This window comes from Astatotilapia calliptera, chromosome 5, assembly GCF_964374335.1.
Source record: "Astatotilapia calliptera chromosome 5, fAstCal68.1, whole genome shotgun sequence".
Taxonomy (NCBI): domain Eukaryota; kingdom Metazoa; phylum Chordata; class Actinopteri; order Cichliformes; family Cichlidae; genus Astatotilapia; species Astatotilapia calliptera.
The window spans coordinates 18,923,151-19,440,870 of record NC_137426.1 but is presented as its reverse complement, the minus strand read 5'-3'; the positions used below and the strand labels follow the sequence as shown (position 1 = coordinate 19,440,870).

Here is a 517,720-nt window from a genome sequence, read left to right as displayed (position 1 = left end):
TTGTATTGGTCTTTCACGTGGAATTGCAATAAAATTGATTCATGTTTGTGGCTGTAATGTGACAAAATGTGGGAAAGTTCAAGGGGGCCGAATACTTTTGCAAGCCACTGTATTAGAACAGTGTGATTCCATACATAGGTTGAGAGTGAAATCTCTAGTCCATCAGTTCATTAAGATATGACAAAGGGGGGTCTGAAATGATAAGAAGCAAAAATCCTATATTAATCAAGAACTGCAAAACATTTTGCTTTTAAAACTAAAGCAGCTGTTCCAACAGCTCACAGTGTGAAAGAACAGCTAATGCAACACAACATCCCCCCTTTTTTGGGAAACAAGTTGCTGGCATCAGATTTTGGGTGTTTTAATTATGTGTGTGTGTTTCAGAATAAAAAAATTAAACATATATATAAAAATAACAGTTACTGGTGACTGAAGTTCATGCTTATCGCATCTTATTAAAAGAAGAAGTGAAGTAAAACAGTGGAAAACAACTTTTTTGTATAATGTTGCAATAATTCATTTTTTCCATCATCACTTAAATTATAATAACTATTCATTATCATAAACATTCAGGCCTTTAACCATCCTCTGTGATTTGTTTCCATAGTTATTTAAGCACAGAACTAATTAACCTGCTTGCTTTGTAACCACAAAGCACCCTATCGTGGCTTCTAAAACAATCCAGCACTAAAAGCATAGCAGTGGGACACAAAGGGGGTCAGTTCTTGCTCAGAAGTGGGTGTTAAGCAGGATCTCAATGATTTACATTCTTTGATAAAATCTGTGATCCCTTCATCTCCCAAAACCAAAAGGTTTGCATTTATCACTTCACAGATGTGATGAATGTGATATAGCTCACATGGAATAGCCTTATAACAAATGTACCTTAGTTGCATATATAAATACATACTGCACTGTTAACGTGCTGCTATATAATATTTCAAAGGGAATGTTTACTCTGGCAACCATAGGGGGTTTGTTATGGAGGGTGCCAATTAAATTTAATGAACTGCATCTACTTATATAAGGTAATCATTCAAAGCGATGCTCACTATTTGATTTAAAAATATTTTCTGTGGTGTATACCGTCTATACAAATATAAATTATTGCTGTTATTTGTTTTCACAGACCTCCTGTCAGCGAGTGTGATTCCTTTTCATTGACAGTATGTTGCATGTTTTCATGATGAGAAAGTAAGTCAACACCACCTAGCCTGATCTAGTTGTAACACCTACCTCTCTCCCATTACAGCTGTTGAGCAAATAACCGAATGTTCCAGATGTATGCAAACATACAAAACACTTTCCTTTCAGCCATGTGTGCTATGTAACAAGGGGATGAGTCATACCTTATTTTGCTTTGCTACAGATTTTTTTCTCTGAGTGAGATTAAAAATCGTTATCAGAAACATTTGAGCAAATGCATTACTTAAAAATATTGTTACTGACATTAGCAAGATTCTTTCCGTTATGCATTATGAGTCCAATTCACTACCTTCTGTTGTTTTGTAAAAAAAGATATATACCTCCTATACAGGTCTACTATCATCATTAAAATCGTTAAGTAAAGACTGCATCTGGCATACACAACAGTATCACAAAACACTTGTATCTGTTATACATAGAAGACCATTTAACAACTTTTGTCTTCATTTTAATTTCAGAGACTATATACAGGTTCCTTTGCAGTAGCTATGAATAAGTCAAATGAGACATGGTAGTGGTAATGTAATATAAAAGTGTAGGTATCTCAGTTCAACCACATTCACTGTTCACCAAATTTCCTTCAGTAACATCCCACAGACAACATGAAAATGGAGTCTGAAATAATTCCTACATTCCATTGTTGTTATTTGCACAAACAGCTCAGTATGGTATTACAAAGTCCTACCTGCTAACAGCTGAGGGAGGCCTCCGTCTCACCTACATGTTCCAGTGGACAACAAAGAGCAGAAAAAGCCCCTCTTCGTCCCCGCTGGAGTAGTCAGTGAGTTAACTGCAGCAGCAGTTGGTGAGGGGTAAAATACACCTGGGTGAGGAGGCAGGGACGGGGTACTGTATCAGCTTACCTGTCTGCTAAGGATAATGGTTCCTTCTAGAATCATCTTGAATTATTTACATATAGAAGAGTAGTGTGTGTGTGTGTGTGTGTGTGTGTGTGTGTGTGTGTGTGTGTGTGTGTGTGTGTGTGTGTGTGTGTGTGTGTGTGTGTGTGTGTGTGTGTGTTGGTAATTAAATCCAAAACTGTTCTGAGGACAAATGTTTTTTTAAAAGTCACTTTATTCATCATACATTGTTGATAATGTAATCATAGTATGGACAAATATGTGACACATTAAAGGAAAAAAGTTCCATAGAAGGGGATGATACAGTTGGTTTACTCCAATTTATAGACAAAAAGATCATTAACTGGTATTTAGGCATGTGAAAATTTGGAAAATATAATAATACTATGCTTTTTTTCTTCTTGATGTGAGTTAGATAATAATATTTATACCTTTCTCTTATCTATACTTTAAAAAAGAAGTTGGAAAGAACAGCTTACCTTAGCATAAAAAACAGAGACTGGCAGGGGAATTGCTTGGATAGAAGCCAACCTCTATTTGAAATGCTGACTAATCAACATTATATCTTGTTTGTTTATTACATAAATGTATCATTGTGAAGTATAGTGAAAAGACTTCAAGGAATCGCTGCATCCAGCCAAGAAATAGCAATCTGTAAAACAATGTGTCATATTTATATTCTGCTTTTTTGTACTGATTAAAAAAGTGGGGTTGTATTTGTTTCTCACGAGTTAAGTTTTTCATTTGTGAGAAATTAGTCTGTGTGCAAAGCTCACACAGACTAACTGTCACGGTCGTGGGTCGGTGACCCAGTGTTTTGAGTTTCTTGTGTCTCTTAGTTTTTGTGTTATGATCTTAGTTCTCTTTGTTGCCCCAGTTTATTCTTTAGTCTAGTGTCTTAGTTTGGCTTTCTTGTATTCTCTCTAGTTTTCTGAGTATTTAGTAGCTGCCCTCTGTGTCTCCTTGTTATTGTTCTCTGTGTTTCTTAGTTGCTCTGTCTCCCCTAGTCAAGTCTGCGTCTATGTTACATTTCCTGTTTTACTTTGAAGGTCTGTGTCCTACGTGAATGTACTGAGTTTCGCTTCCCTTGGGTCTCGTTATGTCCGATTTCTTCCAGCTCTGTCAGTCCCCTCGTTATTTCCCAGTGTATTTAAGCCCTGTGTTTCTCTGTGTCAGTGTCGTGATCTCCCTCAAGCTGTGTGTGTTTTGTTAAATTCTTCCCAGTTTAGGTTTTGTGGAGTTTTGTGTTCAGCAATAAAAGCTGCCATTTTGAGTTCAGTCCTGTTTCCAGTGAGTTTGCGTTTGGGTCCAATTCCTGCCTGCATACAGCCGAATCATGACACTAACTGCTTCCCATGTTTTAACAAAAATAACAATCAGTGGTTTACAACATTGTATGTTAACAGCTGGCAGTGGGGGCTTTATTTGACTTTATTTGTGTAATGATTTAGTACTAACCAAACTCTACCCATACAAAGCATTCTTCTTCTTTTTCGCCTCATGTCCAGAACCTGGCTTCGCTGCAGAGACGACCGTATGGTAGTGAAGATAGTGGAAATAATAGTTAAATGTTGTAGGGTTCACTCACCTGGAAAAGCACTGAGCATGTAACAGCACGTCCATGTTTTTAGTGAGACTGTGTTCAAATTTGTCTCCTTCAAAATCACTGAAAATGGAATAAAAACACAGACGGAGGTTGCAGTGGCCCCCATGGACCACTGCACCACCAAACTTTCCCAACCAAAATGAACTTTTAAAAGATTTTACGCCTTTAATACTTTCCATGCGTCACGCGAGAAAATTAGTTTAACTTCAACCATTTTTTATTACACTGCCAGACAAAGGGACAGTGACGTTTTAATCTCCCTGTCGATATTTTTTCAACAGGTCCCTGCTGAGATGTTTTGTCTTTAGTGTTTCATCCATGTACAGGAAAAGCAGCAAAATAAAATTACCTGCAGAACATGCCTCATGTTCTCATTGTTGCTGGACTGAATATGTAGTGTATGGGCGATCTCTGAAGGTAGTTTTTCAATTGCAATTCATGGTGTAAAAGCTCTTATTTTTCTATTTAAATTTCAATGCACTTAGCTTTTACTCTATGTCTTTTATGTCTCGCATTGAATTAGTTAAATTAGTTATACCATATATACCTTAAGGTGGCCTTTGCTAGTGCTCATAAGCTGCCTTATTGGTATTTTCTTTCTGTTCCAGTTTAATCCTGGCCGCAGTAAAAATTCCCAGTAAAAGAAAATTTGGGAATTTTGAAAGTATTTTAAATTTCACCACATACGTCTGAAAACCTGGCGATTGCTACAGCACGTTCATGTGCACTGATGCAACAATCAGTGCTTTTGTGATGTTTATGAGCGCTGTGTGCACATTTGTGTGTAAGAGAGGGAGTGTGTTGGTGGAGCTGCTTGAAGGAGAGCAGTAGTGATGGAGCCTGAAAGCCCTGCAGCGCAGCTGTTCTCCCAGTGCATCGTCAAATTCGCTGCTGAGCCCACAACACACCCTCAGCCTTAACCCCTGCTCACACACTCTCCTCTATGAATCTTCGTCCCTCTTTGTTCTTTTTTCTTCATCCACTTTGTCTGCTTAGCTAAAGCTCTTCACTCAAACCTTTATATTTCTTTAAATTGCTCACTGAATACTATTTGCTTCAGCTGTCTCAATAAACTATAGCACCAATGTGATATGGATATACTTTGACATCTCTTTGATTTCCACCTTTTTTTTTAGCATATATAATCTCAGCCCAACCCAGACCTGCACTCACAGGGTGGTCACCAAATCCTGTCCTGAGCATTTGAATGACTGAGTGCTCTGTTGATAATTCAATCACAAATGCCATGCTTTTGTATCATGCACTGTCAGTGGGTGGGACCTTTGAGTGACAGGCAGCATTCTGATAGAAGGGCAAGCACTATGTCATCATGGTGACTGCAGAATGTTTTAAGGAAATGGAGTGATAAGAGCAGAGTGGAAAAGGCTCAAGCCTGAAGGAACGACTGGTATTAAAGAGAAGCACCAACATTTTGTGTGCGCAATATGTGTACATATATATATATATATGAATGTGAGAATAATTTGTGTGCAAGTGTACTCATGTTCATATGTCAGCATGCCTGAGTACATATGCACATTATGTTGGGCTGTATACGTGTGTACATCTGTGTCTTCTGTCTATGCCATTAAGCATTCAAAGCCAACGATGATGAATCTCTTTTTTTGCTTTGTGCTCGTGCAACCACACACATGTTGTGTGTTATTTAAAGGCATTGTTTCAAAAGTGGTGGCTTTGCTCCTCTTTTTCTGCCAGAGAGATTAAAAATAGAAACATTTATGATCTCTGAATGTACTTTCCCTCCAGGAAGAGTGCAACTGTGGGTGTCAGACATTGGCTGAACATCACCACGTGGTGTTGTCTTCCCATGCCACCATTGGCTGGCACCTGTGGGGCCCTGTGAAGCAAAGCTTTTCTGACAGGACCCAGGAGCCCAGAGGAGTTGCTGGAAACTGAGAGAAGGACAACGTCGGTGGAACCAGGATAGCAGTAGGAGGCTCAACTGATGGCATCAGCTTGGCTATGAATGCACAGGTGCTGAGACCTGACTCCGAAGCTACAGAAGAGCGAAGGAATCCATAGAGATCATCTGATGACTGTAAAGATCAAGTGAAAACTGAAACAGGGACAGTCGAGGGGCTGATCAATTGTAGTAGTTACACTCTCAGCTCACACTTCAGTTTGTTTGGATCTTGTTGGAGTTACTAAATACTTGTTTGGTTTCTCTGCGAAGTGACCAAATAATTCATCTTTGAATAAATATGTTATTCTTCTAATGATTCCCCCACTATAACACCCCTGGCTGTTATAGTATGACAATAGTATAGAGGAACATTTTTTTGGTTACATTCATACAACATTTATGGGGAGACAGTGTCCTCTGGTGTCTAATGTTTAGAATACTCTTGGCTGTGACGAAAGGACTTTCAAAATGGAGTACTGGAAAATAATGACTGTTCATATAGCATTTGTCACACTATGCCTTGCTGATGCCTACACACACATACACACACATTTTCAACTAAGAAAATTAAATAAAATTGCTCAAGATATTGTGTTAATTATAAACTTAGTTTCTGATATCTGCATATTGCATACTGTACACACGAAAACATTCAGAAATAAAGATGGACAGTCTTTCCATATTTCTATCCTTTTTGTAATACTGCATGATCCAATATACAAACGGGTTCAAAGTGAAACTCAGTTAATGAGTAATGAAGTCTGATTGGCAGTTTAATACAAAATCCTGTCGAGTGATTTCAGCTTTTATGAGCTGCTGTCCGGTGGTTCTTTCAGCTGATGCCACAGAGACCGTTAAATGACCACATGATCCCGCATGCATGCGTCATTTTCCCGTCTCATCCCTGTGGTGCGTTCACGGTTCAGACGTGACGTTAGCCAGCGCTGCAGAGATGGGGTGAGCGTAATCTGAGTAACTTTAGAAATTACTGTATTGGCAGTTACACTGTTTCTCTTTCGAAGTTACTCAGATGCATTGGGAGCCATCATTTCTAAATCTGAGCTGTTTTTACAGATCAGCATATGACAAACTGTTTCTGTATAGTATGACCCGCACTTCCGTGCTAGCTTAGGGTACAGTGATTGCATTTCCAAGGAATTTTTAAGGTAAAGACTGCTCAGTAAGTGTCATTTGATCAAAACAGAAATTGAAAGCTTACATAGGCTGTTTATTTTGCATTTGTTTATTATATCTGTATGTGTAATGTGTTGCTGAAGTTTTCTGCTTGATAAATATTCTAAAACATTTTACAAAAGCAAATTTATGATAATGATAAATGATAATACTGGGAGAGACATAACAGAGAGACGTGGCTCTCAATTCTGAAATGACATTTATGAGAGAAAGATGGTGAAACTGTAGCTACCAGGAGAGATGCTTTTTAATCTTATTTCTGTGCAAAGCGAGCAAACATTTAGACAGTCTGTATCAGGGTCCATTTGACGTTTGAAATGAAAGTTAATTTAGAAAACGCTTCAAATTAATTATAATTTATTATAAGTGCCGACATATGTTTTGATATGGATGCTAAGTAAAATGATTTTCTTCTAGAAGGAGTCATCCTTTTGAATTTAAGCTTACCGTGTTGTTAATATCTAATAATAATAGTTATATTAAGTTCCAGTCTTAATAGCAAATGTAACATGGGCTTATATGTTGTAAAATGTTGTTGGTCTACCCCCTGCACCCTGCCCCCTACACCTGAACTTCAGGTCCCCCTACCAAAATGTCGCAGACAAAAGAGTGCACCGAGTATTGATTTGTCTCCAAGATGCTATTGGTTCATACATCAGATACAGCACGTACCCATGTAGAAATAGACCAATGTGATATCAAAGATTTTCCTCTAGATGGCAGGACAACCCTCCCCATAATTACAGGTCTGTCAGATGCTGTTCGCAAAGACTGTAGATCAGGGGCGATTTTAGCCCATTTTGGGGGGTATGAATCAAAGAATCAAAGCACCCCCAAAGATTTCTTACTCTTTTTTTTTTCTTTTTTTTTTTTTTACAATATTTGCTGTTTGTGTGACACACTACTAAAAATATAAAAAAGCATTCAGTACTTGGTTGTGACGTAACATTTTAACAACAAAAGTATAGATATCCCCCCCCCTCCCAAAATGGTTTGTTCCAGCTCGCCTCTCCCCTACTCTGGCTCCAGCGCCCTTTGGTGGCTGAGACAGCGGAGCCTGGCTTAAAACAGGACATATTAGCTGCATTTAACCTTCAGTTACTCTTTATATAGTTAGGTAGGAGTCAGACCATGTTTCTTTTTACCTGAAAAACATTACACCAGGTACCCTGCAGTGTTGGAAACGTGTTTTCCAACAATGTTTGCTACCCTACAGTCCGTCCTGCTCTGTAGTAAAATCAGCCACATTTGACCGTCGACATGTTGCTCCCATCGAAATTTATACAGCCTGTTTAAAATCTAAAACTTTAAATTGTCTGTAGCTTACTGTTGTTGATACTGTCCTGTTTGAAATGGAATGAGAGAAGTTGGTTATTTTGTCATATGTGCATGTGCCCATATTAAACCCAGGAACAACATTCAGGTAAAACTGTAAGAGCAAATGATCCGTCAATCAAGAATAATGTTGGATCAGTGTTTCAATATTTATATCTTTTATTAGATGTACATGTGGTTTGGTTATTTGCCTTTTGGTTGAAAGTACACTGAGAGAGGACTTTTTTTTTTTTATTAGTGATCTTAATAATATATTTTTTTCATATTGATGTAATTTTTTCATCTAATTGAATACAATCTATATGTGTATGATTGTCAGTCCAAAGAAGGAGAGAGGAAAGAGGGGAACGTGAGGAGAAAGTACAAGGTCAGGAAGAACCAGGTAAGAAAACAGACCGGGAACAGTGACAGGCACAACAGAAACTGTTAAACTGCTTGAGAGAGTTGATCACCAAAAAGTGATAGACAGATTTGCCAACCTCAAGGTGAGGCGACACAGGTTAAAATAAAATAAAAAATCTGCAGAGCCATAGTAGTATCTGTAGTAAAGGTCTTTTCATACATAGTATACATTGTACCACAGGCAAAGTTGCCTCCATTTTGATAATTGTTTTTATCAATATTTTGTACATTTCAAGGACTCTATTTTCATTTATTTGTATTGTATTATACATACACATTAAAAGTGAATCTCAGGGACAGGGAGGAACAGGGGTTTAAATGCACCAAGGAGACAGTCAGAGGGAACTTGGGACAACTGGAGACATGTCAGGATGCAGGGACTGACAGAGAAAGGGAAGAAGTCTCATCGTGACGAGTAAAGTTTATCTTGCCTGTAGTACAGTTGTGGGAAACTTCCAAGTAAGTGTTACATCCTGTGGACAGGAGAACAAGGACTTGGTGGTGGAATGAAGAAGTACAGGAAAGTGTTCAAAGAAAGAGGCATAAGACCTGTTGAACAAGTTTAAGAAAGAGGACTTTTTGACCAGGTTTAGCACAGTTTTGGGGAGTGAGAGGAATGGAGAACAAGTATACTGATTTTCAAGAACGAGGGTGATGTGCAGAACGTTAGTAACTACAGGAGGATAGAGCTGATTAGGCATACCATAAATTGTGGGAAAGAGCTGTTGAAGGTAAGTTAAGAAAAGAGGTGACAATCAGCAAGCAGCAGAGTGGCTTTAAGAGCATTACATAGGTGATGTTTGCTTTGAGTGTTGATGGAGAAGTACAGAGAAGGTCTTTGTGGATCTAGAGAAAGCATTTGATAGAAGACCAAGAGAGGAACTGTGGTACTACCACCCTATCCCTAGCCTCCTCTTTTGTCACACCAACTCTATAACCCTTCTTCACCACATCCATGAATCTTCTCTTTGGTCTTCCTCTTTTCCCAAAATTAGCTTTCTGAACAACACGATAAGTCAGGTTGTTATAATAATACAAATGTTTGGTTTAATGCTTCAAGAGTTTTGATCTTGTTTTTGTTTTTTTATCACCACATGCAGCCTTTATACAGTGCACAAAGTATCAAAACCTCCAGTAAATCCTTCAGCAGGATCTTCCTCTTCAAGAAGAAAAAGGGATTTGTAGTTTTCACAATGGGTCACCACACCATGTAGCTCCACGAGAGTTTTTACACTGGATTCCCTTCTCACAACTCCAAATGAATTGGTGCCTCCTCCCAGGAACAAACTGTAAGAGAAATATGTAAATCTCTACACTGTGGAGCTACAGGGATCTTCCTCTTTTACCACAGTAAAATAAAAACGATGAAGTGGATGAGCTGGTAGATCTGTAAACAGAGGTGAGGAACCTTGACCTGAAGGTAGCTGAGAGTCCTCCATTGTATTATCAGAGTCTGGCAGAGGTGGAGAGGAATAACGGTAAGGTTAAATTGCTTTTGGGTGGATAGAGTTTGAGAATGAAGCTGTAGGGCTGGAGGGAGGTGTCAGAATTTGCAGATGAAAATTTAGCTGGCTCCCCACAGTTCCTCCAGTGGTCTGTCAGAGTTTTCCTGCAGATGATACAGTTAATCCCCATCATTCTTTTCAGCATCATTAATATCTGGATGGCTAGCTGGAAAGTGAAAAGGTGTAAGCTTCTGTCTTGATGTAACCACCTTCAAAGATGTTTCCTTATTAATGCTTTAGCAGGTGCTGAAGATGTATGATGATCAGAGATGGTAACGCGTTACTGTAATCTGATTACTTTTTTCAAGTAACGAGTAAAGTAAGGGATTACTATTGCAAAAACGGTAATTAGATTACCGTTACTTTCCCGTAGGAACGCTGCGTTACTGCGTTACTAAAACCGTGATTTTTTGCGAGAATGTTTCACGACAGTGACGTAAGCGAGTGCGCCGTTAGTGACAACAGCTGTGTGCAGATCATATCGATTGTGGGAGAGCGTATGAGCATGCAGCGTTTAAAGCGTGGAAGTACTGACCTTACTTTGAGTTTGATTCCATAAAAAGTGACAAAAACATTAGTGTCCATCGTGGGAAGAAAACTGCTTTTTACATCGAAAAAAACCCCTAAACTTCCAAACAAGCACCGAGTGCGCAACGACGTAATGGGAAACTCACAGAGAAACTCGCGGATTCTTCAACTGACCGCGGCACACCTGCACCAGGGTAAACCTCCGCCTACCGCAGTCCTGCTTTACAGGTGAAAATAGAGCAACAGGACCGCTGAGTCTTTGACTTTATTTATTTTCTGCTGTGTTTTACTTGCATCTATTTGAAAGAGTGTAAACACAAAAAATATTTTATTTTATGTGCTGGAATGTGCAGAAAATAGGTTTAAATGTTAAACTAATTTATTCAAGTCAGAGAATGTTGCATATAATTACATTTTTGCTTGATGCATAAAGTTAAAAGATTAAAACTGATAAAACAAGTTAAAAAAAGAGACTTTTCCATTTGATTACATTTTGTATGATGGATTATGTAGAAAAAGTAGAATTGGGCTGAAAGATCTATCACTTTATCACCTCTTAAGGTTATAAATCGTGTTTTTAAAAAGTAACTAAGTAACTAAGTAATTAATTACTTTTGAAAATAAGTAATCAGTAAAGTAATGGGATTACTTTTTTGGGGAAGTAATCAGTAATTAGTTACTGATTACTTTTTTCAAGTAACTTGACCAACACTGATGATGATTCTGTAGGAAAAAAATGTTTTGTCACCATTACTGTCTAATTTCAATTGTGACATCTTTAGAAGAGTGAAGTGATATTTCCACCAACTTCCTCCACCTTCCTGACTCAAGCATCCACCAGCATGATTAACATAGTCTTGAACACCTTGCAGTCTGATGAAACACTCCAGAGCAAAGTACTCTGAGGCAGTCTCCTCGACAGACTCACATCTTTGGCTTGGATGGAAGCCATCGGCCTGGGGAAGTGTTTTTGAATATAAAATAAGAAACATTTTTAGCACTATGAATGTAATGTATACTTTATTAATCTGCGTAGGGAAATTACTTCTCTGCATTTAACCAATTCACTCAGTGAAGCAGTGGGCAGGCACCAATCCAGCGCCCGGGGAGCAGTGTGTAGGGACGGTACCTTGCTCAGGGGTACCTCAGGGTAGCCGTTCAGTGGATTCTTCTGATCACTCTACCTACTGAGCTATCCCTGCCATCTTCCTTCCAAAGAGCTCTAAGTTGCTAGTGAAGGTACACAATCTCGGATGTTAACAGACACAGTTATGTCCTCTTTTTCTTTATCCACAAATCGCTTAACCACTCCAAATGAGGTAAGTTTTAACACTACCCAATCACAAAAGACCTCTTCCCAGAGTCTCACCCACCAGGTACAGACAGAATCCCCCTTGGACATGTTTCCCCATCTTCCACTCATTGGACAAGACTCTGAGCACCACTCATCTAGAAGAGACTCTGTTGGTAGCAACTAGATATGGCAGAGAAATATCACAGCCTTCCCGAGGTAAAGTTTCTCAGTACATCATCAGTCGTGTCACAAACCAAGGACGAGGAAGGCATCATTTTGATTTTTAGGCGCTCCTCTTCCTTGTTAATGTATTTATTCACACTCTAAGACAAGAGTTTTTTGTTTTGTTTTTCTTAACCTTATCACACTGATAGACTGCATGCACTCACCCATAACTAAATAGGCAGGACATGTGGTTAAACACAGCTCTATGATTTGTAGGAGGGATAGAATTGAACTGTAACACAGACACATTTTTTTAAAATTACCCTCTGGGATCTTTCACAACCTTTTGTGACCTTAGCTGTCAAAACATAGTCTGGTAAAAGGTATATAGTTTTGGTGTATGCCGTTGTATTTTAGCAGTAACGCCCAGTGCACGTCACTGGGTTCCTCCTCCTTTGTGTCTGTCAGCGTGTGTGTGTGTGTATGTGTGTGTGTCCCTGTGCATCCATGTGTGTACATGCCTGGTAGGTTAAATCCAGTTTCTCCTCGTTTCTATCTCTCTTTCTGCCTGCCTCTATAACTCACACACTCACACTAGCTTTGCTCTTTGGCAACACACACACACACACACACGCACACACACATATTAAAACCACACAAATTCAACAGAGGATTGTAGTTGGTCCATTTTTCTGGTGCTTTAAAACTCAATATATCGCCTTCATGGAGGATTACCACAAACCTGACCAGCAGACAGTGCAAGCACTGAGGAACATCGCCAACCGCCTCCGAATCAACTCGATCAAGGCAACAACTGGAGCGGGCAGCGGGTAAGTTGCATTTACTGATTCTTGCACACGAGCTTTGCTGTAAGATTGTAAATGAACTGCACATATAAACATAAGAAATGTGTGCATAACATAATGCAAAACCTAGTTTTCCTTTGCATCGTGCACTCATCAACAGAAATAGTCACACCCAATGAACTATGCATGAACAGATTAGGATGTGAGGAACAATGTGTTCTGCTTTTGTTCTCCTCCTTTGACAAATTTAGATTTGGCTGAAATAATTTTAGCATTTTATTTCAGAAAATGTAAATATCTACATTGTGTTATTTCCGTGTAATTATACTTTATTTATAGCATATTAGAGATACACAATTGTTTAAAAAAAAATTCCAAATCTTTGATGTGCAAGCAGAAATGAATGAAAAACATGAACAGATCAGGGTGACATCAACAGAATTTAGGTTATTTGATTTTTTTTTACATTTACTTTGGTTACAAGATAATAATTGTCTATAATCATCTATTTTACTAGATATACCCCTATGAACAATTCAACAGAGCAGACTACCCTGTATAGTATAATGGTGGGTGAACTGTACGTAGCAATAGACTCGAGTACTGTGTGGCCGCTGTTATCATGCGATCCTCTTCAATGGAAATTTCAATGAAAAGCTGCCTGTAATCTTTAATATAATTTCTCCTTCGAGCTCTTATTGATTATGAATGTCTAATTTTGAATAGCAAGAAAACACAGCAAAATACTTGCCTTCAGACTCCATGGAGCTGGAATTTGTGATTTCTTTGTGACAGAAGTTGGCGGTTTAATATAATGCATTAATGCCAATTATTTATAGATGCAACATATTTTAATGCTACAATTAATTTTGGGCAGCATATACTAACAGTTTACGGGTCTCTGTGTGATTGTCTTTGCAAAAGCAATTTGAAGTGGTGTTTTTGACTTTTTTGTGTTGCACTCTTTTGAATAGAATCTTCATTTGGCATCTCAAGCTGAAATTTTAGCTAATTAAGTGTGCTTTGTGATAGCTTTACCTAGAGTGATACTGCAGCCTTTTGGGACAGTACCATAAATGTATAGCTATAGTGGATTTTATGCAAATACAGTAGGCTACTAATAATAAACATATTAAAGTTTAACCTGTATTTTCTGTGTTTTTGAGTTTGCTGTTTATTTGGATTCATTTTAATAGCACCCTCTCATACACTGTGCAGATATCCCACGTCATGCTGCAGTGTGGCAGAAATCATGTCTGTGCTTTTCTTCCACACTATGAAGTACCGCCCTGAAGACCCAAGAAACTTCAACAACGACCGCTTTATCCTGTCTAAGGTGAGAGTCAGTAAGCTCCGCTGGTCTGAATATGAGAGCCTCTGTTCCTTTTGTAATTGTAATGCCTTGCTTCTTTTCATGTCTATCTCAGGGTCATGCTGCTCCTGCGTTGTACTCCATATGGGTTGAAACAGGTTTTCTCAAGGAGAGCGAATTGCTCAGTTTATGCCAGGTTGACTCTACCCTGGAGGGGCACCCAACCCCCGTAAGCCGCCACATACTGTACCTATAACACACCTCAGGACTCAAAGAGCACAAACTCTACTCAGAGTTTATTGATTTATTTGATCTGTGTACATTTCAGAAACAACAATTTGTGGATGTCGCCACTGGATCGCTGGGGCAGGGTCTTGGTGTGGCCTGTGGAATGGCTTACACTGGGAAATATTTTGATAAATCCAGGTAATTCCTTGTCCACACGCAATACACAAAACACCTATGGGAAAAAAAGGTGTTTTTGCAGCTTTACATGAAAATATCAACTCAGTTGTTTAAATTATTGACACAGCGTTGCATCGTATTTTTTTTGTAGTGCTTTGAATTAGGATTTTCTTTCATTCTGTGGGTGTATACTGCAGCTACATGATCTGCTCTAACAATTCTTCTGCTCTAATAATCACAGGCGCAGCAGTCACGCCTGAGATATTTTTACCACCCAAGCAGATTTCATTTTGGAGTAAAATCCAGATATTATGCCGTAGACTGTTTATTTGTTTTAAGTTGCCACAAAAGTGGAACGCTGTCATATTTTAATATTCCTTTGTATAAGCAGCTACTTTGATGACATTTGATTCATCTGCTAATATTTCAGACCGTGTGTGATTAATAGGTGAATAACAGTACAAAAAATGGTCTTAGTTAAACACTATTTGGCTCTTATGGCAAAGTAAGTTACAAAGGTAGGTGTGAAATTAAGTAGTCACATCTCAGCCCTCAGGAAGCTTAAACACGTCACAGCTGATTACCCATCCAGGTGTCAGATAATGGCGATAAAACAAGCCTGACTGGAAAGGCGTTTTCCTCAGATATGACTTTTTTTTTCTCACATCCACAACACATCACCCTCATCTACACAAACATAAAACACAAATACAGTATGCACAGTATAATCATGTAATCTTGGCTTGTTCTCCAGTTACCGTGTCTTCTGTCTGCTGGGGGATGGTGAGATGTCAGAGGGGGCTGTCTGGGAGGCCATGTCATTTGCCTCCTACTACCAGCTTGACAACCTGGTGGCCATTATGGACATCAACCGTCTTGGCCAGAGTGACCCTGCACCCTTGCAGCATCACGTAGAAAAATATCAGAAGCGTTGTGAAGCCTTTGGGTAAAATTGCATATGAGAAATCCATACTGATTTAGAGGCTGGTTAGCATCCGTTTATGGTATAAGCTCTGAAGGAAGACTGTATTTTCCTATATTTTCTGTATTTCACATATTTACGTATTTCTTATTTCCTATATTTCACATAAATATGTGTGAGACATACCGAAAGCCTTTTCATGTGTGTGTCTATAGCTGGCATGCTATCATTGTCGACGGACACAGCGTAGAGGAGCTTTGCAAGGCTCTGAGCCAGCCATGCCACCAACCCACTGCCATCATAGCCAAAACCATTAAGGGCAAAGGCATTCCAGGTAAATATTGTCTTTCATCTTTGCACCCTTTGCACTCATTTTAAAATAAATGATATTCAAAAGTACACTGCAGTTTTGCAGTTTGAATGGCACCTACCGAGTAATGTATGTGTGCATATGAATTAAATGAACATAAGAGCATTTTTTTGTGTTTTCAGCTGCAGAGGATAAGCTGGGTTGGCACGCCAAAACTCTGCCCAAAGACATGGCTGACATGGTCATGAAGGATCTGCAGAGCCGTATCATGAGTAGCAGCAAGCACCTGTACCCACCTGCTCCTATTGAGGACTCCCCACCTGTCAGCCTAAGAAACATCAGGATGCCAAGCGCACCCAGCTACAAGGCTGGAGAAAAGGTCTGTAAAGTGGACATGAATACAAATACTTTATTCTCCAGGTAGCAATGAATGAATGAATGAATCCCAAACAACCGTGTCTACAAAAAAGTTGGAATGTTGTATGAAATGTAAATAAGTTTAGATCAGACATTTGCAAATCATACAAACTCTGTGGTTAACTGAAAATATTACAAAGAAATGCACAGAAACTGTGAAGTTTGAGCCAAGTATGGGGTGGCTGTAGCTCAGGAAGTAGAGCAGGCCATCTACTAATCGGAAGATTGGTGGTTTGATCCCTGCATGCTCCAGTCTGCATGCCAAATATCCTTGGGCAAGATACTAACCGATGCATCCATCAGAGTAGGAATGTTAGATGGAAAGCACTTAAGCATAGAAAAAGGTGCTTGTATGATAGGTGTGACTAAAGCATGTCTTATAAAGTGCTTTGAGGGCTCTGGGAGAGTAGTAAAGCACTATATAAGAATCAGTCCATTTAACATTTAATTATGGAAACTAATTCAGTGCAGGGACAACAAAAGGGGAGGTTAGACATGATCACCACTCTGTGGGAATCTACATAAGCAAAAGGATATGTTAGAGCATAAATTTAAGTATAAATAAAAGAATAAATATGTGTAAGATGTGTATGATCAAGACAAGAATTCAAAAGCAATCATACTTGAACTTGTGCGTCTATGAAGTAGCAATTAAAACCAATTGGTATATAAATATATCATGTTTGATTGTAGCAAATGTTTTGAATTTGCATTTACTCAAAGCAAACACAATAGATTTTTCACAAAAGCGAAAGCCTGATTCATTAAAAATGAAAGCATAGACAATGTTAACCAAACCAACTTTTGTTCATATAAGAACAGTAAAATGTGGTTTGTGTTCATCATTGAGAGTCCTGGTTTTAAACAGTGTTGCCTAAAGTCCATATTATTCACACCCCCTTCAAAAGCTTGTGGTTTCAACTGCCTCCCAATATACAAAGCACAGGTTTCCTGCAGCCCCTTCTGCAGGTGGTCTGCCCACAGGAGGGTGGACCCATGTGGCTGATCCAGGCCCCATGGACTAAGGCCTGGGAACCAGGTGTTCGGCAAGCCTGGCTTTTGGGGAACGGGGCTCATCTGTGTCTAGATTTTTCTACACAGAGGTGCTCTTGATCTGGTCCATCACCCAGAACTAAACTGCCTTGGAAGACCCAACCAGGGCAAAATTCCTCGAAAACATAGCTCCTGGGATCACTTAGGCATGCAAAACACTCCACAGAAGTAAAGAGCCAATTTGGGATATATATTAAAATAAAGGGAAAAAAAACAAATAAAACAAATTGTCACAAATTAACTATCACAATTTTCACAGTTAATACATTAACATGAATTCAGTTATTAAAAATTGTTGATCGGAATACTTTTAATTGAATTCAGTACAACAGTACAGTTCAGTACAACTAAAGAGGAGGTTAGGGTTTAAAGGATTTGTAAATCATTGTGTTCTGTTTTTCCTTTTGCAGCATCCAACCTTTGCAGGTTGTAAAAAGATTGATGAATTTGGCCTCCTTTTCTCTGCAGATTGCCACACGGAAGGCATACGGAATGGCACTGGCCAAGCTGGGACGCTACAATGAACGTGTTGTGGCCCTTGATGGAGATACCAATAACCTCACCTACTCAGAGATCTTTAAGAATGAGCATCCCAACCGTTTTGTTGAGTGCTACATTGCTCAGCAAAACATGGTATGATCTTTGGTCAAATTTACGCCTTTTTCTTGATAAAAAATATTTCTTCAAAAACAGATGTGAATCCTATCATTCTGTCACTTTTAGTTTAATGCTATCATTTCATTTTAGATGTAACAGAGTTGCTTTTTAATAGCGATTCTTCTCCGTAAACTGCTCTTCGTTTGCTGTCTGCACAACCTAGCTTGCCATAGCTGCTGAGCTGAGCTTATGTTATTAAATTATAGATGGCTTGTCTGTACCTGCCCTGTAATATAAGGATAGTCACATAAAAAACTCAAGTTCCTCCTTTTACATCAATGTGGCAGCTGCTGACACCAGTGGTTAGAAAACCCCTTTATTTTGCTTCGGTCAACATTTTATCAGATCCTAATTTGAAGAGAGGCAATCGAATTCTAATTTCTTGTCTTTTCATGTCCCCAGCAGCAGCCTGCTTCAATGTAGGTCAGGCATTTCCATGATGATAAGCAGTTATGACAAGTGTATTCAGAAGTAAAATATTAATCACTACAGAGGGTGGGACCATCTGGCTGAATGCATGAGAAAAGTCAAAAGTTCAAGGGTACAATCGAGATGAAATTAAAAAAATATGCAAGACTCACCTACACTGAAAAAAAGGAAATTGGTTGGTTGTTGCATTTACAAAAGTCTAACTTGTAATTTGAGCAAAATAATTTCATGTTTCTATGGTGAATGTAATTAAAACATGTTGGATCTGTTTGAAATTCAACAACTTCATTTGTTCTTGTTGAGATGACATGTCAAGGACAAACAGAAAATTCTGTTTCAAGCCTTGTAATCATAGCTTTCCTACTTTTGTTAAGCCTGGAAGGACAGCTTTGTGGTGTGGTGGTTAGCACTGTTACTTCTTTTAACTCAGTTGTTTAATTGTCTGCCAAAGCAAAACAATTGTGTGCAACCAATGTCCACAATTGAATTAAGTAAATCCAACATGTTCTGTTTTTCAGTGTACAAAAACTTAATTAGTTACAAACAAAAACAAATGGAGTTTCGTTGAATTCATTTATGTAGCGTCAGATGTTACTTTTGAGAAAGAAGAGAAGATGTGGGACTGTGGAAAGGTTTGGAGACAGGACAAAGGAAATTATTTGTAAGAGGAGGTATGCCACTGATCCTGTCCATATGGTAAAATAAGCTTCAGAGATTTTTGCAAAACTTTCTGCTTACTGTGGTCTTTAGTTCAAAGAGGCTTTCAAATATGGTTTGCACTACAGATATTTTACCCTCTGGGTGATCTTTTTGTGGTGACGTTCTTGCAGCCTGTGTCTCTTTAGTTTGGCACATGAAGGTTTCCTCGCTCGCAAAGGTACTAAGAAATAATGATTTCATTTCCCAGGTCAGCGTTGCGATGGGATGTGCTGCCCGAGAGAGGAATGTGGTATTTGCCAGCACTCTTGCTTCCTTTTTCACTCGCGCCTATGACCAGCTTCGTATGGCAGCGATCTCAGAAAGCAACATCAATCTGTGCGGCTCTCACTGCGGTCTGTCCACCGGTCAGTAGACTGCTGCCAATGAGCAATTCACATAAAAACCCTTCTCATACATGTCACCAAACTCACACCTTCACAAATTCACCCTCATCCCCTCTTACACTGAATCCAACCACTTCAGAGCACCCAGTTCCTCAGAATATATCCACAGCCTCCTTAATAAATGCACAAGTGTATACAAAGAAGTCTGTGTCAGTTTGTGAGTTGTTTCAATCCTTTCTATTTTTCCCCTCTAATGCTGTGTTTTCCTTGCCATTTACCCTCCTTGACCTTACAGCTATTACTCAAACTTCCCCCTTTTCTCCTTTCGTGTCTGCCCTGGAAGCTGTCAACAGGGAACCAAGTGTCCCTCTGTTAGTGCAGGTACACTGCATGCAGCCGAACTTTATGCTTGTGCACCTGCATGCTTCAGCTCACCTAACAAGTAGATAACTTTTGAAGATTTCCTCAGTGTTGAATGCATAAAATCAACTATAAATGTGTATGTTGCAGGAGAGGAGGGCCCTGCCCTGATGGGTCTGGAGGACGTAGCTATGTTCAGGGCCCTTCCCACAGCAACCATTTTCTATCCCTGTGATGGTGTGTCTACAGAGAAGGCTGTGGAACTGGCTGCAACCACAAAGGTACTTAAACAAAAATGGCAGCGTTACAGCTCCCCTACATGATCATCTATTGCAGTAATGATCTTTTCATTTTCCTTTTCATTTAGGGTGTTTGCTACATCCGAACCAGCCGCCAAGACTGTGCTATCATCTACAACAGCAATGAGGACTTCCATGTTGGACAGGCAAAGGTGAGACACTATTTGTGCTTCTATTAAGACAGTGAGAGATAAACACATGAGGCAGAAATGGCAGATTATTGTTCCAAAATAATCACTCGAAACACTACAGCTTATAGAGGGTACATTTCCTTCTCTTTGACAGGTGGTGTACCAAAGCAAGGACGACCAGGTCACTGTGGTGGCAGCTGGAGTGACTTTGCACGAGGCCCTTGCTGCAGCTGAACATCTAAAGAAAGGTCCGCAAGATATGTGCCGACACATCCAGAACAATTACAAGAAAAACATTGTAATCCGCTGCTAGCTGGTCAGATTTATATCTCTATTTTTTTTTAGAATGTATCTGTTAGACCATTGCTGTTCCTTAGAATAGGTTTTGAATGGTTCTGTGTTCAGTTTGTCATTTAAATGTTAGCCTGATCTTAGTTTTTGTGTTTCTTGCACAAACTATGCTTTCTTTATCAGGTTGGCAGAACTGCTATATTATCCTATATTCAATCGCTGTGGTTCGGTTAACCGTATGATGTATCTTTATGCATTGTATTTTTCATCTTCCAGAGAGGATCTCTGTCCGAGTGATTGACCCCTTCACACTCAAACCTTTGGATGTCAAAACGATCATCGACCACACACGTGCTACCAGGGGAAGGATCCTCACTGTCGAGGACCACTACTACGAAGGTAGGTTTATATAGAAGTTGCTTGGATTTTGCATATTGCATGCCTATCGCCAACCAAGCAGCAACAAGCTCAGTAGCATAATGCGGCTGCGCCTCGTCATTGGCGCATATCCTTGGGAGTGTTGTGGTGGCATGTTTCCATTGGTTCACTGATGTAGACGGGTTGTGCTGGCAATTGCTTATTGGCTGAGGGCTGAGACCGCCTGTCGCGTGCCTTCATTGCAGGCAAGGTATTGGTACTGTGGTGCATTTTGTAAGTGCGACAGCCATGGAGGCAGAGTGCTGTCAGATTTCCTTAGCTAAGCGGGTGCCCATGGGGCTGACTGTGACCTAGATAACACAGACAGCTCTGGCCTGTGCCTACTAAGAGAAAGGGGATGGGTGATGGCATGGATGAGGCTGGACAAAGGAAATCTAACAACTGTAATTTGTCTGATGTTGTGCATCTCATTCATTGTACATCTGGAACAGTTGTGGTGCAACGTTCAAGGGGATCATTTTTACACTTAGCTGTAATGATTTTTTTGTTATCCCTTTATGTAATGTGTGCACAGAGGCTCAGTGTTTTTGGATACTGTAATGGGAGCCAAATATGCTTGAACTTCCCGCTCCATGTTTTTATTCTTGGACACAATTGGGCAGTACTTCAAAATTACAAATACAGTACTTGCTACATTATTACATCTATAAGAAATAATGTAAAACAATATCATTCAAAGGCATAATTTTTCTATATAGCTACCTTTATTTCATTTTTTTATTTACTTCTGAATTTAGGACTTTACACACACAGCCTGAGATGACCATGTTAGAAATGTCCCATCCTTAAGACATCACATTAACCAGACAGTTAAAAATGCATTTAAGTGGATTTGTCTTTCACATTTGTCTTTTATATATTCCTTTGCTGTTTTTCCACAGGTGGTCTTGGCGAAGCAGTGTCTTCAGCAATGGTCAATGAGTCTGGCTTCAGTCTGCACCGTCTCGCTGTGTCCCACATTCCTCGCAGTGGAAAACCCCACGAGCTGCTGAAGATCTACGGTATCGACCGTGATGCTATTTCTCAGGCCATTCGCAAGATGGTCAGCAGCTCTACCAATGCCAAGTAACTTTCTCCCTGCAACCACCTACCTATCCAATTACACCCCTGAAGATAAGGCTAGTAGTCAAGTATGTTTTCGATTCACATGGCACCCAACTCTTTGATTTTGTTCACAGTGAATACCCCTAAGTGTGTAGGCTACTAAAGTAATGTGATTTTGTGCTGTACACATTAAAGTAGAGTTCCACGTTTGCCTTCCTTTTTGTGTATTTATCACCAAAAACTGAGACACACAAATTCATGCAACATGCATATCCTCACTGATAATACCAGCGTTGTTATAGACCCATTTCAATGACAGAGATGTGGACATAACTGACATTTTCATTGGTGGATGCTCACTATTAAAAAATAATAATAATCCGGTATTACATGTCTGCTGTGTGATGCTCTAATGTGTTCTTAATGCTCTTGGATTCATTCAACTGACAGTGGTTTTATATTGTTTTGCTATAGCTTGTAATACTGAGTGGGGCATAGTTTTCAAGTCGGTGTTTATCATAGAGTGTGTGTGTCAGACAGAAACTTAGTGAGTTGTTGTTGTGAAAGACAATAGGAAACAAAGTGAAAGAAATGTGTACACGTCATAAAGAGCAGTCATGCAGAGCCAGAATTTAAACATTCAGATGATTTCACTTTCATTTTTGTAGTTCTTAAATTTATTTCTATTCACCATTGTCTTTTGTTATTGAAATTTCAGTTACCGTAAACCAACACACCTCAGTGTTCATTTGTGCTCTAGCACTGCTTTTGGACCTCAACAGCAGTGTAATCTTTACACAACGTCGAGCAAAGAAGAGCCACCCGGTGCTGATAGGGGGTATAGTGGGCTGTGATGTTGAATAGCTAGTTACGTCCAGCGTGTCAGCCTAAGAACACTTTCTTTGTTACTTGAAATTTTGTATGTACCATACTTTCATGTAATAAAGCCCTCTGCATTTGACTTTGACCATTTACAATAGTTTCTATTCGCCTTTGTGTTGACGTGTGTTATTTAAGCACTGCTCATAAACAGCAATCTGCAACTATAATGGGAAAGTATCTATGAAATTTATGAACAGCCATCAGCTTCAGCATGCATTGGTATGAGACAGGCCCATCTTATGAAAGTCAGATGAACTTCAGTGTATTGGTATAACATACATTCACAAGATTGCAGAGACATTTATAGTGGAAAAAAAGAGGAAACTACAGTGTTTGTTTCTACAGTGACATAAAACGTCGCCATCTCGTCATCTTAAATACCACTTAAATAGCTTCCTGTAAATCCCCCCACTGTAATTTTAAAATCACTACCACCAGGTTCTCGTTCTCTCTCTCAGCTTCCTGTTCAAAACAAACAAATGCATTTTTTGGGTCATACAAATCCCAACTTTCAGAAATATTTTAAAACATTGAATGAATTCTGAAGAAGTGCTCCTAAAACTTGTACTAGCATGCCCCCTACAGGAGCGAATAAAGAAAAAGAAATAATGACATCCACCACCACACAATTCATATCAGTCATAATCGATTAAGAAAAAGAGTTTAAAGTTTAGTTAAATGAAGATCAGTGCCATAATATAAGAAAACCCGTGTTTTCTTGTAGATCGAGCATTTTGACTGAACATATTTCCTCTCCATATTTCCCACTGGCCTTCTACACTCTTCACCCTAAACTTTGATAAGCACTGCTCTTTATACAGTCTGTGTTCTACAGGAATGTGCAAAAATAGTTTGTAAAGAGGACAAACCTCAGAGAGCTGTATTTCCGTTTTGCTCCTCTAAGAGCAAACGTTATGATTCCACATCCATACGATAGTGTGTAAACTGAAATACACAATATTTAACCACAGTTAAAACAGTATATCCCCTGAGTATCTGAATATTCCATGTATTCTATAAAGTCTTATATTTAAAGTATTGTGGTCTTACCATGATATGAGTGGAGGTGCAACAAAGCAACAAATAGTGCAACAGCAAATCCCCAGTAGGTATCTAAGGAGAGTTTGATGGTAATGTTTAGCTTTTATACAAAACCTAAATATGGATGTAAAATTAGGATTCTGACTTTGATATAGCAGCAGGAAGTACCTCCTTTGTTGTAGGGCGCACCTTTACATCTTTTAGTATGGGCAGGCAGGCCTGAGCAGGGTAGAAAAGTCAACACAGACATTGTGACAAGCAAAACCTGCAGTGCATTATGTAAAATTACATTTTTCTTTTTGGAAAAAAAAATTTCGCTTAAAATTTTTTTGTGAATTTTATAAAAAAATTCTACTTACCAGTAAACATGCCCAGAATCTCAAACGCTATGGTGCAAAATATACCAAGACATACTGGAACTGAGAGTGCTGAAAGTGAAAGCAAAAATAATAAATGGGTCGTTAATCAATCTTGGCTCAGCCAGGGGTTAATTACTTTGAACAGCGGCTTAAAAAGTGTAACTTACTTCGAAATGGCCTATAGAAAGCCATTCCACATCCCAGTCCAAAGCAGATTGAATAGAAATGGTAATATTTATCTGAAATGTTCAGAATAATAGGTTTCAAATGAATATTCTACATAAAGGAACATTTCTGCCAAATCTGCTGATAATAAATAAACATAATAGATATACATACAGTGTTGATAAAAGTCAAAAATTAAATTCCTTTTGTACTCCTGAAAAAGAAATGATCAGTAGCTTGATGGATAAAAAATACAACATACTGCTGCTTGATAGGAAATAAGAAAAAAAAGCATGTGAGAGAAAGTGAAAGCAGCAATAGACACACTGTGTAGACACATTGTTATATTTATAACACAATGTGTCTACACAGAGCAAGAGCTACAATCGTAGATAGAAAACCTCAGCGAAAGGCAGAAACGCAGGTGTACACACCATTTCAGCTCAGCTGCTCCTGAAGTCCCCAGGCAGGTGTAGCTGAACAAAACAAACAGCATTCAGTGGACAACTTCCTCAAACTGCTGCCAAGGACTGTCAGTACCAAGAATTACCACTGAATGGAAGTCCCGCTGACACAGTTTTTCTTTCACATTCACGTGTGTCAAAGGTTAAAAACAATAAGACAGTGCTCTGTCACCTTGTGAAGTACTAGATTTGAATCAGGTCCTCAGTTGTTTGGCATTCAAATTTTTACACAAAAAAACCGACACTCTTTGCACTCTTTGATCACATGACCACAACTTGGTGTCAGTCAACGTAGTTCATGAGCAGATTTATGACAGATACCTTTTGACCATTTAACAAGACTTCTAAAAGTACTTAATTGCCAGCTACTTTTATAATAAACGTTTTCCATTCTCTAATAAAGAAGAACATAAACAAAATATTAAATATTTTTTGTGATTTTTTAAAATATATTTATATTCATTAGCCCCCTTTTTTAGTTACAGATAGTTGCAGATTTGTCAGCTGCACATCCATGACCCAAATCTCCCATTGTATCACATCCCAAGGGTGCTCTATTGGATTGATATCTGATGACTGTGGAGGTCATTTGAGTACAGTGAACATGTACAAGAAACCAGTTTGAGATCATTTGAAGACAGTTATCCAGCTGGAAACAGTCAATAGAAGATAGCCACAGTGTAAACAGATGGACATGGCTAACAGCAGAATTCAGGTAGACTGTGGCATTTAAATGATGCTCAGTTAGTACTAAGAACCCCAAAGTGTTCCAAAGAAAATATCTCTCACACCATTGCGCCATCAGCATTAGCATGAGCAGCTGATACAAGGCAAGATGGATCCATGCTTTCATCTTATAACAAATTCTGTCCCTACTATCAGAATGTTTCAGCAGAAATTAAGACTTATCAGATCATGCAATGTTTTTTTTCCCCACAATCGTCTATTGTCCAATTTCCTGTTCTTAGCTGCCACTTGTATGGAACCCGCTGTGGTCTTCTGATACTGTAGCTAATGTTCTTCAACGTTGCACGAGTTGTGCATTTAGAGATGCTGTTCTGCACATCTTAGTTGTGGTGAATTGCCATTTGAGTTACTGTTGCCTTCCTATGAGCTTGAAGCAGACATCAACCATGCTCACAGGATATTTTCTCTGTAAATCCTAAAGATGGTTGTCTGCAATAATCTCAGTCGAGCAGCAGTAAAATACTCAAACCAGCCTGCCTGACACCATCAATCATAAAACTTAAATGAAAGTCACCTAACTCACCTTTCTTCCACATTCTGATGCTCAGTTTGAACTTCAGCAGATAATATTGGCCATGTCTACATGCCTGGATGCATTAAATTGCTGCCATGTGATTGGCTGATTTGATATTTGCGCTTACGAGCAGTTGAACAGGTGTACCTAATAAATAAAGTGACTGAAGATCATATTTCTATAATTAACTAATCTAGTGTTCATTCGACAAGTGACTATAACAAAAATACCCATAAACTCTAATAAAGATCCTAATAAATATGCAATGTAATTATAGTTGCAGTTTCACAGTTGATTCTCTAGATGGCGTTTCAATAAACTGTGGGGTCATGTCTCGGCAGACGCAATGCATTCTGGTACTTGAAGTCAACGCGGCTTCAGAAGCAAGGAGTCCTTGAGGTAGCGCGCCTCACTGAAAACTACATTTCCCTTCGTAGTCACGCTGATTTGAATGCCGTGTAGGGGGAGCGTTTTTTTCTAATCGATGAGCTCAACTGAAGTTTCCTCTGTCAGCTTCAAGAAGAGGCAGAAAAATATCGAGAATGAGCAAACTGTTGTCCAGTTTGAGCTCCGTCGAGGTCCGCAGTGAGTGAAAGGCCGGGAAGCTAAACACAGTTTAAGCCCAACAATGCGCCCCAAACAAAGAAGGCAGTGATTTGCGGTCTTGGTGGTTTGCTCCGCTGCTCCCGCTAGTTAGGGCTGGGTCCCGTTACGGTTGGGAGTCGGCGGCTCGCCAAGATGTCTATGGAGGAGCAGGAATATCCTGAGGCGGTACTGGTGACAGAAGCCGGGCCGCAGTGGCTCCAAGTCGAAGTGGAGCGTCTGACCCGGGAGCTTCGCGAAACGACCCAGGAGAAGATCCAGGCGGCTGAGTATGGGCTGGCGGTGCTGGAGGAGAAACAGCAGCTCAAGCAGCGATTTGATGAGTTGGAGACGGACTACGAGACGGTCCGACAGGAACTGGATCAGCTGAAGGAGGTAACCCGAGGTCACCGCCACGCAGCCAGATATAAGTCCTGGCATCAGTCAGTATGTGAAGGCGAGGAGAGCAACTTAGTGCATGTTATAATAGCAGCACGGTGGGAATTTAGAGTGACATCGGGGATCAAACTAGAAGCAGTCGGTAGTGGGGTTTGCTTCCCCTGAGCCCCAGCCATGTCTATTTATATCCCTCCTGCCTCCTCAAATATTATATGAAGTTTGAAATATGCATAACCACCTCCAAGCAGAAATATTGCAGTGTTACCTAATGTTGCCTCGCCTTAAAGGATGAAAACTGTCATTAGTTTTGATTACTTGCCTTTACTTGCTCCAAAGGCTGAGGCCTTGAAATCAGACTGTAGCTGCAGTGGCTTATGTCACATTTAAGCCTGTTTGGCCAATTTGCTGTTAACCTGTTTAAAAATAAGTTTTTCCAGTGGTGAAATCATAAAAAAAAGTTAACAGCCCTGAATAGCTGTGTTTCTTTTCATCTCCTAATAGCTTGTCTGTTGAGACATTATTAACCCACAGTGTCAGCCAACCCCAAGGCCCTTCAGTCTCACAGTAGAGGAATAACCTCTACAGCTAAATATGACAGGTGAAGGCATCTATCAATCTAGTAAACATTAAGCTGAACAAAGATAACTTGGCAACACTTTTTCACAGCAACTCATGAGATGCACCGCCAGCCACTGAGATCCTAACATGTGGGAAAATCTGTCTGTATTTCATTAGAGAATAAAGAAGTGTGTGTGTGTTGGGGGTGGTCGGGAACTTCCCTTCAGTTCAGTCTTAAGACTGTTGTCACATCCAGTCTATCAGTCAGTAGAGGAAGTGCATCCTAAAGCATTTCCACATTGCTGTCTGTCAGCTGTATGTCTAAATGTCCAATTTCTATTATTAGTGTCCTTCAGTGGTTGTGTTCACATGAAATGGCGATAGGTCATTGTGTGTAGGCTGGGCTTAAATGGGTCGCAGTCTTATTAATACCTTTATACTGGAAATCTAGTCTAATATCATGAAATGTAAATTAAAAAGGAGGATGTGAGATTTTTGCCACTACCAGTAATTTTCTGGTTTATAGATTATAGTTGCATCACGAAGTGACTAATTGTTGGGGACATTTACTTAGTATCTCATGATTGTGACAGTTTCTCCTTACTACAGTACATCGCTGAGAGTGATGTAAGGTAAAGGAATCATCCATCCTCGTCCTCTATCAGCCTGCTATTGATTCACATCATCATGACTGACCATGACTATGATCCTAGTTACACAGATCTGTTTGTCTGACTGAGAATTGGCCAGAAAAAGACATCTAGCTCTACAGTGAGGTCCATTTGCTCTCACATCCCCACTTAGTAACTGTTGACTTAATGTGTGTTTAGCTGTTTAGTTCGTAACTGTGCAGATATGGCATCAAATTATTCATCAATTTACTGCTATTCTGAAAATTAGTTCACCTGCTTAGTAAAACCATTCAACTGACATTTTGCAAAAAGACTGTTCCTAGTAGCTGGTTAAACATTGAAAGTAAAACACATGCTGCAGCTTTGGGAATATTGCTAGCCATTTATCCAATCTGTTTTAAAGTAGATAAATATTTATTTTATAATATCAAAGCAATATCTATACAGATTTGTGTTTGATGATTATTTGAACAGTGTTTTTTTTAATTGCAGAAAAACACTGACCTGTCAAAATGTCAATAAAATTAAAATTTCTGACACATTTTGAAATTTACATTTGAGTTCTTCTGTAATCCTCAAGGGACTGAACTGTTTTACCAAGTGGGAGTCATGTATGAAGCCAGAGTATTTTATTTTATACTGGATACTTTTTTTAAGATTCTATATTTTAAAATAATATTCTATCATTTATTTATGACAGATATGCTGCAGTGCTCTATTTTTATTAGTCATGGTTTCATGTATTACTGGGCTTCAAGCATTTACAAATACACTTGAAGGCAGTTAGTTTTTTGTTTATGACCTATGTGCTTTAATTATTGTCACATCCACTTTTTTTTAGTCTATCTTTGTGATTATTATGCAGATTGTACTGTTCTGTTACAGTATAATTGTTGTCTCTGCTAGTTTCAGTATCATGTTTGATGTTTTTTGTGCTAATGAATGTCTACATCCATAAAGGCGCTGACATCATCGTCATTAAATAGAGAAATAAATTCATGTTAGGAAAAATTTTATCATTAAAAAATCAGTTTGGCCAAAATTGTTGTATGAATAAGTTTCAAATGTAATCTGTGTTTGCAGCAAAACTCTTCATAAAAACCAAAGAAATAAACGCAGTGAATGTAGCATGTAAAAATGCATCGCCAATTTAACTACAATTTTATTTAGAGTGATGACTAAGAACTGATACTCGTGTATATTTCCTTATCTGTGGTTTCATTTCCTCTCTTGAGATGGAGAATTTTACTTAGGTCATTGTTATTAGAAAGAGCTGTCCAGTACCCCATACACACACATTTGTGATATTTTCTGAAATGGTAGATCTTTATTTAACTGAAGTCTCTAACTAGTTATGTTGGCCATGCTCGTGGTTGTGTGCATGTGTCTTAAAGCAGGTTTGTAACAAATCCTTAATCAAACATGTTTGTTCTATTGTTTTTTCTGTCTGTCTTTAGGCCTTTGGACATGCTTACTCAACCCACAGAAAGGTGGCAGCAGATGGGGAGAGCAGGGAAGAGTCTTTGATACTGGAGTCTGCCAGTAAGGAGGCTCTCTACCAGCAGAAGGTCCTGGAGTTACAGAATGAGCTCCGACAGTCCAAAGCTTCCCTCGCCAGTGCACAAGCTGAAAATGACCGCCTGTCATCCATTGCCCTGGAAATGAGAGAGGTAGGTATTGAGAGTGCTGCAATATGAATTTCTTCTCACGATTTACACTCAAATGCTCACTTTAACTCCTGTTGAGCATTTTCTTATCATAGTATATGGTCGGCCAAAGTTTGAATCGGCGTCTTTTATGTGTCATCATCGGAGATCTGCTATTTGCAGCACGATTGGGAAATCAATGAAAGCTTGTAATGCTAACTGAAGTTGACTTGTAGACTACGAAAAGTTGCCAGTGTTGGTTGTGAGAGAGCTGCTTCTTATCATGCGGGAGGGCCAGTTTGCACTGAGCCCAGCAGGAAAGATGATGTAATGGTCCGCAGTGAGTGACACAAAGGATGTCCTCCACCGCGGCTCTCTGTAGAATGAATTGGTAAGTGGACCATGTCCTCCTTCCGTCATTGCACATGGCTGCCAAAGACTTGTGGCATGTGAAGCACTCTTGCCCTTATTTTAACTTATTTGCTGAACTATTGCAAGCGTGTAGTTTGTGGTTTACACTGCATTTGCTAATGGTGAACATAGGTTTAAATGAAAGGTCATCCAGTTATTCTCCCGTTGTCCCCGTTCTTGTGTGCAGAATTCAGAGCTGGCAGAGCTGCAGCGCAGTCAGCTGCGAGACGACATCAGAGAGTACAAGGTTCGGGAGGCTCGACTGCTGCAGGACTACAGTGAGTTGGAGGAGGAGAACATCTCACTTCAGAAACAAGTGTCTGTGTTGAAACAGAACCAGGTGAGACTGGCCATAAAACTCAAGTTTTGTAGTGGGTGGAAATCATTCAGAAATAGCTGTGTTGTTCATGTTTTTATGAGTCAGACTAACCATATTATCATTTTGGTTCTAATATCACTACACAGTCATTATGTCATTTCCTTACAATTTAAAAATATGAGCACGCACCAAATTTTACATTCAAAAAATGGGTCTGTGTATAATATTTTGGCCAACCACGATGCACTCATGCCTGTTTCACAAATTATAACAAATGCTGCCTACTGGTGTAAAAGTATTAGCTGTGTTATTTATATTTTTGGCTGTCTCTACAGGTGGAATTTGAAGGTCTAAAGCATGAGATCCGCCGCCTGGAGGAAGACAGCCAGTGTCTGCACAGCCAGCTGGAGGAAGCAATGCGCCTGAGAGAAATTGCCGAGCGGCAGCTGACGGAAGCTTTAGAGACCATCAAGACAGAGCGTGAGCAGAAGGCCTCGCTGCGCAAAGAGCTTTCCCACTATATGACCATCGGCGGCTCTGTGTACAGTAGCTCTTTCAATATTTCCATCGATAACCCCAAACTCCACGAGGATCCTTCGGCCATCAATGAACCGGACAATGATGATCTAATAAGAGGCTTTGAGAACGGCTTGGTTAAATTGAGTGAAAGTGATGAAGACAATAGAACTGCAGTGAACAAGAGAGGAGAGGGCTTCAAACCAGTCCCTAGCTTGGTGGACGACCTGCTGAGTGAGCTCAACATATCAGAGATACAGAAACTGAAACAACAGCTGGTGCAGGTATGAGATCCATCAGATGCACTTGGATCAAGAGCCATCATTATCTGACTGCAGCATACCTGATGCCATGATTTCACATTCAGTAAAAAGCTCAAGTTCTACTGTAGATGTCATAGAAAGGCTGCCATGCTATTTTCGCTAGATGATTATCGTGGCCAAAAGAATTTAAGATCTTATCACAGGAGTTTTGAGAAAACAGGAAATGCTGTCAGTCTAATGCATCCCTAACTTTATCTGTCGCTGTGTATTCTGTGGATCTAGAGCGTAAAAAGGGAAACTGGGCTAAACCAGCATGGACAAATGTCACCCATGTGTGCAGTAACTCAGTTTGTATACCACAGAACACCACAAACTGTGTGGGGTTTATACAAATGTACTAGAAAATTAGAGAACTAACTAAGTAGCTGAACTAAATCTGTAATGTAGTGATACTAAATTACTAGTAATCATCAGGATTGGCAGGTCACACTGAGATAGGTAATGTTGGGTACACCTTTAACTGAGTTACTCAAAAGTTCCTGAAAGGTTGTTAAGAAACTTTAATTGCACTCTGTCACCTGGCCAAAAAGGCCGTTCCTGTTTTGTTCTTTCTCTTTTTTTTCTATAAAGTTGCCTAGCTGACTAATGAACTCTTTGTCTGTATTTCTGTAGGTTGAGAGGGAAAAAGTTGCCCTGATCAACTCTCTGCAGGAGAGCCAGAAGCAGCTGGAACAGGCCTATGGGACTGTGTCCGAGCAAAAGGAAACGGTCAACAGGTTGACTGAAAATCTAAGTGCAATGAGGAAACTTCAGGCCAGTAAGGAGCGGCAGTCTGCCCTCGACAGTGAGAAAGACAGGGACAGCCATGACGACGGAGACTACTATGAACTGGACATTAACGGGCCTGAGATTCTGCAGTGTAAATACACCGTTGCAGTGTCTGAAGCTGGAGAACTGAGGCAAGAGCTGAAAACACTAAGGGCGCAATACGAGGAGTGTCGAACCCAATATGAAGATGAGCGAGCGCGGCTGGAGAGCGACGTCCAGGACTTGAGGTCAAAGCTGTCGTCCTTGGAGAAAATTAGCCAAGCAGATAAAGCAGCGATGTCACGTCTGGAGAGGGAGCTCCGTCTGGCCAGCGAAGCTGCAGGAGAGTCGCTTGGCAGCCTTAATGTGGCGCAGGATGAGCTCGTAGCCTTCAGTGAAGAGCTGGCCAATCTCTACAACCACGTGTGCATGTGCAACAATGAAACCCCTAACCGCGTCATGCTCGACTATTACAAGGAAGGTAAGGCCATCGTAAGAAAGGGGCAAGAAGCAAAGGATCACCAGTCAGTACTTCTCACTAACGGGTTAATCGGTGAGACTGAATCTGGAAAGTCAGACTCCGGCAGCGCAGCAGTTACTGCAGCTCCAGCACACGAGCACCGGCCGGAACCCATGAACATCTATAACCTTGTTGCTATTATCAGGGACCAGATCCGCCACCTGCAGCAAGCGGTGGACCGCACCACAGAGCTGTCACGTCAGAGACTTGCCAACCTGGAACTGAGCGCAGTGGCTGACAAAGACAAAGAAGCGTGCATGGAGGAGATTCTCAAACTGAAATCCCTGCTTAGTACCAAAAGGGAGCAGATTGCCACTCTCAGAGCTGTTCTCAAGGCCAACAAACAGGTGGGAGGATGGTTTGTGTATGTGTCAGGGGAACGATGTTTATTAATGCACACATAGAATAGAATAGCGATGCAAAAACCACAGAATTTAAAAACTGCAGAACTTTACATTAATCTTTTTATGTTGTTCCCTTCAGACAGCTGAGGTTGCTCTGGCCAACCTCAAGAGTAAGTATGACAGTGAGAAGACCATGGTGACCGAGACTATGATGAAGCTCCGTAATGAGCTCAAGGCTTTGAAAGAGGACGCAGCTACGTTCTCATCTCTCCGGGCCATGTTTGCTACAAGGTACGACACATACTTTCAATGTAAATCAGCCATTATGTACATAAATTGGGCAAATATAATTTAAAAATAAATAAATAAATCAGGTGGCTCAGACCAAACGAATCCTTCTCGGTTACAGGAGACATTAAAAAGAACATTGATATAGATTTGTAATATTTCTGCTTTTTCACTCGAGAGAAAATATTTTGCGTTTCTGTGTATTTCTCTGAGAAAGATGCAAAGCATTGTGGGAGCAGTCTGATGTAATACTTGTGCAGTCAGTTAGCGTGGTAATCATACTCCCATCTGGAAAATGCAGTCTGGGGAATCATGACAGCCGCAGTAGTTTGAGGCAAATTGCTCCACCTGCTGGCAGTAAAGTTTACCCCCTTCTCTCTTCTCTTCTCTTCTCTTCTCTTCTCTTCTCTTCTCTTCTCTTCTCTTCTCTTCTCTTCTCTTCTCTTCTCTTCTCTTCTCTTCTCTTCTCTTCTCTTCTCTCCTCTCCTCTCCTCTCCTCTCCTCTCCTCTCCTCTCCTCTCCTCTCCTCTCCTCTCCTCTCCTCTCCTCTCCTCTCCTCTCCTCTCCTCTCCTCTCCTCTCCTCTCCTCTCCTCTCCTCTCCTCTCCTCTCCTCTCCTCTCCTCTCCTCTCCTCTCCTCTCAGGTGTGATGAGTATGTTACACAGCTGGATGACATGCAGAGGCAGCTGGCTGCTGCTGAGGATGAAAAGAAGACGCTGAACTCTTTGTTACGTATGGCCATTCAGCAAAAACTCGCATTAACTCAGCGCCTAGAGGATTTGGAGTTTGACCACGAACAAGCACGCCGCAACAGCGCCACAACAGTGGGAGGCAAGGCCAAAACGAAGGGCAAGGGAGCCTCTTCCAGCCGCAGTGTAAGTCACGAGCTGTAATGCAGAACGACCTCTAAGGCACAAAATTTCAGTGAAGGCCAGCTCTTCTAGATGTTTTCAAAATGTAAAAAAAATAATAATTTGGGTCAGAATAACTCTTTCTTTTACTGGTAGGTCTCGATATTCAGCATTGAGTTATTTGTTTGTTTTGACGAAGTATAAGCAGGTGTAATGTGGAAAGAGGAAGAACTTGTCCCCTATAGTAGCCTAAAAGTCTATTGGTGATTCATGTCTGAACCCTGCATGCAAAGCACACCCAACACCTTTGTTGTGCATCTCACTTAATGCAGGAGAAACTGAAATTAATTTCATTTTTTTCTCTTTTGTCTTTGCAGTAAACTCATGAAGCCAAGTGTCCTTAACGAGCTCCGTCAGGTTATGCACGTCGGTGGCCAGTTGTCTGCTCTCCTGGTTTCTCCACTCTCAATCACACGCCATATCGTGTCACTACTAAGACGAGAATATATCAAACAGTATTAGCCAAGAGCCTTGTTTTAGAGTGCCAGAACAGCTATTTAAAATGGCATCAAATTCTATGAAAACTGCAGAAAATAACACACCAGCTACCCGGTGCAGTCCATCAGTCTTCCAAAATATGAACCACTATGATTACTCAACCGGTGGAATAGTCACAATGGGTGTTTGGTTGGTTACTTAACGCCTGACTGACTTAGCACTTTTCTGTTTCACGTATTTGCTCCAAGCTTATTCCACTTTCTAAAATGATGCTAACTGTTTCAAGTATTGTGTAATGTTTGTACTCTGTGTGCATGCTTGTCTTCCAACATACCTTTAACCTTATTTATTTCATAGCAACAAAGTCACAGATTGCTTTTAAAGCCAGAAGTAAGTCTCTGATTTTGATGTCTGTTGGCCTTAGATTTAGTATTTGACACATACTGACAGCCAGAATTCTTGACAACCGTGTCTTCTGTCGTGCTGTATTGTCATAACTCTATGATCCTGGAAATATGAAGCTTCAAATACGGGATCTTAACTACATTGTGTATCACTATGTTCCTAACAGATAAAGCAGAGCGGTTACAAATTAAAAGTATGCTCGTTATGTCTGGAAAAAGGATAAAAATGCAAATCTTATTTAAGGATTTATAAGTTAAGGTCAGATGTATAGTATTCATAAACTCTATTCATGATAAAGAATTTTTAAAGTTACTGTTTTAATACAATTTTTTTTTGTAAAGCTTTTCAAATAAGTCTGCAGTGCCATTGTGTGTTTTTTCTTTATACAAGTGCCACATTCAGACATGACAACAAAAGAGAACCCTAAGTGTTTGTGCTATATAATAATATTTTACATCTTGTTGCTCACATTATTGGTCCTAATTGATTGCAGTTTTTACTATAACTGTAATTGTATTTATTTGTCTCAGTTCATTCAGACTACAGGATTTGAAATCCTTTTTATTTCATAAGGGAGTGTGCATTTTAGCTGGCAGGTTGAGGCTTAAAAAAACACAAGCAAAAATCCTAATTGTAAGATCCTGTCACTGCTTCCTGCTACAGTATGTCTGGTGAAGAAATAAATCTAACTTTTACAATTCTGATGGTTTTTTATTTTTATCTTTTTAACTCATGTCTTTATATTTTTCAAGGAAACATCTGCAAACATACATGTAAATATAAGTATATAAGGCAAAATGAGCTCTCATGCAATTGAGGCTTCAGTGAACAGCAGAAGAATAAACTGAAGGGCCAGGTGTAGCTCTCAGGTCCTGTGTCAGGTCTCTGCTGGATTTTTCCCAAATTCCTAAGGACATGACTTCAAGATACTGTTCATCTGCTGTAAATAGTTTTTCCTCACTTTGCCCAGCTTCCTCAGATTTAATAAGCTAATAGCTCTGTGGGAATCACATGTTGGTGCAAAATGGTATTTTGTGGTTGTCAAACTATGTTATCTTCTGCATTTTTCTTATATTTATTAAAAGAAATGGAAAAAAAACGTGTTTTTCCAGCTAGTAGCAAAGTACCTGAAAATACTATTTAAAATTGGTTATTTGACATGTTAGTGTAAACACAATGCTGCTTCCTCCCTTGAGTTCGGATACCCATTTTATGCTTGACTGACTCATTGGTCAGTGATGGACTATATCACATCTAACATTAGCAACATTATTTACGCTATTAACATTAAGTGAAACTAGGTGGTTTTACATAGAGCTCTCATTTTGCACTTATGTGTATAGACATAAAAATATACATCAATTATGATACAAATAGATCCAAATAAAGTTGTTACAGTTCTAATTAGTTACAGCAAAAGCTGCATTGTATAAAGTCTTTGCGCTGAAAAAGGTTCTTTTTCCTTAATGGGAGACGTTGACGTAAGCCCATCCCTGCCGGCGGCATGACGTCAGCGGGCGTGTCCAACAGAGGGCACAGGGGGACTCTGCAATGGGAGGTTTGTGTATTTCTTTACCTAAAATAACAAATAACGCTTATTCTACATTATCTAGCCCTCAGTTTTGCTATAATATGACCCGATTAGCTTGGAGTGACCAATATTACGACAGCAGTGGCAAGCTGAAGTTTGCGCTTTGCCAAAGATAATGTAACGTCTCATTCCAAGTCATGTTCGGGACTTTGAAGTTTCTTAACTTCGCCACGCCTCATACTCCACTCTTGCTAAAGTTTCGAGAGAGAAAAAATAACTGGCTTTAACGTTTCTTTTCTATGAGTAAACCACTGCTTACTTACGTACCCTTCCAAAGAAAAATGCTAGCCTGTTGACAAACAACTGCCCATATAACGAATGGGTTTAACGCCTCCGTTTACACCGACAGACAGTTTTTGTGAGCAGCTCACAGAGGACAGCACCTTCCTCAAACATGACCCGAGACTGGACACAGAAGTCGTGGATAAACTCATCCTGCAGCTCAACAGAATCTACCCGCAGATCCTCACTGACAAGGAGGCAACCAAAGTGAGTCCTCCTCAGCAGCCTTTTACTGTCTCTGTCGCATACTGACAGTGGTGCAACGGAATAACATTCAAGTAAAACAATGTTAAAAAAATCGAAGTTGTACTGCTCTAGAAATACACTGCGGTGTTTATTAGTGTAGTTGCAAGTGCATAATAAAACCAGTCAAACAGCAACAGAATGGCCATGAGCTCACAAGCTGTATAAACTATGCTGTTATTACTAGTTTGATCACTTGCATGCAGCATTTGGTTTCGCTATAGCTGTTTATGGTAGCTGCTATGGTTTATGCAGTGGTTGCTAGGGGTGTAGCAATCTAGAAACCCAGACCAAAACCACTATTGAAACATCTGCATACCTGTATCACAGTTTCATCTTTCCTTACTGTGATATATACGTGGAGGTGTTAATGTCTGGTTAAAGCTGCTGTGTTCAAAGATCATTAAAGTGTGCGCTGATTGGAAATACATCACAATAACGGATGTTTTTTGTTCATGTTCAATAATAGGAAAGTTGTCAGGTCTGTGGTTTAAAAAGAAGAAGAAAAAGTGGGTTTGGAGAGTTGTTATAATTGTAGTGATTGCAGATTTTCAGAACCTCATTCTGAAAATGGAACCATAGTCAACAGGATAGCAGGAGTAAAGAAAGAAAAGCGTGAAGCTGCATAAAATTAAAATGCTCAAGCATCGTCAGGTGCCTTTAACATTGTATTTCAGCAGGCACGCTTACATAAACTAGTTTAAATTCCAGTAATAAATGTATTTATTTATGTCCCATCGCTTCAAGTGAAAATATTCCTATACAGACACCTGGAAAGCATTCACGGTTCTGAAAATCTTGAGGTTAAAACACCATAGTGAATGATTTCAGTGTAAGATTAACAAATAATATCTGTTGTTAACTGTTGTCCAGTTCCGAAACTTGGATGTACCCACAAGTGTTCGACTGGGTGAGCTCTTGACACACCTACAAGGGAAAGGAGAGGAAGCATGCAGGGAATTTTACAGGGCGCTTCACTTGCATGTTGAGGAGGTCTACTACAGTTTGCCTACAAGGCTTCACCTCAGAGGTTCGTCTCTGAAATGGCTTATACTCATATCATACCACTTTCATACATATCAGTTTTTTTGGAGGTTATGGGGAGTAATTGTGGTTATATATGTAGGCATATTTTACATTTTATTCCATCCTGCTTCCAGATTCCTTGGATCCGCTCAAACTTCCACAGGTCATCAAACAGAGACATGCTTTGAATGACAGAGGTAAGATTTGGAGGGAGAGTAAAGAATTAGTGCCAGCATGTGTGCCATGTAATATACAGTGTAATTTATTTATGTATATAACTAAGAAACAAAACTATAAAACATAAACAGTGATGCTGCTTTTAAGCTATGAGGGCTTTACACATGTTTAAAAAATAACTTTCAAAACTGTGACAAAACTATTCAAGGCAAAACTTGTATCTAATTATTTAGCACTGACATGATGCCTAATTTTTTATGTGCTTCCTGTTTTGCAGGTCCCCTCTTCTTTATGGGCTGTTTCACTTTTGTAGTGGGAATGGCTTTCTTCTATTACTACAGTGGTAAACTTTTTTTCTCCCAAATTTTTCACATGACTTCATTTTATATTGTCAGGATTATATAAATGCTCATTTTAATAGTGTGAAAACAATTTTCACTTTTCCAGAGGTAATTTTTATTTCTTTCTTATTGTGTAGAAGCTAAAGTGACTGGAGGAAGCCGGGCACTTGGGATGGCTGCTCTTGGACTGAAAAGAAAAGCTCAAGAAGTTCTTATATGGTACACTGAGGAAAGCCTCATAAAGTAAAGGGAGTCTTCTTCAGTTGTTCTGCTCTTGCTGCTTTTACCAAAGCACAACACACTATATATTTTCAAGGGTTTTAAGGTAATCATGTACACAGTGCAAATGATATATACGCTTATTTTGCTTGTTTGCATTTGGTACTTCGCAATTGAAAGTATCCCATTTAAATGGTTTTGAGGGATTAATACAGTTGAGGTTAAAACTGGTGTAGGGAAATGAATGGAGGATTTGTGCTGTGGAATGCTTCCACAAAACTAGTTTTAAAACTTTTTTTCCCTAACATCCAACTTTATTACTTTTTTCAAACTGAGAAATTTGAAAACTAAATAATGGGGTGGTTCTTGACTTTAATCTATGATTTGTTAAGAACAATTTTTTTTTTTTTTTTAAGAACTAGTTTTAAGCTCTTCAGTTAGGTCAAGAACAGCCCCTGGCTGCCATCTTGTGGTTAAAAGAGGAGCTACATCACTAAATTTACGTCTGTTTCATAAGAACTTCCCCAAATTCCGCCTCTCACAATACAAAAAGGATATTAAACGTGTGAACAATCCAGTGCCACATGGGGCAAGCCAAATCCATAAAAGTAATGCTTTAAATGTCTTTATAGCGAATGTTACAATCACGTGACTGCATCTACCAATGCGGGGACGGCTTCCTACCGCAGTGCAGTGTGGGTAGAGTTGCAACCAATTGAAAACATAAATATCGAATGTAACTGAAAACAGAGAAGACATAAATAGTGAACCACTCGTTTGAAGAAAACCACAAATATTCGACCTTTTCAATTAGACTAAAGTTTGGAAGTGACACCGTGAGTGAAACCAAGCTGTGTCCTCGCGGGTATATATGACGACGTCCTGCTTTAGGGAGGTTGTGTTGTATGAAAGGAGAGAAGGTTAGCACTCCCCTTGACAAGGATGGAATTGGCCCTAGTGGCCTGCAACACACATACGGTTAAGGCATTGCCACCTACTTCGTGGCATCTCTAACCATGTTTTTTTTTTAAATTGTTTTTAACCGTTCCTTGACCTTCCCCGTTACTGTTTAGCTGACTCTGTGTCACTTACCGCGCCCTGTTTTTCCACCGAGCAGCTGAAGAACGGAAATCTATCATACTCTTTGCTTCCGCTGTTTCGAGCAGGACGTTAATGTTTGTTAATGTCCTCGTTTGGCTTACCACTGAATGCACTGAAAACCCGGGGTCAAACTTCTCACTGAAGTAGTTACATTTAGTTTGCTACAGTTATAAATCCATATTGTATCATATAGTATGGATATTTTTGTCTTGTTGTTCATACTGTGCCTCTCCTGCCTATTTTAAATACTGTCTAGCAATAAATTAACTTGCACCAAATGTTGAAACAAATACAACTTCATAGTATTTTCTGTAAAAACGCACACAAGATATACTAGTAATGGTGCTTAAACCTTCTTCATGGTTTGAAGGTTAATTCTCAGGATGTCAGATGCTAATATTGTGGCAAATTGTAGTTTAAATTATTTTTGTGTTTGTGCCTTGTAATCAACAACCTCTAAACATAAAAATTTGACTTGTGGTGAAAATTAGTTAACATAAAGCCAGTTTGTCATGATTTGTGTGTCCTGTGCCTTACATGTGGGGATGCTATTTTGTAAAACTGACTTGTCTTCGCACAATAAACCAGTAACAACAAAAAAACACTCAACTTGATGGTTATGTAGTTTTATTTTGTATAACAAATTGTTTAAAAATAGGCAGTGTGTAACAGGAGATTATTAAAGGATAAAGACAGTGATCCTTAAAAATGCATTTAAAAAAGTCTAAAAGTAACCATATAATTCACAATAAACAAACAGAAAAACAAACTAATTCGTAAAGCAAGGAAAAAAGTTTAACCTGTTAACATCCACCAGGTCACTGGTAATCCATCATGAGTTAGGGTTTGGTTTTATTTCAACCACCGTTGATGAGGTGTAATACATTTCTTTTTGGTTCATTTGGGGTTTCCCATTCAGGTGAAAATTCTATAAAAATGGTAAATGGCCTGTATTTGTATAGCGCTTTACTAGTCCTTAAGGACCCCAAAGCGCTTTACACGATGGCAAGCTACATTGTAGCCACAGCCACCACTGGGGCGCACTGACAGAGGCGAGGCTGCCGGACACTGGCGCCACCGGGCCCTCTGACCACCACCAGTAGGCAACGGGTGAAGTGTCGTGCCCAAGGACACAACGACTGAGACTGTCCAAGCCGGGGCTCGAACCAGCAACCTTCCGATTGCAAGGCGACCTCCCAACTTTTGAGCCACGACCAAGAAACGTGGTGGACATTAACCAAACCAAAAACTCTTAACCATAGGTGGGTCAACAATGAGCTGGTGTATGCTAGGAGGTTGAAATTTTCTTTAGACAGATTTTGCATAGCTCTTTAAAAAATAAAGCAGTTAAGGCCCACTGTAAACATTATTAGAATGGTAAAGCTGTTACACATATAACACCTCTTACAGCAGCAAGACAGAATGAATCATGATGCACTCACCATTGTTAATTTTCTTTGGATTCTGTGGTAGTAACTGGCATACTAACCTGTTTAAGAACTTCAAAATAAAAGCAGGTGGTCTTCTTTAGCTGTTGTTTGGGAAACCTTCACAGTGATTGTGACTATTGCTCCTGATGTTTGTTTTCTGCATACAGACAATTACTTATTTGCATCAGTAACCTGAGCATTATAAGATCTGAGGTAACAGACTAGTTAATAGCCACATGAAATAAGAACTGATCAACACATGTAGGGGAGACTGGGGATAGTTGTAATGTGGGTCAGTTGTAACACTTCCAATTTCTCCAATCAGGGCTAAGTTTCAAATGATGTGACACATCCTGTGCATGCCCAATTCAGTTCTGCTATCACATGTGGAAAAATCAGCACATTTCGTCAAACACAGACAATTTAACATGAAAAAAAGTAATTTGTATGCCAAAAAGTAAGTTTTTCTATTTTATTTCAATTTGTAATAGCATTATCTGCTTTGCAGTTAAACTCATCAAACTTAAATTATGTTATTTGTATGTCTATGGGGATATATTCTGTGTAGGTCTTTAGTGCTAATGTTTTAGCCATTGGCTGTAATGTTAGCTAGTTCATGGCTATAGGAGTCTGGGTCAGTTGTAACAGCAACAGTCTGGGTTAGTTGTAACAATAATGCAGATGTTGCAACTTACCACACTATTACTTTAACTTATATTAAACAAGTTGGGGCAACGACATCAGCAGAGAGAGGTTCACTGGTCGCTTTAGTATATGCGGTTAATGCCATTGGCAACACAATTCCTCCACTGTTTGTGTTCCAACACATACATTATGCAGACCACTGTGTCAGAGATGGACCAGTAGGAAGTATTGATAGTGGAAATAAGTCAGGATGGGTGCAAGAAACAGATTTCCTCATCTTTCTGAAGCACTTTGCAAACCACACCAAGGTATGATAAAAAGTAATGGAATTGCGATGCTGGTGAACAACTACATTTTTTCAGCTTCATTGTTATGTTCAAAATTGGTGCAAGAGTTGTAGGTTATAATGCCCACTGAGCCAATGAGGCCAAACTCAAGGAAGACCAACCAAAATGAATGAAATATTCAGTTGCAGAAATTTCCATAATTTGTCTTTTTTGGGGGGTTGGAATATGTTCAAAAGCTAGATTTCTGCATTCTGTCACACACACACATAGCTACATAAATGGCTCTAAGTGCATTCATGTGTTGAATAAACAAAGATTACATGTTAATGTTTTGTTAGTACCCTTATTTCATTGTGTTACATTTTACCCCAGGATATGTTACAACTAACCCAGACTATGGGGTTAATTGTAACATTTCACTCTTCGTGTTTGAAGCCATACCATGCAATGGGTAATTGTGCTGCAGAGAAAATAGCTGCACTATTTAATAGCAGAGACATGTAAATACTTTGCATTACATTTTGAATCCACTACCTTCAACGAGCTCCAATTTACAGACAGAAATGTCAAAAATGTTACAACTGTCCCCGGTCTCCCCTACATGACTGGCCATGGTCTGAGGAACTCCTTTTACTCAGAAACACACACACAGGAGACAATATAATGTAACTTGATTCTCTGAGTTCACTGGTTCTCCTGAGACCTGATAGGTTGAATTACAGAAAAGCAAATACACCTGCATGCCAGCCAGTTTGGTGAATAAATATCTTGTCTCTCCCTGTCTGGATGTCCTGCCTTTACTAAATTGATCAGTAGGGATTGAAAACTATTTAAAACACAATCAACCGCTCGAGCTGGGCTGCTGGACACCGAAGGCCGTAATGAAGACGTTGATAACCACTATGATAAAGACGAAAGCTGTGGTCACATTCTCCAAGATGTCCAATCTGTAGTGATTTCTTTCATCATTTAGATTCCACTTAACTAAACAGAAGAAGAAAAACATAATCGTGAGTATAGAGGAATGGAAACATTAGTCATTATTACTGTTTGTGCACAGTCACTAGGAACTACCTCATTTCCTCACATGGGGGCAATACCGTTTTCTGTCACATCAATACTGAAAGATAAGATATGAATTAGCCGACAGCTGCTGCCCTCAGATGTATAATTAGTTCTTTCCTTCAGTGAGACACTACATAACAAGGCAATGTTTATGGGTCTGTTTATAATCAAGTGATACATGCTATCTAAATGCACCAAATCTTCACGTCAACCTTGGCTGAATGAAACCACCCGTGCTCTCAGACACGACGTGCAGAGAGAAAATGGAAAAAGCATCCTGCATGACCGCTTAACAAAATATCAGAAAACTGATAAAGCTGCAAAATCTGCTTTCCTATCCAGTGTAATTTCTACCAGTAGTCACAAGCCCAGATTTCTTTTTAATATTTTTATTCTGTGGTTAACCCCTGTGCCACTGTTCCTAGTGTAGCTTCCTTTGCACTGTGAAAACTTTTTGAAACATTTCACTGAAAAAATCTCTGCTTTAAGGTCCCTGCATTCACAGGCAGTGTTAGACCTAGATTCACTTTCTAAATGCTCAGCTGTTTTTCAGCAGTTTGAGCCAGTGAATTTTTCTGCGTTAGCCTCCTAGGACCTGGCGTCCACATATGGGGACATCACATTTTGGGTTATTTAGACCAAAATACTCAATTTTTCTCTACAAGGGCCTGATATCCACTTACGAGGACATTATACTGCTACTGTTCTATCGAAATTCTTCTTTAAACGAATATCCTCATATGTGGCTCTCATTTTTCTTAGAAACAAAAATCAGGTAAAAAGAAAAAAATCGGGTAATTCTTTGTTTTTACATTACTGTACTGAGAGTGCGCTTTTAAGAGTTTTTAATGATCTTTTAACAGTCGACTCAGGTTGTTCTATTGTTTTTGTCCTTTTAGATTTGACTGCCACCTTTGACACAGTTGATGATAAAATTCTTTTATCAAGACTTGAACACGTTGTTGTTCTTTTTCTGTTACTATTGGGCAATACTCCTCTTCCTCTGCGTTGTGTTGTGGTGTGCCACAGGGGTCTGTTTTGGGTCCAATTCTGTTCTCCCTATACATGGGGTCTATTTTTAGGAAATACAACATCTCCTTTCATTGTTATGCTGATGACATCCAAATTTACTTTCCCTTGAATCTGGATGTCTCTGTCCCCCTGCAGGCTTTGCTAAACTGTCTACATGATGTTAAAGACTGGTTAACTCAGAATTTTCTCACACTAAATGAAAATAAGACTGAAGTTATGGTTTTTGGAAGTCATGTCCCTTTTGATAAGCTAACTGACTAAGCTAACTACCCTTGGTCCTCTTGCTTCTCATCTTTCTCAAACTGTAAGGAATCTCGGAGTGTTTTCAGGTAGCTCTTTTAAATTAGAGAAGCAAGTGTCCGCAACAGACTACTGCAATTCTCTCTATTTGGGTCTTCAACACTCATCTCTCCATCGCTTGCAGTTAGTCCAAAATGCTGCTGCCCGTCTTTTAACAGGTGTTAAAATGAATGAACACATCACTCCAGTTTTAGCAAATTTACGCTGGCTTCCTGTCAAATATCGTATTAATTTTAAAATTCTTTTACTTACTTTTAAAGTTGAGAATTTTGCTGAGAATTTTGGTTAAAAGGCTTAACAATCTTCCTTCACGTTATAGTACATGCTTTAAACTTAGACTTCACATAGCTGACAATGAATATTTGCCATTTTTGCAATCGATAAGAGAATCGATAAAGAATCGACTCGTTAAACAGAATCGAAACTGGAATCGGAATCGTGAAAATCTTATCAATACCCATCCCTAGACAGCGACTAGAAAAAAACAACTTTTAAATTGCATTTATGAACACATTTATGAATAATACCTATTTATCACTTTATAAATTAAAGTAGTAAAGATAATAACATTATGGTTTACACTGAATTAAAAAAAATTCTATAGGCTCATGTTTTGATTTTTTTAAAGGTTTCAAGCCAAAAATACCAAGAAAACTGTAACAAAGTTAAGCAAATGGAAATCTGGCAACAACCTCCAGACTTACCTATGAAAATGAGCAGAACTCCGACTAGGATTTGCAGAGTGAGAGAGATGCTAATGAGAATAATGAGGGGCACGTAAAAGGTGAAGCTTGGTCCTTGCTGCATCACTGCCTTCAGCTGGGAGGCATTAGCCATGAGCAGAGCTACATCCAACATGCTTTCTGCTGCACTCTTCTTATTGGCATAGTGGTTCATATTCAGGGATCTCTGTAGCCGCCTCTCATGGCCCCACCGCGGGGTCTGAACACAAACACAAACCCCAACATAAGTATAACAAAGACAGTGAATATTACACACAATCACATTTAACAGCTCTACTCTCGATAAAGCTCAAAACATTAATACATTCAGGTAAGTTACCGGTTTAGTAATTATTAAATTAAATCACAATAAACACACTTGAATGTAGTACTTGTTTTGCACAATTTAACTAAAAAGCACAGCGATCTTGTTCTGTTGCATAAACTGGGGTATTTACAAGGTTACTTTAATATACAGAAGAGGGAGAAGTCCTCTGCTGCTGCCATCATAATGGAATTTATTTCAAAATGTAACTGGCTGACTTTACAGTTTTGGTTTCCCTAGAACAACATGTCATGATTAAGAATGACTTTCTTTTGTATTCAGCTTTCGTCGGCTCCGAACTATAAATGACAAAAATAATGCAGCAGAAACAGGATATTTTTTGACTAAGCTTCACGTAAGACAAACAGCCCAGAGTTTGTTTATCGCCTGCTTTAGTCAACACATGACTTCTCAAATCTCACTGAATGTCTTTAGCAATATGGTGCATTGTCCATGTCTGGGTGTTGTTTCAACATGTCACATGCTGAACCTGAGAAGCGATGTGGACGATATTAATGGAAGTGAAAGTATTTTTTTAAACTGAACAGCAACTCTCATCAAGTAGAAGGAGAAGGAGTTGGATTTGGGCCAAATGTCATAAATAACACACATCCTCTTATTTCTTTTTTTTCCCAAGTGACCAGGTCACAAAAACCCCAAAATGACCTCTATCCAAACACAGGGGAAAGTGAGTGAAGACGCTTATTAACATCTCATGAATAAGTATTTGTTAGAGCATACATTTGACATCATACAGGGTGAAATCACCACACTTATCCCACTATCAGGGTTACATGTTTGATTACTGCGAGATACTCAAGATTATTTATTCAATACTGAACAGAAAGCACTAAAAGAGAAAAAAAAAGTAGTAGTTATCTTCAGTTTCTATTCCAAGTTAACTGGAACTAACAAAAAAAAAAAAATTAAAACTTTTCGTCACAGGAAACTATGGTCACTGGTGAAACCCCAGTTTCTCCTAATGAGATTCTCATACAAATTGCTCAAAGTTTCAGCTGGGTGGAAGTTTAATTGCCCAACAACACCAACCGTGTGCACCGGTTGGCAACATTATAGTCTGACTCTGACTGCAGCCATGAAAGCCTGCCAGGCCACAGAGGGAGAAAAAGATACTTATGAGGTAGAATTGAGAGTCACCAGCTTTCACTCACTATATACTTAAACTCCTAACTGGTGCTCTCTCTCTCTGAGCTACTTTTTCTTTGTTTAGTCTTTGCTATTTTTAGCTGAAGTTTTCTAGATAGTTCACCACATGTGATAATCATCTTCCTTCAAGGGATACAAGTAGGCTGGCAACTAATTACAGTCCTATTTCCAAAACGGTTAGAACACCTATCGTAAATATAAAACTGCAAAGAACTTTTGGGGATTCCATCCATTAAATATCATTAATGGATGAAACCACGGTTACGGCCGACCGTGGTTCAGGGGGTCGGGAAGCTCATCTTGTAACCAGAAGGTTACCGGTTTGATCCCTTGCTCTGTCTGTCTTGGTCGTTGTGTCCTTGGGCAAGACACTTCACCTACTGGTGTTGGCCAGATGGTGTGATTTGGCAGCCTCACTTCTGTCAGTCTGCCCCAAGGCAGCTGTGGCTACAACTGTAGCTTACCTCCACCAGTGTGTGAATGAATAGTGGAATTGTAAAGCGCTTTGAGGGTCTCGAAAAGCGCTATATAAATGCAATCCATTATTGTTATTAATATCATCAAAGCATCTGCATATTTTAGTCTCTGTTTGACACTTGCAGTACTATCTGACAAACAGTTGAATGGCCCTGATCTTCAGATGAAACTGCACTAGCAGCATTCTTGCTAATTTCAAACACATTCCAGCAGCGTGGGTTTATAGTAAAGGAATTATGTCCTGACCCCACATTACTCAAAAAAACAAAAAGAGTCAAACAACAAACTGTTGGGTAAAAAGGGCAATGGGAACATACTTTGCTTTCTAGTGCAACAACTGATTTCCTCGATTCAAACATTGTCAGAGAGTAAGGCCACACCAATTTACAATTTTTAAGATCAATACTGATATATAGTGATGTAAAAATCCAATATATGCTCGCTGGCTGGTGAGTGATGACTTCTGATTAACAACTCATTAGCCAATGAGCAACCTTTTTAACTCATTCTGACCCAACTCGAGGGACTGACCTCACAAACTCAGCAGGGAAGTCTTTACAGAGGTCAAGAGAGAGAGAGCTGTTTCTATAGGACAGGAAGTGTTTTTACAACCACAGCTTTAACCATCTTCAGATAGAATTTTTTGAGGTACTTCTGAATTGGCTTTTGGTTTTCTATCAACATCTACCAACAACTGTGCTGCAACAAGAGCTATGACAACACAGTGGTAAACAGAATGAGCAAAAAAAATTCCTCTGTTTCAATTTTTTGGACTCAGGGCTGCATTATTTATGTGATCACATCATCTATCAGCAGTATTATTTTATTTTACATATCAAAAGAAAGCCTATTACTAGTAAAGATTAGAAATCATAACACTAACATTAATGGGGCAATCTGGATGATCAGCTTGTAATACTGCGTTTAGTCTTTGACTGTTGCTCATGTGTGATGTGGTTTTCATTGTGTAGCTAACCAAAGGCCACCATAACCCAAACTACTATGGGAATGAGTGACCTTTGGCTGCCATTCCTGTTTTATATAATGTCTGTGGTTAATATTAAATCAAGCTGAATGTACTACGCAGTCTAAGGAGCACAGGAGCTCTGAGGTGAGAACTTGGTGTATGTCTCTCACACTGACTTGATCATTATTACTTTTAATTATTACTGACATATCGGGAATGCAACTAATGCGACTCAAATTATGACTAATCAAATTCATAACTAATAGCTATTTAATAGTGGTAGTAACAAACTGATTATAAGATTCACTTAATCAAGTAACCTAATAATTTTGATACAACTCAAATGAGCCTGTCAATCATTAATGACTGGGTTTCTCTGCCTTGGGTTTGGATTACCCATTGCATACTTCAGAGTCTTTCCTGTGGACTACTATCACAGAATAAGCAGTGTACCCCACAACACTTTATTGTAGCTTTCCACTGCACTCATCTGCTAAGGTCAGCATGCAGTGTATTCTCATGCAAGTGACACCTTGGACGTTTTGATAAAACACAAAATGTCATTGTTACTTTAATGTCATAGATAACTCTAAACATCTCATATAAATAAAGCTCCTACTGATCTCAGACTACGGACACAAAGGCATGTTAAAGGTGTACTATTTGAACAAACCACTTAGTTACATGTTATCACTGATTTTGGGTGAGCTGGTCCACCTGATCCACCTGATCCTCCACAGAACAATGCTTAAACTCCGTCCTCATGTATCATCTGAAGTAAACTGAGCCTTTGGACAACAGCAGATGAGCTCTCTCTCACACCACAAAACCAAGTGGAAAATGTCAGAAAATGTTCAAATTAGCCTTGGAATTTGAGGCAAATTAAAGCAAACCCCAGCTAACTGGCTACAGTTAGCTCACTACATGTCTAATACTTTGAATGACACAAGTTCAGTCACTCTGGTCTACATCAAGCGACATTATGAGGAGGAGTGAACAGATGAGAGAAATGGGGGGGAAAAAAACCCGTGTAAACCGGGAATATCCCACACTGCCACAAACTGGGAATTATTTCTGTGGGAATGTGCGCTTGGCTGAGCCTGAGCAGGATGTTAGTGGGGGCTTAATATTGCTAAACAAGAATTTGTTGGCAGTCCTTACCTCTGCCTCGCCGTTTTTGTCCGCATCGCCGGTCAGTTCGAAGTTTTCAGTAGCCATTATTGTCAATGTTTGTCGAAGAGGATGTTCATGTAGCTCCGCCGTGGGTCTCTGGGAAGCCGCGGCTGTAGTCGGTCCTTACAGGCTTGTACAATGAATATGTGAGGAAGAAGGACGAATAGCTTCAGACTACCGCCCCTAAAACATGAGGGCGGCTGTCCTCAGAAAAGCGGGGGACTGATAGCAGAACTGCGAGGAGGGCTGGGTATCACTATACTATATATATGGGGTTAGTACGACACACTTATAGTAACAAATACACATAAATGGAATTTTATTTGGATAATTGTCACACTTATTCGCTGACAGACGGTTGAAGAATGACTTTACTGCCATCTAGTGTGGTAACACTGTATTGCCCTTAAAACAAAAACCAGAATTGGAATAAATGAACTGACTCTTTTTTGCACTCACATTGTATTTATATCCAAGGCTGTCCACTGAGAGGAGCTCACTCTCTTTTGAACCAAAACAAAAGTAAAAAAGTGTAAATGATGTGCAAACTGCCAATAAAATGTAAGGATAAATAACGTAATCTGGTACAATAGTTTGAGGTGTTGGAGAGCATTGTATACCTGGGCTGTCAGTCTGTGGGGCACAGAACCTGTGGGAGACCAGTCGTATATGTGGAGCACAACAAGTTGAATTCATATGATTATATAAGGAAAAGAGACAAAGAATTTATTTAAAAAATTAGCATTTGACATGTGAACTATTTTTATTTTTTGGTTTTTGAATGTTCTACACTGTCTTAGATATAACTTTACCTGTAGTCGACCAAAGTAAAAAAAAAGAAAAAGAAATATATATATATATATATGTATGTATGTAAAACTCCAGGAATAAACAGTTCCTAAACCACCCACTACATGATGTCATAGCATCATATATTTGTCACCAGTGGATGATGATTACGTTTTACAAGATTGCTTTCTACTACAAGTCAAGTATCAAATTAAGTACGAAAAAGCAAGTCAGATCTTTCAGCTGAAATGTCGAACATACTTTAGGTGATGTGTGAGTGCTACATAAGGCACAGTGAGGATGACAGGACTGTTTAATAATTGTTTTTATGGGCCTTTAGAGCGCCTGTAACCACCCACCAACTGATTCCCATTGCTCCCTGCGTTACCCTGGTGATCTTTGTCTCACAAAGTCGACACTATATAAAAAAAGAAAATGTTAAACTCAACTTTCCTGTTGACAGGTGTGGAGAATGTAAAAATACTTTCACAGTATAGTCTTAGAAAGAAAGAAAGAAAGAAAGAAAGAAAGAAAGAAAGAAAGAAAGAAAGAAAGAAAGAAAGAAAGAAAGAAAGAAAGAAACCTTGATACTATACTGTGTGCTAGATTGTTGGGCTCTAAATGAGGGGAATGGCAGTTTCCACATTTTATGGCCAAAAGGGAGGGTAAGTGATAATATTGCAAATATTTTGATTCTGTTGCTTAAAATCAAATTGTTTTCTTCAGTTTGAGACTCCTAGCTTTAGGATTTAAGAGATGTATGTCAATTTTACCTTTTTAGTTATTTATTTATTTATTTTTTACCTCTTTACTTTTAATCAGTGTCCTTTGTAGGGACCTCGCATTTTGTGTTCAAATTATAGGAAGCAGAGGGCAGCCTGAGGCAGAAACGATTTTCCTCACAATCGTGGACAAGGAGTCAGACCTAGAGCTGTCAGGAGATGAGAAGCACAAGCATCAGCTTAAAGTTTGACAGTATTAGTATTTATAGTATTTATTCTAAAAGTGCATTACACCGTACCTTTCCTGTCTTTATCAATTCAATTTAGATGATACAGAAATTGGGTGAAATACTTTAAAGATATGTGATGTAGACTGTTATCAGATCTTCGTAGTTTATTAATATAATGAAAATAATATTTGTCACAGAGATAATATGAAAATATGTTAAATATGTATTAATATATGCTACCTTTCTGACTTAATTCCAACTTAATTTTTATAATTTGTTTGTTTTTGTTTTACGATATGGATACAAAGACCCCGTTTAACCCTGTTTAATAAATGTTTAATAAATCCTGTAAGCACAAATAAAATGTCTAAGGGGACTAAAACCTATGATAGCTCTTCGAGAAATACACCAGATGTTCTCATGTGTCGGTCTGTCTGCACGTCATCCATCCGGATGAGTCTACTGTTAAGACAGGGTCCGGTGCGTGTTATCCGGTAACCCACAGCGTGCCTCTTGGTTGGTAGGCTTTCAGTCATCTTCCCATTGGAGGCTTAGCGCGTCACGATGAGGGCGGACAGCGGTGTGGACCACACAGCCTGTGTCCGGGGAGGGTAAAGGTGCCGCCTAAAAGCGTGCCGAGTTATTGGATACGTGTTGTTGCTAGGGGCGTGGGTTGTGCCGTGAAATGTTCTAGTTTCCCCAAACCTGAAAGAGATGAAATTGAAGAAGAAAACAGCATTATCATCTGGAACGACAGATGCGCTGAGAGCTGTGTGCTCCGACGACGTGGGGCAAGCTGTGCCGCAGTGAGCATAATCTGATAAGCGCTTGTGTCCATCCTGCACTCGGCTTCAGGACGACGCAGGAGAGGAAAAAGTATATGCGGAGTGTGAGGATAGATGGAATTATGCTGAGGTCACACTTCTCGGAGCTGATTCACACTTTCACCCGGAACACCTGCTGTATATTTGCATCCACCGGAGTCCGTCTCGATGACTGACGCGCACTTGCTTGTCCCGTGATGTGTCTTTGGAGGAGCCGGTGCGTGCCACGGTCTAAACATCCCCGCCTGTCCACTGTAGGCCTATAGAACAGCTATTTGTCTGCGGAACAAATCACAGTTTTATAGTAGGCGCAGGATCTTATGCAATGTGGTCGAAACGGATTTCGTGAGCTCATAGGTTAAACTGACAGCGACACCAGGCTTAGGTCGCCTTGCTCTGTGCTGTACTGCAGCAAGGTGGACCACCGGGGCGTGAGGTGGCAAGGAGCAATGCACGCATCCTCCCCGCTGGACATTTTTTGGGGGATGTTTTGTGTCCCGAACAAACAAAAAACCCAAGGCCATACACCCTAAACTGGCGAACTGCGTCACCGTGTTGGAGTGTTGCAGGTAAGCAGCGAACTCTTCCACCGCTACAAGAGAGCGGCTCATCATCCTCCAGAAACAATGTCGCCGGTGAGTGTTTAACAGCGTAACCGGGATGGATTCGGTGGATTCAAGCAAAGATCCGCCACTGGGATCCACGTTTTCCTCAGCACCTAATCTGGACTCGGACATTAATGCAAATGCTTGCAGGCCTGTGTATGAGAATGGTACAGACCACAATGTCAACATACAAAACACAGCCCTGCGTGGAGCAAGTGACCCCAGCTCATACCCCTCCACAGACTACCAGGTGCCGGTCCGCCACAGGTTTATTCGGCGGAGCCAGTGGTTGTCAGACTCCGAAGAGCCGCCGGTGGACACACCGGAGTTCGCCAACAGCAGCCCGGCACTCAACATCGACCTGCGAACCATCGTTGACAGGAGTCGGGCGCGGGTTCTGCACGCGACCCGCCTCCAGGAGACCTCGAGCACGGAGAGCCAGGTGGGCCTGAAAGACATGGCCACAGAGAGCGTGAACGCGGACGAGGAGAAAGGAGGCAGGAGCGAAAGCGAGCCCAAGGCAGAGGTCGTGCCCTCCGATGTCACAGGTAAAGCAGGAAGTGACGAAAACGAAGAGGAGCCCGGAATGAAGGCTGTGGCCACCTCGCCCGGAGGGCGCTTCCTCAAGTTTGACATCGAGCTGGGGAGAGGGTCTTTCAAAACTGTCTATAAAGGTCTCGACACCGACACCTGGGTCGAAGTGGCCTGGTGTGAGCTTCAGGTGGGTTCGCTAATCACTGAGGTCCAACATCAATCAGCCAACACAAATTAGCTGACTACAAGAGCTCTACAGCATCATTGATTGTTTTTCATTCGCTCATTTGAAGGTTAAAAATAAAAAGCAAGACAATAATAAAGATCTTTATATTACACATAAATACCCATATACATGCCAGTCATGTACCAAACTCTCAGGCAGGGTCAGTGGATGCTGTGTTACATTGTTGCCTTTGGTTCTTTCCCTCATTAGCTCAGCCAGGTCACAGCCATGGTTCTGTATATAGCTGGGATTGATTAAACAAGCTGAAGTTACAAGCATTTACAATACATATGACAGGATTTATGTGTGAACACACGCACACATATATATGTATTACAAGAAACTTCACTTTTTCACTTTTTTAAAATTCAGCAATCAGTTTACAAGCTTTTATTTTTATAATTCTTAGCCTAGATGTTGCTATTTCCAAACCAAGTTGAAGTAACAGCACATTTCTGATTCAGTAGATTACAAAGATGTCATTTAAAGGAAATCTGCATCCTCCTTGTCCCCTGCGCACATTATTGACTCTTAAGTGAATTGAATTTCATCTGTACCTACTCAGCCATGTCAGCAGATGAACTGAAATGGCACTTTAATTAGTCAGATTTGCTTATAGGCTATATTTTAGCAAGGGGTGATGCAGTGTTTCATATGAGTGACAGCTTGCTGTATCACTAATCTGTGTATGTGGTAATCTAATGATTAGTTTAGATGCTGCCCATGTGATATACAGATTAGTCTGCAGACAGACCTGTAGACAGTGGCTGCCCTTTAAGGGCTCAAATTGTGCTAAGCTTTTTCAGTCTGCAGATTTATGAGCAGGCATAAGAATAGAATTTTAAAAATTAAGTATTAAGACATTCTGCATCAAAACACAAGCAGAAGCGTCTTTGTTTTTCCCAGCAGATCTTTTTCATTAAACTTAAATAGCTACTACTTCTTGGTGTATGCTTAGTCACTGAATTGGCTTTCACGTTACACGCGGACTTAGACGTTGGGGCCAGTGCACAAAATGATGAGTCACCATCTCATCGTAATCTTAGAAACCTTTCGTGTGCTTTAACTGATCATAATTACAATTATTTCATATAAGATGAAAAACATTTCACCTCATACTCTTGCAGAAAGTGTAGGAAGGCATCTCAGCAAGTCTGGCCCAACAAATCACTGAATTTCTCCCTAATGAAAAAATCACAGCCTAGCTCTGTAAGGTTCATAGAATTAAGTGGTAGTTACATTGTGCTTCTATTTGCATTCAGTAGATGAAAATGAAGTTCTGATGTAGCCCATTCAGCGTGTCTTCATCTCATTTGAAGAGTGAGAACGGCGATTGTCCAAGGCTGTACCACAATGCGTCACTACTGTTTAAGATTAACTTTATTACTTTATTGCATTTGGTTTTCTGATCCTCATCAGTACACCTATCCATATCTTCAGTGCTCATTCTTGTCTATTAGAAGAGAATCCAACCACTGGGCATATTTTTAAGCACTTAAACACATAATTAACTGGATTTCACAGCAGAGTGTGCTTTTTGAATGTGTGTCACGTTTGATGAGCTCTACAGTAAGTGTATTTGTGCATTATGCGTGTGTGTTTGCATCTGCGTGGTGTCTGAGCAGGTTCTTAGGGGAGATCTAGTGATGATTCAACCATTCTGTCCCTCGAGATGAGGCCTTGCCCTTTGGAGTGTCTCTGTCTGTGTAACTCACTCACAAAAAAAGCTGCTGTAACTCAGATGCCCTGTGTGGTTTGTACACTGTGTGCGTACGGAGGTAGAACTAAGAATGAGACAGCAGAAAACATAGATGCTCATAGAAATCAGAAATGAATTGTATTTGAAGTGGAGCTTTTTTCCTGGTGTTGAGCAAACCAGGCTGCCAGTTTTGCTACTTACTTGCCTGCAAAAATGCGATCAAACGTTTGCTGACTGAGTTGTTTACCCGAAATTAGCAAATCGCCTAACACAATTTAGTAAAATGCCAAAGCACTTTACCACACTGAGAAGTGTCTCACAGTTGTACATTTTGTCTGATGGCTTAGTAATAAATATCAAACAGCGATTTATACCCTTGTGCTGTTACCACACAGATGTGTCTGGAGAGTGAGTCTTGCTGATGCAGCCTTCTGCACCATGAGAGTAGAAACGGGAAAGGCTGGGTTCATCTAAGGACAGTTTATAGTATACGAAGTATTTGATACACAGTAAACCAAGAGTTCTGTATGTTTATATTATTTCCAGATTTGTGTCCACAACATTCTATTTTATTTCTAATATTATTTATTATTTAGTTTTTCATTGTGCACAATTATGTCTCAGTAAAGACAATCCTGGTGCCACACCCTGCTGAGATCTTATCCCTCAAAGCGTCTTCTAATAATTTGTATGAAAATTGCTTTTAAAAAAGGACAATGAAGATATGGGGATGAGGCAAACTGTAATATATTTGTACACCATAAGAATCAGAGTTATGAAAGAAAGTCGGATCTGTATCCTTCACAGTGTTGCATGTAATATAAGACACCTCAGACTGAGCACTGTATAGATCACTATGAGCTTTGCAGGAAATCTGATTCTCAGGTATTTGTCGATAATCAATAGCATGAAATGTACATCAGGTTATTGTGGACCCCCTGGCCTTTGAAACATCAACTGCACCCGAATGGTTTCTGCTGAAACGTGTCTATGGAGACGGCTCTAAAGAAACCCTGGAGGTCATGCAGTTTTTGGCGTTGTCATAGTCTTTGAGTTGGATGTGTTGTGCTGACAAGAGAGAAACTGAAATGCGGAGGGTGTTTGCTGTCAGCTGTTTTACTATTTATACAACAGTTCAGGGAAGAAAGGGGACAAAATATTGATCCATTATACACAAACCCACTCAGGCTTGTATAAGTAAAGATGTAGAATTCAAAATTTGTGCAATTTAATTCCTAAATCAAGGATTTTCATTATGCTTTGTGGCTTTGTGATTGAAAGGAAAATAAAAAGAAATCCTAGCTCGCTGTTATAAAGTCTTAATGGAATTTTTTTTTGTTCCATTATTTACCAGAGGCATGTTTGACATTTATGATTAAAAATGTGATTAAAGCTCACGTTTATCTGCCATGACAGATGTGTCTGTCTCTGTATCACAGCAACAGATTAAACAAGACTTCTACTCATCTGTCTTTTGAAAATGTGATTTCACGAATGCTGTAGTGCTTTGTGTTTTCTACACAGTGGTAATAAAGAGAGTAATTGGTTCAGACCCCCATGTATACCCACTCAAAATGCCAAAGCTGCTTTCACTATAAACATGAGCCACAGGCAGCAGAGTCCCATCATAAAGCAATGGGAATATTCAAAGGAATCATATTTGTTCCATTACCATCTCTAACTGAGAAGAATGCATATCTGTCCTAAATGAGAAACAGGTGCAGCGACTTATTGAAACATTTGCAAACAGAAGTGGAAATACATTATAGAAGGCAAACACAGAGGCTGTACAAAACTAATGAGCTTGAAAGTCAGTGTTTGGTATGTTCACCTTTATTCTGCAGCACTGTCTGAACTATATTAGGCAAGTGTTCTTGTATTTTCTTTAGGCAGTCTTCAGGTATAGCTCTCCAGGCTTCTTGAAGGACATTCAAAGCTCTTCTTTGGATGTTTCTGCCTTTTGTTCTGTTCTGTCAACACGATCCCACACTGCTTCAATATATGCATTTCTATATATGTGTTTGCTTTCAAAGAAATAGTTGTCATGTTGAAACTAAAGCTGTTTCTAATCAGATGCATTCCAGGTGATATTGCATGATGGAGAAAATCTGATGGTACAGAAATTCCATCAGTTTTGACAGGATCGCCAACCCCACTGGCTGAAATGCAGCCCCAAACCATAACAGAGCCTCCACTGTGTTTCACAGATGGCTCTCCTTCTTCATCATCATTCATCAGTTCTTGTGTAATTTGGCATACCTCAGCCTTTTCTCCTGGCCTCTCCTCTCCATTTCCTGGCCTTCCACTGAGGCCATTTTTGCTCAGGAATCTGTGAACAGTCCATGAATCAAATGAAGATGCATCTCTCAGGGCCTGTGTCAGGTCTTTGCTGCCTTTTTTCCCCATTTCTTAAAGACAGGACTTTCAGACATTGTTCATCTGTTGCAGATAGGTTTTGAGACCTGCAACTTCTTTTATTCTCCACTTGTCAGTGAAGTAAAGTAAAGAAAACACTGCACAACATGCTGAGATACGCAAAGTTTTCACCTAATAGAAAAGATACTATTTTTTGTCTGTCAAACTGTGTTACCTTTGGCAATCTTTTTAGTTATTTATTTTGTAGATTTGACTAAAGAAATGGGCCCAAAATAGGTATTTCAGTCCCAGGCTGCTAGTAAAGTGCCTAAAGACACGAGTTAAAATTGTTTTTTTGCTAAGTTGTCTTCTATGTGTAGACCCATTACCAGTTAGTCCCCTGAGTTGCCTTTTTATGATTAAATGCTTCATAGGTCAGTGTTACATGGCTTAACAAACAAACAAGCAAACATTCCTATGAAAAAAGGACTGGGCTGAAAATCCCTCAGAAAACGTGGAGAACTATTATTTGAGACCACTTTGAAAAGATAGAAGTCTGGCTTGTTGGAAGCAAAATATAAAGAAATGAGGTGGGTAGAGAAACACAGAGAGACTAATACTGTTTCTTTATACTCTATAGAAGTAGATGCATAAATAATAGTAAAAAAAAAACCAAAACATTTTCTTTCTTCATTTTTCCAGGAACGGAAACTGTCCAAAGCAGAGAGACAGAGATTCAAAGAGGAAGCAGAAATGCTAAAGGCTCTCCAGCATCCCAACATTGTGCGATTTTATGACTTCTGGGAATCACCCGTCAAAGGGAAAAAGTGTATTGTTCTGGTGACAGAGCTGATGACCTCAGGAACACTAAAAACGTGAGCGGCAAAAGAAAAATATTTCCTGTCATAACCTTTGTTTGTCTTTTTTGCTATATTTTAATTTGCTCCCCAAAGCTGTTGAATGGCATAATTTTAGTCATTCTACGGCTGAAATCCAACCAAAAGCTGAAAGATATATTTATGTGAATAAGGGGGTGGATTTTCTTCGTAAAGAGTAATTAGCAAAATAAATGAATACCAAATAGAGGGTAGGACAGAATAGAAAAAGATTTTCAGGCAGTCACAATTAGGAAATTGGTTTGAGAAAAGAACAATCATTAGAGAAGGCTATAAAAATTAGCAAGAGAAGAACAGCTAACTGGATATATTTTATAAATGCAGAGGTTACTTGGGGATAGATCTCTAAATGTGATTTCAGCAACTATCATTCAGCATGTTTGAAAAGCCAGTTTTTACTTGTTGTCAACTGGAAATTCTCTATCACCACAATAATATATACATTCTTTATCTTCCAACAGGTATCTGAAGCGCTTTAAGGTCATGAAGCCTAAAGTTCTTAGAAGCTGGTGCAGACAAATTCTCAAAGGCCTCCACTTCCTCCACACTAGAACTCCTCCGATCATCCACAGAGACCTTAAGTGTGACAACATCTTCATCACTGGTCCTACGGGCTCTGTCAAAATCGGAGACCTGGGCCTGGCGACTCTAAAGAGAGCCTCTTTTGCTAAAAGTGTTATTGGTTAGTTACCATGCAGTTGGAAAAAATGCTGTTTTAATGATTTGGGAATTTTCACAGTGCAGAAAGAAACTAAACGCAGTGCAGACACTGTTAGACACCGTTAGAGGTCGAGATTATTTTACCTGATGCATCAAAGTCAAACATTCGCTCTAGTTTTGCTTTTAATTCTTGGCTCTGTTTTTATCTTTGGCAAAATATTTCACTGCACTCACCAATCCCACACTAAAATGTGTCAGCGGGTTATTTGTTGCTGCAGGTAGTGTTCAGTACCAAAAATGACACTGACGATCACTGTGGGAGTAAACGAAAACAGTAAATCTGTGTACTGCATAACCAAAATAAGGGAACTTGTTCCTTCTAAGTGTGGGATTTTGTGCCTGTTATGTTTTTTATGTAACAAAACAAAAAATTCTGTGAAGTGTAGAATTACATTAAAAGCTCAACATCTATGTGTCACTGGATCCGACCAGCTGTGACACAATGAGTGTTTTGAATCATTGGCCACTTTTAAAAAAACATTAACCCTACTTGGTGTAGAGTTACCGAGACTGTTTGGGCTTATTATTAGCTTTTTGACCACCTTAAAGTTGCTATATTTTACTGTCATGTTTAGAAAATTCTTCATGATTTATCAGGCCTGATCAGTTTCTGCTGTTGATGCCACTGGAGTTCAATTAAACCATCAGTAAGTTTGCAATTTATCATCTTCTCTTGCATTAATTTTCCAGGCACTCCAGAGTTCATGGCTCCAGAGATGTATGAGGAGCACTATGACGAGGCCGTGGATGTCTACGCCTTTGGGATGTGTATGCTGGAGATGGCAACATCTGAATATCCCTACTCTGAATGTCAAAATGCTGCTCAGATCTACCGCAAAGTGACCAGCGTGAGTTCACGTTCAAATCCTGCCACTGCTATAATAACTTTCAATCTATGATTACAACAAAGCCAAGCTATATCTCAATTTTTTGGTTCTTATTTAGAATGAAGGGTTCATTATAAGCCTGCCACAATATCCGATTTGTTCTGCACATTTGCAGTGATCAAAAGACAGTCAAATTTACATGTAGGTTTGCTTATTTTGTTGGAGTTTTTTTGCCTGCACGGATGCACTGTTGTATTCTTGTGGTGTTCCAGGTCAAACTTGGAAGAAAAAAATAAAGCATCTAGCTGGTTCTGCAGCGCTTGGAACACAGGACCCTGAGAGCATGGGCAAACCTCGGACTAATTTAGTTAAATTACTGTTATAACAGACAACAGTATCTACCTAATGTAGCTAATGCTGACACTTTTAATTTGGCAGATGAGAACGGTCCTATTTCTTTTGAAAACCTTTATTCCCAGGGCTCATATGTCTGAAAGACAATGTGTTTAACAGACTCTGTATTTAATGATTTTATACAATGCAGACAGAAGTTTCTTCTGTTATTTCTCCAAGTACTTCTGTTTAAAACCTGTCATTTGGTAAGCTAAGACATGGATTACATTTTTTTTAGGGGGTGAAACCTGCCAGCTACAGCAAAGTCCGCGACCCAGAAATTAAGGAAATAATCGGGGAGTGCATCTGTCACAGATGGGAAGAAAGGTAATTGGACCAGAACCTCTATCTCTAGCTTATGACGCATTGTTGTGTGGGTAGAGATTGACTCTTATATTAGCACTGCGTTGTTTTGTTTCTCCTCCTGCAAAGAGACGTCAATACCACTATTTGACTCTGACATAGTTTGTGCTCCTCTGTGTTTTACTGTGCCAGTGACATGTAGTGCAGGTCTGTAGTGTTTGTGTATTTCTTGCAGGTACTCCATCAAGGACCTCCTGAATCACGCCTTCTTTGCAGAGGACACGGGTGTGAGGGTGGAGCTCAATGAAGAAGATGATGGGAAAAAAGCATCCATCGCTCTAAAGCTGTGGGTCGAAGATCCTAAAAAACTGAAGGGAAAATACAAAGACACTGGTGCCATTGAGTTTACCTTTGATTTGGTGCATGAGGTCCCAGAAGTTGTTGCCCAAGAAATGGTAAGGAAATTTTTTTTCAAAAAGCACTGTTTCTCAGTGCTTTGCCAGTTCATGTTTCTTATTGGTGTCTGTTAAAATGTTGCCTCGCAACAAACACCTGGGTTTGAATCCATCATCTGGCCGGAGCCTTTCTGTCTAGAGTTTGTATGTTCTCCCTGTGTCTGGGTACTCTGGCTTCTTCCTACAGCCAGTCAGTGAGATTAGGTTTATGGACTGATAGAGGGGAAATGAATTTAAACTCTAACCATAACAAAAGTAGTTTTGTTTTTTTTGTTTTTTTTGTGGTTTGCTATTTCAATTCAGTTTCTGTTATTTCCTGTTATGAGGTAGTTGGGCTATCAGCATAATGATATACAAAGTGTCTAATAATGTTATGGAAGTCATTACATTGGAACACATCTTCTGATGTAGGTCTGATGTAAGGAGTGCGTTACTGGTTTGCAGTACTGCGAAGTGCTTCAGATACCACAGGACTATGTCTACATAGACACTAGAGCAGGGGTGTCAAACATAAGGCACGGGGGAAAGAATCAGCTCGGCAAAGACAGTCGGGCCCACTAGAGAGCTTTGGGAAAAGGAGGGCATATATTTTCGATTTTCAATTGTATTTTAATCAATTTTAGAGTTTTTCCTGTTGGTAAAGAGCTCCATCTGGGCATTTATATTACATAACAGTAATTATTAATTGTTTAGTTAAAAGTCTTTACATGCACTTGGTGTAAAAAGTGAGTTTGACGCTCCTGAACTAGGGCAACTGATCACTTGACCTTTCGCTCTTCATGCAAACTTCTGTTAATGCAGGATGGGTAGTTCTGAGCTGCAGTGAGTATCTTGCCTGTGCCTCCATAGGTGGATTCAGGTTTCTTTCTGGATTGTGATGTGAAGATCGTTGGGAAGTCCATCAGAGATCGTGTAGCTCTAATCAAATGGAGGAGGGAGCGGACTGTCTCACCAAATGGAAACAGCGAGACACCCGTGAAGAAAACTCAGCAGAACCTCCTACAGGTTCCCAGTACAGGGATGCCACAGGGAGCTGCATTAGCTACTACAGATTATGAAGACCAAGAGTCAGAGCAGCAGACTCTGATCTGCACCGTCCCCGCTGCCACATCTACCACATGTAAGAAACTGGAATTAGAATATTATGTGAATGTGTGCATTAACACAAAACCTGAAGTTAAAACCAGTGTTGATTTTAAGAGCCAATTTTGACCAGTTTTAATTTTATTAAGAATTTAAACATCTAAGCTCTTTTAGTTTTAGTTGATTCAATATCGCAAGAGCATCACAAACTAAATCTGAAGTGATTCAGTTCACTAAAATATAAAGTGTAAAAGTTTGTCATGTTTTTACCAGTGAGAGTTGCTCCACGTGGTTTACAAAGCATTTTATTTTCCATGACATCAAATATGAAATGCTGCTGCTTTTCCTGCTAAGAGATATTTTGTTGTGTTATTGTGAGAAAGCATAGCTGAGCCTGCCCTCCCTGCGTGTTTTTCAGATTAAATGTGTGTATCTAACCTTACTGCACAAGGAGATTACTTCTGATTGGATCCTACCTATCTACACAACGTAATTAGCTCTGTTTGGATCTCGTATTTCCAGAACGTCTTCATCTCGCTCATATGAAATGTGCTGACAAAAGTATCAACACATGTCATGATAGTTTTTCTCCTTGTGCATTTGTTATCATCTTGGTCAACAGAATCAAACACTGGTTAAAACACACGACACAGACTGTTGCTAAAATAGTTTCAGTGAACCTAAGCGAGAATCAGACATATGGCTGCTGCAGTGTCTGAGTGATGCCAAATTACGTGACATCATTTAGCATTTGAATTTTATTAAGATTCTACTCCACTGTCTCCCACACCCCATCTCTCTTTTTGAGTGTCTGTCCTTCCTGCATATGGACAAAAAGCATCACGGTGAATCATAATCTTTTACATGCTCTCTTATTACAGCTGGCAGTGGAGTGAGCTCCACCATGCAATTAGATGAGCAAAACAATCAGCAGAATGGCCCCTACCCAACGTTTCAAGAACCTGTTACCACAACTCAGATTATCTACAGTCCTCCTGCACAGACTGACCCTCAGCTGCACCAGGGGCCTTACCAGCAGTCCACTGCACAGTCCGTGCAGTTACACCAAGGAGCGTACCAGAAAACCGCAGGCCAGCTGCACCCTGGGACCTTTCAACAACCTGCATCACAACTGCACCAGGGGCCTTATCAGTGTCAAACAGTGAGTAAAAGCATTTCATGTTATTTTCATTTTCTCTTTCTGATATCCTTAATGATATTTTTCTGAAATAACGAAAATGTTATTTTCTTTTTCGGAATGATACGTCATCAGCGTCACTACAGTGATCCCTTTGTTTGCCATGAGAACCTGCTCATCACTGAAAGTACTATGTGTCTTAGGCGTGGCAGTGCCTCAATGGTTGAGATGGTACAGTGTAGGATGCAATCGCTAACTAAGACAACTCCACTCCCCTGCTTGTGTCCGTTACAGGAAGTGTCTCCGGCAAATAGCACAGAGAGTCGAGTGCACGATACAAACTGCCTGTATGCTAACTCTGCCCAGAAGCCGTCATTGTTATCGCCTTTCTTGCTCCCCCATCAACACTCTCATCATGACTCAGCAAGTCATTTCGATTCACCTCACCTTCCCCTTAATTTACAACCTCCTGCAGAGCTGCCTCCATGTGTCCCACGCAGCCCAGGGCCTCACCATCACTGCAAAGCTTGCATGTCTCTCCTCTGCAAGGACAGGACAAAAGGAGGTGGATCACTGGGACACACACACAAACGCACTGACACCACATCCACCCAGTTTGCTCCAGTCTCCAAGCCAAGCTCGCCCACATCTCTTCATCAGCCAAGGTCTCCTCCCTCTCTGCCCACTACCACATCATCAAATTGTCAGCCCGTCGTGGCAGCTTCTCCTTCACATCTTTCTCCACCTTCACAAAATGTGTTCCCACGGAGTTTGTATGAAGGTGGAGATCTCACGCTCCTCAACTACTGTCTCCATCACATTGTCAGTCGCAGGACCAGCTCCCCCACCCTCTCTGATAGAGGTGTTAATCATCCACTACACAACCAAACTGGGGTTTGTTGTTCTTCAGTACGTGAGCATAAAGACAAGAGCCAGAGCCTGGATGCTCCGTTCTACTGTTCTCCAAATGTGGTTAGGAACCTGCAGTTATCATCACATCACAGCAAAGACAGAGCCAATTCTCTGGTGGGTTAGAGAAGAAGACTTTGCATAGCCTGAAATGCCATAGCAGCAGCCTGCTGTATCTTTCCTGATCCTGCAAGTTGCCTCTCTCCCCTGCCCAGTATGTTAGCAGCCTGTTTTTGCTCCTGCTTAATCAACATTAAGTGCTGAATTACTCGCTCAAAGTGCTTCTCTTAACATGTTGGATGGGCAATGATAGATAAATGCTGCCGCTTCCCATTTCCATTTTAACTGCCCTTGATGAACAATTCCAGCTGCTAAAAAACACCCCTCTCCATTTTCTTGCAAGTGACCACAAATGCTTTGACAAACTAAAGTGTGAGCCACATTTGTTGTATTAAATACAAGCACATATTATACAGTTCTACTATCCCTAAAGAAGGTCTCCCATTATGTGTTTCTGACAGACAGCTCCTGCTCCAGCTACGCCAGCCACTGCTGCTAACCAGAGCAGACAGTGCTTTCCAGCTGCAGGCCCAACTCTACAGACACAGAACACTGCCCAGCCCAACCAGGAGCAGGTACTGCATACATCTGACTCTAAAATACCCTGGCAACATCTGTAGTGAGACCCAAAAATCTGAATTATGAAGCGACGGTTTGAAAGTCGCTCATTGGAGCCCACCCAGCTGCCTGTCCTAGCGTGCTTGACTCGCAGGGTCTCGTCATTTGACATGTAATATAAAAAATACAATTTCAACTTTTAAATCATAAACTGAAACATGCAATATAATGGAAGTTAATCTGCCATTTAATTTAGTGGTGCTGGCCATTTTAAGTCAAGTAGGTCTAGTGCTGTGTGTGAGGTGGGTGAAAAGTGTATCTGATTTTCCCTTTAATAGCCAATGTGCACTGTACTGTATATCTGTGTTTATGTGTGTGATGTGAATAGCTGTTCATGTGGTTTGTGTCTCCTTCACATTTATCTCTCCTCACTGTAGTACCATCTCCAACCAGCTGCTATCCTGCCAAAGGTAGAGCAGCATGCAGAATAACTGAATCACAAGTCTGCCCGCCCTGCAGCTCACTTGTAATAAAGTGAAGCTGTTAAACTGTTTAATTATTAGTTTGAATTCTCAGTTTCAGATTCATACTGTAAAAAAAACTAAATAAGTAAAAAAAGAAAAGAAGAAAGACAAAACCCCAAACATGTCATTTCCTTCCTTAGCTGTTATCTGCAGAGCAGCCTGCTTCCCACCTGAGTCATCCTGACACCGCTACCAGTTTTCCACAGTTAGTCTCCAGTGCTCCTTCCCCACTTCTACCCCTGCAGATCAGCATGCAGGTGTGTTGTGTTAGAGAAGACAACAACAAATCTTCCTATAAAATGATATAATAGGTGGCAGGGTAGAGTAATAAATAAGGGGCCTGTGTGAATGTTATTTCTATTGGTTATCTTTGTTCATTTTATATCATTTTCCCTTTTTCTTTCCCAGTTTTCCTCACCATATGCAGTTATTCAAACAGGGGGCCACAAGCCTTCCCCCGTCTCGCCAGCTCCTCTGCCATCTGTCTACAGCAGCAGTGAATCCACTATGTCTAGCACCTATTACTCACGTTCACCCCACCGTCCCTCTCTGCCTCTGATTCCTCATTCTGCCATGCCATCTATGTCTACTCTTGGCACTCCTCTGTCCACACCTCAGCATGTAGCCAGTGTGGCATTCCCCCTCCCATTTTTTGCCATGGCCGTGTCCTCAGCAGTGCCACAGCAGCAGGGCAGCCCCTCCACATCTCAACCAAACCTAAGTTTCCATTCCACCCATCCCTTACCTCTCTCTCAGGTACAACCCACCCCATACCCTGCCCCCAATCCTGAGCACGGTCTGGCTGAGCAGCCTGTCCAGGTGAATATTTCACTCAGTTCTCACTGTAATGGTTGGTTGGATCATAGGAAATCTGTAATGCTAAGGTGGAATGGGTGTGATGCTTGCTGGGCATGGGTTTAGCGACTCGAAGACACAGAGTACTTGAACTAACTGATGAACAATTCTTTAAATGTGCTTGTTTTCTTTCAGATACAGTCACTCACTCCGCATGGCACTCTGGGAGACTTTCAGCATTTGGGTGCGGTTCACTCAGTTTTGCCTACTGTTCAGACTTCTCTCTGGGGAAGGGGAACAGATTCAGAAACTAGTGGAGCTGGCCTTGACTTAGCAGGAGCTTCTACAATTTCAGCCCCAGTCCCAGCCCCAGCGTCAATCCCAATCCCAGCTAATGTTGTTACTCAACCTCCAGCACAAATTCTGGCTGTGGTGGGAGCACAAAACCAACTTCAAGTCCCAGTATCAGCTCAGGCCGCAGCTATGCCTCAAACCACAACCCTTCTTAAATCCCCCACTTCAATCCCAATACAAGTTCCAACAGCAATTCAAGCTGCAGTCTCAGCCCCAGCTCAACCACTAGTATCAGCATCAGGTCCCATTTTGGAGCAAACAGAAGTCTCCTCTGTGAGCATACTTTCATCCAAACCCGAAATGTCAGTCCCAGGCTTGGTTTCAGGCCCAAACACCCTGCCAGCACCAGTTCAGTCTGCAGCTCCTGTTCCCGCTCCAGCTTCTGTCACAACTTCAGTCCCAGCTCCAGTTCTGCAGCCTCCTGGCACCCAGACAACAGTCTCAATACCCGAGTGTTCCAGCCTGCCTGCAACTCAGCAAACTGCAGACATGGCATCTGCATCCAGCACCCCTCATCAAGAGCCCTGTGCAGAGGTAGTGATGAATCCAATGTCTGTGAATATTTGAGAACAATACCAGTTTATACACTTATGTAAATTCTATAAGCTTTACCTGTGCTTGATTAAAATTGTCTCTGCAAATGACAAATAAAGTCATGTGAAAAAGAAAGTTCTTCACAGAACTCTTTGGAGATCCATGAAAAAGTAAGTACACCAGCCAGGTGCTTCTAAAGAAAACTTGATTAACTGATCATCAGCACTTGTGAAAGCAGAGGTTTAGGCAGTTAGGTGTGGGGGTAACTCAACGCCACAGTCTTACCAGTTTTTAACGTCTCTGAAAATTCAGCCCAAGATCAGACCTTACGATGCTCCAAGAAACTGTGGGGGGGGGAAAAAACGCTTCTCAGACTCCAGAGGCTTTATTAACCATGTCAGGTGTTAAAGTTCATGAAAGAACATGGCTCCACAGCTTAGGTTCGTTTAGATTACAATACGCCAGCACATCAGTGCAATTCATAGCAGCTGTGTCAAGCATGGTTGAGGAGGGTGATTATTTGTGCTTGTTTTGCAGCTACAAAACCAGAGCATTCATTGAGTTGACCACGGACTCCACTGTATATTAAAGTAATCTAGAGTCACATTTGAGGCCATATGCCTGACAGCTCAAGACTGGCTGAAATTGATCCCAAATGCAGCAGCAATTCTACAACAGAATGGCTGAAAGAGACAAGATGTGTCACTGGTCCAAAGTGCAGACCTCAACCTGACTGAAATGCTGTGGCAGGACCTGAAGAGAGCCGTGCATAAATGAATGCCAGCAAACCTCAGCAAGGGATACAGAAACCAATTACTTCACATTATTACTACTTCCACAAATGATGGCTCATACTGTAGCTCTGTAAAAACTTTCTTTTTCACATGACTGTATTAAAGTATCCGCTGGTCAGAAAGAACGTTCAAACTGCAGGATTCATTTCAAATTACATTAACATAAATTTTATACATCAGTCCCATCATGACACCAGCTTCTGAATCTTAGTTTAACATGCTGAGAAGTAACAACACACATTAACCATATTACATTATACATTAACCACAGTAAGGCTTAGTCCCCCAGTGATCCATTATAGGTCCTTCATCGAGGTCCTCTTACACTCCCATTTTTCTATTTTCAGGAGGTGCTTCAGGAAAAACCAATATCTTTACCCAGTTATGAATTTGACAGGTGTGTATCTGTTATTTTTAAAAAAATATATATTTTATGTCTTTTCAGATTCTGTAGTTTTTACAATTTTGTGTGAGGAAAATGTGCCACTTGGCCGTGAATTGCTAAACTGTCTTAAAATGTTCTTTTTCGTTTTAGTCTCAAGTCTGATATACCATCTGGTAAGGAAACAAGTGATGGCTATGAAAGCTTTGCTAGTGTGGGAAAGGGAGATGGGAAACCGAGGAAACATCACCGCAAGTCTGCCCGCACCCGTTCCAGGCAGGAAAAGACCAGCAAACCAAAGCTGAGCATGCTCAATGTGAGTCTTGGTGACATTCGTGGTGTCAGAATGTACAGTTTCTTGAAATCTTTTATTTTTCAGTTTGTAAAGTGTAAGCACTGCTCCCACAGGTTTGCAACACTGGTGATAAAATGGTCGAATGCCAGCTGGAGACTCACAACCACAAAATGGTGACATTTAAATTTGATCTGGATGGAGACGCTCCCGAGGAAATCGCTACTTACATGGTTAATCCAGACTTGTACAATCTAGACTTTGTGTTTAATCATTTCTTAATATTTACATTATTGTTTAACATCTTAACAACTGCATATCTACAGGTAGAGAATGGCTTCATCTTGATGTTAGAGAAGGAAATCTTTATTGACCAGCTGAAGGATATTGTGGATAAAGCTGAAGACATGCTGAATGAAGACATGGAGGGTGAAAGGGACACAGCTTTGAGTTGCAGTCCTTTACAAGTCCAGCCATTTGAAGCATTAGTAGGAGAGGTAAGAAACAAATACACTCATTGCTTGAAATTAGCAATTAGCAGACTGACTTAGCTTTCATCTATACATTTCTTTGTAGAGTCAGCAGCCTGGAGGATCTCAACCAGTCTATCAGCAAAATGGTATAACACTTTTCTTAGAAAAACATTTACCCATATGCATGTCTGGTAAATCCTTTTTCCTCGTCACTATAACTTTTTTTTTTTTTTAAATTCTTCCCAGTTCTTCATACAGGAAAGAGATGGTTCATAATCTGCCCTGTAGAGGAGATACCTACATCCAGTCAGGAGACCCCCTCTGACGGGACAACTACGCAGTCACCTGGGAGCTCAGCCGCTATGCACCCTGCTGACAGCACCACTGCAAAGCCCTCCAGAGGTGACTGCAAATTTTCCAATAATATCCAGCAGCTTCAAGGAGCAAGAGCACCACCTTGTGGCAGTACAATGACAGGCATCCTGCAGCTCAGATGGGCAAAAACTGATTTCACAATAAATAAAGTAGACCTTTTTTTAAAAATAAATAAATAAATATCACAATTCTGTGTAATTTTGATTCTACCTTTTGCAGAAGAGGGTTCATCTTCCACAATGTCTGGGGGAAGTGGAGGTTTCTCTTACGACGTGTACGGATTCTGCAGTCCTCCAATAATGTCCAACACAGACCCGCTCCTCCTGGCCACCCTGTCACCTCCTGTGTCTGCACCTCCGACTCTCCAGTCAGTGCCATCAGTGGAGCCAGCAGGCAGTTCAATGCAACACAGCATGCAAGCCCAGACAGCCAGAACACAAACATCATCCCCGCATGCTGCTTTCCCTGTGGAAGATTCGCAGGGATCCCCTCTCGGCTCCATCTCACCAATCCATGCATCTCAGAAGTTGCCTGATATGACATGCCCGGTTTCTATTGCTGACGACGTGCCCTGCTGCCCTCTGGTCATGCCCCTCTCTCTCGATGTGAGCACTTCACAGGTTGGATCTCCGCTTACTCTTCCGCTCCAGGAGCCAGGATCAGTCAAAGAGGCACCGGCTGTCTCCTACGCCCCTGCTGCACGGAGCGAGCGACCACAGCAACCTGTGGTGCTGCATCAGCCTTTTGCCACTGTTGGAGGGACCAAAGTGTCCTCACTACCACAGAGTCCAGCACCATCCCAGCATGGTGCAGGTCCCAGTGAGTCCGATGGTGAAGGAAGACTGGCTCGTAGCGGCTTTGTGGACAGCACCATTAAAACCCTGGATGAGAAACTACGGAATTTGCTCTACCAGGAGTATGCTCCCATGTATCCATCAGGCAGCGCTGCAGAGACACCAGGGTCTGGCACAGAGTACATCCAGTCTCCTCCTGGTCCAGACAGCGCCACAGGAGGCTCAGGAAACAGCACCCCAGGGCCAATAGGGGAGGGACGCTACAGAGGAGGTGAACAGCTGGTAAGTATGTTTTGTACTGTGTTGTACTGTATCCAAATAATATTAATTTAACTGTTTAATATATTTTAGTGTTTTAATGGAGTTCAAGAAAAGGAGCACAGCTAAACTGATCTAAGAGAGAATGACAAATATTATTTAGCTGTTCCTCATCAAGTATTTTAAAGGACAACGAGTAATAGTTTGTATCCTCTGCCCTCTATAAGCCTCAAATTCCAGAGAGAATGGACAGTTTGAGCGCACTGAGTGATTCAGCTGTGTGTGGTACGTCAAACATCGCAACATAATCGGCATCATTATCTCCTAAGTAAAATGAGATGCGAGTTAATTCCTGCAGTGCTACAGTTTTAGTATTGTGGATATTTTCCTTCCAGCATCCCTGTCAAGAAGACACGTTCCTCACTCTGCTTCATGCTCTGGAGCAAGAGGTCGATTTAAGGTATGTTCTAGAGTATGTTCACACATTTAAAGTGAAGGTAGAGCTGTGTATTCAGCACCATTTTCTTCTTTCACACCATTCATGATGTCATACGAATTCTTCTTCTGTGCTTTTGGCAGATCACTCCTGTTGCCCCTGAAGTGGCCAACAGACGAGATGTGAAGCAAAGGAGCTGGAGCAGCGCTGCCTCACCGGCGCACCCTGTGGGATACATTAGGGACCATGGTCAGTTTGATGCCATGGCTACCTCCACCACAATTGGCCGTTTCTCTGTGGTGAGCACTGAAGATGACATTACACAGAGGACACGTTGTAGCCGTTACTCTGCACCGCCTGATTTCTATCTGGACACGCCTCCTTCTAACGCCAAGCGGGGCTCTTTACCTCGTGCAATGACATCCGTCCCTGTGGATGTCACGGTCCACGCTCGCTTCCTCTCCTCAGATTCAGGGGCAGAGAGCAGCCCTGCAAAGCTGACTCCTGCCACCCCGTTGCAACACTCCCGCTCTGAGCGCAGAGGAAGTGACCTCATGAAAAGGGCAGTGGCCTTTCTCCGTCGTTCTGGTCGCAGCAGCAGCGTGCAGAGCTCTGACTCACCGAGCAGGCATGGTGGGGTGCACGGCTCTGCCTATGGCAGCAGCGATAATGACTCCGAGATGGAGGATTCAGACATAAAGAGAGAACTACAAAGACTCAGGGAGAAGTAAGCATCGCTTTTGGTTTGCTTTCTGTCATGCAGCATGTTTGTATATGAAGATATTTTGTCATTTAGCTTGTAAGTCATTATTATTTTTCTCTCCTGGGTTTCCTCAGACATCTGAAGGAAATCTCTGAGCTGCAGGCCCATCAGCGAGGGGAAGTGGAGCTCCTGTATCGAAGACTTGGTAAAGTTCCTCCTCCTGGCCTGGGAGTTGCTGCACCACATGCCAGCCGTAGAAAGAGGTCCAGCAAGCACAGGCTGAAGCCAGGCAAACTTCTCAGCCCTCTGGTTCAACAGTTTAGAAATGTCACAACCAAAACTGGTGACTCTAGCAGATCCAGTGAGTGGCTTTGCAGAAATCCAAGTACTAAAAGTTAAGAATATGTACTGAAAGACTATTTATTGATGTTATCCTCTTGCATTTGTGTGTCTTTAGGTGCTGCTGCAGGTACGGGTGACAACACAGTTAGTTTAAATGGGTCTCCAGCTAAAGGGTCTTTCCCCACTCACAGCAGGGCCCGGTCATGCACCAGCCACCTTCCCAGCTCAACCTCGGAGCCTGTGCAGACTCAGCAGCCCTGCTCCCTTAAAGGCTCTTTATCTTCTGATAATATTTATGCTGGACTACACGGAGATGGAACTGGCACACAAGTGCCACCGGGGCAAGGTACCACACACCCTGATTCAACAGTATTAATAAAAGAGTATTAATAAAACCATTATTTGTGTTGTTGCTTTGTTTAATAATGTTGGCAATGGAGTGTTTATTCTTCTTACCCTGTTGTCTTTTCCCCTTGATTATGCTCCTCTACAGGCTGGTCTAATTACCCTCAACCATCTGAGAGAGTGACCTATAAATCGAGTAGCAAGCCACGAGCTAGATTTCTCAGTGGGCCTGTGTCTTTATCTATCTGTTTGTATCTCTTCTCTTCCTGCATAGCTTCATATTTTCTGGTTTCCATATTTTCAGTAAAACTCCTTTTAGTTCACAGGGTTTTTTATGTGCTATTTTTTTCCCTGCCTCATTGTTATTAGTTGGTATTTTATTGTATTATTTCATTTCAGAGATGATTTTATTTTATTCAGCAGTTTACACAAATTCCCTGAAAGAGAAGCTGAGAATTTTACCCAATAGCTATCAGTCATGTTTAAAAACTGTTTTTATTTATTTATTATTCAACGTATTTTTATAAGTATTGAGTTTTACCTCACGTTTCACGTGTCTCACTAATTCTTCTGCTCTCTGTCTGTGTGCAATAAGCACTTATCAACTTTGTATTCCTAGGAAATAGACTCTTGCATGTCTCATGCATCCCAAACTACAATAGATTTTCTCGTCATGCTTCTTTCTAACCCTGTATTACCTGTTTGTTATCTGTCACTTTGATATCCTGCACTTTGTAATGCCTTAAACATGGGTCATCTGCATGATTTGCTAACTATACGGATTGTCTCATTTAAGGGGAATGATTGCCTTGTTTATCCATTTGTTAGTGTGACTTTATTCCCTTGTTTTGCAGTGCTCTGTAGCTTTGTTTTGCACCGTTCCCCGTTATTGACCATTATAACCTGCTGATGAAAGCAGCGATTTGCATTAATCTTTTTTTGTTCTGTAGGGGCGACACTGAAGCGACTTTGTCTTGGTAAAGAGCGTGGTAGCAGTATGTAAAATTACAGTCTCATTAAGAATTTGTTTTTCTATAAGTCAAGTTGTTTGTTTCATGTTGTAATCAGGGTATTAAACCAGGTGTTTATATGTGTGTGTGTCTTTTTTAGGGTCTGGAGCTTCAGCAGGGGCTTCCAATCAGTCACAGCAGCTGCCTGGGGGTGTCACACCTCCTCCACATCAGCCGGTGATAGGATTGGCCCAAGCTCAAGCCAATAACAGCAACAACAAAACAGGCACATACAGTAGCACATCTGCGAGTGCCCATGATAGCAACCTGCCTGAAGACTTACAACGACTAATGGATGACTGGGCCCAGGAGGTTCTGATTGTCACCCACCGGCCTCGCACTAACTCTTTGAGTATAACTCGACCCCAGCTTTGGGATCAGGATCCACTTCAAACAAGTGAACAGCTTGCTAGGGCTTCAGATGTGAGTGCTATGGTTATTATCTATTCTATAAAAGAGATATTGCAAATATACAGTGTTTAGATCATGAGGCCTGAAGTGTATAAAACTACTCTAATGGCTATAACTTCAAAATGCCTTAATGTTGTAGGGACTCATTAATTAGAAGAGTTCATTACAGAATACAGTAATACGCTTTCATTTTATCATGACTTGCACTCTGACTTGATTATTGTATTTCATTTCCTAATGCATGCTGGGGCATTCGTTAAGATTACTAGAGGTTATTGCCATGCTAGTATTGCAGTACTGTATCCTGCATGTCTACATGTTAGTGTAGCTATTATTGTTTTAATATGCAAAAGTGCTATGTTTACTATTTGCTTTTAACTATGTAACCCTTTTAGTTATCGCCATGGACAGCTTCAGGACCAGAGGCCTGTAGTCTGCCACTGTCCTGGCCTGATGCCCCTGGGTCAACAATGATCGCTACCCCGCCGGCGGGGGCACATCCCTCTTATCAGCATCACTCTCCTGCTCCATTCAGGGCCTTGCCCTCACCTCTCTCTATTAGCCAGTGGCCTGGGTTTTTCTTTCCCCTTCCTCCAGGAGTCTTTGCCTTTCCTGCTGTGGCCTCAGCTCAGGATACCCACAGCTCCATTCCAGCACCATCATATCAGCCAACTGACCCCAAGGCGAGGACTCTCTAATCTCTGTAGCATTGTGTCTTCCAACTCCGTTACCAAAAATATATCTCATTGTAGTTCTAGTCAATCTGTACATAATAGTGTAAATATATATAACCAGCACGTATGTAATCATATGTACATACTCATCCTTAGTCTTTTTGTTATTTGTGTCATTTTGCATCAACATACCTCATGTCCGTATTACAATGCATAATCCTTGAGTGCAGTCCACTTGTAATTAGCTGAATCGTGCATTAAAGTGCAGATTTCTTTTTCTGTATGTGCATTGAATGTACATACTGTATTTCTCATTCATATTGTGTTTTCAGTTAAACAGCTGATGTTTGTGTTGCTCATCTCACTCATATATATATAAGCTGCCGAGTGTATATATGAATTATCGTCAGTCTGTAAATAGCTCCTGTGTTTGTACAGTTACCATTAGATAATCTGTAGGTTGGTGCTGCAGTTACGTGTCTTAATGCAACACCTTATTTGCCACCATCATGCCATCACTGTGAAGACTTGACATCCTGGTCACTAAGGCCAGTCGCTTTACTCTCTCTCAGTCCAAGGATAGGTTTCATTCTTCATCGATGAAATGCTTCCAGCACAAGCGCTTGAAACATCCTTAAGAGATTTGAATGAACTTGAACTTTATCTTCAGGTGGAAAAAAAAAACACCTGTGAGAGTGCCTTGAAATGCAGTTTCTGTTTTTTGAAGAAAAGCATTTAGATTCAAAGCATACTCTAGATATATTCTATATAAGCTTTCACCTTCACAGGTAAATTATGTGATTTGAATAATGAATGTGGATTAAAACATGTTTAATTTAGCAACAAAACACAGCTAAACACTACAATCCGGTGTTGCGGTACATTAAATATCAGAGATTGTAAAAAGATTAATGAATATCCAAAGCTGCATTAGGTTAGCATATACTTGTGTAAGTTTCCTTGTTCACTGAAGTCATGTTCTTGTGGGATTGCTTTAGCACCTGCACAGCAGCCTGCATGACCACACGGATGTTCTCTGAATCCCCACTGAGTGGTGTTCTGTGTTTAGAGTGGATGTTGTTCAGAGAAAGCGATTGAAATCATACATAAGGAGGGCTGAAGGACTCAACACACGAGTCAAAATCATAATCATCCCATACCTCTACTAATGCAATCTGTAGCTTTACATATTGTTGCCTTGTGGTTTTTAAGAGATTACTGCGTGGATGGTTTTCGTTTGATAAATGCTGTTGATGTAATAATATTAGGGGGGCATATGATGAATGTGAATTACCGAAAAGCCACAACTGTTTGATGTTTGCGTAATAGGCATAGGTTTTCAAAATTGTATATTAGATGCTGGCCTTTTAGCTCATGCTTATACGTATTAAGGCTAAAATGATTCAAGGATTTCCAAAAAATATAGTGCTTTCACTATTTTAGTCAAAAACAATACTTTAATACATCTCTTGCATAAATCATTTACTCCCTTACAAGAGTTCTGGGGTTGCATAAGTCATTTTGTGTATTTTTGAGTGCAAATGGCACAGTCATCTTAAGAAAACACTTGCTTTTATAAATGTGGTCCCTTGTTTCCCTGTGTAAAACTACACAGTCAGTATGGTAAGCCAAGCAGTTCTGTAAAGGCACAATAAACACTTTTGGGGAACCAAAACAGAAATGTTCTATATTTGCAGAATTAGAGGACGCTAGATTTCCCATAATGCAACACGCTAGCATCTTTACATCATCAGGGTTGTTATCTTTCAACATTTAAAAAAATAATTTCAAATTCACAAAACACATTACGCAGACTGAGTATAACACATCATAAACTGAACCTTAAATGTAAAATCATTGGCATGACCCTTTAAAATTGTTTCACTTTTGCACATTAGAGAGTAATTGAAAATGGATTATTTGTCTATAAGGTAGATCTTTAATAATGACCTAGATATTTTTTTTAATCTCCTATGCAGTAGTTTTCTTTGTGCTTTCCACTGTAACTTCTGTTTTTAAATCTAATGCTTGCAATGACAGCTAGATGTATGATTGCTTTTGCCTGCTATATCACCTGTTTTCCCAGCAGTTTCCTGACCTTGTCAGATTGATACCTTCTCAAAAAAAAGCTGTACATACTTGAAGACATAAATAAATTCATTTTTGCTTGACACCACACAATATTAGTCACATACTGCTTTCATTAGTAGTCACAAGCCAAATTGTCTCTGGGTCTTTACTCTTCTCCACTCTGATTCGCCAAAACAGTATTGCTTATTACAAATGAAAAGACAGTTTTGCAAATGCAGTTCTGGGAATGTTATCACTCTATATTTCACCAAACAGAGGCTAAAATCTATGTTAAAATCCACATTTCACCACTGGTATTTGTATTTCACTGATAATAGGAGATTTCTGAGGTGTTTACTTAAAGTTTTTGTGTATTAGTATCTTTCTGTCAGGCATAATACACTTGACACTGCAGTTTGAAGATCATCCTGATCTTGATTGTGGCTCAAAGAGTTGGCAGTTCGTCTTGTAACCGGAAGGTTGCCGGTTTGAGCCCCGGCTCGGACAGTCTCAGTCGTTGTGTCCTTGGGCAAGACACTTCACCTACCGCCTCTGTCAGTCTGCCCCAAGGCAGCTGTGGCTACAACTGTAGCTTGCCTCCACCAGTGTGTGAATGAATAATGGAATTGTAAAGCGCTTTGAGGGCCCCAAAAAGCGCTATATAAATGCAATCCATTATTGTTATTATTATTATTGTCCAAGGAAATCTAAAAAGTAGAACTCCAGAATTACACAAATTGTCAAGGTGTCTTGGAAGCATTTCTAAATAACTGGAGATTCCAAGATTGCTAGTTTAAACAGTTGTGTATATACACAAGTCAATCTGGATGTGTCACCACATTGCCAAGGTCTTAAAGAAGGCCAGCAGCCACCCTCAGATGTGAGGAAATTAGTGATGTTCAGGAACAACACTGGATCTACCAATGTTCAAGTACGCTACCAACTGGAAACTGGTTTCATCATCGACCAAGACATGTTGACCAAGAAAGAAACCCCTGCTCCAAATTCCACAGATTTAATATTGATTGAAACCTGCAGCTGCCCACATGGGCAAGCAAACTGGCTTCTAGAAAAAATGTTTTGGACAGATGGAGAAAAGATTGAGCTACTTGGCCACAATGACAAGAGGTATGTTTGGAGGAGTAAAGGTGAGGCTAAGAAACCTGAAAACTCTGTACCCGCAGTCAAGCATGGTGGTGGTAGTGTCGTGGTCTGGAGCTGTTTTGTTGCTAGTGGTACTGCAACACTGCACAAGGTGGATGAAATAATGAAGCAGGAGCAGGAGGACTCCACATATGTTGACTTGGAGGTGATTTGGACACAGCTGGGTGTTCCAACAGAATGCTAATCTGAAGCACACGCCAATTACAGTTTTGGATAAAGAAAGCAAACATCTGCAATGGCCAAAGCTTCAGCCTTAATCCTATGTGGACAACACTTAAAAGCTGGCTCTATGCAAAGAAACTAATTTAAATGAACTCAGTTATGCCAATTATGCCAAGAAGAGTGGTTAAATATCCAGCCAAATTATGCCAGAAGCTTGTTAATTGCTACCAAAAGCATTTGGCTTGGGTTCAATTTGCGAAACGACTTTAAACCAAATATTAATGATGGTGTATGTATAGATTTGACACTGTGTGGATTAGATAAAATTTAAAATAAATTTAAAAAATAATCCAATTCATGCTTTTTAAAGTCGTTAAAGATGAATGCTGTATTCAACCTTGGAAAAAGAACTTTTCAAGTAAATCATTAAAAGCCCCAAATAACCATGATATTCATGCCAGTGATGAATGCTTTATCTAATGCTTGCAATGAAACCTTCAAGGCTGTTTTTCCCAGCACCTTTCAGATGGTTTCAGAATGGCACAGTCTCAACTACATACTTTAAGTCATAAATATTTTTTTTGCCCTAAACAAAACATTATTAGTTACAGTCACTAGTAATGGAAAGACAAATTATTGCCAAGACAGGAAACAGAATTTCCTGTCACTAATGAAAAGACAGCCGTGGGACCAAAGTCCTGGTAAAGTGCAAAGGTTTGACCCTCAATGTAAACATGAACTCCCACAGAAACTGCTGGACTTCTGGTAAATTACTGATTTACTTATGCGAGTGGGTGTTTTTGTCACAGACAGTTGTTGAAACTGGAGATAGGGAAAACAGAGTTTGAACTTTAAAAAAATAGGTACACAATAACGCTGTCCTTGTTTGAGTTCAAAAGAGTGTTTTGGCTGTTTTGCTGGCATTTTGGTTGGAGGCGTCATGGGGAGAACCGTGGTGCAAATCACCTTCATCATATTCCTGCTGGTTTTGGCTTCCACACAGCCAAACAAGGTAAGTTCAGTACACATAAAGGGCAGCAACAGTATTTCAATGTAACAAAATCCTTAAAAAGTGCTATTTATACTTCACAGATAACAAGAGATTTATGAGGTACATTGATTTTTATCTCTCTTGGCGTCTTTCAGTCAGGTGAAATACACTGAACTTTGCAGGGTGAAGGTCCTTTTGACTTCTTCCTCCAGGGTTACTTCATGTTGGTCCTATTACATGATAATAATTTAACATAAGGACTGGAATAAGCTTAAGCCTTTAAGTAACAGATAGAAGATAATGTAATCACCTGAAGTGAAGAAATCCTGAATGTGTGCATGTTTACTGTATCCTTTGTCTAGAGTCAGAGTATAAAGTAGTCTATTAGCTCATTTTAATGTTTAAAGATATACATTTAATAACAGTGATGGTTAGTGCTAGATTAAGCGATTTATCATCATCCACAAAAACAAAACAAAAATCAACACATAGCACAGTGTAAAACTCTGTTTCCATGTATTTACTGCATCCTGGTGAACTGTTGGCATTTATCAGGTTGCAATAAATATTTGATAATTTATTGCACCCAGCAGCTGCAGTGTGTCAGCTGGTGATTCTATTAATTCATTTATTTCCATGTGTTGATGTTTTTCAGCACATAACCAGTCACATTTATGGTGTGGATGTGTATCTATTTCCCTCATGGCGATGATATCATCCAAAAACAAATTATTTTTCTGCTAAATTTGACCTTTGGTCAGCTGCTAAGCTCAGTTAACCATTATGTTTTCGGTGAAATGTGCCCCCTGTGTTTGCTCAGGATGACTGGGACATCTACAGCTTTCACATCAACTCCACAGTGACCAGTCGTTATGCCACCACTGTCATCACAAGCCGTGTGGCCAATCGTATGAACGAGTCAAAGGAAATTGAATTTCATGTTCAGATTCCCAAGAATGCCTTCATCAGTAAATTTCGAATGTGTGTGAAGTTAAAATAATGTGTAACCATCCAGAGACATTTGCAAATAATGAATTCTACAGTGAAGAATAAATGACAGGATACTCAGTAGTGTGCATTTACACAAGGGCTTTTCTTGGTCCTTTTCAGGTTTATCGATGGCCAGGTTTATGATGGTGTTGTGAAAGCTAAGGAGCAAGCTCAGCAGCAGTACACTGAAGCTGTGTCCCGTGGTGAAAGTGCTGGACTTGTCAGGTATTAACTAAATGATTAAATGATAGGTATTGTACAAATACACTGAGTGTTCCTTTGGATAAAGAAGAAGAAAAAGAAAATATTTCTGTCATTCAAAATTAGTTTGGTCTGTTCTTGTGTTTTCTCTTCTTTCTTCATTTCTCTAAAATAATGTTAATGCGAATAGGAAAATATATTTAGTTAATCTTATTCTCTGCTCAGGTCCAAACTACAGCCATAATCGCAATTTAGTGAGATCATTTTTTTCTGCTTTAGTTCTGTAGGGAGGACACTGGAGGAATTTAAGACCTCTGTAACTGTGGCTGCTCACAAAAAGGTCACTTTTGAACTCACATATGAGGAATTAATGAAACGCACACATGGCAAGTACGAGCTGCAAATTCATGCTCGACCCACACAGCCTGTCAGTGACTTCAAGGTGACTGTCTTATTGGTATCTATTAGTGGAAAATGCTGAGATAACATCACACATGATGAGATCTTTTATTTTTATTATATTGTATTTATTACCAGGTGGATGTGTACATTCACGAGGAAGCTGGCATCAGTTTCATCGATGTGAAAGGAGGCCTGAGCACCAATGCCCTCGCTAATGCCATCACCAAAACACATGCAGATAAACAGGTACTGAAATCTTTTTTGTTGCAGAACAGTAAAAAAAACACGAGCTTTCTAACAAGAGACAGTGTGAGGTACTAACAGGTTGTTATTCATTTGCAGTAAGAGGGAGCTTGATCTCAGTGTAAAATGAATGACTATAAAATGAGTAAAATGCACAAATAACCATTATGGTAACAATGATATTTCTTCCAACATTATGGCTCATTTCTCATCCTTGTACACAACACAAATGCTAGCAAAGTTCTGATGTCTGGCGTAATGTAGATGGCAGCACATCGTGCTTCCAAATCGTAAAAATCCTACAGCAGTTTATTAACTAGAGATCACTTGGAAGAACTGAACATGATTTACAGAATTTACATGAGATACAGAATTGGATTAATAATTATTTGGCGATTAGATTCTGATGAACCATCATAGTATAATGAGGTCCCAGCAATGATAGGCATAAGGGCAGCATCCCCATGGATTCTAGATGCCAGTGAAGGTGAAGGTGAAGATGGAGACATGGATGCGCCTCTGAATGATCAGTCGGAGGTGGACATGGTGATGAGACAGGCTGGATGAATGAATGGCAGAAGAGAACTGAGATTTTAAAACACACCAAACAAAGTCTGATTGGCTCATAAAAGGTTTGGAAGAAAATGATTGGACTAGAAAAATGCTGTCAGCACCAGTGTTTGGGTCATTACTCAAGAAAAATCAACTATCACACAATACTTAACAAAAAAACAGTAATGTAGAACATTACTTTCTTACTTGCAGGAGAAGGTAATTTGTTACATTACTTGTTACATTACTTGTTAAATTACGTTATCATCACTCCATAAAATGACCTGAAACAGTTACATAATTACCAGAAAACAACAGAAACCTGAGGCTACAGTCCCACACACAAACACAGATCCCTATCATATTGCGGATGAAGACAGTCTTGCTTTTAGTGTTTACAGATGAACACAAAGCAGAGAAAAAACAGCCCAAAGAGACTAGAAAAGAGGCTGGTTTCTAAATCTTCTTAATATGTTTTTTTCTGTACATGGCTAAGTTTTAACCCACATTTGTCTTTGCAGCAGTGAAGTGTTTTTGGTTTTCTGAAGTATTCACGATGCAGTGGTTCAAATACATATTGTCATGGTCCGGAGTCTGTGACTCCGTGTTTAAGTTAAGTTTATTATTATTCTGTGGTTTTGGTTATCTTGGGTTTTTGTACTCTTCTGTTTCACATTTCATGTTCCTATGTCGGTGTCCTCCAGTCTGTGTTTAGTTGGTGTGTGTCGTGTTCAGTCGGTGTGTTTCCTGTTTTACTTTGAAGGTCTCTGTCTGATGTCAGTGTGTTCTGTTTACGTTTCCCCTGCCTCGTCAGCAGTTATGTCTCCCAAGTGTGTTTCCCTCCTGTTTCCCATGCCCTGATTACTGGTGTGTGTAAGTGTGTGTTCCCTCGTCCTCGTTGCTGGGTCGTCTGCTTCTCTCCGTCCGTCTTCCTGTGTATTTTCCTGTGCCTCCCTGCATATCTCTTTCCGGTTAGTTTCAGTTAGTTTTTCCAGTTTAGGTTTTCTTAGTTTCATGTTTCACCCTCGCCATCTCTGTTGTATCCACTGTTGGTAAATAAAGTCACTTGCACCACTGCTGCCGCATCTTGGGTCCTTATAATTCACAAATTCACAATTCAAAAACATAATTTCAGTAGTTTACTAATCATTTAATTCTGTTTGCATTTACATTTTCAGCAGACCATGTATACAGAAAATAAAATCACTGACATCTCTCTCTACCAAGTTCCTAAACTCTGATTCACTCTGTTTCCAGGCGTGGGTGTATTTCTATCCAACAGTCGACCAACAGAAAATGTGTGACAGCTGTGGAGATCAGGGTATGAATGGAGATTTGGTTATTGTTTACGACGTTAACAGGGATAATGGACTGGGACACATCAAGGTAAACCCTGGTCTTTTAGCAACACAAACCGTATGACTTGGGCTAAAAAGCTTCTTGAATAATCCTATAACCAATCAAGTTTTGTTTTTTGTTTTTTTTTCATAACGCCGCCTTAGAAATCTGACGGATACTTTGTTCATCATTTTGCACCATCTGATCTTCCACGGATACCAAAAAATGTCGTCTTTGTTATTGATCAAAGTGGCTCAATGGGGGGCAGAAAAATTGAGCAGGTAAAGTATTTGAAGGGTCAGTTTCTGATATTATTTTACATTTTTAATGAAAAGAAAAACAATATGTAGCCATGAATTATGTTTTCTTAACCAGACTAGGACCGCATTAATCCACATTCTGAATGATCTGGCAGAAGATGATCACTTTGGTCTGATCACTTTTGATGGCATAATTTCTTACTGGAAGCGAGAACTCGTTCAGGCCAACAGCAAAAACCTGGAAAGTGCCAAAAACTTTGCACGCAATATTCAAGACAGAGGATGTGAGAAGTTGCAGTAAATACACATTTTGGAATATCAACAGTTGGGAGGAGAATAGCAGTACTGAAAATGCATTTGTTGTTGTTGCATTTCAGCCACAAACATAAATGAAGCAGTGCTGCAAGGAGCACGTATGCTGAATGCACATAACAGAGAAGGTTCAGCATCTATCCTTATACTTCTCACAGATGGAGACCCAACCTCAGGTTGTAATAAAACACATCTGTAAACAAATGTACACAAATATTTCATGAAACCGAGATCTTTATGAGCTTATTGTGGTTAAAAGTCCTGATTTATTATGACTTATGAGACTACATTGTTTCTGAGCTGAACTGGGTATGTCTTGTCTTTTTTCAGGGGTGACAAATCTGGAGAAAATCCAGTCAAATGTAAGACAGGCTATTGCAGGCAAATTCCCACTGTACTGTCTCGGTTTCGGTTTTGATGTTGATTTTAATTTCCTTGAGAAAATGTCGCTGCAAAATAACGGTGTGGCACGACGGATTTATGAAGACTCTGATGCTGATTTACAGCTGAAGGTATTTAAATTATGCATGCTCTTCTTTTATGTGATTTGAAACCCCTGAGAATTGAAAGAAGAAAAAAGCATGATTTGTATCACTTCCACACTGTATGTCAACAGGGTTTCTATGAAGAGGTGGCCACACCTCTACTGACAGATGTGACAATGATCTATGTGGGTGCGACCAATCTAACCCAGACTAACTTCAGTCAGTATTATAATGGTTCTGAGATTGTGGTGGCCGGTGAGATCACAGATAATAACATTGAAACCTTCACCCCTCAAGTTGTGGCTATTTCAGTAAGAATCAATCCACAGGACTCATCAGCAGAACTCTTCTCAAAACCTTTTTTGTGATAGACTGACGTTACAATTAATTTATTACAGAGTAATAGAAGAATAATGTTCTCTAACCCAAATGAAACCGTGGAATCCACTGGAACAGTGTCTGATGACCGTATCCAGAGGGTTTGGGCGTACCTCACAGTTAAACAGCTTCTGGACAAAGAGTGAGTTTGACTTACAACATCTTTCCACTTTTTTTCTTTTCAGGTGATGAGCTTATTTTAAAGGGTAGTTGTTGATTGGCACAGCAAAGCTGAGATTTCGGGTAAGGCTCATCATAATTTACCTGAGCCTGAAGAAGAAATGGTTTGTTCAGTCCAAGGCCCAAAAGATTCTGTTTTACACACCTTTATATATTTGTTAGGAAAATACTGCACAGTTTCCAGTTTTAATGGTGATATGAGATGGTAACAATCTTACCACCATATTCTATTTAATTTATTTGTGTACTTTTTAACCGGTTGACTCTGGACTAAAGGCTGGTTTCCAAAGTAAATTTATTTCTTTAACTCTGGGGTGTCACAGCTGTTGCGATATAGCTGCAAATCCTTCTTGAAGGAAGTAGTATATTAATTTATCCATGTTCATAATTCAAACAGCCTTTCAGGTTTGTAACCCTATATCAATATTTTCAAAACACTGGATTATCTTTGGACATGGAAACATTTTTTTTAATTACTTAATTACATTTGATTTCTGTGTCAAACCCCTTATTCGTTTAATCCTTTGTGACACAGGCTTCAGTTATCTGAAACTGAGAAAGAGAAAGTGAAGAAGGAGGCTTTGGAGCTGTCACTGAGGTACAGTTTTGTGACCCCTCTCACATCCATGGTGGTTACAAAGCCTCCCGGAGAGAACACAGATGTGCTTCATAAACCCAAGGAAGGTGAAACACCACAGAGAAGGCATTTCACTGGAGGTTATTAAAAGATTATTAAAATTCAAGTATTTAATTTGGATCAATTCACTTAATTATTTGTTGTTTCTCTGTCACATAAAAGAGAACCATTGAGTATTTATAATTTAACTACTAGAAAATGTAGAAAAATTGAAAACTAAACAGTTATGTAATAATATAAATTATTAATTTTTATTACAAGTAATAAAGTAAGTAATAAATAATAGAAATTATTACAAGTAAAGTTTCTATTTAGTGTTTTGTTGGTGATTAAATATGAGAATAGTGATGCCTTGCCTGAAATCATACAATATTTGCCAGAACTTTGCAATATTCTTGTCTGAATTTTTTGTAGTTCCTGTTAACCGCAGGACCAGGATCCAACATGTTCCTGTTCATGGTATAAAGCGTATTTTTACATTGTATTGCATGGATGGTATATTGAAAATACAAGAAGTTTTTTTTTTTGTTCTTTTTTACACGATTTGGTTTTTATTATTATTATTTTTCCTTTTGAGCTTTTAGTGATGTATTGTCTGAAGCCATACAGTATTCACCAGACTTTTGTGATATTCTTGTATGTAACTAATGTTGTCTGAATTTTTTTGTAGGTACTGGTATGGCCAAGTTCAAACATGCTCCTGTTAACCCCCCCAGGCATCAGGCCCCTGTTCGTGTTTTAAAGAAAAACACTCGTGGTATAGTATTGCATGGATGACATACTGAAAATACAAGACGTGTCTTTCATATGAATAGGATTTGTATGACTTTTTTTCCTTTTTATGTTTTAGAGGTCCAAACTATGTCTGGCTCCTTCAATTAAAATCCACTCCTTACTTCTTTCATTTCTCTTTTTTGTGTGTGCACATCTTAATTTTCAGCTATATAGAGCAGTTACAAGATGTTATCAAATAATAGAAATCATTAGAATCACATTAAGTGTGTTTTTTGTTTGAGGTTGAATATGAAAACAGTGATGTCTGAAGTTATACAAAATTCACCAGAGCTTTACGAAATTCTTGTGCGTAACTAATGTTGTCTGAATTTTTTTGTAGTTACACTCAGGAGTGGACTTCTAGACACTTCTAGTGATTTTCCACTGGCACCTAAAGGCAGAGGTGTGGACTCAAGTCACATGACTTGGACTCGAGTCAGACTCGAGTCATTAATTTTATGACTTTAGACTTGACTTGAAAAAATGTTCTAAGACTTGTGACTTGACTTGGACTTTTACACCAATGACTTGGGACTTGAATTGGACTTGAACCGGTTTACTTGAAAAGACTTGATATTTTACCCCAAATATAAAATTTAACATGCATATTATATGGAGATTGAAAATGTGACGTCATTCACGGGTAGAACCGCAAAGGATTCTGGGAACTCGTGGCAAGCGGTACTAGCGCACGTAGGCTTTCAATTGAAATCAGTCACACAGCGATAAAAAGAAACACAAAAATGTCAAGAAGCTGTTGTATTATTAACTGCAATAGCCGGTCGCATGACAGCCACGGGAAGCCGACGGGTAAAGAGATCGGTTGTTATCGGATTACGTCGTTGAAGAGAAATTGTTCGAGCCATGTTTCCGAAGTAACAAAGAGGCGACTGGATTGCAGCCATTCAAAGATCAAATATAACGTCCCAGAACACTCCAGCTCACAGGTTAGTCTGCTCCAAGCATTTACACGAAGGTCAGTCTGCTGTTGTAGTTAATGCGTCATTTTTCTTAACATAATTGGTGATATAGGTTACAAGCAAGTCTGGCGCTGAACAGAAATTGTCGCGCTATGCTCCTTTATTTATTGTGCATAAATAGTGAATTGTCCTGACACAATATTGCGTTTCGCTTCTGTTATTATGGTACATTGACAAAAACACATACTTTTATTCACAGGATAAAACAGGTTTTTTGTATCACTAATTGTCCAGTGCGATTACAGCATACAGTATTATTGTCACTGCTACATTTCTGTGATGCTACCAGAAATTATTTCCACTACTAATTAATTACCGTTGAGCTCAAAGGTCCTATTAATAAACGGTTAACGAATGTGTATTTATGATGACGATTTGTGAGACTGGTAAACTTATGATACGTACGATGGTCTTTCGTTCGACACGGTACATTTCAAGGTCCTGCACCCATCCGTCGGTAAACTGTACCTGGGCTTGTTGCAGTGACCGGAAGTTACTAAACTTCATGAGTGTATGCACTCACTCCAAGAACCGTATGCTTATAAATATGCATATAAATATGCTACGATGAGATAGCTGACTTCATCTAACTAGCAAATGTTGTCCAGGCTACGTTGGTGATACAGTTTTTTTTAATGTGTATGATATTTTTGTCATGCGATTTTAAAGCTGGTCCTACAACCGCATCCAAGAATAACATGCAGCTTATCTCAGAACTGTCGGTGAAAATTATTCTTGGAGCTAAGTTTAATTGAGCTGCATTTTAAAGAGGTGCAATTTCACAATTTGTGTATATTTTCTAAGTTCACTATTTTGTATGTGTTGAGAAAAACACAGATTTTAAAATTACATGGTCTAATATTTACATTTAGCATATAACTGCAACATTATTTTTTCGTTTGTTTTTTTTAAAGACTCGAAAGGACTTGAAATTCAAAGTTTCAGACTTGTGACTTGACTCGGACTTTTACACCAGTGACTTGAGACTCGACTCTGACTTGCCTGACATTACTTGAGACTTGACTTGAGACTTGAGGATAAAGACTTGAGACTTACTTGAGACTTGCAAAACAATGACTTGGTCCCACCTCTGCCTAAAGGTATAGTATTGCATGGATGGCATACTTTCTTTTTTCTTTTGATAGAATTAAAGATTTTACAGGGGATTTTATACATGGCATCTCCAGGTTAAACTCATGATACTTCCCCAACTGATGACTTAAAGCAGGCTTGGCCAACTCCAGGCTTTGAGGGCCGGTGTCCTGCAGGTTTTAGATCTCACCCTGGGTCTACACACCTGAACTTCAAGACATGTTGAGGACTTAAATCAGCTGTGTCAGATCAAGGACACATCTAAACCCTGCAAGACACCAGCCCTTGAGGCCTGGATTTGGACACCACTGACTTAAACAAAGGAAATTGTTTTTGTTAATGTAAATATTTGCCATAGAACAAAGTGTGTATTTATTGCTTGATGTTTAATATAAGAACATACATGTTTTGTCCAAAGTCATACAATATCCATCAGAGCTTTGCAATATTACTGTGCGTAACTATTGTCTAAATTTGTTTGTAGGTCCTGCTCCCCGTGTCCGTGTCCGTATAGCTGCCAATGTCCCACAGGCAACTGATGGTATTGTATTTTATTGATAGTATAAAGATAGATCCTCAGAGAGGATTTTGTAAATGGCATCTACAGGTTAAAATGTAAACAAAAACATATCATCCAGATACTTCCTCACATGATTACTTAAACAAAGAAAATGATTTGTATTTAGTCTATTTTCTAAAACTGTGTATCTGTGGCATGAGGTGTTGTTCTTTTATAGATTTATAAAAATTAATTTCCATGTTTAAAAAAACCTGAATTTGTTTTTTCAATGTTTACTACCCAAAAGAAGTAAAGTGACTAATATGTGAAAACAGTAAAGTTGGTGTTGAATGTTAAGCTTTTTATTTTGAGGAACAGAGTTTCTATATACTGACTCAGTGTGTCTATGTGTATCTAGTTCCTCTTCTTCACAGGTTTTTAATAAACACTGAGAATCAGACTGTTCCATTGTGCTTTGATGTCAGTGGCTCACTACAACTTAAACTACTTCACCATCCCAGTGAGGGTCAGTAGTGTTAACTTTTCCTAATTTAATGAACCCTGATATATTTTTTCTTTTCATGCATAATAAAATCTTACTATTCTAATTTCTCATTAGCATTTTAATATAATCCCCAATTTGTGAAGTGTGTTAAGAGCTGCATTTCTCTTTTGTTCCAGAGCTGTTTGTGAATGGTGAGCTTGATTCAGTTGTGAATGGAGGCTTCAACAGTATTTTTATACACTTCCAAACTGACCATCATGTTGAGATTGACTCCAGGGGCGTGACTGTACGAGAAGGACAGACTGTGGCACATCACACTGGACAGGATACCATCACAGCTGGGAGGTAATCTTGCAATATAATGGTACAAACTCATGTTCTCAGTATTGTATACAGATATGTAACTTCACTTTTTCCAAGAAGTATAGGAGATGACGAATCCTAAATTAGCTTACATGTTTCAGACTGAACAAGAGAATAAACACGCAACAAATGGAGTTATCACAGATTTTTATTTGTACCGATTAAACATATGAAATGTTTTTAGTGAGATCTAGTTTGGTAAGCAGACCCTTCAACAAGGTTAGTAGTTTACAAATGCAGAGCAAATTGGCTGCACAACATTATTCTTATAATGCTTTTTAAAACTCATGCTTACATTAAAGGTTCTGTACACCCACAAAAGTGGAACAATTTTTTTTGTCAGTGACAGAAACTCTTCTCATCTTCAGAATTACAAGATTCGTCTTTGTTGGTGTTCGTGTTTGTACATCTTGGTCACTTTCTCCTTAGCTTTGTTTTGGGAAACAATTTTAATCTTTCATTTCATTATAATCCATAAAATTGTGGCCCTTTGTAATGCCTTTAATAGTTTTGGAAGTGTAATCTGAACACAAGGCTGTCAGGAGCCCACTGCAGCATTTGGCAGGCATCACAGCGGTGCCTGCTAATTGCAGAAAAAAAGATTTAAAAAAGATGGTAAATTTTAAAAAATATATTACTCCTATTGCTACTTATCTAAGCAAATTACGATTTAGGACGTTATGATAAATATGAAACGATTGAGAGTAACTATTTTTTTCTTTGGCGATATAGCATCAAATTATGTCACCTGTTAATTTCTGAAATTTTGTTTTAAAGCCTGGAATTTAGTTGGAAAGACGAGATGTGATAAGGAGGGGTAGGCCTGACTGGGAAACCACACACTTACTGGCAAATGACTTTTAACTGATAACTCATTAGCCAATGATAAATGGACCAGTTTTTACACAGCGCTTTTCTACTCTAATGCAGCACACAAAACTATACAACTTGCCTCATTCAACGATATTCCAATATGAATGGAGAGCAACTTCACATTACCCGCAAAAGAGCATCTGATGTTGGATGCTGTGCATCTTTGAACGTGTTGCCTGTGGAAAAATAGGCCTATAGTATGTCTTGACTGGTGTAACTAAAGGGATCTTGTGAGACTAGCAAACCTTTCAAGTTTCAAAATGAATTTGCTCTTAGGCATGATAGTCAGCCTGTGCACCCTCTCATATTACAGAAGTTTCATTATTATTGTATTATGTGCAGAACAAAAATCTGCCAAAATATGTGAAATGCTCAGAAACTTTACAGAGCTTTAAAAAGTTCAAATAAACTCCATATCCTTGCAGTGTGACAGTGGTTGTGCACAACAAGAAAATACATGTTACAGCTGGAAAGATGCGCCTGGTGATCTTAGTTCATGAGAAGAATGGCAACAAATTCCTTTGGCCAGTTTTAAAAAAGCATCGCTCGGCCAACGACTCTGAAGGACTTTTAGGTGAGTGGAAGGTTTTTGTGTATGTGTGAATATTCACTGCATGAGCTGGAAAATTGTGTATATACAGTAGTTAAGAAAAACCCGTTTACAACCAGCAGTGGTGTTTTCTGTAAAAATATCTTGATGCTGTGTCTGTTTTAGTATCTGATTCTAAATGTCAGGTCCTATTTTATTGTTTTACTCCCTTTTTCCAGCTGTAAAGCCTGCAGTGTATGAGGTGGTGCAGCAAGTTCCTGTCACAAAACTAAAGATTAAAAACCAAGAGATAGATGTTACAAGGTACGTTTTTTGTAATGTTTTCAGTTTCTTCATTAAAAACAGAAAGCCGTTTAAGATTCCACCTATAATCTTTTTTTCTCCTTTTGTAGTGACAACGCTACTGATTACAGCGTCGACCCTCCTGTCACAAAGAACTGCTGGCTTATGTCTGCTGACTCTGCCCTGCAGAGGCCACTGGCAGATTTTTCCGTGGCACAACTTTAAGTGTGAACTGTGCTGAATTACAAACATGAAGAAATAAAAAGTATCAGTTTAAAAAAAGAGCATTTTGAAACTTATTCAGTGTTGGTCTCAGAATGTATGTCTATGTAATGGGAAAGGCTTTAGGACCCAGGGCATCAAAGGAAGGTAATAAAAGAGGAAGTAGCAGAAAGTGTCTTCTTCTGTTTAGATGTGTAGTCGTTGAAAATTGTGGTTTTGGGATGTTACAATGTTTTGAAGTCCATGCTGAGTAGATCGCGTTGTCATTCAAGCACTTTGCGATAATACTGCCCTTCAGTATGATTCAAGTAATGAGTGAAAGGACATTAATCATGTTGTGCAGCAAGCATAGTCAGTTGGAGGATGGGCTGCACATGTGATTGTGCCACTGTTTTTCTTCTCTCTAGTTTGTTTTAGAGTGAGGGTCGTATTTTAAAACTGATTCTTTTTTCCTTGGTTTTGTCTTTATGTAAACTGGACCTGCTGCAATATTAATTAAGAAATGTCCAAACACCTCACAGCAATGTGCCACCAATTATTTCCTTAGCAAAGCACTTAGTGGATGTAATAAGTGTCCCCATGGGATCGCATTTATTTAGGGTGGATTTGGTTAAAGAAAAGCACCCATAATTTTTCTGCTGGCTAGATTGAGTTATTAGGTGATGCTACATTGCTGGCAGGTTGCACCATTAAAAGTACTCTGTAAATCATTAGTGGCCTTTCACTGTGATAGTCACATTTTATTGCAAATCCTTTTTAGTCATAAAATTGTATAAAGGTTTGGTGATACTGACCTCTTATCCGGTTTATTCTGGACTCTGGTGGTCCCTGCATGATATTCTGACTGGGAGTTTGTATGACAAGGTTTACAGAAGGTCTTTAATCCTCCACAGTCTACTTACCATATCTTGTCTACACATTCCCTCAAATTGTTTTCGTTTAGTTTTGAGCCTTTGTTAAGGCCAGATCCCATCCAGGAATGTTCCAGAATTTCTTCAACCACAAACATTTGTGGCCACATGTATTCATTGGGTAAGTCCAATGAATACATGTGGCCAAATAAAATGGTAAGGGCATGTGCAATGCTAACAAGGTTGTAAAGCACTTACACCTTTGATGATGACTCCAACACTGTCCAGGTCATCTATGGTTTCTTCATGTTCACGTTTCATGGCCAAGATGGCCAGGATTAAATTCATTAAAGGCTTGCCTAATTTGTTTGAAGATGAAAGTTTGTTTCCCTCGCACCAGGATCATTTTGGTTTTTTGGGCAATGTCATTTGTCAAACTTAAATCAACCAAAGGTGGTCTGTATTTTTACACATTACAGACACCATAAAAACATTAGTGTCATGATGCTCAGTCGTTTTGTATTTTTGCAAGGTAAACACAGCAAAACCATCAGGATGAACAGTACTTACGTACTGTTATTCAAAACCTCCACATTTAATAACAGATTAATACGTTAGCTTGTTAAATATTTCCTGGACTCCAACATTTCTTCTTGGAGAGTTTTGAAGACACCACCAAAGAACCGCATGGCTATTTATTGATAGACCTCACACCAACCTGCCCAGAGTGGGGATATTGCCTGAAAAGCAGCTTTGTCTTTTTATTTTACGAGGAAAAGTAACCAAAGAAACCAAGGAAATAACCATTACTTTTTCCAAAGACACTGATAGAAAAAGTTTGGACTCTGGATTAGAGCCTGGTACTGACAGTTTTTGATGATGTCTTTTTTTTTTATCTATCTGCTCATCTCTGGTCTGGGCCGCTCCTTATTGATGCATCTCTCTCAGGCTCGTATTAATCTTGGGGGTGACAGTCAAAATCAATACTGCCCAGTCAGAGGTTGTCAAAGTGACTCTGGTTGTTAGCAGTTTAGAAACTTCACGACTTTTAACCGGTAGAGCTTCAGTTCTGGGGCAGAATTTAAAGCCCATTGTTCTTCCAGAGTTTTTTCAGCTGTTTTATGGACTCTGCAAACATATATCCAAAGCTGCACTGGTACCATTGTAAATGCCCTGTTGTTTGTGTTGGGTGTCTGGCTGAGCAGCAAAATGTTGCAGGGCCTCATGGGCACAATGGTGAAAAGTTAAATATTGTTTACACACACACACACACACACACACACACACACACACACACACACACACACACACACACACACACACACACACACACACACACACACACACACACACAAAAGCAGTTATGAAAATAACGTGTGCCCAAAACTTCCTGTTAAAAGGGAGTTTTTCCTTCCCACTATGATCCCCTATCATATGATTTTTGGGGTTTTCTCAGTATCTATTATTGTAGGATCTACTGTATAATATAAAGCGCCTTGAGGCAACTGTTGTTGTGATTTGGCGCTATATAAATAAGATTGAATTGAATTAAATGTGATAACATTTATAATTGTAATAGATTTTATTACCTCCCATAGCAAATCACTTGGTAGGTGCCGGTCATAAATGACATTTTTGACAAAAATTTACATCACATCTCTCTTTTTTTCATGCTTTCCCAGACGTCTCCAGTACATACATGCCAGCCCTCCCGATTTTTCCGGGAGAATCCCGAATTTCAGTGCTCCTCACAAAAATCTCCCGGAGCCACCATTCTCCCGAATTTCTCCCGATTTTCCACCCGGACAACAAAATTGAAAAACCATATCGCAGAATTCATAGCGTGGCCCAGCCAGTTCCAGTTTCCAACAATGGCGGCAGCTACTTAGTTTTAATATTACTCTTTCTGGGTCGCAAAATAAACTTTTATTATATTTTCAGGCAGGGCCGTCTTTAGCCCAAAATGAATCAAAGCACCCCCAAAGATTTCTTACTTTTTTGACAACATTTGCTGTTTGTGTGACACACTACCGAAAATATAAAAAACATACAGCACTTGGTTGAGACATAATAGTTTGGGGGTATATATATATATATATATATATATATATATATACAGCAGCAGTGATCAGTGAGATGCTTGGCTACAAGTTGAACAGCCACAAGGGGCAGTACCCTCCATGGAGAAGGAGGCTAGAGGACAAGATCAAAGTAGCACGGAGGGAGGTTAGCCAACTAACGGAGTTGCAGAAAGGTGCGACAAAGAAGGTGCATAAGAAATACAGCAAGCTGTCCATACCTGAGGCCTTGGAAACTGCCAAGCAAAGACTCACAGCCTTGGCCAGCCGCTTGAGGAGGTACACCAGAGAGATAGAAGGCAGGAGAATAAACCAGCTGTTCTCCACAGAACCAGCAAAGGTGTACTCTCAGTGGCAAGGGAACAATAAGAGAACAGCACCACCAAGGCTGGAGACGGAGCAATACTGGAAGGGCATATGGGAGAAGGACGCAACCCATAACGGCAATGCTCAGTGGCTAGAGGATCTGAGGGCAGACCACAGCGACCTCCCTGAACAGGGTCCAGTAACCATCACAGTGGCAGATATCCAAGAAAGGGTCTCCAGTATGAAGAGTTGGACAGCACCAGGGCCCGACATGGTTCACGCCTACTGGCTAAAGAAGCTGACTGCACTCCACGAGCGTCTGGCAGCACAAATGAACCAGCTGCTAGTTAACGAGAGACACCCGGAATGGCTAACCGAAGGTCGGACGGTCCTGATCCCCAAGGACCCCAAGAAGGGACCGGTCCCCTCCAACTACCGACCAATAACCTGCCTCAGTACTACATGGAAGCTCCTGTCAGGCATCATATCGGCTAAGATGAACAGGCACATGGATCAATACATGAGCGGGACACAGAAAGGGATTGGCAAGAATACCAGAGGCGCAAAACACCAGCTACTGGTAGACAGAACAATCAGCCGAGACTGCAAGACCAGACTGACCAACCTGTGCACTGCCTGGATTGATTACAAGAAGGCCTATGACTCAATGCCCCACAGCTGGATACTGGAATGCTTAGAATTGTACAAGATCAATGGGACCCTAAGAGCCTTCATCAGGAACTCAATGGGGATGTGGCGTACAACACTAGAGGCCAACTCCAAGCCCATAGCACAAGTCACCATCAAGTGCGGGATCTACCAAGGAGATGCTCTGTCCCCACTGCTGTTCTGCATAGGCCTGAACCCCCTCAGTGAGATCATTAACAAGACTGGCTACGGATACCGACTACGGAACGGAGCAGTTGTCAGCCACCTCCTGTACATGGATGACATCAAGCTGTATGCCAAGAGTGAACGAGACATCGATTCACTGATCCACACTACCAGGCTATACAGCAATGACATTGGAATGTCATTCGGACTGGAGAAGTGTAGTCGGATGGTAACAAAGAGAGGGAAGGTAGTCAGAACTGAGGGGATTGAACTACCAGAAGGCAACATTGCAGACATAGAGGACAGTTACAAGTACCTGGGGATCCCGCAGGCGAATGGGAACCATGAAGAGGCCGCTAGAAAAGCTGCAACCACCAAGTACCTGCAGAGGGTCAGGCAAGTCCTGAGGAGTCAGCTGAATGGTAAGAACAAGATCCGGGCCATCAACACCTACGCCCTGCCCGTGATCAGGTACCCTGCTGGGGTAATAGGCTGGCCAAAGGAGGAGATAGAAGCCACTGACATAAAGACAAGAAAGCTCCTTACCATGCATGGAGGGTTTCACCCCAAGTCCAGCACCCTGAGGCTGTACGCTAAGCGGAAGGAAGGGGGCCGGGGACTGGTGAGTGTCAGCACCACAGTCCAGGATGAGACAACGAACATCCAAGAATACATTGGGAAGATGGCCCCAACTGACCGAGTGCTCAGTGAATACCTCAGGCAGCAGAAACCCAAGAAAGAGGAGGGAGACGAGGAACCATCATGGAAGGACAGGCCCCTGCACGGTATGTATCACCAGCAGATAGAGGAGGTGGCTGATATCCAGAAATCCTACCAGTGGCTGGACAAAGCCGGACTGAAAGACAGCACAGAGGCACTAATCATGGCAGCACAAGAACAAGCACTGAGTACAAGATCCATAGAGGCTGGGGTCTATCACACCAGGCAAGACCCCAGGTGCAGGCTGTGTAAAGATGCTCCAGAGACAATCCAGCACATAACAGCAGGGTGCAAGATGCTAGCAGGCAAGGCATACATGGAACGCCATAACCAAGTGGCCGGCATAGTGTACAGGAACATCTGTGCCGAGTATAACCTGGAAGTCCCGAGGTCAAAATGGGAGATGCCCCCAAGGGTGGTGGAGAATGACCGAGCTAAGATCCTGTGGGACTTCCAGATACAGACGGACAAAATGGTGGTGGCTAACCAACCGGACATAGTGGTGGTAGACAAACAGAAGAAGACGGCCGTAGTGATCGATGTAGCGGTTCCGAATGACAGCAATATCAGGAAGAAGGAACACGAGAAGCTGGAGAAATACCAAGGGCTCAGAGAAGAGCTCGAGAGGATGTGGAGGGTGAAGGTAACGGTGGTCCCCGTGGTAATCGGAGCACTAGGTGCGGTGACTCCCAAGCTAGGCGAGTGGCTCCAGCAGATCCCGGGAATAACATCGGAGATCTCTGTCCAGAAGAGCGCAGTCCTGGGAACAGCTAAGATACTGCGCAGGACCCTCAAGCTCCCAGGCCTCTGGTAGAGGACCCGAGCTTGAAGGATAAACCGCCCGCAGGGGCGTGCTGGGTGTTTTTATATATATATATATATATATATATACCCCCCCAAAAGAAAAAAAAAAATCTGCTCGGTTCATCAAGACATCACATATTTTAAAAAAGCTAGGCTCATTACAACCAGGGGGAACACCGCACTCCCGGCACATTGTGCCTCGACCTCCTGGTCGACGAGCCGGTGGCCTCTGAAGGGTGCGCCCAAAACATTTGCAAGATCTTGCAGAAGTTTTGTGAGCACTCGCAAAAGTTCATCTTAATTTTTTTTTCTGTCCCTTGTGTGGCTCCGTACTCCAGTCCTTGTCACATTCATACTGTTTCAAAAAAACTGTTCATACTTGCAAATAAACTTTTTTTGTTCTGAGACAATAATATTACTCAAATTCACCAATAGTGAAAAGCTAGATTGTTACTATATATCTTTCACTTTGATTTGTCAGAGTGCTATTGCTTATCACAAATGAAAAAGACAGCTGTGGGATCAAAGTTTGGCCTCGTTTGGCTCAAGTGCACAGGTTTGACCCTCAATGTAAACATTAAAGGTCTAATAAAGTGCTGGGTAAGCAGTAAATTACTGTTTACAGGGAATGTTTGTGTGAGGGGATGTTTGTGTAAGCGAGTGAGTTTGCCCTTTAAAAAAACTTTGTGCATAATAACAGTGTCCTTGTTTAAGGTTAAAAGAGCGTATCAGCTGCTTTGCTGGTATTTTGGTTAGAGGCATCATGGGGAGAACTGTGGTGAAAATCACACTCATAGGACTCCTTTTTGCTTTGGCTTCCACGCTGCCAAACAAGGTAAGTTCAGTAGACCCAAAGGACCAAAAGAGCACTTCAAGGGAACAGAATAGAAGATAATGTAATATCCTTTGAAGTGAAGAAATACTGACTGTGTGCACATGTTTACTTTATCCTTTGTCTGAGATCAGGGTAAAAAGTGGTCTATTAATTTATTTTAATGTTTAGAGCTTGGCATTTAATAAAGGTGTTGGTCAGTGCTAGGTTAAGGATAAATTGGCCTTTCTGATTATTTGATTAAGTGATTTATTCATATATATGTGGGTTTTTTTATAACTTGTAATACTGTCATGTTATTTGGACATTGGAAAGACCTGGAGAGAGTTAGGTTTTCTGTGAAATGTGCCCCCTGTGTTTGCTCAGGATGACTGGGACATCTACAGCTTTCACTTCAACTCCACAGTGACCAGTCGTTATGCCACCACTGTCATCACAAGCCGTGTGGCCAATCGTATGAACGAGTCAAAGGAAATTGAATTCCATGTTCGGATTCCCAAGAATGCCTTCATCAGTAAATTTCGAATGTGTGTGAAGTTAAAAGGATCTGTAACCATCCAGAGACATTTGCAAATAAAGAATTCTACACTAAAGAACAAAGTACAGGATACTCAGTAGTGTGTATTCACACAAGATCTTTTCTTGGTCCTCTTCAGGTTTATTGATGGCCAGGTTTATGATGGTGTTGTGAAAGCTAAGGAGCAAGCTCAGCAGCAGTACACTGAAGCTGTGTCCCGTGGTGAAAGTGCTGGACTTGTCAGGTATTAACTAAATGATTAACTTATACATATTGTACAAATACACTGAGTGCTCTTTTGGATAAAAAAGAAGCAAAATTGTCACGGCCGAGGCCGCCTCAAAAGTGAAAGGACTCAAATGCTGGACGCCGAACAGCACGTAAGTAGTTTTAGAGACGACGTTTATTTACTCAGTAAGTGTTCATAAACTGGAAAGTGAGGTTAACAAGTGCGAAGTGCCACAACTGAATCAAAGGGGTCAATCTGGTCTTGGTCAGTGGAAACAGCCGTTCCAGGGATTGGGCTGGAGGGAGAGTCACACACTGGGTCCAGGGAAAGGGTCAGAGTCACTGTAAATAGAGTACAGACGTTCAGGTATGGTTCAGGAGAAATATGGATAAGCTGTTCGTTCTGAATCTTCCTTCGTACTGCGTACTTGCCGCGGGTGGTCGGTGGTGACGTGCAGGGGTGAGTGGTCCGGGTGTGTGGTCCAAAATTCCTGGCGTAGAGGCAGGGAGGCAGGCAGGTGGTTCGGGTGAACAGCCCATGGGACTGTCAGGTGGTCCAGCGTCTGGGTTGGAGCTCTTCGGCAGAGATTAGTGTTTGGCAGCTTGGTGTGGTAGGGTTAGCTGAGAAGTCCCCGGCTAAATTACCCACAGGTGTGAGCAATCAGCAGAACACTGAGGCCCCTCCCAGGGGTGGAGATGCCGGCTCGGAGGGAGACACAGTGGCACACACCCGGACCATGACACAAAATACCCCCAAAAGGTTGATTCTGTTCATCTGGACGTAGCATTTTCAGTGGGAGAAATATTTCGTCACTTATCCGCAATCTTATAAACAGTACATTTGCACAATAAAACTAGCCCACTGAATGAACAATGGGCTGTGAGGTCAGTTCCTTGATCATTAATATGCAAATTGTCATGACCATTGATCCACAACCACTGATCAAGGCCCATGAGTACCATTCACAGAGAGTTGGGAAATGGCTGCAATCACAGCATTGTAAGATGGCGAAAGATGTACCCTTAGGCCCTCGCCTCAATTCAGAGATGGTCTTTCCCTTTTCACGTGAATGGCCTCCTTGACTCCTCGCTCAAACCAGCTTTTCTCCTTGTCCAGAATTTTTACATCCTCACCTTCTGCTTTGTGCCATTCGCTTCGCCAGAAGTTGTTTAGTTTCCCCGATGTATAAATCATGGCAATCCTCATGGCACTTAGCAGTGTACACTATAATCACTAGGTTTGACTCTCATCATCCACTGGAGCACAAACTGGGTGTTATCGGGATGCTACAACACAGAGCAAACACTATCCCCACAGATACAGCAGCCAGGGAAGCAGAAGAGCATCACATCAAGAAGGCCCTGAGTAAATGTGGCTATCCCAGCTGGACATTTGCTAAAGCTGGGAAGGCGCCTAAAGAAAGCTCCAGCTGATCCAGGAGAGAAGGACAACTGCTGCCTAAGTGAAAACCGTTGGTGATCCCGTGTGTGTCAGGAGTATCAGAATAGTTAAAACACATTTTTTCTAAACATCCCATCTTTGTGGCTTTTAAACCCCAAAGCACGCTGCACCAAAAATTGGTCCACCCCAAGGATCAAGTTCCCTGGGGGGCTAAGGTTACATCTTTTGCCATCTTACAATGGTGTAATTGCAGCCATTCCCCAACTCTCTGTGAATGGTACTCATGGCCATTGATCAGTGGTCTTTGATCCATGGACTTTGATCAGTGGTTGTTAATCAATGGTCATGACAATTTAATATTAATGATCAAGGAACTGTCATTCAAAATTAGCTTGTTCTGTTCTGGTTTCTCTTCTTTCTTTTTTTTCTAAAATAATGTTAATTGTGAATAGGAAAACATAATTTGAGTTAATCTTATTCCCTTTTCAAGTTCAAACTACAGCCATAATTACAATTTAGTAAAATGATTATTGTTTCTGCTTTAGTTCTGTAGGGAGGACACTGGAGGAATTTAAGACCTCTGTAACTGTGGCTGCTCACAAAAAGGTCACTTTTGAACTCACATATGAGGAACTGATGAAACGCACACATGGCAAATACGAGCTGCAAATTCATGCTCGACCCATGCAGCCTGTCAGAGACTTCAAGGTGACTGTCTTTTTGGTATCTATTAGTGGAAAATGCTGAGATAACAGCACACATGATGAGATCTTTTATTTTACTTTATTGTATTTATTACCAGGTGGATGTGTACATTCACGAAGAAGCCGGCATCAGTTTCATCGATGTGAAAGGAGGCCTGAGCACCAACGCCCTCGCTAATGCCATCACCAAAACACATGCAGATAAACAGGTACTGAAATCTTTTTGTTGTAGAACAGTAAAACAATTATCAGCTTTCTAATAGACAGTGTGAGGTACTAACAGATCATTATTAATTTGCAGTAAGACGCAGCTTAATCTCAGAGTGTAAAATGTATGATTATAAAATGATCAAAATGCACAAATAACCATTACGGTAATGATGATATTTCTTCCAAAATTATAGCTCATTTCTCATCATTGTACAGAAGAATTGGGTTGAAAGCAGGGGTATTCAGCTAACATTTCTTTAAGCAAAGATCCGGATTATCATAATGTGAAATTATTTCGTTTGCGATTTTAGACTGTCAAATGAAATGAAATCAGTACAATTGCAAAACCTTTTGACAAATAATTTGAAAAATAATTCCAAAATGATTATTGGTCACACAGCATAGAACTGAACATTGCTTAAAATTCTCATACACCTGTGGAGGTGCACACTGATGATTAGTTTGATTATGTTCACTTTGGACAAAACTGCCTTGCTTTTGTGTGTGGAGCCAAACATTGTCAGGATACATAAGGCTACTTTCCTTAAACCTGAAAAAGTTGTCCCAGGAACCATTTGAATCCAGAGAGTGGAAAGATCAGTTCTTACAAACTGCTCTTTCAGGCAGTTTATAATTGCCTAAAGCGCAGGTAAAACTGCATGTGTTGTATCTTTTCTTCTTATACTATCCTTTCAACTTACTACATCTCAACTATTGGCACTGTAGAGACCAGTGTTTATCACCTGGAATCCACAGAGTTGATTGGCTGAGTAGTAATGGGATGGCTAAACTCACATCCAATGCTTTTTCAAAACCTGGACCATGGTCCACCTGTTAATGACATCTGGTTTAATGTTTTAATCCTTGAATACATTCTCATTCCATTTTCTTCTAAAGGTTGGGCTTCTCCAACACTCTTTGTATGTAAAGTCATGTTGCGTTAATTTGAGACAAATTAGTAATTCTGACAATGTTTCATTTAGGATTTTTAACAATACAAATATCAGCCCAAAAAGGAAAACAGAAAATAAAATCACTGACATCTCTCTCTACCAAGTTCCTAAACTCTGATTCACTCTGTTTCCAGGCGTGGGTGTATTTCTATCCAACAGTCGACCAACAGAAAATGTGTGACAGCTGTGGAGATCAGGGTATGAATGGAGATTTGGTTATTGTTTATGACGTTAACAGGGATAATGGACTGGGACACATCAAGGTAAACCCTGGTCTTTTAGCAACACAAACCGTATGACTTGGGCTAAAAAGCTTCTTGAATAATCCTATAACCAATCAAGTTTTGTTTTTTGTTTTTTTTTCATAACGCCGCCTTAGAAATCTGACGGGTACTTTGTTCATCATTTTGCACCATCTGATCTTCCACGGATACCAAAAAATGTCGTCTTTGTTATTGATCAAAGTGGCTCAATGGAGGGGAGAAAAATTGAGCAGGTAAAGTATTTGAAGGGTCAGTTTCTGATATGATTTTACATTTTTAATGAAAAGAAAAACAATATGTAGCCATGAATTATGTTTTCTTACCCAGACTAGGACCGCATTAATCCACATTCTGAATGATCTGGCAGAAGATGATCACTTTGGTCTGATCACTTTTGATGACAGAATTTCTTACTGGAAGCGAGAACTCGTTCAGGCCAACAGCAAAAACCTGGAAAGTGCCAAAAACTTTGCACGCAATATTCAAGACAGAGGATGTGAGAAGTTGCAGTAAATACACATTTTGGAATATCAACAGTTGGGAGGAGAATAGCAGTACTGAAAATGCATTTGTTGTTGTTGCATTTCAGCCACAGACATAAATAAAGCAGTGGTGCAAGGAGCACGTATGCTGAATGCACATAACAGAGAAGGTTCAGCATCTATCCTTATACTTCTCACAGATGGAGACCCAACCTCAGGTTGTAATAAAACACATCTGTAAACAAATGTACACAAATATTTCATGAAACCGAGATCTTTATGAGCTTATTGTGGTTAAAAGTCCTGATTTATTATGACTTATGAGACTACATTGTTTCTGAGCTGAACTGGGTATGTCTTGTCTTTTTTCAGGGGTGACAAATCTGGAGAAAATCCAGTCAAATGTAAGACAGGCTATTGCAGGCAAATTCCCACTGTACTGTCTCGGTTTCGGTTTTGATGTTAATTTCAATTTCCTTGAGAAAATGTCGCTGCAAAATAACGGTGTGGCACGACGGATTTATGAAGACTCTGATGCTGATTTACAGCTGAAGGTATTTAAATTATGCATGCTCTTCTTTTATGTGATTTGAAACCCCTGAGAATTGAAAGAAGAAAAAAGCATGATTTGTATCACTTCCACACTGTATGTCAACAGGGTTTCTATGAAGAGGTGGCCACACCTCTACTGACAGATGTGACAATGATCTATGTGGGTGCGACCAATCTAACCCAGACTAAGTTCAGTCAGTATTATAATGGTTCTGAGATTGTGGTGACCGGACAGATCACAGATAATAATATTGAAACCTTCACCCCTCAAGTTGTGGCTATTTCGGTAAGAATCAATCCACAGGACTCATCAGGAGTACTCTTCTTAAACCGTTTTCCCTGTTGACTGACATTACATTGCATTTAAATTATTACAGAGTAATAGAAGAATAATATTCTCTAATCCAAATGAAACCGTGGAATCCACTCAAACAGTGTCTGATGACCGTATCCAGAGGGTTTGGGCGTACCTCACAGTTAAACAGCTTCTGGACAAAGAGTGAGTTTGACTTACAGCATCTTTCCTTGTATGACTCTGAAATGTGTTATCAGCTGTTATGTCTTTAAAATTTCTACCTCTACATCAGTGTCTTCAAAACACTATAAAATAAAATAAAAATATAAAACTGTATTTATTTTATACTTTTCTTTGTTTATTTTTCTGATATTTTAAGCATATATAATCATTGAATGCTGTTTAGGATCACATTATATATACATTATAAGAAAAGTCTGGATATATTGAATGGATGTCTGAATATATAGAATTAAATGTAAACATACAGACTGAAACTTGAATGTATAGAATGAAATTTGAATATACAAGGTGTCAGAAAGACAGGTGAACTGCAGTAAGACAATATGTTTTAAGTTTGTTAGATCAGGGCAGCAGGTTGAAATTAAGTCCCAAAATTCCAAGTAGAAGTCTGTTAAAGGGACATCAGATAATATGCCTGCAGTAATAAACTGTGTTCTCTTCAGTGTTGAATAGTTTGACATCAACATCTCCATTTCTTACCTTTCTATTAAATAGTCATGTACATCTCCCACATAAAATTATATTAGTACAATTATGTTTGTTCATCATCACTCATCTCCTTAAATTTCAAAAACAATGTTTTTCACATCTTTTTAAAGGCAGAGTTTTTACACTTAATCATACAAGTATGTTTCTCAGAAGCTAAGGATTTGGACAATATAGACAGCAAAGCTGTCTATGGTCTGGTAATGGATCTCTATGATTTGGCAAGACTGTATTTTGCCTGTAACAAACAATAGATTGTGTGTGTTTTTTATGAACTTTGCTGAATTGACTTTCAGTGAAGAAAATCTCTTAGATACATATTTTAGGACATGGATTCAGCTTAAAACCTGTAATGTGTGAAGTTACATACAAAACCATTTTACACTTTGTCACACAGGCTTCAATTATCTGGACCTGAGAAAGAGAAAGTGAAGAAGGAAGCTATGGAGCTGTCACTGAAGTACAGTTTTGTGACCCCTCTCACATCTATGGTGGTCACAAAGCCTCCAGGAGAAAACACAGATGTGCTTCATAAACCAAAGGAAGGTGAAACATCACGGAGATGGCAGTCGCCAGGAGGTCAACCCAATTTAGCACACTTTACTCCTGCTAGTGGGGGTTCTAGTGGGCGGGTTCATTCTGGTGAGCAAATCAAACCAATACAACAACATTCATCAGTTCAGCTGAGGAGACGATTGCTTACAGTACAGAGATGTTCTGTGAATGAAAGAAAGGGAGTATGAAATAGACTGAGTCAAATAGATGTGAGTCAGACAGAAGCAGGATGTAAGATGCAAGCTGAGGCAGCTTAAATTGGGTGGTACAAGTGGCTAGGTTAGTGTACAGGAACACCTGCCGCATAGGATTAGAAATCCCCATGGGAGACACCACTAAAGGTGTGTGTGTGTGTGTGTGTGTGTGTGTGTGTGTGTGTGTGTGTGTGTGTGTGTGTGTGTGTGTGTGTGTGTGTGTGTGTGTGTGTGTGTGTGTGTGTGTGAGTGAGCTATTTAAAGATTTAGTTAAGAACTTTAGTGTCAGGGCATGGATGTTAGTAAAAGCATTAATTAAACTCAATTATAAATGAATTAGTTATCCTTATTTATTATTATGTCCCCTGCATTGCCTCTAGCAATATTAACTTTATGTAATGTGTGTAAATGTTTTTTACAGCTGCTGATTTACATTATGGGTTTAGCTCCTACGATGACGTGCTCTATGTAGATGCAGGTACTGTATTGCATACATGGAATACTTTTTTTGTTCTAAGACAGTCAAAGATTTTTTATTGTCATGCAATGTCAACCAGAGATCTGAAATTTTCTGCTATGTAACTAGTGCTGTTTAAATTATTTGCAGGTTATTTAAAGGCTACCCATGTCCCAATTGAAGTAACTGACGGTACTGTATTGCATAGATGGAATACTTTTTTTTTTCTAAGAAAATCAAAGACTTTAAAGAGGGGACTTTGGAAAAAAAAATCCTCAAAAAAAAAGAAAAGGGGAAAAACAATTTTTGGATAAAATGGTCTTTAGTGCTATGCATGATAAAGTCTCTTACACTTTTATTGGAAAACTTGTATTTATAGGTGAAAATTTAAAAAAATCTATATCACCATGACACTTTCTTAACTTAAGGCAAGTTTTCTAACATTCTATGACTGCATGGGAAACTTTTTTTTTTTTAATATAAAAATTGATTCATTTTCAGAATTGTGAAATAGACAAAGTATGTAAAATTAAAGAAGTGTTTTATGTTTACTTTTCCAAAACTCTGAAAAAAAAATTCAAAAATGCCCAATGCATTAAAAGAGTTGAGTAGGTGTTGATTGCACAGGTCTTTATTTTCAGATTCCAGTCTAACTTTTTGTCTCTATACCTCCAGCTCCTCTTCTCCACAGGTTTTTGCTCAACTCAACTGGGAATCAGACTGTTCCACTTTGCTTTGACTTCAGTGGAGCTATAATCCTTAAACTATTTCACCACCACAGCAGAGGTCAGTAGTAGTCTTTCTTGTGAGTATTTTCATATTTCTCCCCTAGTGGTTAAACAGCAGCATTTCTCTTTTGTTCTAGACCTGTCTGTTAATGGTGAGCTAGATTCAATTGCAACTGGAGGTTTCAGCAAAATTTTTATACACCTCAAAACTCATCAGCATGTTGAGGTTGATGCTGAATCACAGAGAGTCACTGTACGAGATGGACAGACGGTGACATATCAAGCTGCTGGACAGGATCCCTCAACAGTTGGCAGGTGATTTTGCAATATACAGTGGGGCAAAAAAGTATTTAGTCAGCCACCGATTGTGCAAGTTCCCCCACTTAAAATGATGACAGAGGTCAGTAATTTGCACCAGAGGTACACTTCAACTGTGAGAGACAGAATGTGAAAAAAAAAAATCCATGAATTCACATGGTAGGATTTGTAAAGAATTTAACCGTAAATCAGGGTGGAAAATAAGTATTTGGTCACCTCAAACAAGGAAAATCTCTGGCTCTCACAGACCTGTAACGTCTTCTGTAAGAAGCTTTTCTGTCCCCCACTCGTTACCTGTATGAATGGCACCTGTTTGGACTCATCATCTGTATAAAAGACACCTGTCCACAGCCTCAAACAGTCAGACTCCAAACTCCGCCATGGCCAAGACCAAAGAGCTTTCGAAGGACACCAGGAAAAGTATTGTAGACCTGCACCAGACTGGGAAGAGTGAATCTACAATAGGCAAGCAGCTTGGTGTGAAAAAATCAACTGTGGGAGCAATCATCAGAAAATGGAAGACATACAAGACCACTGATAATCTCCCACGATCTGGGGCTCCACGCAAGATCTCATCCCGTGGGGTCAAAATGATCATGAGAACGGTGAGCAAAGATCCCAGAACCACACGGGGGGACCTGGTGAATGACCTGCAGAGAGCTGGGACCAAAGTAACAAAGGTCACCATCAGTAACACACTACAACGGCAGGGAATCAAATCCCGCAGTGCCAGACGTGTTCCGCTGCTGAAGCCAGTGCATGTCCAGGCCCGTCTGAAGTTTGCCAGAGAGCACATGGATGATACAGCAGAGGATTGGGAGAATGTCATGTGGTCAGATGAAACCAAAGTAGAACTTTTTGGTATAAACTCAACTCGTCGTGTTTGGAGGACGAAGAATACTGAGTTGCATCCCAAGAACACCATACCTACTGTGAAGCATGGGGGTGGAAACATCATGCTATGGGGCTGTTTTTCTGCCAAGGGGACAGGACGACTGATCCATGTTAAGGACAGAATGAATGGGGCCATGTATCGTGTGATTTTGAGCCAAAACCTCCTTCCATCAGTGAGAACTTTGAAGATGAAACGAGGCTGGGTCTTCCAACATGACAATGATCCAAAACACACCGCCCGGGCAACAAAGGAGTGGCTCCGTAAGAAGCATTTGAAAGTCCTGGAGTGGCCTAGCCAGTCTCCAGACCTCAACCCCATAGAAAATCTGTGGCGGGAGTTGAAAGTCCGTGTTGCTCGGCGACAGCCCCAAAACATCACTGCTCTCGAGAAGATCTGCATGGAGGAATGGGCCAAAATACCAGCTACTGTGTGTGCAAACCTGGTAAAGACCTATAGTAAACGTTTGACCTCTGTTATTGCCAACAAAGGTTATGTTACAAAGTATTGAGTTGTATTTTTGTTATTGACCAAATACTTATTTTCCACCCTGATTTACGAATAAATTCTTTACAAATCCTATCATGTGGATTCATGGATTTATTTTTCACATTCTGTCTCTCACAGTTGAAGTGTACCTCTGGTGCAAATTACTGACCTCTGTCATCATTTTAGGTGGGGGAACTTGCACAATCAGTGGCTGACTAAATACTTTTTTGCTCCACTGTAATGGTCAAAACGTATGTTCTCACAGTATTGTTTACAGATGTGTGCCCTTATTCAGTTCTTTTCCCAGGATTTACATGAGGCAATCAGTATATACATCTCTGATGTCAGTTATATATATGACAAAACATTTGCTGGGAAATGAAACCTTAAAAGGGCAGTTTGGGCCGTTTATTATTTTGATTCTACACTTTTTTGTACGGAGTATTTTGTGAGATTTGGCCAAATCTCACTAATTTAAACATGTCTGCCATAAAATTAAAATAAAAGGTTAATTTCTATCACAACTACAAACACATCAGTAGCAGTGTATAAGCTTCGTAGCACAATATTTACTTTATATTTTTTAAAAGGCTCAAATTATGTCATTTGCTTTAACCATCCAACACACAAGCTCTCAAGCTGAGATACCCAGAGAAACCAAGAACATGGTGGTGAGAGGTCTCACTCTTTAGTAACAGGAAAGAAAAAGAATCCAACAAAATAATTTCTGGATGCAACAGCAACTCTTCAATATTGGAATATTGTAAGGCAAATATACCAGGACAAAAAAGGTTTTGGATGGGAAAAGCTAGGAACACCTTGCAGAAAGGCCAAAAAATTTATTCTGTTCATCCAATTCAATTCAATTTATACAGCAATAATAGATTCTTTTCATCATCAGCGTTTTCAGTGGCAGAAATTTGTCACTCATCCAAGTGACCTTTCCAGTCTCAGTTGACTGCAAGTTTCCCAAACTTTATAAACAGTACATTTGCACAATGACTGAAACTAGCACTGAATGAACAATGGGCTGTGAGGTCAGTTTCTTGGCCATTGATATGCAAATTGTCCTGACCATTGATCAACAACCACTGATCGAAGCATCATCTTAAAATGGCCTGCGGAGACAAATGGGATAAGCTTCTTTAGCCATACAACATATGATATCCTTCCATCACCTGTCCCATCCTGTCCCCACTGTTCAGTTCCAGTCAGTCTCAAGCACGTATTAGCTGTGTCCCAATTCAGGAATCGCATCTTTCGAAGGATTCAGCCTCCGCTGTCTACGTAAGCTGGGTCCTTCGAAGGCTGAGAAGGCCAGAAGTCTGAGGCTGTTAAATGGGATTGTCTAGCCTTAGTCGCACTGCTCAGGTTGCCCAGCAACCATGCTTCTAGCCGCTAGAAACGTTTTATAGAGGATGGTTTGACAGAATGAAGGCAAAAAAAATCATCTTTTTCTTGTTTCATGAGGTTTTTTTTATTTGTTAAGTATCTGAGGCTGAGACCACAGGACTTTAAAAACATGATTGTTGGGCTTCATTTCTATACCAAACAATAATTTTAAGATTAGGTAATAAATAACAATTAGTAACAATTAGTAATAACAACTAATGTTGTTCATGAGACTTGTGCCATCTCATTTTGGTCATGTAAATATGATATGGTCAATATTAAATTTATTGTATTAAATTAAAAACATACAGCACTGAACTTGAACTGTGTTTCAAATACTGAGCTTTAATAAAGATTCAAGTTGCATTTATTTATTCCTATCACTTTATATCTTCATCTCAAACACAGTACATCTTTTATAGTGTAAATATAGATGTATTGTATATAAGAGAGATAAATATTGTTTTGTAAATATGTTGGCATTATTAAATTTGTCTGAATGCTTACATATATGGGTAAAAAGAAAATCTATGAGCTGGGATAACTGTCTGCTTGTGATAAAATGAAAAATGAAAATGTAGACTAATATATTAAATATTCCCTAATATAAACATGTTTTACTGCCTTCATAGTTTTTAACTTGAAGGCCTTGAATACTTTTTCTGACTCTAAAAACAGTTGAATGATAAACTCATTTTAACATTACCTAATAAGACTGATAATTAGGACAGACAATTGGTTATTTTAAACATTTCTAGCAGTCCTTCACAAAGAGGGAATACTCTCTCTCAGCTGGTGCTGGCTCTTCCTCCTCCTCTTTGGGGTCCTTAGGGACTAAGTAAAGAACTATACAAATACAGGCCATTTACCATTTACCTCTTCCTCAGACTCTGCTTAGTTTGTCCTGGTGGGTCATCAGGGGTGCAAAACCTCACAGATGATCTGCAGCAGCGGGTTCCTTAGTCTGTCCTCACTCTGGTGACTTGCAGTTCTCAAACATGGAAATCAAATGTGCAATAAGCTGTAGGATTCAAACACACTTGTAACTTATGCTTATTCTTTTATTTAACAATCAGAGAGAAAGAAAAAGAGAGAGAAGGGAAAAGTGCAGGACAGACAGAAAGGTGAAAGTCTCAGGTGGCAAACACTACTAAAAACAGCAACAGAGAATGAGTATTTTCTGTTTGTTATATAAGGAGTACTAAATAAGATAAGATACCTTTATTAGTCCCACAAGGGGAAATTTCATGTTAAGGCTGCCGGCCCAGTCGGTACATTGGCCACATGTTTGGCTCCTATGACTAAAGCACCTTTTTTTTAGCTTAACAAGTGAACCGTTGGCACTAACATCACTAATGTCACGTGACGTTGCCACCATGTGGCCAACAGTAATGTTTTAATGTTCTTTGTTATTAAAACTAGAGATGGACCGATCCGATATTACGTATCGGTATCGGTCCGATACTGACCTAAATTACTGGATCGGATATCGGAGAAAAATAAAAAATGTAATCCGATCCATTAAATATCACGAAAGCACCTCACAAAACTTGCAACACGCCGTAACTCGCCTCAGAACGTTAGCACGTCGGAGCAGTATGCATCACGTGATAGAGCGGCTGTGGCATGCGGGACCTGTCGGTGGTCTGGATAGCATGTGGAGCTTCGCTAGCAACCCGGCATTTCATCTCCGACAAAGTTATCCCCGAGAGAAGTAAAGAAAGTGTGTAAGTCCATCTCTGAATGTAAAGCATTCCTGCGTTAAGCTTAACAAGCGACTGCCTGTTCTTGCTGCTACTTCAATCATGAAACTGCTTAATGATCAGCTGATCGGCTTTTCTGTCGCGAGTCGGTCTCTCTTGTTTGTTTTTGGCCCACTTTGCACCAGAAAGAGGAAACCAGCGGATAAACAACAGCAGCACGTTTAAGCTTGATAAGCTGTTGTTAGAATTTATTTAATATTACTTTCTACTCGAGGATCTTTTTCTATGTAGCTGACGGCTGGTAACTGTGCAGGGGCGGATCTAGCAAAGTTTAGCCAGGGGGGCCGATAGGGCATTAACAGGGAAAAGGGGGCACAAAGACATACTTTTCTTTCTTATTCTCATTTAAAATGTCTAGCTTTTAATAAATAATTATCTGACACCCAAAGTTTTAATTTGATGCAAAATGAATAGAAGTCCATTACTGTATATAGTAACTATTAAGTCTAATATATATATATATATACCCTAGTAAGCTATAGTACTTTTTCCTTTGGGAAGGTACCATCTGTGCAGTCTGCAATTCTGTTGAAGAAAGATGCTGAATCTATTTAATATTTCTTGAAAAATAATTGATTTCTGTGCATTTTTTTCACACTGCATCAAATTAAGGTTGATTACGTTGATTAAGCATCATGAGGTGGAGCGTGAGGGGTGGTTCCCCATTTTTTATTTATTTATTTTTGTTGTTGCTGGGAGTTGGAACCCTATTAGTTAGGTTGCTTAATATTTACGCTAAGTACTCTTTAAAATGCCAGAATAGGGAGGATGGTGTAGGTTTAAGTTTATTAGATTGATCAGTATTGCTGAACTATGAAATTTTTTTTTTTTTTGCATACAGGTATAACAGAATAGCTTTAGTGTAGTTGTTGTTTTAAACTTGAGTATGAACTTATACAAAATGCAGCAAGATATTTAAAAAAACAGTTTTGTTGATTAAAAAACACTATATCGGATTCATATTGGTATCGGCAGATATCCAAATTTATGATATCGGTATCGGTATCGGACATAAAAAAAGTGTTATCGTGCCATCTCTAATTAAAACATTTGCATTGCCACATAAATAAGTGATATAAAATTCAATACTTAATTTTAAATATGTACTCTTCGGCTGCCCCCCTTCAGCCGTTGGCCATTTTTTTCAAAAAAAACAAACAAAAACTATCCACCGCTGTGCTATGAATCCTGGGATATGCTGGGCCTGACCACTTGACCCATCCTTCAAATCGGGGGAATAGGAGGACACATTTGTGGGCCGCATTTGGAGCAGCCCTCGAATTGGGACAGCCTTCGTCACCTGGCTGGGACATAATCGGCCTTCAAATGCGGCCTCCGAAGGATGCAGCCCCTGTATTGGGACACAGCTACTGATTGCTTGTAATACCAGTCTGACACATAGAAGATACAACTTGACACACCACCAGGTATCGAGATGCCTGGCAGCTGCACTAGAGCACATGCACATGCAGATTTCCCAGAGGCTTGGAGGACAGGCCTGTAGGACAATCATCAAAACACTGTCAGGGATGCATGCATGTATGCAGATCTATACAGAAACACCCAAGTAAAGATACATAAGTGACGATTATCAATCTTCGATCGAGTAGGAGGAAATCCAAAGGTGTGTGCTGATATTTTGGGATTGTAATATTTATAAAGTTTTCATTAATTTCATGAATTTTTTTTTTTACAACCAATGCTTGAATCAAAGGCCCTGCACACTCATGGTGAACCACAAAAAGTGGCTTGACTTATTTTCAATGACACTAGCTTTTGTCAAGCTTAGAAAAGTTTCTATTACCGTATCATTGCCTTGTTGTACCTTCCAGGTAGAAGCAAGTTTGTTGGATTACATGGAGTTGTGACATTGTGAAATGTCTATTACAGCCCTCAGTCGGACAGTAGTCAGCCAAGACTAGTGAAATGATCTGTGAAGGTTTTTAAAATCTTCAAAGAGCTTTAAAATATTCATATAAAGTCCATATTTTTCCAGTGTGACAGTGATTGTGCGTGACACTGAAATTCACATTGCATCTGATGACATTCTCCTGGTCATCTCACAACATGAGAAAAATGGCCAAAGACTCCTTTGGCCTGTTTTAAGACAGCAACCCTCAACCAACGACATCGAAGGACTTTTAGGTGAGTGAAACGACATGCATGCACATACTTTGTTCATTGCTTAAGAAATAAATGAATTTGTCAGTGTCATGTTAAGAATATTAACAAAGTTTGCACTGAGCATAAGTGGTTTCTGTAAAAGTACCTTGTTGCTGTGTCTGTTTTAGTATCTGGTTTTCAGTGTCAGTTCTTGTTTCATTGTTTTACTCCCTTTTTCCAGCTGTAAAGCCAGCAGTGTATGAGGTGGTGCAGCAAGTTCCTGTCACAAAACTAAAGATTAAAAACCAAGAGATAGATGTTACAAGGTAAATTTTTTGTAATGTTTACAGTTTATTCATTCAAAACATAAAACTGTTTAAGATTCCACCAAGACATGAGCTTGTTTTGCTTTTGTAGTGACAACGCTACTGACTACAGCGTCGACCCTCCTGTCACAAAGAACTGCTGGCTTATGTCTGCTGATTCTGCCCTGCAGAGGCCACTGGCAGGTTTTTTCGTGGCACAACTTTAAGTGTGAACTATGCTGAATTACTAGAAAATATTTGGTTTAAAAGTAGAGAAAACATTTTCTTACTGTGGAAAATGTCCTTCCACCTGTTCAAATGAACAAATAAAGTATCCCAGATTGCAAAATGGCTCATGTCTACATAATTTTATTAAAGAAAGAAAGAAAATAAAGAAATATGGATTTGGAGATTGTGGTGCCAAAATAATACATCTAACCATGTGAATTCTAATGAAACGATTACACAGAAAAAATCCACTGTGTTACTTCAGTGAAGTTTCTAATCTGACCCAAATCTAATAAATGACAATAGATAGAGTAAGAGGTTAGAGATTAAGAGATTACTATTAAGAGATTAATAGGCATTTATTCTACACTTTGTTGTTAAACAGAAAGTTAAAACTAATTAGATTATTTTAGTTAAATGAAATATGCTTTGCTGGGTGATTTGTCTGAAAGAGAGTTATACTGTAGAAAAGGGTTGTGCAAACTCAGGGGCTACACTGTGCTGGAAAGTATGACAATGTGGTCGGGTTCGCCATTCATTGTTTACAAAGGAATTTCAGTGTTAATACTTACATTTACTTTTAGTGGTAACAGTGTGGTTGATCAACCTTTTTTGCCAGTGCATCAAAGTCTGGTGTTAGTTTTGTTGTGGCAATTCTCAGAACAGATCGGAGGTGTTCATCACTCAAATGGGACCTGTGGGGTTCTTTTGTTGGTGTTCATCACACTAAAAGACTGTTCACAAACACACACACGTAGCGCCAAAAACATCAGCATCCTCCGTGCCAGCTTCTGGATTTTTGTAGATTTTGTTGGTCTTAATAAAGTATAAAACTCATCCAGTTTAAGAAAGTTGAACTTCTCCTAAGGCAATGTCACATTGGAGATCAATCAGTTCCAATTGCAACTCTGCCTAATGCATCACCTGGTGGAATGTCAGTCAAATGAATGTAGTCATAATTATTATATTATTTGATTTGGGCAATTCTGTAGCAATCTTTGGCAGGCCAGACTAAAAAGACCAAAAGGCCAGATGTGTCCTGCAGGCCGTAGTTTGCCCACCTCTGCTGTAGAACGTTTGCATATCAATCACAAATTCAAATCATTTTAAATCTTGGTTAAATATCATTAACAGAGAAATCGTCTTACAACACTTATTAGCTGCTGGCCTCATATCGTTTGCCTCATACTGCAAATACAAAATATTAAAGCATACTTGATTCAAGGATGTCCAACAAGTATGACTGTTTTAGTCAAAACAGTACTTATATTTCTTGAGAAAACACCCTTAAATAAACTGATCAGTGCAGTTTGTGAACTTAAGCAAACAGTTGCATTTATATACTGTTTGTGTGTCCTCATTTCCCAATATACCACCTTTACGTTTAACAAGATTTTTTTGTCAGTTCACCAAAACTCTTTAAAACTTGTCCTTTATACACTTTAGGGATTTTTCAAAGGATTTCAGGGTCAAACACATAAAGACATGTATTTCAAACTTCAGTTTATGATATATTTCTAAAATGTGAAAGAAATACAGATGCCTACATTTCATATAATGCAACGCATGATCATCTTTGAGATTATCAGTGTTACTTTTTTCAAACGTTAAAAGCCATTTCTATAGCCACAGGATACATTACACAACAGATTTGACAGACTTTACCTGAATAAAAACAGTAAAATGACCTATCAATATTGTCAAACACTGCTGTAAATCAGTGTTTTATTTACAGTGTATCGGTAAATAGTTAAAACAATGAGGTTTAAAATTGCAGAAAAATATTGTTGTTTGTTAGGTTTTATTAATTTTGTGCTAAAAGTACATGTAATGCATTTTTACTCAAATAAAATGATACATCAGTCAAAGTCAATATAATGTTGTAAAACTATTAACTGGGCTTATAATTACAACTATCTCTTTGAAAGTTTTGACTATATCACCTGTAATATGGGTTTTTACTTTTTGATGTAAATTCACATTAAAGCTGGGAGTTCTTCATCAAAGGACCCGATCCACAAACTCCAACATGATGGAAAGCGAACTCCATCCAATGCTGTTTTTTGGTTTTTTTTACACAGCAAAAAAGCTTCAGTAAGCCTCCAGAAGTTGTATTAAAATATTCAGATGAACTGTTAACTTAGTCTGATACCAGACTGCTGAAGGGAACAGGGGTGAGTCTAAAGGAGGACACTGGGTGTACCAGATCATATTAATTCAGATATTGTGTTAATTAATGTCCTAAGACCCGAACTCTTTCGTGGCATGCATTTTAATTTCTCTTTGCTATTTGGGCTTTATCATGTTCGACAGAATACTTGTCACGGCCCGGCAGACCAGCCTGAGGAATATTCAGCAGCAAATGGGCTTTGTTGTTGTTTTGCTTTCTCTCTTGTTCTCTCTCCTTCGTTCTCTCTCTCCCACTGTCGCCTGGGCAGAACTCATTATGGGTTTCTGCCTTTGGCCTACACACCTGTAGGATGATAAACACCGGCGTGTCATTAACCTGCCACTACTTAAAGGGAAGAAGCGAGGCTACTCATTGCTGAATCATTGTTTGACTTGTGTCAGTGAAACCCCGGCTTTGAGACTGCTTGCATCACTCTCTTGGATTGTGCATTTGTTCTAATTTGCCTTCTCGTTGTGTTTAGACACCCTGGACCTGTTCCTATTCCTTGTGGATACTTGAGTGTGAATGAGAGCAGAGTGGCTCGCAAAACGTTGTGTGTGACAGAACAGAAGTGAGAGTGTTTTCCCCATTCCTGTCCCTTGGATCCCCTGTAGACCCAACTCTTGCACTATTGTACATAGCACCTTATTCATTGTTGTACATATCATCTGGCATTTGTAAATGAATTCCTCTTTCTTTCTTTAAGCAACGGAGTCCCGCGCTTGAGTCCCCTAGTTTACCGTAACAAAGATATATATAGTCACAACACAATATAAATATATATATATATTTACTTATTTGATATTATTTGATTTGGTTTGAGATTGGACTGTAATTATTTTATTTAAGAAAATGTTTTCTTTATGGGCGATCGTGGCTCAAGAGTTGGAAGTTCGCCTTGTAATCGGAAGGTTGCCGGTTCGAGCCCTGGCTTGGACAGTCTCGGTCGTTGTGTCCTTGGGCAAGACACTTCACCCGTTGCCTACTGGTGGTGGTCAGAGGGCCCGGTGGCGCCAGTGTCCGGCAGCCTCGCCTCTGTCAGTGCGCCCCAGGGTGGCTGTGGCTACAATGTAGCTGCCATCACCAGTGTGTGAATGTGTGTGTGAATGGGTGGATGACTGGATATGTAAAGCACTTTGGGGTCCTTAGGGACTAGAAAAGCGCTATATAAATACAGGCCATTTACCATTTACCATGAAAAAAACAACAACAACAAAAAACTGTGCACATCACAAGGACTTTGTTGCCACAAAGTCCTTGTGATGTGCACTGGTTTGACCCTCAGTGTCAACAATAAAGTTTACCGAAACTGCTGGATTTCTGGTAAATAACTGCTTTGGGGGAGTATCTTGCGTGGGTGGGAGGTGAAAGAAGAGGGAGAGAAAGTTTGCCCGTTAAAAAAAATTATGTACACAATAATCTTGTCCTTGTTTGACTTCAAAATACAGTTTCATCTGTGTTTGTGCTCTGCTAGGAGGCATCATGGGGAGAACTGTGGTGCAGTTCACTCTCATTGGGCTGCAGCTGGCTTTGGCTTCCACACTGCCAAACAGGGTCAAAATACATAAATGGCCATAGCACCACTTTAAGGATCCATAATTAAAAATTAAATATAAAGAGTTAAATAAATAGTTTAAAAGCCAAAAACAAAAGAAAACAAAACAAACTTTTTATGTACCTCTGCAATTCATATTTCACAAATAATGAGATATCTGAGGTGTGTGATTGAATATTTTGCGTCTCAGCATCTTTCTGTCAGTTCAACACCAAACTCTGTGGGGGTTGAAGGTTCTCATGACTATTCTCAGGATTATATCATGTTGTTCATGTGTGGTGTTTGTGTACAAGTCAGCTGACACATTAACACTGGCAGTTGTGCATTAGTTTGGAGATAAAAAGAAGGATTGGGGTAAGATGAAGTATTCTGCTAAGCAATATGAAATAATGTAATGTCCCATGAAGTGAAGAATTTCTAACTGTATGTGTTTGTATGTCTTCATTATCCTTTCTGTGCATCCACAATCACAGATCTCATTTTAATTGTTCAGGCTTGTTATTTGATGATGGTGTTGATTGGTTAAAGTAAATTTGGCTTGTTTGGTTGTTTGAACTATGGAAACATGTGTTGGATGTTTCTAATAACTCCCCTTATGATGCATAAAAAGTTGGTCTTCAGCAAATAAATGTAAGTGAGTGTCATGCTCTTTTGCGTGTGTGCCATGAAGACTAGATGAAAAATAATTTGAAGGTTTTTGCAGTGAGACCAATGAAATTCCACTGAAACCAGTCAATGAGATTGGTTAAGCCTGTCGTTTTTTCTCAGGATGACTGGGACATCTACAGCTTTCACATAAAATCCGCAGTGACCAGTTGCTATGCCACCACTGTCATCACAAGTCGTCCCCTTCATAAATTTGTAATCTGATGGCAATCTCTGCAATCCTGGTGTTAAAGTCCACCCATATGGAAAAGAAATAGTAAAAACTTACATGTGATTACTAAATCATATAAGGCTTACATGATTTACTCATGAAAGTGGCCACTTTCTCATTACTTTCATACATTGTTTTAGTAAGTATCCAAAACATACAAGTTTCATTATATAATTTTTCAAGGGATCTTATATCTGTTTTCACTCTTATATGCTTTTCAAGTTTCACACAAGACAGATACAAACTTTACAAGATTTATATATATCTTTTCCATATGGGCACAATATCGACTTCATCCATAAGTTCCTATACATTTAATGTGTATTAGTAAGTTTTGACACTATTTTGAGTTAAAGCATATGAAGGCTGGTAGATGCTTGTATTTTTTCAGCAGATGCTTCATCTGTGGTCATGTATCTTTCACTAGAGCAATGATAGTCTCCCAGTGTAATGGAACATGTCTTCATTGTGTATTTTATATTCCTTTTCTTTGTACAGTTTTACAAAAAAGAGAGAGAGAGAGAGAGAATTTATTTTCATCATTAAATCCTGCCAAACACAACAAGCAGCCTGTTTCTTGTTCTTGTAGGATGAAGTGCTGGGAATAAAGAATGTTAAGCTAGCTGAAATTACGTTGCCTGCAACAAACTTTAGTGAGGACAGCATATTGTTCTTTTAAAGATATAAGTTTGTTTACACATCCAAGGAGGCTCCCGAGATGTCATCCCGGTTGATATGGTGCACATCAGCTGGCATAGAGCTGCCTCTAGAGAAAAGAGGTTAAAAATATTTAACCAGCTTAAAAAACTACAGGCAGATGCCATTTTATTACAAGAGACTCATAGACCTGTCACAGCTACAAATTAACTTAAAACACCTACATTTCCTAATGTGTTCTCAGCCTGCTAGAACTCTAGACATAGTAAATAGTACTCAATACAGTTATAGATCCAGAGGGTAAATTTCTAATCATTAAATTATCAATACTTAACAAAAAAAAATATGTATTTTAAGTATATATGGCCATAATGTTGATGACCCCTCATTCTTCCACACTTTTTTTTTACTGCAACATTTCAGACACTGAGATGCATCCTACAGCTGTCAGCTATCATGCTCCTGTATCTTTAATACTAATACATAAGAAGAACATTCCGCCAAGTAAAAACTGGAGATTTAATGCCTCATTGTTCAAAGACGAAGAATTTATTTATTTTATTTTTTTTTTTTTTAAAGGGGTAGACTTTACATTTAGACTATAATGACCTGCTTCGAACATCGGCATCTGTTCTCTGGTAAGCAGGGAAAGCTGTGATGATAGATAAAAAAATTTATCTCTCATTCCATAAGAAGAAAGGAGAACACAAAAATAGTCTGAAATTTGAAAAAAACACAAAATCCTTAGAAGAAGCCTACGTGTCCGGCTAGGAACAGGAAATACGTAGCAAAATACATAAAACAAAACTAGAATTAAATGAAATTATTCATTAAAAAAAACCCACAATTCTCAGTAAAAATTTTTTGAACATGGTAATGACTTCTACCTAACCAGTTAAAAATAAAGAAAGAACTCTATGTGATGTTAAATACTTATCTGGGCACACAGTATATTAGCCTGAAAGAATAGAAAATATTTTTAGGGATTTGTATAAAACGTTCTATTCACCTTTATATTCATAAACACATCTAAAAATGAAACTGATCCACTTCTTGACAATGTAACCCTTCCAAAGTTACCAGACAGTCAAGCAATTGCACTGGATTCACCGCTAACATCTAGTGATTTCAGGAAGCGCTGAAAAGTATGCCCAATTATAAGGCTCCAGGTTCAGATGGATTTCCAGCAGAATTCTGTAAAGAATTCAGGACAATTCTGGCACCAGTATTCTACAGAATGTTGCAGAAAATGACAAACTACCACCAAATATGAATTTTGCTGACATTAGTCTCCTGCTAAGACCAGGCAAAGACCCTATATTTCATTATTAATGTAGATTTCAAAATAATCCGCAAAGTTCTCTCAAAGAGAAGACAAAAATAATACATCCTAAGCTAACTGGTTTCATGAAAGGGAGGTACTCATAAACAAAAATACGTAGATTACGTAATTTAATAGACTATTAATGTAGTAAAAGCACTGAAACCACAATATTGTCTCTAGATGTAGAAACAGCGTTTGACAGAGTTAACTGGAAATTTTGCCACTTTCCACAAATCTGGTTTTGGAAATTCTTTCATAAACTGGTAAAAAAAATATTATTATAATTGCTGCTGCTGCTGCGATTGCTTCTGTGGTTTCCCTACTGTGTAGTAGTGATGGGATTTCCGGATCTTTTTAGAGATTCGGCTCTTTCTAGTGATGGTAAATTTGATTCTTTTTACTGAATCGAGTGTTAATGAGTCCCTCACCAAAGTGAATCGGATTTTTTTAGTCATTTGATTCACTGAATCAGTTGACCAGAGAGTGCAAAAATTTTACATTTTCACTCAAACTTAATTTGTTTCCCTTTTCATGTAAATCCCACTGCTAAGATGAATGATTTTATAGAGAAAAAAGAGCAAAAACATTTCTAAAATTAAGCAACTTCCTATCAAAATTGCTTAATAAACATTTATTTTGTTTATTTGTATTGTATTAGTATTTTCCTTAAGTGTGTCAAATATATATTTTCTCATCTAAATGTCCACTGCGCTGTGAGGCAGGGGGCGGTAATGCGCCTTAACATTGGTGGCCAACCAAGAAGAAGAAGAAGCTGTGAGCCAGGAGGGAGGGGGTGAGTGAGTGATTCGTTCGCTCGCTCTTTGATTCAGCACAGGAGGGAGGGGTGAGCGAGTCTTGAGTTATTCGCTTATGATTCAGCACAGGAAGCGAGGGGGTGAGTAGCTCAAATGTGTTGTTAGCATGTTAGCAGCGCGATGCTACTCTGAACCGAGGAGCTATTTTCTTGATGTGAGCTTCTACTCAGGGTTTTTTCTTCCAGTTCAGAGCAGAAATGCTTTTGTTACGAAACTGGCTGTTGTTTTCCCCCCACAATTTTAATTATAAGCTAGATATATTTCTACTAATGGAATTAGTTTGCTAACAGCAACAGGGATGAGTCAGTGAGTCAGTTGGGCTTGTGAATCATGATTCACGAGTCAGTAAAGTGATTCTCGAGTATTGAACGATTCGTTCACGAATCGAACATCACTAGCTCTTTCGGTTCAGCTCACTAAAAAGAGCTGGCTCTTTCGGCTCTGAACCGGCTCTTCAGGTTGTTTTGTTGCTTTAATTAATTTATTATTAACAATAATATAAAATTATGCACAAAAGGAATTACTAACGTTAAAAAAAGTGATTGTATTTATTTATGTTTATATATAAATATATGCGGTGGCCCCTAGAGACAAAACACGTACAAACTCCAAAACACATTTCTAGCATGAACTGAACTTCCAAAGCAGAGCTACTAGATCACTTAAATTACACAATTGAAAGCATGTGTGTATTGTTTGTGTAATTATACACAGGCACTCATATATATTCAAATAATTTAAAAAAAAAAGTTCATTTACCTGTTACTACCACACACCAAATCCGGTCGTTGGTACTTGCTGGCTTGTGTAGCCACAAGATAACAAAACCTCAACACTGCACCTAGCATCCTGGAGCACTTCTGTTGTCTTTTGTACGTGTTTTGAGTTTTTATGTGCTTCTGAGTTTTTACGTGCTTCGGAGTTTGTACGTGTTTTGGAGTTTGTATGCTTCAGAGTTCGTACGTGATTTGAAGTTTGTATGTGCTTTGTCTCTAGGGGCCACCGTAAACAGTGAATTTTGAGATTAAACTGACTTTTAAAATGTTTTTATACAAAGAGGAAAGAGAAGGCGCATTTCCACCGAGAGGAGCAGGGTTTGCAACAGCATGTTCATCATAAAGTCTGCAACCTGGACAGAAATATTATATCAACTGTTTTTTAATAGTTATTCAACTGTATTCTAAGCACCAGCTGTCTGTTAGAATGTGATTTTTTTTCTCTCTCTGTTGGCAGAGGTATAAAAAATGCGCAGGAAAATCTGACGTGCATGGCAAACTTCACCGACGATATTTAGGGAGGAATAAACACACATCAAACATAAATGAACCATTTGCCTGTCTCCATAATTGAGAGCATTTTCTCTTCTTATGTCAACACTCTCTCTCTCTCTCTTTTTTTTTTTGCTTTTTCGGTCATGTTATGTTTACCTGTCAAAGGCTTGTTACAAACTATGAAACACATCGTTCAGACTTCTGGATGTTAGAAGAAAACTAATACTGCTCATGAAGGAGACTAAAGGCAGGAAGGTGTCCTTTAAAACTAAACATGTTAATAGGACCTCCCTATTTATATCATAGTTTATGATATAGCACATGTATTTCAGTAATAGCCTGCTGATTTCAGTGTGGTGAACAGTCGCACAGCTCACGTAGGCATTATCTGTGATACTCCTTAACTATAATTTATCCAAGCTAACTTCAGTTAACCATTCAGACAGTTCTTTTGCAATGACAAACATAAACACCCATGCTGCCGGTAGGTTTCCTCAGTGCCAGCTGTTAACATTATAGCTGCTTATGCAGTAACCATGGTAACCACGGACTCTGAGCGGCTGGATCGACGGAGGTCAGACAACAATTTTACATACAGTGGGGCAAAAAAGTATTTAGTCAGCCACCGATTGTGCAAGTTCCCCCACTTAAAATGATGACAGAGGTCAGTAATTTGCACCAGAGGTACACTTCAACTGTGAGAGACAGAATGTGAAAAAAAAAATCCATGAATTCACATGGTAGGATTTGTAAAGAATTTATTCGTAAATTAGGGTGGAAAATAAGTATTTGGTCACCTCAAACAAGGAAAATCTCTGGCTCTCACAGACCTGTAACGTCCTCTGTAAGAAGCTTTTCTGTCCCCCACTGGTTACCTGTATGAATGGCACCTGTTTGAACTCATCATCTGTATAAAAGACACCTGTCCACAGCCTCAAACAGTCAGACTCCAAACTCCGCCATGGCCAAGACCAAAGAGCTTTCGAAGGACACCAGGAAAAGTATTGTAGACCTGCACCAGACTGGGAAGAGTGAATCTACAATAGGCAAGCAGCTTGGTGTGAAAAAATCAACTGTGGGAGCAATCATCAGAAAATGGAAGACATACAAGACCACAGATAATCTCCCACGATCTGGGGCTCCACGCAAGATCTCATCCCGTGGGGTCAAAATGATCATGAGAACGGTGAGCAAAGATCCCAGAACCACACGGGGGGACCTGGTGAATGACCTGCAGAGAGCTGGGACCACAGTAACAAAGGTCACCATCAGTAACACACTAAAACGGCAGGGAATCAAATCCCGCAGTGCCAGACGTGTTCCGCTGCTGAAGCCAGTGCATGTCCAGGCCCGTCTGAAGTTTGCCAGAGAGCACATGGATGATACAGCAGAGGATTGGGAGAATGTCATGTGGTCAGATGAAACCAAAGTAGAACTTTTTGGTATAAACTCAACTCGTCGTGTTTGGAGGAAGAAGAATACTGAGTTGCATCCCAAGAACACCATACCTACTGTGAAGCATGGGGGTGGAAACATCATGCTATGGGGCTGTTTTTCTGCCAAGGGGACAGGACGACTGATCCGTGTTAAGGACAGAATGAATGGGGCCATGTATCGTGAGATTTTGAGCCAAAACCTCCTTCCATCAGTGAGAACTTTGAAGATGAAACGAGGCTGGGTCTTCCAACATGACAATGATCCAAAACACACCGCCCGGGCAACAAAGGAGTGGCTCCGTAAGAAGCATTTGAAAGTCCTGGAGTGGCCTAGCCAGTCTCCAGACCTCAACCCCATAGAAAATCTGTGGCGGGAGTTGAAAGTCCGTGTTGCTCGGCGACAGCCCCAAAACATCACTGCTCTCGAGAAGATCTGCATGGAGGAATGGGCCAAAATACCAGCTACTGTGTGTGCAAACCTGGTAAAGACCTATAGTAAACGTTTGACCTCTGTTATTGCCAACAAAGGTTATGTTACAAAGTATTGAGTTGTATTTTTGTTATTGACCAAATACTTATTTTCCACCCTGATTTACGAATAAATTCTTTACAAATCCTACCATGTGGATTCATGGATTTTTTTTTCACATTCTGTCTCTCACAGTTGACGTGTACCTCTGGTGCAAATTACTGACCTCTGTCATCATTTTAAGTGGGGGAACTTGCACAATCGGTGGCTGACTAAATACTTTTTTGCCCCACTGTATGGGTGCTTGTGTATAAATACACAAACAATACACATATGCTTTCAATTGTGTAATTTAAGTGATCTAGGGTAGCTCTGTTTTGGAAGTTCAGTTAATGCTAGAAATGTGTTTTGGAGTTTGTACGTGCTTTGGCCAAAGTATATATTTATATATAAACATTAGGGGTGCAACAATATTCGTATCGATATTGAACCGTTCGATACAGTGCTTTCGGTTCGGTACGCATATGTATCGAACAATGCAAAATTTGTAATTTATTTTATCAACTTTCCTTCTGACGATGCTGTCTGTGTTGAGCGCTCAGTGAATCTGCGTTCGACTACTCCGCCTAGGCTGCACTGCCGAGCGCAGATCCACTGAGCGCTCAACACAGACAGCATAGTCAGAAGGAAGAGCGCAGGGCAAGCTAGCGAGACAGAAGTTAAGCTCTCCTGGCAACATGGCAAATTGAACCTCCCCCACCCTCATTCAGATGTGGCGTTTGGAATTATTTTGGTTTTCATGTGACGTATGACCCTGAAGGTAAGCGCGTCATGGACTAAAGTAAAACAGTATGTTGGATGTGCCACGCAATGCTCAATTACATGGGTGGGAGCTAGTGTGTTAGCGCAGTTAGCTCGTTAACGTGTTGGCCGTCTAGCCCCATGCACGGGGCGATCAGGGGCAGCTCGTTAACGGAGATTTGCTGTGTTGTGGCGTTAAGGTCATTTCAACGAGATTAACCTGAAAGCACTAGTGGGAACACAACGAATATGACTGCACATTTACTCCGACATCATCCTAGTGCAAAGACAAGTGGAAGCAGACAACAACAACAAGCAAGCATGCTACAAACTTTAGCCAAGTCGTTTAGACAGCCGTTAGCACATGATTCAACTTATGGGGACCTGATATGTTTAATATGCTGCTGAGAATATAGCCCAGAAGAAGCGTATAGTATAGCTTTTATTTTGGAAAGAGACATTTCTCTGTAATAAACTCTCTTTTCCAAAGATGAGTAATTCCTCAATCAGATACAGGGCTCGCAATATCGCTAGCCCGACGTCCCGGGGCTAGCGATTTTTCCAGTCGGACTACCAAAATCTATCTCTGCCCTGCCCGTCGGCCTATCGCAGGAAGGAAAAATATATGTGAATGCTTTTGCATTCTTTCGGAAATGTAGCTGGGTAATTATGTCATTGGCATCGGTGAGCCACTGTCAATATGTGACATATTGAAATTGCGTTTGAATTTGCACTTGTTTTTTGCTTTCACTTTGCAATCGTGCAAACTGTGTATAGAGAGCGACAGCACTGATCTGTGAGTGATGATAATTTGTGCACAAATTCCTCTGACATCGTCTTATCAATCGTTAGCTTACTATGCAAACATGACAAGTGAAATCTCCTGCAGCAAGCTTAAACATGTGAGAGGTTGATCACGCAGAGAATCGCTGAGCGTTATGCGAGTCTGTGTGTAAAAGCAGCAGGATATATATTTTAGTTCTGCTGAGCCAAATAAGACGGGTCAGGGTGAAGAAGTGACAGCCAAAGAAAAGCTTACCACAAAACGGAAAAGTTATGACAAATCAGACTATAAGGCAAAAAGAAAGTGCAGCTTTATGGTTTCATGGACAAAAGAATTTCTGTGGCTGCAATATGATGAGCTATATAACCAGGGCTGCACATAAGTGGTCCGCAGGTGCGCATTCGCTGTCAAAATAAAAAACACGCACAAGGGTTAGGGTTAAATTTAAAAACTGTACTTTTGAGTTAAAATATATATTTATAATTTTAATAAATGACAAATTAAAAAGGCATGAACATTTTTTTTGTATTGAAAAAATATCTAACCGTGACACCAAAGTATCGAACCGAACCGTGAATTTTGTGTATCGTTGCACCCCTAATAAACATATATAAACAAAACCCCGTTTTTTTGGTTTTTTTTACATTATTAATTCCTTTTGTGCATAGTTTTATATTGCTGTTAATAATTAATTAAAGCAACAAAACAACCTAAAGAGCCGGCTCTTTTTAGTGAGCCAAACCGAAAGAGCCCGTTCTCTAAAAAGAGCTGGAAATCCCATCACTAGTGTTTTTGCACGCGTGTGTGTCCTTGCTGCATTGGTTTTCAATCTTAGCTCTTGTCTCACTCTCTCTTTTCAGCTGTAGAGGCTGCAGTTTATGAGGAGGTACAGCAAGCTCCTGTCAGAAAACTAAAGATTAAAAACCAGGAGGCAGACGTTACTGGGTATATTTTCTTTTCTTTTTTGTATTTATGTTTTTGTTTTGCTTTAGAATCCAGCCATTTCTACAAAGATTAATGATCTCTTTATTCTTTCTTTTGTAGGGAGATGGTTGTTGACTACAGCTTTGCTTCTCCTGTCTCAATGAACTGTTGGCTCATGTCTGCTGACTCTGCCCTGCAGAGACCACTGTTCCAGTTTGTCATTACACAGCTTTAACTGGCAAATATGTTGATTTATTTGAAAAATCTTTAATTTAAAAGGAAAACAAGGCAAAAACATATATTGTGGAAACTTTCTTTCCATCTGTTTCCAACATGTAGAAATATAACTGTGAATGTGGATCTAGTGTCAGACAGCATTACCAATTAAAAATAACATACATAAATCAGGATTTATGATTACCACCATCTGCCATTAACATAGCGTCCAAAATGACACAAATGCAGTTGAGATGACAATAATAGGCATACTTCTACACCTTTATTTTTTAAATACGTTGAAAAATGTAAATTTTTGTAAATTTTAACTACAGTAATCATATTGTTATAGCTAAATGTTAATCAGCTTTGCTGGCTGATCTGGAAGAGAGTTGGATTGTAGAAGGTTTGCTTATAAATAACAATTTCAAATATTTCTGAATCCTGGTTAAGTACCAGAACATTGAGAGAGGAAACTTTTTAAAACATCTCTTCTGTTTTGTCTTTAGCCTCAAACTGCAAATGACATGTAATGAGGCTGACTTGATTCAAGGATCTCTGACAAATATAATGTTGTTATTTTTCTTGCATAATTTCATGACTTCCTCAGAACAGTTTATGGAATGGATATCAAGCGAATGAATAAAGAATCCAAACTATTCCCTAACCTTGTTTGCGAGCTCTTCTGTACAACAGCTGTAAGCCCCTCCTGCTGGGGAGGTTGATGTACAAGAAATTCAAAACATGCCTCCCATGAACCACTAGGAGGAAGTAGGTCAAATGCAATGGTTATGCTGCTGTGCAAAAGTCTTGAGCCACCCTTGTTTCTTTGAAGTTTTCATTTGGACATTGGCTCCCTTTTCGCTCATTTACGTCCAGTATTACTTGAGTATTTGCAAGGAAATGCTACATATTATATATATATAGCATTTCTTTGCATTATGTTTTTCTATAGCCACTTAACACTGACCTATTCCTGCATAAGGAGGCACCTAGCTCAAACAATGAAACAGTTTAGAACCCATTCGTAAATTGTAATACCTTTCTTTCTAGTAGCATGTGGCACAAACACATAACTTCAGCCAATTTCTTTAGTTGAATCTATAAAAGGTGCCAATGATAACAATGTGACAGGTGGGAAAAAGTATTTTTCCACCAACCAAAGAGCTATTAGCTGAAAATGCATATGAGTGCAGTGTGTCCTTAAAAGCACTGGGGGAAACACAACAAATAGTGGACAAAGATGAAATGGCAGGCCTAAAACGACTATCTACAGCAGATGAACACTATCGGAAAGTCATGTCCTGAAGAGCTGCATCTGTTCACTAAAGCCTCATCAGAAACGGTCTCAGTGGAAGGGTGGCTGTCAAGAAGCCATTTGTGCGACATGGAAAGAGAAAGAAAAGGTTCAGTCATGCCAAATTACATAAGAAGTGGACTGAAAATCAGTGAGAAAATGATATGGTATGAAGTGATGAGTCCAAATGTTGGTTCAAAATCTCAATATGAAAAAAAGAGGTCAGAAAAGCAGAACACGGACCTGGGAATAATGTCACAATCAAGTAAACGGCATTCTGGTTAGCCTTGTCAGAGAAGTCGGGATTCCAATTAGTGATGGTAAATTTGATTCTTTTTTACTGAATCAAGTTTTAATGAGTCACTCACCAAAGTGAATCGGGTTTTTTGAGTCATTAGATTCACTGAGTCAGTTGACCAGAGAGTGCAAGAAATATACATTTTCACTCAAACTTAATTTGTTTCTCTTTTCATGTATATCCTACTGCTAAGATGAGTGATTCTAAAAGAAAACAACTATTTTATAGAGCAAAAAAGGGCAAAAACATTTCTAAAATTAAGCAATTTCATATCAAAATTGCTTAATAAACATTTATTTTGTTTATTTTTATTTTATTAGTATTTTCCTTAAATGTGTCAAATATATATTTTCTCATCTAAATGTCCACTGAGCTGTGAGCCAGGGGGCGGTAATGCACCTTAACATTGGTTGCCAACTGTAACCCCCCTCAGTCTCTATGTCCGGTGCTGTATGAGTAAAACTCTCTGGATCCGAGATGGGTAGAGCTCAGGCGTGGTTTATTCCCCTTTTTGCGGGTCTCTGCAATAACATAAGACATGAATAACCATGGGTTTCCAGTAACAGGATTCCGCCAAACACAGCAAAAGCTTCATTGCTACAAACGGATAACCTAATGATCGTATAGTGGAACTCTCAGTTTTCTTAAAATAAATGAAAAAATAAATATTGATTGAAAAATAAAATGGCCACAAAACTTATGATGGAAAATAAAATAAAAATATTACTGCATTGTGGTTTAGGTAAAAAAAAAGAGAAATTAATTCACTTAAATGCACATTCATGTGAATATAAATAAACTTCCAGACCAAAGCCAAAATTTCCTTTCATGTACAATAGTAAATGGAACAATGCTGCCATCTACTGGGCAAAACTTAATAAGCAGTATTCCTTAAACAGAATTAGCCTGCAGCTCAACCAAATACATGTTTCAAAATACACATACCTGCAATAACATGGGGCATGAATAACCATGGGTTTCCAGCAACAGGATTCCGCCCAAACTATCAAGAGAAGTTTCAAATTATTAGACACGACAGTCTCCTCTAGCTGTTAGCTGCTAGCTCAGCGTGTCCACTTTTCCTACCGTCTAACCCATTAATTGCAAAACAAGATCATAAAACCGAAATCTACTCAGATGCTACTGTATGGGCAGTTCTTGCTGTTAATGCACTGTCATGTTAACCTCAATGAGGATTTTCAAATATGTTTGTGGCAGAGAAAAGGACATTAAAGAAACTGATGGACATTATGAACAATGCTGGGCATCCTCTGCACACGGCCATTAACAACCAGAAGAGTCTGTTCAGTGACAGGTTGCTTCTCCCAAAGACAAGAACTAACAGACTTAAAAACTCCTTTGTCCCACACGCCATCAAACTGTTTAACTCCTCTCTGGAGGGGAGAGGGAGGGGAAACAGGAGGACAAAGGAGGGGGGAACAACTAAGCTGTAGTGCCTCTTCACCTCACTGTACAATACCTTGTGCAATACTTTTTGTAAATAGTCAATGGTGCAATAGACCTCAATACTTGAAATGTGCAATTCACTTGTATTTTTATTTTTATTCCTATTTATTCTATTTATCCTCTTCGTATATTTTATTTATATTTGTCTCTGTATTTATATATGTGTGTGTGTGTGTGTGTATATATATATATATATATATATATATATATATATATATATATATATATATATATACATATATATATATATATAATATTCTGTAACTCTGTAACTTCTGTCAGTGCTGTGATTTTTGGAAATCGAATTTCCCAGAGGAACCCACCCGAGGGATTAATAAAGTTCTATCTTATCTTATCTTAAACTCATGTTCAGTCAGGGCGGACTGAGGAAGAATTTACCACAGCAAAAGCTTCATTGCTACTAACGGATAAGCTTAGGGAAAACCCGTTTACCAGTAGCAGACTTCCGCTGCGGATTTTCAAAATAAAAGTTTCAAAATAAACCCATGGTTGAGATCCCAAGTTTAACAGGAATTTAACAACAACAAAACCATATTCATTCTTTTACATCGTTACACAACCAAGAAGAAGAAGAAGCTGTGAGCCAGGAGGGAGGGGGTGAGTGAGTGATTCGTTTGCTCTATGATCCAGCACAAGAGGGAGGGGGTGAGCGAGTCCTGAATGATTCGCTTGCTCTATGATTCAGCACAGGAGGGAAGGAGTAAGTAGCTCAAATGTGCTGTAGCATGTTAGCAGAGCGATGCTACTGTGAACCGAGGGGCTATTGTCTTGATGTAAGCTTCTACTCTGGGTTTTTTCTTCCAGTTCAGAGCAGAAATTCTTTTGTTAAGATACTGGATGTTGTGTTTTGCTCCACAATTTTAATTTTAAGCTAGATATATTGCTGCTAACAGCAACAGGGATGAGTCAGTGAGTCAGTTGGGCTTGTGAATCATGATTCATGAGTCAGTAAAGTGATTCTCGAGTATTGAACGATTCGTTCATGATTCACGCACCACTAATTCCAATTAGAGATGGCACGATACCACTTTTTTTATGTCCGATACCGATATCATAAATTTGGATATCTGCCAATACTGATATGAATCCGATATAGTGTTTTTTAATCAATAAAACTGTTTTTTTTATATCTTGCTGCATTTTGTATAAGTTCATACTCAAATTTAAATAAACAACAACACTAAAGTTATTCTGTTACACCTGTATGCACCCAAAATATTTCATAGTTCAGCAATACTGATCAATCTAATAAAGTTAAACCTACTCCATCCTCCCTATTCTGGTATTTGAAAGAGTACTTAGCAGAAATATTAAGCAACCTAACTAATAGGGTTGCAAACTCCCAGCAAAAGAAAATAGGGAACCACCACCCACCCTCCACCTCATGATGCTTAATCGATGTACTCAACTTTAATTTGATGCAGGGTGAAAAAAAATGCACAGAAATAAATTATTTTTCAAGAATAATTAAATAGATTCAACATCTTTCTTCAACAGAATTGCAGACTGCACAGCTGTTATCTTCCCAAAGGAAAAAGTAGTATAGCTTACTAGGGTATATTAGACTTAACAGTTACAATAATGGACTTCTATACATTTTACATCAGATTAAAACTTTGGGTGTAAGATTCGGATAATTATTAAATAATTAAAAGCTAGACATTTTAAATGAGAATAAGAAAGAAAAGTATGTCTTTGTGCCCCCTTTTCCTGTTAATGCCCTACCGGCCCCCCTGGCTAAACTTTGCTAGATCCGCCCCTGCACAGTTACCAGCTGTCAGCTAAGTAGAAAAAGATCCTGGTGTAGAAACTAATATTAAATAAATTCTAACAACAGCTTATCAAGGGTAAACGTGCTGCTGTTGTTCAGCCGCTGGTTTCCTCTTTCTGGTGCAAAGTGGGCCAAAAACAAAGAAGAGAGACGGACTCGACAGAAAAGCCGATCAGCTGATCATTGATCAGTTTCACGATTGAAGTAGCAGCAGGAGAGGGAGAGAGAGAGAGGCAGTCACTCCATATATCGGTTGTTAAGCTTAACATGGGAATGCTTTACAAACATTCAGAGATGAACTTACACACTTGCTTTACTTCTCTCTGGGATAACTTCCTCGGAGATGAAATGCCGGTTTGGTAGCGAGGCTACAAATACACACAGCCGCTCTATCACGTGAGCACACTGCTCCGACGTGCTACGGTTATGAGGAGAGTTACGCCATGTCGCAAGTTTTCTGAGGTGCTTTTTTGATATTTAATGGATCGGATTATATTTTTTATTTCTCGCCGATATCTGATCCAGTAATTTAGGTCAGTATCGGACCGATACCGATACGTAATATCGGTACAGTCCATCTCTAATTCCAATATGGCAATGCCCTTGAAAACGGTTGTTTTGCTAGCCCTCTACAAAAATAAATTACTACTAAATACACATGCAGCCATAGCTGGACTCGGTGGGCCGATGGTGTGTATAGTTTATTTTCGTTATGCTGACTTTTTTTCTTTTTTTTGGCCTGTCCCATTTGGTTCTTTAGCCGTCAGAATTGTTGTCTGAAGACCAACAAGGACACCCAATGGATTGATTTTGCCAAATGGATCATCATGGCATTGCCGTATTGGTCCATTTAATCGACCTTTGTTTTTATTATTTATTTTATTTTATTTTCAGTTGTTATAGATGGGACAGACATGAGTGAGGGATAGGAAAGGGAGAAAGAAAGAGGAAGGAAAAGAAAAACAGAAGGGCAGAGGGACAGTGAGAAAGGGAAAAAAAAATCTCCTGGATCACCTGTTGAGAGAAAAAGAATAGAAAACAAGCAAAAATAACCAAACGTTATGCTGACTTTTTACAGTCAGTTACAATAACTCGTACTGCGTACTAGCTAGCATGACGGAGTTTATATACTGCTGGCAGGTGCTATGATGTTACTGATAGTGAACTTTATTTTATTCTTAAGGTTAGTTATTAGAGTTGCCAACCGTCCTGTAAAAAACGGAATCATCTTGTATTCAGAGAGAATATTACGCTTTTCGTATTGAAGTGAAAAGGAACGCGATTTGTCCCATACTTCAGCTACAATGAAAAAAAGACACAAAGCTGGACTTCTGTGTCTTTACACTGCAGCTGTCTCTTCTTCTCTCATTCTCTCCCCCTCCTTCTCCTGTTGCTACCTTAATAATGAAACTGATCAATGATCAGCTGATCGGCTTTTCTGTCCTAAGTCCTGTCTCTCTTAATGTTTATCGCCCACTTTGCACCAGAAAGAAGAACCCAGCGGAGTTCGCGTTAAACAACAGCAGCACGTTTAAGCTTGATCAGCTGTTGTTAGAATTTAGTTAATATTACTTTCTACTATCAGCTGATGTTTGCTGGAGCCACAGCCGTTAAAGCTGCTGGTCATGATATTGTTTGTATATCTGGTGAGAGGGAAACATGAAGATGAAACCAGGAGATGCCCTTACTGCATCATGAGAGCTGAACAGGTGATGGAGAAAAAGGTTTACCTTTTAGGTGACATGAATGAGTTGAAGGGAAGTTATGAACTGTTTCTGAGAGACAAATAACACCAGGATCCTTTTTTTATGTAGCTGACAGCTGGTCACTGTGCAGGGGCGGGTCTAGCAAAGTTTGGCCAGGGGACCAGGCAGGGCATTAACAGGGAAAGGGGGGCACAAAGAAATACTTTTCTTTCTTATTCTCATTTAAAATGTCTAGCTTTTAAAGAAAAGTTTAAGCAGTCTTTTTAATCTTTGCACTGATTGGTGCTATTTACTAAGGTTTTTTACTCCAACAAGACTAGAGTTTTCTTTGTTATAAGCTAAGCTATAAAAGAAAGATTTGTATTCACTGCTGCACAAATTTAACTGTGAAATAAGTTAAATACCTCAGATTAAAATGAAGGTTAATGTCTTTCCTACGATAGCGTATTAGGCCACATTAGAGCTGTTATTCATTCTGTCTGTCTGTCTGTCTGTCTATCTTTCTTTCTTTCTATCTTTCTTTCTGCATTGCATGCTGTGGTGGAGGAGCGTGTAGTGAGTCTGACTGAGAGATTGAGAATTTGTTTCTAACTTTACTTTTCTGTCTGTTATGTCTTTTTTTCTCGATATTATAGTTTTGATTTTTATAGTCCCATCCATCCATCCATCCATTTTCATCCGCTTTGTCCGGGGCCGGGTCGCGGGGGCAGCAGCCTAAGCAAAGAGGCCCAGACCTCCCTCTCCCCAGCCACCTCCTCCAGCTTATCCGGGGGAATACCAAGGCGTTCCCAGGCCAGCCGAGAGATATAATCTCTCCAGCGTGTCCTGGGTCTGCCCCGGGGCCTCCTCCCGGTGGGACATGCCTGGAACACCTCACCCAGGAGGCGCCCAGGGGGCATCCTTGTCAGATGCCCGAACCACCTCAGCTGGCTCCTTTCGATGTGGAGCAGCAGCTGCTCTACTCTGAGCCCCTCCCGGATGGCCGAACTTCTCACCCTATCTCTAAGGGAGAGGCCAGCCACCCTTCGGAGGAAGCTCATTTCTGCCGCTTGTATCCGCGATCTCGTTCTTTCGGTCACTACCCACAGCTCGTGGCCATAGGTGAGGGTAGGGACGTAGATCTACCGGTAAATTGAGAGCTTCGCTTTTACACTCAGCTCCCTCTTCACCACGACGGACCGGTGCAGCGTCCGCATTACTGCAGCTGCAGCCCCAATCCGTCTGTCGATCTCCGGCTCCCTTCTCCCATCACTCGCGAACAAGACCCCGAGATACTTGAACTCCTCCACTTGGGGCAGGAACTCATCCCCGACCCGGAGTGGGCACTCCACCCTTTTCCGGCTGAGAACCATGGCCTCAGATTTGGAGGTGCTGATCCTCATTCCCGCTGCTTCACACTCGGCTGCGAACCGCTCCAGTGCGAGCTGGAGGCCCTCACCCGATGAAGCCAACAGAACCACATCATCTGCAAAAATCAGAGATGAGATTCTGAGGCCACCAAAGCGAAAGCCCTCCGCCACTTGGCTGCGCCTAGAAATCCTGTCCATAAAAATTATGAACAGAACCGGAGACAAAGGGCAGCCCTGGCGGAGCCCATCACCCACCGGGAACGAGTCCGACTTATTGCCGGCAATGCGAACCAAGCTCTTGCAACGGTTGTATAGGGATCGAATGGCCCGTAGCAATGGGCCAGACACCCCATATTCCCGCAACACCTCCCACAGGACACCCCGAGGGACACGGTCGAATGCCTTCTCCAAGTCCACAAAACACATGTAGACTGGTTGGGCAAACTCCCATGCACCCTCAAGTATCCTGGAGAGGATAAAGAGCTGGTCCAGTGTTCCGCGACCAGGACGAAAACCGCATTGTTCCTCCTGTATCCGAGGTTCGACTAACGGACGAACTCTCCTTTCCAGCACCCTGGCATAGACTTTCCCAGGGAGGCTGAGGAGTGTGATCCCCCTGTAGTTGGAACACACCCTCCGGTCCCCTTTCTTGAAGATGGGGACCACCACCCCGGTCTGCCAGTCCACAGGTACTGCCCCTGATCTCCATGCAACATTGCAGAGGCGTGTCAACCAGGACAGCCCTACAACGTCCAGAGCCTTCAGGAACTTGGGGCGGACCTCATCAACACCAGGGGCTCTGCCACCAAGGAGTTGTTTAACTGCCTCAGTGACCTCGCCCCCGGAAATTGGCGGGTCATTCCCCTCATCCCCAGACTCTGCTTCCTCCTCGGAAGACGTGTCAGTGGGATTAAGGAGGTCCTCGAAGTATTCCTTCCACCGCCTGACAATTTTCTCAGTCGACGTCAGCAGCGCTCCGCCAGCACTATACACAGTGCAGGTAGAGCACCGCTTTCCCCTCCTGAGACGTCTGACGGTTTGCCAGAATCTCTTCGAGGCAGCCCGAAAGTCTTTTTCCATGGCCTCTCCGAACTCCTCCCACACCCGAGTTTTTGCTTCAGCCACTGCCCGAGCCGCATTCCGCTTGGCCTGTCGATACCTGTCGGCTGCCTCCGGAGTCCCACAGGCTAACCAAGCCCGATAGGACTCCTTCTTCAGCCTGGTGACTCCCTTCACCTCTGGTGTCCACCATTTGGTTCGGGGATTACCACCACGGCAGGCACCAACCACCTTGCGGCCGCAGCTCAATGCAGCAGCTTCGGCAATGGAGACGCTGAACATGGTCCATTCGGACTCAATGTCCCCAGTCTCCCTCGGAATGCTGTTGAAGCTCTGCCGGAGGTGTGCGTTGAAGATCTCGCGGACTGGGGCCTCTGCTAGACGTTCCCAGCACACCCTCACTACGCGTTTAGGTGCACCAGGTCTGTCCAGCGTCTTCCCCCGCCACCTGATCCAACTCACCACCAGGTGGTGATCAGTTGACAGCTCAGCCCCTCTCTTTACCCGAGTGTCCAGAACATATGGTCGCAGGTCTGCTGATACGATTACAAAATCGATCATCAACCTACGGCCTAGAGCATCCTGGTGCCACGTGCACTTATGGACACTCTTATGTTCGAACAGGGTGTTCGTTATGGCCAAACTGTGATTAGCACAGAAGTCCAATAACAGAGCACCACTCGGGTTCAGATCAGGGAGGCCGTTCCTCCCAATCACGCCCCTCCAGGTCTCGCTGTCGTTACCCACGTGAGCATTGAAGTCTCCCAGCAAGACAACAGAGTCTCCAGGTGGAGCACCCTCCAGCAGCACCCCCCCCCCCCCCCCCCCCCCCCCCAGGGACTCTAAGAAGGCTGGGTACTCTGAACTGCCACTCGGCGCATAAGCGCAGATGACAATCAGGACCCGTTCCCCGACCCTAAGGCGCAGGGAACAAACCCTCTCGTCCACCGGGAAAAACCCCAACTGATTTTTATAGTGTGCGTGGAATTAAATTAAGTGTTACAGATTTTGTTGATTGCGTAAAACCGCAAATATTATTATTCCGATCAGGAAACTGTCACGGACCCAGTTCCAGGGATTCGGGGTCCGTGAGCAGTGTGGACTACTATTGTAGTTATTATTATTATTATTATCATTATTGTGGTTATTGTTATTATGGTTGTGTCTGCTGTCCTGTTCCGTGTTGGTGTACTGTCAGGTGTTTAGGGGTGTGTGCTTGTGTATGTGAGGGTGCGGTCGTGGCAGGCACTTTTAGGCCTGGTGGGTGTGGCCCTGCCAGCTGACCGGTCCCATCCAGGAATCCACACACACCTGGCGCCGATCAAGCCTCGTCAGAGGAGCTTCAAAACAGTGTGGCTGAGAGCTCCTCGACGCTGGATCGTTGAGTGACTTCCCGTCAGTCTCAGTTATTGTGCAAGGTTAGTGCAAGTCTGCCATTAGATTTTGTACTCACGGCTGCCTTTTGTATGCGTGTTTCCTCAGGAGGAATTGTGGCGACCAGGAGGCAGCACACGGACAGTACACAGGGAACGGAGACAGAGCATGGGATAAGGGAGAAGACACGGAACGGGAGTCGGGATCGCACGGGGGATTTATTGTTGTTTGGATTTTCACCCCTGTAAATAAACGCACTGCCTTTAGCGTCAAGTCCTGCATTTTGGGTCCTCATTTCTCACATCCCCACGGTCTGCCAGCCAGACCGTGACAGAAACTGTCATCAGGCTGCAAATCACCGCTGTTAAAGCATGTTGTCTCACACAGCTGACGGGTTCTTATGATCCTAAGTAAAAAGAATGAAGACCTTAATCTAGTGTTTAATGTGCGAATAGATGATTTTGACTATAACTTATATGTGACTTCAGGCGCGTTGGTGTGTTTTGGGTGTGAGAAGGTTGGCCATTTAGTTCGAACATGTGCTGGAAAAAATGTTCCTGCAAATAATTTAAACTCGGGTGGAAGGAGGGGAAAAGAGGCAGGGAACAACAGAAGCCAGAGATTCGGGGAGCAATGAATTAAACGAAACAGGAGAACAAGCTGCTGAGAAACTTGGTCGGACAGCAGCTGAAGTGCAGGAAAAGCAGACTACAGAAAAAGAGAATGTAGAGCAAATTATCCATACTCAAAGTCAAATAGTGATAGATACACAGGAAAATCAGGAAAATAACACAGGTGTAGTGAAGGAGAGTTCAGGGAAGTCTCAAGAAAAGAGAACAACTGCAAATGAAGCAGAGGACACAGAAAGTGGTCAGATGCTGTTAGTGGAGTCCTTTAAAGTTTCTGCCCAAAAGACAAAATCTGAGAGTGTAGCTAGCTCTCAAATTGAAAATGATGTTAGAGATAAAATGGAGTTGGGAAGCTCAGGACAGAATCAGGCAGAATCTGATAGTGATATGGAAGAAGAGGATGAAGGTGACCCACATAGCAGACAAGTCTGGGCTGGATCTGGTGTCAAGCTGGCACTGCTGGCTGACTTATGGCATGGTAAGTGGTATGTCATCTAGATATGGGCCAGGCCTGGCGTAGATGACACAGTTTATGTGATGGCATGCCACATCTGGCCCGATTGTGGTTTGGTTTATATGGCCCAGGCTCATAGAAAACAGGTCTTCCTCGGATCCGGCATCAGCTGGCACTTCTGACTGACTGGTGTCATGGCTGGGTGTATGGATGGATGTCAACCAGATGTGCGCCACCTCTGGCAAACCTGATCTGGGCCACCAAAGGGCTGTCATTCTTTGCGGTATGTGGGCCATGTGTAAGCACTTTTTTTATCCTTGTGTCTTTGGTGATGAATGACTTCAGAGTTTCTATTTTGAACCTGAATGGAGCCAGAGATATGAGGAAGAGAGTTAGTGTGTATGAGTTAAAGAAACTGAAGCACTTAAATGTTAATGGTCCAAGATGTTACAGTTCTGGGTCATTTTGACCCAGCTTTTTCAGTTTCTTGTATTTTGGTATATTTCTGTATTATGATTTATGTTCTGGTTCTTTAGTTGTGCCATTTTGATTATTATTCTAGATTTAGTTCAGTGTCAGTCTGCGTCTTTGTAAATTGTGGTCGTGTCCAAATTCATGGGCTGCATCCTCCTGAGGACCCGGCCTTCGCGGTCTACGTGGGCCAGGTCCTCAGAAGGTTGGGTAGGCCGGAAGTAAACGGCTGGGGAAATTGGACGGTCTAGCCTTCTGATTAGCGTCACCACTGTCTCGGTGGAGTTTAATAAACTCAGCCGTCTGCTCCTTGCTATCTAAAATATAACAGGACACTGGCGTAAATTCTCGACCGTCTCATACTTCTGTTTAATCAGTTTTCTTTTTGACGTTTAGTCAGCTGTGTAAAAACCAAGGAGGAACCCACCCGGGGGATTAACAAAGTTTTATTTTATCTAATCTAATCTAATAACTTTAATCTCAGCCAAACCGATTTACTCACGAACAAACAAAACACTGAAAAAAGCCCAACAATAACATTTTTAGGTTGTCTAAGTGACTTATATATTACGTTTAACCCGAGTAGCGAAAGTCCGCGGAGATCTGAAAATGATGTGCCGAGAGTTCAGTAACCCTCGAGCTCCCGGCTAGCTATCGAGCTGGTGGGTATAGACGTCTCCGAAAACGTCGAAGCACTTTTGCAAATATGCGATATCTTGATAAACTGAGCAGATATTTGATGTTTACACAGCTACTTTCTCGCCTAAAAATATGTTAAAAGTTTATTTTGTGACCCAGAAAGATTAGTATGAGTAATTTTAAAACTCAGTAGCGGCCGCCATTGTTGGAAACTGGAGTTTGGCTGGGCCGCGCTATGAATTCTGGGATATGGTAGGCCACGAAGGACACACCCAACCCATCCTTCCATTTCTGGGAAAAGGAGGACACATTTGTCGGCTGCATTTACGAATTTGGACAGCCTACGGCGCGTCGCTGTGACATAATCTGTCTACAAATGCGGCCTCAGGAGGATGCAGCCCATGAATCTGGACACGACCTGTTTCTTGTTTCCTGTTTTACTGAACACACTGTCTGATCTCAGTGTGTTCAGTTTTACTTCCCTCTGTCTCGTTAGCCCTTATCTCTCCCAGCTGTGTCTTTCTCCTGTTTCCCATTCCATGATTACTCCGCTGTGTATATAAGCCCTGTTTTTTCCTTTGCTCTCTCTCGTGTCGTACCCTCACTTTCACTGTGTGATCCGTTTGCTATCTCTCCCGCATCCATTGTCTAGTCAAGCAGATTTCCCACACAAAGGACGCTAAGGTGATGGCGATTGGGATTAACGCGATTGAAGCAATCCTGGAATGGAATCCTCATCTGCGTCAGCTCAGAGGATTTAGGGGCTTGATGGACCAGCTGCACAAAGCCCAGGAGGTGTTAAAAGCTCGGGAGCTCGCAGCCTTTGCCCGCTCCCAGTATTCTACGACAAAGCTGCCACTCCTGTAGCAGTGGCAATGTAGGGAGCTCACCGCAGAGTTTTCCGCTGCGCAGCGGCATTCGCCACAGGTGAGAGGCATTTCCACACCGCGGCCACAGGATTCCACTACATGCCGCTCAGGGCTTAATTCGCCTCCCTCCTGTTTGGCGGCGATGTGGTCACAGGATGCGGACAAGGACCTCATTCCTCCATCATCACCAGCTTCTTCTATCGCATCCGCTCCCTCCTCCAGGTCGTTCCACACCACAGCCAGAGTTCAGCCACTCGTTAGAGCAGTCAGCAGTGGTGAGTGATGTAGACTGTACCCCTTTTTTTCACCTGTAAATAGTAATGGGGACAGTTTTCCTCTTACGGCTGAGATTGGTGAGATGAAGGCAGTTTTTTCTATTCACTCCGGCCCAGTAGATAAAAAAGACTTTGTGACTGGCTGTGACGTCTTTTCCGTCAAAAGGGCAGAAAATATGGAGAAAACTTTGATTGTGCACCCTTTTTGGAGCCCACTAAGGACTATCGTATTGATTCCAAGTTAGTCTCGTAGGATTTGAAGTCTGTTTTCACATGCACTGCCGAGTTTGTTAATAATTCTGTGGGTTCACAATCCAAAAGTGTGGTGGGAGAATTGAAGGACTATTTTTACCCTGCTCACTTAGAACAGAAAAGCCTAAGCAGGACTGTTTTTTCTGAGCTCGTCCCCGCTACCCGTAGCTCGGTCTTCAGTGTCCCCGCTACCCGTAGCTCGGTCTTCAGTGTCCCCGCTACCCATAGCTCGGTCTTCAGTGTCCCCGCTACCCGTAGCTCGGTCTTCAGTGTCCCCGCTACCCGTAGCTCGGTCTTCAGTGTCCCCGCTACTTGTAGCTTGGTCTTCAGTTCTGTCAGCCACTCAGCCACCATTTATTTCTATGCAGGGAGAAAATCTCATTCCAACCCTGGCTGTTTCTCATGATCTGGCTGCTGTAGAATTAGTCACTCCTTCCAGGGCTTCCCCTGAGATTAAATCTCAGCCTTCAACTGACTCTGGACCTCTGAAGGGTGAAAGGCCAGTTGAGGATAACTTCCTGCTGCCGCTGCCCGAGCCAAGAAAATGTGCTGTTTTAGCTCCAGCCAGCATCAACACTGCCAGAGGTCTTCGAACCTGCTGGTTCTGTTTTGTGCCCGCCAGAGGCCTCCGTGCATGCTGGCCCTGTGTCTGCCTCCGCCGGAGGGTCCGAGGGACCCGTTCAGAAGCCTGCCTCCGCCGGAGAGTCAGAGGGGCCCGTTCAGCAGCCTGTCATCACTGAGGGGCCCGAGGAGCCGCTTCAGCCATCTGTCATTGCTGAGGGGCCCGAGAGGCCGCTTCAGTCGTTCGTCATTGCTGAAGGGTTGGAGGAATTGCTTCAGCACCTTGTGTCCGCTGACAGCTCAGCCACCCCCTGCGTCTTCTGTACCGTCGCCTGCAGTGCCTCCACCTGCTCCATCGCTGGTGGCTTCCACACTGTCGCCTGCAGTACCACCACCTACGGGACATTTCTAAAGCGTGTGATAGGAGCACAGTCTTTAGTTGATGTTTGGAGGAAAATGCACTGTTGGAGTCAAATTGTTAAATGTTGTCATATTTCAAGCAGCATGATAAAAGACATTCCTTTGTCTCTGACCACCAGCCAGTCTTTGGTGGGGGAGGCTATAGTGTTTTATTATAGGGACATCCTATCTGAAGGTTCTGTTTTTTGGTTAGTAAACTTCCTGCTTTTATGATCCTTTTGTGGGCAGGAGGTCACACAAATGCACCCCCAAAGACAAACACACATGCTCACACACACACACACACACACACACACACACACACACACACACACACACACACAGTAAAAGCGCCATACAAATACAGGTCATTTACCATTTACACACACGTGCTTACACGTGCACACACATACACACATAGTGCCTTATCTTTTAGAACCATAGGGGGGTTTTACAATGGGAGGTGCTTGTGTGTACTGTAACTGTTTTCAATAAAAGGCGGCAAGGACGGTTGTTTATTTGATGCTAACTAGGAGACAGGTGAGGAGTGTTTAGCTCCAAGAGCCTGGTTCTGACCAGTCTCCCATGCTAGCAAGTAAAAGCTGTTCGTCTTGTTTCCTTCGTTAACAGGAATAAGAATAAGTAGGTCTTCTGCTCATGATTCGAGAAGATTTGGACTTTTGGATGCTCAGTGGTAAGATGTTGTACAAAGTGTCTGTCCAAGGGTTAAACCAGTGGTCCCCATACTACGGTCCGGCCCGCCTTCACATTTGACCCGGCCACCTGAACAATACCAGAGACGCATTATTTTTTCCCCTCGCATTATTATTTTTTCAGTCTGACCACGAGACTAATGCACCCATAGAACACTGGGGTGTAGTGGGCCTGCACGGCTGAATCCCTGGAAATTTTACCTCATGTCAATAAAGCTCATTTGATTCGAATTGTGAACCACGCTAAAAAGAAATGTTGCTACTACAACCAAACTTTGTCCAGAACATGAACGTGACCCCCCCCCCCCCAGAACGGAATAAAAATAACAGCAAAAGTAACAGGAAATTCGTGACGATGTTTATGTGAAGCGTAGTTTGGATCGTCTTTGGCTGCTGGTTGAATCAATATTGTTTGGAGAGAGATAAAACCTGCAGTTTCAGAATCTAGCGCAAAAAGGACGTAAACACAAATCGTCCGCCGACGCTTCAAAATCAGTGAGCTGTCGGCTTTCAGCCCCGACGGCGTGTCCGCGTACGTGCCATCAGCTTAGAAAAGCGACAGCTCACTGATTGGGATGTGTTGGGTCTGCGTTTTGTGTATACGTCTTTGTGCAGAATTCGTGTACCTGCTCTCATTCACTGTTTTAGCTATTTGGTGGTTGTAGAAATTTTGTGAGGTTTAACCTGGCGTTTCGGGCAAAATAAATGTATATTTAAACATCGATTCAGGATTTGAATGAATCGATATCACCTTATCCAAGCCAGAATCGATTTTAATCGATAAATCGATAATCAAAACCCACCTCTAGTCAGTATGGCCCCTCACGAGAACCCTCAGTGTCTACATGTATTTAAAATTGAGAGGTGGGAACCAGCACCACAGGTGAGGTTGAATACACAGACTGTCCTCTAAATGCTAGCGATGTGAGGATCAATCCTGAAATATCAATTCCTCTGATACCAATCATTTATGTTCTAGAATCGATTCTCACATTAAAATATCGATATTTTAGTAATTTAGGGTAAATTTGTAGTTTATCATTAACAGGAACACAGTGGAAAGAAACTATAACATTCGGATTGTCTACATTCAAAGGAACTACTTCCTCTTCCGCCTTTCATAGTCATGTGCGAAATACGGCTGTATAAATGTCTCGCAGCCCCTTGGCGTGCGCACTCACAACAATGGCTGAGCGTAACTGTGCGGACATATTTTACCTCCATAAACAGCTGAGACGTGGTTTGCGATACATGTGGCAAAAAAAGTGAGGTGTTGTGGCTATACTTGCCAACCTTGAGACCTCAGAATTAGGGAGACATTCAAAAGGGCTGTTGGGGTGGGAGGGGAGGGGGGGGGGGGTGAATTTTATTGTGTATGTATAATGTAATACAGATACATTAAAAAACACTCCCAAAACAGATTAAATTATTACAAATAAATTATTACAAAATATTAATAGAAACTATAAAAATGGAGGCAACTTTGCCTGTGGTAGAATGTATACAATGACAACAAATCTTTATTGCAGATACTAATTTTACTAATTTAATAATAATAACTTTGTGTTGTAAGATTTATGAGTTTCATGCTTTCATAGTGGTACTTTTTGGACATTTTTTCTCAGGTGGTACACACTGTAAAAAGTTTGAGAAACACTGATAAGGGTATGTGTGCTTTTGGAAAACATTTAAAGCTGCTGTACAGAATCTTTGAAACAAGATTAAAACATTTTTAGAATATAAACAGAGCATCTGCTTCTCTTTACAGCTCCTCACTCCACCAGGGCTGTTTGGCACTTTCTAATAGTGTGCAAATGTGATGTACGTACTGCGGCAGTCATACAGGCAACTGGACGGTCGAAAAGTTGGCCTACCTATTACTGTCTGAGGTTTTAGTAGAGTTGTGGCTGAACCACATAAAAATATATCATTAATTTTAATCTCCCCAATCAATTATAATGTTATGTTGGAATGTTGTTAAAGAGGGTCAAAAATGTTTCAACCCAGTTTGTTTTGCAGATTCTGTATAGCAGCTTTAATATAGGGAGAACACAACTTCCAGACTGTGTGAGTAAAATCAGTTTTTTTTTCCCTCTTTGTCAGTTTAACAGTTTCTGTTGTGCCTGTCACTGTTCCCTGTCTGTTTTCTTACCTGGTTCTTCCTGACCTTGTACTTTCTCTCCCCTCTTTCCTCTCTCCCTCTTTGGACTGACAATCATACACAAATAGATTGTATTCAATTAGATGAAAAATTACATTAATATGAAAAAAATTCTATTAAAAGTAGAGATGGCACGATACCACTTTTTTATGTCCGATACCGATACCGATATCATAAATTTGGATATCTGCCGATACCGATATGAATCCGATATAGTGTTTTTTAATCAACAAAACTGTTTTTTAAAATATCTTGCTGCATTTTGCAAGTCTGCAAGTTCATACTCAAGTTTAAAACAACAACTACACTAAAGCTATTCTGTTATACCTGTATACAAAAAAAATATTTCATAGTTCAGCAATACTGATCAATCTAATAAACTTAGACCTACACCATCCTCCCTATTCTGGTATTTTAAAGAGTACTTAGGGTAAATATTAAGCAACCTAACTAATAGGGTTCCAACTCCCAGCAACAACAAAATTAAATAAATAAAAAATAGGGAACCACCCCTCACGCGCCACCTCATGATGCTTAATCGACGTAATCCACCTTAATTTGATGCAGTGTGAAAAAAAATGCACAGAAATCAATTATTTTTCAAGAAATATTAAATAGATTCAACATCTTTCTTCAACAAAATTGCAGACTGCACAGATGGTACCTTCCCAAAGTAAAAAGTACTATAGCTTACTAGGGTATATATATTAGACTTAATAGTCACTATGTACAGTAATTGACTTCTATTCATTTTACATCAAATTAAAACTTTGGGTGTCAGATAATTATTTATTAAAAGCTAGACATTTTAAATGAGAATAAGAAAGAAAAGTATGTCTTTGTGCCCCCTTTTCCCTGTTAATGCCCTATCGGCCCCCCTGGCTAAACTTTGCTAGATCCGCCCCTGCACAGTTACCAGCCGTCAGCTACGTAGAAAAAGATCCTGGTGTAGAAATTAATATTAAATAAATTCTAACAACAGCTTATCAAGCTTAAACGTGCTGCTGTTGTTCAGCCGCTGGTTTGCTCTTTCTGGCGCAAAGTGGACCAAAAACAAACGAGAGACAGACTCGCGACAGAAAAGCCGACCAGCTGATTTAAGCAGTTTCACGATTGAAGTAGCAGCCGGAGAGCGAGAGGCAGTCGCTTGTTAAGCTTAACGCAGGAATGCTTTACAAACATTCAGAGATGGACTTACACACTTGCTTTACTTCTCTCGGGGATAACTTTGTCGGAGATGAAATGCCAGGTTGCTAGCGAAGCTCCACATGCTATCCAGACCACCGACAGGTCCTGCATGCCACAGCTGCTCTATCACGTGATGCATACGTTCTGAGGTGAGTTACGGCGTGTTGCAAGTTTTGTGAGGTGCTTTCGTGATATTTAATGGATCGGATTACATTTTTTATTTTTCTCCGATATCCGATCCAGTAATTTAGGTCAGTATCGGACCGATACCGATACGTAATATCGGATCGGTCCATCTCTAATTAAAAGATCACTAACAAAAAGTCCTCTCTCAGTCTACTTTCAACCAAAAGGCAAATAACTAAACCACATGAACATCTAATAAAAGATATAAACATTGAAACACTGATCCAACATTATTCTTGATTGATGGATCATTTGATTTTACACTTTTACCTGAATGTGGCTCCTTTTTTTGAAAAAACTTCCTTATATCCATTATGAACCTGGCTGTCTCTCTGTACACAAACACACACTCACACAACAGGAGTTATAAGGTTAATGGGCATTCAGTCAGTTAGCTAGTTAGTATCCATTTCAAAGAGGACAGTGGTAACCAACAGTAGGCTGCGAACAATTTAAAGTTTTAGATTTTAAATAGGCTGTATACATTTTAATGGGAGCAACAGGACGATCAAAAGTTGCTGAATTTACTACAGAGCAGGACGGATTGTAAGGTAGCAAACATTGTTGGAAAACACGTTTTCAACACTGCAGGTTACCTGGTGTAATGCTTTTCAGCTAAAAAGAAACATGGTCTGACTCCTACCGAACTATATAAGAGTAACTGAAGGTTAAATGCAGCTAACATGTCCTGTTTTAAGTCAGGCACTTACACCTCCGCTCCGCTGCGTCTCAGCCACCATCTCTGGCAGCAAGAGTGCTAGAGCCAGAGTAGGGGAGAGGCGAGCTGGAACAAACCATTTTGGGAGGGGGGTTATCTACACTTTAGTTGTTAAAATGTTACGTCTCAAACAAGTACAGTACTGTATGCTTTTTATATTTTTAGTAGTGTGTCACACAAATAGCAAATATTGTCAAAAAAAGTAAGAAATCTTTGGGGGTGCTTTGATTTGCTTAAGCACCCCCAAAAATGGGCTAAAATCGCCCCTGTATCAAAGTGACTTATATATCATGTTTAACCTGAGTAGTGAAAGACTGCGATGGTTTGAAGATGATGTGTTGGTCGGCTCAGATATTTGAAGTTTACACAGCTACATTCTCACCTGAAAATATGTTAAAAGTTTTTTTGCGACCCAGAAAGAGAAATAAGAGTGTTGAAATAAAAAGAGAAAATGCTCTCAATTATGGAGACAGTCAAATGGTTCATTTATGTTTGATGTGTGCTTTACATTTGTGTGGCTGTTAATAAAGTTAGCGCGCTCTAGGGGGCATATGCGTTCATCAAAATGGCCGAAGGCTGATGTGTGTTTATTCCTCCCTAAATATCGTCGGTGAAGTTTGCCATGCACGTCGGATTTTCCTGCGCATTTTCATACCTCTGCCAACAGGTTATGGGCCCAGGAAGCTAAGAAGTTTTCCGAAAGAGTCCATGTGGTTTTGCCACCGAGAGAAAACGCCGTGACGTACTGCACACTCGGTGAGGATTAGCATACCATGCTAGCGCCATGAGCCGACGAGCCGCTGAGTCAAATAGCCGTTGGGCTCGGCTAGTTTTTGATGGAGACGAAAAGAATTACGAACTATGGGAGACGAAATTTTTGGGCCACCTTCGTTTGCAAGGTTTAAGAGACATTATTTTGAAGCAGCCTACCGATGCGGAGGGAGAAGAAGACAGAGCAAAGAATGCAGAGGCCTACGCGGAGCTGATCCAGTTTCTGGATGACAAAAGTTCGTCTCTTGTTATGCGAGAAGCAGCGGATGATGGACGAAAGGCGCTGGGGATTCTAAGAAATTATTATGCCAGTAAAGGAAAGCCTCGTATAATTAGCTTCGCTCCAAAAGTCCAGCAGTGAGAGTGTGACTGAGTATGTGATACGAGCAGAGAGGAATGCTGGAGAAACTTTGAGTGATGGGCTATTGGTAGCAATGGTTTTGAAACCGTTTGCTATCCATGTCACATAAAGTGAAGTTGAAGTGACTTTTGCTGAATTTAAAACTAAACTGCGAAGCTTTGAAGACACAGAGAAAATGCGCGCCACAGCGTCAGATGACAACATCATGAAAGCACGTGCATGACCGAGCGACAATCCCATGTTTGAAAAATCGAATGACCGTGGGGCTGGCAACGCAGACATAGTGTGTTTCAGATGCGGACTAAAAGGACACAAAGCCAGGACGTGTCAGCGCAAGCAGTGGTGTAGCGAGTGTAAAAGCACCATCCATCGGGACTCAACATGCAGACGGAAACGGCGGCAAGACAACGCACGGAAAGTTTCCGAGGAGTCGGGTAGCAAAGACTACGCATTCCGGGTAAGCAGCGAGGATGCAGCGTTCCAGTCAGAGCATGGCATCAACAAAAAGGGTCTGATGGTGGACACAGGGGCAAATTCGCATATTGTCACAGATATAACGAAGTTCAGGAGATTCGACGACAGTTTCCAGCCCAAGTCACACTACGTAGAGTTGGCTGACGGCACTAAGTGCACTGGAGTTGCAGAGCAAAGAGGGGAGGCAGAGTTTTGCTTGATGGACAGCAGGGGGCAGTGCCACAAAACAACCTTGAAACAAGCACTGTACATCCCATCGTATCCACAAGACATCTTCTCTGTGAAAGCAGCTGCCTCAAATGGAGCAACTATGATCTTCAAGCAAGGAAAAGACACCCTGCGACACAAAGACGGTACAAGGTTCCCAATATATGAGTACAACAGACTGTACTACCTGCAAACAGTAAACACTGAAGGTAAAGACCAGTGTAAGGGTTGCTATGACATGCAAACATGGCATGAAATTCTTGGTCACTGTAATTATAATGACATTCAGAAATTACAGGGTGTTGTTGATGGTATGGCAATCAAAGGAAAAACAGACAAATCTGTCTTGCATTGTGAAGTGTGCACACAGGGAAAGTTTGTTCAAACTAGAAACAGGGACCCTGATGCACGAGCCAAAACCGCCTTAGAGCTGGTACACACAGATCTAGCTGGTCCAGTAGACCCAGAGTCCAGAGATGGATATAGATTTGCACTATCATTCACTGATGACTATTCCAGTGCAGTGTTTGTGTATTTTCTGAAAAATAAGAGTGACACAGCAAAAGCGACACAGACGTTTTTGGCTGATACAGCCCCGTATGGGCAGGTTAAATGTATCAGGTCTGACAATGGAACAGAGTTTATGGGAAATGAGTATCAGGCACTCCTTAGCAAAAATGGAATCAGGCATGAGACCTCAGCACCATACTCACCACACCAAAATGGTACTGCAGAACGCAATTGGCGTACTCTTTTTGATATGGCCAGGTGTATGTTAATAGAGAAACAGTTACCTAAAGAGTTGTGGACTTACGCAGTGCAAACAGCAGCTGTAGTGAGGAATAGATGTTTTAACAGACGCACAGAACAGACACCATATTTAATGCTGACACGAAGAAGGCCAAACCTTTCCAGGATGCAGACATTTGGGTCAGTGTGTTATGCCTACAGGCAGAACAAGAGAAAACTAGACTCAAGGTGTGAGAAAGGAATTTTTGTTGGATATGACAAGAACAGTCCAGCTTATATGGTCTACTACCCAAACAGTGGGAAAGTACAGAAGCATAGACTGGTGAAGTTTGAGACTAAAACAAGAGTAGAGAGACAAACACAGACTGACAAGGTGCCAGATGATGAGGGTGACTTTGAGACACCAAACAGGTTCACCAAGACCAGAGAACAGACTGATGTGAGTATAGAACACACAGATACTCAGGAACAGATCCCAGTAAGCATGTCTGAGATGAGCAGCCACTCACAGGAGAATGAACTCGACTGCGAGGCTGCAAGGTATCCTTCCAGAGTGAGAAAGAGGCCTGGGTATTTAAGTTAATATGTTACTGATAAGGAGGATTGTGATCAAGTACTTACAAAAGTGGTTGTGCTGATACTTTGCTATCATTATTTTCATCTACCTCTGATTTGGCTGTACCTGACGACTGTTCTCTCTGTTCGGTTGATGGTTGTGCTAATATCCTGTTATCTGTTTGTTCTTTTATTCTTGATTCTGTTGCTCCCATCAAAATGAAGCGCCCTAGAACCTACTCTCATTGCTGGCTAAATGATACTACACGTGCCTTACGACGTGTCTGTCGCCGTGATGAGAGGAGGTGGAAAAAAGATAAACTTCAGGTTTCTTATGATATGTTACGGACCAGCCGCTCACAGTTTCAAACTGCTGCTAGAATGGCTAAGGCATCTTTTCTTTCCAAAGTCATTTTGGCTAATGGTCACAACCCCCGTATGCTATTTAAAATTTTTAATTCTGTTGTTAATCCCTGTCCTGATATGCCTTTACTGTATTCACAAGCTCTTTGTGAGCGTTTTCAAATTCTTTTTTTAGATAAGGTTTCATCCCTTAAGCTTTCCTCTTCGTCTGCCTCTTATCCTGTCTTTTCCTCTGAGTGTAATTCAACTTTTCATCAATTTGAGCCCGTGTCGCTTTCGACTCTGAAGCAGCTGGTTGATCAACTGAAAAACACCAATGCTGTGTTTGATATTCTCCCATCACGCATTGTTAAGGGCTGCTTTGATGTAATGATAACAGTGGTTATCATTAAATTTTTTACAGCTAAACGAAAACAAAACTGAGGTTGTCATTTTTGGCAATTTCAATCATATCGACAGCACGTTGGGTACCCTCTCCTCGTATTGTAAAACACATGTAAAAAACCTCGGAGTTTACATTGATGGTTCTTTTAAATTGAACAAGCAGGTGAGTGCAGTAGTTCAGTCCTGTTTTTTTCAGCTAAGACAGCTAGCCAGGATAAAGCCATACCTTCCGGCTGACGTCTTCGAGCGTATCATCCACCTTTTTCTTACTTGCAGATTGGACTACTGCAATTCATTGTATTATGGCCTAGATCATGCCACCATCCATCGCCTTCAGATGGTTCAGAATGCTGCTGCTCGCCTGCTAACCGGTACCAAACGGAGAGAGCATATAACCCCAATTTTAGCCTCCTTACACTGGCTCCCTGTCCCCTACAGGATCCAATTTAAACTCTTACTTTTTGTTTTTAAGTCACTCAACGCCCGAGCCCCCCCCTACTTGTCAGAGCTCCTCTCTGCCTATGCTCCAGGAAAACCCACGAGATCTAGTTCAAAACTATTGTTGTCCATTCCACGGACTAACCTCAAATCTCGTGGTGATAGATCCTTCTCTGTGGCAGGTCCCAGACTTTGGAATAGTCTCCCCTTTAATATTAGATCTGCTCAAACTCTTGAGCAATTTAAATCTTTACTAAAGACACACTTTTACGCTCTGGCTTTTAACACATTATGACCCAAGCATTTTGGATTTATCTGAATTAGTTAGTATTGTTTCAATTCTTCTATTTTATTGTTTCTATTGTTATTATTGTATTACACTGTAGTTTTTAATTTTATTGTTATTGTTAAGCACTTTGTGCAGCATCGGCTGTTGGAAATGTGCTATATAAATAAATCTGACCTTGACCTCTGACCTTAATTGGACCGAGCATTCTATTCTTAATGAATTTTTCTCTACTCTCTGGATCTGTCCCACTGGCCTTTAAGCATGCTGTAGTCCAGCCTATTCTGAAAAAAAAAGAATCTTGATTGTTATGATCTTTTGAACTATCGACCAATCTCTAAGCTTCCGTTTCTGTCCAAGATCCTGGAGTGACTAGTTCTCTCTCAGCTTCAGGCGTACTTAGACGCGAACAACATTGCAGAGAAATTTAAGTCTGCCTTTAAGCCACGGCACAGCACTGAAACGGCCTTGCTTAGAGTTCTCAATGACCTATTTTTAAGCACTGACTCTGGACGCTCTGTGGTCCTGGTTTTATTGGACCTTTCCTCTGCTTTTGATATGGTTGATCATAACATTCTTCAACTAAGACTTGAGCATACTGTGGGTATAAGAGGCACTGCCCTCAACTGGTTTAAATCTTATCTTGCTGACAGGTCTTTTTCGGTTAATTTGGGCAACTTCTCATCTTCCTCGGTACCTGTACGCTGTGGTGTGCCTCAAGGATCTGTATTAGGCCCTATTCTCTTTTCGCTATATCTGCTCCCTCTTGGAGCAATTTTTGAGAAGTATAATATTGCCTTTCATTGCTATGCTGATGATATACAGATTTATTTTGAGATTACTGACGATCTTGCTATGTCTTTTCACTATTTTCGTGAATGCATGCGTGAGGTTAAAGGTTGGTTCAAGAGTAATTCTCTTGTCCTGAATGAAAAGAAAACGGAGATCATGGTGTTTTGATAGTAAAATCCCCCGCGACCAACTGTGTGCTGCTCTGATGCCTTTTGCTAGCTCTCCTTCTGATTATGCCAGTAATTTGGGCATACTACTGGATAGCTCGCTTAAATTTGACAAGCAAGTGTCTGCTGTTGTGAGGTCTAGTTTTAATCAGCTGCGCCTCATTTCTAAGGCAAAGCGCTATATTCCGCACATTGACCTGGAAAAACTCATTCACGCATTCGTGACTTCCAGGTTGGACTACTGCAACTCTCTTTACATTGGCCTTTCCTCCACCCTTCTCGTTAGATTGCAGACTGTCCAGAATGCGGCGGCACGCCTTTTGACAGGTAGCAGGAAGTTTTCTTCCATCACTCCTGTTCTTGCTGGCTTGCACTGGCTTCCAATTAAATACCGTATTCAATTTAAAATATTACTTTTCACCTACAAAACCATTAATAATTTGGCGCCAAGCTACCTCAATGAGCTTCTCAGGTTACACACTCCTGTCAGAGCACTTAGATCTGCTACCCAAATTCTTCTGGAGCAACCTCGTTCTCGGCTGAAGTCTCACGGGGACTGCGCGTTTGCTGTAGCTGCCCCGGTCTTATGGAACAACCTTCCTGTTGCTATCCGGGCGTCTGACTCTATGCCACTGTTTAAATCACGGCTGAAGACTTACTTGTTTAATCTTGCCTTTCCACCTAGTTAACACTTGGTGTGCATTGGTACATTTTTATCCGTCATGCTTGTGAACTACTTTTATATCTTATGGTTGTCAAGGTTTTTATAATTGACATGTGCCAGGTCCTTTCTCTTTTCCCTCCCATCTCCCTTTTCCTATTATTTTTGTCAAGCACCTTGGTATACCCTTGGTTTTTTAGTGTGCTTTATAAATAAAGTTTATTATTTATTATTAAACATGGATTATTGTTACAGAGCAATGTGTAACATTCCCCAAACATTCAAGGAAGCAATAACTTCATCTAACTCAGAGAAATGGGTCAGTGCAATGGATGAAGAGATGCAATCACTAAGTGAAAATGACACATTTACCTTAACCACTTTGCCTGAGGGTAAGAAGACAGTGATCATTGCTGCTAGTGATGAAAGTGAACCAACTGTTGTGAAGAAAATGCTTGCAGCAGAGTGATAACTGTGTAAAAATGTCACAAAAACAAAATGTGGAAAAAATACTTGAAAAATTCAACATGCAGGATTGTAAAGAAAGACAGACACCTTGTGAGCAAAAACTGAACTATGCTGATGATGCAGAAAGGATGAGTGATGTCAAAAGGTACAAAGAGGCAGTTGGTAGTCTGATCTATTTGGCTACATGCACAAGACCAGACTTAAGTTTTATAGTCAGTAAACTTTCACAGTACTTTACTGAGCCAACTGAAGACCAATGGACTACAGTAAAACATGTACTGAGGTATCTGAAAGGGACAACCGAGAAAGAACTGTGTTACAGGAAATGTGACAACAAAGAACTGAGGTTGTGGGCATACAGCGATGCTGATTGGGTAGCTGATGTAACAGGCAGACGGAGTATTATTGCATAAGCTTGTCTGTAGATGGTCCTTTAATCTCATGGAAAACCAAAAGACAACCTACTGTTGCATTATCTACCTGTGAAGCTGAGTACATGGCTTTAGCTGCAACCCTACAAGAAGTTTTGTACCTAATGCAACCGTTACAAGAGATGTAAACATGTTGACATAAAGTACCACTTTGTGAGGTCAACTGTGAGTGCAGGAAAAATAACTCTGGATTATTGTTCAACAGAAGAGATGGTTGCAGATGTAATGACAAAACCTGCAACAAAAGTTAAGTTGTTCAAGTTTGAGAAGTTTATGTTTGGGCATTAACATGGTATACGGAGATGTATACAATACTGAGGAAGAAACCTTTTGTTTGTTGTTTTTTGTTTACTTAGGAGCATCATAATATGAGAGCAAGTGGGGGTGTTGAAATAAGCAGAGAAAATGCTCTCAATTATGGAGACAGTCAAATGGTTCATTTATGTTTGATGTGTGCTTTACATTTGTGTGGCTGTTAATAAAGTTAGCGCTCTCTAGGGGGCGTATGCGTTCATCAAAATGGCCGAAGGCTGATGTGTGTTTATTCCTCTCTAAATATCGTCAAGTAATGACAATACAGTTTGTTGTGCTAATTTTACATGGGATCTTGCCTTTTCAAGTGATGTTAAACATTAAATTAGGAACATGTTAATGTGATTAAACAATGAAATCATCTATAAATAGGAAAAAAAAAACATCTTAAAAAAACGGTAATATTCCGGCAGCTGGGGTGCCAAAATACTACCGTAAAATAACAGAAAATAACTTTCTCATGAAAATACAGTCATTTTCAGTAATGAAAATAGAGTTTGTTGCGCTAATTTTACATGGGATTCTGCCTTTTCCAAGTGCTTTTAGACATTAAATTAGGAACATTTTAACGTGATCAAACAATGAAATTACCTATAAACAAGGTCAATGAATGTGGCAATATGAATCATAATACGTAAATGTACAGAAATATACAGTTAACAGTTGGTTTAAATAATAATGGATCGCATGCCCTGGGACAGACTGACGGAGGAGCACCATCGGCCCCTCTGGCCATCACCAGTAGGTAAAGAGTCTTTACCACGGACACAATACCGAGTGTGTCCGAGCGGGCGCTCAAACCTTCTAATCACAAGGCGAACTGCCAACTCTTGAGCCACGATCGCTCTAAATAGCAATGATAATAATACTTATGTGATGTAACACAAGCTTATAGGAATCATGTTATATACTTTTCCATAGCATTACATTTGAATTCAACAGTTCAATCTTTCAAATAACGGACAGATATTTGTGAAATCACGATACATTTGTGAATGTATTTTAACAATCTAATTAAGCATATGTACAGACAGATACATTTAATAATCATGAAAATTATGTTTTATTACATTACAGTGATTTAACATTAATTTACATTTGAAATGTGAAATCACAGTCTATTTACGTAACTTTAATGATATTCTAGAAGAACAGAACAAAACTGTAAAATGCACAGTAAAATACCTTCATATTAGGATTTTTTCCTACAGTGCAGCCATACCCGCGACATTGTGGTTGTTAGTTCACATTCATTGGCCGATGCTTAGCGTCATGTTATTATGTGTCCCAACATCCAATGGCATGTCACATTGTTTTCATGGCCACACCCTCACCCCAGGTGCAGAGGCCTATTTTTGTTCAGGAATGTTGTGAATACTTTGAGATTCATATTAATTGCAATTCCTACCTCTACATTTATTTTTTAAAATATATAATTAGGACAGCGTGGCCGTGCAATGTTTTATGTCATGATCCTGGGTCTGTGGACCCAGCGTTTTGAGTTTTAGTTTATGTAAGTCCTTCAGGTTTCCTAAGTTCATTTGTTATCATGTTATCATTTGTTTCTAGTTCTTATTATTTCCCCCTCGTGTTTCCAACTATGTTAAGTCTCCCCTGCTCTTCATGTGTTTCATGTCTGTGTCTTACGTTGTCAAGTTCGGGTTGTCATGTCTACGTCTCATTATGTTTCCTGTTTTATTGTGAAGAGGTCTGGTGTTTCTATGTTCATCGTGTTCAGTTTTACTCTCCCACTGTGACGTCATTATGTTCATGTGTCAGCTGGTTCCCCATGTGTTGCCACTTCCCTCATTATCCTCCTGTGTCTATTTAGTCCGTGGGCTTTCAGTCATTCTTTGTCAGGTCGTCTGTTCTCTCTGTTCACTTCGCTGTTGCTCCTTCCCTGTGCACCCCGCTGTTGTTCACCCCGCTGTTGTTCACCCCGCTGTTGTTCACCCCGCTGTTGTTCACCCCGCTGTTGTTCACCCCGCTGTTGTTCACCCTGCTGTTGTTTACCCTGCTGTTCATGTCTCTGCTCCTGTCATGGTCCTGGGCCATGTGTGCCCAGTATTCTTAGTTTTCATGTATTTTTGTATTTTGTTCTTTATTTAGGCCATGCTTCCTGGGTTGATCTGTTACGTTGTTCCTTATGTGTTTTCCCTTCGTGACTCTTACCCCCTGTGTGCCCCTCTGTGTATTTATGAGCCCTCGTCTCTCTTTGTGCTTTATTCTATGTTTTCCCCAGCCCGTTATGTCTGCGTTCTCCCCGTGCTCTCTCTCCTCCTGTTTGAACCTCTGTGTACTTCCTGCTTTACTTTGCCCGTCTCCCATCAGTGTTACGTTCACTCCTGCCGTGTCTTGTTATGATTATCAGTGTCACCTGTGTTCCCCGTGTGCATCCACTTCCCCTGATCTTCCCTCATGTGTATTTAGTCTCTGTGTTTCGTACAGTCTGTGTCGCGTCGTCTGTGTTCCCACCCTCCATGTTTCCGTGCCCGGTCTGTTGTATTCATAGTCTTACCTCAGTTCATTCCCAGTTTAGGTTTCTGTTTAGTTATTGCTTTTGAGCTGCCCTCATTCTTGTTTGTTTCTCTTGCGTTACCAGCCACAATAAAAGGCTCGCTTTTGTTTAAAGTTTACTCCCGTGTCACTCGTGTCTGCACCTGAGTCCTCCACGCACTCTCCACACGGTCTGTCACAGCGGACCGTGACAGTACGACGCGACCATGTCGGACTCAGCGGACATTTCAGAGGAGGTAGGGGAGGAGCTGAACCGGCTCTGCCGCATTATGGATCGCATCATCGGATGCGCGGATCCAAGTGTGGTTTCCACAGGATTGGCGGCCGTGGACGCCGTTTTGTTGCGGGAGCCACGGTTGCGACAGCTCCCCCACCTCGTCGAGGCGTTTGACTCCCTGGGCCCCCTTAAGGAGGAGCTTCGTGCCCGTGCGCTGGCCCAGAGGGTCCTGAATGCCGCCTCAGCACCCACACCTCCGTCCCGTGAACGGGTGTCATCGCCGCTGCCTCATGAGCCAGAGGCTGTGAGAGGTGGGACGCTGAGGTCCACTTCCACTCAGCCATCACCTCACCGTGGATCGGCTTCCTCGTTTCCGCCACAGTCAAGCTGCACTGACCAGCACACGGAGGCGATGGAGGCCATAGATTTAGGTGACGATGAGCGTCAGCAGGTGTTGCGGGCTTATCGGGAGGAGGAGCTCCGTTGGAAGCCCTGGCTCATCCCCGAGGAGGAGTTCTCGCCAACTGCCCCGCCTCGCACCTGCCGCCCGCCCTCGCCGCCCCGATCGGACTACTCGTCCCCTGCTGTCTTTCTAGCACGGATGTGGTTGGAGGACGAGGAGCCGGTCGCCAGGGACAGTCAGGTTTTGTCCACAGCCGCTTCAAGGGGAAAGCGGCGTTCTCGCCGCCGTCGCGCACTGCTACGTCCTGTCTCGCCCTCCACGAAGCATCCCGCGGACGCTGTGGGGGTCCTGGACGTCGATCACGTGGGGCAGCAGCACGCCGCAGACGCACAGCTAGTGGAAGAGTTCGGGAGGGAGCCGTGGCTCGCTCCTGATCGTGACGAGCGCTCTTTCCGGGGAACTCGACTGGCTCTTGGGGGTCCCCGGAGCTGCCAGGGACTTCCACCGCTCACCCCGCCCGCTTCCACGGATAGAAAGAAGCGGCACTCTCGCCGCCGGCGCTCTGAGCCTCAGCCCAAGGAGGTCCCTCTGTTATTGCCATCTGAGGCTTTGACTTCCATCAGCCATCCAGTCGTGAGTACCACTGCCTCAGTTTCTGACATTGTATCTAGCCCCATAGCCAAAGACCTTAAGTCAAAGGAGAGTGTTTCAGGGGCTGCTGTGAATAAAGACTTCTTGTCTGACTGTGACCCGGCTGATTCGGCAGGTTACAGCATCCATGAACCAGTTAACAATCCTAACAGCAATAAAGATGACTGTGTCCTCAGCGTCATGACTTCTGAACCTAAATGTTGTGCTGATGCAAACAATAACTGTATTGTTCTTGAGTTGTTTAACCCTGGTACTATGAGCAACAGTTCAAATGTTGCCGTTAATGAAGATGTGTCTGTGCCCGCCGGCACTAACCTAGCACCTAGCTCTACACAGGTTTTTAGCGCAGTACAGGACAGATCGTCTGTAAAGTGCAACGCTGTAATAACCAACCCACCGTTGTTTACAGCCACCAACCATTGTACTTCTGTGTTATGTCTTCCTACCACGTCAGAGGGGTTTACTGAGTTAACTAGTGATGAGGACGTTAAGTCCCACACAGTGAACCTGCAGTCGGTGGATTTCTCTGAAATAATGTCGGATGCTGGGAGTAAAGGTTCAGACTCGAAGTATTCTGTGTCATGTGACTTTCGAATTAATGTGTTGAAACCATCAGCGAGCAGCCCTAGTTGTGTGGGTGATCGAGAAGTAACTTCTGTTACCTCTGACAATTTAACAAATGCTACGCCACCTCATGCCAGGTTTGAAACGTTGTGTGAACAAGTTACCGGGTCTGAAGAGAGACTGCCTAGCTTTCCTCAGGGAGCGACTAGGGACTGTCTGTACTGCGCTGAGGTCTCTGGAGAGGAGGGGGCAGCAGCTGTCCAGTCCGCACCCGTCCTAGTTCTGTCCCAGACTCCTCCTATGACGGAGGTGAGTGACTGTGCTTTCTCATCTCATGAGCCTGTCATAGTGGAGTGTACTGGGTTGCCCTTTTGTGGGCCCAGCTATGAAGAAACTGGTGCCAAAGACTGCTCTACCATTAATCATGATTTCATAGACACCCATGCTGTGACTGACCTAACTCTAGTTACGAATGAGGGCCAGTCAGAGCAGTGTTGTGATAATGAAAGGACTGTGTGTAACTGTTTTGAAAAACCACACAACGAAACCACAGACAACGTTCTTGGCCCTGTAGAATCCAGGACTTTTTCTAGTGTTGCTCCCATAGCCGCACCACATGGAGCAAAGGTTCATGAGACAGCGAAAGGGATTCACACGTCGACTGTACAGTCTGCTTCTGAGCCTGCTAGGAATGGCGTGAGCTTTCTCTCCGCCTCAGACTGTCATCTACTGCAGCAAACTCGTACAGCCGAGACGGAGTGTTACCCCCGCGTGCAGATCGTAGTGGAGTCTAGTTCCGTATTCCCTGATGGTGGGATTGCAGACAGGGCTCAAGACCAAATGCACAGGAACGTGAGCTCTGATGCTACTGCTTCTCAGTCGCAGACTGTTAGGCCAGCCATAAGCATGCCTGCCTCTTTATGTGACTCTGAATCCAGCTACGGACTTATGTGCAATCCTACCATGAACTATTGTGTTGACAATACCGACAGGGAGTTGGCATCTACTACTCGAGTTACCGAAAGTGTTCATGACCTGAGAAATTATGTTTTCAAAGCTTGTCATGCTAACAGTGTTCTATGTGCTGCCTCACCAGTCGCTTCTGAGCTTAAGACTCTCCCCAGGGCCTCCTCAGATGCCACGTCAGCTGGGGGGCCCGAGGAGCCCGTCCAGTCCCACGCCACGTCAGCTGGAGGGTCCGAGGGGCCCGTTCAGCCGCCTGTCTCCGCTGGAGGGTCCGAGGGGCCCGTTCAGCCGCCTGTCTCCGCTGGAGGGTCCGAGGGGCCCGTTCAGCCTCAAGCCTCGTCAGCTGGAGGGCCCGAGGAGCCTGTTCGGCCACCTGTCTCCGCTGGAGGGTCCGAGGGGCCCGTTCAGCCTCAAGCCTCGTCAGCTGGAGGGCCCGAGGAGCCTGTTCGGCCACCTGTCTCCGCTGGAGGGTCCGAGGGGCCCGTTCAGCCTCAAGCCTCGTCAGCTGGAGGGCCCGAGGAGCCTGTTCGGCCACCTGTCTCCGCTGGAGGGTCCGAGGGGCCCGTTCAGCCTCAAGCCTCGTCAGCTGGAGGATCCGAGGGGCCCGTTCAGCCTTCTGTCTCCGCTGGAGGGTCCGAGGGGCCCGTTCAGCAACCTTCCTCATCAGCTGGGGGTTCTGGAGAACCGCACCAGCCTCATGCCACGTCAGCTGGGGGGTCCGAGGGGCCCGTTCAGCCTTCTGTCTCCGCTGGAGGGTCCGATGGGCCCGTTCAGCCTCCTGTCTCCGCTGGAGGGTCCGAGGGGCCCGTTCAGCAACCTTCCTCGTCAGCTGGGGGTTCTGGAGAACCGCACCAGCCTCATGCCACGTCAGCTGGAGGGTCCAAGGGGCCCGTTCAGCCTTCTGTCTCCGCTGGAGGGTCCGAGGAGCCCGTCCAGCCTCACGCCTCGTCTGCTGGAGGGCCCGAGGAGCCCATCCAGCCACCTTCTGCTACGCCAGCTCCAGCCTGTGCTTCGCCTGCTGCAGCTCCAGCCTGTGCTTCGCCTGCTGTGGCTTCATCAGAGTCTTCGTCAGCCGCAGCTCCAGAGCCTTCGTCAGCCGCAGCTCCAGAGCCTTCGTCAGCCGCAGCTCCAGAGCCTTCGTCAGCCGCAGCTCCAGAGCCTTCGTCAGCCGCAGCTCCAGAGCCTTCGTCAGCGTCAGCCGCAGCTCCAGAGCCTTCGTCAGCGTCAGCCGCAGCTCCAGAGCCTTCGTCAGCGTCAGCCGCAGCCGCCTCAGAGCCTTCGCCAGCCGCAGCAGCCTCAGAGCCTTCGCCAGCCGCAGCAGCCTCAGAGCCTTCGCCAGCCTTCGCCAGCCGCAGCAGCCTCAGAGCCTTCGCCAGCCTTCGCCAGCCGCAGCAGCCTCAGAGCCTTCGCCAGCCTTCGCCAGCCGCAGCAGCCTCAGAGCCTTCGCCAGCCGCAGCAGCCTCAGAGCCTTCGCCAGCCGCAGCAGCCTCAGAGCCTTCGCCTGGTCCGGCCTCCGAGTCTTCAGCCTCGTCTGCCGCGGCTTCGGCCTGTGCTTCGTCTGGTCCTGTGCCCACCGGGCCATGGCCGGCACGCCTGACACTGGAGAGCCGCCGCTGCCTTCCGCGCGGCCGGCCCCCTGAACTGCTCCGTCGTCTCCTCCGCCGCCGCCGCTGCCTTCCGCGCGGCCGGCCCCCTGAACTGCTCCGCCGCCGCCGCTGCCTTCCGCGCGGCCGGCCTCCGGATCTGTTCTGTCACCATGGCCACCTTTCCCGTGGCCGGCCTCCGGAACGGTTGGACTGGACTTTTGTGTTGTCGCCTCTCGGGTTGGCCTTCGGGCCTCTTTGGACATTCGCCTTCCTGTTCTGGACTCTTTTGTGTATTTGTGGACTCAGTTTTGTTCTCGTGCTCCTTGTTTTTGGTTCGTTTTGTTCCCTCCGTCCTGGTCCCCCGCCTCCCGCCCTGGGTGGGGTGTTTTCTGTTTCGCTTGTGTTTTGTTTCTCGGGTTTGGGCTGTCGGGAGCCGGCCCTTTAGGGGGGGGTGGTGTCATGGTCCTGGGCCATGTGTGCCCAGTATTCTTAGTTTTCATGTATTTTTGTATTTTGTTCTTTATTTAGGCCATGCTTCCTGGGTTGATCTGTTACGTTGTTCCTTATGTGTTTTCCCTTCGTGACTCTTACCCCCTGTGTGCCCCTCTGTGTATTTATGAGCCCTCGTCTCTCTTTGTGCTTTATTCTATGTTTTCCCCAGCCCGTTATGTCTGCGTTCTCCCCGTGCTCTCTCTCCTCCTGTTTGAACCTCTGTGTACTTCCTGCTTTACTTTGCCCGTCTCCCATCAGTGTTACGTTCACTCCTGCCGTGTCTTGTTATGATTATCAGTGTCACCTGTGTTCCCCGTGTGCATCCACTTCCCCTGATCTTCCCTCATGTGTATTTAGTCTCTGTGTTTCGTACAGTCTGTGTCGCGTCGTCTGTGTTCCCACCCTCCATGTTTCCGTGCCCGGTCTGTTGTATTCATAGTCTTACCTCAGTTCATTCCCAGTTTAGGTTTCTGTTTAGTTATTGCTTTTGAGCTGCCCTCATTCTTGTTTGTTTCTCTTGCGTTACCAGCCACAATAAAAGGCTCGCTTTTGTTTAAAGTTTACTCCCGTGTCACTCGTGTCTGCACCTGAGTCCTCCACGCACTCTCCACACGGTCTGTCACAGCGGACCGTGACAGCTCCAGGTACCCATGTCAGTTCACTATGTTTAAGGTTTTTCATGTTTTGTTTTAGTTCACCCAGTTTAGGTTATTGTTTAGTTTTCAATGATGCCCTATTATTTTGTACCCTCGTTGCTAGCCTCAATAAACGGCTTGTTTTGTTAATCCACACCACGTTTTGGTCTGCGTTTGAGTCCTCCTCTGCAACACATACGGTCTGCCCCAGCCAGACCGTGACAGTTTTATATGTTCTTTTTAGTTTTTATTCCTATTAATTATATTTTCACTTGTTACCTCTCAATTATTGAATCAGACCTAGATGACATGAAATTTTCAGCAAAATTATAATTCAATTACTCCTTTAATTATTGATTATTCTCATGAATTTTCGATCATTTTAAATATTTTTCCATAGTATTACATTTGAATTTAACAGATCATTCTCTCACATAACAGACAAATATTTGTGAAATTATGATATATTTCTTAATGTATTTTTACAATCTAAATATGCATATGTACAAAAAAATATATTTAAAAAACAAGTAAATTGTGTTTTACTATATTTAGAGTGATGTTATGTTATCTTACCTTTGACATGTGAAATCACAGTCTACATATGTAAATTTAATGATATTCTAGAAAGACAGTACAAAAGTGTGAAATATACAGTAAGATACTTTGACATTACTATTTTTTGGAACAGTGTGGTTAAAATGATTCAAATGCAGTAAGTATATACGTTTTTCATATAAATATAGTCTATAACTTAATTATTGTCTTTAGCCCACATAATTACACACTTCAGTTACATAAAACGTGAGTTTTGATTCTTATGTACTGTATAGCCTGTATAATAAATAAATATGTAGCCCAATAAGTATAAAATCCAGAAAGCTACACAACATGGAGCGCTTCATTTACAAACACAAGTCTAACTTAAGTTTCACACTTTTTTTGTTAGAAAACAATCACAATGTTACAGCTTAAATTGCACAAAATGTCAGAAATCACTGTCATGAACAAATATTTCAACCTAATTTTTCATGATTTGTTGGATTAACCCATTGAGGTCTGAAATACAACTGGCAATTTTTGACTCCTTTTGAGTTTTGAGTTTCACCCTCAAATTGTTTTATTTTATTTTTTTCCCCTTGCCTTGTTTGGTATCATTCTTTTTTAGCTCAACTGAATTTAGTTGTTTTTTTCACCGACATACTGCATTAGTATTACTGATCTGAAATCACACAAATAACTTTTTTTATAAGTATTTTTTTTACTGTAAAAAAAACATAGACATGTTGAGTAATTTTTTATAACTTGAAATGCAAATATAATTGTACATTTTGTAAACATATACAACTATTTATCTAAAAATGCAGCCAATACACCTGCCGAGTTTTTAAATTTTGCACAACCATTTAAACTAAAACCATTAACCATTAAAATTAAAATGAGAGAACAATCAGGTTTCGCAATAAGATGCCCCACAAATGATGTGTGTCAGTAAAAAAAAAGTTTGTCCACCAAAAGACAAATGAGAACAGCACAGGGATAAACCTGCAGGCCTGACAACAGGAGGTGTATCACTCTGCTGGTTTTCTACTTAGTGACAGTTTTTACATTGCAAATGTGCCTTTGTGTTCATTAGTGCCCTCACTGACACACCAAGCAACACGACTACACAACAGAACAGCTACACAAGACAACACAACACACTAAGTATACACTCCACACTAACCGTCACAAATCTCCCACATCTAACAACTCTCTCTCTCTCTCTCTCTCTCTCACTCACTCACTCGCTCTGTCTCGCTGTCGTTACTGTCACTCCCAAAACTTTTGCCTCTTCCTAAACAACCAAATCTCAGTGTTGACTTTTTTTTTTAAAAATTGGTCGACATGGTACAGTTTTCCACCGATAGGAAAGCGATGGCTTTTTTCCCTTTCTTTACTGTTTTCGCGCTTTCCTTAAAGAACGCTTAAAACACACACACAAACGTGACGACAGTATTTAGAAAAAAAGCATGGCTTATATATATTATCATAACTCTGGATTTACTGGCCTGTAATTAAAATTTATAAGCGTTGAAGTCCGAACTTTCAATGTGGGCTGAAATAGAGACTCAGCGTGGCTGCAGCTTTTTGCTAACTTAAATCAGTCATGTGATTTGGAGGTGCAGCGCGTCCGTGGACTACAGAGGGTTGATAACACTCATTTACAGAGTGTAACATCCAACCACCTGTGTAAAATCTGAAATTCCCATGGTGTTGTTCAAAATGTGCTCTGGCACAATCATAAGCATTGCTTGCTACTGAAAACAAGAAAAAAGCCGGTCCTGCTATGGGCTGAACCATTTGTTAATGGTAGAGGGGGGGGGGGGGGGGGGACACTATCCAATATATTCAGTTTTAGCATTTATATTCACTGTTGACTGTAACTATGCTCAAACTGTTAATGCTATCTTATTTTAATAAACAACACTGTCATATGAAAAACTGGGTTGGCACTTGGGGTGGCAAGGGATCATTTTAGGGTGGCACTTGCCACCCCATGCCACCCTTCTAGATCCGCCCCTGCCTGTAATCATTATGATGCTATAATTTGATGATACAATAAATAAAATGTTTTTGTACATAGTATCGGTATCGGATCAGTATCGTCGATACTACCCTGAATATTACTTGGTATGAGATCAGAAAGGAAATCAGTGGTATCGCACATCACTACTAAATGCCGTATGGAGTGCCCACCCCCAAGGTCCTATATGTATGTGTTATGAGAGTATGAATAATGTGGATGTCTAGGTTGTGGGATAAAATTCAGACACAGGTGGCCAGAAGGGGGTTCAGAGGAGGAATGCCTCCCCTGCACCTCAGTGTCACATCTGTACCCCAAAGCCCTGCATGTGTGGGGGTGTGAGGGATTCTTACATATTCTGAATACTTTGGATTACTTAATATATTGTCATGCTTTTTACAACTACATGAATGTAATATTACTGTGTGATTTATTACTTTTACTGAAGGATACTCGCCATATCTATACCAACTAGATTTTTAAATCTTAACCCTTTCGTGCATGAATTATGACAACCTCAATCCAGAGTATTTTTATTCATCTTTAGACATGAAAAAAAGATTTTTGAACTTTTTTTTAAAACATGTACTTTTCAAAGAGTTGTTTACATGTCCACTTAGGTGGACAACACATATTTTGACTAGGGCTGGGTATCGTCACTGATTTCTGGAATCGTTTCGATTCCGATTCACAAGGTTCAGAATCGATTCGATCCACGATTCGATTCGATTCAATTCGATTTGAATCTGGGAAATTTTGCCTCAGACAGTCAGAAATATTATAATTCAGATCAGTACATTTACATGTTTTTGTATCTATAAAAAGGAAGCTGACACTCGCAAGACTTTATCAAAGGTGTAAGCATCACAGCAGATGCCTTTGTGTCAAAGTAGCTGAAGATAAAACACAGAAAAACATGAAGGTGATTTTCCTGGCCTGGGATTTTATAAAAAATATTCTGCAGTACATCAAAAACGAAAGAAAAGCATTAATCAACATATTAACTAGTGATGCGCGAATCATGAACGAATCGTTCAATACTCGAGAATCACTTTACTGACTCATGAATCATGATTCACAAGCCCAACTGACTCACTGACTCATCCCTGTTGCTGTTAGCAGCAATATATCTAGCTTAAAATTAAAATTGTGGAGCAAAACACAACATCCAGTATCTTAACAAAATAATTTCTGCTCTGAACTGGAAGAAAAAACCCCGAGTAGAAGCTCACATCAAGACAATAGCTCCTTGGTTCACAGTAGCATCGCTCTGCTAACATGCTAACAGCACATTTGAGCTACTCACCCCCTCCCTCCTGTGCTGAATCATAGAGCAAGCGAATCACTCAGGACTCGCTCACCCCCTCCCTTCCTGTGCTGAAACGTAGCATAAACGAATCACTCACTGGTCGTGTCCAAATTCATGGGCTACATTCTCCCGAGGACCCGGCCTTCGCGGTCTACGTGGGCCGGGTCCTCAGAAGATCGGGTAGGCCGGAAGTAAACGGCCGTGAAATTGGACGGTCTAGCCTTCTGATTAGCGTCACCGCTGTCTCGGTGGAGTTTAATAAACTCAGCCGTCTGCTCCTTGCTGTCTAAAATATAACAGGACACTGGAGTAAACTCTCGGCCATCTCACACTTCTGTTTAATCAGTTTTCTGTTTGACGTTTAGTCAGCTGTGTAAAAACCAAGGAGGAACCCACCCGGGGGATTAATAAAGTTTTATTTTATCTAATCTAATAACTTTAATCTCAGCCAAACCGATTTACTCACGAACAAACAAAACACTGAAAAAAGCCCAACAATAACATTTTTAGGTTGTCTAAGTGACTTATATATTACGTTTGTCACGGCCGGGCGGGTTACACACAGTAATTCGGCGTGCCCGTGTGGCGTGTTGGCTAGACCCAAGCGCAGCGAAGGCTAGCGGTGGGTTTGGAGCAGGCACGCATTTATTCTAGTAACGATCAGTGCACGAAGCGTGGCTTCGGAACGGTCGTTACCGACAGAGAGCGAGCGGAGCCGGGAAGAGAAAAAGGATTGAAGGGATAATCACCCACGGTTGCTGAATCAGGCGGAGACTGACGTCGGCAGAGTTTCGGAGCTCCTGACACGAAGAGAATGATGTCTGGCGTCTCTCTTTTAACCCCGGCCCCGTGATCAGCTGATCACAGCTGATCACCGGCTGACAACGTTTAACCCGAGCAGCGAAAGTCCGCGGTGATCTGAAAATGATGTGCCGGGAGTTGTGCCATTCTCGGCCGCATCAGTAACCCTCGAGCTCCCGGCTAGCTATCGAGCTGGTGGGTAGCAGACGTCTCCGAAAACGTCGAAGCACTTTAGCAAAGATGCGATATCTTGATAAACCGAGCAGATATTTGATGTTTACACAGCTACTTTCTCGCCTGAAAATATGTTAAAAGTTTATTTTGTGACCCAGAAAGATTAATAAGAGTAATTTTAAAACTTAGTAGCGGCCGCCATTAGCCGGAAACTGGAGCTTGGCTGGGCCGCGCTATGAATTCTGGGATATGGTGGGCCACGAAGGACACACCCGACCCATCCTTCAAATTCAGAAAAAGGAGCACGCATTTGTTGGCTGCATTCGGAGGGGTCTACGAATTTGGACAGCCTTCGGCGCGTCGCTGTGACGTAATCGGTCTACAAATGCGGCCTCAGGAGAATGCAGCCCATGAATTTGGACACGACAACTCACTCACCCCCTCCCTCCTGGCTCACAGCTTCTTCTTCTTCTTGGTTGGCAACCAATGTTAAAGCGCATTACCGCCCCCTGGCTCACAGCTCAGTGGACATTTACATGAGAAAATATATATTTGACACATTTGAGGAAAATACTAATAAAATAAAATTAAAATCTTTTGCTCTTTTTTGCTGTATAAAAATTGTTGTTTTTCTTTTTCAATCACTCATCTTAGCAGTATGATATACATGAAAAGAGAAACAAATTAAGTTTGAGTGAAAATGTACATTTTTGCGCTCTCTGGGCAACTGACTCAGTGACTGAAAGGACTCAAAAAACCCGATTAATTTTGGTGAGTGACTCATTCAAACTCGATTCAGTAAAAAGAATCAAATTTACCATCACTAATTACCACAGCAGGAAGGTAATTTTGCAATATAATGACCAAGACTCATGCTTTTAGCATTAAGTACAGATGTGTGACCTTAGAAAGCAGCGGTCCCCAACCCCCGGGCCTCGGACCGGTACCGGTCCGTCAGTCGTTTGGTACCGGGCCGCGAGAGTTGAGGCTCAGGTGTGAAATGTATGGTTTTCAGGGTTTTCAGCATTATTTTGTTATCGTTTTTAGCGTTAACTCGGTTTTCCTGGGTCTTTTCACGTGTGTTAAGAATAAATCTTAGTTTTTTCGGCACCGGTACTAGTTTTATTTTGTTGTATTTATCCGCGACACCTTAAAGGCCGGTCCGTGAAAATATTGTCGGGCATAAACCGGTCCGTGGCGCAAAAAAGGTTGGGGACCGCTGTTATAAAGTTCTGTCACTAAGAGTTACATGCCAAGATCAATAGTCTACTGTCAGCACCTGTCCAACTTAGCTGACATGTCTGAAACTAGACAAAAAAGTATTCTAGAACATCCATCCGCAGAGCACTAATTTGATCTACCTTATCTGGGGTTTTATCTTTACAATTTAATGTAAATGAGATGTTATTGAGATGTTACTAAGTATCAATCCTCAACTAGGTATGAACCTAGGAAAAGGTTCAGATGAGGTGCACTGTGATTATTTGTAAGGAGTTAAAATAATCTATTTATTTAGGAATGAAAATGGCAGGGGCTCACCGAACGTCACAACCCCATATCCAGTGATGGGAAAGCCATTACTTTTTTCAGTAATTAGTAATCTAACGCAGTGGTTCCCAAACTTTTTTTTCCTAGTCCCCCCTTTGTTTTACATGAAAAATCGTCGATTTCTATTATTACTCCTAAACACAAAGATATATTAACTATTTTGGTGTCTCTTTTGGAGTGACAGCACTGTTGACTATACCCTTGTCTCTCCTCTCACAATGACCTGCTTGCTTATGTCTGCTGAATCTGCCCTTCAGAGACCACTGACTGATTTTTATGTTGCACAACACTGATTTGTCTTATCGAAAATGTAATTTAATGCATTCTTTCAGTTTCACCAATAATTACAAAGTCAAATTGTCTTCATGTATCTTTATCAGAACACTGTGGCTTACCACAAATGAAAAGATTGTTGTGGTAACAAAGTCCTGGTAAAGTGCACCGATCTGTCAACATTAAAGCTCACAAAACTGCAGGAAAATCACTTTGTTGGAGGAGTGGTTTGTGTGTGGGGGTGTTTGTTATTGCTGGCAGAAGAGGACAGAAAGTAGAGTTTGCTCTTTAAATATTAAAAATATTTACACAGCAGTGCTGTCCTTGTTTGAGTTTAAAAGGCAGTTTCAGCTGCCTTGATTGCACTCTGGTAGGAGGCATAATGGAGAGAAGTGTGGTGCAAATCACTCTCTTTGGACTGCTGCTGTCTTTGGCCTCCACACTGCCAAACAAGGTAAGATAATAATACTTAAAAAGGGCCACAGAACCACTTCAAGAATCCAAAATCTAAAAAAATGTGTGTGTGTGCATGTTTGCATTACGGATGTTGAGGAGGCAAAAATAAAAGGTTAAAGTCTTTAGCTAACTAATATACAGTAAGATCGCATAATGTCTTGTGAATTGAAGGAATTTTGATCAATCTCTGTTTGCATATTTACTTTATTCTTGCTCTGGGTCGAAGTCAAAAGGAAATTTGAGCAAACTTTAATAGTTAAAGCTTGCTATTGATAACGGCACTGGTAAGTTCTAAATTAAGGTTAAAAATGCCAAGTCCCATTAAGTAAATATTTATTGTCTATTCTTTTTTTAACTTAAATATTGTAATATTATTCTGACTTTGGAAACTTCTGTTTCCCAGTCGGTCTGGGAAATCAACTCTTTAGGGAAAGAATGTAATAGTTAAAACTAGAGGAAAAATAAAAAGAATGGGGTGTTACTGCAGTTAAACCAATTAGATTTCACTGATGTCATCCACCAACACATTGTTTTTCATCTGTTTTTACATCTGACCTTTGGTCAACCAATAAGATCACCTAAGCCACTTTTTTAAAAATGTGCCTCCTGTGTTTGCTCAGGATGACTGGGACATCTACAGCTTTCACATAAACTCCACAGTGACCAGTCGTTATGCCACCACTGTCATCACAAGCCGTGTGGCCAATCGTATGAACGAGTCAAAGGAAATTGAATTCCATGTTCGGATTCCCAAGAATGCCTTCATCAGTAAATTTCGAATGTGTGTGAAGTTAAAATAATGTGTAACCATCCAGAGACATTTGCAAATAAAGAATTCTATACTGAAAAACAAATTACAGGATACTCAATAGTGTGTATTTACACCAGGGCTTCTCTTGGTCCTCCAGGTTTATCGATGGCCAAGTTTATGATGGTGTTGTGAAAGCTAAGGAGCAAGCTCAGCAACAGTACTCTGAAGCTGTGTCCCGTGGTGAAAGTGCTGGACTTGTCAGGTATTTGAGTTCAGTCATAACTTGACATAAAAAAAACAATTCTTAGTCACGCAAAACAAGTTTTTTGGGGGGGATCCATGGGCCAAAGGGTGAAAGTCCAACAGGACCAACTGGGACAAAGCCAAAGCACACCACAAATCTCCTGGATACCCCCATCACAGGCAGGGTGTTTGAAACAAGGGTGTGGGAAGATGTCCCCTCTTCCCACTTTGGGGGTTTTTTGTTCTGTTTTTTTAATGTTCTCATTTTAGCAATAACCTGCTGTGACATTCTATTTAAGGAAATGATTATTGTTTCTGCTATAGTTCTGTAGGAAGGACTCTGGAGGAATTTAAGACCTCTGTAACTGTGGCTGCTCACAAAAAGGTCACTTTTGAACTCACATATGAGGAATTAATGAAACGAACACGTGGCAAGTACGAGCTGCAAATTCATGCTCGACCCATGCAGCCTGTCAGTGACTTCAAGGTGACTGTCTTATTGCTATCTGTTCGGTGATTGTTTAGGAGAACAATGCTGAGGTAAGCCATGACTAGATCTTATATTTACTGTACTTAATACCAGGTGGACGTGCACATTCAAGAGGAAGCTGGCTTCAGTTTCATCGATGTGAAAGGAGGCCTGAGCACCAAAGCCCTCGCTAATGCCATCACTAAAACACACACAGATAAAGAGGTACCGTATATTGGAAATCTCAGTTTTGTAAAGCATTAAGTGAACCTAAGTCCTGTCACAACAGACAATAAAATAGATACTATCAGGATAGGATGATAGGTTGTAGGATGCCTTTGAAAATCAGGAAGAGGAAGCGAGGGAAGGAAGAGGCAAGGATTAAATGGTGGAAGCTACACAGAAATGTACAAATACACAAGTTAACCATGTCATGTGTACATGGCAGTTGCATTTCTTATCACGTCAGTCCACATTCAATACGAAATAAGAAATTCAAATAAGAAATTAAATAAGAAATAAGTGTTTCACAATCTTGTTGATTTTTTTTTTTTATTTGTGTATACAACAACAAACCATATTAGCTGACAATGGTTTTCTCAAGTGTTCCTGAGCTCATGCAGGGATTGCTACTACAAAGTCTCGTCTATTTTAAATGTGGTGCCAACTGAATGGACAATGATAAAATATTGATTCAAACATTTGGTCCTTGAGTAAAAACATATGTCTCTATATTCTGAATCTTTTAATATATCATATTATAACTGTCTAGTTTCCTAGACAGTCTTTGAGAAAGTGGTGAGACCATCTTTACTGCTGAAATTCCCCGCTTCTCTTTTTATGACCAGTCAGACCTAAATATTTTTTAGTATAATTAGACTTGTTAGAAAACTGAATTTTAAGCTGCTGACCTTTATTCTTTAATATGGAGTGTAAGTTGTCTGAAAGTTTTGTTTATATTAAGATCTTACACATTGTGCAGAATATTTTGAAATTGAGCTTGTACATTCTCACCTTTCAGATGAATGCAATCAAAGGTTTGGAAGGAAAGGACACAGTTTTTTTTTTTTTATCAAGTAAACAGAAATTAAAATCACTGACCTCTCTGTCTCTCATGAGTCTAAAGAATTAAATTCATTCTGTTTCCAGGCGTGGGTGTATTTCTATCCAACAGTTGACCAACAGAAGATGTGTGACAGCTGTAGTGATCAGGGTATGAATGGAGATCTAGTTATTATTTATGATGTCAACAGGGACAATGGACTAGGACACATCAAGGTAAAACCTGGTCAATTATCAATGTACACACAAAGAGAAAAAGAAATGCTGAATTAATATTATATTTTTCTGCTCCTTAAATTATCTTTTGACCAACGAACCTTCTTCTCACTGCTCCTTAGAAATCTGACAGATACTTTGTTCATCACTTTGCTCCATCTGATCTTCCTCGAGTGCCAAAAAATGTCGTCTTTGTTATTGATCAGAGTGGCTCAATGAGTGGCAGAAAAATACTCCAGGTAAATTCTTTGAAGGGCCTATATTTGCCCTCCTCCCTGATTTTTGCATCTTTATCACACCAACGTGCTTTAGATTTATGTGATTTTAGTATTAGATACTGACAACCCAAGTAAATACAAAATGCTGTTTTTAAATGATGATGAATTTATTTATTTTGGAAAAAACATTTTCCAAAAGTATCGCCTGTTAGGTTACCTGTGTCGTTGACCCAGTGGTTTGTTTTTACTGTTTTGAGGTTGAGGTTTTTCAATCTTCTCTGAATCGTTTATTTCTTAGTTTAGTTTAGTATGCTTATGCTCCTGAGTTTACTTAGTGTTTCTGGTTTTGGATATCTGCCTGTGTGTGTGTGTTTTCCCTGTACTTCCTGTTTTACTTTGATAGTCTCCTGTTGTTGTGTGTCATGTTCTGTTTTGCTTCTCTCCCGTCTTGTCTGCTTCATTAGTTGCCAGCTGTGTTTCTCAGGTGTTTCCTCTTTGTCCTTTTTCTCTCTTGTATTTAGTGTCTGTGTTTCCCTCTGTTCAGCGTCACATTCTCCCTCCTTTCTTGCCATGTGTTCGGCCTGCCTGCTTAGTTCACGTTTTTCCAGTTTGTTTTGTTATCTTGGACTCCAGTAATTAAATTCGATTTGATAAAGACGATCAAGTCTTTGAGATAACTTGCACTGAGTCTTTAACATTGCTGTGGACCATTCTTCTTTGCAGAATTCTTTCAGCCACACTTGAGGGTTTACAACGGTCAGTTTAAGGCCATGCCAAAGCATCTAAAGGGATTTAAGTCCTGACATGAATTGTTTATTTGTTTTACTCATATATTTCTGTTTTCAGTAATTCAGAGGTGGACTTCCTTGTGTGTTTTGGACCACTGTCGTGCGGCATAATTTTAGTATGCTTGAGCTTCAACGCACAAACAGATAATCTTTTACAGACTGATATATCTCAGTAACTTTGTTTCTCAGGTGTTCTCAAGATTCATTAGTTTAGGGCTTGATGTGTTGTTTGTTGATATTTGTTAGCAATTACTTTTACACATGGAAACAGGTACAGGTAATTTTTTAAAATTTAAATCATGATCATTTAAAAACTACATTTTGCATTTACTTGGGTCATCTATGTCTAATGTTAAAATTAAATTAATGATCTTTAACATGCAACTGTGACAAATATGGAAAAAATATGAAATCAGGAAAAGGGAAAGAACTTTTTATCAACACTTTTGTGGTGGTTTTTCACTCTATAATTCTAAAACATGCAATATGTTTAAATCACTTTAAAAATGTAACATGTTTTTGCCCAGACTAGGACTGCATTAATCCACATTTTGAATGATCTGGCAGAAGATGATCACTTTGGTCTGATCACTTTTGATGGCAACATTTTGCACTGGAAGCGAGAACTCGTTCAGGCCAACAGCAAAAACCTGGAAAGCGCCAAAAACTTTGCAAGCAATATACAAGCTAGAGGATGTGAGGAGTTGCAGTAAACATATATATTATGGAATATGAACACTTGACAGAAAAATGTCTGGCCTGAAACTTTGTTTGTTTGTTGTTGAATTTCAGCCACAAATATAAATGAAGCAGTGTTGCAAGGAGCACGTATGCTGAATGATCATAGCAGAGAAGGTTCAGCATCTATTCTGATACTTCTTACAGATGGAGACCCAACCTCAGGTTATAATAAAGCACACATTTACATAAATGTGCAAGAATACTTCAAGAAATAGGGGATTAGATTAAACACTGTATTTAATTTAGTTATATGTTTTAAGCTTTTTTATCAAGTTTTTTTTTAGCATTATTGAGACTGTTATTTCTGACTCTATCTGGGTATATCTTGCATCTTTTCAGGGGTGACAAACCTGGAGAATATTCAGTCAAATGTAAGACAAGCTATTGCAGGCAAATTCCCACTGTACTGTCTTGGTTTTGGTTTTGATGTTGATTTTAAGTTCCTTGAGAAAATGTCGCTGCAAAATAATGGTGTGGCACGGCGGATATATGAAGACTCTGATGCTGATTTACAGCTGAAGGTAATTTTCCTTATACAGTAAATACTCTTATGATGTGATTTAAAAATCGCAGAGGATTGAAAGAAAAAACAAGAATAGTTTGTATAATGTCCACATTGTATATCAACAGGGTTTCTATGAAGAGGTGGCCACACCTCTATTAACAGACGTGACAATGATCTATGTTGGTGGGACCAATCTAACCCAGACTAACTTCAGCCAGTATTATAATGGTTCTGAGATTGTGGTGGCCGGTGAGATCACAGATAACAATATTGAAACCTTCACCCCTCAAGTTGTGGCCATTTCGGTAAAAATAGATTTGCAGGACTCATCAGTTGTCATTTTCTTAAACTGTTTTCCCTGTATCTATACTGACATTACATTGCATTTGAATTGTTACAGAGTAATAGAAGAATAATATTCTCTAAATCAAATAAAACCGTGGAATCCACTGGAACAGTGTCTGATGACCGTATCCAGAGGGTTTGGGCGTACCTCACAGTTAAGCAGCTACTAGACAAAGAGTGAGTATGATATATGCCATCTTTCCTCATTTGACTGTTCCTAACAGTTTATTTAATGGTCAAATGTACAATAAAGTTGGGCTTTTAGAAAAGGCCAAAGTTATTTAATAATTTCCCTGAGGTAACATATTTACAGTAATTTCCTTATTTTGACCAGCTTTATACACGTTTCTAAGGAGCAAAGACCCCAGGTTTGATTCTGAGAGGAGTCACAAATCCCTTGGGGTATTTGGCATAAAAAGCTGCATAAAAAGCTGGCTTTTGACTGTAGTGAGACTTAGTTTCTCTTTGAATTAAACCATTTATTAACTAACTAATTAATTATTTTACTTTTTTCCTTCTTTTATTTGGGTTTTATTTATACCTCATCTAATTGTATTATTTAGTTCTAATGTCAGCACTTTTTGTCACCTGTGGTTGTTTTTAAAGTACTTTATAAATAAAGATGATGGTGATGATGATGATAAAAAGCTGCCCGATCATAAAATGTGGACCAGCTTGTGAATAAGGGAGTGGCTGAAAGTAGCTAATGGTAAAAGATTCTATCATGAAAACTACCATAAACACAGTTCAGTAAACAAGTCATGACTGAAATGATTCATTACAGAAACAAAACACATTTCAAATTGCATAGCTCTGTTTGAGGCTAACCTGTCTTGAAAATTTGTTTCATATTAGCAGGTAGCCGATGACCTAAAAACCTATATTTTACATTCTATTGAATGTATCAGTAAATTTTTCCGTTGATCTGGAAATGAGGACCAGCTTTAAAAAGAAGTGTGGCACATGAACTCACTGTTGTCACCATTTGTGTGATAATATTACACACAAATTATTGTTTTATCAATTTTTATGATTAGAATCACAAAATGGTTAGCACTGTTGCCGCACAGCAAGAAGGTCCTGAGTTCAATTCCACCATCAGGCCGGGGTCTTTCTGTGTGGAGTTTGCATGTTCTCCCCGTGTTTGCGTGGGTTCTCTCCGGGTACTCCGGCTTCCTCCCAAAGACATGCAACTTGTGGGGATAGGTTAATTGGATAATCCAAATTGCCACTAGGTGTGAATGTGCAAGTGAATGTGAGTGCGAATGGTTGTCTGTCCCTATGTGTTAGCCCTGCGACAGACTGGCGACCTGTCCAGGGTGTACCCTGCCTCTCGCCCTATGACAGCTGGGATAGGCTCCAGCGCCCCCCGCGACCCTGAAAAGGATAAGCGGAAGCGAATGGATGGATGGATGGATAGAATCACAAAATCTAATCTAATCTTTCCATTTTCTAAAAATTCCACCTATACAGCAGTACTTTAAAAACACTCAAGATGGGCCAAGGACATGCAGAAGTTATCAAGTGCACATTTAATTCTTTCTTAATGTTCATATTTATTTAATATTTTGTGGCACAGGCTTCAGTTATCGGGACCGGAGAAAGAGAAAGTAAAGAAGGAGGCTTTGGAGCTGTCACTGAAGTACAGTTTTGTGACTCCTCTCACATCTATGGTGGTCACAAAGCCTCCAGGAGAGAACACAGATGTGCTTCATAAACCAAAGGAAGGTGAAACACCACAGAGATGGCAGCCCCGTGTAGATCACAAATTTTCAAGACAATATTTGGCTCCTAGTAGTCGCGGTTCATCTGGTGAGTATCACAAACACAAAAAGACTGAAATAAATGAAATGCCTCATAATCTCTACTTTTAGCCCTCAGACTAATGTCATTGTCAAGTTAAGGGGAAAAAAAACATATGCATCAAACTGCCATGCCCTGACTATCATCTTGTCTTTATTTTTATTTAGCACATACCTTAAACGCTTAAAGCTGTAAGCTAATGATAGTTATATAAGAGCAGATGCATGCTGGTGCAATAAGCTGTACGTTTTATGTCCAATGGATGTATGATCTGATTAGTCGACTAATCAAAAAAATAATTGGTGACTAGTCGATTATCAAAATAATCGTTTGTGGCAGCCCTAGTCCTCTCCAGGTTCCTCCCACAGTCCAAGGACATGCAGTTGGCAGGGTTGGATTAACTGATTAACTAGTAGTCGCCTGGGTGAGTAGACTAACGTCATTGTCAAGTTAAGGAAAAACCCAATGCGCATCAAACTGCCATCCACTGAGTATTGTAATACCTTTCTATCAGAGCTAGGATGAACTTTGAGCCACAGTAGCTCATCTGTTAAATCGAACCACACATGCCAGTCTTTGTTCCCCACATTTCTCAGTGATCCTAGGCCGCCCATGGCCCCATCGCTGGTTCACCACTGTTCCTTCCTTGGACCACTATTGATAGATACTAACCAGTGCAGACCGGGAACAGAGGCATCACTATGATTACAAAAATTAAGAAAAGAAACTAAAAGTTCTAAACTTCAAACATCAAAACTCACACATAATAACCACAACTGAGAATATTTACTGAAAGAGGGTTGAAAAAGGGTGAGAGACAGCCAATGTAGACAGTGCATCCGGGCCACACATACTGCAGCTGCTTTAATATGATGTAATTACTGCTTGAGGTTGTACTAACTTAATAACTATAAATACACTATATAAGTAAACCTATACTAACTAATAAACTAGGTACTGTTAGAAAACATGATATGGTGTGTGTTATGAAATGGCTGTGTGCAGGCAGGAAAGGACCCAAAGTGCAGACTCCGGAGACAAACGTAAACTACAAAACACAGCTTTAATGCTGAACTTAAAAGGATAACAAAACTGAGAATACAAAATAGGTTTACGCAAACAGAACACACAGCAAGATGAGGGTAGATCACGACACAGACAAAGAGAAACACAGGGCTTAAATACACAGAGGTAGCAATCAGGGAATGGGAAACAGGAGGGAAACACAGCTGGGGCAAATCAGGCCTAACGAGACAAAGGCAGCAAAACCAGAGACATTAACATGAGACAAGTACTTTCAAAGTAAAACAGGAAACATAACACAGAGATGCAGACTTGACCCGCGGAGACAGCAACTATGGATAACAGACAGAAAACCAGAACACTAAAACTCTAACAAAACCCACACAGAAAACCTGAACTAAGAATAAACCTATAACCCATAATATAATGAAATAAACAAAATCAAAGAACCAAAAACACAAAACACTGGGTCGACGACCCAGGCACCCTAACAGTGTGATACAGCGGGTCCAGAGATTGTCGTTCAGAGCCATCTATATTGCACATCACACCACATTCAACGCAGCTTACAACTCAGCCCCAAACCCCAATTCACTGTGTTTTAACACAGCAGGTGTGATTATGGATGCTGTGCAGGTGCGTCCAGCACCGCAGACCACGCCCCACAACACATGACTAACATAAGCTGTGTAACTCCGAAATGACAACACAGGCACAGCTTCTTCAAGACGGGCGCTTCGCTGCATTTATTGAACGCCGTGAAAACTACAAACATAAAACACAAAGGCTTTAAGCGCTTCAGTCTATCAAAAGTAACACTTGTGCTTTAACAACAAAAATTACCCCGTGGCCACCTGCCACTTTGGAGGTCCTAAAAGAATACCTTTACAGTCTTGTGCATTCTAAATTAAAACATAAAATAATTAGAACACCATACATTACAAATTTTCACAATATTACAATACAGTTATGGCAAATGACAAATACCTTGTACAGCTGGTAGACTAACCCGGCCTTTGCAGATAGCTCGCTGGACTCCTTAGCGTGATTATTAAACGTGGGCTCACAGCCTATACTATCACGCCCAAACCTCGCGATAATAGCGGTGTAACAAAACTACAATATTGACCACAGAAACGTACAAGCAAGAACATTTTAACTGCTGGAACCATCTATTAAACTTCTTTATACATAAGCCATTTCTGTGACACTTACAAGCTGTGTCCCAAAATGTCAGCTGCATCCTTCGGGGGACCCGGCCTTCGCGGTCTACGTGGGCCGGGTCCTTCGAAGACCGAGAAGGCCGGAAGTGCGAGGCTGTGAAATGGGACGGTCTAGCCTTCAGATTTGCATTACCGCTGTTTCGGTGGAGTTTAATAAACTCGTCCGTCTGCTCCTTGCTATCTAAAATATAACAGGACACTGGCGTAAATTCTCGCCTGTCTCACACTTCTGTTTAATCAGTTTTCTGTTTGACGTTTATTCAGCTCTGTGAAAATTCCGGAGGAATTAATAAAGTTAATTATTAAGAAAGTTTTATTTAATCTAATAACTTTGATCTCAGCCAAACCGATTTACTCCGGAACAAATAAAACACAGAAAAAGGGTAAAAAATTACATTTTTAAGTCATCAGAGTGACTTATATATCATGTTTAACCTGAGTAGCGAAAGAGGGGGGGTCTGAAAACGATGAAGTCGGGAGTCCGCTGCTCTCGCCGGCTGGAGTGACCATTGAACCCCCCCGGCTTGCTATCGAGCGGGTGGGTAACAGACGTCTCTGAAAACGTCGGCACACTTTTGCAAATATGTGATGTCTTGATAAACCGAGCAGATATTTGATGTTTACACAGCTACTTTCTCGCCTGAAAATATGTTAAAAGTTTATTTTGTGACCCAGAAAGATTAATAAGACTAATTTTAAAACTCAGTAGCGGCCGCCATTGTTGGCAGCTGAAATTTGGCTGGGCCGTGCTATGAATTCTGGGATATGGTGGGCCACAAAGGACACACCCGACCCATCCTTCAAATTCGGGGAAATGAAGGACGCATTTGTCGGCCGCATTTGAAGGAGTCGACGAATTGGGACAGCCTTCGTTGCCTGGCTGTGACGTAATCGGCCTTCAAATGCGGCCTCCGAAGGATGCAGCCGATGTTTTGCGACACAGCTATAGACTGCTGTAAGTAAGCTCTATATAAATGGTTATCCAGTCTAGAGCACTAGGAATAATGGGTAGAACACAAACACTGACCTCAACATTGGCGAATCTCAACACCCACTCTAAAAAATGCACAACACAGAAGAACCACCTTGACAGGAAAAGACTTGGCTGTACATCTGGATCTATAGGTCAAAGGTCACTCTGTCGAGGATACCAATGTTCACATTTTGGAAGGAGAAGACAATAGATAATCTGAAAGAGGAATGAAAGCAGCCATTTATGTTCACTGTCAACAACTATCTTTGAACAGGAGGGGTTATTCACGACAATCCAGTATGGAGACCCATTTCCAGGCAACTCAACCATCACTCACATCTTGCGTCAGGTGAGGTTAGATGCCACAATGGTTTCACCCCAAACCTCTAGTGATAATGACCCATGCCTTTTTCACACTTGTGTGATGAGTCACATGATACATAGTCCTCTTAAGCGACCTCGATAGGGTTTAACTATCTGGGACTATCCACCATTTGATTTTAGAACTGAAGACGTTACTCAGATGAAATGTCTTCAAGAAACTTAAAGAAGTCCAGTAACTTTTCCTTCCAGTCTCCTTAGATTATCATGATCTGGATGACTGCGAACCTACACAGACATAGATTGGCAACTGTACCGTACCCTAAAACATTTTTTAAAGAAAATAACAGATTCCTAAATGTTACTGTTTGTTTCTAATCACAGATGTGATGAACAAACAATCCATTGGAGGCTATGGAGGATACAGTTTATCAGGTACAGTGCTAAACAAATTTATTAGACCATCACCCAATGCAAGGTTTATGTAACGGCTGCTCTAAATTAACAGAATTGTAACTACCAAAACATTTTTTTAATGCCAAGGTAACATAATTAACTCACATTCCTGAACAGAAAAATAAGTTTAGTTCTTGAAAATTATGACTTCTCTGAGAAGTTCAGTTAATTCAGTCATTTTTAAAACTAGCTTTTAACAGATTTCTCAAACTCTAGTCTCTATAAGTTCAATGTTCAAGAAACTGAACTACCTTCTAATTCAGTTGTTCTAATGATTAAAAAAAAAAGGATAATAAAAGTAAGACAAAACCTGTGTGAATAATCTAACAATATACAGTGCTGTGAAGCAACTGTTGTTGAAATTTAACAATATATACATTAAATTGCATTGCAATGAATTGAATTAACACATTTTTACTAAAAAAAAACATGTTTGAATCAACCCACATAGCAAAATTGGTATAGCCCGGATCTGGCCCACAAAATGTGCTTACACATGGCCCACATACCGCAAAGGATGACGGCCCTTTGGTGGCCCAGATCTGGTTTGCCAGATGTGGCCCAGACATAGGCCAGCACAAGGCCAGTTGCAGACACACTGGTGGTCCTGTGCTGGCCCATGTGTGGACAACCTCTGGTAAACCTGGTCTGGGCCACCAAAGGGCCGTCATTCTTTGCGGTATGTGGGCCATGTGTAAGTTGTGTGCAGCCATGGGCCAGTTGTAGACACACTGCACAGAACAGTTTCAGGTCTGGCCCCAGATGTCGGCCTAATGTGTACCTTAATCAAGCCATGTAATAATGTCCTGGAACATGCAAAACAGTGCAAAAGTAACATGACAAAACTCTGTTCATAAGTGAATGGACTGACTCTTATATAGCACTTTTCTAGTTTCCCAGATTACTCAAAATGCTCCATACAACAGGCCACATTCAGCCAATCACACACTTTCTCTAAACTGAGTGCTTCCTCACAAACCTGTCAAACCTGCACTTGAAACATTGGCTACAACATGGCATTTGGCTGCAACATGGCATTTGGGTCTTCTAACTAAAATAGGAAAATAGGAACATAAATAGTGCCATCATTGCCAGAGGTCGCCCACATTGGTTGACAAACACCCTACCATGACACCGGTCAGTCAGAAGTGCCAGCTTGATGCTGGATCCAGGGAAGACCTGTTTTCTATGAGCCTGGGCCACAGAACCCAAACCACAATCGATGCCATGCCATCACATAGACAGTGCCATCTCTGCCAGGCCTGGCCCATGTCTGGATGACATACGTCCTATCATGCCAGAGGTCGGTCAGCAGTGCCGGCTTGATACCAGATCCGGGCCAGACCTCCTTGCTGTGTGGGAACAAGAAAAAGGGACCTTGTGTATTATTTTGGGCCATTCGGCTAGTTAAGTATTAAATATAAATCGAAATAAACATGTTTCTTAATTTCATGTTATCAATTTGTGTTTTTGTTGTTTCAGGAATCTCAAACACACGTACTCGTGCCGTACAAGGTATGATGTGACACATACTGCAGCTGCTTTAATATTATGTAATTGCTGCTTAAGGTTGTTAATGCGTAGTTTACTGGGTTTCCTAACGTCTATTCTTCTGATGAAGGATTCACAGCCGTAGAGCTTTTCATTAACATTTTAACTGGAAATTACTGACTTTTTTGCTTAAACTTTCATTTTTAAGATATTATATTACAGAGTGTAAAACGTAAAAATTCAAACGTAAAAGTATCGAATTTTCTGGATCGTTCCGCACGTCCCTACCCCTCAGTCAGTGAGTGAGATGGTAGACAGCGTCGAGGAGAAGAGTGTGAAAACACATAAATATGATTGACACACATAAATAAAGCAGCAACTGGCTGCACTTTAAAGAAGAAGCAGATGACTAACTAACTAAGAGGAGACACTGCAATGTCAACCTACACTGATGAAATACTGTTCGGCTACTGAGTTTGGTTCTGTTTCTGTTATGTGAAAAAACCTTTTTGCAGTGTTTTGTTTTTGTGTTAAATTAAAATGAAAATTTTCATGAAAATATTAAACAAAAGTAAGAATACCTGCTTTTGCAACAGAACAACAAAATTAGGCAATTATAAGGCTTCTCATAAAAACAATGAATGCAAAAGGTTTTATAAACACACAAAGCATCCATCTTTGCCAAGTAGGGCTAAAATATGAGGCTATAGATAATAATAAATTAAGACCCGTTTGGGAGCCGTGTCACAAGAGCCAGCTCTCTGAAAAGCTGAACTTCCCATCACTACAAACCTGACACTGAGTTTTGAGATTCAATATAATACGTGTTTTTATTTATTTAAAGCATGGGTTAGTTTCAGGGTGTGTTTATTAAATCAATATGCAACATAAGGATTTTAAATATTGGTGTATGTAATTCGTGTTGTTTAAATGTATTCAACGTCAATACATAAATCTGAATTGCACTGAATTGAATGAAAAACGTGTATGAATTGACAAGAAAAAGGGACCTTGTTTATTACTTTATTTTGGCAAGTAATAAATGAACATGTTTCTTAATTTCATGTTATCAATTTGTTTTTGTTATTTCAGGAATCTTAAAAGAAAAGAATATTGGCCGTCAAGGTATGATGTGACAAATATTGCAGCTTTTCTATTATGATGTAACTCCTGCTTAAGTTTGTACTAAATAAATTAACTATCTTAACTATGTAAATACAAAAAAATACAATATAATTAAACTTGTACTAACTATTAAACTAGTTACAGGCAGAAAACATGAGTAACATAGGCTGTTGTCAGTAAGCTCTATATAAATGGCAGTCCAGTATAGAGCACTAGAAATAATGGGGAAAACACAAGGAAGGATCTGGGAACAAATTGGCAGAATAAACACTAAAGACAGCAGTGCAGCACAACAATGAACAAACATTATCCCAGACACTGAGAGCAATCATTGTAAAATGGAAACACAAGGCTAGCACAGCTAAACTTAATCAGGGATAAGACAAGGGAAGTAAAGCTGAATACAAAGCATAATAGACAAAAGACTACAAAAATAAAATGGGAACACAAAAAGGCCTAACACAGAAACAGACTCTTAATGAGAAACATTTTACATAAAAAAAAACATATCAATTCATACAATATTCTATTTTTATTGTGTTTTTACAAGAAACCATCTTGAATCTACAATACTTTTTCTTGTAGATTCAAGATGGTTTTTTGTCCTCTTTTTAAACTTTATTTTAGTCACGATTGCTTTGGGTTTATTTATATATAAATATAAATGAATATGTTTCTTAATTTTAATTAATCAATTTGTTCATTATTTTGTTGTTTTATGAGTCATTAGCATTCATGATTTGCAACATTGAGGTATGTTGTGGCACATAATGCAGGTGCTCTATTAAGACATAATTACTACTAAAGTTTGTACTGACTTATTCATTATAAATACACAATATATAAATGCATGCTAACTAATAAACTAGATACTGTGAGAAAACATGACTAATATAGAGTGCTGTACTAATGTTGTCAGCAAGTTCTTTTTTTTTTTTCTTTTTTTTTTGGCCTGTCCCGTTTGGCTCTTTTGCCATCAGAATTGTTGTCTAAAGGCAAAGAAAGATGCCCAACGGATTTACTTTACCAAACTGACCATCCCAGCCTTGCCGTAATGGTCCATTTGATTCACCTTTTATTGTTTATTTTATTTTCACTTACTGAATACGGGACAGACTTGACTGGGGGAAAGAAGGGGAGAAAGAAAGAGGGAAAGAGAAACAGCTGAGAAGAGGGACGGGGGAGAAGGGCAAAAGACAAAAACCAACAGAACGGGCAGAGAAAAAATGCATATATCAATCACCTGGATCACCTGCTGAGAAAGAAAAAAGAAAGCAAGCAGAAGAGAACAAGAGTAATAGAATAAACAACATCACAATGATATATGGGAATATGACAGTAAATACTAAATGTTAAACATTATTGTGCAGCACATAAGATCAACAGAACACAGTGTGCTTTGAGGTAGGAGCCAAAAAGGGTGTAGTTTGTGGGTGTGATCACCCGTGTGTACACCTGTGAGCATGGACGCGCTTGTTTTTTGTTTTTTTAAAAGGTTCCTTCATGTAATAATCTGCTAGAGGGTGTGGGGGGGCCACAGCCCCGTCCTCCAGGGCGTGAAGCAGGTGTGGAGGAGATCAAAACTCCAGACATCCAGAGGCCCCCAGAACACAAGAGACCAAGGAAGACCAACAGAGGGGCAGCTGCGCCACTGTCCCGGAAAGAGCTGAGGAGAGTCCCAGATGAGGGCTCACTCAGCAGCCGCGGAGCAGAAGCCAGGGGGAGTTGCAGTGACGCGCCCGTGAGCTCCGCCGGCAGCCAGCTGCGCCTGAGTGACCGAGCCCCAGGCCGAGAGGCCGGGGGCACCCCACCTCCGAAGTGGCCCGAGCGAGCCCCAGGCTCCAGGCCCCGATAAGCGGCCGCCAAGGAGTGAGCCGGTGTGTACCTGGACGCCCATCCCCGGACACAAAGAACCACCAACGCACCGATGTCTGAGGGGGTCCGCCACTGGCAGGGGAAGTGGTGGTAGGGGGAGATAGGCCTCCAAACCTTGGAGGGCCTGAGATGTCCCCAGAGAGGTGGCGCCTGACACCCAACCTGACATATAGACACAGACATACAGGCACACACAGATACAAACATCCATTCCCACCCTCATGCTCTCATATGCACTTACTCCACACTCAACCAACGTGGAGACAGACATAAAGAGACGTTGTACACACGATCACACTCCCCAAGCGTACTCTACAAACCGGGTCTAGGTGCCCTTGCCCCTGGAGGGGGGAACTGCACCCAGACCCAGGTGGTGTTTCCCTTTTCCCTGCGGTGGGGGGAGGCAGACCGCCCCGACTCCGCAGCAGCAGGAAGGCTCCACACTCCAGACCGCAGTCGGACGGCCAACTCCTCCTCCTAGCCCCCCTGCTCCAGCAGGTCGCAGAGAACGGGGGTGAGAGAAGACTCCAAACCTCCCTCCACCCGCTCATTGTAATGTTGATGCATGTGTGTTCTAAGGTGCATTTAAAACCCAGGAGGGCATGGAGCTACCTGCCAGAGAGCAGCAGGTAAGCGCATGGTCCCTCCTGCTAGCCCTCAATGTCTACGTGTATTTAAAATTGAGAGGTGGGCAACGATGCCAGGGGTGGGGTGTACACCCTGATGGTACTTTGGACTCCGTGTATCGTGCCCACCCCCAAGATCCTATATGTATGTGTAATGAGAGTGTGAGTAATGTGAATGTCTAAGTTGTGGGATAAAATTGAGGCAGAGGCAGCCAGAAGGGGACAGAGGAGAGGGGGGGGGGGGGGGGAGGGTAGCCTCCTCTGCACCCTGGTGACATACCCCTACTCCAAGGCCCTGCATGTGTGGGTGGTTGTGGTGGAGCGGGAAGAGGGAGGCAGCTGGAGATGGGGAGGGAAGGAAGGGAGGGGCAAGTGACCCCTCCCTGGGGCCAGCTCCCCCGCTGACCCCAGTAGGCACCCCCATACTCCGCGACCCGCCAGGGAAAGGGGGCCCAGGCCCATCCAGACCGGGCCCAGTACAGCAGCGCCGCCCGGCCCCACAGAGCCCGGGACAGTCCACCCAACCCCACCACAGAGAAAACTGCACCCACCCCACCATCCACTCATCTTCCAGACTACATAAGACAATAAACACCCAGGCTGAGATCTTCCTCCACCTCTCCTGTATCTCCCCCTCCTGCAGAGGGAGCTCCTGAGGAGAGGAAAGCTCCTGCAAGATGTGACAATCTCCCCCACCAGTTGAAGAGCCCCCCAGGTGGCTCGACGCACCGGCGGCACCCTGCTCCAGGGCTGGGCCCCCATGCACCCACCCGCCCACAACCCCGGCAACACACCAACCAGGACCCAAGCCCCCGAGGCCCGGTTCGGGTCCCAGCCCAGAGACGGAGCGCCCCCAGAACCTCACGCCCATCCCGGACCCACCCAGGGCCAGCCAGGCTACCAGGTCAGTAACCCACGTCCGTCAGCACAGACCCTCCCCTAGCCCCGCTGCACGCAGCCGCGAGGAAACAGTCACCGGAGAGCCAACAGAGCCCCTAACCGGACATGACCGCTCCCCCGGGTTGAGCCCCCCAAGGAAGATGCCTCCGGGGAACCCCCCGACGCCCTAAGCCTGTCCCTACCCCCACACCAATCACAACAGTGAAGGCGGGACCAAACTATGACCCCCCCACCCCCACTAGGTGATGGAGCTGATCAAAGGAGCCCAGAGCAATTGATCTAATGTGGTGGCAGAGGCTGTATCAAGACTAATGTAATCTAATAGATAATTTCTATATTGGTTAGAATTAAGATTATTTTTATTTTTCCAGTTCATGAGGACTGTTTTCTTGGCTATGCATAGGGCAGTGAAAACCATATGGGCTATATTCTTTTCTGAAGTGACATTATCTAAGCTGCCCAACAAACACACTAAGGGGGAAGCTGGAATGTTACATTTCAGACACTTCGATAAGTCTTCACATATCTCGCGCCAAAACTTCTGAACTGGTGGACAGAACCAAAGAGCGTGGATATAATTGTCCGGTGAATTGGTTTGGCAGTGTGAGCAGTTGTTGGTAGACGAAAAGCCCATCTTGAACATCCGATGACCTGTATAGTGCACTCTATGTAATATTTTGTATTGAATTAATTGAAGACTGGGATTTCTAATTAGATGAAAGGTTTTTAAGCAAATCTGAGACCAGAAGTTTAGGTCTAAGTTAACTGATAAATCCGCTTCCCATTTTGCAATAGGAAGTGATATTGATTCATCTGTTTTAGAAAGCATTCTGTATATTTTGGATAGTAATTTGGGGGGTTTAAGAGTAAGAAATTGAACCACACTTGGTGGTGTTTGTAGTTCAACTTGACCCGGTTTAAATTTCTTTTTTACTATGGATTTAATTTGTTGATATTCTAAAAATCTTTTCTTGTTGATCCCATATTGTGTAACTAGTCCGTCAAATGAAATAAATTCTGTTCCTTCTAGTATATGTTCTAAATATTTGATTCCTTTATCACTCCAATCTGAAAAGTTTATCATATTATTGTTTTGTAATATGTCAGGGTTGTTCCAGATAGGTGTAGGTTTGCATGGGATTAATGAAGACGCCGTCAATTTTAGAAACTCCCACCATGCTGTCAGAGAAGAGCTGATGTTGATGCTTTTAAAGCATTCATGTCGTTGGATGTTTGAGCTGATAAATGGTAGGTCTGAGATCTCTAGATTATTGCAGAGTGCTTGTTCTACATCTAGCCAAGGTTCATCTAAGAGGGTGTGTTTTAGCCATCCTGAGATAAACTGAAGCCTGTTGGCTAAGAAGTAGTGCTGAAAGTTAGGCAGTTCTAGTCCTCCTTTATCCTTGGTCTTTTGTAGTGTTTTTAAGCTTATACGTGGGGGTTTATTTTTCCAAAGGAATTTGGACATACATGAATCTAGAGATCTGAACCAATCTTGTGGCGGTTTAGTTGGGATCATTGAGAATAAATAATTTATTTTTGGTAAGACCATCATTTTTATAGCGGCAACCCTTCCCATGAGTGATATGGGTAGACATTTCCATCTAGCCAGATCATCTTCTACCTTCTTTAAAAGTGGGATATGGTTTAATTTAGTTAGATCTGCAAGCTTGGGAGAAACATTAATACCTAAATATTTTATATTTCCCGATTGCAGTGGTGTAGAAGAGGAATTATGGAAGGAGCAATTAATCGGTAGGACTGTAGATTTTGACCAGTTAATTGAGTAATCTGATATTCTTGCAAAAGAGTTTATCAATTCAATCACCCCAGAGATATTGGTTTGTGAATTTTGGAGAAAGAGTAACACATCATCCGCATAAAGGCTGATTTTATGTTCCACGTTCTTGCATTTTATGCCCTTAATTACTGAATTCTGTCTAATTGCTGCTGCTAGTGGTTCAATAAAAATTGCAAATAGTGAAGGGGAGAGTGGGCATCCCTGCCTGGTGCCCCTCAAGAGACAGAAGCTGGAGGATGTCTGGTCATTTGTTCTAACACAAGCTGTTGGGGAATTATATAATATTTTTAACCAGTTTATGAAAGAGGATCCAAAACCAAATTTGTGTAAAGTTGCAAATAGAAATTTCCAGTTAACTCTGTCAAATGCTTTTTCTGCGTCTAAAGAGAATATTGTAGTTTCTAGGTTTTTACTGTATGAGTAGTCTATCAAATTAAGTAATCTACGTGTATTTGTTGATGAGTGCCTACCTTTTATGAAACCAGTTTGGTCAGGATGAATTAAGAGGGGGGTTATTTTCTCCAGTCTCTTTGAGAGAGCTTTGCAGATTATTTTAAGGTCTACATTTATAAGGGATATTGGACGATAGCTTGAGGGATATATAGGGTCTTTGCCTGGTTTTAGCAGGAGATTAATGTTTGCAGAATTCATATTTGATGGAAGTCTGCCCTTTTCTTTAATTTCCAACAACGTTCTGTAGAAAACTGGTGCTAGAATCGACCAGAATTCTTTGTAGAATTCTGCAGGAAAGCCATCTGGACCTGGAGCCTTATTATTGTGCATACTTATCAGGGCTTCCTGGAGTTCACCTGGTGTCAGTGGTGAATCCAGTGCCATTGCTTGAGTGTCCAATAATTTTGGAAGAGTTATGTTGTCCAAAAACTGATCAATTTCTTTTTTAGATGGGTTTATTTGTGGTGAATACAACGTTTTATAGAAATCCCTGAAAATGTTGTTTATTTGTATCGGTTCATATAATGTGTTCCCAGATGAATCTTGAACAGCACATATAGTTGTTTTTTCTTTATTTATTTTTAGCTGGTTTGCTAGAAATTGACCGGATTTATTACCATGTTCATAATTTTGTAGGCGTAGTCTTTGTACTAAGAATTTTGTTTTTTTTATCAATTATCTCATTTAATTCTAGTTTTGTTTTGCGTATTTTGTTCAATGTTTCCTGATCTTGGTGGGACGCGTAGGCTTCTTCTAGTGATTTGATGTTTTTTTCTAATTCCTGAATATTTTTGTTTTCTTTTTTCTTTTTATGTGATGAGAAAGAAATTATTTTACCTCTCATCACAGCTTTCCCTGCTTCCCATAGAACAGAAGCTGATGTTTCGGGAGTGTCATTATAGTTCAAATATGAAGTCCACTCTTTTTTAAAATATTTAATAAAGTCTTCATCTTTAAGTAGTGATATATTAAATCTCCAGTTTTTTCTTGGCGTAGTATTATTCTTGTGCATTAGTGTTAAAGATACAGGACCATGATCGCTGACAGCTATAGGGTGAATCTCAGTGTCTGAAATGTCGTTCAGCAGTGAGCTGCTGACCAAAAAATAATCCAGACGAGAGTAGGAGTGATGGACATGTGAGAAAAAAGTATATTCCTTACTGGTGGGGTGAAGGGAGCGCCATGCATCGCAAAGACCAAAGTCGCTCATATATTGTTTGATTATATTTGTGGACTGCCAATTACGCTGAGTTCCCGCTGTATTGAGCCTATCCATGTCTTCATTTAGTCCAAGGTTGAGGTCACCTCCAAGAACAAGTGTGCCATCTAAGTGTTCAGAGAGTGCACTGAAAAAACCGTGAAAGAATGAGGGATCATCAACATTTGGACCATATACACTTGCAATACATAGCTTTTTATCACGTATAGATAGTTTAATGATTAAGAATCTGCCCTCTGGATCTATAACTGTATCGAGTACTGTGAAATTAATATTTTTATGTATTAAAATTGCTGCTCCCCTTTGTCTAGAATTATAACAAGCTGAGAACACATTAGGAAACTCAGGTGTTTTAAGTTCATTCGAACCTCTAAGAGGTCTGTGGGTCTCTTGTAATAGGACAACATCTGCCTGTAGTTTTTTGAGTTGGTTAAATATTTTTAACCTCTTTTCTCTGGAGCCAGCTCCATTTATATTCCATGTAATGAACCTCAGTGTACCCATAGATGTTTGTGTATAACTAGGGATGTATGCTGTGTGCGTCGCTTAGACAGGTGGAGAGAATACGTCACTTGTTCATAAATAAAGAGAAGGAGAGAGAGAAAAAATGTGTGGCGAGATGCTCCCTGAGTCTGACTTTGTGTATGCATAGTTACTAATATGAGTAGGCTTGGCTTAAGTGTGTGTGTATCTTATATGACTGTGTGCGCTGTCTGACTGATGTAAATGTGCTGCCGTTGAGCGCATGGTGCGTATGTGTCGAAATAAAGGATGTTTGTGGATGAGTGTCGAAGCAGGTGATCGAGGCAGTGAAAGGAATAAAGAAAGAAACCAAGGACAGGGGTAAGCAGCATAAAACCAAGAGGGGGAAAAGAGAGGAGGGGAAAAAAAAAAAAAACGAGAAGAAAAAAAAAGCAGAAACAAAACGTAAACATTCCAATTAAATCACTGACGGAGAGTGACGGTGTTAATTCTGCTATGAAATCACACTTTAAGATGTGATTTGATACTGGTAAGTTAAACAGATGTTAATGCAAGTTAGTGTGAGTGGATAGGGAAATGGTGTAGCTGATTCTTATCTGGTGTGAGGTTAATACAGCCACGGAGTGATGTTGGGGTCGCGGTGGAGCTGTCCGTCCACGTACAGCCGGTCCACAGCGGTGACAGCGCGGGAGCCCTTCTGGATGAAGCCGCGTCGGATTGGGAAGAGGACCCTGCGTCGTTCCAAGATCTCTTTGGGGAACTGGTCGTTCACGCTGAAGTCCGTTCCTTTTAATTCCCTGCCGCGGCTTTTCACATGTTGCTTTTGTTTGAAGTGGCCGAATTTGGCCACGATAGGACGTGGTCTCCCGGCCGTAGCCCGAATGGGGCCGAGGCGATGTACCCGATTGAAGACGATGTTCTTCACAGTGTCCTCCGGCAGCTTCAGGTGGGTTTTGATGAAGCTTTTTACCGTGGTCTCCACGTCCTCTCCAGCGGCTTCTGGAATACCAGAAAATACCAGATTATCACGCATGCTACGAGCTTGTAGATCGATAACTGTTTCTTTTATTTTTTTATTTTCTCTATTGAGCTGGGTAACATTATCTGTGAGACATTTCACCGACTCCCTTAGCGTGGCATTTTCAGCAGCAAGCGTTTCCACCTGCTGCTGGCTGTACTCCAGGGATTCTCGCAAGCATTTAAATTCTCGGTGAAGAATCTCCACCAAGGACAGCCTTGCGTCGAAACTGGACAATCGCTTGTCGATTGACTCCAATATGTCGGCAATATCTTTGCCGGCTGGCGATGTTGAGCCGGGGGAATCTGCCGGGCGTTGTCTTTTCGACGACGGCGTCTCAGCTTTGGCCGGGGAAGCTGCACACGGGGTCTTCTTCATCACGAGATCCTGAAAGCACTGATCGATGTAATCTTGGAGAGTCTCTAAACTCTCCTCGTTGTTCTCCAGGGTGTTGGAGATTATTTAGACAAATAGTGTTAGTTATAAGACAATTGATAAGTGTATTTGGTAATGCTGAAGCTTAAATGAATTTGTTCAAATCTAAACTACCATTTGCTTTAATTTTCCGCCAAAATCTCCGGCGTCTGACGTCAGTTACAACATGAGTCGCTTACCTTGTCCGTCACTTCCGTCACTTACTCACCTGCTCCGTCACTTCTCACCTGCTCCCTCACTTCTCACTTATAAACACAGTTATATTTTTTCTTGTCAGCAAGTTCTATATAAATGCATGTTAATTTTTTAGACTCATTCCATCTTACATTATCAGATTTTTATCTATCTATCTATCTATCTATCTATCTATCTATCTATCTATCTATCTATCTATCTATCTATCTATCTATCTATCTATCTATCTATCTATCTATATATATATATATGTGTGTGTGTGTTCTTCTCATGTTTGTGTGGGTTCTCTCTAGGGCTGCCACGATTAGTCGACTAGTCACAATTACGTCGACTATCAAAATCGTCGACGACTGATTTAATAGTCGAAAAGACGCAGTAATAAGATTTAAGAGTATAATAACGGACTGAAACAGAAGATGGCAGCACTGCATGTACAAGGATGCCAGCTGCCGTTAAACCCCAAAGAAGAAGAAGTTGTGTCCCAGAATTCATAGCGCAGGCCAGCTCAGTTTCCAACAATGGCGGCAGCTAGCTAGTTTTAATATTACTCTGATTATTCTCTCTGGGTCACAAAATATATTTAACATATTTTCAGGCGAGAATGTAACTATTTAAACCTCAAATATCTGCTCAGTTTATCAAGACACCACATATTTTCAAAAGCGCTCCGACTTTTTCCTAGCTGGGGGCAAGGCGCACTCGAGCCCGTGAGAACACTGGACTCCCGGCAAATCGTTTTCAAACCCACCGCTGTCTTTCGCTACTCAGGTTAAACATACATAAGTCACTTAGATAACTTAAAAATGTTATTGTTTGGCCTTTTTTTTTAGTATTTTATTTGTTCCTGAGTAAATCGGTTTGGCTGAGATTAAAATTATAGTTTTTACACAGCTGAATAAGCAGACGACTGATTATCAGAAGTGTGAGATGCTCGAGAATATACTCCGGTGTCCCGTTATATTTTAGATAGTAAGAAGTTTATTAAACTTCACCGAAACAATCTGCAAATTTCATTAAAATTTAACAAACTATCATCTTGTCTTTATTTTTATTTAGCACATACCTTAAACACTTAAAGCTGTAAGCTAATGATAGTTATATAAGAGCAGATGCTGCTGGTGCAATAAGCTGTATGTTTTATGTCCAATGGATGTATGATCTGATTAGTCGACTAATCGCAAAAATAATTGGTGACTAGTTGATTATCAAAATAATCGTTTGTGGCAGCCCTAGTCCTCTCCAGGTTCCTCCCACAGTCCAAGGACATGCAGTTGGCAGGGTTGGATTAACTGATTATTTTAAACTTAAACTGTCCATAGGTGTGAATGTCAGTGTGAATGGTTGTCTGCCTCTGTTTCCCTTTCATAAAACAGCCACCCTTCCACTGGGGCCATTTCTGATCAGGCTTAGAACCTTAGAACCTCTAAGGATACTTCTAAATTGAAGACCGTTCAGAATGTTTTTATTTATTTTTTTCAGTTTATTAATGGGATAATGTACCTGTAATACTATCGGAGACTATGGTAAATTTTTACAACTACCTGCAAAAGGCTAATGGGGTAGGTTCTCAGTCATCCAGGTCATGGTAGTCTAAGGAGCTTGGAATCTAAGTTAATGGACTTCTTTAAGTTTCTTGAAGATGTTTCACCTTTCATCTGAGAAACGTATTGAGTTCTAGAACCAAATGAGAATTTTCACCAAGCATGACATCCCAGTCCACTTCAGACCCAGCCACACCTCTACATCACAGAATCCAAACAGCCATACTATAAACACATGACATAGAAGAGCCATCTTGATGGGACAAGACTTGGCTGTACAACTGGATCTAAAGGTCAAAGGTCACTCTGTCAAGGATGGCAATGTTCACATTTTGGAAACAGAAGACAGATAATCTGAAAGAGGAGTAAAAGAAGCTATTTATGTCTACTGTGAATGACCATCTTTGAACAGAGGGGGTTGCTTACAACACCAACTGTCTGCCACCTACAAACCAGCTTTGGTTTGTAGGTGCCTTCCCAGCTCACGCCCCACTTACATCTAGCATCAGGTGAAGCAAGGTCCCACAGTGGTTTAACCCAAAAACCTCTTGTGATTATGACCCATGCCTTTTTCACACTTTGGCTCATGTGATGAGTCACATGATTAATAGTCCTCTTAAGGGACCTCCACTAGGGTATAAATGCAACCAGGAGATGACGGACTAGAGCAGCGCAGATACTGAAGGACCCGTCCCATCCTGGCAACAAACTGTTCCAACTTCTGCAATCCGGTAGAAGTCCGATTGTCTATTCTTATTTAAGTCACGTAATGTACAGAATTCACCTGAAAAAGGATTCTCTGGTCGAGGTACAGTGCTTAACAAATGTAATAGACCATCACCTGATGCAAGGTTCATGTAATTGCTACCATAAAATTAACAGTATTGGTAACTACCAAAACAAATCTGTTTAATGGAATAATTAATACACCAGTATGTGCAAGCTATTTAATTAAAATCATATTGTCAATGCTAAAATATAATCATTAATATTATCCCTGAATTTTCAAATGTACTCTTACAAAAACATACAAAAGTATATAATAAAAACAGATATTTCCTTCTTATATGTTACTGTTTCTTTTTAGTCATGCAACAGCACACCCCCAGAGGAGAGAGAGGAGAGAGAGGAAAGATTGGACATTCTGGAGCAGGTGAAGTGCTTAACAAATTTATTAGATCACCCAATGCAAGGTTTATGCATCTGCTGCTTTAGATTAACAGTATTGGTAACTACCAATTTTTTATTTTTATTTATTATTTTTTCAAATGTACTCTTTTACAAAAACATGCAAAAAATAGTATTTCATAAAAGCAGATATTTCCTTCTTATATGTTACTGTTTATTTTTAGTCATGGAACAGCACACCCCCAGAGGAGGGAGAGGATACCTTGCACCAGGTGAAGTGCTTAACAAATTTATTAGTCCGTCACCCAATGCAAGGTTTATGTAACTGCTGCTTTAGATTAACAGTATTTTGCAGCACTATATACATATGAACAGTATTCAAAAAACATCAAATGTATAAATATATAATGGGGGAAAAACAAATAGGGTTATATATTTACTGTGTTGGTTATTGCACGTTAATTAAATATTACACAGTAGTGATGGTAAAGAGTGTAGTCTGGGTGTAGAGGGTAGTCCTTGGATTGGGAGGTGGTATTGTATTGTCAGTGCAGCGTGGTTATGGCTTTTTGGAAGAAACTATTTACGCTGCATCTGTAGTGTTTCCCTGAGTGAAGCAGGTTGAACAGGTCAAAACCAGTGTAGGAGCTGTCTTTGATAATGTTTGTCAACAACATTTCTAACAAGTTGAAGTGCAAAAATTAGAATTTATGTACAAACTATGTTTACAGACTGACACTGAGTTGTGAGACTCAATATATACATGTCTTTATTTATTTATTTAAAGCAGTGGTTAGTATCAGGATGTGTTTATAAACTCAATATGCAACATAAAGACTTAAAATATTAGTGTATGTGATTAAATGTATTTACAGTTGTTCTCCCTGATGTCCAACCTGCTGTTGTTCATCTTTCACGTGATACTACTACTCTGGAATCCACTGATGGTATTGTATTGCCTTGATGTCATTCAGGTTGATAAAAAAAATAATAGTAATTGTTTTGGTTTGGTTTCTTTTGTTTGTTTGCTTTTTTTGTATTGCAAGTTCCAAACAACCCATGATGTACTCAGATATGCAGCAAATTACATACTTTTTTTCTGGAAGGAAACTCCAAACATGGGCTGTTTTTCAAATCTCTTCATTAACCATAAAACAAAAAGAAAAGCAAACAAAATTGTAAGAATAATATGTTATATAAATCAGGCTCTGCATAGTATGTATGAACAAATGTGTATTTTTTGGATTCCTGGCTCAGGGGTTATAAAGCACATTTTGGGTAGAAAACCTGGGGTGAATATTTAATTTCACTAAAAATGTTCTAACACTGTGTACCTCTGTATCTCTAGTTCCTGTACTCCACAGGTTTTTGCTAAAAGCTGAGAATCAGACTGTTCCACTATGCTTTGATGTCAGTGGACCTGTCCGCCTTAAACTTCTTCACTATCCCAGCAGGGGTCAGTAGTGTTAGCTTTTTCCATCCTAATTTTTTTTTTCTTTTCAGTGTAATATAAACGAATATTTTTCTTCCCCATTGTTATTTTTCATATGAAAACTCCAGTTTGTGGTATAAGATGAGCATTTCTCTTTTCTTCTAGAACTGTCTGTAAATGGTGAGCTTGATTCAGTTACAAATGGAGGCTTCAGCAGAATTTTCATACACGTCAAAGACAGCCAACATGTTGAGATCGACACCAACTGGGTCACTGTACGAGATGGACAGACAGTGACATATTACACTGGACAGGATCGCATTACAGCTGGAAGGTGATGTTGTATTATCATGGTCGAGACTCGTGCTCTCAGCTTTAAGCACAGATGTGTGACCTTATTCACCTGTGTTACCAAGATTTACATGAGAAGACTGTCTCTCTCAGCACCTATATATGTTAGCTGACATCTCTGAGGCTGAAACCCCTAAAAAGTTTGTTTTTTATTTTGTGTTGATTATTGAACAGATGGGATATGATTTTAGTAAGGACAGATCGTTTGAAAGCACCGGTAAGATTTATAAGTAAAGAGTATGAATTATAAGCTATTTGGTGATTAGACATAGTGTAACAGATCAGAGTCAATGTTAGGAGGGTACATGCGAATGGTGGATGAGGCAAAGCAATTGGAAGAGGTGGGTCACATGAAGGAGTCCGAAAAGCAAAATGATAAGAGGCTGTGAGATTTAAAACACACAGAACAGAGATTAGCTGGCTCAGAAAAGGAAAGCGAAAGCAGGAACATGATTGTTTCTCACATGAGTGGATTTGAGTAAAGCCCAAATGCACGAGAATACAGGCAGACGAGTGCATACAGATCTTCACTTTTTATGCTGAGGTAGACTACAAGCCATACACTTATATTTATTTACAGACTTAAGTTTACTTATTAGAAACCAAGCCAGCACTGTGTCAGACTGAGGACCTATCCTGGGTGTACCCCAACTCTCAGGAATAGGCTCCAGCTCCTATCATGGATAAGTGGAAGAAAATGCATTGATGGATGCAAATAATTATTTGTTCAGGCCATGAACTGAAGTACAGAATGAAAATGGCAGGGGCAGACATGAAGTAGAGTTTGTCATGAATTCACTGTCATAAATTCACTTTTACAAAAGATGCTAACATTAAAGTCCCTGTACTTTATGCACTGCACTGCTGTTTAATCAGAGCAGGCTAAATTCATCCAAGTAGCATGATCTGTGCAGGTGCTTTATACAGCTTTAAAAAAAAGTTGAGTAACTCCATGTTTTTCCAGTGTGACAGTGATTGTGCGCAACAACGAAATAGACGTTTCCACTGGAGACATGCGAATGGTCATCATAGTTCATGAGAACAATGGTCCAAAAATCCTTTGGCCAGTTTTAAGACAGCGTCCCTCGGACAACAATGCTGAAGGACTTTTAGGTGAGTGAAAAGCTGTGTGTGTGTGTGTCCTTGCTGCATTGGTTTTCAATGTTGCTTCACTCTCTCTTTCCAGCTGTAGAGGCTGCAGTTTATGAGGAGGTACAGCAAGCTCCTGTCAGAAAACTAAAGATTAAAAACCAGGAGGCAGACGTTACTGGGTATATATTCTTTTCTTTTTTGTATTTATGTTTTTGTTTTGCTTTAGAATCCAGCCATTTCTACAAAGATTAATGATCTCTTTATTCTTTCTTTTGTAGGGAGATGGTTGTTGACTACAGCTTTGCTTCTCCTGTCACAATGAAGTGTTGGCTCACGTCTGCTGACTCTGCCCTGCAGAGACCACTGTTCCAGTTTGTCATTACACAGCTTTAACTGGCAAATATGTTGATTTATTTGAAAAATCTTTAATTTAAAAGGAAAACAAGGCAAAAACATATATTGTGGAAACTTTCTTTCCATCTGTTTCCAACATGTAGAAATATAACTGTGAATGTGGATCTAGTGTCAGACAGCATTACCAATTAAAAATAACATACATAAATCAGGATTTATGATTACCACCATCTGCCATTAACATAGCGTCCAAAATGACACAAATGCAGTTGACATGACAATAACAGGCATACTTCTACACCTTTATTTTTTAAATTCGTTGAAAAATAAAAAAATTAATTTTATAAGTTTAAACTACAGTAATCATATTGTTATAGCTAAATGTTAATCAGCTTTGCTGGCTGATCTGGAAGAGAGTTGGATTGTAGAAGGTTTGCTTATAAATAACAATTTCAAATATTTCTGAATCCTGGTTAAGTACCAGAACATTGAGAGAGAAAACTTTTTAAAACATTTCTTCTGTTTTGTCTTTAGCCTCAAACTGCAAATGACATGTAATGAGGCTGACTTGATTCAAGGATCTCTGACAAATATAATGCTGTTATTTTTCTTGCATAATTTCATGACTTCCTCAGAACAGTTTATGGAATGGATATCAAGCGAATGAATAAAGAATCCAAACTATTCCCTAACCTTGTTTGCGAGCTCTTCTGTACAACAGCTATAAGCCCCTCCTGCTGGGGAGGTTGATGTACAAGAAATTCAAAACACATTCGAGCCACCCTTGTTTCTTTGTATTTTCTTTTCAAGGAGAGAGCTAGACTTTCTTGTAAATTTTCAACATTAATAGCAACGGTTCACTGGGTTTTTTGAAGTTTCAAAGTTTTCCTTTGGACATTGGCTCCTTTTTCGCTCATTTATGTCCAGTATTACTTGACTATTTTCAAAGAAATGCTTTTTTTGTTATATTTTCTATAGCCACTTAACACTGACCTATTCCTGCATAAGGAGGCACCTAACTCAAACAATGGACCAGTTTAGAAGTCTTAGGAAAATTAAACACAAGTTTAAATGATGAGTACTTCTAATACTGCAACTACTAAATAAATTGTTATAATTTTTACTGTTATTATTACCTTTTGGTCATTGTTTATAGTTTCCCAAAACATATGTATATATAATGCTCAGATTTACAGTTTAAAATAAAACTGCATATAAAGAAAACTAAAGTACTAAATGGGAAGGAGTAGTCTTTCATCTTCTTACTTTCAAGATATTCTAATATGCCTTATCTTAGCTCCTCCATATTTGATGACAACAGGTTAAAGGACATTTTGCACAAATGACTGAGATTAAGTTAAAATAAAAAATAAAAAAATTCCCAGCATGCATCTCTACCACAACTGGTGCGGAAAGGCAGCTATTTTAATCAGTGGAGTGGAACCAAAGTCTAACAAAACGTTAGACTTTGGTTCACAATAGAACCATGACACATATGTTATATAACATACAGCCTAACTCATATAATCTGTCAACTTTAACTTGAATACTGTGAGCATGAATATTCTGTTAAATGTGTAGAGGCTATTTTATTTGTGTTGTTATGTTATGTTGACTGGAGCCTCCATGTTTTTATAGGGGGCCCTGGCCTCTCCTCCTTAGAATGTGTGGCCTTATTTAGTTCGTTGGTCACTTATTCACACCAGTCCAAACTGGGTGATGTGTCCAAGACTGACCAAGAAATACAGTGACATATCTAACTCCTAAAGAAAAGTTTAAGCAGTCTCTTCAGTCTTTTTAAACTTTGCACTGATTGGTTCTGTTTACTAAGGTTTTTTACTCCAACACCTAGACTAGAGTTTTCTTTGTTATAAGCTAAGCTATAAAAGAAAGATTTATATTAACTGTGAAATAAGTTAAATAACTCAAAGTAAAATGAGGAAAATGTCTTTCCTATGATGGAGTATTAGGCCACATAAGAAGAAAAATATTATTTATCATTTTGAGAATAAAATTGAAGTTTCAAGATTAAAGTTGTAATTCTATTTTGAGAAAAAGAAATCTGAATGTTACAGTTGTTGTATCAAGCAAACTGTCATGGCTGCTTTACCCTCTGCAAAACGTCTTGTGTAGTTGGGTTAATGAGATCGTACTTCAGAATCGGTTTTAGTAAGAAGGAGGTTATTTCTTAGCACATAAACAGAGTGTGGAGAGGACTTTAAGGACATTAAAAAGATGGGATAGAAAGTCAGACGGAAAACTGTGGAAGAAATTCCAAATGTATTCTCAATAATGATCAATATGATCAATAATATATATTACTAATATATTACTAATGCTCCTTCATACTTTTCTACCTGTTACCAACATTAACAGAAAAAAAGGTTTATATGAATGACTCGTATAACCTCGTATTTAATGTCTTGAAAAAAAAAAAATATATATATATATATATATATCAAGATTTGCAATAACGGTAATTACTCAGTAGAAAATGTGTGGTGCCACTTTACCTTCCAACATTACTCCTTTGCACAGAATTGACAGTAAAAAAGGTATTATTTATATACTTCTTACTGTCTTAGTGCTTTCTACCAAGCATCTTAGTCCTTTCAATGTAAAGAATGCAACAACACCAGCTTGTAGCTCTGCATGCACCTGTCTCTTCATGATACAAACCAAAAGTGAAAGTAATGTGAACACTTCTTACACTGCGCTAAAGTAACAAATACTTCACATTGGCAACCTGTTTAAATGCAATAATTTTGAAGCATTATGAATGAAAGCTAACTCCATGTTTAAGTGAAAAGAAATGAGATTAGCAAGGCTATCTGCTTTTTTTAATGGTAATAGCAGAAACTGAAAAACATAAACACAGCACAAGTTTTAAAGTGTTCAAACTTGCATGGACAGGGACAAGCAGAGTTCGGTTACACGGGTGGTGATATGCCTCACTGTTCACTCACTCTTTATTAACTGGTTCTTAAACAAAGAGAAGATGTTATCTTAAACTGGAAATTTCTGATTATTGCAGTGCATTGAAAAACAAATCGGACAAAAAATGAAATGGTAAATGCAGAAAGGCTTGAAAACTTCAGTGCCATTGTCTCACAGTGACAAAGCAAAAACACTGATATAGGTTTTCTTTTTTTTTTATTATTCTTGTTTTTCTTCTCAAGAGACAGACACGGTTTTGAGTTTAGTTAAGCATTATGTGGTCAAACCAGTTGAGCTGCTGTGCAAGGTGTGTGCCATTGTGTTCCTCCTTGAATAATTCTCACTCAACGGGCTGCATTAGAGTGGATGAAAGACATGCAAGTAGGTGTTAAACTTGTTTATCTAGGCACAGTATACCAAAAACAGCAACACAAGGAATTTTTGACAAAGGCACAGAGAACACATTATCAAGTGCTGCCCAAAAAAACAGAACAAAAAACCCAAATAGGAACTGTTAACTGTTAAAGTAACACTCTGTGTACTGTTTAAGAATACTTTAGTCTTATAAAGGTTGAACCTTGTTCTGATTAAAAAAAAAACAACAACAAAAAACCCCAGAAAAAAACCTCCTTGTGGACTTTGAACTTTGTCGTTTGTGTTGGTTACACTGTAATCAAGAATTCGGAGCAGGAAGTTTTAGGATTATGCGCATTGCTGAGTCTCAGTTGCAGACAGGAACAGAAAGAAAGAGAGGCAGGGAGAGAGAGGGAGGGACTTGTCTTGATTCAGTACAATGACGTGCGGTGTGGTGCAATTTTCACATGACTCAAGCACTTGTGGGATACTTTGGTAAGGTGTGGAGCTGAACACCCAGTAGAAATGCACACTTTGGAGTGGATTACAACACGAGATTTTAAAGAAAGTAAGACTATTTCTCTATTAGATTACTAATTTTGCTGTAGTTTTATGTCATTATACTCCTGTCTTATCTAATGTCAGACTACAGTGTTCTTATTTTTCATGTTTGAATGCGTTTTAAGCAAGGACTATTGAGTTAACAGCGAACACTGTAATGGATTTGTTAACAACACAAAGATTGCCAATGCCAGTCAAGTTGCTAGATCTAAATTGTATTGATTAAGTTATTCTGTTAAACAAAATAACTTATTTTTTTTATCTCTTTTTGACTAGACCATAAACAAATGTGAAACACATATTCATATATGTGGGTTTATAGTTTATCTCAGTGCCTCACTCCCTTCCTTGTACAAATAGAGTTTCTATGTGTATAACTTCCAATCTCTAACCCAGCTGATGATCAGGAAGCAGCCAAATTACTCGCTTAACAAGGTTTGAATGTTGCCCTCAGAGAAATATGCGTAGAAGAATGCTGTAGGACTGCTGCAGATACCTAAAGAAGAATGTTGGCTCTTGGATGGTCCTTCTGGTGTATTTTACTGAGTCTACACATGCCACTTCATGGCTTGGAGATTTTTGAACATGACAGCCACAAAGTCATTTGCTCACAGGTACTATAATTTACAGTGCTTAAATACACCGACAATGGCATGCCCTGTACATAAAACACAGTTTTCATTGATAGTTTATCATAATGTCCCTGAACATTTTCATTTCCTGTTTCACCAATCAAGTTATCTGTTCTTAAACATTTAATTAAAAGCAGACAAAAGGTTATATGATCAGAGTGTTTTATGTTTTATAACATAGTCATCAGAACTGCAAATATTGCCACCCAGGCTCATTCAGTAACAAGTCAAATGTTTTTCCTCCAATTTTTTTTCTCCTTAAAGGGTCTCTCTAAATGCAAGATGAAAGATGAGATGCCTGTTAATCCCAGCAAAAACACTGTGGATGTTCAGACACTAAAACCAGATTTTAAGCTCTGCTGTACGAACAAGACAGCATGTGCATTATGTTTGGTGATAGACATAGAGTTTAACATCGATCCAGATGAAGACACGGAGGATCAAGGCTCCTCTGGCTCAGAAATGGAAGAATACAGAGAAGACAAGATCACTTCACAAGGTATTTGAAATCCACTTATAAGTTCAAACATCAGCCTTGTATTAAAACAAAAGGAAACTGTAACGTGCTTTTATGTGATGCAATTTTTAAACTTTTGTCTTGGTTGAAGGAAAGCCACTACAGTGAGCAATGACTCTTATTTACTTGAAAGTCAGAGTTACTTGCTGCGATATACAAGCAGATGTGTTTTGGAAGCCATCCAAGTGAGATGTAGAAGAACATGTCCTGGCATGTTGGGAATCATCACTGGAACAATGAATGAGCAAACATGGAGTTTATTTGTGAAATGGTTTGTGTGAAATGAACACGTGTTTGGCTAACAAAACAACAATTTAGCTCACAATAAAAATCAGTTACATCTGATTTGCTTTTTCATAAGTCAATCTGAAGAAGCAGAGGTTTGTTGCAATGCTGTCATAGATAACAGTGGCACAAGTGAAAACCACTAGCTTCAGTTGCTAATGGTTAGTAATACAATATAAGTCAAGCGTCTTGACAGATAAGACTACTGGCTTATTGTGGAAATGAAGTTTCAATTCTTTCTTATCCACACCTTCGTTTGTTTCTGTGTTACCACAGGGTCATTGACAGTATGTTATTGCACAGAAGCGTCCATGCCAAAGTGCAAGAAGGTGGTGTTTACAGTGAATAATGAAGCTCTTACTCAACAAAACCAGCTAAAGGTATTGTAAACCCCATGTACTTTGCACTGCCATTACTGCCTCACTTCCAGCATACTTGTCTCGTTAACGCTGATCTGTATGTGACTTCTACAGATCTCAGTGGTGATTACTCAGTCAGATGGCTTTCCCTTTGAAATCTCCCTGATTGTCCGTAGCTCAACTATAACTGAAAGGGTTGCTGCTCCTTCTTTTAATGAAGGTGTGTATTTTTAATTACCTTTGAACTATAAAGCTACAGCTTATTACACATCTGGCAACAGTGACATATATACCTGTTTGTTCTCAGTGTGCTCCCAGGAACTGCAGAAAACTTTACCAGAGTGTCAAGGTAAAACACACAATCAAACAATGTCCCTGTGCATTAAAGCAAAAAACAACAAAAAGAGAGAGAGAGAGAGAGAGAGAGAGAGAGAGAGAGAGAGAGAGAGAGAGAGAGAGAGAGAGAGAGAGAGAAAACATACCTAATAACTGACACTGATTTCCTCTTTTCAGTGCCCAAATTCACATTTGCAGTAAACTCAAAGATGAATCAAGTGGAGCTGCAGCTTGAAGACGGGAATAAGATCCCCCCCTCGATGTGCATCCAGTACGAGCAGAAAGGAAGGTGTCAGGTTAGTGATATCAGTGCCTTAATTTCATGACATTTATAGTTTGTCATTTATATTCTGTACAAAGGTTGGAAAGGGTTTGACTTTTTTTTTTAGTAAAAGAAGCAAAAACACCATTCCAAGTAAAACTGTAGCATTAAAATTTCACTTTATTTCAAATTATTAGAACGCATCAGAGGAGAAATTACTCATCATGTGGAGTTTTTCATGATATTATATAAACACGAATAAGTATACAATCATAATATTCGATGGCTGGTGTAGGTGAAGCTAATTTTATTACTTTTAGTGTGTGTGAAGAAGGTATTTAGTTTAAGGAATAATTCGAGAATTTGAGGAGGAAATGCTTTCACTGCTTTATTAAATGCACTGCAAATAATAATAAGTAATCATTAACACTGCAAAGTAACTACCTGATAAACATAACCTGATAAATGTAGTGAATATTGTCTTCCTCTGCCCACAAAAGTAGCTGGGCAATTAGGCAAATTGTACTAAAGTTGTACTACTCTTCGCTGAAGCCATTTTAAATGTTACTCTGCAGAGTTGGAACAGGATGACCATACCACTGTACTCCGTAACCCGCTGCATGTGTCTCCAGGTATCATCAGCTCTTTTACATGATTTCTCCTGGCTAATATCAGCAGTCTTGTGTCCCATGCAGACTTATATGACTATCATATTCACATATTCACATGTCCTATAGCTGTGGTACGAGGATGGACAAAGGTCTACACGGTCACTACAATGCCCCTTCAATAAATCTGGTGAGAAAATTTGAGCAATGTGTATTTATTTAATTGGGATGATTACCTCCTTGAAATGTAGACATCATAACTCACTATGTGTCTCCCCTAGATTCTCTAAATGAATCACAAAAGAACATATGGGAAAATATCACCGTGTCAAAGCCCCATGTACAAATGACCAGCTTTGGAGAAATGTTATCCTGGAACGTGTCTGCACCTTGCAGGCTGGATGGTAAAGTGTGGCTGCTTAAGAAACATAGTCGAAGCAGGAGTGCCTTCAGCCAACAGCTGGAAAATGGCACTGCATGGAAACAAAACATCAAGGGACTCTGGGTAAGAAGTGATACAGCCTAGTGAGGCGTGCACTCCTCTTTTTCAGACTCTTCACTATCTATCTATCTATCTATCTATCTATCTATCTATCTATCTATCTATCTATCTATCTATCTATCTATCTATCTGTTTTCAAGACCACCTGAAAATGGTAAAAAAAAAAAAAATCATATTTTACATGGTTGGATCTTAACAAGGTTCCATGTAGAGCTTCAACATCCAACGAGAAGAAAGACAAAACATTTTTTGGAGCACGCAATTTATTGAAAACAGTGCTGAAACAACTCAGACAATTATGGCGCCCCTTCCACTGTGGCGTGTAGAAAACATCTCAGGTGGGATCTGCTTGTCATGCCACTAACGTTGGAATCAAGGTTACATTTTTTCTCATCAGAGAATAAAACTTTCTTCCACCTTTCAATGTCCCGTGTTTGGTCCAAACGGTCAGGTATATGGATTTCAAGAGACTCTTTTTGCGACCCTGCTTATGCAGTTCAGCAACCTGACGACACTCAAAAAGGGAACATTTTTTTGCTTTTGCCTTCAGAACACCGTGACAGTGTGACTACCTGACAGAATTTGACAATGAATCAATTTTTCTTTGACAGATTTGGCCTTTTGATCAGCTGTAAAACAGCCTGTTTCAGTTTCAGCGTTGTTTTCAAAAAACTACATGCTCAAAAATGTTTTGTCTCACTCCCATTTCTTCTTGTTGCATATTGAAGCGCTACTTGGAACCTTGTTAAGATCCAATCATGCAAAATTTTTTTTGCCATTTTTGCAAGTGGTCTTAAACTTTTGATCGGGATTGCATGCACTATATCAGTTTGTTCCAGCTCTTAATTGAAAATAAAGGACATTTGCAACGAGTGAAGTACCAATATTAGTATCAATGTATCTGTATTAGACAAAAATAAAATAAAACAGTGTCTAGCTGAACACCCTATTTTATAAACTAATAGGATTTGCAATTGTTTCATCAGGTGAACACATTTGTGTTTGAAAATGTACCCCTCCGGCCCTTGCCGTGTTTGATGGTAAAGTATTCCAAAATGTATAGACTTAGTCATACCTGATTCCTGAACAGAGGTAACTCCTTTGTTTTTATTTGTTTGTGCAGATGAGAGTAAAGGGAATGGAACATGACCTAGGTCCATTTTGTTTTGATGACAATGGTAGGTACATGCCACATTTTAAAAATTGTAAAAGAATAGCATTCTTCTATTTTCTGAAAAGGGATTTTATTTTTTCCTAGTTGCAGCTGGCAGGTGGCGCTGGAGTCTCCTAGCCACTGCTGTTATGCTGCTGGCTTTCATTACTGTGCTGTTGTTATGGTCCTTTCATAAATCTATCAAGGGTAAGTTTGAAAATTTCCTTTTCTTTTTCGCGTTAGTAGTCTAACAATAACATCGCGTATTCACGGTGCAGCGAATCAGTTATTTGTGAAGAGATAAATATCCATGTAGTGATAAATCCAGTGATTTAAATTTACCTGTTCTTACTTTTATAGGATGGGTGTGGAGCTGGCAACACGGTGGGATAGTAAAAAGTGAGTTTTTTTTCTCTACTTTCACTAAAACACACAAACACATACACCCACAACAATACAATTCTAACTTACTTTTCTCTAAAGTTTGTAAGATGCGTCATGTTGTCCTGCTGAGCCCCCCAGACGTGGATGATGCCACTTCTAAGTTGGTGTGTCAGATCGGGTCCAACCTCAGCGACAAGGGCTTCAGTGTGTCTGTCGACCAGTGGAGCAGGAGGGAGCAGTGTAATTGGGGGCCTCTGCCATGGCTGCATTCACAGCTGCTGGAGCTTAACAGCCTGGGTGGCCGAGTTCTGCTGGTTCTGACACGTAGAGCCTTGGAGAGAACCGAAGAATGGATGCACTGGAACAAAGATATTATCAACGAAAGCATGGGGAACAAAGAAAATGATCTACCAAAGCTGTGGTCACCGTATTCTGATTTGTTCACAGCCTCCCTGTCCCTAATTCAAGCTGACAAGCTCCTTGATAGAGCTGGTAAACGTTTCGTTCTGGTGAAATTTGATTCCCACCCAAGAGAGACTCACACCAGAGACAGGTGTTTACCAGAGCTTCTTCAGGGGCTGCCACTGTTTAGTCTTCCCTCTCAGAATCAGTCTCTCCTAGCTGAGCTAACTGTGACAAAGACAGAGAGAGGATCATATGGAGGAAGGTGAGGTACTCCAATGGCTAAAAAGGGACCAAGACCAGCAAGAGGGCATCATCGTGTAAATCTTTTAAATCACCCAAATGTACTTTAATAAGCTGTATTGCTTTTTTGTGTACATGAAGAATATGTTCATCAGAGTTGGCTGCCATGAAGATGATATGCTAATGAAGAATAAGACTCCCGACTCAGTGATAAGTGATACAAATACAGTCAACAAATTCCATACAGAGACCATAACCAATAATCTGTTGTTCTAAATCTCCACATACCTTCAAGCCTTATTTTATTTTTTAAATCTGCTTAAGCAGAAGCAGCTGCTGTACCAGGACAGTGTATACAAACTGACAGTATAAACTAAGTCCTGACATGTCTTGAGATGATCATCTCTGTACACAAAGACAACGGCAAAAAAATCTGGATGATCTATTCATTTTGGTCTTTTAGGGGATTTTTTGAAAGCAAGAACGATTATAGTCTTATTGTCAAAGCTGCAAAACTGTAACTCCTACAGACTAAAAATAACCGTGCACGGAAGCCTGTCCACACCTGTCTATAACTATATTTGCCTCTGTTTTTGTTTTTTTGTTTGGTTTAAAAGCTAAAACACATCGAGTTATGATTGGTCTTTGGAAGGACAGCGGCTCTTATTGGGCCAGTGTAAGGACTTACTGAAGTACTTGTTATAAGTATTACCACATTCCGTAAGAGCGGTGTCTTGGGACGGATATGTGCTCCGCCCGCGCGGGAGGTGTGAGTTATCTCTGCAACCGAACACAATGTAGCCAACAGCCGGGTCATGTGTCAAGCGGGTCTGTCTTGGATTCACTTCTTTTAAAGTTTTCTGCCCGTTTCACCCTATAGCAGCGCGAAGGTAACGAATACTCTTCATTTCAGAGTCAGTTTGTTGCTGGTCGTGTTGCTTGTTTTAGTGTCAGATTTTCTGTCGGCTGATATGTTTGTTTTTTTTCAACGTGAAACATGAAGAACCAGAGACTGGCATCAAGGCTACTTTATATTTAGAAGCACGGTAACCGAGTACGTCCGGTTTCTTTTGGTTTTGTTTGTCTGTTTATGTTAATGTTCGTTTTTATATTGACCCAAACAGTGGTGGAACAAATAAATTAACTAAGAATATTTTAGAAGTTAATATCCTTTATATGGAAAATCCTAATTAGGGTGTGTTAAGCAATGTATTCTGTTACCCCAGCCAATACTGGAGGTTTCCATTTTTAGACTTTTCGGGAAGTAAAACAAAATTTATTAGCTTTATAGCAACTTAATAATTTCTGCTCAAGTGTGGTGCATAATTTGCTACAGCTGCAGATAATATTGAGTACAATGTAAACAATGTAACCACTCTACTGGGCAAACTAGGTGATGACATCATTTCTAAATTACCACAAGCCTCTTTTTTCAGCATTTAGTTCAATAAAAAAAATCAATCAATAAATAAAAAACAGTCAGAACATATAAGACAACAAATACCTTTGATATGATATATCTGTGATGTTCCAGTAACTGTTGATAATAGCAGTTAATTGATATAGCTTTCAGAACTGTAATAGTATTTTTGTGTATTTTTAAGCAACCTTTGTTTATATGTAAAACTTTAATATATAAAACCTGTGTCAAAACAAAACAAAAACGTTTGTGTTATGTGTGAAATATTGTGAAGCAGTGTTGGAGACCATTAAATATAATTGTGGAAAATAACTGATATTGTCATGAAGTAAACAGATAAATCTCACTTTATCTCTACTAACACAAGCACCATTTCGTAAAGACATGGTATTTTGGAGCAAATTCATAGTTTCATCTTCTGGCCAGATGGGCATGAAGAGTCTCCACAGAAACCTGCTTCAGGGTGTTTGTCTATGGAGTCTGCTGGCTGTTCAGGTGAGCAGTTGTCCAGATAGCTGCAGTTTGTGTTCAGGGCCAGAAAATGACCAGTGTGAGGAATGCAGAGATGGATGGACACTCCATAATAAGATCTGTGTAGGTACTGTATACAGAGCTTCTTTCTGGAGTCAAGACATTATCACTTATATATTTAATTTTTTTAAAAAGGTGTTTTTACATTTTTAAATGTTATGTTTTAGACATCGATGAGTGTGGCACACAGCTGGGTAACTGTCCTCCAAACAGTTACTGCTTTAATACAGAAGGATCCTTTGAGTGCAGAGGTCAGTGCCTTAGAGTTGGTGTTAAAGAAACTATGTTGGATACTCATGCAGAAAATTAAGAATTGGACCTATTGTTCACTTGTTTGCTTATTATTTGCAGCAGCTTAAGAATGCAATGCAGGCAGTGGATTAAAAAAAGGAAATGACCCCTCTTTTCTCAGGCTGCGACGTGGCCTGTGTGGGCTGCTTGGGTAGCGGACCAGCACGCTGCAGGAAATGTGCTTCTGGGTACAGACTGACAGGATCCAAGTGTTTGGGTAAATACAAGAGAATAGTTTGTGCATGATATATGCATGAGTTCCAAAAATGCTGGAACACTGTAAAACTGGCCTGTGCCATATTGTGTTGTAATAAAATACCTGGTATGATTCTTTCTCACAATATAAAAGTGTTTTTGCAATATTGTTGCCTTAAAAATAGCACAAAATGCACAAAAATGAGACAAGCTCAGGTGTGTTTGAAGAAAGAGCTTGTATGTCAGCCTCCAGTGAAAAGAGTACACTGAAAAAATATGCAAGAAAATTGTTCCCATTAGAGGTCAAAACAACAAAACTTGAGGCAAAAACACCATTGAGTGCAACCAGGCTATGAAGGAGGAGATACTAGTAGATGATTAAATGTGAACCAAAAGCAAACAAATGACTCAGTAAAGCATCGCTAGCTATATGTACTAGTTTCACTCTATATGACAGAGCAAAAAGTAGGTGAAAAATAATGATGCAGGTACATGGTGGAAAAGTAGAGCTCCAAAGTTCTAGCTGCTTAAAAAGTCTGACCATTCTGTTGCTATTGTTTTGCTCAGATATAGATGAATGCAGTGACCGTGTGCTTGCCTGCCATGGTCTCGATGAGATTTGTACCAACACAGAAGGATCTTTCCGTTGTGACTGCGCTGAAGGATTCATCCGCATGGACAGTGTTTGTGTGAAAAAGCAGTTGCCTCGTGAGTGCCACCTAATGTTAACCATGGACACTTACAAATACATGAACAGAAAATTTGCTCAAAGGAAACCAAACTGAATTCTTCTTTTCTCCCACCCTTCTGCAGATTTTGAGGAGAAAGGTCTATTTGAGGATATCCAGGATGATGAGGTGGAGATACTGAAGCAGATGTTTTTTGGGGTGGTCCTTTGTGCTCTGGCAACACTTGCAGCAAAGGGAGATTTGGTCTACACATCTGTGTTTATGGGAGCATTGGCAGCCATGGCGGGTTACTGGCTTTCTGATCGAGGCGACCGATTGTTAAACAGCTTTGTAAAGGGACATTAGAGTTGCAGACTTTTGCAAAGAGAACTTTACAGGAAATGGACAAACCAATGCGCTGCTGCTTAGAGTGGCCATGGAGTTTTGCATTATTTTGTATTGTGTGGAATATAATATGTGCTTTTAAAAATGTCTTGTTTGTTAAAGTGTATAAACTATTACTTTGTTTATGCTGCTTATAAAATTTTTTGATTCAGGAGGGTGACATTTAGTGTGCCTTATCTTCTGCAAGTCTGCAGATTTTTCTCAGACTCATGGATTTAAATTGTTTTTCCATAAGTCAGTGTGTGATATCATGGTCCTTATGGAGTACGGAAAAGAAAATATATTTGTGCAGTGAGATTACAAAAGGTTGATTCAGTTAAGCAGCTCAAGAGTTGAAGTGCATTTGGTGGTATCTAACATCGTCTTATTTCGTAGAATAAAATTACAGATGTCTTGAATTCTATGTGCACATTGCAGTTTTAGTGAGTTTGATTACGGAGATTCAAGTAAAACCTGTTAAATCTTTAAAAGTATTGGCACAGGCACCCAGGAAAAACTGACTTTCAGGGTCTCAAGTATCTTTCTCACAAGGACATTAATGAAGCTGCAGACATCTAAATACCACGGTGAATGTTGTCTCACTTTACACAAGTAAGAGCCAAAGAATCCAAACTAAAGATCTAAACAAAGGGGGGAGAAGGTATCTTAGCAGAAGGCTTAGGAAGAAAGTCATGTGTTTAGATTATTATATATATCAAACAAACACATTAATGTTGTGCTCCTGCAGCAGTCCAAGGTAATGACCATGGCCAGTTTTCCATATAAAATGCTGCTGTTATTTGTATGTACTGCATTAGAAATGACCAACGATTGGGGTTTTTTTTTCTCTGTATTTGGAGCAGCCAAAATACAATGAGAGGATGCTTTCACCACCCTTTTTTTAAATTTTTTTTTTAGGTACACCTGTTCAGCTGCCGTTTATGCAAATATATAGTTGGCTAATGATTTAAGTGACTTTGACTATGTCAAGGTTGTTGTTGCCAGACAGCCTGGTCTCAGTATTTCACAAACTGGTGATCTATTTAAAATTTCCCAACATAACCATCTTTATAGTTTACAGATGATGGTCCAAGGCATGTGGACCCCAGCTCAGCAGCCAGACCCTGAACTTTAACATGTAGCAAAAGCAGCGATGAGCAGTTAGGCTGCTGCCTCCATTTTTACCTGTTCATGTTTCTGAAGTCAAAGTCTCTCTGTGCTGGTTTTCATCTTTGCTTTTTGCTGTCAGCACAAACTAAAGGAAAGATTATGTGTCCTCATTAGGATCCTGATTTGTGTTGGTGTATGGAAATTTGTAGTAAAGCTGTTATGTTCAATGCTTTCCATGTGCACATTTTTCAAGGTGCTCAAATAAATACTTTACATACAGTTATTCTGAATCAGTCATCTTCAGTGAGCATTAAATCAGGTTTTAACTTAAAGAAGGTAGACAAAGTTTATGTATAAAGTAGCAACTGTTTAAGTGATTTTAGTTGAAAAATCACAAACGCAGACAGAAAGAAAGTCACCTTTATTTGATGGATATAAACAAGCTGGCCAACACTCAATAGTAATATTCTGATACAGCACATACAATAGCAAACTGGGGCACTGAGGACAGCCTCCTATAGTTTTTATAAAACAAAACATTACAGAGTATCCATGCTTTTTTTTTTCCCCAAACTTACTCAATCTCACTTTCTTTTTTTTTTAAATTTAGGGACTTTCTCTTTATAAAGTTGTTGTTGTTTTTGTTCAGTTTTTTTTAAATAGTTTTATCTTGTGCATTCACACAACAACATACACGCACTCATAAACAAATAAATTGCAGTTATGCACGCACACATCCCTCTTTTCTGAATGCATTTACACCAGCAACTCCAAGAACATGCTGCACTCTCACAGAACTGCACAGGCTGTCTACTAAGGGGACACAGTAAGTGAGACACACATCACTCTCAAACACAACATCACACCGTCACAATGCACGATGCAGATGCAATTAATGTATGAGGAATGATGCTTTATGGGAGATTAGCTCACGTTCACACGAATAATCATTCAGCATGCTGGACACACATTTAGTTTGCTCCTTGGTTTTTACTGTACACCTCAAAACATTTACCTATACAAATAGTACAGTCTCAAACTGGCATGTTCAGTGCACCGAAAAAATAGAAAAAATAAAGCTAACTTAAATACAAAAAAATGAATAATAAAAAAGTAAACATAATATTTGTTCCGTTAAACAAAAGCGTTTCTGGCATTGGTCACAGTGATTTGTTTAATCCAAAGTTTTCAGTGATTTGCAGTAAAACAAAAACAACCTGTTTACAAGAATACAGTGAAAATGTATGGTAGGCTTTTTTTTTTCTTTTTTCTGAAGGCTTTTGAAAATTACTGGTGACTTTTCAAGTCTTTCTACACATCTGTTTCTAGGCACCGATGAAGCCTTGCCTTCTCAAATCTGCCACGCGCAATGTCAGATTACTCTTGCGTCTAAGCTCAGGAAACCAGTCCCAGCCTCTAAGCCTTGGTGTCTCCGAAACCTTTTTTTGACGCAACAGTAGAGAAATCGCTCTGCATAGAGAACAGGAGATTATCCTTACATCATCGCTTTCAGTTGGCACATTATGTAAAAATCGACATGCATGGGCACAATTGAAATGTCGTCTACCATGTAAATCATATGTTACTATTTCATGGTAGGAGAACTCCCTACTTCAAGTATTCAGTAGATAAGGACCTGAAAATAGAGGATTCATACTTCATCCCCCTCTCGGTGTAGTGAGAGGATTGTTGCTCCTCTGTCTGTTTGCATTGTCTTCCCTTTTGTTTTTTTTAAACATCCAAGTCAGGATTTATCTTAACATTTGTAAACACAAACAGCAAGGTTTCACACGGTCTGTTGGTTCTTGGTCAGTGGATCAGAGCCGTAACGGTGGGAAGCAGACACATAAAAGATGATGCACAGATCACCTTGGAGTGATGAGTAAATGGAAAGACATTTATATACAACAACCAACACTTGGCCATAAAAGGGAGACACACAGGCACTATGAGGGTTAGAGAGAGGAACTGGGGATTGTAACAGTCTACTTCATTTTTCCACTATACTGTAACAATTTGTGTGCGCATGTGTTTTTTTTTTCTACTCGGTTAGCTGTCACAGTCACATACATCATCACTTCGGCTTACGAGACAACAACAACGACAAACACACGAAGGAAATGCATCCAGACAGAGTCACTCAAACCTCCGGTTGGGTGATAACTGTGATAGTCCTCTCACAAGTGCAAGCTTCTGACTGCTGAGTTCAGCAGACATAATCTCAATGCTACCTGTGCGAGCTGCAAAATTAAAAAAATAAATAAAGTCGCTGTTCAAAGTCGTCACCACAGGCAAAGTGGTCTTCAACTGAGTTGTTTTTCACATTAAGAAAGGAATGTAATAATGTCACCTTTTCTAAACTTCTAGATAGATTTGGATACACTTCTTTGTTTCCCATAAACTGTCCTAAAGCTCTTAATTTTTTTTTATTTGGGCTGTCCTGTATTTTCAGACAGGGAATGTTAAATTTGCTGCTGAGGGGGGTTTTCATATACAGTACAAATCAGAGGAAAATCACACCGCTCAACGCTCTAAATAAGACATTTCTCAGACCTCCAGCCAGATAGAAAAATAACCATGAAGAAAAAAGAAACATATATATATTATATATATATATTTATATAGTATCTTGTCAGTTTGAAATGATTTTCTGACCACATATAGACACACTCTATAGATTTCTCTCTATATGTATAATATATTCATATCTATCATATGTGTACAGTTTTTACGAGGCACAGGCCACCTTGTTGAGAAGGAGAAAACAAGTCACTATGTTTGGGGAGGTCACACAAACTACTGCTGGAAGAGTACAAGGGAGAGGGGAGCAGGAGCATACTCTAGGTCAGACACTGGTGTGTCAGTGGCTCCAATAGACCTGCAGGATAAACATCTATTGGACACTGCCTTCTCTTTATAGTCTAGAATGATGCTTATAGTAGCAGTATTTGCTGAGGGACCTAGCCTCTGTTTGTGGATCACAAACCCCATTTGTCAAATCACAAAGAACTCCTTTACAGTTGTTTATGAAGCCCATTGTGGGATCAAGTCCCTTTACTGTAAAAGGACTAAAAGATGCTCTTTACCAGGTCTTCTCACACCGTTTAGTTTGAGCACCAGCAGAAGCACCATTAGTAAAAATTCCTGCAACACAGAGGAGGTGCATAGGTGCATAGTCTCAGAAATAATCTAAATAATCTGATCAATATATTCTGACCACTCCCTTGGCTGCTGTGATTGGACAATTAAATCATTTTGACTTGATTTAAGTAAGGATGGGAATGCATTCACTCTATGTTTACATCTGCATAGTTTATTTCTTTTTTTGACTACTTTTGATTAAAATGAGGTAAGATGAAGATAAAATCCAGTGCAGCCACAGCCTTAAGGCTAAAACTAGCCAGAGAACTGGAAGGCCCTGCTTGCACAGCCACAGAGACCTCTTGATGTTGCAGGCAAGGCTCAAGCCTGTCATCAGTCAGATCAAAGCTCTTCGTTTTACCAACAAGAAATGACAAAAGAAACCCTAAAACTACTTAATCTGGACTGTGTGGAACATGCTAGTAAAGGGACACCACGTCACGTTTAGAAATGCTGAAGAAACACATGGCAGGTAAAAAGGTTAAAAAAAGAAAAAGAAAGGAAGAGGTCACTGCGTGCCACGGAGGGAAAATATAGCTCAGCAAAACAATCTGATGATTACAACACGCCGAAGGTCATGACAGCCAGGCAGAGGGGTCAGATGTCACCAGGTGAGTCAGGAGGGCAGTGAGGATTGAAAAACCATGACAAGAGTCAGGCGGAGGAGCCAACCAGAGCCAGAGTAGTCAGTTAGGCAGGTGAAACAGTCAGCAAGACAACCATGATCTTGAACCAGTCAAAGGAAGAAGGAGGAAGGAAGAAATACTGGGCTGACAGACGGTCATGAGATCTCTGCTGGGTGGATCAAGAGAGCGCCGTTGGCCTGAACTTGTGACAGACAGGTGAGTTGACCTCGGTGTAACCTCTGATACAGTGCTCCCGTGTTAATCACATGTCCAAGCAACAATTAGACACACACAGAACATCTCTTTCTCCATATCGTTCTCTCTCCTTCCATTTCAGTTGTGAATATCTAATGTTGTGTGAAGTGGAGTGCGTCTTGTCCTGTTCACACCAAGAAGAGCTCCCACATCACCTTAAACAGAACATGAAGGAGACAGTGGAAGTTTCAGTTTGGAAAGATTTTTCTTTTAGTGTAATTAATATAATGTTCACTACAGCATGTCTATGCGTGTCCAGATGGGTGAAATACCTGCTCAGCTGTCAGTCTCTATGCATGACCTGCACACCTGAGTTCCCCCTCCTCTTCCTGGGAAAAAAAGGTCCCGTTGCTGGGTACTGATTGAGTGGAGGTAATAAATATTTAGTTGGGTAGTGTTACAACATCATGGCATGGCTGTGCTCCTCCAGTAGTGACTGAATCATCTGAATGTGAGAAAAAAAAATACAAAGATATATAAAGATAAAAATATAAATCTGACAAACATGCTGAGATTTTTACAAAACACCACAGACTCCGCTGGCAAAGAAGTAAAATTAAGAAAGTCTTAAATATTTCTCACCCCTCAAAACAACATTAGAGCTTTGGTTGTCACAGCAAGGATTATGCCCAAATGCCCTCCTCGTCATCCTGTCGTTGGCAGCGTTATGCATGAGGAGAAGAAAGCAGCAGAAGCTGTTATGTTGCTTTTATTCAAAGCAGCATTGAGAACTGGAGGGACTGAAACTGTGTCTTATTTATTGAGACCAACATCTGGTGACTGGAGCGATGTCAGCGGTTAATTTTTTGTTCGCTTAATGTCACAACTATTTCTCTACAACAGAATTTTAACATTGCATCTATTGTCCAACTACTGTGCTACTGTGTATTTGACAGTCTGTCAAAGCAAACTTCTAAGAGATAAGATAAGATAAGATAAGATAGAACTTTATTAATCCCTCGGGTGGGTTCCTCTGGGAAATTCGACTTCCAAAAAGCACAGCAACGACCGAAGTTACAGTTACAGAATTGTTATATATATATATATATATATACACACACACACACACACACACACACACATATATAAATACAGAGACAAATATAAATAAAATATACAAAGGGGATAAATAGAATAAATAGGAATAAAAAATAAAAATACAAGTGAATTGCACATTTCAAGTATTGAGTCTATTGCACTGTTGACTATTTACAAAAAGTATTGCACAAGGTATTGTACAGTGAGGTGAAGAGGCACTACAGCTTAGTTGTTCCCCCCTCCTTTGTCCTCCTGTTTCCTGTTTCTCCTCCCTCTCCCCTCCAGAGAGGAGTTAAACAGTTTGATGGCGTGTGGGACAAAGGAGTTTTTAAGTCTGTTAGTTCTTGTCTTGGGGAGAAGCAACCTGTCACTGAACAGACTCTTCTGATTGTTTATGGCCGTGTGCAGAGGATGCCCAGCATTGTTCATAATGTCCATCAGTTTCTTTAATCATCTTTAATCATCAGTTTCTCTAACCATCATGGCTGAGATTATCACAGATATCTGTGTCACATGCAAGTACAGTATGTAGCTTGTGGCATTTGTTGGTCACAGTTATTAGATTAACTGAGTTTTAAGACATTTTTACTTTTCCATATCAAAAAGACGTCAGTGCTGACCTTTGAAACATGTTGTAAATAGCATTTAATAACAGAGATAACATGTGTGATCTTACCTGGTCTGGGGAAGGGCGATGACCAGCATGCGGGGGTCCTCGGGCTGGTCCCCCGCGATGGTGGGGCGACGGGTGACGTGGATGTTGGGCATGGTGAGGGTGTTGGGGATGCTGAGGGTGCTGGGGGTGCTGGGGGTGCTGAGGGTGTGGATGTTGGGGGTGTGGCCCCTGTTGCGGAGGTCCGTGTGGGTGCTGAGGGTGAGGGTGCTGCGGAGGCAGATGCCCATGTGGGTGCTGCTGAGGATGCTGGGGGTGCTGTTGGTGAGGGTGCTGGGGCTGTGGAGGGCGTGGGTGCTGTTGGTGCTGGGGAGGTGGCTGAGGGTGCTGAGGATGTTGCTGGTGAGGAGGGTGAGGGTACTGCATCTGTGGCTGCTGTGGGTGTGGGTGTTGCTGGGATGCCTGTGGGTGCTGTGGGTGTTGCAGGTGCTGTGGGTGCTGTTGGTGTTGCGGATGTTGCGGGTGCGGGGCGTGTGGATATGGAGTCTGTTGAGGGTGGGGAGCGTGGGAATACTGGGGCTGGGGCTGAGGTGGAGCATGTGGGGGCTGAGACTGGGGGTGGTGAGGAGCATGTGGATGATATTGCTCGTCTTCATAGTTGTCGGCTATCAGCTTCATTCTGCTTTGTGTCTGTAGGAGGAGGGCAGAGGTCAGTGCATGACGCTCTGCAGTTGGCAGAAGTGAGGAGACTGCACACTTGCAGTACATGGCAGCAACTTGTCAGTAACAAAGTAACTGTCGCTGTCCTAATTCATAACATAAAAATCAGGTTGTATTAAATAAGGCTTAAAACTACTGATTAAGATGAGCAACAACTCTCACCTCCTACTGGCAGTTAGAAAGAATGTATAACTCTTAGACACATTTACAATGGCTTTAGGCCTAGAGGCTTCCTCCATTCTTTATATACCGTCTGTGGTTAAACTACAGTACGATTCCAGGTGACCATCCACTGTTCAAGGATCAGTTTATGTGCTTCCAAGGTGACATAAGACAAAAACTAGAGACAGAAAAGTGGCCAGATTGCCTCTGCCAGAATTTTACGTGTGTAAATCATACTAGAGCTGTACGCTTTAAAATTTGAGTTAGCTTAAAATAAAAAAAAAATTAAAAAACGGAATATTTGAGACTGCTGCAAAACTGAAGTCTTGGAGGCACAGACTTCTTATTCAACTCTGATGTTTACGGCCACAAATTATTTGCAAATTGAGATGATAATGACATCACTTCATTTTAGTACTAGTCTGGAATTAACAAAGACTTAAGAAATAAAAGCAGAAAAATGACTCTGAACTTGCAAAGTGGTCATGCAGTGATAACCTTGTAGAAAATTGTTTAGCTGACTTGTACAGCTACATTTTTTATTTTGGCAACAAGCATCGGCAGAGAGAAATTTCCTTGGAAGTATGCTGCAGTACTAACATGTTGTTTGAGCTGGTGCATCAGTTTGTCCCGCTCCCTCTTGAGGGCTAGCACCTCCTCCTGGGTCTTCTTTTTATTCGAGGCAGACAGTTCCAGCAGTGCAATATTAGCATCTTTCTCACTAATTGCTGCCAGCAGAGCTTGTTGTCTGAAAGAAAAACAACATAAAACACTACAGTAGTATCTCCAGAAAGATTTAGCTATCAGATAGAAGGCCTCACATTTGACTCTAGAATACTTTGATATACAGAGGTACTCATGATCGACTCAGTGATTACAAGGTGCTCAGACCCTGCGACTGAAAAACAAGCCAAAATCATCACCCCACCAACACTGTGCTTTAACAGGGTATGAGGTGTTTGTACTGATATGTTGTGTTTGGTTTTTGTCAAACTTTGTGCTAATTATTATTAGCAAACATCGCCACATTGATCTCATTTGTCCAGGACAGTTTTTTCTTAAGATGCACTTTTACGATGTGTGCTACCATGTTCTTCTGGCTCTCCCATACAAGCCAAACTGTCATGAACTTCAACATTTAACAAGCTAACCAAGGCATGTAGAGTCTGAGATTTTGTGTTTTTTTCTGCAATTTCTCTGGACATTATCTGGCCTCAGGGTGAATGTGCAGCACATATTGACTTTTGGGTAGATTTAAGGAGCTTGGGAAGAAAAATTATTGGACTATTTTAAGTTTCTTGAAGAGGTTTCACTTCAGAGAAGCTTCTTCAGTTCTAAGACCAAATGGTGGAGAGCCCCAGGTATTCCCTAGTGGGAGTTGTCCCTTTAAAAAAAACTGGGACTCTCCACCATTTGGTCTTAGAACTGAAGCTTCCTGGATGAGAAGTGAAACCTCTTCAAGAAACTTAGATTACAATGACCTGGATGACTGAGAACCTACACAGACATTTTGGGTAGATTGGCTACTGTTTTGAATATCAGTGTGACCATCGTGGTGGATTTCAGATTACTTTTTGTTCTGATAATGAAATCAAATTTCAATTTAGCAGTGCTATGTCGGCTGTCTTCTCATAAAGACGGTGGGGAAGGACAAAAACAAATGAACTGGATTACATTTTGAGAAAAGAAATTAATCCAAGGCTTAATTACAAGAACATTTTTTAAAAAAGGAGGTTGAAAATGTAGACCGCCAATCTGATTTTTGCTAACAGCAAATCTCAGAAAACACTAACTTCATTTCAAGGATCTCCTCCAGCTGTTTCCTGCGTTCTTGTCTCATGTTGGTGAGGTGAGTGTCCCTCTCCTGTAAAGACTGCTGTGTGGAGGAGAGACGCTGCTTGGTGGCATCCAGCTCTTGCCTCGTCCTTTCTAGCGTGTTCATTAGCTCCTCCAACTGACGTTTGGGAAAACAAGGACATATATCTCATTAGGTAATTATTAAACTGTGTATCATCAGGGGTAAATTTTTTTTTTATTAGGGTACATCACCTTCAAGTGGTGACCACCATCTATGGAGCTGTCCTTACGAGGGTCCTGTCCCAAGCCTTTCTTGTCACCTTGCAGCCCCAGTTTGATGTTTGAACCCTTTTTAGCTTGATCTTTACCCCCTTGTCTGCAAAACCACAAAATTTGTGCATTTCCATTAAAAGTCAGTAGAGTTATATGAAAAATATGTAGACTTATGAAATGGGTGCATTTTATACCCAAAACCACAACAAAGATGTGAAACACAAAACAAGCAAAGCCAGTACAGCAATGGGCGATCATGTCAAGTGCATTTTGAATGTATTCAGTTTCAAAATAGTACCGCTTATGAGATCACCAGGACAACAACAAAACATGAGCATCACAGATGTAGCGATAGCTTCATGTTAATTGCATTGCTGAGATAAATCACAGGTTTAAGCACCAGTGTTAGGATGGAGTTAGGAAGAAATGGGGATGTAATGGGAGCAGGGTCATTACTTACCTGGGAGCTAGACTGCAGATGGGGAAAGGAAAAGGCAGAAGACAAGGGGTTGATGGAACGAGTGAAGTAGACATTGGAAGCAGGAAATAAGAGAACACACAGGAAAGTAAAAAGCAAACAAAACAGACACATTAGAACCAGAACATAAAGAAACAATCACAAGAAAAAAGTACAGTGAACCCAGAGGAGATCACGCTGTGTTCATTGCTCATCCAACAACATGGAAAATTACAAACACGCCTGTGGCAGTCACTGCTCTGCAGCCTGACACAGCTAATGCAGGATGCACCTTCTCTGAAAACAAGGGCCCATGTGCATCTTCTGCCAAGCCTGGAAGTGGCAGACATGCATTTAGTCAGGCAAAAGTTAGCCGGGCAAAAATAAGAGGAGAGGACAGGTTGGAGAGTCGAGCAAAAGGAGAGGAAGCCAACGGTGGTTTGATCAAGTGGGCAAGAAGGGAGCTAGTGGGAGAATCAGTTATGGATGCAGGGTTGTTCAGACAGAAAAGACCTGACTGAACTGACACACTTCAGGACTGAGGGCTCAGTCCAGACCCTACCTACTACAGCACCCCACACTGAGCGCGTGTAGACGTGGAGCACAGCAGCTCTATTCATGCAGGCCACTAGGGCTGATCTTTTCCTTTAGTATCTCGTAGAGCAAGCTAGGCAGGGCACGTGGGGGCAGGTTGGGATGGAAAGCAGGAAGAAGGGGGCACTAGAAAATAGGGTCTGTTAGGTGCGTTAATGGGATATGAGGGTGCAAGGGTGGCTGGGTCACAGAGGGTGACTTGGGGTGAGGCGAGCAGATGGGTGGCTGGAATGAGAAGGGGAAGCGTGCTCGTGGCAACAGCAAACATTAGCTGAGGGCAGACACTTATACAATAAGCTACTACAAACAACCAACGCCACAAAAAGACACAAAAGGGTGTATATTTGTGTGTCTTAAAGTGTGTTAGCAGGAAGCTATTTCCACAAGAACACAAGGAAGTATAGCAAGTTCAAATAAAATGTAAAAAAAGTAAAGAAGTCAAAGCAAGTGGGTAAATCACACCAAGTTCTATAGATAAAGGTGCTGATGCGTGCATTATTTGCAGTATTATTAGTATTAAAACATTTACAGTATATACAATGCGTTTTTAGTTAGGGTTACAAATTACAAAACATTTGCTTATAAAACTGCAATTTTTATATTGACAGTTTGCTGCAACACCGGTGTGACTGAATTTACTGTGTGACTTTACCAAGCATCACCACAGAAACACGCCAAAACAGTAAAAAATGAGTGTAGCATGTGGTGCAAATAAATGGCAAGCAATATATGCCTATCTGGACATATATTCACAACATTATGACCTGATGATTTGCATTTATATGAAGTACAACCCTTGATCTTTAAGGTTTGAACTTCATATTTGCTTAAAATTTCACATGGCTGTTTAATTTGCTGTGATTGCTCATGCAGCAAAATATTTGTGGACTTTTTTCCCACTTTACATCATCAGTGCACAGATAAATGAGTTTTAATGATGACTGCTGCCCCCAAAATAAACATGCAACACAAACTCCTTCTCCCTTACACGTGTATACATGCACACGTGCACACACACACACACACACGCGTAGAAAAGCTCCTTAAATGATCAAAAAGCAGTCACGGACACAGATGCAGACTAGAAAGCAAAAACATTCTAAAGAAATGAAATCAAAATGAATCCAGGGATCTTTGTATCATGTACGCGAATAAAATAATGGCACCACGGACTAAAAACAGACTGTGTAACTCTGATACAAAGATTTTTGAATCCTTCAAACAGCAGGCAGACCCAGGTACACAGGTGAAACCAGATGCAGTTGCGGCAGTCGCAGTCGGAGACTTTAACCACGCAGCCAAGCCTTAAGTGCCAGGGCAGAGCACTCACTTTCCCAGGAAATCCCACACCATGCCCCCTATCTGCTGGGGAGCAGTGGACACAGAAGGGAGCGGGTCAGGGGGAGCTCTGCCACCGGGACGAGGGGTGGGGCGGGGGGCGGGGGGAGGGGGGCTGGTGTCAAAACAGAGAAAGATTTGCAAGGGAGATGAAGAAAAGATTTTGAAAAATCAGAATCAGATTTCAGAACAGAAGAGAAGTAGGTTGAAAGTTGATTCATGGCCAGGGGTAAAGAGAGGGGCAGGTGAGCATGGTACAGAAGAGAGAGAGGGAAATGGGACGGAGAAAAGTGGGTAAAGATGGCAAAAAAAAGGACAAGAAGACGCAATTAATCAAACACCACTAACAAAGTATCACGACATTAATCCTATAATGATCTGAGAAGGGAGTATATAAGTGTCTTTAACACTAAGCAGTGGCAGGGGAGAAGGGCTGTGTGGTCCTCATGCAGATCAACCAATCCCTATGTTAGTCTCATCCGTCTGAATCCTGTCCAGGTAAAGGACGATGATCTCCTTCATTAGACAAACCAAAGTGCAAATAAACTTGCAGTACTGCTCCCAGGAGAGAACCAGAGAGGCCACCTGCTTTATTTCTGCACTCCATTAACTGGACTCAGATGACCTCTTCCGAAAGAGAAGTGGCTGAGTGGAGCATTGCTGATATTTATAAACAAAACCTAAACGTGTAAATCAAAACTGTGTGTACAGAGCACATTATCCAATACCATCGAGTGCAGTGCAGTATGAGAACATCACAACTGAACATAACATGGAAACACTATGAAAATGTGCACAGAGCCACATGGACATTTGCCCAGCATACACTGAACACAGAGAACTGTAAAGCTGACAAACAGATGCATCCAGATCAAGAATAGACTGCTCAGAGCTACTCAGCACAAACAGTGGCACACTGTATTGCTTATGGTAATACCATTAGAGAGTTGGGTAACCTAAATTACAAAATAAACTGATTTATCTGAAGATAAATGGGGTTTTGTTTGCGATATAGAGAGTAGCAGATTTAAAACCATCTCTTTATGCCGGGTTACTTGTTATGATGTGAAACAAGCCACAGAAAAATATTTATTTTTTGTATCATACACAACGTTTTGAGCATTTTGGCCTTGGCCATTTTTTTCTCTTTTCTTTTTTAGTAACATAAAGGGGGACTTCCACTTTTCACGTATAATTTTACTTCCAGCAGACCTGTTCTCTATTTGGGACGCTAATTTACAAAATTTATCTCATGTTGTATCTTATATGAGCTAAAACTAATAAAACAGACAATAAACTCATAAAGAAAATGTCATTTTCATGAGGCCCTTTTCTCATGCAGTCCTTTACAAATGGATTTCTTTTTGAATTGGCCAACAGAAAGAATGGTGATTTAAGAAACACCTTTATTAGTGTCCTAAACCTGCTACATCCATCTTTTCTATATACAGTCTATGATCATACATGAAATAAACACACCGTATGTATGTATTGATAAGTTTGTTTTTCCTTTTCTTTACTTGTTTTCTCCCATTTTTTGTGTTTTTATATTCCCTATATTTATATTGTATATAAATATATTGAAGCTAAGTAGAGAGCTAAAAAATAAACAAAGAATGGATGTATCAGGCATTTTCAGGCAAACATGTTAAATTACCTAAGAGGTTTGCTAAAATTGCAGGCAGGTATGCTAATTTTTATCTTCATAGATGTAACAATGGTCATAGAAAACAGAGTGTTTGTTAAAAGGGAAGCATTAAAGCAGTGCAGGCTAATATGCAGTCAGAATTAGTTACCTTTCCAACTCAGCAATTTTCTTGTCCTTATCATTCTTTTCGGTTTCCACCTCTCGCAGGATGTCCAGCAGTCTCTCCACCTCTGTCTGAGCCTTATTAGCTTCATCCTTGTAGTAGCTCACCTCCTTTTCCAGCAGTTTCACCCGGTCCACATACTCTGGGTTCCCTCTGGAGCCCGACTGCTGCTCCACTTCATGGGCTTTCTGCATCAACATGCCAAGAAAAGACAAATACAAACATGTACACGCCCAAAAACACACAGTTAACAAAAATAACAACCCAGTATCAACAAAAGTGTGAAGCGCAGAACGTTTTACTGTCAATGAAAGAGAGATACATACAGTACACTGTAGTCCATCAGTGACTTATATTATCTACGTCTCTTGCAGTGTCCCTGTACTTTCAAATGAATAAAGCCGAGGCAAATGTTGTGGATGAGGGCATCATTACTGGTACTGGCTCATTAGTTTTAACAAAGCTATTATTTAGCTCCAATTAAATGGTCCATTGAGACTCACTTCATGCACATGGAGTAGAATACAGGACTTCAGGATAGTCTGTGAGAGTTTTGTATGTCTGTGACAATAATAACAAATCATTATAGTTAAGCACTAAATTGATTCACTGGCTATCAAAATCAGAGGTCTAGTTTTTGGACAGCAAGGACATCTCTCCACTACAGTGGTACACAGCACCCTGGACAATACACAGCCACATATGTTAACACATATCGCAGAGTTACACAGAGCCATCCACCAAAACACTGCAGTGATCTTCAACCACGGCCGATACCTTCGCTAACAGCACCACACTGAGACAAAAGAGAAGCGTGGCAACACTGATACTGACAACATGCACAAAGGTCGACCAAGTCATGCAAACCCAACGAAGCTGCACAGTCTTTGCAATTGTCAGTCCAAAGAATGAAGAAAGAGAAGCAAGGGTGACCAAGTAAATCTGTTCTAACTGTCATATTTTATGCATGAGGAACGATGCTAGAGTTTAGCTTAGAGGAGATATACATAATTTTATTTAAGACCCAATAATCCTAGTTGAAATTTATGAAAAATAACTACAACAGACAGTTATTGGACAACAAATTGCCCTCCATATGGCCCCTGCAAATATTGCAATGAACAGTATACTACAGAAGAGCATTTATAGGAGGCTATAGGAAGGAAGCACTTGATGATTTGAGGATTTTGCAGTTCAATTACTTTATTTATTTGAATGCATTCTGTGTTTTTATTCTGTTTTCCTTATCTATAACATTTGTTTAAGAACCTCTGAAATTGCCAAGATTCACAAAATACACAAAAGTGGATCAAGTTGGGGGGATGTCAATATTATAATTCACTGTCAAATAGTTTGATATTTTTTGAGGATTTTCACAGAGATGCTAAAACACACTGAACTGAAATGCTGTGCTAAAAATGTAATATTTAGACATAATTCAATGACAAATATGTATTAAAGAAAGGTTTGTTCACTCTGTTTGCCTCTTTTAATTTTTTTCACTGGTTATAAGTGCACCAAATATGAGGAAACTTGAATGCCATGTCCTGTGACTTCAATTGCATAAAGTCTCTGAAAGTCCAATGAAAAGTTTACTATTAATTTGTCATATTCCCCACATGAGCTTCTATGACAAAACACACGTGTGCTGCATTTGAGGTCAGTGTAACCTGTACAATTCAGTGAATGTATGGGTTCCTGTTGCCACACAACTTCCCAGATGAGGCCTTAGTGACTAAAAACATTACCATTAAATTTAGCTATAGATACAAAATTTTACATAAATGTAAAATTTGTTACATTTAAATGTTTTTTTTTGTGCTGTGGAAGAATATGACAGTTTATTAAGTATAACCACCGAAAAAACTATCTACAAAGCCAAAACTTAAAAAAACAACAACAACTTCACACATAGTTAAAGCTAATGCAGTCTAACAGTCCTGCAATTAATCCCAGGTGTGTCCTTACATGACACAGTGTAATGAGGCTATACTAAATCATAGGAAGACTTTTACATGTAAAATGTAATTACAACAAAGGGCAATAAACAGCTGTATAAAATTAACCCTCATAAAGACAGAATTTATTGCAAGATTGTTGTTTTAGTTTGAGCTACATATACTTAATAAAATGGCAGAAGAATCTATATTGAGCACGTTCCAGCAGACTAAGTAAGCCTTCGGTTCTACATATATGCAGCACCAGTTTCACCACATATCACAAACAGTTACAGGATGAGCACAGTGCACAGGACTCTGACTGCAGCTCATTATATCAGTACAGTGCAATGAACAACATGCATCCTGGGTGGGTGAAAGCAGGACCTGTGCTGGGGTTTGGCACGATCACCATCTAGCATATTTCAAGGAAGTTATCAGTGTCCTCATGCTTTCAATATGTGCCTCAGAGAGCTCAGGAGAGGGACTTACAGGAGTGTTCATGTGACTGAATAGCTGCTCAGCTTGCTACATTGCAAACAGAGGGTTTGAGGAAGGAACAGGAGGGAGACGGGGGAGTCCCGGGAGAGTAAATGTCAGGATTGAGTTTGAGCCAAAGAGAGAACAGCAGGATCAGACATGGTACAATACATGTTTGACAGATAAGTAACATAGTACACATGTTGTTAGGCTAACGGCAACACAACAGAGACAAACACAGAGGAAGAGATGATACAGCGATAGTCTCAAGAAGGAGAAGAAGAAGGCAAAGAGGGATATTTAATGACTGCCTGCTACTTGCAACACCCTTAAAAAGCATGGCTGCCTGTTACAGGAGACAAAGCACGATGGCAGCCATTAGCCTAATGAAGTGTGCTTTATATAAGGTCTGTTCACATTTCTTGTTCAGGTCCAAAGAAACAGCCTAATGAAGGATAACATGTTCTCAGAAGTGAGACCTCAGTATTCTTGTTTCTTTACTGCTACTTTAATTTTTAAATGGGACAGAGCTGTCTTCACTGAATAATCTGTGATCATACTTAATCTTCCCTCAATGACACAGGCCAAGATCAGACCAGCAGGAAAATATGAACAGAGAAAATACACTGCACGTTAATTTGGCCAATCATTTCTACAAAAGGAAAGTAGCCTTTTTTTCTTATGTCTGTAACTGCTTAACAGTCTCCACTGAAGTGGTCCCTGAATTCACAATGAGCTCATTCCTTTCTTCGCAGTGGACACTCAGCTCTGGCTTCTTATCTACAATTCAGTGCAATTAAAGAGAGACATTGCTGCAGTCTTCATTCAGAGTACAGAAGCTCTCTGCAATTCAGACAAAGAGACATCCATAGAAAATGTTGCCGTACTGACTGCTAAAATGGTCAGCTTTCATCCAGACATTTCTGAAATCATCAGCGGAAAGTCATCATTTATATATGACCTTCAGTAAGAGTAGCATTAGGCTCATTTTTAAGTTCTTTCTTCACAGTGGATCACTGATAGCAAAACAGTGTTAACCAGTGTTAAAGTCCAGAACATGGCTGCTGTCGAGCTGTTAAACACAGGTTTCCTGAGCACATGAAATTGCTTAACTTTATATAGAGATTGAATAGTACAATCAAAAGCTTAGCAGCAGCTCCAACATGAAACTTGTTGCGGTGTCGTTTTCCCAACACGTGCAAACTTGTATGAGTCTGTGTGGTGTAATGCTAGCTTTACTACACTGTTTGACCCCAATTCAGGATTTCCGACTTTTCCACCTTTACTTGATTTCCCTCTAACTGAAGCACAACAGATCTTTAAAACCAAAAAAACTGGATAATTAGGATTGGCTGCAAAAAGTAACTGTGTAAAAATGAGCATTAGATAAGCCGTCTTTTAATATAGATGGCTGTGGGAACCATAATCTGTAATTACTTCTTTCAAAACAACCTGCTGAAAAATTCTCTACAGGTTAAAAACTGTGAATTGCTCGTCTCTTAAAATCTAAATTAAAATTTTGCATTATAGTGTGCGAGGTGATTCGGTGGTGAGAGATGCACACCTACCTTCTGTAACTGTGTCTCCAACTTACTACATTCCTCTTTTTTCTGCTCAATTGCAATCTCCAGTGACTTGAGCTTTGAATCCTTCTTGAGGCCAGAGGATGCCAGGGATGATGCGTGTTCTTTCAGATCGATGAGACTGGACTGCAGGTGAGTAGTCAGGACAGACGGTTAGCAGCGCTTCAAACCAGGCAGGCCAGCAGAGTGCCAGCATGTGCAACAAAGTTACAGCACCTGAGGCGACTGCTTAAATGGCACCTAAAGCCCTACTGAAAGATAGTGTTTCAATATTTGCTGTGCATAAAAAAGGTGCATGCTCTGCAGCAAAGAGAAGGACACAGTCATGTGTACACAGCCCTGTAGCCTTATAGAGAAAATCTCTTTGCTCACTGACCTCCTTTTCTGTTAGTTCTATCTGCAGGCTGTTCACCTTCTCCTTCAATTCCTTGTTCTCTTTCTTATATGATTCCACTTCTTCCAGTCGTTCTCTGTCTTCTCTCTCCCTTTGGTCCTTCAAACGCTCAATAATCCTCTCCTAACACACAGAAGCACAAAGAATTAAAACTCTTCATATGACTGAACGGTTAAGAGTCTATATAAACATTAAACTGCTGAGATGTTCATTTAAGATTGTTCCAGCACAAATCAGAGATTTGTATCAGTTCATTCCTTTTAAAAAACAAATGTCTCTAGTTATGTGAAATTAATATCACACATGAAAAATACAGTTATTAAGAAATTAGACTAAAATTAAGCTAAAATGCTGAATCAAGCTAGATGCCGTGCCTGGAATTTTACCCCAGTGCTACTTTGTTATTTTTTCCTTGTATGTTTTTATAAGTAAAGATGTAATCATCAAAATCTGGTTACCTAAAAATTGAATAAAACACTAGTGCAGGAAAGAAATAATGATATCTAATGCAGCTAGAGGATTACATCAGCTATTTCCTCAATTATACATAAATCTATGAACTGTAATAGAGTTACTACTGATATTTGGTGAGGTTCCACGATTTTTAGGAGGATTAAGAAAAGTCAAACCCGATGGAGCTTTTTAAAGCACCATGATGGGCTTCACAAACAGCCTTAGTGCAGAGAAGGGCACAGTCGCCCTGCTGCGACATGTGCCTTCATCTCTCTTCTTTGATATCAAGGAATGTAATAACAGAATGTAATAATAAATGTTTTAATATTTTATACTATTCACACTTCTTTCTGCACAAGTACAAATCTGATCTCGTCACAATTTCAGAAGTTCTGTACAATCACTCCACAGCAACTAGACGCAACTTGTAGTTGTTTAAAAAAAGAAGAAGAAGAAACAGAAAACAAGAATTTTTACTAACATGGTTCATTTAGAGGAAAGGTTTAACATATGTGGGAATTTCACCAGCTACCAGCTGACTAAGCTTAATATGAAGTCTGGAAATAAGAGGAAGCATTTCTGTTTGTGTCTCTTTAAATTCCCCTTATGAGGAACTCTAAAGTTCAAGTATCTATGACAACACCGAAGCTTACATTATTCTCTTTAAAGAGTGTAACTTTTACTAAATTAAATAAATAAATGTGTATTTATCTTCTCTTTTTCCTCACCCCCAGTCACAGCAGATAGCTTCTCTCTAATATTAGCGTACAATATAAAGCACTTTGAGGTGATTGTTGTTGAATTGGCACTATATAAATAAAATTGAATCGAACTGAATTTAATTGAACTGATGGCGAACATGCTCCTTTTCTACTCTGTGTGGCACTTGCAGTGTGTTCAAGTTTCACTAGAGCCCAGAGAGAAAATGTTGCAGACAAGTTGGAGCCACCCATACAAACGCTGGCAATGTGCCAATCTGCTAGTGACCAAAACAACCACAAGGAGGTTTTTGGTGCAGCATCCTCTTTGTGATCAGTATCACTTAGCGACAGCCAGCAACCATTTACCAGTCGGTCAGGGAATACAAGTTTGCTTAGGACCGTGTTACTGCGACCTAACAGAGATATAAAACGTCAGGAAAAAAGTTTGCTAATCTCAATTTCTTGTCGATAATGACGCTAATGTTTGGTCCTTGTGGTCTTCTTGAGAGCATACAAGAAAAAAAGAGGTCATTCACATCCTGGATTTTGAATGAATGATTGTCTGAAAAAGTCACCTGGAATTCCTTCCAGTATATACATCCTTTTGATGATATGATAGTAACTACAAACAGATAAAGTGTCACAGTTCAGAGAGTGTTACGGGTTCTGTGGTATAAGGGTGGCGTGATCTACCTTCTCTGACAGCGCCTCTTCCAGGGTGGCCAGGGCAGTGTCTGTGTTACTGGAGTCGGTCTGCAGAGACTTGACCCTGTCCTTGAGGTTCCCCAGCTGCTTGTCTTTGTCCCGCAGCTGCTCCTGCAGGTTCTCAATCTGACTCAGAAAAATAAGAAAAAACAAGGAGCAAAACACACAATAAAAAGCACGATCTCCAAACCAGCGCAACATTTAAAGTCGGTATATCTGCCATTTTTTAAGTCTCTGAAGCTTAACACACTACATAAGCAACAATGTACAATGTGAGAAGAAATACATCAAAAACTATAAGACCTTTAAGTTTTGAAAAGCAGAACTTAATGTAAACCTGAATTTAAACCAAACTGCTATCTGAGCAGTGCAGGACTGAATTAAGGTATTTTATTTATGATAAGACAGGAGAAAACAATGATTCATAATTAATAAAAATGATGAAACAGATAAAAGTGCAAAGATGAGAGAGAGAGAGAGAGAGAGAGAGAGAGAGAGAGAGAGAGAGAGAGAGAGAGAGAGAGAGGGGGGTGTGTGATCAGACACAAGAGAAGAAAAACAAAACGGGAGAGCAGGTCTGGGTGCGATATGGAGTAACACTCTGTGAGTATTTATAGCACACACAAATGAGAGCCAGTGAGGCAGAAATATCTTCTTGCTTGTCTTTCTGTGGGCATTTTCCCCTGAGAGCATGAGACTCTCTCACACTTCATGGACAGAGTAACCTCCCAGCTTTATATTTCCACAGAGCGACTGGTTTAGTCCAGGACACGGAAATGTGACGAAACAACCCACACAGTCGCTGTTCATTTCAAATTTGTGACTAAATCTGGAGTAATTAGACATGCCTCCACAATACAGTGTGTTGTAGACAAAAAAATAAACAATAACTCAAAAGCAGAGTAATGTGGGCAAGCCAAAATTGTGGCTAAAGTGTATTTCCTCCCTAATGTTTCTACATGGTGAGGTCTTCTTTCCTTCCATTCTCACCTTTTTCTGCAGGACATTAATCTTTCTTTCTTTGACCTCAAGCATGTCCTTCATGTCCCTGATTTCTCCGGCGAGAGTACCCTTCTCCTCCGTCAGGTCCTGCAGCTGCTTGGTTTTCTTGTTCAAGAAGGACTCTTTCTCCTCCAGACGTAGACGTAAAGCGTCAACCTAAAGCACATTAATACATGTCAGAGGAAGCACACAAAGTGGACTAATTATCCCAAGTGTACCATTATAGTTAAAAGCACTTTGATTTAATAACTTATAGTAACCCTAAAGTAAAAAAGGTGCTGGATGAGTATTTATTAGGGAAGTATTTTAATAATTCACCACAGTTATTTATTTATTACTGCAGATCTGTGATGTTTTCTGGTCTATGAGCTGTGACAGTACACTGGGCAACAGTTTTTCATTGGTAGTGACCTAGGTTGCACTTCACTTACTACAAAGCTTTCAAAGCAAACACTCTGCTGATATGATTTGCTGTAATAAGCCTCGGGCCCAGGGCGAGCCTATTGTTTGCTCAGTTTGGCTAGGAGCTTGAGAATGTTTGTGAAGCGATGTATTGTTAAGTTAATTTATTGTACGTGTACAAATAAGTTGAGCTTGTTTTATTACCTCCGTTTGCAGGATGGCAGCACGTTGCTCCTTGGCAGTGAGAGACTCTTTGAGCACCTCGATATGCTGTTTGCAGTCTGAGTTCTGGTTGTTGAGGGTCTCTAGCTTCGTCTGCAGAGCCAGCAGTTCTGACTCTTTCTTTGACAACTCCTGCTTCAACTGGTCAATCTGTACATGAGAGGAAGCAGATCATTTTGACCCAACCGTTACGTGAGCAGTGTAACGATTTCACACTCACGAATGGGAACCGCGAGCTAGTCTGCACAGCTTTCGCACTATTTTCATCAACACGCTTCTCCCTCATTAAATATGCATTTGGGACTAACTCCCCTGCATTCATCATATATTATACATCATTTCTATTCATGATTGATGAAAAGAAGTCTAAAAATAGAAGAACAAAACTGTGGCTGGTCGCTTAATAAGGAGAGAAAACGTAAACACTCCAAAGACACGTACGCGTGAGCCCCAGAAAGTCACAGACACACACACCTTGACACTATCACAGGTTGTAGGTGGCTGTGCTTGAGTGTATGACTCTAACTCTGATATGCAAACACAACTTATCATCACGGACCGGTCGGAAAACAAGCAGCGGAAGTCAGTTCAACAAAAACAAAGCTTTCATTGTGGCTTATCTTATTTTAGACTTGTGTTTGTCTTGTGGCCACAGATTAATAAAGTGATGTACTTTTTATGTGTAATTAAGGAAGAAAAGTGTTTTCAAATGTTAAAGTATGCGTTTGCAAAGTTTGGATTTTTCCCCACTTTTGGCACGGAGCCTCTTTCAGATTTTTTGCCGTCAGGGCACTTTGCTGTTCTCACTATGTGTTAAAGCAGCTCATTTATGTAACACAACATTTTTCAGTACTCTCTCTTCTGCACAGCTCTGTACCCTGAACATCATGCCTGCCATTTTATATTAAGCCATACTTTAACAGCATCAGATCTGCATGCACAGTGCAGTTAGTCTCTACCTTCGTCTTCATAAACTTAGAGTGGTTCTTGTAGACCTCCATCTGTTTGATTTCCTCTTCTCTGTCCTCTGTGTTCAGTAAGCCGTTTGCCTTCAGCATTTGAATCTCATCCTCCAGATCCCGAATGTTGCGTTCCAGAGAGGCAATTTTGGTGTCCTGCACACAAACACGCGGAGGAGACACACCTCAAAACCAGGACTGGCATGTCCAAAAGTTGCATGCTGCAAATAAATCTGAGCTAAAGAAAAGAGTCCAGGAAACAAATGGAGGGTAAAAGATTTAAAGAGAAATACAGACACAGAGACTGAAAGGGGGGGAGGAACTGAAAGATATAGTGAGATAAACCAAGAATGGAAAAAGCTCTTTGGTCTGACTGAGAGCAACTGCAGTATCTGTCGGTGAAATCAGAAGCGTTCTACTCAGCTCCGTGCGGCAGCTCGGAGGATTAATCACCATTGGGAAATATTGAGCGCACATCCAGTACGGCGAGATCAACCAGGACCGGAGAGAAATGCGCAGGGGGAAAGGAAGAAAAGTAACAAGCCGTAGCTTTTGCCGTAGATGCTTGCAGATCAATGCAGAATCCAGTCTCTAGACTGCGACTGTGAGTGCAGCTTTAGCTTCACGGCTTTTTAAATAAATAATACAACGTCTTTAAGATTAGCCATGGTCCATCTCCCTCTCCAGCAGAGCATGGAGCAACCTTGTTGTTCTCTGTCTTTCTCTCTTTTTTTGTGTCCCTCCTTCTTTCCTCTTAGTGACTCTGAACTTATGAACTTATGGCCATTAGCAGGGGCAGTGATAGCCCGCTGCAGAGGAAGGTGGGAAATGTGATGAGGAATGATGAAGTACCAGACAAGGATCTGAGGGGTTAACGTCAATGTATGAGCACTGCACATTGTACATGCACTTCGCCCTGCTGCTGCACCTCAGCTCAGTCTCTGTGTTACGAGACGAACATCAATGAACTAACACTGCTGCAATCGAGACAAGACATCGTACCTTTAAAGAAGAGTGATTTTATTCCATCCACATGTAATCACTGGTACATCGACCTGGTCAGTAAATCTTGCTCTTTATTTCCCTTTCCCTGCCTCTGTATGCCTCTCTGTCTCTCTATCTCCCTGCATACTGGCCTCTCACTGTCATAAACAACCACACCTGTTTCCATGGCAGCAGCAGGCAGGCTATATACCGTGCACTGTCTCTGGTGAGTGAGGAGGAGAGGGTGGGAGGGATGTAGGGGAAGAGAGGGAGGGAGGATTATTCGTGCTTCCATCAGCATCAACACAGCAGTGGGAGAGAGGAGAGGGGGAGAGATGCAGGGTCTTCCTGCACAGCACAGGAGGAGAAAGGAGGCGGGACTTCCCCGCGCGCCGTATGAAAATCAACAGGATCCTAGAGCTTGCACATCACATGACTAGGCTGGGGCCTGCTCGGCACGGATCCAGCCGAGTGAGAGGGGCTGTGTCAGCTCAGCGATGATGTCATGATTTATTTTGAGGAAGTGATGTCAGGCCTCTGCAGTGAGGCTGGTGGTGTCTACAGTGGTTCATTGAATGAGCCTGATATCGCTAGTGTCACATCCAGCTGCTGTACAACATGCTTGTGTAAAGAGGGTGGGGTCCTTCATCCTAAAAGATTCTCCATATGGTATGTTTTGTGGAATTATTTACAATCCAAGATGCTTCTTGCTATCCTTTTATACACTTTTTTTTGCTATATTTCAGCTCAGTAGTTTTTCCTCAGTTCAGAAACCTTGAATGAAAATTTTAAAACAATGCTTTGGAGTCACAATACTCCCCTGCAAAAAAATGAAGCTGAAATGATAGAGCTGGAGTCTGGGATGTTTGCAAACAATCTGTCATGCAGAATAGAAAACATCTTGTCATGAAACTGGTGTGGCGTGTTACTGTCTGGGGTAGCTGGCCATCTGTCAAGCGAGCCACAACAGCTGAAATGTTAAACAGTAATATTGACTCTTGTTTATGTTTGCACAACTGCTTTGTGAGCAGTACGTGTGTGTGTGTGTGTGTGTGTGTTTGCTAGAGTGTGTCAGTGTGTTGATGATTGACTCAGCTGCCGACGATCACAATCACAACAATAGATTTGCCAGAACAGGTTTCCATTTAGACATGCAGTGGCAAACATGCTACAGCTGTGAACGTCAGTCAGTTAGGTAAATACAAAAATAACATCTGGCTTTAAACAGAAGCAGTGAAGCGTAGTTGATGATGGGCCCTGCTGTATGTGTTTATGCGCAGGCTGTATAGGAGTCTTACTTTCATCTCTATAATGGTCTGCAGGGCCTTAGTTTTACTTGGGTCCTGATGCAGTTGATTTCTTCTGTGCAGTTCCTTAAAAAAAAGACAACAATTTGTAGCAGCGGTACAGCAAAACCGATCGTGGTCTCCAATGAATAGCTAGATTATTAAAATTTCAAAAGCTCACCTCACAATGCATAAAAGCTTTATGCTTACACATGCAAAATATTTCATGCAACTGCTCTTCAGTTCTTTTACTTCATACATTACATAATTGTTATGATGCAGGGATAAGCAGCAGAGAAGAGAATATTGATTTTGTGACATGCTGCACTGCCATCTAGTGACAACAAAACAAAAGAACAGTTTTTTTTTTTTACTCTAAAGCAGTGAATGCAATGACTTAACATCATCATCTTAACCCTCGACATATACTACCTCTCGCAAATGGATGTTTTCCTTCTCCTTTTGATCCAGAATGACCTCCAGGTGTCCCAGTTGCGCCTCTGCTTCTGCAATGCGCCGGGCTCGTTCTTGCTCCTCCTCCTCGGTCGCCCTGCCCGGGCCCGGGGGCAGCCCTTTGCTCTGTAGCATCTCAAGCAACTTCTTAATTGACTCATCTCTGGCACCCAGGGTTTGTTTCTGGGTCTCAATCCTCAGTTCCATCTCCTCTAGGGTCTTTCTCAGCAGGAAGAGCTCCTTGGCCTGTCTGTCATGTTCAGCCTGCAGCCGCCGGAAGTTCTCCTCTGTCAGCTCAATGGTGGTGAAATGCTCAGACCCAGAGCGGTTACCACTCTCCTGCTGCAGCAGGTGGTTGAGGTCTCGCTGTGTGCGCAATTCATCCTGCAGAGCTTGGATGGTCATCTGAAGATGCTACAAACACACACACATATACAAACACACACAGAGGCTTACCAATTATTGAAACTATTTTTAGGTATAGCTCATAACCGAACATTACGTAATAACACTACACATGGGGATGAACAAACAATCCCACAGCAGGTCGATCATGGGGAACACATGACTTACCTTGGCACGCTTTTAGATTTTAGGTTTTTTGTTGAAAAAGTGTGAAGCACGGATCTAATTTAAGTCCTGACTGCATAGATTTACAGTTGTTGGAGAAAATATCTTTAAAAAGAATTCACAGCTTCCAAATATAAATGTATTAGTCTGTAAAGGGCTTTATTATACACAGAAACACCCTGGTGCTCTCACAGGTCTGACTTTCACACTGAGAAAGCAGGGACCAAGTGCATGTACAATAACATGCACATTCAACTTTATGTAAACTGGTACATATAAGTGAAGAAAGTGTGCAGATGAACAAAAAAAAAAACTGAACACCCTGAAATTTAATTTAATTCTAAATCTAAATGATCATAATCATCTGTATTCATCAAACATAAAGTGAAATATTCCAAGCCTTTTTTGTTTTAAATTTGATTATTATCCCCTCCTTGAATCGCTACCTTATCGTGGTGGAGGGGTTTGTTTGTCCCAGGGATCCCAGGGGCTATGTTGTCCGGGGGCTTTTGCCCCCTGATAGGGTCTCCCATGGAAAATTGGTCCTGAGTGAGGGACCAGACAAAGAGCGATTCAGAAAACCCTTATGAGGAAAGCATCGAGGGAACAGTTTACCCTGCCCGGGGTAAGGGTTACCGGGGCCCCGCCCTGGAGCCAGGCCCGGGGAGGGTGCCTGAGGGCGAGTGTCTGGTGTCCAGGCCTTAGTCCATGGGGCCCGGTCGGGCACAGCCCAAAAAGGGGAAATGGGCCCATCCTCACGTAGGCCCACCACCTCGGGGGAATTGTGTGCCGGGCAGCAGCCAGGAGTGGAGGCCCTGGCGCACTGATCCCCGGCTACCAAGACTGGCAACTGGGACAAGGAATGTCACCTCTCTGGTGGGGAAGGAGCCTGAGTTAGTGCGTGAGGTTGAGAGGTACCAGCTAGATATAGTCAGGCTCACCTCTACGCATGGCTTGGGCTCTGGAACCAGTCTCCTGGAGAGGGGCTGGACTCTGTCTCAGTTTGGAGTTGCCCCTGGTGAGAGGCGGCGGGCTGGGGTGGGTATTCTAATATCCCCTCGGCTTGCTGCCTGTACGCTGGGATTCTTCCCAGTGGATGAGAGGGTTTGTTCCCTGCGCCTTAGGGTCGGGGAACGGGTCCTGACTGTCATCTGCGCTTATGCGCTGAGTGGCAGTTCAGAGTACCCAGCCTTCTTAGAGTCCCTGGGTGGGGTGCTGGAGGGTGCTCCACCTGGAGACTCTGTTGTCCTACTGGGAGACTTCAATGCTCACGTGGGTAACGACAGTGATACCTGGAGGGGCGTGATCGGGAGGGATGGCCTCCCTGATCTGAACACGAGCGGTGTTTTGTTATTGGACTTCTGCACAAATCACAGTTTGGCCATACAAACACTTTGTTCAAACATAAGAGTGTCCATAAGTGCACGTGGCACCAGGACGCTCTAGGCCGCAGGTCGATGATTGATTTTGTAATTGTATCACCAGACCTGCGACCATATGTTCTGGACACTCGGGTAAAGAGAGGGGCTGAGCTGTCAACTGATCACCACCTGGTGGTGAGTTGGATCAGGTGGCGGGGGAGGACGCTGGACAGACCCGGTGCACCTAAACGCGTAGTGAGGGTGTTCTGGCAACGCCTAGCAGAGGCCACAGTGCGTGAGATCTTCAACGCACACCTCCGGCAGAGCTTCAACAGCATTCTGAGGGAGACTGGGGACATTGAGTCCAAATGGACCATGTTCAGCATCTCTATTCCCGAAGCTGCTGCATTGAGCTGTGGCCGCAAGGTGGTTGGTGCCTGTCGTGGTGGTAACCTCCGAACCAAATGGTGGACACCAGAGGTGAAGGGAGCCACCAGGCTGAAGAAGGAGTCCTATCGGGCTTGGCTAGCCTGTGGGACTTCGGAGGTAGCCGACAGGTACCGACAGGCCAAGCGGAATGCGGCTCGGGCAGTGGCTGAAGCAAAAACTCAGGTGTGGGAGGAGTTCGGAGAGGCCATGGAAAAAGACTTTCGGACTGTCTCGAAGAGATTCTGGCAAACCGTCTCAGGAGGGGAAAGCGGTGCTCTACCTGCACTGTGTATAGTGCTGGCAGAGCGCTGCTGACTTCGACTGAGAAAATTGTCGGGCAGTGGAAGGAATACTTCGAGGACCTCCTTAATCCCACTGACACATCTTCTGAGGAGGAAGCAGAGTCTGGCCACGAGCTGTGGGTAGTGACCGAAAGAACGAGATCGTGGATACAAGCGGAGGAAATGAGCTTCCTCCGAAGGGTGGCTGGCCTCTCCCTTAGAGATAGGGTGAGAAGTTCGGCCATCCGGGAGGGGCTCAGAGTAGAGCAGCTGCTGCTCCACATCGAAAGGAGCCAGTTGAGGTGGTTCGGGCATCTGACAAGGATGCCTCCTGGGCGCCTCCTGGGTGAGGTGTTCCGGCCATGTCGCACCGAGAGGACCCACGACACGCTGGAGAGATTATATCTCTCGGCTGGCCTGGGAACGCCTTGGTGTTCCCCCGGATAAGCTGGAGGAGGTGGCTGGGGAGAGGAAGGTCTGGGCTTCTCTGCTTAGGCTGCTGCCCCGCGACCCGGCCCCGGATAAGGCAGGAGAAGATGGATGGATGGATGGCTGGATGGATTTGATTTTTATGGTTTAAAACTCATGAAAATCAGAAGTCCAGTAAACTATTAAAACAATTTGTAATGTAGAAATATTTAATTAATGGAATATATGTTTATATAAATACTCAGTACTTGGGAATCCTTTGCCACTAATTACTGCATCAGAGCAGTATGACACGGTTGTTCCACTGCTGAGGTGTTACTGCTCGGTTCCTTTGATGGCGGCCTTCAGCTCGACTGTATTTTTGGGTCAGGTGTTTCTCATCTTCATCTTAGATTCTCTGGGGATTCGGGTCAGGAGAGTTGGCTGGCTAATCATTTACAGTAATAACATGGTCATGGTAGCAGTTCTGGCACTGTGAGCAGGTGGTGCTTTTCTGCAGATGGAAGCATAAAGTGTTATAAAATCTCCTGGTAGATGTCAGTGTTGACTTTGGACTTGATAAAAAACAGTGGACCAAAACACCAACAACATCGGCTGAAGACTTGGCACCCTGAGTCATCACAGTGTGCGGACTTCTTACTGGACTTCAAAACATCTTCGATTTTGTGCCTTTTCCACTCTTCCCCCAGACGTCAGGACCTTTGCTTCATTTGAAAAAAAAGCATTTTGCACGTCTGTGCAACAGCCCAGTAACACTGCATCTGTCCACTCCTCGAGAAGCTCTCCCAAGTTCTTGAATCAACTTTTCTCACGATTCTCTCAAGGCTGCTGTCATCCCTGCTGTTTGTGCACTATTCCTACCACATTTTTCCCTTGAAGTCAGCTATCCACGAATAAGCTTGAGCACAGCACTCTGCAACAGCCAGGCTTTTCTTCCGTGCCCTTGTGGACGATGTCAATGATCATTATCTGGAGAACTGTCAAGTCAGCAGTTGGGTTGTGTTTGCATGTACTGAACTAGACTGAGAGATAGACATTATTTATACTGTGTGAACAGTATTTCACTCAAAATGAAATCTATATTTTTCTTTATAAAGACCTGAAATATTTCACTTTATATATGATGAATGTAGAATGTATCAAAGTTCACCTTCTTTAATTTAATCACAAAAAAATGAACTTTTCACAATGCTCAAATTTTCTTAGATGCACTAGATCTTCAGACCATATGAGGGACATTTTTAGAGGAAATCAGCGCAGATATGGTGAAACTGATGAGGATAATATGGGATACAAAACTTATCAACTATACAGATTTTTGTTTTAATCTAAGTGTCTAGGTGCATTTGAAGAGCACAATCTGTATGCATGGTTTCATAAATCTGCCTTTGCCTTTGTGCATACACACAGCTTTATGCATCTGCCACCAGGACACGAATACTAAAAGTTAAAAATATCAGAGGGGCCATACTGTTACAATGAAAACATATGCAAACTAACTGTGAAATTTCCTGGTAGAGACTGGCTGGGTGGATGAAAACTAGTTAAAATATAAAATTAATGAACAGAAGTTACAGTATTGATACCCCATAGGGACAGATCAGCCATCTGTTGAACAAAGGTGTGCATGTTTGTGAATTTGTCTGTCCGTATTACATGATATCAAAGCTATACACCATTCACATTCTTTTTATTGATTGGTTTTGGGTCTAGAGGAATACCTTTAAGGCCCGGTTTCTGTCAAAAACTGACTTCTGTTGAAATTTTCTTCCAGCAGAGACAGAGAGTGGAGCACAAATTACTTTTTGTTCAGAAAATAGCTCAGTCAGGATCTGAAGGAGTGGAAAATATGTGAAATCAAACCGACTTCATGGGGAGTCTGAGGTTTTAGGTTTTGTTGTACTAAAGGAGCACCAGACATTATTACATTAAACAGAGTAATCGCTTTGTACTCTTAAAATGAGGAAACATAAAGACCAGGGTTCATAGGACAAGAAGGGAGCCTGAAACACTGAAAATATTTAACTTCTAGGAGTTATAGGATTCATAGGAGAAAGGACTGTATGGTGCAAAGGGATTGCCAGGTGTCTGAAAATACACGCCACACTGAAGGTGACTCTATGTTGTGCACTCAGCACGTGGTGCAAACATAGGGACAAACCTTGGTTCTCCTGGCATCCAGCAGCTGCAGAGCATGGGCAGAATGAACAGAAAAACAAATGTATGGTGAAAACACAGCGTCAGAGCTTGATGCAACAGAGATGGATGAACATAAACAAGTCAGAGATTAAAATGAGAGCTGCCAGTTTATCAGTCCACAGTCAGTAGTGCAAATTCTTCTTAAAAACAGACATTTTGGCTTGTCATAGTAGGAAAAGCAATGGAAAAAATTAATCATTTTAATAGTGACAGCATTTAATTGATAAAGGATGCTTCAGAGTCCTGAGCTGTACTTCCACACTTACACATATGTGTGTTCACATTAATAGCTCTGTCTATACAGAGTGCTCAGAGGGTGTACACATAACCATCAAAAAGTTAGGGATGGAATTCTGTACACTTCTCATCTCACTGCGTGCTGAGACTTACTAGAGCTCAGCTATTTCTTTTATTTCTGCCTTTTCTCTCTACAAGAAGTCAAAAGTCTGTCCACAGAAAAATGATGACTTTATCAGAATGGCCTTTCTGGAAAGAGATGAAGAAAAGATTGGAAATGGCTTTTTAAAAAATGACTTAAGCATTCTGGTTAGCAGCAGTGATAGATGTACAATTAATAAAAGCAGTATAAATTATGTTATTAAGAATGATAATGATGAGATGAAGCATTATCGTAGAAAACTGCAGCTACAGAGAAAATACGCAAAACATTACACCAGCTTTAAAAGTACATTTTTTCCTCTTACAATCTTGCAGCAAATATATTTTTTGATCTTTGTTAGCTTATTTTACCATTTCATTAGAACTTACTGAAATAGTAATTGCAGAGGGATGTAACATAATGAACAGATTAACCACAGAGTCACTAGTTGCAGTTTTAATTTATAATAATTACAGTGTAACTACGTTATAATATATGTAGTACAGCCACCTCTTAATATAAATACAAAATTATCATAAATGTCACAAAACCTTCTCATTTGGCTCAGTATCTGAGCACAGAACTGACATGATACTGTGTAAGTATAAAACATGTACTCTTCCGGCCATCAGGGGGCGGTGTTTGTGTCAGCATTCTTGCGGGACTGCTGCCAAGCACAACTCCCTTCAGTAGTGCTGTTGGAAATATAATATATAAAACAGAGAATGAGGCCAAACTTTAAAACCTGAACAGTCTCTTAGTGACAAACACTTTTCAACACAAAGTTTTCTCTCTCACAGAAATATTAATTTGCTATGTACATAAAAACATGTTAGAAATATATCTAATTTTTTGAACATGTAGAGGTTAAATCTCTGCAAATACTGAAACCCAACCGTTTATTTCTCCTCACATACTTTCTTTCTTATCCTCCCTCATTTCTGCTCCTTTCTCCTAAATTACCTCCCATCTTGGAACTGAACTGCAAAAGCCAGTCCAGTGAATCCATTTACATAATTGCACTGTGGGTTAAATTGACTGCATCGCCGTTCCTCCAATAATCACAGCACAACTGTGGAAGTTTCTGTGAATCAGTAATGACTCAGCGGATGTTCCCTTTTTGGTCACCCTCTCTCTCACGAGTAGGCTTCTGTTTGGCCGCATATCCTAAAAAATTGCTTCCAGAGGTTTCACCAGAGTCGCAGAGAGATGCTAAGCTTCCCTCTTCGACTGACACCTGGTGCAGCCGGGGGTAACTGGCTGTCAGAAATCTTGTAGTGCGGAAACAGGAAATCCATTTGAGAGAGACCATAAACAAGGAGTCAGATTCAGCCATTTTAAGGAATATATCTATAAAAAGCAAAACTCTGGTTAATCTAGAGAAAAAAGACTGAGATTAAGTGGAATAAGTTTCTTAAAAAATCTGCCTGCAAAATTGCATTAACCTGAACTTTAGACCTAAATCTACTCTAGCAATCCATCCATCCATTTTCCTTACCTGTTTCTCAAACTGAGGCATATCGCAGCTACCACAGGAAAAGGCAGGATCGGTAGACAGAAACTTACTACAGTTCCATCTACCTACTCATGCAAAAGAGTAACCACTGTATGTGCTTACTCTTTAGCACTGTATTATGTAAGCACTGTATTGTGCACAATACCACAAGGCAGCTTACAACTACAGTAAGTATTCAATTCAGTTGTATTTATACAATGCCAAATTACAATAAAAGTTGCCTCAAGGCACTTTATATTGTAAGGTAAAGGCCCTACAATAATACAAAGAAAACAGAAAACCCCCCAACAATCATATGGCTCCCTATGAGCAAGCGCTTTGGAAAAACTCCCTTTTAACAGGAAGAAACCTCCAGCCAGGCTCAAGGAGGGGCGGCCGTCTGCCACGAATGGCTGGGGTGAGGGGAGGAAGACAGGACAAAGACACGCTGTGGAAGAGAGCCACACATTAATAATAACTAATGAGAGGTGTATGAAGGTTTATGAAGACTTTAAAACTATATTTTGTCATTTTGACATCTAAAAGTACTGTTGTTCTGTAAGAATGTGCACGTGCTACATCTTAAAGAGTCAAACATGACATTAAACAGATTGAACCCAGAGTGTAAAATCTCCTGCCTTACAACATGTCTTTGATGCTCTTTCTTCATAGCTAAATTATCCAACAAAGGCTCAGGAATCTCTGTGAAAATATTGGCTGATTTCTAACATCCTTGACATTTTTTAAAGAGTTCTTCTCCTTAGCAGGGGCTGACAGGCGGCATTAAATAGTTGTAGCTGTTGGGAAAATTTTAAATGTGATCCACAATCAACCACCTTTTTCCTCAATGTCAGAGGAGCCAGCCAACCTCCCTTTGTGCCCTGTTTAAAAGAACTAGCATTCCTGCTCCACCTCTATCACTTGTTGGTTTAACAATAAGGCATGACCTTTTCAGACTTATACTTTGCCTCCATAAATCCTGGAAGCAGAGGAAACTTCAACAGAAACTTCTACTCTTCCCCGCCTTATTATTCTAACCAGTTGCCCACAAGGATGGGTGTTTACTAGGATAGCTAAAATGTGTCTTGCAATGAGTAATAAAAACTGTTAAAGCTACTCTACCCTCAGAATTATATTCAAAGCTGGTGGCATTTAGGCGGTTTTACCAGGTGGCAAAGGAAAAAGCTGCGATATGTGTGGCATACTGTCTGTGTATGTGTTAAAGAATGTGGGTGTTTGCATCTGACAGACAGCTTTAAAGTGCTGATTCGGAGCAGCCTACTCCTCACTACATTCCTAATCTTTGTATTGTATGTCGTGACAGCTGACAATACACAATTACACCCACACGAGGCAACTGTGCATCTGCATGCAGCTACAGGAAAGTTAGGCAGCAGAGTAAAGGCACGAATCTGTGAGTCTAGGCAGTACACACAACTGTGCAGCAAGATTTTTTCTATGCAGCACTACTAAAGATTAACCCTTGGTAGGGGAATTTCATTTTGATATCTTTCAATATGGATTTTTAAAGCTGTAGGCGTGATGTCTAAACGTATTAGATGTTCTCCTCATAGTCAAGAACAGCCAACTATAATACTCCAGCATCATTAAGTTTGATAAAAACCAAAGACTGAGGAGTGATCTTCTACACTTAGGCTTTGTTTAATTAACTGAGTGTCAAAGCGTCACTGTGAAGAATGATATGAAGTTCAAACACAAGATGAAATGATTCATTTTAGCAGTTAAACTGTGCTCTGATGCAGATCTGTTCACTGTTGATGTAATATGCAAAAGAAGAGCAAATAATTTATTGATTATATATTTTTTTATGTTTCTAAACTCATTGATAGCACACTGTTTATTAGTAGTACTATTGTTATCATTTTTGCTAGTATTTATTGGATAATATAATGCAAAGTTGCCATCCACATGGTTATAAAAGTTATTTATTAGCTATAACCTAATAACAAGTCAGGGCAAACCAATATACACTGGAAACAGCCAATGTTTTGTTTTTAAACCCTCTGAGCAATAAAATACAACATATGTTAACTTTTGGCTTCTTTAACCGTTAATGTATTAAATAATTAGATTCATAACCAACGCCTGTAAAACTCGTGTATTTGAGTGCACATGGGGGCACAAGTAAAGGTTTATGTACTTAATTCTGCTCTCTTTGAGATAACATATGGGGGTGGTGATTACCCCAATCCATCATCATCAAATGAGAGAAGCCATAATGAGAGTGCTGCTATCTATTTTTTTTAATTAAAGTTTTTTGTAACTGTGTTTGCGGCCATTTACACACACAAACACACATACACACACACATATATACATATGGAGAGAGAGAGAGAGAGAGAGAGAGAGAGAGAGAGAGAGAGAGAGAGAGAGATAAATATATAGCCAGGCAAATGTGATGACCCCATATTGACCCCACAGGTATGTCGCATCTTTTCTCTTTCAGCTGAAAGTAAGAAATACGTGTGTGTGTCTTGACAGCAATGGTGAGAGAGCACTGTTGTTTTTTGTGTGTTTTTGGCAACACAGTCTGCTATCTTTATGGATAACCCCACATGCATCCATGGTGGCGTGTCAGTAAATATGGGGGTGACAGGACTGACTGAACTATAGAGAAGATCTCTCAAACCTACCAACAGTTCAAGAGCGCAGGAAGCCGGTAATAACTGTTGTCTCTCAAGATGCAGTACATAGATTTTCAGCACAGGAGAAAATCATCAAAATAATTTCTGCACTCTTGAAGTGTGTAAGTGCGGACCATTTGTGCATTGACCAGTTGAATCACTGATTGATTCATCAACACTGCTTGCCTTTCATTAATTGTCAGCGCACGCCTCTGCTAATCATGATTTTCAGTCCTTGTTGTAGTTATGGAATGAGCTTACGTTTTCTTAAATGTTCACAAAGTCTATTTTTTGTAGAATGTTGCAGTTAATTAACAATATAAATGAATACTATAGATTTATGAGGCAGGCAGCAGAAACTGTGGGATTAAATGCACCAGACATCAAAAGAAGAAATGAACCTGTGACACAGTTTGTGTGTTTCTTTACTAATTCTGTGTTGGTAGTGTAACGTTGAGTTCATGGGCTTTAGTGTATCCATTAGGCTCAGGCTTATGTGCTATGAATAACAGCAAGCTAATGTGATACTTCTTTATTAAATCGTCTTCAAACTGATGCAAAATAATGATGTACAATCCCATCAGTAATGATGGACTGAAGTGGATAATTTCACGGTCATTTTGCATGAAAAATCAGCTAGTCTGTCTTTTACTGAAACGTAAAGGCTGTGTTTAATCTACAGGAATGTTGCCAAATTAATGTGCTCATGATATGGTTTTTAATCAGGCATGAATTAGAAAAACAGAACCACACATGAGAAAAAAAGAACTAATGTACATTTCTTTTAAATATCAGGGTTTTTTTTTTACCTCCAATAATCTATGTTACATTAGAGGAAATAAATATTTGATCCCCTGCTGAATTGGTAAGTTTGACACTTACATAGAAATTAACAGTATCTACTTTTTATGAAGGTTTTATTTTAATGGAGTGAGGCAGAATATCAGGGCAGCACAGTGGTGCAGTGGTTAGTGGCGTTCCCACACGTGAATTGCATGAGATCTCTCCAGGTATTCTGGCTTCCTCCCACAGTCCAAAGACTGTTAGTGGGGTTAGGTTAAATGGTGATTCTAAAGTGACCTTCAATGTGAATGTGAGAATAGTTGCCAGGGTTTACCCCGCCTTACATAAAAGTTATAAATTCATTTGCATGTCACTGAATGAAATAATTATTTCATCCCCTGAAACCAAGCCTTTGGAAGAATTCTTACTCCCACAGATTGGGAGCACAATCACAGATACTCCTGCTCTAAACCATCTTTGCATAAGACTAAAGAGTTGTCAAAGGATGTAAGAGACAAGATTGTGGACCTGCACAAGGCTGGAGTGGGCTACAAGACCATCAGCAAGAATTATTGTGAAAAGGGAGAAACTGCTGATATGATTATTCACAAATGGAAGAAATATAAAAGAACTGTCAATCGCCTTCTGTCTGGAGTTTCATGAAAGATCTTGAGCAGTTGGGACCACAGTAATCAAGAACACCATCCGTAACACTCCACAATGTAATAGATCAAACTCTTGCAGCACCTGCAAGGTCCCCCTGCTCAAGAAGGCACAAGTTCTGGGCTGTCTTAAGTTTGGGGCTGTTCTGGGTTTCTTTTTACCATACAGGACAACATCACTGCATTGAGGGGTCACTGGATGGGGCCATGTACTGTAAAACCTTGGATGAGAACCTCCATCCATTAGGTCATGCATGGGTCTTCCGGTATGACCTAAAACCAGGGTCGGCAACCCTGGGCACCTGTGCCAGCTGTGGCATGCGAAGGGTTAACTGATCTGGTTAACGACCATAGCTGGACTGGCCATCGGGCATACCGGTGATGGTGATCGTTTATTTAATATTAATTTCTAGTATCAGCTGATGTTTGCTGGAGCCACAGCTGTAAGCTGCTGGCCATGATATAGGTTTGGATATGTGGTGAGAGGGAAACGGAGATGTCCTTACTGAATTATCAGAGCTGAACAGGTTATGGGGAAACAGGTTTACCTTTTAGGTGACATGAATGAGTTGAAGGGAAGTTATGAACTGTTTCTGAGAGACAAATAACACCAGGATCCTTTTCTAAGTAGCTGAAAGCTGGTAACTGTGCAGGGGCGGGTCTAGCAAAGTTTTGCCAGGGGGCCAGGAAGGGCATTAACAGGGAAAAGGGGGGCACAAAGAAATACTTTTCTTTCTTATTCCATCCATCCATCTTCATCCGCTTAGGCAGCAGCCTAAGCAGAGATGCCCAGATCTCCCTCTCCCCAGCCACCTCCTCCAGCTTATCCGGGGGAACACTAAGGCGTTCCCAGGCCAGCCGAGAGATATAATCTCTCCAGCGTGTCCTGGTCTGCCCCGGGGCCTCCTGCCGGTGGGACATGCCCGGAACACCTCACCCCACCCAGGAGGCGCCCAGGAGGCATCCATATCAGATGCCCGAACCACCTCAGCTGGCTCCTTTCGATGTGGAGGAGCAGCGGCTCTACTCTGAGCCCCTCCCGGATGGCCGAACTTCTCACCCTATCTCTAAGGGAGAGGCCAGCCACCCTTCGGAGGAAGCTTATTTCCGCCGCTTGTATCCGCGATCTCGTTCTTTCGGTCACTACCCACAGCTCGTGGCCATAGGTGAGGGTAGGGACGTAGATCGACCGGTAAATTGAGAGCTTCGCTTTTACGCTCAGCTCCCTCTTCATCATGACGGACCGGTGCAGCGTCCGCATCACTGTAGCCGCAGCACCAATCCGTCTGTCAATCTCCAGCTCCCTTCTCCCATCACTCGCGAACAAGACCCTGAGATACTTGAACTCCTCCACTTGGGGCAGGAACTCATCCCTGACCCGGAGTGGGCACTCCACCCTTTTCCGGCTGAGAACCATGGCCTCAGATTTGGAGGTGCTGATCCTCATTCCCGCTGCTTTACACTCGGCTGCGAACCGTTCCAGTGTGAGCTGGAGGCCTTCACTCGATGAAGCCAACAGAACCACATCATCCGCAAAAACCGCGACCAGGACGAAAACCGCATTGTTCCTCCTGTATCCGAGGTTCGACTAACGGACGAACTCTCCTTTCCAGCACCCTGGCATAGACTTTCCCAGGGAGGCTGAGGAGTGTGATCCCCCTGTAGTTGGAACACACCCTCCGGTCCCCCTTCTTAAAGATGGGGACCACCACCCCGGTGTGCCAGTCCAGGGGTACTGCACCTGATCTCCACGCAACATTGTAGAGGCGTGGCAGCCAGGACAGCCCTACAACGTCCAGAGCCTTCAGGAACTCGGGGCGGACCTCATCAACACCAGGGGCTCTGCCACCAAGGAGTTGTTTAACTGCCTCAGTGACCTCGCCTCGGAAATTGGCGGGTCATTCCCCTCAATCCCAGACTCTGCTTCCTCCTCGGAAGACGTGTCAGTGGGATTAAGGAGGTCCTTGAAGTATTCCTTCCACCGCCCGACAATTTTCTCAGTCGAAGTCAGCAGCGCTCCACCAGCACTATACACAGTGCAGGTAGAGCACCGCTTTCCCCTCCTGAGACGCCTGACGGTTTGCCAGAATCTCTTCGAAACAGTCCGAAAGTCTTTTTCCATGGCCTCTCCGAACTCCTCCCACACCCGAGTTTTTGCATCAGCCACTGCCCGAGCCGCATTCCGCTTGGCCTGTCGGTACCTGTCGGCTACCTCCGAAGTCCCAAGGGCTAGCCAAGCCCGATAGGACTCCTTCTTCAGCCTGGTGGCTCCCTTCACCTCTGGTGTCCACCATTTGGTTCGGGGATTACCACCATGACAGGCACCAACCACCTTGCGGCCGCAGCTCAATGCAGCAGCTTCGGCAATGGAGACGCTCAAGATGGTCCATTCGGACTCAATGTCCCCAGTCTCCCTCAGAATGCTGTTGAAGCTCTGCCAGAGGTGTGTGTTGAAGATCTCGCAGACTGAGGCCTCTGTTAGACGTTCCCAGCACACCCTCACTACGCATTTAGGTCCACCGGGTCTGTCTAGCGTCCTCCCCCGCCACCTGATCCAACTCACCACCAAGTGGTGATCAGTTGACAGCTCAGCCCCTCTCTTTACCCGAGTGTCCAGAACATATGGTCGCAGGTCTGGTGATACGATTACAAAATCGATCATCGACCTGCGGCCTAGAGCGTCCTTGTGCCACGTGCACTTATGGACACTCTTATGTTCGAACAAGGTGTTCGTTATGGCCAAACTGTGATTTGCACAGAAGTCCAATAACAAAACACCGCTCGTGTTCAGATCAGGGAGGCCGTTCCTCCCAATCACGCCCCTCCAGGTCTCACTGTCGTTACCTACGTGAGCATTGAAGTCTCCCAGTAGGACAACAGAGTCTCCAGGTGGAGCACCTTCCAGCACCCCACCCAGGGACTCTAAGAAGGCTGGGTACTCTGAACTGCCACTCGGCACATAAGCGCAGATGACAGTCAGGACCCGTTCCCCGACCCTAAGGCACAGGGAACCCTCTCATCCACCGGGAAAAACCCCAACGTATAGGCAGCAAGCCGAGGGGATATTAGAATACCCTCTCACCAGTGGGCAACTCCAGACTGAGACAGAGTCCAGCCCCTCTCCAGGAGACTGGTTCCAGAGCCCAAGCCATGCGTAGAGGTCAGCCCGACTATATCTAGCCGGTACCTCTCAACCTCACGCACTAACTCAGGCTCCTTCCCCACCAGAGAGGTGACATTCCATGTCCCGATTGCCAGTCTTGGTAGCCGGGGATCAGTCCGCCAGGGCCTCCGCTCCTGGCCGCCGCCTGGCACACAATGCACCCGACCCCTATGGCACCTCCTGCGGGTGGTGGGCCTGCAGGAGGATGGGCCCATGTCCCCTTTTCGAGCTGTGCCCGGCCGGGCCCAATGGACTAAGGCCCGGCCACCAGATGCTCGCCCTCGGGCACCCTCCCCGGGCCTGGCTCCAGGATGGGGCCCCGGTAACCCTATCCCGGGCAGGGTAAAATGTTCCCTCGATGTTTTTTCATAAGGGTCTTCTGAATTGCTCCTTGTCTGGTCCCTCACCCAGGACCAATTTGCCATGGGAGACCCTACCAGGGGGCAAAAGTCCCCAGACAACATAGCCCCTGGGATCCCTGGGACACACAAACCCCTCCACTACGATAAGGTAGCGATTCATTCTTTCTTATTCTCATTTAAAATGTCTCGCTTTTAATAAATAATTATCTTAATCTTACAACCAAAGTTTTTATCTGATGTAAAATGTATAGAAATCATACATATACCAACAAGACTGTACATCACTGTCACAACAGTGTTTGTTTTCATTCAAAGGCTTTATGGCTTTTCCTATAATACCTGGTGGGCCGGTCTCTAGTCATAATGCCCGGGCTGATTTTTTTGTCCCAGTCCAGCCCTGGGCACGACACGCAGTGAATTAATTTGAGAAGGTGCATTAAAAAATAAATGGCTGGGCCAGCGGTGCACATTGCAAATTAGCTTGCATAGACACATTAGTTGTGCCACTTCTTAATGATGGTATCTTAGCTAACAACCCCCAACTACCAGATACAACCAATAAGCTAAAAATTACTTGGCCTACCGGTAAAAGGGACGTTACTAGCTGGCAGTTCTTTCAAGCGATGTTGAAATTTCAACATTCCGACACTTCAAATGCTTCAGGAGCTGTTCGCTCAGCGCAGCATCAACACCGCGGAAATACACAGATACATCGGTAGACTCGTGACAGAACTCACACTCTGTGGGGGTCAAAGTTTGCAGAAATACGAATGCAACTGGTATCCATAGCTGTGCGTGTTCATGGAGCTTGCATTTTCACCTGCTGGACATCACTACCTGACAAGTTTAACTGTCTTCAGAACATTGCGGCGGCCTTATTGACAGTATTTGGCTCTATATATCTGTGTGAGCAGATTTTCTCTCACACGAAGAGAGTCCTCAGGTAGCCATCTGAATGCTGGAGTGAGAGACCAGAGGTCACATTAATACGTGTATCTCTGTATTAACAAACATGCCAATTGGCCCAGTTTATTTTTCTTATCATTGTTGTGAGGAGACCATAAATAGCATTTGCATTTTCTGTTGTACAGTTCATTTGCTGTTATGGAGTTCTTGTTATGGCTAAAAAAGTGTCTTTTTTTTGTTACAAAATAGCTGATAACTATTTGCTGATAGCTGCCAACATCTGCGAACAAATATAATTCTATAAAGTTGTTCTATATTCAGATTCAGATTCAGATTCAGAATGGGTTTATTGCCAGATGTTGAGGTTTACAACATTAGGAATTTGCTGCGGTGCTTCAGTGCAAACAATAAGAATTAAAGTGCTATGTAGAAAGAAAGATATGTGCATGAGATATACATGAGATATATACATGAGAATAAGAATTAAGAGTGCTACGTAGAAGGATATATACATGAGTGCAGGTGGTGATCAGTGCCAGACATGAAATGATGCAGTGACACAGCGTAGGGTCATGTGTGAGTGGCGGGGACAGTCATGTGGTTATTGTTCATGTGTCCAACAGCAGAGGGGAAGAAACTGTTCTTGTGGCGAGAGGTTCTGGTGCGAATGGACCGGAGCCTCCTGCCTGAGGGGAGCAGGTCAAACAGACTGTGTCCAGGGTGAGAAGGGTCAGCTGAGATCCGGGCTGCACGCCGCAGTGTAGTGTGTAACTGTTAGTATAGAGCGTTATTAAATTTATTGCTAATGCAATCATATGGCACATTGACTTCTGAGGAAATTTTAGATGGCACTCATCATTAGAAAGGTTGCTGACCCCTGACCTAAAACATATGACCAAGGCAATAAAGAAATGGCTAAAGAAGAAACACATTAAGGTCATGGAGTGGCCTAGCTAGTCTCCAGACTTTGAAGTTTTGAGTTGCCAAGCAGCTGCCAAGAAACCTCAAGGTTTCAGTGAGTGTCTGTAAAGAAGAGTGGGCCAAAAATCCCACCAGAGATGTGTGAAGACCTGCTGAGCAACTACAAGAAACATGTTATGGCTGTCTTACAACTGTGGTTGCCAACAAGGATTTAACTTTAATGTATTTTTTTTTCTGAATTTCTGGTTGATATTCTGTCTCTCTCCATTAAAATTAAACTACCATAAAAATCAGAGAAGATTAGAGTTCATTTCTTTGCAAGTGAGCAAACTCAGCAGGGGATCAGATCATTCTTCCCCCCACTGTATTTTGACATGCTTCAGTGTAATGTATTGAAATAACAAGATTCAAATATGTTCCTAGAGAAATGCAAAACTGCAGTGTCATTAATTGTGTGATTACCTTTTATTTTCTGGCTTACATTTGTGCATATTTTTTATTACTTTACTTGTTATGATTTTTCTGCACTCAAATCTCTGCTCTGAATCTAAACTGATGTGATTCTGTAGAAAAAGGAGACTGTAACATTTCACTCTCATCCAAATCCTAGCAGCCTTGCCCTATGTAAACTGCATTTTAATCTCATCTTGTCAAAATAAAATAGGGAGACGGCCTCCTCATTTCAACACCTTCCTGTCGTGTGGATGAGGCAGCAGCCATCTTATGTGCTCTGATGGAGAGTGGCAGGCACGGGAAGAATCCATGGGCACTTTAAGAAAAGTGACTATTCACATGACGCTGACTGTGACATGACTCAACGTGTCATCAGTACTTTTGCTCATCATGTGTGTATGACAGCTGCAAGCTTGTTTGCTACTTAATGAAATGGGATAAATCAACAAACTGCACTAATGTACTCTGTAGTGGGTTCACCTGAGCCATGAATCATACATACAAACAATTAACTATCCCCTCCCACACAAACACACCCTGGCAATTAAACTTCTGTGCACACATTTACAAGCCAGCACAACTACCAAAGGAAGTAACCGCTAATTAAGAATGCAAACACACTACACACACAGATATGAGGAATACAAGCATGAATGCTTTTTCATGAGGTATTTAAAATACACTCCAACACTCTGGTGAGATTCACAAGTTCACACTTGTGCTAACACCATGTAAAGATTGGCATCTTCCAGCATAAAATAAGCAAACATTGCACCCATGCACAGACACAGAGCAGAGGGACTGGGAAGCTCAGCCTCCATTTTTGTGAAAAGCATTGATGCAGGCTGACTGGGTGGCTGAGCAGGAGTGGTCATGACTCAGTCCGATATGGTATGCTCTAGCTCACATATTTGCCTCCAGCAGCTCTTCTCCAGCTTGAGCGCAGCAAAACATTTGGTGAAATGGAGTCAAAAAAGAACAGTTTTATAACGGCCTCAGCCACACTACATTAAAAATGCACAAAACGGTCCCGGGCTAATCAGTAATCATTACCTCCAGTCATGACCATTGAACGTTTTGATAAAAACTCTGCAGGCTACGCTTGGTATTTCACTCACAATGAAATCTTCGCTTTACAAAACAGAGAAAAGGCAAAATCTAATGCCAGAGAGCATGTCTTTAAAAAGTTTGTCTAAAAAAAGAAGCACATCCTCCCTTATTCTAGATTTCGCACGATAAATAATGCATGGCATTTGCTCAAGCTAATAGAGGCCCAAGGCACCTGATGCAACTGTAAAGAGTTCTGCAAGACAGACGTAATGATTGGCCTGAAATTACTCCATTATTAATGAAGCAATTTGCTCCTCACTCAGCCTCTGAACAAGCCTAGTGGGTGTGACCAAAGCATTCCACTGCAAGTATGCACTTATGTAAGGACGCCTTGCAGCCCAGAAATCAACTTAGAACAGACCAATTATAGTAACAAGGCACATCTGCCTTTTATTAGCTGACATACTTCATTAATGAGCCCTACCAGGAGGAACATAAATATCACTCAGTGCAGGGGATGACTATGGACTGGACAAGGCTAAATATATTTGTGGCAAGTGGAAACCTATTAAAGCCAACACTGTATATAGCCTTCATGTTCTACAGGACCAATCAGCCACTGCAATGTCTGAAGCCAGGCTAAAAATGCATACAGGACTCAGTACCTAATCACACTGAATGTAAAGAACTGCTTTGGTCCTGTCACTGACACTGCTATTAAACAGGCACATTTGCATACAAAACTTGTTTCGATGTTAAATCTTTGACTTCATCCCGATGCGTGACACAGACTCTCATCAGTAATAACCAGACAGTCTGCCTACTATTCAAATACAAAGGCTGTGCATAATCTACACAACTGTTGCCAAATTAATGTGTTGCAAATGATGATATCATTTTTATTCAGGCGTGGATTCAAAAAACAAATCAAGGAAATCGAATAACACCACACAAATGCTCATTCACGCCCAAAACAAGTGCCCCCTTGTTTTTTTAGGAATCATAAAGAAAGACAAGAGTCAAAGTACACCTGCCCCACACCCTTTATGAGGGTTGCTAGCAGGTTTAGGCATCCAGCCTGTGACGCATCTTTCAGTTTAGCCTCATGACACTGCTGTAACCACAAGAATAAAAAGTGCAGGCCCTTTTAACTCCAGTCAAATCAGGTGCGTCCACACCGATTTGTTTTTTAAAGGGCTGTTCTTATACATAAATCCAAACCAATGTGCCGACAGACAGTCATGTGACGGTCCTGCTAACACTATCCTTCTATGACCTTGAAGGGTGGAGAGACACCGTCTGCTGCTTTGAGTAATGAATGCCCCACTGGCTGTTCGTTATTTTAAATCACATCTCAAACTGGCACAAAGACGCCAGCCGGCTGGTCATATTTAACCTTTACATCACTGAGGTATTCTTCAATTTGCTGCATCATGCCACAGCCTGCCACAAAAAGAAAAAACATACTGTACGGTTCAGTCTGGCCAGACAAGCAGTACGCTGACCTACTCCACAATCTAGTGCACTGTATCATCAGCAATGACATATCCAACTGAACCGAGGGCTTTATATTCAAATGTTCTCTCCAGACTATGAGTCAGCTAACTGTTTCCAATTTCTGCCACCAAGGTTTGACATAAAAATGATTAAAATCAGGGTGAGCATTTTCTCAACATGAACGCGAGCTCAGCTGGGGTTTTTTTTTTTATCCACCTTGTTTTCTGTAGATATTTGTGTGCTGCACACACAGGTCAGTGGAAAAGAAGAAGAAAGCTGCAGGTTAGCCTTTTACTTCATTAACTCCAAAAGTGGGTTGAAAGCTCTCTTAAAGTGAATGCAGTGAAGGCCAGATGAACAGAGGTAAACAGCGAGAGATGATCAAAGCCAGTGCGAGTAAAGGACAGACAGTGGAAAATGAGAATGACAGTTAGAGAGTAAGACAGATAGAGAGTGTTTAAGAGTCCTTGACAATTGTGTCTGGGCCTTGTGCCTACTCTTGTCAGGCAGTGATTTAACTGGGCCATGACTACACCCCCACACTGAGGCAAGCAGAAAACCTTTTGACATCTCCCCCCTCTAGGGCCAATCTGCTGAACCTTTAAAAAAATACACTAAAATTAAGCAGTGCTGCTTCTATACTGTGTGCAGGAAGTTCAGTTTACCTGTTGGCAGCGTCACTGCACTTTTAACTTAATATGCTCAGATTTCGAGTATATTGTAAAAAACTTGATTAGTGTTTTGTATTTCCTGTGGCTGAGGTGACATTGATTCTGCAGAGGAGTACTAGGAGAGGAGAGTGTCGGCATGTTAAATATTTATGCACACAAATAACTCTTTCCAGAAAGGTTCCCACAAGTATTGAAAAACATGACTGCAATAATTCTCTGAAATCTTGGACTGAGGATGACTGTGGTCTATTGCAGAAGGAGAGCGTGGTGAAAGCACAGTCACAGCTCAAGAAGGACAGTACGTGAAAAAAAACAGAAAGGCAAGAGACAAAAGCAGCAACTGAAATTCACTGCAGTAATGAGTGGATTATGACAGCTACGAGGGCTTGTCTCACCTGGTTCTCCTCATGAGTGACTCTCATTTGCTCTTTGAGGATTGACGTACGAGCCGCCTCTTCTTTCCTCATTATCCTCTCCTTCTTCAGTTCAGGACTCCAGAAACTCTTGATGCTGTTGGTGGAAGATCCCAACTTACTGTCCTTCAGGTCAAGCTCCCGTCGCAGCATTTCATTCTCCCTCTGCATCTCCCTGAGCTGGGCCTGCATCTCCAGCAGCTCCCCACCACTGCCCCGCACTGCCTGCCTCAGCAGAGCAGAGGGCACCCCCTGGTGGTGGTGGGGGTGCAGCATGGAGAGGGAGCCCAGGTCACTGTAAGACAGAAGGTCAGCATGAGGCAGCCCCACAGAAGCAATATTGGGACTGCTGCCCATGGCTGTGACACGGCCCCCATACATGGCCCGACTGGTGGCGCGACCCAGAGTCATAGTGCCTTTTGGGTAGGTGGCAGTGGAGCCCACGCCCTCGTGGTCACTCAGGTACATGGGCCCCGAAGTAGCATAGGCAGCGTTGAGGGACTGGATGTTCTCCATGGAGAGCGTCTTGCCCCCCGCACCGCCCCCGCTCCCACTGTGTGCCCTTCGATGGCCCAGTCTGGGGGACCTTGGTAGGCGCGGGGACCGTACGGGGCTGCTCTCTACATGGCCTACAGCTCTGGCACTGCCGTACATGTCCTGTGATTCGGCGGTGTAGCCACCAGAGGGGTCCTTAACAGGGGCGAGTTATAATGAGACTGCTCTGACTCTTAGAACTGCACATGGGTGACTTATTTCATGTCTGAAAAGGTGGAGTAGATCAAAGTCAGATCTGAGGAAACAGGAGAGAAGCTTCTGTTAGATAAATAACCACTATTTGTACGTGTCACATGAAAGGCACAGCGAGACAAAGCATTTACTATTACAAAAAAAACCCCAAAAAAACACTGCATTCAGAAAAGAATACCAAAACAGACCTGGCCTGCAAAATACTACTATGGATTGAAAAATAACTAGTTTTATCATTTATTAGTTTTATTAGCAGCAAATTGACACAATTTATGTGACTTACAGTAATCTCCCAGCATCCCACTGGATTCATACACTGTCCAGCAGTGATGTACAGTAAATCCCATTAATGATCCCAAATAAACAACGGACTAATTCACAGGAATAATATATCACATGCCCATTCACTGATGCTTGCTTATTGTGCAGTAGAGTGAACAATGATATCCATGGAAAATTTACTGAGATACTAAAGAAAAATCTTTTAAAACATCTAGTCATTTTTTAAGGTTTTTCACATTCTAATGATATTGCTTTAATTAAAACTAATAGGGGCTATTAGTTGTATTGTTTTATTATATTAAGATATAATGATAAAGTACAGACCCAATTAGCAGTGTTGATTCCTAATTAGCTCCTCGTGCGAGGAGAAAAATGTGTTGTTCGGAAAGTGGTTTTAATGAGCAGTTAGCCCATAACATGTCCCACATACACAGAAGCATGACCGAGCATGCTTGTAACAGTATGAAGAGCATCACAGCACATGAACACAGAGTATCACAGTGCATCCAACAGTGCAGTCAATGCACTATCTAAAGAAATAAATGTGATTTATGTGTGTACAAAAAGACAGCTAACAGATTCCATGGCAAACAGAACAGAGTAAAGCCCTGCAGTATTTTATTGTCTCATAAACGGATAATTTAATTCACACAGTAATATTCACAATAAGACTGTAAAGAGTTTGGGATTGAACGTGTCTTTGGGATCAGCACAATGCTGCAGCCGTTATCTCTTAACTGCATGTTGTTATGTGCAAACAGTAAAGTGTGGATGGTTGTCTGATTCTCTGCGTTTTCCTGTGTTAGACTGGTGAACTGTCCATCCAGTGTGTACGCCGCCTCTTTGCCCAGTGTCATCTGGCATAGACTCCAGACTGCAATGAAGAAAATAAATGGATATTTTTGACTGGGTTTCATTTTTTGAACATGTGAAGGGATTAGTATTAACTATAACAGTAATGCCATAGTATGGGGCCTAGTTTGTTTTTTGTTTTGTTTTTTCAGAAATTAAAAGACTGCAAAGCAAAGCAGACATTACTGGCTAAATGGGAGAAAATGATGTGGGAGAGTTAATTTTTAATGGGTGTAATAATGGATGTGTCAGTTTGTGCCATCTTTAGTTTAAATATATCACAAGATGTATTACGCTTATAATTTATTTAAACCTGATGTCCTTATTACACCGTAGCTGATATTTGGGGTCAAATACCTTATATAACCCTGTATAACCCTGTATAAGACAAAGGTTAACTGAGCTTATAGGCATTCAGTGTAAGTTAAAAAGAACCAGACTCTTCCATCAAAGTGTCTCCTTTGGTGACACTTGTTACGCAGATCCAGTTGCCATGGTGACTATGCCAGGGCTAACAAAGATAAAGCACCTCAGTCGTCTGACGTAATGTTTCAAAAAGGTCTGATTAAAAAAATTTTTTTTTAAATGTTTAATTGTATATGCAGCACAAAATTTACTTAAGGGTATATTCTGAAAATAATTCCTTTTTTATTATCATGTACATTCTTGTATTTTACTTTGAAGGGCAGTTAAAATGACAATTAATGGCACGGTAGAGCATATCGACAGGTTGGGCAGTGTGTGAAATTCAATGCGATTTTTGATGATGGGGACCCTCAGCTGCTTTCACCGAAGCTTCATCTGTAAATCAGCGCCTGCCCAGCAGCGATCACTGCAGCCAGGCTGAGGAAGTGGAACGAGACAGTGTCTTCTCTGCTAGCTGTATTAAGTAACAGGTGTCTGGAAACAGAACGGGGCTGGACAGATATATGCATATATTTAAAAAGGGCAAAAGAAAATCAAATGGAATCTGTCTAAAGGCTCGGACAGAGCATGCCTTCAGATATTTCATCTATATCCTTTAGCTGCAAAAAAAACCCTCTTTTTTAACTTTACATGCTCAAAGGGACACGAGCAAATTAAATGCAAATTTCAAATATGCTGACATGTGCAACAACAAAGCCTGCTGCTGTTATCTTCAGCGGTCAGCTTGCTACAGCAGCTCTGTGAAGTCTAGTTGGTAAATTTATGGGGAAAAACCCCCAACATATCCAGCAAAAGACTGCAGAGAAGCATCTTTTAACAAATTAGCACTGTCCTGCTAATGAGCCTCATAATCATTATTTTTTTGCTGATAGATGACACTGCTCAGAGTTGAGGCATTAATGTGTCAGAAAATATCCAGTGAATCAGAGTTTGTTAGGATATATAAATGTGAGTCTCTACAGAATTAGGATTATTGTTTTAGTTTGACTTGTATCAAAAATGATGAGCCAACGATTCAGGCAGTGACTCCAGCATGTTTCTCACTCTGTAAGTTGACCTAAAATATGTCTTCTTGTCCAATGCTGAAGCTTTTTAGGCTATCCAACTTCCATTCCGAGTTAGGCATATAAACTCTGAAATTACAGGAAAACCACACATGCAGAACAATGCTGGGAAATGTTTAAAAAAAAACAACAACATACAAACACAGGTTTTGAAAGCACAATAGACTGCCACCGCTTAAGTGAACACACCAAAAGTGTGTCTTTCTCTGTCCTAACAGAAATCAGCTGCTAGTGATAAGGCTTTTACATTGCACAGTATTCCCTGTCCACCATATGGCACATTCCAAGCACATCATTGTGCCACAGTCATGTGTTTCTCTACTTGCACTTGCAGTGGTGGAATAGTTGGATGGAAATCTGTAAATTGTGGTTTGGTCATAGGACTTGCAGTGTAAGATTGCAGATAGTGAAAAAATTTACACTAAATCATCCATTTAGTCCATTTAGTCATTGTTGTTTGTTTCATTGTAGAAGCTGGACTCAAGTGACAAATATCTGTGACAAATACCATAACGTGCTATGTTCTACCTTATATACTGTGTTATAAAAGACTGTGGGGGCTCGTTTATTGTTGTTATAACCCTTTTCTAAAGGAAAATTGAATCACCTGCATCCGAAGCACACTGCTGAGAAAGCCAGAATGACAAAACTGTCAAAAAATGGAAAAAGGAGAGTATCTATTTTTGCAGAAACAGTGATAATATAGAAGAACCTCAAGAGATGCCAGCTGATGACAAGCCCAACTGCAATCATCTACCTTATATGGATAACAAAAGGTTCCATGACAAATCAGAAGGGAAATCAGAGCTTACTTCCATTATGACACCAAACTTGTTTACAGACTTTATTATCCAGGCTTTCTGCTGTGAGCTTATTATTGCGATCGTAAATATCAAACACGCGTGGTTTTGGAGGGTTTGAAACATAGATTATGCCGCTGAGGTGACAAACCTAAGAGCAAATTACAGTATAACACGATCAGAGAGAAATGGTGCGGAAACAGCAGAGAGGGTACAGATGTCCCGAAACAAAGATTTCACCACAGGGGATGTTTTGGCTACCTCTGGGGTCAGGGGGAGTGTTTCCTATCAGGCAATCGTGACATTTTATGAAAGGCTGCACGGGGGTATTTTGTTCTTACCCTGATAAAACTGATGAAACGACCAGCCTACTAAACTATATGGAGCGGCTGTGGTAATGTGAGGTCAGAGCGCATGCCAATGGCGGACAAAGAAGGACATTTTCTATAAATAGACTGTCATATGGGCCGATAATAGTTAGTAATTCATGTGAAGGCGGCCAAGCACGCCAACCGGTTCCTTACGAGAGCAAGTGCAACACATGCAGCCTCCTCATCATGTATTCTACTACAGAGCCTTGACGCCCCCGAATGCCTCCCACGGACTTCAACGCTTGGATGATTAGATGAGAAAATGTAGATGTCCACTTATCCACCAAATTCCAGTATTTAAGGATGGTCCAGCTTATGCTTCAGGCTCCTAATGGAAGATGTCACGGGCGGGGGGAGGGAAATGTCAAACACCCCGATATCACGGTAACCTTCATTAAGTCATAAACGACTATTTGGAGCTGAGGTGTTTCTCCTTATGTCGCCTTATTGACACTGGGTGATAGGGGCTACATTTAATGCAGCACAGTAATACAGGAAGGCACGACCGAGCAATTGACAGCTCACTGGGCCTACATTTTCGATAGCTCCAGCGTGGTGTGCATCTGAATACACCAATGAAATATTAGTCTAACCCGCCGTGGAGAAAGCGATTGAAACCTTTATTTTGAAAGACTTCGCTGCTCTATCGCGTCAACGCGGCTTAAAAATGCAAATTCTTACGTATCAAGTGAGCTATGCAATCAGCCACCACGGAATTAGGAGGATTTCTTTCTTCTTCTTCTTTTTTTTAAACGCACACAGCCTGTGCCTTTTCCCCCGGCAAGTCGTTCATGAAACCCTCAAGAAGGCAGGGAAAAAAAACCTTCGCGCATGTCAGGCGTTCATTCTTCTGTAATGAAAATCACAGATCTGATGTGAGGTAAAATAAACGCACGGGCTTTACCTTTATCGATGTTAATTCCTCTTCTTCGCCGCTCTAGACGGCATCTTGTCGCCTCCATTCACCCGAGCAGCCTCTCTCAGCATCCTGCGCTGTCATTGGGCAGCGGGCACGCTCTCTCTCCTCCTCTACACGCCAGGGAGCAGCATCACCACTACTGCAAGTGGCAGCTGGCGGGAGGGGATGGGCGAGAGGGATGCGGAGAGCGGCCTGCGCTGAATCTCACATCTTGGTGCTGAATGGGAATCACTGACCATTCCCACCCACATTAGTAGAAGATATTTGGATCTTGTTTTATTTTATTTTCTTTGCACGTCTCTCTGTGCCAATAATAGCGCATCAAACCTGCATGCACAGGGCCCTGGAAGCACTTTGATGCTTCCAGGTGCCCAAGTGTCCTTGTGTAAGATATCGAACCCCAGATTGCTCTCCGATGCGTTCATCAGAGTATGAATGTGTGTGTCTGTTAGATAGACAGCACTTAAGTGTAGAAAAATCGTGCTTGTATGAGTGAGTAAATGAAGCATGTTGTGTAAAGCGCTTGGAGCGCTCAAGTGGAGTAGAAAAGTGCGATATAAGAAACAGTCCATTTATAAAGATATGTTAAGTAGCCCAAAAAGGCTGGATTGGTTATAATGTAAGTACAATAACACAGAGTCATAAAGATACTTGAATCAGGTCACAGTTTGTTTACCAAAGCAAACAAATATATCGTGCTTTAAAAAACACTGGAAATCTTTTTTTTTTTTTGGTAGTCACTCACTTTTTGGCACACCACGAGCAGTCCAGCTTTACATGCTTTACAACACCCCAAATACAAGTGTGGTGGTTAGTTATCAGCTCCTGCACTTAGTCTGCTGCTTTAAGTAGTAAAATTGTGTATTTAATATTAGATACAAGGACAAATTACAATCAAATTATTATGTGATTGTATTGAACTGATTATATATGATTATATTGCACTGACCTTTGTTTAAGTACAAATCAGTTTGGATCATTGACAAAATATACCTGAATACTTTTTTTATTCAACAAGTAGTAGAAAGTAACTCAGTACATTTACTAAAGTATTTTAAGGTTACTTATGTATAGCAGGACTCAAATTTGTTTTTTTAATCACCTGTTTCTATCATTAGGGCTTAGTCTGTGTGACAGCCTCAGCTCTTTACAGCAAAGCCCGTATGTTTCTGTGAGCTATCTGTAGAATGATAGGTCACAGAATCAGGACCACTCTTGCACATCTGATCTAGTTCATTCTTTCTCATCAAGCAGAAGAAACAATCTGCTTGCATGAAAGTGGATCAAGTGCATTTTATTACATATTAATGTCTGTTAGAGTGATTAAAGCCAGTCCAGGTTTGGTTTACATAAGCTACGGGCCTTAATCAGAAAATCCATAATAAAAAGTTGTAAATCAGTCCGATGAAAGGAAACAAACCAGAAAACATGCAGACCATCCTTGAAAACATGGTAAAGCTTAGCAATTAGCTTAGCAATTAGCTTAGCCTTGCATGAAGCTCAGAAACAACAGGAAACCGCTACCGTTGCTGTATGTATAAGACATAAAAATCTACTGCATTGATCAGCAACTCAAGGCCTCATTAATTAACTTGAAATTGGTCTTGTTTAATGTAGTGAAAGCTTTAAGCTTTAGGCAGTTTCTGCCTCTGTATTCAGTCAGAGGCAGAAACTGTTTCATCTGATGCACTGGTAATCTTACAGCAACAACAAAACTTCATGCAGTAACATTTTACCATACAGACAAGGGAGTGATATTAATCTTCTCTAACTCTCCACAAACACAATAGGAATGCCCCCACACCCAAAAAACATCCTCTTTAAAATATGAAAGCAGCCCTGAACTAGGACAGATAATCTTTGTTTTTAAATCAAACCACTGGAAGAATCACAGAGCCAGAAAAGCACTGACACATTGTGTGCTCTTTTATAAAACAGTATTCAGCCTGCCAGCATTATAAATCAAATTTGCCTGAGGGTAACCACGAATCTGTTGAGCTGCTCTGACAGAGGAACCTACGCTGCAGCGGAAATCAATCTAAACCCATGACATCATGCACTGTGATTTTACCATGAGGTGAGTGCGTCCTTCACATGTGTTTGAACACACAGCCCCGAGGGCTTTTCCAATTCCGAACAATTTCCCCCTGGCTCCTGTCTTCCTCCTGTTCTCACCAGCCTTCAGGCCTCCTGGAATTACAGGGACTTTCTCCAATTTTACATTGTAAACACTGACGCTAAGTGTGCTTGACAGGGCCCAAAGGAGAAGCATCAGCATTTCTGTGTCCTGAACACACAAACACGCCAGCTCACATGGTCTCTCTGTTTCTGAAGCTCTTTATTTCATGCGCACACGCCAGTATCCAGAAACAATAATGAGGGGGAAAGAGGAAGCAGTAAAACACCCTTTGGGCATGTTGACTGAATAATCTCTTCTTCTATCTTCCTCTGATGTTTCCATTATCATATCTCATAACCAGCAGGACCTCTTTTTTGTTGTGAGTGCTAGCCATAAGGTTTACTTGCCTCATGTGTGACATCAGTGCCACGGTCAGTTTGCTCAGTATTTAAGTGTTTTAGACTTTCAAGTTTTGTTTTTGTAAATATCTGATGTGATTGTTGGCTTACTTAGAATTTAGGCTGTTTCATGTATTTCCCCACTTTAGTGTATTTAGTGCTGTTCTCGGTCCTTTAGAGTTTAATTCCTCCTTCAGTGTGCCATCCTCTCTTGTCAAGTCTCCTGTATTAAGTTTATTCCGTTGTCTGTTTTCCAAGTTGACTCACTTCCGGCTTTATTTTGATAGTCCATTGTTCCTTGTGCTTTGCTTTTAGTTTTTCTTCCCTTCTCCCATCTTCTGTGATTTAGTTCAGGTGTTGCCTCGTTCTCTCCATCTGTTTCCACTTCGCTGATTGCCCTTCTCCCTGTCTGTGTGTATGCAGTGCCATGTGTCCTATTAGTCTTTGTTAGAGTGTCTGCTCTCCTGGCAGTTCCCATTCCCTGTGTGTGTTTTCTTGTAGTTCATCATTTCCAGTGTTTCCCTTATTTTTTCTTGTTAACACTCTATTAAATCATTTGCTTTATCATCACCTCTGCCTGCCCGAGAGCCTGCATTCAGGCCATCCTCACAACACTGAACGCAGTTTGTAACATCCACAGACCCATGACAATCAGAGGCAATCTCTCTTCTTAACTTTTGAATTCAATTAGGTGAGTTTAAGGCCACGATCCCAAAGAATTTGCATGCACAGGTACTGGTACACACTCCTACATATCTTAAGTATCTCACACTACCCAAAATATAACCAGCACTGCATCAAAAACACTAATGCCAAGTGCCACAAATCTAACCCCAAAAGCTCCATCACTCCATCACAATGTGGAAAGTTCACAAGAAACCACTAAGTTGTCAAATAATAACAACAACTGTATTAAAAATTATTCTGAAATGTGTTACGGATTGTAAATCTGTAACAAAGAGAAATCTTATTTTAAAAACATGAGAAAGGAATAAAATAAAACAAAATGCCAATAGTGAACCACTGAAAAAGAAAACCGCCTGTATGAGACACACACACAGGAAACGCACATGCTGCAAGGGTAATGAAATGAAGGTGAAACAAATAAGGGAAGAGTAGGTAGTCACACAGACAGGAAACCCTCATGGGCAAGAAGGGAAGTTTCTTAAATGAAAAGAGAGCTAAAAATAAAATAGGAAGCAGTAATAAAAATGTGAGGAAACAAAACATTCATTAATGCATATGATATATTGATGTGTAAGCTTTGTGCGGGGGGGGTGGTTGTTTATTTTATCTAGCATTATGTTTTTAGAGGCAGTGGGGTTTTATGTGGCTTGTTCTGATAACTCTGTATCCAAACAATGGAAACAGTGAGACAACTGAATCAAAACTTAAATCTTGGTTTTATTAAAATTGGTTTATCTCACGCTACAAAAAACCCCAGACCCCGAGAGCCAAGTGCTCACGAACATTATAAAGTTTGTGTGAGCAGTTTCATTATTACCCAGAAGCACACCCAGAAAGGGGCCAGTGTTCAGCTGAAATGAACAATCAACTGATTAGTTGTTCAAAACATTGCTGTTGATATTGTGAGTTCTCTTAACTGCTTACGTTTTTTTAAAATAAACAATCCTAAATGAAAACTAAAAACAACCCTTTAATGAAACTTTGTGCTGATGCTCAGACAAAACAATGCATTCAAATATGATGGATTTCAGGGAATATTGGTGGGAATTTGTTCCCTCTTCTTTATCCTTACTTTGCTGGAGAAACCTGGAGTTTCGCTGAACGCTGATGGGTCGGTGAAACACGGCTGTCAGTCAGAGTAGCACTATGACATAAAAAAATATCAGAAATGTCCTTTTTGAAAAGTTTTTAAAATCAGTATTTGCACTGATAGGCATATAAATAATTGTACAAAATGTCACCATAATAAAACCGAGTCTTAACAATTTCTTAAGAAATTTCAAAATCGAATCGTTGGAATTCTTTTTTTTGACATATGCTATTCAAGCAATATGTTTTTCTCATATTTAGTTTTTCTTGATAGAGTCATATTGTCTTACATCAAGGCATCCAGCACCGTGACAATAATAATTTGAGTTTACTTTTTAGTCATCAATTTCCGTTCTTAAATTAAAATTAATAAAACTTAGCCAATCAATGGCGAAACAAAGTCATCAGTCCATAAAGGCGCACAGAGAGGGGTTGTTTCATTATTTAAAGGACTGCGAGCGGGTAGGTTGAGACTGTGACGGGTGAGGGAGGAAACCCTGTTTATTTAATTTCAATAGCCTGATTAATGTTGCCATATTTAGGGCTGATAGGGTTATGGATCTGTTTTTTGATGGTTTCAAACACATCAAAGTCCTGTTAAGCATCTCCTCAGTCTGTAAAAGTCGCTTTTAGTTTTTCTGTACACTTTTCATCGTACACTTGTCTGGTTTGTTATGTGTTTAAAAGATTTAGAAACAGGGAGTGCTGCACTCGCAGGAGATTTCTCAGAAATGAGTAGCACGGTGAATCAGTTTAAATTTAAAGCCTCAATTCCTGTAATCTTTGAGCCCACTGAGTGATCGTAACGGTGACTAAATTGTAGAATGAGTGGCCCTCACTTCTGGTCACCCTCTGCTTCTACCTCCATCACTTGAGGATGAGTCATAAACTGCTTCTCTCAGGTCATGGCTGATGTTAATAACTGCTTAATCCTTGGAGCCAAAGTCTGTCGTCATGGCTTTCAGGAAATGAATGAATGTGAGCGTACCAATTATAGTTTAATCATTTATCACATATGCCCTTAATATGAGGACATCCAGGTTAAGTGACCAACAGTATAACTGGGTTCAGCAATAACAGGCAATTAATCAGCCTGATGTATACAGTCGTTCATCTGTTCTGCACTGAGAGACTGGATAGAGCTGGCTCAAAAAGCCTCAAAGACCACCTCTGTGAGAGAAGAAATATGTCCATAAGTTACTATAGAGCCCAGCAGTGTCATTTATGATGTTATGATGTTAAATGTGTCCCATTAGAACTCCTTAAAGTTACAAAAAGGCTGGACACCCGTGATGTAGAGCTGGCTGCTGGACTTGGCAATAAATCTTTGTTAGGAAAAAGATTTAGGAGTTAAAGCTTTGCGGTGCTCTCACTGATGGGTGATATCAGCTAACAGTGATTCTTTTAGTCTCGTTTTAACCTTTGTGGCCCTATGGCTCCATCATCTGTATCAAAGAGTATATCTTCTGTGAAGTCCACTCTATGCTTCCTTCGAAGTATCAAAGACTTCGGTAAGGTCCTCGGTAATGCTAACTAACAGGACCAATAGATCCCTCACTGCTGAGACTTCCGTTTTGTTTCTAGCTGGACTTCACATTTATAAAAGAAGAATATCTTTTGTATCCCAGAAAACATGTCTCTTCTTTAACATGCTGCCCATATCTTAAACTTTGGAGGAAATGTGATGGTGTGTGTGTTTTGTAATCAAAAGATCTTTCATTGTTGCATTTGCAGGTCAGCACAGAAACTGACCTCATTAAACAAATCATTGACCTTTTTGCCTGTAAAGTCGGGTGCAAATTCAGTTTAATCCTTTCACATCCCAGTGTAGTCTTTGACTATGCAGTCCAGCACAGTTATAATTGACTACCTCTGAGTCAGGATTAGCATCAAGGGCGTAGCACTGAAGGATGAGTTTAAGGTTTCATCCTGTTTTGCATTTAGAGGGTTCCAGTTGGTTATATTATTATTTTTAAGCTATTCTCTTGCTTTTCTATTCAGAAATAACCCCTGAAGTGTGATGATTAAACACTTCGAATGCACGAATACATTATTTCTATCTGCCTCTCCAAACTCTAAGTTATAAAGTATACTGCTCAAAAAAATAAAGTTAACACTTGATTATCAACAAAGTCGGTTAGACTTCAGGGATATCAATCTGTTCAGCCAGGCAGCAGAAGCTGATGTGAATCAATTTTCTCCTTCTGGCCAAACTGTCAGAAAGAGAAGGTGCCATGAGGGCTCGCTGTCCTTTACTGGGACCTGTGCTCACAGCCAGGCAAGGTAAAGCTCAATTGGTATTCATCCAAGAGCATTAGAGCTGGCAGGTGCACCACTGGTGTCCCGTTCTCTTCACACATGATGTTGCAGGCAGCATAACATTTGCCACGTCATGTCCACACTCTGTAACGCCTGTCACACATGCTCAGTGTGAACCTGCTCTCATCTGAACAAGGCGCCAATGGCAGACCTGTCAGTTCTGGTGTACTCTGGCGTATGCCAGTCGAGCTGCGTGATGCTGGGCTGTGAGCACAGGTCTCACTAAAGGGTATCACGATTTTTTTTCAGTGCTTATGTGGAACTTTCAATTCAATTCAATTTTATTTATATAGCGCCAAATCACTACAGCAGTCGTCTCAAGGCTGTAACTTTCTTACAGTTTGGTAAGTAACGTACACACGAACAGTCCATTGGAGTTCATTCTCCTGTTCCTCCTTGCTCCTTCTACAGCCCTGCACTTAAAATGAATATTTTAACAACATCATAAAGAGCTTATCCACAAGTGCACATTTTATTTATTTTTACTATGTGCATCTTACATTAAAAATAAAATGACATTGACTCCAATTCTCTATCACACCAGTTGAGGGCAGTCAAGATTAGGAAATGTGGGTGTTGATTTCTTACTGTGTGGTATGGCGAGCTGTTCAGTGGGTGGTGTTTTATAGTAAGGTGATGGGCAATTCAGTACATTGTAGAGTAGTACACTATTGTACTGCACCGCCATCAATTCAAGCACAATTCAGCAACTTGAATGCACTGCAACTTCAAAGCCTATTTGGAGGACCAGTAAGTCAAACAGTGTTGCAGGTGAGGACACATTATACGTGTAAGCAGAATTGAAATAAACAGTGAATTATTATTACATGGATGACAAAAAGCCAGGACACACAGATCAACCTGGTTTCTCAGGTTTCAGGTAAATATCTGGCACAATGTGCATATGAAACACAGACCATCCTTTTCATAGTTTTCTTAACAAATTTTAAATCCAGCAGTATTTCCAAGAATATTTGTTATTAAAAGGTACATTCTTCAGTCTCAATGAGAATATCATGAATAAAAATCAGGATCTTCATCATGTTGCATCCTTCAAACCACGCAGATGACACGTGACACAAGGCACACGTTAGCGACGATAGGAACTGTAATCGGTTTGTTCTGACATGCACACATGTGCAGACTCAGTCACGAATACTCACACACTCACACCTCCATCTCTCCCTATGCATTGGCAAACGCTCCACCTCACGCTGATCCTTCCCCTCTACCACCCACACCGGGATAAGTCATCCCTGCCTCAGCATGTAAAGCCTAGTCTCATCTGAACAGTATCATTGCCTTCGAGGGTCTTATTCTTGATCTTTTCCTCTCCTGGCTGGCAGCAAACCTACCGCACAACTTGCCTACAACTATGAGTCTATATCGGTGTCTCACATGCACATACTCACACAGAGACCCCAGACAGAAATCACAATATACTCCTTTTCTTTTTATTCTTTTCTCCATTTGGAAATTGCAGGGTCAATATTTTCATTAATCACATTACTTGACATGATGCACCAAAATTTTTACTCTGCTTACAGGAATACACTGAATAAAACACAAGGTTTCACAATGGATACACGACTGACATTTTGCCCATTGCACTTACAACAGTGAATGACATTTTTCCAAATTTTTAGTTTCCTTTTTTTCCCGTTGCTTCCCTTCGTCACCTCGCGGATCACACCCACCAAACTAAAGACCTCCTGATAGTCTGACAAAGGCATTCTGCTCTGCAATTGCCACGGAGGTTTTTTTTTTCTCCTCGTTTAACAAATACAATATGTATAGAAACTCCACAGAGACTGGATATGTTTCTGAATACAAGGTTTGTTCCACTGTTGTAAACAGTCAATACAAGTCAGCCACATACACTATGCTTATGCAGTAATAATGATCATCGTCATCATTAGTTTTATCGTCATCATCCTCATTATTGTGATAATAAATATTCTTTTTATACACAAAAGTTGGCAGCAAATACGGCATGGGGATGCACATGACAGCCGTACTCGAAACTCAAAAGCTGTACAGAAGAATGACTTTATATTTACAGTAAGAATGTGAGAACGTGCCCGTCTGCCCTTCTGTTAATAATGTTCTGTTTAGTATCATGCGCCTCGCCGTCGCTCCTCACCGTGTTTTTATGCAAGTATTAACGTTGTTCAGAGAGAGGCACTGTCACGCAACCTCGATATTCCTGTGTTTCATCAAGCATCGAGTGCTGCCAGTCAGGCTTGTGCTTTCAAAATGACATGCCCTGATTTGTGAATGACTGGCTGAACATTTTACTCATTGTTATTCTCTACGTTGGCCTATGAACGTCAAGGTTTGTTAGGCAAACCTCGGTGAAATCATGCCTTACCTTTTTTTTCCTTTTTTCCTTTTTTAAATTCAGGTACAACTTCCAAGAATATAGTTTCTAATCATGCACCTTTCCAATGGCTTGGCTGCTGAGTGGGTTAATCAACAATGAAATATCTGATAGAAGCATTCCATTCATCCTTACAGGTTATACTGACACCCAATATGTACATTGACACATATTAATGAGGAGTGCTGACCATCTGTATCACAGGTTTTATAGCAGCACAGACAGTCACTGCAAGCCAAACACTGAGGAGCCCAGGTCAGCCAAAACGCACAAAAACTGAATGAGGGCTTACGAACAGCCAGACAAAGCCAAGCAAACCCATGCTTCAAAGCAACATGATGGTGGACATTCATAAAACCGACAGTCTAACACAGTTTACCCTTTGGCAACAAGTCCCCCATGCGGGGAGTGAGGGGTCAAAACATGCCACAGAAAACAAAAACAAAAAAACAAACAAGAACTCTAGTTCAATATTCAAATTCATACAGACAAGTTGCTAAGTAAAAACGTTTTCAGTACTTTTTTTTTCTGCTTTCGTAGTTCATAATTCTCTTGTTTTCTTGTGAGTACAGTGATGATAATAAACTGTTTTAGGCTGAATCACTTCCAGGTTCAAAATGAGTCATTGCATAGAACATTTGAATTGATAATTGCTTTCGTCCTCTCCTGTATCTGTCTGAGAGTGTAGGTGTGTGTTTGTGTGTGTGTCCGCATGTGTGTACGTGTGTGTCTTTGTACAAATAGAGGCAGTGGCCCCAGCTTGTTAGTGAGATCATCTCGTTGGTTTATTGGTAACCTCATCAATCAGCAGGAGGTTAACAGGTCTATTTGGAGAGAACTCAATTAGCCTTGGCTCTGAAGTGTAACAGGGATGCAAAGTGTGTAACGTGTGCAGTATGTGTGTGCGTGTGTTTGCAGGAAATTGGTAGAGAGAGAGAAAGAGAAAGTGAGAGAAAGACAGAAAGAGAAAGTGAGAGTGTGTTCGTACCTGTCTGCATGCTCTTATGCGTCTGCATATACCATGCATGTTTGTACACGGTACTGTGATTGTAAACCCTCTGACAAATTGTATTACGGCTAGTTATTGACAGAAGTGTCTGATAATACCCTTCACTACTATAAACTACATTTATGTGCTATATAGCATTTTCTGCATGCTATTGCTTTTAAAAATGAATAAGCAAATTAGTTTGATGCGAGAAAACAGAGATTCAAATAAATACAAAGTGAAAAATAGATAATATAAATAAAAAGTTTTACCAAAGTAAACCACATAACAAAAAAAGTCACAGAAAAGTGATTCATTAAATACACAAAACAACAAATTTACATAATTATATCTCTTGTTTTGTCTTATGTACATACAGTAGTATACAGTGTAAAAACAAATGCGTGACAATATGAACGTTTTCAAACATATGAGGTATACAAGTAAAAACGTACCGAATAAGGCTCTTCCATTCAGTGAATATATCAGGCAAAAAAAAAGTGAAAAGAAACTAAAAGATGAGCCAAATCAATGAAAAGGATAAAGTCCCAGAATGCTCTGGGGCTGACTACAACGATGGCTTTGTGATGGCTAATAAAGAGCCGTGGCCATTCTTTCATTTGGTCCTCTCATCCGTGTGAATCTCACACATGTGGGCACACCGGTAGTAATTTCCCTTCCCTAAAAACCTACAGCTAATGACTAGCGGCATCTTCGAGGTGGTGAAAAAGTATTGATATGGGCTTTTTTTTCTCTTTTTTGCAGTTTTTCATTTGTGCGTGCATTCTCATGTCCACGTTTACACAATGCATTCTGTAGACACTGAAACAACAACAAAATAAAAGACAAATAAAAACACATTCAAAGACAGGGTCATTTTCCCTATACTGGAATGTACTGTAGAGATCAGAGAAACCAAGCCTTGAAGAGTTTTAGTGGCGTCATCAGGTTGGTCGTCATTGTCGTGATATGCAGGTTCTGCTCCAGGTATGTGGTGCCTTTTAGGGCTAAGATTGGTCTCTTTGGTACAAGGTAAAACCTATGAAATCTGACTTCTTTTTATTGATTTTCCACCATGTTTTGCATGAAAATACTCTGAAGGCATCAAAGTAGAATCAAGTATCCTTGAAAGACATGAGTGGTGTCACATTAAAACCCCTGTAGAGGGCGCTGTGAGGCTTTCTTCATTGAGCTGCTTCAAAGGAGGGACACGCAAGGATGAGCATGCTGACTTTCCCCTATGATATCCACCTGCCTCAGTTAGTGGGGCTTTTACTGTCACACAGATCCCAGGAGGACTTTTTCTTTTTTTAAAAAAGGATGGGAGGCATGACTTGCTCTTTCCAGTTTGCCTCATCCCCATTATCCACCTGAAATAGAGACAATGGAAATGTTAATGTTGGCAGAAATAAATGAAACCTTAATGCACAACAGATGCTAGTTAAATTAAAACAATACAGTTAAAAGAAAAATACCAAAAATGACGTTAAAAAAACCCATATTTTTGTAAAAAGCAATCACATAGTGACAGAGATTAAAGCTTTCTTTCTTCTGTTCATGTCACGACGCAGCCTGCCCACCACATCCTCCTTCACATGACACTCCAGCCTATCACAGCCCTGCTGGTCCTGGCAGTAATTCACTGAGCCACTGGGTCTGGTTTATCTCTACATTTCCCCTCTGACTCCTCAGAGTGGCAACCAACAGAGATGACCAACACGGTTGCTGACATCAATCCAAACTCGACAGCAGACAGAATCAAAGCTAAATGATAGATCTTCACTCAAATAAACTTCAACTTTGTCCCTGCGTGAGTTTTAACACAGGCAAAAGAGAAAAAAAAGCGAGCTTTGAAATCTGCTTTATTTGCACTTTTGCAATTCTGCTCCATTGAGCAGAATTTGTTCATTCTACCATGTAATGAATTACAATGAGTCATGAATCTGTGTCCCTACATGTGCTCTTGTCTCTGTGTGTCTTTGCATGTGTGCAACTAAAGCCACGCCACAGTTAGCTTTCGCTGGCTAATTATAGCCCAGTGTGCTTGGCCCAGATTATCGGAGGTGTGTTTAGTTAGGAGGTAAACTATTCTAGTGCAGACCTCACTTGCTCTTGGTTTCTGCCTATCATCTCTGCTACACAAACTTCAAGTGGACAGTAACAAAACTGTAAAAAAAAAAAATGCACATGCAAAGAAAAGTTAATTAAACCAGCAACACAGGCATACATTCACACACAAGAACACAGATGTGCAGCATGTGAAAGTGACTTGCCGTTGGTCTAATGAGGCCTCAGATGTCTTCGCAATCATCATTCTGGGACCATAGTTCTGTATAAGCCTCCACTTACTTTCAGCCCTCTGCTCAGGACTTGTAACACTGTGCTGACGAAGCGATCGCCCTTATTTAATCCACTTCAGTCATGCGCCCATGTCTGGGGAATTGAGTGCTGACAAGGCATCCTTTGATTCCACCTCTGTTTAGCAATTCGGGGTAAAGGAGAGGTACCGCGAATCAGTTCAAATATACAATCAAGACATTTAATGAGTCATCACTTCACTTGAGTCTTCTCATTATGCAGACATGGACTATGCTAATCTATGTAAATATACCCTGATAGAACACTTAATCCATTAATCAAAGTGAGACAGCATTTTATGTTTTCACAGCTTGGAGTGTTGGTGTACCCCAAGAAAACCAAAACACAAACCTAAATGCATAAAAAATACCACCAATGATCAATAGCATAACATCTGCTGCATTTACTACATACAAAATTATCAAATCTTTCAATAAGTTACTATTATGACGTGGTTTTCGACTGCTTAGTGGTGCTTTGTCCCAAAAAAATAAAAAAAATAAAAATCAAAGTCGACCTGTTACGATTCCCTTTCAAATGTACACTGTTAAAATGTTGACGCTCACATTAAACATAACAAAATTCAGACAATGAGGCCAGTGTATGTGTAAGTATTTTCTTATTCAGCCTTTTTTCAAGCAGACAATTAACAAATACATTGGAGCGTTAAACCCTTTAAATCTCTTTCAAACTTGTCCTAAAAGTAGAGATACTCACTGATGCATTCAGCATTCCTCCCTGTCCTCTAAAAAGTGAAATGTATTAAAGCAGTTTCATAGGTTTTTCCAGTACAAAGCTACCAATCCAACTTATTTCCACTCTGCAAACCCTGGAAAAAAGCAGCACAGTAGAAAGAAAATGAACATGTTAAATAATAACCACACATATTTCCCTTTTCTAAGCAGTAACTATTCAAAATTTGGAAGTGTTCCATCATTTCTGTTGACAGATGTCAGCCCGTCATCATTTCTCTAACGCAATCCGTGCTTCTAACATAACAGCTTGAAAAACAACAAAAATGTATACATTTTTATAATTTCAACAAGTCTCTTATTAAGAACTACAGTTTCATTACCCTCCTCTCTACAGTTCACCAGAATGAAGTGAACTTCTTCCCAAGGCCGGACAAAGCTGCAAGAATGACAAAAGAGAAGAAGGCAAATATGAAAAAACAAGAAAATCCAAGAGCTTAGTTTTAGCTGTAATAAATTTCTCTGTTTTACCATATCATAGCAAAACTAAACCTAAAGGAAAACTCTATTTCAATAAATCAAAGTATTAATGAGAGTACCATCTCCCAGTTTTCCTGCTTGCTCTGCAGCTCCTCCTTGCAGTATTTTGGTGAGAACATTCTCCCCTTCAGCAGGTGCCTGGCCTGCTGTAGCGCTGCCTATACCTCCCGGTTTGCTACCGATCCCAACGGGGGCAGCCTTGGAGCCTACAAACAACAACAACAAAAAATCTAAATCATCATGTACTGTGTGCCATATTTTTGCCTGTGGCGGTGGTTATGGCATCTTGACAGTGATACTATGACGTACCAATGCCTGTTAGAGGTGGCGTGGCTATTTTGGTAGGCTGAGGTGCTATTGGGATTCCTGCTGTAGGTTTCATTCCTGTGGCAGCTGCTGCAGGCGTGGTATCCATTTTTGCCTGAACAAAAATCAAGACAAATACTGAGTACGGGGAAACTGAAACTACTGAGTGGATTTCTGAGTGAGTCACGTTGTTCTCACACTTGCATTTCAGCAACAGCATCAAACAACAGCTTTATCCATAGTGGCATTTGGAACCGTTTTTGAAAGCTGAATAGGACACACCAGTGCAATTCACTGCTTATAATTATTATATCATCATAAAAGGCTTCTGTGGATTATTTAGAAAACACAACTACTTAAAATATGTCGCCATAAAAACATGTATGTTGTTGTATATGGGGAAAGCAAGGCCAGGTGTAGCTCTACTTACCGCTGCAGGTGGTTGCCCTGCTGCCGACCCTACTCCAGGCTGTCGTCCCTGTGCTGGAGCTTGGCCAGCTTTTGGCTGCTGCTGTGCTGGTCCAGCCCCTGCACTTGTTGGTATAGGCTGACTGCTTTGTATCTGGCCTTGCTGCAGCGGTTGCTGCTGCTGCTGCTGCTGTTGTTGCTGTTGTTGCTGCTGCTGCTGCTGTGCATTCTGCTGATGGTGCTGCTGCTGAGCATGTTGGGTACCATCAAGTGGCTCAGAGCCTGGATGCCTCCCCGACTGGTCCTGCCCACCTGACCGCTGCTGTCCAGAATGGCCCTGAGAGGTCTGCTGTTGCTGTGGTTTAGGCCCTGTTGCAGTGGGATCCTGTCTCCGGGACGTTGAGCGATCTCCTTGTCCCCTCTGACTCCTTCCTGCAGTGCCATGGTGATGACCGGAGTCACGAGAGAAGTCTCCTGAGTTCCGAGGGCTTCCCTGGGCAGAACGTGAGTCTGCACCGCTCCTTCTTTGTAAAGATGAGGAACTCCGGCCATCAGAACGGCCAGATGGGTCTTTGGGGTGTGTCCTGGAAGACCGAGAGGACCTGGAGTCTTCTGTGGAGTGGCGGGAAGAGCTGTGTCTGCCAGGGGTGCTGCTGTGGTGACGGTGGTCCCGTGGTGTGGAGGATGAGTGGCGTTGGTTGTACTCATCCTGTGGACCGTATTCCTCTGGAGGCTCGTCGTAATCATGGTAAGTATGTTTACTACGTCTGCCTGTGGACGAGTGACTCCCGCCTCCATGATGTCTTGAGCGATCAGAACGAGCCTCCCGTGGTTTCTCAAACCAGTCAGTCTCCTCTTGACCCAAATGATAGGCTTTTCAAAAATCAATACAGACATGATCAGTCAATGTCAGTGGTATTGCTTTGGCGGGTGGAGTAGCATGCAGACTGATGACATGCAAAATATCTGTAAAGCCATGCTCCATATTCCAGAGCCATGCAGATGTTTAAAAAAAAACAAAAGGAAAAAAAGAAGCAGCATTCACGGCCCACCTCATACATAAAAACTATGCATGCAAAACATGAATATAAAACATTTTTGGCATTGTTTGTCAAAGGAAAAAAAATAAATAAATCAAAATAAAAATGGTGATGTTCTCCAAACTTGGCATGCAGTCTTTTCAGCACAGAGGAACAAACTACAGCACAAATAATTCAGCACCAGTTACCTTCACTGTCAGAAACAGCACAATGCATGTCATCTACAAGATAAGGGTCATCTGGTTTATAGACATGACTCCTGGGCAGGTCCTTCTTATGATGGTCCTGTACATCTGGAAGTGAATGGCTGGAGCCGTACTGGTTTCGCACGTCATGGGCTTCTGATATGCCAGAGCTTCTTCCCATGCCGACAGGCTTTCCAACCGGACTGAGCGGGCTCTCCTCTTCTGAATTCTGGCGCATAGGAGGCCTTCCACTGCGGCTGCTTCTTTGAGATCGCTCCATAGCATCTCTTTCATACGATTTACTCCGGTGCCCTGTGGCATCTCTGGAAGAAATCTTGTCCATACCATATCCTGTAGACCTGGACCTACCAGAGCTATACATGCGGTCCTCTTCCTCAAGACCTTCACGACTGGTGCCATAATATTTCTGCTGGTCGTATGCACTTTTCTTCATCCCGTAGGTGGCATCATCCTGAAGCTTCTTGGATCTGGACACCACTGTACAGGAACCCCCCGTTGATGTTGTCATTGTGTAAGAGGCAAGGTCAGACTCCACATCCCGTGCTTCTTCAATAGGGGAGAATTTTGAAATTTTCTGCTCCATTCCCTGCTTCCTGTGTTTACTACGTTTAGAGGAGACTACGGCAGGGGCAAGATTCTTGGAAGTTAATTTGTGGCTGCTAGAGCTGCTGCGTGATGAGTGTTTATAATCATCATAGTAATAGGAAGAGCCTCCACTCACTGTGGTGCCAGTGCGACTGTCCACTGTGGTCTGGTAACCTGTGGAACTTATAGGTTTGCCATAAGCGTCCACGGGCTCATCATCTGGCCTGCCATATGCACTTCCTCGAGCGGGGCCATTCTCACTACGATACCGCCCTCCGACTGGATGACCCAGAGCATCTGTGGGTTGCCCACTGTCTTTTGTCAGCTCGCTGATGTCATCGATCATGACATAGTTCCTAGGAATACTCTGCTCTAAGTTAGAAGTGTAGAGACCATCTGTAGCATAAGCAGATGTGGGGCTCTCCACAGAATGAGTCAGGCCTGGCTCAGGTGGGCGGTATTGTCCATATGCATTGCCATAAGCTGAACCATAGCTGCTATCTGGAGCTGATGTAGCCACAGATACTGCAGGGTTGCTGATGACCTCATAATTGGTGGGAAGCTTTTGTTCAAGGTCAGCCAAAGATGTTTGCCTTGGTCTTTGATGGACTGTGAGAATCTCAGCCTGGGGCTGATAGGAGAGGCCAGGCTGGTAGGAACTGTGAGTGGGATAAGGAAGGCTCTGTCCTGGCATAGGTTGAGCAGGTGAATGGAAGCCCTGGTGACCATGCTGTTGCATGCCAATGTCTGTCTGATAAGAGGACTGGCCATACATGCGTGAGGAATAAGTTCCCTGGTTCTGATATCCAGGGCCTGGTGGGGGATGTGGCTGGAATGTTCCAGGCTGGGGTGCAGAGGATGAAGGGTACTGAGGAGGCTGGAAACCTATCTGTTGGTAAGTGGAGCCTGGTTGCTGTGTAGATGTTTGAGGGTATGGATAAGACATATAAGATGAAGTTGAGGGATACTGGGAAGTTGCAGTGAGATCATTCGTAAACTGACTCAGTGGGGCAGTGCTGGGCCTTGTCAGCAAACCATTAGCGTCAAAGGTTCCAGTTGCAGCTGCCATCCTAAGGTTATTGAGCTCGCTGTCTGACATGTAGTCTCGGGCATCACCCATACATCGCAGGTAGGCCAATTCTCTCCTCTCTCTCTCTTTCACCATAGTCTCCTTTCGTTGTGTAATGCCTAGCTCCAAATAGCGTAGCTTGGCATCAATCTCTTTTTCTTCTTCCTCCAGTTCAGCCTGCTGCTTACGAAGCTTCGACGACTCTTGTTCCACAGCTTTTAGTTCGCTCAGAAGGCCAGCCTTGGTGACACCCTGGGCGGGTCTTGGAAGGACCCTCTGGTGCATGCCAGGAGAGCTGTACATTTGTGCTGGAGTAACAATGGGAAGTGGAGTCTCCTCTGGAGGGGGGCTGGGGAGAGTCCTCTTTATTTTCCTCATCAGAGAGTTCTGCTGCTGCTGCAGGGAGGCCATCTGCTAGGAGGGGCAGATACACATCAGCAAACACGGAGCTATAAACAGAATGTGTTTATGTAAATTAAACTCATTACTGTACACTTAGTACTCATAGAGAAGCTGCACACATCTTCATCTCTACACCGAAGCAAAGAACTATTAAGCCCTGTGTTTTGTCAGACTCCCTGACGTTAATTGAGCTATGTACTATGAGAGCCTGAAATTCATCAGTATTTTAATTAATATGGTTTAATTTTATTAAAACGTTCCACTGAAGCCAGAAATTGTAATTGAAATTTTTCATGTTATGCCAGGTTAATAATTTTAATAAAATGTTTAGAACTAAAAGTCAACACAGAGCACCACGCTATATCACACTACATAAAAATGTTCAAATGTAACCATGTTGTTTATTAAAACAGTAATATTAAAACCACTGTTACTGTAATGAACTAAGCATTAGTCTACAAAGCTATTATCTTAAAATAACAGCAATTTTTCTAAATTTAAGGCCCATAAAGGTCAATGACAAAATTTTTGATGAAATATAATGTTGAACAAATTCTGTGTTTTAGCAGTTTAGTATATGTAAAGATAAGCAGATGATGGTTAGACATACTTTTCAAGGAGAATAAAATGAAGAATAAAATGAAGCAAATGTCTTCTGATTTCACTCCAAATGTAGTTTCAGAAAAATGCTAATTTTCCCTTTACTGCTTTGATAGTTGCTGTGGCTGGACTTCTTTTACAAGACATAAATATTTATGCGCCTCATGCAAGTAAGAACAGTGAAACATAACAAATAAAACACAGTTTAAAAAGATATCTATGCTAGTCTTTTACTTACAAAACATTTGTGCTTCGTTGATCCATGATGGAGGGTTTTTTTTAGTATCCACAAGAGAATCGAGTTTTAAATGTTAACACTAAAGATTAGAGGTATGTATATGAAAAAGACTTGGTCTAAGTGCAGAGCGATATTAATTTATTTTGACCAGCTGCTAACAATTAGGGAGCGAGCAAGGCAGCGGTGGGATTACTTCACATTGTGTCTCCCTGTGGCAAAACTTTAGGGTTTACCAAAAATAGAAAACGTGGCAAATAGAGAGAGAGACAAACGGACTAAAAATGTATAAATGGAGAAGATAGGGGAGGAGACGTAGCAGAAAAGCTTTTCTGATTTTGCCATCTGCTCTTATGAGATCATTCTGGTACTCTGTCAATGCCAGATCCTGTGTGATTATCCATGTTCATGTCCACACAAAGCATCCGAGACATCCTGGATACATATTAAAGGAAAAGCCTGAACCTTTGACCTTGCAGTCAGGGGATATACTGGCTCTGTTATGCAAATTAATATAAGAACTGTTATAATCACCTTTATCCTTTGATGGAGCATTTCTGTCCTGATGGGACAGGTTTGACCAGTATGAAAATGATGTGGATGATATTCTATGGCTTTAAAAGTCTTCAAATCTAAATTGAGTTGATTTTCGACCAGTTTGTTGTACATCGCTCTCCACCTCCCTTTTTTAAACACCAAATGAAGGGAAAATATTCTGGAAGAATTGTGTTCATCCTTACCATAAAATCTCAACCTTGGAAAATGAACTCCAAGGTGCACTGAAGCAGCTTTGACAGCATATGTTGGCGTAAACTGTGTGTGTGTGTGTGTGTGTGTGTGTGTGTGTGTGTGTGTGTGTGTGTGTGTGTGTGTGTGTGTGTGTGTGTGTGTGTGTATTTTTTAATTCACGTAATGAAGTTTTAGTTTTATAGTGTAGAAAAGCACTATGTGACTTCAAATAGCCCCCAAAAGGTGCTCCTTTTATTTGATTGTATCTGTGCTAATAGGCTCTAGTAACTATAGAATAAATTAGTCTTGAATGTGTAACACTAATAACCACACATTAGTTTAACTAGTTTCTAAAGTCAGATTTGTCTTGTGATTATACTCTTCAAACAGGCATTTAAATTTTTAGAATTCTACTAGTTCTTTGTTGTGTATAAACACTGATATGTTACATGCATGATAAACTCTGTTTAAACAAAAGGTTATGATTTTGTACCTGACTGTTGGACACAGCTTGTTGGTGATATGGGGAGAACCTGGTCTTGACAGGGTCCTCTGATGTAGGACTGAGAGGCTTTGGATCCGACATCGAACGCTGCACACTTTTTATGGGTCTTGGTAGAGTCTGGTGGCGTTGGGGTGACTCGGCGGTGAAGGCCTTTTGCTGGGGCGTTACGTGGGCCTTGTTAAGCTTCTCCTGTGAGGCAAATGTTGTCTCTAGCATGCGATGAGGAGACAGCGGAGATACAGGGGAGTATAGCACTTGGGGAGATTTGGGGGGCTGGCGAGAATGAGACTCATTCTGTTGCTGCTGATAGCCGATTTCCAAGGGGTCTGGTTTCCTCCTCTCAAACTTAACAACTCCTTGGAGTCTAGGGGAGATTGGGTCAGATGTGTTTGCTCCTACTATATGCAGACTTGTTGAGTAGGGGCTGATAGTTGTGGGCACACTTAGCTGAGGGGCGACCACTCCCTGGGAATGAGACTCTGGTTCTGTCTGGCAGGCCAGACTCTCTCCTTTGTGCGTTCTTTCAGGAGCCGCAATGTAATGTAACAGGTCAACCTTTGAGATTTCTGCCACTGTAATGTGGATTGCAGGCGAAACCCTGCCTAGTTGGTCAGGTTCTGTTTGGCATGATGAATCATTTGTGGTCTGAATAGCTATGCTTGCAGAAACCACTTTGGATGATCCTTCAGATTTAGCCTCACCGCTAGATTCAGAGTGCTTGGATGCACGTGATCGCCTGCGCCTTACGGGCTGCTGGTCCCATTCTGCCTGGTCCTCCTCATCAGTCTGTACACTGCAGTCTGCAATTCGCCGAGTTCTCCTGCGCCTGTTCATGAATCTTTCCTCTCCATCTTCGTCATCTGTTTGCACACAGCTGTCTGTAATCCTTTTCACAGAGTCCTCCTCTGAGCCATCCCTCAGCCGAGGCATGGAATTCTGCTTTTTCATAATCTTAGAGTCAACCTGTTTGTCACTGCTTTTTAAAGACATTTCAGAGGCTGAACTATGAATAGGTCGAGCTGCCACCACGGCTTGGACCAGCTGTCCATCTTGCCAAAACTGAACACTCTGTCCATCTTGCTGAATAACTCTACCACTTTGGTCACAAATAATAAACCCTTGAGGGGGACCTCCTCCAACAACAACACCTTGTATAGCACCTTGGGCAGATGTTGCTGCTGCTGCAGCTGCAGCAGATGCAGCAGCAGCTTCAGCCGCCACAGCTGCCGCTGCTGCCTCCACTGCTGCTGTCTTTTGCCTTTTCTGCTCCTCCAACTGCTGCTGGAGCTGCTGCTGTAATGACTGGATTTGCTCAAGCTGCATTCTCTGTTGAGCTAGTTGTTCCCTTTGCATAATGAGCTGCGTTTCGCGCTCAGCTTGCTGCTGCTGTAGGACTTGCTGTTTGATCGTCTGCAACTCTTGGATCTCACGCTGAACCAGGAGCTGTTCTTTTTCTCTGTGACGCTGAAGCTCCATACGATCTCTTTCAAGCTCCTCTTGCAGACGTAACTGTCGTAATTTCTCTAGTTCAACCCGTTCTCGTTCTAACTGCAGCATGTGCTCTTGTTGCTGACTCAGTCTCTCATCTTCCTTACCTTTCTGAGCATCTGTGGGTGGAGAAAGTTTGGAGCTTGGTGCTTGTGCAGAACCATGTGGTGGTGCTTGCGAGTGACTTTGCGGCAAAACTAACTGTTGAGGCTGACTGACAGGTTGTGCTTGAGTTTGGGTTTGAGTGAGGGATAAAGGCTCAGTTTGAGCAGGCAACTGCTGTGCCTGCACTGGCTGGACAGTTGGAGGCTGGCTTTGAGCTTGAGAGAGAGCTGTAATACTCTGCGATGAGAGCTTAGAGTGGTCTATTTGATGATCAGCTGTTGTGTACATCCCAGTGGCAACAACACTTTGTACTGCAGTTTGTGATGGTGCAATTGTTGTAACTGTTTGTGGAGCAACTGTTGTTAAAGGCTTTCCAAGGTACATTGGAGTTTCTTGGTGGGAGCTGCTTACCACGGGCATACCTCCTGATGGTGTGGCAGACGTTTGATATTGGTTTGGAGGAGGGTATGAATATGCTCCCTGCGTGGACAGAGACATCCTGGGAGTCAACTGAGGCAACCTTGTAAGACTAGCCAATGGTACAGCAGTTACACCTGTAGGGTACGATCTGTAAATTCCTCTCGGCATGGGGCGCAGGACAGAGGCAGGCTGTGTAGTAATTGGCAAGGTAGAGGCAATGGGAGCATTTATGGTAGAATATATCATTCCATCACCTCCCCTCAAAGCAGCAGGGTACAAGGCGCGTATACTAGCTTGTCTAGCATTTATTAGATTTGTTAGGGTTTGGCCATTTGCTGTTGGTCTTCCATCTGGTCCATAGAGTAAATTTGCTCTTATTGATGCTAAGCTTTGCTGGAGATTTAACTTTGCTAAAGGTCCACCCCTTCCTGCCCCATATGGTAATTCTGCATTAGTTCCATACCGGTTCCCATACTGATCCACTGTGTTAAGAGCTGCACACATGCGACTGATCTCCCTGGCAGTGGTCGCACTATACTGAGCCAAATTGGAGTCCTGTGATACTGTTAGGTCACGTGAACTGTAGGCATAGTCTGAACTGATATTTGACATGGAGCCATATCGGCGAAGGGGTAACGAAGGGCCTCCGAGATCTCCTTGGTGACGCAAGTCTGTGTAGGAACCATACTGTGCTCCCATGCCAAGGTATCCACCTTCATAAACCTGATTTATACTGCTAAGATCTACTGCCATACCACCCTGGAGATTATTCTGGTAGTGGCTAGCATCAGTCATGGAAGGCAGATTAGTATCCGACATGGATGGCTGTATTCTTCCTGAGGGGACTATGGGTGTTTGGTATGCTTTATGTTCGTCTGTCATTCCTTGTGTAACTTGAGGCTGGTGTTGTTGTTGTTGGCTAATACTGTAGTGAGGTGACTGGGGAGGATGGGCTGCTTGAGAGCTTTCAGTGGTCGTGTTTTTATCTGAGGATACTGTGGTAGACTTCTGAGTGAGTGACCCTGAACAGGAACCACCAAAGGGCAATTTGTAAACAACATCACAACAAGCCACCTGGTTTTCTGGTTTGATCTGTCCAGTAAGATCCAAGACCTGAGGAGGGGGAGGAGGTTCCTCTCGCTTTATCAGTTGAGTCACTGTGCCACTTTGTGATGGATTACTCTCATCAAGGTGCACCATCATCACATGGGGCTTACCTGTGGACAGGTTCATTACTGTTGGCTTATTTTTTAGTTCTAAGGCAACTCCACCATACAATTCGTGGGGAATATTAGAAGCAGGAGCCCCAGAAACTGATGGTGGAGCCAGTGGGGAGACTCTAGGTATGGCACTAGCAGTCACTCCAGGCTGGGCACTGCTTGTCTGGTTCACTACAAGGTCTTTTTTTATCAGCAGTGGCTGGACTTGATTAGCCAAATTATAACGAGCAAAAGAGGATTGCTGCTGGTGCTGCTGGAGCTGTTGTTCCAGAAGCTGTTGCTGCTGAAGCAGCTTCTGCTGCTGTAACTGCAGTTGTTGCTGTTGTATACCCAGATTCTCCAGACAGGCATCAATTTTGGGAATAGATGGGTCTGTGATTGGTGGCTTACTTTGGGTTAAACAGACAGCTGATCCAACACCTTGCCCAAGATCCACACGGTTTTGTAATGGATCTCCATACACGACAGGCTGCTTTGGTTGGGATATGAATGTTGAACCTGCGACTGTGACACTCACTGTGGTTGGCGTTGATACAGATACGTGTGGTTGCTCTTGTGCATTTAGGTTCATGATAAGAGGTTGCACTGCTGTGTGTCTACCAGCCGGCTGCTCTGCTCCTAAAGAGTATCGTCTCGTGTCAGAGGCAAGGGATGTTAGGTCCATTCCCTGGTCTGTCATTATAATTGGAGCTGGCCTCATTGGGGCCCTCAAATCCACAATATTAGTTCCAAGAAGTGTTTCACCCTGACCTACAACCTTTGAAGTGCCTTGAATATTTGAAATTTTACCTAGCGATATCTCCACAGATCCAGCACTTATACCAACATTAACTTTTTCAACATTCTGAGCCATCTGAGAAGAATGTTTCAGGGACTGTTGAGATGGGTGTTTTTGAGGTGATGTTGGCGAACTTGTCGAAGAGGGATGCGAGCTGTAAAGTGTTTTACAACTTGCTTGTGTTGGTGATGACAAAGGCGAAGTGGAAGAATTTACAGTAAGTGGCTTGGCAGGACTAGTTGTTTCTGAACCGAGAGTTATCACCATCACCGGTGAATCTTGGGAGGACTGCTGTCGTATGAGACGTGGCGAAACTGCTCTTTGAGGTGCCTGAGCCCCATGGGATGCTGCAGCTGATGTAGGACCACCAGGCACAGATGGCAGTTGCCTGCCGCCACTACTAGTGGATCGCACAGATGGGGCATGAGTTGGACTTTGTACTGGAGAAGCAGTGGGAGAGACTGGGGGGCTAGGCCCTTTGAAAAGGGAAAAGACTCTGGAGGTCAGGGAGGATGTTCCAGGGTCAGATGGTGCCTGTGTTGGCCTCTGGGAGCCTACCTTGGTGCCAGCAGGTACCGGGCCACCTGTTTGGCGATTTGTCACAGTATGACTCACAGCTTTTGTTGTGGCAACTCCAACAACACCTTCAATTTTGGCACTCTGTGTCATCATCCTGTTTTGTGTTTCTTTTGATAGATGCTGTGCTGCATGAATACCTGGAATTCTTGGATCACTGCCTGTTGTAGAGAAGGACATAGGTGCAGTAACCTGTGTTGGGCTTGAGCCAGGGGTGAGTGCAGTTCCAGCTTCAAGATGATGCTTATCATCAGACTGAGAGGTACTTTTCCGCTGATTAACAGCTTGCCCCTGCCTCTGCATGAGCTGTGCTTTCTTCATCATCTCCTCGTACACTTCCTCTGCACTTTTCAGTGTTTTATCAGATGGTAAAACTGCTGTCTTTTCTGTTGGAGAGTAGAGAGAAGTAAAGGTTGGAAGGTTATACTCATTTCCTGATTTGTAAAGCTTTCCACCAATTATCTCAAAGCCTTCTGCCTCAGAGTCCATAGAAGGTGAGTACTCCGAACATGACGATCTGTGAAGTTCCTCCATCTCAGCAGCCTGCCTCAGCTCCTCTGTTGGTGATGCATCCTCGATAGGAGAGAGATTACTTGGAGGAGTTTTGGACCTTTCTCTGCGTCTTTGGGCTCGTAGCTCTTCTTTATCCCTTTTTGTTTTTCGGGCAGTACTTCTGATCCTCTGTTGCTCTAAATCTCTCATTTGCTCCTGTTCTCTAAGTAGTTCTTCCTCCTCTCTAAGCTCATCCTCCTCAGATGAGTCCTCAATGGTTGGCAGCAGGGGCCCATGGGAACGATGGCGAGCCTTTCTCTGCTGCTTAGCCTCCTCTAGTCGTGCCCTACGGCTAGGGCTGCTGTCACTGTCATCCTCCATGGATGACACAGATGTGGGGGATGTTCCAGAGGTGTAGCTGGGGGTGGTGGCAGGCAGAGTTGATGAATACTCTCCTTTAGACCGCTCCTCTGGAGACCCAGTCAGACTTTCCATCTCTAGCTCTGGTTCTCTTAGGTCATGCTCAGTACTGAGCTCCATGTCTCGATTGTAGCTGTTGGTGTTATTTAGCTCAATGGTTTTAAAGCGGCGAAGGCCTCCAGCGATCACAACGTCTTCTTCTTCATTTGCCTTATAAGCCCCTTCTGAAACCTTGGCGTCATCCTCAAAACTATTAGAATGATGAGAGAGTCGTCGCCTCTCTTTGTTTAAGTCTCCACTTGTTTTATGTGACTTTTTTACTTTCTGATTTCCATAATCTTCTAAATCTTCTTCATCAGCACTCATCTCCATAATTTGCCTCCTCATGTATTCTTCATCTGTTAAATCTTTATGTGACTTCTTCTGTCTTACTGGCAATGGTGAGAGACCACTTTCACTGCTGTCCTCCACGTAATCATGCCGAAGCTTACAACTGAGGTCATCTTCTGATTCATCTCTTGCTGCATCGTCATCGGGACTGATGTCCTGTCCTACCGACAGTGAATGTGGCCTGTGCTTCTGATCTGAAGTACTCTTTGACTCCAACAGAGGTTTCATGGAGCTCTCCAGCTTGGTGATTTCTGAGGGGATGGAGGCACCTCTTTCACTGAGCTTGATTCCTTCTTCCCGAATCTGACCAGTAATTTCCCCATGAGAACTGGAGATGCCATCTGAAGAGTATCCAGTGTCACTTAAACTCTGAGAACTTGATTTGTTGGAATCCTAAGAAAAGAGAGGAAGAAGAGAAGAGGTCAGAAGCAAAAAAGACATACTTTTTTCCTGTAATTAATTAATGAAAAAGTATATTACAAGCTTCAGTGCACATCTTGTATCCAACTATTTCATCCAGCTCATCAGTGACATTTCTATGAGCATTTTTGAAATGCTTAGGAGTAAAATTAATTCACTACACCTAATAAAGATGAAATAGTCTCTAATAGTAATATATTAGAGAATAATTAACTTGGAAATAACATATCCGTAAAGAGACAGTTCACCCCAAAATAACAATTCTTACTTCGTGGCGCACAAAGCACCAAAAAAAGTTGTCTTGATACATGTTTTTTTTTGGGTGGCAGGCAAAAAAGGTTAATTTGAAAATCCAGGAGCTATGTCTCTTTCTAGAATGTATGACTGCACAACTAAAAAAAGACCACCGACCTTGGTGGGAGTAGTTCATTCTAGGAACTACATTCTTTTTATTGAACTACACATGCAAATAAAAAGAAACTATACATGCTGCCACACTGTCACAACTACAAGCCTCACAGCACAGGTAAATGTGATGCAGGTGGTGGATGCAGTGGGGTAGAAAGAAAAAAACTTCTTGAAAGTGATTAGTGCTGGATTCACTATTTATTTAGAGTAACCAGGTCATGATGTTGAGAAACAGACTTTATTAGGGTTGAGTTTTGAGCACCACTTGGTAAGTGGCAGTTAGCTCCTTGATATTCACCAAACTATATGGTGAAAAAAAGTGGGCAGCTCGCACTAAGTTTAGATGGAAAGTCAGCACTATAGGCCAGAGGAAACATAAATTTGTCTTTTTTATGTGTGAACTGTTTCTTCAATCAAACAACCAGATATATTAACATTTTAGGTTAAAATCAACCCAAATATTTACACTTTATTTCTTTTTGGTTTTAGAAATTAGGCAAATTTGCAAAAGTTGCCATTTAGAAATATTTATGCATTTGTACTTGTACTTGGAAAAAAAGACCAACTTAACTGCAAAATGTTTCTGTCTTATAGAAAAGAAAAAAGAAAACAAAATAATTAGTGTCATTAGTAATGAATTATTTCATAGTTTATTATGGCTGTTGACTGTCTCGTCTTGATTTGGGTTGAGTTTGCCTTTCAGCATTATGTACACACAGATGGATAAATACACTGACACAGCATGACTATAACAGACAGTTGAACATACAAACAATTACGGACAAATGTCATTTGATTACATGCTTCATTGCCATCTTTGATGCATTCTCCATTGCATTCTTCCAACCGCTGAAGAATAACGAACATGCTTAGAATGCTTAAAATATCATCACGTGTCACATTAAACAAACACAAAAAAAGTTCAAGAAAACCTGCAAATAAAATAAAAGTGGACAAAACATGGCTGCAGAACGAAGGCATGATCTGAATGTAAGAAATGGCTCCTGAGACCAATGATGACGATCATAAGGATGAGGATGAAAATGACATAGATGGTGATGTTAAGGACATCATGATGATGAAAAAAGTCCATTAAAAGGAAATCATCTCACTACCAAGTGAAGGAATTTCTGTATCTCTATCTGTTCTTTGCCTCTCTCAAATGTAGTTTCTCACATTTATTTTCTCCACACGAGGTGACCTTAAAGTTGACGTCACCCTCCTCCGTGCCTTCTTAATGATGTCACTGGTCTTGATATCATAATAATTCCTAAATAAAACTGATGCTGACAACTACCTTTTCGTGACAGCACTACTCTATTTTATGCAAAAGATGTTATGATATAGCACCTTTAGGTAAAGATGTAATTATTTACACCTTAAACTTTGCTCAGGATTAAAGAGATAATGATGACAGAGTGGTGGAACAGATGAAGTTATGAAAATTATAATACGAACATAAAATCATAAAGAGCTTGATAAGCACAATAATTAAAAAATGTAAAAAAAAAAAAAAAAAAAGAACAACTCTTAATGGAGCAAAATAAATAAAAAAAATGGTGACTCAAGTGGAACAGGTGAAGGCGAAGAAGTTGCAGGTAGCTCACTTCATGGTGTCTTGACTTCTGCGCATCTTCAGGTATCTTCGTGTCTTTTGGAGAAGTGACAGTCTCTGACAATGCCTTCTTTGGCGAGGCTTTGACGTCTTCTTTTAGAGATTTAGATGCAACTTTAGTCTTCTCCTGGCTTTGCAGATGTTTGCGGGCCTGGTTGTTACCTGTGGGTTTAGACTGAGTAGGTATGGTTTTTGAAGGGGTGGAAGAAGCCTTGGCATTGCTGGGTGCAGCTTTACCAGGGGTAGATGAAGTCTTGGGACCAGAAGGGCCCTTAGTCTGAGCAGAGGGCTGAGCAGATACCTTTGTCTGAGTCAGCCCTTTGGCCTGGCTCGGGCCCTTTGTCTGGTTAGCTGGCTGAGCAGGGACCTTACTTTGAGCGTGTGACTGAGTAGGACCCTTAACCTGACCAGGTCCCTTACTCTGAGCTGTGGGTTGTGTTGGACCCTTAACTTGGGAAGGTGGCTGGGTTGAACTCTTAAGTTGGGCAGAACCTTTGGTTTCAGAGGTAGGCCCAGCCTGTTTCACATTAGAGAGAGGGCCACTTACTTGGGGACCCGCTGGTTTCTGTTGTTGTTGAGGACCTGTGGTCCTGGGCCCTGATAGTTGATTGGGCCCTTTCTGTTGAGGTGGTTGTTGATTGGCTGGAACAGGTGACCGGGGGGATGCCATTGGCTGTGGAACAGGAGCTGGAATATCTCCCAAGCTTCCTGACAGGGCCCGCTGTGTCTGGCAGTTCAAGCATAACCATTCTTTCTTCTGAAAAACAAAAAGAAGAAAGCAGGATTTAGCCATGAAGTAAAGAAATCAGATAGGAGAACATGATTTCATAGTATGTACATCAGCAAAACAAATTATACACTAATGCTAGTAAAAGAAACAATTTGAATTTTCTGCCACCAGCAAACCTCAGGCATGATTAGGTGCTCATAGTAACATTTTCCAAAACACACTACTGGATTCTTATTCCCAGTGATTGATGGGTACAAGCATAAAGATCTGTCTGTTAGTTAGATATATTAAATCCAAGTCATGTTTCTTCATAAATGGTCACGGTGTGCTAAGGACATGCTATAGCAAGTCTGAACAACTGAATATTTGAAAGCCTGTCCAAACAAGGCCTTTCATCTCCTCAAGAAGACTTAATAATTTGACAGCATTTAGCACTCTCAAACCGAGTACACAGAAGAAAGAGTGCAGCACGAATACAAATGAACACAACTGTTATTAGACTGGACGGGTGCAACAATCATCAGATCTTTTATGGAGCCCATAGCATCTGCAAGAGCAGCATTCACCCTTCACAGTCATCCTCGCTAAGCCCTATGTTTGGAGAGAGGAGTGTGACACTGTTAAAAATCTAGTACAAAAGCCATCACAGACAGGATATTAACATAAACAGATTCAATTTCAGGTCAACACAACACATCGATCAAACTGCTCAATGGAAAGAAATGGTTCGATTACAGGTAATGAAAGCTGAAAATAGAGGGGAAGGAACTATGTTTGTAACACAGCCTCCTGTTAATGACAATCATCTGTGCCTCGGGCCTGAAGAATGAGCATTCTTGTGTCACCGACTTGTACAACAAAACAAATAACCTCATAAACACCTCCATTGCTGATTACCATCTGCCCAAATAAATCATTTCTTTTATTGGTGTAATACTTCAAAAGCATAAATACAGAAGATGGAATTTAACAACATGCCCGGTAACAGCTAATAAATAAAATAATGGTGGTAGGTGTGCAGTGACTGTATCAGAGGACATCTTTACCGCGGTGCAAACAGTCAAGATGGCAGAGAAGGTTGCAAATAAAACATTTATTTTTAACGCACCCTTACGTTTTCATCACACTGCAATGATCAAATGGAAAAGGGAGTCATTGAAGTCACTGGGATGCTGTCTTTCAGTCAAATTCAATTAAGGAAAGTTACATTAAGAAGAGATCCTCCTGAGTTATACAAATAAATGAGAAAAGCCCACGTTCCACGTAAGACAAAGAGAGACTGACAGAGACTGACAAGCATTTAATCAGCAAGAAACATCTGATCAGCACAATAGGGATCTTAATCTAGAGACCCAAGAGGCCAGCATTTGATAGATATGTCTCTAGTGATAAGGTCTGTGAGTACAACAGTCTGTCTTCTTTATCATTTTATACAAAACCTTTAGAGACATTGACCCGGCCCTGTGTAAGGGAGAGACTGATTGTTCTTCTTAGTGGTCCTTGTCTGTCCTCTATTAGATTCAGTGGCCACAATGAATGGTGGCCGCATGGTCATGGACACCCTAATTGAAAAGTAGGATTAAAAACAAACTATAGAAAATGTAGGTATACCAGTTCAACTGCTCATTAATGTGAAGATTAATTCAGCCAATCGCAGGGCAGCAACATCAGAATATGGAAGAAAGGTGATTTCAGTTACTTTGAATGTACAACTACTGTGATTTTCTCTCACAACCATCTTTACACAGAATGAAAAGCGAACATATCTAATGAGAGACAGTTCTCTGGGTGAAAATGCCCGTCAGCGGTCAGAGGATAATAGCCACACTGCTTCAAGCTGGAAGGAAGGCAAGGGTAAGTCAAATAACCACTAATTATAATTAGAGATGGCACGATACCACTTTTTTATGTCCGATACCGATACCGATATCATAAATTTGGATATCTGCCGATACCGATATGAATCCGATATAGTGTTTTTTAATCAACAAAACTGTTTTTTAAATATCTTGCTGCATTTTGTATAAGTTCATACTCAAGTTTAAAACAACAACTACACTAAAGCTATTCTGTTATACCTGTATGCAAAAAAAAAAATTTCATAGTTCAGCAATACTGATCAATCTAATAAACTTAAACCTACACCATCCTCCCTATTCTGGTATTTTAAAGAGTACTTAGCGTAAATATTAAGCAACCTAACTAATAGGGTTCCAACTCCCAGCAACAACAAAAATAAATAAATAAAAAATAGGGAACCACCCCTCACGCTCTACCTCATGATGCTTAATCGACGTAATCAACCTTAATTTGATGCAGTGTGAAAAAAAATGCACAGAAATCAATTATTTTTCAATATATTAAAATATTAAATAGATTCAACATATTTCTTCAACAAAATTGCAGACTGCACAGATGGTACCTTCCCAAAGTAAAAAGTACTATAGCTTACTAGGGTATATATATATATATTAGACTTAATAGTTACTATATACAGTAATTGACTTCTATTCATTTTGCATCAAATTAAAACTTTGGGTGTCAGATAATTATTTATTAAAAGCTAGACATTTTAAATGAGAATAAGAAAGAAAAGTATGTCTTTGTGCCCCCTTTTCCCTGTTAATGCCCTATCGGCCCCCCTGGCTAAACTTTGCTAGATCCGCCCCTGCACAGTTACCAGCGTCAGCTACGTAGAAAAAGATCCTGGTGTAGAAAGTAATATTAAATAAATTCTAACAACAGCTTATCAAGCTTAAACGTGCTGCTGTTGTTTATCCACTGGTTTCCTCTTTCTGGTGCAAAGTGGGCCAAAAGCAAACAAGAGAGACGGACTCGCAACAGAAAAGCCGATCAGCTGATCATTAAGCAGTTTCATGATTGAAGTAGCAGCAAGAAGAGGCAGTGGCTCCATATATCGCTTGTTAAGCTTAACGCAGGAATGCTTTACAAAGATTCAGAGATGGACTTACACACTTGCTTTACTTCTCTCGGGGATAACTTTGTCGGAGATGAAATGCCGGGTTGCTAGCGAAGCTCCACAGCCGCTCTATCACGTGATGCATACTGCTTCGACGTGCTAACGTTCTGAGGTGAGTTACGGCTGTTGCAAGTTTTGTGAGGTGCTTTTGTGATATTTAATGGATCGGATTACATTTTTCATTTTTCTCCGATATCCGATCCAGTAATTTAGGTCAGTATCGGACTGATACCGATACGTAATATCGGATCGGTCCATCTCTAATTATAATCAAGGTATGAATATACACAAAACATCAAACTTTGAAACAGAGGGGCTACATAACCACAAGACCTCACTGCATGTCACTTCTGTCAGTTAAGAACAGGAAACTGAAGCTACAGTTTACACAGGCTCGCCAACATCGGAAAATAGAAGATTGAAAAAATGCTGAGTCTCGATTGAGCCGTCATTTAGCTTGAATCAACGGTTCAAGCTTGCGTTGGTATAACTGTATGGGGAAGATGTTCCAGGCACACCTTGGGCCCCTACTAACTGATCATCATTTAAACACCACATCCTACCTAAGTATTGTGTTGCTGTCCATATCTATCCCATCTAGTGTACCCATCTTCTGATGCCTGTTTCCATCAACGTGTCATGTCACAAAGCTCAAACCATCTAGTCAAAAGTGGGTTTTTACCCGTGTGGTGTCCTCGGGATTCCCATATACTTGTTTGCCATTCACCTAAGGACCAGTTTTGACCCGAGGACACCACAAGGGTTCAGCAATGACTTCACTGTACTCCAATGGCCTCCACAGCCCCTAAATCTCAATTCAGCAAAGCACCTTTGGGATGTGGTGGAGCCAGGGATTCATATCATGGATGTTATCATGCCAATATGGACCGAAATCTCAGAGAAATGTTTCAAACACCTTATTGAATTTGAGATGTGACGAATTAAAGCAGTTCTTAAGGCAAAAGCAGGTCCAATCTAGTACTAGCAATGTGTCCCTAATGAAGTTGCAGTAAGAGTATCATTCTGAGAACTCCTCATTTCTTAATTATGATCTAATATAATAAATTCCTAATATAATACATTTCTCATGCATGTATGATAGATAAATAAAGACATATACAGGGAGTGCAGAATTATTAGGCAAATGAGTATTTTGTCCACATCATCCTCTTCATGCATGTTGTCTTACTCCAAGCTGTATAGGCTCGAAAGCCTACTACCAATTAAGCATATTAGGTGATGTGCATCTCTGTAATGAGAAGGGGTGTGGTCTAATGACATCAACACCCTATATCAGGTGTGCATAATTATTAGGCAACGTCCTTTCCTTTGGCAAAATGGGTCAAAAGAAGGACTTGACAGGCTCAGAAAAGTCAAAAATAGTGAGATATCTTGCAGAGGGATGCAGCAGTCTCAAAATTGCAAAGCTTCTGAAGCGTGATCATCGAACAATCAAGCGTTTCATTCAAAATAGTCAACAGGGTCGCAAGAAGCGTGTGGAAAAACCAAGACGCCAAATAACTGCCCATGAACTGAGAAAAGTCAAGCGTGCAGCTGCCAAGATGCCACTTGCCACCAGTTTGGCCATATTTCAGAGCTGCAACATCACTGGAGTGCCCAAAAGCACAAGGTGTGCAATACTCAGAGACATGGCCAAGGTAAGAAAGGCTGAAAGACGACCACCACTGAACAAGACACACAAGCTGAAACGTCAAGACTGGGCCAAGAAATATCTCAAGACTGGTTTTTCTAAGGTTTTATGGACTGATGCAATGAGAGTGAGTCTTGATGGGCCAGATGGATGGGCCCGTGGCTGGATTGGTAAAGGGCAGAGAGCTCCAGTCCGACTCAGACGCCAGCAAGGTGGAGGTGGAGTACTGGTTTGGGCTGGTATCATCAAAGATGAGCTTGTGGGGCCTTTTCGGGTCGAGGATGGAGTCAAGCTCAACTCCCAGTCCTACTGCCAGTTCCTGGAAGACACCTTCTTCAAGCAGTGGTACAGGAAGAAGTCTGCATCCTTCAAGAAAAACATGATTTTCATGCAGGACAATGCTCCATCACACGCGTCCAAGTACTCCACAGCGTGGCTGGCAAGAAAGGGTATAAAAGAAGAAAAACTAATGACATGGCCTTCTTGTTCACCTGATCTGAACCCCATTGAGAACATGTGGTCCATCATCAAATGTGAGATTTACAAGGAGGGAAAACAGTACACCTCTCTGAACAGTTTCTGGGAGGCTGTGGTTGCTGCTGCATGCAATGTTGATGGTGAACAGATCAAAACACTGACAGAATCCATGGATGGCAGGCTTTTGAGTGTCCTTGCAAAGAAAGGTGGCTATTTTGGTCGCTGATTTGTTTTTGTTTTGTTTTTGAATGTCAGAAATGTATATTTGTGAATGTGGAGATGTTATATTGGTTTCACTGGTAAAAATAAATTATTGAAATGGGTATATATTTGTTTTTGTTAAGTTGCCTAATAATTATGCACAGTAATAGTCACCTGCACACACAGATATCCCCCTAAAATAGCTAAAACTAAAAACAAACTAAAAACTACTTCCAAAAACATTCAGCTTTGATATCAATGGGTTTTTTGGGTTCATTGAGAACATGGTTGTTGTTCAATAATAAAATTATTCCTCAAAAATACAACTTGCCTAATAATTCTGCACTCCCTGTATCTGCTCAGTGTAACTGACTTTGAACACAAAATGATGTACAAATAATGGTTAGTGACATGTTGGCGTAGGTGTTAGTAGACAAAGCTACAGCTCACATTTAACACAACAGGATGAAAAGGATGAGGAGGTGGATGGGAAAAGAGGAAGGAGAAGGTGGTCCTGTAAGAATAATGATGCTGTTAGTGAAGATAATGTCTATTCAGGATATAGGTATATAATATTTGCTATATTTAATGCTGTTACTATATGCCGCTTATAATAATGTATAATTATTATTTATCTAAGCTGAATTATTATTTATGGGAGGCCACTAAAGCTAACATACTGAAACCTCTTCAGTATACCTACATGCACATCCCTGCAGACAGAGCAACAGTATAAAGGTGGTGAGACAGCAACGTCACTGTACATGTACATTTGTAAATGCAATAACAGACATATCAAATTATAGCAGGGTTTACCTTTTTTCCCCTTTCTGCATACTTAAAGAATGCATATGATTTTTCAAAGCATAATTACTGAAACCAAAACACCTGCAGCCAATGTATTTGCCAAGTGTCAGAAACTGAATCCACATTCTCTGCTTTACACTCAGCTAATATTTTTAAAACACTCAGATATAGCCTTCCAGCAGATTCTTTCCACACTGCCTACCTCAAAACAACACTGCATGCAGTGTGAATGAAGTTTCATGGCTTTATACACATAGATCCCCTTTTGTTTTTACTGTTCTTCAATTCAGTTTGATTTTATTTATTTGCATTGCACCAAATTAAAACAACAGTTGCCTGAAGGTGCTTGATATTGTAAGGTATAGACCCTACAATAATAATACAGAGAAAACTCAAACAATCAGACAACGATGAGCAAGCAGTTGGTGACAGCGGGAAGGAAAAACTCCCCTTTAAAAGCAAGAAACCTCAAGCAGAAACATGCTCATGGAGGGGCAGCCATCTGCCACGACTGGTTGGGGGTGAGGGGAGGGAGACAGGATAAAAAACACACTGTGGAAAAGAGCCAGAGATTAATAATAACTAATGATTAAATGCAAAGTGGTGGACAAACACACAGAGGGAAAAGATGTGCATGAAGAAGAAGCACTATCACTATATTTGCTTCCTTAAAAAAATCCCTTTTTGTATTTGTGGTGCGTTCTCTTTAGAATACACATTTGGATATCTGCGTGTCTATGTTTATTACATGTATAAAACATCCTTAGCTGCTGTGGCCTGCACACAGAAAAATGAAAACCTCCAAGTCTTATTTAATCTATTAAGTCAGAAAGTAGTTGACGATTCTTTAAATGTAATTAACTTAAAGGAGTTTTGCAAAAAAAAAGTTTTTTCATTGTCATCTTTTGCTAAACTTGTATGATGTTTTGTTGGTTTCACAATTAATTTTGCAAAAACAGCCACGTTTCAAAGATGACGCCCAATCAGTCAGGGGGAAAAGAGCTGTAATAAGTGGCAATGACCCAGCAAACATAGAACCTCAATAATAACTCAATTATGCAACATGAGTGACAAATTATGCAACTCCTTCCCTCAGAAATGATGCCATTTGAATCATGAATAGTGTGAAAATATGCAGTGCATCTTGGTTAATGCAGCACTAACAATAGTGTGGGCAACGACATCATTTTTCAACATTAAGCAGGATAAAGTAAGAGCCTGGAAAACATTTGGGTGCACCGTGAAAACACAAACCACAGGTTATGACTGTAAGGTACTACATTACTTAACTTCACCTACTCAGTTTGATAAAGTCCGAAACCCAACAAAGGGCCTCAACCAAATATAACGCAGCAAAAATAGACGTGACGGTTACATTAAAAATCTATCTATAATGCGCTATTTTTGCTGGTGCTATTCCTCCGTACAAGATAAAACCTTTGTTAATATGCCCGAATCCTAAAGGAATCTGCTGTCTCAACTGAGACCACAAAGCGTGGATGGAGCTACTGCAATGCCAAACAGACAGACTTGCTTTGTTTTCCTATCTCTCAAGTGCTCTACTGAGAAGCTATATATAAACAGGTGCAGTGCTCTCAGAACTAGCCATCTGTGCTGGTTCTTTCACAACAAGTGACTGTGTGTTTGTGGACAGCTAGTACATGCTGCGACCAAGAGACAACTACTGAAGCTATGCAACAACAGCTACAGTGAAGACGCTATATGAGTGTATACTTATATGATCACACAATTAAGCCAGCTAATAAAAATTCCAGCTTCTGAACTCTTGACTCACGTCTCTAACTTTCTCGAAACCCCATCTAATCATCCTTTTTAACATTATCACTTAAATGAGATGCTGAATAGTATTTCTTTTCTATGGAGACGTTTTTCTTCCTGCCATGTTGGAAGTGCCAAACTCTCCTCTTTGCTCCCGAATCAGCATAACACCACTGCGTGGGTGAAAGGGAAAGAGGAGCAAGGCCAAACCGGAGCAGGGAGTAGCAAATTATTCATGTAGAATGCTTTAGCTTGTACAGCAGCGAGTGTTGTGGGCTGTGCTTCCCACCTCTACCCACACTATGTGGAGAAAATCAGGACCGTATAAAAGAGCGAGCCTCTGTGCTTCAGAAACAGCCTTTTAATGCATCTTGAAAACAAAACAGCCAATTCACTGTGGTAGTCTCCAGCAGCTCGATAAATACAAATTAAACTGTTGCCAAAAACTACAAAAGACACAAGTAATGAAATGTCCTCTTTAAGCTGGAAGTAATTAATTCTGAAAACAGCTTTTTGTTACTTTTAACTGCAAAGAAACTGACATACCTCTGTGCTGTTCTGTTGTTTGCGTTTTTCATTTGCTGGAACTCTCATTTTTTTAGGGGATTAAGTGTGTGGGGGTTTTCTCTAAGGACAGCAGGCTCAGTTTGTTAGCAGGATTATCCTGTTAGTGAGTTGATAACCTTGTTAAATGGCAGGTTAAGGTTAAGTTATCTGATCAGTGGACAGTGTACTTAACATTCACTCTCATCTGTGATTCAGATTTAGCCAACAGGACTACACACTGGTTGTTAATTTGTAATTACATACACATAATAAGCATTTAATGTTTGTTTGTATCTGCTAAAGCTTACATGTGCCAACAAGTGATTTTTAGCGATTTGTTGACAGAACACATGTTTTGAATACATTTTGGGATTGAACGTGTGTCTTTGTATTACTCTCTGCAGCTGTCAGAACCATTTGGTTTATTGTATTTCTTGACAAAATCTAGATGTGTAAAATATTCTCATTTGATTTTTTTCTGTAAACCAATAAAAGTCAGTGAGAAACCCTGGTGGTTATACGACAGAAGGAATGCGCACTGACAGAGATTTGTATAATTACAAATACTGTAAAGTATGTAATGAACACAACCGTTGTTAGATTGGACAGGTGCAAGTATGATTTAAATTTAGACACACTTTTTAAGACTGCTCTCACTTCTAGCAATACTAGTATGTATACACAGTTTGAGATTCTGTTTTATAGATCATGCATTTCTACATAACTTGAAAGAATATTTTCTTTGATTGAAGTTTGTCTGTTTGTATATCCTTTCCAAAAATTTCAAATTTTGGGACTGAAAAATCAATAATGTCAAAGTCAAACTTGCAAAAACTGCACTTCCTGGAATGGCCACTTGAGGACAGCACCAAAAACCCTAACCCTATATCCCACAGATATGTCAAAATACCCATATTTACAAGAGAAATAAACATATATAGCAGCCTGGTACACAAAATAAATAAATAAATATGTTCTGTACCATTGTGTCTGACTTGATTTTTAAAAACATTAAATTAAAGCATTTCTCTGCCTTAAATTATTAAGGCTTAAAAATTGCATTTGACAAAGTTTAAGCCTCCACATTCCTTTATGGAAAGATCAGCCCTAATCTGTTAGAACCTGTGATCCAAAATCCTTTAGAGCGCGTTACGGGACCAAGTAAATTTCACATTTTTATTAACTCTCAAACTCAGAAATGTTGCTGTAGAACAGGGTCACCTTGTTACCTGAACAGAGATTTACAGATCTTGGTAAAAGACGGCAACACTCTGCAGATGATTCACGGCACGAAAGTAAATAAAAACCTGTCAATGTAGACTGTTGTCTTAGTTTAATATGTAGGAATCAACTGTAGCAGAATATCTATTAATTCTTTCTTTAAATTTGTGCTATTGCATTTTACAATGATTTCCTATTCAGTATTCAAGTAAGACCATTTGTATTGTTCCATTTGACTGCTATGTTTGAGGATTTCAATTTGAATTACCATTACAAGACTAAATACTCAGAGAAATACAAACATTTGACTGATGCAAAGCAGACAGGGATAGATGAACCTTTGCTTGCAAAGCTGCAAAAGCAACAATGACTTTTTAACAAGCTTTACACATTGAGGGATGGAGCAGTGAGACCAGCTTTGTGATTTCACTAAAAATATACCCCAAGAATAAAGAAGCATTTGAGAATGTTCCCCTGCCCAGATGATCTATGACAAGACAACAGTATCATGGCAAAATAAGTAATAGAAACACCAGTCCACCGGTCCATGCAGAAGTTGCATTAGCAGCAGGGGGTGGTAATATGTTTAATTAAAGCCACAAAGTCGGTATCGAGCAAAAAATGTATGCAGTGCACTCTAGGGTCTTTAAGAAATTGTAAAGCTAGGCGGCTAATATGTATTTCCATGTAAATGTGTCAATAATGTCTGTTTAAACACTTTCCCATTATTATTTTCATGTTGGCTTAAAATAAAATATCTCATTCTGCTGTTACTGCATCTTACTGCAACTTCTGCATGCGTGTCCTTTTCACATTTTGTAGAGGCAAAGCGTGAAATGGGCACTGTGGACAAGCGTGTCAATTACACGTTTTGCAATGATATCGTGTGAAACGAGATGAATGAAAAACACCTCTGCAATTCTGGAGCTTCAGTTTAAAAGCAAAGCGGACAATTTGGCCTTTTTTCTCCTTAGCTCTGGACACATGCTGTAATGTCTGCAACACAGCCAAGGTACTCATCTTTGTACATGGGATAACAAAAGAGTAAAGCAGTAAAGCACTCAATGACAAGGACTGCAACAGGGAATTCATGGAGTTCATGTTGGGGATGAAAATGGAAGAAAACAGGAATGTTGATTAAAAAGTGCTAAAATATTGTTTTTACTATTCCATTTTCACATTTCTATTTCCTATTTGTAACATCTACTCTTACCAGTAGAGATAAAAGTCATATAGAACAGAACTGAGTTCAGCTTCTTGGTGTGGCCTTCCACAACAGTTTCCAAATCTGGCCACTTTTGGCACGATTATGGATTTATTTTTTAAGAAGTTTACAATCAAGAGACAATTTTTTTTTATGTCTAAACAGAGTGTTTACAGCAATTTGTTCCTCTCAAAAACAGGAGGCCACATTAAACTTTTAAACAGTTAAATCCATAAATAACATAGAAAGCACACAAAGCTAAAATTAACTTCATAAAAATGATGGGTGATGTCACAGTGGATACATCAATCTTTTAATATTAAGTCTATAGTTTTCTGTGCTCTCGTGGCCACTTAATCATTCCTGAAAAAACAATAACTGTGTTGTCCCTGTCTTACTCCACAGTTGCAGGTCTCTTTAGCATATATTACTTAATATATCTAGAAAATCGAGGTGTAGGTAGGTAAGTAGTAACTGTGTGAATCGGACTCTGTCATGAGACAAAGGTGCACAGCTCACAGTCGGAAAAGCTGCCCTTTCACTGTCAAAATAATGAGCGATTGAACAGTGGTTACCACAAGGAAAAGGTCAGACAGATTGATCCCATTCTCTTAGGTTGATCCCACTCTCACTGGAGGTTGCTGAGACATTAAAGCCCACTCGCACAATGTGTGTACAGCATTTTTGTGCATCTATGGCTGCAGATGCACAAGTCTGTATTGATATTTTGGAGCATAAAGTTACAAAATAAAAAAAAATCATGAAAAAAAAACTTTTGATATTACACTCATATTTTAGCTTATATTACCCTGACAGCAAACCAGTAACAGGGACCAAGACTTACAGAGTGCCTGTAAATGACAACTAAAAGTACTTTAATAGTGCTTTTTTTTTTATTGGCGGCTCATTTACTTAAAAAATTGGTTTTCTGAATTACATACAATTTCTTTCAATTGGAAAGATCCAGTAAAACTCAAAAACAGCAACTCCAGGCAATAGAAGGATTCTTGAAGTAATAAAAAACAATTATGAAGCACAAAAATTTGTCTTATTTTACACAAAACAAGGGGGGAAAGGCATCTCTGCAGAAAGTCGTTTGAAATGAATGCAATTATACGGATGTGGATACACTGAAGACCACTTGGGGGCAGCAGAAACACAACACTAATACTATAATGCAGAACTGGTGAAACTGGTTAGCAACCAGCTGAGCAGCAAACCGCACTCAACATTATCCAGATCATTGGCAGTTATTTTTCTGTTCACCTGGTGACTCAAGCAGAAACATTTGCTGTCCTTTTAGTCTTGTTTTGGTCTCCACCAACTCCTCAATGCCTTTTCTGAACAGAACAACAAAGCTCGGGGGCACAAAACAATAATGACAGGTAAAGCCATACCAAAAGTTTGGGAGTGATAAATCACTCTGGAGTGAAAAAGCTTTACCATTGTACATTCAAGTTTTCACCTGATGCACTGTTGACACAAAAATATGAATTTACAAGCATTTAAGTATAGTTTTGTCTCTCTATCTGACAACAGCTCATAAAATTGTATGAGCACTTAACTAGGACACCAAATGTGCAAAACAATGCTGGATATATGAAACAGCACACTGTACAGTCATAGTAAAAACTATTCTAATACCCAAGTAAAAATGTTCTAGTCCTTACCAGATCTTAATATTAGGTACCGGTGAATACACTTCAGATTAGTAGGGCTTTAGTTCACTGAGGTTTGCAGGTATTTGTTCATGCCCAGCTCTGATAAGTTCCCACCACAGCATCGCAATCAGGTTGAGGTCTGGACTTTGAAATTGCAACACCTTAATTTGTTTCTTTTTCAGATCTTCTGTTGTAAATTTGCTGCTGTGCTTGGAACCATTGGTTTGCTACATAAACCAATTCCAGACAAGCTCTAGTGGTCTGACAGATGGCCTCACATTTCACTTTAGAATACAGAGGAGTTCATGGTCTACTCAATGAAGTGCCCAGGTCTGTGTCTGCAGAATAAACCCCAATCATCACCCCTCCACCACTGTGCTTAACAGTTCATATGAAGTGCTTATGCTGATATGCTGTTTTTGGCTTTGTCAAACATGCTGAGCGTTATGGCTAAGCATCTCCACTTTGGTCCCATCTGTCCAAAGCATATAGTTCCAGAAGTCTTGTGATTTGTTTGTTTTGAAAACCTAAGCTGTGCTGCAAAGCCTTCCCAAAAAGCCATACTTTTTCATTGTTTTTCGAATGGCACTGTTGTTAGCATTCACATTTTAGCCAGCTAACTGAGGCCCGTTTTATTTTTGGTTTTTTGTAGTTTCCCTGAGCATTACACAGTTTAACCTTGAGAGCGAATTTGCTGGGACACTCCTGGGAAGATTGGCAGCTGTCTTGAATGTTTTCCACTTTCTGACTAATCTTGCTCACTGCAGAATGAATGACTTCAAATTGTTTAGAAATTTCCTTAAAACCTATCTGAGATTGATGGACAGAAACAATTGCTTCTCTAAGATCACTGCTGATGTCTTTTGACCTTGCCATTGTATTAACACACCTGAATGATCCAAACTAGCAAACTGCCAAAACTTCTGATTTCATAGAGGTAAACACACTTGCTGATGATCAGTTATCAAGTGCGTTTGATTAGCAGCTGATACTTACACTCGTAACTCCTATGGAAACACTAAGGGAGGACTTAGCTTTATCTTGAGTGTTATGTAATGAGTGTAATGTGGCACTTGTTGTTCTTTACTTTTAAACTGTTTGCTAATGTGGCTTTAAACTGGCACTTGTAAAACCGTAGAATTTTAAAAAGGGTCTGCTTTCTATTCATAACAGCTGCAGGTCGATAATATTTCATCCTTTTTTCCTGTTTTTACCCTCTTTTACAAAACCAAGTTGACAATTAGTTTCACTTTGCATATTTTGTTTAATCTGCAAATGAACTAATGAGTGCATTCTCTAGCTTTCTTCGCTTTTTTGACCATACCTGCTTTCAAAAAGATGTGAGGAGAGTTTAAAGAAAAGGGGGGGGATCCATGAATTTAAGACTGCTTCAAAATCGGCTGTTCATAATTCTTTTTGTTTAACTGTACAGAAATAGCTATGTGTGTGCATGTAAATAATGTCAAACCTACAGACCAAGCTGCTGGTGAGGTGAGATATGTGTGGAGAGATTTAACCATCTCTACCCATGGAGGGAGCCAGAGTGTGCACAATTTCAAGGAGAGAAATGGAGCCCCTGTGGGAGCATACACACCCACACAACAACATGAACGTACAGAGCTGAAAAACGAAAAACGAACAGTACACTCACTAACTCGCATTTGAGCATCCTGCTAAATATTGCACTTAGAGTAGGCTGCGTGTTTAACACCAGGGTTTTTAATTTTATCCTGGCTCTGAGTCCCTGCACAACTGGTGCTGACATCTGCACGCCCCTTTCCCACTTTACTTCTGACACACTTATACATGCACATCAATCTACTTTAATGTGCTGGACAAAAAGAAGAGAAACACATGCACAGGCAGCACTGTGTTCAATTTACACAACTTCTGTATACACCTCTTACTGTCAGCCAGCTCCCAGTGGGAGTCTGTGCCCCACATGGTCTCTCTGCCAGGAACTAGAACACAAGCTGTGAGCAAGAAATGTCAACTGTCATTAGATGCACTCACACACCTCACTGAGATATAATATTTTAGGTGCTCATTACGAGAAAGAAACGAAAAGCCCTATCCCAGACATATCCCTATCCTATCCCATTTCAGGTGGCCATTCCTTGACACAACTCCTGGGTTTTGAATATTTAAACAGCACGCCGTGGCTAATATACAAGCAGAGGATAAAGCCTGACATTTCTTATTGTTTAGCAGATCTGAATTACAGTGGCTGTTTCCAAGCCAAAACAAAAACCGCAAAGGGGGAGGCAATGGTAAAAGAAAGATACTAAGTTGTGCAAGGGAAGTGAGGAAGTGGAAGCACGACATCTAGTATTAAATATTCTCAGAAACACAGTCACGCATCGTGTGTAATCCTCCTCACCAAAGTTTTATTTAAAAACGTCAAACTTTGCCTGTTACATATTAGTTATTTCCAAGTAATTCAACAACAGCTTTGACATCTTTCCCCATCAAAACTGCCTTGGTCACTAGCTGAATATAAATTATTTGTGACAAAGCAGAACAAAAGAAGTGGCCACATCAACCATCAAAGAAACTACAGAGTACTGAAATTCAAAGCGTCGCTATGTAGCAACAAAGGCAGCAACCATCATAATAATCCTTCGCGTTCTGTGTCTCGCAGAGATTAATGAGGCATGCGACGGAGGAGGTCATAATTAATTCGTAACAAGTGAAGGTCATGGGAGCAGAGGGTCAGTGTGAATTATTAACTAACACGTGCACAGGGGCGAGCTGCCAAGCAGGTGTGAACAGGGTGAGCCTACGTTGACTGGGGAAATACATTACACACAGTTTGGTGCCCAGACATGTCGACACACATATGATCAGTACCAGCAAAGGTATAATAAACCCTGAGACATACTACATATGCACTCAAATAACAGAGACTTACATTGAAAAAGTTTGTATTCAGTCTTTTGTGCTTTATATATAATTTATTCCAAGTAGCCCCATAGCAATAATTACATTATCTTCAAGCAAAATATTGATGAGAGTCAAAGATTAGCGGGGCAATCTTTAAAAGCACTATTAGATTATATTTCTAATGTGAAGAGTCTGAATGAACAACAGGTCAAGATACTAAGTGTGCAATGGAAAGCGTGACTGAGCACATGTCCCAGCAGTGTGCCAGGCAGTGCCACGACTGTGACATGTCAGTAAGAGTCAGCAGGTATATAGGTCAATCCCCTGGGACTCCTTCAATGAGGACACGTGGTGAAGCTTGTGGATTAGAGAGGAAATGAAGGATCATCTACTGAGCAAGCAGGACTCAAGTACAGTCACTGTCAGTCATATACCATCCGGCACAGAGGAATGGTTAAATGGTCATGACAAGGGGTTTTGCAGGTCTTCACATTATGTTGCTCTGAATGAATGCTGTTGTTTCAGTATTACAAGGCCAAACATCTGATGTCTAAGTAGTCACTGAGCTGATTTTAGATTTAGAATAAAGACAAAGGTTATACTGAAAGTGTGAATGCTGAATGCTGTTCAAGTTAGAAAAATACAAGAAGAGACTTACATTCAATGTAAGACAGATGATGTAGCAGGACTGTCCATACTTGAAGTACTGCAAGAGCCTTGCCAGCAGTTTTCTATTTGTAGACATGAAATGTAATTTACACTTACAAATAGATAGTTACACTTTTTTTATTTTATACACTTTATAAGCTTTTTTACAAAATGACTGTCAGATCCGCTGTTATTGCAATGTCCCACTCAGCTAAACAAATCCCAGAAAGATTAAATTCACTACCTAGCAACCTCGCTTTGACATCAAAACCAGCTAAGATGATGCACAGTTCACCTGGTAGAGCAGGCGCCCATATGAAAACAGGCTACTGTCTGCTCCAGACAATTTCCTGCATGTCATCCCCAGCAGACTGATTGGGATATGATTTGAGTTGCAGACATGCTTTTATCCACAAAAGCACTGGATAAACAGATGAGTCAACTCAACTAATTTGTCCCCTGTGAACCATGAATGTACAAGATTTCACGTTAGTGTCATGCAACAACCATTACTGTCAGTAAATGTTTTAATGTGGACGCTGGTAGGATAACTGACTAAAAATTAGCACTCATAAAATGGTTAGTCTGGCAGAGTCATACTTAATGTGATTAAAGTAAATACAGCCAATATATCTATTTTTTGCACAGATTGGGCATTTAAGCAGACCATAATGGCTTAATAACTTCACGACTGCATAACATGACCAGTGTACAAACAAGCACATTACCAAGGTGCTAAGAGTGCAGGATAAATATTTTCCAAAACAGTGGCACTCTATATGGGAAATAATTTTCTATGAGAGGGGGACTCATGGCCTCTCCAGCAGAGTGTGTTGCTGCAGGACAATAGTGCGTCATCTGCAATCAATAATGTGTGTCTCTGCTGTCCCTCTGGGAGCTGCGCAGCACTGGGTCAGGTCATGTTTCCTGCTTTTTATTTACATATTCTGTCTTTTTCTATTCATGTCAGCAGGAACAACAGGTGCTTTTTCTTGCCCAGCACACATGCAGACCTATTTGATTGGTGAGGCAATCTTGCCTCAGCAGGGAGCTCGAAATACAGAAGTGTCCAAAATGTATGTTTTCAGACACAAATGTCAGCAGGGGAATGTTACCACTACCCTTTTGCCAGGATTTTGTGTGTGGGAATAAGCTTTTCTTTATTATTACATTAACGTTTGAAAATTCTGTGTTGTGTTAGGTGATGTCTGCCTCGCAGCAGTCATTTGAACAGGGGATCTATGTACTCCTTATGGGCCACATTATTCCGCAGCATAAAGTCTTGTTCCATTCCACTGCTGATGACAGACAGATCTGCCTCTTACTCAAAACCTTAGTGTACTCAGTCTTAGTCATTATTGAGAGTGAATTATATGAAAACTTGTGACTCAGTAACATGTCTGTAAACATAACTGCTTTGACACTACTTTTAAAACTACTGGCTCTTTCTGCGAAACCCTACATAATAACCACAAATCCTAACTTCAAATGTGAAAAGTATTATAATTGCGCTATATTATTGTAGAGTCTCTACCTTATAATGAGACGACTGCTTTTGTGAAGGGGTTCTATATAAATTGAATTGAACTGAATTAAATTGAACTATGCATCTCATGCAAAAGAAATCAGTTATTGAGCATTATTGTTATTGAGCACTAACAAGAATATCAGTGAAAGACACTGTGAGGGTTTGGCTCGTTCTATGTTTCAGGGCAATGAAATTTTGTGAAAAATAAAGCATTGATGTGTAGTTTTAAAAAAAAAAACGTGCATTTTCTTTTCCTCTAAACAGCTTAATACTTTTCAATTAAAAACAAATACATAAAAAGGTAACCTTGCAGTGCTAGGAAAAAACCTAGGCATTGTGGGTCAGGCCATAACTGCAGGCACATCACATGGAATATTGTTCTGAGCTCACCAGCTTGTCTTCTGGAGTGCTGTGTTTGAATGTACAACACTCCTGTTAAACTGTGGTATAAAATTACAAGTTGAGTGCCAAGCAAAGAATTTGCATCCAAATTAGAACAGTTAGTAAACGTATTAGGTGTACGAGTTTAGTTTAAGAGATACTTCTTCAAGCATCACTTTAAGCATTCAGAAAAAAAGGCTTGAAAAGTCCAAGGATTTTGCTCCTCTCAATTGGCGTCCTTTTAAATGTGATCTTATATCGTCTTTTGTTGTGGCGAATCTGTAAGTGCTTGTGGAGACAGTTTTCTGCGACTACAGGATTTCGGTTGCCCTAAGCTCAGACTCATGCTGTCAAGCTCTGTGCTGCTCTGCCTGCCTGTCTCATTAGCTATAGCCTACATAGTACCGCCAGGAGTGGAATGTACTTAGGCGTTACACTTCTCCAAGACATTTTTTACTACTACACTACATTTATCTAATGGCACTAGTTACTAGGTTCTTCGCACTTTTTTCATATAAAACATATAAAGACCTTATAAAATATGTACAGATTAATACAATTCATACAAAAACAATCAACATAAATCTGATTTATCGTTTAGTCTATTGACAGATAGCTGTCAGTTGTTTTGATAACGATTTAGAGCAATCTTCCAACACAGCTGGAGCACAATTCCAATATAATCGATCTAATAATTGTAAAAATATTCCACAGGGCTTTTGCACTGGGATAAATCATACATTTAACTGTTAAGTGAATACTTCCCCCACCAACGACCACCACGCCATAAGGATCCCACCCAGTGATTTTAAGCGAGACTCTGCTGGGTTAAGTAGTAGCTCAACCCAGCAAAGTGGTGGTCCATAATGTGTCAGACAAAGATGTCATTTGTATAGTTTTGCTTCTTATATTTAGAAAAATTGCATTTAATTAAAGTACAGCTTTAATTCAAGGAGTTTATAAAAATTTAGCATTGTTTGTTTGCACTCTTCAACAATTCTAGCCATTGTTTTGCATTATGTCTCCTCTTATCAGAGGCTCAGAATTAATTTAACTGAGTTTCACAGCCAGCCGAGCCTTGTTCATAGTTGATTCCGTTATAGCTTTACACTGTGAAGTGTAAACTGTAATTTTAAATAGGGGGAGATCATCATTGGGCTGAACAAACAAAATAAACCTATCAGGGATGCACTGACCAGTTCAAAAACAGCAAAAGGCCTGAAAGATGACAGAAGACAACCGAAGAGTATGATGACAGAATCGTTTTCATGGTTAAGAAAATAACTTCACTAGATCTAATGAAGTTAAAAACACTCGTGTTATTGTCAAAGTCTATAATCATGATACAACTTCATGAATGGAAATACAGAGGCTTTATAACAAGGTGCAACCCGCTGGTTACAGTGATTCTAAAAACAGTTCTTTGGACAGAAGAAATCAAGATTAATTTGTACCAGGATGATGGGGAGAAAACAGTAAACACAGAGAAAACACATGGTGGAGGCAATGTTAAGGCATGGTGTCAGTTTCAGTTCAGTTTCAGTTTCAGAGGCAATGTTATAGCATGGGCATGTATGACTGGCTAATTGAAGACGTGACTGCTGATAGACGTATCAGGATAAATTCTGCTCTCTGCTCAGACTCAGCCGGATGCTGCAAACTTATCGGACGGGACTAAACAGTGCAAACAGAAAATGACCCACAGCACACTGCAAAAGCAGCCCAAGAGTTCCTCAAAAGAAAGCAATGAGATATTCTTCAGTGTCAAAAACAAGTCAGCTAACCTCAACCCACTGAGAGGTACTAGTAACAAGCAGTAACAAGTGATGGCACCTGAAGTAAAGGTCTCTCAACATCAAGTAAGTAATATTTAGTATGTTTATGGTTATTAATGTTTATTAAAGTTGTCACAAATTGCTGTGCACTAAATAAATAAATAAGAAACATAAATAAGTCCATAAAAGTTAAAAATAAGTTAAGATACAGAATAGATTTAATTAACGAAAGTATCAACAACAAACCAAAACATGGTTAAACAAAATATTTTTAACTACTTTTATTAGAAAGGGAAGAAGCATGGCATTTGTACACAGGCCTTCATTCAATGCAAATGATTTTCACCAAGTATTAAAACAAATACTTATAATTTCAAATTATTTTAGTCTGTCCAATTAATTTTGAGCCTCAGATAATTGGGGACTGCATACAAAAATGGCTGTGATTCCTAAATAGTTAATTCAAGACTTCTATAAAACCCCTCGAATTAAAGGGGTGTCTTTGTGGTGGTGGTGGTGGTGTGTTTGTCCAACCAATTATGGACTTGACTGTATGTACGCATTTATGCATCAATTATTTACTGATTAACATACAAATATACAATTCAATCATTTCAATATATATCTGGTATTCTAAAGACTGCAAATGATTTTATGTGCAGAGAGTTACAGAGCTCTCCACCCCTCATACTCTTTAGTTTCTTACCAGCTTGTCTGAGATTAGTCAATATTTGTTATATCTTCATGAGGACAACACTTTATTATTTGCTCCTTTTTAAGATAAATCAGTTGTCCACTTTGTGTTAAGTCTTCTGTTAAGAACTTATGTGCCTCATTTTCAACTTGTCAGGTCTTGCTTTCTTTGGCTTGTTTAATAAACAGGAGCGTTCATTTCATAAGGTGACCTACAAAAAGGAGTAAATTCCCTCGTGTCTCTCCTGAATCACTGCGAACTCTCATACTCAGCTGGCTCAGCCAAAATAGCCTGCACCACTTAAAACTCGTACAGAATGTTGTTGGACAGATTCATCTTCAGGTTGATATAAACATGTACAAACATGGTACTGTTTTTAGTGTTTTTATTCATATTTAATGCTTCATGGAAAGTCTTTTGCAGTAATAACTGGCCCTACTGACTGACACAAAGACATCAACAGATGTTTTGTGCCTTCTTCAGTCCTCACTTAGTCTGCAGCTCACTGAAGGATTCACTGGTTCACGACTTGTTCTTTTTCCTCCCCACTCTCATTTTCCACCATAGCACAGAGGTTTGATTTGTTCTTTATTTTATTGTTTTTCTTTTAGTCTCTAGCACTTCCTTTCACAGTTTGGCATTTTTTGTGAACTGCAGCTTGGTCTTTTGTTGTTTTTGTTGTTTTTGATACTTTGCCAGACATTTTCTGGTGCATTTCCTGGTGAATCCTCTAAGCTTATAATTATAAAGTCTTCTTTTAGTTCCTGACCAAGTGACATGTACATGTACATCTCCTACTTGCCTCCAATCACAAAGTGGTAGCTCTTCCTGTCTTATTCCACTTATCCATCTTTAGAAAAGAAACATATCCAACTCTTGGTTCTGATCATTTTTTTATTTAACAGCCAAGTGTTTAATAAATGTTTTAACTGTCACACTCTTGCCGCTGTGCAGGATTCTCAAATTAAAGCCGAACGTACCCATTATTTCGTTTTCAATTTAATCTCCTGTAGCACAGACCCCAAAGAACAAAATGTCCACATGCTTACAGTATGAACTGAACGCATTGTAATATAAGGTAGGGGGAAGGACATATTTCTATAAAAAGCCAGTACAGTAATAATGCTAATCTGTCGCCTCCACCCCTGCTAAATATAACTCAATCATCGTGACAGATTCTTTCAGTCCACCTCTTTCATCCCTAGAGGACAAGAACAATCTAATATCCTCCTTCTTACACTTGAGGAATTGTAAGACAGCATTCAAAGGATGACTGAGGCTGTTCTGAAGGCAAGAAAGGCATCTGACTGTTTCATTTTTTTCTTTTTTTCTTTCCTTTCACAGTTAAGCCTTTTAGCCCAGCTCTGTTAATTTGCCCTGAGAATATTCAAGATGAATTGCAGTGTTTATCCCTCTGCAATCTTGCTTTAAAAGCACCCACAGCGATGCCATACAGCTCAACTTAGTTTAGTGAATGCACTACTCTCTGTGGCCAAACTGTCTAACGCAGTCAGTACAATAAAGTCTTTGATGTGTCTTATTTTCACCTTCCTTCACTACCCTCTTCTGTGATTGCGCAGCTATATTTCTTGACTTACTCACTGCTCTGAACCTTTGCAGGATTTAATCAGCAAACAGACTTAATGTCAGCAAGATAATAAAGACACAGAATTGCAGTGTGGCAAAATGAGATTAAGTGAGATGCATGTACTAGTCGATAAGCGTATAGTCTATCTGCGGTAGCATCATACAGAAGATGGGTTATGCCATGAAGATTAAAGAGTCAGATGCACATTTTGCAAAAGACCTCAAAGGCAAATAAAGAATAAAGATGGTAACAAAAACAAAAGTCACACCTCTAACACTATTTCTGTTTTCCAGTAATGTTAATCAAGCTGCTGTCAAGCAAACCTATTTTACACTGTGGTTGGCAGCCGACGCTAGTCATGCGTCTCATCTTGTCACATATGTCTGTCCCCAGGACAAGTTAATCAGGCTGTCTGCTAAGTCCTGTTTTATTTTAGATGAGTTTCTGTTACTTCTGCCGGAGAAAGCCACAGCTAGCAGTCAAGCAAATAAAATTTATGTACCTCACATAAGCCTTCAAAACAAGTCACTCAAGCTGTAATCTATCACTGGAACATAGTAAGATGACAACTTTAATGGAACACGTCCAGCAGAAATATGTCTGCTAATTCTACAGTAGGCTCACGTGCAGGTTGATGAGCCATCTTATATGCATCCGACTGAGTCTGCAAGGCAGTATGAAATGTGGCTATTAGAAATGTATCTACATGCTTTATAGATATGATCTGGCATAATTTAGACAGGATTAGACCATTTCAATTAATGAAAAGATCCACAATGAGACACAATGTGTGCTTTACCTTAGCTGTAGATAGCCTGGGCTCACACAGGTTGGATTAGATAAGAAAATACTAAACTTGACATGTGACAAAATGTCCTGGGGAGAAAGTTTATGTAAGAAAAAGTTGCAAACTTCTTTCTCATGATTATACATTTAAGCAATTCAAGAGGCTGATGTGTCCATATGAAACATAGTATATTAAATTCATTGCTTTCCCTGAAGCCTCATCAGGTACCAGGGGAAGGGTGGCTGTCAAGAAGCCATTCATAACGCTTTAAAGTCCAAACCATGAAAATTGAGTGTTTAGTGAACCTTCTGGTGAAAAGTAACTTTGCAAGTTTAAATTTGTATCATATTTGCTACATCAGGCATTTCTTAAAAATGTATTCTGTAAAAATGTACAGTGCAATTTATTTTGTTTTTTTCAGAGGGAAAAAGAAAAATCACGTTAATGATGTAGGAGTCTCAAAAGCTCACAAAACTTGCATCAAATATAATATACTTGATTTTAAAGGGTTAATGCAGGGAAACAGAGAAAAGGCTGAGGTGTGCCAACTTAGAAAACAACTGGACTGAAAATCAGTGGCAACAGATCTGATGATGATGATCTCAATCCAAATTTTGAATTTTTGGATTAAATCATCATCAATATGCACAGAGGAGCTCAAGAGAGAGGTACAACAGTGTCTACAGCCATCTGTAAAACACGGTGGAGGCTCTGTGATGGTTTGAGCCTGCATTTCAGCCAGTGGTTTTGGGGATCTGTCAAACTTTGATCCACCATGAAATCTCGAAAGCATCTGATTGGCAGTGGCTTCACTTTTCAGCATGAGGATGAGCCAAAACACGCTGCCAATGCAACAAAAGCATAAGCGGTTAGAAACACACAGTGGAACACTATCAGTCATGAATTAACCTCCCTAGAGCGCAGACCTTAATGTTATTGAAACAGTGTGGGATTGGCAGCCAACATCCAAAGTGCTTTGAATGCATTTCAGGAGACCAGAAAAACTGTTCCTGATGACTTCTTAAAGAAATGACAAGAAAGTTTGCTGATATTGCCCTCTGTTTTTCCCTTTTTATACTGCATTTACATGTATGTTTGCACATTTCTCTGCATCTATTTCCCATATCCCCTGGTAAAATATAGAGACACGAGTGGTGGCTCAAGTCTTTTGCACATCTCTGTGGCATCCTGTCAACAGGGATCAACTCTCCAACGATCAAAACAGAAAATACTATATCAAAAAAATATATATATATCGAAAAAACACAGCTTCCATCTTCCTCGGCAGCAGAGTCCCGATGTCTTCATTAATGGAGACAGTGAGAACACCATTTGTTTAGAAGAGCCTAAAGATCCTCAGGCTGCTTTTGCTATACTTGTTGTTGGGATGCTGTTCAGGGCAGCAGCCCAGACCATCACTAACTGATCTGGTCATTTCCAGAGCTGCCCGACAGCTGCAGCACTGAGAAGATTAGCAAGGGGTTAAATGTAATATCTGTGCGATCAGTGAGCTTTATCTCTTTCATTTTGTCTCTCAATCTCCCGCTCCCTTTCATTATAGCTCTCCCTCTTCCTGGCTCGGTTTTTGTGTTCCCCTGACATACAACCACACATTCCTGTCCTATAATCTCACATTTGTGTTGCCAGGCTTTTAGTATTTGCAGCCTCTAAGCATAGAGCGCATTCAGCTAACCCCTCCTTCTTTCCTAATGCTAGCATTAGGGAGCAATCGCATGACTGAGGTGCTGAGGGGAAGAGAGAGCAGGAGCACCAATGAGGCATGTGAAGTGATGTGTTAAGACGGGAGGGCCCAGTAGCAGAGATGGGAGGACTGCACTGGCCCGCCTCTGTGGCTCTGACAGCAATGATAGACCCAACACTGCCAGACATCCCTGGAGCATAGCTAAAGCTAGTTAGCATAGCCATCAGGCCTTGAAGATGATGAGTTTTGAAGAGGTGATTAAGCCAGTGCCGAGGCCCCTTGTAGGCTTCAAAGCACATTTTCTTACAAGATAGGAGAGAAAAGGCATTTGAAGATAGAACCAGAAGGTCTGAAGGGGTAATTCAAGTTCAGTATGGTCCATGTGCTCCTCACCTCATGTAGTTATTCATGAAAAGCACTGATACTACAGCCGGTGCAGGTAGAGCAAGTTACAGGTTAAAGTTGATCTCAAAGACATCTAGAGACAAATTTACGTTTGCAATGCGCAGAAATGCAGCAGAATAATGCGGAAACCAAAGCAGTCCCAGTGTCGGCTTCGTGCTAGACATTTTCCTCTTATCTTTTTCTACTTTTTGTTGTTCTTTTCTTTACAATCGGGCAAAACAATGTTGCCATAAAATGTCAAAAATCTCAAAAAGACTTGAATTCTAAAAGCTGCTCTGGGAGCTTTGCCTCTGGTTGTCTCCATAGATCTGCTGCATACAGAAGTTCAGGGAAAGAGTATGCAACTCTGTCTGAGCACAGAGCCTGGTTCCAAACACATAGTTCCCAGGGATGAGAGTGAGTGGCATTTAAGCCTTCAAACCAGCGAGCCATCTGTGCTGGGTGCCACATAATCTCAACAGGAAACAGTCATGGCTGTACACCACATCATCTTCAAGTCATCCACAGCACAGTCATACACACTGAATTTTATCATACTGTAGTGTATACTGTACTGATCTTAATTCAAGCTAAGAGTGCACCCATTTATTAGAAACGCAGGGTTTATGTGATTAAGAACAGGGTATTTCCCTCTTACAGCCTCTTCAATACTAACATGGTTATCAAACAAAGTAAGAAATGGCATTGTCTCAGTTTAATCACCCAACAAGGCTTACAATTCTCAGATGGCACTTATTTGTGTGGGTGGATCTTTACAATGGTGTGTTGGGGTTAAGCTCTTTACTCAAAGGGACCACCAAACTCCCTCAAAATGGATTAGTACTATTCCCAACTAGCTCCCTCTACGACCTACCCCAACCCCAAATCCCCACTCAACCCCTTAACATGCACACAGAAACACACTCATCTCTGTGTTTCTTTTTTTTCCTCCGTATCAGCTCCTTTAAGTACTCTCTTATTATGTGCGGAGGTTTTAAAATGCTAGTCCTTCTGTTGTGGCTAAATAAATACAACACAGACTAAATCAAGAGTGCTGAGTACCCATGCTGCAATGTCAACTGCAAGGTATTCAACCAGAAGCAATTGCCAGTTCAATCAATGTGTCAACAGCAAGCAGTTCCCAACTCCTTCGTGTAGACACGAGGAAGAGGAATGCAAAAGGAACAAGGAGATCATTGAAACGCAAAGAGTAGGAGTGTGCGTGCAAAGATCCATCACGAAGTGGAAAATAAGACAAGAGAACAAAACAACCAGAGCATCACAATGAAGAATGACGTGTCAGCAGGACAATTTTACTGTATGAATATGGCAAATCTACCCTAATCTGCATATAGTCACGTATGAGAAAGGGATGAAATATTCAAAGGTATCATAAGGTACAAGCAAGCATTGAGGTGTTTCATAATATATATGTACTTTTGGCATAAGGGCCATTTTAAGCTGAGGAGAACAGATGAATATGGTTTGCTCCGTATTTTTATGTTGTAATTTTCAACAGCCAGCTCACAAATTGAGAAATTAAAACTGTAAATTCAGACCTCGCTGCATGTAGCTGTAATCCCCATTATCGTGTTTCAGTGGCTGTGATTAAGTCATATTCACTCCTACTAGAAACGTGCAGGCGTGAATGACATGTGCAAGATTCATGTGGACCTGAAAATTGTAATTCTTCCTCCAGAACCTATCTGCACTGGGTTATTCTAGGCACGCAGCACTTGCAGTATAAAGGAATATGAGAATATTAAAAGGCAGCGAGCAGCTGATCGAGGCCGGGTGGGTGTCTGAATCTGTGATGGCGTACCATCATCACTTTGGAAGCAGCCAGGCTCAGCATGGCAGGCTTGGATGCCTGATGCCACCAGCCATCTGGCTTTGGATGAGACTCCTAAGGGAGACACAGGCTGGTGCCAACCTTCAGAAAACACTTCCAACATGTTTGAGAATAAGAATGGTGTGTTCAGCTACACTGCCGCTCTGTGTGAAAGCAGCAACTGTGTTCCTGCAGTCCGGTGACACATTCGCAAATACTACATGTTCTACATATGTTCACTGTATGCAGGATGTGTACTCAAGGACACCGGGCTCCTGTGGTGAAAAGCCAGAAAAGAAGACCAATGATTTGTATAACTCATATGAATTTCATTCATGCATAGCTCGCAACACAAATCGAATCAAGTCTTTTTTATTAAACACATGTAAAATGCAGGTGTCTCACCAATTTCAGCTCATGACTCATGTACAGCCTAACTGGATCTTTAGTGAACCACAACAGTGCACAAATAAAAATAAAATACTTCCACACTACATTCTTGAGACATCTACTATAACATCTACTGATCTACTGTCATTACATGTGCATTAAAACCATTTCTAATGATTACAATTTACACTGCTTGGGCTGCTGGTGGGCCAGATCCACTCCTCCGGTGGACTGGATGTGGCCCACAGTGTCTGACAGCCCTGTTTTAACAGCTAAAACTGCTTCTGCAAATTCACTTCATGTGTGAGCAGCATAGTTTATTGTATCCTCTGTGGAAGGTGCATAAAAGGCGCCAATTTACCATACAGGTTTTTCATTTAACAGACTGCCTTTTCCTCTTTACTGCCTTGCTACAGCTGTGCATATTAAAGAATGAGACTGTAACAGTGTATACTATAACTGGTAAATATCATATGTTGATGTCAAAAAGTTGATTATTAAATTCTGACTTTATTTCAGCTTTTTATTACGCTAACCGCCGTGAACTGAAACCAGATCCAAAATAGACCACAGCTGAACTTTACTTTAGTGACACATGACCAGGATGTGCTTAGATTAAACACAAGTCTGTCTGATCTACCTTGATACTCTAGAAAATTAGAGCATTAACCAGCAGCCGAAAAGCCACATTCCCATAAAAGAAGGAACAACTCTTTCATAGAGGCCTGAATATTTGTGTCTAAATGTCCAAATACGTATCCAGAAACAATAACTAGTTTCAGGACACCTGCGTTTATGCGTTCTTGTCTCTCAGACACAAATACGCACACATGCACACATGCACACATGCATCAACACACACTGACCCTATGTGACATGTGGAATCAAACACAGCTCTCTCACTGCTGCACACTGCATGAACTATTTATAATGTTCTCCTTCACTGAATTATTGATGAGCTATGTTTTCTGTTTCTCTACACTTTTCTGCAGTTCTGTGAGAAATTTGCTCCTTTTTGACTAAATATCCACTCTGGGCCTCTTTCACATTATAAACAATGGGGACAATTTTAAGCAAACAGGGTCGGTTGAGAACATCTAACCAACCATGGGGACGGGGAAAAATAGGCATATGGAGTAAAAACACAATGAAATCATGTTTTGTTTTGTTTTTTTAAAGTAATGTTAAAGTGAGAATGCTGGGAAGTCAGAGGTCATTTCTTATGTCAGTCACACCTCTACCTGTATTTCGAGTCATGAAAGATCTAAAGTATGACATCCACTCTGCCGTGTCTGCCTCACTAGCAGACTGTGATACCAGGAGGAGAGACAGAAGCACAGAGTTATTCAGGAGTAAGGACTGAAATCCAGTGTACTGTGAAACAGATTGAGCAGCAGACACTCCAGTGAAAATATTCTATGTTCTATTTACAGCCAAACTCTGGGGAGATGACAATGACACGGGGGTTTGTTTAAATCTCCTTCAGAAGCAATAAAGGGGGAGGAAACCTCCCAAAACAAGGACATCTTATTTACTCAGAGCCACACATGACTTTCAACACTAATTGATGTGAAATATTCCGCAATGTAACAAACAGTTGGCTTCCTCACGCTAATTATCACTGATTCTCACTTTCCTCCTCCTCCTCAATCTTTCACCTCTTTCCTTCCTCTCCTCCTCCTCCTCCTCCATTCTTCAACACGTTCTCGCATAGACACTGGCAATCTTCGTCTCATCCCAGATTAAAAAGGGGCTCGCTATTTTTTTATATAATGCAGCTCAGCCTAATTCGCTCTGGATGAATTATGCATTGTGTCACTAATAATGTGACGGAAAATATTTTTTTCTTCTTGAATGCTTCAAGCGTTTTCTGATTTCCACAGGCTAGAATTTTTTTTTCTCCTTGCGAGAGAATATGCATTCGATAAATGTAACAATCTGTTACCGGAGATGGTTTGGCATGACGTAGGCAAGCGGCTGAAACAAATAATTCAACAGTTTTATAGGTCCAGTGAATTTAGGTAAATTTTCTCTCTGCGTTTCCTCTGTTTGCCAATTTCTAGACACTAGTTTTCTCTACATGTGTCCCGCTTTCAGTTAATGTAATTATCTTCTGAGCTGTCAACACTGTAGGAACTGTTTATTCTAAGTTCTCTGTACAACTGTAGCAGGAAAAACAGACATCTTCAGATAATTGTATCAGTAAAAACCAAACTGCTTCTCTAAAAAATATCATGCAATTAAATAACAATATAAAAAAAAAACAAAAGCAGAAAAGAAATATAAATCTGGTAATGATGTTTTTTTTAACATACACCAACAGGCTATTTTGTTACAATGGCTGAACAATGTTTTACAATCAGACTTGCCTAAATTCTGTGTGGCATGGATTCAACAAGATAATGGAAACATTGCTTAGAGACTTTGGTCCATGTTGACTTTAGCCATCACAGTTGCTGCAAATTCATCCTGAGTCACGGATACAGTACAAAGCAAGATGGAGCCATGCTTTCATGTTGTTTATGCCAGCGGTCTCCAACCTTTTTTGCGCCACGGACCGGTTTATGTCGAACAATATTTTCACGGACCGGCCTTTAAGGTGTCACGGATAAATACAACAAAACAAAACCAGTACTGGTACCAAAAAAAAGACGATTTATTCATAACACACAAGAAAAGACCAAGGGAAACCAAGTTAACGATAAAAACGATAAATGCTAAAAACCGCTAAAAACCCTGAACCCACACCTGAGCCTCAACTCTCGCGGCCCGGTACCAATTGACTCACAGACCGGTACCGGTCCGTGGCCCGGGGGTTGGGGACCGCTGGTTTATGCAAATTTCTCACTCTATAGCCAAATGTTAAAGCAGAAGTCAAGGCACATAAGACCAGACAACCTTTTTCCAATCTTCTATTGTCCAGTGTTGGTGAGGCTGTGTGAACTGTAACTACAATTTCCTGTTCTTAGCTGACAGGAGTGACAGCCAGTGTGGTCTTCTTCTGCTGCTTCAAAGTTTGTGTTGTGTGCTCTTCTGCATACCTTTATTGTAACAAGTGATTATTTAAGTTACTGGTTTCAGGTCAATCTCTATAAACCCTTGAGTTTGTTGTTTAGGAACCTTCCAGCAGTTCAACACTTTCTGAAACATTCAGACCAGCCTGTCAGGCAACAACCACAATGCCACCTTAAAAGTCATTTAAATCAGCTTCCTTTCCCATTTTAATGCTTTTTCTTAACTTCTGCAGGTCATGTTGACAATATCTACAAGCCTAAGTATATTGAGCTGCTGCCATGTGATTAGCGGATTAGATATTTGCAATAACAAGCAGTCCTAAGCACAAACACCTGTGCCTAATGAAAAACTAGTATAACATAAATAACAGCAAACACTATACACAATAAACTATTCATCATTTAGTATTTCTTGTTTAGCCAAAACCTGATAAAGCTGATTTCTTTAAACTCAAACACAAATCAGCACATGGATAAAATCATAGTGTCACTGTATGCATAAAAAGTGCATCACATCATTGACTAACTTGCTCAAAATTATTATAGCTAATGAGCAACACTGTCATGACATTGAAAAACTGTGTGGGAAGAGGATATCCAGATCTATCCAACAACCAGCATGTCAAACAGACAATAAATCTAGCATATGACAGCTTCTTCAATGAGTCTGTTGGACTCATGCACATAGGGAAGGCAACCTTCTTTAGTTTTGTTACCACTGCTTAGTTTAAACATCTCCATAATGCTGACAATTCTCCTCCATGGCCTACGTTCTATATCAACATGGCTCAAACTTCGTGTTGTGCAAAAGTGGTATTTGATGCATCGTATCAAAAGTTTTACAATTACAACAGTACAGCATCCCTAACCCCAACAGCTTTGTTACCACATCCTTGAAAAGAAGAAAGAATGGTTACAACATTGCCGGCGCAAAGAAACACTAAAGTTTGGAGAGATTAAGAGAGGATGAGAAGGAGGATATCTGTGCCAAACAAGCTGTGGAAATCAAGCTGAGGAACCAAGATTCAAAGTACAAAGCCTCACACCATGTCCAAATGGTTCTCACCCACTCTGGAGCGACCCACCTGCCAGCTCACGAGGAATGACAACAAAACCTGTTCACAGATTTGGAAAGAATCCTGGATTGAGATGCAGGCTTAAGCCTGCAGAGCAGAAACACAACACACCTATTAACTGAGTTCCTCCTAAAAGAAGAGCAACAGCAGTCTGAAAGTTTTTGCAGACTCTGAGCATCTCAGCATCCAAGCATGTAAGGGATGGCTGACAAACAAATTATCTCTCTGTTTCCATAGCAATCTATGAATGGGCTGTGCTACTGCCTGTGACAACCCGATGCCTGTGAAGACAAGACTCGCCCATAAAACGCTAGCGCTCTGCAGCAAGCCTGTTATTACTGCTATCATTCAATTGGACTTGATTTGCATAATTAAACTCTGTTATTGCCTGGCTCTGAATGCTATTGTCAGGTCCTGTTCTTACCAACCAGACTCCCAGCATGACACAGGACAAGGGGGCACTTAAAGAAGAAATATACCCTCAGGTGACCCTGAGATATGACTAACCAATACTAAGATTATCCATTAAATTGAATTTAATAAGCCTCTGTTTCCTGTAGATAGGTCATTTATTTCTGCGCTTCTCCAGGGTAGTCACTGATGAGGTGAGTCACAGCTTGGACTTCACTCTGCTAACCACATGAAAGGCCCTGACGGAGCTGAATGAAGCAGGTCCCGACTGTGAAATAGAGAAAGGCAGGAGAAAAAGGAGAAGCTCACAGGCTTATGTAAAATATTGTTTGTGCAAGCTGTGAAGGCTCCAAATATCAATGAAGAAATGTTATCAAGTTAGCTATTTATCATTTAGTTATCATTTGTAATAATGCCTTCATAGCTCTGTGTTAAAGAATGAGAGTGAGAAAGAGTGGGTCATTCTTAAAAAAAAAATACCAAGGAACAAGAGAATCAGAGTCACGGTGATTCTCAAGGATAGAATAAATGCAGCAATTGCTGTCTATTTGACAATCCCTGGAGCCACATGCTGGATTCGTACAAGCAGTCATCCTCAGTGAAATGAAGTTGTTCACACCAAGAACACACCAAGATGACCTGGCAGCATCAAGTTGATAACAACCATTGTAGCGAGTATGCAACAATTCAGCGTTTTTCACAAAAACATGCCATTTTGTGTTGGAAATCAGAATCTTACCTCGACTATGTGTGGAGTGGGATTGAATCCACACATGTTGCACACTTGAGAGCGGCACTGTGTGCAGGTGTTGTAGTTGGGTTGTTCTGCTGTGTTGCCTATGTTGAGATTTGTTTTACAAAGGGGACAAGAGGCTTTGGCCTCTTGTCCCCTTTGCTGTTGCTGCTGCTGAGAAGGGGGCCGAGGCCCTTGTTGTGCAGACTGAGGTCCTGAGGGTTTACCTGCCCCAGCTCCTGGACCAGGAGGTCCTCCTGGTTTGGGGGCTGGTTTAGGGGGCTGCTGTTGGGGTTGAGTAGTCTCTGATATCAGAGTGCTTGCTTGGTTGAGAAGAGACGCACCAAAGCCAAACAACTTCCCGAAGGTTTGCTCTGGAGGTGGGGGCTGTCGTGAAGGGGAGCTTCCTGCACTGCGCGTCTGGTCCTGGCGTGGGTGCTGGGGTTGGTGGGCGGGTGAACTACGGGATAAATCAGGCTGGGATGGGGCCTTGGCCATCCCAGGGAGAGGGACTGCCCCTGGAGGCAGCCTTGCTTGCTGCTGACCTGCGCCAGCTGGACCAGTCTGTTTGGTAGGGCCAGGCACTGGATGGGCCTGCAATGGAGGCTGCGTCTGAGGAGGTGTATGTGTCTGAGGTGTGGGCTGAGCTGAAGCGTTAGGTTTAGGTTCTGGATTGGTTGCATGAGAAGGAGAGTGAATCTGTTGCTGACTCTTGGAACGTGGTGTGGTCATATCCATCCCCAGTGCTCTCTGCATTTGACAGTTTAGACATAACCACTCTTGGACCTGAAAAAGAAAGAAAAACAAGGCAATGGCAATAAGCTACAGTATCTTGTTTTCACAATGGGGTACACTGGATACAAAAATAGAAATTCATTGAATAATCAGTTTCCTGCAACTGCTGAAAGAAGGTTGCATTTTTATCTTGCTGGCTACTGAGTGATTTTACCATGGTGCCACAAACTGATAGCAAGGAAAAGTCTTGCAGGCAGCCTGAAAAGTCCCGGTGATAATCAAGCCTCTTTCTCCATTCCTCCTCTACTTCACTATGTCAACATGCTCTCCTAGTAGCAAGCCTGACACCCCTGAAAAAAGAATGAAAGAATAAGCAGCTACCTCACAGACCAACATTACCATTTACTCACTAGATTCTCTACTGCGAACTTTAAAGCCACATAAAAAGTGATTCACTCATCACACATCACTCCGTGGCTGACAGGTTGCTGCTAGTGGGCATTCTGGCTTTCAGTTGTTTTGGTAATTCTCTAATCTACTTACCACCCCCTCATGTGTCAATCAGCAGTATCATTCGCTCCTATTGGTAGTCACTTTAATTTCTCACCCCAAAGTTATGAAAAGTTAAAACTGGAACCAGCCTATTTTATTTTGCCTGTTGCTGCAACAATCAGTGCTCTGCCACTCGCTTTCAGCATGGAAGCTTCTTAACTCTGTTTCCCCCACAAAGGCAAACACATGAATGTGCTGTTTTTGACTGCAAAAGCAGACACAACTAAGTCTTCATGTAAGCAAGTGAAAAGCTGAAAATCCACTGCATTCATTTATGACCGTAATGTCAAGTCAACGATAGAAACAGCATCACTGGTAGCATCTTGTCTGATTTAGGCTTTCACTGGGAATCTTTCGAGTGCCTACGATATAACTTGTAGAAGTGGCCGATGTCGTTGGTATGATTTTTATGTGTGTGTGTGTGGCTCGTGTTTCATACATATTGCTGGCTGACAGAAACCAATAAAATGCTGGGACTTTTTCCCACCTGTGTCCCCACTCTTTATCGTGGTTGATTCAACTTTTTCCACTTTTTTGTAAAGTCCCTCACATCCATTCCGATGGTTTCAACACTCTCTCCAGGAATTTGCCAACTTATGTGTGTCCTTATATTGATGTTATTCCTTATACTGAGATGATGGTTGTTTTTCTCTCACTGATATATTTAAAAACTGCTGTGAAAAAGTAGTCGAAAGTGAGCAGGATGAATCCAGGTGTGCCAACCTGACGTGTATTTACATTTTTAGGGAGACGCACATCAAGCAACCGCCTGTGTTAAGGTGCATGGTTCAGAGGGGTTTGCACAGAGGCAGTAGGTTACATTGTAGATTTCCCACTGAAGTATAAAACACTAGCAGTGTGACAAACATTACCATTAGCTTTTTTATAAAATGACCACCAGAAACTATAAAAGCAAGGACTGGGTGTGAGTAACTGTGTTTTCATGTCATCCACAGTGATTTAGTGAACCATAAACTCCACTAGTCCAATTTCTCTTCCCTCTCTAAAGATATCCAAGTAAAATGAACTAAAAACTGAAGAATGCTTGTATGGGTGTGAATGTGAATGAGTGTGTTGATCTGTTTATGTGACAGACTGGGCGCAGTCCTTTATCCAGTGCGTGCTGGGGTAGCCTCCAGCCTGCTCTGAATGGGAAATATTGTGTGTGGAAAATGATTCAACCGCAAAATAATTGTGAATGGTGTAAAATATCTCATTGAGGAAGGATTTGAGTATCCCCATGCCTCCGCATAGGCATTTATTGCTACCCATCACTTACCCATAAACAAAATGTGTGTGAAATAAATCTGACAAATGAGATGAACTCTGAAAATCCTCAGTAAATCACTGCTGCCCCTGATTTTATAATCTTCCCTTCCTCTGTCTTTTCTGGGAGTCTCTTTCCTTTTTGCTTTCTCATGATTTCATATTTGCATTACATAACGTGGAGAGCTCCTCATTAAATTCATTCCTCCAATCTCCTTGTGTTTCTCCTGTTGATCTCTTTGCCTCTTGTTTTCATTTCTTGTTCACTTACTGCTTCATACACACACACACAAAAAGGTGAAAGCCAGAAAGAGGCGCTAGTGATGCCACATGGCCATAGACTGTAATTGGCATCCTGGTGCTCTGACAGCTGCCACACTATTGTAACTGTCTTGGATTCGTGGTCATTGCATAATACCTTAATGAATTATAAATGAAGGCAGCAAAAGGTTGTAGGTTTGGGTTATCGCTTGGAGGTCTGGGCCTCAAAGAACAAGCTGGGAAGGCTGGACTGGGTTTTTTTTTTCCTTAGAGCTTAGGGTCAAAATTGCCTTTCAGTCTGTGAATCTGGATTTCATAAAGATTTTAGTTCAACTTTCCCTGAGAATTATTTGCACTCTAAGAATTTCTAAAAAAAAGTGTAATGCTAAAAAAAAGGGCAGTCTGAAAATGCTTTTAACTAACAGTCTGTCAGCGGAGATGTTCCTGCTCCATTATTCCATAATTTACAATACACTCAGCACTACATGTGGCAGAGTACACATCACAGCTGAGCAGACTTCAGTGTGGATTCAAGCGGAGTTGTCACATTAACCCTCTAAAGCTTGAAACATGAAATAATTTCCAGAAAACATTTTTTTTTTTGAGTATGGAGTGTTTATTGAACCTTCTGACAAGTAAAGAAAATAAATAAATATCCATCTGCACACATAAGTTTTCATTTTAATGGCATTTCTTTCCCAATTTATTGCTTTAACATGTGCTGTGCAATTTATTTACGTTTTCAGGTGAAAGAAAATCCCACTGAGGATGATGAAGTCTCAAAAACTTGTGTATCAAATATCATACAGTAGAAAGGGGTATACTGATAAAATATTTATCAACAATGACTCTACAAGTTTAGTTTTTAATAAAACTCTGCATAAGCTGATATCAGCATATGATAAATGCAGTAAATGCAAAGATTTCATACTATTTTATGCATCTCTTGTATTTATTAATGCATTTCTAAAGCCGTCTGGTATCTGACAACATGTATTAAATCAAGATTAAGCAAAATTGTATCATACTACTAGATAAACAGGAGGAAGAAAGACATAATTTAGTCACTTCACAGTTTAACTATGAGTCACTGGACCTTAACTGTAGTATTGCCCCTCATATTGTAAAGCAGTGACTCACTATTATGCTGGGATTTCTGGTTGAAGAAGAAGCTCTCTAACTTAAACCCACTCATAACATCGAGTTTTGCTGAAGCCTGATCGGACTGCACTCATTTCATTGCACTTCATTATTCAGTTATAGTTATTCACTATTTGAACTGCTGCAAAAAATGAGATATGGGTAGTGATATGACTCACATCTCTCAACGCTGCACTTTTTTCTGCCTCCAGTGGTCAGAATTCTAGTTTAGATGATGTAGAATTGAGTTTGTCATATTCAGCACACATTGATCTCACCATTAGGTATGATTACAGGTGCAATACAGCACCTACAGTAACTATCCTGATCTGGGCAGAAGTACAGTAGTGCTGAGCTAGACAGCATTTTCTGTAGCTGTAGCACACACAGGCAGCTGCTTCCTCTGGGTGGAGAAAAAAAAACAACCAATCGGGGAGATCATGTGTGTTAGACACTTCCTCCGGCTGAGCTGGCTGGTTGCCTGCAGGCTCTATGCAGTGAGTGCATACGGCATAAATGCCATAAAATCCTATCCTGATCCAACTCTTCTACAGTCTAGTTTTTTATCTGCCTTTCTGGATCAAATTCTGATTATGCAAAGAGAAGCTTTCAGGCTGTGTTAAAAATCTATTCATCAGTTCACAGATGAAACACTCATCAGAAAACTACCACACATATTATGACAAGCACGACTCTGAGATTGCTAACATGATTTTACAGCACTGCTTTAGTCATCGGGAAGAACTTTAACTCTTCTTCGAATCCCTGCTGCTGCTTTCTGACCACACCTATCTGTTCTTGTAAGAGGCATGGGCTTGAAATTTTCAACCAGATGGGGCAGTAATAGACTACATTTCCCTCTGCTTAACAGTCATTTTTTAATAACAAGATAATGCAGTTTTTAATTATATATTATCTTATTCTTATTGCAACAAAATCTTTAATGAATCTATTGCAATAGCTCAAAATTTGACTGTTGACTGCTTTTAAATGTTTAGCAACCTCTTCACCTGCTTCACAGTATTTCTTTATCTCTTAAGTCAGTCATTCGATCAGTCAGTCATTCAGTAAGTCCGTGTAGACAGAGTAAGTCACAAGCTCAGCAGCACCTTAGCCTACTGCCTGGCTCACTGCCAGTTCCTGGTATAAGGAGCGATCAGGCCGTGGTTTTCACTGTCAATCAGGGAAACTGAGAAGCCGGGTGCAGAGGTGACTCCTGGGGACAGTGAAAAAAGCCAACACAGCGCCATCTAACACTGCACACTTTATCTAATCAGAGACTCGTGTAGAAACTCCTATTTCTATGACAATTATTGTCATTGACATTTTTTTTCAGACACACTGTTAGGATAATCATATAAAGCTCACCAAGGGGGAAAAACACTCTGGAAAAAACAAAGAAAGCAGCTGCGCGAAGGGCAAGCAGCTATTTATCAATTTCTTCATGTCTCTGCTTGCCTCATGTCTCCATCTCATTCCTTTCTGCGTCCCCGTTGTTATGAGGCAATCATGTGGATCTTTATGAAATCTGATCTGTATCAGCAAAAAAAACACACACACACACACACACAAGCACACTGCACACTGTGTCTCCTCCCCTGCCTCTCTATCAGTTCTCTTTTGCAGTCCTCCATCTTTTTCTCCTGCACTCATCTTCATTTCTCCTTGTTATCTGCATCTCTCACATCCCATCACTCCATCTAATTTTCTTCTTCCAGCTCCATCATCATCTGTGTGTTTATGACGACTCTCTTCAGAGCCAGAAATTCATACACAGCTAGTTTCAAATGAGGGTAAATTTCAGAAAGCTAACTGCCACACTGCCAGGTAAATGTTTGTACCAAAATAGTCGCGTAACAAAGAACTATGCTGAGAGTGTCTACCTCTCATTTACGAGTGCGTGCTTCTGTCTTCTGCTGTCTTGGAGTCTGACACATATACAGACGTTAGAAGATGTAACACTGCATACATCACACAGGTGCACAAAGTTTCCCTGTTTTTCTTCTTCGTGCGTTCGTTGACAGGTGTGAGACATCATGCCGTCCATCATTCCCCGGGAAAGCTGGATAACGAACGCGCTGAGACACATCCAAACTTCAGCTGACAAAGATGCAGATGAAGAAAGCAGCTTTGTCTTAGAGATCACAATGCAGTATCACCATGCGGTATGTACAGCAGCTGAGCACTGCAGTTTGGGGATCGGGACACTTGGAATGCAGTGGTTTATCAATTCCTTGCAAATTGGGCCAAAGACATTGAAATTCCTCCCTATGCCTCGCTCCCCCTTTCTCTCTTTCTCTCTGTCAATTTGTCTCCCAGCCTCTGCTAAACTCAAACACAAGCAGCTCTACAAACAACTACACGAGAACAGTCTCAATAAAACACATCTGTTTTACTCCTGAATGTTACCAAGCAGGGAAACAAAGCTAATGAAAATCCTGAGTCATTGTTGGGGAATCGCTGTTAAATTTCTTTTCATGCATACTATTCAACTTCTCTCACCAGGTATACTGGTGCAGTGTTGGGAATGGCAGGGAGTCATGGTATTAATAAGTATGCGGGAAAGTAGTGCAGAGTGCATAACATTAAATCGTGATCTACAGTAGAGGAAATCGGCATGATATGATGAACGCTTGTGCACTGCAATGCAATACCGTTCCCTTGCAAAGGATTTGTTGCTACCTTTATGAAACTTTTAATAGTCAGTTCCTTTGAGATTTTGCCACAGAGAGCTCTAGACTCCACTCTGCAATACCGTTTGAGTCTACAGTACATCATGTGTCATTATTGTCACTTGAGAGTATTACTGAAAAGCCAAGAGCATTTCGATTTCAAATGTTTCTGTCTGGATGTTTCACACACAGCCAGAAAATTAGCAAGATTTGCTGCGAGGGAAAAGTTTCTGTGGTCTGATAGGCCATGCAACAAATGTGCAATAACAGTGCAAAGTACAATCCTGTTTGATGACAGATTAAATAATCAGTAGAAGGCCTAAAAGAAGTCATTGTTTGCAACACGGAGTCAAAGAATTATACCAAACTGCTGAAAGTGATCTTTCTGCGTGTCCAGTTCTAACAAGGGCACTATTAGGAAAACTGACTAAAGATTCCTGTGCAATTTTTCCATACAGAAAAGACTACTGTAAGATGGACTTTAACTGCAGTAGGTTATGGTGTAATAATTAAAACAGTGTCCCAGATTTAGTGTCTGGCAGTTCTTGTTGCAAAATATTTTGGTATATGCAAAATGCAGCATGAAGTGTCTCAGCTGGATTCCTGACCTAGTTCCCACTGTTTGTCCACTTTAAACCAGTCTATGATTACATCCAAAAGCACAGTGTGGAAAAACAGCCACCCAAACCCTGACATAAGTTTCACAGAATAATTATTTCGTTATTTGAACATATGTGTTCACTAAGGAGCTTTTTGTCTCACTTTCTTATGAAATGATTTACAGTAAATAGGATAAGAGGTTTGCAAAGGAAGGACAATTACTTGAAACACTGTATGTTATACTGTTTATTTTTGTTAAAATTATCTATTTAAAATCATCAGCGCAACATCGAGATGTCCAAATATAACTGTTTGGAAAGACTTACATTATCAAACCTTCTGATCGGTGTTCTCTATATAATGGTGTATGTTTGTCGTGTATGTGCAGTTAGGATCACACGTTTTTGGACAATGACACATTGTTTTGTAATTTAGCCTGTGCACACTGCCACAGTGGATTTAAAATCAGACAATACAAATGTGACTGAAGTGCAGACTTAAAGTTTTAATTCAAGGGGTTTAACATTTTCAGACGCTCAAAAGTAACTGGACAAACAAACATAGCAACCAAATGCTGTTTCGTCCCTTGAGACACTCTGCTAGGCCTTAATTGAATTGAGATCAGGTGACTGACTTGAATATCCCATTTCTTTTTCTTAAGAAACGCTTGGGTTTCTTTTGCGGTATGCTTTGGGTCACTATCCATTTGCACTGTAAAGCGCCGTCCAATCAGTTTTGCAGCATTTGGTTTAATCTGAGCAGAGAGTATAGCTCTGTACACTTCAGAGTTCTTCTATCAGCAGTTATATCATCAATAAATACTAGTGCCCTGGTTCCACTGGCAGCCATCCCCACATCATAACATTGCATCATTTTCTTTTCCCATCATTCTGGTACAAGTTAACCTGTGCAAATAATTTTTTCCCCAAACAAAGCAGACACTTTTATATGTTTAAAGTCTAATTTGGCCTTCTTGTTATCAAATAGCTGGTTGTAACCACTGATTTGGCCATTTGTTGTAAAACCCTCTGTATTTGCACTCATGAGGGTGCCTCTTGACTGTAAACTTTGGCAATAATACCCCAACTTCTTCAAGAGTGTTCTTGACTTGTTGTTTTTCTTAACCAGAGGAAGAATTCTGCAATCATCCACTTTAGTTTAGTGGCTGTCAATATATAGAGTGGCCTTTCAGGTGTTTTGGTGTTGCCAAGTTGCCCAGTGCATTCAGTCTTTGTAAGAATGTATTGTACACTCCAAGAAGGTCCTGGGTTTGAATCCACTATCTCGCAGGGGACCTTCTGTGTGTCTGCATGTTCTCCCCATCATGTTTGTGTGGGTTCTCGCCACATACTTCCCATGATGCACTGAGGGTTACTGTTTCACTCACGTTTTTTACTCACTATGTGTTTAGAGTTTACTCTGCATTTAATCATTAGTTATTATTAATCTCTGGCTCTCTTCCATAGTGTGTCTTAATCTCGTCTTCATCTCCTCACATCAAATAATTGAGGAGATGGCCGCCCCTCCCTGAGCCTAGTCCTGCTGGAGGTTTCTTCCTGGTAAAATTGAGTTTTTCCTTTCCAGTGTCGCCAAAGTGCTTGCTCAAAGGGTGCCTTTATTTTACAAGATTAAGTGTCTTGAAGCAATTGTTGTTGTGATTTGGTGCTATATAACTAAAATTTTATTAAATTAAAAATAGCCTATAGGTCCAAATATGAGTGTGAACGGTTGTCTGTCTCTGTGTGTTAGCCCTGTGACACGCCTGGTAACCTGTCCAGGGTATGTCCTTTGGTAGCCTATGGTAGGTAGGGTAGGCTCCAGCTCCCACCCACAACCCCAAAATGGATAAGCAGATGGACACTCCCGAACTACCAAATCTCTCTCACAGGTTTATTTCAGATTGTCAGCCTCCTTCACTTGCATCAACATCTCTGTTTAGAGAGCTCCAGTGAACATCTAAAAAGTGCAAGTTCAAAACTTGAAAACAACCACACATCGAACAGTCAATACAATACTTTTGTTAAAAACCTAGAATTAAGGCTATAGAATTATATTCAAATATTGAATATTTGATTTAAGAAACACTGCGGTTGTATGCAGAGGAAAAACTACAAAATTTGTGTCATTGTCCAAAAACCTAAATAGTCGACTGTGCATATCATACTGGCTAAATGGTTATTTGAATATTGTGTAAGTGTATGTATTGTATCATGTAGTTTAGGGTGTGACCAAAAGACATGCACTCAATGTTTTTGTTGAAAAACCTGGAAAAACATTTGTTGACTAGTAGGTAGACTCAGAAATAAATTCATTTCAGAACATGTTTTGGTTTTTGGGGGGGTTTTTGCTCTGATGTTATTTAGCATCGTCAAACGGAAGAAAATGAATCTCTCATCAAAAGAGAGCAAGACACACAAAGATCAACAGCTTCATGGAAAGAATAATTTAGAAGGATCGAGAGAAAAAAGATCACATTCACTAAAATTAAGTGAATCTTGAAGAGATTCCCCTAAATGGTATTTTCATACATGATTTATCTCCTACTCTAAATCTAACCAAATGACATCTTGATTTCCTACATTAAATTCTTCACAGCTCACCCATGTCAGACAGAAGCAATGCTGTCTTTCACTAAAATGAAACTTTAATAGTGATTCATGAAACATTCTCATTGTGTTACACTTTGCCAGATCTGAATGTCACTGAATCTCTTGTGCCACATCATCCAGAGTTAGAGGGGGATTAGAAAAGTCTAACGCTAAATATCTGAATTAATTTGAGGGGATTAGGAACCGTCCTCTGCCTCCTCTGGGGTATAATGGACTTATCCTTCACTGATATGACCATATCACTGTATTTACATTTATATAACTAATACATTACCCACTCAAAATGTGGCCGTTTCGAAAGGCCAACTGCAGCTTGCAGCTTGAGTGAGTGATGAATTCTTTTGTTGACCGAGGAATGAGGCTTGTCAGCAAACACACTGCTGATTCAGGTAGCGTCTAATTATTTATATTGATATTTGACAAAATCTAGATTGTATTTAATGTGTAGGCTAACTTTGCTTTGCAGTTTTCTCTATATTTGCATGTAAATGTGTGTGTATGTGTACTGTGATTATAAACAAAGGCCCTAAATAAGCCAGTGGAACAGAGTTAGCACAGACACACATATAACATTACTGTTTTATCAAAAGGACACAAATAAGCACAGAATTAAACAAAAAACACCCCAAGTGAGCTTGTGAAGCAGAACTGCCAAATTAGGCAGGCGCTGCAGAATAATCAGCTAAAAATATACTTTGAGAACCATGAATGCCCACTAATAATGTCCCTGAAAACATACAGCAACATACAGAGAAAACTATTTTTTCTGCAATGCACCAACATATCAGCCAATCCGATTGCCTGTGTCAGCCTTGCTGACTGTTTATTGGGCAAATAGAATAACATCTGCTAATGGCAAATGTCATCTCACTAAACACTAAGTGCTAATGTGATGAAAATCTGAAAGACCTTAAAACTTTCAAACAGATCGCTTGTGTTTGTGTCATTCCACAAACAAACATGCACTATATCGACTCAAGTACTACGTCTTACACCCATGCCCAGAAGCTGCCGGCACAGTTTTTGTGCTGATGTTAATGCCAGAGGAAGTTATTGAGTCAGCAGAGTGTTGGTGACTTTTACGCACTATGAGCCTCAACACTCAGCAACCCCGTTCTCTAAACACTTGGGCTGAGTTGCTGTGGTTCCTGAACGCTTCCACTATGCAATAACACCACTCACAGTTGGTTATGAAATATCTAGGAGGTAAAAAAAAAATCATCATGAAGTGATTTGTTTCAACGGTGGCATCATATTACAGTATCATGCTCAAATACATCGAGCTCTCTAGAATGACCCATTGTTTCCCAAATGTTTGTAAAGAAAGACTTCATGGCCCGTTGTTTGCTTTTACACACCCATGGCAATGGCACAGTAAACAGCTGAATTCAAAGATTAAGGGGTGTGACCCAATATTTTTGTCCAAATAGTGCAAGGCCTCAGCTATGGGAAAAATTAAGAATTTTACTCTGCATCTCCACAATTTCTAGCAACAAAAAATGAAAACTATAATAATATTCAACAGTACACATCCTTTCTTCTCCAGCAGTTCTTTCAGTTTGATTCCTTGTTGTTTTCTATGAGATCTTATTAGTCCTCTTTTGTGAAGTGCTTTATATTCTGTGTTTCTGTTACTCACTTCCTGTTTTACTTTGGTAGTCATTTGTCTCTTGTGCCTTGTATTTACTTCCTTGTGTTGTTTTAATCAGTTTCAGCTGTGTCTCGTCACCCTCCTGTGTCCACTTTCCTCGATTACCTGGCCTCAGTTCTTTGTAGCATCATACTGTGTACCTGCCGTGAGTGCGAGAGAGACAGTACACCTGTGTGTTTGTGTTACTCCGACTAAATATATAATCCTCTTGTTTTTGTTACGTGTGTGGGTGTGTGAGGCACCTGTGTTATTCTTTTGGATTTTGGACCATATTTGCCTGTTTCTGGATTCATCATCAGTTTGTTCAGGAGTCTGCATTCAAGCTGCTCTACACCATATGACAAATTCACCTTCCGAACAGGAAGCAGACTGGTTGAACTCTATTTAAGAAATATAAACAGTCACACATATGCAGATAGACTCCTTCTTTTATTCCTTTTAGCTCAGCAAAAAACTCAAGTGGCCCTCAGTTTGAAGAACACAGCGCACTTTCTAAAAGTTAAGAAGTAATCACAAGTTTAAGGTCAAACTGGGATCAATACCATACCTGAAACACTCACAACCCACAAAGCTGCCTTCGAGCACGCTTGAAAATTACAGAATGTTTACTTATGACACTATGGACAGCTTGCTCTCCCCGGTTGGTGTCGCTTGAGAAAATTGATTTTCAGCCTTGGGATTAGAACTTTAGAGCATTAAAGTCGATTTAAACAGTCCCATGTCTGACTGAGAAATGTAGTGTTTAACTGTAAGCTTGTGTACAAAAGACGTCCAGCTGTGCACCCAGTATATGTTTTCCTGATCAGTTTGTGGTCTCAGTTTCTAGTTTCAAGGGTAATTGAATTTATGCCTTTTAGAGGGATGTTTTTGTTTTTTTCGTTTGTCAGACATATGACTATCCAAAGAGTATGTAGTGAGCCTCAGTTTTTTAGTCAGCCCTGTGCCTCACTCATTGTGTCCAGTTTCAAAACCAAGATGGCAAAAATTCTCCGTTTGAAGCTAGAAAGTGGGCCTTCACTAACTAACAATGACAATAGCTCAGTAATCTAATCTGTGGTTTTCAGTACACAGTGTCTACGAGGCCAGTCTGCTGTTTGGTGCCTAACAGATGTACAGTGGGTTTCTCTCTTTCTTTTTATACTGAACGTCTGCCTGTTTCATCTGATTACTGAAGCTTTTTGTCTGATCTTGATTGGAAACATTTTATTGTAGAGTCCAAATCGATATTACTGCTTTTGGTTTGGTTGCTAAATCTATCTACTGCAACTGTAAACTGTGGCCACCTACCTGCTATATTTTAAACTCGAATGAGGAGATAGAGTGCTTCTGTGTGGGAGCATTTGTTAAAACTGCTCTTTCAGCTTGTGGGATTGTTGATAAAAAAAGAAAGAAAGAGAAGAACCTCCAAGGCATTTCTGAAACAAAGACTTTAAAGAGTCATTGTTTCATGACTTGTTTGAAGAATGTTTCAGCTCCATGTCAGGGGTGTGTCTTCATCACCAAACTGTATGAAGAAAAAATTTCGTTTTCAAAAGCATCTTAGCATTGTTTTCTGATTTGTTTCTCCATTTTGTTGTTGTTGGGGTATTTTTTTCTCCCTACGCTGAATTTATGCAGAGATAGATAGTGTCAGTACGAACACTCTGGCTATTACGGTTAATTTATGATGATGCTTTTTTTTCTCCTCCCGTTCTGTCTCCTCCTGCTACGGCACAGCTTTTTCAACCAGCTCTGTCTCTCTCTCTCTTCCTCTCCCTCCTTCTTTCAGCTGTGGCTTCTCAGGACCGGGCCACCGTTGCAGACAGAAGGAGGGTAGGGTCTATAAATAGAAATTGGACCAATTATGAAGCAGATGTTCCCCTGTATGGTGGTGGGAGAACACTGTCAGGGGAGAATGTCTGTGGTATTCTCAGTATCGCTCTCACTGCTCTTGTTCTTTGTTGTTCTAAGGCTGCCTTTAGACCGTCTCATTTCTTGCCTTTCTGGCTTTCTCGTTTTCTCATTTCGGTGCTACCTACGTCACGTCACATGTAAGTCTTAGTTCACGTGCACGATAGCTGGCATGTCTGAATTCGTAGCTATCATGTCTAAATAAAACTTGTCTTCTCAGCTTGACTGACAGCCACGTAACAGATGCGGTCTGTGAGATCCATTTGTCGCTCGCTGTTTACATCCAAATTGCATTACCATCAAGAGGTAGTTTAACACAGCTCTGACGTGCATTGCAACAATTATCTTCACCCCTCAAAGAGTGAAGAGAGATTCTCTTTACAAGATAATGTGGCTTCTTAAAAGAAAATCCAGGCTAGCCCCGCTATTTGAGTCTGTGCTCAAAAATCCAAACATGAAATCATCCACAGCTATCAGGACTTTAATCGGCACTGCCATCTTTCTGTGATTTAATGGGAAATCCTCTTCAATGACAGATTTTTGCTCATATTATCCTGATAATCTGGGGGACTTCAGTGGGTCTCTGTAAACTATTTGCAGACACACATCTCTTGCACAAGAAGTGGTCCTAATAGTGTGTTGTCATCACAGGTCTAATCCTGAAACTACAACGAATGAGAAAATTCTTCAGGTAATTTTTCACACAAAACACCAAATGTTCAAATGAAAACAAGATTATAATCTCAGAAAATCCCAAAACCGTGTTATTATACAGGACAGGATATATGTTTATATACAAATATTTTACTATTAAGAATCAAGAGAATCCCTGTGTGGATTTTGACACAGCCTTGCTATGGCTATCCTTTCTCTGGGCCAGTTCCCATCACTGTAATCGTAATTCCTGTCATCGTCATCTTCTGCATTATCATCACCTTGGTTGTCATCAGTTTCCCTGATGAGTGATAAGGCTGTTTTAGATATGCTGTAGTGAGGCTGAAGCCAAATCCATCCTAAGTAGGTTAAGGGGGTAAATCTTCAGGTCTCCAGAGGCTGGACATTTTCCCTCCCTGTTTCTCTCTCTCTCTGTCAGGATCTGACAAGCACACCAAGCCTGAGCTGAAAAGCACCCACCTCCGCTGTTCTCTTTACTGCCATGCTCTCCTTCACTCCCTGCCATGATCTATTCTTTACTGTCTGTTTCCACTTTGGTCCATGCTTTTTTCTTTCTCATCTTTCCATTCCCCACTGCTTTCTTCTTCCAACGTTTGCAGTCTCCTCTCTTATGCACCCGATGCATACATGTCATCAAGCTTACACACACCCATTGGGCAGTACATTTACATGCACGCATTTATCGTTCAAAAAACCTAAACATTATATTCTGCATCCTAATATTTACTCAGCCTACGGTCGCTCTGATAGCCTGTAGGCCAGCGTAACTGACATTGCTTCTTGGCTTCAATTTGCAACATGACTCAGTGAAGTTGATTTGAAACTTTGTGACAGATGACACAGCCACACTTGACTCACAGTTACAGTGAAGCATGGCCTAATTCAAATTAGGCAAGTGATTTATTTTCAGATGAAGGCAATAGGCTTTCTTAGCTACCTGTTAACAGCGATGAGTGTTTAGACGCATATGAATGATTGCGAATGATGGGGTAATGTGTTGTGCTCCTTTTTTGGGATGATATAAGAATCTGTTCAGATTTTTCAGAAGAGGCTCTGGGCATGATTAGGATGTGCTTGTCAGAAAGGATGGATGTATAATATACAGGCACAATATACTTCACATAAGTGTTATGTAAAGATAGATTAGCTGAATAAACAACAGAGTTTGCTCTAGAGGTAAGAGCCTCTGATTTATTATGGCTAGTAGGGGGTGAGTAATATATTACTATGCACCTTGGAAAAGTGCATGCAACCAGGTCTTTGCAGATGAAAGATTATAAGCCAACCAAACTATTAAATACTCCACCTATCAAGAGAAATCATGGCTGGAGCAGAAGTTCACAGCTCTCAAACAACATGCATCTAATTCACATCTTGACTCCCATTCATTTGGTGCAATTCAACCCATGAGTCAGTCAGAGCCAACTTGATAACAATTGTCATCAACAGCATTACTCATAAATGTCAATGAGAAATAACATTCAAAAGACAAATTAAACCAAATTGTAGCACCTGAATCACCCACTTCAAAAAAAAATGCATACACCACTATGACGTTACAAAGGGTGTAGAGGAAAAGACTGGCAGTGCAGCAGCCAGAGACCATGGCGACAGCTGGTGAAATAGCTGTTGGAAAGTGAGCAGGTACTGAGTTCAATTACTGATAACCCGTAGGAGCAAAGGACACTAATGACTGACCTCCACTACAGCAACAAGTGAGTCAGTTTGTACACTCACCAGCCACTTTGTTAGGTACACCTGTTCATCATAAAGAGTCAATCACATGGCAGCAACCAATCATGTTTAGGCATGTAGTCAAGACGACCTGCTGAAGTTGAAACTGTTGTTGTCTGATGGATGGGCTGGTCTGGTATGTGAGTGTTTTGGAAACTGGTGATCTCCTGTCAAACAACCATCTCTAGGGTTTACAGAAAATGGTCCAAAAAAGCAAAGGTGGCTGGTTGATGCCATAGGTCAGAGGAGGATGGAAGGAAGGAAACACTAATTCAAACAACAACTCATTACAACCAAGTGCAGTAGATCATCTCTGAAGCCACAACATGTTGAACCTTGAACACTTCATGCCACAAAGCTCAACTCATCTCAAACTGCTTTCATGAATATGAAAATGATTTCACTGTACTCAAATCTGCAGCACCTGTGTGATGCTATCATGTGGAACAAAATCTCTGAGGGATGTTTCCATCATCTTGTTGAATCTATGCTATAAAGTGTTAAGACAGGCCTGAAGGCAAAAGAGGATCCAACGTGGTACTAGCAAGGTGTACCTCCTAACGTCCCAGGTAAGTTTATACTGACAGGACTTTAGACGTGCAGTACACATATTTGACTGATGATGAAAATAATACAATCATGTGACAACAAACAAAACCTGATGGTGTTTAGACTTGGTCCTATTTTAAAGCAGATCAAAATTACAAGGAAAATCTTGTGCTCAGTTTGTCAACATTAGAGAGTAACCCTCTTCCTTTTATTCTCTTTAGCTCTGAGGCAGTCTGCAATGCTGTATGCATGAATTCATTCCAAATATGTTTGTGCAGTCGATTACACGGTTGCATTTTTTAACCTTTTTAGCAGTATTTGAGATGTTTTTGTTTCCGTGCGAATGCACCATGGCAGATGCTCACTACGTTTGTAACTCCCTCACTGACAGTAACCGGGAATCAGATGAATTCACCTTTACTATGTGGCACTGGTCTGCTGTAGTGAAAGATAAAAGAGAACAATCCTTGAAAATAAAAACATCTTGGTGAAGCAGATCCACCTACCTCTGTTAGGTCAGGGTTTGGGTTGAAGCCACACTGGTTGCACACCATGGAGCGGCACTGCGTGCAGGTGTTGATGTTCGGCTTGTCATCCCCAGTGCCCATCAAGTCGGTGGTTTTGCAGACGGGGCACAGTTTGCTGCTGGGCATGGGTGCTATTTGAGGCACAGAGTAAGGGGAGGTGGGGACACTGCCTCGGTCTGGGGACGCAGAAGGGGACCTCCCAGTTCTGCTACTACCGACGTCCACCTGCAGACTCTTCCTGGCCACATGGCCCTGGCCTTGCTCTCCATGAGGCGCAGCATGCTGTGGGGTGTCATGGGAAGCCAACCTGTCACCTGTCCCATGACCGATCTGGCCGCCTGCTTTAGGTCCTGAGTCTGATGGAGGTGGCCTGACAGAGAGGTAAAGAGAACACAAAACAAGGTGTACATTAGATCTGTGTCCTAAGCTAGGAGTATAACCAGTTTAACTAAAGAGACTATTGTTTACTGAGAGCCAACTGAGCATGGAAATATTTCTATTCGTCTAGGGATAGGAAAGGCTTTAGCTCTGAAAAAACTCAAGAAGCTTCTCAGCTATTCTCTCAATTACCCTTTGCAAGGTCAAGACTGAGTTTTACACACTTTATGTACATTTTACACTTTTAAAGTCATACGTTTTAAAAATCCTTTTCAGGTTCGCTTGCTGGAAATGGCTTTATGATCACTATATCAGACTGCACTGAAGCACACATATCCACTGTGCCTGTGACAAATAAAGTCTTTGAGTCCAGTTAACACGCTTATTCTTATAAGCACACATTTGCAAACACCCAGTCCATGCTATTTTTTACTCATGAATGCAAGGCCATCTATTGCATAAACGAGAACACCGAAATAAAAACTCATTATACTCTCTGCTGGAAGTAACTACACGGGGTTACGAGCTTTTTGGTTTTTTTCTTTTGTTAACATGCAGAAACTTTAAGAAAATAACCACAGCAGCCTTTTGGAGTGATTGAAAGTACTGAAAGAAGAATAGTGAACATCATTAAGAGAAACGTGGTGTTTCCGGGTTTAAACTTAGGAAAACAAAGGAACCTAACTTTGTTTTTCTGACCTTTTCTTTTATAATAAATTAGTATATATTTTAAATGCATTGCATTTGACTTTTTCTTAAGTGGGCTTTTATAGCTGTAACAGCTACTGAATATAAATAAGCAGCAGTGCTTCTTCATAAAGGATGCATTTTGGAGTCCTTCAGCTCTGAGATGCATTAGGCGCACATATCATTAAAAGATTGTATTGTGGTTCATGATGTGATAGCAGACCACTCAAAACAGAGGCCAGGAGTAAATCAAATGCTGCCTATTTTATAGTGCCTCTTTCTGTAAAGTGCTTGTCTTTAAAGCTGGTCTGTTCTCGCCTCAGCATTCTGTTTGGGGTGGCACAAAGGTGGCGTATCAGGACTGTAAACTTTGGGTTTTCTTGCACACCCTGGCCTTCAAGCACTGGTGCCAACAGTTAAATAGGAACGGAGGATTTCCACTGTCATAACAACTTAGACCTTGTTTAGTCATGGCCGTCATCTTCAAAGACAGTCGAAGCAGCAGCCCTGGATCCACAGTGAGGGAAGTGTGGCGATAATGGGGAGAATAAAGGAATTAAAATAGAGCATGTTAGCAATTGTGACTCATTGGCAAACACTTGAGTTGCCACAAAACTCTAACCTTGTTCAACTCTCTACAGGAGCTCTGTGTTTACTGCAGTGAGCCCATCGGGAAAATCTTTACTTTTCATCTATCGACTGTGAACTTGAAATTCACACAGTTGCTGACAGTCTATGGCGGACCATCACTTTCAGTCCTTCTGAGGCTACACTCATTCCTTCTCAGACATGGGATATGTAACATTGCTGGCTTCATGAATATTTAAAATGTAGGCATTCGGTGATTCATATGGGTCAGTTTTATGTTAATAATCCTCAGGGAACATTGACAGAGCAGTTACCAGTTTCACACAATATTATGTAGTATGAGCAAGATCTGACACTAAGTAACATATAATGAATTATTTTAACTTTTCTTTGATTAGCAGCTGTAATGCGATAGTTGTTTTGATCATTGTGTATGTGGTTATGGGAATAGATCCATACAAACTTGTACATATACAAATGTAGCTTATAAACTACAGTTCACCTGCCTGAAGTGAAGTACATAATGTAATTTGCAGTGAGATCCTGATCAATCCTGTCTCAATGTCAGGGATAATCTCACATAACTAATTAATGAAGTACTGCTGTTGTGCTGTGTGCACAAATGCATGAAACTCTCTCACTCTGAATAAACACAGTACAGTGTTGTGTGCGCCAATCCAATAATGGATTTGACTCCATGCATTCAGACGCGCTATGTTGAAAAGGATACTTAATGTTATCAGGTGTGACTCGGCGTGATTGCCGCCACTGCTGCTGATTTTACGAAGGTAAGCATTCAGACATGAAAGCCTCAGATAAATGAACATTTTTTAGTAGCTGATGCGTCTTACCGTTGATCCACTGTGCAGTCTACATTTAAGTCTATGTCAAGGTGTTTTCAGAAAATAATTGCAATTTAAAACACCGAGGCACTAAGTGGAGTCTCTTGTGGTTTATGTAAAGCCTCAGGCACCATGGCTTAATGAGAGTCAAAAGCATAGTTTAAACTTGAGGACACTTTTTCAAAAGATTTCTTCAAATGTTCTCATCCATCAGTAAGTGGTAATCCACTGAGAACAACTTGTGGCTTTGTGGCGAAAGCACTAGAGACTGCTTCACAAAGTGGATAGTAAGGCATTTGTGTGTTGCCAGTCTTTCGTGCTGGGGAGCCCCATGTGAAACTTTAGATCGCAAATAAGCAGAAAGATGATTAGATTGTCTACTCAGCCTTAATCATCCATGTGACAATATCCCAATGTCACATTAATTAAAAATTGAAATGCAAGACAATGAAAATCTCAGAGGAATTTTTTAGTATTACAGGAAACACTATTCCCTGAATTGCCAAGAATTAGATGGGAAAATTTTTACCACTTTCATATGAGAAGAGTAATATAAGTTAACTGCAGAGAGAAACATTTAGCATACCTCTGTTTTACTGTGAAAAATCTTATCCCTGTCTAATGTAGCTGAAGGTTTCCCATCAACGGACAACAGCAAAAAACATGTAGGTGCTGACAACTTTTGGACACGTGACAATCACGCTGACTATGTAGAATAAAGCGAATAAGCCCCTGGTTACACAGGCCATCTGTCCAACACAGGTCATGAGGCAAACATTAGATTTTAGGTTTTTTGCTGGAGGTTGACTGCAATCACTGTGAAAGTGATTGATAAAGCTCCAGTCACACGAGTCTACAGTCCACCCCGTAGCAAACGCCTGTTTCTAGGGGCAAATGTTTGTTCCCCAACTAGTTCCTGAAAACCTCCTTCTGATTGTCATAGGAGTGATGCACTCATCTGCAAATGCTGGTAAGCTCTTCAAGTTGTAGTAAAACTTTAAAAAGTACAACACAAACCAGAAATGGAGAAGCTTTGCCTTCAAAGTAAAAGTTGCGCCTTCTGAAACATTTTGTCTGCAGCACTGAGACACAATTTTTGCTTTGAAGGTGACCCTTCTCCATCTCAGGTTTGCCTCTCACTTTTTGAAGTTATAACACCCTTGGGCTAGTAGTTAGTGAGTATTTTTTAGACAAACATGAAAAACTACACGCAACTGTGACAGTCTGCTAGCATCCATGCATCCATCCTCTTTTGTTTATCCAATTCAGGGTCGTGGGAGGGCTGGAGCCTATCCTAGCTGCCATAGGGTAAGAGGTGGGGTACACCACCACGCCAGTCTGTTGCAGTGCTAGCACCCAAAGCAAACGATTTCATCCAGCAACAGCCAGAAACCTCCAGGAAACACCTGCCAACCAGTTGGGGCGCACACATTTAGCCCTAGCAACCGGTGGTTGTATCACATCCAATATGTCTGACAAATTAAGCAATGTGTGCATGATGTCACATGAGAAATTTGTACTGAAAAAATGCTCATGTTTTTATCATTACCCTCAGACAGAGCTGTTTTTGATATTTTCCCAAGCTTCAGGCTAAGCTAATCTAGCTAGTTACTTTGAGGTCCCTAATACTGACTAAACAGATATGAGTGTGATTTCTTATCTGTAGTACATCCTTTAGGTGCTTGCTAAAACACATGCAGTGGGCATTGACAGACTGGCGATGTAATGTGAGACAGGTGAGACAAAACTAGTCATGCTAATCCTGTCAATACTTTAGCACAGGAGGGTATCCACAAAGACTGAAAGTGCTGTTTGCACAGTGATGGCCATAGACATAGTAATTCAACTTAATCCACTATTAAATATCCAGCATAAGAGTCATGGCTGAGAGCCTTTTTGATCAGCATCTAATGTTCAAGTCGGTTTTCAGTTTAAATACAGAATAACATCAGCTCCCTTTAACATCAAATCAAAGCTTTTTTTTCCAAAATGTAGTAGTCTTGCTGTTTTTGTGCATTTCCATCTTTCCTCCCAGCAAAGTTTCATATAGTCCATGTTTTAACTAACAGTACTCATTGTCCTAATAAAAATCTAATTACTGGCCTATACAATATACCAACCCATTACATTGCTTTGAAAGGGTTTACTGAACAATAAAAACCACTGCAGCTATACAATAAACAGCAGGCATTCATTTATATTTACTTTTATCATTTGGATTAAAAATTGTCTTCGCACTGACATCTGGTGTGCCAATTAGGTCCGTTGGTAGAGGGGTAGTCATCAGACTGATGTGTGCTTAATTTTAGCTGGATAAAGTTTCAGAGTCTATACAGTGGAGATGCTACAGACACAACATTAAAACCACTCAAAGACAAATACTGACCATCTAGTCACACTACACTGCTCTCATAACTCCCAGGTCCCAAGTGTGAACAGTCTGATCCACAGAGACCTCAACTGGCAACTAAGTGCACCCAACAAGATTCCCCAGAGAGCCCATGTCCACAGCAAATCAGGGCTATTTTTACAGGATGATAGTTTAAATACTTGTGATGTAGTGTATGTTTGTATCTGGTTTAGGCTTTCTCTCTGTTGGAAATGAACCTGTAGCTGAGGCTTCTGAATGAATGTGCCTCCCATTTAGCAGTATTTAAAGGTCAGAGTAGAAAGGGTTAGGGTGATGAATGAGATGTGCACATGATTAATGGCATTATTTGATGCGAATGTCCAATTGCATGTTCAGTGTATCAGTAAAATGTAAATCCACCATTAAGTATCTGTTTGTCGAAAAGCATCAACAACTATCGCACTTGTTTTTCAATCAGCGCCGGGTACGTCACATCAAAAAGAAAAAGGAAAGAAAGAAAATGTAACAAGGTTATGTTTATTTCCCAGAAGGAAACACTTACAGCTTCATAATTATCCAGCAGGGCAGATTTAATTCTGTCATTCAATGGCTGCTGGACATTAGACAAGAGTGTTTCTGCGTGTAAGTGAATCATCGGGGTTAAAGAGGAACAAAGCAGGGGTTGGCACACATTTAAGCAATTTCTGTAAAAAAATATATAAAAATAAGAAAAAGTGATTATTAGTTGTTGCCACTAACAACCAGAAAAGATGTCAGACACAGAATGAATGATTTTCAATTAGTTTTTTCAATTGGTCAAACCTGCCAAAAAAGCTGTGACAACAAGATCCAAATCAATGTTATAAAGCGTGTATTACAGCATCTCTGACAACGTTACGTAGCTTTGTTTAACATCAGACAAGCTTGGCTGCCCCTAAAAAATGATGAGCAGCCAAGTCATAGATGAGGGGAAAGCTTACTCTAGAGCCAACATATTCCCAATCTTGCTGGACAAATGTAAAAGTAGTAGTTGCAGTGATGAAACTTTTAAGTTTATCCTGCAATGCCTCACATCATAAATGTGAAACATGGTTCAGTATATCAAATGGTCTTTCCCAAAAAATCACGCAGAGGTTCCTTCAAAAAGCAACCTCAAAGACAGCACGCAAGCTGTGAGCTACAGCTGTATTGTGTTTTGTGGCGATTGTTACTCTGATGGCAAAACGCATCCAGTGTGTAGTTGTGACTAGACTGGACACAGTGTCTGCGCTGCCAAAATATTCAACGTGGCATCCAAGTTCAGTTTCATCCGCAGAATGTCATGGTCCTGGGCCATGTGGGCCCAGTATTCTTAGTTTTCATGTATTTTCGTATTTTGTTCTTTATTTAGGCCATGCTTCCTGGGTTGATCTGTTACGTTGTTCCTTATGTGTTTTCCCTTCGTGACTCTTACCCCCTGTGTGCCCCTCTGTGTATTTATGAGCCCTCGTCTCTCTTCGTGCCTTATTCTATGTTTTCCCCAGCCCGTTATGTCTGCGTTCTTCCCGTGCTCTCTCTCCTCCTGTCTGAACCTCTGTGCCTGTACCCGTCAGCGTTATGTTCACCCCGCCCTGTCTCGTTATGGTTATTTGTGTCACCTGTGTTCCCCGTGTGTTCCCACTTTCCTCGTTAACCCTCTGTGTATTTCTGTCTGCGTCTTCCTCTGTTCGGCGTCGCGTTCTCCCTCATGTTGTGTGTGCTCCTCCCTGTGTTTCTTGGCGAGCTTTGTATTTAGTTATCCCAGTTTAGTTTTGTATGTCCTACGTTCTGCCGTGCCAGCATTAAAGCTGTGTTCTTTAAGTTTATCCCCGTGTCTGTGAGTCTGCATCTTGGGTCCTTCTCCTGCCTGCCACACAGCGATCATGACACAGAACAGCCTGGAAACACAAAGAAGATGGTACTTGACTTGGATATGTGGTTTTAGCCAGCTTCACGAGTAAAACGTATTTAAAAAAAATCATTTTAATTGATAAAATAAGTTTCTTCTTTTTTGAAAGTTTGATAATGCCGCTATTCTTTTCCATCTGTGAGTAATTGTGTTAAATAATCGCGATCTCATTATAGACAAAAATAACTGATTGTGATTTTTCGCCATAAAGTAGCAGTGCTGGTAGACATCCATTTTCTGTTTATAACAGTGTCATTAGTAAGGGTGCCAATGAAGAACTGGTTCCAAATAATTAAATCTTTTGCCTCCCAGCTTATCAATTCGTTTAACAATGCTGGCTTGTTTTTCTGACAGCTATGCATTGACTAACAATGATGTCAAACTCATACTGAGTCTTTTTTTTTTTTACTCGGTTACTATAATGTGTTCAGCCACAGAGATAATGTAACAATTGTGCTGATGCTGAAAAACTGTGTAGGACTTCTTATTTCCACAAAGAAACAAATCAGGAATCAATAAGAGAAAAGGTGAAGGCGCTAACCTATAATCAGAATCAAAAACAGTATTGGTAGCAATGATATTCTATAAATGCCCCTCCCTGGTGATAAACAATATGAACTGCTTTGCATTTGGAGTGTGCTCAAAGTCTTTGAATTTGAGTGTATCCATTACTTGTGATTGGTTTCATGCACTCTGCTTGTGTCTGGGTTCGTAAAGTACCAGTATCAATACTCAAACCCGCATTTAATATCAATATCAGTTCTCCACCAGTTGAGTTTTTAGACTGATAATAAGGAGATGCCAAAGCAGCAGGACACTGAGCTCATCGCTGTAAACAGGAACTATTTGGAGCTTGTGTCAGACTGCCTTTCAGTTGTGGTCAATAAGTCAGGATGACTATGCACTTAGTCAAAGCTGTTATGATAAGAGAAGAAGCAGAAGAGTGGCTCCCCTAGCTTCACAGACTCATACAGGGGCTCAGATAGAGTTCTCTAACTGCAGTAAATAAAGTGTAAAACTGTCAGAATTGGTCCCAAAAACCTCCTACGTGGAACTTGCTTTTGAATAAAGCTATATAAAGCATATTATACCCTTACTGATATTAATAGGCAAACCCATAAAATGGTGCACCTCATTTTCATTCAGATGAAAGTCTCCTATCTACAGTCTCAACCCAGGCGTTGTCTCATTATTTCTTAAACACTCACAAGGTCTTTGTAAAGGAATATGTTAAGGCAAGATTCAGACTGAATGTGCAGCCACAATCTTAAAAAGACTGTTTAAATTAGCCATATGATATACTCTCTGTCTCTCTCCCAGCCGATTTCTTATAATGCCTCCCTCGGTCTTTTAGTACACTCAGTCTCTCAGCAGTAGACATCACTTTATGAGATACCTTAGGGTGGATACCAGAGAGAAATCAAGATATAAAAGAATCATGAGGTTACAAGGGAGCTATGAGGATTTAAACCTGTTCCAAAGTGAATAGATGGGATGAACGGTAAATGCTTGGACGAACAGAAACACGAAGAAGACTGGACATTATTAAAAGCGTACGGTGTCCTTTTGCAGACCACACATAAAAAGCCCACTAAAACTCACTGTGGAATAAAAAGAAGTTAAGCAGCAGCGCAATGCAAAAAAAAAAAGGCATCAAAAACCAGACGTCTGTTGCACTAAGAAATCAGCACATAGCTTTGAATATCAGGCTAAAATCTATGGAAAGAGACTGTAAGCAGGTGTGGCGAATGTAAGACGCAGCTGTGACTGTGACTGTGCATGTGCATATTCAGGTCTACAACTGCTGAACTGTATAATTAAGGCAACATCAGATCTTGTTGGAAGGGCAATCCCTCCCACACACCCACACAGAAAACACAGACCTGCAGGCTGCTACATGTGATCACACTAATGATTTGTGCTGGCTTTTGGGAAAGGCTAATATTTTATTAGCCGACATTGCTGTCAGTATAAGCCAGCAAGGGGTGGTGGGAGGGTGTTAGGGGGAGTAGGGGTCCATGTAGTGTATGTTCCTGTTAATCTGAAGGTGATGCTGTCACATGAGAAGCTGCCACAACGCCATAACGCGTCTGAACTGAGTGTCTGGGTTTCTTGTGGTGAGATGCGAGCACCACTCTTGAGGAGAGGAAATCACGCTCTTTTTTTTCTCTTCTGTGCAGTACACAGAAAAGTGGAAAAAACAATTTTCACCGGATGCATATTGATTTGAGACTGAGACTGAGATCTGTTAACTGGGACAGCTGTGGGTTATGCTCTCTGGCACTGCTCTTCCACTGACGCTGGCGATATCTAAGGGTAGCTTTGTCATCCTACAGACGTCTCCTTGCAAGGTGGAGGGTGATTTGTCATGACTCTCTATTTACTAGCACTGATGTCGAGGCATGCTCGGTGGAAATCATCATGTAATGGAAGCGATCGAGCCCTTCAACGTGAGATCCAGTGCACTTTGAATCATTTACAATTATATATATATATATATATATATATATATATATATATATATATATATATATATATATATATATATATATATATATATATATATACTTAACACTGCCTCACTACGTCGCTCTTTCATTCATGATACTTGCTGGTGCCTCGGGACAGACACCGTGAAAACGGGCGTAAATTCCTACTTCAGACGTCTGAGAGCATATTTACGTTTTATTGATTGCACATCGAGACCGTTGCATATTAATTTTCTTATTAACAGGGCGGTGCTGCCAAAAAAATTACAAATAAAAAGCATAAATTGGTCTGAAAGGGGGGTGGTGGTAAATTGTGTTGACAGTGATATTGAAATAAATAATTTAGCACCCATTCAAGTCTATCTACACGCAGTCGGTTGATCCTATATCTACGCTGCACATCGTTAGGCTACTAATGTACGCTACACACCACGTTGCCGTGTAGCCTCCCTGATTCCTCTCCACACTTTGGCGGAGAAGCGTCCTAGCTATTGCTGCTACCTGTTAATCCCCGGCCCGGGTCCAGCCCCACTTCCTCCGGCTGGCGCTCCATTGCTGGGCTTGATGAGCTGTCCAGAGTCCGGTGGTGCTGAAATGGAAGCCGGAGCCCCTGCTGCAGGGACGGCGGGGCCGGGCTGTCCCGCCTGTCCCTCCCCTTCCATGCTGGCCTCGTTCCCCATCGCCTCGGGATAGGTCTCGATGGACAGAAACGATGTTGTAGATGGTTCTACAGCTGTGGTGAAAACTCAGATGAAACTCAGCGGTGCTCCCCTTCCGCCATCATCACCTACAATTCAGCATCCCGCACGGAGCACGCGCGCTGACGGAGAGGGTGAGGGAGCGCGCTGACGCAATGGGTGGTGACTTGTGTGGCTCGTACGTGCGCGTGCACGGTGGTCACTTATCTCAAGCGAGCCTCGAGACACCACGGCGCAAATTCCCCTGGCCCGAGACCTCCAGGGCGCATGACTGGAGAGCAGTGAGGCATCCCTGATTCAGAGCACGTCGTTTCCTTTATGGACCGTTTGTTTAGTAACCTAAATGATGGAGACACCAAACAAAGCGAAGTGTGTGTTTGAGATGCCTGACTACTTTTTGAAGTTTCGCTTTTGTGAGCCTGCTGAAAGTCAGAGAAAATAAAATAATACTGAAAGACTTCAAAACATTGTGTCAAAGCAGTTTCCAGCCAATGGTGTGGCTAGAAATAATCCAATAATATTATATTTGCAATCTTAACAGGAGATTTGTAAGACAGACACCCTCTCTTTTAATATTAGCTTTAAAACTTTCAGTACTACCTTAATTATGCTGCAATAGGGCTAGACTACTGGGGGCTTCCCATGATGCACTGAGCGTTTCTTCTTCACTTATCTTTTTTTACTCACTGTGTGTTTATAGACCACTCTACATTTAATCATTATTAATCTATGTCTTCCACAGCCTGTCTTTTGTCCTGTCTTCCTCTCCTCACCCCCAGCCCATCATGGTAGTGGGCTGCCCCTCTCTGAGCCTGGTTCTGTCAGAGGTTTCTTCCGGTTAAAAGTTAGTTTTTCTTTCACACTATTGACATGGCGCTTGCTATTAGTTAGGTCTGATAGTTGGGGTTTCTCTGCATTACTGTCTTTACTTTACAAAATTAAGCACTTTGAGGCAACTGTTGTTGCGATTTGGCACTATATAAATAAAGTACAATCGAATTAGCTTTCTTGCAAGACATAAAGTAAAAAAAAATCCTGTTAACGTAATCCATCTTTTTTATTCAGCAAAAAGAATAAAATGATATGGAATCAAGCACTTGTACCTGAAATCAAATGAAACACAGTTAAACCTCTAAAAATAGTTGCACAGATCTTCAGGAAGTCCATAGTCGGCCACAAGTGATTTGGTTATACTTGCAATTTAATTACATTTCTCTAGAGCTAAAGCAATTATTGTCATCCAGCAGACAATTAATCACCAAGCATTTCGGGCTAATGTTTCAAGTCATTTAAGCAAAAAGGCCAACTGTTTCCTGGAGCTTATAACATGTGAACTTGTTTGTTATCTTGGTCTTTTGTGATGTTTGGGATTGTGGTTTGTTGGACACAAAAAGGAAAATGAAAAGATCATTAAAATAATTCATTGTTGCACCTAAAGGAGTAAAAACCAGGGCCAGAGTGCACCTCCATCTCTGTGTTAAGAGATAATAGGGTAATAGCACCATCAGCAAAGAATGATGTCACACAGTGTACTGCAATCATAGCTTTCCTGTTCTGCACTATGGTAGTGCTGCAGTCACTCCTGCATGTTAGTGCATCTCCATCCACTGGCCCTCCTTGCATTTAAAAAGAGACAAGAGGGAGCATAGAAGGAAGAGGCAGATTAGAGAATGTAGCCCAGTCAAACAACTCTTATGTATTTATAAGCTCTTCTGCTGTCTTGCTGCTTTCTGTTTGTTGTCACTGAGGACTTTTTGGAGTCCCCAGTGACATGAATAAATATGAAAAGTCCTACATTTATTTTAGTAAATGTAAAACTGTGCTTCATCTAAGATATAAAAATGCATGAATAACACTTAAAAAATGAGAGTTTTACTACAGATCCAGTAGAGGTGAGTGTAATTTTATAAAAACCAACCCCCAAAAAGCATACTTCCATACGAATCGTCTGTTATTTATAATTTTCTGTTAACGGTAAACATGACTATGACAACAGAAGGACATCTATTCATATAATGTCTATCATGTTTTGTGTTTACTGTGAAGAAGCTGGTTGCAGTTCTAAGTCTATGTCTCTGTAGCAAATCATCAGTGACATAACACACCGCAGCATGGATTTACTTAACTCAAACATCTGCTGCACTCAAAATGTGTGGCCGAGGGGTGTTTTTTTTTTCTTTAAAACCCACTCCCACATAGGTTACTGTGTGCTTGCTTCTCTGCTCTGCCATGAAGCCAGTGTTTATCACAAAGAGGCTCAAACATGTCCTAAGGTAAAGCCAGACAGCAGCTGAAAAACAAAATGAAACACAAACTAACATAAAATACCTGTCATGTTAAGACTGACAGTTTTACTTATGGGTGTAGCTCATGTTTTATAGATCAAAGACTGCTCACTGACTGCGATCATGAAAAACGAATGTATTTCATTTCATATGGGGTAAAATAGAAAATGTAGCTTTGAAGTGCAACAAAAAACTGTGGAAGAACACTGAGCTTGTTTGAGCAAAGACAAAATACTGATGCAACAAGGCTGACATTAAATATTTATATGAATAGAAATTTACATCTCAGACACTGTGCCACAACATAGTCTGACTGCAGTAAATCAAAAGTTCTATTCTGAATAGCTGTATTTAAAGCACAGTGTAGAATAATGGTGGGGATATAGCTACTGCAGGTGGGGTGTGGGTGACCACATGAAAAATGATGCCATTGTGCTGACCTTTATTTCACTGTAATTCAACCTGGATTATTTTCATTCATTTTTTTATGTTTGAAAAAAAAATGTGTGGGACCTGAGCCATTTGTCAGATTTTGAAGTGGGTCACACCACAAAAGGTTTGAGAACCACTGGTCCAAAGACAGATCTGCAAGGTCCCGCTCATCCCTGAATGATTGCTCTCCCTAGTGTGCATCGGCTGCCACTACAGTGCATTTACCTTTGTCTGATAATTACTACCACTTTAACACCTTTCTTTATTGTAGTATGAATTGGTGAGCACAAAGAACTCACCTCAGTATATAGGCAAGCCAATAAACAGATACGCCTCCAAAGAGACACTTTAATCTTTGCTAAAATGACAATAACTTAATTTCCTTTTTTAAATTTTTATTATTTGCAGGACAAACTGTACATATATATCCAGAGACCCTCGATTGAAAAAGACATTCCAGTGAAGAGAAAAACGTGATGAATCAGTCTGTGAGTGACTGTGCCATTGAGGTCTTAACTGTCCATATATATTACAATGATTACAAGTCTATTTTTTATGTTATATAGTGAAGTTGCTACACTGGATATGCTGAAGTGCTGAGAATGACTAAAACATAGGCTTTATTGTCCAAACATTCAATACTTTAAATACTTCATTGGCACTGTGAAAACGTCAAAGAGGGATACAACTGAGGAAATGCTGACTTGTTGTTACAAAAGTTTAGTGATATATAGAATTTTATAGAAATACAGAAGAAAACCATTTATTGTACTGACCACACAAAACTGTAGAGAATTTAAAAAAAAAAAAAAAGCATCCAGCTTCACTTGGGACATGCCCTTTTTTTTTTCCCCAGAGGCTGCATATAGCAATGGCACAGGTGGAAAATGTTACATTAAGTCTAAAATAGCATGTACAAATATGATAAAAGAAATTAACAAAAACGCAGCAATAACCTGCCTTCAGGAGAATGTTTCAGGAGTGAAGCCCCGCCCCCAATCCCATGGTGATTGCTTGCTGCTCTCAGAAGTTATGATTGTTCGTGTTTACTGGCGTTTGGCTTTATAAGGTCGGGAACGTTTCCTTCTATCGGGCTTCCTCTGTTTGTGCAAGCGGCCAATGCTCACTCCCTGCCGACGACGCACAGATATGTTCTGCTCCACAAGGCTAGCCAACATGCCTGCACAGGAATACCAGCAAAAGTTACAAAAATACCAACACGGCGCTTGTGTTTTGTTTGTTTGTGTAGAAAAATGTGTACTTCTGATTGAATGGGCACACAACTGAGTGCTTCTCATTTTGTTCTCTCATTCCTAAGATTCTTATTCTTAGTAAATACAGAAAAATGACTGACACTTTATATGAAGACATTCATAAATGTGGTAGGATTTAACTTGTACACAGTACTAGTGACCACTGAGAATTTATGGAATATAAATGAAATCTCAAGAGTTCCTAAAGGCTGGTTTAGACAGGAAGGGAAAAGGAATGAAAGATAAACTGTGATGGAATATGGCGATCAGCTTTACCTTCTTGGGCCAGCATTGATATAAAGGTGCAGATAAATTCATCATAATTGTGGGTTCTTCTTTGATCATCGATCTGAACACATGGAGGTAAAAAGAGAGAGAGATTTGATTATAATTGTATGTTTTTAAAAATGAGTCAAATAAATGATGTTAAATTTCTGTGAAAAAGTCTTCAACCACCCCTGATTTGTATTAGATTTTGCTAAGAAAATGGTAAAGCAGTGCAGTGTTTTACTGAAGCATGTGCAGAATGCATGGAAATACAGTATATACAGTAAAAATTTTTCAACACGCCCTGAACTCTTAGGCAGTTTTCTTGTAATGTCATGTTAAAAAAAAAAAAACCAAAAAAAAAAACTGAAGCTCTTGTCAATTAGAAGCTTTCCAGATGGTAATACATGGTGGATGAAAAGCTAAAAGGTACTTTTAGATATGCTACACACTACTTTTAGCTACAGATGACTACAGACACTAACTGTTTAACCTTCCTCTTTAGCATTTTTCATAGATTCACCCAAAGAAATTTGAATTAATGATGTGTTTTTGTGACAGGCTGCTAGTAAAGAAAAGTTGTTTACTATGTTTACACACAACACTGGATCATCCTTTGAGTTAGATGCCTTTTTATGCTTGAATGATTCATAGGTCAGTGTTAAGTGGCTTAAAAAATGAAAAGAAAAAGCACAAGCTTTTTTTGGCTTATTTGAAGCAACATATGAACAAAGGGGCAGTCTGAGACTTGTCACAGAACTGAAAACAAAAACCTACTTTGTATTTCTTCCTCTTTTCCACCTCTTCCTTTAGATGCACCTCATAATTGGCAATGTCAGCCTCTACACACTTGAGCAGTGCAAGCAGCTCCTGCAAAAGACAGAAAAATAAGACACTTTGTGTGTTCTAACATACGTGACTGGCAACGGCTCATTAATTGTCAGCACAAGCAAAAAGAAAAGTACTGTGACATAAAGATAAGTTGCGGGGGTTGATAAACATGAGTAACAGTGTACACAGTGGAATAAATCCTGGTGATTTTATGGACTTACTTTGGGTGAATACTTATCCCCAAGAGGCTTGCTGTCTGCAGGAGTTTCCACGGTGTTGAGCCTTTCCTTGCCTGGTTTCACCTCAGCTCTATCTGTGCTCCCTTCTTCCTTCTTCACCTCTGCAGACGGTCCCTCATCTCCTCCTTTCACGCCTTCCTTTCCGTCTGCCTGCTCTTTGTCTTTCAACTTCTCAGGAGTGCTGGGCCTCTTTGTGCCATCAGCAGCCGAATCTGCTGTACAGGTGACACATGTGTTTACTTCCATGTCTAAAATTATTTACATACTTGAACTGAAAGGATTACCTGACAGAGGCTTTTAAACTACCTAATGTAAAGTCATTAATGACCCTGTCTACTCACCAGATGGAGGGAGAGTATAGATGGTTCCATCCTCCTGTAGATGTAGCAGGGCCACACTGACAGAGGGGCCGAGCTCCCGTACGGCACGGTTATGTCTGGAGTCGAGCCTCAGCATCTCATCTTCTCCAAACAGCACGCGAGACAGATGGGAAGCGACCGGACTGGATGGGCGTGTGGCAGCCTGGGAGCGAGCCGGAGAGCGCAAGGGGGAGTTAAAGGCGCTGCCAATCTCAGAGGCTGTATCAGTGCTCTCGTTGCTGGGTGTGGGGGAAGGTTGTGAAGCAGATGTGATGCAAATGCCCCCGGTGCGACCCTCAGTGCGGACAGACAGAGGTGTATTCAGGGCATCTTTTCTTTGAGCCTCCTTTTTTAGTTTCTCAGCCAAAACACTGAGGGCAATCTGGCTCTCCATTCCAGTCGCAACCCGTCCCGTCCTCGAGCGTAGGCTTGCCTTCCGCCTAAACCTAAAAAGAAAGAGTGACATTTACAAACACAGATTAAAAGAGCTTTAGCTTCAGGTCGGATCACAACAGGAAAAATAAAACAAAATCATCCGCCAGAAACAAATCTCCAATACTTGCCTGCTGGATGTCCCTGCAGAGCCAGTCATCTCTTCCTCCTCCTCATCATAGTCATCTTCATCATCTGAGTAAGGGGGTTGAGGAGGGCCTGGCATCCGAGAGCGTCCGACACCAGCCGCAAGATCTTCCTCCTCCTGTCAACCAGAGTGTTTAATAAAGTGCCACAAAATTAGCCCCGCTCCCCCTTTTTTTTTTCTTTTTCTAAGAATGTTTTTAAAGGAAATGTAAAGGCCCTAAAATAAAATCTGTAAAGTGAGTTAAAAGTTTAAGTGCAGAGCTAGCATGTTTTTAAATAGCAGCAGCTTTTTAAATAAGGCCCAGTGTGCCGGACACACGACACTTTAGAGAGTGCAGGATGCAGAGAAGCAAGAAAAGAGAGAAAGCTTTACATAATTTGGCATAATATAGTTTCCATAATATTCGCCACCTAACTCTTGACTCTACTGCATGAAACAGCTAAATTGGAACCATTTCTATAAGCATCCACATAAACTGCTACATAATTCACATTTCAAGGGAAAAGGACAATAAACATTTAAAAAAAAAAAAAATCCAAGTTACCCTTTACCTTATAACGGCAAAGTGTGTAAACTGTGTGTCACTGTGATCTCATTGTTTGCTTGTTTTTTGTCACATATTTGAATAAACTCAACGTCTCTGAGGCTTAAATCAGTGGCCGGACAAAAAAAACAAAAAACAAAAACCCAAAACAGTCATACATTACAATAAAAATATCTAAAATGGCCACATAGATGATGGCTGTTCATTCCGTCTTCTTCTCCTTTCAGCTGCTCCCTTTAGATTTCCCACCAGCAGATCATCTGCCTCCATCTCACCCTATCCAAAGCATCCTCCTCTGTCACACCAACCCTCTACACATCCTCGGTCTCTACGTGAACCTTCTCTGTGGTCTTCCTCTTTTCTGTGCTAAAAAAAACGAAAATGCTAATTAGCTAAACACTTCTCTGACCCACTTCTTACCTGCATTGGAGACTTGGCATAGTTGTGGTTGTCCAGAAAGGCGGGCAGACGTTGAACAATGGGATTGGAACTAGTGACTTGCTGGGAACCTCCTCCGGTGGGGACTGGTGGTTTTCCCATGACCTTAGTGTTTCCTGACGAGCTAGTGGTGTCCTTGGACTGAACCCCTGAGTCGTCTGTTGTATATTTATGCTTCGGTTTAAAGTTTGAGCCGACTACACATTTTAAAGGAATAAATTAGAATGAAATAGCAGAAAGAGAGCCGACCGCTTTACCTGAAGATGCGTGTTCACCTCCTTGGGATGTAACTGGGTCTGCATCTGCTTCTTTCTTGACTGTGACGCTGCTTTCATCTGGAGAGGAAGAGCCTTGCTGCTTCTTGTCATGGACAAGCTCGGGCTGGGTGAGCCGGATCATCTGATTGGTGCGACAACATATTTTAATTGCATTCTCAAAAGAAAAAACAAAAACAAAAAAAGTCCATACATTTATTTTATGCGGGCTCTTCTTTTGGAGATCTTCCTCCCATTACAGCGGGAGGGTAACCAGATTTTTGGGTCTCAATCTGTAGTATTGCACAGTACCTTACGGTATAAGGCAGCTATAGTTTACTGTACACCGATGCTGTAAAATTAAAATTAAACATTTCAGCCCCATGCATTTCTTTTAAAATTTTCCCTTGGACAATAAAAAAAAAACAAAAAAAACTTGAAGGCTAATATGCTCTCAGTTAATTGGACTTTGGGGATTGTAATTGGCCTGCAATCAAACTCAATTCCTGACCTTCTGTAGACCCTCCAGCACAGTCTGTCGATTTCGTTTTAATATTTCCAGCTTGGACTCGTACTTCATTCTGCGGTCAGGCACCACTGCCATCAGGTTAAAGCGGATATCATGGTATGGTTCGCTGAAAAAAAAGCAGTGCAGCAGCATAATAATGAAGCCTTAAGGGTGACTGTAAAGCTAAAGCACAGCTACTTGAAGCTAACTGATTTAGGACTCACCCAGCAGTGGCCAGTCCAATCCTCTCCATAATAACACGCCGTGCCTTATCAGTCCATTCCTCCTCCTCACCCCAGGGTCCTGAAATATTGTGGTGGGTTATAGTTCATTTAAACAGCAATTTCCATAAAGTGAGTGCTCAACAACAGCATGGTTCAGTTCAGTTTAAAAAAAAAAAAAAAACTTCCATACGGAGAAATTAAAGGAGAGTCAATTTGTTTTGTTTGCATGATTACTTCAGAAAAGGCACTGCTTTATTTAAGACGCCAAGAACTCTCGGTCAGTGTTTGCATTTAGCATAGACTCTCAAACAACCAATGAGGTTATCCCGGAATTCAGACTCTTTAATGGATTAAAATAAATAAATAAAAAATAGAATAATGAAAGAAAAAAAGTCTCCCGAGTCTCACCGTGGTCAATGGGATAAGCCTTGAGCCCATCAAGCTCAAAGAGGCGGTCTTTGATGGGCACATAGCTAACAAAGTGGAAGGCTTCCATGGTCCGCACTGCACTGATCCCGTTCTGTTTTTCTGGCAAGTGCCTAGGCTCCGGTCTCCATAGAAACACGGAAAGAAAGCTTGAGAAACTGACGAATGCACAAAGCTTGACATCTCCCACAGTGTGGCAGACCAATCACAGAAGATTTGAGAAGGAATCACTGACTGAAACCAACCTGGCATGGCTGTTATGTGCTCTAGCAAGCTCTGGGGCATTTCCTATTGCATAACCTTTGCTCTGAAATATACATAATTGAGAGTTACACATGACGATACGGAAGAAGCAGTTCACTGTTGACAGAAACGTAAAAAGCATGTTTAGGTTACCTTAATTAATACATCCCCCACAGTAACCACAGTAAGCTACTTATATGATTTTTTTTTTGAATGAATAGAAAGGGCCAGTGAGTGAGAGGGACAACTTACTTCTGGACTAAAGCCTTTTGTAAAAGCTTTCATGCGACTAAGGGTGGTGCCAAGCTCAACTCCACTGCAGTTCAGAAGAACACTCAGCAAAGCATGGGTGGCGCATGAATTCGGTATCAGCTAGATATAAAAGTGACAACAAGCACACATGTAAAATTAGACCACCTTATTCTTTTTTTATTTTATAGTAACATATGAAAGTGTAGATGTGGATTTTAAAGGGCTGGAATCTAAATGTGTTAAAGGGCTTCTTTTGTTTTGGGTCACTTGTGATTGAATCCAGTTTTGAAGTTCAGTTTTTCTGTTCTGTGGTTTTGTAAGCATGTTATTTACAGGGTACTTAACAAAATTACATTTTTTAACAAATGATAAAATCTTTAGTTGATTAACAGCATTTGATCAAAAGAACAAAGATATAAAATATACAGAAAATATTTTAGTTAACTTTTTTAAAATTAAATACTAAACACAGCGAGCAGGCCTAACATTATGACTCTCTGGCTAGTATAGCATTGGCTCCCTGACCCCCTGAAAGTGTGCTGTGCTATCTGGCACAGAGATGGCCTCAAACCAAGGTTAGTGGTACATGTCAACGTAACATCCACATGAATGGCAGGACCAAAGGTTTCCCAGCAGAACATTGCTTAACACATTACACTGCGTCTGCTGGCTTCTCCCTATCCAGACATCCACATTATGTAAAAGAAAACATGGTTGGACAAAGCTCCCTTCCTCCATTGCTCTGTGGTCTAGTTCTGATGCTCTTATGTCCATTGTTGGCACTTTCAGTGATGGGAAAGAGTAAGCATGGCTACCCTGACTATTCTGCGGCTATGCAGGCTTTGTTTTGGAGATGCCCTGACCCAGTCATCTAGCGATCACAATTTGGTTCCTGTAAAACTCACTCAAATCCTTGTGCTTGCCTATTTTCCTGATTCTAACAAATCAACAATGGGGACAAAATGTTCACCTGCTCCCTAATAAATCCCACAAACTAACAGGTGCCATAATGAAAAATAATCATTGTTCGCATGATCTCTCAGTGGTCATAATGTTATGCCTGATCGGTGTACATCTACATATTATCTATTATATAAAAAATGCAAATAATGCAATTTATGACCCAAACTTTGTTCGAGCACTAAGTTATATCCAGCTTTAATTAGCATTAACAAAAATAATTCTTTTAGTCAACTGCACAAAAAAAGTTCATTTTTACAAGTTTACAGAAAATGTATGCTATTTGTCCTGGTTTTTGTAACTTAAATGAATAAAAATTAAATGACAAAAATTAAATAATTTTTAGTTACACACACACACACACACACACACACACACACACAATATACATTAATTTTGCTCACCTGTGAGAAAGAACTAGTCTAGTTAGAGAGTGGGCAAACTTTATAGCTTGACACCTCATACGGAATTTAAAACAAGCCTAACAGCTTTAAATGTTGTCATAATACTACTACGAGAAAAGCACTCACCTGATGAGCAAAAAACATATCATTTACAATTTCCTCATCAATGACTGACGTTTCATCCACCAGTGTATTAACTTTCCTCCTGGATCTACGTTCCTCAATCCACTTGAAGAGGAAGATAAAGCCATAGACTGGGCTGAAAAATATAAATATAAAATACATGAATCCATTTAGACAGTTTGAGTGCTAAACCCAGATTTGCCCCGAATGATCCCCCAAAATCACAGACCTCTGACATTTGCTTTGGAGATCATAGATTTCCTCCACCTGTACCCCCTTGACACCTACGAAATAGAAACACAAGGAAATAGCATGATTTGTTTTAGGAGGACTCCACAGATCTACTGGTATTCACTGAAAACCAGCACAGCTACTCACCGAAATCTTCCACCAGCAGAGTGAACAGTCCTGCAATTATAAAGCATTTAAGGTTCAATAACGAAAAATAAAAACAGACAACACATGCCACTTTCACTGCTATCCTCTCTCTCTATATTCAATGTTTCGCCCGTCTTTACTGACATGACCATCTTGCACAACACAAAGCCTATTGGCATCCTACTTGCAAAGGTTTTAAACTCGTATTAGTTCATTGAAAAGCTAAATTGTGCCTCTGGCTTCATGTGGGAGCTAACGTTAGCTAGCTACGCGGTCCGTCGAAATTGCTCACCCGGATCGCTCTCGAGCTCTAGCCACCCTTTATTCATATTTGCATCTATGGGCAGCAGACTAATATCTAAGAGGTTCTCCAGTCCATGTCAGAACGTAGGGTGGAAATCTTAGCCGTATCCATTAACAAATCCGCTGTGTAGAGTCCCTAGGTAAACACAATAGAAAGAAGCCTCCTACATAATACGCGAACAAGAAACGACGGTTCGTCGCGAAAAACAGTCCGACTGGCAACTTCCTGAGCGAGAGCAACGACGAGCGGTCAACCAGGCATGGCGATAACGTCTAACATAACATAACCCATAAAAACTACACATAGAATTGTATAAATATCAGCGAGTTTGATGCTATGATTTAAACCATGAAACCTTCGGGGAAACAACCAGGTCCCTGATTATAATAGTAGCGACTATAAAACCGCGACGTTTGTCCAAAAGCAGCAGTAGAGGACCAAAATTTGGGGGGGGGCATCTTTAATGTGAGTACAATAAACAGAACTATGGTTACATTAATAAGCTTACTGTAATGCGTAATATCCTAACCCAAAACTGCAAGTAAGAACGGACACCACGACCCCTGGGAAATCCGGCTAGTTAGTCGGAACGCAAGTTAGAGTAGTCTCTACGGGGACAGTATTTATGGTCACACTGGAAAAAATTGGAAATTAGCAACGTTTTATCAGTGCATTTACACAATTACCGTGCTTATTTGATTGAGTAATAGTTATATGCACTAACATACTGGCGTCTTAAACAGCACAGTGTCCGCTTATATAAGGTAAGCTCAAGTTTACGTTTAAATGACGCGTCTTAGTTAGCCGAGTGTGTTAGCTTTGCTCTAACATGAGTTAGCATTAGCTGCTGGGACGTTACACCTACACAGTATTAGATCGCTATCTCGCCCGAACAGAGCAGTCGGTTCTGCAAAAAAAGCCGCTGCTCTTCCAGCACAAGTCACAGATGGGTCTCAGCCCGTCCCACCTCTGCCGCTCATGGGCCGTGGAGGTTACCGCTGACCCTCGGGGGCTGAAAATGCGTTTGTTGTTGTGTAATTAGCTAGCACATTGGTCTGCTAACATAGCCGACAAACAGTAACATTTTTTGTGGATGCAGTAATGCAGCCCAACAATAAGCCGTCTGACGACAGGTGCTTGATGTTAATCTTTTAAAAGAAAAATGCATAACATCTTACAGAGGTGGCTGCAAGCTGTCGCCATCCCGGGCTTAGAAGCCTTTTGGAAAGAGGGGGAGGGGGTTCGGGGTTTTTCTCCCGTGTGAATGAATACTCGTATTAATTTCATCTATGGACCCGGAAGGTAATAAAACAAGAAATACGAAAGCTGAAAACGAAGTATATAAGAACTGAACCTAATTTCTGTCCTTCAGACAGACTGTAAACGCTAAACTTGTGAAGTTCTCCGGTATCAGACATCAGGTCTGCAGCCTTGACTTCACCTAGTGAACACGTTTTTTGTTTTTTTTGTTTCTTTTTTTATTTTTTGCAGAACTTAATAACAGCTTCATTATCATTGAACATGTACCGCGCTGTCCTCTAATTGTTGACGATCATTGTACGATTGAGTCTTTTAAAAACGTTTAATGTAGTTATGGCTTTTGGATAAAAGACGCACAAAACAAAATCAAACCTTTGTTTTTTATGTCCTGAAACGTCTGGGCTGCAGTTCAAACTGAATGTGTCAACAACGGGATGCCTTTTTTGTGATGCTCTGGGTTTTGTTTTTTTGTTTTTGTTTTTTTTAGTTGATGTTAAGTATAAACCTCTTTTAGAGAAGGGAGACCCTTTGGAAAGCTTTCCTCTCTACCGCTGTGCAGCTAACCACACACAGTCACAGTATAATGAAATTTATAAAAGTATAATGCATAATGAAAGGACACAAGTTTTGGGATGAGGCAAACTTATTGCAGGATTATTTAAAAGAATTCAGATTTCTGTCTTAGATTTTGAAACAGTTGAATGTGTCCTTTTTATGGCCTATTTCTCCTTTGAATAGTGTTTATTGCTCTATCATTGCAAGATTATGAGATGGAGAGAGGAACAAATCCAGGTTAAGTAAAGAGGAACCACAACTCAATGGCAAATAAGTTTTTTTTACACTGTTTTAACAATATTTACTGTAAAAACATGTAAAGGTCTCTGTAAAATACATAGCTGCTCTTGGTTTGTAAATATATGTCTCAAAGTGCACAGCACTGTGAAAAAGTACTTTCCATCTTTCTGATTTTGTTTTTTTTCCCCATTCTTCTTTGTAGAATTGTTTTAATTCAGCACAGTGGAGGGTTTTTGATCATAAACAGCCTGTTTAAGGTGATACCAAAGCATATCGGTCTGCTTTAAAATAGTTTTTCACACAGGGCAGGTAGGTTTGGATAGCTTTCTTTCTTTAATAAAAGCATTTTGAATTTACTTTGGTTAATATATATATTTTTTGGATTATCTGAAACATGTATGCAAAAATCAGGAAGGGGATAAATACTTTTTCATGTCACTGTACATTCCACATGTTCTGGTTCCAACAATGCAGGGGATTTCTTTTTTCTTTTTTTGCTAACTTATCACCTTTGTTGTAATGTAAAGATTGGATGTGCCTCATTATTGCAGGGCTCCTGATGAAGGTGTGCAGGTAATACTTTGAGAGCCCCGTAAGACGCCATGTCTGAAGAGGCAATTTCAGAAAGTGACCTGGAGGCCAGCCTTAACAGTGAAGAGGAGTATTTAGAAAATGAGGAAGAGGAAGACAATGAAGACATGGAGGAAGATGAGGATGAAAATGATGGAGATGATGAAGACGACAGTGTTGGTATGTGACAAATTAACTTTGTGCTTTTACCTCTTAATATTCAGATTCATTTCAGGCATCAAATTCAGCAGTTTTGTTCTCTTAAGCCAAAGATCTGTAGCAAATATTAACTAGTATTCAACTTCATTACTGGCTGCTCCCTTGTTAGATCGACCTGCGAGTGCCCAGAGCCGGACAGAAACGGGTCAGGATGACAGGGACTCCACCTCAGCTACCTCCGGAGAGCCTTCTTCCGAGCCTCCATCTCAGCCTGCATCCCGCCCATCCTCCAGGGCCCCTTCCAGACCTGCCTCTCGTTCTCCAACAAGCCCAGAGAACTCGAGCAAGAGTGGGCCGCCTTCCAGCAAAACAAAGAAACAGAAAGCCTCTAAACTGAACAAATCCTCAAAGTCTCTGAAAGGCTCCAAACCTTCAAAGCCATCTAAGCCTGCACACATGAGGAAGAATATCAGGTACAATTATGTTTCTATTATTTCTAGATATATTTCCTAATAAATCTTTGCTTGTGTGTAACCAGAAAGTTTTCTCTGTGCTTATAGAAAGCTGCTGAAAGAGGATCAGCTAGAGGCTGGAACCAAGGCTGCTCAGCAGGAAGAGATGGAGAGGCGGAAACGTCTGGAGCAGCAGAGGAAGGACTTTCCTACACCAGCTCCAGCTGTCCCTGACTCTCAACTAGGTGACTTTCTAAGACTGAATTGTAAACAGTATTTCAGTTTGGCAGCTTTCATAATACTCAGTTTCTAAGTTTCCCATTCCCTTTCCATCTTTCCAGCAGTGGAGACTGCTTCAATTTTAGGAGAAGTGTCTCACTTAGTCCCTGGTCTCCTGAGCAAGCAGGATGTGATCTGTCTGGACAGCAGTGGTGAAGAAGATGAAAAAGCGGAGCCAACGTTGCCCGGACTTCCCATTAGAGATGGTGAGATTGATGATAGTTCTGTGCAGTTGTAATTTCTTATTTCCAAGTTAATTTCGATGATACTAACCCAATGTTTACTTCACCAATGACTTCACAGATGTAATTGAGCTCAGTTCTGGGGACGAAGACGCCCTGCAGATAAGCAGTGAGTCGGCTGATGAAGATCCTGATGGTGCCCATGGGACAGAGGAGAGCAGTGGAGCACACATCAACGATGATCTGAACCTGCCTGATGTTCAAGGTCGAGTGCTGGTTAATATCAATCACCCTGCAGAGGAGAAAGACATTTTCCTGGCCCCACAGCTGGCCAGGGCTGTCAAACCTCATCAGGTATAGCTGCCATCTCATACAGCTCATATGCTTGCAGAGCATAAATCTTTGGTAACATTAAAAAAAAAAAATCATAGTCCAGCTTGTTTTATTGCTTAACCTTTTCTTTTCTTCATCTCTAAGATCGGGGGAATCCGGTTTCTCTATGATAACCTCATTGAGTCTCTGGAGCGCTATAATACCAGCAGTGGCTTTGGCTGCATCCTTGCTCACAGCATGGGGCTGGGCAAAACATTGCAAGTCATTTCCTTTATTGACATCCTGCTGAGGAACACTGAGGCCCACACTGTGCTTGCTATTGTCCCTGTGAGTAATCAGTGTATACGGGGTTTAAAAAAAAAAAAAAAAAGTAGTTATGTAAGTTGCACATTAATGTTTCCTGAAATAACAGTTATGTTAGGATTAAAGTAACATTCCACATTTTTTGTTTCCTTCATACAAGGTGAACACACTTCAGAACTGGCTAACAGAGTTTAATCTCTGGCTCCCACCTCAAGAAGCCCTCCCCCCTGACACCAACCCCACATTCGTCACTGGCCGCACATTCAAAGTTCACATTCTCAATGATGAGCACAAGTATGTAACTTAGTGATTTGTGTGCACTGTGAAATATTTGAGCTGTTTAATCATGTTGACTATGTGACCTGCAGAACAACGCTGGCCAGGGCCAAGGTTGTGGAGGAGTGGTCTAGAGATGGAGGTGTGTTGCTCATGGGTTATGAAATGTACCGGTTGCTGTCCATGAAGAAGAGCTTTGTGATGGGCAAGAAGAGGAAATCAAAGAAGCCCGCCGGACCAATCATCATTGACCTGGATGAAGAAGACAGACAGCAAGAGCTCATGAAAAGTAAGTACAAGTATAAGGAGCCGTTGGAAACTATACAAACATCTATGTAGATGTTCCTTGTCACTCTAACACTGTTTGAGTCATTGAATTGGACCTTATGACCATGATCTGTTAATTGTACCCGCGGCTATACAAGGAGTCATATTGTACTACTTAATGTTACTTAGCACAAGTTCTCAGGTATCTGTGACTGTGCACAGCACCCATACAGTGAGTGAACGTGCCTTTCTACCCATGCTTGTTAACATTAGCTGATAACTTAGCACTCCCTCATCTTATCTAAATAAGTCACTTAAAGCTCAGAAAAAACTTATGGCAGCAGCGATAAAGCTAAAGCCGAGACTTCTAAACGAGCCAGTGACATGCTTCCATCTTTTGTATGCAGTTTACACTTTCATCTGTTTAATTTTCATCCTTTTTCTTCAGGTATTGAGAAGGCCATAGCACGGCCCGGCCCAGACGTAGTGATCTGTGATGAGGGCCATCGCATTAAGAACTACCACGCCAGCACATCCCAAGCCCTAAAGAACATCCGGTCCAGACGCAGGGTAGTTCTGACAGGTTACCCCTTGCAGAACAACCTTATCGAATACTGGTGCATGGTGGACTTTGTCAGACCTGACTTTTTAGGCACACGCCAGGAGTTCAGCAACATGTTTGAGCGTCCAATCCTAAATGGTCAGTGTGTGGACAGCACTCCTCAAGATGTTCGCTTGATGCGCTACCGTAGTCACGTGTTGCATAGCCTGTTGGAGGGCTTTGTCCAGCGGTAAGCTTTCAGTCAGGCTCAGAAATTGAACATTGTGAAAACGAAGCATACTAATATGGAAGTTGCTTACCTCACCACGTTCACGGGAGTGCTTTTTTTGTTTGCAGACGAGGTCACGATGTGTTGCGAGACCAGCTTCCCACGAAAGAGGAGCATGTGATCCTGGTACGGCTCTCCCCCATTCAGAGGGCACTCTATACAGAGTTTATGAAACGCTTTCGAGAAGCAGGGAACACAGGCTGGCTCGGCCTCAATCCACTCAAAGCTTTCTGTGTTTGCTGCAAGGTAAGACTATGGATTTTTTATTTTATTTTATTTTTTTACTAAAACCCCTGTTTACATTGGGGAGCTTTTCTTTTTTTTCTTCTTCTTCATCTTATCTGAGTTGCTAAGTCCTGTGTCGTCGTCGTCGTCGTCATCATCATCATCATCATCATCATCTTCTCCATCTAGATCTGGAATCACCCAGACGTCCTCTATGAAGCCCTGCAGAAAGAGAATCAGGCCAACGAGCAGGACCTGGACCTCGATGACATCACTTCAGCTAGCAACCCTCGCTGCCCTGCACCCGGTGCTGGCCTCAAATCCAAAGTAGCAGACTCAAGCAACAGTAAAGTCAACAGCACTCTGCCACCACTCAATTCCTCTCAGGACAGAGCCAATCAAGTCATCACATATGAATGGGTATGTCACGAACATAGAGCTTGGCATGACATTTTTAGTGTCACTGTTTAACAAACACACAGTTTAAAATATGCCAGCAGCATGCCTAAAGGTTTGTTCTATACTTTAGGCAAAGGACATAATGTCCAACTATCAGACAGGAGTTCTGGAGAACTCTGCCAAGATGGTTCTGCTCTTCCATTTGATTGATGAGAGTGTGAGGAGAAGAGACAAGATTTTGGTCTTTAGGTAAGTCCTCTGCCCCATGCACAGGGCATTAAAGACAAATCCACCAATAAGAAGCTTATAGAAGACACTGACTGCAGTTTGCCTAATTAACCTCATTTTTCTAGGTTTTCTGCGTCTTTTCAGGTTACTTTAACAATTACCCCACATTCTGAACTTTCTTGAAAACAAACCAATTACTGGTCATAGCCATAAAAGTAAGCACACTTACTTTGCTTAGCCCTTACAATCTGTTTTTGCTGTATTTCCATTAGCCAAAGCTTGTCCACCTTGACGGTCATTGAAGACTTCTTATCAAAGAGACCCATGCCGCAGGGCATTGCCTGCACTGATGGCCAGAGCCAGAACTGGGTTCGCAACCTCAATTACTACAGTGAGTCATCCAATCTGTGCCCTCTGCAGAAAATGCGCTCTTCAACACTGAAACCTCAAAGTTGTGATTGCCTTTATTGATTTGGTGTCCCTGGCTGCAGTTTCTATAGTATTGGATTCCTCCACTCATTATATTCTTTTGTGGAGAAGACAATGTATTCTATAGGAATTTGATGAAAATGTTCCTAAACTCAGTATCTCTTCTTCACTTCACAAGTTAAAGTGTGTTCAGGTGTTTCACTGTAAAGAGATGCTATACCCCTGCTTTGTGTGTCTGCAGGACTGGATGGAAGTACATCTGCCTCAGAAAGGGAGCGGCTTATTAATCAGTTTAATGATCCAGAAAACAGCTCAACACGGGTCTTCCTGCTTTCTACCAGGTATAAATCTCTGCATTCGCTTCATTTTTTTCTCTCTCACCTTTTCTCATTAATTATTTATTTAACATTTATTTGTTATTCTTTTTTTGTGTATTTCAGAGCAGGCTGTTTGGGGGTAAATTTGATTGGCGCAAATCGCGTCGTCGTGTTTGATGCATCGTGGAACCCCTGTCACGATGCCCAGGCTGTGTGTAGGGTTTACCGATATGGTCAGAGAAAGCCCTGCCACATTTACCGCCTCGTCTGTGACTTTACCTTGGAGAAAAAGATCTACGACAGACAAGTCTCCAAACAGGGCATGTCGGGTAAGGGATTTCTTAATCTGAACAAGAGCTGTTAATCGTTACAGTGGACAGGTACTTCACTTGAGCCCTTATAAAAGCTCTGGTCTTGCCCCAGTTACACAGACCTAGAGACCAAGTAGCAACCATATACTGAAATGTGTGTTCCCTGACTGGTTGGAGTGTGCTTGTTGGTACTTGGTGTGAAATTGATCCCCAAAGCCAGAGTTACACAGGCCTAGAGACTGAGCAGTGATCTAGTGATAGCAACGGGTTACTGGCAGTTGCTACCAAGGCACTGGTTGCAACAAGGTGTATGGTGCTGCACCAAAAATTTTCTTGCCATTGCTTTGCTTTGTTGCTTTGTTACTAACATCGACTGGTATTTCTCAAATGCTGAAACTTTGTTTCTGTGCCTTTAAAGACCGTGTGGTTGATGACCTGAACCCAGTGCTTAACTTTACTCGTAAGGAGGTGGAGTCGCTGCTGCACTTCGTTGAGGAGGAGCCTGAAGCTGAGAAAATCCTTCTAGAATCCCTGGCAGTATATGAGCCAGTGATATCTCAAGCTTGTCAGCTTTATCCACGTCTCATCTCCAAGGTACTGTTGCAATAAAGTTGTTACTTATATTCCACAGACTCAAAAGCACCTCCTATTTCAAAGTACAGTAGGAGGTGTAGTTAGTGGAATGTTGTGCTATGATATATTAAAAGATAACTGTCAAATTTTCAGATTTTGCTATTGCTTAACTCATTCACTGCCAGCCATTTTCAAATCAGGTAACTCCCCACTGCCAGGGTTTTTGAGCATTTTTACTCATTTTTGAAGAGCCACAGAAAACTGTGTGTTATGATCATATAAACGCTGAACCTACCAAAATGAAGAACAGACTCTCTTCTTACATCCAAAAAAAAAGCTTGTTTCTACCATTTTCCATTCTTTAGTAATCAGCTGTAGAAGAGAGGTGGGTTCCACCAAAAATGCCTGTTTTGACCAAAAAAAGGGAGAAAACGAGCTTTTTGTGAAAAATACATTTCAAGCAGAAAAGTGCCTTTGACACTAATATTTCTTGCTTTGTGACACCTCTAACATATAAAATAGTTTTTCACTTCTATAAAACAGAAATAACACTGAGAAAGTTTATGTTGTATCAAAACAATTTATTTACAAATATATGAAAAAATAAAATTCACTGACAAGCTGCCCGAGGTTGTATTCTGGCCCCTCCCATTGAAAAACGTAATTGACGTCTATAGACGTCAATGGCAGTGAATGAGTTAAGTAAGAATATTTAAAAAAAAAAAGAAAAGGGGGGGGGAAAAGCACCTCCTATTTCAAAGTACGGTAGGAGGTGTAGTTAGTGGAATGTTGTGCTATGATATATTAAAAGATAACTGTCAAATTTTCAGATTTTGCTATTGCTTAAGTAAGAATATTAAAAAAAAAAAAAAAGAAAAGGGGGGGGGGGAAGCAGTGGTTCTTTTTCTTATAAGCTGACTGTAAGTCCAATAAAAGCTCCCAACAAGAATTAGTTGCCAGCCAGCTCTCCTGCTGAGTTACAGCTGAACCACTGAAGAGCAAAGTCTTAACTGTGCGGTGAATGAGTAAGCAAAAGAAAAATCCATCCATCCATTAATTTTCTTAACTTCTTTACCAGTTCAGTGTCATATGGGGTCTGAAACCCTATCCCAGCTGTCATAGGACGAGAGACAAGGTACACCCAGTTTATCGCTGGGCAAATACAAGTTGGGATAGACAACCATTCATGATCACATTCACACTTATGGCCAATTTAGATCACTAGTTGACCTAATAACTCCTGATACTGTGTAAGGAGGCCATTTTTAAAAAAACATGGTACTCAGAGAGTCCTGACTGACTGCCGAGCGTGTGTGGCATGTGAGAGAGCTGCCTCTTCATGAAATGCGGCATCGCTGATATTTGATTCAGTTTCAATTAATTTCAACAGCTACCTTTCCACCACGAGTCTCTGCTGGTGGACCGGAAAGAGTCGAAATTGACCAAAGCAGAGAAGAGAGCTGCTAAGAAGAGCTACGAGGATGAGAAACGAGCCTCTGTACCTTATTCCCGTCCATCATATGCCCCCTATTACCCAACCAGTGATTATCCGCTCACAAACATACCAGCATTTACCCAGCGTGGATGGTGAGTGCAAGTCTACAGTGTTTTGTTTTGCATTCATTGAATGTTAGTTTTTGATTTTCTTTTGAAGTCATTACTACACTAAGTATCTTGCATAATATAATTTAAAAAATCACTCCAGGTTCGGCAAAGTCTGAAAAAAATGGTAGCTTTGATTGCCTCTTTTTTTTTTAAATTCTACCTGCGTTTCTCATCTCTTTCTAATGAATTTCCAAACTACAAACAGTGTGTGTGTGTGTGTGTGTGTGTGTGTTCATGTTCAAGTTCATCTAATAAGTTCAGCCTTCATATTTGCAGGCGTCCCATGACACGGCCAGATGACAAGCCCGTGGCAAGTGTCAGGCCAATTCAGTCAACACCAATACCCATGATGCCTCGCCAGGTCGGCATGGGCATGGTTGGCTCTTCCGGCAGTCTCCCTGTCAACTTTCTCCAGAAAGCCGGTGTTTACGTGCAGAGGATTGTCACCACAACAGGTTATTATGATGTTTAAATCACAATAAATAAATAAATGATCAGATATTACATCCGCCATTTGTCTGGATTCACAGATATAGTGATCCCAGGAGCCAACAGCTCAACAGATGTTCAAGCTCGAATCAGCGCAGGAGAGAGCATCCATGTTATCAGAGGATCTAAAGGTTGGTTCAGTGCTGTGTTAAGAACTCTGTGCATACAAACACTCATTTAAAAGTCTCTCTTCACTTACTCTTTTCTGCAAAGCAGGTACCTACATCAGAACAAACGATGGACGAATATTTGCCATTCGATCTGGAAAGATCAGTCGACCTGTAGCCGGGGGTTCTGCTGCTTCAAGAGGTAGGGGTTTTCCTCTTCATTCAGATGTTTTGTCTCATTCATAAGACAAGTATTTCTTATCTGATTAATCAGTGGAATAATCAGTAGAACACTTGATTTCTAAAATAATCGATAGCTGCAGTCTTACACTTAATCAAATTTAGATATTTCTCTTCCGGTCTGTAATGCTGTTTATCCATCCAAGTTGGGTACATCAGACACAAGGCCCAGGGAACAAGGCCAGAATTGACCTGGCAGGGACTCCAGTCTGGCCCACCTGATGTGATTGGAGCATCTAAAGGAGGGCATAAATATTGGACTTTTAACAGTATTGTTATATAGCATTTCCTACGGATAAAGACCTCCCACATGGCTATTCATGGCCTCCTGAGAACCGAGGAAACGACTAACTTTCAGTTGGCTGGTTCTCAGAAGGATAGTACACCAAAGTAATTGAATAATAAATGAATAAATAATTTTAGATGACAGTGAAAAACTGGAACTTTTCTATCTACAATAGAAAATGTAGTTTTGTTTTGCTTAGTTTTTTTGTTTTTTTTACAAAGTGTAGTTAATGTGCAGTTAAACTTCCTTAGTCTGATGGAAAAGGGAGTTTCTTTGGTCTTGCCGACTTAATATCAAAGTGGGTTGTATGTGGCCCTCGATGTAAAACAAGTTTGACATCCCTGATCCAAGTCATTTAGGTAAGACGGAGAGTATGTAGGACCTACTTTCTTTTTGGATGTATGTCTTTGATTCTTTGAGGACCACATTTCATCTTGTTCCATTATATTTAAGAGAAGTTGGACAAACTGGGGAACTGTAGAAAAAAAGGTGAATTTGATTTGAGGGTGAACTGTCCCATTAATCAGTGATCACATTTGTGCAATGCACTACATTAAGTTTTTTAACAAGATTTTCAACTTATAACTTTGTCATTTTCTTTTCAGGATTGACCTTTCAAAATTAAATTCCCCAAAGACGGGAACCCTGTATAAGACCCCTGACATGTCTGCATTTCTGTCTTCTCTACAGACTCCCAGGGTTCGGGGATCCGACCACTCAGTAATGGCTGTTCTTCCCCTGTGGATCAAAACCAACGTTCCCCCAACGACGAGCAGCGACCCTCTTCTCCCTTAGGCACGGAGATCCTCAGAGAGCTCAGCCATTACACCTCATCCACAGGCGACGCTGCTGCTGCTGGAGCAGGGAACGATTTGACGTCGCCGTCAGACATGTCATCTGTGCCGTCGGGAGATGGAAATGCTTCACAAAACTTTCAGGCCCGCGATCTCAGTAGGCTCGGTGACGACCTTCTGAGTTCATCTTTAGAGATGCGAGGCACCAAACGCAAGAGTACTGAAAGTCAGGGAAACGCACAAATGGGAGACAAATGTACTTCTGCTGCAGCTCATTTCCCTGCACTTTCAGGTGGGCTCAGTTTTCCTCCAGTGGGTCTGAACTCATCCCTACTTGGGAACCTTGGTCACATGAGTCACCCACTTCTAATGGCTGGTAGTGGTGGATCATCATTCCTACAAACACCAGGACAAACACTGGCTGACCTACAGACCATATTTCCCTCTGCAGGCACAGACCTACTGAGACAACCTGCCACAGGGAACGGGCACCTTCCCACCCCCTCCTCTTCCTCTCTGTCCACTATTTTCTCCTCTGCCTCTACGACCATTCCTATGTCATCTACATCCTCAGCAACAACTTCTTCCTCCCTACCATCTGGTTCTCTGCCTCGGTACTTGATGAACCCCAACATGGCTGGCCTGCTTTCACCAAGGTTCCCCCTCACCTTCAGTCAGCCATTGCTCTCTGAGCCGAGGTTGTTCTCCACGCCTCTTCTCTCAGGGTCAGGGGGGTTTTCTGCACCCAACTCCAGCTCGGCTACATCCAGCTTCCTGTCCCACTTCAACAATCCCACTTCCAGCCTGTTGGGGGCAGCTCTGACCCAACCAGACAGACATCAAAGTACAGAGAACGGCGGTGACAGTTCAGATGATGATGTTATTGAGGTGACAGGACAGTAAGTCAGGAGTCTCAGAAAGTGCTGGCAAGGCAGTTACACACATACACACCTGTTTAACCTAAAGTGCATTAGGAATGGGAATATTTAAATCTTTTATGCAACTAAATCAACGAAATTCTGTTGTACCCCCCAAAGTTGCGTGCTATTTTCTGAATTTGCTCTCAGAATGCAAATGAAGAGAAAAAAGTGCAACTTGATTAGATTGAAATGCATAAATAATAAAACGTCTCAGGAAGGATTTATGTTAATCCTGAACCTCTTAAATAGAACGAAGTTACCTGCTTTGACTTTATTTGGCAGTGTTTCACTTATGACCGAGCAAACAGTGGAACTGAATTCCCATTTCTAATGATGTCATTAAATGTCACACATCAGGACGCACACAAACAGCTCATACCTTATTGACTTTCCAGAGTCAAGAGTTACAAAATCCTCATGCTGACTGTCCCAAGTTGTTGAGCTGGAGCAGCAGAGCAGTGGGAACAGACCTTTGTCATACAGGGACCAGCCGAATCTTTCAGGGAGGCAAAACAGCCTCTTTGTGCTACGTTTTAAAGCAAGGCTATGCCTGCAGTTTTCTTTCCTCTGACTTCAAATGAAAGTGATTTGAAACTTTTTTTTTTTCATGGCCAGTTTCTTATTAAAAAGTGTAACAAAACTGGAACGCTACATGCCACAATAATGAGTAACACACAGTAGCTAATGGGTGGAGGGGATTGTGAAAATCCCCAATATATTGAGAGATGATTCTTCAAGGCTCACCTTTAACAACAGGAATTTTAGGCTTTCAAGCATATTTTAGTCTTTAGCAGTTTGATAGACATTGTAGCTCCCCTGTTAAAGGATATGTGTGATACTATAATTGAACATGTTGATACTTTGTAAATAAACAGTCATTATCATTGTTTATATTGCAAGTCAATACTGTGCAGTGTGTAGATTTTGGTCGTAAGGAAATGGTTTATTAATACGGTGACAGTCATCATGATAAACCCACCCTGAGGATGCTGGGGAAGCAAATTTCTGTTTAACTTTGTATTTTTTTTTCCCTTAAAATTAAAGTGAATGTACTATCATGCTAGCCTTTGATAACACAGGGGCAGGGACATGGATTTGGACTGTGTTCTTTCATTTTTAGCCTTAAATAGACACAAAGGGGTCTTCAGTCTTAGCATTTATCTTATTTTTTACAAATCCGTCCTACTGACATTTAGACCCTCGGCGCAAAACTCAAAATACAAATTTAAGGTAGATTTTGACTGGAAGCCAAAAGGAGCTCAAACCAAGGTTTAATGTTGCTAGCTTATTCGCAGAAGCCTGTCATTTCTCCTCCATTGCAGTTCTTACTGAAGTGTCCCCACCATTTAATTCACGACTACTCAGTGAGCTTACACAACATGTAATCTCAGCTGCAGTAACTGTATTAGGGTTTTTCTTTCTGAGAACAAACGTTACCTGAGCTATAGAAACCATTGCATTCATGCAGCCTGAGAGCATCAAAATGTCGCTAACGTAGCCACCAACCATCAAACTAGATGTAACTACCCTTTCGGTACAACCGCCTGTGACTGTGGCAGAACCGGGTCAGGTGATATGGTGGCCTTACAAAACTGACAGTGCCATAATGTGGTAGCTTTTCACCTCAGTGCAGTGCAGTGTAAGTAGCTTCTGTCAGTAGTGTCAGTCAGTGTAGATATGCAGTGCTTTAGGGAGTTTGGGTCTTCACTGTTCTCCGTAGCCTTGTGTGTCTGTGTTATCATGTCACCTTGAGCTAATTAGTTTTAGGAAAGTCGCTTTCCTATGTTGGTAAACTAGGCTAGATGCAGTGCTTATTAGCCTTTAGAGACACTGGATAACCTGAGACAACAGTTGAGTTACGTTATTCGTATGCGTTTTTTTCTGGGGATCTTCTCTCTCCCCTGTTGAGTGTTCTTTATTTGCTGCAGGCTTCCTCTGTGAGCTTGGATACTTTTTTTTCCTCCCCCTCCAGTTTTTCTTGAACACATCTTGGGAACTTGTGATTTGGTTTGTTTCCAATTTGAAGGTAAAGCTAGCACTTTGTAAAAGGACCATATCCGCTTGTGAGCTGTACAAGGTACAAAATAACGACCCCGTGTCTTTGTTACGTCTTCTCAATCAGTTGGAAATGCTTTACATCTTTTGTTCTTTGGAATATTTCATTCATTTGCAAAAAAAAAAAAATCTTTGGTGTTCACCTGGCAGTCGTGTCCCTCATTACACTCTAAATATCGGAAATGTATTTATTTATGATGGAAAATGTTGTTTTTGTAATTACATTTTTTACCTCTTTTTTTTTTTCTCGATTTGTCCCATTAATGGCTGATCCAGTCAGATTTTCATACATGCAGCCTAAACCGAAGCAAAATATGACTGTGTTATCAATGTTATTTTAACAATAAAACACTCTTCTATCGCAGTGTCAATCATACACAAATACATTTATTTTAAAAGCCATGATGTATCCAAATGTGACAGTACAAACAATCAAATGACAGGATCATCAGTAACCTGAGAAGAGGTCAACGTTATGTCAGGTCAATATACAGTATATTATGGGCTTTTAATAATATTAAAATATTAGGTATTTGCTTATCTATAAATGAATGAAAACTTTAAAAAGACGGGGAAACACCCTTCAACTATATTGAGAGTGCGGATTTTGCAGAGGGCACCCTGCACCTTCCATGTTTGGAACACCACAAACACCAGTTGATCCAAAGAGAGCATAAACAAGTAAATAAATGGTGTGTGTATATATTCATACATGTATATACACACATATCATTCTTTAAAATCCCTTATTGAATAAGTACTAGCTCCAACATTCCACCCTTTGCAAGCTTGAGATCTATGTTTGTTGGTTTAAAACTGCAACATTTTCTACTTAACACAAAAACTTTGATCGTTAAGTTAAAGCTAACATGAAGCAGCAGAAACTAAACAAACAAGCCAGACAGCAGCTTTGGTAGCATCTACCCCAAAATTAGAGGCCAACTGGTGTCAGGTTTTTTTTAAAGAACAATACAAATGCTGATAGTTGATATAAAAATCTAATATCCAATAAATGTGCCAATATTTCATTTTCTTTCAACATTTAACGTTGATGTGTAGTTATTTATTTACTCGCTTACACTCTTCTCGACACTCAAAATATAAAGGCTGCTTCCTCTGTCTCATCTTTAATTCTCATTTACTGGCTATTACAAATGCTGATAGCATTAAGATCAGCAAATAGCTGATATTTGTTGATAACCCAAAATCCAACAAAGACTACATAAGACATGACCTCAGTGTCTACAATTGCAGCTCTTGTTCCATGCGTATTGAAAAAGGATTTCATAAATCACACATAGTGCCTTTTCTTCTTCAAAAACAAACAAACAAACAAACAAAACATCAGGGAGGCTCATGGCAGCAAAAACCAGCACCTTTTGCCCTCCATGTAAATCAGTTTAAAAACAAACAAACATCCAACTCAAATAAGTTTAATCTGTGAGGCTAGCTCATCTTAAGTTCTTTTACATCCTCATCAGGACTGGAACCGTTTTTTAGCCATGTAAGATCTGGAGACTTGGTTCATTATGACCAAGGCACTGAGCACCAGGCAGAGTGCTGACAGGTACCAGGTGTATTCTCTGACAGCTCCAGCGAACCACACAGAGCAGAGGCCCAGGAGCATGCTGGCACTGCCAAGCAGGTAGGTGATGAGTCCAGACGCCGCGTGGTAGCGCTTGAGTTTGGCGAGGGACCAGCCTTTGGCTAGAGAAGGATAACTGAGAGGCATCGCTGCCAAGGACTGCGCAATGACCACACACACTGTCAGCAGGCCCAACAGACCGTGCCACGAGGTGAAGTGGGGTTTACCACTCAGGTGTTTGTTATAAAAGATGGCAGCAAAGCCCAGGACTGCACAAGAAGCACAGAGGCCCTGCAGGAGCCGGTGAACACCACCTTTGGTTTTGTGTGAAAAACTTTTGATAGGAGAGCCCTCAGGTGAGAAGAGGAGTATAGCTTCTGTCATGAAGAAGGAAAACTGGAGGGAAAGGACATTACCTGAGTCGTTGGCAAATTTGATCAATTAAAGAATCTAAGAACATTTTAACTGTTTAAACTTACAGCTAGGGTCATCAAGAAAGGATGCCAAGAAAACCAACCTAAAACAAAACAGGAAATCAAATTACATGCGATGCAATGACGGGCACTGCTGTAGAAATGTGTGATTACTTAAGGCACTCACTTGTACCGGGTCGAGAGAGAACTGAGATGAAGACAGCGAAGCCAAAGCAGATGAGGTGGGTCAACACAACAGACGCTGTTCTGGTAAAGCCATAAAGCCGAGGCTCTGATTCAGGCTCTTTCTTGTGAACCATGTCTTTAAAATTCACTCAATCGCCACAATGTGACCGACGTGAACTCGCCGTTAGTTGAATCAATGAGAAGCGGAAGTGACGATGGGCCAAAAGTCCTTGCGTTGTCTTCTTTTGCTGCTCCACTGTTTTATTTAACAACCCGGCACAAACAAAAGCCTACATTAGTAATTTATTAACATGTCCCTTGTCGTGACGTCAACACACGTCAAGCGTTGGTGTTTTCCGCCGGCGATGATAAGACTTCCGGCTAGGGTTTTCAAAACAAAGTACGTTGGAGCACTTCCACACAAACGTTCATCCGGAGACTCTGTAACATGTCAGCTGATTTACCTGAATCTGAAATCCCCACATTGTCAAATAATACAATAAAGATTTTCGTTATTAACATCTGGTCCGATTGTGTCAAATTTGACACGGTTCTTCTACTACTATTATTTCTTCTTCTGCTTCTTCTTTTTCTTTTATTTTAGCTGCTCCCTTTATGGGTCAGAGTCAGATTTATTGTCACATCAGAGATTAGCAAAAGTAAAAAGTGGGTGAAAAACTTTTTGTTTCAGAACAGATCAGCAGAAACACAGTGAGACACCACATTTTATATATGCTCAAATGCATTAGTAAAAGTGCATATGTCTGACATCAAAATAGCAATAAAAATAAAAGTAAATTAACAGGTCGTAATTTATTCAGCAACCTGACAACAGTCGGAAAATAGCTCTTTTGCATCCTGGTCGTGTGCCTGAGGATGCATTTATAGTGTTTCCACATGATGATGATGATCCACTGTTGTTGACTTTTCCTTCTCGCAGCTTCACATCAAGCACATGCCCAAACCAGCGCAGCCTTGCTTCACTAACTCAACCTGAGCTGGTCTCACCCATTTTGTAAGGGTCCCCTTTCATTCTTGCTGCCTGTCCATCTGTCACAGATCATCCCTGATACTCAACTTCATTATCTCTCTTATGCATTATTGTTTTAGAGGGTTGACCCCAGGTATTCACACTCATCCACTTTCACTGCCTCTGCTCTTTGCAGATGTTACACCTGCTTCCCTCTCTGTCACACACATGCATTCTGTCTCAAAATTCACACGCAGCGCATTCCCCCTAAATATTGACTGAATTAGCCTCTCAAACATGTATGTTACACAGTCCTGCACATAAACACATTTATCCTTATCCTGAATTAAATCATGTAAGTAAATAAGGTTATAACATACCAGATGGAGCATTAACCTTGGGTTCTGTAAATGATCTATTGATATAGGAGCATCTCCACAAGAGTTTTCATAACAATCGTTTCCTTGGCTTGTCTGATCTGAAAAATACAGACATAATATTTTTAGTCCACCAGCCCAAGATCTGAGCTTTGTCTGATTAACCTGTAGTAGTCTGTGCAAAGACTCAGAAATAACTCAAATCCAAATAAAACGGCAATCTTGTTACATGGTAAAGCTTTTATTCTGAAACCGAAATTCCCACAATTCCTTTCATTTTATTCTGACCAGTTTAACCGCCGGCTTCAGTTGCTAGCTGACGTGGACAGAGCATTGTAGTACAACCTCTCCTCAAAAGTGCTTGAATACTTGCACGCGATTGCTGCCAGGCCCTTTAACACGTGGTCAAGGTCCTTGAAAAGGTGTATTTATCTCTAACAAAGTGGTTTTGTAGTTGTCGGTTATTGAGAAAATTCTGCAAAATAAATTTCGGTGCCATTAGATGCATCCCTCATGCTATTTATTGCACAGTGGATAAGAAGTGTCATCTAAAGTACCTAAAGCATTTCCTCAGTTTATGTTATATGTCAGACTAATGGCACCAGTTCCACACCCAGCACTTACTGGTCAGCTGCCTATTAGTTGTTGTTCTTCAGTTACGCTCTAATAAGCTTGTGACTCTGCATGGCTTCCACACTTGCAGAGTCACAAAGAGCACAGAAAACAACAACATTGTCAGTCAGAGTATCTGTCTCCTCTCTCCGTCCTATACAATGCACACCACACAGGGTACTGCATGTCTTCACTGTTGCAGGCTTTAAAAATGAAGCTTCTTAAAAGGTAAGCATGAGCAGTAAAGTTGCTTTTGCTTTTAGATACTCACGTTGTTGGTTCTTTAAAGGAGCAAGTAGACCTGGCAGGAATTTAAAGGGTATGATAACAGAATTATTTCCATGGTTAAGAAAGACAATTCACAACATCAAATCAAGTCAAGAACACTGTAGACATGTCATTGTCAAAGTCTATAATCAAGACACACTTTCATGAATGGAAATACACAAGGCTTACAACAAAAAACAATGGTTACACTCAGAAACAGGAAGTTTAGATTATACTGTGTTGGAGAACATCGAAAAGAGGCTGCACAGTTTTGGAAATAAATCTTTGGACAGATGAAACCAAGATTAACTTGTGTCGGATTGATGGGAAGAGAAAAGTGTGGAGGATGAGAGAAACGGCTCATACTACGTCATCTATCAGACATGGAGACAATATTATGACATGAGCATGTACGGCTGCCAGTGGACCCAGGTCAGCAGTGTTTCTTGAAGATACGACTACTTATAGAACTAGTAGGATGAACTTTGAAGTTCACAGGGCTATACTCTCTGCCCAAATTCAACCAAATGCTGCAAAACTGATCAGACTATACTTCACAGTACAAATGGATAATAGCTCAAAGCATACTGAAAAAGCAACCCAAACGTTTCTGGGTGCAAAGAAATTAAATATTCTTCAATGGTCAAGTCAGTCACCTGACCTTAGTTCAATAGAGCATGTTTTCAGTTAACTGAAGAGAAAAGTAAATGAAAGAGACTGGAAAAAAGCAAAAGACCCATTCTTTTTCTTCTTTTTTTTTTTTTTTTGCCTGTCCCGTTTGGATCTTTAGCCAATAGAATTGTTGTCTGAAGGCCAAAAAAGATGCCTAGCGAATTTACTTTACCAAGTGCATCATCATGGCCTTGCCACATCAGTCCATTTGATTGACCTTTATTATAATTATATATTTGTTTTATTTTATTTTCAGTTGTTACAGACGGGACAGAGATGACTGGGGGATAGGACAGGGAGAAAGAAAGAATGAAAGAGAGGGAGAGAAAGACAAACTGGGAAGAATAGATAGTGAGAAAGGAGGGAAGAAAGAAAGAAAGAAAGAAAAACACCTGGATCACCTGTTGAGAGAAGAAAAAAACAAAAAAACAAACAAACAAAAAAGACCAACATAATAAATATAACACTATCACAATAAACTAGCTAACAGTAGATACTAAATATTAAATGTTATTGTGCAGCACGCAAGATCAACAGCGCACAATGTGCTTTGAGGTAGCAGCCAAGAAAGGTGTAGTTTGTGTCTGTGAACACCCGTGTGTATACCTGTGTGCATACCTGTGTGGATCAGCACGCTTGTATTCAAAAGGTTTCTCCATGTAACGATCTGCTAGGGAGTGTGGGGGGCCATAGCCCCGTCCCCCAGGGCATGAAGCAGGTATGGAGGAGATCCAGGCCCCAGACATCCAGAGGGCCCAGAGTACGAAGACCCAAGGAGGACCACTAAAGGGGCAACCGTGCCACCCTCCTGGGAAGAGCTGAGGAGAGCCCCAGATGAGGGGTCACCCAGCAGCCACGGAGCCGAGGCCAGAGGGGGTTGCAGCGACGTGGCTCTTTTTTTGCAGAGCCCAAAAGACCCATTCTAGTGACAGATTTCCATGACTACGTTGTACATGTACAATAACAATAAAGGGCTATTCTATTCTTCTATTCTATTTCTTCATTAAGCCATACATTCCCTTCCTTTTTTATCTGTTCTGATGTTCCAGAGCTGTGGACCTTTAACTGTGAAAACGCTGTTTTCTGTTTGGCTGGTTTTTAGTCGTTACTAACTGTAGAGAAATTATCTCATGCCCTCTTGTAGCTTCAGATGTGCCTTACTCCCACTTGTGAGAAACAGAGAGTGAGCGTGTGGGACATGAATAAATCATGTTATGGTATTCTAACATGCATTTCTGGCCTGGGAGAATCTGCCATATTGGAGCCTGGAAGGTTTTTTTTTTCTCTCTGACTGATTTGCCAGTTCAAGTGTCCCCAAATCAAAAATGAATCATTCTGTTCATTTCAAACAAGTATCCGTTTAAGCATATCTACTGTTTTATTATGGACTAAAAGATTATCATTAAGAATTAATTTTGTTATTCGGAATTAAACAGTTAAATTATTATTTTTTTTTTAAATGATCGCTACTCTTTCTGATACAGCAACGTTTATTAAATACTGGGCTTTGTTGTCAAAGGAATTTCCCAAATGAAATGCGTCATTCAGCAACAACACAGAGATGAAAAAATAATAATAAATTTATTTAGTAACCGTTTATATTTAATTTACGATCTTTTTTTTTATTTGTTTTAACATCCTGCCAAAGCTATCATCAGTATCATCAAGAACAGCTCCCACTTACAACTCCATCTAACAGTCGAGTGTCTGATGAGAACAGAGGGGATTCCTCTTAGTGTAGCTTAATACTCATATGGGATTATACGGTAATCCCACACCCACAATGTGCATGCGCAAACAGAAGTGCGTGCGTCGGACGAGGGACGGGTCGCTGTTAATTCAACGAGAAGCTGCGAACGCTCTTCAGATTCCCTGTAGAATGAGTGTGGGTGATAAAGTAAGCGAGGTAAGGTCATCTTCAACACTTTGTCTTTCAAAAAATACGGATTTTTGCTCGGGTGTGACTGTCAATTTGAGTTTGTCGTCCCGTCTCAGACTGCGGGATTAACTCCGTTACACGCAGAGCTGCATTAAGCAAATCAGATGACCAATGAAACAATAAGATGTCGTGAAGACTTAAGCATACATGAGTTCGACTGGTAAACAAACCGATAAGACCCCCCATAATAAATAAATTGCATGGATACTTATGGACGGTTACAATGGGCTCTTGTTGCCCTGTGTGAATAATTGCACCGTGTGGTGACCCACTTGGCAGACAGACTCCCGGGTATTCATATTCACGGCACAAAGCAGCTCCACAAGGACACTAATTTAAAGAGATCCAGATGAACCTGTGAGCATGTACACTTATTCTTCCTAGTGGTATTTGACTTTATTATCATCATTATTATTATTATTATCAGTTTCTGCAGCTCAGAGATCAACACTGGCAAGCAGTGTGCACATGCTGTCTGTCTCAGCTGAATGATGTATTCAGGTTCTTCAAAGTAAACTGACAATTATCAACAAAAAGTATGAGCCATGTGGTTGTTACTGAAGTTGCCAGTTGTTTCTGACATAGCTCTGTGCTTTCTGCATGCAACAATTGCTATTTTTCCACTTTTAGTGTCAATGTTTTGTCTTAAATATGCAGTTTGGCCTCACAGTCCTACTGTCAAACAACACGAGTTGTCCCAGGATTGTACAGGATCATACTTGTCGTCTTGTCCCACATTTTAATATAATCTTATCCTGGCATCAGATAACAAAGACTAATCTTTTGGTTTATTTTTTTTATTCGTAAAACCCATACAGTGCACATGCTGAACGCATGTTTATGTTAAACGTATCCATTAACATTTTTGTTTTACCTGTCTTGCAGCTCCTGGGGACTTAGAGGCCATTATCACAGTGGACTCAATCAAATCTTGACCCAGTGCCTTTTTTTTTTGCCTCACACGCTATAAATTTGCAAAGCATGCAAAGGTGCATATATTTTCATCTTGAAAGGCAACATGCACCCACAATAGCTCATGGACAGCAAGTGCTTGGCTGACATATTGGCATCTGCGTCTCTGCATCGAGGTCAGGATGTCTAAATGTGAGCTGATAGAGCTGCAGGATCTCAGTGTAAATGATCCCATCGAGCTGGCCGCTCCAGCTGTCCACGTAGCCCCGTCGACTGCAAACCTGGGTCATCCCAGCCACTACTGTGTCGTCCGTCTGGTTGGAGATAACGTCAGCATTGAGGCCTCTGGTCATCACACAGGAGAGACTGGTGTGGGTCATGATTTCCAGCCATACAGTCATGCACATCTCACCTGGTGTGACCTGTGTGGTGAATTCATCTGGGGGCTTTATAAGCAGAGTTTACGCTGCACCAGTAAGTACTTCCACAAAAGATTTGTTTACAGGATAATCCTGGTTATAATCTCTATTTCTCTCACCGTCAACAGTTCCCATGAAACAAACAAAACAAACAAGTAAATCCTGATAATGCAGATCTTCTTCTTTCACATCACAGACCTCCATCATCCCCTAAACACAACTCTAGCTGACAGCCTGACTATAAAATCAGTCAGTCCCTCCAAGCGTCCACATCCAAAGCACAAAACATTTTCCGACAAATGCACTGCTGATTCCTAGTAGAGTAAAGTTTGCTGAAAACTGTAGTCTTTTGAAGTTTCTTGCTATACACTCAGATGAAAACATCACACAGTTGCTGCAGATTTGTCCATGATCCAAAGCTTCTATTGCTCCACTTTCCAAAAGTGCAAAGGTTAGGTTGAGATAGATAGATAGATAGATAGATACATACATACATACAGTGGGGCAAAAAAGTATTTAGTCAGCCACCGATTGTGCAAGTTCCCCCACTTAAAATGATGACAGAGGTCAGTAATTTGCACCAGAGGTACACTTCAACTGTGAGAGACAGAATGTGAAAAAAAAAATCCATGAATCCACATGGTAGGATTTGTAAAGAATTTATTCGTAAATCAGGGTGGAAAATAAGTATTTGGTCAATAACAAAAATACAACTCAATACTTTGTAACATAACCTTTGTTGGCAATAACAGAGGTCAAACGTTTACTATAGGTCTTTACCAGGTTTGCACACACAGTAGCTGGTATTTTGGCCCATTCCTCCATGCAGATCTTCTCGAGAGCAGTGATGTTTTGGGGCTGTCGCCGAGCAACACGGACTTTCAACTCCCGCCACAGATTTTTTATGGGGTTGAGGTCTGGAGACTGGCTAGGCCACTCCAGGACTTTCAAATGCTTCTTACGGAGCCACTCCTTTGTTGCCCGGGCGGTGTGTTTTGGATCATTGTCATGTTGGAAGACCCAGCCTCGTTTCATCTTCAAAGTTCTCACTGATGGAAGGAGGTTTTGGCTCAAAATCTCACCATACATGGCCCCATTCATTCTGTCCTTAACACGGATCAGTCGTCCTGTCCCCTTGGCAGAAAAACAGCCCCATAGCATGATGTTTCCACCCCCATGCTTCACAGTAGGTATGGTGTTCTTGGGATGCAACTCAGTATTCTTCTTCCTCCAAACACGACGAGTTGAGTTTATACCAAAAAGTTCTACTTTGGTTTCATCTGACCACATGACATTCTCCCAATCCTCTGCTGTATCATCCATGTGCTCTCTGGCAAACTTCAGACGGGCCTGGACATGCACTGGCTTCAGCAGCGGAACACGTCTGGCACTGCGGGATTTGATTCCCTGCCGTTGTAGTGTGTTACTGATGGTGACCTTTGTTACTTTGGTCCCAGCTCTCTGCAGGTCATTCACCAGGTCCCCCCGTGTGGTTCTGGGATCTTTGCTCACCGTTCTCATGATCATTTTGACCCCACGGGATGAGATCTTGCGTGGAGCCCCAGATCGAGGGAGATTATCAGTGGTCTTGTATGTCTTCCATTTTCTGATGATTGCTCCCACAGTTGATTTCTTCACACCAAGCTGCTTGCCTATTGTAGATTCACTCTTCCCAGTCTGGTGCAGGTCTACAATACTTTTCCTGGTGTCCTTCGAAAGCTCTTTGGTCTTGGCCATGGCGGAGTTTGGAGTCTGACTGTTTGAGGCTGTGGACAGGTGTCTTTTATACAGATGATGAGTTCAAACAGGTGCCATTCATACAGGTAACGAGTGGGGGACAGAAAAGCTTCTTACAGAAGACGTTACAGGTCTGTGAGAGCCAGAGATTTTCCTTGTTTGAGGTGACCAAATACTTATTTTCCACCCTGATTTACCAATAAATTCTTTACAAATCCTACCATGTGAATTCATGGATTTTTTTTTCACATTCTGTCTCTCACAGTTGAAGTGTACCTCTGGTGCAAATTACTGACCTCTGTCATCATTTTAAGCGGGGGAACTTGCACAATCGGTGGCTGACTAAATACTTTTTTGCCCCACGATAGATAGATAGATAGATAGATAGATAGATAGATAGATATTTTATTGATCCCACAGGGGAAACTGTTGTGTTACAGCAGTAGGAAAAAGAATAAAAATAATCAAGTCTACAATAAAACACAAATAAACAACAAAATTAAAGTAAAAAAAACCCCACCACAGGTGTCTAGTAAAGGGTTTATACTATGAGATGTATTTATATGTAACGGAGCGGAAAGGCTGATTTTGTTTCCACAGTATCGTTTTTTTAAAGGAAGGAAACCTTCCTAAAAACGGGCAGAGCAGTGGAGCCGCCAAGGGAAACACACAATTTAAACTGTAAGATTAAAAATATAATTTATTATATTTAAATAGTTAAAAATGTAAGATAAATTAAAACAACCTTGGCCAAGGGATAACACAATAAAAAGCAATAAAACACAACGTTAAAAGTCCAGTGGCATCCGCCACGATATAAAAGTCCAAACGGTGCAGAAACCAACAGGATTGTCGCCGTCCTGTCGGCCTCTTCATTCTGATGCCAACTAGAAAAAGGAGAGAGGGCCAGCGGCAGTCACCATTCTTAAATTCCACTGGAGGTTCGTCTTAGACGGGATGAATCGGGACTTACCCCAGATGGGCAGAGCTCCTAACTCCGCCCACCACTGTGTTGTGCTTCACACGCGTAGCCATAGACTCGCCGTCCCGGGGGCATAAGGCGCCATCCCGCTGCCTCTCTATCCCCTGCCGTGGGCCTCTCTCGGCGAGGAGCTACCTCCCGTCAACACCAGCACAGACCTCTCCGCTCAGCTCCGATCACTCCCTCCAGTGCGCGGTCGTCCGCGATCTCTGGTCTCGTTCTCCTTTGCCGCACGCCTTGGCCAGCTGCCTATAGCCGGGCCTCTGTGCCGCTCTGCGCGGCCGTCGCCCACACCTGTTACCATGCCATGTCTCTCCTCCTTTCAAGCCTTCTCTCAAGCTTTTTCTCCCCCCTTGCTCTATGGTCTGCCAGGCCCTCTTATTGGCCTCTCTGGGATCTCTCGCAGGTGTGATCAGTTTACTATCAGGTAGGGGCGGAGTCTTTACAGGACAGGTGTTCAATTTAAATAAGATAAAAACATGCAATAAAGCTCATACAAACAAACCCAATATACAATATTAAAATATTAAAACAGATAAAACATTGCAAAACATGCACAATAAAACCCTAAATAACTTGTCCCGTTTCACCCCGTGACATATACAGCACTGATAAAAACAAAACAAAACAAAGAAAAGTAAAAAATGAAGTTATTCTTACTTTGACTGTGTTTTAAATGACATTGTGTGAGAGTATAGTGCAAATTGCAATTAATAAATAATATTTACACTATGAATCTAAGAAAAAGAAAAACAACTGCAGAATGAAGAGTTATAATACACCTTTATAGAGAACATTGGGAATGGTCTCCTGATGCCTTCTTCATGCCATCAGAGTTGATTTAGTCTGAGGTAGAAGTGCCTCTGCTGCCTCTGAGGTGTGGAGTGGAGCAGGTGAGATGTTCTGTCCATGATGGAGAGCAGTTTGTTCAGTGACCTCCTGTCCTCCACTGACTCAAAAGAAAAAAATCTAATTCTGAAAATCCCAGTAGATCAGCGATGCCTGAAAGATTCAAACCAGCCCATCTGGCACCCACAACCACACCTTCAAGGTCACTTAAATCACCTTTCTCGTGATTGGCTGATTAGATATTTTTGTGAACGAGTGGTTGATAATTTTATATAATAAACTGGCCAGTCACTGTATATAAAAGTTATATATTAGATATTTGTTTTTAAAGATTCAAATCTTCCTAATGAACAAGTAAACTTCCCATCGCCCCATCTGCCGGGGAGATTAGAAGTAGAGAGTCGAGCAACAGAATCACAAATTCACTTTGTTCTTTTGTGAAAGTATTTGAACATTGGAAATAGAAACAGCGTTATTCTTTGATTAATTATGTAGTATCCAAATTCAAATTCAAATTCAAATTTTATTTGTCACGTACACAGTCATACACAGTACGATATGTAGTGAAATGCTTGGACAACTGCTCGTGACCTAAAGAAAACAAAAAAGGAAAAGGCTATGAATTAGAAAGGAAATAAATATGAAAAATTAAAAAGGGTAAATTTAACTAGGAAGGAATAAAATATAAATTAAGGTTAAAAATGAAATAACTATACAACACAAATTAGAATGAAGGGTAAATTTAACTGGGAAAGAATAAGATAAAATATATAAATTAAAGTTGAAAATAAAATAACTGTACAACAAAATACACAATATAGAACTATATAAGAATGTATGAAGAAATATAAATAAATAAATATAAATAAATATACACACAATAACAGCAGCTGTACAAGTATTAACTGGAAATGAAGAATATAATGTCCAGTGTTGTGCAATCCACATTATGTCTTGTGCAGTGCAAATATGCTTAAAGTGATTTAAGTGATGAAGTGAAAACAATGTCCAGAATGTCCAGTGTGTGTGTAAGAACTGTATGTGTGGGTCAGTACTGTGTGGTGGTGTGATTGAGAGAGCTCGGAGCGGATGGTGCGCTCAGCTGACCGCACAACCCTCTGTAGAGCTCGTCTGTCCTGCATGGTGCTGTTCCCAAACCAGGTTAAGATGTTTCCCATCAGGATGCTCTCTATGGTGCACGAGTAAAAGTTCCTGAGCACCTTGGAGGGCAGTTGGAAGTCTCTCAAGCATCTGAGGTGGTAGAGACGCTGACGGGCCTTTTTCACCACGGTGTTGATGTGACAGGACCATGACAGGTCCTGCGTGATGTGAACTCCGAGGTATTTGAAGCTGTCCACTCTCTCCACTGGGCACTCGTTGATGACAGGGGTCTGGTAGTTCCTCTCCTGCTTAGTGCTGAAGTCCACTATCAGCTCCTTTGTCTTACTGACGTTTAGAAGGAGGTTGTTCCTCTGGCACCAGTTCTCCAGATTCCTAATCTCCTTCAGGTAGGCCGTCTCGTTGTTATCAGAGATCAGGCCCACCACGACGGTGTCGTCAGCAAACTTGATGATGGTGGTGGAGCTGGTAGTGGCTACACTACCAGCTCTACCACATCCAGTGAGTAGTTTAGGGTTATTACATTAACTAGTGGAAATATTTAATCATTGCCCTTTGAAGAAGGTGCTGAAATTGAGATAAAGCAAATTTTAAATAAATAACTAAAAATATTGTGAAACTAAAGCGAGAACATCAGAGGGCAAACACAAGAAACAGACAACCCATATCCACACATATGGCCAATTTGGAATCATCAGTGGCCTTATCATCCATGTTTTTGGACTGTGGGAGGAAGCCAAAGCACAAGGAGGAAACTCATGCAGGCACAGGGAGAAAATGGCTACACAGGAAGCCTCCAGCCATTCATGAGGTTCAAACTGAGGACATGTGATGTATTCTTCACTTTCTGCATCACATGATTTATAGTATGTAGGATTCATATGTTAGTTTTTCCATTCATTAGGAATTTTATCACACATTTTTTCCTAATCTGAAGGAAGCTCTGGAAAGCATCACATTTTGACTTCCTGTGTGCTACATGTAGAGCCAGGGAGCGTCTTTTTTTTTTTTTTTTGCCTTCCTGCTGCATGCAGCAGCGCGCTATGAAGCAATTCGACACAGCCAGGTTTTTAGGAAGGGAAAACAATTACGACTAGAAACAACATGAGAAGAAGCTACACCGCAAGTCTTGACATATATCACCTTTAGTGATTTATCGCTCTCTTTTCGTCTCACTCTCATAGACTGCAGCTACACTTGTCACTACCGGTGCCGACCGTCCATCCAGCTGGACTGCATGACACATGGAAGTTTGTTAGCAGAGCCTGCAGCTTTATCTGATGACTGCATCGAGACAGACACAAATGTGGTAAGGAAAACAAGAACACTATAATAGCTGTGTATTTGTGTAGACAGCAGTTTTCATTTGTATTTTTTCTATTTTCGTAGCTACAGAAAAATTTCAGTTGCTTGTTATTTATTTGTACAACTAGGATTTTTTTTATTTTTGCACAAAAATAAAGTGCACTTAACTCCTCCTACATTCATATGGAGTAGGTGGGTAGGTCAAATGGAGGGAAGCTGCCCACTACTCTCGTCTCTGGTTCCCCACAGGAATACTTGGGAGTATAGATTTTAGATTATTTTGGAATTTTTCTTCTCAGTTCACTTCTTTTGGCTGCCTGGTCTCATTTATGATTGTGCACCAACCAGACACAGTCAGATCCTTTATTATATTTTGTAAATAGTAACTTTATAACTGATAATAATATCCTTTTTTCAGTACACCTTTTACTGGGAAAACAATCAGAACAATTTAGGGGCCTTGTTGTAGAAGGATGAAAGTGCATTTACAAGGCTTTGGAAGTTCTAATGCCTGCATGTTTGGATGTGTTAGGCTCCCGGGAAAGCTGCAGCAAAGTATTGAATTCAACAAAAATAAAGCCATTGGTGTGGTTGTTATAAGTGCATTTACAAATATAGAAACATAAACATAGAAAACATTAAAATAATGCCGAGGTTTAGATTTTTCTCCACTAAAATCCTCTGAAGTATAGATGAGCAATAACATGAGGGGAAAATTGTCACTTAAGATAATTTAAGCAGATCCCACTGGGAGTAGGTTTCCCCCTCCAGATGTCATTATTGCGTTTTTACTGTCAGTGAGGAGCAAATGGTAATGGTGATGCTAGAAGAGCGACTCATCCTTTACTCAGGAAGCCAGCAGCTGGGAGATGAACCTGCATTTCACTGTGTGTTCATCTTTCTTTCACAGTAATGTACTGGTGAGGCTGTGGCATAGTTTATCAGGCTATTTTTTTTTTTTGGTCAACTGTTTTAAGTAAATATTTCTTTATTGTTTTTTTCTGGCTACATAAAAAGAGCTTGTATTGAGCTGACTTTTTTTTCATGCATTTGTTTTATTTCACCTTCCCTTTTTAAAGCCTAGTTGTGAAGGCAAGCTTTCTGCTCACTGTATCGTGGCTTATTTGTTGTTCTTTCCATTTTCTTTTCAGGATGAACAGATCGAGTTGGGTAAACAGGAGTTAAGTGTTAGTGAGATTCAACAGAAGGTGAAGGAATACAATGCTCAGATCAGCAACAATCTCTACATGGTGGATGTGAGGAACTGAAAAAAACAGTTTCATTGAGATTCAGTTAAGCAAAAAATGTGCATTTTCATATAAATACATAGAGTTGTGGTCAGAGGTTTGCATACAATCATTATGATTGTATGTAAACAGAAACCACTTTGTTGCTATATGTCTGTGAAGGTTCTCAGTCATCCAGGTCGTCGTTGTCTAAGGAGCTTGGAAAGAAAAGTGTCTGGACTTGCTTTGTTGCCAGTCGCTTTCTTTCCAAGCTCCTTAGATTTTCTCTGATCCACACAGGGTTAAAAGTATACATACAAACTATAATATATAGAAACACCGACAACTAAAAACTTCTCATTAGTAATCATGATTGACTACAATGGGTATAAAAAGCAAAACGCATAAAAATAATTTGTTTTAAAAGCACTCATTGGATTGACCAATAATCAGAACAATGGAAAAGTCCAAGGAACTCAGTGAAGATCCAAGAAGGACAATCCTAGAGTTACACAAGTTGGCGTCATTAGAGCCATTTCCAAACAACTGGCGCTTCCAAGATCATAGGTTTAAACAGATGTACAAATGGACAACTTGTTCAGATGTGTCACCACTTTTGAAGGGGTTCAAACCATGAAAGAGGCCCCTGTTCCAAAATCAACACCTTCAAGCTCAACTAAAATTTGCAACTGCTCACGTGGACAAGTTTGATCGTCAGCCAAGAAAAGATTGAGCTATTTAGCCACAATGACAAGAGGTATGTTTGGAGGAGTAAAGCTGAGGCTTTCAAACCTAAGAACACCATTCCAGCTGTCAAGCATGGTGGTGGTAGCATCGTGCTCTTGGGCTGTTTTGCTGTCAGTGGTACTGGTACATTGCACAAAGTGGATGAAATGATGAATAAGCAGCACTATCTCCAAATTCTTCAACTTCGCCCTAAATCAACAGCTAGGATACAACCAGATAGTTCAACAGGAAAATGATCCCAAACAAACATCAAAACTGGTTTTGGAATGGAGCAAAGAAAAAGCAGGCTAACATTAAGCTTCTGGAATGGCCTTCCCAAAGCCTCAACCTCAACCATACTAAGAATTTGTGATCTACCATTAAAAGCACCATGCCAGGAAACTAATCAATTTAAATGAACTCTACCAGTTCTGCCAAGAAGAGCAGTCGAATACCCAGCTAGAGTTATGTCAGAACCTTCACAACATGCAAAGGGATATTTAACCAAATATTTGTGGGGTGTATGTATGTATATATGTGACCCTGTGTGGCTTAAAGAAAAACCAAATTAAATTTAAACTTGTGCACGCAATTCTTGTTTTTTTAGTCATAAATGTCTGACTACAACCACATCTCAGCATAGTTATGTAGATGTGTGAACATATTTCTATTCATAATATTTGTTGATAATGTATTAAACCTTTTAATTCCCATTTATATGCTATAAATCTGTCCACCCTTCAGAATAAAGATGGGTCCTACACTGGTTTCATCAAGGTCCACTTTCAGTTAGTTCGTCCCATTTCCCTCCCTCCTCCCCGTCAGAGTTTGAGCTTGATGCAGGAAGATGATTATCAGGGAAGACGGATGAAGCGGCGGACATCATTCTACCTCCCCAAAGATGCTGCAAAGCACCTACATATAAGCTCTGAAACACGGGTACGAGAAGTCATCGAAGCACTGCTCAATAAGTTCACCGTTGTGGACAACCCGGCAAAGTTTGCCTTGTTTGAACGCACAGAGAGACAAGGTCAAGGTAGGATTCCTAATATTGCGTTGTTCTTACAAACTAAAATAGAACCAATTGTTGAATCGTGAAATTCTGCTTCTCTTTCCTCTAGTGTACATGCGTAAACTGTCTGATGATGAGCGTCCTCTATACCTGCGCTTGTGCGCTGGCCCCAGTGAAACAGTCTTAAGCTTGGTTCTGAAAGAGAACGAGACAGGGGATGTAAATGTAAGTTTCCATTCTGTTCTGAGAAAGATAAACTTGTCAATATATGGGGCTTAGATGGTGAATTGCTCTCTTTCACAGTGGCATGCATTTAGCTTTCCTGAATTGTGCAACTTCCTGCGAATCCTTCAGCGGGAGGAAGAAGCACACGTAAGAGAGATCGTGAAGCGCTACGCTCTTGCTAGAGACATGATGAAGCAAGCCATGGCCCCGATGACTACACCGGGTTGACACCGAGACACTCAGCTTCACACTGGAATAATTAGAAGACATTCTTCCATGAAAAGTGTCGATAAGAAATTTTATGTCATGGTAAAGGGGAATGAAATAGCTCAGGTGATGATGTTGTATGGATTAGAGATTGGTAATAAAGCAGGGAGTTTGCTGTAATATTTAATGTGAATTACTTAAAGGTTCAGTTCAGGGTGATTTTGATCTAGTACAGCTATGAACTGGACTGACTCAAAACATATGAAATTGTTGTGGACTAATTGATCACACTTCTTTCTTTAAACATCATGCTGCTTGATTAGATTATTTAAAGTGACATATCTTAGTTTATCTGGTTTATCATCTTATACTCAGTTTTATTCATGTTGCGACGATGTTTTTTTAAAATTGTGGCACTTTAATCAGCCTCTGAAAATGAGTTGGGTAAGCTGAAATGTGTGGATGTTCAGATGATCTAATAAAATGTGAAAAATGGCTGTTTAATATGAAACTTTTGATTATTTCTAACAGCGTGCCCGACTAGAAGGCCCATTGTGGGGGACCACAGTAGTTTCCACATGAATATTACACTCATATGTGATTGTAGAACATCTCATTCAAATGTAGGTATTAATATGCTGATATGTCAGCCTTGATTCTTCTAGAAGGGCTTTTGACAAAGTCTTTTGAATGTGGCTGAGATTAGGCGTCTACACAACAAACACACTCATGTGGGCCCACAGTGGGTAGGCGTGGGGCTGTGTGGACAGGGCAAACCCACCCCTCATTGCATGTGGGCCCAGTTGGGTGTGTTCACGCAGGGATAGCAGCAGTTTTATCCTTTGGAGACCCTAAAAAGTTTTCTGTGGACAGCCCACAATGTGCTTGCCTACAGAAAACTGCTTTGGGCCCCACATGGGCAAGTAGTTTTGTCTGTGTGAAGGTTTCTGTTGGCATCCCTTAGCAGCTTTGGATATCTGCAACCCACTGGTGATCAGATATGCCCTACTTCTCACCCTAAGTATCAAGACCCACAGTGAGCTGTTCACTGTAGGTCACCGTTGCTGCCTCTACTTCTAGCATCTTCATTATTACACTTGCCTCCCTCTCAGTCACATCCATAACATGCCATATCACAAAGCTCAAAACATCTGAAACTGCTTTCTTGAACATTACAACACTGGACCTTTGGCATGTGGTGTAACTGGATATTGAAATCATGGTTGAGCAGCTGACAAATCAGGAGCAACTGCGTGATGTTATCAACATGGTCCAAAATCTGAGGAATGTTTCTGGTGAATCAGTGCCATGAAAAATTAAGGCAGTTCTGAAGGCAAAAGGGAGTCCAGCCTGGTACTAATAAGGTGTAGTAAAGTGTCCAATAACTGTATATGTGGCAAGGGGTGGCTATACTATTGGCTCATGAGCACGGGTGTCAAACAGAAGACATGGGGGACCAGCAAAGACTCCAATCTGTCCCAAAGTTTGGCTTTGGAAAATGCAGAGAACATAAATTTTGGACTTTTAGTTTTATTTTGATAGGTTTTCCAGCTTTTCCTATTGATGAAGACCTCCATCTTGGTCATACTACACCAAAGTAATTCAGTTATAGATTTATGTAATTTGGCACATTTACTTCTTATAGTTTAATCCCAAAGAATCGTGCTGATCTTTTTTTTCCCATCTACTACAGCAGCATTTCTTTATTATGTAGAAAAAACAGAGAGGTGCTGTTGAATTAGCACTTCTTTTTTAATATTAAGCTATCTGAGGAATTAAATGTGTAGTTAAAATTCTATACACTTGAAAAAAGGGACAGTTTCACTAGTTTCGGCCCAACATGAGATCAAAACGGACAAGTCACTAGTACTATTATATTCCTGTCCATGTGATGGCGTTAGCTCACCACAGCGTCTCTGCACCAAGCTTCAGAGGGAAAGGACAGAAGAAGAACGTGGCCGTCAGATGGCATAAACAACTTAGCGTAGCTTTGTGTGATATGAGGTCTGTGCTTGTACAGAATTAGCGAGCCAGTAACATAAATTCATCAAAGAGAAATTCTTACCTACGAGCACACTGCTGCGCAATTTAGGTATGTGCTCCGCTAAGCTAAAGCGACGAGGAACAGCACGAACTGTTAAATCAGTCCATGCTAGCCCATGGCGACGTCAGTAAATGTTATTTTGTTTAGGAACATGTTGACCTGGCTAATGCTAGTATAAAAGCTAATGGTGATGTTAGCAGACGGTACATAAAGTGACATAAAAGCAGCTACGATTAGCGCAGCCGGGATAAGTTTCTCAGCACTGGTGACAAACTGATCTTGGTGTCGGGAAAGGCTTACTAGCTAACTGCTATGGCTTCAAAATGTTACCGAGTCTTCTACTAGACAGATAGAAGCAGATATTCATGTTGTTGTGTTTGATTTAAACTCCATATCTAACCATTTGTAATTCGTGACACAGAAGCGTGACTGCGTGCGTGATTTTTGGCTGCTGTGTTATTCTAGCACCGTCATGCTTCTGGCCTACAGCAGAAAATGATCATAACTGAACTCAGTCCGGACTTGTCTTGTTTAAAGAAAAGTCAGGTCTCGGCCTTTCTTAAAGTAGCATTTTGTAAAAATGACTAAATAAATCAATACGTGCCATTATGTTTTGCCTGAAAGCAGCTAAAGCTACCCTTTATTTGCCACTTTTCACAGGTGTCACACCCTGAAGGCACATTTCATCTTGTACAGTAACACTGTAGCACCACTGGCAGCCTCGGGACCCGAGAAAATAATGTGCTGCAGCTGAAGATGGGAGGTAGCGGCTCCAAATCCAAAGGATTTTGGCCTTTTTCTGGCTCAGGTAGTTCAGACGATCCAACCAAAGATGGAAATGAGCAGACACTGGCAAGAGTTCGAAGTTTCCCGGGTGCCACTCCTTTTGTCTTTACAAGAAGAAGGTAAATGTAATGTCGTCATACACCAAGACACTCATTTATGACATTGTTGTTGACTTGTGTCGTTTTTAATTAGCAGTCTGTGGGTTTTTGAGTAGACTGAGGTTCCAACTCAAAAGCAGTGCTCGAAAAGGATTGTTTCATGCATGTTGTCCAGCCTTATTTAAACTGGGCGATGTATGTGTGTGATGATTTTGCAAAGATTTTGAAAATATTTAACAGCAATGTGATACAGTGTGTTCTTTCGAAGGGGGGGAAATGTAAAGAATGGTTGAAAATGTTCTTTGTAAAAATGTTTTCGGTGAAAACAGAGTTACACATTCACCTTTGGCCAACACTATTGAGAGAGAAAAAGTCCTAAGATTTATGGTGTTTAACCAGTGAATCACACCAGATCAGCTGAGGTTGTTCTTCCTGCTAATGTGTCCACTATTTTGATTCTCCACACTGTATTTAGACTGGACACAAGCAGACTTTAACAGACCTGTAGTGGTTTTAACTACCCTCTTACGCACCACTTTTACACTGATCTGGTTGTTTGCTTTTCATTTTGTTTTGTTTTTTTTTTCCCCCTCACACTGTTAACCTTTTAAAACCAGCCGTTTAACCCACAGGAAGACACTGTTTTCATTTTAGCCAACATTTCTTTCTTTCTTTCTTTCTTTCTTCTTCTTTTTGCACATCACGCATGAATGGGAAGTGGCTTAAGGTGTATTCAGACACCTTAAGTTTGACATCTTAAAACCACACTTATGTGGATGTTCTTTGTGGTACACAAATTAGAGTATGTGGACCAGAAATATTTACACAATACGTGCGTAAGAAGCAAGCTAGCTTGTGTGTATTAAAAATAATTACTGTGCGCAAGTAATTTTGTGTCTTTGCTCCAGCTCAATGTTCTTTGATGAAGACGGTGACTTGGCCCATGAGTTCTACGAAGAGACGATTGTGACAAGAAACGGCCGTAAAAAAGCGAAGCTGAAGAAGATTCAGAAAAACCTCACACCTCAGGTGAGGAAATTAAGATTTTAAAGCAAGACTTTACACACTAATACCAGATCTCTGTAGCATATGTCCAAATCGTTTTATTTTCTCGTGTCCTCACAGGGAATTATAAAGCTGGACCATCCGTGCATCCATGTAGATTTCCCAGTTGTCATCTGTGAAGCCTGACAATGTCTGAGGAGCGTCTCGGACTAGCCACTGTGTCAACTCCGTCCTTCGGCTTCCACTGCAGATGGAAGCCCGAACCACCTTTCAAAATAACATGATCTCTTGATATATTTGATGCCCTTATGTGGACAGGCTGATGCATTGTGTGCTGAGCCTCTGCATGTGATCTGTTTTTGGCTTGTGTGCAGTTAAGACACAAAATAGGTCACCAGTAGGGATCTAGAATGGTGCCAAGCTGGGGAAAATCAGTTTACAGATCTTGGTTTGTGTGCATGTAAGTGTGACTGTGTGCAGATTTGGGATGACACATGACTGAGGCCTGAATATTTAGCAGTAGATTGTCTTCTGGTTTGATTCATAAAACTCAAAGAGCTGAAGGAGAATGTAATGTTCTTCCCTCCAAAGGGGTCTGAGCAAGAGTTGAAAAGTTGCCAGTGCACACTTACGTTTTTTGACATTATGACTCGCTTCATTATGCATGGAACAGGATCTACTTATGGGACAGCCCAATGAGTTGACAATCAGTGGCTCACAAACCCTTAATGTCACAATTTAATGTTGGAAGGACTGGCTTCAGTGACCTCAGAGCCACAAGATGTGCATCGCAGCAGTGAGTCTAATGACAGATCCTGTTGTTTTCTTTGCTGGTTTGACATACAATGTTTAACTTTTAATTTATTATAACTGTTTTTTAATTACAAAATAAAATGCTGAATTAAATCACATTCCTTTTCTGTATCCAAACTTTACAGATGAACATTTCAATGTACCGTAACTTCACATAATCACAGTTCATTATGAAATATTCCAGTAAAAATCAGTAAGAGCAGTGAAGACAAAAGAAGATTAACATGGACACTCGTGTTAATCTTTTGTGCTTTTTTTGGCCCTAGACAGTCGTCTGGGTTTCTATATTAACAGTGATGGATAGATAACTACAGTTTAATTACACAGAGGTCATGGTGGGAAATTAAGATCTTCTAGCAACGGGAGGGGGTTAAAGCCCCTGCCATATATGGTAACCACACCTGACATTTGTAATGTGGTTGGCTCTTGGAATTTAGACCTGCATGGGAATGGCATCAACTAATCTTGGAAACTATTCAGGTGCCTTCTGGGAATGTGGAGTCATGACTATAAAGCCATCAGTCTGGCCCTGGTGGACACTGCATTTTTCACGAGTTTTAATACAAGTAATCACATTAAATTATGTTATTAAAGGTTTTAAAATATTTCAAGTTTCGAGGATTGGATTGGAGTACTTTTAAGTTTTCAGTAGTTTGACTTGCCAAGGCTTTGCTATCCTGTTTGAATTTGACTTCAGTAAAAGAGTCAATTATTTAAAGAAAGATGAACTTTTATATAACTCTCAAAGCTCATAGAAACTATTTGCCAAATAATCCTTTATATAACAGGCAGTTGAATCTTTTTACAGAGTTTTTAAACACAGGAGTGAGCAGAAGGTGGATGTGTATTTCAAATGTCGCTCTTGACCTCCACCTACAACGAAGTTAGGCACTTGTAGAGGAAATTGCGATGGCAAACCAGCACTTGGAAGTAAAGCGTGTATAAGAGCATCTGCTAATGAGTTATGGATGAAGTTAAGACAGAAGTAAAGACTATCAATGCAGTCACCATGGGAAAGGGTTTTTTGACAAAGCTGTCTAATATTGCTCTTCTTAGAGGATAAAGAGTTTAGTGCCAAAATCCACTACACTTTATTGCTTTTATGAAGTGTCTCTGCTGCAGTCTTTGGGCTTTCCCCCTGCCCCCTCTGTGGGTACGTACTGTTTTCAGTCTGGGGAAGACATGCCATGTTATTACTTTTTTGTTGTTTATTTTCTCACAGCTGAACAAATATAAAAGGCCACAAGGTGAATTGCAGTCTCAGGATTAATGAAATTGACTCAGCAAACCACATATCCTCTGGTTTTGCTGACAGGTCACATGACATTTTAAGCCATGCAGTAATGTCAATATATTCTTTTGTCTTTTTAAAGGAGTATTTAAATTATTCCACCTTCTAATAGATATATCTGACAGCTTTTTCTTAAGGTGTAAGTAATAGCACAATTGGGTTATGAAGGTCAAGAATGAAAACGTGCTTTGTTGTTATAAGCATGTTGATGAGTTTTTCTATAAAAACTCTTTTCAAAGGAAAGAGTCGATAACTCAGATTGTGGAAAATAACTGGGTGGATTCTGATTAAGTGGAAAACGTGCACCTCAGTCTAGTTTACATTTCATTTGTTATTGCTGAAAACCAGACACAATAACAATCAGAGGTCACAAGCGGCAAAGTGTTACATGTTACTTGGAGTTTCTGGTGGACATTAAAAAATGCTCTTTTGGAATAATACATTTTGTGAAAAAGAAAAACACAGTTTCAACAATGTTCTTATCAAGATGTGTGGAAAGAGGCACCGAATGCAACGGGAAAGAGTCTGACAAGGGCAAAAAATGAGGACAGGACTATTTTTATATTCTGCGGACTGATGAGCGACATGACACGAGGCACAAAAAAGACAGGTGGAAGTAATAAATGCTACGAGACAGGAAGACTTAAACATGATACAGACAGAGTGGAAGACAGAAGGAACAAGCCCAGTGATGAGAAGGAGAAACAATACCAGCAAAATAATAAGATCAAAACAGGGACCAGAAACTCTGTAAAGTGTAAAGTAAAAAAGTAAAACTCAAAAGCTTTAACAAAAAAAAAACAACTTTTACATTATTTTATACTTTTAAATACATCAACTTTAAATACAGCAAATATCCTATTAACCAAATGTATTTAAGACTAGCTGTGCTTTAGAACGATGCTAATGGGGTGCCTCCCTAATACATAAACAAACATATTATTTCAAAAATTACAGTTTTATCTTTAGTCTTCTGACTGATAAAGGAGAGGTAGAGTTTACTGGACACGTATTAAATAAACAAATCAACAGAATAAACAGTTTAAGAAATTACCGTTTTAGCTGATTTTAAACAGAATTTATGCGTGTGTGTGTGTGTGTGTGTTAAACTAAAAAGGCTCTAATTTTCACTTCTACATATTGCAATGCTAAAAAATCTTAGAGCTCTAGACTAAATGTTTATTTGTATTCATAATGGATGGTGGGTGCTGTCACTTTGTTCCTGCTCAGGCTCCTCGAAAGCTGCTGTCTTTCTCTGAGCTCTCACCTTCATGCTCTAGCGTCTGGCCCTTCTCCACCTCCTCCCCTGATACTTATACATCTGACTCCCCTTCTACAATTTTGAGTACAATCCTTTCTGTCTCACTCAGCATTCTGCTTCCTGAAGTATGGGCGTAGGTTGAAAACGGGACTCCTGCTGTTTATAGTACTATTTCAGTACTAAGTTGATGTTAATCTCATATTTAAGATAGAAGAACATTTTTAGCAACACAAAGATAATATCTGCAAAGACATGAGTTAATCTCCTTTGTTGCTATAAAAAGTGGAAGCTGCAATGCCGGTCACTTTGAAGAAAGTCAGTGTTGTATGTTGGTCAAATCACTGCAAACAAAAAGCTCAGGCTGTCTTCTTGACAGCTCAGGAGGACACATATAGATTGCATACATTTTTTTTGAGAAAGAGGTCTCAGACTCCTGTTTCTCACAGAGGAGACTGAAAACTATGTTCAGATGCAGCCTAGCAGGAACCCACCACTTACAGTAATCTGATTTAATTAGCTGAAAGGGAGCAGCCTGTGTGTCTCCAAGTGTCACAGTAAGTATTAAATTACTGTGATATTACTTACCATGATCCTGACAACATATATTAGGATCCTCACACTGGATTATGTATTGTTTTGCAAAACCCAATGTGTTTGTGTGAATGTGGCCTACCCATGTAAAATTTACACTTGATTCATGTAAGACCCAGCAGGCAAAAATCCTGTTTGAGAAGTAAAGTCACACCACTGAGTTTTAGTGATGAAAGTAGCTTCCTATATTAACTACCACGCTTTAAAATTAAGACCAGGTAAGAATATAAAGTGAGGGGTTTGTACTTGCGTGTGCAACTTAGTGGTTAAGAGGTGGGGTTTCCTTGACATTTAAATAGCAATGAACAACTGTTTTTGTATCCTCTGTTAGACAGATCTCTTAGGAGAACTTTCTAGACTCTTGGCACAGAGCACAAGGACTGAGCTGTATTTATTTTTAACAAGTGGACAGCTTGATTGATCCACTTTCATTTGGAGATTATAAAGTAAAAGAAAAGACTGCTGGTAAGACACATAATTACTACTCTTTTAAAAAATGACAGTTTTAAAAAGAAATTGAAGGTATTCACAGCAGTGGCATAGCACTTTTTAGTGTTTAAAAAATGTTTAAAAAATATCTTGAGATGTATAACTGATGCTATCAATTTTATTTTAATGCAGGGGCACATGAGATGAGACATGAGAGTTTTTCTCGCTCTACACTGCCTAACAATTCAAATCAACCTCACTGTAAAAGTGACAAACTAAGCCTATAAACCTGAGAGGTCACCATTTCCAAAGTTTAGTATGATCTGCAGGTCATTTAAGCTAGTTGATGAAAATGCATCAATCATCTATAGTGCATATCGATTTAAATACACTATATCATGGATACTAGACTTTTTTAAGCAAAAACTTACGTATAGTTAATATTTTTTAGTTTGCATTTATTAAGCTCTTGTTTAAACAAAAGGAAGCAAAATAACCTTTCCATTCCACTTCCGAGTGCTGCAGTTCATCCATTCAGGTTAGGGTGATAATCAGATCTAAATCAGGAGCAAAACACTAGATTTTAATCTAAGATTCGCTTTTATCAGTGAAACTTCCTTCAGGGCAGAACTCGAAGAACAGGCTAACTTGATATTAATTCACGAGGAGGGGGGTAGGTTTTACTGCTATGTACATTTACCCTCAAATTCAAGCCATATGAAGCTGTGATCATGGTGAAATATTTTTATTCTGTAAAGTAATGTGAAATGATGGGAACACTGTTGGGAAGATAAACGGGAAAACGCGGATAAAATACGTCTTTCAATAACTGAACACCCCCCTACTCAGGAAGTAAATGCAATGAACTGTTGTTGCTCAACTCACCACTCCTGCCATGGTCTGGGAGAATTGATTAATTAGTAGTCATCGATATGCATAGAAAAAAGTGAGGTTATTCCTCACATGGCAGGGCAGTGGAAAATAACTTACCCGACGATTACATGAATGGAATAAACTTAACTTCTCGGCTTCAGCGGAACAGGTTAGAATGGACACGAAGAAGACAGCCGTTAGCTAACTTAGCACGGTAGTCCGTTTCAATGAAACTTTGAGCTAACGGCGAGGTAACGTTCGGTAATGTATTTATATAAAGTATATATATGTGTGTATATATATATTTTAACATTACATGTTTACCAGTAGCCTATTTAGCTAGCTTCCCACAACTATTTTCAAAGTAAGTAAAAGTAGTTTTAATTTCCTTCCTGAAGAATAGAGGAAGTTTTTTTGTATGACTTTATTTGGTATTATTTGAAAATACAAATGAGTAATGAGGTAATAATGTAGTAATAGCTCACAGAAACCTTCGTGAGCAAAGCAAGCGAGCTTTGCTTGCGAACGATTTCCATATCTATATATCTAAATATATAGATAATAGATTATAAATAGATTTGAACTATTTCGTTTAGGTTTTGGCTGAATTTAACAAAACTGCTTTGTCTTTTACAGACAAAGAGGGGTGAAGGGTGAGCTGTAACCATGGAGGCTGCATTTCACCCTTTCTTCACCACAACTGGCCAGCTGCCCTGGTTGCTTCTGACTGTGTTTACATCGTGGACAGCCTTTTGTTCTGCAGAAATAAAGCAGACAAGAAGGCCATTATATACCCAGAAGCCAGTTCTTCTTGCCTGGAATGCCCCAACACAGGAGTGTGAACCACGACATAGAGTAACCTTATCTTTGAGCCAGTTTGACATTGTAGCGACCCCCAATGAGGGCTTTGTGGGGCAAAACCTTACAATCTTCTATAAGGAACGTCTTGGGTTGTATCCCTATTATAAGCATGATGGCAGTGCGGTGAATGGAGGCCTTCCACAGCTTGTCAGCCTCACTGAGCACTCAAAAAAGATGCCCGAAGGCCTTAAAAAATACATAAAAGTGCCAGGGGCAAAAGGTTTGGCTGTTATTGACTGGGAGGAGTGGCGTCCTATATGGGTCAGAAATTGGGATGCTAAACTTATCTATCGAAATAAATCCTATGCAATGATAGCCAAAAAGAACCCTACATGGACCTCAAAACAAGTGGAGAAAGTTGCAGAACAAGAATTTGAGCTATCGGCTCAAAGATTCATGCAGGAGACTTTGAAACTGGCCAAGAATATGAGGCCCAATCAGCTGTGGGGCTTCTACCTGTTTCCAGATTGTTACAACCATGACTACAACAAGAATGGTCTGCAAAACTACACAGGCCACTGTCCTTCAGTGGAGGTGGACCGCAATAATCATCTCAACTGGTTGTGGATGGAATGTACAGCACTTTTCCCGTCAGTATACATGGAACCTGTGCTACGCTCAACGAGCCAAGGGCGCCTTTTTGTCCGGAACAGGGTGAAGGAGGCAATGCGCCTGGCATCTGTTGGGGATGGATTAGCACGTCCTGTTTATGTTTACACCCGACCTACCTATATCAGTCAAACGACTCTCCTAACTGAGGTTAGTTGGCTAGAACAGCATTTTATACAAGACGATTACACTTTGATCAATACAAGTGTGATTTAATTTAGATCATCATTATTATTATTATATTTACATTATGCAACAACACACAAGCAAACAAAGCCAACATTAGCCTAAATTTGATGAACATAAATATACTTTTTAAAAAATAAAACTATACCATCTGTTTCTGACGGAGACACACCAATTTGTTGTCCTTCACCACAATCATCTTCAGGTTCTCAATTTTAATTCTTTGGTGGAGTTATTATAAAATTAAATCAGTATTTATAGTCACTTACACCTTCCATATACAGGTGTTAGGAAATCTCATTCAACTGGCAACTAGACATTAGTACTGGATATAAAATGTGTGTATATTTGACTGTCCTACTAAAACACAGGTTACTGTATGATTTCACTGAACAGCCCTGAACTGTTTTTGTTTTTAGACAGATTTGGTCTCCACAATTGGTGAGAGTGTTGCACTTGGAGCTGCAGGTGTAATCTTCTGGGGCGACACCTCTCATGCAAGCAGCAGTGTAAGAACAGTATTTTCTATGCTTCTTTGATGCTGAACTGCTTGGTGATTAGTGGCAAGTCAAGTTAACGTTTCTTTTTTGTCTTCCAGGCCAACTGCTCAACCCTAAATGATTATCTTAAGGGACCGCTGGGTCGGTACCTGCTCAATGTGTCCACAGCAGCAGAGCACTGCAGTCATGTGCTATGTAATTTCAGCGGCCGCTGTTTTCGCAGAATATTGGACAGCGATATATATCTGCATCTCAGCCCTTCAACACACAAGATAACTAGTCAGAGTGGCCAGCTCAAGGTTACAGGAATGCTCAGCCAAACTGAGAAGACTTTTTTCCACAAGCACTTCCAGTGCCAGTGCTACAGTGGGTACAGGGGTGATGACTGTACTTTGAAAGAAAAAGAGCCCAATAGAGCCTCCTCTGTATTAGGGACTTGGCCTCTTTGCCTTTTACTTCCGCTCGGACTCCTTACTCTTCTACATTGAGGAAACAGAGACTAACTATTTTCTGTTTCAGCGAGCCTAGAAGTGGACAGTTTAGACTTTTATGCATAAATATGGAAATTATATTGATGCATTGACAATACCAAGTAATCTGAGACCTCCCCAAGCTGTTTTTGTCCTGGCATGCAGACCGATGGAACATAAATATCTGTGGGTAGCAAGTTGCAGCAACAACTTGCTGTCAGTCTGCCCCAGGGCAGCTGTAGCTTGCATCCACCAGTGTGTGAACATGAGAGTGAATGAATAGTGGAATTGTAAAGCACTTTGGGTGCCTAGAAAAGCGCTATATAAATGCAATCCATCATTATAACAATGGGCTGAAATGAATGTCCTACCACCAAGATTACCTTGTAGAAAATCATGCCTAAAATCAGTCTTTTCTCAAAGTAATCACCAGATAAATGGATGTTGAGTAGCTTTACAGGACCTTAGTGTAAATGTTTTACTGTCTCCATAGTGAAGAGAAGCCAAAGATATCTATTTTTGAAAGCTTTTTTTATGATTGGTTTAACATCAGAACAACAACACATGGCTTAAAGTAGAAAAAGTGGATAAAAGGGAACAGACGCACACATATTTACAGGTTATTGGTGCCTCGTGGCAAAACAGACACTACATTACAATAGTATTATATAGTATGAATATCAAGCTCTTAAGTGTCTTATTAATGAAATACAAGCCAGTCTTAAATCTCTTTTGTATTTTTTTGCTTAGAGAAACATCAAGGATGGACCTGCTTGTTTTCAGTTCAATATTGTGCCTTAACAGGGCTGAAACCAGCTCTCTTTTGCAGTTGCAGTCTTTATGTCCTTGCTTTATATTGATATAAACTCCATCATGGCTAACAATTTTATTATAACCGAACAGTGCAGAGCAAATACATACACGTTACAAGGTATCCATCAACTTAAATGGATATCACTGTGAAAACAGGTCATAAAACATTAGGAAATATATCAGACTGGCAATTTAAACACAACTTGACACTATAACTGACTGTAGTTTACACATTTGCCCAACAAGCCAAATAGCCCCCAGTTTGATCCTGGGAAGACAAAACGGATCGCTGTAGCGTTTCATCAGGAAGGGCATCCGGTATAAAAAATCTACCAAGTCAAACATGTGGAGCTAACGGCTGTGGCGACCCCTGAAAGCAGGGAGCAGCTAAAAGTTCAATATAACTGATTATAGCTGATTTCAGCTTGTGTCTGATGTACTGGAATAGGCTATATGTTCGCTCCATTCATAACCAAATGTATAGGATTGCTTTGAAATTGTTTGCAACTGTCTAACTGAATATTAGCCGACTGAAAAAAAATGTTGTGTCAAGGATCTTGCCGGTGATACTGTGTGAACAGCAATTACTGTAGGTACAAGTTCAGAATTGTTTGTTCCCAATATAGCTGAGCAGTTGCATGTTTTATACAGTAGGTACTAGTTTCAGTAGCTAAAATGAGTTATGAAAGAAGCCAGCAGGTGGTTTTTCACAAACACGGTAGTCTCAGAATTGCACAGCTGGTGTTGAATCGTGATGTTATATGTACTTATATTGCATAGGTCTTCAAGTTCTGCACTTTACTTTCATGCAGAGTTGGACTGGGTGTCATTACATGTCGTGAGGGACAAAACTGAGTGAATACTGTCAGTGCATGACAGTGCTATAGTGGCTTTTCGCGTGTAATGTGTCACATTGGAAATACTCTGTTTCACTGTGAATCTTGCTGAAAAGCAAAGGGTTGCCTCGATGGTTGTTATCTCTCTCCATCAGCTTTCATCTTATTTTTTTAAGAAGTATCCAAAAAAATTTAAGTCTTTTTTTTTTTAAATAATAAACATGATATTCTTCTACAGCAAATGTTTCTCAACATATTATTTCAAATAGTATGCAAAAAGCACAAAAATAAAGATCTTGCACGGTAAAACTTGACTAGAACGAGAACAAGAAGAACGTTTTTAACTATTTAAAGCAGATTTTGTGATTCTGTGATCAGTAATTATGTTCAATATTAAGATATAAATAATGTAACTGAAATGTACTGGTTATTGTTTCAAAGCAAATTAACAAAATCAAAGTGTTCTGTATTTAAAAATTTCATATTTGTCTTTTGCATTAGAGAATTACATTATTAAAATGTCTTTATATATGATTTCTTTGTCTGTTATTTCCTTACTCTTAGCAGAAAGGAGGTTCTGCTTTGTCAGGGAGATTCTGAGCGCAAAGTCATATGAAAAAGAGCTTTTAGAGCTACCTTTAGCAGCAGTCACTTGAAGTAAGCATTTTCTGTGTTCTGTGTGACTTTAACAGTTTGTCACATCATTGAGGAATTTTGGGAAACTTTTCTTTACATGGTTGCTTCAGTTCATACCTTCATTTACAGGCAGCACTCTTAAGGTCTCACAACAGCATTTCAATCAGATTGAGGTTCATGGTTGACTCAATGTTTGGATTAATGCCGTTTATTATAGTCAGGTCCTGTGGCACCAAAACAAACCCAAATCAACACCCCTCCACCACTGTGCTTTAATTCATATAAGAACACAAGTGAATTCTTAGTATGGAATATTTTTTAACAGAAATGACAAGTTCTGGTTGTGCATGAAATACCTTTTTTTAGGACAGCCTATCACAATTGACTTGCGGTTCAAGTACATAAAAAATGTCATAAAGATTTAAAGAGTTAAGTTTGATGTGAGATAGTACTAAAAGTATGGTCTTGAGTTTGGGGGTGTCCAGGTAGACATTTGAATTAGATTTCAGAGAAATGACTTTGGTTTATGGCTTCATCTTTTTCTTTTTTCAATTTTATAATGCTATTTTTTTTTCTATTTTATTTTTTTGCTATGTTTTTATCCTGTTTTATTTTTACTTTAATTATCTTGAGATGTTTTACCTTATAACATCATCCTAATATATTATAGTCAGTATTTATTTTATTTTTTTACTTATTTAATATTAAAAAAATATTATTGTAAAAATTTTACTTGAGATATTTGTTTTGTCATATTGTGTTTTATTTTATTGGAAAAAATACTGTACTTATATGCCAGTCTATCTTGTTATAGGTTGTAGGTTTTATACAGCGTCTGGGATAAATGGCGTGTACTGCATTTTACTTTAGAGCTTAACATTCTTTTGAGCGCTCAGTTACACTTTACATTTATTATTATTTTGTTTTATTTAATTTTTATTTCTGCAAGCTTTGTTAGGTTCATTTTCTAAAAGTAAACCAAGTATCCAAAACCTTTAAAAAACAAAAATAATTCACATCTTCGCTTTCGGGAAAGAAACTTTCAACGGGAAGTGCCGTTGAGATTAGTGTTGTGTGCAGCTCTTAAAGTGCTCCGACGAGAAAAAGTCGGTTTAAAATCGTGGTAGATTTAATTTATATCGGACAAAAATTCTTTAGAATGCGTTTGCGCTACTGTCTTTCTCGTCTGTTGGTTAATATCTCGTCTACTTTGAGTTTATCGGCAACCACTCGTTCATTGACCGGGTAATTGGTTTTACTTTGTTAGAAGAATAAAGATGTGCATCTGTGTTTAAGTACAATTTCTCCTCTCACTTTGAAAAGCTAAATTAGCCATCCAAACGAGCAGCGAACCGAAGCCTTTCAGCAACATTTCCCATCACTGGCAACCAGCAACGCCGAGGACGATGACGATAGAGAAGAAAGCCTCGCCCCTCCGCCACTGAACGTGTTTAATTACCTCCTCTGTGTCGGTATGTTGCTGCATAATGCAGGTCGCCTCCCGCTGCGTCCCATTGTGCGGGTTTAGCTAGTACCGGAGCAATACAATTAGCTGGTGCTAGCTGTCATTTTCATTTGGCTCGATTATATTGGTCGTCTTACTGTTTTGCACTGCAGCACCAAACAATTGGAGTCACTAATCCTGGCTGTATCTAGGTTTGTTTGTTCATTCTGTTACCTTGCAAATCCACCCGTCCCCAAACATTTTTGTCCAATTGACATTTATTAAGCACCTTTAGAGTGAACAGTGTCTCATGCGGGGTGTGCAAGGATTATTCATTTGCAGTCTGTCTCAGCTTGCATTTAGATGATTGTTTCCAAAGGATCTCACCTTCAATCTTTTAAGGAAAACCAATTCACTTCTAAATGTTAATGTCCACCTAATTAAGTGAAGAACTGCCAAGCAACAAACACTTTTTTGGTAGCTTTACATTAAAAATGTTACCAGTCAGCTCTATTTATTATATGTGAAGATGAAAATCAGCTGTGTTTATCAGCAATGTGACAGTAAATACTTTAACAATACAGGTGAAGTTTGCAATTTGTAACCACATATTGTGCAGGTAAAACCACAGGTCTGGGTACTAGTCCTTTCATCCATTTATACAGTGCCAGACGAATAGCACTATTGTGTGAACCGGAATAATATGAAGGGCTTTCAAACAATTTACTGTTTACCGCTTTCTCTAGATCTTTCATCTTGAGGAAATGAATTTCTTGCGCAATCGTCTCGTTGTTCTGGGCCTGGTATTGTTGGCCACGTTACTGCTCTACCTTCTGCTGCCATCCATTCGCCAGGGCAGCATGGAGCCATCCCTGGAAGCTCAAAAAATGGGGCTAATGGCCACCCCTCCTCTTCCACTTCCAACTATCAATGTGTCTATTCGCACCGGACAGCTGCCTGGAGACCCCCCGCTGTTCTTCCGAGAAGCTTTACCAGTGGATGGAGCTGGACGGCAGATACTGCCAAGGTGAGCTTATCTGAGGACATAGCATGCATTCCAGTTTTAATTAATATCAAACCAATTTACAAAATTAGTTAATAAACCAGATGGCGATGGTGATTATCACAGGATTGGTTTGTGTCTGCTCTAAAATCCCGGTTAACACAGTTATGTGTTTGTGCAGGCTGCAAATTGTCTTATTGCATGGTCAGGCCTTCACATCCAAAACCTGGGAAGAACTTGGTACCATGGCCCTGCTGGCAACTAATGGATATCAGGCCTTGGCGATGGACCTACCAGGTAAAACTTAAGTTGAATCAAATGTCACAAGCACTAAGAATTTGATATACCTTTATTAGTCCCACAAGGGGAAATTTCATGTGTCACTAGTGATGATCATCTTGCTTATTACAAGTATTTGCTATCGGACACAGTATATTAGTTACAAAATAATTACTTAAGTTTAATTATACAGTAAAACAATAAAACAAAGTTTGCACACTATTGGCCGTTCCTCAGTTATATGAAAACAAAATTATATTCACAATGAGAATTGAGTCAGTAAGTTTTATTAATGTATTGAGTTTATGAGATGAGTCGACTGACAGCATACATTTAAAGTAAAAAGTAGGCTACAGCAGTTTTCTCATGCACATTTTTGTAGTTATTCAATAGTGCAGTTGGTTTAGCAAGCTCCGGTTTCATGAGTTAATAGCGCACTCTTGTGGTTAAAAATATTTTTACCTGCATTGTATGATCGCAGACCTTGAAGCTCACTTCAGTCTAGTTTATCATACTTATGCTAGCCGATATATGAGCACTGATGTATGATTACGTATGTTATATGGATTGTTGGTACTCACTTTGTGATTAAGTACAGCATCCTTTCGGAAAAGGGCTTAAATGTGGGTTGATGTAAGCAGGACAAGCCTTACTTGAAATTTGATGTTTGCATGTAGTTTCCAACTCTGCTCCAAATCAAGGTGAACTGAGAAGCGGTCTGAGCAACCAGATTAACTAGAAACACCTAAAACGACAAAAGGGAATGCTGGAAAACACTTTAAAATCCCACTCTGCACACATTCCTAAATGATTGCTTTGTTTACAATGGACATGTATTAAAGCTGATTCAGATTTTTGCGTTTAGAAGTTCTCTCGGAAAACTGCTGTGGAAACTCTTTAGTTTGAAAACATTATCTCACTGAGTGAGTTATTTCATACGAGAAGTGAGGAAGAGCACAAATGTAAATGAAGGAGGCTAACCTGGAGGTTTATTTATTTTTGTAACCAGTTATCTTGTAAAGTGTTTTAGATGTGGTTTGAAAAAGAAAAGACCTAACCCCTGATACAAACCAGACTTTAATATATACATGTATACCTGACACCATGAGGAAAAGTAAAGAAAAACTTGAGCTTGTTGGTTTGGTGAACCACCAGCACACCTCACTCCAACAGGCTCTCCTGCACACAGTCCTCAATAATAAACTACTCTACAATACCGAACATTACGGCTAACGTCTCAGTTTTCCCATTTCAGTCCAGCTAGCCAGCAATGAATAACCGGTTATTGCTTAAGAGACAGAGAGTGAATGACAACAGTATATCTTTTATTTTTTTATTTTTTTTTGTGTATTTTATTATTAACATAAAACTCATTTATCAGCCAGGGGCAGCACAAAAGGGATTCCTTAGACTACGTTTTAGTTTTTTTCCCCTTGTTTTCCACCTTGTTATCAGTTCTCTCACTAGTTAGCGGACACAAACTAATGTCAGTCGATTAGCAATAACCAACCAACCCAGTGATGTCACATTCTGTACTCTCACAAGATGGTGCTACGCATGCTCGAAGAATTACTCGAAGAATAACTTTAAATACTTAAAAAAAATTTTCAGCTTAAACCTGTGAGAGTTTCTTGCACTAGGTGTAAATTAACTTTAATATATGTAGCGTAGTGTTGTAGTGTTATCTATTTAAGTTTATTTAAATTATATCCCCCTTCTTTTATATATATTTTAAGGATATGGAAAATCACCAGACTCGGAGTCTCTGAAGACTGACCAAAGTCGAGTGGATCTCCTTTCAAGGTTCATGGAGTCTTTGGGGGTGAGGGCAGCTGTGCTTTTGAGCCCATCGATGAGTGGACATTACTCCCTCCCCTTTCTCATGAAGAACAGTGCTCAGCTACACGGTTTTATCCCTATAGCACCAGTTGGGACCCGGAGTTACTCTGCACAGCAGTACCAAAATATTCAGGTGAGAGAGGCATAAATAATGATGCGATCTCTGAATACAATGACTATAAATACTTACTGTATTATAGACGCGCACCAGATAAGAAGTTAGCTCCGGGGGCGTCGGGCTAGCGATTTTATATATACATATATATATATATATATATATGTATATATATATATATATATATATATATGTTGTAGGATGGGTGTCTTCCTCTTTGACTTCTTAGTCCTGTGTCCTTTTCAGACTCCCACTCTGATTGTGTTTGGAGCACAGGACACAAATCTGGGTGCCCAGTCCCACAAGAACCTCATACAACTCCCAAATCACTTCGTGCTGAAGCTGGAAGGAGCGCGCCATGCCTGCTATATTGACAAAACCAGAGAATTTCACCAAGGATTGATTGAATTCCTCAGCAAACTGAAATGAGTGGCAGAATACCTGGGCTAGGATGGAATAGTCATTTTTTCTTTGAATGTAGTGACCTGGAAGTATAATAGGAGCTGATTGAAATCTCTACATACTAAAGAAAGTGCTTCAGTGCTTCCTTTTTTAACTCCTTTAGCATAGGATACACTGGACCATGCTTTGTGAAAGGGCAGTAGGTAAAGCCAACCCACAGTTCAAAGCGACACACCATCCAATTTTTCATGAAAATATAACTGAAAAATCATGCAGGTAAATGGTTCTATTTCAATCCAGCTCCAGTAGGTTCCATGTTATGCCATAACCTGCTGATATGTTTTAAACCATCAGTGACAGGCTATGATAAACCTACAGGCGACGTATGAACTCTAGGCTGCTGTAACTAAATTAGCTTTTATGTTGTTTCTCTCTGTAAAGAATTTAGATTTATTTAAAAAATATATATGAAGAAAGACATGAACTATATTAAAAATGATGATCAAAGTAAATCTAAGGTTTAGCCTTTAGGATTATCATTATCCAATTTTAGTGTAGGCACAGGAAGCCTACATGAAACATTAAAGTTTCACAGCAGGTGCTCGTCAGCAGCACCTGCTGTAACATTATTGATTAGTCTAACGTAAACGCAGTCGAGCCCTCCCCCACATCTTTCTTTTACTTCATGGCTTTTTCCACTGAAGTCAAGAAATAGTGATTAGGAAAAGACAGGAAGATGTTTTTTTCGGCCAATCAGTGGTTGACTGTAGTGACGTAAATCAGCAGAATTCTTCTTTCTTGTAGAGAAAAAAAAACTTTGACAAGGGAATAGCTGTTATAGGGGATGAGGTGGGGTGTCCGCCCTGGACAGGTCAACACTCTGTGGTTTGGAAAATAGTGTTTAAAATTTTACATTTAACAATGTAGTATTTCAGATGTCACAAATGCATTATTTTTCAGTTCCTTTGCCGCCTAAAAATACAAGAGTAATTCAGCTTATCTTGTTAAAAAAAACAAAAAAACAGAGACTTGTATAGTGGTGAGTTTTGATTCTTGTTTTTCTCATCGCCTGTTGCATGTAAAAAATATTTAATGTGGTTTGAGTGACTGTTACCATTTTTGTGGGTGACATGTAGGTTACTGTAAATAAGCAAATGTTGCTTCCACCTGTATTTGAAAGCTTCTGTTAGTTTCACATTTAACAAACAGCATTTCTATAAATATCTGGTAACCATTCTGGCTCCCATTAAACACAAGCTGTGCTAAACAAAAGCAAACACACTTGATGCTCAAAGTAATGGAGTTTAAAAAACAGTAAAAGAAAGTGTTAACAATGTAAAAATAATTTAAAAACCAACTCTTGTATTATATAATATTGAAGTTGTATGTAATATATTTTCAATGAGTTTGGACAATCATGGAAAAAGGAAAATACGTGCACTGCTTAAAATAAAGGCAAAAAAATCTGTGCTTTGTGTATTTCATTCAGCATGCTGCCATGTTAAGAAGGAACAAACCTTAAGCTTAACCTTGATGTATTTATATGACTTTCTTTGTAGAAGTTTTCTGTATATAATTTGTGACTTGTATATATTTTTTGTACTTTTTTTTTTATCCAGGCCCCAAATTAAAATAAAATTAATGAACGAAAGGGAGGCAGGTGGAATGGTGAAGTCGCATAGATCTCACAGGTAGTGTAGGTGAATGAGCTGCAAGAAATACCTCTGGTTAGTTGGTCATTCAAAGTAATGGACAGTGCAAAAGAGGGGTGAAATAGAGAGTGCAGGCAGGGTGGAGTGGGTGGAGATGAGCAACAAAAAAATAGATGCAAGAGAAGATTTACAAGATGGTAGTGAGACCTGCTATGATGTATGATTTGGAGACTGATACTGACAAAAAGACAGGAGGTCGAGCTGGTGGTGGCAGACCAGGATGGAGACGATTAAATGAGTAACTGTCTGGTAGCTCACCAATCAGCCTGCTTTCACAATTTAAGTTCTAGTTTCAACTTGAGTTTCTGGTCCTTTCTGGCATGTTGAGAGTGACATCTGATTTAAAAGCAGGGAGCAAAAGATACTGAGCAGGATATCAGTCAGCAGTGAAACAATGCCATTTATTTAAGGAACAAAATTATTCATGTGTGTACATGCACAGACTGCATGTGCACATAAATCCACATATGTATATGCCAACTGAAGTGTCTGGTATTAAATTTGTATTTTAATTTTAAAAATGTAATACATACATTCAAAGCATACAAGATATAAAACAATGCAAAGGAAATTATATGGGAAGAAACCTCTCAATAAGTAAATTAGTAAAATAAATAAATTTACTTAAATCAAGCCTTTATATCAGAGAAAGCTCATGAGTGCTTTGGAGATAAACGTTGAGATGGTTTGGACATGTGCAGAGGAGGGATAGTGGGTAAACTGGACATAAGATTATGAAGATGGAGCTGCCAGGCGGGAGAAAAAAGGGAAGACCATGGAGATGATCCATGCATGCAGTGAAGGAGGACATGCAGGGCTGATGTGACAGAGGAGGATGCTCGAACTTGGGCGGGATGGAAGAATATGATCGGCTGTAGCGACCCCTAAAGGGAAAAGAATGGTAATAGTAAATGGCCTGTATTTGTATAGCGCTTTTATTTAGTCACTATGGACCCCAAAGCGCTTTACACTACATTCAGTCATCCACCCATTCACACACTGGTGATGACAAGCTACATTGTAGCCACAGCCACCCTGGGGCGCACTGACAGAGGCGAGGCTGCCGGACACTGGCACCACCGGGCCCTCTGACCACCACCAGTAGGCAACGGGTGAAGTGTCTTGCCCAAGGACGCCGGGGCTCGAACCTGGCGTTACAAGACGAACTGCCAACTCTTGAGCCACGATCGGAAAACCTGAAAGCGTGTCAGTACGGGGCGATAGCATTAAAATGTGTCTTTCAAATGTGTGAAACAGAAAGGCAGAAAATGCAAATTCATTGTAGTTACCACAGCTAGTAGACTTTTATTTTGAAGGGCAGGAAGCCAGCGGCATGTCAGCTGATACACAGTAACACACACGCCACACACTGTCACAAACCTGGTTACCTGGGTCGTAGGAGCTTGCGTGGCTGGAGAGGGTGAGTAATAACAAGTAATAATAAGTATTAAAATAAGGTGGAGTAAATAACACTGCGCTATTTGCCGTCCTGTAATCTCCGCTGCTGGAGCCTGTGCCAAAAGACAGGGACAATAAGTCAACTCGCTTGAGGCTAGCTAGCTTTTATCAGGACCCGAGCTGAGGTGTTTTAAGCAGGTAAGGTCATGGCAGCGGTAAAAGGGAGACAGTGATAAACGGATTTAGCATCATGTCTGTGCCAGATAAAGAACAGATATTTGCCACATGAACCTGGCGTGTTATCACTGTGACATGCCGTGTGTTGCCTCCTATGTCCTCAGGCAGAGGATAAGTCGAACCATGCTGCCTGACAAAGACGGTCCAGGTGTTGGAGGCGGACAGAGCTTTCCTGAGGGTGAAGACCCCTCCGTGTCTCTTTTTAGAGACTACCTCCGGCTCAGAACTGTGCACCCAGAGCCCGACTATGGTGAGAGACTTTTATTACATGAGCTCAGTTCGTGACCTTTAGCGATATGGCGCAATTGAATTTTGGGATGCATTTGTCTTTAATAGACCCCAAACCGCTGCTTGACTAATGATCTTTTTCATGTCTTGTTTCTCTGTGGTTTTCCTTTAAGATTATGTTCGACAAATGCTGTTTCTTTATATAGTATAATAATAAATGTATTGTAAACAGTATCTGTGCTTCCTTTGAGAAACTGTAACATGGATTTTTTCGTATCAGTGGCATCATTGTCTTTCTTCAAAGAGAAAAAGTAATCAAAGTTCACTTCTTATCTGTGTCAGTTAAACATTAAATGCTCACAGTTATGCATGTAACAGATGTTCTTAAACGCTGAGCTGTTATGTAAAGTTTTCAGTTCAGTGGTTACACCTTGTGCTGAGTCTCAGGAGTAGAAAAAATAAAAGCAACAGCCATGAGGCAAAAAACATGTGACCCTGGGGATGGATCATTTTCCAAACAACTATTTGGAGGCATTACGACCCTGTTTACGGTTGTGAAATGCGTCCCGTGCAGTTAGATCCTTGTTGGAAATATATTTCACCCTGTTTAACAGCAACCATGTTAAACAGGGTTTGTGTTCCAGTTGCTCTGAGAGAGTGTGACTGGCTAGCTAGACTGCTTTTCACATGCACATCTAAGAGTGGCTGAAAATGCAATGATGACAGGAGAAGGCTTGTCAAAGTCCAGCAGCAGGAGCTGTGACTGAGAATTTTCACTCAATTATTAATGCTTGAGTGCGATGTCTTGTTGTTTGTTTATTCTTTCATAGATGCTGCTCTTAGGTTCCTTGACAGAATAGCGGAGGAGCTTGAGCTACCCTTGAAGAAGATCGAGGTGTGTGACATTGATGGCTACGTTCAGAGAGCAGTTGTTTACATGATACAGTGGACATAACATTAATAATAAAAAGATCCTTTTCCTGTCCCTGCTCCTTTTAGGTTTTTCCAGGTAGAGTCATATCCATCATGACATGGGAGGGAACGAATCCCACCTTGAAGTCCATCTTGCTGAATTCCCACACAGATGTTGTACCTGTTTATCAGGTATGACATCGGTCTCACTGTATGGCGCTACAATCCTGTTATCACCTGTAACAGACCTGAAAAAAACAGATTTGATATCAATCTTTTCTCCAGGAACATTGGAAGTACGATGCTTTCAGTGCTTTCAAAGATGCAGAGGGCAACATTTATGCCCGTGGATCACAGGACATGAAATGTGTAACTATACAGTGGGTATAACCTGCCTTGATAACTTGCTTTATTAAACAGGATTTGTGCTCTAGTGTTGTTGTGATGCTCTCTTGTATTTATGTTTCTATGAGAAACACCCGATTTAACACCCGCTCACTCAGCCTGCATACTGTCAGTTCACACTCTCGTCCTTGTTCCTGTCATATATCTGCTGCGTTCACTTTGTTCTGTGTAGGTACATCCAGGCAGTCAGGAGGCTGAAGGCGAGGGGATGGAAACCGACACGCACTCTCCATCTCATGTTTGTTCCTGGTAAGATTTTAATATGCCTCTCCATTCTGTTTTTAAATTGTTTGTAATGTCTTTACATATTGTTAATACAGGCTCATGGGTATTTTTACTTACTGTGACTGATTACTCCTTAATTAGTAATGCTAGGACAGTAAAAACACATACAGTGTGTGACTGATACCATCCTCATTCTCCTGTTGTTGTTAACTGCTTATGATGCAGCTTCAGTAATTCTTTAACAGGGATAAAGACTGATCACAAACTGTAGTCTTGTACTCATTAAACACAAAGGAGATGAGTTTTACCTTTGGTCAGCCAAACACATGTGCTCAATCTAAGATTAACTCTGACCTGTCACTCTGCCAGAGACACCTCAAGATATCATAAAAACAGGAAATGCATATTAAGTAGACTCTTATTAGGGGGTCTGTTAACAGTGTAGATGGGTAGGAAAACACACAGTGTGTTAAACATTATCTCCTAGGTTGTGGAGATGTAAACTTTAACAGCAGGACTTTGTCTATTCACATTTATCCAGTACAGACATGTTAAATATGTGCGTCCAAGTACACTTTGTTTCCTGCATCTGTTTGTACATGTTGTACGGTATTTATTGTCTGCTTTCCACACAAAGGCTTTGATTCAAGTCTGAATAAATTAAACTGAAACAGCACCCCTTTCAGCAACATTTCTGCACTGTGCCAGCGTGGAGCGGAGGCACTGGCTCCTGGGAGTTTACATTGTTGCCAGCATTGCTCCTCCCAGCTTCGTCCCGAGCAGATGTCTAATCAGCCATAATCATTGAATCCAAGTAATAAGGATGAAGTTTGTTCTCCGAGTCTTGTTAGGTTGTAGTCACTTATTTATTTACTTATTTTTTTAGATGAGGAAGTTGGAGGCTACAAGGGGATGGAGACATTTGTGAAGCAGCCAGAGTTTCACAAGTTAAACATCGGCTTTGCCCTTGATGAAGGTAAAAAAAAAAAAAGAGATACAGTTAAAGATAAAGCAGCCTTTGTATTCTTTTTCAAAAGTAAATGAATCAAAATCAAAATATTGAACATGCCAAAGTGTATGAGTGAGTTAAAAATACTTGTTATTTATTTAGTTTGAATTATTTCCACAGAAAATCCTTTTACTTTTGAAACAAGATAAAACTGCAGGTATCCATAACAAGAGCACCTAGTAAAACTAAGCTAATGAAGGGAAGAGACTAACAATAAAAACCTACACATTTAAATTTGAGAATTGATCATGCTGTAGTGAAATAAAAGGATTTAGAGAATGTCTTTGTTGTTGGCGGTCTTTACTAGCCTTTCCCTTATTTTCTTTCTTTTTCAAACATTTGATTTTATCTTTTCTCTTTGATGTCATATAGAAGAGTGGTTTAATCCTGAAACCCACTACATTATTTTTAATAAGTTTTTTTTTAATGGGGGAAGATTATAATTCAAATGTATAAATTATAAATCAAATTTGGCATTTACTTATTTTTCTTTCACATATATTAGTAATTTTCTGTCCATATTCTTTTATGTTATACTCTGTGTTCAGACCTTCCCTTATCTTCCCGAACTGATTCAGCCTCAACCTTACACACTTTCTGGAGAAAGGAGAAGTGTTACTCTGGGAGGTTTGGAAGTGTTTATATGGGTGTTTTTTCTTTGTGATCAGCACTAACTGGGCTTCCTGTTTTTCTCTCTCTTAGGATGGGTGAGACCATTAAGTCGGGATTGTAACTTCGTTGTGTTGTTGTGTGATTTTACTTTTTAATTGGTGTCAGTAACATCAGTTCAAAAAGTTCTGAACTTCTTGACTTTTTCACTGAGACCTTTAAAAAAAATGAGTAAATGCAGGTCTGAAAATTTCAGGTTATATATGTAAATTGCTTTTTTTTTTTTTTTTACATTATTCATGCCAAAGATAAAAACAAACTTGCCTGCATGGCTGAGTTTATAACAGAGCCAGTGTTTGGTTTGATCAGACGTAAACACAATAAGAGAGAATGCAACAGCAAGCTGATTAACAGCGACTGCTAGATAGAAAAGTGGCCAGCCAGTGATGCTGGCCACTCATGGCCATTCATGATAATCTAGAAAGTTTTAGGTTTCAATACAGATAAGAACACTTCCTGAAATATTTTTCGACTAAAAATAGTGAAGATGTTAGACTTTTGCCTCATATGCCTTCATAAATGTCTTCACTGGGTTTAAATTTGACATCCAAACATCAAGAGATTCCAGTGTTTGGTTATGTCTGCTCAGAAATGGGAGTCAGTACATCTTGAACTGGAGTTTCCATGTTCTTGTGCATGAGGTTAGATTCATTGTGATACTAAATTAACTAGTGACTTGCAAGTGTCAATATGAGAGTGCATGATTTTCTGTCTCTGGGGGTGTACCCTGCCTCTTGCCCTGTGGCAGCTGGGATGGGCTTCCGTTCCCATCCTTGTTCCTGAATTGGATGAGTGGAGAAAAATGGATGGATCAAAGTGTATTTGAGTTTTTTCTGCATACTCTGCAGGTTTGGCCAATCCCACTGATGCGTTCACTGTGTTTTATGGGGAAAGGAACCCCTGGTGTAAGTACAAAATACACAGAAATTGAAACCTCAACTTAAATTAGTTTTGAATTACTGGTTAGATGATAAAACGTGTCTTGAATCAAGCAGGATTACCTCTGCTTTCAGGGATTACTGTCCATTGCCCAGGCAGTCCAGGTCATGGGTCTCGGTTTGTGGAGAATACAGCAGCTGAGAAGCTGGTACTTATCTGTACAATGTTACTGGTTAATAAAGCGGTTGAAAACAGGACTAAAGGAAAGTGTCAGTAACAACACTTATCTTTTCACTTTCTTATAGCGCCATGTCATGAACTCCTTCCTGGACTTCAGAGAGAAGGAAAAACACAGGTGAGGAAATTTACACTTTGGTAGTGTAAGCAGGTCCTAGATTTCCTCTATAATAGATCTCTTTGGAGTTAGTTTGAGGTGATAGGTTATCCCAAAACCTGCTCACAAAAGTGTGTAAATCAATTTCAATTGTACAGACAATGGGTTAATTTGCTTGTAGGTCTATTTGCAGCTAATTTGTCCCATAGCAGCATGCTTTAATGAACTGTGTAGACATTAAGAACTTCTAATTTATCTTTACATGTCATAAATGTGAGTAGCCTATATTTATTTATTTAAAAACTTTTTTCTGTTTTTTTTTTTCACACAGTATTCAGGACATTAGATAAATATTTACACTTTTGGATGCCTAGAAATGTATGACATAATTGGGTTGTGGAAATTCAATTGCTCAGTCTCTCATGAACGATTCAACATAACTAAAGGAAAATATTTTAAAACGGTGTCTTCTGGCACATTACCTCTAAATTCACTGTAACCATTAAAAAACTACAGAAATGGAAGCAATAATGTATTAATTGTCAAATACTGCTCATCAGTTGTCTTTGTGTCCCATAGATAATTGGGAAGAGACCATTAAATAAAATATAAACTTTTATAAAATGCAGTTGTGTTTGATTCAAAGTTGCATTTTGGTCTGTTTTGCATTATTACCTTCTCTCTCCTCAGGCTAAATACCAGTGAGTGTTTTACACTTGGTGACGTCACCACAGTAAATATGACTATGGTCAAAGGGGGCGTGGCCTACAATGTCATCCCGGCTGAAATGGACGTCAGCTTTGACCTAAGAATACCACCTACAGTAAATCTACAGGTGCGTAAGTGGTTTATGTGGTGGTGGTCAGAGGGCCCGGTGGCGCCTGTGTCCGGCAGCCTCGCCTCTGTCAGTGCGCCCCAGGGCAGCTGTGGCTACAATGTAGCTTGCCATCGCCAGTGTGTGAATGTGTGTGTGAATGGGTGAATGACTGAATGTAGTGTAAAGCGCTTTGGGGTCCTATGGACTAGAAAAGCGCTATACAAATGCAGGCCATTTACCATTTACCATTTATGTGTTTGTGTAACTCCTTCGTACAATTATGCACATGGCTGCAAGTGTCATAGTACTCCACATTGACTTTTAAATTACCACTGTACCAGGAGTTTGAGAGACAGATCAAGCAGTGGTGTAAGGAAGCAGGAGAAGATGTCACCTATGATTTTGCTCAGGTCAGTGTGCTTGCTCTCAACTCTAAGACTGCTGTTGGTTTGTTCTGATGGTCAGATGGTCTAAATCAGCTGGTATCTGTTGTAGAAACACATGAACCAGAATATCACATCCACAGATGAGAGTGATCCATGGTGGAATGCCTTCAGTGCTTCCTGCAAAGAAATGTGAGTGGACTAAATCCTTTTTCAAACCTGGAATACATAACGCTGCTGTTTTCACGAGTCTGTGAAAGTGACGACATTTAGCCACAATTCTACTCTGATTTGCATCTGTCACATTAAGATGCCATCAGATTACTACATCACTATTTAACAATATAAACCTGAGGCTACAACCCCACACCCCAACACAAATGACGGCACACATCTGTAAGATCTTTGTCTTAGTAGAATACAAAGCTGACTGCACGAAGCAAAGATGAAAACCAGTACAAAAAAGCGACCGCTGCTGACATGCAGTGCTTATACTATGGTGGGCTAAGGGCTGCAGCAGTGTTTGAGTGATTTTATCTCCACAAGGGTCCAACATTTATTGTGGGCTGTTAAAGTATTGTATTTTGTATTTTTATTGTCTCAGTATATTTATGTTAAGTCTTCTTTTCTCCATGTGAGGGAGTATTGCTTTAATTTTGTTATGCTTGCATAATGACAATAAAGAGTCTTGAATCGTCATTGTAACCAGATGATCAGTGTTTTTTGCTTCCCCGTGTCAGTGTTTTGGCTGATAGGTGTGCAGTGTTGTGTAGTGGTCACAGCTTAAACCTTTGTTTTGGCTTCATCTGCAGCTGCTAACTCTGGTGATTCTTCAAATAGTATGTGTTCATCTTACTGTTGAACAATTAATAATTTAAGATTTTAAATAAAAATGATCTGCTGTATTAGTTTATGGCAAAACTGAATTTTATATCCTTGTAATCTGCTTACATAACTTTTTTTTTCTTTTCTTCTTCTTTTTTTTTTTTAAATATCCGCTCTATGAGTCTTCACACATTAGCTGCAAATGTTCACACAACTCTCACAATTTGCTCCTTGTGCTTGGAAAGGTTTGTCACAGGTACTTGTGGAGCTGTGAAACACTAGAATTTTCTTTTTCATTTAATATGTTATTCAGGGAGATTTACATATATATGAGTTTTTACTTATGCTTTGCAAGCATTTCCAATATAGGCAGTGACACTTTTTGCACACGTTTAAAAACATCTTATCCATATAGTTTCAGCTAAAAACAGGAGCATACTGTGTAATCAACAGCCACGTCTCATATGATCATCTCCACTCTAGGAATATGACTTTGAAGAAGGAGATCTTTCCTGCTGCCACAGATAGCCGTTTCATCCGTGCGGTGAGTTTAAGAACTGACTTGAGTTTGTAAATAGAGGAAATTTTCTTCTGAGAGTCATTTGAGGTTTTTCTTTTATTGACATTACTGGGAGAAATCAGTTCTTGTGTTTTAAATAATGTTTGTTTAATGATCTAGGTGGGCATCCCTGCGATTGGCTTTTCTCCAATGAACCGGACGCCGATCCTGCTGCATGATCACAACGAGTATCTGAACGAGCAAGTCTTCCTGAAAGGCATCAGCGTGTACGAGAGGATCATCCCGGCTCTTGCCAGCGTTGCTGCCCTTCCCAATGAGGCTTAGACATAATTTAATCCTTTCTAAAACATATTTACCAGATTATCTGACTATTTAACTTGAGGAATTATCAAAGATTACCAAAGAGTATATCATTAAACGGAGCACTGAGCCTTTGGTACTGTTTATCTTTTTGATTCTCAGGATGAAGTCACACTAAGCTTTGCTTTACTCAGCACAGCAGCAAGTCTTAGCATCCTTTATGTTAGCGTTGAGATTGAGTGTACCTTTTTTTTGAAGGATTAATGCCTGTTGTGTAAATCAGTTCATTTAAAGAACTCAAGTGAAAGCTGAAGAGGCTTTTGATTGCCAGTTTCTAATTAAACCAAATCTAAAATTTTAGATGACAGAAAATTTTAATTAACCAAAAGTCAAACTGAATAAATGTATTTCTTCACTACTGTCACTGTCCTGTTTTCTGCTACACAAACAGGAGAGACATGCCTGATGCCACGTTAACACTCGGTTTAATTAGACCTATTAATTAGAGGCAGAATTGCTGTTGTTTTATGAAAGAACACTTCTGATTGCCTTTGGGGGAGGCATTTAACCTCCAAACATCTGGTTAAAGGTCCAGCAATAACACTTAAAATAATCACATCAATAAAACACTGAATCCATTTGTAGCCTCAAGATAATCACAAAGTGGACCCCAAACAAAAATCCAGCTTTTCCCCCCCACTTAATTTCACCATTATGTTCCTAAAGGCTGCTTTTTTTTATCACCTGTTAACAGCAAGATGGAGCTAGAGCTCGTATTTCACAAAATGCACAACATGGGTTTGCCTCCTAAAGGAACGCAACACTATAAAATGCAGAAATGTCTCACTGGATTCATCCTCCTAAATTTGGTGATAGTGGACCACAGATAGGTGGCAGTTGCGATAATAGGTAAAATATAAATGTCTGCAGGAAATTTGATTTGGTGCTTTGATTTTTCTTTGGTCCTGATATTTATTCACCCAGTATTATCCTCAACCACCCAAAATATTCCATCAGCATCATTTATGCTTTAGGTGTAGTGCTTACTAGCAAACATTAGCGCTCTAGCAACCTAAAGTAAAATGGTGGCATTACTGTGTTTGTGCTTACGGTGATCTCATTGTGAGCATGTCAGTATGCTGCAATTAGCTTTTATTCCAGAGCCTGAGTGCAGTTTCACAGAAAGTCTGTGGCTAAAAATCATATTTAAAATATCAGACAGATATCTAATGTGTTAGCCAGAGGGAATCACTAAATCAGAATGCATCATTTTAAAATCTGTAAGACAGAAAGGTGTAAAACTGGCCTACAGTTAAAATCTCTGCTCACCCAGCCAGATTAAAATTGTGTTTTTATTTAGCGTGTCCCTTAAATAGAAAGTGATTTTTTTATTCACTTTACTTGGATGGTTAAAAAGGGAAAAACTCTGTAAAGAAGGATGTTATGAAATACAGATGGAATAATGGCAATGAGGAATTAAAAATGTATTTTGATTTTTAATGCTATTTACATGAGGTAAAGGTCGGCCTCATCCACAGTGCAGCTCTTGGTATTGTCGTCTAATTAACAGTGTATGGCTCTCAGAGGGGGACTGGCAGGAAGCGAGTGCAGTCAGTAATTAGTCTTCTCTCTCTCCCCAGGACGTGACAGCAGTATTAGCACATGGGGCCATCAGGGAGCCGAATAAAAGCTGAACCCAGATCCTTCCTCCCAGAGGGGGGGGAAAAGGTGCAGCCATCCTGTTGGGTCAGCTGCCGAGCTTCTGAATGCCGGGCTGTGGGGAAACATAGGTGCTGTTAAACAGTTTGTCAATGACAACTTCGCTGTTTCAGTATTTCAGGAAAGCCTTTATTATATGTGGTACCAGAGTCAGTAATTTGTATACATGTTTTTTCCTTGGAAACGAAAATTGCTCGACAGTTGATCCCCACTTAATTGTGGTCTCTGAGCAGGGTGCCTGCCCACATGGGGAGATTTTACCTGATTCACAAGGTCTGTGCACACACCCTACTGTGGCGTTTCCAGGATTATGATCATAATTCATGAACAGCTCTCAAAGACCTTTTACAATTAATGGACCAAGTAAAGCCTGAAGATTTATAGAAATAAAATCGTAAACAAGAACTGAGAGGCAGTCTGAAAAACATTTTCTCTATCAGTATCCGTAAAGTAGCTTTGGTGTACATATAGCAAGGCTGTAATGAGTTTCACTTCCATGGTTTTCTTGCTTCTGGGGAGAGCTGTTAATACTCGCAGATGCTGCAGTGTATGAAGGGCTATATGCACAGTGTAAATCACACAGCTGAATGGCTCTGCTGCTCCACTGCAGTGCAACTACAGCTGTCCTTTGGTGGTAAATACATCCAAACCCTTTTGTAATCGAAGGAGCTAACTCTCTCAGGGCTTGTAGTTCAACAGCCACTGCGATCATCTGTTTTTTTTTAATTGTTTTTACTCAGATAAGGAAATTTATCTACAAAAATCCAAATCTGTGTTTTGAAGGTAGTTAATTTAGTAGTTTTCCAAAAAACATTTTTCTTGTATAGGCCTTGGCTGAAGAAAGAAGCTCCATATTTAAACTATTTAAGTATAGAAATCTCTCTTTTTTTTAAAAGAGAGATTTCTATTCTTAAATAGGCCATAAAAGAATAACAGTTATTTGATATAATATATTTGAGACCCATGTCCGCACATCTGCTTTTTAACTTTCTACACATTCTCTGTCTCACCGCACATTTTGATGCTTAATTCATTTCCCTGCATTTTAAAATCTCCTTTTCTTATATAGAGCATGTCCAAATGCCTGGCTGATACAGTATATGTTACATCATTTTGTAGTCTACCATTGCCAGACTTATTCTGGGCTGTGTTCCTGTGCATCTGACAGATTGCATGAAAATGGGATGAGCTTAAGTACTGTCTCTGACTTTGACTTTAACTTATCACCTAAATCATAAGGAAGTGATCTCTTGGTTTGAGCACACGTGACGGGCATGAAAGAGCACGGAGACACCGTGGCAAATGTCTACGCTACCTGCAACATCATATGTGAAAAGGAACAGGCACCAGTGGCAGAAACTAATTTTGGTGTTCTCTGGGGAAAGGGATGTCAAAACAGGTCTCACTAAAGGACCCTCATGCAGTTTGGTTCTGACAGTTTGGACAGAAATATACACATGAGTATCCTGCAGGAGGTCATTATGTTGGGTTCTTGCAGTCCCCTTCCTGATCCTCTTCACACAAAGAAGCAGATACTAGTCCTGCTGCTGATGCCCTTCTACAGCCTTGTCCAGTTGTCCTTGTGCAGTGGCCCATCTCCTGATAACACCTCCACACTCTTGAGACTGTGCTGGGGGAGAGAGCAAATCTTCATGTGATGGCAGGTGTGGAGGAGCTGGACTATGTGTCCAACATGAGTGTGCTACAGGTACTGTCTCAGCAGTGAGAAGAACACTAGCTATAGAAAAGTCATTCAGGTGGGATACAGAGAGAGCAGAGCTGGTCTGTGAAAACTATTCCTTTTTGGGAGTTGTCTTGTTGTTGACTTCCCAGTGTACCTGCTGTCACCTTCTTAGAGAGAGTTCTCAATTTAGCACCATATGTGTTCACTGCATGCGTAAAGTGTAGAGCTTGTCACAAAAACTGGCTTGCAGGCCGCTGTTCATGACTCTACTGCGTTATGTGTGCCTAATGCCTGATGCCTTTAAGTTCCCATTTAGCACAGTGTTTACATCAGTGTCAGCTTTAACATTAATTTGTCACAGTACGCGTTTCAAACTGTCATAGCAGAAAATCAGAGGTGTAATTAATAACATAAATAGTGATTTTATTAAATTTTATGACTCAGTTCCATTCCGGCTCTTTTTTATGGCAATGTGTGAATGGAGAGAAGGCATCGGTAATATTATTGGTTACACGCTAATTACCACAGCATGGTGTATTATAAGGTCCAAGGACTGTAAATACAGAGGAGTGGATTAATTGGAAGAATAGATCAAATATATGTCTTTATCCAATCACGTTACATATAAAAAATAAATAAATAAAAGAACTATACCCACCTATCCTTGGGTAATAAGAAAGTTCAGTCCTGGTCCTTGCATTTCAAGCTGCTAGCTGCTTTCAACAAGATGTCCAAATCCTCAGTGGAAGGAGTGTGTTTCTATTTCTGCACGATGGCTTTCTCAGAGGCAATTATGACTCTTGTCATAGTCCATTTCTTTGCAAATTACTCACAAATTCCATCCTTCTCATCAAGTTTCTCATTAAGAAAATCTCCTGTTAAATTTCATATTACATAAAAGACATAAACCCTTAGTACAGTTAGGATATTCCAGATCAGCTCCCCCAGTGACAGAGTTCCTCGTTGATGTGAGTCTTCCACTTCATGTTGTAATTCCTCCAAAAAGGAATTATCTCCACTCCCACGTCTCATATGGGTGTGGTTTGTTTCACACCCACACACAAAAATGATGGGGGGAGGTTTTTTTCTTTTTAATATGGCTAATAAAATCAAATCAAATGGTCATCTGTGTAAATAATTGTTATGCCTGGATTGATTTAAAAACCAAAACAAATACTGACTGAATTGTCTTGCTCAACTAATGAGCCGCCCTGCGTGGCTGCCACCAGAGCCAACACAAATGAGGGTTACTCATGTCCAGGCATCCAATCTGATTCTGAACTTTTCATCCCAGAAAATCACCCTAAGCTGTTCCTTGATTAAAATTCTGTTAAAGGTCAAGTACCAACAAAAACAAGAACTACAATGTGGGTCTATCTATGATGGACAGGATGCACAGCATACAGACACCAAGAACACAGCAAAGCTCTGCCCTTTATGTTTAAAGGCTTTCATGAACAAGCTATTTGTTCAGTGGGGATGTTTCAGTGAGACTTTTCAAAGAAGTAACCAGAACTCTCAGCGAGCACAACCACACCCAACTCAATGGCTACACTAAAACTTGCTTGCATGCTTTATAATGTTTTTATTACAAAATGCTGACATCAGCCTGTTTTTATTACACTGTGATGGCGTCGTTGTGATGTTGTATTGAAGGTGTGTTGTACAGCTCTCTACACGCTTCTTCATATGATATGTTACTTCATATGATTTCATGAAAGTTTTTTACAAGTCAGTTTTGACCATGGCTGACGATAATAGAGGTCAAGGTCTTAGCCAATGCCAGCCTAGGTACTCATGTCCCCCAAGGCTTAGTATATTGCTGTAAAGTTTTAAAGATGTGAAGTTTAAATATGAAGTTTTACTGATTTTCGTATTTACTGTGACCTTGACCTTGACCTTGACGCAGTTTTCACCTAAATTAAATCCGCTCCAACTGTTATTAGTATCTACCGTCATACAAAATTTAAAAATGATAGTTCGAATGAGACTGTATTCTAAACAATACTTTAATGAGTTCATTCTAAAAAGTTCCTGGAAATTCAAAAAACAGCCCCAAGCATCCTTAATTTACCCTGTAGTGCCACTGTTTTTTGCATCTCTTCCAGTGTATAACACTTCAGTAGTCCTTACTAGATAAAGATTGGCTCGTGTACAAAAAGCTTGTAGCAACAGAACATCCACAGATACTCTCCTCTCCAAAACACACTGTACAAAAAATAAAAACCAACAAGGAAGTATTGAGATTATCTTCTTTTAAACCTAAGTTTTTACTCTCACGTGGGTAAATTCCTTCTTCTTTCGGCTGCTCCATTTATGGGGTGCCACAGCAGGTCATCTGCCTCGATGTCATCCTCCTCTGTCACGCCAGCCTTCTGAATGTCCTCCTTCAGTACACCCATGAATCTTCTCTGTGGTCACATGTCCAAACCATCTCAAACTCGCCTCTCTAACCTTTCTAACATCCTCTGATGTACCCATTTTACTTCTGTCCATCCTGGTAATTCCCTATGAAACTGGAGCATCTTCAACACTCTTACTTCCAGCTCGACTTCCTGTATTTTTGTCAGCGCCACTGTCACATGCAGGTCTCACTACCATCTTGTAAACCTTTCTTTTCCATCTTGTTGCTATTCTTCTGTCACAAATTAACCCTGACACTCCCCTCATTCTACCCTGGCTCTACTTTCTTCTTCACCTCTGTTGTGCACTGTCTGCTGCTCTGGATGGCATTTAAACTCACCTTCATTCCGCTGCTCTTGCAGAGGTAGGTAGCAGGCAATGTTTCAGGATGCTGTACAGTTGATATATGAAGGAAAATTAACACAAAGGCAAATATTAGATGAGATCCGTTTAGCAGATATTTAAAACTAAATGATTAATCCCCACTTTTAACTTCTAACACCTTCAGCATTAACATGTCCCACTTTGCAACAACCCATATATACTCTTTGTCTTTTATTTCAATTTTGTGGGACATGGTCACACTATAAAATGATCACAGATGGTTTTATAGTGTGATATTTAAAAAGAGTGGTTGAATTTTCTCACAATTTTAATGGTTACATTAAAAAGTAAACAGCAGCTAAATTAAATGAATGATCAAACATAACCCCACTTTTTTTAATCTAGTCATGCGTGACCATGACTGGGTCTCCTGTGGACTGGGGCCCAGTTGGTAAACTGGACCCCGGGGGAGTGAAACGGGAGTTAGAAGCGTCTTGATTTTTTTACATTCAGGGACCCTTCAGTACCTGAAGTGTTGCGTCTTCCTCTAAATAGAAAAACTAAATTTATGGCAGTGACAAATCCCACGTGGCTCCTCAGAGATAAATAAAGCCAAACTAGATTCTTCTCCTGCTTCTCTGTTGCCTGGTGAGCGTGAGCGCGCACGGATCCACGGGCTGCTGATTAGAGAGAGAGAAAGAGAGAGCGGGCGTGGACGCGCCGGCCTGTGTGTGATTGTGGTGTTAGTGCTCATGGTGGTGTGTATGTGTGTGGGAGCAGGAGGGGAGACTCTGCAGTGTCTTGGCAGCTGCATTAGTGCATCTCCCACCGTCCGCGATGCCTTCACGGCCAATGCCTGCCTCCTCCGCGTCCACTTGACGAGAGAAACCGAGATGAAGTCGTCGGGAAACTGAGCCTGACGTTCACACATTGCTCGCTGTATGCCCCGGAGACAGTCCGGAGCGCTTCATTCACGCAACGAGAGCCCGTGACGAGAATTTTTAATGGAAAATGGCGATAGGCGAAAGGTCTTGCAGCATCGTCTGCTTGCTATCTATCCAGATTATCTTCATTTTCAGCGCATCGTGGCCTGGAGCGCAGGGTCTCTTCCCCCAGCAATACACGTAAGTAACCCTCAGTGAAAAGACAGCCGGGCTCCGATGAGAGACAACTTTGGGCTTGACCACTTCGCTTTGCCACCAGGAGATACTCCAGTCACCCTGCATGCTTTATCTTCTGCTGTTATGTAATTTGACAGGGTTGGCGATTACATCAATGTAAAGGCAGGTTATTTAAAGAGCTGGAAGGTGTAGTCCACGCTATGATATATAGGGGTATATAGGTATATTTGTAGGGTTAAATGAGCAATCATATTTCAGTGTTCCTCCCAAGCAGAAGACCCCATACTGTAAGTGTTTGTACATCAAGTTAGGCAGAATTAGGAGCATCTGGCAAATGATTAATCCTCCCTATTACCATATGATGAGTTAGAGCCTTCATCTGATGTTCTGCACAAATAGGATCTGAGGGTTTTACCCAATGGACGACAGTGAATATTAACTTTGACTTTCTCAAAAACCTGTTTAAAAACAAAAAACAAACAAAAAATTAAAACTGCAAGGACGTACAGGGAAGTTTAAGGTGAGCTAGACTGTGGCTTTAATTAGTTGAGCTATTTGGAGAATTTCTATTTGACATGCAACATTAAGTCTGTGCAGTCATAAAACTGGTAAGGCTCTTTTCCTTGTTTCCCCTGTTGTTCTTGTGCTCCACTAAGTGCTAGATCTTTCCATGATGGCTTGAAAAAAAAATCATCAAACAGTCCTATCATTTCCTACAACCTCTTGAGGAAACCACACTGTGCACTGTACAACACAAGTACTCAAAGCTCAGGAGTAGCCTACTAGTACCATGCCTACTATCTAGCACAGCAGAAGAAAGGTGTGGTTTTACTGTGGCTTCTTGCTGAAGGCTGCATTCGAAATACCATTTCCCCTTGTTTTTCAATCAATCTCCTGCCCAGTTCTTCAATCCTAACCTTTAACCCGTTACAGTTAAGTACAGCTGGCACTTAACTTGAGACTATCTGGGCCCAACTCCAGGCTCAGCGATCGGGCTGCTCAGGAGGGAGGAACAGGCCAGATGGTCCACTCATCTCCAGGGCACATGCTGAAGAATTTCTGGCCAATCACAACTGGAGATATGAGGTTTATTTACCAATTAGAAAAGAGGGGTCTATTCTATAAACCAGTCAAGTGTGGGCGTGTGCATATGTGTGTGTTTTATGATGAAATGGGTTATTTCAAGCTGCTGCTTTCTCCTCCTCCTCCTCCTTTCTGCTGCTTTTTTCTGCTGAGTGCTCTGAAACAGCTCCATATAGTCTTGTGCCCTGGGTCGCTTCGGCTAAGCTAAATGAAGCGGTGTTGCGACGCTGTAGAACAGCTTCTCATTCCAATTAAGAATTAATACTGCAGCAGCGTGGATTTATACCACTTCTCCCTCTCTCGCTTTGCTCTTTCTCCTCCCACCCTTTCTGTCTTGATACGGCCTCTCCCTGCTGATAGATAGATAGATAGATAGATAGATAGATAGATAGATAGATAGATAGATAGATAGATAGATAGATAGATAGATACTACAAAAAATATGTGTTTTTGTAGTAATAGCCTGCCATGCTGCAGGCATTGCAATCTGCCTTCCTCGTGTTCTGACATCTAGAACATCAATGGGGGAAAATCAAATATTTTTTTATGTTATTTTATTGCAGTTATTCTCAGACTGCAAAGGAGCTCATGACCTGTAAAAGTTTACATTAGAAATAAGTGTTTTGAGAACATTGATCAAAATGCCTTTGTTAAAGTACTCAAATTCAAATCGGAGGTACTTTCACTTTATTCAAGTACAACCTTTTTTTGTTCTGCATCAGATTTCAGCTTCTGTTATTTACTACTGCTATATTTGAAGCTTGACCATAATAAAATCATGTTAAAAGTATTTTGCTTAGTGGATGAAACTTTGCATAAACCTTGCCTATGGCACAGTGGGTCCCAACGTTTCTACAGCATACACAAATATTCTATACAAATCCCACAATCACATTTATTTTTACATTTAACACATTCATACTACAGAATCGAATGTCAGGTTAGAGTGGTGTGTCACAATACAATGAATGAGAGAGCTATACTATAATAATCATAGTGTATGTATGTTTGCATGAATAGCATGAATAAAACCTCCTGGAAGTATCATGGTTATATCGTTATTTTTGATTTATTTTGGCTGCAGCGATGAATTTAATGAAAATCTAATATTATGTCATCACTAATATGGCACATATGACACCTTGAATGGGGCTGTTTTTCACAGCGAGTACTTTTGTTTTGGTGCCTTTATGTACTTTTTATGTACTTCACCTATCACTGCAAAACCATGTGTAATATGCAACACGTGGAGTTGTAACAGAGCAGAGAGGAAATCTTCTTTTAGTTAAATCCACAACGCTGATCTTTCTCTCAAGGCCACTGCTGGTGCTGCACTAGAACTCAGTGTCTCGAGTAGCTTTGTGTTTTTGCACAGCACATGAACAGACATTAAAGGAAGCAGGCCATGTGTTAACAAAGCCAGGTACTGTTGTCAAAAGACGATTTTTAGGAGCAGCAAGATATGAATAGAACTGAGCAAGCATCAGTAATGGCGGATAAGACAGTTTATGAGCAGCATAAAAAGAGGCGGGTTGCAAAGTGGCAGTCAGCTTGTCTCTGTCTGATTTAATTACTGATTTCCAGTAACCCAAACCATAGATAACCATAGATAGAAGGATAGATAGATGCTTTATGGCTTTTCCGTCTGCTCCTTATACCCCACCTATGGCTCAGCTGTTCCTCTCAACCTTTTGCTCTCTCTGCTGTAAGTGAATATGGGTCACATCATGTAGTGCTTCTCTATCTGTCTTCACAGTGTTGTGTGACTATAGCCGGTAACAGAGTAGAGGCACAAGAGTGCTTTGCTGTGTGGCCCCTGTACTTGGTTTTCTGATGTCCCACAGGGCTTAAGAGGAAGTGGAGCACACAGTCAAAAACTTTAGTGCTTCAGCGGCACTGAGTCACGGGGTCGAAGCTGCTCTGCAGTCATGTAACAAATCTAATTTAGACACAACTTTTTGAGGGCATTTTAACTGAAACTGTGAAGGAAGGAAGCTTGGTGTCTTCAGTAAGCTATATGCCTTATTTCAGAAAGACATTAAAGTTACATTTTAGAAACAAATATTTCCTTTATGTGGAAAAAAAAAGTTAACTTTTAGTCGGTTTGTGGGTACAACTGGACACCAGTCCCCTATATGATTGCTTACTGTGCTGTCTTCAGCTAGTTGTGAGGAAAATGTGGAGAAATGCACAGTTGTCAGTCCAAAATGGTAGCATGAGAAAAGCTCAATTTTTGGAGCCGGTAGCAGCTGTTGTCAAAATTCAGATGTGCCAGAAACTCAGGATAGTATTCTCTCCACTGCAGTAAACCCGATCTGCAAAGATTTTCTAATAACACACAACAGACTAGCCGGCACAACAAAGTGTGCACTGTTTTTTTGTGTAAAGTAAATAAATAAAATGCTTTGTAGCATTTTCAGTAAAAAGTGTGATAAAAAAGTGTTTTTTTCCAGGTTTGAGTGTTGCAGAAAAGCCACATATTCATAATGCTGATTCTTTTTTTTTAATCTATGAAGATTAACCCCACACATTTGTTTTAGCAAATGTCAAAACATATGGGATGCAGATGGAGGACGTGTGTTAATGAAGCAGTCATGGCATCTGACATGCTTCAGCTTTGGGATTGCTCAGTGTGTTCATGATTGTAAACATGATATTGTTTTGCGCCATGTGACATTTAAGCAACCTGTAGGATTGCTGGGATTAATGTAACTGATTGCCCAATTTATAGGTGCCTTTTAAAGAAATCCTAGCATCTGCGACAAAGTCTTTTTGTCTGCATCTACTTTGCTACCCCTGCCTTTGGATTTGCTCCTTTTACAGTTTTAAATGAACGAGAAAGTAATCATTGCAACAGATTATGCATACAGAGTATCTATTTGTAGTCTGGGTTGCACTGACCAATCACATGCGAACGAAGCAATTTAGCTTTTAGTGGCTCTCCTCTAAAATGCATCTGCATTTGGAAGCAGTCAGTAATAATGACTGGTGCAACAGCAAGTGTTGACATGGCATGGATATCTGCTGGTTACACCGGAAGCCCTGAAAAATGGACCACTGCCTCCAAAGGCTGAGTCAGCAGACAAACTGACTGTTTTCCAGACTGATGACAAAGTAGCTAAATGCAAAAACAAACAAACGATATTTTAATAATATTCAAGATATTTTCAGTTAATCAAATTAATGTAATCCAGATTTAATAGCACCAGCAAATTGAGAACACTTTGGAACAGAGTGCATTTTAAAGGCTTTATTTAAAGCGTTAGATACTTTTCCGATTGCATCCCTCTATAGAGAGGGAAAAGGAAAGTGTGCATGCTGTTTCTCTTTTCCACAGCACGCCTCGCTTATTTCTACCACTGCCTCGAACGCCTCAAGGTAAAAAAGAAATTCACTTTCAAATGGATCAGTGTGAAGACATGTCAGGCATTCAGTCTTATAATAATCTTAAATGGGCCTTTAAAGTGATACTCTTGATGTTGCTGGATTTGAAAAAAAAAAAAGGTTATATCTTAGTTTCTATACACGGTTCCTGTAGCTGGGCACTTCCCAGAAACCCAGAAGTAAATTATCACTTCAAATAAAAGAATGTGAAAATGTCTCGCACCGTATTAAGAGCTGTCTGATCTTCATCAGGTCTGGGCGTCCTCGATTTCAGCTGGGCTAGAAAAAAGAAAGAAAAAGAATCCTTTGCAGCATCCAAAAAGCTGTCTTCCTGTGAATTCGGGCAGTTGAGTGAAGATTTGTGGCTTGTCCGACAGCAGAAACAAGTCCAACAAGACTTTAATCAGTGCTGTTGTCTTGTAACTCTGCTGGAAGCTGTCTGACTGATAATGAATCGACTCTCTGGGCACTTACAGGTCTGATTAATTGATTTCCTGGTTTGACTTATTTAGGTAGAAACTAAAATGAATATTTCATCTCCAGAAACTTTTCTTAAATCTGACTGAAGTGAAGTACAGGATTGCAGGGGAATATATAGTAAGATAGTCAGAGCATAACACAAATATTGTGTTGTATATTATATGGTATAATAACTATATAGTATATAGTTTAGTGTATAGACTTTTAAAGCATATTTTTACATTTATGTAGTAATGGTTGACTGCAAAATTTTGAAGGAAACTGATTTTTATACTGCAGGATCCCTCTTTTGTTCAGGTAGGTTGTGTAGGATTGGGTGCCGCTTTGAAATCGCAGCTTGCGATGTGATTATGTCACAGTATTTATTATTTAAAATGGAAGAGCACATGCTGTGCTATATTTATGATATTGATTTAAGTGCAAAATTCTTATTTTAAATGAGTAGTTGAAGGAAGGCTGTATTTAGTTAAAATACATTTGTGGAATAGGATAACATATTTAGTCACCCTAAAAGAATTCAGCACACGTAGTAATGGAATATCTTGAATTTCATAAATCTGGTCCTTCAAGTGTTTTCCCCCTCCTTATTCTCTATTTGTGTTTCTCATTTGTAAAAAAAATAATAAATAAAAAATCTTCAATGTAATAAGTGCAGAAAAGTCCAACAATAATAATAAAAATAGTACTATGTACTTTGAAACTTGAGAGTCCAATCAGAGGTGTGAAATCAGAGGTGTGATCCAATCAGAGTAGTAGCAAATTCAAACTAATTTGTTGCTGTCCTTGATAACACTGCGCCAAACTCCAGAATTTACCCCAAATACAAAAGTTAGCTTTTAATTTAATTAATCCACCTGCAAGGTTTTTTTTGTACCTCCAACTCTTAATCAGACATCAGCCAGTGAACTGTGAGTTTCATATCCATTCAAACTGTAGAAGTGCTACATTTTAGCCACTTTATTACCTTGATGGCAAACATGATAGGTCTGTAAATAAAGTGATAATAATGTGACCATTTAGTATAAAGATATACTAATGTCTCATGCAGAAGGTTTCCTTAAGCTCTCCCTCAGTCTGCTCATATTTATCTACATGAATTCCATTTAGTAGGATTGTATGAAAACAACTGATAAATTATTTAGTGTGTTAGGCTTTGAATGTTAACGCTGCAAGGAACTGTGGAGCGGTATTATTCCTTTTCATTTCCTATTGTGTAGTTCAGTGTATCCTAAATGCTCAAGGAGATAAGAAAGGAAATGAAGCCCCTTTCCTTAGTATTTAGAGAAAAGAGTGACACTTAGATATTTCCATGTCGGTTCAGTCAGTTACAGTGGGGCAAAAAAGTATTTAGCCAGCCACCGATTGTGCAAGTTCCCCCACTTAAAATGATGACAGAGGTCAGTAATTTGCACCAGAGGTACACTTCAACTGTGAGAGACAGAATGTGGAAAAAAAATCCATGAATCCACATGGTAGGATTTGTAAAGAATTTATTCATAAATCAGGGTGGAAAATAAGTATTTGGTCAATAACAAAAATACAACTCAATACTTTGTAACATAACCTTTGTTGGCAATAACAGAGGTCAAACGTTTACTATAGGTCTTTACCAGGTTTGCACACACAGTAGCTGGTATTTTGGCCCATTCCTCCATGCAGATCTTCTCGAGAGCAGTGATGTTTTGGGGCTGTCGCCGAGCAACACGGACTTTCAACTCCCGCCACAGATTTTCTATGGGGTTGAGGTCTGGAGACTGGCTAGGCCACTCCAGGACTTTCAAATGCTTCTTACGGAGCCACTCCTTTGTTGCCCGGGCGGTGTGTTTTGGATCATTGTCATGTTGGAAGACCCAGCCTCGTTTCATCTTCAAAGTTCTCACTGATGGAAGGAGGTTTTGGCTCAAAATCTCACGATACATGGCCCCATTCATTCTGTCCTTAACACGGATCAGTCGTCCTGTCCCCTTGGCAGAAAAACAGCCCCATAGCATGATGTTTCCACCCCCATGCTTCACAGTAGGTATGGTGTTCTTGGGATGCAACTCAGTATTCTTCTTCCTCCAAACACGACGAGTTGAGTTTATACCAAAAAGTTCTACTTTGGTTTCATCTGACCACATGACATTCTCCCAATCCTCTGCTGTATCATCCATGTGCTCTCTGGCAAACTTCAGACGGGCCTGGACATGCACTGGCTTCAGCAGCGGAACACGTCTGGCACTGCGGGATTTGATTCCCTGCCGTTGTAGTGTGTTACTGATGGTGACCTTTGTTACTTTGGTCCCAGCTCTCTGCAGGTCATTCACCAGGTCCCCCCGTGTGGTTCTGGGATCTTTGCTCACCGTTCTCATGATCATTTTGATCCCACGGGATGAGATCTTGCGTGGAGCCCCAGATCGAGGGAGATTATCAGTGTTCTTGTATGTCTTCCATTTTCTGATGATTGCTCCCACAGTTGATTTTTTCACACCAAGCTGCTTGCCTATTGTAGATTCACTCTTCCCAGTCTGGTGCAGGTCTACAATACTTTTCCTGGTGTCCTTCGAAAGCTCTTTGGTCTTGGCCATGGCGGAGTTTGGAGTCTGACTGTTTGAGGCTGTGGACAGGTGTCTTTTATACAGATGATGAGTTCAAACAGGTGCCATTCATACAGGTAACGAGTGGGGGACAGAAAAGCTTCTTACAGAAGACGTTACAGGTCTGTGAGAGCCAGAGATTTTCCTTGTTTGAGGTGACCAAATACTTATTTTCCACCCTAATTTACGAATAAATTCTTTACAAATCCTACCATGTGAATTCATGGATTTTTTTTTTCACATTCTGTCTCTCACAGTTGAAGTGTACCTCTGGTGCAAATTACTGACCTCTGTCATCATTTTAAGTGGGGGAACTTGCAGAATTGGTGGCTGACTAAATACTTTTTTGCCCCACTGTAGGAACCTTTCCAGGCATAAAAAGACGATTTGACTCCAACCTAATTATTTTAGTCATGAATTAACCTTTGTGTGGTAGGTGGACTGACAGTATAGAAGTAATTAGTGATATATCATCTCTAAACAAGTGCGTTTTCCCCTAAAGAACATTTTTAATGTTTTCAAAATAGCTGTCCCCAATGTCAGAGCATCAATGTTTACTTTTCTTTTATGGGCAGTACTTGTCAATTAGGGAAACTCCACATGGAGAGGCGGAGGAGGTGTTGAATTGAGGTCTGTGGCCCTTTCTCACATAACAAAGCACTCAAAACGGAGCAGCCCACTTCAGACAAATTCATGCTTCATTTGGGTTAAGGGAGGGAGCCTGCATGATGACCATTTAACCCACCCGTGTATCAGACGTATCCCAACATGAGTCATATGGTCTTTGTGCTAGGGAGCAGTTTGGACACCTTTAAATGTCTGATGTCTGTGTCCTGAAAACAAATTCTGAAAAATTCAGGGCTGCAGTAGATGTGTGAAAACAGCTAGAGATTTGTATATGCTGAATGCGTATGCAGAAAATCAAAATCAACAAAATCAGTAGGATGAAAAGTAGAGAAGGTTTGGTGCCATTTCTGTGTTTTACATATAGTGTATTTAAATGTTTTTCCCTTTCAAACACTATGTAACACCATCAAGGTCAAATTTAAGGTCAAACCTGATCATCACTGGCTTTTATTCCACAGTGTCCCAGGTTTTCAGTTTTGACTGCTTGTTTTGTGTTTCACCTTTAATTAAATATCGTCCGGTCTCATGTGAGGATTACACTGGATACATATTAGATTGGATCATGGACATACAGGGAATACTGTGTGAAAGTGAGCCCGAGAATACTCCTCCCAACAGTGTCTGTTTAAATCTGACAAATAGTGTCTCTGCTGTATTGATACGAGTATAGGTTTCTGTTTTTTGATCGAATAGAAAATAATGAAGGAAGTTTTAGTTTATTGGGATTTCTTGGATTAACCAGTTCGCATCTTGAAACGTTACTAGGGAAGACACTGAGTATGTGAGTGTAGCTTGTAGTATAAAGCACTTTCTCCAAAAGTTGATTCTGTTCATCCGGACGTGGCGTTTTGTGGGAGAAACGTTTCGTCACTCATCCGAGTGACTTCTTCAGTCTCAGCTGACTGCAGGTTTCCCCAATCTTATAAACAGTAAGATTGCCCATTGTTCCTTCAGTGGGCTGGTGTCAGTCATTATGCAAATTTCATTGATAGTTTGTGGCTATAATGTTGCCTTTTAAAAGATATTCAAACACACATTGAGTTTTTCGAAATACAAAAACAAGAAAAGACAGATTTGTGCAGATAAGTTCAAAAACAATTACCAGTGATAATGTTTTTCTGCTTACTCTGCTGCATTGGAAGCCATTATAATTGCAGTGTGGATGCATATTTTTTAAACATATATCCAAACTATATAACAATTAAAGAAATAAATACTTATATTAAGTACAGACAAGCTTGCAAATCATATGCAATTACAGATGGTTGCAAGAGCGACATAAAAAACATCCACACTGACCAATAAAGCTGTTCTCTCGCTCTGTTGCCGCAAGAAAAATGAAGCATGTTTGCATAAAAGATGTGGTAATCTGTGTGCAGTTTCCTGCTATTTTTGTTACATCACTGATTGTTTCTGTGAAACAGATACACCTCTCTGTTTCATTTGTTTTGCATTGTGTGACAGTCAGCCTCCGGTGTTTATCCACAGGATGATGCACTGGGCCAGGCGTATCGAGCAGGAGATTGACAGAGTCTTTCAGCACATCACTGGAGCTCAGCAGTTGAAAGGGGTGAGTGTCTGCTTCTCTCATTCATCACAGTGTTGGATAAATTCAATAAGAAGTGCACCGAGCGGAGAGGTCAGCGCGCAAATTGACTGTAACTCCATTAAGTTGAAGATCCGCAGCTAAATAGGTGCAAAAAACCAGAAAACAGTCACAGTCTGTCTCACTTAAACCTCTTTGTTTCCTTGTTTGGTGGTTTTCTGGGATCCCTGCAGAGCCAATAACAAAAAATAATGTTTTCTCAGAGCAGCCATAAATCTTTCTCTTACATCTTTTCTCTTTAGCCGTTATTTTTAGTACATATACTCTGCTTTTAGACATTTTAGATACATAATTTTGTATTGCGTTGTGTTTACAATAATTATCAGTTTTGCGCGCACTGGATTATACACCTGAAAGTGAAAGAGATGCCTCAACACACACCTACAGTGGTTAGATTTAGAATATCTGAATTGAGCTTCATGAAATCAAGAGCTTTAATAACACCTACATTCATGAATACTAATTTAGGCCTTTCATGAGCTGATCATATAATAACTGTGTTAATATTGAAACTGTTCATTTTTGAACACATAACAGGTATTTTCCATTAAGCTCTGAGTTGGAAGTCATTAATGATTGATTTTTACATTACAGGTGCATTAGAGTAATCTTATTCCAGGGTCTTTTGATTCTGATTCTGTGCGTTAAATTCCATATTAAATGGTTCTAGTTCTGGTTCTAAACAATATCCAGTCAACTTGGATCTCAGATTCCAACTCTGCTTTTTCCAGCTGAAGGTTGGACATCAAAGTTTTTAGTGAGCATTGCTCATACAGAAGTAAATGATGAATTCCTAATAAATATTTTATACTTAGGATTAACTCAAAATAAAAGTTGTTTGTTTACTGAAATAAAAGAACATTTTAATGTGGAAATGTAGCTCAGTTGCACCCTAAAATAGTGTAAGCAAAAGGCTGAAAAAAACCCCCCCCCAAAAACATTTCTACTGAAGGTTTTTTACAAAATGGGATTTTGATTTGTTACATTCACTGACTGCAGGTAAGTCCAGATTGTACTTGTTTTTATTTTTGTCTAATTGTTCACAGTGATCTGGTAGACTGGCATTAGGAGTGTATTCAGTTTTCTTTTACTTTTCATTTCCAGCATGTTTTCAACATTATTTAGTGTAACAGGTGGCTGGGAGGGGTTGTCCCTCTGAAGGCAAGTGCCAGAGACCAGGAACAAAGATCATCTGTAGGGGGCAAGTGATCCCTGCTCTGAGGAGATGTGTGGGGGCGTTCCCTCAGCAGAGAGCAGTGGCACGTGTCCTCTCTGTTTGTGTCACACCATAGCAGATGGTCAGCCTGCAGTAATGCCTTAATGTGAAACTCACTTGTTCATTCAATCCTCATTAATCCCGCCATGCTTTTAAAACACTGCAGATCTGTTCAAGATTGTTCTCCTTTGCTTAGAAAGTTTTCTCTTGGTGAGGAAACCGTTATTCACGTCAGGCATCATTTTAATTCCTAAACAAGGGGTTCAAATTTATAGATAACTACAGCTGTCACAGTTAGCTGGGTGTAGAGTGGTAACTTGAGGCCTAATTTGAGAGGCATGAAAGTATCAGTAAAATTCCAAAAACACTGGTTACCATGACACTTTGGGAATATAAGATCAGGAATCATCATGCGAATGATATGGTAATTATAAATAATGTTAAATAATGAAAGGACCATAAGTACACAGAGGAGAATATAAAAATGGGTGGGAAGTGGGGCAGAGCTGAAACAATTTAGGACAGAACGTAAAACTCAAAACAAGATATGAGAGACAATAACTAACAAAGTGAAACAACTAAACTAAAGACTGAGATAAGGAAAATCACAGAACATGAAACACTGATGAGGCTAAAACAATGAACCAATATACAAGAAAACTCAAGTACCTAAACTCTAATAATAAACTCTGTGAATACTGAATTCACTTCAGTTCTTCTGAACCCCAAGGCTAACTAGAACTTGAATATAACTCTATTCTCACTTGACTTTAGGTTTCTAGTTCTTTCTGCTGGCAGAAACAGGAAAGAACTCAAACAAATCAGCATTTTTTTAGTCTTAAAGAAAGCCGACACATCTTTATAGGTCAAATTAAGACACCTTGTACAAGCCATCAAAAGTAATAAGGTTAAAAAGTCTGCAGCTCTCCTAGAAATTTTGTTGTTGTTTTGAGCTTAAATGCTAACGTGTTCACAATGGCAATGTTAACGTTGCTGTGGTCAGTTAGGTCTAACATCCTGACTGTCCAGTTCTTGCACCTTTCTGAAGTGACATTTTCATATGTTCCATACATTTCACTGAATAAAAAGGTGCTTCTATGAAATAGGTCACTTCAACATCTGCTATGTAAGAGTATTTGGTTCTTAAATCAGTCAAAATGGCAGCTCATTCCAGAAAAGAACGAAGGACGATGTGACTCTGTACCGACAAGAAGTATCAGTATGTTAGCACAATAACACTGGCTATGTAGCATAAACAACAGATGATAATGGGATTGTTATGAGTTTTATATATAATTGCACAAAGCAAATCAATATGGGGAAAACAGAACCTTTTCTTTATCATGGTAAATTACTAAATTTATTGTCTTTTAACCATAGATGTCAAAATTTTTAGTGGATATCCATTAAGACTCAGTGCTATTTCAGTTTGAACTTGTGTTGAGGACCAGCAGCTTGTATGCAGAGGGGAAAATAAGCATTGAACGTGCCAACATTTTCACACTAAACATTTTTAATGGGGCTATAGATGTGAAATTTTCTGATGTAATCTAGACATAGAAAGAAATCAAAACAAATAAGTCCAAAAAGGAACTTATGTGTAATAAAGTGGAATGACACAGGTATAAATTGTTTTATCAAAGCCAAACCCCCCCCCCCCCCCCCCCCCCCCAAAAAAAAAGCCCCAGCTGCTATTTTAAAAGCAGGCCTACCCCATATTCATTTGGAATATTAGAGGCTTCAGTCCTATTTGATGGCCCATGAAAAGGTTTTTCTTTGGCACGGTGTCACATAAGAAGCATCTCTTTATGAGTAAAAGCAAAAAGCTCTGTCAAGACTGTAGTGACCGTATTGTTGCAAAATGTACTGATAGTGTTGGATATGAATGTTGCAGTGAGCACTAAGGCTGGGAATAAGAACCACTTCTTATAGTAGTTCAGTTTCTGTTCCTGTTTCTAAAGTAGAATCACTGTGGCGATTGCTTTAAAGTCTCTTTGTGCTGTTGGTTTTGTTTTCATACCTAAATACTAAGAGAAAATCATATGTGTGTCCTCATGAAGCTGATAGATCGACCCGATCAATCACCTGACTTGCATTTCATCTCAATAGCCCTATTAGAAATATATTTAATGAGGAAAATGCTACCAGGTTCAATACTTATGTTCCTACATGGTTGTTGTCTATGTTTTACCCACATAATGCGTGTCCTCAGTGGTGCTCCTTGATGGATTCTACACAAGACCTAGTTCTTCACAGACAGCACAGTTCACAGAAACACCCATTGCTGCATGTTCCCATCTGTGCAGCATGGGCCAGTAAAGCATCTGGTCAGTATTCAACATTTGGGACATTTTAAAGTTAGGGAAGAAAGCTAATTTTAGTGGAAAAGTCCTCTTGCAGTCTGTATGTATGCTTGCCAAACAGATTCATCCAGAGCACTGCGTTTCTTTTTGGCTTATCTTAATTCTTTCTCCGACATCTTTGCATGTGGGATAGATAAACCCGTTCAACTGCCTGTTAATGCAAATATCTAGCCAATACCAGCCAATAACATGGCAGCAACTTGATGCATTTGGTTCATGTAGACTAAAGGTGACCTGTTAAAGTAGTAGCTCTCTGGTTGAGAAATGTCTTATTGATCAGAAGTCAGAGGTTAAACACTCTGTGCTAATAAGAAGAGTCAAAAATAACTAAAAAAAACAAACAAATGTTGAAGCAGATGGTCTACAGCAGCAGACGACCACACCATCTAAACTTCACTGTACTCAAATGGCTTCAATCTGTGACAAAGTGGATGAGCAGTTGCAATGCTCTCCATTTGTCCGGCATCTCCTGGTGTAGGTGTCCTGAAGTGGGGGGAGAGCAATCCTGCAGCAGCGTTCTGCTGTACGGATCACCCTCTGAAGAGCTTTTTGGTCCTAACACAGCTGTTCCCAAACCAGGATGTGAGGTTCTGTGTGAGGATGCTCTCCACAGCGCCTGTATAGAAAATCCTGAGGATCTTTGGAGAGACCCTGAACTTCCTCAGTTGTCGTAGGTGGTACAGGCGCTGCCTAGCCTTTTTGGTCTGGACCTGAATGTGGGCAGACCATGTCAGGTCTGAGGAGATGTGGACACCGAGATATTTGAAGGACTGCACCCTCTCCACTGGAGCTCCATTGATGATAATGGGCTTGTAGTCTCTGTGCTGACTCCTTCTGAAGTCCACCACCAGCTCCTTGGTCTTGCCAACATTCAGTTGGAGATTGTTGTCCTGGCAACATGATGCCAGATTCTTCACTTCATCCATGTAGGCCGCCTCATCGTTGTTGGAGATGACGTCCAACACCACTGTGTCGTCAGCAAACTTGGTGTTGGAGCTGTGGGTGGCCACACAGTCTGAAGTGTAGAGGGAGTAGAGCAGTGGCGAGAGGACACATCCCTGTGGCGCTCTCGTGTTGATGGTGATGCTGTTGGAAATGCACTTACCCATCCTCACCACCTGAGTTCTGCCAGTGAGGAAGACAAACACCCATGCACACAGACGGCTCTTGACTGATTTTCACAGTTCAGCATCAATCATCAAAATGCATTTTGAGAAGAAATTTATTTTGAGCGGAGAAAAGCTGCGTGCAAAAAATGTATTTCAGCGTTTGCTATTATCCACACACACACACACACAATAGCAGCCACTCTTGCTCAGTTTTTGCATTTGCGCTTGCTCGCAATGTGCTGCTTGCGCTCTCAACATTTCTGCCCGTGCGCGTTCAACTCTTTCTGTACACCGTTATATTTGTGTCACAAAACCAACCAAACCAATCACAGACTTGGATGCAAAAAAATCTGACTGGCTCGTTTGAGTTTTGGACGAAATGGATTCTGGGATATTGCATTTCGTCATTTCGAGCTGATTGGAGACCAAAACAGCCAATCAGATTTTTTTTTACATCCAAGTCTGTGATTTGCTGATTTTGTGGCATAAATATAACGATGTACAGAAAGAGCTGAACGTGCACGGGCAGAAATGTTGCAAAAACTGAGCGAGAGGGGCTCAGTTTTTGAGTGTATATGGATAATAGCAAACACTGAAATACATTTTTTGCACGCAGCAATGAATTTTGTTCACTCAAATTTAGCTTTTCTTCGCTGTAAATAAATTTCTTCTCAAAATGCAGCACTTGCACCTGCAAATTTGTTTTACATGCGCTCAGAATAGTGGCACAAAAATAACGCCATAGGTTTGGCCCCAACAGCACACATTGACACAGAAGTCACCAACCTTTGTCTCTCAAAACTAGGCGCCTGCTAATGCCTGTCTATCTGCTGTCTCCCTATCTCGTGTCCTTGTTGCACATTTCTTCGCACACTGTGTTCTCCTTTCTGTCGCCTCTGCTTCTCACATACACATCTGACTTATTCTCCCAATTCTGTGTGTGTTCTCTATGTGTGAGTGTTTAGCAGCTTGACCTATGGCCTACTTAAATGAATAACGAATATAATGCTTTACTATCGTTAATACAACTAAATCCCTAATACTACAATAATCTATTCTTACAATATAGTAAGTCTCTGCCAGGCTCAGATGAGAGAGGAGAGGCGAGCTGAGTTACCAAATCGATGTATTTTTTGTTTTGTTAATTAAGTTTGGAGGGGACGTTTTGTTAAGTTTCATGTAGGATGGGGTTCACTGTAAATAAATTGCTCACCTCTGGAAACCCGAAATGTCTGCTGAGTCTGCTTCCCTACCACCTTCCTTGACGTTCGAGTCTGACTACTTTACACAATCCTATAGAGCACCTTAGAGATGTGGTGGACCAGGAAAATCTCATCATGGATGTGTACCTGACAGATCTACAGCAACTCTTTGATGCTGTCATGTCAATATGAACCAGAATGTTTTCAGTACCTTGATGAATTAGCGCCATTAAAAATTAAGGCAGAAGGCAAAAGGGCCTAAACCAGCACTAGCAGTGTGGCCACGATTTAAGCTCTAACAGAGCAGAAATGATTCTAAGACAAATATTGTGGAAGGTATTGCTCCTAAATAAAATCATTACTCAATACAGCTCCACCCACTATCTATCCAGTGTGATTCCCAGATGTCTCCCACTGACCTGTAAAGTTTCCTTGTGTACTTTCTGTGGCTGTACCAAAGCTGTACGGCAGGTGCTCTGAATTTAACTTTCTCTGTGCGGCCTAATTCAAATTCAGACCCTGCAGAGAAAAGCATTAAGAGCGTCATTTGGGTGTATCAAGCTTAAGACCCCCATGTGTATAACATGCATCTAATTTGTAGAAAGTCCGCTGTGTGATACAAATATGCCTTTTTAATTTAAGCATAAATTAACTCTAATGTAGATTACTTTCTATATGTTTTTTATGACATGGTGATGATTGCTCATAAAATTACTTTGGGCGCTTCAGTGTGTTAACACAGTGTTCATAAATACTTATGCATGAATGGAGACATCTTAGAATTGGACTGTACACGCAGACACAGCAAGTGCGCCTTCAATGAACAGATGAGCTTTCGCATATTGTCGAGCTTTGAATCTTACAGCTCTGTCTCAGACACTCTGTCAGTGTCCTTTTTTATTCTGCAGGTTCATGAAAAAAACGATTTATTCATAGATAACGTATCTCTGGAAAAGTCAGCAGGAGTGAGGTTTGCACTCGATGCACATGTTGCACGTTTTTAACAGCTGTCCATTCAAATTTTACAGATATACAATGAAGAAAGGCGTCGGTTTAGTCTGGTGAAGAATCAGCCTCGCAAGATTGTTGAAAAAGTGGCCTCGGATATTGAGAAACTTCTGGCTAAAAAGCGCAAAGCACTTGATGTAAGTATGTTTCCTCAAGTTTTATATTTTTGTCTTGTGATTTTTAAATATTAATTTCTTAATGCCATAATCATACGATGTTGCTTTAAAAAACGTGTAAAAGAAACGCCTTACTTATCACAACATAAAATAATCTGGTCCTTCTCATTTTTCTAATATTAGATAAATACAATCTCAGATGCACAGCAACTCGTGACATATTATGCCGTGTCCTTATTTAATTACCAAAAATCAAACTGCAGAATTAGTGTGTGAAAGTCTAACAAGACATTTACTAAATCTAAGGGAGTTAAGAGGTGTTGATAATCAAATATACCCAGTTAACATCATCAAGTATGTGCACCTCTCTGAAAGAAAAAGATCTATCAGTTTGCTGGTCTGGAGCATTCAGTTGTGTGTTAGCACAGTGCCAAGGAGGAAAAGATTTCAGCAATGATCTCAGAGAAACAATTATTGCTGCTGCTGTCAATCTGGGAAGGATTATAAAACCATTTCCAATATAGCGAGAAATGTTATTCACAAAGGTAAAAGCCTCAAAACAGCTGCCAATCTTTGCTGGAGTGGTGAATTTGCTGGGGTGGCTGTAGCTCAGGAGGTAGAGCAGGTCATCTACTGATCGGAAGGTGGTTCGATCCTTGGCTCCTCCAATCTGCATGCCAAGTATCCTTGGGCAAGATACTAGCCCCGAGTTGCTCTCCAATGCATCCATCGGAGCTCTGAGGTCTTAACACTGGCTGCCTGTCCGTCAGAGGATAGACTTTAAAGTTCTGATACTAAAGTTCTGATACTGGTCTATAAAGCTCTCAATGGTTTAGGACCAAAATACATCAGTGACCTCCTGACCCAGTATGAACCTTCCAGATCCCTCAGGTCATCTGGATCCGGTCTTTTATCAGTTCCCAGAGTCAGAACCAGACACGGAGAAGCTGCATTCAGCTTTTATGCTCCATATATCTGGAACAAACTCCCAGAAAGCCTCAGATCAGCTGAAACACATTATTTAAATCCAGGTTGAAGACTCACCTGTTCTCAGCTGCATTTGAATAAAACACCAAATCCACACTTTTAAGCTTAAATTTCAAAACTTACATTTTAACTACTGATTTTATCTACTGTTTTTTTAATCAATTTTAAATCATGCTTTTTATTTGTTTTTGTTTTTTAATGTCTCTGTAAAGCACTTTGAATCACCTTGTTGTTGAATTGTGCTATATAAATAAACTTGCCTTGCCTATGAATGAATGTGTGTGAATGTACTTAGAAAGCACTAAGTGCTTGTGAGAATGGGTGTGATTGGGTGAATGTGGCATGTTGTATAGAGCGCTTTGAGTACTCCGGGAGACTAGAAAAGCGCCATATAAGAATCAGTCCATTTGCCTGAGCAAAGCTTAGAGAAACTGCGACAGTTAGCATTAGTACATTTGAGAAAAGTACATTTTGTTTGGAGGGGCTGCCAGGACAAAGCCTCCTCTCTCTAAAATGAACAGCATGGCTTAGGGTTGGACAGCTGCATCTAAACAAACCATAAGGTCTTTGCAACATCATTTGTATAAACCAGAATAAAGTGGAGATTTTTGCACATAAGTTAGAGCACCATGCTTAGCAAAAACAAAATACAGAATATCAGCAGATTATAGTTACTTAATTTTATAACCTTTTAAAGAACAGATGATTTTTTTTAATCAAATTTTAATTAAATTAAATTTATAAATTAAACTCTTTATACCTAAAACCTTAGAAATGATAGAGGGTGAAGTTTATTTTCACATGGCTACATGCAATCCATTTCTCTGTCCTTTTGTACAATGCTGTTTGTGCAAAACCTAAAAAAAAGTTTTGTAAAGATATGACCTACAGATACAAATGTTACTTGCTTATAGCGCACATGCAAGCAAAGACAGAAAAGTTAGATTGAGAACCCATTTCATGTCCTGCAAAATGCAGGACCACAGTATCATTTACAAACACCAGTTAACACAAGTCTGATTAAGTCTGTCTAATTGTGACCTTCCCCCAAAATCATCTGATTAGAGAAATTGAACATTGCTTGTCTAATGTGGCTGTGTCTCTGTAGAGGTTAGCCAGTGAAGCAGAGCGGCTCCAGCGGGAGCATCTGTGGCAGGATGAAATCAAGGTAAGTCTCAATAACATTATATTCTCAGTTTAAATTAGAAATATAATGTTACTCAGTTTATAGCTTTGATAGTTGTGCATGTAGCCAATTCAGCTCCATTTCTTTTACTTTCCATTTCCAAATGTGTTTTTTTAATTACTTGTAAGGCCTTGGTGAGTTTTTGTTTTCAACGTATTCGTCTTTACTTTTCTTCATAAGGTTTTTTGTGTCTGTAGTGGATTTGAGTCAATCTATAGTAATTTCAAGGGGAAATTATTTTTTCAAAAAAATTATATGTTTGAAATACTTGAAAATGTGTCAATTAAAAAATTAGGGAAACAATACAGTGTATTACAATAATATATATTATTGTAATCACTGTATTGTTTCCCTAAAAAAAGCACATGTCATTATACTTGTCATCACACATTTCCTCACATATTAGAAACGGTACAATTTTATCTTGAATTCACTGAATAAAATAATTCAGGGGTATGTTCTCAGCCCTGTGTCTCTAAACGGGATGACCTGAGAAAGAAACATTTACACCAGGCAGCTGAGTGGATCCCTCTGCGCTGCGCTCGTCTGGCTGAAACAGATGACTGAGTGCACTCAGCCGTGTGGTTCTTTTGAGTCCTACACACATTGGCATTCCACTTTTCCACTCGGTCTGCTTCATTTCCCCGACAAAATGAGACGGGATTAACCTCATCCTCTCACATGGGTTCTCACGTCCTTCTCAGAGGCACTGAATTCCCCTGTGATTTCAAAGGACTACATGTTTTTGCTCATCCGCTACAATCTGAGTAGACACTGTTGCCTTAGGCTCCCAGTTAGATTTCCACGTCTTAACTGGCCGTTGTTTTCGTTTCTTCTCTGTTTTTGAATGTAGGCAAAGTGATTTGATCATCAGAAGATGGTACACTGTTAACATAAAGGGAAGGACATGGCCACGTAGGCTGGAGTTTTTAAATGATGATCAATACTACGAGGCCGAAAGTGTGCCAAGTAAATAGCCCCCACACCATTACACCATCACCATTAGCCTGGATATGCTGTGCATTCAAAGATGCTCTTTCCATCTCTGTAAGCTGAGTCCGGTTGTGGCAGATGGCTGCTACTAAATGAGCATAGTTATGTCAGAGATTTGTTCTTGTTAAAAGGGAGTTCACTGTTGCCAAGTGCTTGCTTAAAGGGAGTCGTTTGATCATTGGGTTTTATCTCCATAATTGTGGGAGCTTTACCTTAGTGTAAAAAGCACCTTGATGGGACTGTTTTTGTGATTTGGTGCTATATAAAGTCTGAAAGTAAAAAGGCCTTATCAGCAAAGATTAGCAATTTTACTCTTTGGGTTTTTTAAAAATAAATATTTGTATAGAGATGGTGTTGTTTCCACTTGTAACCAGTATGTATGCTAAGCTGAGCAACCCAGCCTGCTTAGCGTGGAGCTCTATATTTAGCAGAGGGATATAAGAGTGATACCCATCTTCTCATCTGTCTCTTAGCAAAGATAGGAACAAGCATATTGTTATACATAAAGGTGGCATGATGAGAAAGAGACAGACTGAAGAGACGATCTGAGTAAATCCTAAACGTCTCCTTTTTTATCATATATGAATGAAACTATCCTTTATCGCTGCTGACAGATTAATGTTAGAAGAAGCAGAGCTCATAGGAGAAGTTAACATGCTGGATGAGCAGCATCATTTCTTTGGACTGACTGAAAAAGAACACTGACTGATAGCTCGGTGTTTTCAGAGGTGCTAAAACTTTATATTACTAACAACAGGATGACTAACGGCAGACTGATGGAGTTGTCATGTTAAGCTCGATTTAGGCTAAGGCGCTCTTTGGAGATCAAATCTGGTAATCAGAACAGGCCAAAAATAGGAACACATCCACCTCAGTGTAGATGTCACGCGTACTCTGAAGTAAAGACAGTAACAGATGGCGATGCTCCACACAAGCCTAACAGCCTGTCTACTGATTTGTAATGTGAGAGTGCTGAACAGAAAACAGTACCGAACAATAGGAAACATTTGGTGGTTACAGCATCACAAATGCAGCTTTTCCTTTTTTTTTAAATGTAGTTTTAAACTAAAGACTTCTGTACTTTTTTTGGCTGCTGTTTAGATGAAAGTGTTACTTTGGAAAGCTCTTGTGCTTTTTGTTAACATTTTATGGATGGAGGAATCATTTTTTGGGCTGTTACTCCTCTCTGGGAAAAAATGTTTTGGATCCGTGCATCCAGCTTGGGGTCTCGGAACAGCTGGTGCCTGTCCCCCCCCCAGCTGTGACTGGGCAAGAGGTGGGGTACACCCTGGAGAGGGGCCTGACCGAGAGAGACAGAAAACAACACAGTCTCAAATCCCTGGATTCAAACTGCTTCTATTTGAGGTGCTCATTGGAAAAGATACACATGAGCTAAGTCACGAAAGAACGTCATGATTTATCAAACAGGATTCTCTAGGTTTTGGGCACAGCCATGTTCCTGGGAGTCTGGTTGTTGATTGGTGTGTACCAGTTTGTTGTGTAGGATGAGAGTCTTCCTAAAACTGATCAATGGTGGTTCAGAGGAGATCTGGGTCATTACATCATCACTCCCAATAATACCCCAATTCCTGTCATTATATGTTTATTTGTCTCTCCCTCTGTACTGTATGTTTTCCCCCAAGACTAATTCATGTTTTATTAGTTTTGGAACTAATAAGGTTTGTGTGTCCAGGTGTTGGATAGTGTTTCTATATCTATGTTCCTGAAAACGCTATTTCCTTAGATTTAGCCTCACAGTCCTTTTCCTGGGTGCAGACTGTCCTCACTCATTAGATTTGAGCAAAAGGGACATTTTCTTTAAGCCACTTTGGGTGAAAGCTGCTGGCGTGTACCATAATGTTTCTATCTGTTAATTTTCTAAATACAGATGTATGCAAAGTCCCTTTATTCTCTTTAAAGGTTATAAGATATAAGAATTTTATTTTCTCCCTGCTGTACACTAAAATAATTTAAAATTGGGATTGATTTTATTTTAAAAAACATGATCCAGATTAAGACAAACAATCTTTTTCTGAATAATGTGTTTGAAAAAAACAAATATTTCTTTTATAATTTAACAGTTTTCTTCCCTTTGACCCAGTTATACACCTGCTTAAGGGGGACTGAAAAAGCCTCCATAGCACATCCTTTGGTCTGTTTAAATACTGTTTAATGTTGTTAGTTAACGTCCATTCAGTCAACGACAATAGAAAATCATTAGGTGATATTACATGGTCTATAGTCATGGGATTCAGTGATTCAACATGTCTGCTAACATTGTCTCTGCATCTACATTTAACTAAGAGCAACAACTATAACAAGGCTTGCCTGCTGAAATGCATTGGGGGGTTTTTTGGGGGGTTTTTTTTGAGGTAAACCTGACCGTCCTATAAGAATAAAGGCATTTTACAGTATTTGAAATGAGACTGCCTTGGAACTTTTTGATGATTTATCCACAAAAGCATGCTGAAATCCTACCATGAATAAAAAAAAGCATTTCAGCAAGTTCCTGAAACTTCAGACAATATAGAAAACATTTCTGACCATCCAGCTAGTTATCAGCACACGTACGGCATCCATGCTCGTACGGGGGTTGTATGCAGGTATGAGTGACTTGCATGTCTGAGAATGTGAACGATAAATACAGATTTAGTAGGAGTATGCACAACTCTAAATCATGAACATGTATAGGTAGCTTGTCCACTTTTTATAAAATATAAAGAACAGAGAAGGTCACTCTTACAGATAGCTGAAAGAAACTCATCTCAGAGTGAATGTTCACAAGTGTACTCATCAGTGAGTGGCCTTGTTTATTTCAGCAGCATCGGACCACATTTAATTCTGTATATAATTTTAAAAAATATTACTTAAATTATTAAAAAGACATTAATTTGTTTTTTTGTTTGTTTGTTTGTAAACAAGGTTGTAGTATTTAAAAAATGCAGTTTTGGACTTTCGATGGGCATCATTTTAAATGAACATACATTCTAAGTAGTGGCTACGCTTATGAAGAACTGTGCAGAGACAGACTTGACACATGCATGCATATGATTACTTGTCCTCAAACTGTTTCACAGTTGCAGCCTCTTCATATCTCCATCTGTTCTCTACTAGGAGCTGGACATGGCTTATTATGATTCCAAGGCAGAGCTGGATTATGTGAGTAAGGGACAAATAAACTGAACTTTTATTAAAAAAAAAAAACTAAGTACAGTAGTACCTTGGTTTATGAGTATGATTCGCTGTTGCTCGCAAACCAAAACCCTCGTATGTCAAAGAGAATTTTCCCCATGAGAAATGATTGATGGACCGCTCCGAGCTCCCAAAATATTCACATAAAAATCATTTTTAAAGGTATTTTCTATATAAGTCACTGACTATGAGTTTTTTGCTCATTACTCGTAGGTCAAGTTACTCGCAATCCGAGGTTCCACTGTATTTGGCTTACACTTACTTGACCTAGCCTGAATTGACTCAACTACAGTATTAATATTAGGGAGAGAAATGTGTTTGTGCTTCATGTGCTTGTCCTCCTGTTCATGTAGTATTCCATGGATGGAGAAGGAGAGGTGGAAAATCCCTCTCACATCAAGCTGGAGTTTGTGTATGACCCAAACTTCAAGAATAATGTCAACTATTCCTACACAGCTGTTCAGATTCCCACGGATATTTATAAAGGAGGTAAGTAGAGTCCCCAGTCTGTAAAGACATGTTTGCAATTAGCTTAAGGTTAAGGTGTGTATTTAAAATATTTCACTGTTTGTTGATTAGCTCCCGTCATTCTAAACGAACTGAACTGGACGCAGGCGTTGGAGAAAGTCTTCATGGAGAATAGTCGAGAGGATCCGTCACTGCTGTGGCAAGCATTTGGGAGCGCGACAGGAGTCACTCGCTATTATCCAGGTAGGTTTTAGTTTTTAGGTTCCAGCTGTCAGGTAGGAGGTGAATAAGCCAAAGTCAAAGTAAATACTATGACGTGAATATTTTCTTCTGTTTTTTTTTTTTTTTTTTTGCAGCAACACCCTGGAAAGCTCCTGATAAAATTGACTTGTATGATGTCAGGAGGAGGCCCTGGTATGCGCTCCAGCTTTAAACATGTTTACATGTGGGCTGCATGCATTGGATTGAAGCAGATGAAGTTTTGTGTCCTCTTCTTTGTTCCCCACAGGTACATCCAGGGTGCCTCATCCCCCAAAGACATGGTCATCCTTGTTGACGTGTGAGTAATTCTGCTAAACTCCTTTTGACCCATTCAGAGAATGAACATTCACTTTTCTTATGGTTATCTTAGTTTAGTATCACAGCTGGACACAAGCAAAGGCTAGACTGGCTGGCAATGTACAGAGAGTCCAGGAAATCGCTTTTTTCTGCCCATGTGGGTTTTTTTAATTCTGATTCTCGGATTTTTCTTGTAACATCCAGTCATTTTACTGAATTTCATTACTTTTCTTATGCCCCTCCTGAGTTTTTCTCTGTGTGCCTCTCACTGTTAAACATGCAAATTTCACCTCTGCCCTTCTTTCATTTTGCTCCCTGTTTAATTTTGAAGGTTAGAGCTTTATGATCCCCTTTAGTTGTTGTTTTATTAACCACTTTCTGATGATGTAATATTATTGCAATTTTTAACATTTTGTGATATTGATATGATTTATCACCTGTTTCAAACACGTTATGTCCTCAAAGTTAAACTTTGTCATTATCTGTTCAATCCAATTTTTATTTATTTTTTTGCTGCAAAATGAGACGTTCAAGCTGTCACTAAAACCTGCTAAATGTTGACAGTCAGTCTGATATCAGTCGTGATTGAATGTGGTCAAGTTGGCAAATACTTGCAATCTGTTTCTGATAATACAGCAACTGTGATAGATCATAGAACATCACATATCTCTTAAAGTCTACAGAGACTGAAAATGATTAGATTTGCACTCAACAATCTTCTTGTTTTATAGGAATGTTACTAGAATACAACCAGCCAGCAGCTAGCTGAGTTGAGTCCCCTTGAGTTATGCTTATTGATAAAGTCTCATTCATACTGATGGCAACATGTTGGCACTCTGAGTAAACAGCAGTTATTTGCAAACCTTTGAAAAAGGGATGGCGGTCAGTCCAAGTCAGACTGCAACTGTTTCCAGAAAGATTACCTCCTACAGGCGTGATGAGTCCTCTAGTTCGTAGACCCAGAGTATTTTAATTTATGCAACAAAATATCAATATTTGGTGTCCCTGTATGGATATAATGTATCGTAAAATACGCAAAATATTCTGACATTAGGCTATATAGATTTTTTCCCCTCACCCCTGGCAATTTAAAGTGCCTGTTTTAACTTCCTGCACGTCCAGCCTGGTTGTTTTCACTGTGTGAGCCTTTCTGTTGGAACATTTTCATCAGCATGATTTGCACTATGTTGGATAAAGTGTGAAATACTGCTTTAATAGTAAAATCCTTCTGCCTTAGGGCCAAACTCGATGAGGTATTTTGCTCTCTGTTTTTGGTATTTTGTTTAACAACAAGCTATTGGCTGTAGCATCATTTTGTCATCTGCAAATTTGTATATTTCATAAATGTTTTTCAAGTATTGCTTTAATCAGAAACATTTGTATTTGTATGGCAGAGCAGACACTAATGTTTTGCTTTTTTTTGCTGAGTGAATTCAAACTCACGCTCGAGAACAGCAGTCTTTTGTTGCTGTGCTGTCCCCATGGTTGCTATTGTGGTAAAAGGACATACTTCATTGGTACTTGCTGCAAGGTTAATCCCATTATTAAGCTCAATGTGGGAAATCAGCAGACCTTTCATAAGTTTGAAACCTGGTTGCTCATCACGTGTACATCAGGATAGCAAAAAATGCAAAAACAAATTTTCAGATCTATTCTTCCATGCAGTATTCATGAGCTTTATTTTTTAGCCACATTTTTACTGTAGTTTTTGAGATCACATTTCCACTAGTACTGCAGAAATTTGTGTTTTGTTGAATGCAAACTGTACAAAATTAAAACAGAAGTGGAAAGTAAAGGAGTGAAAAGTACCATTATATAACCACGGAATATATTTATCAGTGCCGATCAATCGCTGCAGCAGGAGAGATTTTGCAGCACTACTGAAGACTTTAGTGGAGGCATTATGAATTATTCTGTTCTTTTTAAACTGGCCTCTTGAATTATTTTAAACCTGGCTCACGAAGAGAGTTTGAAAGTTTTCAAGAAAAAGAATCTTCACTTTGAAGGAGACTTTTACAGTTACAGTACAGAACTTTTCTGTTGAGTTTTTATTTCGAGCTCCTTGGGGCGACTGTTGTTTTGATTTGGCGCTATATAAATAAAATTGAATTGAATATTGCCAGACATACTTGTATCAGGCACAGCAGTGAACCAGTAAAGTGCCCTTCCTGTGAGTGTGAAGAAGTTTAATCCCTGAGATACCTCAGTATAAAAAAAGGTGCAATTTCAGCAGTAAGTCTCAGGTTTTCAGTCTTTGTTGACTTGTGGTATAAACATTGTTAAAGTAAAATTCTTTTTTTCATAGTAGGTAGTGAAAAAACTGAGGGTTTTTTTAGTCATTTAATTGTTTATTTATCACTTACTGTAATTACTTTGGTATAGTATGAATGCTTTGGTTGTAAAACATATGAAAATACACCTGAAATTCCAAAATCTATGCCCTCTTTCACATTTTCCAAAGTCATTCAATGGGCTAAATTAAAGTGTTGGCTGACCCAATTTTGGTCCCTGAGCCTGAAATTTGACACCCCTGTGTCAGTCTATGCTCTCCACAACTGTCGATTGGCATAAAAATGGATAAAATTAGATCGTCTTTAGCATCATTTTGCGAGTTTTAACTACATCTGAGCCAAAACCTTTAGGATTAGTTAATACTCTTGACACATAAATGCGTAATTTTTGCATTCCCTCATACAAAATCATCTTCTTGCCTTTTGTTTGTCTCCACACAAGTATTTATTTAAGCATGTTTATTCTGATGTTTCCTCAGGAGTGGCAGTGTCAGTGGACTCACCCTGAAACTGATCAAAGCGTCAGTGATGGAAATGCTGGACACTTTATCCGACGATGACTACGTCAATGTGGCCAGGGTTAGCATATGCTACACTTACTGAATCTGAACACTGCTTTTCCATCATTTCCCCTGTTGTTTTCAAACTGCGTCTGCTCCTGTGTTTCAGTTTAATGAGAAGGCTGTGGCTGTGGTCCCTTGCTTTAGCCATCTAGTCCAGGCTAATGTGCGCAACAAAAAGATTTTCAAGGATGCAGTGCAGCAGATGCAGGCTAAAGGCACCACTGACTACAAGTCTGGATTTCACTTTGCCTTCAATCAGCTATTAAATGCAAGTCATCTATACTGATTTTGTTTGACTTGGCATTATGTGATAAAATAAAGGTTCTGCATGCAGTTTTACTGCATTGACTGACATGTGCATTTTGTTTTTTCCTAATTTTCAGAAAACAAATGTCCCCCGGGCTAACTGCAATAAAATAATCATGCTGTTTACTGACGGAGGAGAGGACCGAGCTCAGGATGTTTTCATGCAATACAACTGGCCCAACAAAACGGTCAGTTTCTCGTGCTAATCAGACACCTCTCCATTACCTCCTGCATTCGAGCAGGATGTTTCTGTAGTGTCTAATCACCCTATGACAGTTAATTTGACATTTTCTTTATTCACCCATGTCAGGTTCGAGTATTTACCTTTTCTGTGGGCCAGCATAACTATGATGTCACACCCTTACAGTGGATTGCGTGCACCAATAAAGGTGAGTTCAGCTTCATATACTGTAGACTACAAAAGGATTCAGTCCATGGTATTAAAAACTGTTTTGAGATGATAAGATAAGATGATGAGAGGATGTATTCTGTGGATCACTTGATAAAAAAAGGTAATGATAAATAAAAATATTTGTAGTTTTACTACTTTTTTGTTTTTTGTGGCTTCATGCCGAGAAAAAGCACTGAAATGTGTGCAATGTTTGGCTAGATGAACTTGCACTATGTCTTTGAGGATCTAGCAAAAAGCATATAATAGGGCATCAAAAGAGGGTTCTGATGACACTCTGGGTCAACCATGGGTCAAGCATTCAAAGCAGCTGACATGCAGGGAGGTTAGAGTGGGTGGAGATGAAAATCAGGGGTCATTTGTGACTGACAACAGCAAGAGTGAAAGGAAAGCTTTATAAGATGGTGGTGAGGCTTGCTGTGGCACAAACACAAATACAGGAGGCCGAGCTAGAGGTGTCAGACTTGAAGATGCTGAGATTGTCATCGTAATTGCCCGGGTGGGACAGAATTAGAAATGATGACATCAGAGGGACAACTCGGGGTGAACAATTTGGAGATGAAGTTAGAGAGACAAGGCTATGATGGTTTGGACATGTGCAGAGGAGGAATAGTGGCTATGCTGGACAAAGTTAAATATGGATCTGCCAGGCAGGAGGAATAGTGGACGACTGATGACAGTTCATGGATGAAGTGATGAAGGACACGCAGAGGGTTGGTGTGACAGAAGAGAATGCTAGGGATAGGGTGAGATGGAGGCAAATGATCCTCAGTGGTCATCCTTAAAGGGAACAGCTGCATGAAGAAGTTTTTACTCATTGTTATGAGTTGAATAAGAAATCCTAAACATCAATATCTGTAAGAATGGGAATAAATAAGAATAGAACCAATAAATAACCGAGCATAATGTAAAACACACTGATCCTGTTAGAGGACTTGACTTTAAGGAGGTGCTGGTACTCACAGAGAGGTCGCTACCACAGTTTTGTTTGTGTAGATATTTTAAGGCCCAACAGTTACTCACTGACACTGAAAACCTCTTTGGCGAGAACGTGGGGGAATGTGGTGCATTTGCCAACGCCTTGAAAAATTCATGCCCGCCGAGTGATATTTTGACCCAAGAGAAAAAGCCTTGTCAGTGTCCTCCTGGTTTGCTAGTTTTGACTGAATAATTGATGGTTTTATAAAATAGATCAGCTGAGCAACACATGTTATATTTTGTTAGCCGTTAAACGTTGTGAGCTAAACTCTCTGCGTCTCACTGCTTTGACCTTCAAACCTTCATTACAAATTCTTTAAGAATCTAGGAAATCCCTTTGCAAAGTTTGCAAAGACAATAAATATGTCAGGCTGTGTCTTCAGGAAGACAACCAGAATATTTAAAAATGCACCATACATTTTTTTATGTGTTTGGAATTATGAAAAAGACAAGCATATGGACGTGGGATAATTTGAAACAATGAATGTTAAGGATGAGGACTGAACAGTCTCAGTCCTCATCCCATCAAGAGATCAGTCATTGGAGATTTTAGACTTCCAGCTGATTGAATGGTCTTGACTGAATTTCATGAATATAGAAACCTCTGTGTTAAAGCTCAGTAGTTTTCTTCTTTAAGCTCTTTAAGCTTCCTACCTGTGGGATTTTAAAGGCTGAGTCACTGGTCTAGTATCATCCAGTCAAATCTAGAATATTTATGAGCACCACTCCAGTGTTGTTGATTTTTTTTTTTTTTTTGAAAGAACCGCTCACACATCTCCAATCTCGCTCTCTCTCTCTCTCGCTCTCTCTCTCTCGCTGGTTGTCTTTTTTTCTTCGCCGCTTGCCAGGTTACTATTTCGAGATCCGTTCCATCTGCGCTATAAGGATTAACACCCAGGTGGGTTTGTCTAGTGCCTCTAATACAGATGATGCCTGTTTGCTCATTCTCTTTGTGGCACTCGCTCGTCCTATAGAAACATCTATGCTCATTTGTTTGCTCAGCCTTCTCCCAGAAGCCTGATGTTGTCGGTTGTTTTCAAGCTGCGGCCTGTCACGTATCTCTGTGTTTTGTCAGGAGTACCTTGACGTGCTGGGACGCCCCATGGTTCTGGCAGGCAGCGAAGCCAAGCAGGTTCAGTGGACCAATGTGTATCAGGATGCTCTGGTGAGACGGCATGAGCTCATCAAATATACCTAATCCATTAAATACACAATAAGCTCATATAATTTCTAATAAATGTTTTGGGACTTTATCTTTGCACTCTGCAGGGTCTTGGCATGGTAGTAACTGGGACTTTGCCTGTTTTTAATCTCACCATGGACGGAAACTCACAGGTAACAAAACAGGATAATTATATTTGAGCTTAGGTGGATGAGATGGTTTTGCGAGTTACTTATTTTCTTCCTTTTGTCTTAGTGAACAAATACAGACTTTAACTCTAGTGTGTAATATCACTTATTATTTACAATTACTAATGTTTGTATGGCAAAAACAAATATTAGTGTGATCAGGATGCTTCTATACTTACTAATATATTACATGTGATTGAAGCAGTCTGTATAGAAAGGACACGTTTACATATGGGTGAGGTGACTTTCTGCTGCTAAAGTTTTCTAATTGGCTGCTGCTTCCAGCTTCATCAGGAAAAGCAAATAAGCACATCATTTAAAGTGTGACAACTAGTTTGAATAGAAACAATATATAAACAATTTATTTAAATGACTAAATGTACGGCTGCTGTTTTGTCTTTTTCACAAGAATCAGCTGATTTTAGGTGTCATGGGAGTCGACGTGCATCTTGATGAGATAAAGCGACTCACACCGCGGTACAATGTATGTGCATAAGTCACATTTGTCTTATTTATAAGCTGAGATGGACGAAGAAGACCAGCTCTTCACTGCTATTCCTTCTTTTTCTGTGGTTGTCACAGCTCGGGGCCAACGGATACATATTTGCCATCGATCCAAACGGATACCTGCTCCTTCATCCTAATCTCCAGCCAAAGGTGATTCAAATCTATTTCATTTGGTAAAATGCTTTATTTATTCTGTGGGGAGCTGCTTTAAGAAGAAGAAAGTTGGAGGATGGGGCAGTTTTAGGTTTGGGTTTTAAGCATCAGTGATGATGATGATGAATAATTAATAATATAAGGCTATGTGTTAATATCGCGTTCTCTCTCAACTCCTCTCAGCTTGTGAATCTGCCAGAACCTGTGACGCTGGACTTCCTGGACGCAGAGTTGGAGGACAGCAATAAAGAAGAGGTGAGGAACAAGTAGAGCTGTTTTGTTGATGCATGCTCAATCATCCAGGTAAGTAAATCCCCAAAAGTAATCCTGTTCATCTGGATGTAGCGTTTCTGTTGTTGAATTCTTTGTTGTTCAAACTTAGTAATTGTGTGAACAACATGTTTCCTCCTCAGGAGAATCTGCCCAGCAGGATAAATTGTCTGTGTAGGTCATTGAAAGTCGATGAGAACATATCTGTGGCCGATTTAAAAAAAAAACTTTGCTCTGTGTTTCCATCGTGTAGATCCGCCGACAGATGATCGATGGAAGACCAGGTGAAATGCAGATCAAAACTCTGGTACTGTCGATTGACGAGGCAAGTCACTTCTCTTTCTGAATGTCTGCACGCATTTCCTCTTTAGTTTGGACTGCAGCAGTTATGAGGAGTTTAACACATGTCATGATGACTCATACTCATAAATTTACAGTGCTGTGTGGTGGGTCCATGAACAAACTGCTTACACAGTTTTTTTTTTAATCACTTTATTTGAAAAAATAGACCTAGAACTGTAACCAACAACAGTGTTTTTATTTAGAGCAAAAATCCAGCTTAAATGTGTCCGACTCTTTTTTTATCCTTGCAAGCAACCAAAACTGTTTTTGGTCTATAAGTTCCTATTATGAGGTTGATTATTTACGGCTGATTATCCAGTAGGAGGTTTTTGTACCAACCTGGGCTCTTGCTTCTCTTAAATGCCTGCTGATGTCTCAGTGCTGTTTCCTTTATGTTTATCTGTATGTGCATTTGATTTATTTATTTATTAGTTATGGGGGCTCTATCTGACAGTTGGGTATATTTCTGTGTTGTATGGGGCATGGGGATGTTTTATCTCTTTTTTTTGCCTTTTTGTTCTTTATGTAAACGCTGTATGTTAAAGATAAGCTGCTTAGCCTATACAATCACATCATATTACCATTCCTGCATGCTGAAATAAGCGGCTGAAGTCTTGCATTGTCTTTAATTCACAGGTTTTTAAAATAATAAAATAGTTTTAGGTTATATAAGGTCCAAATCTTATTTAATAAAAAATTAGGTATATTTGAGCAAATTTCATACTCTATCTGCAGAAACTGCTGACAGTCTGGTGATCTAAGTTAATCAAATTCTTAAAGGAGCTTGTTATGTGGACTTGGACTGTGTGTAGAAACATAAACGTGAACATTAATTTTACAATGTACAACCCAGGCAGGGCTGCAGTAGTCTGACGAATAGCAAACACAGTTTTTGAAAGTTAAAAATGCTTAAACTTTGATCACTGTACTTTATTAGCTTTGCCTCTTATGTTTATTGAAATTCTTTACCTCTGCAGCGCTACATCGATGAGGTTTACAGGGGTTACACCTGGACTCCTATCAATGGAACAGACTACAGGTGAGCGGATAGAGAGTCATGAATCATGAATAAAAACCAACCAGCTGTGGCCCAGTGAGGCCTGCAGGCACAGATTGATTCACTCCAAGACCCACCATCTTTTTGTATCCCCCATTCATACTGGAATCCTGTCGGGATGCTGCCACCTGCAGTCTCGGTCTAGTATTACCATCCTACAATGAGTACTACATCAAGGCAGATCTGAGCGATGTGATGCTGCAGCTCCAGTGTGAGTACATGGAGGCAGGGTGTTCAGGTTTACATCCAAGGAAACCAGAAGCATTTCACACTCTCTCTTCTTTCGTGTTACAGATATGCAGTCTTTGCTGCCCAGCTCCTTTGAATCATCAGGGCACGTGTTTCTAGCTCCAAGGTGACTATCTTCATCTGTCATGATTTCATTCTTCAGTAAAAGGAAGGTGCTTATTTATGCTGCCGTGTCCGCAGGGAATACTGCAAGCGTCTGCAGCTTTCTGACAACAACACCCAGTTCTTGCAGAACTTTCTGTCTCTCATGCTTGACCTCTCCCCTGAATCTGATGAGTGTGAGTGCGTTAACAGAATGAAAATATCTCACTGCTGTAGACACACCGATAAGATATTCACCACATTTTTTTAAAATATTTTGCAGGTGACCATGGCCTGATCCACAACCTGATTTTTGATTCTAGGATCATCGGGCAGCTTGCTTCTCGTGTATGGAAGAACAAGGACCTCAATTCGTAAGTTTGGTTCTATTGTTGTTGTTGTTTTTTGTGTAAACTACTATAGTGCAAAACTAGAGCTGAAGAAGTAACAAATGTTACAGGTATGGCTTCCTAGCTGTATTTGCATCCACAGACGGAGGAATAACACGAGTTTTTCCCAACATGTGAGTGATAAAAGTAATTACTTATTCAAGCTCCTACAACTTTCCACTTGAAAACTTTTGATGACTTGTGTTCACGTGTTTTTGTAGAGCTGCCGAGTTGTGGGATGAGGACCCTGAACCCTTCAATTCAAATTTCTACAGACGGAGCCTCGACAACAAAGGCTACATGTTCAGATCTACACTCAGATCCTGTGAGTAACTAAGCAGCCAGACTTCACTGACTCAAAGGAGACGCTGATGTAAACGTTACTAAAACAATAGTTTGTCTGGTAATCATGAGCTTGGCATCAGCTGATATTTCAAGCTTATATTTTGTTATGTTTCATACTATTTTAAATAATTAAAATAGTGAGCATTACACATGCTGGTAAGCACGTTTTGTTACATTTGAGCAGAGACAGGCTCCCGCAGTTCCCTAACTTTGTGCAAAGCTAATATAAGTTGCTTCTCTGCTTCAACTTTGATGTTTATTTCGAGCCGCCTGCCACTGAATTAGGTTTTAAAAAACATTTTTAAGGAAATCACTCAAATGGAAACTCTCTCAGGTGTCATTACTTGATTCCTTTACCTATACTTTGATCGTGTTTCATAGAACGTTTATGCAACATCTTAATCCCAAGATCTTGGCTCATTTCAGCCAATTGTCTTATTTTCATGTCCGTGTATTTCCACCAGCTTTGGATGACCCCATTGCAGCAGAAAATGGGACGAGTGAAATTGTGGTTAGTTCAGCTGTGGAGGTTAATTTAGCAGGAAAACTGCTCAGACCTGCAGGTAAGATTTTTATCTGGTCTGTTATACATATGAAATTGGGGTTTTTGGTTTGTTGTGATTTCTGTTCTCGTCCCGTTCTCCTTTTACTCTGATCCTGTGGATGTCGTCCTGCAGTGGTTGGTGGGAAGCTGGACTTGGAAGCTTGGGTGGATAAGTTCAAAATCCTGGCCAGCAACATGTCAGACGGCCGGCAGGGGTCACACAAGGTACAGATTCTGAGTCTAAATCACCTGTTAAAAGCAAATTCACCTAAACAAAAATCTCACATGGTCTCATTTTGTTAAGCAGTGTGGACCTCTGAGAAGTTGCGAGATGGATTGCGAGATGGACACAAATGTAAGCACTTTTCTTTATTTCACTCTCTCGCTGCGCCGCAGCAGGACAGTGCCATCAGTTTAATGACCAATCTAAGGTCCCTCAGTGGTGATTAACTTGATGAAACTGTGATTAATAGACTGGCCTTTTATTTCACGTCATTCACAGTTTGTAGCCCAGAAGAAAACTGTTGTTGCTGCTTGTTTCTCTTTCAGACAACTCACAGAAAAAAGGAATTCTTATAAATGTGTCCAGCGTGATTAACATAATCCACACTGCTGCATGTAAATGGTTATGAGGGTGATTAAAGCTCATAAGCGCTCACTCATGAGTCGTTGTCATAAATGTAACCTTTTTTTTTTAAAGCTACAATATTTTTTCTTCTTCTCTTTTTTTCTCTATAAACTGTTGGGAATCAGCCTGTAACTTCAACTGCTGTCAGCTGAATGCTTGACAGTTCTTGTCACAGCCCCCAAGCCTTAAGGAGACCTTCACACATGATTTAAAATGCAAATGACTGCAATCACAAATGCTTCTACCATATTATTTAATACATTTCAATATTGTCCAGAATATAATAACACATATTACATCTTTTATTGATTTTTAACTGTCTGTTTTCGCTCTAGTAAGATCAAACTTTGTCTTTCTTCCTGTGTTCTGCTGCACCCACACTGTCTTCTGCAGGAACTCGGCTGCTATCTCATTGATGATGGTGGGTTCCTGGTTATGTCCAATCAGGCAGATCACTTCCAAAAGGTATGTCTATGTGCTGTAATGTGTCTACCCTTTATGATGCATGTCATCCATAGCAGGGGTATCAAACATAAGACATAAGACTCGGCACACCAAAGACTCCGATGCAGCCCAGTGGAAAATGAGGATTTAGGTAGAAAATGTAAATTTGGGATTTTCGTAAGTTTTAGAGTAAGTTTTAAAGACCTCATACTGCAAGTGATGATAAAACGTCTGGGCAATGAGCTACTGGGACTTTTCCTGTAACAAACCAATCATTGCCAGGATTTTAAATTATGAAGGAAATCTATGTAAAACTAATTCCTGTGAAACAGGAAGCTCAGTGGTTTCCAGGGACTTCTTTCCACTTTAGTGAGGAGCAGCAGTGCATTTGTCATAGACACAGCATACACACCTGATCAAACTGCAGTCCTCTTGCTCTATAGATGTGAAAAGTCTCTGCTTGATTTGTGCAATAATCATCTATTTCTTTCAGTATATAAAATAAACCTATAGTATGGTCGCAGGAAAATAACAATTTATATTTTAAATCACCTTTAGTATTTCGTGGAGCAGACGTTTTCTACTTGCATCGCCAGTTTATCTCTTTCCCTACACCTACTCATTGGATCTTTTTATGCCTTGTATCACCAAATAAAGTAATCATCGTGTATAGTATAGTATGTACGGAGAGGCCTAGCTGTAGTCTTTGTTGCTCTGGATATTTTATCCTGTAGCAGTTTCAGACTCAGACATATATGGATGAATTTGAGGGGTTCATCAATCAAAAAAAGAAGAGGAACTTTGGCACTATGAAATATAAAGTGATTTGGGATTTTTTTTAAATCTGTGAATCATGCAAAGCTTCTATAATTTTGAGCTCAGTGTTGAGCCATTATTCTCACGTTTTTATTGCTCCCTGTAACTGTCTTATTGTCCTTCTTTTTAAAAAAAATCTCAGATTGGTCTTTTCTTTGGCGATGTGGACGCTCCCCTGATGTATGCCCTCTACAACAATTCGATCTTCACTCGACGGCAGTCTTTCCAGTACCAGTCTGCATGTGAGCCGGTCAGCAGCAGCCACACCGGCGCAGCACCGAGAGGTGTTTTTGTGGTAAGAGACAACATCAGGCCGTCAAACTCTGAATGATTAGACAGTCTGAGACGTTTGCCTTCATTTCTTAATTTTCTCTGTCTCTCCAGCCGTCCATTGCTGATGTTTTGAGCTTGGCATGGTGGACATCAACAATGGCATGGTGAGACTTTATTTGCAGCAAATCAGATGAAATCTACTTCACTTTATGTCTTTTTAAAACAGTCTTTGCTGTGTACATGAAAGTGATTTTATATTTTTTGTGTTCGACAGCTCCTGCACGGTTATTTTGAGCTGTTTATATATAGCTCTGAGTTTACTGTTATTGAACGATGTTTTCTTTCTTTAATGTCTTTTTCAGGTCTGTGTTTCAGCAGCTTCTTTATGGACTGGCCTATAACAGCTGGCTCTATCAAGGTGACATGCATGTGAACTGATGTATTCCTTATTGTTTTATATGGTACACAGTAAGAAAGGAAACACACATTGGATGAATAGTAAACTTTCAGGAATTTCACTGTATTCTTACTTTGTTATTTTCCCGTCATCATTAAGTAAGTGTTCGACTGCAACTAAATAATGTCATTATGTTATAAGCTGATTTTGAACATGCTTTTGTTTCTTTAGCTGATGTCCTCATCGAAGGCTTTGAGACTAAAGAAAGCAGCTGTGTGACCATCCAAAGCCAGTTCTACTTCACAAACACCACAAACTCCTACAATATGCTGCAGGACTGTGGAAACTGCTCCAGGTGAGTTTTCTACAGAATCAGCAAAATCAGCTTGCAGTGTTTATGAGCTCGCAGCCCTGTGCTGTCCATATGGAGCTGGCTAAATACTTGTCACTGTCTCCTACAGACTGTTCCATGCAAAGAGGATCGAAAACACAAACCTGCTTTTTGTGGTCGCCGAGAAACTGCTCTGCCAGTCGTGTGAGATTGAGACACTGACCCAGGTCAGAACAGAGTGTATCCTTTCTGCTGTCGAACACTTCTGACATTTTCATTTTTGTAGAGGTAGAAGATATGTTTTTATGTTTGCTGTTACCGCCATAACCAACAACCAACAGTTCAGGAGGAAAATCCGTGTGAAGTATTGAACAATACACGATATCGTAAAGGCCCGACTTCCTGCTTTGACTACAGTGCCTTAGTAAGTGCCTGTGCTGTTATTATTCAAAGGAATCATTTTGTGTCTTAGTCCTGAGCGTGTGATAGGAAATTCTGAGAAAAAAAATATTTGTAACGTCACACAAACAATAATTATCAAGAATAACCAATTAAACTACTATCCAGTGACAACTATTTGAAAAAATACAGAGACCTGCTACTAAGGAGGTATATTAGATAGTGATTAAAGTTGAAAATTCAGCAGTAAGCAAAACAATGTGTGGCTCTTCCATTCAGTTGCTTTTGCATAGTAAGTGAACTAATGTCCTAATATCCTATCCTAATGTCCTAAACTAAAGTCCTAATGCTCCCACAACCGTTGGCTAAGGCTAAAACAAATTATTTTTGTAAAACTGAATATTAGGGTTTGACACCCCTGAAAAACATACTGTGGTGTTGTTCCATTGCATGGTCAGGATTAAGACACATTTTCTTACTGTAAGACTCCAGGGTCATTAGTTGTGGAGAACAAAAGGATTCACTTTTTACTCTCTTTGCAGGAAAACACGTCAGAGTGTGGACGAGGTCATTCCCTGCAGTCCTCCATAGGAGTCCTCCTCTTCATTCAGCTCACTCTGCCTCTCTTTCATCTCTCACACATGCAAACGCTCTGACATTTTTGATCTCTGTAGGTTAAGGCTCGGATCTACTGAAGAGTAGATCAAACAGCAACTGTAAAATTCTTCTTTTCTGAACTACAAACAGCTCACAGAGAACAGTGCTTTGAAAGAAACCCCTGGATCAGCTCATAGTGTCTTTTGCCTTATTGCTAATGCATTTCTTGGTGTTTCGGGGCTTGAGTGCAAAACATATGATTATAATGCGTTGCGTGTGCATGCTATTTAAACTGAGACAGCATCTTTACATTTTTATTTATTTATTGCATAAAGGCTTAGCCACGGCAAAAAGTCAGGGAGACGACCAAAGCCACCCAGCAGTAGAAGATTGTTGATCACGTTTGTTTGACTGTGTTTCACTGTCTAGAATCTAATGTGGCAGCAGAACAGTGTATCATATTATTACATTACTCCCTGAACTTCCTAGATGTGGTTAAACACAGTTACTTCATGATTTAGCTTTTTCACATAGGGCCACCTAGGTTTCTATAGCTTTTTTTTTGCTTAATAAATGCAATTATAATTTATAAAGTGCATCTGTATTTACTTGGGTTATCTTTGAGAAAGGACTCAGGAAAGGAGGAAAAACCTTTTTACAGCACTGTACAGTTTATGCTAGCTCGTAGCCTTCGTCCTCCCGGCCTTTGCAAGTGTAGAGCTGTGTATATATATATATCTGTATATAAAATCCATGGGATACCTTTGAGATGCATGGTATATTTTGAATTCTAGTAAAGTACAAGAAACCTAACACTGTATTTACAGGTAGTGTAAAATACGTAATTATTACTTTCTACCACTGAACGTACGAGGCTGTACGCACCATCACCTTTTATTCTGAGGAGCTCTGAGTGGCTTAACAGACGAGTAACAGTTAAATAAGGACAGTACCAAGAGTTTTTAGAGCTTTCAGTACTTAACGTTACTGATCAGCTGAATATATTAAAATGTATATGACTTTTCAACCATACAGTGTCACAGTGTTGTTAACGGTTCAGATAAAGGGAAAACTAAGATATTTAATGGCGTATAGATGGAGATCAATCACTGCCTTGAAAATTTTAATGAAAAAGCTGAATCTGCTGCTGGGTGACTTGAAGACTCCCACCTGTAGGCTGCTCAGATGTTATTTGTGGCACCCATGCTGTTGTTGGCTTGAAATGAATCCCTTGCACCTGTTTGTATTTGCTCGTTCGGTCCCAGCAGATGTCTTTGCACATACAGATCAGGAGGCGCTGCACTTACAACTGTTTTTCACACGACGGTAGATCTGGGCCTTCAACCCACATTCACTTCAGTGTCTTTTGATCCAGTTCTGATCTTTGCCGAGCCAGTTTTAGTACTAAAAATTGGGTCATGCATGACAGGACCCCAAAAGACTTCTCTGTCAAGTATCCTTGCCCTCTAATGTCATTAGATTTAGGCACACGTCTGACAGGATTTAGATAAAAATATCATTTTTTCCCATAAGATATTTTTTTCAAAACTAAATGAGAACAGAGATGTGAAAAGCCAGCGTGACACATCAACAAAGAAGCATCTGTGTGGTTTGCTTGTTTGACTGAATCGTTAAAGCTGAGGTTTGCTTTTTTTCTCCGAACGCCTCCACAGATGCTCGGTATGATCTTGAAGTGCTTCCAGTCAAGTAAGATGTCGTCAGATGATGTGAAATGAAACAACACAAACTAAATTGTCAAACAGTAACTGACTTTGTGAGCTATTAGTGCATCCTTTGTGGACTCCAATATTTAAGTGCTGTGATCATCGGATACTTGCAGTGCAACGTGCAGTGTTAACAGCGTGGTCTATTAGCACAAGCCTCGCAGAAGTCAGCATATTGCCAACATGTTTTTAAACATACACGTCAGTTAGTTGATTGATAGGAAGTCCTTTGTCCCTTTTTCTTGTATTGCCAATGTTTGTCAAGTCTGAATTTATGCACTTATGTATGCTTCTGTATGGGGAATGTAGCTTCTGAAAAACTTTCAGTGTTATGAATATGTTCTTCTGCGCTTTCTGACCTTCTGTCGAGATACCCCTGACGTGTCGCTGATCACTGAATGACTTACTGCGGCAGAACATTTCGGTGTTATCATGCACTAAGATTTTTGACAACAATAGCAAGAAATGTAGCAGTTTTGTAATTTTGACAGGTGTTTATTACATTAAAGATGTTTGGAATCATTTCTTGCATTAGATTAGATAAAAAAAAGAGAAATTTCCTACTTCAGATTAAATCTAATATCTATCAACATATTTGTTGTTCTTAAGTCGACTCTCAGTGTGTGCGCACAGGAGATTTCAAGTTTGTTTTGCTGCATAGTTGGCTTTCAAATTAGTTTTGATGTCAAAATCTGTACTCTTGTTACACTCAGATCAAAGGTAACTTCATAGAAAAGCACCCCCCCCCCTCTCCTCCCTTCAGCAGATGAATGAGGAAGCAACTTTCAGCTGTCAAACACTGCACAGTCACACTCTGCTTAGTGAAGCTCTAACATCCCCCGGGTAGCACCAGTAGAAAGAACATATTTTGATTTCTTTTGAAGAAAGTGAAAGACAGGAGCCTAAAACTGGTGCTACGTGTGATTCATGAGCGCTCGCTGCATGCATGATTAAATGAAGAAATCCGTTTTTCCGCAGTGATTCATTCTTGTACGTCTTTTTCTGTAATCATTTGATCTGGTTGCAGAGTTAAGGGGTATTTTTTAAAAATGTGTTTTGTTTTTTTAAAATAATATTTGTAAAAATGCATTTTCTCTCTTCATCTGCCTGGTGTTCCACCCCGCAGTGCCTTGTTGCACTCGTCATTTTAGATGTCAGGAACATTCGCATCGTAGATGCGGAGATTCACCGTGCAGGCCATGTGAAAGACGCACTTGAATTTCAAGGGTTGCCGTGGTTCAGCTTTGAGAGGACTTTCTGGTCAGGGAATGTGAAAAAAACAAAAATATGCTCCCATAGAACTTTTAAAGGAAAATATTTTTAAAGGAGCGCAGTCGTGAAAGTGCACAACAGAAGAGTCGGCCTCCTTTCCTGCCTTCTCATGGACACGTTTGTCAAATCTACACCAACAAACTGGGCCGCCCTTCTGGCCTGTGTCATCTGATCTCCATACTGTGGTCCAGCCGGGCACAGACACTGTCCATATACATGGATTTCTACTTTGTCCCATCTGCACCACACTATATTCTATATTTGATGCCTGTTGGAAACTTTTCAGTTGTGACTGACTGAAATGAGTGAATGTTAATGTACAGTATACCTACTGTTGTGCATCTCTGCTGTACCCAAGCATGGTGGGGACCTGGAGAAGCAGATTCAAGCTCAACATTGGTTGAAAACCTCAAAAAAAATTAAATAAAAAAAAAATGCTGCTTTCAAAAGAAGACCCAAAACAGGAAACAGCTGTTCCTCTGAGACCTGCAGTATTTCCTTTAGGTCATTTTGCGTCTTTGAAACAACACTGTTGTACTTTGAGGAAAGAACTTTTGTGGAACTCTTTGTACCCTACAGTACAATATATTCCTGCTGTTGAGGTCAGTGTTGTAGTTTCGTTTTAAATTTACTGGTATTTATTTGCATGATATTTTGAATTTGTACATAGTCTGATGGATATTTTACATTCCTGTCTGCATCTGGATCTTCAGCTCTGTCGGGGACGGTGGTGCGATTGTGCCCCAATGTGGATATTTTGGGTAAAGTGGAGGTCGCTGAGCTCTTTGCTGCCTGTAAAGGAACGAAGCTGAAAGTTTGACTTCAGTGAAGCCTACAGTGACTTAGCGTTTGTAGTTTAAGCCTTTTGCAGGAAGTTAAAGCACAGAGCAGTTAAGATTTATGAGCAGCATACTGCCTGGTTGAACTTTATTTGTTTATTCAGCAAAAACTGATGTAAAAACACTGGAAGTGACTCGTGCATTTAACGGCTGCATAACAAATAAGGCAGTGGCATGTGTGGGGATGCCCCTTTATTATTAGGCTTTGTTTATGAAATATGTTTAAGTGTTATTTGTTTATTTCAATGTAAATTTATTTGTTCATTCGTTTGTTTATTTGAACATCGTGAATGATATTTGCGTTGATCAGAAAGGAAGTGAATATGTTTGGAGGTTGCGCGGGCACAAGGTGCAGTTTACAAGACGAAGAGCGAAATAGGACAAAGTTATCGTTATATCCCGTACGTCTGTGTCCTTTAATTTGTCAAACAAGAAGAATGTCCATGTTTTTTGCTGTAACTTTGCTTTTCATTTTGCCGACGTTGTTGTTTACTTGGGACAGTTTTCTCTCTTTGTGCCAGTCTCCTGCGCCACCTCATTTTTGTACAGACAACGTGAAGCAGTCAGCAGAAGACGAAGGCTTAACTTTGTAAAGATTTTGTCAGCCACATTACAAAATGGATATTTAAATGTTTATATCTTTGGTGATTAAATGCTATTGATATTTTTCACTTCAGCTCTGATTGGTACTTTTTCTTCGCTCATTTGTTATTTTCGTTGGGTGACCCTCACACTTCAGCACACTATTATAACGCAAAGATTTACACACTGCAGCTCTTTATAATCCCTTATCAAGGAGATGTGCAAAAAGTTACAAAATGTTACTAAAATGAACAAAGTGATTTGTAAATTATTTAAATCTTGGTGCAAAAACAACATATTAACAGCTGAAATTGGCAAGCATGATTTTGATTGCAACAAGTTAAAAACATGGGACAGGGAAGTCCCATCTCATACATTTCATTTTATAATACCTGCACCACCTAATAGAGATGTATTACATATGACAGGGTATCAATGGGCCTTTCATTGATGTGTAAGTTACCCATGTTATGCGCCCTAATGCCCCTACCTCATCTTTTTAGAGACATGTCGCTGGTATCAAATTTCAAAATGACAGATATAATTAGAAATAGAAAAAAGTGGAACAAACAAAGCAAAATACACCCGCTTGCATAGGTTTAAAAGGTCCTCACCAGGTTGTACAATAATTAAATTACACCTCAGATAAATAATAAATAAATAATGACACAATGTCACTGATTATTTAAACAAAGCTAATCAAAAATGATTAAGCAGCGTGTAAAAATCAAAGTTGAACCCAGTTCAGTAGCAGAAACCTGAAGTCACGATTTTCTTTATGACTTTTTAATCAGTCTCTCACATCATTGTGCAGGACTTTTGCCCCATTCCTCTTTCCACTCCTCTATGTTTAAGTACACTGAGGTTCATTTCTGCACAGCTCACTGTAGAGTGATGGACTTGGGCTTATAAGCCTTTCTGACTGATAGACAGCAACAGCTGCTCCTTTAAGATCACTGCTTTTCTCCTATTGTGTTAACACAACAGCTGGTCTAGATGGTTATTTTCTTTTTATTACAATTACTGCTGCTTACCCTCTTGATTCTTACAGAAGCAGCAAGACTTTAAATTTGTATTTTGGCTTAGATTTGTTAATATTCACATAGTATAATATGTTGTGTGTTATTCATCCAAGGTTGTATTTAAATCATTTTAGACTCTAGTAAGCAACAGATGATTTTTTTTATGACATCCAAAAAACAACAACAAAAAACAACCTTGAATTGAAATTGGTGTACTGATTTTCTATTTTCTTTTTCACGGTCTTCTGTGGATTCAGGCACTGTGTACTCTTTTTAGACCGTGGTGATGCTGCTGTATAATAACTTCAGTTGAGCCACTGAGCGGTTCCTCTGTTATCTGATGCAGAAAAAGTTCTGTCAGCTGTTTAGGATCGCATCAATAATTTTGAGGGGACTGATGAGAACCAGAAAAGTAATCCAAGAGTTAAGCTGCTTGGAAACTAATCATGGTGATTTTTTCTAACTTCATTTAGGATATCAAACAGTAGGCTGAGATCTGTCGCTGACACTAAAACCTCCGGATAGAGGTTGTTGATGCTTCTATGATTCAGTAAATCAGCCGTCCTACCCAGCAACTCTTACTAGTCTTGTTTGGAAAAGTGATACCTTCCATCCACCTGGCATTGTGCCTTGTTATGTGGCTTAAGGAGAAATACACCATCCGAATTAGATATGATGTCAGTGGATCAGTGTTTGGCAAAGGAGTTTGAATTATTGTCAATTTAAAACATCATGTTGGATTTATCCAGCAGAGCTCATGAGTTTGTTGGACATAAGTTGAACTTAGGAGACACAGAACAGACGAGGCGTTCGTGGGAGACGGGGACTGATGTAGGTTTGCTGCAGAAGTGGACCTAATCCGGGTAAAACCGCTTCTAATTACAGTTAACGAAAGATGGGAACTGGAAACTGTTTTAGTACCAGATGAGTGTGTATTTCTTTTCTTTTTTCTTTTTTTTTTTAGGTTTTTAGGTGTTGAAGGCATGTATCCTCTCAATGAAATATTGTGTGGCTGGTTGTTTTTAAAGGGTTTTATTTGTGGTCAGAAATACTGTGATTTTGATGGGATAATGACTGAAATTTGTGTAGCACACTGACAGAGAGCCGTTCAGTGGTTGGTGTGGCGATTTCTTGGTGACTTCAATACCTATACTAATATTGATACAGTGATTTTGGAGCAAAGTTCAAGCTTGATTTGAAAGATTTTAAAGTTATTTGGAGAAAAATGTTACAGTAACACACCGTGCTTGGCTGTGTCAGTTGATATTTAAGCAATAAGAATGAAAAAGAGACATAAAAAACAAAGTGTAGGGAGCTAAGACTCATACAATACCAGACTGTTCCCTGTGTGTAGTTAAATAAGACCTCTAACAATAAGTAGGCATGTAAAGAATCTCACATGGTGCCATATATTCAGGAACAAACAGGTGCACTGAGAGGAGGGGAGGAGGCAGCTGTCAGGATATATTAATGACAATGGTCCCTGAAGAGGAAACACATGCCTTGCCCCAGAGGACTTGACTAAATAATTTGGTGTTAGAAAAAACAGCAACGCACCACACCCCATCTTAAAAGGTTCATATCTAAAGACACTGTACAGTTGAACTCAGCATGTGTCTGCTGACATTTTAGAATAATATTTTTCACTGCTGTGCAGGAGAAATACATCAGCATTAGCAGCATGCTCAATGAGAGGAAGGCTGTGCAGGTACGATGCAGACAGTGGTGATGTGTTTTGTTACTTTTCGCATAAAATGTCTGAAGAAGTTTAGACATGACATGATATACAAAGTTAAAAAGCTATCTGATGCTTTGCTGCTCCTTCAACCACAACTTGTGGGTTTACACTTGTGGAATAAAAAAAAAGTAAATATGTGTAATACAGAGATAACGAGAGCAGATCATCTCCATCTCACGCTATCACTAGCATCCTCCTCTGTCACACCAACCATCCGCGTAGTGTCCTTCATTACATCCATGAATTTCCTCTGTTCTTTTCCTCTTCCTTTATATTCAACATCCCCCATCTAATAGATCCTCTGCAAACCCAAACCATCTCAGCCTTACCTCTCTAACTCTCTCTAAACCACTTGTTACCCTTCTGTCACTAATCACCCGTCACACTCATCTCCACCCGCTCCATCCTGCCTGGACTCTCTTCTTGACCTCTCTTGTGCGATGCCTGACCTTATGCATTTTTTTTCCTTACTTTTACTGACTAGATTCCAGTCTCAAAAAACAAGGCACCAAATATAATATAATATAATATAATATAATATAATATAATATAATATAATATAATATAATATAATATAATATAATATAATATAATATAATATAATATAATATAATATAATATGATATAATATAATATAATATATCCAATAAAAACTATGAAGACACTCAGATTTGAAGGATTTTGTTTTTATTGTGGAACGTTTAAAGACAGCAGACTCGCCAAGTCAACAACATTTAATGAGAGCATTTCAACGAAAAATCATATTTTATGATTCTCATTTGAGTCTCTCATAGAAGTTGCAGCTTATTCTTCAGCTTCCTTTCCCTGAAACAGACAGAAAAACACACACACACACACGATAAGTTCACTCAAACTGTGGAAGGAAGACTTTGTCCCTGTGAAGACAGAGAAAATATTCTGTCTTTAAAGAGACCTTTTTTGATCATTTCCAGTACTGTGTTTTAGTTGTTCATTATTTAAGATAATACCCATTTATCTTATACACAGTTTATTATTTGTCTGAAACATAACCATTTTAGCTCCTTTCCCCCTGCCTTTAAGCTGGCTTTCTTCTGATTGGCTGCCCCTCACATTTAGAAGATTTGATGGGTGAAGTTTACAGTGACAGCTTAGGTATACCTGCTTTCTTTGACATCATGAAGATTTTAAAGCAAAACACAATCTCTGAAACTGAGTGTTTAGAGAGTGTTTGTTTATGTACACATTTGTCTGTGTGTGTGTGTCAGAAATTAAGCAAAAATAACTTGACTAATAATTTCACCTGAGAAGTTTGAAATTTCATAATTAGGGAAAAATCAATTATGAATGCATGAATTTTACGTATTACTTACTTTTCCAATTTCACGACTCTTAGCCCTCAGCTTGTTGACCTGGGACTCAGCGATGTCAGCGCGCTCCTGAGCTTCCTCCAGCTCGTGCTGAACCTTCCTCAGCCTTGAAATGTGAGTATTGGCTTGCTCCTCCTACAATGAGATAAAACAATGGAGTTAACTGTCATAAAGACTGAAGCTACAGAGAATAAATGACTGACTCATAAACAGCAAAGTATTTAATACTGTGAAACATTTTAACTTACAGCCTCCTCAGCCTGTCTCTTGTAGGCCTTCACTTTCAGCTGCAGCTTATCCACCAGATCTTGAAGCCTGGCAATATTCTTCTTGTCCTCCTCTGTCTGCAGTTTACATAAAGTCACAGCAAATGTAATCATATGGACTTTCCCGGGATACCAGCATCAACAAAATCAAATAAAACACCTTCCTACCTGATAGGTAAGCTCTTTCACTCTTCTCTCATACTTGCGAACACCTTTGACAGCTTCAGCTCCTCGTCTTTGCTCAGATTCAACTTCAGATTCAAGCTCACGTACCTAAAATATGAACAATGTATGACAATGATGGGAGTTCAAAAATAAATACTGTGAAAAAAACAGTTGAGGTCATGCTGGTGAAAAATGGTCTTTACCCTAGCCTCCAGTTTCTGGAGCTGCTTCTTGCCGCCTTTCATGGCCAGGTTCTCAGCTTCATCAAGGCGGTGCTGCAGGTCCTTCACTGTCACCTCCAGGTTCTTCTTCATCCTCTCCAAATGAGCACTGGTGTCCTGCTCCTTCTTCAGCTCTTCTGCCATCATGGCAGCCTGAAATTTCATATCATATGTATTGTTGTAACTGTCATTTGTATTGTTGTGCCAACTAATATAGTTGGTAGAGTAATGCTACTGCACTATAGACATTCATCAGGGTGGCTCACATCAGTGATGGCCTTCTTGGCCTTTTCTTCAGCATTTCTGGCCTCCTGGACAGCATCTTCCACTTCACCTTGGATCTGAATGAAATCAGCCTCCAGCTTCTTCTTGGTGTTGATAAGGCTGGTGTTCTGAAAGGAAATACAGGATAATGAATCACATATTTGGACTTTCACCCTTCAAATTATAAAAATATGAAGTTTTTGAATCGTAACTAACCTGAGAGTGCAGCAGTCCCACACGCTCGCTGGCATCAACCAGCTCCTGTTCAGCAATCTTGCGGCCTCTCTCTGTTTGCTCCAGTGCAGCTCTCAGCTCCTCGATCTCAGCCTGCATCAGGTTGTTTCTGCGCTCCACCATTGCAACCTGCTCCTTCATGTCTTCCTGGCTTCTAATGGCTTCATCAAGATGGAGCTGGGCATCCTGAAATGTGCGACATTAAGAGGTAACAGTACCCACTTTAAGCTACTTTTCAGATAATTTTAGAAAGTTCGGGCAAATCCTTCAGTGGACCCACCTTCAGCTGTCCCTGCACATTTCTCAGCTGTTTCTGGGATTCAGCTGCCTGGCGGTTGGCATGACTCAGCTGAATCTCCATCTCATTCAGGTCTCCCTCCATCTTCTTCTTGATTCTCAGGGCATCATTCCTGCTCCTGACCTCAGCATCCAGAGTAGTTTGCATGGACTCGATCACTCTCTGGCTGTTCCTCTTGATCTGTTCAATCTCCTCGTCCTTCTCTGCAATCTTCCTGTCAACTTCACTCTTGACTTGGGTCAGCTCAAGCTGAATGCGAAGGATCTTGGATTCCTCGTGCTCCAGAGTAGCCTTTGAAAAAGAGTGAACCATATTAACTACAGCACACAACGTTTCCTTTAGTATAAATATACAAACTGAATGTTTGTACAGTTTGTACTGAGTGTACAAACTGGTGAATAAAGAAGAAAAGATAGCTCAGACATAGTGCATCGAATACTTTTCAAGGATAAATCTCACACAGATATGCTTCAAATTGTTTGAGCAGAACATGCACTTCTTTTGCACAGAAGCCAAACTCAGCTCAGGAATCGTAGATTCAGTTTTACCTCGGCCTCTTCCAAAGCTGTCTGGATTTCTGACTTCTCACTTTCCACTGTCTTCTTTCCCTTCTCAAGCTCATGGATGGTTTTACCGGTCTCGCCAAGTTGTTCACTCAGGTCTGATATCTCCTCTGTTCAAGCAGATTTTCAGTACATGAGCATACTGGTCGATTTAAACATTCAAAATTCGTCTCAAGTGTATTTTATTGACAGAGTGCTTGGTGAAAACTGGATTAATGGTCTTACGTTGCAGGTTCTTGTTCTCCCTCTTCAGGGTCTCCAGGTGATCAAGAGCTTCCTCGTAGGAGTTTTTCATCTTGAACAGTTCAGTGCTGAGAGAACGAGCCTCCTTCTGAGATCCCTCCAGCTCTGCCTGGCTTTCCTCATACTTCTGTTTCCACTCTGCAAGAACCTGAAGATACAGCAAACTATTTAGTTTCTCTTTCTTTTAAACTCTCATCATATTTATATACAAACAAAAATACCGTACCTTGTCAAAGTTTCTCTGCTTCTTGTCAAGGTTAGCAGCCAGAGCATTAGCTCTCTCCACGTCGATCATCAGGTCCTCCACTTCACCCTGCAGTCTCTGTTTGGTCTTTTCCAGAGAGGCACATTTTGCATTCATAGCTTCGATGGACTCCTCAGCATCCTGGAGACGCTGGGCGAGCTTTTTCCTGTTAAGAACATTCAATTTTCAGACTTGCTGTATATTAATCACGACACGAGAAAAAATATAAGGTTGGAGACTTACTTTGCCTCCTCCAGCTCCTCAGTGCGCTGAATAGCATCAGTTTCATATTTGGTCCTCCACTGAGCCACCTCGCTGTTTGCCTTGGACATTGAACGCTGCAGCTCAGCTTTGGCCTCCTGCTCCTCCTCATACTGCTCCCTGAGGAGGTCGCAGTCATGCCGAGCTGACTGGACAGCATGAGCCAGGGCGTTCTTGGCCTATAATCCGAACAAAAACCAGATAAATATTTGACAGAAAACATTTTTTCGCCTTTTCTTCTCACACAGTTTTCAAATTCTGTTACCTTGACTTCCTCCTCTATGTGCCTCTTAAGCTCCTCAATTTGCTGAGTGTAGGCCAGTTTGCCTCTGGTCAGCTGAGACACAAGAGCTTCTTTCTCCTCGATCTGCCGTGAATATTCACCTAAGCAACGATTTTTTAGTTATTAGCAGTACTCAACAGCAACAAGAGCAGGAAATAAGCATACACTGATGCACCATAAATTTTCCGCTGTTGCAACTGAAGAAGAACGACATTAAAAACCTTAATGAACCCTAAACTTGTGAATAGCATTCCTAATGAGGTTAGAAATATCCACATCACTACATTTTTAACTTGTAAAAATGTATGTGAATTTCCATTGTTACAGATCTCGCTGCTGGTTGCATTTTGCCTCAGTACCACTATCACAACATGTTTTTCATATGAAGTGAGTTTCGTACCATTTTCAGTCTGAAGTCGTGCTTTTTGTGCACCGATATCATTCAGCTGACGAACATTTTCATCGTTCTTTGACTTGAGCTCATTTAGCTGATCTTCCAATGTCCTGCACATCTTCTCAAGGTTTGCCTGATGAAATAAATCATGTATTAGCAAATAAATAAATACATACATAGATAATAAAATTACAGTTTATTTTCCACTTTTGCAAGTTTAGCGCTCTGATTACCTTGGCTTTGGCAATACCCTCCATGTTGCTTGCAAGGTCATCAATCTCCATCTTGTACTCGCTTTTCTCTTTCTCCAGCTTCTGTTTGACTCTCTGCAGGTTATCAATCTGCTCTCCTAGCTCGGCCACGCTGTCAGCCTGCTTCTTGCGGAGGGCTGCGGCGGTGGCTTCGTGCTGCAGGGTGGCCTCTTCGAGATCACGCCGCAGCTTCTGAAACTCGGCCTCGCGCTTCTTGTTCATCTCAATCTGAGCTGCAGTTGCTCCGCCAGCTTCCTCGAGTCTCTCACTGATCTCCTCCAGCTCTCTGGAGAGATCAGACCTCTGCTTCTCCACCTTGGCCCGAGCAGCACGTTCAGCCTCAATCTCCTCCTCGAGCTCCTCAATACGAGCCTAAAACACAAAAAAGTTTAAGCTAAGTTGAACATATTTGAAGATTTTTTGCTATAGTAAATACTTCTAATTATACCTGAAGTTCCTTTATCTTCTTCTGTAACTGCAGTCCCAGAGATTGCTCATCCTCGATCTTACTCAGGAGCTGGCTAATCTCAAAGTCCTTCCTAAAGGGGAAAAAATGATAATGGCATATTACAGTTGTATTTATCAGAGAATATTTTAGTGCAGATAAATATATATGAATTATTTTTCTTACTTCTTTATTTTCTCATCAGATTGCTGCTTATCGTTCTCCAGATCCATGATGGTTTCTTGGGCCAGTTTAAGGTCACCTTCAAGCTTTCTTTTAGCCCGCTCAAGGTCCATGCGAAGCTTCTTTTCTTGCTCCAGGGAACCTTCAAGCTACCAAAGACAGAGATATTTCATGGATTTAGAAAGTGTATTAGTGGACTGTTGGTTTTCAGATGAGTTTTAAAAATACTCACATCGTCCACTTGCTGCTCCAGCTTGGTCTTGGCCTTCGTCAGACTGTTAACTTTGTCTTCCTCTGCCTGCAGGTCATCGAGGACCTGCTGATGGGCCTCTTGGAGGGCTTTCTTTTCTTTGCTCAGCTTGGCAATGGACTCATCTTGAGCAGCCAGTTCCTCTGTGAGGTTTTTGACCTAAAGAAGTTGACATGAATATAAACTTACAAATGATTTTCGCAACACTTAACAAAACAATACATTGTTAAAAGAGGGAGTATGACCTTGTTCTCAGTGGCATGTTTCTCCTTTTCCACTTTGGCCAGGGTCAGCTCCAAGTCATCAATATCCTTCTTCAGCTCAGAGCACTCGTCCTCCAGCTTCCTCTTCTTTGCAGTCAGCTCAGCGTTCATTTCCTCCTCATCCTCCAGTCTCTCAGCTGTCTCTTTAAGTTTGGCCTCAAGCTGGATTTTTGCTTTAATGAGCCCCTCACACCTTTCCTCTGCATCAGCAAGGTTTTCACCTTCCTAAAAGGCAACACAAGTTTGTTAATCAAATTAATTCTTTGATAATCAGTAGACACTGTGCATGCAAGGTAGCGACTGAACTCACAGACTGCACTTGTAACAGTAAGTCATTCTTCTCCTGCAGCAGAGAAACCATCTTTTCCTCCAGTTCTTTCTTCTTAGCCAGAGCCTTTGCCAGATCCTCTTTGGTCTTTTCAAAGGTCTCTTTCATTGCGGCCATCTCTTTCTCCGTCTCTGCACTCTTCAGCAGAGGCTTAATCTTGAAGTACAGCTTCATCCACGGCCAGGTTTTGACATTCATGAATGAACGGATGTTGTACTGGATGGAGAAAATAGCATCTCTGATAAAAGAAAAAAAGGACGAGTTATAAAATGTTTGTTTTACAAATTAAATTGCAGGTTTCACAAACGTCTGTTACAGCGTCAGCAACAGACAGCTTACCTCCTCTCCATCATCTTGACAAACTCACGCCTCATGAGGAAACCTCTGCAGAGAGCCTGAGTCATTGTGACCAGCTCAGCCAGCTTCTCGTCTCTCATCTCCTCCAGAGTTCCCAGCAGACCGGCTTTGAAGAACACCTGAAAGTTATTAATACAAATTATTTTTAATTTGTTAACTATTCTCCACATTTCAGCATTAACAGCATTTTCCAGAGAGATTTTTCTTTCTCTACCTTGGTGTGACCAAACTTGTACTGAGAGTGGTCCACGTTGATGGATCCCAGAAGTTTCTCTGAGGCCTTCTTGTTGTCAATGAACTGTCCCTCAGGAATGATGCTAGCATTCAATACCTTGTATCTAAAGTAAAGAGTTCAATCACCAAGTCAGATGCAGTGGCTTTAAGATAATAATAAAAGTAATAATAAAAAAAAAAAAACCTTTCATTGTCAGTGAAGATGCTAGCAGTGTTACCTCTGCTTGAAGTCACCGTAGAGGATTCTGCTGGGGAACCCTTTCCTGCAGATCCTGATCCCCTCCAGCACACCGTTACACCTCAGCTGGTGGATGACCAGGAAGTTCTCCATGAGGCCTGTAATATGTCATTAAATAAACACATTTTGACAAGAGTGACAGAATGAAAATGTGAAACAGTGAAAGCACATCACAGGTTTGATTTCTTTCAGCCATGTACCTGGCGTCTTTGACTCATTGGGAATCAAGCAGCGCACAAAGTGAGGATGAGTGCTCCTCAGGTTGGTCATCAGCTTGCCCAGATTCTCCTGAAGCATTAAAACAGCATTGAGTTAACAAAATAAATGACAAGTATCTCTAGTAAGTGATTCTTCCACATCTTACCCTGAACAATGCAGACACCGTCTGGAAGGAGCCACCCTTCTTTTTGCCACCTTTCTTGCCACCACCGCCCTCAGCTGTCAGTGGGACAGTTACAGTGAAATGATTAAAGCAAGAAATGGCAATGCATTTTTAATATCTAAAAAACTGTGGAGAAATTACAATTGATACCTTCGGAACCGGCATGAGACGCATACAGGAAAGCCAACAGCTTTGTTGAAGACTTCTGGTAGAGCTGTACCACAGAGTCGTTCAGGGGGTCTTTGTTCTTCTCCAGCCAGCCATTAACATTGTAGTCAACAGTACCAGCATAGTGCACCAGGGAGAAGTGGGCCTCAGCTTTGCCTTTGGCAGGCTTTGGTTTCTGGAAGGGGGCACTTTTGCCAACATGCTGGTCATAGAGTTTGCTCTTGAAGGTCATGTCTGTTGCCTTGGGGACAATGCACTCCTCTTCAAGGATGGAGAAGATGCCCATTGGCTGCCAGGATGAAACATGAAGCAAATTATTTCAAGGCTTCAGACTGATTTCTGTTTTTATCAACACACAGTACAGAGTTCATGTGGTAAAAAAAACACAAAGTGTCTTCACCTTCTCAATAAGCTCAATGCAGGCAGCCAAGTCCATGCCAAAGTCAATGAACTCCCATTCAATGCCCTCTTTCTTGTACTCTTCTTGCTCCAGGACAAACATGTGATGGTTGAAAAACTGTTGCAGTTTTTCATTGGTGAAGTTGATGCACAGCTGTTCCAGGCTGTTGAACTGAAAAGGGAAAAAAATCCTTATTATATTAAACTCATCATTAAAATCTGTCCAAAGCAAAGCTTCTTGCAAGAAATGTTTCAATAACAAAGGTATAAAACGGTGCTATTTCCGGCTGACTTACATCAAAGATTTCGAATCCAGCAATGTCGAGCACACCGATGAAGAACTGTCTCGGCTGCTTTGTGTCCAACATCTCGTTGATTCTGACGACCATCCACAAGAACATTTTCTCATAAACGGACTTGCAGAGCGCCGAGACGGCGTTGTTGACCTGATTTTACAGATCGACAACAAAGACAAAGCATGAGAGAATGTCACACAAATAAACTGTTAAAGTGGTAAAAACGGGATGGATTAGGATATTTCACCTGCGGGACAGTCTGACCCTTAGTCACAAACTCGTTTCCAACTTTGACTCTTGGGTAGCACAGTGCCTTAAGCAAGTCAGATGAGTTCAGGCCCATAAGGTAGGCGATTTTATCCGCGACTGAGAGTAGAGAGAAAGGCAGTAGGACAATTAGCAATAGTGTTTTTAGTTTGTTTCATACTAAAAAAAAAATTTTTTAAGGTCCAACATACCCTCAGTGCCATCTGGCTCAGCCTGCTCTTCTCGCTGCTTCTGCTTGAACTTCATGTTTCCGTGTTGCATCGCAGCTCCGGTCAGTTTATACATGCTAATTTTCTCCTCTGCGGTGAAGCCCAGGATGTCAATGGCAGTCTAGGTATATTAAAATAAATAAGTCATTCACACAAAGCTCTTTCATTTAATACAGTCCTAATTGTTTTTTTTTATAGTAACCTATATTTAATCATTTTCTTACATCAGTAGCGATGAATTCTTCAACGTCATTGATACTCTTGACAGTGATTTCACCCTGACTGATCATGGGATAGTCGTATGGGTTTGTGGTGATCAGGAGAGCCTCTAAAGAAAACAAAAAAATACATGTCAATATAATACGCTATACAATACAGAGAAACAACACATATATGTTATATATTGTTGTTTACAAGCTATGGAAAAACTGAGATATTTTCATTATTATTCTCTAACCGATGAGCTCAGGTTTGTGGCCTGTTGTGAGCTGATAGAAGATATGGTAGCTCCTCTCAGCAGAGAGCTGGAACGTCACGCGAGACTTCTCCAGCAGATCTGTAAAACAAATCAGGATGAGGATAAGAAAGTCCATAGGCTAACAGGACAGAGACGAAGGATGTGCTTGATCATTTGTAGCCTCACATGTTTCAATGTCAGCTGAGGCCAATTTCCCAGTTGTGCCAAAATGGATTCTGATGAATTTACCCTTTTAAAAAGAAAAGACTGGATTAGTATGATGATTTTTTTTAATTATATTTTATTTAGAAAGGCTTAATTAATAGACACTTACAAAACGGGATGAGTTGTCATTCCTCACTGTTTTGGCATTACCATAAGCCTCCAGCAGTGGATTCGCTGCAATGATTTGATCTTCAAGGGACCCCTGAAAGTTTAAAATGACACATGTTTGCATTTTGTGTATTTCTTTATTTTCATATACATAATTTAAAACACATTGCATGACTTACCTGCATTTTTCCAGGGACTTGCTCGGTTTTCTTTCCTCCAGCCACTGCGATTGTCGCAAAGTACTGGATGACACGCTTAGTGTTGACAGTCTTTCCTGCACCAGATTCTCCACTGTAGTCACAAAAACACCTCATTAGCAAGAAAACCCCCTTGCACTGGGTAATCATTTGCTGAATTCTAAAAAAGAAACTTACGTGATAAGGATGGACTGATTCTCACGGTCTGTGGAGAAACAGTAACAAAGATATTGGCCATCATTTATATTAACAGTAATGCGGTGACCCACTATTAGAGCTTAATGTGTATATGTAAGTTATTTTATCTTTACTACTACTCCACAAGGTAAGTTCAAAACTTATAAATTGTTCCTCTCTTGTTATATGAGCCTGGTATCACATGCAAAGTGCTGCGACACATGCTTCATACCTTGGAGCATGAACTGATAGGCGTTATCAGAGATGGAGAAGATGTGGGGTGGAGCCTCAATTCTCTTCTTGCCCCTGTATCCTGCCACAACCCCTGAATCATACACTGGGAGCCACTTGTAGGGGTTCACAGTGACGCAGAACAGCCCAGAGTAGGTCTGTGGAGTCAGAGAGGATCATTTATGATGCATATCTTCCTTTTGTCATGAGCACGAGTATCAGCTATGGAGTTCTGATCAACTCACGTAGATCATCCATGCTGCATAGCGCTCTTTGAGGTTATACAGCACAGTAGGCTCACTGAGGTGGGTCATCATGGCCATGTCCTCAATCTTATCGAACTTTGGAGGGTTCATGGGGAAGACTTCATCTTCTTTCACGGTGATAGTCTAACGCACAGACAAAAAAAAAATTAGTGGCACAGATATCAGTGGGCAAGTGGTCCAAACTTATTAAACAAGCAAAGACAATCAGTTTATCTATTCCCTTAGAGGTCAGAAAAACAACACGTGCACATAATTCATTTCCTGCTATTCTGTTTTATTTTAGCTGAAAATGAAGCTGTGCTGCTTAGTTATTTTTTTCTAACATGCATACAATCCTGAGGCCTTCATTCCTGAGACCACACTAGCATCAGTGCAGCTGTTGCACTCAGATATTTGAACTCACCCACTCAATCAAGTAGTCTGGCTCATGCAGCTCGGCTCTATATCATTTACACTACAATAATAATAAAAAAGGTTTTGCAGAGTCAAGGCACTCTCACCTTCCCGCACAGAGTGTCCACGGTGGCTTTGCCGCCCTCTCTCTTAGTAAGTTTCCCCTTGAGGTACATTTCTTTGGGCTCAGTCACAAAGTATGCTGTTTTAGCATCAAATGGAGCGTTCTGGGCTTCAATGCGCTCTCTTTCTGGCTTGCGGAGGTACATGGCCGCCGCGCCAAAACACTCCATCTCTGCGTCTCCCATGATGACTCTTTACTGCAAGTAAGTAAAACAAGACAACAGTCATTATTTCTTCTCGCTCATGATGGCAAGACAGTACTGCACGAGGATAAAGAATCCTGAAGCTGTTGTGGATGTCAAATGAAGTGACAGCTGGACTGTGTTTAAAATACTTTGTAACAAACACTCCAATCTGTGTGTAACCCACGACTGCCTATATCTGCTCCAAAATATTAAAATATTAAGAGGTAAAAGGCACTAGGCACTGAACAAAACTAACAATTTCTCATCTTTATTCAATGATTCAAACATGTTAATAAAGTGAGAAGCCTCAACGTGAACTCTGTTAATTGATTTGTAAGCCATCTCACAAAATGCTAAACGAACAGCTGGATATTCAAGCATCAAAGTCTCATTTACAGCATATAAACAATGCTATTAATTAAAAGTGTCTTTTGATAAACATGGAAAGCAATTACCTTTTCCCCTCCCTTCAGAAAAAAAACAGCTGTTGATGGTCCTGTGAGGGTTCTGATGAAGAAAAAGAAAAGATAAATTGTTCAAATGAATAAGTGTAATTAAACTAATAAAATAAATAAAAAGGCACTCGGTCTGCAGTAAAGTCCTGGCATTAGCACAGCGGTCCTGTCTCTGGCAGTAAATGATCATGCCCTGCATTGTTCATTAAGCTGCTGGCTCTCCTCCTGCTAATAAAAGACTGTAAGTCACTCACCTTGACTGGAGGTTTGGCAGTCCTTGTGGGTGTCCAGCCTTCCTTCTTATATAGGGAGATCAGTGTTCACTCAGCAGAAATGGCCTCCTTTATTTGGTCAGGTTGTTTTGTGCTATTTCCTTGAGTATTTTTGCCTCCTCTCTGTCCCCTGTCGTCGTTCGTCACTGATCAACAGGCTCTTTCACTTTTTAGTTGTCACATATTCTGAATGACTTGTTTACAGAGGCATGTTTCAGGCAATGACAACAATTTTAATCAGGAAATAATATCAAGAGTGAATGACACATTATAGTATTTATAATTGTACTTACATATGTAAATATAATTATGTAATTATAAATATAGTAAAAGTCTAAATAAAAGTAAATATATTAACCTCACTGGTGTCATTAGATAAGTGTGGCTTTGCTTTCTATTGTCATTAATTAAAATACTACTCGGTATAATTTATATATTCAAAATAGGAATCAAAAGATCCTAAGGCACTGATGTATGTGACAGAGAGCACAGAACACCATTGTCCTGTTGTAAAGTATTTCACTGCTGCAGTAAAGATGACACACAAAGCACCGCTGTCAAACAGGAAGCCTTAAAAAGTGTATAAATAGATGAAGACACTGGCAATGCAACATTTTTGAACTTTGTCTAAATATTGTTCTGGTGATCGGTTACTGAAGTTCAGACATTGTGTTGGTCTTTACAATAATCTCTTTAATGCACCCTGGCACTGCAGAGGATCTGAGTTTAGCCGTGGAGAAGCTCTCATGTGTCCCTGGGATTCTGTTGCAGAAGCCTTGCAAGTCTTTCCTGTGACAAAGGAGCACAATTGGGCCTAACAGCTGCTAATCTAAGAACTTGTGAAAATGATGATACCTCACGATAGCAGAAACATGCACTGGGGTCTGGGGTTTTATGAAATCCCACACTTAATTAAATTTGCTCGGTAGCGAGAATGGACAACAGAAAGCAGAACAATGTTCATATTTATAGCACTTTAATTTCCTCTGTCCCAGAAATGCTGAATGTATCTGGTAAACACATGTCGAACAAATGTTGCTTTGAAGTTTGATCAATACAAATGCCAATCACGGAATACGTCATGCGCTATAATCAGAATTTACCTTCAAAACAAACCTCTGCGAGCAGTTTCATGCCTTGAAAAGTTCACTAATACTCTCTGCATGCTGGCCAGAGTATCTCATTATCCCATTATAACAAGCCAAGGGTGAATATCTTGGTGAAGGAACTCAGTTAATGTGATGAAATTACACTTTAACGCCCCACATATAGTGTTCATAAGCAGTATTTAATATTGAATAAATGGGTTATGACAGATACTGTGTACTTAGACACATATATATGATTTTAATTAACTATATAAACATTTATCAAGAAATTCAGCTACTGTTTCATGCTTGTGGACGGATAATAAATGTGAAAAGAACGTTTAGATATGCTGACAAATAAAAAGGTAATTATATCTGCTCACAACTTTATTATTGTGTGCTATGAAAGCTTTATCACATGTTTCATGTTTTTCATTATATTCTCTTATTTTGAAGAGCGGAGGACAACTTCATTCATTTGGGAAAAGATTATAATTTTACTTTATCAACTATTGATCGTTTCAATGAAGACAAAGACATGACGGCTGTATTTTTAGACTAATGAGATTAATGAGACGAATGGCACATGATCCCAAAGAATTTCAGCAATGTCTTTGGACTGAAATTTTAGGCGCTCCAGATTTGCTGGGTTGGCAATACTGCAGCAAGGCACAGGTCATAGGTGATTGGGGGGGGTGTCCTACTATTTCTGTACAAATAGCTCACTTCACTTTTATTTATTCTCCCTTCTTTCTATTTCTATGGCTTTTGTTTACATTTCTATGAGTGTTTTTTGTGTGAGTGTATGAAACTGTTCTTTGGAAATAAATGTGATGTCAAACCACTAAAATGACAGCAGCCTGTGTCATTTGTTGTAGGTAGTAAGTGAGTAAAGTTTGATTTTCTAACACTTTTCTAGACTTAGAACAGCCACAAAGTGCTTTAAAAAAACATCACATGTTAAAGACATGGTGGTCACACATGAATCGAGTAAAATAACACAAGAACACAAACACTGCGCCTCTCTGAAAAGTTTCAAGCCACATTTACAAGGATACCACAGAGTGACGGGTATGAAGAGAGATCGCTAAGCTGTTCTATAATTGTACAGCTAAGGTTTGAAAGTGCAATCACCCGTAGCTTTCAGCATACAGAATCACAAGAGGGCCTGGAGAATAGGGGCGGAGCGGTTCAATAATGTAGCTGCGGGGCCTTAGCCTGTAAGTCCATAAAAGGAACCAGGGAAGCCAAGGAGAAGCTTTAAAAACGGGGAGATATGTGAAGACTTCGGTATAAGCGTGAGTTAGAAGCCTTAACAGCAGCTTTTTGGTTTGGAGTCAGTTAATAAATGCTTTAGTTGGACAAGAAAACAGAGCTTTACAATAATCTAAGCAGGAGGAAATGAAAGCATAGACAGGTATCACATAGTGATGGATTAATGTCATCTTTGGGTCGAATTTAAAAATCTCAACACATTCACTTTATTTTCCGTTCCACATAAAAAACAACAATAACAGTACAATTCAAAATTAACGCTACTTTCAGCTGCTCCCTTGTCACCACCACAGCAGGTAACGTGTTTGATTGTTACACCAAATGTCCTTTTAAGACTCAATCCCAAAGGACATGCGTGTCACCAGCTGGAACTAAACCAGTAACCTTTCGCTTGCTAAGCAACGGGTAAATGTGTGGCACCACACTAGTAAGAGTGAAATTCAGTCATTAATAATTAAAACAGCAAGCATTAATTAAAGGTCAAAAACAGTTGCTGTGACATTTATACTCTCTGGACATCAGACCAGAAAGCTGTGTGTTACCTGATGAGACTTTTAACCCTCTCAGGCTCAAATTGAACTTTTTGTTGCTAATGCACAACCAAGTCCTGCAGTGGTACTTCTGAGTAAAAAAAACTCATAAAATATGTATGTGGGGTAATCAGGTTGTTAGTTTTTAACTGTTGCAAATCGGCAACGCCTGCCTCGAGAGGGTTAAGGAGGGGAAACAGTGTCAGGTTTCTACTAATTCCCTACTGACAGACCTTTAACACACTCTGAGGCGTAACTTCAACATTTCTAACCAATACGTAAGGGTCAAAGCACACTCATGAAGCTACCCAGTGCCCAATATTTTGTTTTGCAGAGGCTCAGATGTAATATTTTGTGTAGCTATGATTACTCTAGGTATGATAATCTGATGAGAGATGTGTCAGTGGGCTTGAGCTTTCTAGAGACTGACATGAAATCTCATGTTATGAGTGGAGCAACATCAAAAAGATAGAAAATATGTCTGCTGCCTGCTTTTGTTGGGGTGCTCGTTAACTCACGGGCCACAAGGCTAATGCAGCGGCCTGGTACTGAATCTACGCTGAGGTCTTCCTCATCAATAAAGGCTAAGAAGCCCCACACTCTGCCCTGACTGCTTCTTTTGTATGCTTTAATTTTAAAAACAGGGAAAACACAGTAGAACCAGACATGAATGCAATATACCAAGGGGACCAACTGGTATATATGTACAGGTTTACACAGGATCGTTTGCGGTGTGTTTGAGGACACACACACACACACACACACACACACACACACACACACACACACACACACACACACACACACACACACCTGGCCCATCATTTGTATTTTACACTCTGATTTTAGAGCCCCATTTCGTGTAGCATCTTCACTTCACTGACTGTTTTTCTCCATATCAGATTGCATTGCTGGATTTTTGACACTGTACTGAGTCAACGGGGGTTCGGATGCAACCCTCTCATCTCGCTTTATCCTGCGGCTGAAAGTCAACCATTCAAAGGCAGACAGCTTTGTCTTAAGGCCGAGCCACTGCTGTTGACAAGTTAACTGTCTGTGTCTGAGCGAAGGAACGTCTTTGACAGCAGTACATCACCGTTTCTAGTTCCTCTCGTGCCATCGCTACGCGCCTTTGAAGACCTTGACATTGTACTTCCTAACGTGTCACGGTGCATTTGTCTTCAGGACAATAAACTTTCCATCGTCTGATCCACGGGTAACAGGTGATTAGATTTGTGTCTCTAGGTTTCTCAGGGCAAGCACTTGTGTTGTCTCGAGGGCAAGGATTTATTTTTAAACCCTTTCTTAAAATGGTCTTGTTGTGCTGCGTGCCCTGACAGATGAACTAAAGACAAGGAGCGGCTTGTAGCTTGACCTTCTCTTAAGTCCAGTATTTGTTCCCCATATGCGACAAGGGGAGGATCGTGTTATACGACGTGTAGTAGTTTGCATTCTTTCCTTGTTGAAAGATGACACTGAAGAAGCAAAGAAGGGAAGAGGGCATTAGGAGCCAAATATTGAGGACTTGACACTCGACAAAATAGGCCTAAATATTCAATAGAAATGTGATACTCGACCTCTTGTGCTCCTGGGTGTGCTTATTTGGAAGAAACACAAATATAGCTGTCTCCTCAGCAATGCTCTCAGAGCTCAGTCATTTGTTACAGCTTCAAGTCTTATTGTGGAACGACCTTTGATATGAAACAACTGCCTCCTTGGTGGCCTGAGCCTCCCGAAGGATGCAAGAGCGCTTACTGAAAGGGTATTAAAATGTGAGTCCAGATTTAAATAGAAAATGCAAAGAAAAGTAATTTTTTCTATAGTTGCTTTTAAAGGTTTTCAGCATCTATGGGTCCATGTTGTGTTTATATGAAATGAAAATGTATTAGCTTCTAGCAGAAGAAGCTAAGAGATATGAGGTGATATCAGATAAATAAACACATTTAAAGGAAGACTAATTGGACTATTAATTAAAAAAAGACAATATAATCAATTAGTTTTGCTCAACTTATCATTTCTAGTTTCTCAACTAGTTTTAGTCTGATTATCTTATTTTATTCAGCTTTATGACTCCAGGCTGATTTCAGTTCAATCTAAGCCTATCTAATATTAATCTCAGGTCGTTTCCCATTACCAGTGGAGTCACTATTCAATGTTCATAAAACCACTTCCCAAAGGAGGATGTCTGAGATTCACGTCAAAACAAAGATATTTAAAATCAGACACCTGCAGTAACATCCACATTAAATATCTTGTTTTTCCTCACTCTGCTTTAATAAAATATTACAATATTACTTTAGCTTTTCTGTACTTTGCTAGCTTTCCAGAATACTTCAGGTTTCTATTGGGTTTTCCATGATTTTCTTTTTATTAAAATAAAAAGCAATAATTTGAGATGTAGTGACGGTGAATGCCAAGACACTGCTCGGGTTTAAGCACGAGGAGGAGTGTTGCTGCAGGTTGTGGGTCACTGATGGGTCTATTTTCATCACACAACGTCGTGACATGGTGCAACATATGTGCTGGAGCACATAGAAAAACTGTAAGGTCACTACACTGTCAGTAACATTATCACCAAAGGGAACAGATTTACAGTTATCATAGCCTAAAGAACTTCTATGTGATAACAGGTGACAGTTGACAACCAGGTTATTGCGAGTGATGAAGCTGTGCAGCCCACATTTAGACCACCACACACATAAAAGAGCATTTCAGTTCACTGTTATTAGGTTCTATATGTATTGTTTAACTTGTGCAGAGGTGCACCAAGTGTAAGTACACCTTTAAATCCTGACGCATTTTGAGAAATGCGTTTGGAGCTCTCGAGCACTCCTACAAATATTTAAAAAAAATAACTGTTTAACTTTGATGACCGTAATGTCTCTGAATAACTAGCTTCATGTCTACTTCTTTTGAGTTAAGCATTATTTAAAGCATACGACATATAAAGATATTCAACTGCTTGTGTGTTTATTTCTTGTCACGTAGTTGGTACATCAGACAAAAAAGCTCATATTGTGTGATTTCATCCAGACTGCGGTTCATTCATGTCTCCTTGACCTTCAACACAAAAGAGAGAGCAACAAATTAATGTCAAATGGTTCTGTTAAGAGATGCACCACCTTTGCAGAGTACCTTGCTCTTGACGATAAAACAGAATTAACAAAATTATTTTACCCTGACAATTTCACGGCTCTTTGCTCTCAGCTTGTTGACCTGCAACTCTGCGATGTCAGCGCGCTCCTGAGCTTCCTCAAGCTCATGCTGAACCTTCCTGTTCCTGGCCATGTCAGTGTTGGCTTGCTCCTTCTGAAAAGTAGAAGTTAAGGCAATGACGTCACTCATCAGTAAAAAATGACTTTCATTAAATCTCTTGATGGACGCTCAGTAATCCAGGTAAGGAAATTTAATCTGTTTATCTGGACGCTTCTGGAGTTTTTAGTGGGAGAAACGTTCCAGATGAACAACTTTCAGTCAACTTTCTGTGAACCATCGTAAAATAATTCTGCTTCCTGCTTTAAGTACACTGCTGTCAACAGGGTCAGAAGTAAAGGTGTTACTTTGTCATGACTATCTGCTTTGCATGTGTTGAATATTTCACACTCACAGCTTTCTCAGACAGACAGCTGCAGCTTCAAGATCTTGAAGTCCGGTCTTCTTGTCCTACTCAGCCTAAAGACAGCAGAGTCTGTCTGAAACTACCACTACAGAGACCTACTTCTCTATCTGATTCATGAACGTCTTCAAAACAACTTCAGAGCACACAACACGCTCATCTTCCACAGTGAATCCACTTCAGACGCACACGAGGGACAACAACAAACAAATATGCACCAAACACTCACTTACAACATACTGCAGACTATGTGAAGGGGATGTTTCAGCGCAGCGCAATCACCGACATCTCTATCAACCCATCTGCACATGCAACTGCATATGCAGGAGCTCCTGATCTCCTCAGTTTTTCAAAGTGAAAATCTGTTGAACAGCTCTAGCAATTTCACACAATTAGCATAGATATAAACACATAACTGTGTGTATTTATAGTTGCAACCAGAGAGTTTAGTTTCAGCGGTGGTGTACTCTTTATCACATCAGTTCGTCAACTACTGTTGGAGCCACAGACTCTTCATATAATGGAGATTATTGCCCTCTAGGGGTGTAATGCATATTCTACACCCAGCTTTTTCTTGGCAGCACAAATTATAAAACTATACGTGATGATTACTCATCGCTTCCTTATTTAATTAAAATTTTGGGATTTTATGCCAGAAAAAGCATTTCTGTTTTGTTGCATCCTACCTGATAAGTCAGCTCCTTCACTTTAGGTTCATACTTGACACCCTTCACAGCCACAGATCCACGTTTCTGCTCCACCTAAACCTCCGCCTCCAGACCCCGAACCTTTCCAGCCACAAGCCCAGATGTTTTTTATGGTTAAAAAAAAGTGATATAACATTTTATGAACTTTTTTCCTACACAAAACAGTTCAGTGAAATAAACAGAGCCCACCTTTAGTTTTAAGTTTGTTTGGGGTACCACTTCTACAACTTTTATCAAAGTAGTTCCTTAAATGATCTCACGTTACTGAAACCAACAACAAAACACTTTTTTTTCTGCAGCAAACAAACTCTCACCTCTAGTCTCTGGAGATGCTTCTTGCCACCTTTAGTGGAAGATCCATGATGGTTTCGTGGGCCAGTTTCAGATTTCCCTCGAGGTTTCTTTTAGCTCGCTCAAGATCCATACGGAGCTTCCTTTCTTGCTCCAGTGTACCTTCAATCTTGTGCATTCACGCACACAGTAATTAGTGCCAGCTTCAATATATAAAAACTTAGTGCTGCACTTGTGATAATTCAAACAAATTTAGAAACTCACATCGTCCACTTGCTGTTCCAGCTTGGTCTTGACCTTCGTCAGGCTGTTAACTTTGTCTTCCTCTGCCTGCAGGTCATCGAGGACCTGCTGTTGGGCCTTTTGGAGGGCTTCCTTTTTTTTGCTCAGCTTGGCAATGGACACATCTTGAGCAGACTTTTAACCTAAAATGTTAAGTGAATAAAATCATTACAGCATGCAGTTCCCACTAAACAACTGAAACGAGGCACAAACCTTGTTCTCGGTGGCATGTTTCTCCTTTTCCACTTTGGCCAGGGTCAGCTCCAAGTCATCAATATCCTTCTTCAGCACAGAGCACTCGTCCTCCAACTTCCTCTTCTTGTCAGTCAGCTCAGCGTTCATTTCCTCCTCATCCTCCAGTCTTTTGGCTGTCTCTTTAAGTTTGACCCTGAGTTGGATCTTTCCTTTAATGAGCCCCTCACACCTTTCCTCTGCATCAGCGAGGGTTTCACCCTTCTGTAAATGCAAAAAGGAAATGATACAGTCAGCTGTAAATAATCAAGTTACAGACAAATGGAGGTTCCAGTTCTCTTTAACATACACTCTGAATTTGGATCTGCAAGTCATTCTTCTCCTGTACGAGAGTAACCATCTTTTCCTCCAGTTTTTTCCTCTTAGCCAGAGCCTTTGCTGGGTCCTCCTTGGTCTTTTCAAAGTCCACTTTCGTCGTGCCATCTCTGCCTCTGCACTCCCGAGAAGTGGCCGTATTCTGAAGTATAGCTTCATCCAAGGCCAGGTTTTGACATTCATGAATGCACGGATGTTGTACTGGATGGTGTAAATGGATTCTCTGTGGAGACAGAGTACAGGACATTTTTCTTTCATTGCTCAAACTGAATAGAAAAAGGTTACTGCTGTCTCCCAGATTCTAAAAAAAGAAAACTGCACTGCAATCGTTTCTTAACTCAAAAAATACATTTTGCGAGAACATTAAGTTCAGCATCTTCCTGTTCAATAACATGTCCCTAGAGGCCTCCGGCACTCTGACACACAGCTTTGTTGTCTATTAAAGACCTTAAACTATGTGACTAAGAATAAGTCTGAATAATGCAGAAGCTCTGACAAATCCTGCATTTACCATGTGGTAGCCTAACAAGATGCTTTTATCTACCATAAAACTGAAGGAGTTACAGTCAGCTGTTGTACATTACCCATGACATTGTCAACATTTTTCATTACATTTTTGGGTTCAGTCAATGTAAAGTCAAACTGAGTTTAGGAGGTGGAGAGCCCTGAGACAAAAAAGTAAAAGTGACAGGCTGGAACTAATGTTTATGAGCGACACCATTGTTTGTTGTTGGTCTGCATATGGTACACTGTTAATGCTTGCATATGGTTAAATGCAAGAAAAACTGGTCATAAATGCTATTGTTTACTGTTTAAGTTCTAATGCAGATTAGCCATTTGATTTAGCACTTTTAAAAAAGCAAGATCTTTTAATCTTGTGTTCAATCACATAATTACATAATTTGAATTACATAATTTGAGCATTTAAAAATACTCAAGTAAATATTGTGCTACAAAGCTTATGCACTGCTACTGTTAAAAAAGGTTTGGATTGGTTAATGTTCGCAGATGTGTGAAAACAAACGTAATTTGTATTTTGGTTTTTTGGTTTGTATTTAAAGGTTTTTCACCTGTGGCTGACTATGGCCGAAAAGAAGAAAAAAGGGAAACAAAAGATCTGCCTGGTCATTGAGTGAAATCCAGTTAAACACCTGTGGTAGATGCATCAATCCCTTTCAAGCGGGGAAGCTGCACAAACATAAAGAGCTTGACAATCAAGGTTAGGCAAAAACTTATTTAAAATGTTTCCATTATTATATCAAATATGATCTATTTTGATACTTTGAAAAGAAAAAAAGTTGGATTTTGTGATTGTTCCAGCATTAAGAGCCTGCTGGACTGAACTATGTAACTAGGAAATAGCGACTTTTTATGGCAATCACACCAAAATACTTAGCTTTCACAGACTAATGAAAAATTAAATTTTCCCTGAATTATTCAGAGCAGAAGTACTTTCTGTACATTAATCAAAGTCTCCACCTGCAGTGATATTAAACCAGGGACCTACCTGGTGTTTTAGTTTCATTGGGAATCAAGCAGCACACAAAATGTGGGTGCATGCTCATTAAAGTTCATCATTTAAGTATTTAAGAAAATGAATATTACCCTGAAAAGAGCCGACACTGTCTGGAAGGAACTGCCCTTCTTCTTGCCACCACCCACATAGCAAAATTGGTGTGGCCCAGATCTGGCCCACACAATGTGCTTACACATGGCCCACATACCGCAAAGAATGACGGCCCTTTGGTGGCCCAGATCTGGTTTGCCAGAGGTGGCCCACACATGGGCCACCACAAGGCAGTTGCAGACACACTGGTGGTCCTGTGCTGGCCCAGAACAGTTTCAGCTCTGGCCCCAGATGTCAGCCTAATGTGTACCTTAATCAAGCCATGTAATAACAACATGTGCCGGAACATAATAGTGCAAAAGTAACATGACGAAACTCTGTTCAGACAGTGATTCTTAAATAGCACTTTTCTACTCTCCCGGATTACCTAAAGTGTTCTATACGACATGCCACATTCACACATCTTCTCTGAACTGAGTGCTTCCTAACTACATTCATACACATTCACACTCTTGACATGCTGACTGGAGGGATCAAACCACTACCATGGCAGTATAGTATTGCAACATGGCAGTTGGGTCTTCTACCTAAAATAGGAAAATAGGAACATAAATAGTGTCATCATTGCCAGACCTGGCCCACATCTGGTTGACATACACCCTGCCAACACACCAGTCAGTCAGAAGTGCCAGCTTGATGCTGGATCCAGGCCAGACCTGTTGTCTGTGAGCCTGGGCCACATAAACCAAACCACAATCGGGCCAGATGTGGCATGCCATCACATAAACAGTGTCATCTATGCCAGGCCTGGCCCATATCTGGATGACATACCACGTACCATGCCAGAAGTCAGCCAGCAGTGCCGGCTTGACACCAGATCCAGGCCAGACCTGTCTGCTATGTGGGCAGCCTTTTTTCCACCTTTTGGACCTGTAAAGCGCATTTTGCAAACTGATTTGTAAATAATGCGAAGCAATAAATGCAATAGTCTTTCCGCATACCTTAAATTTTGTAGATACATGAGTTTATATAAAAAAACACTACCTTCTGTCTACACATGAGGTGCAAACAGCAAGGCCAGCAGCTTTGTGAAAGACGTCTGCTGTACCACAGAGTCGTTCAGAGGGTCTTTGTTCTTCTCCAGTCAGCCAATGACATTGTATTCAACATTACCAGCATAGTGCACCAGGGAGAAGTGGGCCTCAGCTTTGCCTTTGGCAGGCTTTGGTTTCTGGAAGGGGGAACTTTTGCCAGCATGCTGGTCATAGAGTTTGCTCTTGACGGTCATGTCTGTTGCCTTGGAGAACATGCACCCCAACATGCATCCTCTTCAAGGATGGAGAAGATACCCATCGGCTGCCGTGATGAAAGAAGCAGTAAAAAAACAAAACAACTTAAATTTGTTTTCTACTGTTTTCTATGCAAATGGACAGCACATGGCTCACCTTCTCAATAAGCTCAATGCAGGCAGCCAAGTCCATACCAAAGTCAGTGCACTCCCATTCAATGCCCTCTTTCTTGTACTCTTCTTGCTCCAGGACAAACATGTGATGGTTGAAAAACTGTTGCAGTTTTTCATTAGTGAATTTGATGCACAGCTGTTCCAGGCTGTTGAACTGAAAAGGGGGGAAAGTGTCAAAGATTGTGTGTTGCTGTTGTGTAAAGTATGAAGAAATGACGTTTGTACTTTACTTACTTTACATGAACATGAATGTAAGACTATGCAGTGTTAGTTCTGCATACTTACATCAAAGATTTCAAACCCAGTGATGTCCAGGACAGATATGAAAAAAATCTTGGCTGCTTTGTATCCAGAATGTCATTGAGTCTGACAACCATCCACAAGAACATTTTCTCATAGACAGCCTTGGACAGAGCCATCACTCTATTATTAACCTAAGAAATAAGAGTTTGGGTTCTGATTATACCACAGAAAAAATATATAAATTACTGTTTGCTCATAGACTACTTTTTAATTACTTGTGGCACAGTTTGACCTTTGACCACCATTTCATTGCCAATCTGTACTCTTGGTTAACAGAAAGCCTTCAGCATATTGGGAGAGTTCAGGCCCGTGAGGTAGGTATGTATCAGCCTCTGATGAAAACAAAAAACAAAAACAAAAAAAGAGAAGAGGGAAGATGTTTTAGAAATGACTAAGTTTGAAATGAATGAAATAAAATGACAACAAAGGATCATGCATGTTCTGGGTCTGCCTCTGGTTGTCTTGTATTTGTGTATTCCCAAAATACAGGACAGTTCACAGTAAGTTTTCTTTCTCCAGAGGAGTTGCAAATGGCCCTTTATAAAGTCAAGGACCAGCAGCTCTACTCTGAGCTCCTTATAGTTTCCTAAAACCTTTAACTAGTGTTACATGTCGGCCAAGACACCTGAAAACAATCAGGACACCCCAAACATTATAATGCAATAATTCTCCACCATGGAAACAGGATCAAATGTGTACACAATACAAGATATATAAGTAGATTCATATTGGGAAGTATAAAACTGGATAATAACTAATTTTAACAATTTTTTAAATTTACAGTGGCCCTGAGACATCAAAACACAATTTTACCTTCAGCGCACTCGCTCAGCCTGCTATTCTCACTCCTTCTGCTTGAACTTCATCTTTCTGCGATGCATCACAGACCCAGTCAGCTTGTAAATACTTATCTTTTTCTCTGCATTGAAACCCAAGATGTCAATGGTGGTCTAAGGAAAGAATCGACAAAAACACAGATTTTACAGGTGTTACTTACATTATCTACGATACCTGATTCTTCATCAAACAAATTTGTTCTCAAATTCATCAGTAAGAAATGAGAAGCTTACATTTTTCAATTCCTGATTTTACAGCCAGAAGCACACAAAGACAACAGGGTTTCCTTCTCAGTTTAGCTATTAACCTTAATATTTTACAGCAATGAAGTGGAAAAAAAGACTATCAGCCCACAGTGAATACAGAGATGAGTTATCATTCCTAACTGTTTTAGTATTACCATAAGCCTCCAGAAGTGGGTTGGCTGCAATGATTTGATCCTCCAGCGACCTCCTAAAATGATGATATCCAACTCGTTTGTGTTTTTCATTTTAAATTGGCAAGTGTATCACACAGTTCTACATCATATCACATCACTTAACTTGCATTTTACATTTCGAGTTTCTATTTACATTTCGTTTACATTTCGCTCCAGACACTGCGACTGTTGCAAAGTGTTGGATGACACGCTTAGTGTTGACAGTCTTTTCTGCACCAGATTCGCCACTGGAAAATGAAACACACAGGCAATGGTGTAAATCTGACATAATACAGTGCAGAAATTACTAGTTAGATCACTTAGAGTTGTTTCAGTCCAAAACAGATGTCTTTCATTAAAACTTAAGTAATCATGATTGACTGATTCTCACAATCTGTGAAAAAATGTAATTTAATACAAATTGTGTTATTGAATTCATTTATTATAAGCTGCCACATTAAATCATTATAAATTCATATGTATTTATAGGCACCATCACCATAAAGGGGAAGTACACAAGACATTATGTAGAATATAAAATGTAGACTTTTTATGGGTCATTACTTTAATGGAGTTGCTGATCAAAGGGTTTATCACCTTGGAGCATGAACTGATTATCTCATTATCAGAGATGGAGAAGGTGTGGGGCTGGCAAAATCCCATCACCACCTCCTCGCGGTGCCAGCTGGAAACAACGACCCTCGGGAAGTTGGCTAACGGTGAGGGTCCTCGACGTCAGGTGGAGTGACGCGCCGGTCGATGTATTCCACAGTCACATCCCATGCAATGACGTCTCAAAAAGCTAGGGCGTCCCCCGCAGGCGACGCGCGTCGTCCCCGCCTGAACGACGTGAGAAGTGGACAAAGGCTACCTGCTCATGGAGGGAGTGGGCTGAAGAAGCAAGCCCAAATCCGCCTTGGAACCCTGAACATCGGAACAATGACCAGAAGAAGTCGAGAATTGGCTGACGCCCTCAAGACCCGCCGCATCGACATCGCGTGCATTCAAGAAACCAAGTGGAAGGGAGCGAAGGCACGGGACATTGGAGAAGGCTTCAAGCTTTTCTACAATGGCAACCGGGCCCAGAATGGAGTGGGCATAGTGGTGAGTCAAAAGCTCCGGGACAACGTGGTCGAAGTTACCCGCATATCGGATCGCATCATGTCAGTGAAGATCGACGCCGACCCGACCATCCTACGGATTATCTCCTGCTATGCACCACAGACCAACTGCCCCGACGAGGAGAAGACAGAATTCTGGCGCGCCCTCGACGACCACCTGCAAACGATTAGCCCTGAGGAACACGTGGCGGTAGGCGGCGACCTAAATGGACATGTAGGCAAGGGGAGAGACGGATATCACCGATTCCATGGCGGCCAAGGATTTGGGACCAGAAACGACGACGGTTGCCGGGTACTGGACTACGCAGAGGCCCACGATCTTGCCGTGACCAACACCTTCTTCAAAAAGAAGCCGGCACACCTCATCACGTACTCCAGCGGCGGCAGAGACACCCAAATCGACTACTGGCTAGTCCGAAGACCCCATCTCAGCCTAGTCACGAACGTAAAAGTCATACCATCAACCAATATTGGCCCTCAACATCGGCTACTTGTGATGGATCTCCGACTCAACCTTGGCCAACGACGACGAAGAACACCAACCACGACGGTGGAGAAGATCAAGTGGTGGCGCCTCCCTGAGTGCAAACAGCAGCTTATGGACGCCCTTGAACACCTCGACGTGGACTCCAATGAGCCAGTGGACAAGGCTTGGGAGAACATCGCCAGTCAAATACGTGACGCAGCAGGCAACACCCTTGGGGCGACGAAGCCAGGGAAGCACTTCATCGACAAGCAAGTATGGTGGTGGAATGATAGCGTGCAGCAAACCATCAAGGAAAAGAAGTCGGCACTCAAAGTGTGGCTTCAATCCCGCAGCGATGGCGACTACCAGCAATACAGGGCTCTACGATCGGCCGCAAAGAAGGCGGTAGCAGCGGCAAAGGCATCGCACTATGACCAACTGTATGAAGAGTTGGACACGCCCGGAGGAGCGAACAAAATCTACCACCTTGCCAGCAGCCGCCATCGAGCAACACAGGATATTGGCCAGGTCAAACACATCAAGGATGCCAACCATCAAACCCTCCGCGACCCGCTCGCCATCCTCAATTGCTGGAGCGAGTATTTCTCCGATATCTGCAACGTGGAGTTCCCTCACCAGCCAATCCACAGTGCCCCGCCCGTCCCAGGACCTGTCCCGCCAATCACCATCAAGGAAGTGGAAACAGCCGTTAAAAATATGAAGAATGGTAAAGCGACCGGACCAGACGACATACCAGCCGAAGTCTGGAAGCTGCTCGGGCGCCAAGGCGCCTTAGTCCTCGCCAGCCTGTTCAATAGCATCATCAGAGACGGGACCGTCCCAGCAGCCTGGTCAACCAGCATAACGGTGCCCATCTGGAAAGGGAAAGGCGATGTGGCTGAATGCTCCAACTACCACCCGATCCGACTCCTAAGCCATACCATGAAGGTTTTCGAACGGATCATCGACGCCAGGATGCGAGAAATCGTCAACTTAACGCCCAACCAATGTGGCTTCATCAGGGGGCGTGGCACGACGGACGCCATCCATGCTGCCCGCCTGCTTTTGGAGAAGCACCGAGAGAAGTCCAAGACCATCCACATGGCCTTCCTCGACTTGGAAAAGGCGTTTGACCGTGTCCCACACGACCTCATCTGGCACTCCCTGCGATCACATGGAGTTCCTGAAGCCTACGTCAACTGGACAAAGCTCCTCTACCGACAAGTCACCAGCGTGGTCAGAAGCCCAGTGGGAACATCGCCGCCCTTTAACATCAATGTGGGCGTCCACCAAGGCTCGGCACTCTCCCCGCTGCTCTTCATCCTTTGCATGGACACTGCGATGGCGGATCTCCAGTCACCCCATCCCTGGACACTTCTCTACGCCGACGATGTCTTCCTGGCCGATGAATCGCGAATAGAACTGCAATACCAAACGCAGCAGTGGAAGACTCGCCTAGCTGACTTCGGCCTGAGGCTCAACACCAACAAGACCGAATACTTAGAGGCTGGCCCCCAGACGATCAGCGTCGATGGAGAAGATCTGGCGAAAGTACCTCATTTCAAATACCTCGAATCGATGATCAGCAATGACGGCGATATCCTACTAGATGTACGAGCCAGGATCAACGCAGCGTGGATGAAATGGCGCCAAGTCACCGGCGTCCTGTGTGACCGAAGAATGCCCAATCGCCTCAAGTCAAAGATCTACAAGAGTGTAGTGCGCCCCGTCGCCCTCTATGGATCCGAGTGCTGGCCAGCCACCGCAAAGCACGAACAAGCCCTTCACACGATGGAAATGCGGATGCTGCGATGGTGCCTAGGCCTAACACGATGGGACCACGTCATGAACACCGACGTTAGAAAGAGGATGGGAATCGCGCCAATCACAGATAAGATGCAAGAAGCGAGGCTGCGGTGGTACGGACATGTGGTACGGAGCGATGAGAACTCAGTGGTGAGAACAGCACTGCGGCTCAGCCCCCAAGGACGTCGACCTAGAGGCAGACCAAAGCGGAGATGGATGGACCGAATCAAGGACGACGTGAAGAAGATTGAAGCCGATCTGACCGACGCCCTTGACCGACCCAAGTGGAGACGACTTTGCAGAAAAGCGGACCCTGCAACCGAGCGGGAAAAACGCTAGGAGGAAGAAGAGATGGAGAAGGTGTGGGGTGGAGCCTCAATCCTCTTCTTGCCCCTGTATCTTGCAACAACCATTGCATCATACACCAGGAGCCACTGGCAGGGGTTCAGTGTGGAACAGGCCAGAGTAGGTCTGTTTGAGAAGCACAAGATCATATAAATGACAAGAAATAAAAGAAGCCCAAACATTATGAAGACCTACACGTCAAACACATAAAACAGATCTCATAACAATGGTACACATCAAAGTGGAATATAGTGGATGGTTCTCACTGTCACTTGTAGGTGGTGGGAGAAATGAGCAGGTATAAAGACTTTGAAGGGACAAATGGGTCTGGCCATAACAATTTGCATTTCTGGCATCTCTGAAGCAACCAACATGTTAGCAGGTGTGAGTGAGGGGTTATATGTGCCAGAAGTCTGATTTGTGGGGGTGCTTCTTTTATACTGAAATCTCTGGCCACCATTTATCACCTCATTCTTAGGTCACTGTGCTTCTGAATAATAGCAGATTGCTTCCTAAGCTCATCATGTCAGTCTATCCAAAACAGAAAAACAAACAACTCAACAATTCCTCACAAAAAAGCGACCTGTAAATAACTGAAGGGGTTGTTTATGCATTATCATACCTAAACCTGAAAGGAAGAATGAATTCATGTATGCTGCATTTCTACAGGCTTTTATGAATTCATAAAAAATGTAGAAATATAATTAATGACAGTCTTTGTATACATATGACAGATTACATTATCAGCAAAGGGAACAGCCACACCATTAAAACACATTTTTGGCAGAGAAATTGTTTCAAACATCTCTTAAGCAAAGGCCCAAGCATTAACCAGAAGCTAATTTGAGATCTCTTTATGGTCCATTATCATGATGTGCTTCCTCTATAAAGAAAGAGGACACCTAAGCTCTGTATTTCTGACTGTTAGTACAGTAACTAGGTCACAAACACATCACGTTCAATTGTGTTAAGTTCTTTCATGGTAAGTAGAGATCTTTGCTCAGATGCTACAAACACTGATGGTACTCTGAGAAAAATGGCAACTGTTGAACTCCTGTGTGGTTACATGTGGTTAATTTATTCAAAGAAGAAAATCAAATTCATTGTGAAACACAATGACAATGATGGTCTTATAAGCTGGATTAGCTTTGAGAATTTCAGTCAGAAAAATCTTTAAAAGCATAAAAATTGCTGAAATTATAAATTCAAATGTTGATGATTATTATGCACTTAAAGAAAACTGTGCACCTGATACTTTAACATTATGGTATTGTAGGATGGTCTGTATCGTACTGGACCAGCCTGTGCTGTGAACAGGGTGAAACATGGTATTAACAAACAAGAGGAGGGCACGAGGTCGGGAAATCCCAATTTTTTCGTTGTTCAACTGCATCCGCTCCATTGCTTTATAGATAGAAAAAGCACCAAGTAATCAACAGTGAATATTTGTCTTAATGAAAACAAGTGAACAACTTGTTCACATGGCAGAGCACCTGTTCGCCTTTGGTAAACAATCTATCTTGGCTTCAAGAAGGCCGAGTTATTTTTGAACTGCTAATGAGGAAAATATTCCCCTGTGTGTGATAAATGAGACATCTCTGCAGGTTTTTGGCAGCAGACTGACAATTTTGCTTCTGTGTGTTCATTTATTCTTAAGTGACAAAAAGGTCAAATCAGTAGAGCAGACAGAGAGTGAGGAAAGGAGAGATTAAGGCTGATTCATAGCTTACTTGGACTGATGCTGAACCTTTCTTGGTTGCCTTTTGGAAAGTTCAGGTAAGTTAAATACCAAAAAACAAAATGGAGCGTCACATGTTTTGTTAATTGCACTACCAGTGTCTGCATTTCCTTGTGTACCACATGCCTTTTGGTACTGATATTGCAGACAGATGGATGATGCAAAGATGTTTTGGTGCTGACTGCAGTGTGTATGATTTCCTTTTTAGAATCATGAAATATATACCAGCCTCCTATAAATAACAGATGGGACACACCTTTTCTGCTCTTAGGGTTGTTAGTAAAAGGTTTTGAATGTGTAACAATGTCTTTATCAGTCTTTGGCATCACTGTAGGGTCCACTTTTCAGAACATTGCTTCTAGACTTTGACTGGACCATTACAACTTCTTTTTCAGTAATTCTGTCATAGGTTTACTTGAGTGCTTGGGATTATTGCCCTGTTGTAGAACCACACAATGTTTTTGAAGGGTGCTCTTCAGTATCATTTTGCTTATCATGTCAGAGCTGTGCTGAATGTATCTACTTCTGCCTTTAGCTGTCTGTCCAAAAGCCAGAGCTATTTTGACCAAGCTTTAGCTGTGAAACTGATGACTGAATATTTAGACGTTTTTCCTAAAGTGTTCTGCTTTGTTCATATTCAGCATTGCAAACTCTTTTTTACAGAGGTGAGGCTTTCTTCTGGTAACCCTTCCAAAAAAGCCAAGCTTGTTCATGTTTGCAGATGACACTGTGATGTGAATTGAGCAGCTCAAAGAGAGAGAGTGAGGTGGAGGTAGGAGGTAGCAGTGCAGTCTGCTTAATATATATATCAATTTTTGGCTAGGATTAATTTGCATATTTGTTTTTGATGGGCAAAATTATTTTGTAAGTGGCAGATATGTCACAGTGTGAACTCTCATCAAGCTCTAAGGCCAACAGATCCGCCTGTTCTCTCTCATTCTGTAATAGACAAATGCAGCTGCTCCCACATCCTCATTCATTACAAAGTGCATAACATTTTTTCCTGATTAATTACATTTTATTTAAAAGGACATAGGACTATTACACTCACTTTAGCCCGATAAGCTTTGGATGGTTAAGAGTTTGAAATCATTCTTATTTAGGTAATATTTAGCTCCCTAGTTCTCCTTAGTTCTTCTGAAACAAACATTTTATCTCCTCTCCCTTAAAGGCTGCCATCCTACTTTAAACCAACTTTCTGCTGATTTTAACAACGAAAAAGTCCAGGTGAAAAAGTCATCCTCATAGGACAAGCTTCCACTCCCTTCACATACATACAGATCCAAGAGTAAAAAAAACCTACAAGAAACAGAACGTTTCAAGCTCTTTGAGGCTTGAGATTTTGGCTAACAGGAATTGATCAGATTTCATCATTTGAAAGTTTGGCCAAGTTTAATTCGATGTACCACCATTGTTTATTTGACAAACAATAACAAAAAACATAACTGCTCTGACTTTGCAGTAACGCACACAACTATAAAACAGAGAGCAATGATAGTAATCGTGGAGGAAATGTAATCATGTGGCTGTTGATTATGATTTGTTACTTTGTAAATGAACTCCACAGTTGCAAAAGAGATGAGCATCAGATTCAAGTGCTTGAAATGCAGGGCTTAACCCATAATCTGGAAAGCTGTATAAACTGGAAGATAGCTTAGATAAAATTCTGTCTATGTGCAACCAACTAGAAATGTTTAGTGCTGACAGTAACTTAGGAACCAGTAATACGCCAGTGTAGATAAATCTTGTATATGTATTCAGGTGTATAAATGTTGTATAAAACGTAATAATTAAACATCTTTTCATGTTGATGTATTTTTAATGCTAATCAATTCTATTTTCTACAGGTAGATGGGTCTCTGCACACACATCATTTTTCAGTTTTTTGCTACAATTTCATGTTTACATCATTCCTGTAAATCTATTCCACTGTGCCAAGGTTTTTTCTAATATGGGAAAATCTGCAAATAACATTTATGTGGATTGTTTCCTTTTTTGTGTGTATTGTTTTTTTTTTTACTATATCCTTTTTAAAACATGTGAAAAAAGTAGTTTTGCACCTGCAGTCTCTCTTACTCTTCCAGCTTTGTCAGTTAGCACTTCATGAGTCGTTGTTCCATCTCTCCATGTCTTCCGTTTTTTCTCTTCTCCTTCTGCCCCGTTCCTGTGTAGATAATTAAAAAACAGCATTAGTTCGTTGCTTTTATTAATTACCTTTAAACCTTTAGGGGGAAAACTCACATGGCAATGGGATTTTGTGATAAGTAGTTATTAAATATGTCTTACTCAATCAAGTGTACATGTATCATTTGATTTGTGATGATCACATTACTGCCTGTGGAAAACAACCTTGGCTGTGGTCAGAAAAAAGACAGGAAAGGTTTCATTAAAGGTTCTGCTGAGAACTATGGAAAACAGCAATGGTGTTTTTAAGCTTGACAGGAGAGGCAGCTGGTGCTTTTGGGATACATAATAGAGTTTATACTGGGTGCACTACATCAGTGAACTCTTCAATTATACTTGTCTGATGGGCATACAGGTTTCATTTCAATCCAGATGTTCCCCAGTATTCATTTAAATATGCTTAAAGTTCAGTTCAAGGTGATCTAGAGCAATTCCCTACATTCAAAAATCACAGTAAACCAGTGAAATATCTTTACAATCTATTACAATTAGAGTTCACATAAAAAAGCAAGGCTGGAAATTCTACTGAATTTCTCAGAACAATGCATGCAATAAATAATCAGTATGAAAGCTGAATAGCATATAGAAAAATCTGAAAACATGTCATACCATATTTTAAGATAGTTCCAAGGGACTGTCCCCGGTTTTCCCATCTTCTGTCCAATGCAAGCTGGTACAGATTCAAGCATCACCCTGTGACCTGAATAAAACATTTTGTATAATAATAATAATAATAATAATAATAATAATAATAATAATAATAATAATAATAATAATAATAAAAGACTAAAATAAAAGAATAAAAGAATAAATTATTTTTAGGTAAATGCAGGCTCTCAGTGAAAGCTGGTGAAGCAGTGTAATGTTAAGAGACAAGAAGATGATCATGATGGTGATGATGACAGAGAAGCCGGTAACATGATCAACATGTTTGCACATTTGCAACTCGAGGCATATAAGATGCCAGTGACTACCACTCATGTGGCAGTCATTAACACTGCCAGGAAATTAGTGCATCCCAAACTACTACTGCTTTAATAACCAGACCTTGCTCTTTAAAAAAAAACAAAAGAAAAAAAAATTGTAATTCAGTTTCTTTTATCAAAAAATCAGGAATAGTCGATTCATTTGCATAACGATGATGGACAATTTCATCTGCATGAAGCCATTAGCCTCCAAAATATCAAGTGTGAGTAACAAGTGTAACTGTTGGAGACAGCTTAACAGTCACACCCAGGCACTCTCACACTTATCACCTTCTCACGCCCTAATACCAGAGCCCTACTGCAAGATGGGTACTGCCAAGCCAAAATCTCAGACCTAATTTTAACAAAGAAAAACCACGCCAACAACAAAACTCTTTGTCATCAAAAAAGGTCACAGTCAGTGCTCCTTGCAGCTATATTTGAGCACCACTTATTATCAGCATGCACTGAAAGATTAAAAGACAATATTAAAAATGTAAAAGCTGCATAACAACACAGCATTATTAAGAGAGTTTAATAAACAAATACTTCTCTTAATGAAATAATAACACATTCTTTAGTAATTGAGTTCCAGGCTTTGCAATTAATGGCATCAATATGCCACACAACAATCTGAATGGCTGCCATAACGCAACATACAAAATATAACTCTACCACATGGTTAAAAAAAAATCACTCTACTGACCTTAGGTTTTCACATGTAACTAAAAATGACAAAACACAGGTAAAACACTGTTCTACACATCAGATTAAACTGGACAATACTTACAGTGTTGCACATTTGAACACAAGCACAAGGATGCTTCTTTGTGTTCAGCCAACAGACTGGAATGTTACCCAGCACTCACCTTGGTTTATTATCCACAGCCCAGCTGATACTCTTTGACAAATGAAGAAGGTGTCAGGCGTAGATCAAAGTCCATTAAAATACAATAAGCCTGCTAGGTATGTAGCATTTGACTTTAGTATCAACATAAGCCTGATGCTATATTTGAGTTTTGCCCTAATAAGACAGAAGATTTCGGAGCAGGTATCGTGTAACACATGTTTATTGAAGACAGAGGCTCATTATATCTTGTGGGTAAGTGCTTTAGAATGCCTTCTTCTTATTCACTGCTGTAAGTTGATCTTCTTTCCAGGGAAACAGTGCCCAATGGCTTTCTACCCACGCTTAATTGTGCCGGCTATGTTCCATAGTCTTGGCAAAAATGTCTGCACGCTTGCCATCCTTGACAAAAGCCTCAACAAGCATCTAACAAACACAAACAATATGGAATTGAATGCCCTAAACAGTGTTAACTCGCTCCGCTTAGATTCACAGGAAAAATCCAGGATGAGGTCATTTTTCAAACATAAAGGAAGAAGAACTGGTACTCTGCTGCTCTACTTTTAGGGATTGTCTCAGTCTCCCTTGTGTGTCCCTTAAGAACAAGACTAAGAACAGCTGTTGGCACTGTTGTAAAATGTAATGCCTTGGCAATCCTTCCTTTTCTTTAAAGCTTTTTGGCACTCATTTTATTTTATAATAATTTCTGACTTGTAAGGCCTCTGAAACAGTACCTCAGTGACTTTTTAAAGCTTCCCCAAAGCACTTCGAGGGACTACTGTTGTGCCAGAGACCAATAAAAAGATCCATTAGTCACACCTTTGGACTGTCTGTAACTGCTGACTTGACTTTAGCCAAAAATGAGCCAATTTCCTATCTGTGCTACACATAAACAACCAAAAGCCAACTGCACATCTGTATGTTACATAAAATTTAAAACAAGACAGGAGTATGGAGTTCGAAATGCTGCTTCATCTCCGTATTTTTGCTGAAGGCAACACAACCTGACTGTGTTGGTAATTACAGGTACAGGAATTCTGGCATGTAAGACGTCCAGAAGACATAAACTGTGCGATGACAGAGGTGGAGGAAAGAACTGGTGCACAAGGATAACACCACACAGCATGACCAAATAGAGAAACCCACTTGTGATAGGCTCCCATCATTTGATATAAAAGGAAGAGCAAGCCACCACCAAGCACAGGCACCCAGCAAAGGTAAGTATCTTGGGGAGGTCATTTATTCCAGTACTTTGCCATATCATAGGAATCAGGCTGGTTATTCACATTTTTATGTTTCCAAACAGATTTTTCTTTAGAAAAAATAGAAAATTAATTTCTATTTAATACTATTTTAAAACAAAGAACCACTGACTTAACTGTCTAATTTGTGAATTTTTGTTCCTTATTTCAGAAGTCTGCAGTGAAGTCTGACAGGAATACCCATTTCTCATCTGGTGTCCTCCAAGGTAAATGTGATCAGTTTTCGTGATCAAGAGTACCAGTGCATGAGTAGGACAGACACAAGAGCGGATCTTTATGAGCATCTCTTGTTGGTACTTATTGAATCCCTGGCTTGAGAGTAGCTACTCTGAGAGTAGCTACTCTCAAGCCTTCTCTTCTTAAAGGAATAGCATGTTTGACTGTATAGGTAGCTATAAGAGTGTGAATATATGTAATATATACACTGCTGACAAATAAGATGAATGACTCCTCTCTTGTTTCCTCACTTGCAGTAAAGGGTCATCATGAGTGGGGACGCAGAGATGGAGTGTTTTGGCGCGGCGGCCATGTTTCTCCGCAAGCCAGAAAGAGAGCGCATTGAAGCTCAAAATATTCCATTTGATGCTAAAACAGCATACTTCGTGAGTGAGCCCAAAGAAATGTACCTCAAGGGGAAACTTGTTAAGAGAGAGGGCGGCAAAGCCACCGTGGAGACTCTGTGCGGGAAGGTGAGAGTAGTGACACTTGAATTTGTGCAGCTTCAAATGTGAATTCAGACTGCTCAAGTTATGAATAACTATATGGATATGTTAACTATATGTAGCATGGTCCAAATATCTGAAACCAGAGAGGTTTGGGTATATTTACATGTAACACACGAAGTCATGACATGTAAGATATATTTGGAATTTTCAGAATCTGACAAACTCTTTTCAGCAATCAAATGTAAACTTGTGAGATTGCCCTGAAGCCATTCTTCACCACATGATAGCAGAAAACATGGCATCACAACTGAGTGAAAATGTCATAACTCAAGTTGTTATGGTAAGAAAGAAGGGGCTTTTCTCAGCATAATGGTTAGACTGAAAGTTTCACTTGGTTCAATTCAAGCCAGTGATGTGAATTTCCTTTGGAGTTGAACCAAGCTGGTGTTGTAAAAAACAACAACAGCAACAACAAACAAACCAAAAAAAAATGCAGGTGCAGCTATAATGCTAAATTAAAACACTTCTCAGAAGGAGGAAGAACAGAAAGAACAAGGCCAGACATACCCAGAATTTCACTGTTGATAAAGTTCAAAGTTGTTTGACACCAGACTTGAATCACTAAACAATACACCAAAGAATACTAGCACTCCTTTCTTCTGAGATACGGTAAAACCTCCGGTTTTCATCGCTGTGAACAAAACAGACAGCAAAATCTTTACATGAACTACTTGAAGAGTAACAAAAGCCAAGTACTGTTAACTGTCACAGCTTAATGTGTGAATGAGTGTGGCACGAATAGCATTGTCCGATTCATTCTGACAATGCTATTCTTGCCACATATTAAATCTGAAATACAACCTTGTGCAAAGTAGACTAAGACGAAGTAGCTTTTTGGACCCATTTGGATGTATTCCACAGTCAAAAACTGATCAGAAGGCCAAATGAATAATTCAAAATAAGAATGAGAATAAAACAAACAAGATTAAAAACAAATATCACAATTTAGACAAAACTGCTTAATTCTATCTGAATTTACATTTGTGCCTTCTTTGGCAGACTATCACCGTGAAAGAAGATGAAGTCTTCCCAATGAACCCTCCCAAATTCGATAAGATTGAGGACATGGCCATGATGACCCACCTCAGTGAGCCTACTGTGCTGTATAACCTCAAAGAGCGCTATGCAGCATGGATGATCTACGTGAGTTGATCAGAACTCCATAGCTGATACTCGTGCTCACGACAAAAGGAAGATATGCATCATAAATGATCCTCTCTGACTCCACAGACCTACTCTGGGCTGTTCTGCGTCACTGTGAACCCCTACAAGTGGCTCCCAGTGTATGATTCAATAGTTGTAGCAGGATACAGGGGCAAGAAGAGAATTGAGGCTCCACCCCACATCTTCTGCATCTCTGATAATGCCTATCAGTTCATGCTCCAAGGTAATAAACCTTTTTAAGATACAATGTGTCCTGATCATTTTGTAAGCTACAGTTCAGAAATAAAACAGCTGCAATTCAAAAGTGAACGAATTATTTTAGCTTGATGATTTTGGTCTCTTACAGACAGAGAAAATCAGTCCATCCTGATTACGTAAGTACAAAGCATGCTTTTATATGATGAGCATTTCCAAAAGTATTATTTGCAATATCGAAATTACAACTCTAAAACTCCTTACTCTAACCAGTGGAGAATCTGGTGCAGGAAAGACTGTCAACACAAAACGTGTCATCCAGTACTTTGCAACAATTGCAGTGGCTGGAGGAAAGAAAACCGAGCAAGTTCCCGGCAAAATGCAGGTAAATGAAGTTGCAAAATATGAGATCTAAAAATCAATCAAAGAATTCCTGTACTCACAGCTCATGAACGGTGTCTTTAGGGGTCACTGGAAGACCAAATCATTGCAGCAAACCCACTGTTGGAAGCTTATGGTAATGCCAAGACTGTGAGGAATGACAATTCTTCACGTTTTGTAAGTTATTTTGGTGATTTTACCTTAATTCTGTGGTAAAAATTCACAGTTCATGTTCACTGTTGCATTTATAATTGAAACATTATTCTCCTGCTTAGGGAAAATTTATCAGAATTCACTTTGGGACAACTGGAAAACTGGCTTCGGCTGATATTGAAACATGTATGATTTTTGTTTTGGTTTTACTTATGTATTTATTTTTGAGGGAATTATCAGACTGCTTTGACTGCTACAAGGAAGATTTGTGATAACCACGAAACTTAAATCTGTACAGATCTGCTGGAGAAGTCTCGAGTGACGTTCCAGCTCTCTGCTGAGAGGAGCTACCATATCTTCTATCAGCTCACAACGGGCCACAAACCTGAGCTCATCGGTTAGAGAATTATACCAAAATGACACCAAAAAACAAAATATAGTGTTTATATATATATATATATATTGTTCATTATGTTTTATGTATTTTGTTTTTCTCATTTAGAGGCTCTCCTGATCACCACAAACCCATACGACTATCCCATGATCAGTCAGGGTGAAATCACTGTCACGAGTATCAATGACGTTGAAGAATTCATCGCTACTGATGTAAGAACAGCTTCACTCACGACCTTTCACTAATATTAATAACTATATAAACAGAACTCCATGAAGCTCATCATATTGATGTTCGGCTTTGTTAATGGGGAGTTTGAATTAAAAATGTAATAAATGCTGAATCAAAAACAGCTTTCTATTTTACATTAAAATATAATGGGTTCTGTTTGTGCTTATTAAAACTTATTCATCATTTCACAGACTGCCATTGACATCCTGGGCTTCACCGCAGACGAGAAAATTAGCATGTATAAACTGACCGGAGCTGTGATGCATCACGGAAACATGAAGTTCAAGCAGAAGCAGCGAGAAGAGCAGGCTGAGCCAGATGGCACTGAGGGTATGAAGAACATTGTGCACTTTAAGCACTGCTGATTTTGTCACTTGAAAGAGGACCTTTGAGGTAGAGGTTTATTTATTTATGAATTTGTGTTCATATAGTTGCAGATAAAATCGCCTACCTCATGGGTCTGAACTCGGCTGATTTGCTAAAAGCACTGTGCTACCCGAGAGTGAAGGTTGGGAACGAGTATGTGACCAAAGGTCAAACTGTTCCTCAGGTACAGATGTTACAAAGAAAACACACAAATAACAAATGATTTCCTGTAAGACAGTGTCTTTAAACCAAACCCTTCAAGACACTAATACATATTGATAAGGCTTTTTTTTTTTACCAATAGGTTACAATGGCACTATTCCTAAATTTATAACCACTAATGATAAAATCAATATCCCTTCACTTCAAAATCAGGTCAACAATTCCGTCAATGCTCTCTCAAAGTCGGTCTATGAGAAAATGTTCTTGTGGATGGTCGTCAGAATCAACGAGATGTTGGACACAAAGCAGTCAAGAAGCTATTTTATTGGTGTCCTGGACATTGCTGGGTTTGAAATTTTTGATGTAAGTATGCAGAACTAACACTGCATTGTCTTATGTTCATGTTGCTAATTATGCAAAACATTTTCAAAACAGTTCAGGGTTTAGGGTATGTCAAGAATAAAAGCACAGTCTTGTTTTGGGTGCGCTTGCTGACCTTATCTGTATTTTTTCAGTTCAACAGCCTGGAACAGCTGTGCATCAACTTCACCAATGAAAAACTGCAACAGTTTTTCAACCATCACATGTTTGTCCTGGAGCAAGAAGAGTACAAGAAAGAGGGCATTGAATGGGAGTTCATTGACTTTGGTATGGACTTGGCTGCCTGCATTGAGCTTATTGAGAAGGTGAGCCGTGTGCTGTCCATTTGCACACATAAAACAATAGAAAACAACTTGAAACTGTTTTTTTATGCTTCTTTCATCATGGCAGCCAATGGGCATCTTCTCCATCCTTGAAGAGGAGTGCATTGTCCCCAAGGCAACAGACATAACCTTCAAGAACAAACTCTATGACCAGCATGTTGGCAAAAGTGCCCCCTTCCAGAAACCAAAGCCTGCCAAAGGCAAAGCTGAGGCCCACTTCTCCCTGGTGCACTATGCTGGTACTGTTGACTACAATGTTAATGGCTGGCTGGAGAAGAACAAAGACCCCCTGAACGACTCTGTGGTACAGCTCTACCAGAAGTCTTCAACAAAGCTGTTGGCTTTCCTGTATGCGTCACATGCCTCTGCAGAAGGTGATGATCATATTTTTAGGACAGAATTCAGAGTTTCCATTGTTTTCATTATATTTCAAAATGATCAGATTTAGTACAGAACAGAAAAATAATTACATTATAAAATAAAAAATTATATTTAAAGTCATTTAAGTTTATATCTGACATTTAATGTTTCAGCTGAGGGAGGTGGAAAGAAAGGTGGCAAGAAAAAGGGTGGGTCTTTTCAGACTGTATCTGCTCTGTTCAGGGTAAGCATAAAAATATTATTTTTTTCCTCAGATGCGTAGGTAGCATCCAGGGTTTACTTTCCATCATGTGAAAATTTGAATATTTTCATATTTTAGGAGAATCTGGGCAAGCTGATGACGAACTTAAGGAGCACTCATCCTCATTTTGTACGCTGTCTCATTCCAAATGAATCAAAAACTCCTGGTAAAGACTGGTAACAATAATGTAAATTAATGCATTTTAAGGTCTGTGAAGGTTCTCAGTCATCCAGGTCATCGTAGTCAAAGGAGCTTGCAAAGAAAAGCGTCTGGACTTCTTTAAGTTACTTGAAGACGTTTCACCTCTCATCCAAGAAGCTTCTTCAGTTCTAAGGTCAAATGGTGGAGAGTCCCAGATATAAACCTAGTGGGAGTAACCCCCCACAGAGGGACAAAAGGACCCCCTTTTGTCCCTCTGTGATGATGATGATCCTCTAATCGCCTGAGCCAAGGTGTGAAACTGGGTGTGGGTCCCAATCAGCCAGAGTTTCGGGTGAGTTCATTGTGAAACCTGGCCCCACCTTATCATGCGAATTCCTAAGATCAGATGGCCCAGGATGTGAGTGGGCGTTAAGGCGT

At 40.6% G+C, this 517,720-nt stretch overlaps 24 protein-coding genes, 1 long non-coding RNA gene, 1 other non-coding gene and 2 pseudogenes across 58 annotated transcripts in view; 19 read left to right on the top strand and 9 right to left on the bottom strand.

The window, feature by feature from the left end:
• The first annotated feature begins 12,534 nt into the window (after positions 1-12,534).
• On the top strand, positions 12,535-22,897 carry tkta (transketolase a). Its single transcript, XM_026167821.2, has 14 exons — positions 12,535-12,849; positions 14,044-14,161; positions 14,253-14,366; positions 14,466-14,563; positions 15,297-15,488; positions 15,680-15,798; positions 15,957-16,153; positions 17,713-17,877; positions 19,238-19,394; positions 19,884-20,014; positions 20,101-20,184; positions 20,318-20,411; positions 20,731-20,853; positions 21,774-22,897. Exons 1-14 carry the CDS (start codon positions 12,743-12,745, stop codon positions 21,959-21,961), a joined length of 1,887 nt encoding a protein of 628 aa, XP_026023606.2. The 5' UTR covers positions 12,535-12,742; the 3' UTR covers positions 21,962-22,897.
• Positions 22,388-26,589, bottom strand: LOC145428909 (uncharacterized). 3 transcript variants are annotated; one of them, XM_080301812.1, is made up of 8 exons: positions 24,818-26,589; positions 24,558-24,597; positions 24,386-24,457; positions 24,219-24,287; positions 24,028-24,078; positions 23,869-23,931; positions 23,688-23,763; positions 22,388-23,280 (listed from the first exon to the last, which is right to left on the bottom strand). In XM_080301812.1, exons 1-8 carry the CDS (start codon positions 24,818-24,820, stop codon positions 23,247-23,249), a joined length of 408 nt encoding a protein of 135 aa, XP_080157938.1. In that variant the 5' UTR covers positions 24,821-26,589; the 3' UTR covers positions 22,388-23,246. The 3 variants fall into 3 exon arrangements, with proteins under 3 accessions (XP_080157938.1, XP_080157939.1, XP_080157940.1); XM_080301813.1 differs by having other exon boundaries at positions 24,558-26,589; XM_080301814.1 differs by lacking the exon at positions 24,558-24,597.
• On the top strand, positions 26,548-35,851 carry bicd2b (BICD cargo adaptor 2b). Its single transcript, XM_026167820.2, has 8 exons — positions 26,548-27,086; positions 29,737-29,949; positions 30,524-30,676; positions 30,991-31,455; positions 32,107-33,108; positions 33,245-33,396; positions 34,037-34,268; positions 34,622-35,851. The coding sequence occupies exons 1-8, from the start codon at positions 26,847-26,849 to the stop codon at positions 34,622-34,624; spliced, it is 2,460 nt and encodes an 819-aa protein (XP_026023605.1). The 5' UTR covers positions 26,548-26,846; the 3' UTR covers positions 34,625-35,851.
• Positions 35,852-36,603: 752 nt separating this feature from the next.
• Positions 36,604-40,729, top strand: card19 (caspase recruitment domain family, member 19). The gene is made up of 6 exons (XM_026167819.2): positions 36,604-36,705; positions 37,088-37,227; positions 38,137-38,293; positions 38,424-38,486; positions 38,744-38,809; positions 38,945-40,729. Exons 1-6 carry the CDS (start codon positions 36,699-36,701, stop codon positions 39,052-39,054), a joined length of 543 nt encoding a protein of 180 aa, XP_026023604.1. The 5' UTR covers positions 36,604-36,698; the 3' UTR covers positions 39,055-40,729.
• On the top strand, positions 39,925-40,052 carry LOC113023123 (U6atac minor spliceosomal RNA). The gene has a single exon (XR_003272516.1). It is a non-coding gene; the product is annotated as a U6atac minor spliceosomal RNA (small nuclear RNA).
• Positions 40,730-40,737: 8 nt separating the features above from the next.
• ninj1 (ninjurin 1) lies at positions 40,738-50,533 on the bottom strand. The gene is made up of 3 exons (XM_026166389.2): positions 49,706-50,533; positions 45,591-45,828; positions 40,738-43,473 (listed from the first exon to the last, which is right to left on the bottom strand). Exons 1-3 carry the CDS (start codon positions 49,760-49,762, stop codon positions 43,331-43,333), a joined length of 438 nt encoding a protein of 145 aa, XP_026022174.1. The 5' UTR covers positions 49,763-50,533; the 3' UTR covers positions 40,738-43,330.
• A 1,203-nt stretch (positions 50,534-51,736) lies between these two features.
• Positions 51,737-76,720, top strand: wnk2 (WNK lysine deficient protein kinase 2). 3 transcript variants are annotated; one of them, XM_080301810.1, is made up of 28 exons: positions 51,737-53,608; positions 58,404-58,576; positions 59,059-59,279; positions 60,008-60,165; positions 60,776-60,864; positions 61,076-61,295; positions 62,145-62,415; positions 63,260-63,540; positions 63,652-64,542; positions 64,947-65,060; positions 65,976-66,386; positions 66,558-67,250; positions 68,392-68,441; positions 68,580-68,742; positions 68,835-68,951; positions 69,045-69,215; positions 69,295-69,337; positions 69,438-69,593; positions 69,786-70,642; positions 70,846-70,903; positions 71,014-71,078; positions 71,198-71,781; positions 71,892-72,118; positions 72,215-72,445; positions 72,593-72,667; positions 73,395-73,439; positions 73,555-73,877; positions 74,261-76,720. In XM_080301810.1, the coding sequence occupies exons 1-28, from the start codon at positions 52,943-52,945 to the stop codon at positions 74,561-74,563; spliced, it is 7,656 nt and encodes a 2,551-aa protein (XP_080157936.1). In that variant the 5' UTR covers positions 51,737-52,942; the 3' UTR covers positions 74,564-76,720. The 3 variants fall into 3 exon arrangements, with proteins under 3 accessions (XP_080157936.1, XP_080157935.1, XP_080157937.1); XM_080301809.1 differs by having other exon boundaries at positions 72,593-72,691; XM_080301811.1 differs by lacking the exon at positions 72,593-72,667.
• A 2,068-nt stretch (positions 76,721-78,788) lies between these two features.
• On the top strand, positions 78,789-91,104 carry LOC113022422 (inter-alpha-trypsin inhibitor heavy chain H3-like). 4 transcript variants are annotated; one of them, XM_080301797.1, is made up of 22 exons: positions 78,789-78,947; positions 79,747-79,907; positions 80,037-80,141; positions 80,397-80,559; positions 80,655-80,765; positions 82,572-82,700; positions 82,817-82,933; positions 83,028-83,196; positions 83,290-83,400; positions 83,555-83,736; positions 83,841-84,020; positions 84,108-84,229; positions 84,803-84,951; positions 85,319-85,363; positions 85,575-85,661; positions 86,019-86,081; positions 88,235-88,291; positions 88,668-88,775; positions 88,931-89,099; positions 90,416-90,564; positions 90,759-90,843; positions 90,933-91,104. In XM_080301797.1, exons 1-22 carry the CDS (start codon positions 78,876-78,878, stop codon positions 91,045-91,047), a joined length of 2,649 nt encoding a protein of 882 aa, XP_080157923.1. In that variant the 5' UTR covers positions 78,789-78,875; the 3' UTR covers positions 91,048-91,104. The 4 variants fall into 4 exon arrangements, with proteins under 4 accessions (XP_080157923.1, XP_080157922.1, XP_026023600.2 ...); XM_080301796.1 differs by having other exon boundaries at positions 84,803-84,984; XM_026167815.2 differs by lacking the exon at positions 86,019-86,081.
• A 6,207-nt stretch (positions 91,105-97,311) lies between these two features.
• Positions 97,312-113,351, top strand: LOC113022424 (inter-alpha-trypsin inhibitor heavy chain H3-like). Its single transcript, XM_026167816.2, has 20 exons — positions 97,312-97,472; positions 97,836-97,996; positions 98,126-98,230; positions 100,162-100,324; positions 100,419-100,529; positions 101,618-101,746; positions 101,863-101,979; positions 102,074-102,242; positions 102,336-102,446; positions 102,601-102,782; positions 102,887-103,066; positions 103,158-103,279; positions 104,202-104,446; positions 104,975-105,031; positions 105,161-105,202; positions 105,686-105,796; positions 105,876-106,053; positions 112,589-112,737; positions 112,937-113,021; positions 113,113-113,351. Exons 1-20 carry the CDS (start codon positions 97,401-97,403, stop codon positions 113,225-113,227), a joined length of 2,604 nt encoding a protein of 867 aa, XP_026023601.2. The 5' UTR covers positions 97,312-97,400; the 3' UTR covers positions 113,228-113,351.
• Positions 113,352-124,631: 11,280 nt separating this feature from the next.
• On the top strand, positions 124,632-127,194 carry LOC145428908 (uncharacterized). Its single transcript, XR_013909244.1, has 2 exons — positions 124,632-126,332; positions 126,432-127,194. It is a non-coding gene; the product is annotated as an uncharacterized LOC145428908 (long non-coding RNA).
• Positions 127,195-168,721: 41,527 nt separating this feature from the next.
• LOC113022421 (inter-alpha-trypsin inhibitor heavy chain H3-like) lies at positions 168,722-198,310 on the top strand. 4 transcript variants are annotated; one of them, XM_026167813.2, is made up of 25 exons: positions 168,722-168,960; positions 169,583-169,743; positions 169,871-169,975; positions 170,281-170,443; positions 170,540-170,650; positions 171,575-171,703; positions 171,826-171,942; positions 173,237-173,405; positions 173,502-173,612; positions 173,790-173,971; positions 174,081-174,260; positions 174,356-174,477; positions 175,880-176,112; positions 179,597-179,671; positions 180,028-180,078; positions 181,582-181,614; positions 182,683-182,715; positions 194,349-194,414; positions 194,614-194,661; positions 195,265-195,336; positions 195,738-195,845; positions 195,987-196,155; positions 197,137-197,285; positions 197,359-197,443; positions 197,543-198,310. In XM_026167813.2, exons 1-25 carry the CDS (start codon positions 168,889-168,891, stop codon positions 197,655-197,657), a joined length of 2,859 nt encoding a protein of 952 aa, XP_026023598.2. In that variant the 5' UTR covers positions 168,722-168,888; the 3' UTR covers positions 197,658-198,310. The 4 variants fall into 4 exon arrangements, with proteins under 4 accessions (XP_026023598.2, XP_080157932.1, XP_080157933.1 ...); XM_080301806.1 differs by lacking the exon at positions 180,028-180,078; XM_080301807.1 differs by lacking the exons at positions 179,597-179,671; positions 180,028-180,078.
• A 1,907-nt stretch (positions 198,311-200,217) lies between these two features.
• On the top strand, positions 200,218-208,885 carry il17rc (interleukin 17 receptor C). Its single transcript, XM_026167812.2, has 15 exons — positions 200,218-201,477; positions 201,925-202,084; positions 202,367-202,601; positions 203,181-203,284; positions 203,378-203,483; positions 203,571-203,612; positions 203,777-203,895; positions 204,437-204,493; positions 204,599-204,659; positions 204,751-204,974; positions 205,958-206,011; positions 206,095-206,149; positions 206,230-206,331; positions 206,485-206,523; positions 206,608-208,885. Exons 2-15 carry the CDS (start codon positions 201,977-201,979, stop codon positions 207,177-207,179), a joined length of 1,878 nt encoding a protein of 625 aa, XP_026023597.1. The 5' UTR covers positions 200,218-201,477; positions 201,925-201,976; the 3' UTR covers positions 207,180-208,885.
• On the top strand, positions 207,903-212,035 carry creld1a (CRELD disulfide isomerase 1a). 3 transcript variants are annotated; one of them, XM_080301805.1, is made up of 6 exons: positions 207,903-208,043; positions 209,000-209,171; positions 209,272-209,355; positions 209,517-209,612; positions 210,158-210,298; positions 210,404-212,035. In XM_080301805.1, exons 2-6 carry the CDS (start codon positions 209,000-209,002, stop codon positions 210,622-210,624), a joined length of 714 nt encoding a protein of 237 aa, XP_080157931.1. In that variant the 5' UTR covers positions 207,903-208,043; the 3' UTR covers positions 210,625-212,035. The 3 variants fall into 3 exon arrangements, with proteins under 3 accessions (XP_080157931.1, XP_080157930.1, XP_080157929.1); XM_080301804.1 differs by having other exon boundaries at positions 207,904-208,043; positions 208,956-209,171; XM_080301803.1 differs by having other exon boundaries at positions 207,906-208,043; positions 208,941-209,171.
• A 4,015-nt stretch (positions 212,036-216,050) lies between these two features.
• Positions 216,051-262,973, bottom strand: erc2 (ELKS/RAB6-interacting/CAST family member 2). Of its 8 annotated transcripts, none has more exons than XM_080301798.1 (20): positions 262,254-262,973; positions 256,790-258,710; positions 241,370-241,393; positions 236,118-236,552; positions 235,698-235,772; positions 233,416-233,571; positions 232,439-232,606; positions 231,821-231,988; positions 230,819-230,956; positions 228,954-229,094; positions 228,563-228,703; positions 227,007-227,042; positions 224,563-224,765; positions 222,759-222,881; positions 220,357-220,480; positions 220,101-220,261; positions 218,908-219,055; positions 217,489-218,115; positions 216,357-216,424; positions 216,051-216,219 (listed from the first exon to the last, which is right to left on the bottom strand). In XM_080301798.1, the coding sequence occupies exons 2-19, from the start codon at positions 257,459-257,461 to the stop codon at positions 216,398-216,400; spliced, it is 3,567 nt and encodes a 1,188-aa protein (XP_080157924.1). In that variant the 5' UTR covers positions 257,462-258,710; positions 262,254-262,973; the 3' UTR covers positions 216,051-216,219; positions 216,357-216,397. The 8 variants fall into 8 exon arrangements, with proteins under 8 accessions (XP_080157924.1, XP_026023590.2, XP_026023595.2 ...); XM_026167805.2 differs by having other exon boundaries at positions 256,790-257,597; XM_026167810.2 differs by lacking the exon at positions 222,759-222,881 and adding an exon at positions 220,838-220,849 and having other exon boundaries at positions 256,790-257,597.
• Positions 262,974-270,312: 7,339 nt separating this feature from the next.
• bsnb (bassoon (presynaptic cytomatrix protein) b) lies at positions 270,313-350,244 on the bottom strand. The gene is made up of 13 exons (XM_026167802.2): positions 349,961-350,244; positions 340,178-340,568; positions 323,344-324,123; positions 290,248-291,012; positions 281,912-288,205; positions 277,781-279,863; positions 276,575-277,425; positions 276,148-276,259; positions 275,898-276,044; positions 275,682-275,737; positions 275,324-275,435; positions 274,522-274,723; positions 270,313-273,618 (listed from the first exon to the last, which is right to left on the bottom strand). Exons 1-10 carry the CDS (start codon positions 350,137-350,139, stop codon positions 275,697-275,699), a joined length of 11,643 nt encoding a protein of 3,880 aa, XP_026023587.2. The 5' UTR covers positions 350,140-350,244; the 3' UTR covers positions 270,313-273,618; positions 274,522-274,723; positions 275,324-275,435; positions 275,682-275,696.
• Positions 350,245-353,252: 3,008 nt separating this feature from the next.
• On the bottom strand, positions 353,253-362,049 carry bap1 (BRCA1 associated deubiquitinase 1). Of its 3 annotated transcripts, none has more exons than XM_080301266.1 (17): positions 361,970-362,049; positions 361,158-361,187; positions 361,009-361,063; positions 360,783-360,915; positions 359,293-359,412; positions 359,043-359,104; positions 358,780-358,922; positions 358,372-358,450; positions 358,151-358,274; positions 357,643-357,784; positions 357,368-357,543; positions 356,387-356,520; positions 355,806-356,269; positions 355,447-355,679; positions 355,172-355,264; positions 354,404-354,476; positions 353,253-354,054 (listed from the first exon to the last, which is right to left on the bottom strand). In XM_080301266.1, the coding sequence occupies exons 4-17, from the start codon at positions 360,798-360,800 to the stop codon at positions 353,921-353,923; spliced, it is 1,995 nt and encodes a 664-aa protein (XP_080157392.1). In that variant the 5' UTR covers positions 360,801-360,915; positions 361,009-361,063; positions 361,158-361,187; positions 361,970-362,049; the 3' UTR covers positions 353,253-353,920. The 3 variants fall into 3 exon arrangements, with proteins under 3 accessions (XP_080157392.1, XP_026023582.1, XP_026023584.1); XM_026167797.2 differs by lacking the exon at positions 361,970-362,049 and adding an exon at positions 361,450-361,668; XM_026167799.2 differs by lacking the exon at positions 361,970-362,049 and adding an exon at positions 361,450-361,668 and having other exon boundaries at positions 355,447-355,676.
• On the top strand, positions 361,670-375,092 carry rad54l2 (RAD54 like 2). 6 transcript variants are annotated; one of them, XM_080301264.1, is made up of 22 exons: positions 361,670-361,926; positions 364,068-364,266; positions 364,415-364,718; positions 364,806-364,942; positions 365,039-365,182; positions 365,280-365,512; positions 365,636-365,818; positions 365,955-366,088; positions 366,163-366,359; positions 366,786-367,128; positions 367,236-367,413; positions 367,582-367,812; positions 367,922-368,040; positions 368,292-368,410; positions 368,690-368,789; positions 368,889-369,094; positions 369,495-369,670; positions 371,040-371,236; positions 371,531-371,709; positions 371,785-371,874; positions 371,957-372,052; positions 373,067-375,092. In XM_080301264.1, exons 2-22 carry the CDS (start codon positions 364,119-364,121, stop codon positions 374,071-374,073), a joined length of 4,521 nt encoding a protein of 1,506 aa, XP_080157390.1. In that variant the 5' UTR covers positions 361,670-361,926; positions 364,068-364,118; the 3' UTR covers positions 374,074-375,092. The 6 variants fall into 6 exon arrangements, with proteins under 6 accessions (XP_080157390.1, XP_026023581.2, XP_026023580.2 ...); XM_026167796.2 differs by lacking the exon at positions 361,670-361,926 and adding an exon at positions 362,066-362,225 and having other exon boundaries at positions 365,042-365,182; positions 371,960-372,052; XM_026167795.2 differs by lacking the exon at positions 361,670-361,926 and adding an exon at positions 362,066-362,225 and having other exon boundaries at positions 365,042-365,182.
• Positions 375,093-376,510: 1,418 nt separating this feature from the next.
• On the bottom strand, positions 376,511-378,699 carry cyb561d2 (cytochrome b561 family, member D2). Its single transcript, XM_026167800.2, has 3 exons — positions 378,331-378,699; positions 378,210-378,247; positions 376,511-378,126 (listed from the first exon to the last, which is right to left on the bottom strand). Exons 1-3 carry the CDS (start codon positions 378,461-378,463, stop codon positions 377,623-377,625), a joined length of 675 nt encoding a protein of 224 aa, XP_026023585.2. The 5' UTR covers positions 378,464-378,699; the 3' UTR covers positions 376,511-377,622.
• A 4,292-nt stretch (positions 378,700-382,991) lies between these two features.
• Positions 382,992-394,389, top strand: rassf1 (Ras association domain family member 1). Its single transcript, XM_026167791.2, has 7 exons — positions 382,992-383,133; positions 384,052-384,552; positions 390,369-390,493; positions 391,641-391,745; positions 393,186-393,477; positions 393,563-393,678; positions 393,757-394,389. The coding sequence occupies exons 2-7, from the start codon at positions 384,261-384,263 to the stop codon at positions 393,904-393,906; spliced, it is 1,080 nt and encodes a 359-aa protein (XP_026023576.1). The 5' UTR covers positions 382,992-383,133; positions 384,052-384,260; the 3' UTR covers positions 393,907-394,389.
• A 1,392-nt stretch (positions 394,390-395,781) lies between these two features.
• Positions 395,782-398,729, top strand: tusc2b (tumor suppressor 2, mitochondrial calcium regulator b). Of its 2 annotated transcripts, none has more exons than XM_080301263.1 (4): positions 395,782-395,889; positions 396,590-396,834; positions 397,722-397,842; positions 397,939-398,729. In XM_080301263.1, exons 2-4 carry the CDS (start codon positions 396,686-396,688, stop codon positions 398,002-398,004), a joined length of 336 nt encoding a protein of 111 aa, XP_080157389.1. In that variant the 5' UTR covers positions 395,782-395,889; positions 396,590-396,685; the 3' UTR covers positions 398,005-398,729. The 2 variants fall into 2 exon arrangements, with proteins under 2 accessions (XP_080157389.1, XP_026023575.1); XM_026167790.2 differs by having other exon boundaries at positions 395,798-395,977.
• A 3,364-nt stretch (positions 398,730-402,093) lies between these two features.
• On the top strand, positions 402,094-406,285 carry hyal2b (hyaluronidase 2b). Of its 4 annotated transcripts, none has more exons than XM_026167788.2 (4): positions 402,094-402,239; positions 403,713-404,696; positions 405,152-405,241; positions 405,331-406,285. In XM_026167788.2, the coding sequence occupies exons 2-4, from the start codon at positions 403,743-403,745 to the stop codon at positions 405,718-405,720; spliced, it is 1,434 nt and encodes a 477-aa protein (XP_026023573.1). In that variant the 5' UTR covers positions 402,094-402,239; positions 403,713-403,742; the 3' UTR covers positions 405,721-406,285. The 4 variants fall into 4 exon arrangements, with proteins under 4 accessions (XP_026023573.1, XP_026023572.1, XP_026023570.1 ...); XM_026167787.2 differs by lacking the exon at positions 402,094-402,239 and adding an exon at positions 403,090-403,245 and having other exon boundaries at positions 405,331-405,861; XM_026167785.2 differs by lacking the exon at positions 402,094-402,239 and adding an exon at positions 403,187-403,327 and having other exon boundaries at positions 405,331-405,861.
• Positions 406,286-409,223: 2,938 nt separating this feature from the next.
• Positions 409,224-413,440, top strand: abhd14a (abhydrolase domain containing 14A). The gene is made up of 5 exons (XM_026167782.2): positions 409,224-409,459; positions 410,178-410,458; positions 410,616-410,731; positions 412,450-412,685; positions 412,914-413,440. Exons 2-5 carry the CDS (start codon positions 410,196-410,198, stop codon positions 413,094-413,096), a joined length of 798 nt encoding a protein of 265 aa, XP_026023567.1. The 5' UTR covers positions 409,224-409,459; positions 410,178-410,195; the 3' UTR covers positions 413,097-413,440.
• A 2,044-nt stretch (positions 413,441-415,484) lies between these two features.
• LOC113022410 (aminoacylase-1A) lies at positions 415,485-424,341 on the top strand. Of its 2 annotated transcripts, none has more exons than XM_026167781.2 (15): positions 415,485-416,201; positions 416,521-416,666; positions 417,475-417,539; positions 417,644-417,748; positions 417,842-417,936; positions 418,134-418,210; positions 419,073-419,162; positions 420,713-420,769; positions 420,878-420,951; positions 421,049-421,098; positions 421,768-421,912; positions 422,236-422,304; positions 422,390-422,469; positions 423,586-423,646; positions 423,782-424,341. In XM_026167781.2, exons 2-15 carry the CDS (start codon positions 416,540-416,542, stop codon positions 423,944-423,946), a joined length of 1,260 nt encoding a protein of 419 aa, XP_026023566.2. In that variant the 5' UTR covers positions 415,485-416,201; positions 416,521-416,539; the 3' UTR covers positions 423,947-424,341. The 2 variants fall into 2 exon arrangements, with proteins under 2 accessions (XP_026023566.2, XP_080157388.1); XM_080301262.1 differs by lacking the exon at positions 415,485-416,201 and adding an exon at positions 416,259-416,377.
• Positions 424,342-430,665: 6,324 nt separating this feature from the next.
• On the top strand, positions 430,666-473,557 carry LOC113022409 (voltage-dependent calcium channel subunit alpha-2/delta-2-like). Its single transcript, XM_026167779.2, has 38 exons — positions 430,666-431,176; positions 440,812-440,893; positions 447,848-447,964; positions 450,039-450,098; positions 454,224-454,268; positions 454,655-454,790; positions 454,881-455,012; positions 455,126-455,183; positions 455,278-455,328; positions 458,098-458,197; positions 458,288-458,449; positions 458,565-458,675; positions 458,798-458,876; positions 460,723-460,772; positions 460,950-461,039; positions 461,144-461,209; positions 461,634-461,708; positions 461,807-461,881; positions 462,068-462,139; positions 462,408-462,479; positions 463,474-463,535; positions 463,688-463,764; positions 463,848-463,908; positions 463,983-464,080; positions 464,167-464,257; positions 464,344-464,406; positions 464,494-464,597; positions 465,082-465,180; positions 465,295-465,386; positions 465,469-465,516; positions 466,183-466,254; positions 467,192-467,344; positions 467,434-467,486; positions 467,685-467,740; positions 467,951-468,074; positions 468,181-468,290; positions 468,392-468,474; positions 468,992-473,557. The coding sequence occupies exons 1-38, from the start codon at positions 431,064-431,066 to the stop codon at positions 469,103-469,105; spliced, it is 3,306 nt and encodes a 1,101-aa protein (XP_026023564.1). The 5' UTR covers positions 430,666-431,063; the 3' UTR covers positions 469,106-473,557.
• A 3,336-nt stretch (positions 473,558-476,893) lies between these two features.
• Positions 476,894-488,369, bottom strand: LOC113022406 (myosin heavy chain, fast skeletal muscle-like). The gene is made up of 41 exons (XM_026167778.2): positions 488,350-488,369; positions 488,096-488,147; positions 487,440-487,652; positions 486,919-487,062; positions 486,675-486,831; positions 486,443-486,470; positions 486,248-486,359; positions 486,070-486,162; positions 485,922-485,985; positions 485,736-485,834; positions 485,503-485,606; positions 485,261-485,399; positions 485,050-485,168; positions 484,803-484,952; positions 484,508-484,678; positions 484,090-484,396; positions 483,922-483,995; positions 483,758-483,845; positions 483,538-483,655; positions 483,300-483,423; positions 483,068-483,204; positions 482,711-482,966; positions 482,383-482,625; positions 482,120-482,296; positions 481,891-482,036; positions 481,708-481,798; positions 481,242-481,631; positions 481,015-481,141; positions 480,597-480,715; positions 480,314-480,510; positions 480,053-480,236; positions 479,809-479,974; positions 479,569-479,693; positions 479,003-479,311; positions 478,705-478,908; positions 478,491-478,616; positions 478,207-478,377; positions 478,007-478,111; positions 477,821-477,916; positions 477,576-477,707; positions 476,894-477,048 (listed from the first exon to the last, which is right to left on the bottom strand). Exons 3-41 carry the CDS (start codon positions 487,638-487,640, stop codon positions 477,028-477,030), a joined length of 5,814 nt encoding a protein of 1,937 aa, XP_026023563.1. The 5' UTR covers positions 487,641-487,652; positions 488,096-488,147; positions 488,350-488,369; the 3' UTR covers positions 476,894-477,027.
• Positions 488,370-494,213: 5,844 nt separating this feature from the next.
• Positions 494,214-497,065, bottom strand: LOC113022408 (uncharacterized; annotated as a pseudogene). The gene is made up of 6 exons (XR_013909016.1): positions 496,698-497,065; positions 496,139-496,612; positions 495,898-496,043; positions 495,563-495,664; positions 494,438-494,569; positions 494,214-494,320 (listed from the first exon to the last, which is right to left on the bottom strand). The product of XR_013909016.1 is annotated as an uncharacterized LOC113022408 (transcript).
• A 2,195-nt stretch (positions 497,066-499,260) lies between these two features.
• LOC145428701 (myosin heavy chain, fast skeletal muscle-like) lies at positions 499,261-500,636 on the bottom strand (annotated as a pseudogene).
• Positions 500,637-511,646: 11,010 nt separating this feature from the next.
• LOC113022400 (myosin heavy chain, fast skeletal muscle-like) overlaps positions 511,647-517,720 on the top strand; it is a 14,975-nt gene continuing 8,901 nt past the window's right edge. Inside the window, exons 1-18 of the mRNA XM_026167770.2 lie at positions 511,647-511,999; positions 512,196-512,250; positions 512,518-512,733; positions 513,769-513,912; positions 514,000-514,156; positions 514,280-514,307; positions 514,402-514,513; positions 514,594-514,686; positions 514,785-514,848; positions 514,961-515,059; positions 515,165-515,268; positions 515,479-515,617; positions 515,719-515,837; positions 516,029-516,178; positions 516,331-516,501; positions 516,587-516,893; positions 517,053-517,123; positions 517,220-517,307. Coding sequence (XP_026023555.2) covers positions 512,530-512,733; positions 513,769-513,912; positions 514,000-514,156; positions 514,280-514,307; positions 514,402-514,513; positions 514,594-514,686; positions 514,785-514,848; positions 514,961-515,059; positions 515,165-515,268; positions 515,479-515,617; positions 515,719-515,837; positions 516,029-516,178; positions 516,331-516,501; positions 516,587-516,893; positions 517,053-517,123; positions 517,220-517,307 — 2,050 coding nt within the window. The 5' untranslated portion in view covers positions 511,647-511,999; positions 512,196-512,250; positions 512,518-512,529. The remainder of the gene's footprint in view (positions 512,000-512,195; positions 512,251-512,517; positions 512,734-513,768; positions 513,913-513,999; positions 514,157-514,279; positions 514,308-514,401; positions 514,514-514,593; positions 514,687-514,784; positions 514,849-514,960; positions 515,060-515,164; positions 515,269-515,478; positions 515,618-515,718; positions 515,838-516,028; positions 516,179-516,330; positions 516,502-516,586; positions 516,894-517,052; positions 517,124-517,219; positions 517,308-517,720) is intronic.

Bases quoted from the DNA above. Each gene is read 5' to 3' on its own strand.
- tkta (XM_026167821.2), top strand. From the start codon at position 12,743: ATGGAGGATTACCACAAACCTGACCAGCAGACAGTGCAAGCACTGAGG. The intron at 19,395-19,883 runs GTCAGTAGACTG...TGTATGTTGCAG, and splicing joins TCACTGCGGTCTGTCCACCG to GAGAGGAGGGCCCTGCCCTG. The intron at 20,854-21,773 runs GTAGGTTTATAT...GTTTTTCCACAG, and splicing joins CGAGGACCACTACTACGAAG to GTGGTCTTGGCGAAGCAGTG.
- LOC145428909 (XM_080301812.1), bottom strand. The intron at 23,932-24,027 runs GTACTTCCTGCT...AACTCTCCTTAG, and splicing joins TGCGCCCTACAACAAAGGAG to ATACCTACTGGGGATTTGCT. The intron at 23,764-23,868 runs GTAAGACCACAA...TGTGTATTTCAG, and splicing joins GCACCTCCACTCATATCATG to TTTACACACTATCGTATGGA.
- bicd2b (XM_026167820.2), top strand. From the start codon at position 26,847: ATGTCTATGGAGGAGCAGGAATATCCTGAGGCGGTACTGGTGACAGAA. The intron at 30,677-30,990 runs GTGAGACTGGCC...CTGTCTCTACAG, and splicing joins CTGTGTTGAAACAGAACCAG to GTGGAATTTGAAGGTCTAAA. The intron at 33,397-34,036 runs GTACGACACATA...CTCTCCTCTCAG, and splicing joins CGGGCCATGTTTGCTACAAG to GTGTGATGAGTATGTTACAC.
- card19 (XM_026167819.2), top strand. The intron at 38,294-38,423 runs GTTCGTCTCTGA...TCCTGCTTCCAG, and splicing joins TACAAGGCTTCACCTCAGAG to ATTCCTTGGATCCGCTCAAA. The intron at 38,810-38,944 runs GTAAACTTTTTT...CTTATTGTGTAG, and splicing joins TTTCTTCTATTACTACAGTG to AAGCTAAAGTGACTGGAGGA.
- ninj1 (XM_026166389.2), bottom strand. From the start codon at position 49,762: ATGGCTACTGAAAACTTCGAACTGACCGGCGATGCGGACAAAAACGGC. The intron at 45,829-49,705 runs GTAAGGACTGCC...GTTTGTGTTCAG, and splicing joins ACAAAAACGGCGAGGCAGAG to ACCCCGCGGTGGGGCCATGA. The intron at 43,474-45,590 runs GTAAGTCTGGAG...TCTTCTGTTTAG, and splicing joins AGTTCTGCTCATTTTCATAG to TTAAGTGGAATCTAAATGAT.
- wnk2 (XM_080301809.1), top strand. From the start codon at position 52,943: ATGGATTCGGTGGATTCAAGCAAAGATCCGCCACTGGGATCCACGTTT. The intron at 64,543-64,946 runs GTGGGTTAGAGA...TGTTTCTGACAG, and splicing joins AAGACAGAGCCAATTCTCTG to ACAGCTCCTGCTCCAGCTAC. The intron at 68,442-68,579 runs GTGTGTATCTGT...TTTTCGTTTTAG, and splicing joins CCCAGTTATGAATTTGACAG to TCTCAAGTCTGATATACCAT.
- LOC113022422 (XM_080301796.1), top strand. From the start codon at position 78,876: ATGGGGAGAACCGTGGTGCAAATCACCTTCATCATATTCCTGCTGGTT. The intron at 79,908-80,036 runs GTGTGTGAAGTT...GGTCCTTTTCAG, and splicing joins TTCATCAGTAAATTTCGAAT to GTTTATCGATGGCCAGGTTT. The intron at 82,934-83,027 runs GTAAAGTATTTG...TTTCTTAACCAG, and splicing joins GGGGCAGAAAAATTGAGCAG to ACTAGGACCGCATTAATCCA.
- LOC113022424 (XM_026167816.2), top strand. From the start codon at position 97,401: ATGGGGAGAACTGTGGTGAAAATCACACTCATAGGACTCCTTTTTGCT. The intron at 101,747-101,862 runs GTAAACCCTGGT...ACGCCGCCTTAG, and splicing joins ATGGACTGGGACACATCAAG to AAATCTGACGGGTACTTTGT. The intron at 101,980-102,073 runs GTAAAGTATTTG...TTTCTTACCCAG, and splicing joins AGGGGAGAAAAATTGAGCAG to ACTAGGACCGCATTAATCCA.
- LOC113022421 (XM_026167813.2), top strand. From the start codon at position 168,889: ATGGAGAGAAGTGTGGTGCAAATCACTCTCTTTGGACTGCTGCTGTCT. The intron at 173,613-173,789 runs GTTATAATAAAG...GCATCTTTTCAG, and splicing joins AGATGGAGACCCAACCTCAG to GGGTGACAAACCTGGAGAAT. The intron at 173,972-174,080 runs GTAATTTTCCTT...GTATATCAACAG, and splicing joins ATGCTGATTTACAGCTGAAG to GGTTTCTATGAAGAGGTGGC.
- il17rc (XM_026167812.2), top strand. From the start codon at position 201,977: ATGTTGGCTCTTGGATGGTCCTTCTGGTGTATTTTACTGAGTCTACAC. The intron at 204,660-204,750 runs GTGAGAAAATTT...TGTCTCCCCTAG, and splicing joins ATGCCCCTTCAATAAATCTG to ATTCTCTAAATGAATCACAA. The intron at 204,975-205,957 runs GTAAGAAGTGAT...TTGTTTCATCAG, and splicing joins AAAACATCAAGGGACTCTGG to GTGAACACATTTGTGTTTGA.
- creld1a (XM_080301804.1), top strand. From the start codon at position 208,958: ATGGTATTTTGGAGCAAATTCATAGTTTCATCTTCTGGCCAGATGGGC. The intron at 209,356-209,516 runs GTCAGTGCCTTA...CTCTTTTCTCAG, and splicing joins AGGATCCTTTGAGTGCAGAG to GCTGCGACGTGGCCTGTGTG. The intron at 210,299-210,403 runs GTGAGTGCCACC...ACCCTTCTGCAG, and splicing joins TGTGAAAAAGCAGTTGCCTC to ATTTTGAGGAGAAAGGTCTA.
- erc2 (XM_080301798.1), bottom strand. From the start codon at position 257,461: ATGTACGGCAGTGCCAGAGCTGTAGGCCATGTAGAGAGCAGCCCCGTA. The intron at 236,553-241,369 runs GTTTGTCCCTAT...GTGTGTTTGTAG, and splicing joins TGGATGCCAGGAGAACCAAG to CATCTTCAGATGACCATCCA. The intron at 235,773-236,117 runs GTAGTATATGTC...CTTTTTTTTAAG, and splicing joins AAAACATCCATTTGCGAGAG to GAACTGCACAGAAGAAATCA.
- bsnb (XM_026167802.2), bottom strand. From the start codon at position 350,139: ATGGGGAACGAGGCCAGCATGGAAGGGGAGGGACAGGCGGGACAGCCC. The intron at 276,260-276,574 runs GTAAGTAGAGCT...ATTTTTGTTCAG, and splicing joins CAGGGCAACCACCTGCAGCG to GCAAAAATGGATACCACGCC. The intron at 275,738-275,897 runs GTACTCTCATTA...TCATTCTTGCAG, and splicing joins AGCAGGAAAACTGGGAGATG to CTTTGTCCGGCCTTGGGAAG.
- bap1 (XM_026167797.2), bottom strand. From the start codon at position 361,486: ATGAATAAAGGGTGGCTAGAGCTCGAGAGCGATCCGG. The intron at 361,188-361,449 runs GTGAGCAATTTC...TTATAATTGCAG, and splicing joins AGAGCTCGAGAGCGATCCGG to GACTGTTCACTCTGCTGGTG. The intron at 357,785-358,150 runs GTCAGGAATTGA...CGCACCAATCAG, and splicing joins TGCTGGAGGGTCTACAGAAG to ATGATCCGGCTCACCCAGCC.
- rad54l2 (XM_080301264.1), top strand. From the start codon at position 364,119: ATGTCTGAAGAGGCAATTTCAGAAAGTGACCTGGAGGCCAGCCTTAAC. The intron at 365,183-365,279 runs GTGAGATTGATG...ATGACTTCACAG, and splicing joins CGGACTTCCCATTAGAGATG to ATGTAATTGAGCTCAGTTCT. The intron at 365,513-365,635 runs GTATAGCTGCCA...TTCATCTCTAAG, and splicing joins GGGCTGTCAAACCTCATCAG to ATCGGGGGAATCCGGTTTCT.
- cyb561d2 (XM_026167800.2), bottom strand. From the start codon at position 378,463: ATGGTTCACAAGAAAGAGCCTGAATCAGAGCCTCGGCTTTATGGCTTT. The intron at 378,248-378,330 runs GTGAGTGCCTTA...GTTTTGTTTTAG, and splicing joins TCTCTCTCGACCCGGTACAA to GTTGGTTTTCTTGGCATCCT. The intron at 378,127-378,209 runs GTAAGTTTAAAC...CTTTCCCTCCAG, and splicing joins CTTTCTTGATGACCCTAGCT to TTTTCCTTCTTCATGACAGA.
- rassf1 (XM_026167791.2), top strand. From the start codon at position 384,261: ATGTCTAAATGTGAGCTGATAGAGCTGCAGGATCTCAGTGTAAATGAT. The intron at 384,553-390,368 runs GTAAGTACTTCC...TCACTCTCATAG, and splicing joins GCAGAGTTTACGCTGCACCA to ACTGCAGCTACACTTGTCAC. The intron at 390,494-391,640 runs GTAAGGAAAACA...TTTTCTTTTCAG, and splicing joins TCGAGACAGACACAAATGTG to GATGAACAGATCGAGTTGGG.
- tusc2b (XM_080301263.1), top strand. From the start codon at position 396,686: ATGGGAGGTAGCGGCTCCAAATCCAAAGGATTTTGGCCTTTTTCTGGC. The intron at 396,835-397,721 runs GTAAATGTAATG...TCTTTGCTCCAG, and splicing joins TTTGTCTTTACAAGAAGAAG to CTCAATGTTCTTTGATGAAG. The intron at 397,843-397,938 runs GTGAGGAAATTA...GTGTCCTCACAG, and splicing joins AGAAAAACCTCACACCTCAG to GGAATTATAAAGCTGGACCA.
- hyal2b (XM_026167788.2), top strand. From the start codon at position 403,743: ATGGAGGCTGCATTTCACCCTTTCTTCACCACAACTGGCCAGCTGCCC. The intron at 404,697-405,151 runs GTTAGTTGGCTA...TTTTGTTTTTAG, and splicing joins AAACGACTCTCCTAACTGAG to ACAGATTTGGTCTCCACAAT. The intron at 405,242-405,330 runs GTAAGAACAGTA...TTTGTCTTCCAG, and splicing joins CCTCTCATGCAAGCAGCAGT to GCCAACTGCTCAACCCTAAA.
- abhd14a (XM_026167782.2), top strand. From the start codon at position 410,196: ATGAATTTCTTGCGCAATCGTCTCGTTGTTCTGGGCCTGGTATTGTTG. The intron at 410,732-412,449 runs GTAAAACTTAAG...ATATATTTTAAG, and splicing joins CTTGGCGATGGACCTACCAG to GATATGGAAAATCACCAGAC. The intron at 412,686-412,913 runs GTGAGAGAGGCA...TGTCCTTTTCAG, and splicing joins AGCAGTACCAAAATATTCAG to ACTCCCACTCTGATTGTGTT.
- LOC113022410 (XM_026167781.2), top strand. From the start codon at position 416,540: ATGCTGCCTGACAAAGACGGTCCAGGTGTTGGAGGCGGACAGAGCTTT. The intron at 417,937-418,133 runs GTGGGTATAACC...TGTTCTGTGTAG, and splicing joins ATGAAATGTGTAACTATACA to GTACATCCAGGCAGTCAGGA. The intron at 422,470-423,585 runs GTGAGTGGACTA...TCTCCACTCTAG, and splicing joins AGTGCTTCCTGCAAAGAAAT to GAATATGACTTTGAAGAAGG.
- LOC113022409 (XM_026167779.2), top strand. From the start codon at position 431,064: ATGGCGATAGGCGAAAGGTCTTGCAGCATCGTCTGCTTGCTATCTATC. The intron at 467,345-467,433 runs GTAAGAGACAAC...CTGTCTCTCCAG, and splicing joins CACCGAGAGGTGTTTTTGTG to CCGTCCATTGCTGATGTTTT. The intron at 467,487-467,684 runs GTGAGACTTTAT...TGTCTTTTTCAG, and splicing joins TGGACATCAACAATGGCATG to GTCTGTGTTTCAGCAGCTTC.
- LOC113022406 (XM_026167778.2), bottom strand. From the start codon at position 487,640: ATGGGAGACGCAGAGATGGAGTGTTTTGGCGCGGCGGCCATGTACCTC. The intron at 486,471-486,674 runs GTATGAAGCATG...GTTTCTCCACAG, and splicing joins CTATCAGTTCATGCTCCAAG to ACCGTGAGAATCAGTCCATC. The intron at 480,716-481,014 runs GTACGAAACTCA...ATCGTTGCTTAG, and splicing joins ACGACTTCAGACTGAAAATG to GTGAATATTCACGGCAGATC.